At 32.4% G+C, this 536,182-nt stretch overlaps 17 protein-coding genes, 3 long non-coding RNA genes and 1 other non-coding gene across 33 annotated transcripts; 10 read left to right on the top strand and 11 right to left on the bottom strand.

Annotated features, from left to right (window-relative positions):
• Nucleotides 1-50,608: 50,608 nt before the first annotated feature.
• On the bottom strand, nt 50,609-56,293 carry p115 (General vesicular transport factor p115). The gene is made up of 14 exons (XM_076401363.1): nt 56,134-56,293; nt 55,849-56,021; nt 55,637-55,795; nt 55,329-55,578; nt 55,123-55,275; nt 54,734-55,071; nt 54,573-54,685; nt 54,303-54,515; nt 54,108-54,248; nt 53,846-54,058; nt 53,563-53,783; nt 51,156-51,299; nt 50,973-51,100; nt 50,609-50,914 (listed from the first exon to the last, which is right to left on the bottom strand). The coding sequence occupies exons 1-14, from the start codon at nt 56,209-56,211 to the stop codon at nt 50,743-50,745; spliced, it is 2,496 nt and encodes an 831-aa protein (XP_076257478.1). The 5' UTR covers nt 56,212-56,293; the 3' UTR covers nt 50,609-50,742.
• A 230-nt stretch (nt 56,294-56,523) lies between these two features.
• Nucleotides 56,524-58,295, bottom strand: LOC143194699 (rRNA N(6)-adenosine-methyltransferase ZCCHC4). Its single transcript, XM_076401356.1, has 6 exons — nt 57,932-58,295; nt 57,648-57,880; nt 57,391-57,594; nt 57,034-57,327; nt 56,741-56,972; nt 56,524-56,687 (listed from the first exon to the last, which is right to left on the bottom strand). The coding sequence occupies exons 1-6, from the start codon at nt 58,232-58,234 to the stop codon at nt 56,562-56,564; spliced, it is 1,392 nt and encodes a 463-aa protein (XP_076257471.1). The 5' UTR covers nt 58,235-58,295; the 3' UTR covers nt 56,524-56,561.
• A 10,140-nt stretch (nt 58,296-68,435) lies between these two features.
• On the top strand, nt 68,436-297,133 carry LOC143194637 (uncharacterized). Of its 4 annotated transcripts, none has more exons than XM_076401355.1 (5): nt 68,436-68,781; nt 187,582-187,698; nt 245,378-245,413; nt 294,482-295,979; nt 296,052-297,133. In XM_076401355.1, the coding sequence occupies exons 4-5, from the start codon at nt 294,616-294,618 to the stop codon at nt 296,116-296,118; spliced, it is 1,431 nt and encodes a 476-aa protein (XP_076257470.1). In that variant the 5' UTR covers nt 68,436-68,781; nt 187,582-187,698; nt 245,378-245,413; nt 294,482-294,615; the 3' UTR covers nt 296,119-297,133. The 4 variants fall into 4 exon arrangements, with proteins under 4 accessions (XP_076257470.1, XP_076257469.1, XP_076257467.1 ...); XM_076401354.1 differs by having other exon boundaries at nt 294,482-295,991; nt 296,052-296,269; XM_076401352.1 differs by having other exon boundaries at nt 294,482-297,133.
• A 659-nt stretch (nt 297,134-297,792) lies between these two features.
• Nucleotides 297,793-298,318, top strand: LOC143194683 (uncharacterized). The gene is made up of 2 exons (XR_013005373.1): nt 297,793-297,991; nt 298,049-298,318. It is a non-coding gene; the product is annotated as an uncharacterized LOC143194683 (long non-coding RNA).
• Nucleotides 298,319-351,189: 52,871 nt separating this feature from the next.
• LOC143206773 (uncharacterized) lies at nt 351,190-352,104 on the bottom strand. Its single transcript, XM_076419468.1, has 2 exons — nt 351,971-352,104; nt 351,190-351,912 (listed from the first exon to the last, which is right to left on the bottom strand). Exons 1-2 carry the CDS (start codon nt 352,034-352,036, stop codon nt 351,226-351,228), a joined length of 753 nt encoding a protein of 250 aa, XP_076275583.1. The 5' UTR covers nt 352,037-352,104; the 3' UTR covers nt 351,190-351,225.
• Nucleotides 352,105-352,159: 55 nt separating this feature from the next.
• On the top strand, nt 352,160-352,785 carry LOC143206774 (uncharacterized). Of its 2 annotated transcripts, none has more exons than XR_013008519.1 (3): nt 352,160-352,330; nt 352,396-352,546; nt 352,593-352,785. It is a non-coding gene; the product is annotated as an uncharacterized LOC143206774 (long non-coding RNA). The 2 variants fall into 2 exon arrangements; XR_013008520.1 differs by having other exon boundaries at nt 352,160-352,334; nt 352,474-352,546; nt 352,593-352,780.
• Nucleotides 352,786-353,298, top strand: LOC143206775 (uncharacterized). Its single transcript, XR_013008521.1, has 2 exons — nt 352,786-353,068; nt 353,172-353,298. It is a non-coding gene; the product is annotated as an uncharacterized LOC143206775 (long non-coding RNA).
• Nucleotides 353,299-359,989: 6,691 nt separating this feature from the next.
• LOC143194621 (uncharacterized) lies at nt 359,990-362,104 on the top strand. Its single transcript, XM_076401351.1, has 5 exons — nt 359,990-360,116; nt 360,175-360,394; nt 360,684-360,821; nt 361,334-361,444; nt 361,516-362,104. The coding sequence occupies exons 2-5, from the start codon at nt 360,196-360,198 to the stop codon at nt 362,040-362,042; spliced, it is 975 nt and encodes a 324-aa protein (XP_076257466.1). The 5' UTR covers nt 359,990-360,116; nt 360,175-360,195; the 3' UTR covers nt 362,043-362,104.
• Nucleotides 362,105-362,615: 511 nt separating this feature from the next.
• LOC143194453 (WD repeat domain phosphoinositide-interacting protein 3) lies at nt 362,616-365,649 on the top strand. 3 transcript variants are annotated; one of them, XM_076401274.1, is made up of 6 exons: nt 362,616-362,774; nt 362,863-363,038; nt 363,097-363,354; nt 363,429-363,617; nt 363,709-363,946; nt 365,036-365,649. In XM_076401274.1, exons 1-6 carry the CDS (start codon nt 362,708-362,710, stop codon nt 365,041-365,043), a joined length of 936 nt encoding a protein of 311 aa, XP_076257389.1. In that variant the 5' UTR covers nt 362,616-362,707; the 3' UTR covers nt 365,044-365,649. The 3 variants fall into 3 exon arrangements, with proteins under 3 accessions (XP_076257389.1, XP_076257381.1, XP_076257399.1); XM_076401266.1 differs by having other exon boundaries at nt 364,627-365,649; XM_076401284.1 differs by having other exon boundaries at nt 362,651-362,774; nt 362,845-363,038; nt 364,627-365,649.
• Nucleotides 365,637-366,167, bottom strand: LOC143194605 (ubiquitin-like protein 4A). The gene has a single exon (XM_076401349.1). It carries the CDS (start codon nt 366,165-366,167, stop codon nt 365,778-365,780), a length of 390 nt encoding a protein of 129 aa, XP_076257464.1. The 3' UTR covers nt 365,637-365,777.
• Nucleotides 366,168-366,191: 24 nt separating this feature from the next.
• On the top strand, nt 366,192-371,089 carry LOC143194464 (inositol polyphosphate 5-phosphatase E-like). The gene is made up of 9 exons (XM_076401299.1): nt 366,192-366,543; nt 366,593-366,850; nt 366,899-367,025; nt 367,114-367,288; nt 367,344-367,501; nt 367,554-367,826; nt 368,020-368,052; nt 369,312-369,349; nt 370,948-371,089. Exons 2-8 carry the CDS (start codon nt 366,620-366,622, stop codon nt 369,344-369,346), a joined length of 1,032 nt encoding a protein of 343 aa, XP_076257414.1. The 5' UTR covers nt 366,192-366,543; nt 366,593-366,619; the 3' UTR covers nt 369,347-369,349; nt 370,948-371,089.
• LOC143194557 (inositol polyphosphate 5-phosphatase E-like) lies at nt 369,463-374,784 on the top strand. The gene is made up of 3 exons (XM_076401346.1): nt 369,463-371,174; nt 371,230-371,453; nt 374,454-374,784. Exons 1-3 carry the CDS (start codon nt 370,815-370,817, stop codon nt 374,566-374,568), a joined length of 699 nt encoding a protein of 232 aa, XP_076257461.1. The 5' UTR covers nt 369,463-370,814; the 3' UTR covers nt 374,569-374,784.
• Nucleotides 374,785-380,360: 5,576 nt separating this feature from the next.
• Nucleotides 380,361-385,631, bottom strand: LOC143194428 (uncharacterized). Its single transcript, XM_076401212.1, has 6 exons — nt 385,371-385,631; nt 385,045-385,311; nt 383,546-384,990; nt 382,565-382,754; nt 382,008-382,504; nt 380,361-381,946 (listed from the first exon to the last, which is right to left on the bottom strand). Exons 1-6 carry the CDS (start codon nt 385,494-385,496, stop codon nt 381,733-381,735), a joined length of 2,739 nt encoding a protein of 912 aa, XP_076257327.1. The 5' UTR covers nt 385,497-385,631; the 3' UTR covers nt 380,361-381,732.
• A 985-nt stretch (nt 385,632-386,616) lies between these two features.
• Mrm2 (Mitochondrial rRNA methyltransferase 2) lies at nt 386,617-389,266 on the top strand. Of its 6 annotated transcripts, none has more exons than XM_076401342.1 (3): nt 386,617-386,706; nt 388,501-388,739; nt 388,796-389,266. In XM_076401342.1, the coding sequence occupies exons 1-3, from the start codon at nt 386,697-386,699 to the stop codon at nt 389,165-389,167; spliced, it is 621 nt and encodes a 206-aa protein (XP_076257457.1). In that variant the 5' UTR covers nt 386,617-386,696; the 3' UTR covers nt 389,168-389,266. The 6 variants fall into 6 exon arrangements, with proteins under 6 accessions (XP_076257457.1, XP_076257455.1, XP_076257458.1 ...); XM_076401340.1 differs by lacking the exon at nt 386,617-386,706 and adding an exon at nt 387,861-387,894; XM_076401343.1 differs by lacking the exon at nt 386,617-386,706 and adding an exon at nt 388,130-388,257.
• On the bottom strand, nt 386,750-387,647 carry LOC143194573 (large ribosomal subunit protein mL62). The gene is made up of 3 exons (XM_076401347.1): nt 387,375-387,647; nt 387,123-387,311; nt 386,750-387,069 (listed from the first exon to the last, which is right to left on the bottom strand). Exons 1-3 carry the CDS (start codon nt 387,534-387,536, stop codon nt 386,812-386,814), a joined length of 609 nt encoding a protein of 202 aa, XP_076257462.1. The 5' UTR covers nt 387,537-387,647; the 3' UTR covers nt 386,750-386,811.
• LOC143194446 (aldehyde dehydrogenase family 3 member A2) lies at nt 389,172-391,678 on the bottom strand. Its single transcript, XM_076401254.1, has 7 exons — nt 391,346-391,678; nt 390,893-391,297; nt 390,681-390,838; nt 390,480-390,624; nt 390,096-390,425; nt 389,860-390,042; nt 389,172-389,803 (listed from the first exon to the last, which is right to left on the bottom strand). The coding sequence occupies exons 2-7, from the start codon at nt 391,224-391,226 to the stop codon at nt 389,457-389,459; spliced, it is 1,497 nt and encodes a 498-aa protein (XP_076257369.1). The 5' UTR covers nt 391,227-391,297; nt 391,346-391,678; the 3' UTR covers nt 389,172-389,456.
• An 871-nt stretch (nt 391,679-392,549) lies between these two features.
• On the bottom strand, nt 392,550-398,145 carry LOC143194475 (putative RNA-binding protein Alsin2). Of its 2 annotated transcripts, XM_076401334.1 has the most exons (7): nt 397,969-398,128; nt 397,823-397,917; nt 397,507-397,557; nt 395,747-395,845; nt 395,262-395,693; nt 395,005-395,207; nt 392,550-393,125 (listed from the first exon to the last, which is right to left on the bottom strand). In XM_076401334.1, exons 4-7 carry the CDS (start codon nt 395,840-395,842, stop codon nt 393,029-393,031), a joined length of 828 nt encoding a protein of 275 aa, XP_076257449.1. In that variant the 5' UTR covers nt 395,843-395,845; nt 397,507-397,557; nt 397,823-397,917; nt 397,969-398,128; the 3' UTR covers nt 392,550-393,028. The 2 variants fall into 2 exon arrangements, with proteins under 2 accessions (XP_076257449.1, XP_076257441.1); XM_076401326.1 differs by lacking the exon at nt 397,507-397,557 and having other exon boundaries at nt 397,969-398,145.
• A 299-nt stretch (nt 398,146-398,444) lies between these two features.
• LOC143194470 (ribosome biogenesis regulatory protein homolog) lies at nt 398,445-400,783 on the top strand. Its single transcript, XM_076401312.1, has 6 exons — nt 398,445-398,675; nt 398,764-398,966; nt 399,036-399,322; nt 399,380-399,630; nt 399,693-399,833; nt 400,130-400,783. The coding sequence occupies exons 1-5, from the start codon at nt 398,527-398,529 to the stop codon at nt 399,811-399,813; spliced, it is 1,011 nt and encodes a 336-aa protein (XP_076257427.1). The 5' UTR covers nt 398,445-398,526; the 3' UTR covers nt 399,814-399,833; nt 400,130-400,783.
• unc80 (unc80, NALCN channel complex subunit) lies at nt 400,133-509,367 on the bottom strand. Its single transcript, XM_076413785.1, is given in 63 exon segments — nt 400,133-400,294; nt 400,875-402,572; nt 402,743-402,883; nt 405,169-405,305; nt 407,455-407,724; nt 407,782-407,927; nt 411,840-411,995; nt 418,561-418,668; nt 418,758-418,919; nt 422,053-422,209; nt 422,261-422,430; nt 425,002-425,229; nt 425,287-425,407; nt 427,844-427,975; nt 428,030-428,146; nt 431,120-431,323; nt 431,385-431,505; nt 435,064-435,264; nt 444,304-444,464; nt 444,544-444,721; nt 446,849-447,079; nt 447,982-448,322; nt 448,384-448,577; nt 448,650-448,790; nt 451,777-451,909; nt 451,970-452,174; nt 454,506-454,716; nt 454,779-454,965; nt 457,027-457,234; nt 457,288-457,535; nt 459,932-460,091; nt 460,145-460,428; nt 463,557-463,741; nt 468,126-468,207; nt 468,271-468,362; nt 468,415-468,552; nt 469,779-469,974; nt 470,961-471,175; nt 471,239-471,311; nt 471,365-471,555; nt 472,495-472,649; nt 474,293-474,748; nt 474,805-474,953; nt 476,628-476,740; nt 476,831-477,069; nt 477,842-478,122; nt 480,534-480,734; nt 480,794-480,923; nt 485,107-485,136; nt 488,510-488,628; nt 491,164-491,354; nt 492,381-492,553; nt 494,064-494,261; nt 494,775-494,911; nt 497,525-497,674; nt 497,735-497,907; nt 501,656-501,869; nt 506,405-506,573; nt 506,654-506,820; nt 507,698-507,727; nt 507,785-507,833; nt 508,997-509,116; nt 509,175-509,367. Coding segments are annotated over 61 exon segments (10,374 nt in total). The 5' UTR covers nt 509,092-509,116; nt 509,175-509,367; the 3' UTR covers nt 400,133-400,294; nt 400,875-402,442.
• LOC143189394 (U6 spliceosomal RNA) lies at nt 427,101-427,207 on the bottom strand. Its single transcript, XR_013003851.1, has one exon. It is a non-coding gene; the product is annotated as a U6 spliceosomal RNA (small nuclear RNA).
• An 8,265-nt stretch (nt 509,368-517,632) lies between the features above and the next one.
• Nucleotides 517,633-534,825, bottom strand: LOC143194589 (uncharacterized). The gene is made up of 4 exons (XM_076401348.1): nt 534,619-534,825; nt 530,048-530,228; nt 520,753-521,023; nt 517,633-517,803 (listed from the first exon to the last, which is right to left on the bottom strand). The coding sequence occupies exons 1-4, from the start codon at nt 534,626-534,628 to the stop codon at nt 517,663-517,665; spliced, it is 603 nt and encodes a 200-aa protein (XP_076257463.1). The 5' UTR covers nt 534,629-534,825; the 3' UTR covers nt 517,633-517,662.
• Between the last annotated feature and the right edge of the window lie 1,357 nt (nt 534,826-536,182).

Below are 536,182 nucleotides of genomic sequence, written 5' to 3'. Positions count from 1 at the left end.
TGCGAAATAATGGAATTGTGAACTAGTGTTAGATTGGAAATTAACAGCTTAATTATTGACTTTAATACTGGCTCAGAAATTGACAGTAAGTGAATGAAACTTTCTAAATGTGGGATTCAATCATTTCAATTCAATAGCAATACTAAAATAGGGCGATGAAAATAGGAACAACTAAAGGTGGGTATATAATTATTATAGGTTAACTGCAGAAAATAGTATTGTAGAGATTTATGCGCATATATGTGAAATTTTTCATAATATATTTAATATATGTTATATGGATTTTGTTAAAAGGTACGAGGAGATAATGAATACTCACTGTTTTGTAGAAATGGCAAATGTATTAGGGAGAATGCAGTAATTAAATCTAATTTTAACAAAAAACTTTACACAGGTAGTAACAGAAGAAAGTCTCCAGGGGATACCATGGATAGCTTTGAAGAACAGTTTAATATAAATATAACACAAAAAATCTAACCTACAAACTATTGTGGCTGTTTAATTAACTGTAGTTTAAGTCCTTCGATAAATTATGCATAAGATGTAATGTTAAAATAAATTATATTTTATAACATTTTTTGTTTCATTGTTTTATTTACATTAGTATGTTCTATAAATGTATTAGTGTTCGTCGCCCTCTCTCACAATAAAATGTCTGTCTGTGAGGTATGACTTTAGTAGTTGAAAGTACGCATTAGGTAAAAGATTTAATAATTTAACTTGAAGTCGAGTATACCACACCTTATCAAAAGCTTGAGATATGTCGAGAAATGCAGCCAAGCAACATTGACTAATCTGTGAACTTGCTATTTGGTTCCATGTTTGTTACAAAAACCAAATTGTTGCTCTGGAACAATACTTATTTCCCCTGTGATTACTTTGACCTTCTTAATAAATAGTTTCTCGGAAACCTTGGATATCACAAGCAACACTATCACTTTTAGGACACTTATAGGACGACAGCAGTAAACATCTTCGATCTTTTTCCATAATTTGAGAATCAGAATGATTTAGGTCACTTTCCCAGTACTATGGAAGTTGTTTAGATGTAACATGACAAGGTTAAATGTAAATATACACTTGAAGCACTTTTCTGACGGCTCCTGTAAAATTCTTCCAGCTATTAGATCAAAACCGGGAGCTTTATTGCCATTAATTTAATTGATTATTTTTCGATTTACTTTCTTAACAGTAAATTTTTCAAATTTCGAAGTGAAATCAACTCTGTTGTGAAACTGACTGTACTTGAGGTAAGTTGGTTAAGTAAGCAAGGTTCCTCTTTTATTATTGACCACATTATAGATAAAAAAAACCTAATACCTACACACCAATTTGAGTTTGTTAACAAGCATTCTATAATTGACCAGGTGCGTAGAAAAACATATGTAATTAAATAACGAATGTGCCACAAGGAGGACATTTGCTGAGATTATAATTCTTGCTGTAGGAGACAATAGCGAAGAAGTCACAAGAAAATTACAACAGGCAAGTGACAATATAAATAATTTGTAAATATGTGCATGTCAGGTTCACTTATAATCAGACCTCCCAAGCAGCAATAGCATTAAGGAATATTATCATTCCTTGTAGCAATAACATATAGCGAATCTTGGCGCAAAACTTCGTTGGTGTAAAATTCAAATATAAGAAAAAGTATTGGTTAATTGGAAGGAAATAGTTCTCGTTGTTGCTTTCTGCAATCTAGAAGGTGCAATGTCGTTTGCTGGTCTAATGTTTTGACAGATTTTCAAATAACAATATTTTGTGGAAGAGTCATATTGGACGAACCTGGCTATACATCGTTTTCCACAGATATTGGAATACTAACTTCAGTCTGGATATCTTGATTCTCTAAAGAGTTACTGTACAATTCCTGGCTTTTCGCAGGGTAACTCTTTACTCCATAAGATGTCTTACCAACTTTTAATTTTATACCAACTTTCAACTTTTAGTTTTCAACAAACCATGACAATGATTGGAAAGGAAATGGTTATCAATCGAATAAACTCAGTTCATCATCTCATTATAGATCTTGATATGTCTCAGAAGAAGACGGATATTTTGTAAAGGAAGGCATTGGAATCTTCTGCTTACAAGAGAAACGCCAAAAACAGTACCATCAATTGATTCTTTATAAGTCCAACGATTTGGATTTCCAAAAAAAAATGAAGCAATGTATGAAACTTATCATGAAATTATTATTTATGATGATTTTATTAACAACTGTATAGGCTTTAGAATGACAAAATTTCACATTGCTAATGAGTGACGCTGTGACCCAGTCACTGAGCATATTATTTATTCAATAAATTTTATCCAAAATTATGGAACAACTTTATGAGATAACAAATAGCATAAGTGATGCAATAACCCGATTAAGACTCCAGTTGAACGAAATTTACCATGTTCATTACGAAATCTTGTGGTTACTCTTGTGGTACAGAACATTTGGTAAAGCTAATATTATTACCAAGGTTTTGCACATAAAAAATATAATATTTTGCAAGCTAGAGAAAGTTTTATACAAAGTAATATCGTTCAGATAAAAGTTTTAGTAACAAGCTCGAAAATGTAAAATGCCAAAATTAGCTGCCATGCTTAGAAATGGATGCGAAATTCATATATTCAGAAATATAAGACCATGCAGAGTTAAAAAACAAACCTACAAAAGAATCAACTACTTGAAGACGGGATTAAAATTACTAGTAAATTGTTTCTAGACAACGGAAAAACCTGAAAAGACTACGGTTTACTCATGCGCATTCATTCGAAACTAGCTTGACTAATAATTTCAATAGGAAAATAAGTGTATGTTACAGCATTCAGGCAAATTTGAAGTAGAATATCAAAATAAAACATACAATGTAAATGTAACTCAAATTTGTGAGAATAGTTATAAAACAATATATTTTAAAGTAAGTAAAATTTGTGTGTATGTATGTTTGTAGCTATCTGTAGTATACGATAATAAAATATACAGTGATTAAATTTCAACATAAGGAAAAAAGTAAAAGAATATTACAATGAAAACATAAGGGAGTAGCGATAGAAGCAAATGAGAACAATGATCTTGGTAATAGAATATACAATTTATTTTGATTTCAATGGATCAAGATTCTCAAAACGAAATACAGACGTGATGTTTAAGGGGTTTCAACAAAAAAAAAATACAAACGGAAAATGTGAGATGGAAACAGAGCAATACTTGTCAATACCAACAACCAACGTAGAAATATAAATATGTTTTAGCAAAAGCCCAATTTATTATCTCGTTTTAATTATCTTTTTAGAATATTAATGTTTAGGTTTAGTTTTCTTCTTTTATAAGAAATGTGTTAGATATCACTACATAGTATAAAACAAAGTCGCCTTTTCTGTCCCTATATCCCTATGTGCGCTTAAATCTTTAAAACTACGCAACGGATTTTGATGCGGTTTTTTTCAATAGATAGAGTGATTCAAGAGGAAGGTTTATATGTATAATACATGCATAATATACTAAGGCAACATTGCTAATTTTAGAGGTTTCTAACGTGATGTCGTAAATTAACCTATTTTTTTAGGCTTATTTAGCAATTAGCAAAAACGCTGCCTAACCCTACGAGTTAGATCAAATTAATGTACTACAGTATTGTACACCATAAAAAGGTCTACAAAAAAGTCCGTGATGGTATATGTTTATCTTTTAGGGATAACCCACATTAACCATTTTTATTGTTTACTTTTTACGTGAGAAAATGGCTTATTTATGAAGCTATTTTAAGCAATACGGCATTAACCCTTATCGAATTAAGTACCTTAAATACAGTGTGCAATTAATATAGATCAATATGGTTCCTTACAGCATGTAAATTAAACAAATATTTTCGGAGATATTACAAATTTACAATTTGCGTTTAAAAATGTGTAATGTAATAAAAATTGTATGAATTTAGATATTCCAAAGATAGCAGGAAATCTTCATAGTAAGTATAGGGGAAGAGGAATTGTTTTACTCCAAATTTAATGCGTGCAGGCCAAGGGCAGTAATGAATGAACCAAAAATACTGGATCGATTTTAATCATGTTTTCATTGAGTGACATAGGCATATATATTTTATGCCCGTGCAAAGTCGGAGCGGGCCGCTATGTTTTTATATACAACGTTCATATTTTTTCTGTAGTGTATTTAATTTAGTATCAGCATTGCACCCGTGCGAAGCCGGGGCGGGTCGCTAGTATATACTATGTCAAAATAAATTATATTGTTATTATATATATATATATATATATATATATATATATATATATATATATATATATACTGACCCACTGACACGGTGATAAATATGATAAAAACTAATCTGTATATAATGCATTGCAAAAAAACGTGATTAATATGTCACAAAACTAATATCATTGCACGATTCGAAATTCGGGTTTTCCAATAGGTGACAACGCCTAGAGTAGTACCGCATTTAAATGGAATATAAATAGAGTTTTAATATGTCGGTACAAATCTGCGGCATACTGAGAACGTCACGTCCTCATATTCAACTCCTGGTAAGCCTCTGCAAATTTCTGGTAACACAATTTCGGGGAACCGAATGTAAATTTTCAACCCAAAAAAAATCGGTACTTTTTAAAATACATGTTTCCTGATAATTCGGCATGAAAAAAAAAGATAAGTTAAAAAAGAACGGTTTAGTATTTATAGTATTATTTCGAAAATTAGTAAGCACTAAATACAAATATTAATACGGATTTTAAAATAATGGTGATAATGATTAAGCAATAATAATTATTAAATTAACAAAGAAAATTTTTTCATATATGATACAATATTTGAATTAATTCCATCTTACATTACTTAATCTCACCTAATTGTTATATTGTATATTGTTATATTATATTTATTATCTAATTATAATTATATATTATAAAATTTTACATTAAAGTAGCTTAAGTATTAGGTATATTGCTTTATGGGCAAGGTTGAGAATTTTGTTGTTAATTTTACCGGTTCTTGTAATGTTCATAACATGTCAATTGAAAAGTCGCCGGCCTACCATTGTAAAACACATTTTTTTAGCAAAATTAGTTTTTTTATTTCAACATAAATCCCTTCAAGAGTGATACACTGATTATAGCGACGCTCTAACTTTTCGATATCATTTTTGTAGAACGATTTGTCATTTGCTTCAAAATAGGTCTCAGTTTCGCCGATCATCTCTTCATTCGACGCATTCCCAGCTAGCATTCTTTTGAGATCTGAGAACAGGAAATAGTCGATGGGGCCAGATCTGGAGAATACGGCGGATGAGGAAGCAATTCGAAGCCCAATTCATTAATTTTTGACACTGTGCATTGTCTTGCTGACGCAGCACTTTCTTTTTCTTCAAATGCGGCTGTTTTTCGGCGATTTCGTCCTTCATACAGTTCATTAACGCTATGTAATTGTCGCTGTTGATGGTTCTTCCATTCTTCCTTTTACAAAGTAGTCAATGAAAATTATCAATATCATAAAATTATGCGCATCCCTATACAGACGCCATAAACTTGCCAGCCGACCGACTGTTGCGTTTTCCCACGCGTTGGAGCGGGTTCATCGTGTGCAGTCCACTCGGATGACTGTCAATTGGACTTCGGAGTGAAATGATGGAGCCATGTGTCATCCATTGTCACATATCGACGCAAAAACTCGAGTTTACTACGCTTGATCATCTTCAAACACTGCTCCGAATCACCAACTCGTCGTTGTTTTTGGTTAAGAATGAGTTCGCGCGGCACCCACTTTGGACAGAGCTTTCTCATACCCAAATATTCGTGAATGATATGATGTACACGTTCAGTTGATATATTTAGAGTGTCTACTATTTCATTCAGTTTCAATTTGCGGTCATTCAAAATCATTTTGTTGATTTTTTAAAAAGTTTTCTTCGTTAACAACCTCTTTTGGGCGTCCACTGCGTTCACTTTCTTCGGTGAAATGAGCACCTAAACTTATCATACTAATCGCGAAATTCCTTTTTATCCATTTTTTTTCACAATAACAAAAATTGCTTCACTCAACATACTATAATTAACAAACTAATGATCCGACAGCTGTCAAATTTATACACGCATCTTCTGAGGGTTTGGGCTAACTAAAAAATAGGATTAAATTTATATATAGATTTAATTCTAGTGGCGCAATCTACGTGTCAGGCCGGGGATTCTTCAATTGACCAATTATTTTGATTATAAATAGTAGACAATAATAGATAAATTATTGATCTGTAAGTACTATTAAAAAAGCTTTCATAGCAATCCTGATATGAAAAAAGAATATTAGGAATTTCAATCCAGGTGTTCAATCTGATGTTTCAAATCAATATATATTTTTATATGGCAGTTAACCTTCTATGTCTGATCAATTTATATAGCGTATTTTAAAAGCTGTTGGTCACTTCTATCCTAGATTGAATCCTATCCAGTATTAGGAACACCTTGATAGTTTCCACCTGATTTTGCGACGTTGCCACTTATAAGTAATCGAGAAGTAGTATCCAACTAACTACAGTCATTTTGGATTTGAACCTGGTACTGGTAGGAAGTATGTTTTGTAAAGTTAAGAACTTGGTAGTTTACAGTTTATTTGTTCTTGTACTGTTCATATTTTAATTAAAAACAATAGGCTCTAATGAATAAATTATTGATCTGTGAGTATTGTTTAAAAAGCTTTCATGGCAACTCTAATATGAAGAAACATATAAGGAAATTCAATCCAGATGCCTGTGCTATAGCTAGTTGATTATATAGTCATTCCACAAATATTTTTTATAAATTACATCTTACATTAGATATACTTAGTACAGTCTTAATTTACAAATTAATCTATTACTACTGTTCTTTTGTGCTTGTGTTAATAATTCAGTATGTTTTCCCAAATTAAAATAAAACTAATCTACTTAAGCTAAAGGTAAGAATACACTTATACAGTCAATAAATTCGTGTGGTTTGGTTCGCTTCGATCTTCTGATTTCCTGCGTGTTGCCCAGAAGCTGTATTGCTTCCACGTTGCTGTGATTTAGCAAACTTATTTCCTGTTTTATGACGAAATCTTGGATCACTTTGTGTATCTATTTAATTTCGAGGTCACCGTGCAGCTCTTCGTTGGTTACGTAGCGATAAAAAGTTATTGAACATTGGTAATTAATCGTAGAACTTTGTTTTGTTGCACCACAACATTAAAATTAAACTACAAACATTGAAGATAATATTGAAAGAACAACCAAACCGTCTTTTATTAAGATTGAGGATTCCTATTTTGGTAAAACTATTACCACTTCTAAATGTGAAAGTAATCAGTCAGGAATTCATAACAGTATCAAATGGCGATGGACATTAACAACTGACACAAAATGAAAGGGAATGTGAAATATAATATATTAAGTATTTGCATATAGGGCATGAAACTTATTGAGATCAAAAATAGAATAAAAATGAGAATTTTAAGGTATGGGATTGTGAAGAAATCTAATCGAAGATGGTGAGAGATTGGACAGTGCATTTAGTTAATGTTAAAGTTAATTAAGTTAAGTATTATATAATTTGTGTATCTATTTAATTTCGAGGTCACCATGCAGCTCTTCGTTGGTTACGTAGCGATAAAATGTTACTGAACGTTGGTAATTAATCGTAGAACTTTGTTTTGGTACGCCACAACATTAAAATTAAACTACAAACATTGAAGATAATTTTCAAAGAACAGCCAAACCGTCTTTTATTAAGATTGAGGATTCCTATTTTGGTAAAACTATTACCACTTCTAAATGTGAAAGTAATCAGTCAGGAATTCATAACAGTATCAAATGGCGATGGACATTAACAACTGACACAAAATGAAAGGGAATGTGAAATATAATATATCAAGTATTTGCATATAGAGTATGAAACTTATTGAGATCAAAAATAGAATAAAAATAAGAATTTTAAGGTATGGGATTGTGAAGAAATATAATCGAAGATGGTGAGAGATTGGACAATGCATTTAGTTAATGTTAAAGTTAATTAAGTTAAGTATTATATAATTGTGTAATTGTTAGGAAAAGAGCTTGTAAACTAGACCTAAGGGAGACAACACATAAATAATGTGCGCCTGAAACTACCCCATGAAAGATGTGGAAAAAAAACATTGATTTGTAACTGTAATGTTTATACATTAATAAATAAATTATATTTAATTTCATGCATATTGTTTTATTTTCTCCTTTTTTTCCTTTGAAATTTATTTCAAAATTAAATATGATTATGAGAAGTTCTTCATATTACATTTATTATATTATAGAAGATGACCATATGATATGATCTGTGACTATTATAGAATTGGTTTTTTCTTGTTTAACTTTAAACATTCTGACTGTAATGTGCTGTTTCAGTAATATTTTCTGCATCCTATTATTTAAAATAAACGATATTTTGTTGCAGTGAATTTCTATCAGACCAACATCCAACCAATTTAATGGAAAAGTTGTAGAAAATAATGGGAAATATTATCTTTATTTTATTTGTTGTTCTAATTTTTCTTAAAAATCTCCATTTAAAAGTAAATATATAATCATAATATACGATAACACTTAATATGTTTCAGCTACCCAACAATAAACAACTGATTTCAAATGTCTTGTAAACTTTAAACTAAAACAACTTGACATAAAACTGGTTGAACCAAAATACTCTTCTAATTTCCTTCACCTAGCATCAACGGAATATTGACAGCAGCATTAATAACCTGGCCGTTCATATAAATTATCGATAACATGAACGAGATAAGACATCTTCCGCCGCGGCTAAGTAGCCGTGCCGTAATTCCAAGTAAAAAACAGAAAGAACAACGAAATTTCGTAAATAATACCTTTAAAGCACCACCACGCGGACAATACGTCATTTATCGGATTTAAAATGGCTTTTAGCGCCGGGTTCGCTGGAGCCCTCCCTTATCGGCTGAAGCTATCTTCTTAAATTAACCTTCGTACCTACGCTTATCCCGAGTTTTATCTATTTGTTCCAAAGTTGAAGTCTGAATGAAAGAAAATAGACAGAGAAAAGTATTAGACATTCAGTATACTTTTATTAATTCTTTAATAATATTTTGTGTGCTTGCGGAATATTTGTATCAGTAATATCTATATTTTTTATACTCCATAATAGTTCTTGAAATGAATTTAAGCAATAGAAAGGGGCTGGATTAACTAATATTTTCTGATACAGAGTATTGTTGTCGTTGTTGTTTGCTACAGTTATCTTTGTTACAATTAGCGCTCATTTTACTCATTTCAGACACTATGTTAATGCAAAATTATTAGATACCTAGATGCATTATTATCAGCGATATCAACTGATGCAAAATTTTGCTTTTCCCAACATTCAGAGTGGGCCATAATTGACTAATTAAGTAATTTAGTTTTTAATAATTAAATAAGTAAGTTTAAGTTACTTTTTAAGTATTTTTAGACTCCAAGTACAATTGAACCAAGCGATAACGTGGTTCAAATTCTGGCAGTTTCAGATTAACCCGAGCAAAACTCGGGCTATTCTGTTCCCCCGCAAGGAGGAGTTTCGCGCCTATCGCCTCCAAATCGACAAAGTCCCTACCCCTTGGCTCCAGAAAGTCTCAAACCTCGGTCTCCAGTTCGACCGCAGATTTCAATGGTCTGTCCAAATCCAGCACGCCATTTGCAAAGGAAATGGCGTGTACAGCCTATTATTTCCTCTAGTCTGCAGAAAAAGCAAACTCCCAATCCCACAGAAAGCGACTCTGTATAAAATGCTAGTCCGTCCAATCTGCCTCAATGGAGCATGTCAATGAGTATGTCTCGGAGAGACAACTTAAAATGCTCCAAGTGTTTCAATCCAAAAAAGTTCATGGTTTATGAGGAACTTCAATACACACCAGCACAGGAACTTCATCAAGCATCCCGTTTGTGAAAAGTTTCATAAACATGCTCAGTGTGAGGTTCTCCATAGGAAACTTAGCACACGATAACACCTTAACAAAATCCTACCCGTCCACAAGCCCTGATTGTAAAAAAACTACGGCAGTCCCAATCGTAACCCAGGGTCTCTGTCGCCCGAAAAACAAACATATCCCGAACCTGAAGCGACATCAGCCGAAGACCATTTTCATTATTACCAAAATCTTCATTATATACACTTGTAGGTAAAATATTTTACTGTGAAGACATCTGATTGTTTCATTAATAGTGTTTGACACGTGACAACCTTGACGTATTTAATTGACCAATGAAATATAAATAAAAAAAACAATTTCTTTCTGAAATAAATTTATTAAATATAAATAAAAATGTAATATGTAAAAAAACACACACACACACACAAAATACAAAAACTACAATTAATTATACAATTATAATAGATTGTAGGTCAGAGTTGTTTTATTATATTTACAATAAACTCTTTCATACCACCTATGAGTTAGAGTTCTAGGGGCGCTTTTTGACGTAATAGTATCTTCTGGAGGCCTAATCCACTTAATTAACAACTGTTTATCCAGTAATATATTTTAGTTTCATTAGAGAGCATATTTACCTTTTACATTTATTTCTTATTTCCTTCGGTACAGTGTTTTCTTGTAAAATCATTTCGATATCACTGTATTTCTTGTTTATTCTGTTATTGCCTGTATACATATTTCTTGATAAAACTAGATTTAATCACTACATTTGCCATATCTGCAAAATCGAATCCTGTTGGGGCATGGTTGTGAATTTGTGTTTATCATTGTTTAATATTTGTGATTATCCTAGACAAAAGGGTAAAATCCGACAAGGAAAATGATCCCAGTCACACCAGTAATCAGGCAGTGTAAGATCGGATGTCTTCTGGGATGATTTCTAAGTTGGTTACTCGCCAGTCGGTGGGCTTAATGTCAAGGACCGTGCTTTCGAGCCCACAAAAAAGTAAAAGGAGGTCTTAGGTATATTAAAAAACACATCTCATTAACCAACATCCTTCTATGTCCCGTCGAACCCTTCTTTTATATCCGAAGACCTCGCCATAAACGTCAATTTCGATCATCACCGAGAAACGAAGATTTCCGTATGGACGCCAACATGGTAGGCCGTACCTTAAGACCCGCACCTGAGCCGCTCTGGTGGGGCCCGACGCAGCAGTAGCCACGGCCGGGCCTTCCACGGCAGCGGGAGCGTTATTCAACTGTTCTGTGTTCGGCCGCCGTACGCGGCCTCCTTCGTCCTGGGCTTTTTCTTCTTCTGCCTCGCTCTCTGTCTGGCCCGCTTCGATCTCTCGGGCTCGCCGGACGTTGTTGCCACAGTTTGAAGAGCGCCGATAACTGAACTGGCGAGGGAAGACGTGGCAAGGCAACGACGGACGCCCTTCGAGAAGGTTTATGAATAGGGACGAGTAGATATCAACTGAGTATCGATGATTCATTGTTTATCTAGTGAGGAAAATATATTGGTTATTGTAATGTATCTGTTAGTGAATATGGTAGAGACAATTCATTGGCAAAAAAAAAACTAAAGAAGCTCCCAAAAAAGAATTATGCACTCTCACTAAAATTCTAAAATAGGTCCTATCACTTACCAAAAGGCAAATCCCACTGAGCATTCGCGAATTCTTGTAATAAATGATAAAAATTACAATGGAATTGAGAGCCACGGATGTAACGTGGCCCCCTAGAATAACCTACCAAAACAAGTCAATTGAAAAGTCCCCGGCCTACCATAGTAAAACACAATTTTTGACAAAATTTGGTTTTTTTATTCAACATAATTCCCTTCAAGGGCGATACACAGATTATACCTCCAACTTTTCGATACCGTTTTTGTAATACGACTTGTCCCTTGCTTCAAAATATGCCTCAGTTCCAGCGATCACCTCTTCATTCGAAGAAAAATTTTTCCCACCGAACATTCTTTTGAGATATGAGAACAGGAAAAAGTCGCTGGGGCCTAGATCGTGAGAATACGGTGTATGAGGAAGAATTTGGAAGCCCAATTCAAATGCGGCCGTTTTTTTGGCGATTTCGTTTTTCAAACGGTCCAATAACGCTATGTTATGGTCGCTGTTGATGGTCCTTCCTTTTCAAGGTAGTCGATGAAAATTATTTCATTCACATCCCAAAATACAGACGATAAAACCTTGCCAGCCGACTGTTGCGTTTTCCCACGCTTCGGAGCGGGTTCATATCGGATGACTGTCGATTGGACTTCCCAGTGAAATGATGGAGCCATGTTTCATCTATTGTTACATATCGACGCAAAAACTCCTGTTTATTATACTTGATCATCTTCAAACACTGCTCCGAATCATTAACTCGTCGTTGTTTTTGGTTAAAAGTGAGTTCGCGCGGCATCCACTTTACACAGAGCTTTCTCATACCCAAATATTCGTGAACGATATGATGTACACCTTCAGTTGATGTCTTTAGAGTGTCTGCTATTTCATTCAATTTCAATTTACGGTCAAAACCATTTTGTGGATATTTTTAATGTTTTCGTCGGTAACAACCTCTTTTGAACGGCCACTACGTTCACCGTCTTCAAAAAGCAATATTTTATCAACACGCGAAATTCCTTTTTATCCATTTTTTTTCACAATAACAAAAGTTGCTTCACTCAAAATACATCAAAATCATTCACAAATTAAAGATCCGACAGCCGTCAAATTTATACACGCATCTTTTGAGGGTTAGGGCTAACTAAAAAACATATGGATTTAATTCTAGTAGCGCCATCTATCTGTCAGGCCGGTGACTTCTCAATTGACCTCTTAGGTAGGCTACCGATGCACGCATCACTATTATTTATCCGGGCCACACGATCGTGCTCTGTGAGCTCCTTCAAACACCCGCGCGGCATTCCGCTAACATCGTGTCTGTAACAACGGTGTAAAACAAGTTCAATATTCAATTGGAGATTGCGCTGGATTTCGTCCAGAGTTATCTGTATCGGAATGGTACGTGACTTTCGGCCAGTTAATAATAACTATATTAATAACTCTGATTATGGAAGTGGTCTTTAATTTAATTAATGTGAAAAAATGTTTAAAATATTCTTACAAAGAAATGTTGGAATTTAAAAGAAATGTTGGAATTTAAAAGAAATGTTGGAATTTAAAAGAAATGGTAGATCATTCCATTCAAAAAAATGCGTTGTACGGTTTACCCTGTTTAATTTTTGGTGGCGATAAATCTTCGACGGAAATAAAGGTCACTGAGTCATCTAGAGCACTTATGTTTGAAAATAAAAAGACATAAAACCTTTAAAATACATGTTCGTAATGAACGAACTTAAATGAATGAACTAAATGCAACTCTAAGTGGGCATGTAAAGAATGCTTCAAATTTTAAAGGCACCTCCAAAGAAATAAAGAACGATCTATAACAGTATATGCTTGAAGTTTGTCATGAACAAATAATTGAAGAAATTAAATATTCTTTTATATTGGCGATCATGGCGATCTAAACAACTAATGTTGCTACAAAATCACTGGTCACAACTGGTAGTTATTTTTAGATATGTTCGCGATGGTGAGCCAATTGAGCATTTTTGAGACTACTTAATTCCTGGAAAAATAATTTTAAGCGTTAGATATCCTTTAATTCAAAATCACCCAACAACCTGATCGCCCAAAAGCTATGATGCATAGAAGTATGATGCAAGCAAATTTTCATTACGAATTGGCAGTTGCTCGGCTGCTACAGCTTCAGTTCGTAATCGTTCTTTATCAAGTGTGGGATAAAGATAAAATAATTCATCCCAACGAGTAGAATTGCTGAACAAAACTGTGAGCGTAAGGATCCCCCATGGCGTTCCAACCCGTTAGAATTTTAATATGCGACGTGTTAATTAATTAGTGAAGCAACTTTTGTTATTGTGAAAAAGAAATGGATAAAAAGGAATTTCGCGTGTTAATAAAATATTGCTTTTTGAAGACGGTGAACGCAGTGGACGTCCAAATGAGGTTGTTACCGACGAAAACATTAAAAATATCCACAAAATGATTATGAATGACCGCAAATTGAAATTGAATGAAATAGCAGACACTCGAAAGACATCAATTGAAGGTGTACATCATATCATTCACAAATTTTTTTTTCAAGCATTATTTAGAAAAAGCATCCCTTTACTCAGTATGTATATATTTATGCGCGCCAATTAAATGTTATTATGTCTAAAACTACATGAAGAAATAAGCAAGTAGATGTATTTTTTGGCAATCCACATTACAATAATGGCTTTTCATCAGTAATTCATCCCAACGAGTAGAATTGCTGAACAAAACTGTGAGCGTAAGGATCCCCCATGGCGTTCCAACCCGTTAGAATTTTAATATGCGACGTGTTAATTAATTAGTGAAGCAACTTTTGTTATTGTGAAAAAAAAATGGATGAAAAGGAATTTCGCGTGTTAATAAAATATTGCTTTTTGAAGACGGTGAACGCAGTGGACGTCCAAATGAGGTTGTTACCGACGAAAACATTAAAAATATCCACGAAATCATTATGAATGACCGCAAATTGAAATTGAATGAAATAGCAGACACTCGAAAGACATCAATTGAAGGTGTACATCATATCATTCACAAATTTTTTTTTTAAGCATTGATTTAGAAAAAGCATACCTTTACTCAGTATGTATATTTTTATGCGCGCCAATTAAATGTTATTATGTTTAAAACTACATCAAGAAATAAGCAAGTAGATGTATTTTTTGGCAATCCACATTACAATAATGGCTTTTCATCAGTAATTCATCCCAACGAGTAGAATTGCTGAACAAAACTGTGAGCGTAAGGATCCCCCACGGCGTTCCAACCCGTTAGAATTTTAATATGCGACGTGTTAATTAATTAGTGAAGCAACTTTTGTTATTGTGAAAAAGAAATGGATGAAAAGGAATTTCGCGTGTTAATAAAATATTGCTTTTTGAAGACGGTGAACGCAGTGGCCGTCCAAATGAGGTTGTTACCGACGAAAACATTAAAAATATCCACGAAATCATTATGAATGACCGCAAATTGAAATTGAATGAAATAGCAGACACTCGAAAGACATCAATTGAAGGTGTACATCATATCATTCACAAATTTTTTTTTCAAGCATTGATTTAGAAAAAGCATCCCTTTACTCAGTATGTATATTTTTATGCGCGCCAATTAAATGTTATTATGTCTAAAACTACATCAAGAAATAAGCAAGTAGATGTATTTTTTGGCAATCCACATTACAATAATGGCTTTTCATCAGTAATTCATCCCAACGAGTAGAATTGCTGAACAAAACTGTGAGCGTAAGGATCCCCCACGGCGTTCCAACCCGTTAGAATTTTAATATGCGACGTGTTAATTAATTAGTGAAGCAACTTTTGTTATTGTGAAAAAGAAATGGATGAAAAGGAATTTCGCGTGTTAATAAAATATTGCTTTTTGAAGACGGTGAACGCAGTGGACGTCCAAATGAGTTTGTTACCGACGAAAACATTAAAAATACCAACAAAATGATTATGAACGACCGCAAATTGAAATTGAATGAAATAGCAGACACTCGAAAGACATCAATTGAAGGTGTACATCATATCATTCACAATTTTTTTTTCAAGCATTAATTTAGAAAAAGCATCCCTTTACTCAGTATGTATATATTTATGCGAGCCAATTAAATGTTATTATGTCTAAAACTACATCAAGAAATAAGCAAGTAGATGTATTTTTTGGCAATCCACATTACAATAATGGCTTTTCATCAGTAATTCATCCCAACGAGTAGAATTGCTGAACAAAACTGTGAGCGTAAGGATCCCCCATGGCGTTCCAACCCGTTAGAATTTTAATATGCGACGTGTTAATTAATTAGTGAAGCAACTTTTGTTATTGTGAAAAAGAAATGGATGAAAAGGAATTTCGCGTGTTAATAAAATATTGCTTTTTGAAGACGGTGAACGCAGTGGCCGTCCAAATGAGGTTGTTACCGACGAAAACATTAAAAATATCCACGAAATCATTATGAATGACCGCAAATTGAAATTGAATGAAATAGCAGACACTCGAAAGACATCAATTGAAGGTGTACATCATATCATTCACAAATTTTTTTTTCAAGCATTGATTTAGAAAAAGCATACCTTTACTCAGTATGTATATTTTTATGCGCGCCAATTAAATGTTATTATGTCTAAAACTACATCAAGAAATAAGCAAGTAGATGTATTTTTTGGCAATCCACATTACAATAATGGCTTTTCATCAGTAATTCATCCCAACGAGTAGAATTGCTGAACAAAACTGTGAGCGTAAGGATCCCCCACGGCGTTCCAACCCGTTAGAATTTTAATATGCGACGTGTTAATTAATTAGTGAAGCAACTTTTGTTATTGTGAAAAAGAAATGGATGAAAAGGAATTTCGCGTGTTAATAAAATATTGCTTTTTGAAGACGGTGAACGCAGTGGACGTCCAAATGAGTTTGTTACCGACGAAAACATTAAAAATACCAACAAAATGATTATGAACGACCGCAAATTGAAATTGAATGAAATAGCAGACACTCGAAAGACATCAATTGAAGGTGTACATCATATCATTCACAATTTTTTTTTCAAGCATTAATTTAGAAAAAGCATCCCTTTTCTCAGTATGTATATATTTATGCGAGCCAATTAAATGTTATTATGTCTAAAACTACATCAAGAAATAAGCAAGTAGATGTATTTTTTGGCAATCCACATTACAATAATGGCTTTTCATCAGTAATTCATCCCAACGAGTAGAAATGCTGAACAAAACTGTGAGCGTAAGGATCCCCCACGGCGTTCCAACCCGTTAGAATTTTAATATGCGACGTGTTAATTAATTAGTGAAGCAACTTTTGTTATTGTGAAAAAAAAATGGATAAAAAGGAATTTCGCGTGTTAATAAAATATTGCTTTTTGAAGACGGTGAACGCAGTGGACGTCCAAATGAGTTTGTTACCGACGAAAACATTAAAAATACCAACAAAATGATTATGAACGACCGCAAATTGAAATTGAATGAAATAGCAGACACTCGAAAGACATCAATTGAAGGTGTACATCATATCATTCACAATTTTTTTTTTCAAGCATTAATTTAGAAAAAGCATCCCTTTACTCAGTATGTATATATTTATGCGAGCCAATTAAATGTTATTATGTCTAAAACTACATCAAGAAATAAGCAAGTAGATGTATTTTTTGGCAATCCACATTACAATAATGGCTTTTCATCAGTAATTCATCCCAACGAGTAGAATTGCTGAACAAAACTGTGAGCGTAAGGATCCCCCACGGCGTTCCAACCCGTTAGAATTTTAATATGCGACGTGTTAATTAATTAGTGAAGCAACTTTTGTTATTGTGAAAAAGAAATGGATAAAAAGGAATTTCGCGTGTTAATAAAATATTGCTTTTTGAAGACGGTGAACGCAGTGGACGTCCAAATGAGGTTGTTACCGACGAAAACATTAAAAATATCCACAAAATGATTATGAACGACCGCAAATTGAAATTGAATGAAATAGCAGACACTCGAAAGACATCAATTGAAGGTGTACATCATATCATTCACAATTTTTTTTTCAAGCATTAATTTAGAAAAAGCATCCCTTTACTCAGTATGTATATATTTATGCGAGCCAATTAAATGTTATTATGTCTAAAACTACATCAAGAAATAAGCAAGTAGATGTATTTTTTGGCAATCCACATTACAATAATGGCTTTTCATCAGTAATTCATCCCAACGAGTAGAATTGCTGAACAAAACTGTGAGCGTAAGGATCCCCCACGGCGTTCCAACCCGTTAGAATTTTAATATGCGACGTGTTAATTAATTAGTGAAGCAACTTTTGTTATTGTGAAAAAAAAATGGATAAAAAGGAATTTCGCGTGTTAATAAAATATTGCTTTTTGAAGACGGTGAACGCAGTGGACGTCCAAATGAGTTTGTTACCGACGAAAACATTAAAAATACCAACAAAATGATTATGAACGACCGCAAATTGAAATTGAATGAAATAGCAGACACTCGAAAGACATCAATTGAAGGTGTACATCATATCATTCACAATTTTTTTTTTCAAGCATTAATTTAGAAAAAGCATCCCTTTACTCAGTATGTATATATTTATGCGAGCCAATTAAATGTTATTATGTCTAAAACTACATCAAGAAATAAGCAAGTAGATGTATTTTTTGGCAATCCACATTACAATAATGGCTTTTCATCAGTAATTCATCCCAACGAGTAGAATTGCTGAACAAAACTGTGAGCGTAAGGATCCCCCACGGCGTTCCAACCCGTTAGAATTTTAATATGCGACGTGTTAATTAATTAGTGAAGCAACTTTTGTTATTGTGAAAAAAAAATGGATAAAAAGGAATTTCGCGTGTTAATAAAATATTGCTTTTTGAAGACGGTGAACGCAGTGGACGTCCAAATGAGTTTGTTACCGACGAAAACATTAAAAATACCAACAAAATGATTATGAACGACCGCAAATTGAAATTGAATGAAATAGCAGACACTCGAAAGACATCAATTGAAGGTGTACATCATATCATTCACAATTTTTTTTTTCAAGCATTAATTTAGAAAAAGCATCCCTTTACTCAGTATGTATATATTTATGCGAGCCAATTAAATGTTATTATGTCTAAAACTACATCAAGAAATAAGCAAGTAGATGTATTTTTTGGCAATCCACATTACAATAATGGCTTTTCATCAGTAATTCATCCCAACGAGTAGAATTGCTGAACAAAACTGTGAGCGTAAGGATCCCCCACGGCGTTCCAACCCGTTAGAATTTTAATATGCGACGTGTTAATTAATTAGTGAAGCAACTTTTGTTATTGTGAAAAAAAAATGGATAAAAAGGAATTTCGCGTGTTAATAAAATATTGCTTTTTGAAGACGGTGAACGCAGTGGACGTCCAAATGAGTTTGTTACCGACGAAAACATTAAAAATATCCACAAAATGATTATGAACGACCGCAAATTGAAATTGAATGAAATAGCAGACACTCGAAAGACATCAATTGAAGGTGTACATCATATCATTCACAATTTTTTTTTTCAAGCATTAATTTAGAAAAAGCATCCCTTTACTCAGTATGTATATATTTATGCGAGCCAATTAAATGTTATTATGTCTAAAACTACATCAAGAAATAAGCAAGTAGATGTATTTTTTGGCAATCCACATTACAATAATGGCTTTTCATCAGTAATTCATCCCAACGAGTAGAATTGCTGAACAAAACTGTGAGCGTAAGGATCCCCCATGGCGTTCCAACCCGTTAGAATTTTAATATGCGACGTGTTAATTAATTAGTGAAGCAACTTTTGTTATTGTGAAAAAGAAATGGATGAAAAGGAATTTCGCGTGTTAATAAAATATTGCTTTTTGAAGACGGTGAACGCAGTGGCCGTCCAAATGAGGTTGTTACCGACGAAAACATTAAAAATATCCACGAAATCATTATGAATGACCGCAAATTGAAATTGAATGAAATAGCAGACACTCGAAAGACATCAATTGAAGGTGTACATCATATCATTCACAAATTTTTTTTTCAAGCATTGATTTAGAAAAAGCATACCTTTACTCAGTATGTATATTTTTATGCGCGCCAATTAAATGTTATTATGTCTAAAACTACATCAAGAAATAAGCAAGTAGATGTATTTTTTGGCAATCCACATTACAATAATGGCTTTTCATCAGTAATTCATCCCAACGAGTAGAATTGCTGAACAAAACTGTGAGCGTAAGGATCCCCCACGGCGTTCCAACCCGTTAGAATTTTAATATGCGACGTGTTAATTAATTAGTGAAGCAACTTTTGTTATTGTGAAAAAGAAATGGATGAAAAGGAATTTCGCGTGTTAATAAAATATTGCTTTTTGAAGACGGTGAACGCAGTGGACGTCCAAATGAGTTTGTTACCGACGAAAACATTAAAAATACCAACAAAATGATTATGAACGACCGCAAATTGAAATTGAATGAAATAGCAGACACTCGAAAGACATCAATTGAAGGTGTACATCATATCATTCACAATTTTTTTTTCAAGCATTAATTTAGAAAAAGCATCCCTTTTCTCAGTATGTATATATTTATGCGAGCCAATTAAATGTTATTATGTCTAAAACTACATCCAGAAATAAGCAAGTAGATGTATTTTTTGGCAATCCACATTACAATAATGGCTTTTCATCAGTAATTCATCCCAACGAGTAGAATTGCTGAACAAAACTGTGAGCGTAAGGATCCCCCACGGCGTTCCAACCCGTTAGAATTTTAATATGCGACGTGTTAATTAATTAGTGAAGCAACTTTTGTTATTGTGAAAAAAAAATGGATAAAAAGGAATTTCGCGTGTTAATAAAATATTGCTTTTTGAAGACGGTGAACGCAGTGGACGTCCAAATGAGTTTGTTACCGACGAAAACATTAAAAATACCAACAAAATGATTATGAACGACCGCAAATTGAAATTGAATGAAATAGCAGACACTCGAAAGACATCAATTGAAGGTGTACATCATATCATTCACAATTTTTTTTTTCAAGCATTAATTTAGAAAAAGCATCCCTTTACTCAGTATGTATATATTTATGCGAGCCAATTAAATGTTATTATGTCTAAAACTACATCAAGAAATAAGCAAGTAGATGTATTTTTTGGCAATCCACATTACAATAATGGCTTTTCATCAGTAATTCATCCCAACGAGTAGAATTGCTGAACAAAACTGTGAGCGTAAGGATCCCCCACGGCGTTCCAACCCGTTAGAATTTTAATATGCGACGTGTTAATTAATTAGTGAAGCAACTTTTGTTATTGTGAAAAAGAAATGGATAAAAAGGAATTTCGCGTGTTAATAAAATATTGCTTTTTGAAGACGGTGAACGCAGTGGACGTCCAAATGAGGTTGTTACCGACGAAAACATTAAAAATATCCACAAAATGATTATGAACGACCGCAAATTGAAATTGAATGAAATAGCAGACACTCGAAAGACATCAATTGAAGGTGTACATCATATCATTCACAATTTTTTTTTCAAGCATTAATTTAGAAAAAGCATCCCTTTACTCAGTATGTATATATTTATGCGAGCCAATTAAATGTTATTATGTCTAAAACTACATCAAGAAATAAGCAAGTAGATGTATTTTTTGGCAATCCACATTACAATAATGGCTTTTCATCAGTAATTCATCCCAACGAGTAGAATTGCTGAACAAAACTGTGAGCGTAAGGATCCCCCACGGCGTTCCAACCCGTTAGAATTTTAATATGCGACGTGTTAATTAATTAGTGAAGCAACTTTTGTTATTGTGAAAAAAAAATGGATAAAAAGGAATTTCGCGTGTTAATAAAATATTGCTTTTTGAAGACGGTGAACGCAGTGGACGTCCAAATGAGTTTGTTACCGACGAAAACATTAAAAATACCAACAAAATGATTATGAACGACCGCAAATTGAAATTGAATGAAATAGCAGACACTCGAAAGACATCAATTGAAGGTGTACATCATATCATTCACAATTTTTTTTTTCAAGCATTAATTTAGAAAAAGCATCCCTTTACTCAGTATGTATATATTTATGCGAGCCAATTAAATGTTATTATGTCTAAAACTACATCAAGAAATAAGCAAGTAGATGTATTTTTTGGCAATCCACATTACAATAATGGCTTTTCATCAGTAATTCATCCCAACGAGTAGAATTGCTGAACAAAACTGTGAGCGTAAGGATCCCCCACGGCGTTCCAACCCGTTAGAATTTTAATATGCGACGTGTTAATTAATTAGTGAAGCAACTTTTGTTATTGTGAAAAAAAAATGGATAAAAAGGAATTTCGCGTGTTAATAAAATATTGCTTTTTGAAGACGGTGAACGCAGTGGACGTCCAAATGAGTTTGTTACCGACGAAAACATTAAAAATACCAACAAAATGATTATGAACGACCGCAAATTGAAATTGAATGAAATAGCAGACACTCGAAAGACATCAATTGAAGGTGTACATCATATCATTCACAATTTTTTTTTTCAAGCATTAATTTAGAAAAAGCATCCCTTTACTCAGTATGTATATATTTATGCGAGCCAATTAAATGTTATTATGTCTAAAACTACATCAAGAAATAAGCAAGTAGATGTATTTTTTGGCAATCCACATTACAATAATGGCTTTTCATCAGTAATTCATCCCAACGAGTAGAATTGCTGAACAAAACTGTGAGCGTAAGGATCCCCCACGGCGTTCCAACCCGTTAGAATTTTAATATGCGACGTGTTAATTAATTAGTGAAGCAACTTTTGTTATTGTGAAAAAGAAATGGATAAAAAGGAATTTCGCGTGTTAATAAAATATTGCTTTTTGAAGACGGTGAACGCAGTGGACGTCCAAATGAGGTTGTTACCGACGAAAACATTAAAAATATCCACAAAATGATTATGAACGACCGCAAATTGAAATTGAATGAAATAGCAGACACTCGAAAGACATCAATTGAAGGTGTACATCATATCATTCACAATTTTTTTTTTCAAGCATTAATTTAGAAAAAGCATCCCTTTACTCAGTATGTATATATTTATGCGAGCCAATTAAATGTTATTATGTCTAAAACTACATCAAGAAATAAGCAAGTAGATGTATTTTTTGGCAATCCACATTACAATAATGGCTTTTCATCAGTAATTCATCCCAACGAGTAGAATTGCTGAACAAAACTGTGAGCGTAAGGATCCCCCACGGCGTTCCAACCCGTTAGAATTTTAATATGCGACGTGTTAATTAATTAGTGAAGCAACTTTTGTTATTGTGAAAAAAAAATGGATAAAAAGGAATTTCGCGTGTTAATAAAATATTGCTTTTTGAAGACGGTGAACGCAGTGGACGTCCAAATGAGTTTGTTACCGACGAAAACATTAAAAATACCAACAAAATGATTATGAACGACCGCAAATTGAAATTGAATGAAATAGCAGACACTCGAAAGACATCAATTGAAGGTGTACATCATATCATTCACAATTTTTTTTTTCAAGCATTAATTTAGAAAAAGCATCCCTTTACTCAGTATGTATATATTTATGCGAGCCAATTAAATGTTATTATGTCTAAAACTACATCAAGAAATAAGCAAGTAGATGTATTTTTTGGCAATCCACATTACAATAATGGCTTTTCATCAGTAATTCATCCCAACGAGTAGAATTGCTGAACAAAACTGTGAGCGTAAGGATCCCCCACGGCGTTCCAACCCGTTAGAATTTTAATATGCGACGTGTTAATTAATTAGTGAAGCAACTTTTGTTATTGTGAAAAAAAAATGGATAAAAAGGAATTTCGCGTGTTAATAAAATATTGCTTTTTGAAGACGGTGAACGCAGTGGACGTCCAAATGAGGTTGTTACCGACGAAAACATTAAAAATATCCACAAAATGATTATGAACGACCGCAAATTGAAATTGAATGAAATAGCAGACACTCGAAAGACATCAATTGAAGGTGTACATCATATCATTCACAATTTTTTTTTTCAAGCATTAATTTAGAAAAAGCATCCCTTTACTCAGTATGTATATATTTATGCGAGCCAATTAAATGTTATTATGTCTAAAACTACATCAAGAAATAAGCAAGTAGATGTATTTTTTGGCAATCCACATTACAATAATGGCTTTTCATCAGTAATTCATCCCAACGAGTAGAATTGCTGAACAAAACTGTGTGCGTAAGGATCCCCCACGGCGTTCCAACCCGTTAGAATTTTAATATGCGACGTGTTAATTAATTAGTGAAGCAACTTTTGTTATTGTGAAAAAAAAATGGATAAAAAGGAATTTCGCGTGTTAATAAAATATTGCTTTTTGAAGACGGTGAACGCAGTGGACGTCCAAATGAGGTTGTTACCGACGAAAACATTAAAAATATCCACAAAATGATTATGAACGACCGCAAATTGAAATTGAATGAAATAGCAGACACTCGAAAGACATCAATTGAAGGTGTACATCATATCATTCACAATTTTTTTTTTCAAGCATTAATTTAGAAAAAGCATCCCTTTACTCAGTATGTATATATTTATGCGCGCCAATTAAATGTTATTATGTCTAAAACTACATGAAGAAATAAGCAAGTAGATGTATTTTTTGGCAATCCACATTACAATAATGGCTTTTCATCAGTAATTCATCCCAACGAGTAGAATTGCTGAACAAAACTGTGAGCGTAAGGATCCCCCACGGCGTTCCAACCCGTTAGAATTTTAATATGCGACGTGTTAATTAATTAGTGAAGCAACTTTTGTTATTGTGAAAAAGAAATGGATAAAAAGGAATTTCGCGTGTTAATAAAATATTGCTTTTTGAAGACGGTGAACGCAGTGGACGTCCAAATGAGGTTGTTACCGACGAAAACATTAAAAATATCCACAAAATGATTATGAACGACCGCAAATTGAAATTGAATGAAATAGCAGACACTCGAAAGACATCAATTGAAGGTGTACATCATATCATTCACAATTTTTTTTTCAAGCATTAATTTAGAAAAAGCATCCCTTTACTCAGTATGTATATATTTATGCGAGCCAATTAAATGTTATTATGTCTAAAACTACATCAAGAAATAAGCAAGTAGATGTATTTTTTGGCAATCCACATTACAATAATGGCTTTTCATCAGTAATTCATCCCAACGAGTAGAATTGCTGAACAAAACTGTGAGCGTAAGGATCCCCCACGGCGTTCCAACCCGTTAGAATTTTAATATGCGACGTGTTAATTAATTAGTGAAGCAACTTTTGTTATTGTGAAAAAAAAATGGATAAAAAGGAATTTCGCGTGTTAATAAAATATTGCTTTTTGAAGACGGTGAACGCAGTGGACGTCCAAATGAGTTTGTTACCGACGAAAACATTAAAAATACCAACAAAATGATTATGAACGACCGCAAATTGAAATTGAATGAAATAGCAGACACTCGAAAGACATCAATTGAAGGTGTACATCATATCATTCACAATTTTTTTTTTCAAGCATTAATTTAGAAAAAGCATCCCTTTACTCAGTATGTATATATTTATGCGAGCCAATTAAATGTTATTATGTCTAAAACTACATCAAGAAATAAGCAAGTAGATGTATTTTTTGGCAATCCACATTACAATAATGGCTTTTCATCAGTAATTCATCCCAACGAGTAGAATTGCTGAACAAAACTGTGAGCGTAAGGATCCCCCACGGCGTTCCAACCCGTTAGAATTTTAATATGCGACGTGTTAATTAATTAGTGAAGCAACTTTTGTTATTGTGAAAAAAAAATGGATAAAAAGGAATTTCGCGTGTTAATAAAATATTGCTTTTTGAAGACGGTGAACGCAGTGGACGTCCAAATGAGTTTGTTACCGACGAAAACATTAAAAATACCAACAAAATGATTATGAACGACCGCAAATTGAAATTGAATGAAATAGCAGACACTCGAAAGACATCAATTGAAGGTGTACATCATATCATTCACAATTTTTTTTTTCAAGCATTAATTTAGAAAAAGCATCCCTTTACTCAGTATGTATATATTTATGCGAGCCAATTAAATGTTATTATGTCTAAAACTACATCAAGAAATAAGCAAGTAGATGTATTTTTTGGCAATCCACATTACAATAATGGCTTTTCATCAGTAATTCATCCCAACGAGTAGAATTGCTGAACAAAACTGTGAGCGTAAGGATCCCCCACGGCGTTCCAACCCGTTAGAATTTTAATATGCGACGTGTTAATTAATTAGTGAAGCAACTTTTGTTATTGTGAAAAAGAAATGGATAAAAAGGAATTTCGCGTGTTAATAAAATATTGCTTTTTGAAGACGGTGAACGCAGTGGACGTCCAAATGAGGTTGTTACCGACGAAAACATTAAAAATATCCACAAAATGATTATGAACGACCGCAAATTGAAATTGAATGAAATTGCAGACACTCGAAAGACATCAATTGAAGGTGTACATCATATCATTCACAATTTTTTTTTTCAAGCATTAATTTAGAAAAAGCATCCCTTTACTCAGTATGTATATATTTATGCGAGCCAATTAAATGTTATTATGTCTAAAACTACATCAAGAAATAAGCAAGTAGATGTATTTTTTGGCAATCCACATTACAATAATGGCTTTTCATCAGTAATTCATCCCAACGAGTAGAATTGCTGAACAAAACTGTGAGCGTAAGGATCCCCCACGGCGTTCCAACCCGTTAGAATTTTAATATGCGACGTGTTAATTAATTAGTGAAGCAACTTTTGTTATTGTGAAAAAAAAATGGATAAAAAGGAATTTCGCGTGTTAATAAAATATTGCTTTTTGAAGACGGTGAACGCAGTGGACGTCCAAATGAGTTTGTTACCGACGAAAACATTAAAAATACCAACAAAATGATTATGAACGACCGCAAATTGAAATTGAATGAAATAGCAGACACTCGAAAGACATCAATTGAAGGTGTACATCATATCATTCACAATTTTTTTTTTCAAGCATTAATTTAGAAAAAGCATCCCTTTACTCAGTATGTATATATTTATGCGAGCCAATTAAATGTTATTATGTCTAAAACTACATCAAGAAATAAGCAAGTAGATGTATTTTTTGGCAATCCACATTACAATAATGGCTTTTCATCAGTAATTCATCCCAACGAGTAGAATTGCTGAACAAAACTGTGAGCGTAAGGATCCCCCACGGCGTTCCAACCCGTTAGAATGTTAATATGCGACGTGTTAATTAATTAGTGAAGCAACTTTTGTTATTGTGAAAAAAAAATGGATAAAAAGGAATTTCGCGTGTTAATAAAATATTGCTTTTTGAAGACGGTGAACGCAGTGGACGTCCAAATGAGGTTGTTACCGACGAAAACATTAAAAATATCCACAAAATGATTATGAACGACCGCAAATTGAAATTGAATGAAATAGCAGACACTCGAAAGACATCAATTGAAGGTGTACATCATATCATTCACAATTTTTTTTTTCAAGCATTAATTTAGAAAAAGCATCCCTTTACTCAGTATGTATATATTTATGCGAGCCAATTAAATGTTATTATGTCTAAAACTACATCAAGAAATAAGCAAGTAGATGTATTTTTTGGCAATCCACATTACAATAATGGCTTTTCATCAGTAATTCATCCCAACGAGTAGAATTGCTGAACAAAACTGTGTGCGTAAGGATCCCCCACGGCGTTCCAACCCGTTAGAATTTTAATATGCGACGTGTTAATTAATTAGTGAAGCAACTTTTGTTATTGTGAAAAAAAAATGGATAAAAAGGAATTTCGCGTGTTAATAAAATATTGCTTTTTGAAGACGGTGAACGCAGTGGACGTCCAAATGAGGTTGTTACCGACGAAAACATTAAAAATATCCACAAAATGATTATGAACGACCGCAAATTGAAATTGAATGAAATAGCAGACACTCGAAAGACATCAATTGAAGGTGTACATCATATCATTCACAATTTTTTTTTTCAAGCATTAATTTAGAAAAAGCATCCCTTTACTCAGTATGTATATATTTATGCGCGCCAATTAAATGTTATTATGTCTAAAACTACATGAAGAAATAAGCAAGTAGATGTATTTTTTGGCAATCCACATTACAATAATGGCTTTTCATCAGTAATTCATCCCAACGAGTAGAATTGCTGAACAAAACTGTGAGCGTAAGGATCCCCCACGGCGTTCCAACCCGTTAGAATTTTAATATGCGACGTGTTAATTAATTAGTGAAGCAACTTTTGTTATTGTGAAAAAGAAATGGATAAAAAGGAATTTCGCGTGTTAATAAAATATTGCTTTTTGAAGACGGTGAACGCAGTGGACGTCCAAATGAGGTTGTTACCGACGAAAACATTAAAAATATCCACAAAATGATTATGAACGACCGCAAATTGAAATTGAATGAAATAGCAGACACTCGAAAGACATCAATTGAAGGTGTACATCATATCATTCACAATTTTTTTTTTCAAGCATTAATTTAGAAAAAGCATCCCTTTACTCAGTATGTATACATTTATGCGAGCCAATTAAATGTTATTATGTCTAAAACTACATCAAGAAATAAGCAAGTAGATGTATTTTTTGGCAATCCACATTACAATAATGGCTTTTCATCAGTAATTCATCCCAACGAGTAGAATTGCTGAACAAAACTGTGAGCGTAAGGATCCCCCACGGCGTTCCAACCCGTTAGAATTTTAATATGCGACGTGTTAATTAATTAGTGAAGCAACTTTTGTTATTGTGAAAAAAAAATGGATAAAAAGGAATTTCGCGTGTTAATAAAATATTGCTTTTTGAAGACGGTGAACGCAGTGGACGTCCAAATGAGTTTGTTACCGACGAAAACATTAAAAATACCAACAAAATGATTATGAACGACCGCAAATTGAAATTGAATGAAATAGCAGACACTCGAAAGACATCAATTGAAGGTGTACATCATATCATTCACAATTTTTTTTTTCAAGCATTAATTTAGAAAAAGCATCCCTTTACTCAGTATGTATATATTTATGCGAGCCAATTAAATGTTATTATGTCTAAAACTACATCAAGAAATAAGCAAGTAGATGTATTTTTTGGCAATCCACATTACAATAATGGCTTTTCATCAGTAATTCATCCCAACGAGTAGAATTGCTGAACAAAACTGTGAGCGTAAGGATCCCCCACGGCGTTCCAACCCGTTAGAATTTTAATATGCGACGTGTTAATTAATTAGTGAAGCAACTTTTGTTATTGTGAAAAAGAAATGGATGAAAAGGAATTTCGCGTGTTAATAAAATATTGCTTTTTGAAGACGGTGAACGCAGTGGCCGTCCAAATGAGGTTGTTACCGACGAAAACATTAAAAATATCCACGAAATCATTATGAATGACCGCAAATTGAAATTGAATGAAATAGCAGACACTCGAAAGACATCAATTGAAGGTGTACATCATATCATTCACAAATTTTTTTTTCAAGCATTGATTTAGAAAAAGCATACCTTTACTCAGTATGTATATTTTTATGCGCGCCAATTAAATGTTATTATGTCTAAAACTACATCAAGAAATAAGCAAGTAGATGTATTTTTTGGCAATCCACATTACAATAATGGCTTTTCATCAGTAATTCATCCCAACGAGTAGAATTGCTGAACAAAACTGTGAGCGTAAGGATCCCCCACGGCGTTCCAACCCGTTAGAATTTTAATATGCGACGTGTTAATTAATTAGTGAAGCAACTTTTGTTATTGTGAAAAAGAAATGGATGAAAAGGAATTTCGCGTGTTAATAAAATATTGCTTTTTGAAGACGGTGAACGCAGTGGACGTCCAAATGAGTTTGTTACCGACGAAAACATTAAAAATACCAACAAAATGATTATGAACGACCGCAAATTGAAATTGAATGAAATAGCAGACACTCGAAAGACATCAATTGAAGGTGTACATCATATCATTCACAATTTTTTTTTCAAGCATTAATTTAGAAAAAGCATCCCTTTTCTCAGTATGTATATATTTATGCGAGCCAATTAAATGTTATTATGTCTAAAACTACATCAAGAAATAAGCAAGTAGATGTATTTTTTGGCAATCCACATTACAATAATGGCTTTTCATCAGTAATTCATCCCAACGAGTAGAATTGCTGAACAAAACTGTGAGCGTAAGGATCCCCCACGGCGTTCCAACCCGTTAGAATTTTAATATGCGACGTGTTAATTAATTAGTGAAGCAACTTTTGTTATTGTGAAAAAAAAATGGATAAAAAAGAATTTCGCGTGTTAATAAAATATTGCTTTTTGAAGACGGTGAACGCAGTGGACGTCCAAATGAGTTTGTTACCGACGAAAACATTAAAAATACCAACAAAATGATTATGAACGACCGCAAATTGAAATTGAATGAAATAGCAGACACTCGAAAGACATCAATTGAAGGTGTACATCATATCATTCACAATTTTTTTTTTCAAGCATTAATTTAGAAAAAGCATCCCTTTACTCAGTATGTATATATTTATGCGAGCCAATTAAATGTTATTATGTCTAAAACTACATCAAGAAATAAGCAAGTAGATGTATTTTTTGGCAATCCACATTACAATAATGGCTTTTCATCAGTAATTCATCCCAACGAGTAGAATTGCTGAACAAAACTGTGAGCGTAAGGATCCCCCACGGCGTTCCAACCCGTTAGAATTTTAATATGCGACGTGTTAATTAATTAGTGAAGCAACTTTTGTTATTGTGAAAAAGAAATGGATAAAAAGGAATTTCGCGTGTTAATAAAATATTGCTTTTTGAAGACGGTGAACGCAGTGGACGTCCAAATGAGGTTGTTACCGACGAAAACATTAAAAATATCCACAAAATGATTATGAACGACCGCAAATTGAAATTGAATGAAATAGCAGACACTCGAAAGACATCAATTGAAGGTGTACATCATATCATTCACAATTTTTTTTTCAAGCATTAATTTAGAAAAAGCATCCCTTTACTCAGTATGTATATATTTATGCGAGCCAATTAAATGTTATTATGTCTAAAACTACATCAAGAAATAAGCAAGTAGATGTATTTTTTGGCAATCCACATTACAATAATGGCTTTTCATCAGTAATTCATCCCAACGAGTAGAATTGCTGAACAAAACTGTGAGCGTAAGGATCCCCCACGGCGTTCCAACCCGTTAGAATTTTAATATGCGACGTGTTAATTAATTAGTGAAGCAACTTTTGTTATTGTGAAAAAAAAATGGATAAAAAGGAATTTCGCGTGTTAATAAAATATTGCTTTTTGAAGACGGTGAACGCAGTGGACGTCCAAATGAGTTTGTTACCGACGAAAACATTAAAAATACCAACAAAATGATTATGAACGACCGCAAATTGAAATTGAATGAAATAGCAGACACTCGAAAGACATCAATTGAAGGTGTACATCATATCATTCACAATTTTTTTTTTCAAGCATTAATTTAGAAAAAGCATCCCTTTACTCAGTATGTATATATTTATGCGAGCCAATTAAATGTTATTATGTCTAAAACTACATCAAGAAATAAGCAAGTAGATGTATTTTTTGGCAATCCACATTACAATAATGGCTTTTCATCAGTAATTCATCCCAACGAGTAGAATTGCTGAACAAAACTGTGAGCGTAAGGATCCCCCACGGCGTTCCAACCCGTTAGAATTTTAATATGCGACGTGTTAATTAATTAGTGAAGCAACTTTTGTTATTGTGAAAAAAAAATGGATAAAAAGGAATTTCGCGTGTTAATAAAATATTGCTTTTTGAAGACGGTGAACGCAGTGGACGTCCAAATGAGTTTGTTACCGACGAAAACATTAAAAATACCAACAAAATGATTATGAACGACCGCAAATTGAAATTGAATGAAATAGCAGACACTCGAAAGACATCAATTGAAGGTGTACATCATATCATTCACAATTTTTTTTTTCAAGCATTAATTTAGAAAAAGCATCCCTTTACTCAGTATGTATATATTTATGCGAGCCAATTAAATGTTATTATGTCTAAAACTACATCAAGAAATAAGCAAGTAGATGTATTTTTTGGCAATCCACATTACAATAATGGCTTTTCATCAGTAATTCATCCCAACGAGTAGAATTGCTGAACAAAACTGTGAGCGTAAGGATCCCCCACGGCGTTCCAACCCGTTAGAATTTTAATATGCGACGTGTTAATTAATTAGTGAAGCAACTTTTGTTATTGTGAAAAAGAAATGGATAAAAAGGAATTTCGCGTGTTAATAAAATATTGCTTTTTGAAGACGGTGAACGCAGTGGACGTCCAAATGAGGTTGTTACCGACGAAAACATTAAAAATATCCACAAAATGATTATGAACGACCGCAAATTGAAATTGAATGAAATAGCAGACACTCGAAAGACATCAATTGAAGGTGTACATCATATCATTCACAATTTTTTTTTTCAAGCATTAATTTAGAAAAAGCATCCCTTTACTCAGTATGTATATATTTATGCGAGCCAATTAAATGTTATTATGTCTAAAACTACATCAAGAAATAAGCAAGTAGATGTATTTTTTGGCAATCCACATTACAATAATGGCTTTTCATCAGTAATTCATCCCAACGAGTAGAATTGCTGAACAAAACTGTGAGCGTAAGGATCCCCCACGGCGTTCCAACCCGTTAGAATTTTAATATGCGACGTGTTAATTAATTAGTGAAGCAACTTTTGTTATTGTGAAAAAAAAATGGATAAAAAGGAATTTCGCGTGTTAATAAAATATTGCTTTTTGAAGACGGTGAACGCAGTGGACGTCCAAATGAGTTTGTTACCGACGAAAACATTAAAAATACCAACAAAATGATTATGAACGACCGCAAATTGAAATTGAATGAAATAGCAGACACTCGAAAGACATCAATTGAAGGTGTACATCATATCATTCACATTTTTTTTTTTCAAGCATTAATTTAGAAAAAGCATCCCTTTACTCAGTATGTATATATTTATGCGAGCCAATTAAATGTTATTATGTCTAAAACTACATCAAGAAATAAGCAAGTAGATGTATTTTTTGGCAATCCACATTACAATAATGGCTTTTCATCAGTAATTCATCCCAACGAGTAGAATTGCTGAACAAAACTGTGAGCGTAAGGATCCCCCACGGCGTTCCAACCCGTTAGAATTTTAATATGCGACGTGTTAATTAATTAGTGAAGCAACTTTTGTTATTGTGAAAAAAAAATGGATAAAAAGGAATTTCGCGTGTTAATAAAATATTGCTTTTTGAAGACGGTGAACGCAGTGGACGTCCAAATGAGGTTGTTACCGACGAAAACATTAAAAATATCCACAAAATGATTATGAACGACCGCAAATTGAAATTGAATGAAATAGCAGACACTCGAAAGACATCAATTGAAGGTGTACATCATATCATTCACAATTTTTTTTTTCAAGCATTAATTTAGAAAAAGCATCCCTTTACTCAGTATGTATATATTTATGCGAGCCAATTAAATGTTATTATGTCTAAAACTACATCAAGAAATAAGCAAGTAGATGTATTTTTTGGCAATCCACATTACAATAATGGCTTTTCATCAGTAATTCATCCCAACGAGTAGAATTGCTGAACAAAACTGTGAGCGTAAGGATCCCCCACGGCGTTCCAACCCGTTAGAATTTTAATATGCGACGTGTTAATTAATTAGTGAAGCAACTTTTGTTATTGTGAAAAAAAAATGGATAAAAAGGAATTTCGCGTGTTAATAAAATATTGCTTTTTGAAGACGGTGAACGCAGTGGACGTCCAAATGAGTTTGTTACCGACGAAAACATTAAAAATACCAACAAAATGATTATGAACGACCGCAAATTGAAATTGAATGAAATAGCAGACACTCGAAAGACATCAATTGAAGGTGTACATCATATCATTCACAATTTTTTTTTTCAAGCATTAATTTAGAAAAAGCATCCCTTTACTCAGTATGTATATATTTATGCGCGCCAATTAAATGTTATTATGTCTAAAACTACATGAAGAAATAAGCAAGTAGATGTATTTTTTGGCAATCCACATTACAATAATGGCTTTTCATCAGTAATTCATACCAACGAGTAGAATTGCTGAACAAAACTGTGAGCGTAAGGATCCCCCACGGCGTTCCAACCCGTTAGAATTTTAATATGCGACGTGTTAATTAATTAGTGAAGCAACTTTTGTTATTGTGAAAAAGAAATGGATAAAAAGGAATTTCGCGTGTTAATAAAATATTGCTTTTTGAAGACGGTGAACGCAGTGGACGTCCAAATGAGGTTGTTACCGACGAAAACATTAAAAATATCCACAAAATGATTATGAACGACCGCAAATTGAAATTGAATGAAATAGCAGACACTCGAAAGACATCAATTGAAGGTGTACATCATATCATTCACAATTTTTTTTTTCAAGCATTAATTTAGAAAAAGCATCCCTTTACTCAGTATGTATATATTTATGCGAGCCAATTAAATGTTATTATGTCTAAAACTACATCAAGAAATAAGCAAGTAGATGTATTTTTTGGCAATCCACATTACAATAATGGCTTTTCATCAGTAATTCATCCCAACGAGTAGAATTGCTGAACAAAACTGTGAGCGTAAGGATCCCCCACGGCGTTCCAACCCGTTAGAATTTTAATATGCGACGTGTTAATTAATTAGTGAAGCAACTTTTGTTATTGTGAAAAAGAAATGGATAAAAAGGAATTTCGCGTGTTAATAAAATATTGCTTTTTGAAGACGGTGAACGCAGTGGACGTCCAAATGAGGTTGTTACCGACGAAAACATTAAAAATATCCACAAAATGATTATGAACGACCGCAAATTGAAATTGAATGAAATAGCAGACACTCGAAAGACATCAATTGAAGGTGTACATCATATCATTCACAATTTTTTTTTTTCAAGCATTAATTTAGAAAAAGCATCCCTTTACTCAGTATGTATATATTTATGCGAGCCAATTAAATGTTATTATGTCTAAAACTACATCAAGAAATAAGCAAGTAGATGTATTTTTTGGCAATCCACATTACAATAATGGCTTTTCATCAGTAATTCATCCCAACGAGTAGAATTGCTGAACAAAACTGTGAGCGTAAGGATCCCCCACGGCGTTCCAACCCGTTAGAATTTTAATATGCGACGTGTTAATTAATTAGTGAAGCAACTTTTGTTATTGTGAAAAAAAAATGGATAAAAAGGAATTTCGCGTGTTAATAAAATATTGCTTTTTGAAGACGGTGAACGCAGTGGACGTCCAAATGAGTTTGTTACCGACGAAAACATTAAAAATACCAACAAAATGATTATGAACGACCGCAAATTGAAATTGAATGAAATAGCAGACACTCGAAAGACATCAATTGAAGGTGTACATCATATCATTCACAATTTTTTTTTTCAAGCATTAATTTAGAAAAAGCATCCCTTTACTCAGTATGTATATATTTATGCGCGCCAATTAAATGTTATTATGTCTAAAACTACATGAAGAAATAAGCAAGTAGATGTATTTTTTGGCAATCCACATTACAATAATGGCTTTTCATCAGTAATTCATCCCAACGAGTAGAATTGCTGAACAAAACTGTGAGCGTAAGGATCCCCCACGGCGTTCCAACCCGTTAGAATTTTAATATGCGACGTGTTAATTAATTAGTGAAGCAACTTTTGTTATTGTGAAAAAGAAATGGATAAAAAGGAATTTCGCGTGTTAATAAAATATTGCTTTTTGAAGACGGTGAACGCAGTGGACGTCCAAATGAGTTTGTTACCGACGAAAACATTAAAAATACCAACAAAATGATTATGAACGACCGCAAATTGAAATTGAATGAAATAGCAGACACTCGAAAGACATCAATTGAAGGTGTACATCATATCATTCACAATTTTTTTTTTCAAGCATTAATTTAGAAAAAGCATCCCTTTACTCAGTATGTATATATTTATGCGAGCCAATTAAATGTTATTATGTCTAAAACTACATCAAGAAATAAGCAAGTAGATGTATTTTTTGGCAATCCACATTACAATAATGGCTTTTCATCAGTAATTCATCCCAACGAGTAGAATTGCTGAACAAAACTGTGAGCGTAAGGATCCCCCACGGCGTTCCAACCCGTTAGAATTTTAATATGCGACGTGTTAATTAATTAGTGAAGCAACTTTTGTTATTGTGAAAAAAAAATGGATGAAAAGGAATTTCGCGTATTAATAAAATATTGCTTTTTGAAGACGGTGAACGCAGTGGACGTCCAAATGAGGTTGTTACCGACGAAAACATTAAAAATATCCACAAAATGATTATGAACGACCGCAAATTGAAATTGAATGAAATAGCAGACACTCGAAAGACATCAATTGAAGGTGTACATCATATCATTCACAAATTTTTTTTTCAAGCATTATTTAGAAAAAGCATCCCTTTACTCAGTATGTATATTTTTATGCGCGCCAATTAAATGTTATTCTGTCTAAAACTACATGAAGAAATAAGCAAGTAGATGTATTTTTTGGCAATCCACATTACAATAATGGCTTTTCATCAGTAATTCATCCCAACGAGTAGAATTGCTGAACAAAACTGTGAGCGTAAGGATCCCCCACGGCGTTCCAACCCGTTAGAATTTTAATATGCAGCGTGTTAATTAATTAGTGAAGCAACTTTTGTTATTGTGAAAAAAAATGGATAAAAAGGAATTTCGCGTGTTAATAAACTATTACATTTTGAAGGCGGTGAACGCAGTGGACGTCCAAATGAGGTTGTTACCGACGAAAACATTAAAAATATCAACAAAATGATTATGAATGACCGCAAATTGAAATTGAATGAAATAGCAGACACTCGAAAGACATCAATTGAAGGTATACATCATATCATTCACAAATTTTTTTTTCAAGCATTATTTAGAAAAAGCATCCCTTTACTCAGTATGTATATTTTTATGCGCGCCAATTAAATGTTATTCTGTCTAAAACTACATGAAGAAATAAGCAAGTAGATGTATTTTTTGGCAATCCACATTACAATAATGGCTTTTCATCAGTAATTCATCCCAACGAGTAGAATTGCTGAACAAAACTGTGAGCGTAAGGATCCCCCACGGCGTTCCAACCCGTTAGAATTTTAATATGCGACGTGTTAATTAATTAGTGAAGCAACTTTTGTTATTGTGAAAAAAAAATGGATGAAAAGGAATTTCGCGTATTAATAAAATATTGCTTTTTGAAGACGGTGAACGCAGTGGACGTCCAAATGAGGTTGTTACCGACGAAAACATTAAAAATATCCACAAAATGATTATGAATGACCGCAAATTGAAATTGAATGAAATAGCAGACACTCGAAAGACATCAATTGAAGGTGTACATCATATCATTCACAAATTTTTTTTTCAAGCATTAATTTAGAAAAAGCATCCCTTTACTCAGTATGTATATATTTATGCGAGCCAATTAAATGTTATTATGTCTAAAACTACATCAAGAAATAAGCAAGTAGATGTATTTTTTGGCAATCCACATTACAATAATGGCTTTTCATCAGTAATTCATCCCAACGAGTAGAATTGCTGAACAAAACTGTGAGCGTAAGGATCCCCCATGGCGTTCCAACCCGTTAGAATTTTAATATGCGACATGTTAATCTTGTATTCGAAGTAGAAACCATTGATGTATGGATAAAAATAAAGATCAATTCTTCAGAAACACAGTCTGTAATGCAGCAATCTCTATAGTCCATCCATTAAATGACCCGATCTTCAATTTTTGGCTAAAGTTTTTCCATCATGTGATGCCCACGTACATATAATTTTTAACCAAGAACAACAAAGAAAGTTATTCAAGTTCAAAATACTATTGACAACTAGTAGTTGCATCACATTTCATTTTGGAATATTTTGGAAAGTATTGCGGTAAATTTCTTGAGGATAAACTCACTTCCACATCTTCTTCTTATCCCACACTTGATAAAGAACGATTACGAACTGAACTGTCAGTTACTTATTCAAGAAATGACTGCAGAACATTAAATGGTACAATACCTCTTCTAACATGTGAAATAGCAAAAAAGTAATCCACCCAATTTTTGGCTTCTAGTGAATTTTTTATATACTAAAGGAAAATCAAACTTCAACATTGTGCTCAAATACCTCGCTTGTTTCTAGTGACGTTCCCCAATGTTGATTTTCTTAAGCTGTAGCAGCCGAGCAACTGTCAAATTTTACTAACCACTCAAAAATTAAGGATTAAAAACACTGGAACCAGTACTTGAACATTTTTATTGATAAAGCTTTTTCCCATATGATTCACTCCATTGATAACAATCAATCTCAATCTGCTGCAGATTTCAAACACAAGATGTAATAATCTATGCAATTCAATTACAAATCTCTCAAAACTTATTTGTACTCGTCAATTTTTTTATTTTTCCTTATTACAACTTACATTAAATATGCTCAGTGCAATCTCATTTTATAAAATTAATTCATTACCATCGATTTGTCGTACTTGCATCAATATACAAGCAAGACGAGTATGGAACAAATACATAAGCATATTTTTCCCAAATTAAAATTAAACTAAACTTAAGATTAAACATCTTAAGGTTAACAATCTCCTGAATTCGTGCGTGCTGTCCAGCAGCTGTATTGCTTCCACGTCGCTGTGATTTAGCAGCCTTATTTCATGTTTTAAAGCCAAATCTTGGATCAGTTCCTATATCCATTTGATTTCGAGGTCACTATGTAGCCCTTCGTTGGTTACGTAGCGATAAGCACTGGTAATTAATCGTAGAACTTTGTTTTTGGTGCGTCGGATTACTAGATGGTTTGATATTTTAGTGCAACACAATATTTGCAACCCATAGATCCAAATTGGATTTATGATTGACTGATAAACCAATCTCTTTGAATTTAGGTCAAGTTGAGAGTATCTTCCAACTAACCAGTAGAGTTGCTTGGCTTTGAATCTAATTTGCACTGCTTTTTGTCTAACGTGATATTTCCAGTTTAACCTACAGTCGAGATATATTTCGAGGTATTTGGTTGATTCTGCTTGAGTAATCGGGCATCCTTCAAGTGATATAATTAGGTTTTTGTCATTTCGAATTGAACCGTCAGTCATTTATTCAAGAAATGATTGCAGAACATTAAATGGTACACTACATCTTCTAACAGGTGTAATAGAAAACAAGTAATCCACTCAATTTTTGGCTTCTAGTGAATTTTTGATATGTCAAGCTTCAACATTGGGCTCAAATACCTGGCTTGTATCTAGTGACGTTATCCAATGTTGTCTTTCTTAAGCTGTAGTAGTAGAGTAACTTTCAAATTTTACTAACCACACAAAAATGAACGATTAAAAGCACTGGAACGAGTACTCAAATATTTTTATTGATAAAGCATGTTCTCCATATGATTCACATAGCAATCAATCTCAATCTGCTGTAGTTTTCAAACTCTCAAAACTTATTTGTACTCGTTAATTTTTCTTATTATTCCTTATTACAACTGACATTAGATATGCTTAGTGCAATCTCAATTTATAAAATTAATTCATTACCATCGTTTTGTTGTACTTGCATCAATATACAAGCAAAACGAGTGTGGATACATCAGTATATTTTTCCCAAATTAAAATTAAACTAAACTTAAGGTTAAACATATATATACTATTCAAGTTTATGTGGTTTGATTCGCTTCAATCTTCTTATTTTCTGCGTAATGTCTAGTAAATGCATTATTTCCACACTGTGGCGATTTAGTAACCTTAGTTCGAGATCATCGTGTAGCTCCTAATTCGCTTTATGATTGACAGATAAAGCAATTTCTTTGATTTTAGGTCAAGTTGAGAGTATCTTCCGACTAACCAGTACGATTGCTTGGCTTTGAGTCTCATCTGCTCTACTTTTTGTCTAACGTGATGTTTAACCTACCATCGAGATATATTCCTAGGTATTTGGTTGATTCTGCTTGAGGAATCGGGCATCCGTCAAGTGATATAAATAGATTTTTGTCAATTTGCCACAATGCAAAATTAACATGGACATATTTGAAGTCATTAAACTGTATTTTCCAGATTTTGTTGAGCGCTACTTGCACTTTTTCTACAACCTTAGACAGAAATACTTCTTTTGCAATGATAACTGTATCGTCGGCAAATGTTCCAAGTTACTGTCTCCTTTGTTATTGATACATCAGCAATATACAGCAGATATACGAGTGTCCCAAGACACTACTCTGTGGAACTCTATCCGAAATAGGTTTAAATGCTGAAACTGTCCCTTCGTACGAGACTCCAATTTTTTCAAACAAAGATCCCAAATTCTATACCCGGTCAAAATCTTGTGACAGTGCCGAAATATTGGAGAGCGATATGTCTTTTCTTCGAATGCATATTCAACAATCGCTGTTACTCTGTGCACTTCTTCGATTGTCGAGTGGTGATTTCGATATCCAAACTGGAAATCTGGTATTTCTATAAATGTTTTAAAGCATTTTAACAGCAGTTTCTCAAATAATTTTGATATCAGATAGCAGCGAAATTGATCTGTAAGATCCAACTTATTTCAACGTTTTGTCATTGATTACTTGATGGTTTGATGTTTTAGTGCAATATTTGAACCCCCATAAGTCCAAATAGGCTATATAATTGGCTGGTAAAACAATCTATTTGATTTTGTGTCAAGTTGGAAGTATATTCCGACTAACCAGCACAGTTACTTGCTTTTACGTCTGAGCTGTTGTGTTTTTGTCTAACATGATACATTTTTCTGAATCCTTTATTTTCGTTATCGTTGCTCCAACATTAGAGTAAAATAATATGACTAAAATGGTAACCATAACTTGTGAGACATGACAACTTAACACTGCAGAAAAGCACACAAGTTTTCCCACTCTGTATGAAATCTTCTCTCGATTTTTCCTATTCATATCGTAACCTTATTGATGCTATCTCCAAACTTATAATTGCTTCATAAGTCCCTGACCAGACACATGGATGGCTCCACCTCCTAACTTTACTAAACCTAACATAATGGTAACAAAAGGACATTTATTCTAATCTACCCTGGCAGATTTCACAGATTCGCATTCTTTTCAATATACGGCTTGTTGTTGTAAGCAGTGTCGTCCTCAGTGACAATTGACAATCAATGCAGACCTAAGAAAAATATTCCAGGGAAAAATTTGGAGGAGAATATCTTGGCAAATAAAGTTGAATTTTGCCTGATATATTTGTTTAATGTTTTATTATTTATATCCGGGGCTTATAAGTGAAGTATTACATTTTATTTTTCTAGACACTATTAAACTCAAAAGCAATTATTTTTATATAAAACTAGCGACCCGCCCCGGCTTCGCACGGGTGCAATGCTGATACTAAATTAAATACACTACAGAAAAAATATGAACGTTGTATATAAAAACATAGCGGCCCGCTCCGACTTTGCACGGGCATAAAATATATATGCCTATGTCACTCAATGAAAACATGATTAAAATCGATCCAGTATTTTTGGTTCATTCATTACTGCCCTTGGCCTGCACGCATTAAATTTGGAGTAAAACAATTCCTCTTCCCCTATACTTACTATGAAGATTTCCTGCTATCTTTGGAATATCTAAATTCATACAATTTTTATTACATTACACATTTTTAAACGCAAATTTTAAATTTGTAATATCTCCGAAAATATTTGTTTAATTTACATGCTGTAAGGAACCATATTGATCTATATTAATTGCACACTGTATTTAAGGTACTTAATTCGATAAGGATTAATGCCGTATTGCTTAAAATAGCTTCGTAAATAAGCCATTTTCTCACGTAAAAAGTAAACAATAAAAATGGTTAATGTGGGTTATCCCTAAAAGATAAACATATACCATCGCGGACTTTTTTGTAGACCTTTTTATGGTGTACAATACTGTAGTACATTAATTTGATCTAACTCGTAGGGTTAGGCAGCGTTTTTGCTAATTGCTAAATAAGCCTAAAAAAATAGGTTAATTTACGACATCACGTTAGAAACCTCTAAAATTAGCAATGTTGCCTTAGTATATTATGCATGTATTATACATATAAACCTTCCTCTTGAATCACTCTATCTATTGAAAAAAACCGCATCAAAATCCGTTGCGTAGTTTTAAAGATTTAAGCGCACATATGGATATAGGGACAGAAAAGGCGACTTTGTTTTATACTATGTAGTGATCTTCTACATGTTGCAGAATCTGTGCAGATGTAACCTGTGATCCAACTTAAGCTATCTGCATAATAATCACATTTGTAAGCTTCAATATATTTCATAATACTTTCTGAACGTAGAAAAGTTTTTTTTTTTGGAATGGTGACGTCCGAGGAATATATTAGATGACAAATTTAAAAAATTTTGTGCTTACTTGAATATTATGTACAACTGATTCACTTTGCTCAAAAAAATACATATTTTGTACAATATACAGTAAAATTATAAAATATATAGCTAAATTTATACATATTTAATATTCGTTCATATGAATAAGAATTGAAATCTAAAAAATCGACCCTTTATTTATATTTCCTAAAATATATATTGTACCTCTTTTTGTACCCCTATGAATAGAATATTAAAATAAACTTATTTTTGCTATATTTAATAAATTAAAATTCTAATATTTTAAAAGCATAATGTTTAAGAAATATTTTAATTATTTAATTTGTTCTATAACCATGCTAGTTAGTAGTCAGCAGTACAGAATAATCAGAATTACACTCCTAAAAATATTAAAATATGAATTAAATTAGCTATGTACATTACTAAACATTCTTTCTGCTCTTTATCTACACAGCCTTCAAAATGACCGTAACCCACAAAATGTACTTCCTTTTCGGTTCGCTGAATTCGAGCTTCTTCCTTATCCACAATAACACATAATCCAAAACGATAACTTAAAATACGAAATCCTTGTTTTACAAGTTGCAGATATTAAAAACTGACAAATCACTACATAGTATAAAACAAAGTCGCCTTTTCTGTCCCTATATCCCTATGTGCGCTTAAATCTTTAAAACTACGCAACGGATTTTGATGCGGTTTTTTTCAATAGATAGAGTGATTCAAGAGGAAGGTTTATATGTATAATACATGCATAATATACTAAGGCAACATTGCTAATTTTAGAGGTTTCTAACGTGATGTCGTAAATTAACCTATTTTTTTAGGCTTATTTAGCAATTAGCAAAAACGCTGCCTAACCCTACGAGTTAAATCAAATTAATGTACTACAGTATTGTACACCATAAAAAGGTCTACAAAAAAGTCCGCGATGGTATATGTTTATCTTTTAGGGATAACCCACATTAACCATTTTTATTGTTTACTTTTTACGTGAGAAAATGGCTTATTTACGAAGCTATTTTAAGCAATACGGCATTAATCCTTATCGAATTAAGTACCTTAAATACAGTGTGCAATTAATATAGATCAATATGGTTCCTTACAGCATGTAAATTAAACAAATATTTTCGGAGATATTACAAATTTAAAATTTGCGTTCAAAAATGTGTAATGTATGTTGGATATATAAATAATTGGGTGGATGCGCCTACATCTAACGCCCTCTGTCGGTGTATATATGACATACTTGATATTAAAGTAGTTTCCTGTAAATTATAATAAACGCTACGGCGCATGCTCGCACTAATGCCATCCGGGCAGGATGAAGATCCCGCCATCTTCATTCATTCGGTGTTGGGGCTTTGACCGAAATGTTTGTCGAAATAAATAGAGAGAGACAGTTGAATCCAGTGTTTTAATTGCCCAAACACCTTCACCAAATCGATTCTACACAATCGGTTCTAACAAATCAGAAGTGGGATAAAGAACAACGCGTGCACAGTGATTTATAGTGATTGTTTAAAGTAGTGTTTAGTGTGTAAACGACGCAAACTAGAATCCATGAGGCGAACAAGGTAATACAAAGGAATATTATTAAAACACTATTGTTTTAGATCAATCGCCACAAGGGCAGTTTGATTATTAATTAGTAATTAGCCATTAACACGAAAATAACATAATGTAAACAAACATCGGCGCGTACCCAAGCCACAAAATGGCGCCGATATAGATGAAACGTAAACAAAGGATGCAGGTATGAATTTAAGACATTTTAATTACACTGCAGCACGAAAAGGGAACTTTCTTTAAATTCTGAAAAAGAATTGTTCATAGAAAAAAGAATTGTTGAATAAAAATTCGGCGGGGCGAATTAGTTCTAGGTAATAGGCGACGCAAATTGATTGTCCACCCCTGAACACAATGGCACAGGACCGGATCTGGTAAAATATTTTTTTTATTTATTTTTTTTTACAAGCGACAACGTTTTCAAGTACAACAGACGTACTTTCTATTTATTATAGGGAGTAGATAAATTTGAAAATTATATTTTTCTGATTCATCTGTTTTTTTTTTCCACAAGGGTTCTGTTGCAAATCGATAGACATGACAATGAGGTACACCAGCAAGTCGGCATGATGTGGAACAGCGAATTAGCTGTCTACATAGAGAGCAATAACCTGTGATACAACAATTCGTAACTAGCAGGCCACAGACATGGTGAACTACACAAGTTCGCTATAGTGAAAGACAACACCAGGTATACCAACAAGATTGACGCCACCTAGCAGTCCTGCACGATGAGAGACAGGAAGGGGTACATCAACAGGATGGGCGCCAACTAGGCCTGCATCATGAGAGACAGTACGAGGTGCACTAACAAGAGGGGTGCCACTGGGACTTCACCACGAGTTCGCAGACTTTGTATCAGGTATGTAAACAAGGTCGACGTCAATCTGGGGAGCCATGACAAGCTGCCCACCAACCTGGGTGTTCCACGACATGACGCCTACCAGACGAGCGTGCCGCCTACCTGGGGTCCGCAGTCAGCGGGCCCGCAACATGCATGCCGCCTACCTGACGGGCGTGCAACCGTCGTGCCGCCTACCTGGGGTCCGCAGTCAGCGGGCAGCTTCTTCGAAGGGCCCGCAACATGCATGCCTCCTACCTGACGGGCGTGCAACCAGCGTGCCGTCTACCTGGGGTCGGCAATCACCGTACAGGCTCTTCAAGGGCCCTGCAACCTGCTTGCCGCCTACCTGACGGTCGCACAACAGGTGTGACGTCAACTCGAGAAATCCACAACGAGCTGCCCACCAACCTGAGGGGGTCCACAACGAGCCGCCCACCAATCTGGGGGTCACAACGAGCATTCCATCAACATGGAAGGTCCACAATGAGCTGCCCACCAATCTGAGGGGGTCCACAACGAGCCGCCCACCAATCTGGGGGCCACAACGAGCGTTCCTTCAACATGGAAGGTCCACAACAAAGCTGCCTGCAAGAGGGGGGTCAACTAGCCTGTTGCCACCACGAGTGACGTTCCATGAACGTCTACAACCAGACTGCCAGCACAAGGGGGGCCAACCAAACGGTGGCCATCGCCAGCGACGTTTCTATGAACGTCTACAATAAAACTGCCTGCAAAGAGGGGTCAACCAGCCTGTTGCCACCACGAGTGACGTTCCATGAACGTCTACAACCAGACTGCCAGCACAAGGGGGGCCAACCAAACGGTGGCCATCGCCAGCGACGTTTCTATGAACGTCTACAATAAAACTGCCTGCAAAGAGGGGTCAACCAGCCTGTTGCCACCACGAGTGACGTTCCATGAACGTCTACAACCAGACTGCCAGCACAAGGGGGGCCAACCAAACGGTGGCCATCGCCAGCGACGTTTCTATGAACGTCTACAATAAAACTGCCTGCAAGAGAGGGGTCAACCAGCCTGTTGCCACCACGAGTGACGTTCCATGAACGTCTACAACCAGACTGCCAGCGCAAGGGGGGCCAACCAACCGGTGGCCATCGCCAGCGACGTTTCTATGAACGTCTACAACCAGACTGCCAGCGCAAGGGGGGCCAACCAACCGGTGGCCATCGCCAGCGACGTTTCTTTAAACGTCTACAACCAGACTGCCAGCGCAAGGTGGCCAACCAACCGGTGGCCATCGCCAGCGACGTTTATATAAACGTCTACTGCCAGGTCTCCACTACGGACGACAATAGCAGTCACGACATTCACATGAATGTCGGCAGCCAGTCCTCCATCACAGGGAATGCATGCAGTCAGACGAACAAGAAGTTTGTCCGCCATCAGGCCTTCACCATGGCCGACAGCAGCAATTACAGCAATCAGATTGAGGTTTACAGTCAGACCACCATCACAGAGGCATCCGCAACCAATACAGATAGTATATCAGGCCACAATTACAGTGAGTATTAACATTTAGGTTGACAAGACGAACATCTACAGAACCGCCAAGCAGACACTTCAGCGCGAACACGCACAGCCAAGCGAACCAGTTGAATATCTGCAGTCAGGCCACCAACATGGGGCCAGCATCATTCATTACAACCAGATGAATGTCCGCAGTCAGCCTACCAACACGGGGCCAACAACACGCACGGCAATCAGATAAACATTTGAAATCAGGACATTATTAGAGTGAGTATTAACTTCCAGGCCGACAAGATAGTTGTCTGTAATTAGACCACTAACATCGAGAACAGCAGCAACAGCCATGCCAACCTAATGGGCGTCTGCAATCAGACTGCCATCATTAGGGGGAACCCAGTAGCTGTCGCCAACTAGACAACTGGCCACAAACAGGTTGCCATGTTGACAAATAAGCGTCTAAAAGGGGTACACCAAAATGTATGTTAACCACCAGGTGGTAATAAGGTAAAAGTCAACAAACCAACTATCCAGATTATGAAGAATAGTAGACAAACCGCTAGCAAAGTGGGTGTCAACAAACGAGCCATCAAGATGAAGTACTATCAACAACATTTCAGTAAATATACAGCCAATAAGGTTTATATCAAAGTAGTGATGAAAGTAGTAATTAAGCAGTATCAAAATTAGTAAACAAAACCTCAATAAACACACATGCTGCCAATATGGTGGATGTCATCAAACAGCCAAGCACAATAAAAGTCGCAATCATAGAAGATCAAGTAGTAATCAAACAGTAACAAAAATAGTAAACAAAACCTCTAGAATTACACATGTTGCCAATATGGCGAATGTCACACAGGCTATCAATAAGCAAAAATTCAACAAACGCACCACCACAATGTGGACATAAACAAACAGGCTGTTCAGAAACAAATTCAAGTAGTTACAAAGTCAATCATGTAGTCAGTAAAAGACGTCAACAATGGCCAGGTTTTAGAAGCAAGTCAGTAGCAAGCACAAGCATTAAGTATTACCAGTACACAATATTGATACAAGTAAGGTAGACATCCTATTAATGTGCACAAAATTAGTAAGGTGAGAGAATACTAGAAATCATTGGTTTGGTAGTATAAGTAGTAAATCCACATGAGTTTGGATTAAAACTAATTAGTATTTTGTTTCGAGTACATTATTATAGAAAGCAGATAGAGATTAGGAAATAACACATCGGCTGTTATGCAAAAGTTACATGGACACAAGAGAAGAAGGAACCAGTAGCAATTACAGAAGCAGACCATTGGAAGAATATTTTTGAAGATCACTCACGGTAAACAGCAAATTAATCCACAGTAAACTTTGTAAGATGCAGATAGGGGTAAGGTAACCATTGTTATTAAATCAGCCAAAATTAGTATATAATAACAAAAAAAATTAGGAATCGAGATATTTTTAACATCCAAGATTACTATTTTAAATTCCATGTCAAAATTAGAAAGAATAGACTTTATTAATTACAAACAAGATTTAAATAATTTGCAATCAACAAATATACCAATTATGACAATTCAATTTAAATACAAACATAATTCATTAAAATACATATTTAATACGATAATCTGATTAGTCGCTAAATAATTTCAGCAAAATTAGGTAATAAAGTTATAGGATAAATTATGTTAAATAATAATGTTGCTATATTTCAAGTTAAATGTAAATTTCATTTTGTTTAAATTTAATTAATAGAAGCTCAATTGTAGCATAATGATAATATTTCCTATAAACACTAGGAATTTTTGGGTAATTTCAATACATTTTAATTAGTATAATACATTCTGAAAATTTTAAAATGAACGTTTAAAGAACAGATTTTTAACCTTCAGACGAAAGAAATGTTATAAAGTGCAAGATTATAAAATTTTCAGACATTGTACTGACACATTAACACAATAACATTCTTGACAAAATTTTGAAGTTGATTAATTTTAATTCAGAATTAGGGTTGACAACAGATCATATCAATGTGTTTGAATAAATGGATACAAATAAAGGCTTCAAATAGATAGTTTAGTTCAGAAAATTTTAAATATTTTGGGAATAAAATGATAGTCTAATTTAATAATAATCTTGAATGGGACTATTGATATTGAAAATACAGCAATGGTATAGTTTATATTTTGTTACAAATATATAAAATAGCAAATGATTAAAATAAAATATTTTCTTTAAAGCAATATACCTACATTTCATTTGTCAAATTATCTATAAATTAATTAAATAAGTTAAATAATTGAGAATTAAACAAAACAAAAAGTTTTATAACTTGAATTCATCTAATGTAAGCTAATCCAAATTCTTTTAATTTTGGCGATTTCCTGGAATGGAATATTATAATTAACATAAAAAAAATATAACAGAACAACCTTCTTAAATCTAATGAATGTGCCAATTGTAGTTGCATGAATTTTGTATTTAGATATGGCTTGAGATTATTATCAATTTAGAGGTTGTAACTTTGAAAGATCTGATGCATGATTTTAACCTGAATTAACAACTTTGCTATTCAAGAAATCACCTACTTTCGTCAATAATTCTCTAGACATGGATATAATCATAGATAAACGCTTACACTAGGGAAATACGTTAAAATTTTGGAATTGTAAATTTAAAACTTGTAGTGGATACATACATTCAATATGATTCTGTAACATTTATGATTAAAATAAAGGCAACATAACAATAACTTACAAAACTTTTGTTAAAAGGCAGCAACTAATCAGAGAATACATTAACTTTTAAACGCAAATACAAGAATGTATGTGTTTTAATGAATACATGGAATATAAAATAAATCTATTAAGAACATAGTGATGAAGAACAATAGTCATATGAAATCAGACCAGTAAATAGGCGGATATATACAATTTAGTTAAAAGGCAATAAATGATCAAAATAGAAATCAAGTAATGAAATACATGGGTAAGAATAGTGTGAAAGAAAATACAACAAAGGTTTGCAGAACAACAATAAGTATAAACAGTCTATAGTTGGGTAAAGTAAATAATAAGTATACAGCAAACATAAATTTGATTGTTCAGTTGAGGTGAACATTGAAAAAGGATAATATTGTAGTTGTTGGATAGTTTCATTGGTTATAAAGTTTCAAAATGTTATAAAATATTGCAGTAAATGCAATTAAAATAAATTTAGTTGGAAAACAAAAAAACGAAGCAAGAAATTTTGGGGATCAATGTAGAACTTGAGAATATAAAGGTGCAAAGTTATTAAACAGTGTGTAAATTGGCAAAGTAATTATTTCAAATAAATAGTTTAGACTATTATTGGATGAAAAATTCTAAATATCAAACGCAAAAATTATAAGGTTCGTTAGAAAGTAGCAGAAGAAGCACATAATGCACCAGGCCATTCAGAGAAGTTAAAATGGAGTCTAGCAGTTGAACCTCACCGAAGGCATCTGCAGTTCAGCCAAAAAGTATAAAATTGACTTCACAGAAGTTATAAAACAAACTGCATGGAAGCTATAAAATGAAGCAATGAAGAAAAAAAATCATCCAGGTAAGACATTTTAATAGATCATGTAGTAAAGACTATGTTTCCATTATAGAAAGACCAAAGCCACCAACTACAGTGTTCAAGAGCAGCTGGAGTGAAGCCTTGCGAGGACGCTGCGAAGTCAGGATGGCCGAGTGTTGGATATATAAATAATTGGGTGGATGCGCCTACATCTAACGCCCTCTGTCGGTGTATATATGACATACTTGATATTAAAGTAGTTTCCTGTAAATTATAATAAACGCTACGGCGCATGCTCGCACTAATGCCATCCGGGCAGGATGAAGATCCCGCCATCTTGATTCATTCGGTGTTGGGGCTTTGACCGAAATGTTTGTCGAAATAAATAGAGAGAGACAGTTGAATCCAGTGTTTTAATTGCCCAAACACCTTCACCAAATCGATTCTACACAATCGGTTCTAACATGTAATAAAAATTGTATGAATTTAGATATTCCAAAGATAGCAGGAAATCTTCATAGTAAGTATAGGGGAAGAGGAATTGTTTTACTCCAAATTTAATGCGTGCAGGCCAAGGGCAGTAATGAATGAACCAAAAATACTGGATCGATTTTAATCATGTTTTCATTGAGTGACATAGGCATATATATTTTATGCCCGTGCAAAGTCGGAGCGGGCCGCTATGTTTTTATATACAACGTTCATATTTTTTCGGTAGTGTATTTAATTTAGTATCAGCATTGCACCCGTGCGAAGCCGGTTCGGATCGCTAGTTATTCTATATAGTTTACCACAAAAATTAAATGAGATAAGTTATGCAACCAAACATATTACAACGAAGTAAGTTTTTTTTATTAAAAAATTCTATTTTATTTCTAGAAAATCACGGTTGTGGAAACACCGAAAGGCAATATTTGTTAAATAAATTTATTTATGCTAACTTTTTCAAGACTTCCTAGAAATGTGGTAATACGTTGTTTTTCTATTTTAATTAAATTGTTTAAGAAATTTTGTTTTTTAGCTTTTAAAATCCAATGTCGCAGCTTCATCAGTCATTTCAAACAAGGCACACCAGGATTTCTCATAACAAAACAAGACGTCAATAGATAATAAATATTGTTTATTATTAACTATATGGTACATAACATCTAATGACACATCAGCAAAGGAATGATCTTTTTTATAATAAAAAGCTTAGTAGATTACAGTGTGCTTAACTTAATTCGCTTTATTTTTATCATAGCAATGAAGGTCCACTCTCCTTGTCTTTTTCATTATCGGAAACATCCGACGAACTCTCGTCGCTGTGTGGCAAAGCGCCAAGTTGTCGTAGTCTTTCTTTGAACTTATTTAACTTTGTGTCTTGGAAAGTTAACAGTTGTAACAAATCATCTTGATCTCTTTGATAACTAAAATACAATCGATGTAATACTTGTGAGGACTTTGGTTTGATGATAAACTAATTACCTTTCTATTTCCGATGTTTTCTCGGCCAACTCTTCTTCGACTTTTTCGAGACGTTCGTTATCAGCTTCCAGTTTCTTGATTCTCTCCAAGAGGGCGTCATTGTTACCGTGGATGAACACCGGTTGGGACTAAAAATAGTATTACTCAGTGATGATAATCAATTAAAATTAGAGACATTGTTACGTCTACTGTGGGTGGCGGCGCTGGAGCTTGAATCTCGTGAATTATGTTCGTAACTTGTGTTGTTCCAGCGGAAAGTTGTGCTTTCAATAAAGTATTTTGATCGACCAGTTGGGTATTGGTCTGTTGCAGTTCTTCCATTTGGGCCTACAAATAAAACCATTAAATATGAAGATGTCAAAATTAATTTTTAATGTTTTACAAAATAATAAATGATGAACATATATACTTTTTAAATTTTTTTCAGCGGTGTTTTACCTCAATAATTTATTATGAAACAAAACGTTAATCCAGTGTTAGTCCAAAGTTTTAAGATGTTCTACAATTTTTGCAAAAAAAAAACAAAAATTTCGTAGATGAATTACTTTTAATTGATAGCATGGAAAAAACATAAACGAGTTTCGGCCATTGAATTTCTGACAAACGTTTTGATGCGTTTTAGTATTGAGAAACACCTTTCGGCCTCTGATGTCATGGGAATTGTTATCACGATTTATAATACGAGAGTGGTTCAAATATGATGGAAACAAACGCTGTAGATGGCGCGCATGTATGTTTTGAAGGTCGTGGCTTGAGTATGTGATAGTTGGATCCCTTACGAACAGTGTGACATAGTTTTCGTCAATCAAATTCATAGAGAAACAGAAGTCCCCCAAGTTCACGATTTTATATCCGAGATGTACTCGAGATATTTCTCCACTCTTCGTCTCTCGGACAATAGATGTATTACCAAGCTGGTCGATATTTTAGGCCAATAACACATTCGGCTCTTCGTGGCCTTATTCTACCACAGCCGACACTTCCCCGTTGTGCCCTAACTTCAAATTTGCTCGACCTTCTCCGGCGAACGATTAACTCATGTACTGCAAGCTGCGTGGTGTGATAACGACGCCACGTCCGTGCCTGGCCATTTTGCCTCTTAACGGTGTTACCAGTTACAAGCACCCTCCTTACTAACAGTAAGAAGTATCTGTTAGGGTCATTGGATCAGCTGATAGGGTGGGATTGAGTAGGTAGCCCAGAGGCAGTCTCCACATAACCAGTCCAATTCGTGTATTCCGGCGGGTCTTCCCGACCAGGTATCAGTAACAGGATTCCTCTTCCCGGTTCCAGGCCAAAAAAATATATGCTACGATCTTGAACGCCGTAGTGCTATTCAACGTATTATCATTCTTTAAAAAAGAAGGCGAGAAGGTGTTAAAAAGACGGAAATTTTTCTGCGTTTGCAAAATCAGTTCGGTCAGGAATGAGCCGCATGATCGTCGACCGCGAACCAGCATCACACCAGACAACATTCGCCGCGTAGAACAACTAATTTTGGAGGACCGTTGGATGAATGTTCGAGACATTTCGACTGAACTCGGCATCAGTATTGGTAGTGTAGAGTCTATCATCCACGAACACCTTCAGTATCCCAAAATAACGGCGCGATAGGTTCCTAAACTGTTGAATTAGAGCAAAAATTTACGCGGTTGAAAGTTTGTCGCCGCTTGCTGACGCGATATGAGGCAGAAGGAGGGGGGAGTTACTTTTTATCGCGAATCTTCACTACAGTGGAGACATGGGTACACTATTACACTCCAGAAAGCAAGATGTCGTCTAACGAGTGGAGGAAGGAGGAAGGGGCGCCGATCAAAGCGAAGACAAGTCCGCCGGTAAGGTTCTGTGTATGGTGTTCTGGAATCAACGGGGCGTGCTGTACGTCGATTTCCAGCGCACCTTTCCATACTCCATAAAGCGCGTCTCACGCTCGATACAATATCAGAATTAGGCTGGGAGGTACTAGAACCCCCCCCCCCCTTCGGTCCGGATTTATCACCCTGCGACTACTACATGTTTGGACCACTGAAAAAAGACCTCGGAGGTCAAATATTCAACACCGACGACGAGGTAGAGGAGTACGTGCGCACTTGGCTGTCCGAGTTGCCCAAGGAATACTTCAATACCGGCATCAAAAAACTTCCGGAAAGATGGGCAAAACTAGTGAGGGGAAATACCTAGAAAAACCGTAGATTTTTTAAATTTTTTCAATAGTAAATAAACGTGTCAGAGTATTTGTCTCGATCATATTTGAACCACCCCTCGTAATTGTCTAGTCTCCTAGATTGTTACTAAACATGTTAAAAATATATGTCATAAATATTTTGTGTTTCTACAGTTAATTATAATTGAATTGTTTGAAGTACCATTGAGTTTCTACATGTTTGAGTTTTTTCTCACTAGTACAGTTAGTAATAAATATGTAATGGAATGACAATGTTTTAAAACACTTTTATTATCTTGGGGTTAAATTTAAAATGATTGAAGTTAATATGTTAGCAAAACATCTTGCCATAAAGTAAAACAGATACAAAAATAAATAATGATTATATTGAACTTTGTCTAAGAAAAATATTAATCAATATCTTACCTTTAATTCATTAAACTCTTTTTGTAAGTGATTATATTTCTTCTGCAAGTCCTGCAACTTCTTGTCTTGATCTCTAATCAAGTCTTTATACTGTAGCAGCAAAGCATTCTCGTGTTCACTCAGGCTCAATTCCGATATTCCATTGGATAAATCTCTCTGAACTCCCAGAGCTTGAATTATCAAGCACTCCATGACTTTGAACAGTTTGCAAAATTCGAACTCTAAAATAAACGAACACCTTTAAATTAGTTTCAAGTTAATAAAAGATGCACTACACCCTCACCTAGTAAGAGTTCATTTGAATGTTTGGCTTTGATTTGTGGTTGTTTTGCTGCTCTAGCATAAACCTCATGTCTTGATACCTCACTTAATTTTTTGCAGTAAGTTTCTAATCCCACACGTTTTTCAATAAGCTGGGCAAGGTTTTCCTTTGAATAATTCTGTACAGAGTTATCATTAAATAACACACAGAGACCCATGATAAAAGCACATAGACCTACAAGGATATTTTTAAAAATTACTACATTCTAAATAATACAGTATACCTTGCAATAGTTCTTCATTGTTATCAAATTCACTTGCAGATGTTTGTGCAGTCAGGAATGCCATTGCACCAGGGACGTTCAAGAATATTTTTACAGCAGCAGGACAGTGTGCCATCCACATAGAAATAAGCATCAAAATACCTAAACCATGTTAAATTTCATTATAGGAAAGTATTGTTATTAAAAGGCACTAACCTAGTTTTGCTTGTAGTTTACTGGTGTGTTGTAGAAATACCCCACATTGATTTAATAAAGTGACTGGTTGTGCTCCCAAATTGGTTGCTAGAAGTACTCTAAGCAGTTGCTCTTTTTGAGATGGATTCTCAATGAGACAGTGAGATAAAGCAACAGCACAGAACCAGTTGCTTAATGAATCATTGCTAAATAAACCGCTACATAATAATTGACCTAAATCAAAAGGAAACCAATCACTAATCATTTATTATTATAGACATTCATTATTACCAGTAGTAACGGTAGTATTTCCTGTTGAACTTGGAAGAAGAGTCTGCACCACCAATTCCTGACCAATCTCATTTTTATATAAGAAGCATTCAAAACAATACAACACAGCACATCTATAAAAAACATAATAAACAAACACCACAAACAATGTATTTTCTTACCTTAAAGTAAATGGTTGTTTTTCATTAACCATAGACATTATCAACACAACCAATGCTGGTCTAGGAGGGTTAGATGGTGCCAGCACATTGGCAAAATATTCTTGATTTGTTAAATTACCTCTGATCACTTCACCAACAGTATTAATTATTTCAGTAAGAATGTCAGCTGGTACACCACTAGCCATTAAAATGTTACAAAATGATTCCAACAAATTGGCATTCCTCAAAGTTTTCTGACAACTAGTGACTATTTGTGCTGGATTGTTTGGTGAAACTAAAGTCCTAACAACTTGTAAAACACAATGAAAATTGGATATTTTTTGGGGACTCCATCCAACCTAAAAATGTATAAAACTTATTGTCATAATGCACCAGAAGTAGCATCTTACCTCCTCCAAATTATCTGGTAATATAAACATTGGAGCTAACTTTTGAATATATGAACCTTCTTTAAAAAAATTTATGTTACTTGTATTATTTTTGAGGAGATTCAACATTAATAGCAAGCAATCTTCTACCACAATATCACCATTGGTGTACTCCTATGAAATAAATACCTGTAATATTACATATTAATGACAAAAATGTTGCATACCTCTTCGCTAATAATATTCAATAATTTATCAAAAGCATTTTCAAATGCCACAATTTTTTGTATGTTGGCATTGGACTTTGTCAAACTAATCAGAAGCAATACAGCATCATTTCTAATTACTTCTCTGTTTTCACTTAATAAATCCATTAATTTTGAAACACCCATTGGGCTAACTAAAATTAAATCTTGTATATCCTTTGGTCTGCTATTTGTTAAAGAAGTTAAAAGTTTTACGGCTGGCCATCTTACCCTACAAAAAATGTTATCACATTCTAAATCACATTCATTTTAGTGAAGTTTGAACCCACCTAAAATCATATTCTTCTAAAAAACTAAGAACCAATGAAACATTTTCAGGATTTTTCAGAAACATTTCAGAGAATTGCTCGCCAACATTTGCATTATTCTCACATTCATCCTTGAGTATATTTTTGGATGTTACATTGCATAAAGCATCTAAGCAATATCTGTAAACATAAACATTATCTATGAAAATAATAACTCTTTACACATTAAATACCCTATGATTTCAGGATCATTACGATCTAGTTCTAAAACTTGTCTTAAAATGTCCATACCCTGAGCCCCAACCTCCAAACGATACTGTTTTGATAAAGCTTTGATGGCCCTACAAGCATCTCTTCTGTCTTCTAAAAGTGTACTAGTACTAACACGAGCTAATAACGTTTCAACCTTAAAATAATAGCAGGTTTTAGAAAAAAATTAGATCTTTTAGTTGAAAAGTAACTCAGGAGCAGATGTTTAAAACTAGAAAATGAATGGAAAACTTTACAAGAGCAATTACCGTTTCGGCACCAGTCATTTGAGTACCAGGTGGTGGGGCACCCAAAACAGACTTTAAGCTATTCTTAAAATATTCCATTTTATTTAACTAAAATTATGTTTTTATATTTATGGGTTAAGTATTTTAAAACGTCTATTAAACCGACACGTCATATTAGTAAACAGTTGTCAGACGGTGTGGTAAATGCCAAGAGATAAAAGAAGAGGTGGATATTTGAATTTATTTGAAGAAAAAATATGAAATAATTATTTTATAGTCATAGGTGGAAAATGATAAATTTTTCAACATAGGTGTTAAATTACTTTTTAATTTTATCTGGTACTATGAGTAGATAAATAATAATAAGATTATTATTGAGAAATAAGTAAAAAATATATATAAAGTAAAAAATAGTGTCTAAAAATATTTATTGTGAAAAATATAATGTTTTAAGCAATTTTTTTCTTCTTTGTGCCTGATGCTGCATTGTTTCTTTTCCTCTTTTTATGATTTTGTGACATTAATTGTGGACAATCATTTCTTCTGTGGCCAATTTCTTTACATTGAAAACAACTCTGTAAAAAGGTGAGATTAATAATTTTAAAACTGGATTATTTCCCTAACTTACCCCATTGAAAGATATATTCATACAAATATGATCAGGCTGAGTACACCTTTTACATGCATTACAGTGTTTCCAGTTTGGTTTAACACATCTCTGGCATTCCAGACAATGCACATAGGTCTCACCATTTTTTGAAGTACATGCTTTACATATTTTGCAGTGTTTGTTTTCTTTGGAGACCCACTTAGAGCAAAATTTGCAGAGTTTATATAAATTACTTGGTAATTTTATTAGCCTAAGATATAAGTAATTACATTGTATCGCAATGACAATATATAATAAGCACAGGAACTCACTTGGCATCAACTGTGGTGAAAATACGGACAGGAGAACCTTGTTTCCTCCCTTTTGGTCCATTTTGAAATAACGGATGGTTGTCATATTCAACCTTATAATCTAGCATATGTAATTCAGGCATATAATTCAGTAATTGAGGTTCCATAAAATATGGAAATATCCAAAATACTGGCAATACATTGTGATTGCCATTTATATTTGCATAATTCTTACTTATTGTTTTAAATGTTCTTACCAGTGGCTCTATTCTCCCTCCAAATGGGGGATCTGTTATTAAAACTGTGTTTTCACCACTGAAATAGAAATGTTTGAATTTACAAATAATAGTAATGACAATAATAGAACTTAATACTCACTTTGTGGATTTTAAAAAATCGTTAAACACTTGTTGGCCTTCTTTGAAGAAGAAGTAGTTATTGAAGGAATTAAACCAACAGAATTGTAAGGGACCAAAGAATGTATGGAAACGGCTATCTATGTCGAGTAATATACTTGTAATATCTTTACATTCTGAGCTAATGTATTCATGGATCCTTGGTGTCCCAATACAAATAACATTTCTACAATCAGACATTTGAATAAAGAAATACAACCAAAAAGTAATAATAAGCACTTGTATTTTAAGTCTTTAAAAAACTGTACTATAGATTTAGTGGATTGTTTAGAAAATAAATATTGTGCCTCCTTTTTTGGATTATCTAATGGTTTAAGGATCTCTGATGGGTGCTCTAGCTGATAATCACTAACATTTTTTACCAGCAAATGACTTGTATGTCCACTTTCATCACTGATTAACATACAACATGTATCACAAAAAATTCTCTTGCTTGGATATAATCCTTTTATCTATAAAAACAATATTACATCAAAACTGTTACTCCAAATTGTAGTACTCACTTTATTCAATGCTAGAAATAACTTTCTGTGATTTATACCTTTTGTGTATTTTATGCATTCATTTTCCCATAAGGCAGCCTTCTTCTTTAATATATTTTCTTTTTCGTCAGCCCATAAGAAAAAATTACACATTTTCCTATCACGACAAGCTGCGCAAGCAAAGAATTGTCTTGTTTCATTTTTAGTTCGTCGAGAAAATAAAAGTGTGGGACCGTGAGGACACTTTGGGTTATTCTTCAAGTCTCCTATTATAACTTCAATGTTTTGAGTATTTTCAAGAGGGGAATTAAAATGTTCTTTCATAACTAGGGCCCGTATTTATTTTTATAATTTTATTGGTGTACTCTCGATTCTTCTTCTTTTTATACTAGCCGGCTTGTAGATATATTAAACTTTTAAAAATATATTTTTGAAATATAGATTAATTAATTATTAATATTATTAATTTATACATACAATAGACCACATAAAATATTGGTGTTATTTGTAGAATAAAAATATTACTATTTACTTTGTTTATTGTTGTCTTTATGATATTTTATTATATTAGTACTCCTTTGAGGATAAATAAAATATTTAACTTTTTTATTATGAAGATTAATTGAAATTTTATGTTTATAATTAATGTGTATTCTATTAACTAACATTCAGATAGCATATTAAAACATATGGTAGGAACAAACAAAAAAAAACTTAGACATAACACACTAGTTGAGTTTAGAGGGCATCTACGACAGTGAACTTCTCTCACAGGGCGTCAAATGAAAGACTACAAAGGCCAAAGTTGACAAACACGGATGGTGCATAAAATAAACACGGAATCCCCACTTAAAATACACCTGCTACGAAGAATTGCGTTTTTTGCTTTTACAGGGGCGGTTGGAAAAGTAGTTTGGGTTGCATACTAAATTTAACATAATTTATAGTAGACATGCCGGCGAGAAAAATATTCGATATTCCCAAAAAAATAATATGACAACTATTTGGCAGTGTTTGTCATTTTACTACAAATTTTCCATTTGTCAGTTGACATATGGCATATTTCTGTAAATTCTGTTAAAGAATACGATATTATCCACAATATTATTGTTTTTGTTTAGAAAAACTTCGGAGGTAAGGTCTATAATTAATAAAATTGATATTTCAGTAAAAGTTATATCTATCTCTTTTAATTTACGTAAAATGACGTTTCCGTATATTAAATATATTTTGTTTATATAATAATGTTTAAAATGTTATTGTGAAAATTGTGGAATAGATAATAATAAAACGCTTAAATTGTATGATATATGTCAGAATGGAGAAAACCTACCAAAAAGTTATTAAGAATTATTAAGAATTACATGATTTTATTTTGTATTAAGTATTTTTTAACACAATTGTTGAAGAATTAATTTTTCTGACTTCATGTATAGACCCAAAAAATCCCACCTATATTGGTTAAGTAGACTGAAGCCAAATATAAATTTTAAGTATCTTTACCAATATACATTTGTTTAAGTAAATGAAGCCCTTCAAATTAATTAAATATTTAATTGGCACCTTACAGGGTAATGGTAGTGAAAGTTTCATTTATAAATAACATAATTTTAACTAATTACCACTAATTAATTTTTTTGATGTTTGATAGTAATTAATGAAAGATAGATTACTATAAGACTGAATAGTGTCTTCACAAATACATTATTGCAACCTATATTAGTAACTGTTTTTTTACTTTTTCTTACATGACTTCAATTCCCCCACTCTCTCTTAATCTACAATAATAAATAGATTAGATGAACGATATAATAATGAAGATGTTTTTATTTTAATTATTACTTTCCAGAGGGCAATGAGAAACTCTTTTGATTATATTTATACATGACATATAGAAAATCAATTCATTAAGTAATACCTGTGTAAAATATCATCTTCATTAATTGATCATATTCTAAATATCATTCTGAAGTCTATATATGTCCTATGACGAGATCTGATGATAGTTCACCGTTACCTCACGTATTTAACTGATTAGCGAACAGATTGGGGTGCTCTAACACTCTTTTAAAGTAATCAACACTAACATTTTGAATTACACAAAACACTAGAGGGATATCGCGTTGTATCACTTCATTAGATACTTAGTACGGAGCATCTACAGTGGCATGCAACACTTTGATTTGGTACAGTTGTACAATGGCCATATTAGACTTGGCAGCAGTATCCTATAGTTCGAATCCATATGACCAAAGAGGCTTGAGTACTGATTCATATAGTAATACCTTGTATACCTCTAATTATAAACTGAATTTGCGACCGATAAGCCAATACGTTTGATATGGTTCAAGCCCAAGTTGTTTATGTTAAAAAACTACTCAACGTTTTCATGGATTTCATAAAATTAATCTTGATTGGAACTAACATCAAGGTATGTTTCTTTTCAGTAAATTCAAAATAATTTAGTTTTTCTATATCCAGTACAGCGGCAACAAAACTATTTCCAATAAGAACCTCAGCAGGTTAATATTTAATAGTATCAATACTTACCTCTCTTTTTATTATGCAAATATTACATTGTTACTAGTCATTTCCGACTAACCTACAATTTGTCTTTATGATAACTTAAATCTAGGTATATAACTAGGAGGACCCATCGGCCCTATCCCAATCTGTGGTCAAATAATGTTTATACATGTCACTGCTGCATTTTGTATTAAATGCACCTCATTACACTACACTACACAAGGTGAGATGGTTTGATTCTTTTGAGTATGTGTCCTGATCTGCTGGTATCGACAAGCTGCAATACTTCAATATTCTCATGAGAATCCTTTCCTCATGCCCCCTTACAATTCTGTTGATTTCTTAACTGACTGTGGGTATCTGAAGGTCTCGATGTAGGTAGTTAGCCCTGTAGTATTTGGGTGCGCCCACAATACTTCTCAGGATTTTGTTCTGAAAAGTTTGTATTTTGTTTTGTTACTCTTTGCAGAACATCCCCATAAGTGAACTCCGTATGTCCATATGGGTTTCAGTATTTGCTTATATAATAGTAATTAATTATGCAGTATATTGTGTGATTTCCTTCCAATTAGCCAATACATTTTCCTATATTTCAATTCCAGTTCTTTTCTTTTCTTCTTTATGTGTTCCTTCCCTCGAAGTTTTGCATCAAGAATCATTCCGAGATATTTAACATTGTTGGAATGATAGTATTACTTGAATTTTAGTACATTGTAGATGAACTGCACATCTACAGATTTACTTTCGTTAAGTTTTATTTTCCGAAATTGTATCCAATTATTTATATTGTCACTTGCCTGTTGTAATTTTCGTGTGGCTTCTTCATTATTGTCTCCGACAGCTATAACCGCAGTATCATCAGCAGACATAACATTTGTGGTATATCACAAGTGCAGAGTAGATAAAGCATTGGCCCCATTACACTTCCTTGTAGTACACCTGCTTTAGCTTCTTGTATTCTAGAGTAAGTCTCTTCTTATTTAACTTTAAACATTCAAGCTGTAATGTAGGATTTTTGGAGTTCGGTTGTTGTTTTGGTAACATTTTCTATAGTTTATGAACAAGGTCTTCATGTCAAACCTTATCCGAAGGCTTGTGCTTGTGCTTTTTTACTTTCGTAGGCTTTTTCAATAACATCTGTTATTCTGTGGACCTTGTCAATTGTTGAATGCTTGTTAATAAGCTCAAACTCTTGTCTTGGTATAACATTTTTTCTCTCCATGACTTACCTCTCTAACGCAATTTACTGGTAAGGACGGGCATCCTTAATCTTGATTCTGTTCTAAGTTATTTACCATTTGACCATTTATTTGACATCGGAATTTTCAACCAGAGTAATCACAAATATTAAGCAGCCACTTGAAAATTAACAAAACCAGCGAAACGCCAAAACAATGTTTGCCGGTTTATAACGGTTAACAGTGGCTATTTCCGGAGAATCCCAACCGGTTAACTTCGTTAGTTTCCGCCTGATTTTGCGACGTTGCCGTTTAGAAGCAATAGTGACGTAGAATCCAACGTACTGCAATAGCCATTTTGTATTTGGCGCTGGCACTGGTAGGAGTTGTGTTTTGTAAGATTAAGAATTTCATTGTTTATAGATTATTTGTTCTTGTACTGTTTGGTGGTGGATAGTAATGGATAAATCATCTATTTGTGAATATTATCAAAAAAGCTGTTAATAACACTTTTAACCGGAACAGACATTTGATTACATACCATCCAGGTGCGTATCCATTCAATTTTTATTTTAATTTTACACATTTCATTCAATTCAATACCAAATTCATCATTCGTTAGTTATAGAAGTTAGCGGTTTCTATTTTCGTAAAATATTTTTCAACTCTTAAATTTGAGCGTAATCGATCAGGAATTCATAAGAGTGAGGTGAGAGTTATTAAAATCAGATAAAAGTATGATTGCAATCAAACTAGCTGCTAAATTTAAACGGGTTGTATATAGGATGAAACACGACCTAATTTAAGTAGTGCCTAATTGAATTCCACAGGTACAAAATATAAAAATGACGTTACAAATATTGAAGCATGGACAAATGAGGACCAAAACACAGTAAGTATGTTATATAAGCCACAATCTTAGTTTCTTTGTACCTATCCTACTTTAGATAGAGAAGATTTTATGTTAATCATGATAAATGGACAATATGAAATGTTAAAAAAATATAGCCATGAATGTATATACAGTTTATTCAAAGTTTTTTTAGTAATGCGTAATGGATATTTTTTTAGTTCAGTTTTAGTTCAGTTTGACATCCAAAAAATTCTAATCTAAATAAAATAATTGAATAAAAATGTTATCAAATAAAATCAAATAAAAATGCTATTGTCTAAGAATTTTTTATACGTCTGACAGCCTAATGACAGCGTAATATATCGTAATACTTTGTTTGAAAATGCCGAAAACAATAGATATTCAGGGTCACAAATTGATTGCGGCTTTAATGTTTTTAGCGGGTTGCTGCCGGGCTAAATATTAGTGTGGGTACTGAGAATATTAGTGAAGAATAATACATTAGATTCACCCAAGGAAACCCGTCTACAGACAAAGTGGGTAACGATTCTTGATCATCTTTATATTGGCTCTATTGGACACCAAATATATGAAATGTATAAGAACAGTAAGTACACAAACTTTTTTATCGATATAAACATATTTTAATAAAATTATATCTGTCTGAATAGTATACATAAAAGAATTAGGGACATTCAGCTTTTTGAGTGACATAAGACATCCTTTCATATAGTCTTACAGGGCATAGGCTTTAAATAGTGTAAATATAACCCTCGGAGAGGTTTAATAGAACTTCCAGACATTACCTGAAAAATAATTCAATTTTTAATAGCATAAAATAAGATCGAGGAAGATAAACTATTTGAATTTGTGTATCTTGATGAAACTTATTTGAATATTTCAAAATGGTTCATTGTGGCACTCTTGGCAAGACAGTAACAAGAAAAGTGTAAAGACAATAAAAATTGATGGAAAAAGGTTACATTTAAATAACCTAATCGAATAGGTTTTGTTGGAATTGCAGATATATTGAACATATTTTAGACAGATTAGTAATTAACAGTTTAGTGATTGAATTGGACAACCAGTGGGAAAGTGAAAGTGACTGAAGAAAACTTTCAGGATATGTGATAATGCTGGAAATTCTTGAGACAGAGTGATGAGAGTGGAAACAACTAAAGGTATGCACTCAATTAATTGAATATAACTGTAGAAAATGGTATTGTAGGGCGTGAAATATTTCTGTGCACAGATATGATTGGAATTGTTCAAAATTAAACATGAGCATTAGGTTAGAACGTATGATGGGAGAATGAATACTAACTGTTTTGTAGATATGGTATTTTATGAAGAATTATCTACACAGATAGTAGCAGAAGAAATAAAATATACAGTGATACCAAGATGACTTGACAAGTAAACACACCATCGAATGAAACAAGAAATAAACGTAAAAAGGTAAATATGCTCTCGAATGAAAGTAAAATACGTTTATCGGATATACAATTGTTAATTAGGTGGATTAGGCCTCCAGGGAGATACCACTACGTAAAAAAATGCGCCTAGAAATTCTACCTCATTGATGGTGCGGAAAAGAATTAAATGTAACAAATTAATAAAACAAAACAAATCTAACCTACAAACTATTATACCTGTGTTCTTAATTGTAGTTTTAAATCCTTCGATAATATATGTATTTGATATACTATAATGTTAAAATAAATTATATTTGATAATATCTTTGTTCAATTATTTTATTTAGATTAGAATTTCCTTGTATGTCAAAGCCAAACTGAACTAATACTCAGAGTTGATGGGGCAACATTGCAATAATTCGACGTCACAAATGTCCATTACGCATTACTAAAAACATTTGAATAGGTTATATGTTTATTCTACACACAGCATTTTTTTATTGAATAAATTGTTCCATTCTTTTTTTGGCAGATCGAAGAGATTGAATGAGAAAACAATGAAGGTATTTTTAGTGTTGTGCAAGATATATTATTGAGCAATTCAAATTAATTAAATTTATTACCTTACATGTTGTTATATATTTACTTTTACCTTTTAAAATTAAATATGCTTATAAAAGGTTAAATAAGTTATAAGCTTAAGATAATAGACAGTAAACTTACTTAAAAAACAGTAAATTTGAACCTGAGTTTCAAGTGAGATTTAATATTAATTTGTGAATTCCGGTATGTATATTATAATTTTCAAGTATACGAATAATTTACAAGAACTATAACTTTGGTTTGTTGTTGTACTGTTTATATTTTGACATATGATTACATATTTTTTTATTTTCTTTTTTTTACTCTCAAAATTATTTTAAAATGATGTATGTCTTTTTAACTTGGATAATTTATTATGTTGCATATGCATATGAATATGCATATGTTGCCACAGTAGTTATTTTTGTGGTGGGCAGATCAGCCGTATACAGAAGATACAGTACTGGACCCAGTACACTACCTTGCGGAACTCATGAATATATGGGATTTAATTCGGTATGTTCATCGCCTTGATTTACAATAAAATGTCTGTCAGTGAGATACGATTTTAGTAGCTGAGGATGAGGGAGAAGTTTCTTTAGTTTAGCCTGCAAGCCCGTATGCCATACTTTGTCAAAAGCCTGAGATATGTCTAGGAAAGCAGCCGAACAATATCTTTTGGCATTTAGGTCAGCGTTTATTTTGTTTACAAGTCTATGCACTTGTTCTATAGTTTCATGCTTATTGCGAAAGCCAAACTGATGTTCTGGAATAATTGTTCTTTTTTCTATTATATAGTTTAGCTTTTTTATGTATAATTTCTCGAAAACTTTCGAGATTATCGGTAATAAACTTATAGGTCGGTAGGAGGTCACATCTTCTGGTATTTTTCCTGGTTTAAGTATCATTAATATTTTAGCTACTTTCCAGATAGTAGGGAAGTAATTAATTCGTAGCATAGCATTAAATATAAATGTTAATAGTTTTATAACCTTTTCTGATAGTTCTTTTAAAATTTTGCCAGTAATTAAGTCATAACCAGGAGCTTTTTTAATATTAATCTCTCTCATTATTGTATGTTTAACTTTTTTGACCGTTAATTTCTCGTACGGTAAATCCATTTGAAATGGCGAATCTAGAAAGCTAGTGATTTTATTTTCGTCATCTTTATGTAGCTGAGACTGGAAAGGTTTAAAAACTTTTTTTAAGTGTTTTGAGAAAATGTCGGCCTTCTCTTTATTGCTTCTCGCCCAATTATTTTCGCTTGTTTTAATAGGTAGGTTATGCTGCTGGGATCTCCTAAACTTTTTTGTTGCTTTCCACAACGAATAGTCTGTAGCCTCAGTTGATGTCAAGTTTTCTAGGTATTCTTGAATGCCTTGGTTTTGTTCAATTTGGGTTAGATCTCTCAGCTCTTTTATGGTTGGATAAAATGAGAATGACAATATTGTCTGATCCAAAATGACTTTACAAATTGCGATAGGCAATACATTATACATCTTGATTACGTAAGTTCACTGCTACTTTGGATTGGTTATAGTCTATAAGTCTATAAATTCGAACATTTAATCGAATCAGCTTGCAAAAGTCTTTGGGTTCTCAAACAAAATTCTTCAAAACATTACTGAAAAACCGACAAACGTTGCTTTGGCGCTATCCTTGTTTTGATAATCTTCTAATCGCTGCTTAATATTTGTAATTACTCTGGTTGAAAAGGCCGAGGCTAAATAAACAGTCAGTCAGGAACAGATTACCTCTCTAATCAATTACTTCCCTCAGAAACGAGATAATGGGGACCCTTTCTTACCAGTAAATTGTGTTAGAGAGGTAAGTATTGATACTATTAAATATTAAGCTACTGGGGTTTTTATTGGAAATATTTTTATTGTTTTCTAGCTACACTAAATATTACTATCGTTATTATAACTAAAAATCTCCTAAATTAAAATCTATATAATTTTGGATTCATCGATTCACCGAAAAGAAACTATCTACATACCTTGATGTTAGCTCTATTCAAGATTAACATTATGAAATCTCTGAAAACGGCGAGTATTTTCTTTAATACAAAAATATTTAATACAATTTGATCAGAAATAACTGTTAGTATGGAAAATATCTATAGAAAACTCAGATATATTCAGCTCTTTGAGTGGTGTGGAGTATTAGGTTTTGTTAGTCGTAATATTTGTTGATATTTGATATATGTGACGATGAGTGAATGAAACTTTGTAGATGTGAGACTATTTGTCAATGCTAATAATATCAAGGCATGATATGATGAGATTGGAAACAACTAAAGGTGGGTATATGATTAATATAGAATAGCTGTAGAAAATCGTGTTCTAGAGTGGGAAAAATGTATGTGCATATATATGTGAGTAATTGTTGAAAATATATATGAGGACTTAAAAGACAAGGGGAAAATTAACACCAACTATTTTGCAGACAGGACAACTGCGTTAGAGAAAATGCAATGATTAAATTTAATTTTATCAAGAAAAATGTACACATGTGTAGAATGTGTAGAAAATACAGCAACGAAGGAAACAAGAACTAAATATAAAAAGTAAATATGTTCTCCAATGAAAATAAAATACATTACTTGGATGTACAATTATTAGTTAGATGGATTAAGCCTCCAGAGGATACTATAGTTAGTTTATAAAAGAGTTCAATGTAAATAGACTAAAATAATGAAATAATGAATAAATAACCTACAAACTATTGTGACTGTTTTATTAATTGTAGTTTAAAACCATCGATAATATACGCATTATATGTACTGTAATGATAAAATAAATTATTTGTCATAACATTTTTGTTTCATTACTTTATTTATATTAGAATGTTGTTACAACACATGGACTGAGACAGTCTAGGGCGTAACACTGAGAACGCGTTTTTTTTTGTTCAAAATTGGCTATATTCATCAAGGTAATCTGTATCAAGAGCCACACAATCATTCCAGCGCCGCTTTAGCATTTCAATACCAATTTTGTAGAACGATTTATTTTTGTTGCTGTCCTCTCAGATGACGTTCGTTTTGATTCCGGAGTGAGGTGATGGATCCATGCTTCATCCATGTTACTTATCGACGCAAAAATTCCGGTTTGTTACGTTTAAACATGGACAAACACTACTCAGGATCGTTAACACGTTCTTGTCTTTGGCCAACAGTGGGCAAATTGCCACCCACATTGAACAGAGCTCTCTCATAGTCAAATGCTCAAGCAATATAAAATCAACACGTTCTTTTGATATCTTTACGATCTTAGCTAATTCACACAAATTCACTTTTCGATCATAAAAAAAAGATTTTGTGGATTTTTTAGATGTTCTGGTGTTACCACCTCATGTGGACGTCCATTGAGTTCTGTATCATGGATATCTTCACGACCATGTTTGAATTCAGCAAACCAAAATTTTATTGTTGTTTCTGATGCAGCTTTTAACACTTTTCAAGCCATTACTTTGCGTGAACATCATTTTTCCCATCAAGAAGCAGTGTAAAATTAAAACATAAAATTGTTTTTGATCTATTGTCTTGAAAATAGCGATAGTAATGCCACTCTTAGCACAACAACTCACAAACTTGTGAGTAGAATATCATAAAATTTTAACAGCTTTCTTTTGAATGTTAGTACTAGCTGAAAAAATGGTGAATGCAATAAAACTAGCACCATCTATGTGTTAGGGCCAGCACTTTTCAGTCCATGTGTTATATTGATGCTAAAATAAACTAAAATGGATACAATATCAATTATAACTGCTTCAACATTGCACCGTCTTGACGTCATAAACTGAGATGACGTGAGTTCACTGCTACTTTGGATAGAGTATATACATTGTGATGACGTGTGTGTTATTTTGTGTAGATTATATATTAAAATTAACATCAGCCACTACTCATTCACCCGCCCCGGTAAAATTATCGCGGTCCTTCTTTCTTTCTCCTCCGCAGGTTCGTTAATGCGGTTAGTTCTTCGGATCGGCAGTTGGCGACTTCTGTTGGGCGGTTTCGTACCACGACACGCACCGTCCCACCCAGATATTTACGTTCTGTCATAAGCGAAATACCTATCGCACACGACAAACTACCCCCTCGACAACGGCGGGACCGAACGCTTCTCGATCTAGTGACCGGTGAACGGACACGGTTGTTATCGCGACGTTCAATTTTTTAGCCCGTTTGTTGTTATTGTAATTTTCGGAGTCGGGTAGTGACAGGACTTTTATCAGTGGAATAGTGGATTTGTTGTTTTGTGTCTTCGATGGTGCCGGACCGTGGTGGACCAATTTACCTTGAATAGCATGGTAAGCGTAAACACGTTATAGCGACGATTGTATGCAGTTTGTGTTCATTAACTTCTGCGATGTGTAAAGCTTTGACAATAAATCATCAAACCTGAGCGGTTTTACGACGGTTTGGCAGGGGAAAATGACAAAAATACCTTCATTGTATTAAAACTTATTATTATTCAATATTTTATGCCATTGCAATGATATTTATCATTTATTCATAATTGAGTGTCCTTGAAAGTTAACACACTTATAATATTATATATAATATTAATATGCAATTTTGCAAATACAAAAATGCAGGAACATCCAGATTCAACTGGCAACCTTTTTGAATATAAATTAAATTCGTTGCAAACATAGCTTTAGTTATATAACAAAATAGAAATACAATTTTCAATTATTAAAAATAGCTTTTGCAATATTTTTATAAAAAAATATTAAAATATACCATATTATTTTCGAATACATCAGCATGAATAGAAATTAACAATTAACAAATTCATATAAAAATTATTGTTATGACATATATAACATAAATCATATAATACTTCAGTTAATTACTATACCATTATTAAAAAGTAGAAAACCAGGAAAAGTCAAACCAAGTGGCAACCTTGATAAAACGATTTTTAGTTAATATCAGTCATCTTATGTATATTTAGTAAACTAAATTAAATAGAAACATACATTTATATTATATAACAATATCGAAACCTTTAAAATAATAGTCTTTGTAACATTGTTGAAATATATGTTAATAAATATATTAAAAATACCGTATAGAGTAAAATAGGGTATACAACTATGAAATCAAGCATTTAAATCTTCAAATAAATTGATTTATACGAAAATTGATCTTACCACAATTTAATTAATAATGAAAACGTACAAGAAGTAATATGAAAATAAAACTGACATAGAGAAAAAATGTAGAGCTTTATTCAGAAAAATTTTACAACAATTAATCACACATAAACAAAAAATATGTAAAAATATAAATATAATAAATATGAATATATAATTTATGACAAGGAAAATTCGTATAACCTGACAACATTGCCCTGTGCCTTTTTTAAATTAATGTGGATATATGATTAAATAGTAAATAAAACCAATCTGAATTATCAAAACCTGTTATAAGTAAATAATATATAATTTCCAAGAATGATAATTCTCATGAACTGGCAACACTGCTATACATATTTTAAAGTTACTAGTTCTTATCTTGGAAAAATTAAAGTTACAACAAAAATGTTGTTACCGGTCCAATATTCTTATCTCTATATTAAGTAATAAAATTCTATTTTTGAATAAATATAAATAATAAATAGATTTTTATTGAATAAGTAGTTTAATATGTAGTTTAAAATATAGAAAATAGAAAACAGTATAAAAAATAGCAAGTTAATTTAAAATACCAAATTAAATAACATAAAATAATAGATATAAATTTAGGACCGAATTATAAAAATTGGTATTATTTTTCTATAAATTACTATAATTAAATAGGACATAAAAACATGATAGAAAAAAAGGAAAACTCCCATAAACCAACAACAGCGATCTGATTTCTTTCACAGTTTTTTTCTCAGTGTAAAACATTCTGATACTGCACTAAAATCCATACTAATATATTATCTAATAAATTAGAATACACTCTCATTTAACAAATTCCAATATACAGCTTAATTTAAATTCCAATAATATAGTTTAAATGTTATTATAATATTTTTAAAGATAACATAAATCATGATGTAGAAAGAATGTCACCTTTATTTAAAAAACAAAGTAGGAAAAAAATAGAAACGCAGCCCAAATTGGCAACGGTGTATATTAATATCGCAAAAGAGAATCATTTGATATACATCAATGCATAGGATTATTTAGTAACTATTGTTAATTTGGTATAAAATTTATACAAAACCCGATTTAGAAAACGTAATGGAGTGTGTAGTAATCATCTTCACTTTCTATCCACAATAGTTTCTAGAATAACAATATTATTTCACAATTTGGGTAACCAAAACGTAGGAAACGAATGGTAAAACACTGATTCAATTCCGTTGCGTTATCAAAAGAGTGAAAATATTCACATAAGAATTAATTGTTCTTGATCTGGTTGGTAAAACGTAAATATATATAACAATGATTTCGTCTACGTAATAGAACTAACAGACACCGTGTTTTTATAAAAGACCAACCGCGAATACATTATGGACTCAACAGTCATCATGAGTGTATTAAATATATGTTTTATCGTGATAAAAAAAAGTTAGGAGCTTCTTCAGATTGTTTTTATAAACTGAAAAAAGATCAGATCAGGGTTTCCAGTTTGTTCGAATTATTATTGTTGTAAATTATATATTATTTACCTATAACAAATGTTGTTAATTCAGATTCACTCAGATCGTCTTTATTTACTATTTATATACAATATACTCAGTGCTATGTTGTCAGTTTGTGCGAATTTTCCTTGTTATCAATTATGTATTTATATTTTACAGATGTTTTATATATCTTTGCTATAAATGGTGTTGATATGATAGTGATACAAAAATCAGGTCCTTGTTGCCAGTTTGTGCCCGTTTTCCTTGGATTCAGTTAGCTAATATTAATAATTTACGACTTTTTCGTATATGTTTTCTTCAAATTTTGTTGTTGATGATGATATAAACATAACCAGAGCTCATTCAGGTTGTCTTTATTCACTGTTTAATTATATAATTTAACCATAATAACTAAGGAAGTTTAAGTCAATATTTTCAGTTTTTGTGAATTTTCCTTGTTGTTATTTATGTATTATTTATATTTTTCAACTATTTTGTATATGTTTGTTCTAAATTCTGTTGTTGGTGGTGATATAAAAAGCTTCAGACTCCTTCAGATTATACTGCTTTGTTGTCTGATAATATAATTTATTTATATTAAGTAGAAAATAATTTGTCAACGTTTGTGCAAGTTTTCCTTGTTATAGACGAGATATTATTTACTTTTTACACGTTGTATGTTGATGTATTAACTTAGTATCAATAGTATCAAATTTAACCACAATACTGTCTTTTAAGGAATGTTTGCATCAACATTGGTAAGACACTTTCCTAAAAAAGTGAGAGAAAATCACAAGATTGTCTATTTTTTCAGCAAATAACAAAATACATTGAAAAATCTAATGACATAAGATCTCTCACTATAATCACTTTAAAATGTTGTTATTCTCATGCTATAATTTATTGACATAATAATCAGGTAATCTCGCTTTAACAGTATCAACACAGATAAATTAAACAAAATCGAAGACAGATGATATCTAGACGCTAATTTGAGAGATAATCGTGTTCAGTGAATTCGTTAATGAGCGAAAGTTCTTTTACTGTCAAGGAGCGTGAACTGACCGAAGTAGATCGTTATGCATACCTTGACCTAGAATTTGTATGGAAGGCGATCCAAAGATGAGATAATTTTTGGGTGATCTGTGTCAAAAATGAGTTTTCCTGCAATGCATCACTAAAGATTGTGTTAGTGATGTCATAAAAATCTACTGGAACTCAGATTTTACTAACATAAAAGTGTGAGTATGGGTAAATGAGGTCAGAAATACAGGATGTATGTTATATACGCCAAAATGTTATTTTATGTGTACCTGTGTTAGATTTGTGACCTGTGGGAGGTTTCCATTTTTTAACATATGGAATAGATTTGATAATGAAATAATTAAGGTATTTTTTAGTGCTATACAGGATATATCATTGAGTAATTTTACAGATCTATAGATAGTTTTGTTTTCTGGTTTTCTATTTAAAATTAAATATGTTTATAATGGGTTAAATAACTTAAAATAATAGACAGTAGAATTAATTAAATTCGAACTTGAGTTTCCAGTGAGATTTTAGGTTAATTTGTGAATTCCATTATATGTATTATACTCTTCAACTATAGGAATAATTTATAAGAACTAAAATTTTGGTTTGTTATTATGGTGTTTATGTATTGACAAATAATTACATATCGTTTTATTTTCTCTTTTCAAAATTATTTTGAAATTAAAGATGTATAAAGAAGGTTCTTCATATTATACTTATATTACAGAGAACGAAAGATATATAAAAACATTTTAACTTGAGTCACAACAGAACTGTTAGTGACTATGATATTAGGTTAACTTGAATTGTTACTTCAAATATACGTATAATTTTCAACAAGTGGCAACGTTGCAAAGCTTCGTGCGCATGCGGGGTTTTCCCGAACTGGACTCTTGTTAAATTCAGGGCATCAAATAACGATAAGAATCGTTATCATCTGCTCGGGTCCAGAAGATGATCGCAATTTGTAAACTTGTGTTATCGCATTCAAAAACAATTTTTTTCTCTTTTAACATGATGACCAGCTAGAACCAAATGGTCTTCTGCTGATTTCGGCTCGGGTTCGGGGTATGAATGTTTGCGGGCGACAGAAACCCCGGGTTACGACTGGGGTTGTTGTAGTTGGTTTACTACCGAGGTTTGTAGATGGGTAGGGATTTATGTGGATAAGGTGTTTATGTGTATGCAGAGTCACTTTCTGGTGTATTGGAAGTTTACTTTTTCTGCAGAGTAGAGGAAATAATAGGCTGTACACGTCATTTCCTTTGCAAATGACGTGCTGTATTTGGGGTGATCATTGGAATCTCCGGTCGAACTGGACCGAGGTATGAAACTTTCTGGAGCCAGGGGATAAAGACTTTGTCGATTTGGAGGCGATAAGCGCCCAACTCTTTCTTACAGTGGAACAAAATATCCTGAGTTTTCAGAAACAATACAAAAACAACACGTTTTGATTGCATAGAACTCTTAATTTGCAGTGGTAAATTAAAAATTACACAGGCTACTGGTAACCGAGGGCCTTTTTGCCAAATGAACATTAAAATGGAAATTAAATCGGTCGATAAATCGAATTAAAATTTAAAAATGTATTGGCGCAATCCATCTCGTTTACGTCAATCACTTTCTGTTGGATTTCTTAGAGCTAGGACGGTTTTTCTTGCGGTTTCAATTAAATTTCAATCAAGTTAGAGCTTTTGCTTTTTTTTTGTTACTGTTACAACCATCGTTCGAATCCGAACAGGGTAATTACTTGGCGTGTTTATTAATTACATAACTCGGTAAAATGTCGTTCTTTTTTCGATCTTGTGCTCGTATTGTTTTGCGTAAATGTGATTATTACGTACAGTAGGGTCATTAAAATATAGTTTGGAGGGTACTTAACATTGTTAGTTAATAGGATACGTGTTGAAGAATCAGTGTAATAGCAGTGATATTGCAAATATAATCCATTTTTTTAATGTTTATATATAATAGATTATAAATATAAATGTTTTAAAATATCAATTTTTGTCTAACAACTGCAATAATCATAGAGAGAAAAAACCTAATACGAACACACCAGTTTGGGTTTATTAACAAGCATTCAACAATTGACCAGGTCCACAGAATAACATATATATCGAAAATGCCTACGAAAGTAAAAAAGTATACTCAGTTATATTCCTAGATGTAGAACCAGCCTTTGATAAGGTTTGGCATGAAGGGCTTGTTCATAAGCTACGGAAAATTTTACCAAAACAACACACCGAACTATTATAATCGTACATTACAACCAGAATGTTTAGAGTCAAATAAGAAGAAGCTTACTCTACAATAAAAGAAGTTAAAGCAGGTGTACCATGAGGAAGTATACAGGGCTGATGCTTTATCTACTGTACATTTGTGATATACCACAAGTGGCGAATATCACGATGGCTACATTTGCTGATGATACTGCGATTATAGCTGTCAGAGACATCAGTGAAGAAGCCTCACGAAAATTACAACAGACAAGTTACAATATAAATAATTGGACAGAACCTTGGAATATAAGAATTAATGAAAGTATATCTGTACATGTGCAGTTCACCTATAAACTGAACATACAAGCACCAATAACATTAAATAATACTATCATTCCATATAGCAACAACGCTAAATATCTCGGAATGAATCTTGATGTAAAACTTCGCGGGAAGGAACATATAATGATGAAAAGGAAAGAACTGGAATTGAAATATAGGAAAATGTACTTACTAATTGGAAGAAAATCACAAATATCAGTACATAATAGATTGCTATCACATAAGAAAATACTGAAACCTATATGGACATACAGAGTTCAATTATGGGGATGTTCGGCGAAGAGAAACGTAAATAAAATACAATTTTTTCAGAACAAAGTCCTGAGAGGTATTATGGGAACATCCAAATACCATAGGACTGATTACCTATATCGAGACCTTCAGATACCCCCAGTCAGTCAAGAAATCGAGAGAATTGCAAGGGGACATGAGGAAAGACTTCATCGTCATGTGAATATTGAAGTATTGCAGCTTTATTATTACTTTACTACCTTATTATTACATTAACAATCTTGAAAAATATCGTTCGATATCGTATCGATACAATATATTGTTATTTACAAACAAACTACCAAAAAAATCACAAAACTATAAAAATTACATATAAATCTATGTAAGCATAAATTGGGTACATTTTTGTCAAGGTCGCGGCTTGGACGACAGAGTCGAAATGTTAAAAATCAGTCGAATGAAACTAGTAGAACCAAGAGTAGTGACTAAAAGTACGTGACTGAAACAGTCGATAGTAGATAGTAACAAAATCAGTCGGACCGAAAATAGCGACTGAAACCATCACTGGTAGAAAGTAGGAAAATCAGTCGAACCAAAAATAGCGACTGAAACAGTCGATAGTAAAAAGTAGTCATTTACTAAACAGATTTCAGTCGATAGTTCCTAACACTAGTTTTAACGCTTGTCTAAAAACTCACTACTATTTTGGAAGGTATTTGCACGATAATTAAAAACACTGCTTGAAGAAATATTTGTTTATTTCGTTATTGAATGATACATGTGGTCGACGGGAGAATTGTCAGAATATTAGGTTAGGTAAAGGAAGTACGGTAGCGCTGTGGAAGTGGTACTGTTTTGCGCGCGACAGAGTCCCTGGGTTACGACTGGGATGTCATAGTTTGTTTACTACCGGGATTTGTAGACGGGTAGGGATTTTATTAAGGTGTTATCGTGTTCTAAGGTTCCTATGGAGAACCTCACACTGTTGTTTGTTTATGAAAATTTTCACAAACGGGATTGCCAGTTTCGGTATGAAACTTTCTGGAGCCATGGGATAGGGACTTTATCGATTTGGAGGCGATAGGCGCGAAACTCCTTCTTGCGGTGGAACAGAATAGCCTGAGTTTTGCTCGGGTTAATCTGAAGTCACCAGAATTTGTGCCACGCTATCGCTTGGTTCAGTTGCTTGGCCAGTAACTGGTTGTGAAGAAAGCAGTATCATCTGCATAAAATGCTGTATGGGAAAGTTTGTAAAGCTGGAAATCAGCCATATAAAGGTTGAGTAGGGCTGGGGCTAATGGAGTGTCTTGCTGGATACTGCGGAGATTTGCTTACGAGAGGAGACTGCGTCACCGATCTTTACCTGAAAGGACTTACCATCTAAGTATGAATCTATCAGGGATATTACGTCATTCGGTAGATGTAGTTGTTTCGCTTTGAATATCAGACCGTGGTGCCATACTTGGTCGAAAGCTTTGGAGACATCTAATAAGATAGCTCCAATTTTTTGACCTTTAATCATTGCCTGGTGGATAGTTACTGCGACGCGGGCAGCTTAATGGAGGCATGAATGTTTAGCACGGAAACCGAATTGTTCATTTGGGAGAGCGCGACGTCGTCGTGATGGTCTTTTATAGCCTGGAATTGCTTGGTTACCAATCCACCGGCGTTGCCAACCTTTGAACTTATTGTAGCTTGCGTGGTGGCCTAAAGGGTCGTGGCGGTCGCCACATATTTTAACACAATTTTGCACTGATCATAACAATTTTATTTACTGACCCATTAAATAAAGCCTATTAAAGCATTATCTACAATTTTCAAATATTTATAAATCGAGATCATAATAGCTTATATTGATCTGGATATCATTATAAAAACTCACTATACCAAAGAATTTCATTAACCAATTGTGAACTCGAGATGAGCTATCTGATATGAGAAGTTAGGATATACTATATTAAATAATGGAGCTTCAATTAAAATATTGCAATAGTTTTCTTAAATTCAAATAAAAATGTTCAATCAATCGTAATTAATCAGTTTCAACTATTCCTTTATTTATATTGTTTTTATGCCTTCCTATGTAGTGGATTTGTCTTTCAAAATAGGCCTCAGCTTCGATATTCACTTCTTAATTTGAATCAAATTTCTTTCTCTTGAGTACTATTTTAATATCATGTTAGATAAAAAGCAAAACAGATTAGAACCAAAATAAAACTATACTGGTTAGTCGGAAGATACTCTCAACTTGATCTAAAATCAAAGAAGTTGATTTATAAGACAATTATAAAGCCAATTTAGACCTATGGGATGCAAATATGGGGTTGAACTAAAAATTCAAATCAGCTAGTCATCCAACGCTGTCAAAACGATTGATTACCAATGCTTATCGCTACGTAACCAACGAAGAACTGCATGATGACCTGGAAATTAAATGGATTTGCTCCATAGGAAAAGTTATCCAAGATTTCGCCTTGAAACACGAAAGAAGATTACTAAATCATACTAACGTGGAAGCAATATAACTGCTGTACAGTCAGGAGATTGAAGTGAACCAAACCATACGAACTTATATAAATGTATACCTTTAGTGTAAACTATAGCTATAAGTTATTATAATTTTATAATTGAGGAATACATATTGATGTATTTTCTCGCACTTGCTTGTGAATTAATTCAAGTACAAATGAAAAGTAGTAATAAATTAATTTATTATTAAGATTGTACCAATCATATCCAATAAAGATGTTATAATAAAGCACTATTTTGATATCCTCAAACAGTTCGTTTCTGAAGACTGGCCCCTTTGATCTGGACTATTTTATGAATGTTGTTAATTTAATTAATATTCAACAATAAAAACGAACAATTAATGCAGTAATACTTTTTTTTATCTGACATCAAAGATAAATCATTGGTTATGAAATGACTAAATGAAATATACCCAAAGTATATACAACTAAAATGTTTAATCCATGTTTGGTTTCAGTGAGATTAATTGTTATACATTTCTGAAGCAATAAGAAACAACACAAATATTTAAGTGGTACTCTTACAATACTGCGGGTACTAAATGAATTAACGGGCTTGTTATTATAATGGATTATTCTCATTAACGCTTATTTTTTTGCTGCCATAAAAATCATCATAAAATGTTTTACAGTACTGTTTGTTAACTATTACGACTTACAGCAATTTATAGCATAAGTTTGTTAATATATAAATCATAAAATAGATATAATAAAAGAGGAGAAAGTCTTATTTATTTACTTGTTTGTTTTTTATGCGCTAGCTAGTGTTAAAATATTACGACTTGTCTTAAGAGCTTAGTATTTTTATTTTATTTCTATAACATTATCATTGCTTGCTGAGATGCTATAGATTGATGGAGCTTTATTTGATTGGTATTCTATGAAGACGATTTTGCTTAAACAACATCTATATCTAAGATTTAAATTTTATTTAATCAAAACATCCATGATCATTTTTGAGAATATTGGGTTGTACATCCGAATATTAAAGCAGTTTCGTTCTTCTAATTGCATTGTAACAGGGACTAACAGGCTGCAAATTAGATAGAATTAAACATCATCTTCTTATTGAATTTTTCTTAGGTATGATACCAATGTAACTGAATTGTGAGTAATATATTTATAATATATATAGAGATGATGTTAGTACGTTAGGATCATGAATTAATTTTGTCGCGCTAATTTTACTTGGAAATTAGATGTCTCTTAAGGCATTATTGAATGTTTTTCTATTCACGTGGTCTTTCAGTTTGGCCAGCACAATATACCCCATCAATGAAAACTCGTGAGAGTTGGTTTTAACGATTTGAATAAGGTAATTTAAGTATATTGTTAAAACACTATGGACGCAAAGAACAAAATGTTTCTTTTATGTAGAAACCAAACGAAATCATCATGGGATATTTATTAAATACTATTGATTCATTCAGGAATTTATACAATGATTATTGTATCTACTATACATTGCTCTTCTCAGAATTATCAGATCTTGAATTCAATATCTTGCGCAAAACGATCGTATCTTTTTACATAGCCATTTTTGTTATAATTTTTGGAAAATGGACTGAAGAGAACGTCAAAAAGGTTTTGTAGAAGAAAGTAACTATTCCAATTATTCTCTAATGATTTATTTATATTAAAACTGGTTTTGATTTAAAAAATCTCTCAATTTGCACCTTTTTCCATCACGCATTACTACATAAGTTAATTAATACGTATGTTAACATTGAATATTATATTAAAAATTACATGTTTTTGTCTGATGTTGTATTAGAAATGATATCATTCGTTTCAGATGCGACAATTAGTGCACAGCTTAGTAACAAATCCAGTGAAGCAGATCACAAACAAACGCCATAATCAGTTCTCTGAGAAATAAGAGACCAACATTATGCCAAGTCAAGAAATGGGGAAGTGCAATATATATTTGAAGTTCAGCTACATTAATTAAGCATTATAATGATTAGCTCTCAGCTTATGAAACTGATTTTGGCACATTGCCCTTCATATTAATGACACTGGTCGATTAATCATTCATAAAATGACAAGTTTGGAGTACTATTTAGCATATTAGGGTCTTTAAACATTAATATGCATGGGGCAGACTTTTTATGTAATCCCTCATTTATCCACCCCAACCATAACTATTTCAGAAGGGTTACTTGAAATTGATTTTAAATGATGACTGGCTAAGGATAATTCATCATAGATGACATAAACTGTCCATAAGATAATTAATAAATGAATGGTTTAATACCTTGTGAAGGGATATCGCTACTTGTAAAGCAAATTTCTATTTCTTGAAGCGGATCATCTGTGTCCAATTTTTATTTGATTGTGTCGTAATTTGTTCTTTTATATTTCTGTCTGTAATAAATAATGTTTTACTATGTCGATTTATTATATATTAAAATTTGAAGCACCAATATAAACACCAATAACAGGTCAATTGAAAAGTCTCCTGTCTGACACATAGATGGCGCTAGTAGAATTAAATGTATATATTTTTTAGATATCATTTTTAGGATCATTAGCTTGTGAATTATAGCATTTTGAGTGAAGCAACTTTTGTTATTGTGAAAAAATCGAATAAAAAGGAGCTTCGCGTGTTGATAAAATATTACTTTTTGAAGGGAAAAGTACAGTTGAAGCAAAAATTTGGCTTGATGCCGAGTTTCCGGACACTGTCCCAGGAAAATCAACCATCAAGGATTGTTATGCTAAGTTTAGACGTGGTTAAATGAGTACCGAAGACGGTGAACGCAGTGGACATGCAAGTCTGTACGTGGCAGTGGCAGTGAAGATGATCAAGTGTAATAAACCTGAGTTTTCGGCGAAAACCGGCCGCATTTGAACAAAAAGAAAGTGCTGCTTCACCAAGATAATGCACCTTGTCACAAGTCGGTGAAAACGATGACAAGATTCTATGAATTGGGCTTCAAATTGCTTCGAATTATTTCCTGTTCTCGGATATCAAAAGAATGTTCGCTGGGAATAAATGTTCGTCGAATGAAGAGGTGATCGCCGAAACTGAGGACTATTTTGAAGCAAAAGATAAATCGTACTAAAAAAATGGTATTGAAAGTTGCTATGCTAGGCCGGGGACTTTTCAATTGACCTGTTATAATATAAACTTTTTTGTGAATATTGCTGTTCAATATTTAATACAGAACCGATACATTATATTTATGAGTAAATAGTGAATCGGTGATGCTTCGAATGCTAACGCTGCTGCTGATGAACGAATGCTGAAGTCCGACATCTTATTAATAATCTCACTAGTCAGTCTGTAGGTTTTAGGAATTGTTGAAGGTAAATATCTAGCGGTGTTAATTGGCGATAATAGGTATTTGAAGTTCTACATTCGAAGTTCATGTTAAATAGACCAGTTACTCAGAAATTCAAGTAATTGATTTAATTAAAAAGTATTGTATGTGGGTGTAGTATTAATCGACTTTAAAAAAGAGGAGGTCCTATGTTCAATTCAAAAAAGCCCAAGTAATACAAAAATAATAACATAATTTTGTGATATATTCAAAAATTAAACTTCGAACAAAACAAATCTAATTTGTTAGTCGTACCGACTTCAATAGTTTTATAGGTTTAGGTAGGTATTAAGCTAAATTGTGTGTATATAGTAGAATATAAAATACGTGCAGTAAGTTAGATTAAATAACGCTTTTGTTTATTACCATTTTATTATTACTTTATTATTTTACTTATTGGCAGAAGTTGTTAATTCCTTTTAACTACATTTAGGTTTTCTTTATTCTAAATTATCTCTTATGTTGGATTGAAAAAATGCACACCTCACAGTTGCTGTATTATTGTTTCTAATAATACTTTGATTTTTGTAATTCCTTTTTCTTCTAATTACGCAAGAGAACAATTTTATCTCAATTTTGCTATTTCATTTAGTGATATTTACAATATAAATTTATTACCAACAAGAATGTACTGTGTTGTCGCGGAAAATATATTAATTTTTTATTTTTCTGCGGTTTTGCGACTTAAGGAGTGATTCAGAACTAAATATTTGCAATATAAAATTTTCAATAAATCATTCACCCAAGTTTAACAGTTTATATAACTAAAATTTTATTATTCTGTTTGGTAGCGCATTTGTTAATATGTTGGAATGACAGTTAGTTGTATGTGTTGTTGTCTCTAAGTGGTCACTCCTCATTTAGTAGACGTAATGCATATGCCTGACGAGTTATAGGTCTAATTGATGGGATAAACCTAGTTGGAAATCCTAAAATATAATTTAAAAGTTATACTGGAAATACTCTTATACTTTGATTAGTTGTAATAGTAGGCATAGTTCAACAGAATAGTAGGATGGTCGGAATAACACATCATATAAAGCTACAACCTGTTATCATTCAGATTAAATCATTGTCAGTCTTCACTATATTATGGCACCATCTTATTGCTGAAAACTATTTATCCTCCCAAAACTCTTCGTCGTCTCTGGGATGATTATCAATCTCCCACCATCGTCAAACTTACATTTCTCTATATTTCTATGTTTGTCAGGTTTCATTTAATATTTATATTACTTCTTCAAACATTTTCATTTTTCAAAACAGACACAGCTTGCGATCACAATAGCTGGAGTTGTTTAAAGTGAGTGTTATGGAGTCACGAAATAATTTATTTATCTACCTTCATGTCTTTCAAGTAGATACATTTCACAAATCATTCACGTTGTTTCTTTAAAGGACAGTTTCTTTAAAGTGTTTTTTCAACTCATTCTAAAATTTCTGGAGCGGCCTACATCGATCTGAACAAATAGTCTGAAGGTATATTTTGTGAATACAGCGAATACTGCAAATTGAACCTATCATATTTGTTTAACCATTCTGGTCCTTTTTTTCCAAAGCCTAATTCAAATACAATTTCCTTAATTGTCATTTTAGCCCAATTTTCTTGAAAGCAATAACTAATGCTTTTAATATAGTTTCTCCATATTCTTTGTCCTATATATTAGAACCGAGATATGGAAAGCATCGAAACTATTATTTGCAAATTGAATTTGATAAGTGATTCTAAAACATTTTTACTTTTAACGAGCTGTTATTGTCCATATATGTATTTTGATTAGCAATATCTATTGGTGAAAATGCGAAGCGTCAATATTTTTTATTTTATTTAACTTTTTTATTATTTATTATATTTATTATACGTATTATAGATTTATTATAGCAATCTAGCAAATTTAACACTAATAAGGTATTTGTTTTTATCCTAATTTGCTACAGTTTTAAAATTGCAAAGTACTTAGCTTACGATAGATAATTTTGGTTTAATATATATGTCACTGTTTTTAATGTGCACTGAGTTTTACTTATAACTTCACTGAATTATATCAAATGGTTCTCAACATTGATGTGCTAATGGGTCCCCTGTTTATGTACCAGAAGTCCACACTAGCTTCAACACTTGTTGGTAAAGCAAAAGGCTGAATATCTACTCACTAATCAGTACAACTTTTTATACTTCAGCATTCCTTTACTTTTTTCCAGCTGAAGCCTTAACATCAAGGACCATGCCAGAATATTTGGCTGTATTTTCATACGGGACTACTTTCTGATTTATACATATTGGCTTGTTCTGGAATTTTTTGTTAATGAAATCAATATGCACTGATTTATTTTGATTCATTTGGATGCCCCATTTTTCTATCCAGAATTCTATTCCGGCAGTAGTTGTTTGTAACTTTTCGGTTAATTCAATGTTGTTATCTCCGATGACTAGTATTGCAGTATTATCTGCAAATGTAGTAACATTTTAATTGGTTATAGGCAAGTCCCGAGTGTACTGCAGATAAGAGATTAATCCCCATACACCCCCTGTGGCAGAACTGCCTTGTATTTTCCTAAAGTCAAAGTAGGAATCTTCTTATTTAGCGTCAATATGAACATCAATACAATATATATAGTTAAAAAACCTAATATTGTTAAATTCGATGATTTTAACATTTCTAACATATACATAAAATTTATATTTTGTATTGTTGAGTTGTTTTCAATGTATATAGACGATTTTATGTATTTCTTATTTGCAGCTCTTATTGGCAGAAGTTGTTAATTCCTTTTAACTACATTTAGGTTTTCCATATTCTAAATTATCTTTTTTGTTGGATTGAAAAAATGCACACCTCACAGTTGGTATATTATTGTTTCTAATAATATTTTGATATTTGTAATTCCTTTTTCTTCTAATTATTGCATTGACTTTTACTTATAACTTCACTGAATTATATCAAATGGTTCTCAATATTGATGTGCTGATGGGTCCTCTGTTTATGTACCAGAAGTCCACACTAGCTTCAACACTTGTTGGTAAAGCAAAAGGCTGAATATCTACTCACTAATCAGTACAACTTTTTATACTTCAGCATTCCTTTACTTTTTTCCAGCTGAAGCCTTAACATTAAGGACCATGCCAGAATATTTGGCTGTATTTTCATACGGGACTACTTGCTGATTTATACATATTAGCTTGTTCTGGAATTTTTTGTTAATGAAATCAATATGCACTGATTTATTTTGATTCATTTGGATGCCCCATTTTTCTATCCAGAATTCTATTCCGGCAATAGTTGTTTGCAACATTTCGATTAATTCAGTGTTGTTATCTCCGATTACTAGTATTATCTGCAAATGAAGTAACATTTTAATTGGTTATAGGCAAGTTCCGAGTGTACTGCAGATAAGAGATTAATCCCCATACACCCCCTTTGGCAGAGCTGCCTTGTATTTTCCTAAAGTCAAAGTAGGTATCTTCTTATTTAGCGTCAATATGAACATCAATACAATATGTATAGTTAAAAAACCCAATATTATTAAATCCGATGATTTTAACATTTCTAACATATACATAAAATTTATATTTTGTATTGTTAAGTTGTTTTCAATGTATATAGACGATAGTCATAGAATGCTCAAAATTATATTTCGATATCCATTACTTTTAAAGACTTTTAAAAACTGATGCTGCCCTTAAATCTAATGATTTTGATGACAGGACAAAAAATTTGCTATCGAAATGAATGAATTGGAAGACTTATTGAACAAAAATCCAAGTCGAACTCTGAAAAAACTTTCAGACAGCTTATCAAGGTCTTATGTATTAGAAGGTTCTAAAACTGAGTGAAATGTTACTATATATAGATATCTACCGACGTCAATTGAACAAACTGAATAACGAGCAAAAAATATCAAGTCGCAATATCAAGTACCAAATACCAAACGCTTGGTTGCATGTTGCAAAAGTGGTGAAGGATGTTGCATCTCGAAGGGAAAGTTCTGCCGCAACCAGGGAACACACCGAACATAGCTCTTTCTGATTAGTACTTGTTCATATCGGTGTAACATAGCTTGGTTGGTACACGGGTTCGAAATGATGAAGATATGCGATAGATATCGATAAGATAGACAATGAATCAATGAGTGGATCAAATCTCTGTTAAATGAACATCCTTCTGTTGGCATGGAATCACCATACTGGCATTTCGCGTGTTGTTAAAATATCGCTTTTTGAAGGGGAAAATACAGTTGAAGAAAAAAATTGGCTTGATGCCGTGTTTCTGAACACTGCCCCAGAAAAATCAACCATCAAGGATTGGTATCTTAAGTTTAGACGTGGTGAAATGAGCACCGAAGACGGTGAACGCAGAGGACGCCCAAAAGAGGTTGTTTCCGACGAAAACATTAAAAAAACCAAAAAATGATTTTGAATGATCGTAAATTGAAATTGAATGAAATAGTAGATACTCTAAAGATATCAATTGAACGTGTACTGATATGATGTAAATAATTCACGAATATTTGGGTATGAGAAAGCTCTATGCAAAGTGGGTGCTACGCGAGCTCACTTTTGACCAAAAACAACGACGAAATGATTCGGAGCAGTGTTTGAAGATGATCAAGCGTAATTAACTCGAGTTTTTGCGTCGATATGTGACAATGGATGAAACATGGCTCCACCATTTCACTCCGAAGTCCAGCCGACAGTCATCCGAATGAACTCCACACGATGAACCCGCTCCAAAACGTGGGAAAACGCAACAGTCGGCTGGCAAGGTTGTGGCGTCTGTATTTTGTGATGCGCATTGTATAATTTTCATTGACTACCTTGAAAAAGGAAGAACCATCAACAGCGACTATTACATAGCGTTATTGGACCGTTTGAAGGACGAAATTGCCGAAAAACGGCCGCATTTGAAGAAACAGAAAGTGCTGCTTCATCAAGACAATGCGCCGTGTCACAAGTCAGTGAAAACGATGACAAAAATCCATGAACTGGGTTTCGAATTGTTTCCTCATTTGCCGTATTCTCTAGATCTGGTTCTAGGTAGGAATTATTTCTTTAATAGGGATGATTTCTTGTGATAGGTTAAAACTACTCGAAAATTGTTGGAATGCAGCATAAAAGGTGTAACAATAACTATTGCAAAAGAATATTTAGATGTACAAAAACTATAGAAAGATTATCTTTAGTATCTTTAATATTATTAGCCATAAACTAAGACTCATAGACTAAGTCATTAAACGGAATTAGACTCTTTTACAATTTCAGCGTATATGGAAAAACAGAGCCTAAAATGTAAAATTTCGATACCCGATATCTCGGAAACTATAAGAGATAATTCGAGCTACGTAAGTACCTCAATATGTAACAAATTAATGTGACTTGAAAGTTATTGAATTGCATATTGATTTTACTCACCGCCTATGACATTGTTTTCATTATTTTCGCTATTTGTGTTAACAAAAACATCTATGGTGACCTTTACTTTTCTATGATATGTTTTAATATAGTTTATTGTTAACACGACATCAAAATTCATTCGCTGTGTAGAATTGCTCATGCAAAATATGTTTGGCGCACAAACACAATACAAACCTTCGATCACACGTTCTATTGACATATTGTTTAATAACAGTAACACTATTGTTTATCGATGGATCATTCATGCGCGGTTCGCGTAACTGTACTTTTCTATTTCATTGCACAGAGGGAAATCTTGGGTGTATTGTATTAGTAGAATTCGACAAATCCAACAAATTATTTCAAACAAAAATGCTAAATATATAAAGGAAAATATTATAGATGAAATCGAAACATTTGCGTTACTGAAAAAGTAATCCACGCTGAATACATCGTGGAAAGCTGATTTACTATTAATTATACTATATGATATTACGCGAATGCTTGTATTCTGATCAGGTTTTTCTATCTTCGAAAGTAATTCAGTGAGAAAAATTGGTACGATATAACAGATCAAATGAAAAGTTCCCGGCCTGACATATCGATGGCGCTACTAGAATTAAATCCATATGTCTTTTAGTTAGCCCTAAGCCTCAAAAGATGCATGTATAAACTTGACAGCTGTCGTATCATTTGTTTGTGAATTATAACATTTTGAGTGAAGCAACTTTTTTTATTGTGAAAGAATGGGTAAAAAGGAATTTGGCGTGTTGATAAAATATTGATTTTCGATAGGAAAAAATACAGTTGAGGCAAATATTTGGCCTGATGCCGAGTTTCCGGACACTGCCCCAGGAAAATCAGCCATCAAGAATTAATATGCTAAGTATATATTATATTGATATGACGTAGTGAAATGAGCACCGAAGACGGTGAACGCAGTGGACGCCCAAAGGAGGTTGTTACCGCCGAAAACATTTAAAAAATCCACAAAATAATTTTGAATGACCGTAAATTGAAATTGAATGAAATAGCAGACACTCTAAAGATATCAACTGAACGTGTACATCATATCATTCACAAAGGAGCGATTCACGGGTACGAGAAAGCTCTCTTCAAAGTGGGAGCCGCGCGAGCTCGCTTTTGACTAAAAAACAACGACGAGTTGATGATTCGGAACAGTGTTTGAAGATGATTAAGCCTAATAAACCCTAGTTTTTGCGTCGATATATGACAATGTATGAAACATGGCTCCATCATTTCACTCGGAACTCCAATCGACAGTCATCCGAGTGGACTACACACGATGAACCCGCTCCAAAGTGTGGGAAAACGCACCAGTCCACTGGCAAGGTTATGGCGTATGTATTTTGGGACGCGCATGGAATAATTTTCATTTACTACCTTGAAAAAGCAAAGATCATCAACAGCGACTATTACATAGCGTTATCGTATCATTTGAAAGACGAAATCGCCGAAAACCGGCCGCATTTGTAGAAAAAGAAAATGCTGCTTCACCAAAATAATGCACCGTGTTACAAGTCGGTGAAAACGATATCACGATAAGAAACGAACGATATCTGGCTCCCATCGACCATTTCCTGTGCTCAGGTCTCAAAAGAATGTTCGCTGGGAAGAGATTTTCGTCGAATGAAGACATGATCGCCGAAACTGAGGCCTATTTGGAAGCAAAGGACAAATCGTACTACAAAAATGGCATAAAAAATTTGGAGGCTCGCCTTAATCAGTGTATCACCCTTGAAAGAAATTACGTTGAATAAAAAAAAACTAATTTTGGCGAAAAAATGTGTTTTTCTATGGTAAGGAGGACTTTTCAATTGACCTGTTGCTTATGCACTATACACAAGTTTATGTCATTTGATATGCTTCAATCTTCTGATTTCCTGCATGTTATCCAGTAGCTGTATTCCTTCTAAGTTATTTTTGGGTTGATGAATGAAATTTACTTTGAAGCTACGTTAGGTTGAACACATTAATTGCACGGATCAACACAAAATTTGACTTTCACTTTAATGCATTAAATTCCAATTCTTTAGGCCGTAATTAGACGAAAAAAATGCATATATGGCATGAGGAAGTTTACTTTTTTATTTAGGAAACCGCTTTAACGATATTTTTCAAGATCTAAGGTGTTAGTTTTTAATTGAAAATGAAACCATTTTAATGAAAATTTTAATTATTTTTGTTAAGTTTTACTATCAAAATCACTTACAAAAAAGTAGAGAATAATTTAAAAGTGCACGCTTTTATGTTTTCTTTTATGTTCATAGGTGCTATCTGTTAATAAACCCCAAATATAGTCTCCCGTCATGTTTTCATTGCATTGCCCTTGATAACGTTGTTCGAGGCTCCTAATGTCCTCGTGAAAACGTTCTCCTTAGTCTTCTGAATACGCTCCCATGTTGGTTTTGAATTTATCTAAATGAGGATGCAACATATGAACTTTTAATGATATCTTGCATCCCATGGCCTTAATTTTTTTTAGCATATTTTCAACTAGTTTTTTGTAGTTTTCCGCTTTGTTATTTCCTAAAAATCCAAAACTGGTCCTGTCCTGTGCTACTGGAGCAGAAGAGGATTCCAGATCAGGATATTTGATAGGTTTTGCATTTTTATCTCTACGTGTCTTACTCGGATTCACAATGCAAAAGTAGCAGTCGTTAACATGATCTTTTGGTTCTGGTCAGATTCTTGGTGTTGAAAATTTCATTGACCTTTATACCAACCTAAAATATAGAAATAGAATTTAATATTTCTATTATATTTAATTCACCATTTAATTAAAATTTACTGATTACCTTCCAAACATCTTTAACAATTATTACAAGCAACATGTGGAGCCTATGTCTTGTCTTGATTCCGAACAGGACAGTTAAAATACACTTTAATAAATTGCCCAAATATATAACAAAATGCATGAGGATCATGTTTACAATTTCGCGACGATATTTTAAGGTATTCTATCGTTCTTTATCAGTCTAGTGCCATCTATCAGCGCTGTGTGAACGTTTAAACCCCACTCTGATTGCGTAGTATTTTTAAATGTATTAAAAATAATTAAAATTTATAAGAAGGTCATATATGAGTATTAATACTATAACTATTACAAAAGCAAACTTTATACCAAAAAAGGTATTTTTACTTTTAATTTTTGTTCATAACTAAGCGGAAAATCATAAAATAAACTTTAGGACACAGAATGAATTTTTTTTCGTAGAGTCGTGTGACTTAATATTAAAATATTTCGAAAAAATAAATGCCTAAATATCCTTTAAAATTAATAGAATTTCTGTTAGATTGTCGAAGTGATAAACATGTGTTACAATAGTTTGTCTTCGTATCAACAATCAAAACGCACTGTTATCGGTACAGATTATATATACATTACTATTTTTCTGTCTGTTACGTTCAAAACTCCGATTACTTTCTTGGTATTTCGTTATAATTAATTTTTTTCAATAAGCCACACACTTTTTATAGTTCGCGAGACACGGTGGTAAGCGTTTGTCTCTCGATTTGTTCTTTATGTTCTTTGAATAATTTCAAGGATGTTTAATGTGGATGGATTTTCTCCGTTTTTTTTTTCGCATCGATTGCTTTAAATGTCACAATGGTAAAAGAAAAAAATCTAGTAACATCGTATGAATTATTTATAGTAATAATATTGTTATTGTTTTGAATACTGTTATTATTAAATTTATTTGCTCAATAATCACCATAAGGTGCTTTTGTTCTTTTATTAAGGAGATCCTTTCAAGCACAATCGTTTTTGTATTGTTATTCCCATTCCATCCTATTGTTTAAATCACATGATAGTAAACGTTTTAATCTACACATTTCACTGACATCGCCCATTTAATTGCTTAAACACTCTTTTACAGAGATACATTTACTTACTTTTTACTATTACTTAGGATATTTTACACTGACTTTTTGGATCACACTCGTTATAGTTTCCTGGAAATTTGCTCAGTATTCCATAGATCACCACACAGTAACACCTTGTTATCTAAGAATAATTTAGAATTTTCGTGATTTCTATAAGCCAATACATCCCGTTTGGTTTAGGTTTAAGTTGTTTCCAGTCCAGAAACATTCGCAGATATTTAACATTATCTGTTTTCAGGAGTTCTTGATTGTTAGTATTTACGCGAGGATAACTCCTTCTAACAGGTCAATTGAAAGGTTGCCGGCCTGACACATAGATGGAACTACTAGAATTAAATCTACATGTTTTTAGTTAGCCCTTAAAAGACGCGTGTTTAAATTTGACAGCTGTCGGATCATTAGTTTGTGAATTATAGCATTTTGGTTCAAGCAACTTTTGATATTACAAAAAATGCATAAAAAAGAATTTCGCGTGTTGATGGAATATTGCTTTTTGAAGGAAAAAAGTACAGTTGAAGCAAAAGACTTGGCTTGATGCCGAGTTTCCGGACACTGCCCCAAGAAAATCAACCATCAAGGATTGTTATGCTAAGTTTAGACGTGGTGAAATGAGCACCGAAGACGGTGAACGCAGTGGACGCCCAAAAGAGGTTGTTATCGACGAATATATTTTAAAAATTCACAAAATGATTTTGAATAACCGTAAATTGAAATTGAATGAAATAGCAAACATTGGATAAAACATGTCTCCATCATTTCACTCCGAAGTCCAATCGACAGTCATCCGAGTGGACTGCATACTATGAATCCGCTCCAAAGCGTGGGCAATGCAATAGTCGGCTGGCAGGGTGATGGCGTCTGTATTTTAGGATGCGCATGGAATAATTTTCATTGACTACCTTGAAAAATTAAGGACCATTAATAGAGACTATTACCTAGTGTTATTGGACCGTTTGAAGGACGAAATCGCCGAAAAACGGCCGCATTAAAAAAAAAGAAAGTACTGCGTCACCAAAACAATACACCGTATCAAAAATCCATGAATTTGGCTTCGAATTGCTTACTTATCCACCGTATTGCCCAGATCTGGCCTCCAGCGACTATTTCCCGTTCTCAGATCTCAAAAGTGTGCTCGCTGGGAAGAAATTTTCGTCGAATTCGAGTGATCGCCGAAACTGGGGCCTATTTTGAAATAAAGGACAAATCATACTACTAAAATGGTATCGAAAAGTTGGAGAGTCGTTATAATCAGTCTATGACCCTTGAAGGGAATTATGTTGAACAAAAAAAACTAATTTTGTCAAAAAATGTGTTTTACTATGGTAGGCCGGAGACTTTTCAATTGACCTGTTATGTGATATACTATGATGCTATACAAATACGGTGCGTATTGTTAGTAATTTTATTTTGAATATCGACATTTCCATCTATTACATAACCTTTCTGTTGCATAAGCAATTTCCGCTGAATTTTAATGAATTCATGAACATTTCAATGTTTTCTTGGCGATTCTCGCTTTTGATCGACCTTGAGTTTAAATATCGGTAATTTCTTCGTGACCGTCCTTAAATCCTTTACGCCGCTATTTGAATAATTGCATACGATAGAAAATCCTAATCGGAAGTTGCGTGATAACTGGAGATACGACAGTTATATATATTATATAACAGTACGGTAAGGATAAAAATAAATGCATATACTATTAAAAACTTTCAGAAATGTACATAAATCTGTTCTAAATTCTGTTCTAGTCAGTTCTATTTCTGCAAATCTATTCTAAAAAAAATCTATCAATTGTTGCAAATACTTTATGATTAAGAAGCGATCGTTCTTGATTTAGTACATTATCCTTTTCTTTTTTTTATATAATGTAGGCCTTTAGCATCACGTTAGACAAAAAGTAAAACACATTAGAACCAAAATAAAACAACTATACTGGTTAGTCGAAAGATACTCTCAACTTGATCTAAAATCAAAGAGGTTGATCTATATATAGCCAATTTGGACCTATGGAGTGCAAATATGGGGTTGCACTAAAAATTCAAATCAGTTAGTCATACAGCGCTGTCAAAACAAGGTTCTTCCATTGATTACCAATACCTATCGCTATGTAACCAATGAAGAACTGCACGATGACCTGGAAATCAAATGGATTTGCGAAGTTGTGCAGGATTTCAACTTAAAACACGAAAGAAGATTACTAAATCATACTAACGTGGAAGCAATACAACTGCTGGATAGCGCGCAGAATGTCAGGAGATTGAAACGAACAAAACCATACGAACTTGTGTTAACATTTAGTGTGTAATATTAGTGTAAACTATAGCTATAAGTTAATAATTAATAAATCATTATAATTTTATAATTGATTACATACTGATGTATTTTCTCGCACTGGTCTTGCTTGTTAATTAATCCAAGTACTTAGGAAAAGTAGTAATAAATTAATTGTAAATTAAGATTGTACTAAGCGTATCTAATAAAGATGTTATTAAAAAAATGTAGGCCTTTTGTTAGTTAATTTCGACAAATTGGGATATTGTCTATATTTTAATCATCTTTTGGCTTAAAAATGCATTGATTGAGAAAAAATTATACTGTATATTTTATTTATTTATTTATTTTATTAATTGAAAGGCCGTAAACCTATATATAAACTAATAATAGCATTTACAAACTAAGTGTAGCTAGATAAAGGAATCAAAACTATAGTAGTATTTATAATTCGAGGTAATAGATATGACCAGAGTGGTATAATAAAAATAAATATTTTTTTTTTGTATATTTTGAAGTCTCCTTACACCATTGAGGGTTTATCTGGACTAGACACCGACTGCCGAGTGACCTGCTTAGAAATCATACCAGAAGACCTAGATTTTGCACTCTTGTCTAAGGACAACCAAAAATTTTAAACAATCACAAACATGAATTTACGACCATGCCCCATCAGGATTTGAACCCGCAACTATCGCAACAGTAGGAGGACCGTTCTGTTGCCTTTACCACTGCGCCAACTAAGCCGGCTAAATAGCTATTGGATACAAACGTATACTAATGGTACTTTATAATGTAGTAAGCCGAGTCCTAGTATTTAGTGGATATGAGTGAAAACATTTAGCATACTTATTGTATCTTAGTGAAGATTAATTTATTTTAATTGTTATGTCTCCCTATATAAGCCAGAGTTTCTGAGGAAGGCGATCAAGTTATCCGGATTGCCTATACCAAGGATAACCCAATATCATATTTTTGATTTAGTTGTGAGTATTTCCTGCATGATGTCAGTTTATGTTTGACTGTTGATTTGTATACAGTGGATATAGGGGGGGTTAATTTTTTTAAGAGGAAACTATGGGTATCCTATCTTCAGCCGGCAGAGTATAGGTAACTTACCTCTTGATATATCGATTTTTTTGGCGTTGTTTAGATATACTTTTGATTTTCCATAATTTATTTCCATCGAATAGGTCCCATATTAGTTGGTCTAGTTTTCTGTAGAGTTCTGCAATGCGTGCATTAAGATATTTATACTGAACGAGTATGTTCACTGTTATTTGATTTTGTTTTCTACCGGAGATGTAGTCCGCTCGTTGATTTCCTCCAATTCCCGCGTGCAATCACATAAAGGTTATGAACTTATCTTTTAGAGTTCTAATTTTGTTCATGATGACCTTGATCAGTGGGCGTATGGAATAATTTAACATGAAACTCTTAAGCGAGCTTGTGGCTATTATATAATTTTTGTGTTTATCGTTCTGAACAATATCAAGGGATTTATATGTGGCAAACACCTGTTAGAATGCCAATTTCCAAAGATAAGCAGAAGCTCTTCACCTGTTCCAGGTTATAGTAAGTAACTTCCACATGTTCTTCTCTGTTTGCTCCCTCTGTGTATATGAATTGTTCAATTAAAGTGCGAATGCATTGTGAGATCATTTATTTCTTTTAGAAGATTTGCTTTTTGGAATGATATTGGTTTGGCAGCTATCCAATGATATCAATCAACCCTCTACGAGCTAAACTATGCTACATTAATCTGAACAAGTAGTACCCAGAAGGTGAAATATCTGATGAATATACTGGATGCAGCACAACCACTTCAGCTTGTTTTTTCAAGCAAGAGGATGGCTTTGGGTCTGTTACTCATTTTTGTTGGTAATTTTTACAACAATACGTCGTTCAATTTGGTCAATTGACGTTGGTAAACATATTCGGTAACAGTAAAATACAACGGATACGGAATTTACGGAAGTGCATTTGGTTGTTCAATATCTAATTAACATTTAAATGATTTGGGTTGCACTGAAATAATTGGATAGAGTATCCAAAGTAGCAGTGAACTCAAGTCATCTTAATTTAAGACGTTAAGACGTCGCAATGTTGTCGCATTTAATTTTTACTTTTTTAATTAATTTTAGGGTTTATTTATTACAACATTTTAATGAATATAAAATAATGAAACAAAAATGTTAAATAATATCATTTATATAACATTATAGTTCAATAGTCACTTCTACTTTGGACAGAATATATATGGCGTCAAATAACATTCCAAATAGAATCCAACATATAATGTATTATTAATATATAAGTACATGCGAACACTCTGTATGATAGTAAACAATATTTCATTCTTCGAACAGGATAACCTGAACTTATATAAATTTTCAGATTGCCTTTCTAATATATATTTAGTATTAGTATTAGATTTTACCCATTCACCACATTCCTGCTCACTATATCGCAACTATATGAAAATATCTATTTAGGATTAATTTTATTTTGCTTTAGTTAGAATTATTAAAATGCATTGTTATAAATAACAATGTGAATATTTCATTTTTTATAAAAATTTTGCGTATATATGTATTTTATAACAAAATTATAGAACACATAGAATGATTTGTAAGTTTGGTAACGAGAACACATATTGTCAAAATAACAGGTTAATTGAAAAGTCCCCGGCCTGACACATAGATGGCGCTACTAGTATTAAATCCATATGTTTTATAGTTAGCTACTAGTATTAAATCCATATGTTTTATAGTAGCCCTCAAAAGATGCGTGTATAAATTTGGCAGCTGTCGGATCATTAATTTGTGAATTATAGCATTTTGAGTGACGCAACTTTTGTTATTTTGAATAAAATGGATAAAAAGGAAGTTTAGACGTGGTGAAATGAGCACCGAAGATAGTGAACGCAGTGGACGCCCAAAAGAGTTTATTACCGACGAAAACATTACAAAATCTACAAAATAATTTTGAATGGCCGTAAATTGAAATTGAATGAAGTAGCAGATACTCTAAAGATATCAACTGAACGTGTACATCAAATAATTCACGAATATTTCGGTATGAGTAAGCTCTGTGCAAAGAGGGTGCCGCGTGAACTCACTTATGACCAAAAACAACGACGAGTTGATGATTCGGAGCAGATGTTTGAAGATGATCAAGCGTAATAAACCCAAGTTTTTGCGTTGTTATGTAACAACGGATGAAACATGACTCCATCATTCCACTTCGAAGTCCAATCAACGGTCATCCGAGTGGACGGTATACGATAAACCCGCTCCAAAGCGTGGGAAAACGCAGCAGTCGGCTGGCAAGGTTATGGCGTCTGTATTTGGGATGCCTATGGAATATATTTCATTGACTACCTTGAAAAAGGAAATACCATTAACAGCGACTATTACATAGCGTTATTGGACGGTTTGAAGGACGAAATTGCCGAATAACGACCGCACCTAAAGAAAAAGAAAGTACTGCTTCACCAAGACAATGCACCGTGTCACAAGTCAATGAAAATGATGGCAAAAATCTATGTATTGGGCTTCGAATTGCTTCCTTATCCTCTGTATTCTCCAGATCTGTCTCCCAGCGGCTATTTCCTATTCTAAGATCTCAAAAAAATGCTCGGTGGGAAGAAATTTTCGCCGAATGCAGAGGTGATCGATGATATAGAGGCTATTTTGAAGCAAAGGACAAATCGTACTACAAAAATGGTATCGAAAAGTTGTTATAATAGTCGTTATAATCAGTATATCCCCTTGAAGGGAATTATGTTGAATAAAAAAAACTAATTTTGCCAAAAAATATGTTTTACTATGGTAGTCCGGGGACTTTTCAATTCACCTGTTAACTATACACGATTTGTTACAGTGTTGTCATTTTTTTGGAATAATCTATTAATATTACTGCCCTAAAATATGAAAACATTATGAGTTAAACCATCTATAAAATCACAAATAACTTAACTGCACCTTATGTTTTAAATATTAATAGTTATAAAAGGAAACCTATAGGCCTTATTTATTTTTGAATTTAGGATTTAGGATTTTATTTACATAAAAATTAAGCGACTTACTGCTGGATAATGAATAAATATCCACGTAAGCCTTTAACTCAGATCGACAGGTACTAAATAACAGATGTCTCGAGCTTTTAATAAGTAGAACATTGATTTGTTATTCAGCACAGAGAGGAATATATCATACGAAAGTGATTATATTAACCCAAAGCGCAATGCTTTTCACCCATCAACGGTTGTATGTTAAATAAACATTATAATGGTATTTTAAAGATATTAATAGTATCAGTAATAGATCACAATTAAATTGTTTTTATAACGTACCTGTTATGTTTTTTAGGAGAGGGGAATGATTTTGACAAATTCTAAATAAATGGTATTTTAACAACGGTCTTAATATTAGTAATATTATTAATCCATTCTTTTACTGTTTTATTATTTTGATATATCAAGATTTGCAAGTCATTTTTCAATTTACATCATTTCTTGAATATTTTAATTTTTTTTTACCATCCCCTCATGTTAGAACACAATTAAGATAATCAAAGAAACTTTTTTCGAAATTCAGTCATATTTAATGAATTTTAAATATTTTTATATTTTAAATTATTACTATCTATTACATGATTTACTATATTATACTTTACTACTTATTATTACATATTATATTACTGATTTATTCAATAAACTAAACACTGATGGTACAAATCTTGATTTGGAATGTTAGTGGATCTACCAATGCTTCGCAAATGTAAAAATTGTTTCACTTCAATCTTCTGATTTCCTGCGTATTGTCCAGTAGCCTTTATTGCTTCCACATTTCTGTGATTTAGCAAACTTAGTTCATATTTTATGGCAATATCTCAGTTCACTTCGATTTTACATTTGATTTCGAAGTCATTATACAGCTCTTCGTTGGTTGCGATAAGCATTGGTAATTAATCGTAGAACTTTGTATTGGGTGCGTTGGATCATTAGTTGGTTTGATGTTTTGATGCAAGACCATAGGGCCAACTTGGCTTTATGACTAACTGATAAACCAATCTCTTTGATCTTAGGTCAAGTTGAGAGTATCCTTCGACTAACCAGGACAGTTGTTTGACTAATCTGCTCTGTTTTTCTTATAACACGATGTTTCCAGGTTGTAACCTATTATCGAGATGTATGCTCAGGCATTTAACTAATTCTGCTTGAGGAATCGGGCATAATCATCATCTTTATGAGGCCTATGAATTAATTTTAAAGCATTTACAATAGATGGTATTACTGTGTATTAAGTTATATGGGGTACATTTGTAAATATGTGTCATTTCGTCGAAGTCTTAACAAGAAATGTTTCCAGTGCGTTGAAAATATCTGAATTTGATTTATAATAAATAGTATTTGTGGGAAATTTTCCTTTTTTTACTTGAATTCGAAGAAAGTGGCGGCTGGTGGTCATCGAATGCTGTGTGAAGCTTATGGTAACATTGCTCCATCGATTTCAAAATGTGATTGAAAGTAGTGTTTCTGATATGGAAGATAAAAAGTGGTCCAACAGGAAAAAAAAATTGAAAACGAGAATTGGTTGCAGTACTTGACGAAACTATCAATAACGATCGCTATCGACTAGAATTGCTACGTTTAAGCAAAGTACTGTGCGAAAAAGAGCCGGAATATGAGCAAAGGCACAACAATGTTCTTCTTCAGCGTGGCAGTGCTTGACCATATTAACAAACTAGAGAAAGCATCATTGGTAACATTAAAATGAAAAATCATACCACAAACAAACAACTTTTATCTCTATAATTACAATAAGAAATCAACATACATTTGTGAGATCATATTTACTTGAACATATTAATTGAGAACAACCTCAACGATTAGCAATACATCACACGAAGTACACGAAGTACACAAAAAATTGTTAAATCAATCAATTGGATGCAGTACTTGACGAAACTATCAATAGGGATCGCTATCGACTACAATTGCTACGTTTAAGCAAAGTACTGTGCGAAAAAGAGCCGGAATATGAGCAAAGGCACAACAATGTTCTTCTTCAGCGTGGCAGTGCTTGACCATATTAACAAACCGGAGAAAATATCATTGGTAACATTAAAATGAGAAATCCTACCACAAACAAACAACTTTTATCTCTATAATTACAATAAGAAATCAACATACATTTGTGAGATCATATTTACTTGAACATATTAATTGAGAACAACCTCAACTATTAGCAATATATCACATGAAGTACACGAAGTACACAAAAAATTGTTAAATCAATTTAATTAACATTCCCCTGTAGCTTTTCGATTATTCTTCAAGCTTAACCTCTACGCTTTATCTCCAAGTTATATAAGCACCATAAAAACTTAGAACGCAAATTATTAATAAAGGAACAGAAACAATGAAATGCAACAACGCATAAAAAAACAGTTTTTTTCTCTGTTTGTCCGATTAGCAATTTAAATACCATTTCCATATGAATAAGCCCATTGAATTTCAGCGCAGTTACTACAAGCTGTTACAACTTGTGGAACAATACACGAAATAACTGTAGATTTTTAAGGCAGTCTGTTGTTATTGTGTGAACGCAGTCATGTTTGAAGACGATTCGGGAACTTAATGTGTGGTTTGCTTTAAAAATTACGCAGTTTTTAGTTGTTTCTACGGTTTATTTTTAGGAAATGTATAATTATACAAAACATGGGAGAGTAATTAAATTACTTAACAGATTTTAATACTATTACTGTTTTATTTATAATTTGCATATACTAAATGTGGACTGTTTACTATTGTATTTTCGACATTTTTTTTCTTTGATTTAAATAAATCCGCTGATAAAGCTCCATTAAACACTCGTTCTAGTAATATTGATCCATAATATTCCAACTGTTCTATTTCGATTTAACAATAAAAATAGTGATTTTGATGATCTATAGTAAAAAAAATTTTTTTTGATATAAACTGAATTAATCAATAGTTTTAAAACATCTACATGGTTTTTTGATTCAAAAAACTGACTGAAAAATCATAAGAACTTTAATATTACCAAAAATAATAGTAGCTCTTAATTTTCATTTCAACCATAACAAGAATAATTTTGATGATCTATTTTTTTTTAAATCGACGACAATAAACAGTAAACGCTTTTGGAAATAAACTGTACCAATCAAGAGTCAGAAAATATCCATAGTCTATTCAAAGTTATTTTGTACATTCGTCATCAAGATGTTTAATGTATTTCCTGCTGCAATTAGTAAATTCGTTTCAGAATCAGACAATATTTTCCTTCTCATTTTATTCTAGTTAAAAACAGACACAATGCTCTCTGATTAGTTCGAACACGTAAACGAATGAGCCTGTCAAAGTCGCCCTGTTGTCAGACGTATGCAAAATTCCTGAAAGTGATAAGAGGTTATAACTCCAACCTATAAACTATTGTGGCTGTATAATTAGTTGTGGTTGTTAGATGTATTATAATGCTAAAATAAATGATATTTGATAACATTTTTGTTCAATTATTTTATTTAGATTAGAATTTTGTTGTATATCAAAGTCCAATTGAAATTAAACTCAGAGTTGATGCGGCAACATTGAGACATTTTGATGTCAGAAATTCAAATGACGTATGTACAAAATAACTTTGAACAGACTATATGTGGTTTCTGGAGTGGAGTGACTGAAAGTTCGTTAAACTTTATTGTAGTACAGCTGGAAATAAGTTCTTGTATACAATTAGTTTTTCTTTAATGTAACAACTTTGTCAATCTTTTTTGAGGTGTTGAATTTCCGCTTCTTTATTCCATAACTGGAGATTTTTTTCCTCTCTGATAGTTTCTTCTAAATATGTCATACGTTCATACAAGCATCAGTCGTTCATATAAGCATTAGTAGCATATTTCGAGAAGTAACTTACAAATAGGCATATTGTGGTCTATTATTTTATTTAGATTTGAATTTTGTTGTATGTCAAAGCCAAACTGAACTAAAACTCAAGAGTTGATGCGACAACATTGCGACGATTTTGATGTCACAAATTTAAATGACGTATGTACCAAATAAGATTGAACAGACTATAGATTATTTTTATGTCTTAAATACATTGTTAATTGTCGCTAAATTACACAATATTGTTAAAGTGGCTAAAATTATAATCACTACATAGTATAAAACAAAGTCGCCTTTTCTGTCCCTATGTGCGCTTAAATCTTTAAAACTACGCAACAGATTTTGATGCGGTTTTTTTCAATGGATAGAGTGATTCAAGAGGAAGGTTTATATGTATAATACATGCATAATATACTAAGGCAACATTGCTAATTTTAGAGGTTTCTAACGTGATGTCGTAAATTAACCTATTTTTTTAGGCTTATTTAGCAATTAGCAAAAACGCTGCCTAACCCTACGAGTTAGATCAAATTAATGTACTACAGTATTGTACACCATAAAAAGGTCTACAAAAAAGTCCGCGATGGTATATGTTTATCTTTTAGGGATAACCCACATTAACCATTTTTATTGTTTACTTTTTACGTGAGAAAATGGCTTATTTACGAAGCTATTTTAAGCAATACGGCATTAATCCTTATCGAATTAAGTACCTTAAATACAGTGTGCAATTAATATAGATCAATATGGTTCCTTACAGCATGTAAATTAAACAAATATTTTCGGAGATATTACAAATTTAAAATTTGCGTTTAAAAATGTGTAATGTAATAAAAATTGTATGAATTTAGATATTCCAAAGATAGCAGGAAATCTTCATAGTAAGTATAGGGGAAGAGGAATTGTTTTACTCCAAATTTAATGCGTGCAGGCCAAGGGCAGTAATGAATGAACCAAAAATACTGGATCGATTTTAATCATGTTTTCATTGAGTGACATAGGCATATATATTTTATGCCCGTGCAAAGTCGGAGCGGGCCGCTATGTTTTTATATACAACGTTCATATTTTTTCTGTAGTGTATTTAATTTAGTATCAGCATTGCACCCGTGCGAAGCCGGGGCGGGTCGCTAGTAAATAATAAAATTAAAAAAAAATGTTAAAAAACATAAAATTTTGAAGATATTCTATTTTTTGTACCAAATTCAACAAAGTCTTGCCGATGTATACTAATCTGCAAGGTGTTTGGATATATTGTGAGTATTTTTTACTTTAAAAGCACTTCTGTGGAGATAAATTGGTACAATATACATTAACACAAATCTTAACCATAATGTTCTTCAACATTTTTACATATATCTGTCTACATGGCGATTATGTGTCCAAAGAATAATGTTGGTTTGGCAAACATCCTACCATCGATCCATTTTCGTATTTTTTCAGCATTTCGAGACTGTGTGCCAAGCTATGACACATTGATCTGAGTAGAGCTGTAACAATGTATTCTTTATAACTCTTGTGTTGTCATGCATAGTCATGACATCTATTACTCGCCATTTCTGGACTTTTTCGCAACAATAATTTCATTTCAATTTCATTTATGCAATTGATGTCGGTAGATCTGCAAAGGATTGCAGTAGTAGAACAATATACTACAGAAAACTGGCCTGGAAAACTGGAAATATGCTTAAACCGTTAAATGTTAAAAGGTTTTGAAATGCCATTTTGAGTCAATACGTGTGGTAGCACTTTTTGTTTCTATCTGATCACATCCATAATTGTGGAACTGTGGATTCATCAAGTGGTAAACTGTCTGGAATTCTTTGAGAGTTTGAGCTAGTTTTGCTACCAATAAATCTTGAAGTTCACTGTCTTCGAACTTTTTTGATCCTCTGGGCAGTCTTTTGCAATTGTGTACATCAAGAATATCAAATTGAATGCTGTTTTAACATTTAATTAACAATTGAATAAATAGAAAAATACCACTAATTAGATTTCGATATTTTTTTCAGTAAATGCTGAATCCATTGATAGGACATATTATAATCATCCACCCAGTCAAACTCTAAATGGAGGATATGACTTGAGCATTATGAATTTCACTTCAATAATACTATATATTAGAAGACATCAAAGTATAATCGCGACTTCTTCACCGAGAATTCGATTGTATCATTCCACAGCCTTTTTATTCGTCTAAATATCTCCATTTTATTTTTCTTGCTTAGATTCAGTTCCAAAACTGTTGAAATTTTAAAAAATTTCAAAATAAGTGAATTTCATTGCGTCATTATGAAATGGATGAAATAAGTTTGTAAAAACAAAATTTTCAATCACAGGCATGGAACTTTACGTAGCTGGATAACTATCTGATCTCAATATGTGTTAATTAATCAAGGTTTTTATGATTAATTATGGTTTTCATTTGCTTTGTGAAAGGTTTATGGTATACAAGATGGTATTTTTTTGCTGAAAAATTGTCCAGTTTTTATATTTTTCACGTGTTTCTGTCCGTAAATGCCACAGACAACACGATTGTTACATATAATGTTTTTGTTTTAATCGGAAAGTTATGATATGTAAATACATTAACCTTGTTTCTTTCTTGGTCTGGTTCGGTTTTCTAGGCCAATCGAAATCGAAAATTCTACCGGTACATTCCGAAAAATGTTCCAGTTTTATTTATTTTGTCGTCGCCGCTTTCCTTGACCTATCTCAAAGTTTACAAGAAGACCATCACGCTGCCCACGCTAAATCCGATTTGGATTAATGAAAATCGTGTGTATATTTTGGTCACCTGAATATTTAACATATTATTATTGATATGAAACGCGATAACAGTACGGTTTTAGGTACTTCAATGTAGTTTTTTCTCTACGCATTCACCATATTTTATGTTTTTAAGTTTCAATCAAATTATTTGAAGGAGTTTTAATTATTTAATATAATTTATTGTAAGCGTGAGAAAGTAAATTCGGTTTTTTATAATAATCCTTCTCCTCAGAAATTAAGTAAATCCACGTTATAAAGCCTTTAAAAGGTAACAGTTCATGTATAATAGTCGCACTTAGTAATGATAAACTTCTTCGATGTTAAACATGGGGAAACGCCAAAGACTGGAGGCTGGAAAGTGTTGATGTGTCAATAACACTAGTCACATATCTCCGCAGGAGTCCCGGAAGGTGTTCCACTAGCCCCTGCCCTCTTCAATCCTTATATGGTCGATTTTTCACTCCACACACATTCCCACACAGCATTTCATGCAGATGATACTGCTTGCTTCACCATCGGCTACAATCCCGACGACATCTGCAACAGACTTCAAGCCGAACTGAACCAGGCGATTGCGTGATCCAAGTTCTGGCGGCTGTAGATAAACCAGAGCAAAACTCAGGCTATTCTGTTCCACCGCAAGAAGCAGTTCCGCGCTTATCGCCTCTAAATCGATAATCACCTGTTCTCTTGGTTTCAGAAGGTAACCTCGGTTTCCAGTTCGACCTATCAACGCTATATGCAAAAGCAATGGAGTGTTCTCTGCAGAAAAGTAAACTCCCAATCTCCCAGAAAGCGACTCCTTATAAAATGATCATCTCTGAGAGACAACTTGCACTACTGTTCCAATGTTCCAATCCAAAAATGTCCGCGCGTTACCCAATACCCCATGATTTGTGAGGAACGTCAACATTCAGCTGGAATCAGGCATCGCGTTCGTCAAGAGTTTCACGAACATGCTTCCCCTTAAGCGGCTTAGAACAGGATAACAACTTGATAAATTCACTACCCATCCACAGAGCCCGGTAGATAACAAACTACGACAATCCTAGTCGTAACCAAGGATCTCTTCTCTAGCCCGAACCCGAATCAACATGAACAAAGAACCATTTAGTTCTAGCTGGTTATTCTGGAATAAGAAAAAAAGAATAGCCTACATCTTGCCCCGTGTGACTATAACACTAGTTTGCAAATCTGGGTAAAATTTTGGACCCAAGCAGATTAACATTATTTGATGCCCAAACTTCAATCCGAATGTTGGTACCAGTTTTCCAGTTTGCATGATGACACCAATGCACTCTTTTAAGAGTTGTCAGCTGATGACATTTCATTGAACTTCATTTGGATCTTCTTTTTGTACTGTGTTTGTGCGTCAGAACGTGTGAAAATGCAGAGACAACGTTGCAAAGTCGAATCAAAGTATTTTTATTATATACCCAAAGATCTCAAGCAGTACAAAACTTGTACTTTTTAATTTAATAAATGGCCACTAATAGTCAAAAATAGTAAAATAATGAATTTATTACAAAATGGGCTACTGATTTGGATTCAGCCTCCCAATTTACTTTACAACTTATTTTAGCTTTAGTTGCTCAGGCCCAAGACCGTGCACACTTGTAATTTGTAATTTGTTCCGATATCTGTAAAACTATCTAAATCGTATTAAGCTAGCTGATGAAAATCGTTTGATTCAGTATTTTGTCCAGAAATCATTTTCTTTTTCACCAACTATTATTTAAGCATAATTTTAATATATGTACTAAAGGCAATGTTACAAGGGTCACTATTCTTGTGTACAGTGCATCAATCAACTTAATTTGACTTTTGGCGATGAAATACTTTGAAAAACAATAAAAATATATTCGCAGCTTAACTATTTGTTCTTTTTTCCTATTCCCGAAATATAAATAGTGACCCCCGTAATACTGCTTATAGATTGCAGACCAAGAAAATATTTGGTTACATATCGAAGAAAGTCAAATATTTAATAAAAATACATAATATATATTTAGACAAAATGCCAGTTGGAAAATTAATGAGATTTTTACAGGAAGAAGCTAGTTATTAATGTTTGAAACCTATTTGGTTCTTTTGCGCGAAAATGCAAAGTTAATTTGAAGTAACATGGTAAATTAATATTCTTTTGGTACTTTTTGATATATAATTTCTATTCTTCTTCTAATTAATAGTTTTTATTTAATTATATCTGTCAGTAATCTTTATATCAACTAGGGTTTATCTGGAGTATGCATGATCTCTAAACTACGATATTCAACTTAGGTGCCTGTTAGTGCGGAGCTCACGTTGAGCAATGCAAATAAATTGTAGTTGGTAAAAAGGAGACTCTAGAATATAATTAAAGCAAAACTAAAAGCATCCAGGCCTTGAGCTGTATTTGAACTTACGATAGTCGCCGATAGATAAGTCCATCCCACCGACTTGACCGCTGCACTGCTAAGTTGATTTCCGTTTGATGTCTAATATTTCTGATGATCTTATTACTCTAAAACCTGGATATATAAAAACTGCTATTACGTTTATGTTCAGAATTAGTATGAGTTTTTTATTATCACCAAAAAACTAACGTCCTATTTAACCTTTTATTTGTGTTAGACCTGCTTTATGAAATTGCGGATATTGTGACTATAAAAATGATTTAATAACACAACTGCTTCTATAATATTTCTTGATGATTGGTTACGTTTTAACGACCAAATTATTTTAAAATATAAATCATGAATGTAGATGAGTATCATTAAGTTACAAGCAATAATAAATAAGTATATACATTTAAAATAAATGAAACTCTTACGAACATTTATTATTTTCTAACACTAAAAATTCAATTAAGAATATGGAAATTACAATTGAATAAAAAAAAAGATTGTGTACTTGTTTCAGATTATACTTCATACACATTGTTTAAAATTATTAACTGATGAATAACCGTAAATTTATCATTTATATTAATTTTCAAATTAAGTGTTTTAAATACCTAAAATAAATAAATTTAAATAATCAATAGTAACTAATTAGTTTATTATGTTAATCGACTACTTATTAATAAAATGACGAGCTAAAAATAACACTTGAGTATATGATGTATATATTATAATTGATTTCTTATAATGTTAGGCGTGCTATTAACTTATGAGGGATAATATTGGCAACGTGAACTTAAAATACTTATTATTTGCTGTAAATTATTGTGATTTGTATAAAAATAGAAACTAGTCCACCTGCTTCTTTGAACATTTTGAAAGAAATTAGCAATAATACCTAATTAAGAAGTTGTTAATTAAATATTGGGATTCAATGTTTTTAATATTCTGTATGGTTAAGACAATGATGAAGAAGCACGAAGAAAACTGCAATATGTAAATATAAACATAGAACAAAGAGATAGGAGCAATTGAGATGAATATACGAGGGTGTGAGTCCATCTGACGGTTCCATCGTAAAGTTTGACATTTTTGACGATATACGTACTCAGAACATTTTATCGCACGGACGCTATTTGTTTATTATATATTTAGTTGAAAGTTTCGACTCGGCAAAAAATGGAACTGAATCGTAAACATTTTCGTGCGATAATTTTTCACAGAACAGCAGAGCATCAATCAACTTAATTTGATGGCGATGAAGCCCTATCAAAAACCACCGTGTATCGCTGGTTTAATGAATTCAATCGTGGTTCCAGTTCGCTGTCCGACGAGTTTCGTGAAGGTCGTCCAAAATCGGCTGTTGTGCCAGAAAACATCGATGCTGTGTGCGAAATGATTAAGCAAGATCGTCATGTAACCTATTGTGAGATTGAGGCATCCCTAAGCATTAGTTAGACCAGCATATATGCGATTTTACATGAACACTTAGTTGTGCGAAAGTTATGTTTGCGTTGGATCCCACACAACTTGATAATCACTCAAAAAAAGCTCGTGTCGATTTGTGCAAAGAAATGCTTAAGAAATTCAATCGCGGTGCTTCAAAAGACGTTTATAAAATTGTGGCAGGTGACGAATAATGGATATATTCGTACAAGCCCGAAAGTAAGCAGCAGTCAGCTGTATGGGTGTTCCAAGATGAACCAAATCTAACATAAATTGTTCTTGCGTGAAGCACTTCAAAGAAAATGGCCTGTTTCTTCGGGAAAACTGGTCATATTAGAACAGTCCCTCTAGAGGATCGTAGAACAGTAAATTCTGATTGCTACACAACCATTTGTTTGCCAGAAGTCTTCGGTGAAATAAGGAAAATAAACAAGAGACGCTGGATTGTTCTTCATCATGATAATGCGAGCTCTCAGATATCGGCTCAAACAAGAGACTATTTGAGCACTCAAACCATCGAATTGATGGGTCATTCACCGTACAGTCCTGATGTGGCCCCCAATGGCTTCTTTTTGATCCTATTCGTCAAGAATAAACTGCATGGTCGACAATTGTCATCGTCCGAAGAAGCTATTGAAGCGTTCAAAAATCATGTTTTGAAGATACCTCATTCGGAATGGAATAAATGCTTTGAAAATTGGTTTAAGCGTATGCAAAAGTGTATCGATCATCGTGGCGAGTACTTTGAAAAACAATAGAAGTATATTTGCAGCTTAACTATTTATTTTTTTCATATTCCCGAAATATAAATAGTGACCTCGTATATTGAAGCAAATATGCAGAATAAATATCAACACCGTTATTGCAGACAACATTAAAATTCAATAACTCTCAACCTTGTTTTTAATATTAAGGGATGGAATAATAAAGAAATGTAAAATATAAAAAAAAACTACTTACACGGTATGAAAATAAGGAGAGAGAGCAATGACCGTTAAAGATTTTGCAGACGAAGTAAAATACCTACAAAAAACCCAGATGTAACATGACACCAAAGTCATACGAAATGAAGAAAAGCAAACTGAAAGTTATGGCGATGAGAGAGCCAGAAGAAATAAAGATGAAAATTGAGACTATAAAAATAGGACAAGTAATTGTACCAAATAATTGAACAAGTATCTGAGTATAGAAATCGAGAGCAATGGAAGCCAGAGGATGGAAATGAATCCTAGAATTAGAAAAAGCATGAATGTATACTAAAATGGATATATTAAGCAATACAAAAATGGAAGTGTAGAAAGCAGTTTACAGATCAAACCTACCTTCGGTTGAGAAACGTGGGAATTTTCAAAGAAATGAAAGTAAGATATAAAATAAATATATTAAGATGGACTCTCAAGGGAAACTTTTTCTGTTCGTACTTTCATTGAAGTTCGCTGTGAGATCGCTTGCTCTACCATTTCCCTTAAATCTGACCTTGAGTTGGAGTCATCCATCCGTCCTGGACCGTCTTATCCGTAACTACTCCACTTGTACCTCCCATATAATTGCTGATATTCCTTCCAAGGCTGCAGTTGGCTTGTTGCATCCCTTTCTTGTCCACTGCCCCAATTTTCTCCTTGGACCTTCACTACCCACTTCATAAACATATCTTTATGTCAATTTTATAAATGTAAACATTGTCCTTACCTTATTCGGCCCAAGTTCTGTGAATTTTTCCTCTCTTACCCTGGCCGCAAGCATATATATAGCGATGGCTCCAAGCAGAGGACTTGGCAGTGCATTTGTGGTGGAGAACCGTGCATTCCGATTCAAGTTCCCTGAAAAGGGTTCAATATTTACCGCTGAAATCTTCGCGATATTCAAAGCTTTACCCTACATCACAACACAATGTTTCAAAGAATAGCTAATCCTTACCGACTCCCGAAATACTCTCGAATGTTTTCTGGAACAGAAGTTCAACCACCCCCTGGTCACTGACTCATTGTCAATTATCCGTACCTTCTATCTGACTGGGATCAGGACAAGTTTACTGTGGATGGTTTTCCACGTTGCTGCGGATAGTGCGGCTAAATCGGCAGTCTCCTCTTTCCTTCCCATCACAAATATTTCTATCTATACTGACCTTATCCCATTCGTTTCTTGTTTCACAAAGAACCAGGTAAAACGTCGTTGGGCCCTCTCTTCGCGTTCCTTATACTGAACTACCGTTCACGGCTCACTCAGATTAGAACTATGGGCTGCAAAATGTTAGAAATGGCTTAACAGGACAACATACAGACAGACCCCTCGGATTTCTACGAGAAATCGGTTTCCTCCATAGAATCTAGCCTATGCTAAGTTTAGTATTACTGACCGAATAACCATTATCACTTCAGAATGGGGGAGCTAATGTATGCTGTCTGGATAGAACCTCTACTTCGTTATGGTTGTGTTTGTAGTCCTGTATTTAAGTTCAATTTTAAATTGTATATATTATTTATACTTTTAGCCCCCTGTTTGTATAATTAATTTTATTTATTTATTAATTTATTATTTTACTAGCGACCCGCCCCGGCTTCGCATGGGTGCAATGCTGATACTAAATTATATACAATACAGAAAAGATATGAACGTTCTATATAAAAACATAGCGGCCCGCTCCGACTTTGCACGGGCATAAAATATATATGCCTATGTCACTCAATGAAAACATGATTAAAATCGATCCAGTATTTTTGGTTCATTCATTACTGCCCTTGGCCTGCACGCATTAAATTTGGAGTAAAACAATTCCTCTTCCCCTATACTTACTATGAAGATTTCCTGCTATCTTTGGAATATCTAAATTCATACAATTTTTATTACATTACACATTTTTAAACGCAAATTTTAAATTTGTAATATCTCCGAAAATATTTGTTTAATTTACATGCTGTAAGGAACCATATTGATCTATATTAATTGCACACTGTATTTAAGGTACTTAATTCGATAAGGATTAATGCCGTATTGCTTAAAATAGCTTCGTAAATAAGCCATTTTCTCACGTAAAAAGTAAACAATAAAAATGGTTAATGTGGGTTATCCCTAAAAGATAAACATATAACCATCGCGGACTTTTTTGTAGACCTTTTTATGGTGTACAATACTGTAGTACATTAATTTGATCTAACTCGTAGGGTTAGGCAGCGTTTTTGCTAATTGCTAAATAAGCCTAAAAAAATAGGTTAATTTACGACATCACGTTAGAAACCTCTAAAATTAGCAATGTTGCCTTAGTATATTATGCATGTATTATACATATAAACCTTCCTCTTGAATCATTCTATCTATTGAAAAAAACTGCATCAAAATCCGTTGCGCAGTTTTAAAGATTTAAGCGCACATAGGGATATAGGGACAGAAAAAGCGACTTTGTTTTATACTATGTAGTGATATATACACTTTATGTTCCCGTCCCTCTTATAACACAGTACTACAGTATCGACAAAAAAGCGACAAAAAGAAAACAAAGATGGACAGGATGAGAAGTAAAGAAATAAAAGAACCTTAGTGCTAACTACTTATCAGCGGAAAAGTACATTGAGAAAGGAAACAACTGTGTTAGTGGGGATATTTACAACCAGTGCAGGACACAAGACCGGTAAAAGGTATATGGTAAATAAGAACGGAGGGGAAAGAAATTCAGGAATCAATTCATGTAGAAACAAGTATTAAACTTGTATATACTTAAGAAAACCAAAGAGATATTGTGGATGCAATTAGATACTATACATTTTTAGCAATTATTTTAATAGGTTTTATGTACAAATATTTGAATAGAATTAACAATAAAAAGAAATATATTTATTAAATTGTTTAAAAATTATTTACGGTTGTTTTCTAACATTTGAAAGAAAATAATAACTAGCCTCGTTATATCAATAATTTGGTCATAGTATTCATATACAATAGTTGTTCGAAATATTGTAAAACTTAATTAGATTTTTGCAAAAATAGCCTGTGTGACTTCAACAATAACAATGTAATATATCTCGGCCTCAAGGAAATTAACTATTTCAGCAAGAACTCAAATAAACTTGACCCCGATTCACACAGAAACTATTATAGAACCAATGTTATTAACACTATCACAGCTCTAATATAAAACATAATACAAAAATTGAATCATTGATTATTATTGAAAGTTTGTTTTAAGAAACTGAGAAAAGATAATAGACAGATTAAACTCTGATTAAATTTAGAGTACCCATTCGATTTTAAATAATATACGTGTTTGCTAGCATTTATATAACAATAATCTAAAAAGAAATAAAATATTTTTAAATCAAGTTCCAACCAATGGGAACAAAATATCCGATAATTCTTCGTATTACTCTTATAAGATCAATAAGCGGTGAACTATTTTATAAAAGTGAAAGGACTGCAATTGTAGAGTCCTTCGTTTGATTATAAATATTTCTGAATTAATATTTAATCTTTTAACCGTCCGGCCAATGACCGGGCACCCGGGTATCCATTTCAATGCGCAGGTAAAATATATTAATTTCTTAAATTTTTTTTTTGGTCGTCAGGATCACGAAAATTGAAGTAATAAGTATCAATTCCTTCCCCGTTCAGCCCGTTCAATATCCAGATACCCGGGTACCCACTAAGATTAATGTATATGAACGACGGGTTTATACACACTTCAGAGACTGCTTATTATTTTATTTATTATGATACAGTGCCATATAAAGATTGAAGTACTTAAATTATTTCGTATATCCTTCGCATGTCGTGGTTGTAATACAGTGTTCGTCACAAATAGGGTTCTCACATACCGAACATATTTTTCTAGTTTTGCGACGTTTTTTAAATTCACTTTGCAGACATTCATAGCATACACCAGTAATCTTTTTCCCCTCAGTTGAATCGAGCTGAGTTTGAGGTGACAATGATACAGATGATGTTCGCTAATGCGCATTCGGATTGATAGCTCGACCCAGAAGAGATTCAATGGCCACTTTCGTTGAGAAATGCCTCATAATTTGTGCATTATTCAAACGACTTTCAACGATGGAGTACATAGCTCTCTGCCCAATTGCCGATAAAATAATCGTCGTTCATACGATTTTTTAACAATCATTTTATTATTCTCATAACACAGAATATATGATGCAAGGCAGGCAATATCGAGAATATTGTAAAAAATGCTAGAGGCCACCTTTGAGTTGATCTTTTTGTAGTATATCTATCAAGCATTTTATCCATCGTGTCTACTAATTTTAGCTTCATAATGCATTGACGATAACATAGGTACTACCTTGTTGTTTTGGCACATAACTACATAGGGTAACTTTTTCATGAAAGCCAAACACAGTAGATAATTCTTCTCGCGTTTTTGATACAGCCATTGCTAGTGGAATGTATGCTTTATTTTTCTTCAAGGTGCCAACAATTGTCAAGTTCCAAGATAGTAAAAGTTTTGCCAGTGGAAGAGTAGTAAAGAAATTATCCATTGTAATGTTTCTACCGGAAGTCTTTGACAACTCTTTCACCAACGTTTTTCTCACGACCATCTTTCGATTTTCCAGTGTAAAGCTGTCCAGTAAGTGGATACGAATTTTCAGCATCACATATCCACCATACTTTATTTTAATTCCATATTTATCTGGCTTTGACGGAATATACTGTGAATATTCTATATATAGAACGCTCTAAGATATGTTATAGAACATATTTATAAATATATATATATATATATATATATATATATATATATATATATATATATATATAGGTATATATTTATATATATATATATATATATATATATATATATATATATATATATATATATATATATATATATATATATATATATATATATATATATATTGTTTTTAATAGAGATATTGGTCGATAATATGTTTCATTGTTCAAATTTACCTAGTTTACAGAGTTTTTAGGGATAATAATAATAATAATTATAATGGTACTATATATTATATGTGTACATTTATAATGGGGTGAGTAAAATTTAATGATTTCCGCCACTGTAGAATTCCTGAGATTTTTGGTAAGCCGCTTTTGAAGCCAATTTTGTACCACTAAAATATTTTTCCACAGGTCAGAGTAGATGGTAGGCACACCGCGGTGGACATGCGGTGGACACTCCAAGACTTTCCAGCCAATCTTGCTCAATTTTTGCCGGGTGACTAAATATGTGTGTGACCTGTCGTTGTGATGAAAGACCACGCCTTTTCTATGGACCAACTCTTCTTCATCTTTAACATCGACATTTTTTGGAAAGAACCTACTTGAGCAAATTCTGAATGATTCTGAGCTGCATTGTTTTCGTATGTAAAAAGGCAAAATATGACAAAAAACACCTTCTGGATTCTTTCAAAGTTTTCAAAGAGTAGCAATTTCTAACTAGTTAAATATGTTAACGCTACCTGATATCAAGAATAATCTACAGACTGTAGCTGTGGATTGAGTAAATATTACTGGGGATATATGTCTTTAAAGTCAATTATAAGGCAGAGTTGAAATTACATTTTTCCCCAAGCTTACATAATAATAAATTATTTATTGCACAAATAATTTTCAGAAAATTTAAAGAACTTAATAACTTTTCAGGTACCTTGTATATAATACAAAATGATATGCAAAGAAAAACAAATAATAGATAACTAAATTCCGACTTAATGAACTATAATGCTCTGGAGGGAAATGAGTAATAAACTTGAACTTTTATTTTCGTGGAAATGTCCACGGGCAACGCACTCGGTAGCTCACCTGATTTTTTGTGACACATATAACAGTTAATTTAAGATGGAGTACGACACATAACTATGTTAAATCATCATTTAACCATGAAATTTTTTCTTTCGAAAGAATTCAAGGAGACCTGCTGTTAAATAGTTCGTATACAAGTGAAAGAGTTAATTTTGAATTGTTATAGATACGGTATTTAGTTCAGTAGTTACTTGTTAATCGTATTTAGAATTATTTCAATTATCTTCGTATTATCTTCAACATAATTCCTATTAATATATTGTTATTTATATTTCAGGTATGTAAACCAGCTTCTTTAGGATATCGATAATAATTTGTCGTCAACTAGTAAGTAGTAACAAAAATAATTTTATTAATTAATGTTTATTTTTCGTATTTTCTTTATTCGTGTTCTAATTAGATTAACTAGTGACTTTAAATAATCAGATGCTATTTATTAATAGATCAATTGTTTTTCAGTAATAAATGAGAAGTCCTTCCTTAGTTTTATAATATTAAAATACAAACATAATAAAATATTATAAAATTGTGTTTTTTACGTAGGGCTGCAAAAACATTTTAAGAGCTGTTTAGGTTTAATGTCGTAATATTTACGTTTTCGATTGTGCTAAAGCCTAAAATGACTTGATTTTTGCGGTAAGATGGCAGATTTCTTAATGATTTGGACAGCTATTAATTTAATTTCAATTTACTTTAATTTATATTTTGAGTATGACCACCAACATCTATCGAGTAAACCTCTCGATAACTCTTCATTTTCTTCATTTTTACTTCTTTCTCTTCGTCTTTCACTTCTTCATCTTATTCTTCATTTTCACTACAATTATTTGCCTACTGATTTGTATACCCATATCCGTCAAATTATCCATTTGGTCTAGTACTATGGCTTTTCACCTGCTGGTTTTTCGGATACGAAGACATTTTTTGTATAAATGAAGCGCACTTTATGAAACTTAAATTAGTAATACTTCTATACGTAAAGAATGATTCCAATACCACCCCGTACTAAGTCACGCGCTCACTTCGGTCCTCAGTATTAAGTCTACCGACTGGCGAGTGACCAACTTTAGAAGTGGTCCCAGAAGACATCCGGTCTTACCCAGCCTGGTTACTGGCGTGACTGGGATCATTTTCCTTGTCGGATTTCACACTCTCGCCTAGAACATTTACAAATTTTAAACAATCACAAACATAAATTTACTACCATGCCTCAGCAATTTCGAATCCGCGGCTATCGCAACAGTGGGAGGACCGTCCTATCGCCTTTACCACTACGCCACCAAGCCGGCTTCTTATATTTATTCAAAAATTTCGCATTTTTCAAAAATGTTGACGTCCTGGAATGTTTTCCATATTATTTTCGTTTTCAACATACCAATATCAATAAATAGGAACATTATAGTATATAACGCATGGGCTGAAAAGTCCCGGTATAAGAAAACGCGTTTTGTTCAAAATTGACTTTAGTCATCAATATAATCTCCATCAGCAGCCACACAATCATTTCAGCGCCGCTCAACATGTCAATACCATTTTTATAGAAACACTTAACATATATTTTGCCTCAAAATACACCACCAGTTGCTGTTCACTCAGATGACGATGGTTTTGATTCAGGAGTGAAATTTCTCCCACGTTTCATCCATTGTCACATATCGATACAAAAATTCCGGTTTGTTGCATTCAAACCTGACCAAACACTGCTTAGAATCATTAACACATTCTTGTTTTTCAACAGTCGAGCAAACGCGACACGTACTTTGAACAGAATTTTCTCATAGTCAAATGCTCATACAATATAAAATCAACCCTTTCTTTTAATATATTTGCGATGTTAGCCAGCTTACGCAGCTTTATTTTTCGATTATTCAAAACTATTTGTGTATTTTTTGATGTTTTTTGGTGTTTCAACCTGATTTGGACGTTCAATGCTTTCTGCATCATCGGTGTCTCTATGACCAGGTTTGAAGTCAGCAAACCAACGTTTTATGGTTGTTCGAGATGGAGCGGTATTTTTTCCCATCAAGTAGCAGTGTAGAATTAAAACACGAAATTGTTTTTAATCGAGCTTTTTTAAAATAGCAAAAGTACTGTCACTCTTAGCACAATAATTCAGAAACTTATGAGTAGAATATAATGAAATTTTAACAGCTTTATTTTAAAGGTTATTACTAAGTGAAAAGGCAGTGCAATAAAACTAGCGCCATCTAGGTGTTATTTGCCCGGGAATTTTCAGCCCATGTGTTATTATATAATTAAAATACTAGTCATCATTATATTATTATTATGCTATATAACAGGTCAATTGAAAAGTCCCCGACCTGAAATATATATGGCGCTACTAGAATTAAATACATATGTTCTTTAGTTGACCCTAACACTCAAAAGATGCATGTATAAATTTGACAGCTGTCGGATAATTAGTTTGTGAATTATAACAATTTGAGTGAAGCAATTATAATTGTGAAAAAAAAGGATAAATAGGAATTTCGCATGTTGATAAAGTATAGCTTTTTGAAGGGAAGAAATTGAAAGGTTGAAGCAAAAACTTGGCTCGATGCCAAGTGTCCGGACACTGCCCTTCCATCAAGGAATGGCAATCAATCCATCAAGGATTGGTATGCTAAGTTTAGACGTGATGAAATGAGGACTGAAGTCGGTGAACGCAGTAAAAAAATCCACAAAATGATTTTTAATGGCCGTAAATTCAAATTGACACTCAAATTCACATTCAAATAAAATAGCAGATATCTAAAGATATGAACGGAAAGTGTACATCATATCATTCACGAATATTTGGGTATAAGAAAGGTCTGTGCAAAGTGGGTGCCGCGCGAGTTCACTTTTAACCAAAAACAACGATGAGTTCATTATTCGGAGCAGCGTTTGAAGATGATAAACCCGTAATAAACCCATTATTTACTCCGAAATCCAATCGACAGTCATCCGAAGGGAATTCACACAATGAACCCGCTCCAAAACGTGGGGCATGCACACAATGAACGCAACAATCGGCTGGCAAGCTTATGGCGGCTATATTTTGGGATGCGCATGAAATAATTTTCATTGACTACCTTGAAAAAGGAAGGATCATTGACAGCGACTATTTCATAGCGTTATTAGACCGTTTGAAGGACGAAACCGTCGAAAAAGGCCGTATTTGAAGAAAAAGAAAGGGGTTGCACCAAGACAATGCACCGTGTCACAAGTCAGTGAAAACGATGGCAAAAATCCATGAATTGGTCTTCGAATTGCTTCTTCATTCATCATATTCTCCAGATCAGCCTCCCAGCGACTATTTCCTGTTCTCAGATCTCAAAAGAGTGCTCGCTGGGAAGAAATTTTCGTCAAATGAAGAAGTGATCGCCGAAACTGAGGCCAATTTTGAAGCAAAGGACAAATCGTACTACGAAAAATGGTATCGAAAATTTGGAGGGCCGCTATAATCAGTCTATGACCCTTGAAGGGAATTATGTTGCATAAAAAACTAATTTTGCCAAAAAATGTGTTTTACTATGGTAGGCCCGGGGACTTTCCAATCGACCTGTTATTTATAAATAGATTATTTAGACAAACATGTGTTATTGGTCAACCAAATATATAAATGACTTTAATAATAAACAAAATAAAGCGGGACGATCGTACTCCTATAATATTACATAAGGCTATAAAATTAACACTATTATTGTTTAATCGCGTTGGCATTTAGATCACGTGTAAACGGACACGATCTACAACATTATCATGAATTATTTATCAGCCTGTAAAAGTTCGAAAACGGTAAAATCGAGCCGATGGGAGACGACGGCATACGCCCCGAAAGAACGCGAGCCGCTTTTGTTATTCTTGCCCCCATCTCGGGGCACTCGATTCGCCGTAAGTAGTTCGGCAAAATCGCGTACGTTTTTTTCGAAAGTTCCGAATTTTTTTCTCGCACCGTTTAATATTACCAAATAAGGTTCTCTACCTTTCGATCTACGATCGCGTTTATATGTTTGTTTACCTTTGCTTCGGATTGTTTTGGTTGATGTGTTTGATTGAAATAGCGGATTGCGTAATTATATGTTGTGTTTTTATTGGTGCAGCAACGATTGATATTTAGTAATTCGGAAACCGTCGTAGTAAATCATTTAGTTGTTTTATTGCTATTACAACTACTTTTATTATTCAATTATTATTTTTTAATTAATCTCCTATTTATTATTAACTTTATTTGAGTAGTTTATATTTGAGTCTATACACTACAGTGTAATTGCGCCCATTTAACTGTTTGGCGAGTGCGTTGGGATGCACTAATAGTCTTTTAGAGTACTTCGCACTAATGCTCCGAATCACACTCGCTATGGGTTCTAAGGGGATATCGCGCTGAATCAGTTTGTTGGACACGTAATATGGGGCATCGACGATGACTCGCAACACTTTATTCCAGAAACTCTGGAGGATATCTATGTTAGATTTGCTAGTAGTGGTCCACATTTTGATGCCATTAGATGTATGCCCTATCAGCCAGTATATTTGGTTTACTTTAACCCCAAGCTGTTGCGTTTTGTTGTTATATGTTTTAAATTGCATAAAACGTAATGAAACATTTCATTTATGTTTACCTAGCAACAATTTAAAATAGTTCAGCTTTTAGCATACTATTTTCAAAACTTATTTCATGTTTTGAAAGCCATTCCTTCATTAGAGCCTTTCTTGATGCTATTGTTGGGATTTTTTCCATCAGTGTGCTATGATATGGAGTATTATCCATAATAATGGTTCCTCCAGGTTCTTTAGCAATTGATTTTCAAACCATAACAAAAACATGTTATCGTTCATTTCTCCATGATAGTCGCCCTTGGATTTGAAGGAAATCACTAATTCTGCTCCAGGAATAAAACCATTCTTATTCCCTACCTGAGTAACAATATATCTGCAATTAATTATTAATAAATATTATGACCAACAAAACCTATTCAAATGCTATTGCAACTTTTACCATTTTCGATCAATTTTTGTTGTCTTTACACTTTTTTTATTACTGTCTTGCAAAGAGTGCCCCAATGAACCATTTTGAAATTCCAAGCTTCATCAGGATACACAAAGTCAAATAATTTATCTTCCTTGAGTTATTGTACGCCTATCTATAAGTTCCATTAGACCTCTCCGAGGGTTATCTTTACACCATTTAAGCCCTATGCCCTCTAAGAGTGAATGCAGGGATGACTTACATCCATCAAAAAGCCGCTCTTTTATGTATACTTTCCAGGCTAACAATTTTCTCTAAAATAATTTTATTAAATTATGTTTTTATTGTTAAAATAGTTTGTATAGTCACTGTTCTTATACATTTCCTATATTTGATCTCGAATAGAGACAATATCAAGATGGTCGAGATTTGTCATTCACTTCGTATGTAGACGAATGTTCTTGGTTGAATTTAACACATTGTTCTTCATTTTGTAAGCGACGTTAATCACAGTACCCAAATTGCAGGCACTTATAATATTTAATATCATCAATATTTACCACTCTATCGGAATTTACGGGCAAAAGAAGGTCTCCATTATCTTGTTCCTTTTCGAAATAACTTATTAAAGACGCAATCAGTTTGTGACACTGGCTATATATTGTTTTCGGCATTTTCAAAATAATCAAACCGCTAAACTAACGTTTGCCGGTTTATAACCTGTAGTAATTATAACTAATATTTTGAAGAATTTTGCGTACGTTTGACAACCGGACGACTTTGACAGGCCAGTTCGGCTTCATGTTCGAACTCATTAGACACCATTGTGTCTCTTTCTAATTAAAATAAAATGAGAAGGAAAATATTTTCTGATTCTCAAACGAATTTACATTTACATTTGCGGCACGCGATATATTAAACATCTTGATGACATATATACAAAAAAAACTTTGGATAGACTGTATATTTATTCCCCTTCTTTTTTCCAAATCATGAAGAAAAGCTTCTAAAGTTCTAATTTGTACTTAAGTTTACGTGTTTGTGTTGGGATTGTCTTGGACTATCTTGAATTTTCAGGCTATTGAATATTATCATTGATTGTAAACATTAATCGATATCTATTAATCTTTACATATTTAATAATTCACGCATAAATCTCCAACATCTGATTTTATTTGCAACACACTTTTCTGTCGTATAAACAAGTAAACTAGAATCATCCATTAACGTTACACTTCACTAAAATGACACAAAATTACATGATTTATATATTATTAAGTATTATGTATTATGTTATGGTTTAATATAACAATATAATAGCCAGCTTATATAACGATTTATTTTCAAATGACTGAATCGCTAATTTATTTCTATTATATAACTATGAATATGACAACTAATTTTCGTGCCATTATTTACTCAAAATCATTATTGTAGACTTTAACGATATACGGAAACCCGATTTACGACGGCTCAACTGGAAAATGTTGTTTTTGTCGACAAACTGAAACAGGTGACAATTGAGCACATAATACCATACAATGGGAGTTTATGTCAGTTACTAGTTTTAGGAAAATACATTAAAATATAACGGACGTTTATTAAAAATATTTATAATTGGTGGCGGATTAAGTAATTTCATCTGTGATATGTACTGTGATGAGTCATGTGTGTAGAGCCGGAGTTCTAGTTTGTAGTAATGATAAGAATACTTTAAATAATGTTGAATGGTATGATAAAGAACTTTATCTCTTCAACTATAAAATTTCGTATTTCACTTACTAATTAATCATTTTTAGAGAGTCTGCATTGTATTATATCTGAGAAAGATGGCTTTTTGTTAGAATTTCAATAAAGATTAAAGTTCGGTGATTTTTAAAACAAATGGTAACAGTAACATATATGTATATTTGTTGCTTACAGACGATTTTATCATAAAATTAATATAACAGCCTATACAACGCAGACTCTCGAAAAAAAATTAGTAAGTGAAAGACGAAATTTTATAGTTGAAGAGATAAAGTTCTTTATGATATCATTCAACATTATTTAAAGTACTCTTATCATTACTATACACTCGAACTCCGACTCTAAAAACATAACTCACCATAGGGTCTAGGACATATTGAAATAGTATTTTATGACAATTCTACGTATTCACTTTATATCGATTATTATTTATTAATTTCAATTGTATACGTGACGTAGTTGTTTTGCTTATAGCCATCTTATAGCACGAGGCTACATTTGTTTTGTTTATTGTGTATGAATCTGCGAGAGCAATAATTTTGTTATTTTTTTAATTACCAAGTAATATTATACTATATAATATTTACTAGTAAGCATGAAGCCAGTATATATTCCTAGAAAATTCAAATAACCACCAACCAGAGAGAACACAATGGCATTCTAACTGAACTTCCTAAGCATTCAGTAGTATTCACTATTGAACCACTATATGTTCTCAAAATACAAAAAAGAAATAGTAAGAAAATCCATGACACAAGTGTCATTAAAATATCGTCATTGTTAGATAGCAAAAGACTAATATCAGATATTTAGTTTCTTGTACATTAAATAGTTCGATAAGCTATATTTCACCAAATTAAGCGTAAATTATACATATTTAATTGAATAACGTGATTTTTCAGGCTTACTGCTTAATGTGGTCTGTGTGTGTTATGATTTCGAACAATACTTATATAGATAATGTATGAGTCCAAATCTTAACACTAAACTCAAGTAAAGTAAAAGAAATGAATTGAAAGAAACAATGAAATGAATTTAATTTAAGAATTTATAGGAAAATTTAATATGTTAAAGCATGTCTAAAGCCTGATTTTGGAAAGTACTTGATGAAGTATTGCAGTTGTATTGCATGTACTTATAAGTTTGTAGAACTTTAATTAAAATAAACCTTTACTATTATCCAAACATTACAATGACATTTAGTACAATACCGGATAATTGTGTTCATTCCATGGAGCTGCTAAGGGTATTACAAAATCAAATATCATCTTTTAATTAACATTATATCTGTATCTTATAATATCTGTATCATTTAATACAATTTGATTTGTTTTAGCAAATTGGGGCACTTTATTTTATTTTAGGGACACTTAATGCTATTCTGGTACTCTTTATTTGGTACTCTTTCGAATAATTACATGCAATTTTTCATTTTCTTGTCAAGTGTATTATTGACATTTTTTTTACTTCATTTTCTTCAATATTCTGCTACATTTCATTACCAGTGTACGTTTGGGATACCCACTCACTTCAATTATGTAAGGGTTTCAGTATTTTTTAAAACTACTACTTTAGTTACAATCACATCACAGTACAATCACCATCTACTCATCGATACTGGTAATATATAGGTTATTTATCTTGATAAATCCCAGTTCAATTTTTTCGTTAATTTGTTCTTTCCGGTAGTCCAAATCTACATAAAATCGAAGGGTTTCAAAAATTGTAAACGCGGGAATGTGGAATTAATAGTTAGGAAACGTTCAGTGACGTCAATGTTTTGCAACACTTCTGATTGATTATGATAATTGGAGAACTCCTGTCACAGTCGAAATACAATTTAGATTTTAGACAAAAAAAACTGAAAAATTCAGATATGTAAATAAAGAAAAAGTTTTTAACAAGAACAAATGTAGACACCTACGAGTGGTTTGAGCCAATGTTGGTCTCCTAGGTATTAACTATTAAATAAGAATCCTTCATAATATCAACAGTAGTCTCATAATATATTAACAAAGCTGAACGCTTATTGTGTGAACACATTTTCCATTCGATCTAACAGATAATAATTCATATTTTATTCTATTTTGCATCAAGCTGCGAGCAATTGTAATCCACTTTTTCATGTTTCTTCATAACCGGCAAGCGGGCAGCGAACGTTTCGCAATCCATTATCGTTCGCCAAAAAGAAAGTCACAGCAAACTCAATAAAGTTTAATTTATAGTAAACGCAAATCAATTTCACTTATTTACAATTGTCGGGGGCTTTAAATGATTCCGCGATCAAAGGAGAACGCGATCCATTTCCTCAAGAAACTGTCAACCCGATGCTTGGCCTAACAGACAAGGGTCTAATAGGCTACATTACTATTTTTGAAAAACTAATTTATGACAATTCTACGTATTTACTTTGCTCGGAATATAATTATTAGAAAAATTGATGTGTAAAGTAGTGTACTTTTAATTGTGCGCTAAAACACTCCAAATCTACCGGTGACGTAGTTGTTTCGGCCGCACTGTATGGTTTGTATGAGTGCAGATCTTATGTATACGTTCTCTTAATAATTTTGTATTATAATTAGATATTTTAATGTGTAGCGATAGTGTGAGAGTCGCTGATATAATTATACATCGGTAAGAGCTCCAAACAAGCTGTGTATTTTTGCTCAAAGGCAGAAAAATGTTAGAGAGATGTACTTAAGTCTTGCAAAGCGCGAACTAGCTAGTATAATTGAAGATTGGTAATTTATTAATAACAATAAAACTATTTTAATATAAATATTTACTATTTTAACTACCTTTAATTACGCCTAAAGTGTTAATTAAATAATGTGGAAGTAAATAAGGTTGTTGATAACACTTGTGATTTGGCCCCATTCGTTTTATTTATTGTATATGTTGAGTTCCTAATAATATTGTTCTCTTTGTAGTTACTTAATAATATGAAAAATTATATTGAATATGATGTGATGGGTTTACTCGTACAAGTGTGCATGAAATCAGTATATATTTCTGCTGAACATTCATTCACTCTCACTGTTGTTCACTCCTGAATGACTATATAGAGTATATTAAAAGTTTATTTGTATATACGTCATCAAGGTGTTTAATGTATTGCCTGTCGCAATTTGTACATTCGTTTTAGAATTAGACAATATTTTCCATCTCATTTTATTGTAGTTAAAAAGAGACACAATGATTAGTTCGAACACGTAAACGAATGAGCCTGTCAAAGTCGCCCAGTTGTCAGACGTATGCAAAATTCTTGAAAGCAAGACTGATAAGAGGTTATAACTCTAACCTATAAACTATTGTGGCTGTATAATTAACTGTAGATTTTAGATGTACTATAATGTTAAAATAAATTATATTTGATAACATTTTTGTTCAGTTATTTTATTTAGATTAGAATTTTGTTGCATGTCAAAGTCAAACTGAACTAAAACTCAGAGTTGATGCGGCAACATTGCGACATTTTTACATCACAAATTTCGATGACGCATATACAAAGAAACTTTAAATAGACTATATTCTCAAAATACAAAGAAAGAAATATTAATATTAATTAAATTTATGTCTTCAACAGGTGTCAATCAAATCCTATCATCGTTAGATTACAGAAAGCCATTATCAAATAATTGGTTTTCTATGCATCAATTAGTTCGATGAGCTATATTAATGATTAAAGGTTAGTTCACCAGATTAAAAATAAATCATACATATTTGATCGAATAATGTGAATTTATCAAGTTTTCATCAAATTTCACAATACAATACAAATACAATTTTTTATTTTAAGAGAGTTTTTATGGACTGGGTCTACTGTTTAACATGGGCTCCTAACTATGGTCATCGGCATTAAGCCTATCGATTAGCCAGTGACCAATTTAAAGACCATGGAAGAAGACATCCGGTCCTGGTTACTGGCGTGACTGGGATTGTTATTTCATGTCGAATTTTCCACTGTTACTATTATAATCACAGACATAAACTACATCCATATTTCCATGTTCCAGCAGGATTCGAACCCGCTACTATAGCAACAGTAGGAGGCCGTCCTATCGGCTTAACCTCTGCATCACCAAGTTAACGCTTACAAATATTGCTACTGAAGTAAAATAAAGTAAAAGAAACTAAGCAGAGCATCTATTTTAAGAATTAATAGGAGAACTCAATATATGAAAGCATGTCTATGCACAGATTTTTTAAGTAGAAGTAATTAATAAGATTGAAATAAACTTCAAAATGTCAATGTCCGCAATTATTTGCTCAAATATTACAAAGCAATTTGATACAATACGAGATCATTCCAAAGAGCTGCTAAAAGTTTAATAAAATCAAACATCCATCATCAACTGTATTTAATTTAAACCTTCTTGTGTATCTGTATCTTCAAATTATGATAATAAAATGTTTCGGTAGGTTTGCGATCAATACTACTTTGATGTGTTTTATCAAGTATGGGGCACTTGATTTCAATAATATGATTCTCATAGTTCCCAACTGGCGATTGTACTATTGTTGAGCACTCTTTAGGTCATAGTTTTGTGTATCATTAACTGGGAATATTTTAAAATTATTATTCGTTGAAACTTTAATGAAATAACTTTTAACATTCAAAAGCCAACACGAGAGATTTACAAAATCGAAAAGTTTAATTAAGAATAGTATTACTTAATAGTTGCTAAAGTGATATATATACAGTCAAATGTATTAATCAAAATGCTCAAAATCGAAACATTAATAAATATTATGGAAAAATAATGTTTCTAAATACTGCTATATTAATGTACATTATTATTTAACGAAAACATAAAATCATATATTTATATAAAAGTCTATAAAAGCATATATTTGGTATATGATTTTCAAGGTCATGACTAGGGCGTCGCAGATATAAAAGCCAGAAACTACTCAGTATATTACTAGTAACCATAGAGTAATAGAGATGCAACTCAATAGGGGACTCTGGCGCAAAGTTTTGCTTTGCCAAACATCCAGAGGGTGTCATAATGGGCAATTTAAGTAATTTGATTGGCCAATTTAAATCTCCCCTATAGGCAACTGTAAGAAAAATATTTTACTGTGAAGACATTTGATTGGCTCATTAGTAATGTCTGGCTGACAGCCTTGACGTCATGTTTAATTAACCAATGAAATTTAAATAAAAAACATTTTTTTTTCTGAAATAAATTTATTAAATTAAATTCAATTAAATATATATATATATATACATATATATATATATATATATATATATATATATATATATATATATATATAAATATAATATTCGAAAATAAATAAATATAAATATAAGCTATAACAACAAATAAAAATTTATACTGTAAATTTATTTACAAAATATAAATATTATATAGATATATAAAACCATAAGCAAAAAACTTTGAGGCATTGCAAATCAAAATAATCTCTCCCATCTCTCCGCCAGTATTTTTAATATTTTATCCGAAAAATCGTTATGAAATGTACAATTGAAGTATTTTAAATTTCCTTTTTTTAAACATTTGACAAAAATTTTGTTATATTATCGACGTGGCAAAATCGCTGAATAAAATAAGATATAGCTCAAAGACCTACTGGCAGTATAATAAAACAAATTTGTTAGAGTCTGGGGCACAAAATCTAGTCTTGCCTCTCAGTCGAAATCAGTCTCAATTTGTGAGTCCACTGATTTATTCATAATTGTACGTTAACAAAAATAACACTCAATATCTTTTTTAAAGTTGTACTAAATAACCTAAAGTTATTGAGTCAAGTAATTAATAGTAGAAATGAGCAGAAAGGGAGATACTGGCTGAATGAATACAAACTTTACCATTACCTTCTGGAGTTTGTTCAAATGTCGATGATACTTTCTTCGAACACCCTGGTCGTGGGCCTGGAACGATGGAAATACAAATATATTATCTAAATATACTGGCACTACAAATATAGTAAGACAGTTTAGAAATTAATGGTAACAATTATGAACGGAAATGTGACTGAATCCTTCAATTTACCTTCTATATAATTTTGATTTTAATCCTCTTCCATTTGTACATATTCTGAGCTCGTGGTATTATTTTCACCATCACTAAATTATTCTTAAGTATTTAAAGGAAAGTTTAAATGTATCACAAAAATGTCTCACATGGTAACGATCATAAATCTGTTTCATGTTTAACCCAACCAGTTTAGGATTTTTAATGTTTTCTACTCATTTCTTAAAGATCACTTTTTTAGCGGAAAACGTTAATGCATTTCCTCACTATCTGTGCATGTGGCACACAACACTTCCTAGAACGGGAATGCATTTCAACTACTGACCAGTATGTAGTAATAAAATAAAATAATAATTTAATGTATAAACGTTATAAAAAGCTAACCACACTGTTCTCTATATAGGGCACATTGAAAACATAGAACGAAATGAAGCAATCAGATTCCGTCGCGGTTCTTGGCATAGCGAATAAAACAATTAACGTGTTAAATGTAGCGGCATCTACATGTTGGTCGTCGCGAAACATATCGCCAAAATTTCCTATGAAATTAAATCTCTAAAATTAGTTAAATCTATAAAATTTCTCTATGCTAGTAACCAATGTTATATTTGATTAAAGTGGTTGTAACCGAAATTAGTAACAAATGAAATAGTGGAATGAACCAGTCACAACTGAAGCTACTCGAATGAAACAGTCGATTGTAAAAAGTAGTCAACTACTAAACAATCAATAATCTTTTCAAGTCGATAGTTCCCAAGACTAACAATAAGCATATCGCGAAAGTATCCAAACAGCCGATTTACTTTTTTCGATTTTTCGTTCAGTTTACTCGCTGTTCCGAGAATTTTATCGGTAAATTAGATTGCTGTTTTATAACAATAGTTATTAGCGATATTGTCAAATTGCTAATTTACATAAAGGCGAGTTGCAGTACCGTTCAAATAATTACAAAACCTGATGTAGCCTAAAATAGAATGCCGCATTTTATTTAGCTGCTAATTAAACGGTTTTATGGGTAACTTACAAGTTACATGATAAATAAATGTGTTTCCTTTATGATGCAAGAGCGCATTCCGTATTTACTGTAACAGCAATTTATTTTTAACTATAATAGTAATCTAAAATAGAAAAGTAATCCACATTTATAACAATCACCATTGGAATTTTTTTATATTTATTTATTTATTACATTATTAGGCGTCGCCGAGTAACTTACAATTTGTTTTTACATTTAAATCTAGGTATATACCTACGAGGGCCCATCGGCCCTTTCTATAGTGTTCTAACCTATAGTGTTTGGTGTAATAATGTTTATGTATTAACATTGCTGTTTTTCGATTAAACGCACCTCAGTACACTACTCAAGATCAAATAATTTGATTAATTTGAGTTTGTTATTGCTATTAGAATGCGGTCTGTTCTCATGTACCCTTGGAATTCTCTTGATTTCCTAAGTGACCGGCGGTATGTGAAGATCTAGGTGTAAGCAGTCAGTCCTATAGTATTGGGTGTACCTAAAATACTTTTCAGATTTTGTTCTAGAAGACTTGTAGTGTAATTATATTACTTTTCATGGAACATCCCCATAATTGAATTTCGTATGTTCATATAGGTTTGAATACTTGCTTGTTTAATAGCAATTTATTATGTACTGATAATTGTAATTTTCTTCCAATTAACCAATACATTTTCCTATATTTCTTCAGTTCTTCCTTTTTCTCTTTAACATGTTCCTTCAATCAAGATTCATCCCGTGATAATGAGCGTGTTGCTTTATGGAATGATAGTATTATTTATAGTTATTGGTGCTTCCGCAGTTGGATTATACGTGAACTGTACATGGACAGATTTACTTTCACTAATTTTCAGAAAAATAATTAACACGTCTGGTACAGATAGAAGCAGTAATCACTAATCTCTAAGAGTTCATGTTAGACAAAAAGATGACCAAGTCAGTGTCAAAATCACAGAACTGTATTGGTTTGTCTGAAGCTACTTCCAAATAGCTTAAGGTTATAGAGATTGGTTTATCAGTCAATTAAGAGGAGAATAATAGCCAGAACAATCGCCAGGCCATAACATAATTGGACCGTTAAGTGGAGTTTTAGAGCAAAGAGTGAAAAGTAGATTTACATCTCCAATATTGAGGCATGAGTCAGTTCACGGATGTTTTGGTTGGTACAAGAATGGAACATTTTATTGGAAATTATTCAGACAGCCTACGAATCGATTATGCGAACAGTTTCAGCTATTTTAAAAGTATTGATAATTTTTTTAGATAACATCTTTATTAAATATGCCTATAACAAGCTAAATTATAAATTAATTAATTACTACATTTAATTTGTACTTGGATTAGTTCACAAGCAAGATGAGTGCGAGATAAATACATCAATATGTATTCCTCAATTATTAAATTATAATAACTTAAGCTTCAATGTTCTAATATCCTGCCCGTTGCCCAGTGGTTGTATTATTTTCACGTTAGTATAATTTAGTAATCTTCTATCGTGTTTTTAGGCGAAATCTTGGATAACTTCCCAAATCCATTTGATTTTCAGGTCATCGTGCAGTTTTTCGTTGGTTACGTAGCGATAGGTATTGGTAATTAATCGAAGAATTTTGTTTTGACAGCGTTAGGTGACTTGTTGATTTGATTTTTTAGGTCCAAATTGGCTTTATGATTGTCTGATAAATCAATCTCTTGGATTTTAGATCAAGTTGAGAGTAACTTACGACTAACCGGTATAGTTCTTTTATTTTTTTCTGTGTTTTGCTTTTTGTCTAACATGATGTTGTATATATATGTTATTTTGGGGTAAGTTATATGGCTCGGTGAATTGAGGTAAAACGAAATGAAACAGTGCTGTTTGCATTATGTGACCGTTATTTATTGGCAATATAATAAATGTAGAAAATACAAAATAGTTAAAAGGGATGGCAGTAGTGTTATGGTAGCACGTCTAAACCAAACGATGTTCAGTTACTGAATGTTCGAAATACCCTTCAATAACATCCCAGATAAAAGTCTCGGGGTTGCCAGCTATTTGTTATCGTGTTCTAGTTGTCGCTGCTGGCACCCCGCCCGTGTTCAACATCTGGGATTATATTTATGGGTACTTTGTTGACCGTTATTCCACGATGTAAAATTCGACATGCCTCAAGGTCGCTACATTATATTATATGTTACGACTAGTACTGCATTGACTACAGACTGCATTGTCATCTGAGGGACTATCTGTTTTAAATGGTGATACCGGAGTGAGATATTAAAAAATATATGTCGGAATGATTATACCTGTTTTTTCCCTCTTATTTCCATCAAATATAATCAGGCAGTCGTTAGGATTTCATTCAAATAACCGGAAGCAAATTAATTACCAAGGAAAGAAGATATGGTTGTAGTTGTAGTAAAAGTATGGCAGCGGAAATTGTAAGATCACAAAAAGTGAATTGAAGGTGCTCAAATACCACTAGCCATTAACTATTCCAAGTAAGAAACATTCAAACTTTGAAAAACAACCCTAGTCCGTGGATTTCTGGCACATTCATCACAGTTTAAAGTATAAGGCCACCAAAGGCAGACTGAAGTTGCTGCGAATTAATATAGTGCACAAGAATTTAGACAAAAGCTTGCAGTTCAGGGTGAACGGTCACCAAAGGCGGATTGTAATAGCTCAGTTTCTTAGTCATTAGAACTTTGAAAATCATTCCATAGAGGGATCCCATGGAATTTTGGGTGCAAAAAGTGCCATTTCGAAGATCTTGAATGGCAAACTGGCGGACGAAGGTACAGACGATACTCGAACATAATTTTATTAGAACTATAAGCTATCCAGACGGGGCAACGAACACGTCCATTCCTGTGGTCTTTTATTTAGGATGGAGGTGTTATATTATACAATTAGTACTACATTAGCTACGGACTATAGTGTGAATATAGTATGGCGCCTAGAAAGAACCTTTCACTGAGCATGTTACATGGGGCATTGAGTAACGCGCGGTCTTTTTTGGATTGGATCACTTCAAGTAGTGCAAGTTGTTTCTCGGAGACGTACCTGTACCACACCTGTGCTCTGAAGAGGCAGACTGGACGGTCTCGCATTTTGTACAGAGTCACTTTCTGGGAGATTGGGAGTTTAGTTTTTCTGCAGAGGAGTGGGCAGAGAAGATTATACACGCCATTGACTTAGCAGATAGCGTGCTAGACTTGGGCTGACCATTGGAACCTGCGGTCGAAGTGGACACCGAGGTATAATACTTTCTGGAGCCAGGGGATGGGAACTTTATCGATTTGGGGGCAGTAGGCGCGGTAGTGTTATGAGTGAGATGTCTAAAAATAGATGTCGGGATTATTTTTACCTGTTTTTACCTTCAGTGTCGCTTTATATTGACATTCAATCAGCCGCCTCTTTGTTCCGTTAAATACAATCGTTTTCGTGTTTCTATAATGGAATGTTTCTTTATTCTTGTATAGGGTGGGACAGAAGTCCCGCTATCATTTTGATTTGATACTAAAGTGGGGCAAAATTTCCGCTACCATTTTGATTGTGGTTAGTTATGTGACGTTTAGCTCAGCTTCGCTTTAACCATTGTGTTGTGTAAACGACCAAATTTTCTTATGGATAAATAGTGACAATATTTATTGAATATAATCTTTCGATTTTTGCCACTTAGAGGAAATTGCGTCAATGGTAGCGGGACTTTTGCACCAGTATTATCATTAATTTTCAGTATTATTAACTATTTCATGTACCAGAATAGGTTTGAATAGTCTCCACGGTCATATCAACTTGCAAACTGATACAACAATGGATGTTAACTAACACACTTTTATACGATTTTTTGCAATAATTACCAACATTTAACACGCCATTAAATAGTCTATGCACAATAAAAAAAACATTATCGTTTAAATCACTATTACCTGCTGATTTAATTGCTAATAGATTTTTGAAAAAACAGAAATGTATTTGTTGCAGTAAAACTACATCTAATAATAATATTTTTGGTAATCATCATTAATTACTAAATATTTAAACGCTGGTAAAACCCGTTTAAAAGTAATATTGAAATATTATAAAATTTTGGCTATACGCCAGCCAATTTGTTGAAATTATAAACCTAATTTAACCGATTCGTTTACATTGCTTATTAACATCACTTTAATTAAATTGATTTTTTAATATTTATTGCTTATTATGGGAACGGCAAACCGGTACATATATCTTATAGTGTTTATTTTAGGCTATAACAGTAATATGTATGCAATGTTTGGTTATTCATTAATTTTATTTTCCAGATAACATCATTTCATATTTTATCTATTATTATGCCAGCTTTGTCCTTATTTTTTATCTCATTAATGGGATATCTCCGAAAAAGTTCTAGAACAATTTCACAAATATTTTAATTTTTTATTTAACCCAGAACACATATTTTGAGAGTATTGTGTTTATCTAAGACGTTAAAAATGAAACCTTTTTCACAGATATAGTCATAAAATAAAATAGTGCGTCATTTCCTCTGAAATAATCATAGTTTGATGAAAGCTAGGTTGTCATATTTATAGGGAATTTTACATAAAATTCGAAATCTTATTTTGAAAAAACTAAGTGGATTTCTATTTATGTTACATATTTTGAAAACTACAAATTCTAACCAGTTTAACATTTATTTTTGATTATTTTACCTGAAAATATACATATTCTTAGAGCTTTACTTTTATTAAAGAGGTAGAAAATGTTGATGCTTTTTCCATATTATATAGTCGTAAAAAAATGCAATTTTTTATGTTTGTTTTTGTTTTGTTACAATTTCCGTTCACGTAATCGTAATTTAGTAAAAAGCAAATGGTAATATAATAATTCTTATTCAGCTTTATTTTTTCAGTTACACAATGAAAATTGTTTTTTTTTAAATTGTAAATTTCATGTCATATATCATAAAAACTATAAATTTTAAAGCAATTTAATATGAATTTTCTATTATTTCACCCCTAAATATACATATGTTGAAAGTTTTACCTTTATTGAAAAGGTAATGTAGGTCCTGTATTGAAGGTCCTAATATATTCATGAAAAATTGCAAATTTTAAATATTTTTGCTGCCAATTTGGTTCAAATAATCGTAGGTTAGTAAAAATTGGAGGGCTTTTAGATAATTTTATGATGAATCGAACGGTAAAATACTAGTTTATTTATAATCCCTAGTTTTTAATTTATACAATGAAAAGTATTTAATTAGTTAATGTCATATATCTGAAAACTATTAAAGCAATTTAACATGGATATCCACTTCTTTACTCCAAAATATATGTATTTAGTAACTGTAACCTTCTGAGAATTTTTCGTAAGTGTATAAATATTGTGTTAGATACTGTTGTCCCCTCACTGGACAGCTTATAGTTTTATCAAAATTATATGTTCCTCTGTTTCTTAAGAATATTAATAGTGTTAGAAGCCCAATTTGCGAGCGAATTTTGTAGGAATATGTGATTACTTCAGAATAGTTTCCTCAACAATAAACTGCCTATACCAGTTAGTTCGCACCTTGCGAGATTTAACTATATATATCTCTAACTTTTTTTGCCTTCAAACGAAAATGGACAATTTGTTTGGATCTAATCATTTGAGATTATCTAATTATTATGCATATATATATATATATATATATATTAAATATTACCAGTTGTACCTTAAGTATGCAATATTATGATATGATATATGTGCCATTTTATTCTGCTGATATCAAACTTCCTGACAAAAGCCGTACCTGTTATATTTTGCGAACATTGTCATAGATTTATACATTTTAGAATAGTCAAGTTTCGTGTCTGAGAACGTGCAATTGCGGCACGCTTTACTTTTCTTCATTAACCAAAAGAAAATATTACCTGAGAGTCAACGTTTGCTGTCAGAAACTTACAGTGAGCATACTCTAATCTTAAAAACAAGCGAGGCGTGGTTTCGAACATTGAAAAGTGGTATTTTGATGAAGACAACAAAGAACGTAGGCCGAAAATGTTTGAAGGTCCAAATTGCAAGAGTTATTAGATGAATACCCAACCCAAACTCAAAAATAATTGGCAGAAGCGTTAAATGTAACCCAAGAGATGATTAGAGACTGATTACGAGAAATGGGAAAAATTCAAAAGAGGGAAAGATTGATGTCACAATTGAATGACAGGCAAATGCAAAATTGAAAAATGTTGAATGTCTGTTGAATACTGCTTCAAATGTGTGATCGGAAGTAATTTCTGCATCGAATAGTGACGGGTGATGAGAAGTAGATTTATTCTGAAAACCCTAAGCGCAAACAGTCATGGCAATCATCTGCCGAAGCCTTCCAATTGACTTCATGGCCAACTTGTTTTAGTCGTAAGACAATGGTCTGAATTTGGTGGGGCGAGAGTGAAATAGTGTATTACGAACTGTTGAAACATGTTAATAGTAATCGCTACCAATAGCAAACGATCAATATGAACCATGCATTGATCGAAAAAGAAGAGAGAGAGAAGAGACGGCAACGCTGGGACATATTATTGCCACCTGTCGTATTCTCCAGACCTTGCTCCGTGCGACTATCGATTTTTTGCATCAATGGGACGCGCGCTTCGGGATCAGCACTTCGCCAATTTCGCAGAAGTTAGAAAATAACCCGATTAATGGTTTTTCTCAAAGGATAAACTTTTTTTGGGATGGCATCTATAAATTGTCTGAAAGATGGGCAAGATATGTAGAATCTAATGGTCAATACATTCAATAAATACATTTTTACATTTTCCTTAAAATCATGTAATTTTTTCCGAAAGAAAAAACGATTATGAATTTCCGGTTCACCTGGTAGTATGCCTAGTTATAACACAAAATTATTGAAATAATATATATGTTAGAAAATAACCGGAGTAATGGTTTTTCTCAAATGATACACTTTTTTTGGGATGGCATCTATAAATTGTCTGAAAGATGGGCAAGATATGTAGAATCTAATGGTCAATACATTCAATAAATACATTTTTACATTTTCCTTAAAATCATGTAATTTTTTCCGAAAGAAAAAACGATTATGAATTTCCGGTTCACCTGGTAGTATGCCTAGTTATAACACAAAATTATTGAAATAATATATATGTTAGAAAATAACCGGAGTAATGGTTTTTCTCAAATGATACACTTTTTTTGGGATGGCATCTATAAATTGTCTGAAAGATGGGCAAGATATGTAGAATCTAATGGTCAATACATTCAATAAATACATTTTTACATTTTCCTTAAAATCATGTAATTTTTTCCGAAAGAAAAAACGATTATGAATTTCCGGTTCACCTGGTAGTATGCCTAGTTATAACACAAAATTATTGAAATAATATATATGTTAGAAAATAACCGGAGTAATGGTTTTTCTCAAATGATACACTTTTTTTGGGATGGCATCTATAAATTGTCTGAAAGATGGGCAAGATATGTAGAATCTAATGGTCAATACATTCAATAAATACATTTTTACATTTTCCTTAAAATCATGTAATTTTTTCCGAAAGAAAAAACGATTATGAATTTCCGGTTCACCTGGTAGTATGCCTAGTTATAACACAAAATTATTGAAATAATATATATGTTAGAAAATAACCGGAGTAATGGTTTTTCTCAAAAGATACACTTTTTTTGGGATGGCATCTATAAATTGTCTGAAAGATGGGCAAGATATGTAGAATCTAATGGTCAATACATTCAATAAATACATTTTTACATTTTCCTTAAAATCATGTAATTTTTTCCGAAAGAAAAAACGATTATGAATTTCCGGTTCACCTGGTAGTATGCCTAGTTATAACACAAAATTATTGAAATAATATATATGTTAGAAAATAACCGGAGTAATGGTTTTTCTCAAATGATACACTTTTTTTGGGATGGCATCTATAAATTGTCTGAAAGATGGGCAAGATATGTAGAATTTAATGGTCAATACATTGAATAACTACATGTTTACATTTTCCTTAAAATCATGTAATTTTTTCGGAAAGAAAGAATGGTTATGACTCTCCGGTTCACCTGGTAGTATGCCTAGTTATAACACAAAATTATTGAAATAATATATAAGATAGAAAATAACCGGATTAATGGTTTTTCTCAAAAGATAAACTTTTTTTGGGATGGCATCTATAAATTGTCTGAAAGATGGGCAAGATATATAGAGTCAAATGGTCAATACATTCAATAAATACATTTTTACATTTTCCTTAAAATTATGTCATTTTTTCCGAAAGAAAAAACGGTTATGAATTTCCGGTTCACCTGGTAGTATGCCTAGTTATAACACAAAATTATTGAAATAATGTATAAGTTAGACTTGTAACCCTACAACAGCAAGTGATGATATTTGGAGCCTTTTAGCGATTACTTATAATTATTTTATTCCATTAGTTTTTATTTAAAAGGCATTTTTTTTGCTAAAGTAACTTTTATTTGGGGTAAAGTAAACATATAGAATTGTCATAAGCAGGTTATATTGGCTAGTTGGCCAAAAAATACTATACACTGGACAGGAAAGTAAGCAAATCATATTGCTTGATCCCATGTTGCTTGCCACGTACTAACGAAACGCTTAATTAAAACTCAGGAAAATTTGTCACAATTCTTGTTAGAAAAGGCCTTTTACCTAAAAATTGATTCAAGGTTATAGAAAACACTGGATAACATTTCCAGTTGCCTATTTTTCTAAAAATAAATTTATTGAAAAATCTGTAAAAAATAATTCATGCAACAAATAAATCAAAACTAATAATAATAAAAGATAAACCATCATTGTGAGCGATACAACATTTCCTAATGGTCAAAAGAATGTAGGTAACCCGACACGGACAATTAAAAATTTAACAATAGTTATAAAACACAATCTAATTTGGTGTAAAATTTCGCGCTCGACAGCGGCGGCGAATCGAAAAAACCAAATCGCATGTTTGGATACTGTTTAAGCGTCGCGAATTACCAACAAAATGTTATCTCAATCGATCGGTCGTATTCTTGTTGTGATCGCGATCAATTAAATGCGAATTAAAACGACCGACCATCGATTCTAAAACAAGCGATATCGTTGTTTGTCTTTACTAGAAACTCACTTTTGTCGGATATGTTTCGACTTTCTTTTAAGTAAACGAACTGGTTGGGAAATATTCGCGACTAGTTTACTGGTTCTGACAAAAAAACGATCAACAACTAGTGGTACCGCAAGGTACAAAGAACTGGATTATTGAAAATAAGCAGTATTAGAATATTGTTTTGTTAATACGTTTATTACATTTTATATCAAAAAATTATACAATATATATATCACTATCACTACATAGTATAAAACAAAGTCGCCTTTTCTGTCCCTATATCCCTATGTGCGCTTAAATCTTTAAAACTACGCAACGGATTTTGATGCGGTTTTTTTCAATAGATAGAGTGATTCAAGAGGAAGGTTTATATGTATAATACATGCATAATAAACTAAGGCAATATTGCTAATTTTAGAGGTTTCTAACGTGATGTCGTAAATTAACCTATTTTTAGGCTTATTTAGCAATTAGCAAAAACGCTGCCTAACCCTACGAGTTAGATCAAATTAATGTACTACAGTATTGTACACCATAAAAAGGTCTACAAAAAAGTCCGCGATGGTATATGTTTATCTTTTAGGGATAACCCACATTAACCATTTTTATTGTTTACTTTTTACGTGAGAAAATGGCTTATTTACGAAGCTATTTTAAGCAATACGGCATTAATCCTTATCGAATTAAGTACCTTAAATACAGTGTGCAATTAATATAGATCAATATGGTTCCTTACAGTATGTAAATTAAACAAATATTTTCGGAGATATTACAAAGTTAAAATTTGCGTTTAAAAATGTGTAATGTAATAAAAATTGTATGAATTTAGATATTCCAAAGATAGCAGGAAATCTTCATAGTAAGTATAGGGGAAGAGGAATTGTTTTACTCCAAATTTAATGCGTGCAGGCCAAGGGCAGTAATGAATGAACCAAAAATACTGGATCGATTTTAATCATGTTTTCATTGAGTGACATAGGCATATATATTTTATGCCCGTGCAAAGTCGGAGCGGGCCGCTATGTTTATATATACAACGTTCATATTTTTTCTGTAGTGTATTTAATTTAGTATCAGCATTGCACCCGTGCGAAGCCGGGGCGGGTCGCTAGTATTGTTAAATATAACAATAAAAACATATTAAAATATAAATATTTTTTTTAAATATATTTTAAAATCTCCTTTTACCAAAGACGGTTTATTTGGACCTTCAGATTAACGTGGGTTTCCAGCAAAAATATAAACATTGTAGTGTTTTTTATTATACATTATTTTAGTATTATGACTTTTGTTCATTTTTTCAACAGGATGAAGTACCGTCTGTTTTCTTTCTGTCTTATATATAACTCAAAAGTTGTCTCTACAGTGATTTAAAACTGGATATTTATCTAAGAAGACCCATTGGCCCTTATTTCGTATCTAATAAAATAAAATTTGATAGCACTTTTCAATGATTTTATCAGTTATAACACTTCACTATATAACTACACAAGATCACACGGGTTGGTTCGTTTAAGTCCAAGTTACAACACTTCGATGTTAACATAGGAGTGGAGTCTTTCCTCATGTCTTGTTGCGAATGTCTTAATTTCCTCTGTAACAGTTGAAATCCGAAGGTTTCGGTGTAATTATACATACTATTCTGAAATATTTGTATCATGTTGATATTACTTTTCATCCTCATATATCCCCATAATTAAATTCTCTAAATCCGCATATATTTGTTAGCGCTTGCTTATATAGCAGCGAGTTATTATGTCCGGATTACGTATTACGTGTTAGTATTTATGTTCTTTTCTACCTGATGTGCTCCATTATATACATATCTGTGATTTGTGACATACGATTTTAGCAAGTGAAAGTAAGGATGAGTGAAAAGTTTCTTTAATTTAACTTGCATCCATGTATACTATGCCTCATCAAAGATATTATATATGTCCAGGCATGCAGCCGAACAATATATGTTGACATTTAAGCCTAAATTTATTTTTTCGTGTATGGAAAAATCTTGTATAGTGAACTGTACCAAATATCTAAGACCTGAAAAGTGCTATTAAGGTTTATTTTATTTTATTACAGACTAAGCTAGGGCCAATGGATGTTTCTAGACACCATGTCTACCGGAAAGTCATTACGGTTTTTTCTAATAGATGTCGCTAGACTTAAGGACGCAATGTTATGATTTGATACATCTGTAATTTTATTTTACTGACATCAACCTTCAAAGTTATTTATGTTCTATTTTGTGGAAGTAACACCGTCATAGATTTATATCTTTTTGAAAATGTCAATTTTCGTGAATTTGCGATACGCATTACTTTTCTTGTTTCATCAAAGAAAAAGTCGCTGAAGGTCATCGTTTGTTAGCAGAAACAGAAAAAAAGCTAGAGAGAGAGGGGGCAGGGCGTTGAATGTAGCGCAAGAAATGATTAGCTACCGATTACGGGCGATGGGAAATATCCAAAAGATGTGAAGATGGGTGCCAAATCAATTGAACGACAGTCCAATGGAAAATCGAAAAATCGTCTGTGAAATGCTGTTTCAAAGGTATGATCAGAAATAATTTCTGCATCGAATAGTGACGCGTGAAGAAAAGTGGGTTTAATTTGAAAACCTTAAGAGTAAAGAATTATGGTTAACACCTGGCGAAGCCAGATGATCGAATCCAAGGCCAAATCGTTTTGGTCGCACGACATTGCTCTTTGTATTGTATTTATCGAAAATGTCCAGAATGGACCCGTTGAAAATACTTGGATGGGATATATTATCGCCCCCTGTCCTACTCTCTAGACCCTGCCCTGTCCGACTATCAACTTTTCGAATCAATGGGACACGCGCTTGATGAGAAGTACTTATTTTGAAAACCCTAAGCGCAAAGAACATCACCTAACCTGGCTAAGCCGGCCGATCGATTTCAATGCCAAATCGTTTTGGTCACAAGAAAATTTTTGTTTGATGGTAACAGAGTGACGTGTCGCATAACTGTTGAAACCTAATTATCAATTTTAATCATGCATTGATTGTAAATCGTCCGCAATGGACTCGAAGACGCAGTAAAGTGATTTGAAACAGAATAACGCGCCGTCTGGTAAACAAAACTGGTCAAGGAAGCGTTGAAAGCACTTGGACGGCACATATCGCACCCACCATACACTCCGTACCTTGCCCCGTCTTACTATAAACTTATTTTATCAATGGATCACGCGCTTTCCAGAGTAGCACTTCGTCAATTTCAAAGAAATTAGAAAAAGGCTGTTTGAATGATTTTGCTTAAATGAGAAACAGTATTATTGGGATGGCATCCATCAAATGGCCAATATTTTAAATATATTTTTCCATCTTCTTTAAGATTATGTAGTTTCTTAAGAAAAAAAAACGGTAAATATTTTCCGGTATACCTGATAAGTATCTAATTTTAAGTTACTGTAGGGAAAATTGTAGGTTAGTCATCCACGACTAGTAATAATGTACTAATAAATAAAAACATCTATATAGTAATTATCATAAGAAATACTTATTGTCTCACCTTATTCCTCAATTATTAAGGATAATAATTTAAAAAAAAAACAACAAAATTGGCACAGATTCCGGAAAATGTATGTGTTATGGATTATTCGTTGTCATAAGGTTATTATTTCAGAAGAGACCTATTTTGAAGGTAATAAATTTGTATAAACTATAAAATTGTGTTTTATCGATCTGTCTCTGGTACTTCTTGACATAATTTATACTTCCTACAACACAACTCCAGTGTTCCCAATCTAATATTCTCAAAGACATTTACAAATCTATATATATCTACGCGCTGTTTACATGATTTTATTTCAGTTAGGTTTTAAATCGTTCGTTGCCATTGTAAACCGGCGACTCTATAATTTATCTCCATTCAACTTGGCAAACCAGTCCAGTAGTATATTATTTCAAATCAATATGTTGATATCGACCAGTTTATAAATGGTGAACGTACCGTAGGTACTTGTATAAATGATGAATTCGAATTCAGATGTCGTAATCAATCACTATATATCTAAGATGCTACTGTGTACTAATATAACAGGTAATAAATTGAAAGATAATGGGATCTTATAGAAAGTAACGTTCTGCAACCGCAGGGCGTAGCCATGTTCTTAACGATTAACATACATACAGGGGAAAATGTTTCTTTTTTTTTAGTGTAGTTTAACCCCCTTATTTTTTTGTATGTAAATGTAATATAGTATTAGTTTTAGAAAGTTAGCTTTGATCGAAATATTTTCCAAGCCATTTTCTCATAGTTTTCACTTTTTTTGTCATACTTATTCATATTATTTATTTAACTACAGCCAGAGAAGTTAGACCAACAATAATAAGAGGGATATACTGTAAACGAGGCCCCGGGTATTATTTAATGACTGGAAGAATGTTATAAGAACTATCAGAGAAGGGTGTAAAATTATTAACATTTATATTTATCTTAATATTACAAATGTATTATTGGAAAGTAACAAGCAAAATAATGATTCTCAAACCAAGAAAAACACCATAAGATATGACTTCCTACCGACGTGTAAGTTTACTACCGATAATCTATAAAATGTTTGAGGAATTAGCCATAAAGAGGTGTAATAGTATAAAAAAAAAGAAAGATTATTCTAGAGCATCAATTTGGGTTTCGCAGTAGGCACGGAACAATATAACAAGTACATATACTTGTAAAATAATTAAATATGAACCCAAATATCAGAAGATATTGTTCCACTGCAATCCTGAACATATCTCAGGCTTTCGATAAGGTATGGTACATATGGTTGTAGGCCAAATTAAAGAAACTCCTCCCTCATCCACCTTTTAACTTATTAAAATATAATCTCCTAGATAGACATTACATAATGAATTCACTGAATTACATCCAATATATCCTTGAAAATACAATAACAGCATCAAAGCACCGCCAAATACACCAGAATACAATTGTGGCTGATATATCAAATGTAACAGGTCAATTGAAAAGTTCCCGGCCTAACACATACATGGCGATACTAGAATTAATCCATATGTTTTTAGTTAGCCCTAACCCTCAAAAAATGCGTGTATAAATTTGACAGATGTCGGATCATTAGTTTGTGAATTATAGTATTTTGAGTGAAGCAACTTTTGTTACTGTGTAAAAATGGATAAAAAGGAATTTCGCGTGTTGATAAAATATTGGTTTTTGAAGGGAAAAATATAGTTGAAGCAAAAACTTGGCTTGATGCCGAGTTTCTGGACATTGCCCCAGGAAAATCAACCATCAAGGATTGGTACGCTAAATTTAGACGTGGTGAAATAAGCACCGAAATAGCAGACACTCTAAAGATATCAAGTGAACGTGTGCATCATATCATGCACGAATATTTGGGTATGAGAAAGCTCTGTGCAAAGTGAGTGCCGCGAGAGCTCACTTTTGACCAAAAACAACGACGAGTTGATGATTCGAAGCAGTGTTTGAAGGTGATCAAGCGTAATAAACCCGAGTTTTTGCATCGATATGTGAACATGGCTCCATCATTTCACTCCGAAGTCTAATCGAGAGTGATCCGAATGGACTTCACGCAATGAACCCGCTCCAAAGCGTGGGAAAACGCAACAGTCGGCTGGCAAGGTTATGGCGTCTGTATTTTGGGATGCGCATGGAATAAGTTTCATTGACTACCCTGAAAAGTCCTTGAAGGATCATCAACAGCGACTATTACATAGCGTTTCTGGACCGTTTGAAGGACGAAATCGCCGAAAAACCGTGTCACAAATCAGTGAAAACGATGGCAAAAATCCATGAATTGGACTTCGAATTGCTTCCTCATCCACCGTATTCTCCAGATATTGTGACTGTATAAATATGAGGGGACGAGTCAACATTGTCTTCCTGCTGTTTTTTTCGAAAATAACCTCAATTAACTGACTGCTAGCATTAGTTTTATTTTCATTAAATATCTCACTAATATTACTAAAATAATTTCGAATTACTAATTATGCAGCCTTAAATTACTGCAAGAAAAACTAAAGATTTTCGCATTAAAATATCTTAGGTTTCATCCACTAGCACTGTGATTTTACACTAACATCAAACGATCTAAGCTCAAAAGGCTTGGTCTTCTTGGTCTTGATCTCCTATTGGGTTAAAGAGTTGCTTATACAGAAGTATTTTATACAGAATAGAAATAATACAGAATTTTTTTTCAAATAGCCAATATATTAATCTAAATTTAATATGAGGTTCTTCTTTGTCTTCTTTACATGAACATTCCAATGCAGTATATTTTGATATATTAGCACGCTATGGCATATTTGGATATTATTTATTTATCTCTTACATGTAAAATTCACACAAGCACTCCATTGATTGGTTCAATTGCAGTTAACATAAGTTCAGCTATATTTAGATAAGTTCAATTCCATTAAGGAAATTTTCGTTTTTTTTGCCATCACTGGTGTAATAAATGATACTCAGAATATTTAAAATTATCGGTTCTAACAGTCTGAAGATGAAGAATACATATCATGAGACAAAAACCTTTAAAAATAATTTTTATATATTATGAACTAGAAACTTTTAAGTCAATGCCAGAAATCGAAATTCTTATCGTTATTTCGCGCCCAAATCAATAAAAACTTTATAGAAGTCCTTTTACCTTAACTTTAAAATAAGCCAAGATCTTTATTATCTTATTTGCATACTGTTTTCATGCGGTTATGCAACTTATTGCATAAATATTTTTCGAAAAACCGCAGGGAGCTATTGTTACTCTCCGATGGTCAAACTTCATAGAATATAAACTACACAATACGTGACATCAAGCTCAAGGATGTCTTGTCGAACGCTAGCTAAGAATAATTTCCTATTTTAAGGAAACGGATTGCGCAATTATGTTGTTTAATGATTCGAAAGTAACAAAATAATCACATTTACTGGAGGTACTTGGTAAGGTCAACTAAGCATATAGAAATTAAATCATCAATGAACTGTTAATATTAATGTTAAGTTCATGAACTTAATTTCTTAATAATTTATTTGTTATTATATAATATTTAAAGTGACTCATATGGGATTATGTTTTGAAACCTCAAACGTGTGCTGGCCTAACAGACATGTAATAAAAAGTTTATTGGGTTATAAATCAATTTCGACATTCAATGTAAAATATTATCTATATATTTGCTATAGCTGGAAATAAAAAGTAACAACAACATTAGGAGTATTAGTTAATTGGTTTAGAATAATATAATAATGTTATGTGTACAAGAAGGTCTTTTTTGTTCTACAAAAACCACTGTTGTTGTTTTGTCACCACTGACATATAGCAACACTGTACATCTGTCAATAATATAACTTTCAACTCTTGGCGATTTGTATCAGCATATGGTTTTCATCATTTATCACAGGCAACTTTTATTTTATATTTTTAAATTGAAAAAATCAGGTATACTTATTGGTACACATATGTTAACTTATTTAAATGAAACAACAACTCTCAAGACCTTAAGGGCGATAAAATAGCAAAATTACAAATTCAAATCGAACTAAATTAGAATGGAAGTTCGTATAAGTAGAAATTAGTAGGTATGTTATGAGCTAAGCATTAAATACAAACTGTAGTTATTGAAGTTAAAATACAATCTAATAATATTTTCATCATGAAAACACTCGTACCTATCTTACTAAAATCCCAAAACCTGGGAAGTTACCAAACAAAATAAAAGTCTATAGACCTGTATCGTTGCTGCTAGTAATATTTAAGGTTTTTGAAAAACTCCTGTTGAAAAGAATAAAACCGATCATAGAGAGAAAAAATCTAATACCAACACACCAGTTTGGGTTTATTAACAAGCATTCGACAATTGGCCAGGTCCACATAATAACAGATGTTACTGAAAAACCTACGAAAGTAAAAAAAGTATGCTCAGCTAAGGTTCGATAACGTTTGGCATGAAGGCGTTGTTCATAAACTACCGAAAATGTTACCAAAACAACACACCAAACTATTAAAATAGTACATTACCACCAGAATGTTTAGATTCAAACAAGAAGAAGCTTAAGCAAGTGTACCACAAGGAAGTGTACTGGTACCAATACTTTATCTACTCTACACTTGTGATATACCACAAATGGAGAATATTATGATGGCTAGTGACAATATAAATAATTGGACACAAGCTTCGAAAATAAGTATTAATGAAAATGAATCTGTGCATGTGCAGTTCACCTATAAACAGACCGTACAAACACCAATAACATTAAATATTAAGCTACTTTATAACCGTTAATATTCTATGCAATATTCATTTTAGCTCTTGATAACGTATTAACGTATAATTATCTGCAATATTCGGTTAATGCTTTGTTAAGAAATGAATTTACTAAAGAACGTTGAAAATAATCAATAGTCAATACAATACCATCAAAAATTTGTAGAAATATCTTTAGAATTACCTCTAGTATAATGATATACTATGTCTTCAGAACAATATCAATTAATTCTCTGGTCTTTTTCAAATTCAAATCAAATTAAAACAATAGTTTATATGAAAAATCGAAATGTCTTGTAACAAAGAAAACAGACGATTCTTATTATTCTCGTAATTTTGTTAATCTATATTCTATTTATCTTCCGGTAAAGCGAGCATATTAATTTGTTTTCTCTGCTAAAAAATGTAAAAAATAACTACTATTTTTCTACAAAATCTTATATAAGACTGTTTAAAATTAAGTAATTTGGTTTATTGTGTCATTTGCAAAGATTCATTTAATTTTAATGAACATTATCCGTTATTTTATTTTATAAATCTTTAAAAAAAACCTTTTTCCCCACCGATGTTTGATCTTAGTACGTTATTGTCGACGAGCTAAACTCTTAGGTTTATGCATGGTTACCCGTTGAATATGTTCATATATTTTGTATCACCGATCCGACAGTCATTCCTAGTTGCTTTATTTGGGCGTTTTTCGTTTTATTGGAATATATAGCATATTACACAAATATTTTAGGCCTCAAAATTCTTCCTCGATATAAGTTTTAACCGCGCCAAATTTCACGCCTCTCGGTAGACCCGTTCTCTTCAAAAAGGGAGACAAAACTTTCGTTGAGTCGATTAACATATAGATTGAACTACTATTTTATTCAAGAAAATAACTCAATACCTTCATAAAGCCTGAAACCTGATAAAAAGTATAGTGTACCGAATAGATTGGGATAATAAAAATCACCATTTTCTCACCAATTTTTTTTCTCGATGCTTTCCATGAATCGATTTAAGCCTGACGACCTCAAATGTTGAATAAAACGTTTCTCAGTGTCGTGATTGGCATTCGCGACGACTCCGAGAATGTCATTTTTAGTATTCACCGTGTCGAACCGGGAGCCGAAGTCAGTCTATTTTTTTGCACAACGCACACACAACAAGAGAAAGTAGACCACGTCGTGCCATATAGAAGAAAATTCTCGTTATATAACGTGAAGCATTTGCCGCAATTGAATGGTGGGTGTAATTGTATTGATAGTAGTGCATTTCTTGTCGTTTTATGTGTTAACTGGACGAATATAATTGCAGAAAATGCAGGTTGGGCTATAGGGAAAATAGAACATGTAAACTGTCTTTGATTTGAATAGTTCTTAAATTCTATTGAGTTTTTAAGGAGAAGAGACAATGTTGTAAATAAAATATAATTTATGTTTTGTCTTCATTGTATAAATTAATAAACACAGACGAGTTTGTTTATTTAGATGAATAATATAAGAATATATAGTGAAATAATGTGAAATCTAAAAAAAGTACTAAACGATATATAGTCTATTCAAAGTTATTTTGTACATACACATGTAAATTTGTGACGTCAAAACGCCGCAAGGTTGCCGCATCAGCTGAGTTTTAATTCATTTTTTCTTTGACATATAATAAGATTCTACATTAAATAATATACAGCATTGGGTCCCTTTTTAACTGGAATAAAATGAGAAGGAAAATATTGTCTGCTTCTAAAACGAATTTACAAATTGCGGCAGGCAATACATTAAGCATCTTGATGTCGTACGTACAAAAATATTTCGAATTTACTATATAAAAATTCTACTATTCTTAATTTTTGGCTTCCATTCTTTATACTTTTTCTTTCTTCTTAATTTTGATGCTTTTCTGACTTATTCTGTAATTCTGTTCTGGCCGTTCTTATGCCAATTCTGATGTTGCATTTTTAGTTCTTTAATTCTATTATTCTTATGCTGCATTTCTTGTCAACTCTGATTGTTTCTGTTCTAACTGTTATTTTTCTTGGCAAATTCTGTAGCAACTTCTGATTCTCGTTCTCGAGGGATCGTGTTTTATCGCTGAAATTTCTGCCTCGGATGGCGGCTGAGAATATGGTTCAAGAGACCTTTCTGCATGCCGATTCGTTCAGAATTTCAAGAAGGGATAGACTCTTTCAACTAGGAACTTCTTACGCACGTTATGGACTCTTTAGAAATATTCTAAAACTCCACGATCTTGGTGGTCTAGAAGTTTATGGTTAAATCCACCATAGGGGGTCCTCTACCAGGTCTAACTTCTTACACGCTTCGTCTAGCTCCGATACCTTAACCCCCATTACCCGGATAACTCGACAACAAGCCAATGAGACATCCTTTTTGTCAGCTTTGCCAGATATTAGATACAATGTGATATTTTATTTGTCTCAGTCATAATTATTTTTTCATGTCACAAATATTACAAGAAACAGTTAAATGGTTTAATAAATTAGACTATACAAAAGAAAAAAACATTATAATTTTCATAAACCTAAAATTAAACAATTTTCTTAAATAAATAAATGTAATTAAGTCGCGAGAAATACTATAATTGTGACTGTAACTGTTAATTGTGAGTATTTTGAATGAAATGTGGACAGTTTGATAAGTCAATGATATTCAGAATGAAAGATAATGATGACTTATTGATCCAAATATTTTATCTCTCGGCTATTTCTTCAGGTTTAGAAGCAGGAAATAGTCGCAATTAATTCTGGAGAAGTTTCTGGATGGTGTAGAAATTCGTAGTCCTGTGGCGACCGCCACGACCCTTTAGGCCACCACGAATTCATCAACAAGTATAAAGGTTGGCAACGCCGGTGGATTGGCACCATGCAGTTCCAGGCTATAAAAGACCATCACGACGACGTCTCGCTTGCTTTTCTTTTCTCCGTCCTCTTGTAATAGTACCACTTCCACAGCGCTACCGTACTTCCTCTACCTAACCTAATATCCTGTTAATTCTCCTGTCGACCACATGTATAATTTAATATTAAAAAATAAACAGTATTTCTTCAACCAGTGTTTTCAGTTCTCGTGCAAATTCCTTCCAAAAATAGTAGTGAGTGTTCTGACAAATAATCGCAGCGGCAGCCACACATTTCGACCGACTGAACGACCCGACGAACATTCCTACAGTCCCATTTGTAGATTTTAACCATGGTAAACAGTTTCTTCTTCTCATAAGGTTGTGGTTTATGCTTCGAATCAGTATCAAATCTATTTATAAGCTTCACAGTTTTGATGGACAGGCATAATTTGGCCTTTTTTGTTGTAAGTTCATATTGAGGAGAGCGCATTATGGTAAAATGTAAGGAACCTATAGGGCAGATAGCTTTTTGATATTGAAATATTCATGTAAAATGTGATGTAACCGCTCTCTTAAGATGCCTACAGCTCTCGGACGGCTCTATTCAGTCATATTAGTTGTGATACGCTTAAAAGCTTGGACGCTTTTATAATATCAGTGATAATAGCTGTGACAATTTCAACTCATTCTTGATGGAGGTTAGTATTACTCAAATATTTAATAAATTGGCAAATGATATGCGTCAAGAAAGTATAAATATATATATATATATATATATATATATATATATATATATATATATATATTTATACTTTCTTGACGCATATCATTTGCCAATTTATATATATATATATATATATATATATATATATATATATATATATATATATATATATATATATATATATATATATAGTTAAGAAGTTAGACCTGGTAGAGGACCCTTATGGTGGGTTTAACCATAAACTTCTAGATCACCCAGATCGTAGAGTTTTAGAATATTTCTAAAGGGTCCGGTATAATGTGCGTAAGAAGTTCCTATATGGAAGAGTCTTTCCTTTCTTGAAATTCTGAACGAATCGGCATTCAGAAAGGGCCTCTTGAACCAACCTTCTCAGCCGCCATCAGAGGCAAAGGTTTCAGCGATAAAACACGATCCCTCGAGAACGAGAATCAGAAGTTGCTACAAAATTTGCCAAGAAAAATAACAGAACAGAAACAATCAGAGTTGACAAGAAATGCAGCATAAGAATAATAGAATTAAAGAACTAAAAATGCAATATCAGCAATTTTCTCTTAAAAATATCGATATTTTTTATATTTGTTGCCAAACATATATCAATTTTTTTTGAAAATATCGGAAACGATGTATCAATATTTTTTAAAATATCGATATATCGAAATATCGGAATTATTTTCGGTACTCAACACCCCTAAGTAAGAGTACATCCATCAAATGTTAATTAAATTTAAGTCTTATATCTGTCCTTAAAAATAATATGACACAAAAATTATTAGATAGTTGATGGAGATGGGTGGAATGTGCTTTTAAATCAAAAAAAATATGTTGCTTTTTAATTAATTTTATTAGTTTTATTGCAATACTATAATTTTAATTTTGTAGTGAGAAAAAACTATAGATAATCCAACATGTAATTCAGTCACAATATCTTCGTCAAATATGATCACTGTAAATGAAAAAGCAACAATCCTTTTAAAAAAAATAGAGAAAAAATTCGTCAAATCCTGACCGCATACTATCGTCATAAATGACAAAAATAAATACAAAAGTGATATTAACCAGACTAACGCTGTAAATCTGCTTGATCCATCACATGTATAATGCATTCAGTCGAAAGGACAATCAATAAACACAACTTTGACGATCTGATCGGATTTCATTCACAGATTTCGCAATAAACAAACCGTTACATCACCGAAATTGGTGAATACAAATGGCTACATTTTCTGGTTTCCGAAACGTAAAGTCGGATTTATTGGCCAAGCCTGTTGCAATTCAATGAACTAAGAGTATCGCTCCAATCTCTTACCGTGATTGGATGGATCAGGTCTGATTTCTACAAGAAAACTGTCGGTTTTCTTTATGTTAATGTTTTTCTAACATAGTAAAACTGCAAATTTATACTATTAATAATGTAACCAATGTAAATTCTTGTGTATATGTAACACATTAGCTGGAAATCTCTCGGTCTGTTGTATACATACCACCTCCAATAAACATTTTATGATATTTTGGGTATACTAAACATCAGAGGATGGCTATTTACAGTTGCTGGTTTATACTGAATATGTATTAGATGCACTCTTATTATTTTTGTCACTTTAAAGGGGCCTTTTTTTTAATTAATCTCCTAGAACATCAACAATCCGCCCGTGGGCAATAAAAATTATTATGTGATTTCAGTTATATAATATAACTATCCTGGCATGTAGAAGATCACTTCAGTAAGTGATCTACTATACAACTTATAATCTAAATCTTATTCTGAATAATATTCTAACTTAGCTATAGCTTATTCTAGAGATTATTAAATATCACTCTATGTGTCTATTAATCAGTTCGTATGGTAGTTTGCTTTTAAGCCTATGCACTACACTGTCATCGCGCACATTTAACTGTTTGGCAAGTGCATTGAGATGCACTAATAGTCTTTCAGAGTATTTCGCACTAACACTCCGAATCACACTCGTTATGTGTTCTTTGGGGATATCGCGCTGAATCAGTTTGTTGGCCACGTAATATGGAGCATCGACGATGACTCGTAACACTTCAATACCATAGGTCCAAATGGGCCTAAGTATTGACTTATACGTTTATCTAGTGATTAAACGGCCTTTATTGAGGAAATTGGGTGCAACATGTACTAATAAAAAAAATTACACCATTTTCTACAATTTCCTTTAATTTTTCTGGAAGGATGGTGATACCATGCAAAACAGCAATGTTGGTTTGACAGCGATCCAATCATCATTCCATTTTCGCACTTTTTAGTATTTTGAAACTGTGTATAACAATATCACTGAGTATAACTTTTAAACAGATTATTTGCACTTTGTTAGTTAACAAAGATAATATATCTAAAAGTTAATTTTATGGAAAACTGAGAATATGAAATATGGAAAATACGCACTTGTATCACTTGTACCTCTAAATCTAGAGTAAAACGGTACTTTTTCTGGAGATTCTTGAATTCAATAGACAAAAATTCATGAGTACAAGTTATTTTTACGTACAAAACATTTAAATTTTTGATTAATGTTACCAAGGAGCAACAATAATCAATTGAATATGAGAAACAAAAATGAAAGAACAATCAGAACAAGCAAATCTTGTAAATCAACTGGTAACCGTAATTTTATACAATAAAGTTCAAATTATGTATGCCTTGTATATCTTTTGTAAACAGAATGTTGCTTGTTTATTATTTATTCATAAATCGCAGAAAAAAGGAAAAAATGTTGCAATGTTATATAGATATATATAACTATATTTTGTTATACAAAAATACTATAGATATATTCTAAAAACTTTAATGAAGCATTAGATATTTAGCAAGAAAATATTATTTTAGAAGATTGAGATAAAAATGTTAAATACTAGTTATTTTAATCATCAACATATTCAGTATAGTTTGCATTTTAATACAAGTTTCAATTGTCATTTACAGTTACATGTCCAGTAACTTAGCTTATTCCCTATAATGAAAAACTCTACGTCAAAAAATAATATTTATGCTTTCAAATATATTAATATTTATATAACGCAACTGTAATTGGATGTATTGGCTGTAGCTTTGGTGGCTAATTTATGTATAGATATCAGAGTAATTTAATTTTGTTTTAATTTACTCAGATGTAGATGTTGGAAATTATACATGTGGCATCGGTTATATATGGAGGATTATTTAAACATTAATACAATATTGTAATTGAAACAAGAATATTTATTAATTTTTATTGTTTTAAATATATCTCTAGTATATACGCCCGGTATATATAAGCGAAATATATTCAGGTATAATAAAAACTCGGAAAGAACTAAAATTTATAAAATACTAGCGACCCGCCCCAGCTTCGCACGGGTGCAATGCTGATACTAAATTAAATACACTACAGAAAAAATATGAACGTTGTATATAAAAACATAGCGGCCCGCTCCGACTTTGCACGGGCATAAAATATATATGCCTATGTCACTCAATGAAAACATGATTAAAATCGATCCAGTATTTTTGGTTCATTCATTACTGCCCTTGGCCTGCACGCATTAAATTTGGAGTAAAACAATTCCTCTTCCCCTATACTTACTATGAAGATTTCCTGCTATCTTTGGAATATCTAAATTCATACAATTTTTATTACATTACACATTTTTAAACGCAAATTTTAAATTTGTAATATCTCCGAAAATATTTGTTTAATTTACATGCTGTAAGGAACCATATTGATCTATATTAATTGCACACTGTATTTAAGGTACTTAATTCGATAAGGATTAATGCCGTATTGCTTAAAATAGCTTCGTAAATAAGCCATTTTCTCACGTAAAAAGTAAACAATAAAAATGGTTAATGTGGGTTATCCCTAAAAGATAAACATATACCATCGCGGACTTTTTTGTAGACCTTTTTATGGTGTACAATACTGTAGTACATTAATTTGATCTAACTCGTAGGGTTAGGCAGCGTTTTTGCTAATTGCTAAATAAGCCTAAAAAAATAGGTTAATTTACGACATCACGTTAGAAACCTCTAAAATTAGCAATGTTGCCTTAGTATATTATGCATGTATTATACATATAAACCTTCCTCTTGAATCACTCTATCTATTGAAAAAAAACAGCATCAAAATCCGTTGCGTAGTTTTAAAGATTTAAGCGCACATAGGGATATAGGGACAGAAAAGGCGACTTTGTTTTATACTATGCAGTGATTCATAGTATGTAAGTACATTTTTTGGAATATCCCTCACGGAGTTATTTTATTAATGTAGTTATATAGCTGTCTTGTATATATATATTTACTTTCTACAGTCTGTTCAAAGTCATTTTATACATACGTCATCTAAATTTGTGACATCAAAACGTCGCAATGTTGCCGCATCAACTCTGAGTTTTAGTTCAGTTTGGCTTTGACATACAAACAAAAATCTAAATAAAATAATTGAACAGAAATGTTAAAAATGTCGTAAATATAATTTATTTTATTATTAGAGTACATCTAAATACTACAGTTAATTATACAGCTACAATAGTTTATAGGTTAGAGTTATAACCTCTTATCACTATGGCTCTCAAGAATTTTGCATACATCTAACAACCGGACGACTTTGACAGGCTCATTTGTTTACTTGTTCGAACTAATCAGACAGCATTGTGACTCTTTTTAACTAGAATAAAATGAGAAGGAAAATATTGTCTGATTCTAAAACGAATTTACAAATTACAGCAGGCAATACATTAAACATCTTGATGACGTATGTAAAAAAAACTTTTAATAGACTATATGTACTTTCGTTGATTGAGCTTTTTCTTATTCTTTTCTTCTCTCTTTGTCCATCTCTGTTTTACCTCTGACTCTTTAGAGATATTTAATTCCTGCTGCTGGTTATCTTACTTTTATCTCTCTTGGACAATATATATGTCTAGCAACCGAATATCAGAGTTGATTTGCAAATTGCCTCTTTCATTTCTATCTTAAGTTTGTTTGATATTTTCTTTTTATTAATGAATTTGTTCTTTATATCGAAATATAAATTCATGTTTTTTTTTAATTCTTCGTTTTCTTTTCAATTGGACATTAATTTTCTTCTGTTAGATTATTTACTAGATTATTTTCTAGACTTTTTACTAGATTACTTTCGATTTCTATATCCAGATATTTAAATGTAATTATTTGTTCTATTTTCATATCCTCAATTTGAATGTTTTTACTTCTGTCTCTTCCATCACCATGACTTTTATTTTGCTTTTATTTGTTATCATTCCATACTCTTTTTTTGCGTAGTATTCTGGCTACTTAGTTGTTAATACACCAAATGCAAGAGCTGCATCCGATATTTATATTTTTCCATGTTTTTATACCCTATATATAATTCCTTATTGTTGTTCTATCTATTTATTTGTTTCTTTATTATTGCATCCGTTAATATTATAAACAGAGTTGTGATTAAACCTCTGCCTTGTCTGAATCCTTTTTGGTTCTGAAGGTGTTTGATATTATCATATTGTTTGCAATGACATCATTCGTATTTATCCTTTATATTTTTTGATTTGTTGTTACAATTGAATTACTTACACCTCTTTGTTTTAGTACAGTCCATAGTGTTTCTCTTCTTACTTTATCCTTTTACAAATAAATGAATGTTAGGTATATCTTGTAAGTATATCTTGTTATTGTACTAATATTTGTACTAATATTGTTTTAATATTATACTAATATTACTATTATTAGTACTAATATTTGCTCACATGTCCAGCAAAAAATCTGTTGTTTACTGTTGACCTAAGAAATAAAAAACCTACTTAAATTTTGGGTTGAATTTTAGAACTTAGTACTATAAAATAGTATTAAATTTAGATCTCTAGAAGTTATTGGTAAATAATAGAAATAGAGGTTTTACAATCATTTATTAGAGTAAACATTAGTAGATTTTACAAATCGAATATTATTCTTAAAAAGTATTCTAATTATTATACACTGACTGCTTAAGCCTGAAGGTAATTGATACTAGTTATTTCGTCAAAAAAGGAGGCAGGATGAACCTGAAAAATCATCATTGCCACCATTAACACTATACCTAGTTATAGTTAAAATAAATCATCGTAAATAATACTGATGATTTTACCAGATTTCTAATTATTGCAATTGGTATTAGAAAGGTGCAACACATAAATTACCAATTTTAGCAGCCTAAGGAAACGTACCTGTAATTACTTGTTACCGTAATTATTTTGTAAAAATAGTATGGAAATCTCAACTGTTAAATTTTAATAGAAGGTGATATCATCAAAAAATCGAAAGTCACGTAAAATGAGAGACGAACATTGAATGCCTGATTCGTTCAATATGACAGACAAGTATTTGCCATGTAAGTACTGTAAAACGCTGAGTAAAACAATTATTTTTATTACTTTCCAATAATATTTTAATATGATAAAGAGTTTTTATAACTAACTAATGAAATCTTGAGATATATGTATATGGCTGTTGCTATATTTACCAATTCTCATAAATAATTATAAAGCGATTAATATTTATTAGTTTGGTTAGCTTGTAGTACTATTTAATTCAGGATACACCAATATATCAATAAAACAATTTAATATTGCAAAACTATGAATGATTATGTTGTTAATAGAATTATTTATATTTTTAAAACCCGTTCTAATTTTTGAAAAATAAGAACGTCAATGATCAATGCTTTATATAACACGATAGTTAGCCTTATAATATATTAAATCAATAAGAGACCGCTACGCTTCTTCTTCCGATTTCCTGTCTGTTATCTGGTAGCTGTATTGCTTCCATGTTGCTGTGATTTAGCAACCTTATTTCATGTTTTAAGGCGAAACCTTGGATCACTTTGTAAATTTATTTGATTTCGAAGTCATCGTGTAGCTGTTCATTGGTTACCTAGCAATAAGCATTGGTTAATTAATCGTAGAACTTTGTTTTGGCTACGTTGGTTCACTGGTTGGTTTGACGTTTTAGTTCAACACCATATTCGGATTCCATAGGTCCAAATTGGCTTTATGATTGACTGATAAACCAATCTTTTTGATTTTAGGTCAAGTTATTAAGAGTATCTTCCAGAGTATCCTTGTACCAAACCGGTACAACTGCTTGACTTTGAGTCCAAACTGCTCTGCTTTTTGCCTACAGATCTGGAGCTATTAAGCTATATATTCCAGTTTCTAGTCTATTTGCAGATCTTTTGAACTGTTACTATTATTTTTCTACAGTCTCAGGCAGAGATAACTCTTTTGCCATGATATGCGGTTTTTGCGATGCGGTCTTCTTCAAATGCGGTCAGTAGTTCTTTTCCTCGAATGCCTTTTCAACAACCGCCATCACTATGTGTACTTGGTCTATTGTTGAGTGGTTATTTTGTAATTCCAACTGGAAATATGGTATATTTGTAAATGGTTTAATACGTTTTAATAGCAGTTCACATAATTTTGATATCGAAGATGGTAGGCGAAATAGGCCTGTAAGGTTCAACTTGTTCTGTTGGTTTGTCAAGTTGTTTGGCAGATGTTGACGTCGCATTTTCACCAAGAGATATCGCCGATCAAAATACATGCAAGCACCTGTGAGATGTACGGTTATACTTTATAAAATATGTTGGATTTTCAACATGTTCTAAATAAGAAAAATTAATGGTAAATAGGTTGATAAATGCATGTGTCGTGAAGACAGGACAGGACAATATCTAGTGATATGAAAAATCAGCAGTGGATAAACATACAAATGTTTTATAAATTTCAATAAGGGGGAACATTATCTCTCTGACAACATTAGGAGGTCTCCTTTGATTGATTACCTGTTCTATGAAGCATATAAATTGTACGACAGTTTTCCATGATATATCTTATTTCATCATTTGTGATGGATCGATTATAATATTACCAACTCATGGGTCGAGTCGTCCTGCTAACCAACCACATCAATTGAAAATCGAATCTGCTTATTTGGTAAGATCAAAGTGATATGTATTTTTCTTTTCAATTATGAACTTTGAAAATCAATTGAATGATAACTCTGGATCGCTACCAACGACCCTGTCGATGCGAATGTTTGTCCGAACACTCACTACTATTCTGTGAAAGGAATTCATAGGGGAACTGAAAACACTGGTTAAATAAAAGCTTGTTTATTGCGATATTAAATGATACAAGTGGTCGACGGGAGGATGGACGGGATATTAAGTTAGGTAAAGAAGGTACGGTAGCGCTGTGGAAGTGGTACTGTTACAAGAGGGTAGAGAAAAGAAAAGAGAGTGACACGATGTCGTAGTGGTATTTTATAGCCGGGAACCGCATGGTACCAATCCACCAGCCAACCTTTGACTTTGATGTAGGTGAATGCGTGGTGGCCTAAAGTGTTATAGCGGTCGCTACACTACAATTGCTTTTATTTTACAGATATTAACACACTCTATATTTAATTATCCAAAAGTTAAACATCAAAGAACTAGATGCGAACGAACCTAGTTACATATCTGATGCAATAATTACGTGCGCCAGACCTTGTATCATCAATGGTTCGAAGAAACTGACTTTACTCATACGTAATCCCGTCTAATCGCGCGTAACGATCATTACCGAATTCCTCTCACCAGGAGTGACTCATAAAGTCCTACGCAAGGGCGTGAATGATCTGCATTCTTCGTCTCAGGTACGGATCACACACTCCGGAGACAAATTCCTAGTCGATCTCGTCCCAAGTGACTAACGCTGACGAGCCTCAGATGTGTATCGATGAGAAGACCACATTAATCATCGTCCCATTAGTATATGTTATAATCTGCTTTAAAATAAACGTTGTCGATTTGTTTTGCACGGGATAAATCCGACGCGAAAAAATATTCGGCATGTGAGATGACTCAGATGGCCACCTGGTCCATTTTTCGTGTATTTCGATTTATTTTATTATACAGCTATTCGTAAACGAACTTAGAAAAATGAAACGTTTTTGCTGACGGCTTTATGTAACAAATAATGGCTTTTAACGAGATATATAACTTCAACATGCTTGAGTTATCTCTGCACATCTGTATATTGGGTTTTAATAGATGTTTGATGTTAAAACGATATTTTTTATAACTTATTTATGTTTTTGGCGGATTTAGTTTCCTTCAAGACAGATTTAATCGGTCCAAGGATTTTCCAACTTTTTCACATCATTTTCTTATAAAATAATGCATACTTACCAAAATAATAATTTTTTTTTCCAACACACACACACACACATAACAGGTCAATTGAGAAGTCACCGGCCTACCATAGTAAAACACGTTTTTTTGGCAAAATTAGTTTTTTTTATTCAACATAATTCCCTTCAAGGGTGATACACTAATTATAGCGACCCTCCAGCTTTTCGATACCATTTCTGTAATACAATTTGTCCTTTGCTTCAAAATAGGCCTCAGTTTCGGCGATCACCTATTCATTCGAGGAAAATTTCTTCCCAGCGAGCATTCTTTTGAGATCTGAGAACAGGAAATAGTCTCTGGGGGCGAGATCTGGAGAATAAGGTGGATGAGGAATCAATTCGAAGCTCAACACATGATTTTTGACACGGTGACTTGTCTTGGTGAAGAAGCACTTTTTTTTTTCTTCAAATGCGGCCTTTTTTTTGGCGATTTAGTTCTTTAAACGGTCCAATAACGCTATGTAGTAGTAGCTGTTGATGGTCCTTCCTTTTTCAAGGTAGGTGAAAATTATTCCATGCCCATCCCAAAATACAGACGCCTTGCCAGTCGACTGTTGCGTTTTCCCATGCTTTGGAGAAGGTTCATTGTGTGTAGTTCACTCAGATGACTGTCGATTGAACTTCGGAGTGAAATGATGGAGCCATGTTCATTATCAACTCGTCGTTGATTTTGGTCAAAAGTGAGCTCGCACTGCATACACTTAGCACTTAGCACAGAGCATTTCTTTCACAATAATAAAAGTTGCTTCAATTAAAATGCTATCATTCAGAAACTAATGATCCGAGAGCTGTCAAATTAATACCCGCATCTTTTGAGGATTAGGGTTGGTATCGAGTAACTGACACTGACTATATTTCAAAAGCACAAGTTCTGGAAGATATAAACGGACAAAAGAATGAAGATGAGTTCGATGTATATGTTTCGTTAGAAACCTAGCATACCATAACTGCTGAATGTTGCTGAAGCTGAAGCTTATATATTATAAAGTTATACATTTAACAATTAATTTACAGTTGGAAGAGTTGTAATTTACAAAAAAATCTAAAGCTGGAGAATAATAATTACACGAATTTACCGAAGAAAGACCACATTACATCCACAATGTCGGTTTTCCTACTCAACAGGCTCCAACAGATGAGAAATATATCCAAACATTACAGACCAATCTAACAGTGGATACAATTCTAACCATTTGGTTCAAAAATTACGCATGCAATTTCAGAAAACCTAACCCTTTGCATTTGAGGCAATTAATAAGGAACACACAGGTCCATACCACGTCATAGCTTGTGTAATACACGCTTCTCAGTTCCCAATGAAGAGTCGGAAAGGTTAGTTAATTGTATATTTTCAAAAATAAAGTACAGTAAAAGTAAAACATATTCTAAGTAATGTTTTCACTCATTATTGGATATTTTCGAAGATGAAAGAAAATATATTAAACATGATAAAAGTTCATAGGGTCACAAAGGTTTATTATATTACAAATACGAAAATATAAATAAAAGGCGGTAGAAAATTAAAAAATAAAATTGAAAAAGTGTTATAATTTAAAATAAGCATTTAAATAATGAGAAGTAAAGCTGATTAAATAACAGAGTTTAAGTAAAAACCTATTATTATTATTAATTAAATCGTACATTAAAGATGTATAGTAAAATCTTAATTTATATAATTAATTTATTATTATTGTTGGACTGTTCTTGCATCAATGTACAAGTAAGGCGATTGTAGCATAAATACATCAGTATGTTTTTGTATTAATAAATAAAAATTAAATTTCAGCATTTATACTGTTCAAGTTTATGTGATTTGGTTCACTTCAATCATATGATTTACAGCGTATTGTCCAGTAGCTGTATTTCCTCTATGTTACTGTGGTTCAATAACTTTTCATATTTTAACACGAAATTTTGGATAATTTCCTAAATCCATTTGATTTCGAGCTCATCGTATAGTTCTTTAGTTGGTTACATAGCAATAAGCATTTGTAATTGATGGAAGAATTTTGATTTGGCATCATTGGTTTATAGGTTCGTTCTATATTTTGGAGCAACTCCATATTTGATTCCCGTAAATCCAAATAGAATTTATGGCAGACTAATAAACCAATCTCTTTGAGTTTATGTTGAGGGTATCTTCCGATTCACCAGTACATTTCTTTGATTTAGAGCAATTTGCTCTATTTTTTATCTAATGTGATGAAGTTTTATTTATTTTGGAACACATAAAAGTACTTAGATGAGTATATAAATAATCGTCTATACGCAAGCTTTATAACATAGCAAAATTGAAAATTGTTAACTTACAGAGAATCATCTATTCAATAGGTATAATGTTTTTATTAAGTTTAGTAAAATTACTTTATTTGAAATAATAATTATTCGATTGTACGTATATTATACAAACTCTTAATCACTTTATTTTATATTATATTGGTTAATATATTAGTTGTAACAATTAGAATCACAATTCTTTCACAAAACTAATTATACAGTATTATTTAATTGAATTACGTATCATACATAACAGAATAAAAATTCGCATCAACTTATTAATATTACAGATATTGCATACATTGTTTCAAAAAATTATAGAGAAGTTGGAATAAAAGAAATTATATTTGCAAATGTGATTTCTGTAATATAACAAAAAGTTGATCAAATTGTCATTCAACCGTTTTAATTTATAAACAGTAGTTAATTAATTAAGTAACATGCTATGTAGTCGAATAATCCATTAAAATAACAATTTAATTTATATTAATGACTGCAGTAATTAGAAATTTTGAATTTTTATTTATTATTATTGTTGTTTAATAAGATAAAGTTATGTTAACACTATTTTAAAAATAAACTGAAGTGAAAATGAAATGTATTTAAGAGCCTAATTAAATTGAACGTTATTTCTATAACATAACAAAAAGTTGATCAAATTGTTATTCAACCGTTTTAATTTATAAATAGTAGTTAATTAATTAAGTAACATGCTATGTAGTCGAATAATCCATTAAAATAACAATTTAATTTATATTAATGACTGCAGTAATTAGAAGTTTTGAATTTTTATTTATTATTATTGTTGTTTAATAAGATAAAGTTATGTTAACACTATTTTAAAAATAAACTGAAGTGAAAATGAAATGTATTTAAGAGCCTAATTAAATTGAACGTTATTTCTATAACATAACAAAAAGTTGATCAAATTGTTATTCAACCGTTTTAATTTATAAATAGTAGTTAATTAATTAAGTAACATGCTATGTAGTCGAATAATCCATTAAAATAACAATTTAATTTATATTAATGACTGCAGTAATTAGAAATTTTGAATTTTTATTTATTATTATTGTTGTTTAATAAGATAAAGTTATGTTAACACTATTTTAAAAATAAACTGAAGTGAAAATGAAATGTATTTAAGAGCCTAATTAAATTGAACGTTATTTCTATAACATAACAAAAAGTTGATCAAATTGTTATTCAACCGTTTTAATTTATAAATAGTAGTTAATTAATTAAGTAACATGCTATGTAGTCGAATAATCCATTAAAATAACAATTTAATTTATATTAATGACTGCAGTAATTAGAAGTTTTGAATTTTTATTTATTATTATTGTTGTTTAATAAGATAAAGTTATGTTAACACTATTTTAAAAATAAACTGAAGTGAAAATGAAATGTATTTAAGAGCCTAATTAAATTGAACGTTATTTCTATAACATAACAAAAAGTTGATCAAATTGTTATTCAACCGTTTTAATTTATAAATAGTAGTTAATTAATTAAGTAACATGCTATGTAGTCAAATAATCCGTTAAAATAACAATTTAATTTATATTAATGACTGCAGTAATTAGAAGTTTTGAATTTTTATTTATTATTATTGTTGTTTAATAAGATAAAGTTATGTTAACACTATTTTAAAAATAAACTGAAGTGAAAATGAAATGTATTTAAAAGCCTAATTAAATTGAACGTTATGGTTTTCGTCGTCACAATAAATCGTTGACATTTTATCGTCATTTTATGGTACCGTTAATTAGAACACATAAACTATACATCCTGATACGTCATATGGTGTAGTAACGTGAAAATATTGTAGAAATTTATACCATGTTTAAATCATTTATTGCTTGTTATGAAACATATTATATATTTTTACTTCTATTTTTGGTTTAATTGAAGTTATTTAACTAATTATGTTGTTTTACATCCGCTAGAAACTTCACTCCCAGAGTTTAGAATTTGCGTTCTAATCTAGAATGACATTTCAGTCACGTTATCTCATTTTACGTCGTCAAAGTAACTTACAAAAAAGTAGAAAATAGTTTAAAGGTGCACGCTTTTACTTTTTCTTTAATGTTCATAGGTACTATCTCTTAATAAACCCCAAATATAGTCTCCCATCATGTTTTCATTATATTGCCCTTGATAACGTTGTTCGAGGCTCGTAATGTCCTGGTGGAAACGTTCTCCTTACTCTTCTGAATATGCTCCCATATTGTATTTGAATTTATATAAATGAGCATGGAACATATGAACTTTTAATGACATCTTGCAGCCTATGGCCTTAAAATATTTTAGCATATTTTCAACTAGCTTTTTGTAGTTTTCCGCTTTATTATTTCCTAAAAATCCAGAAACTGATCGTGTTGGATCATGTACGACTGGAGCAGAAGAGGATTCCAGATTAGGATATTCGATAGGGTTTGCATTTTTACCTCTACGTGTTTTACTCGGATTCACAATGCAAGTAGCAGTCGCGAACGTGATCTTTTGGTTCTCGCCAGATTCTTGGTGTTGAAAATTTCATTAACCTTTTCTCATCTCGATACCAACCTAAAATATAGAAATAAAATTTAATGTCTATTATATTTAATTCACCATTTAATTAAAATTTGCTGATTACCTTCCAAACATCTTTTACAATTATTACAACATGTGGAGCCCATGTCTTGTCTTGATTCCGAACAGGACAGTTAAAACATGCTTCGTAGGCTTTACAGAGAACGTGAGATTAATTTAATTCGTATTTTACGTCTTGAACATTAATAAATTGTCCACATATATAACAAAATACATCATTTAAGGTATTCTAGATTTGTACAAAACACCCGATCGTTGTTTATCATTCTAGTGCCCCCTATCAACGCTGTGTGAACGTTTAAACCTCACTCTGATCGCCCAGTATTTTTAAATGTATTAAAAACAATTAAAATTTATAAAAAAATTCAAATATGAGTATTATTACTATAACTATTACAAAAGCTTTATACTAAAAAAAAGGTATTTTCTTTTCGTTTTTGTTCATGACTAAGCGGAAAATCATAAAATAAACTTTAGGGCAAAGAACGAATATTTTTTCGTAGAGTCGTGTAATTAATTTAAAGGAATAATTCCGTAATTAGCAAGTATTTCACAAACTAAAATTAAATTAGACTATTTAACAGGTCAATTGAAAAGTCCCCGGCCTGACACATAGATGGCGCTACTAGAATTAAATCCATATGTTTTTTTGGTTAGCACTAATCCTCAAAAGATGTATATATAAATTTGACAGCTGTCGGATCATTAGTGAATTATAGCATTTTGAGTGAAGCAACTTTTGTTATTGTGAAAAAAATCGATAAAAAAGAATTTCGAGTGCTGATAAAATATTGCTTTTTGAAGGGAAAACATACAGTTTAAGCAAAAACTTGGCTTGATGCCGAGTTTCCGGTCACCGCCCCAGGAAAATCAACCATCCATGATTGGTATGCTAAGTTTAGACGCGGTGAAATGAGCCCCAAAGACGGTGAACGCAGTGAATGCCCAAGAGAGGTTGTTACCGACGAAAATATTTAAAAAATCTATAAAATTATTTTGAATGACCGTAAATTGAAACTGAATGAAATAGCAGACAATCTAAAGATATCGACTGAACGTGTACATCATATCATTCACCAATATTTGGGTATGAGAAAGCTCTGTGCAAATTGGATGGGCCAAAAACAACGACGAGTTGATGATTCGGAGCAGTGTTTGAAGAGGATCAAGTGTAATAAACCCGAGTTTTTTACATCGATATGTGACAATGGCTCAACCATTTCACTCTGAAGTCCAATGGACAGTCAAAACAAAGCGTGGGAAAACGTAACTGTCGGCTGGCAAGATTATAGCATCTGTATTTTGTGATGCGCATGGAATAATTTTCATTAATTACCTTAAAAAATGAAGCACCATCAAGAGCGACTATTACATAAAGTTATTGGATCGTTTGAAAGACGAACTCACCGAAAAACAGCCAAATTTGAAGAAAAAGAAAGTGTTCCAAGGCAATGCACCGTGTGGCAAAAAAAAAGAGAAAACGATGGCAAAAATCCATGAATTGGGCTTCGAATTGCTTCCTCATCCACCGTATTTTCCAGATCTGGCCACCAGCGCCTATTTTCTGTTCTCAGATCTCGCTCGCTCTGAAGAAATTTTCTTTGAATGAAAAGGTGAATGCCGAAACTGAGGCCTATTTTGAAGAAAGAAAATACAAATCGTACTATAAAAATGGCTACTTTACTATGGTAAACACATTTTCTTGTGGGGAGTTTTGGCTTGTTAAGCTTCAGTTAAGGTTAAACCTTTATACACTATACACTTTCTCATTGTTTGGTACGTTTCCATCTTCTGATTTCCTGCGCGTTGCTGAATAGAGGCATTGCTTCTACGTTGCTATGATTGCATCTTATTTCATGTTGTAATGCGAAATTATTAATAATGAATGATAATTTCCTATATTCATTTGATTTCGAGGTCATGGTGCAGATCTTCGTTGATTATGTAGCGATAAGCATTGGTAGAAGCGTTATTGATTTTCGTGGCAGCTCTTTTAGTAACCCAGGTGAAATATCATCAATTCCATGAGTCTTACGTTTAGACTGATTTGTTCCTGCATTATAAGTCTAAACGTTTCCCACTTAGTAAATTTGATAGTAACATTTGTTAGTAGTAGATTTCGAAAATAAAGTATTGGATCTATTGTGGATTCCCCCCGGTATTTACAAGCTTGAAAGCTCCATTGCGACCTAGAAATTGAGATGATATTACGAAGCTTATTTGGACATATGGGGTTGCTCTAAAATATCAAACCAACTAGTAAATTAACGCATCCAAAAGAAAGTTTTACCATTAATTACCAATGCTCATCGTCAGGTAATCAACAAATGACCGATGAAGATGACCTCGAAATCAAATGTACATACAGAGTGATCCAGATTTCGCCTTAAAACAAGAAATAAGGTTGCTAAATCACAGTAATATGGAAGCAATACAGCTACCGGACATCATACGCATAATCAGCAGACTGAAGGAAACCAAACCACACGAATTTATTGACTGTATAAGTGTATTCTTACCTTCGCCTTACTTGTGTATTAATGCAAGTACGTCAGAACAATAGTAATAAATTAATTTGTAAATTCAGATTTCACTAAGCATATCTAATGTAAGATGTAATAAATGCAAAAGCCGGCTTGGTGGCTCAGTGGTAAAGGCGATGGGACGGTCCTCCTACTGTTGCGTTTTGCCGCGGGTTCGAATCCTGCTGGGACATGGTCGTAAATTTATATTTGTGATTGTTTAAAATTTGTGAATGTTCTAGGCAAGAGTATAAAATCGGACAAGAAAAGTGATCCCAGTCACGCCAGTAATCAGGCTGGGTAAGACCGGATGTCTTCTGGGATAATTTCTAAAGTTGGTCACTCGCCAGTCGGTAGGCTTAATGCTGAGGACCGTGGTTCGAAGCCCACGTTAAACTTTAGGCCCAGTCCAGATAAACCCACAGTTGGTAAATGGGGACTTTAAAATATATTTAAAAAAATAATATTAAATAAATACAAAAATTATTAATCTAGAAAAAAAAACAGTAGGAAAAGCAAATATGATTATTTGAACGGTTATCCAATGCTATACTTTGCGCACAAGTCATATTGCATTTTCTAGAAAAACGACGCAATTTATTGGAAAAATATTCGTTTTTCCAGGGAACAATTAGGTGACTCAGGGGGCAATCAATTAAAAATCGGTAAAATCCAATCGTTCTCGAACACCTGACCAAATAATATAAATATTTTCGGTAATTTTTTCGATCATTTATATTGTCGAGAAACGGAGGTCGGTCTGGTTTCCATTAAAAATATATTGTGGTCCATTTTCCATGTTTATTTTATTACGTCGGGGATTGATGGTTGTTGATGTTTTGCCGGGACCAGCCGGATTTTCGGATAATTTTCTCAAACGATCGATTTACATCTGTGTATAAACATTATCCTGAGAATTTTCAATAATCAATTATCCAACTGTTCCACTTTTCGTTATGTTTTATATGATAATTTTGATGTTAAACAGGCCGCTATTTTAGAGGTGGATGTTAGTTTGTCTGTTGGGTCTAGAAAAAACTATTGATCTTTTAAAGGATTATAATCATTTAACTGAATCGTCTAGTTTGAATTTAGTTCAATTTCTTTTTAAATTTGGAGCCATATATCAGCTATAAACTTGTTTTTTGATAATATCTATTAGATATGCTTAGCACTATCTTAATTATAAATTAATTTATTACTACATTTCATTTTTGCTTGCATTAATCCACAAGCAAGACGAGTGCGAGATAAATACGTCAATATGTATTCCTCAATTATAAAATTATAACTTAAGCTATAGATTACACTAAAGGTATATGCTTTATATTTGTATGGTTTGGTTCCCTTCAATCTTCTGATATCTTGCGCGTGGTCGAGTACTTGTATTCTTTCCACGTTAGTATGATTTAGTAATATTCTTTCGTGTTTCAAGGCGAAATCTTGGATAACTTCGCAAATCCATTTGATTTCCAGTCATCGTGCAGTTCTTCGTTGGTTACGTAGCGATAGGCATTGGTAATTAATCGAAGAACAGTTTGTTTTGACAGCGTTAGATGACTAGTTGATTTAAATTTTTAGTTCAACCCCATATTTTCACCCCATAGGTCTAAATTGGCTTTATGATTATTTATTTATGTCTGATAAATCAATCTTTTGATTTTAGATCAAGTTGAGGGTATCTTCCGACTAACCGTATAGTTGTTTAATAATGGGTCTAATATGATTTGGTTTTTGTCTAACATATTGTTTCCAATTTAATCTACCGTCAAAATGGATGCTTGAGGAATCGGGCATCCATTGAGTAATATAATAAAGTTTTTATTCCATTTGTCCATTTGTAGATTTTGTTGACTGCTACTTGTAATTTTTTTAATGCCCTAGGCAGAGATATGTCGTTTTCCATAATAATTGTGTCGGCAGCAAAACTTCCACGTAGTGTTTATTTTGTTGTCGTGATGTCAGCAGTGTAGAGCACATACAGGAGAGGTCCTAAGACGCTACCTTGTGGAACTCCAGCCGAGATATTTTTAAATGTCGAGAACGCCATTTCGTGCAAGACTCTAAATTTTCTTCCTAAAAGATATGACTCCAGCAATTGACGACAGTTACGCGGTAACAATTTGCTCATCTTACAGATTAATCCCAAATGTCAAACCCGATCAAAATCTTGTGAGACATCCAGGGATATTGCTGGGCAATATTTCTTTTCCTCGAACGCTCTTTCAATAGCCGCAGTTACTCTGTGCACTTGATCGACTATTGAGTGGTGTTTTCGAAAACCAAACTGGATATCTGATGTTATTACAACATTTTTAACCCATTTAAGTATTAGTTTCTCAAATAGTTTTAATATTGCAGGTAGTAGCGAAATAGGCCTGTAATATTCGAGTTCTTCTGCAGGTTTGTCAGGTTTTTTGAGCATAATTACTTGTACCACCTTAAAGCATTCCGGAACATGCTTCAGTCTTAAACAGGCATTAAATTTATATGTCAACATGATAATTGTCAGTCAACAATGATTATGTCTGTCAACAAGCTTTTCGTGGCAGTTCTTTCAATAATCCAGATGAAATGTCATGCATTCCAGGTGCCTTTTTAGGATTGAGGTTATCAATTTCAGTGGCAACTTCCAATGGAGAAATTAGATTTAGATCAATATCGGGTTGATAAACAGGAGATGTATCCATTGTAGATTCTATATCATTAGGTTGAAATATGTTAGCTAAATATTGTTCGAACAATTCAGCTTTTTCATTATTGCGTCGAACCCATTTATTTCGATAATTTTTAGTTGGCGGTACTCGAACAATTGGTCTTTTAAATCTTCGAGTTGCTTTCCATAGCGACTAATATTTGTCTGCTTGTGGGCTTAATTAATTTACATATTTTTGAAAGCAATTCTATTTATATTCTTTGATCTTTTGATTAGTCTGATTACTAACTCTATTAAAAGTAGTTTTGTTTGCAGCATTTCTGGTTCCGTGGTATACACTTCTAGTTTTTCGCTTTTTTTATCATTTCTCTAATTTCGAGGGGGTAAATTACATAATATTTTGATTTCTCTCTTGTTATTGGGGTAGCATCTTTTGCAGCTGACCGAATTTGTTCAATTATATTTTTGGTTTGTTGCTCAAGATCATCTATACTTTTAAGTCTCATATTTAAACATTTTTTAAAATTTGTTTCTGCAGTATTCAACTGAATTTGTTTTAGTCAGTATATTTGTCGGTAAGATTAGGCTTTTTTGTTTTTCTTAGGATTGTCACGCCGAGCTATACACTATATATTAAAAATTAATACTATAAAATATTTTTAACAAAAAAAATTGAACCGACTTCAAAAAATAAATAAAGAACTCACTAAATGTTAAATAATAATCAAACTTAGATTTTTAACTCATAAAAACACTTTAAAATAAAATAGTCGTTGTAATAACTAAATAAAAATAAACAAAAACCTTATTTAACCTATCTGCTACACTTTTATATTCTACTATATACATACAATTTAGCTTAATAACTACCTAAACCTATTTATTTATTTACAATATTATTTTAACTACTAATGTAGTAAGATGCATTTAAAAGAAAAACAGTACTGTTAATAATTAAACATTATCGCACTGGAGAATAAAACTAAGATAGGGCCGATGAGTCCTCCTAGATATGATCTGTCCAAATGTATAACAATTTTAGTACCAATTGCATGTTGCTATTAGTTTATGATGGTACTGACTGATTCGACCTTAACCTATAGACGGGCTAACGTTAAAGAGTTACCAGAACCGTTTCTAAGCATCCAGCCTCGCTCGTCGTCGCGTTCCGCCAGGTTCGGATGGAAAAAATTACGCTTGGCTGAGGAAAAATGTTCTGCGTGGCGTGCGGATGTCCGGTTGGAAGCGACCAACGTCGAGGCACCGTCTGCACGGCCATACATGACTTCCCTTCGTCGTCGCGTTAGACACCAGTTTGTCGCTGATCGTGCATAAATTAGTCAGTTAATGCTCTTTACTAATCGAAACATTTGTCATAGTTACCTGTTGCCCAAAGCGAAGGGGGATTTTCGACGATTACTAGAAGGAATCTCTTTGGGAATGTTGACAGGTCATAATATTTCTAACGGTTGTGTGAGTAGAATATATGGGTATACAACATATATGAACATTATTGTTTTTTAAGGGTTTATTATTATTTATATAAAATCCAAAAGTTCATTATGAACTGGGAATGGACAATATAAAATGAAGACATGACATATACATAATATTTATTTATTAATAAGCTGTTGTAAGCCACCATTTCTTTTTAAAAAATCTGCAATCCTTGAATGATTGATCGTACAGTATCTGAATAGTTTCCAAAAGAACAGTTTCCAACATTGCTACTAGTCGTTTCCGACTAATCTTTTTTTATTAATCTCCTAGAACGTCAACAATCTACCCGTGTCCAATAAGTATTATTATATGATTTCAGTTATATAGTATAACTATCCTGACATGTAGTAGATCACTTCAGTAAGTGATCTTCTGTACAACTTATAATCTTAATCTTATTCTAGATACTATTCTAACTTATTTTAAAGTGTATCGTAACTTATTGTTAAAAGTGTTCTAGTCTATTCTAGAGATTATTAAATATCACTCAATGTGTCTATTAATCAGCTCGTATGGCAATTTTGCGTTTGAACCTATACAGTTCACTGTCATCGCGCACAATTAACTGTTTGGCGAGTGCATTGGGATGCACTAATAGTCTTTCAGAGTACTTCTCACAAACACTCCGAATTACATTCGTTATGGGTTCTATAGGTTGAATCAGTTCGTTGGATGCGTAATATGGGACGATGACTCGCAACACTTTATTCTGGAACATTTGGAGGATATCTATGTTAAATTTGCTAGTAGTACCCCACAGTTCAATGCCATAGGTCCAAATAGGCCTTGACAATAACTTATACAGCAAAACCTTGTTATCTAATAATAATTTAGATTTTCTCCCAATCAGCCGGTACATTTGGTTTAGTTTAAGCCCAAGCTGTTTGCGTTTTGTAACTATATGTTTGTCCATGACAAACGTCGATCGAAATGCATTCCCAGATATTTAACTGAGCATTTTTACTGAGGGACATATTCTTCTATAAAGAGTTAATGTCGCATGGGCAATTTTGTCTTATTTGCTTTGATACGCCACGTTTTCAACCACAATTCGACTTTGTTAAGATGAAGTTGGAGGTCTCTTGTGGCTGATAATGGATCCTCGTGTGATGATAAAACCGCTCGTCAACGTATGTTGCAACAGCAATGTTTCTTGAGGTCGGTAGGTTAGCTATATACAATAGATATAACAATGGACCCAGAACACTGCCCTGCGGAATACCTGAATATATTGGGTGTAAGTACTGACTATACTGGTATACACTGTTATTCGTCGCCATGTTTAACAGTACAATGTCTGTTTGTAAGGTACGATTTCAGCAGATGAAAGTGTGTATAGGACAAAAATATTTTCAATTTAACATACAGTCCAGAGTGCCACACTTTGTCGAAGGCCTGAGAAATATCGAGAAATGCAGGGGATCAATATTTTTTATCGTTTAAGTTTTTGTTAATTTGGTTGGTAATATTGATAGTGTGGAATAATAATTCCCTCCTCTGGGATTATTTTGAGTCTCTTAATGTATAATTTTTCGAATAGTTTAGAGATCACGTCGATCGTCTTCCGATTTTTTCCCAGCTTTAAATATCATAATGATTTGAACCACTTTCCAAGTGCTAGGAAAGTAATTTAGTCTTTGCATGGCATTAAATATGAATGTTATACATTTGATGAAGTTTCCTGACAGCTCTTTTAAGATTTTCCCACTAAACTTACAATTTGTCTAATAAAATTTAATCTCTCGTATAATAATGTGTACATATTAACACTACTGTTCTTCTATCTATTAAATACACTTCATTATGATACACTAGTCAATATCAAATCGTTTAATTATTTGTAGTCTTTTATAAGTATCTTTTTACACCTAAAATACTTCTTAGGACCTTATACTGGGATTTTTCGTATGCTCCTTGCATTTGAGGATGAGATCCAGGGTCCTACTAAGGCATTTTGCCATATTGGCATATTAAATTTTCATGCTGACATGAAATGACACGTGGTGGCGTGATCCATTTATTTGCATCGAATGAACTAATTTGATATCAGAGTATGTTCCTTCATATTTAGAAACTTATGTATTCAGTTGATTAGAGTGCGTCTAATGTATAATAGCGTCAAGTACTTATATATATAATAATTTTATTAGTTAATTAGGAGACAAAATATCTAACATCAGAAAATTAGTCGATACGTGGATATCCTCAAGAGATAAATCATTCTTTCGAGATGGAATTCGTAAATTACCTCAAATAAGGGAAAAAGTAGCGGCTATCGATGGATAAACCTTAAATAAAAAATATTACAGAAATGCAGAAATAAACAGAAGTGTCCAAAGGCAAATGATACATTAATATTGTCAATCTTTGAATATGTATATTGTTAAATATATTAGCAGCAGATAACAATTGATCTTTGACAAGCCACTGTTAATGTTCACTAGAACTTACATCATGGTTTAGCGGTTATTTTTAATTATCATCTATATTTAGCATCAATTTTTGCCAAAGTATGAACTCCGCTCTAAATATTATCTGATGGTGGATGCTATATCACCAAAAATTTAATTAGTGTTATCAATTTACTGTCGTTCTGTTAATCCAAGTAGAAAATTGCAAAAACATTCTCAAAATGTAAAAGGCTTGCGCCCAAATGTAGAAATGGTGTATTATCAGGTTTCAAGACTTTATACTGATAGACCTATATATTCTAATTTAAAAGAAAAAATATCATTGAATTTACAAGAAAATATTCATTGTCATATTAGATCGTCTTTTTTCAACTTATCATAACAGACCTAACATTTATTAAAAAAGTATTTCAATATATATTAATACAAAACGTTATGTTAGACAAAAAGCAAAACACATTAGAATAAAAATAAAACAACTATACTGATTAGTCGGAAGATACTCTCAACTTGATCTAAAACCAAATAGGTTGATTTATCAGATAATCATAAAACCAATTTTTACCTATAGGGTGCAAATATGGGGTTGCACCAAAAATTTAAATCAACTTCATCTAAAGCTGACAAAATAAAGTTCTTCGATTAATTACCAATACCTATCGCTACGTAACCCAAGTTGTCCAAGATTTCACTTTAAAACTCGAAAGAAGATTACTAAATCATACTAACGTGGAAGCAATACAACTCCTTGACAACGCGGAGGATATCAGAAGATTGAAGCAAATCAAACAATACGAAATTATATAAAGTGTACGCCTTTTGTGTAAACTATTGCTTAAGTTATTATAATTTTACAATTGAGGAATACATATTGATGTATTATAATCTCGAACTCGTTTTGCTTGAAAATTAATCCAAGTACAAATAAAATGTAGTAATAAATTAATTTAAATTAAGATTGTTCTAAGCATATCTAATAAGTTGTCAAAAAAAGTTAATCCAATTAGGAACACGCATTCTTATAAATAATTAGACATTTACAGACTACTTTAGTCTAGACTATTTATATCCAAGATAATCAGATTATTTTTATATTAGACCTTTACCTGGTAAAAATATTTGGAGCCTCCTACATAAATAACAGTTTAAGATGTTGTGACTCATCCTCAGACAAGACATTCTGCTTTTGATGCAAAGAAAATATAAAATATGTGGTGTAGCACTGTATGCTATTAAGTCCAGTATTCACCCTCATGTCTCGAGATATGTTTTTTTAAAAAAAATAAGTCATTCATCATGAAGAATTACCTACCTGGAAGCACGATGACTTTTAACATTTCTTTGTTTACATCAAGTTCTTATTTTAATTAATTCATGTACATGCTGAGGATTTAAGAGACCATTGTAATGCAATATATTTTATTTACATGCATTCTTTGTTTTACTGCATTTTCAGGATATATTCTATAATGTATCTGAATAAAACGAATAATAGTTTATACTTATTTAGATATATTTAAGCGTTTTTAAATACAGATTCCCATTTAATTTTCAAAAAATGTCCCAAAAAATCCTATAGTCTATTCAAAGTTATTTTGTACATAAGCCAATCTAAATTTGTGACGTCAAAACGTCGCAATATTGCCGTATCAACTCCACAACAAGTTTTAGTACAGTACATTTTAATCTAAATAAAATAATTGAATAAAAATGTTATCAAATATAACTTATTTTAACATTATAGTACAATCTAAATACTACAGTTAATTATACAGCCACAATAATTTATAGGTTAGAGTTATAACCTATCACTATTGCTTTCAAGAATTTTGCATACGTCTGACAACCGGATGACTTTGACAGGCTCATTAGTTTACGTGTTCGAACTAATCAGGCAGCATTGTGTCTCTTTTTAACTGAAATAAAATGAGAAGGAAAAAATTGTCTGACTCTAAAACGAATTTACAAATTGCAGCAGGCAATACATTAAACATTCTTGATGAAGTATGTACAAAAAACTTTGAATAGACTACATATTTCTGTTTGGCTCTTTTCGATATGAAACATCTCCATTCTTAGTTTTAAATATCTAGTATTTTAGCAACATAATGGTTGTATTATATTTGTAAAAACTCACAGCTTTTGTAACAATTCTCAATTATCTGCAAACTAAGTTGCTTTAATGTTAATATAACGAAATAATTCTGGTAAAAATTGATAAATTTTTCTGTTCAAACAAATTTAAAATCAAATTATAAATAACAAATCGTGAGCAGCTTATTCGTCATTTTTACACTTTTAAAAGTGTTTTGTGTGGTTCATAGATACATATAAATTATATCATATGATTAACACAAGTTTATGGTATCCTTTCACCCAGTGAATGGATGAAGTACAATGTGTTACATCAGATATTATTCATAATCATAAGGTAAGATCCAACAAACCTGAGTAAAGGAAGTAATAATTATTTCCTTTATTATTTGTGCATTAGCAGTCTTGAAGGTTTGATGATAAATCACAAGATAACCCAAATTATAATTTCAATATAATCATATATTTTATGTTGTTAAAACAAGAATTGCGAATGTAAACTTTTAATATCAGGGAAAGATTCGGCCTTGCGCATGGCTGTTGAATTAATGTAAATAATATAATAATTATAGTTTTTTTCATTAAAAACAGGCGTACATAAAGATAATAATTAATTTTTTTATTATATTTACTAATTCAATTTTTCTTTTTACAAAGTAGTTCAAGATCTACGGTCTGGGTTGGCTTCGAACCACTTAAATCTCGTAATTTAGAAATGGTCCTGAACTTTTTTAAAACCTTGTGTTAAAACAAAAATGTTTTGATATAAATTCAAAGCTTTAATATTTTTTAAAATATTAAAACTTTCAATTGGCTGTGACAAACCATCAAGTCAGTCCTGTTACAATATACATCATTGTTCCACTACAGTTAACGAAAACAAATGAATTCTATTACTGCTTTCGACTTTTCTAATAAATACTTCCTTTCGATTGCTGTCATTTCGCTTTTAAACGGCAATTTTACGAATTTCACTTAATTGAATTCGCTACAATACTTACTGTTTCAGTAATATTTTCACATAATTAAAATTTTAAGATTATTTGACACCTAAAATAAACAATTAGAAGATAAACATTTTTATAATTAGAAAGCATAAAATATATAGAGTGAATCACCTGTTTTATTTATTTTGACATACTTTGAATATACTTTAATAATTTTTTTATCGTGTTATCCTGATATTTTACTTTAAATTTGCCTTAATGCTGTAAAACTCTATGGATATATATATATATATATATATATATATATATATATATATATATATATATATATATATATATATATATATATATATATATCTTTTATGAGTTGTTACGCACTCTGATATAATAATTCTATTTTAATTGTTATTAGCATTTGATTATTCAATATCCATCATCCTGTTCTATATTTTTAAATCAATCAGATCATCTAATGAACCTAGAGGTGTGTGCAGATTTGAGCTTTCGGCTCGAGCTGATTCGGAACATTCACAGGAAATTCGGCTACGTTTTGCCTTATTTTCATCAATGAGCCAAATCCGCTCGAACCGAATATTCAGATCTGTACTCACCGTAACTGTTGTCCTAGCATTCCTTTTTAGATTATTTGTTTTAGGAGATTGTTCAAGGACTATATTGCCATATTTGTTTTGATTCCAGCGTTTTTTCCCAAGCAACGAACTCACATTTTGATACTGTCCTGTACACGTACAAATAATTTAAAAATTCAACTTCTTCAGCTCTTGTAATTTTGCAATATACATTTCCACCAGCTGCATAAATTTGGGTTCGTCTTTTTCATTAATTATTTTTCTCATTTTTTTCTTTTATTTGTGCTCTCGGTTTCTGATTTATTATTTTCCTTTTGCCTTGAATATTCTCTGTAACCTTATTAATTATCCTTATTATTACATATTAATTTATGTGGTGTAGACTACAATGTAATTAAAATATAACATTTTACTAATATCTTATACACTTATTTCGGTATTGTTTTCTGGTCATTTGTTTTATAAATTTATGTTTGTGATTGTTTAAAGTTTGTGATTGTCCTAGGCAAGAGTATAAAATCCGACAAGAAAAATGATCTCAGTCACGCCAGTAACCAGGCTGGGTAAGACCGGATGTCTTCTAGGATGATTTATAAAGTTGCTAGTGAGTTGGTCGGCTTAATGCTGAGGACCGTGGTTCGGAGCCCACGTTAAACTGTAAGTCCAGTCCAGATAAACTCATAGTTGGTAAAAGGAAGAAAAGGTAGAAAAAAAAATACATAAAAACACAATATGTAATAAATTAAAACCACGTTCCTATACTTAATTTTATAAAAATATTGTTATTTCACTAATATCAATAATTTTTTGGGCCAATACATACATTCTTTTGTTTTCCGATATTTTCTTAAAAATCTATACTTTTCTTAGTTGTTTAAATATAGATGTATTTAAAAAGAAACATCGGTATATTTTTTAATATCGAAAAAATTTTACAATGAATATATATCGACCCCACAATGATGAAGGAATGTGAAAATTGTCAGATATATGGATATCCTCAAAGCTATTCCTGCTATGGTGCCAGAAAAATTGTAATTTTCCTTTTAAATCATCCCAAAACCTTTCATGTACGAAAATCGAATATTTTAACGAAAAATGTATAATAACTTACCTCAGAATTACATAAACTAAATGCTCGACAATGAATAATGTATGATCAACGAAAATATATGATAGAGAAAAAGTAATTAAAGAAACAGTAGCGCGTCTAATGATGGGGGCTCATAATTCAAACGAAAACTGTGTGAGAATTCGAAATTATTCGAGGTTTAGCGCGCCGGCTTTTGACCTTTAAGCGGCAGAACTGTTATTGTTATTGTAATTATTCGACTTTTAAAGCCGAATCGTTTCCTACTTTCAGGGTCATTTTTTATTCTGTGTGTAGGGAACTCGTTTTTTTATCTTTTAGTTTCATGTCCATCTATTACCCAACTGATTGTAAATTAATTTTTCCATTAGTTTAGTTATATTAAAAATTGCATTTGTATTAAATTTATTCATTATTTTTTTTCTTCACATGGAGAGAAAATCTAATAAAAGTAATAGATAAAAAAATTTTATCAATTAAAAACTTCTAGCTTTCTGTATATTTCTTTTGTATTATTGCCTTTGTTATTATTACTGACTTTTTACATTTAATTGATGCGTTCTGTAGTATCGGTCTATTTAAAGGTTTTGTTATCTTGCAAAGTGGATGGTTAGCTTTACTGCCATTTGACAGGTCTGAATGTAGTTAGTTCTAATACTTTGGATCTCTCTTTTCAGTTGACGTGCAGCATTGTTTAATTTAGATTTATCTCCTCAGCATTTAATTTTTTGCTATATTCTTATGAATTTCCTTTTTTTTTAAATAATTATTACCTTTATTATATGAAACAATATTAGGGGTATTACTCATGCAGCTTATTTGACATTGTTAACAAACTACTCCGCTTCATAGCCTAACTGATTTAATTTTTGGACATGGTAATGTATTAGTGATCAGTATGAGAGAATGATTAGAATTTATATTTCCATTTCAGTAAGTCCGTTATTGTTACACCCTACATTGCATATGCTTACTACCATTTTACTTTAAAAAATAAGTTACTCTTATTGTTCTGTTGAATTTTCAGCAAAACACAAGCTAGGCGAGTGCGGGATAAATGCATCTGTACTTATTTCCAAATAATTAAATTAGACTACTTAAGAGTAATACTTATATACTATAAGAGTTCGTGTGGTTTTTTCCTGATTACTGTCCAGTAGCCAGTACTTACGCAACGATAAGCGTTGGTAATTAATCAATGGTGTAATGCTTCAAGCGTTTAGTGCCCATACAGAGGTCGCGGGTTCGATTGCCGGCGGGGACAATAACTTGATGGATCAAATAAACTTATTTAGTTAGAACATTTGCCAAATCACCTCGGTTAGGTAGCAAACCCCGGGGCCTGAAGTGTTCCTTATGTTCAATCATTGTCTCTTTATTGCTATTTTTCCTCATACGGATTGCTCCTTTATTGACCTAACCATTGTACTATTAAATAAAATAACTACGTAATTTATTGAGTAAATATTTAACACTAAAAAGAGGAAAATAAAACACTTGAACCTACTTCAAAAATTAAATAAGGGACTCACTAAAATAATAAACTAAAAAATAACTTAAAAAAAAAAAAGGTTTTTAACAGAAAAAAAAACATTTTAATATAAAATAATACATAATAATCATTGACAAAGCTTATTTAAATTATCTACTATATACACAAAATTTAGCTTAATACCTACCTAAACCTATTTATCTCTTTACAATATTATTATAAGTAGTCGGTTCGGCACCGACTTCAAAGTGATCAATCGGTAGGTATTAAGCTAATTTGTGTGTATATAGTAGAATATGAAATACGTGTAGTAGATAGATTAAATAATGAATTCGATAATTTTTATTCAGTTATTACAAAGATTATTATGTACATATTTTATTTTTAAATGTTTTCTATGTGAATTATTGGGCAGTATTTCTTCTTCAAGAAATATTCATCTATTCGAATATAATTTATAACATAAAAACAATATTAACTCTTTTCTCCGAGTGTTATTTCTGCAAATTGCGAACCACTCGGACAAGGCCTAAGATAACACGTACTAATATAAACTAGGACACCAGATGATTGTTTTCTTTTTGGGGAGTCCCTCTGATCCCGGTTCTGTATACTCTGCCCGTTAAATGTTCCGTTCTGTTTACGATACGTGGATTTCTGGCCGAAACCTTTCCCTTCGTGTGGATATTTCGTGCAATTTGCTAGAAACAATATTGGCTGTTATTTTGCACCAATGCTCACAAATTCTTTCGACAGATTACGGTCTGGTGATTTTAAACGGTTGATTGTCAGCGCTAGACTGTAACATTGAAATAATATAATCACGTTTCCTGAAACGTGTATCTGAACATATACCATGTCAACTGCTAGATATGTACACATCTTCTACCTACTTTTCTAACGTTATATTTTGTTTGTATCACATATCTTTAAACTTATAAATTCTAATGTAATTTAACATGAATTTTCCTTATATATTAAATACACATATTTTGAAAGTTTTATATTTATTACAGTGGGTAAGAAAAATGTTGGCACTTTTTCCGTATCTGTAGTCGTAAAAATTGGCATTTTTACTGTCTTTTACTGTCAATTCCCATAAAGTAATCACAGATTAATGAAAATTACAGGTATTATAGAGAATGTTTCGTTGAATCTAACGGTAGTATAATATTTTGTATATAAAATTAATATCCTAGTTATATTCTGAAAATTTTATTTTAAAACATAGTGGATTTCAATTAATGTCATATATCATAAAAATATATATTTTAAGCAATTTTATTTGGATTTTAGATTATTTTACCCCAAAATACACATATTTTGGGAGTTTTATCTTCATTGGAGAGGCACAAATTTTGGGTACTTTTTCCATATATAATATATATGGTCGTGAACAATTGCGATTTTTGAATATTTTCTGAGATTTTGTTGCATTTTTGTTTACCAGTTTTTAGTAAAATTTGCAGGAAATATAAATAATTTTACGCTGAATCGATTGGTAATATAATAATTTCCAGCCGGCTTGGTGGCGCAGTCGTAAAGGCGACAGGACGGTCTTCTTACTGTTGCCATAGCCGCGGGTTCGAAGCCATCTGGGACATTGTCCTAAATTCATGTTTATGATTGTTTAATATTTGTGATTGTCCTAGGAAATAGTGCAAAATCAACAATCAATCGACAAGGAAAATGATCCCAGTGACGCCAATAACTAGGCTGGGTACGGCCGGATTTCTTCTGGGATGATTTCTAAGTTGGTCACTAGACAGTCGGTAGGTTTAATGCCGAGGACCGTGGTTCGTAGCCTACGTTAAACTGTAGGCCCGGTCAAACCCCTAGTTGGTGAAATGAGGCTTTAAAATATATATTTAAAAAAATATTACTTCCAAGTTACAAAATGAACAGTGTATTTTCAAAGAATCTTAAAGACCACATATTCCAAAGCATTTTAACATGTAATTTCAATGATTTTAGTCCAAAATACCGATAATTTGGGAGCTTAAATTTTCTGAAGGTTAAAAGATTAGTACTTTTCCATATATATAATCGACTGAACTTGCAATATTTTAATATTTTCAATATTTTCGTTCAAATAATCGTAGGTTAGTAAAAATTACCTAGATTATAAAGAAATTTGCTTTGAATTGATTGATAATATTTTTACAAAACTTATATTGAACGGAATAATTAACATTCAACGGAAAACATTTTTTGTGAAATTTAATACTGTAATAAATTTCGAGTGTGGAATAGCACCCAGACCATCTAAGTGGGTATTGTTAAAACCGGAAAGGGTAGTAGTTTGATGGCGCCTGGTCTGGAACGATTTAAGCGTTCAACATTACATCTGTAAAATACATTTTCGTTTATCAAGTGTGTGTGTCAAAGTAGTGTAATATGATACATATGCATATAATTTCTTATCATATTATACACAGGGTTAGTCATAATAAAGATCACTTTAAAAGTTTTCTTATTAAATTTCCGCATTATTTATTCACACTGGACAAAGTAAATAGTACAGAATAAGGGACAATCGTAGATAAATAAATCATAAAGTTTAAAATATTATGTTATTTATCAATTTAACTATCACATATTGATACTATCTTAAAAATTCATGATATTTCAGCTATCCTTTTACTTAGTATTAGTTTATCTGCGAATTATTGTTTATTTAATGGTTTACACAGGTTTATTTAATATTATTTGCTTCCAATTTTCTTTGTAAATTAATAAATAATTATTTTCAATTGACTAGATCGTATGTTCTCATACCTAATATATCATATTTCCCAAATGAAATTTCCCACTCTACTACTAGTCTCCATATTCATATGTATATTTAAAATGTATTTATCATTATAATTAAAAAAAAAAATATGTTACTTATGTAGCATATATATCATTAATTACTCATGTTTTTTTAAATTATATTTACTTCATCGCAACATAAATTAATTTGTTATCTCTTCACCAGCAAAAAATTGAAGAAGTTTCAGCGAGTAACAATAGATCAAATGCTTAATATTATCTTACTTTAGTTTTAAGGTATTTGCTTTCCATAGCTTTCCCCTGCTTTTGCCATACTATTCTCTATATCAATTTTCCATTCCCATTTCCATTTAAGATAAAAAATCCTTTTTCTTTTCAAAATAAGACTTAGCTCCGGCTTGGTTGGCGCAGTGGTTAACGCAACAAGACAGTCCTCCTATTGTTGGGAGAGTCGCGGGTTCGAATCCTGCTAGGACATGGTCGCAAATTTATGTTTGTGATTGACCTTAAGGCAAGAGTGTAAATTCTAACAAGAAAAATGATGCCAATCACGCTATCGATCACTAACTTGGGTATTCACTAGTCGGTGGACGAAGACCGTGGTTTGGAGCCCCCGTTAAGTAGTAGCTTCATTCAGATAAAGCCTAGTTGGTAAGGAGACTCTAAAATATTTTTAAAAAAATTTATTCATATTTTATTATTTTAAATTATATTGTACAAAATACATACTGATTAATAAATAGAAATAATTTAGATTGTTGGAAACAACAGATATTTGCCTAAAATATCTATTTAAATTCAATTTAAAATTGTTCAAATCAGAAAAACAAGGATCAGATAGTTCGTGGTTTGGAGCCCACAAAAAATATATAAAAAATATATAAAAATATTTAATATACCATCAGTTTTAATGTAATTGTATTGTATTCCCATGTTCTTTCTCTATATCAAATTATTTGTTTTTTTTATTATTTATTTATTACTTTTTTACTATTCGTTTCCGACTAATCTACAATTTGTCTTTATGATAACTTATATCTAGGTATATAACTAGGAAGACCCATCGGCCCTATCTCAGTCTCTGGTGAAATAATATTATACATGTCACTGCTGTATTTTTTATTATATGCACCTCACTACCCAACACTATACAAGATCACATGGTTTGATTCTTTTGAGCCTGTGTCCTGTACTGGTGTTATCCAAAAGCTGCAAAACTTCAATATTCTCATGAGAATAGAGTCTTTCCTCATGCCCCCTTGCAATTTTCTTGATTTCTTATCTGATTGTGAGTATCTGAAGATCTGGATATAGGTAATCAGTCCTATAGTATTTGAGAGCGCCCACAATACCTTTCAGGATTTTGTCCTGAATAATTTATATTTTGTTTATGTTGTTACTCTCTGCAGAACATCCCTATAATTGAACTCCATATAGGTTTCAGTATTTGCTAATATAATAGCAATTTATTATGTACTGATAATTGTGATTTTCTTCCAATTTACCAGTACTTTTTCTTATATTTCCAAAATTATTTGTGTTAAAAGAAAACCATAGAAAATATATATCCGATACACATCGAAAATCATGTACTATATTGATAAATGTAAAAATAAAAACCAATAAATATAAACAGTGATAGTAATAACATCTACGTTAAAAAAACGGAATCATATTTGTACACCCAATGTTATGTTATTAAATTCGTTTGTTTTTATGTCGATCAAAAACATTTACAGTTGGTTCCTTTCAATCTCTATTAATGCGTTATTAATTTTGTTTGTTATTTTTACTAATACTATTGGCAGTAATCAAGTGAGTTCAATTTATATGACGTCGCAGTGTAAGTTGGAAGGTCAAACATAGTGAAAAATGAAAACAATCAGTTTCCATATGCGTTGTACCGACATCTGGTCAAACTGAATGAACCAGTGCTCCATAATTGACATAACGATAATGATTAGATGCTAAATGTTTAGTCCCTGACCTAATATTATCAGATGTGGAGTGATGAATCGTCACATCACAGGCATTAGTTGTGAAGTTGACCTTGCGTATTCATTAAACTGCAATCAAATTGGTATTTTGTTTGACAACATCTAAATTAGAATATATTTTGAAAGTGAGTGCTATTAGGAAATACGTACAATTATTTGATACTGAAGTGCTTAAAATGGTTTGTTTTCTGCTTCTTCAAATTCAGGATTAGTCAATAAATCTCAAAATGTTTGTTATATATCTAAATTCCAAGTTCCGACTTAATAAATGGAGAAGTGATGAAAATCTGTCTGGAAATGCAATTCTAAAACTCACCAATTTAGTTAATGTAGCATTCCGATTAAAAGATGTCCCGGATATTTGAAAAGTAGCTGAAGTTATTATTACGAAACCTTGAAAACCACTAAATGAAGTAAAGTCTTATCGGCTAATTTCAGTGCTACTAATAATATACAAAGCATCTGGAAAACACCAGTTAAAATATTAAAACTAATCATAGAAAAAAATATCTAATACCCGTACATCAGATTGAATTTATGAACAAACTTCAACAATTGACCAGGTACACAGATCCATAGACATTATTGAAAAATCCTACAAAGGGAAAGGAATTTGCTCTGCGATACTCTTAAACTGCCGGATATATAAACATTCAACTCTTAAAATCCCATCTCAATCAGGACACTTTAAGTTAAACAAGAAGAAGCTTATTCAATAATGAAAGAAAAAAGCAGGTGTAACGCCAGGCAATGTTTTTAGGTCCTGTACTGTCTTTCTTTATCTACTCTTACATAACACTAAATTATAACGCAGACTCAAAAGGACCAAACTGAGTAATTTTTTGTAATTGTGTAGAAAAGTGTACTAAATGGTAAAAACACTGAAAAGTGCTACATGTTATATTTAAAAAGGTAAAAAAGAGAAGAACTTTTTCATATTGCTTAATAGTTATGTACATTTGGAAAGTATTTTTTATATAGTTTAACAATAAAATATATAAATACTTCGGGGTTGACTAAATAAGAAACAAGAAACACACAAATTTCTGAAGTTGTACCTAGACTGAAGTGCAGGATATTGCTCATTTTCTAAAACTAATCAAGAAAATGTAGCGCAAATTTTAGACCAGAACCAACCCTCTAGAAATTACTACTAATATTCTCGTAATAATGGCAGAAATACATGTTTCTATGATAATTGAATATTGTCTTTTTGTGGGAAATTAGTATTAACAAAAAAGAAAATAAAATATTATAAAACATTTTTAAGACTATATGATAAATCAACAAAATTCCTTCAAATAGTTGTAGATTAGTCTGCAAGGATGGCTGATTTTCTGAAAGTAATCTGAAACGTCATAAGTGGGTTAAAAAATATGTAAATATCAGATCAACTTGTTAGTCTGGATGAAAAAAATTACCTTAACTAATTAAACTTAACTATCAATCAACCAAATTCAACAGATTGTTCACTTTCTGCACTGTATTAATAATTTTTTAGTAGGAAGTTCTAGATAGAGGAAATATTAAAATATATTAGTTTTATGTTGAGAGAAATAAACATACGATTTTTTAAAACAGTTATATGAAAACAAATTATTATAACATATTTACTACAGTATGACGTAAATTAACCTGACATGCACAATAACTGAAAAATCCTATAGAAATAAATTGGAAAAAAAGTACGAAATGAAGACAAACTAGCAAATCATATCTCTGATTATTGGTGTCGAAAAAACTGGCGCTTAATACAAGAAACAATGTCCTTGACGACCGTCTCTTTTTTTTTCCTGTATAGTAGTTGTTTCAAAAAATAATTAAAAACAAAGAATGGTGGGATATTTTCGAACCTCCGACGAGAACAGTCAGTTTTATTGTCAAAAAAAAAGCTGGAAAAAAGATTAAAAGTCCTTGGCGACCCTATACCAACTTAATAAGAAAGGAGACTTAAGAATACTAGTTTATTTATGTTTAAGATTTATTTTAATTTATTTATGTGTTAAGATACCAGGACTGTATGTTAAATACATGGCCTAGACCAAAGATACTTCTGCTAATAATCTGTCATAAGCAGTTATGTTATTATTTAGAGTTTTTCGTGATATTTGCAATGGATTATCGTGATTTTATACAAACAAAAATAAACTTATCATAGAGCAGCGAGAACATAGATGGTCCCTAGAAGAAAACAAATTATTGGAATATTAAAATAGAGCTCAATACTCTATGTAAGGCTATATTTGCATTATGACAACTTTTGTATTTATGTGTTAAGATACCGGGACTGTATATTAAATACATGGCCTAGACCAAAGATACTTCTGCTAATGATCTGTCATAAACAGTTATGTTATTATTAGAGTTTTTCGTGATATTTGCAATGGATTATCGTGATTTTATACAAACAAAAGTAAACTTATCATAGAGCAGCGAGAATATAGATGATCCCTAGAAGAAAATAAATTATTGGAATACTAAAATAGAGCTCAATACTCTATGTAAGACTATATTTGCATTATGACAACTTTTGTATTTATGTGTTAAGATACCGGGACTGTATATTAAATACATGGCTTAGACCAAAGATACTTCTGCTAATAATCTGTCATAGACAGTTATATTATTATTAAAGTTTTTCGTGATATTTGCAATGGATTATCGTGATTTTATACAAACAAAAGTAAACTTATCATAGAGCAGCGAGAATATAGATGGTCCCTAGAAGAAAATAAATTATTGGAATACTAAAATAGAGCTCAATACTCTATGTAAGACTATATTTGCATTATGACAACTTTTGTATTTATGTGTTAAGATACCGGGACTGTATATTAAATACATGGCCTAGACCAAAGATACTTCTGCTAATAATCTGTCATAGACAGTTATATTATTATTAAAGTTTTTCGTGATATTTGCAATGGATTATCGTGATTTTATACAAACAAAAGTAAACTTATCATAGAGCAGCGAGAATATAGATGGTTCCTAGAAGAAAACAAATTATTGGAATATTAAAATAGAGCTCAATACTCTATGTAAGACTATATTTGCATTATGACAACTTTTGTATTTATGTGTTAAGACACCGGGACTGTATATTAAATACATGGCTTAGACCAAAGATACTTCTGCTAATAATCTGTCATAGACAGTTATATTATTATTAAAGTTTTTCGTGATATTTGCAATGGATTATCGTGATTTTATACAAACAAAAGTAAACTTATCATAGAGCAGCGAGAATATAGATGGTCCCTAGAAGAAAATAAATTATTGGAATACTAAAATAGAGCTCAATACTCTATGTAAGACTATATTTGCATTATGACAACTTTTGTATTTATGTGTTAAGATACCGGGACTGTATATTAAATACATGGCCTAGACCAAAGATACTTCTGCTAATAATCTGTCATAGACAGTTATATTATTATTAAAGTTTTTCGTGATATTTGCAATGGATTATCGTGATTTTATACAAACAAAAGTAAACTTATCATAGAGCAGCGAGAATATAGATGGTCCCTAGAAGAAAACAAATTATTGGAATATTAAAATAGAGCTCAATACTCTATGTAAGACTATATTTGCATTATGACAACTTTTGTATTTATGTGTTAAGATACCGGGACTGTATATTAAATACATGGCCTAGACCAAAGATACTTCTGCTAATAATCTGTCATAAACAGTTATGTTATTATTAGAGTTTTTCGTGATATTTGCAATGGATTATCGTGATTTTATACAAACAAAAATAAACTTATCATAGAACAGCGAGAATATAGATGGTCCCTAGAAGAAAACAAATTATTGGAATATTAAAATAGAGCTCAATACTCTATGTAAGACTATATTTGCATTATGACAACTTTTGTATTTATGTGTTAAGATACCGGGACTGTATATTAAATACATGGCCTAGACCAAAGATACTTCTGCTAATAATCTGTCATAAACAGTTATGTTATTATTAGAGATTTTCGTGATATTTGCAATGGATTATCGTGATTTTATACAAACAAAAATAAACTTATCATAGAACAGCGAGAATATAGATGGTCCCTAGAAGAAAACAAATTATTGGAATATTAAAATAGAGCTCAATACTCTATGTAAGACTATATTTGCATTATGACAACTTTTGTATTTATGTGTTAAGATACCGGGACTGTATATTAAATACATGGCCTAGACCAAAGATACTTCTGCTAATAATCTGTCATAAACAGTTATGTTATTATTAGAGTTTTTCGTGATATTTGCAATGGATTATCGTGATTTTATACAAACAAAAATAAACTTATCATAGAACAGCGAGAATATAGATGGTCCCTAGAAGAAAACAAATTATTGGAATATTAAAATAGAGCTCAATACTCTATGTAAGACTATATTTGCATTATGACAACTTTTGTATTTATGTGTTAAGATACCGGGACTGTATATTAAATACATGGCCTAGACCAAAGATACTTCTGCTAATAATCTGTCATAAACAGTTATGTTATTATTAGAGTTTTTCGTGATATTTGCAATGGATTATCGTGATTTTATACAAACAAAAATAAACTTATCATAGAACAGCGAGAATATAGATGGTCCCTAGAAGAAAACAAATTATTGGAATATTAAAATAGAGCTCAATACTCTCTGTAAGACTATATTTGCATTATGACAACTTTTGTTCTTCAGTTCAATCAAATGAATGAGTGTGTAGCTGAAAATGTTAAGTATCTTAGTTGAATAGGTACTTCCTTAAAAGTATGCTTAGGGATGTTATAAAGCAGTCTATAAAATGACAAGGAAAATATTGTTTGATTCTAGAACGAATTTACAAATTGCTGCAGACAATACATCAAATATCTTGATGATTTATGTACAAAAAGACTTTGAATAGATTGTAGATTAAGTTATTTTATGTACTTAGAATAATTTTAATTGCAGAGCTAATTAATTTAATAAAAAATAAATAAACCGAATTAGTATTAATTTTGTATTAATCCCAATTAAATAACTGAGTTCAAAGGCGTCGCTTATAAAGCCGTTCATAGATCAACGCCCTGTTCCTTCGGTCCTATGTCACTAACCCCTTCGCAATCGCAATAAACTTAATCTGTTTATTTTTTCAGATTGTCGCTGGATGAGCTTCTCCCCGCACTACGACAATCCATCCGCTGGAATGATAAGCGAAAGTCTAGACGATAGTCCGACCGCTGCACCTTACCGGAGAACTTGTCGTCGTTAAGGTAACATCGCAATGCTAAAAACACAAAATGATTAATGTTTCCCCCGACGATCGAATGAATGGTACGAAAACCCACCCTCTGCATGTATATGTTTAACGAACCAACCCTAACTTAATCTGGTAATTTTAGGCTACGGCCAGTGAGTTCGTAGAATTAGAGTTGCATGTTTATTTAATATAATTTTTATATCATAGCAATCTAGTAAATTATTAACACTAATAAGTTATTTGTTTATATCCTAATTTGCTACGGTTTTAAAATTAAAAAGTACTTATTCTGCAATTGACACTTTGGGCTTGACATCTATGTCACTATTTTTAATATGCTACCAAGTTTTACTTATAACCTCACTGAACTAGATCAAATGGTTTTACTCTCTTTAAACTGCTGACTAAGCTATCATTATCTATACGCTGGAGAACTTCAACCATGGTGTGCTGATAGAACGTGTGTTCATGTCTTAGGACATAGTCCTTGATAATCTTATCGACAGTTCAGGTGCTTATGAAGATTCTCATTATGAATGTACCATGGAGCATTAACACACCTAGAAATGCCTTATTTCGGAATCTTTGTGTGATATTTCTATTTCTTTGGCTATATATGTATAACAGCTCATGAAGCAGCTGCATGGACACCGTTCCAAAGTGTTGTTCACAACTTTCTGGAAATTATATCTTTCTTAAAAAAATTTTCTGCATTAACATCTTGATTTTTTTCAACAAAACCTGGACAAAAAGAAGGATTAGCGACTACACCAAAATATAATGAAAATCAATAAGCTATACCAGGAGTTTTAGGATGAAAGCATACTGACTAATTACTGTTGGACCCTAATACGTGAAGCTAATCCCAGTTCAACTACCGTTAATTTCTGATTTTTGCTATTTAATTCAATAAGTACCGCTAATTATCAAAAATAGTAAAACAATGAATTTATTGAATGTTTCGAAAACTAGAACCAATTTTTAAAAAGGGAAACTGTAGATTTAGATTCATTTTGCCTTATAAACAGCTTTTGGTTGCTCAGGTCCAAAAACCGGATATACACAGATTAATATTCAGCTGTTCCGTAGTCCCGTAGCGGTGTTGCTAAAAGAAATATGTCGGTGTACTTTAATATTTAAGAATTTTAATTACTTTTTTCACGATTGACCAACAAGACAACAAGAAATTCTTCGTTTCCACAATGAAAATAAGCACACTGGCAAAATTCTGACATTGCCATAAATACCACATAATTTTCAATAAACTCTCGTTGCATATTTTCTTCCTTTTCGGACTTAAAAATATTAAGTATATACTAAATACGAGATTTTAAATAAGCCATAAATTAGGTTTTAAAATTAAAAATTACTTATTCTGCAATTGACACTTTGGGCTTGACATCTATGTCACTATTTTTAATATGCTACCAAGTTTTACTTATAACCTCACTGAACTAGATCAAATGGTTTTACTCTCTTTAAATTGCTGACTAAGCTATCATTATCCATACGCTGGAGAACTTCAACCATGGTGTGCTGATAGAACGTGTGTTCATGTCTTAGGACATAGTCCTTGATAATCTTATCGACAGTTCAGGTGCTTATGAAGATTCTCATTATGAATGTACCATGGAGCATTAACACACCTAGAAATGCCTTATTTCGGAATCTTTGTGTGATATTTCTATTTCTTTGGCTGGTATAACCCCAGAGTTGAACACCATAATCCCATGGTTTCAAGACTTGTTGATAAACCAGAAGCTTATTATATACTGACAAGGCTGCATATTTACCCATTAACTAGTACATTTTGTTCGGATACTGTTAATTTGTCAAATAGTTCTGTATGCTCTTGATCTAGGTCTTTTTAGAGGAATTTTGAGGTCTGTGAGGAATTCACTTACCTTTGGAATCTGCGTTTTTAAGTTTGTTCCTTTATTATTACATAGGTAATAAGATTAAGAATTATACTTTTGGAAAACAACATTTGTTCAACAAACCTGTCCAATATTTTAGTACTTTATGCATCAACATGTCTCCAATTATTTCTTCTATGGCTTCAATTATCTTCTTATTTTAATAATAAGAAGCTTGATTTAAGTTCAATGCTTAGTTCAATTTTATTAATTGCTGTTTCCTCTACATTTAAAACAGTTTTTCAAGAGAGGCCCCAAGGTCGATTATTCAATGTCTTCTCAATTAGGTCTCACACCATATATTTTCCTTTGGTTCTCATGGTTGTTAAATATAAAATTTGTATTTGTTTTACATAGCGTTCTTCTAAGCATTAGTAACATCATAACAGGTTTATTTCATTTGAAATGTTATAATTTTCTGGTGTCTTTTTGCAATCAATTATTCATATAATATAGAGGAGCCAACTTTGTAGTTACTTTGAGCTTCAGAGGCAAAATAGTTTTTTGATGAAAGCACATAATTCAGCCCAAAATAAAAACATAATAAAATTAAGATCAGAGAAAATGACCACCACATGTGTGCCTAATCATCAACAATGATTTGAATAGCGGCTTTGTTAATTCCTAGTACTACCGAAATTGGTAAATGGAGTTCTTACAGAGACATATTAGGGTTCAAAAAATTAGTGTCATATGTCACAAGAGTCGCAAAACAATTAATATTTTATGTGTTACTGATGTTAGTCCAAACAATTAAAGCACACAAATATCCATCAATAATAAATTGTCAACAAGCCAGATATGGTAACCTTTTAACTGACATTGTTTTTCGTAATAATTAGAAGTGGTCTTCAATCATTTACAAAATTGTATAGATGTAATAAGAGAAATTAACGAATAAATAGCATACCCTATATAATTTTAAATTTTTGTTTAAATGTTCACGTACTAGATATTATAATTTAATAATTTAATATTTATAAAAAAGTATTTATTTTAAAATCTTACATAACTCCTTTAATAATTGTTCATTTTAAATAGTGCGATGTTGAAATGATTCGATGTAGCATTGTCAGAAAAATCATGTGGTAGCCATTTCCTTGTTTTTTAGACCGATATCATCACATTGTAAACACCTAGAAATAGATGAATAATAATTTTTTTTGCGCTTGGGCTGCGCTTTCTTCTAATAAATCTTGTACTTCATCATCGAACTTTTTTCGCCCTTCAAGACGTTGCCTGTCAGTGAGATCGAAATCATCAACTTTAAATCACTGTAACCAAATCAGACTATTAGTATATAATGGAGTAATATAAATGTAATTTTCTAAAAGTGTTTGATGGGCTTATGTAGTAATTATAATGTCGAAAGTGCAATTTTGAGTGTTCTACGATTAGCGTCTGTTCACATTGAATAATAGTTAAATAGACAGGTTGTTTAACATTTAATCATTTTAATCATAGGATTATAATGATGAAATTAATGATTAAAATATTTCTGTATTAATTGGCGTAGTGGTTAATGGAACAGGACGGTCTTCCTAGTGCTGCGATAGTCGGGGGTTTGAATCCTTCTGGGGCATTGTTGTAAATTTATATTTACGATAATTTTGTTGGTACATCAAGCAAGAGAGTACATTTTAACAAGGAAAAAATAATTCCAGTCACCCCACCATGCTGGATGAGACTGGATATATTCTAGGGTGGTATTTATATGTCTTAAGACGTAAACCTAAACGATAAAAAATATTGCTCCGCTGTATTTCTCCATATTTCTCAGGCCTTCGACAAGATATGACACACTGGACTGCATGTTAAATTGAAAAAACGTTTGCCCCATACGTATTTTCAACTGCTGAAATCATACCTCACAGACAGATATTTTATTGTCAAACAGGGTGACGAATACACTGACTTACATCCAATATATTCGGGTGTTCTGCAGGGCAGTGTTCTTGGCCTATTGTTGTTATCATCGCACGACGATTCAATATCAGCAACAAGAAACCTCCAACTTCATCTTAACAAAGTCGAATTGTGGTAGAAAACGTGGCGTATCAAAGCAAATGGGACAAAATCTACCCATGTGACATTCACCCTTTGCAGAAGAACATGTCCCTCAGTAAAATTGAATAATCATGAACTTCCGCAATCAGACAACGTTAAATATCTGGGAATGCATTTCGATCGACGCTTGACATGGAAGAAACATATAGTTACAAAACGCTTGGGCTTAAACTGAACCAAATATACTAGCTAATTATGAATTATTATTAGATAACAAAGTTTTGCTATATAAGTCAATACTTAGGCCCATTTGGACTTATGGTATTGAACTGTGGGGGTACTACTAGCAAATCTAAGATAGATATCCTCCAAGGGTTCCAGAATAAAGTGTTGCGAGTCATCGTCGATGCCCCATATTACGTCTGCAACAAACTGATTCAACGCGATATCCCCATAGAACCCATAACGAGTGTGATTCAGTGTGTTAGTGCGAAATACTCTGAAAGACTATTAGTCCATTCCAATGCACTCACCAAACAGTTAAATGTGCGCGATGGCATGAAGTGCATAGGCTCTAACGCAAACTGCCATACGAACTGATTACTAGACACATAAAGTGAGATTTAATAATATCTAGAATAAGCTAGAATAGTTTTTAGAATAAGTTAGGATAAACTGTATAATAAGTTAGAATAGTATCTAGAATAAAATTTAGATTATAAGTTGTACAGTGTACTTACTGTGATCTACTACATGTCAGAATAGTTATATTATATTATATAACTGAAATCATATAGTAATACTTATTGGACACGGGCAGATTGTTGACGTTCTAGGATATTAATAAAAAAAATTAAGATATAAATAAGTAAAATAAATTTACATTTATCTACTAAGAAGCATATAATTTGATAATACTTTTTAATAATTAGACTATAAATAATTTGTGGACTAATATACAAATTTGAAATTAATATGACGGAATATATTAGTTGTCTCTAGACGCGTTCATCGTTGATTAATCGGAGAAAGGTACAGGTTCACAGAAAATGGCCTTAACCGCAGTTCACCTTCAGGGCCAACCTGTTCGTGGGGGTGTTTTTAGGGCTGTATTTCAAGACAGCTCTAATGTGACAGTATAGAACGTTTCGCCGCACGATTATACATATATATGAATGTTTACGTTTAAAAAATTACGTGAAATGTGAAATTTGTGCATGTGAATGTGAAATTAAAACAATTAGGTTAGGATTATTTTGATTTCCGCCCCATTATGCGACCCAATGACGTCGGTAAGTCCTCAAACAATTTATTACCCGATTTCAATAACTAAATTGCCCTATATTTCGATATAAAACGATTAGGCTTATATGGCGTGTGTGTTTTTATTCATATGGCATCAGATTACGTTTTCTCTCGTGGTTCCCATAGCATACATTACGCAAATCTGAACGTGTGAGGACTTGTGCATTTCAATAGTCTCCCTGAATTATGTATGTATAACGAGGAGACATCATTGAATCTAAGATGATACCCGAGGAATAAATCTTCGGCGTAATGTATACGTAATATATGTCTTCAGGAGTTTAATACTTACGCATACGTTTTATTGCTTATATGGTATATACAGTGTGATGTATGAATAACTACCTCTAAACATAGTAGAAATTGTTATTGAAAAAAATATTCAGTTCATATGAATATCAAAAACAAAGAAAATTCTATTTTATAATATATTAATATCTTTCTAATGAATTTATGTGTTCAATAAATAAAATTCCGACGTTTTTCTTTTAATAAAAAAATAATATTTTAACTTTAAATGTTATATTTTATTCAAATTCGTAGTCTCATAATCACTCGTAACCAAGTTAAAGTATTTTTTTTATTAATTACATCTTACATTAGGTATGCTTAGTATAATTTTAATTTATAAATCAATATAGTAAAATAAAACTAAACTGCTTAAGCTAAAGTTAAGAATCACTGCATAGTATGAAACAAAGTCGCCTTTTCTGTCCCTATATCCCTATGTGCGCTTAAATCTTTAAAACTACGCAACGGATTTTGATGCGGTTTTTTTCAGTAGATAGAGTGATTCAAGAGGAAGGTTTATATGTATAATACATGCATAATATACTAAGGCAACATTGCTAATTTTAGAGGTTTCTAACGTGATGTCGTAAATTAACCTATTTTTTTAGGCTTATTTAGCAATTAGCAAAAACGCTGCCTAACCCTACGAGTTAGATCAAATTAATGTACTACAGTATTGTACACCATAAAAAGGTCTACAAAAAAGTCCGCGATGGTATATGTTTATCTTTTAGGGATAACCCACATTAACCATTTTTATTGTTTACTTTTTACGTGAGAAAATGGCTTATTTACGAAGCTATTTTAAGCAATACGACATTAATCTTTATCGAATTAAGTACCTTAAATACAGTGTGCAATTAATATAGCTCAATATGGGTCCTTACAGCATGTAAATTAAACAAATATTTTCGGAGATATTACAGTTTAAAAATGTGTAATGTAATAAAAATTGTATGAACTTACTCCAAATTTAATGCGTGCAGGCCAAGGGCAGTAATGAATGAACCAAAAATACTGGATCGATTTTAATCATGTTTTCATTGAGTGACATAGGCATACATATTTTATGCCCGTGCAAAGTCGGAGCGGGCCGCTATGTTTTTATATACAACGTTCATATTTTTTCTGTAGTGTATTTAATTTAGTATCAGCATTGCACCCGTGCGAAGCCGGGGCGGGTCGCTAGTATACTTATATACTAAACAAATTCGTGTAGTTTGGTTCGCTTCAATCTTCTGTTTCCTGCGTGTTCCTGCAATTGCTGTATTGATTGCACTTTGTTATAATTTAGCGAACTTGTCTCATGTTTTAAGCTGAAATCTTTTATCACTTCGTATCCTTTTAATTTCAAGGTCTTCGTGCAGTATTTTGTTGGTTACCTGGTGATAATCATTGGCAATTAAATGTAGAACTTTGGTTTGGCTGCGTTGAATTACTAGTTGAAATAATGTTTTAGGGCAACTTTATGTTTACATTCCATGGGTCCAAATTGGTTTTATGATTAAGAATTTCATTTTAGGTGAAGTTGAGAGTATTTTCCGACTAACCAGTTGACTTTGAGTCTAATCTGCTCTGCTTTTTGTGTGTGCTCCAATGTTGTTTTCAATTTAACCTACCATCAAGATGTATACCAAGAAATTTAGCAATTATGTAACAGCAGTTTCTCAAATAATTTTGATATCACAAGTAGCACCAACATAGGCCTTAGAGATCCAACTTGTTCTGACGGTTTTTCAGCATAATTCTTCGAGCAACCTTAGGACATGCTTTAGTCTCAAACAGGCATAGAATATGTATGTCAACATTATTATTGCTTTTACTGGGAGCTCTTTCATTAACACAGGTGATATATCATCAATTTTAGGAGCCTTTTTAGGATTGAGGTTGTTGTCAATTCCTGTGGCAACTTTCATTGAATAAATTAGATTTAAACTACATCGGGCTGATTTGTATCTAATGTCGATTCTATATGATTCAGTTGACATACGTTACGTAATTCAGCTCTTTCGTCGTAGCTTCGAAAGATTCATTTCGATCATATTTAATAGGCGCTACTCTAATAATTGATCAACTTACAAGTAGGCTTCTTTTTTAAAACTTAATCCTATTTTTAATATTCTCTCATGGTCTGTTGTCAGCATCAAATTTACAATAAGATCTTAAAATATGCTTCTACAGTTGTTAAGGTGTAGATTTTTTCAAAATAAAGATCTAAATCAAGAGGTTTTATAAAGGATTTTTGTTTTAATTTAAATACATATTTTTTAAAGGAATATATGATGCTGATTCAGATTAAACAGATATCTATCCATCGAACCATTTTTGATCATAACTTACTGGTGCGTATATGTTATCGATTTATTTAAGCTCTCTTATTATATTTTCTTTTCATATATTTATAATTTACATAATACTTCGATTGTTTAATAACTTTTTTTTATTTATTATTATTTTTCTTACTGTATTATTTCACGGCTTATAGTTACCATGTACTGTTAACGTTTATGGAATATTTTCCGATGACACAGTCATAATTGGCGAAAATTAGTAGTCTCCAATTTCCAATAATAGAAAAGAAAATTTTGAGGTTAAATTGAAAAATCCTATTTACACTTTGAAAATCAAATGAGTGCGTGAAACATATTTATTGTTATATTTTAAAGTCTCCTTTTTACCAAATAGGGTTTATCTGGACTGGTATTGACATTCCAGTCACGGTCCTCTGAATTAAGTCTACAGATTGACGAATGACCAACTTGGAGATTACTACACAAGCCATACGGTCTTACCCAGCCTGGTTACTGGCGGGACTGGACTGATTACTCTTGCCGCTTGTACAATCAAAATTATAAACAATCACATACATAAACTGACGACCATACCTCAGTAGGATTCGAACTAACGATTATCACAATGGTAGGAGGACCATCCCGTCACCTTGACCACTGTATCAATCAAGCCGGCGTAAATTATTATTGTTATAAATTCATTTTTAATTTATTAAAAGCGGAATTACTTTATAGTTCTTCATTTTTACAGAACACATTAATCCTAATCTAACGACAATAAAATAGAGCAGAACAGATAGAAATATACTTGACATGATAGCTAATTAATTAAGTCTGAATATATTAACATATACTTATATTTATTAATATCTACAATATATAATGCTACAATGTTGCTAATTTCGTAGTTAATCACAGATTGATTAATATTTTATGCATTTTAAGATTCCATATTATCTATTGGGTCTTGTACAACTATTCCAACAAAACAAAACTGAGAAATAGTAGTAAGAAAAGATTCAAGTCTCCATCGTGCTGCGTTGTCCTTGAAAATTCGTGTGCTCCGTTGATCTGGTTCAAAAATAACAATCACGTTTTGTGGCCATTTGATTGATGAAAAAATCGTGAAATAGGGATTTTACATGAATAAGAACGGAAAGCGGCTAAATGATAACAAAGGCTGTAAGTGAATTTTAAGGATTCCCAAATTTGTTACCGCAGTGTTTCATATTATACCATCATTAAACAAACTTCCCACCAACTACTAAAATAGATACGTATTGGCGGTCTGATGGTTATGCTAAATGATGTCATGAATGGTCTAGAATTAATAAATATAAGAAATGCTGTCTTTCCTGGCGGTGAGGTTCATAAAAATTCATGGGCCGGTCCAAATTAGGACCTGTTTCCATTGCAACCGTTATTTTTAATATATTTTTATTTACATCATTTGGCATTTTGACTTGGGCGAAATGTTTAAGATTATAGGTAAACAGATTTTCTGATAAGTAAAGACCTATTCCTGCCTTTGGGATCGTCTCGAAGACAACACAAGGCCTTTTCCAATTCTTGATTCATCAACTCCCAGATTGTGTGCAGTTTTTTTGCATATTTAAATTAAAATTGATGCAGTAACATTATTATGAGCTCTCATAAGTTTGTGGTTGTTTTAGATAAATTTCTTCATATCAAATGTAAAAGAAGCGTAATGTTTAAAATATAATTTATTAACATTTTTAACGTATATAAACTACAGGGTGTATATTTTTTTTAACTTTGAAAGTTTATCATTTAAATAAAGTTATAATGGACTTTTTTCAAGGTATTAACTACTATTAGATATTTTCTAATATTAATTTAACTACTATTTATTTATTATATATTTTCTGCATTAACATCTTGATTTTTTCCACAAAACCTGGACAAAAAGAAGGATTAGCGACTACACCAAAATATAATGAAAATCAATAAGCTATACCAGGAGTTTTAGGATGAAAGCATACTGACTAATTACTGTTGGACCCTAATACGTGAAACTAATCTCTGTTTAAAAGACTCAGTTCAACTACAGTTAATTTCTGATTTTTGGTATTTAATTCAATAAGTACCGCTAATTATCAAAAATAGTAAAACAATGAATTTATTGAATGTTTCGAAAACTAGAACCAATTTTAAAAAAGGGAAGCTGTAGATTTAGATTCATTTTGCCTTATAAACAGCTTTTGGTTGCTCAGGTCCAAAAACCGGATATACACAGATTAATATTCAGCTGTTCCGTAGTCCCGTATCGGTGTTGCTAAAAGAAATATGTCGGTGTACTTTAATATTTAAGAATTTTAATTACTTTTTTCACGATTGACCAACAAGACAACAAGAAATTCTTCGTTAACATCAACATTTCCACAATGAAAATAAGCACAATGGCAAAATTCTGATGTTGCCATAAATACCACATAATTTTCAATAAACTCTCGCTGCATATTTTCTTCCTTTTCGGACTTACTTTTAAGTATATACTAAATACGAGATTTTAAATAAGCCATAAATTAAGAAAAAACATTTTCCCAATATTTATATCATCTCATAATAGTTTACATCACTGTTAAATAATATAGTAATTATTCAGTTATCGTTACTGACATACTGGAGACCTGCAAGTTACTATTAATATAGATTGAAATTAAATTAAATATATAACTGAAACATTATTAAATATTTCTCATATGCAAGTTTCTTCAAGATAAATATGTAAAATAAATTTCTTCACATCTCGGCGACAAAACTTTATCACACTGCACATTTTTCATTACAGCTCTTAATAAAAATACATTTTTAACTTTTAAATTCTATGATTATAGATAACTAGTAATAGTGTTCACGTAAACATTACACATATCTACTGTTTACTTATAGGTTCATCTTAAAATCGTGCTGACAATAATCGAACAACTCGACAAAACTGTAGCACAGTTAGACAAAAAAAGTATAAAAGATTTTATCAATATTTAAATTATTTAATATATTTATATTTTAATTGCTTATTGTTATTATATATATATATATATATATATATATATATATATATATTTTTATATTCTGAAACTGAAGAACTAATTTTGGGTCATAAAAATTCATGAATTATCCAGGAAAATGTTATCTTACAAAATAACAATTCTATAGTGAATATCTTAAATACTGTAGTGGATACCTATTTCTCAACGTTTCCTTTCTCCTTTCTTTAGTTTGCCTTGAGACATAGTGTCGCAAATTAAAATCGGTAGAAAGTGGAATATGGAAAACTGCCGCTACTAAGAATCAATTACTATTCAATGCTTTCAAAATATTCGCATTATTTGCATGAGAATATAAACGGGAACAACAAAAAACCGAATCCGATTATAAGCAGAATCTATATCTTATGATTAAAAGATGTGTTCTTGTCTGAGGCTGATTTAAAGTAACTAGTTTCATCATTGAGCGCCTTAATGATTGCCGGTTGAAATTGTGAGTAACGTCACGTATTCATAGTTCACGATGCATGCTAACGAAAGCGATTAAACCATTATGATACTTTTAAATACTCCATTGCAACTAAGAACTGTTATTCAAAGAAACCATGAACCTTGTTAAAAGTGGTTGTTTTTGTTAATTTATTTGACTAATCGATGTATTTTTTCTGTTGTTCCGTATTTATTACAGAAGACAAGTTGATGGCTTGGAATAATAGTGTGGAAGTTTGGAAATCACGAATAACAGAACCACTTTCCAAGTGCTAGGAAAGTAATTAAGTCTTATGGCATTAAATATAAACGTTATTACACTTTTCTGAGAGCTCTTTTAAGATTCTTCCTTTTGAGCGTTGATTTCTTTCGTTATTATTTCTTTTGCTTCCTTAGCAGCAAATATCTCATGTGGCAGATCTATTTAAAATGGAATATTAAGAATGTCAACTATGTCATTTACTTCTGTTTCGGATATTTCAGACGGGTACGGATTATATAGTTTTTTTAAGTGTTTAGAGAAAACTTCCGCATTATCTTTATTATTCCTAGACCAGCTGTTGTTATCAATATCTTTGTTACTTTCCAGAAAATACATTCCGTTGCATCAGTTATTATTAAATTTTTGATATATTACACTATTGAGAGTTGCGTACCACGCGGCCTTTTGTATATTATTTGTCATATTTATTACTGCTGTTTCTGTATCTCTTTCAGTTTTGAAAGGTAATTTTAGATATATTAAACTGTTAAGTGTCTCTCTAAATAAATGGCAGTTAGTGTGTTATGCAAATAGGGCGATTTTATCTTATCGACAATATTTGAATTGATTCTTATAATAACTGGTGAGTCAGATGATAGCTCAAAGTATGATTCAGCTTTGAATATATTGGTGTCAATATTTTTGTAACAGAAAAGTCTATGGTATCGAGAATTTTATTCCTATCTTACGACCAAAATGTTTGCTCGTCAGTGGAGATATGCTGTAGATTATATGTCTTCATTGCTTTCATCAGTTCTCTGCTTTTTTGGTGGTATTAATTTAGTTTTACATAGTAGCCTCCTATAGCAATGTATCTATTACCCAGCGTGTTAAAGAAACCGTGGTATTGTTCTGCCTTGTTGTCGTGTTTAGGTGGATAAAGCCGCCCGTGTACTTCTTCAATGGTGACACTGGTGTCTTTTAAATAGTCCTGGCTGAATTTCTCTCTTTCAGTGTTTTCACGGTTAATTATGGATGTTCCTCCATGTGATTTATTATCTGGGTGTTTTGTCTGAAATAGCCATAGATTAATAGAGATGTAATTCAATAAGGGACTCTGGCGCAAAGTTTTTCTTGCTCAACATCCAGAGGGCGTCATAAATAAGAAACATTTTTTTATGAAATTAATTTATCAAATACAACACAACTAAATATCAATATAAATATAATCTGTAAAAATAAATAAAAATAATTATAATATATAGCAATAAATTAATATAAATATATAACGTAAATTAATTTATCTATAAAATATAAACATAATATAAAAATAAATATATCTATAAAATATAAATATTATATACATATATATATAAAACTATAAATAAAAAACTTTGATACATTGCAAATCAAAATTATCTTTTCCGTCTTTTTCCTTATTCATATTTATTTAGTGCCATCAATTTAAGAGGATCTATCAGAGTTCTGTCTTTTTGTTTTCTCATTCTGAAAGCAAATTTTGTGTATTTCCCTCTTAAAATTCTGTTCCCTGTTTTACTCAAAATTATATAGCGCACATTGTCAGTACTTTTAATATTTTATCTGAAAGATCATTATAGAAAGTACAATTGAAAGATATTAATACTTTTTTTTAACATTTGACAAAAACTTTGTTATATTATCGACGTGGCAATATCGCTGAGTAAACTAAAAGAGATAGCTCAAAGACCTACTGACAGTATAATAAAATAATTTTGTTGGAGTCTGGGGCACAAGATATTGTCTTGCCTGTATAAAATCAGTTTCAATTTGTGGGTCTACTGATTTATTCATAATTGTATGTAAACAAAAATCACAATTAATTTCTTTTTTCAAAAACTTTTTTAAATATCCTAAAATGTTCACTACGGTACAACGTAAAACTTATAGAAAAAACAAACTTATAGGAACATCTGGAACTGAAGTTATAAAGTCAAGTAATTAACGGCAACAGTGAGCAGAAAGGGGGGTACTGCCTAAATTAATACAAACTTTACCATTACCTTATAAAGTTTGTGCAAATGTCGATGACACTTGCTTAGAACACCATGGTTGTGGGCCTGGAATGATGGAAATAGGCACTGCAAATATAGTAAGACAGTTTAGAAAGTGATGGTAACAAATATGAACAGAAATGTGACTGACTCGTTCAATTTACCTTCGATATAATTTTGATTTTGGTCCAATTCCATTTGTACATATACTAGGCATAAGGAAAGTTTAAATGTATTACAAAAATGTCTATGACACACGCGGTAACGATCATTCTGTTTCATATTTAACTCAACCAGTTTAGGATTTTTAATATTTTCGGCCCATTTCTTAAAGATTGCCGGATAATTTTTTAGCGGAAAACGATGATACATTTCCTCACTATCTGTGCATCCAGAACGAGAATGCATTTCAACTACCGACTTATATATACTAATAAAAAGCTGACCACACTGTTCTCTATATAAGGCATATTGGAAATGGCGTATAAAATAAATAAACAAACCATAGAACGAAGGGAACCAATCAGATCATGTCGCGGTTCTTAGCGTAGCGAATAAAACAAGTAATATGTTAAACGTAGCGACATCTACATGTTGGACGTTGCGAAACATTTCCCCAAAATTTCCTATAGAGTTAAATTTCTATTTCTCTGTGGTAATAGCTTGTATTTCGGAATCAGTAAATAGTTCCTATTCGTGAAATATGTTACGGATACCATCATAATATCAATATTTTGTTTATATAAGAACATTTTAAATTCCCAGGCATGTTGTTGGAGTCTATTAGCCTTCCAGAAGGCTATCTTATAGCTGCCGTAATGGCTAGCTTGCTGACGACGACGGTAAGTTCGCCTGAGAAAATACAGTATTTTGAATAAAACACATTGTACCGGTTTTTCGCAATAAATATTCAAATTAAAAAATAGGTCTAATATATAAATGAAATGTTTCTTTCAAAGTCTATCTTTCTCTTCCAGAAATAAAATATATTTCGAGTAATGTAGATGCGTAAAAACATCATGCAGTAGTTTTTCAAAATCAGTCGTTATGTGAAGTTTTGCGCCGATTGTATAAGCAGATAATCGCGAACCGCACTTTATTTACAAAGAAGCCTATCGAGCCCGTCAAGGTGATTGGAACAATAATTAATTTTAACATTTGAGATAGTTCCCGGGCGTTCAAAGGCCATCGGCGGTTTCACGGCCGGTATTCGGACCGGAGCCAATCGGATGGATCCTCGCCGTATCTCGAACGCAAACTAAGTCAATGCGATCAATGTTCTTTCGATATCTCGCTCTGACCGTTCCAGGAAACAGTTCAGGTTCAAAATTATTTCTTTTTCGGCGTAAAACAGAAATCGATGTAGTATTCATGGAAGAGATAATAATATATTTACAAATTTGTTTAATGATTTTTTTCTCTATATTTCACTATAAACATGATTAAAAGTTAATAAAACTTACTAACTTTCTAAGGAAAAATATTATTTCAAAAATTCAGGTTTATTCATCAACAAATTTTGCACCAAGAGGCTCATTCTAATGGCCCTTTATGTTTTCGATGCATTTTTTTGTTTGTTTTATGTAAGTTTAGACGCGGTGAAATGAGCACCGAAGTCGGTGAACGCAGTGGACGCACTTTTGAGCGTTGTTACCGACGAAAGCATTTTTGCACCGATATGGTAAAAACCCATGAATAGGTCTTGGAATTGCTTCCTCATCCACCTTATTATCCAGATTTGGCCCCCAGCGACTATTTTCTTTTCGGTTCTACTAGTTTCATTCGACTGATTTTTAACATTCTGGCTCTGTCGTCCTAACCGCGACCTTGAGTAAAATGTGCCGAATTTAGGTTTACAGAGATTTATATATGATATGTCAATGATAAATAGTAAAACACTATTGACTATTTTTATGGTAATAACAGGTAATTTGTTTTCATTTACTTTCTTTTCGATCTAACTCTCTCAATTTTTTTTCAAGTCTTTTAAGATTCTTCCTTTTGAGCGTTGATTTCTTTCGTTATTATTTGTTTTGCCTCCTTAGCAGCAAATATCTCATGTGGCAGATCTATTTAAAATGGAATATTAAGAATGTCAACTATGTCATTTACTTCTGTTGCGGATGTTTCAGACGGATACGGATTATATAGTTTTTTTAAGTGTTTAGTGAAAACTTCCGCATTATCTTTATTATTCCTAGGCCAGCTATTGTTATCAATATCTTTGTTAATTTCCAGAAAATACATTCCGTTGCATCAGTTATTATTAAATTTTTGATATATTACACTATTGAGAGTTGCGTACCACGCGGCCTTTTATATATTTCAGAGCAGCATTTTAGAAGACTATTTTTGAAAATTATTATAATAGGGCATAAAGATTAAAATTGTCAATGATAAATAGTAAAACACTTTTCACTATTTTTATGGTAATAATAGGTAATTTGTATTCATTGACTTTCTTTTCGATCTAACTCTCTCAATTTTTGTTCAAGTCTTTTGGTTGTCAAAACTTCTTTCCTAAAATCTTGAAAACTAAATTTAGATTCGAAAGGTTCCAGCGATTGCATAGATTCGAAACGATTTGAAGAAGTTTTTACAGCAGCAATTAAATTTCCTTAAAAAAATATTAACCCTAACTCCTGATAAATTATATTCAATATTTATACTCTTTTTATTTTCTTGGCTATTAAAAAATACAAGAAAATAATTATACTTGCGACACTTTTTGGTTAACATTTATTTTATCAGCAGGTAAGACATTGAAATATTTTTAAAAATCTATTATTATTATTATTAACTATTCAGTAGAATGATGCATTCAGCGAAACGTTCTATGGTTTGAGAGTATTTTTAAAAAGAATACTCAACGTCTGCTATATGCAATTATCGATTTAAAACATAAGATTTTGTTAATAAGATGTTGTTTAATTTTGTTTAATAACGATCTTAAAATATACACGGACGCTCTAAGTACAAAAGCTCGTTTCAATTCAGATGCAGGAACTAAATTGATACTACAATATTCAAATTAATGTAACACGAAAACAGGGAGCAAGAAAACAATATATTTTATCTGCCGGTGATGTTAATTTATTTTAACAACACAATACGTATTTTATAATTTAGATGATCGTTTGTGACTCGATAACATCTAACTGAATACACTCGAGTCAATTTAAACAATCAACAATTATATAATACTTAATTATTTATTCGTTGTTTTCTTTTTAATAAGCTTGGAGCCATTGTATTTCCACAATGCATTAATTGATAAGTCTATATATATAGTATAAGATATTCTCAGTATGATATCTTGGTATAATTAACAGCATTTCAGTTAAATTACTTGATGATTGAAAAACTGCAACTGTGATTACTAAGTATTAAATGAAATTATTTTTTTTAGTTAAGATAATATTAAATCTTCCTGGTTTTGTTTTATTTTTGTGTATATATCAAAATAGAGGAAACCCATAAAAATATTTTCAAATATGACAATAATGTTCAATTTGCTTTTATTTGATGAAATACAATATTTGATAAAAATTAGTTAATTTTGAAGAAATTCTTCAATGTTCTTTAGGGTTTCCATTAATAAACTTAGCTTGATTCAAGGACTTTCATGAAACCTACCTTCCGATCACATGCCAAAGTTGCAATATTATTTTTAATTGTTAAATTCCCACACTAATATTCGTTTACACAAGTGAATTTTAACTAACCTTGACATTTCAATGCGATTTTTAATGCTGTGCTTCTAACAGAAATCATTGCACTCAATGGAGAGCTAATAACATCAAGTTTATTTTATTTGTATCTACGTATAATTCAATTAATTAAATAGAAGCTATACATATATACATATTATAATTGAATTATATAATATGCATATCATAATTAATTTTTATTTGATTTAACCATACCTACTACACATTTTGATACAAATTTTCTAATAATAAAACTATTTTCATAAAGTTTTTTTAGAAATTTGATACATGAAATTTATTATATTTCTAGCGATTCATTGGGATTGGTTCGAATCTAAATTCTGATTTCTATTTAGTTAATTAGTATTAAAATTATCCTCATGTTATTTACAGTATAATTATTATCATATAACTTAGTTATAGTATAACATATATATATATATATATATATATATATATATATATATATATATATATATATATATATAGTACTTTGTTAGGTATCTGTTTTCTTTTCTTTCTTGCTTTTACTTAATATCCTTGCTTCGATCAGAATTTTCCTTCTTTTCTGTCTTCCTGGTCCTCTTCTTGTCTTTTTTCCTGCCCAGAGTTTCTAAACCCGTATAGTCTCCCACACTATAAATTGTCCCACTACTATACGTTCGAAATGTTTTTTACTTTTGCTTTGTCATCCTGTCCACTTCGGTTTTGTCATGTATATATATATATATATATATATATATATATATATATATATATATATATATATATATATATAATTACAATACAGTAGTTAAGTAATTAAGTAGTAATTTTTAATGTGAAATATAAGTCACTGATAGAATCCTTAATCTGTCCTACTGAGTCCAATAGGTCAACTCAGCAGTGTCGATATTATTTTAAACTGTTTTGACCATCTACATTAGAATCTACATCCACAAAGATATAAGGGTACCAACGGTCTAGAAATTAAATGTATTACGAAAAATCATCAATATTGCGTGATCATAAAAACGTTGAAGCACCACAACTACGACAGTGGACTTGAAAGTGTACTTGAGGATCAGGAAATTGAACAGACAAAAACTCTTTGAACTATTACGTTAATGCAAATTTTAATTAAGTTTAGATCTATACTCTTAGATTTGGACTTGAAGAACAATATGAAGGAAATATTATTAGATATTTGTAATTAATAACCAGTTGTAACATGTGATGTGCTTTTAACTAAAATAATTATTAGTTTTTAAATAGTTAGTAATATTTACAAACTATATACGATACTGATATATAATCAGCGGATAATTGATTTAATAAATAATTTAAAACAAGTATCATTTCATATAATTGCGTAGAAGTATTAGTTAATGGTACATCTGGTCTTCATCGTTATTATCGTAATTAGGATCAGCTCCTAGCCTACGTACGGAGCAGAATGGCCGCAGTATCCCGACTAAATAGCTCGTGTAAACATCAGGATTTCCACCGCATTAGAATTTTCAATTTCGAGTCGCATCTTATAAATAGGATCTTCAGAAACGGCCTGTCGTTACAACATTGTTGATTAACCCGTTCGTCATCCGATGCCGTCATTGCCTTTTACCGACGCGACTTTCTGAAAAACAATCGGGCCCTGCACAGATTGCTGTCGGAATCGCCGATAACGGTTATTGTTTCCGATTCACAATAGGAGGTTTTAGGTTACAAATTATAGCGGCTGTAAAACGAATGATGTATAAAGTTATTTGCAGCAACAAACCGACGGCTGATGTTGGGTTCTGTAACAGTTAACAGTAGAAGGTGCAAACTATAATTCGATTTCATTGAGCACTAGAAGTTTAATTAATTAAGGATTGTAAAATAACGTTTGGGCTTTTTTTTATTTCAAGCTTTATTTATTACTAGCGACCCGCCCCGGCTTCGCACGGGTGCAATGCTGATACTAAATTAAATACACTACAGAAAAAATATGAACGTTGTATATAAAAACATAGCGGCCCGCTCCGACTTTGCACGGGCATAAAATATATATGCCTATGTCACTCAATGAAAACATGATTAAAATCGATCCAGTATTTTTGGTTCATTCATTACTGCCCTTGGCCTGCACGCATTAAATTTGGAGTAAAACAATTCCTCTTCCCCTATACTTACTATGAAGATTTCCTGCTATCTTTGGAATATCTAAATTCATACACTTTTTATTACATTACACATTTTTAAACGCAAATTTTAAATTTGTAATATCTCCGAAAATATTTGTTTAATTTACATGCTGTAAGGAACCATATTGATCTATATTAATTGCACACTGTATTTAAGGTACTTAATTCGATAAGGATTAATGCCGTATTGCTTAAAATAGCTTCGTAAATAAGCCATTTTCTCACGTAAAAAGTAAACAATAAAAATGGTTAATGTGGGTTATCCCTAAAAGATAAACATATACCATCGCGGACTTTTTTGTAGACCTTTTTATGGTGTACAATACTGTAGTACATTAATTTGATCTAACTCGTAGGGTTAGGCAGCGTTTTTGCTAATTGCTAAATAAGCCTAAAAAAATAGGTTAATTTACGACATCACGTTAGAAACCTCTAAAATTAGCAATGTTGCCTTAGTATATTATGCATGTATTATACATATAAACGTTCCTCTTGAATCACTCTATCTATTGAAAAAAAACCGCATCAAAATCCGTTGCGTAGTTTTAAAGATTTAAGCGCACATAGGGATATAGGGACAGAAAAGGCGACAATGTTTTATACTATGTAGTGATTTATTAATTGACTTTATATGAATAGGTTCGACACAGCGATAAAAAAGCTGAATTATTTGCAGAACATTTAGCTAAAATATTATTCCAACAATCATACAGAATCTAAATTAGATATAAATCTTGTTTATCAGCCCGATGTAACTGTAAATTTGATTTCTCCTATGGAAGTTACCACATATATTGACAATATATATTCAATCTTCGGCTGAAGTTCCACAGAGTAGTGTCTTGGGATCACTCCTCTATCTGCTCTGTACTGCTGATATTCTAACAACAAAAGACACAGTACTTAGAACATTTGCGGACGACACAGTTGTCATGGCAAAAGATGTATCTCTATCAAAGGCTGCAGAAAACGTACATATAGCGGTCAACAAGATCTACAAAGGGACTAGACTGAAAAATACAGCTTAATAGCTCCAAATCTCTCTATAATAATTTTGTGTTGCGGCGAAATGACAAGAATCTATTTATATCACTTAACGGATGCCCGATTCCTCTAGCAGAATCAACTAAATATCTCGACATGCATCTCGATGTTAGGTTAAATTGGAAACATCATGTTAGACAAAAACAGAGCAGATTAGGCTCAAAGTCAAGCAGCTGTGCTGGTTGGTCGACGAAGATACACTTGACCTAAAATCAAAGAGATTCGTTTATCAGTCAATAAGGCCAATTTGAACTTCTAGAATACAAATATGGAGTTGCACTAAAACATCAAACCAACTAGTAATACAACGCATCGAAAACAAAGTTCTACGGTAAATTACCAATGCTCATCGCTATCTAACCAACAAGGAGTTGCACGATAACCTCAAAATCAAACGGATATACGAAGTGATCCAAGATTTCACGTTATAACATGAATTAAAATTGTTAAATCACACTAACGTGGAAGCAATACAGTTATTAGATAATACGCAGGTAATTAGAAGATTGAAGCCAACCGAACCACACGAATTTGTTTAAGTATGTGTATAAGTTAATGTCAGTGTGTCAATTGAGAAAAGTCCCCGGCCTGACGCATAGACGGCGCTACTAAAATTAAATACATGTTTTTTAGTTAGCCCTAACCCTCTAAATATACGTGTATAAATTTGACAGCTGTCGGACCATTAGTTTGTGAATTATAGCATTTTGAGTGAAACAACTTTTGTTATTGTGAAAAAAATGGATAAAACGAATTTCGTGGGTTGACAAAATATTGCTTTTTGAAAGGAAAAAATACAGTTGAAGCAAAAACTTGACTTGATGCCAGGTTTCCGGACACTGCTCCATGAAAATCAACATTCAAGGATTGGTATGCTTAGTTTAGACGTGGTGAAATGAGCACCGAAGGCGGTGAATGCAGTGGAGAAAGCTCTGTGAAAAGTGGGTGCTGCGCGAGCTCACTTTTGACCAAAAACAACGAGTTGACGATTCGGAGCTGTGTTTAAAGATGACCAAGCGTAATAAACCCATTGCAATTGAATTTTTGCAACGATATGTGACAATGGATGAAACATGGCTCCATCATTTCACTCCGAAGTCCAATCGACAGTCATCCGAGTGGACTACACACGATGAACCCGCTCCAAAGCGTGGGAAAATGCAACAGTCGGCTGGCAAGGTTATGGCGTCTGTATTTTGGGATGCGCATGGAATAATTTTCATTGGCTACCTTGAAAAAGCAAGGACCATCAAGAGCGACTATTACATAGCGCAATTGGACCGTCTGAAGGACGAAATCGCCGAAAAAACGGCCGCATTTGAAGAAAAATAAAGTGATGACCCATCAAGACAATGCACTGTATTACTCATCTACCTTATTATCCAGATCTGGCCCCCAACGACTATTTCCTATACTCAAATCTCAAAAGAATATTCGCTAGGAAGAAATTTTCGTCGAATGAATAGGTGATCAACGAAACTGAGGTATATGTTGAAGCAAAGGACAAATGGTACTACAATAATGGTATCGAAAACTTGGAAGGTCACTATAATCAGTGTATCATCCTTGAAGGGAATTATGTTGAATAAAAAAGCTAATTTTGCCAAAAAAATATGTTTTACTGTGGTAGGCCGGGGACTTTTCAATTGACCTGTTATTCTTAATCTATAATACCGCGCTTACCTTTCTTGTATATTAATTGCATTAATGACAACAAAAGAGTTGTAATAAATTAACTTGTAAATTAATATTGTACTAAGCATATTTACTATAAGGTATATTTAATTAAAAAAATTATTAATAGAATATTGATATGCTGTGCATAATATTATTCTTCTCAGTATATAACATATTATCGGTTTATTATAAAAATTGAGGACAATCAAAGTATCAGGATATTTGAATGACCACATCGTCATTTTTACTAAATATATAATATAGTTATAGTACAGGAGATATTTGGTACAGTTAAAATGTGGAGTCGTATGTTGATATATTATTTTTCTCTTTCTGTTATTTCTATATTTCTTTTTCTCTTTTATTGGTTAATTTAAAAGGATTTACAACAAATGGTGTAATATTAACTTAAATAGTATATGGCATATTTGTAATTAAAAATGGTTTAATGCGCGGAAAACTGAATAATAAGGAGAATAATTTGAATAAAATAAATAGTACCGATTTGTCACAATAAAGCTTCAAATTAAAAAAATCCATTAAAACAAATTGGTATTTTAAGTATAGTTCCATAAAAATATGAACTCACTCCCAGTGTTCTTGGCTCATTGTTATATCTATTGTGTATTGCTGACCTACCGACCTCAAGGAACACTACTGTTCCAACATATGCTGACGATGCAGCGGTTTTATCATCACACGAGGATGCAATATCAGCCACTTCATCCTCCAACGAAGAAAACTCCAACTTCATCTTAACAAAGTCGTGGTTACAAAACGTGGTGTATCAAAGCAAATGAGACAAAATCTACCTATGTGACATTCACCCTTTGTAGAAGAACATGTCCCTCAGTAAAATTGAATAATCATGAACTTCCGCAAGCAGATAACGTTACATATCTAGGATTGCATTTTGATCGACGTTTAACATGGAAAAACATAATCAGCTTGGGCTTAAAGTAAACCAAGTGTATTGGCTGATAGATCGTAAATCCAAATTATCATTAAATAACAAGGTTTTGCTGTATAAATCAATATTTAGGCCCATATGGATCTATGGTATTGAACTGTGGGGTACTACCAGCAAATCAAACATAGGTATCAGCCAGAGATTCCAGAATAAAGTGTTTCCACCCATATTACGTGTCCAACAAACTGATTCAGTGCGATATCCCCTTAGAATCCATAACGAGTGTAATACAATGTGATCATCATGATCAATGCATCCCAATACACTCGCCAAACAGTTAAATGTGCGCGATGACAGTGTAGTGCATAGGTTCAAACGCAAACTACCATACGAACTTATTAATAGACATATAGAGTGACATTTAATAATGTCTAGAATAAATTAGAATAGTCTTTAGAATAAGATAGGATAGACATTAAAATAAGTTAAAATAGTATCTAGAATAATATTTAGATTATTGTTGTAAGTTGTACAGCAGATCACTTACTGAAGTGATCTTCTACATGTCAGGATGGTTATATTATATAACGGAAATCATATAACAATACTTATTGCCCACGGGCAGATTGTTGACGTTCTAAGAGATTAATAAAAATATATGAATTAGGCTTGATTTGCATTATTTCATATTAACAAGCGTCTGCTATATTTACAAGATGAAAAAAATGACAGATGAGGTGCGACCCAAGTCACAGTTACCGTAATAAATTATCCAATTAATCGCACTCAACCGTAATATATCTTCCGAGTTATAAAAGAAACAACGAAAGAAAAGCCATTTCACACGCATCCACACAAACCCGAGCTTGCAGAATAACAATGTGATATTCTTATACGTTGTTTTTTATGGGCTGCATCTTCAAAATCGTATTCGAACTAACGGCACTTGACGAGCGAAAATACCGAAAAACTTACGGTGTTCTCGAAAATTACGAAATCACGTGCTATTTATACTTAATCGCATTATTTTTGAAAGAAAAAAACATTATTGACCGTTATGGTGATCGTAGCGGCGTGACGCCTTTACATTAACTGTTCCAAAAATTAGTCCACACTCGCACTTTAATGATAGAACCGTCAAATGACGTGGAGTGTTTCAATAACATGATTTTCTGAAATCAGTATATTTTACAGGAGTATTTCCTTCACTTTTTCTCAACAGTATACATTTATTTTTAATTAATTACATCTTAGTTTGATATACTTAGCCAAATGAGTGCGAGATAAATATATCATATGCAAAGTTAAAACAGCTTCTCTTAGTTTTACCTGACAACATGTATAATACAATTTTCATTTATCAGTTAATTTATTACTACTGTTCTGTTGTATTTAAATTAAGACACAAACAACGCGAGTATAGGATCAATACATCAGTATGTATTTTCCAAGTTAAAATAAAAATAAACTACTTAAGCTAAAGTTAAGAATACACTTACACACTAAACAATTTCGTGTGGTTTGGTTCGATTCAATCTTCGGAATTTCTGTATGTTGTGCAGTATCTCTATTAATTCCACGTCACTGTGATTTAGCAAACATATTTCATGTTTAAAGGTGAAATCTTGGATAGCTTCGTATATGTTATCCATTTGATTCAACGTGTAGCCCTTCGTTGGTTACGTAGCGATAAGCATTGGTAATTAATCGAAGAACTTTTTTTTGGGGGCGTTGGATTATTAGGTGTTTTGATGTTTTAGTGCAACCTCATATTTGCTCCCCATAGGTTCAAATTGGCTTTATGATTGACTAATAAACCAATTACTTTGATTTTATGTCAAGTTGAAAGTATCTTCCAACTAACCACTACAGTTGCTTGACTATGAGTCTAATCTTCTCTGCTTTTTGTCTAAGATGAAGTTTCCAATTTAACCTACCATCGAATTGTATGTCATCGACGTATTCAGCTGATTCTGCTTGAGGAATCGGGCTACTAAAATTTGGAGCTCTTAAGCTATATTTTCCAGTCTCTATCTTATTTGTAAATCTTGTTTAACGCTACTTGTACTTTTTCTACAGCCTAACTGAGGATGTTTTGCCATGATAACTGTGTCGTCCGCAAATGTTCCAAGTGCTGTTTCTTTTGTTGTTGGTATATCACCAGTATAGAGCAGACACAGGAGTGGCCCCAAGATAGTTTCCTGTGGAACTCTAGCAGAAATAGGTTTAATTGATGAGAATGTCCGTTCATGCAAGACTTTCACTTATATTTCGAAAAATATGATTCCAGCAGTCGACAGTAATTCTGCGCTAACAATTTGCTCATTTTGTAGATTAATCCCAAATGCCATACTCAGTAAAAGCTTGTGAGAGGTTCAAGAATATTACAGGACAGTATTTGTTTTCTTCGAATGCCTTTTCAATAACCGCTGTTACTCTGTGCACTTGGTCGATTGTCGAATGGTGATTTGGTGGAATGGTGAAATCCAACCTGAAAATCTGGTATTTCTATAAATGGTTTAATACATTTTAAGAGCGGTTTTTATGATATTTTTTGATATCGCAGGTAGCAGTGAAATATGGCCTGCAAGATCCAACTTGCGCAGCCGGTTTTTCAGATTTGGTAGGATAGATGGAAGTAGAGACTTTCGGTGATAAAATTTGGTCAGCCTCATTATATTTTGATCCATTCATTGGACTACGGAAGTTAAGTGCGCTATCAGACACATGATAAAAATTGACCCATTCTCGCTCCTCACTTGCTCTTCTGGAAGTTGACTAGATGCATTATCTAACAGTAACAATACTTTTATGTTCTATTCTCTTAGAAAATCTTTTGTGGGACGAAAATCCTTGTGAAACCACCTCAATATATAACAATATATAACAACAATAAACCATACAAGGGTTTTTAAACAATCATAATCAACAACAATAATAAGATCTTCCATTAAAACTTTACATTTCATCGACGTTTTAAATTTGTTCTATTCTTAACTCTACTTCGTTAATTGTATTTGTATTGTTGTAAATTCTTCAAAAAAAGAATCAGCTTGAAATTGAGAAATTCATGTAAATGATGCATATGCTTTAGACCGAATAAGCTTCTGTAAAAGAATAAAATAATTTATCTTCATAAAAAATAGTTAGATCTACATCAGGCAAAAGGTTTTTCTTTTGAGGCTTTGATAATCTTTTAAGTAATCCTGTACAATGAGGCAACATGAATCAAATATGACCAATGAAGTATGACTTAAAACTGACCTGAAAAAGACCTTCTTAAAATTAGGATCAGCAATTTTATTACCTTGAATGACAGTACGCTTAGATAGCTGTTTTCTATAACGTTAAAAACGTATATTAGTTTTTCGTATGCCTGATATTAGATAAAAACGCAAAATAAAATAAAAATTACTAAGAGTTCTGACACAACATATTCATTACTGGAAATCGAAAGAATAGAAACCATTACATTTTCAAGTTTCCAATCATTTTAAACAATACGACGGTTTTTCTTGAAATAGATACCAATAATTAACTGCTACAAATACTGCATTGATAAATTTGACTATGAAATATGAAGAGGTTTTAAAAATAAACATGGCGTTCAATATAAAGGTTCAAATCTCTTGGTGGATCTGATGTTTGTTGATGAAAGCGTTTTATTTGCTAGTACAGATATTAAGGGTTCTTATGGCTCGAAATTAAATCAGATTGTATCAAAACATTTATAGGTGATGGATCGCCCGCTGTTTTCCTCCTGTATAAAAATCTCAACGGGATACAACTAAAGGAAGTGTCGGGGTTCAAGTACTTGAGATCAATACTACAGAAGAAGAAAAGAATCGGCCAAGGTTCTACTTTTTCAAGACGGTACGTGTTGAAAAAATATCAGGCCTATAAATTAATTTTAAGGGATTTACAACATAATGTGTTACTATGTATTAAATCGCATCGGGTATATTTGTAACAAACTTCATGTTGAAGCCTCACTGACAAACTTTACTTTTCAGTTCTCGTCACTTCGTCGAAGTGTGGACAAAATATGTTTTCAGTGCATTGAAAATGCTTGAATTTGTACCAGGTAAATCACATTTACTTTAGGGAAGCTTTACTTTGTTACTTCAATATGAAGAAAAAGTTGAGGGTCATCAAATGCTGTATGAAGTTTGGCAAACAGGCTGTATCGATTTCAACATGTGAATGCGGGTTTCCAGGTTTTGAAAGTGGTCATTGAAGACAAAGAACTTGTTGAAGTAACAAAAAAAACCTAAAAACGAGGATTTGAATGCATTTGCAACAGTCTTCAGCATGACAGCGACCAGCTAGACCACATATTGCAAAAACTATTGCAAAACATATTGTGAACATTCTTCGAAACATTAAATACATACCCTACTCGCCGTTTTTTCCAGATCTTGTTTCTTCTGATTACTATTTGTTCTGACATATGAGTCGTAATATGTCTAAGCAGCGCTTCACTTTTATGAAGATACTAAAAAATTGGTCGATTCGTGGATAGCCTTAAAATATACAACGCCATTTCGAGATGGACTTGGTAAATTGTTCGAAAGATAGGAAATAATAGCGGCTATCGATGGACAATAAAATACATTGTATCGATTTTTCATAAATAAAGATTCAAATCAAAAAATCCTTTTTTAAACTATAGGCCTACATCAATAGAAAACTAACATTGTACGAAACCAGAAGGAGTGCTATCAATCGCCAACTATGGCGAGAACTGATACAACGTAACTCTTAATTTGACAGCGAAAAACGCTTTAAAATATTTCGAAATTAGGACAGTCTCAAAAATCACTTTCTCTCTGCACCACTCTCTATAAATAATAATAATTAGATATTATGATACACACACAAATAAAAATAAACAAAAAGTATATATGCAGAAATTGAAAGTTCTCAAAGAATTGCTTACGAAAAAATAAATCATTATCGATTCTTCGAAAGTAAAAGAAGAAAGTTACACGGGAACGCAACTAACCTATATATAGTCCTGTCGATTAGAGATGTATGCAGCCAAGAAAATTATCGATATTTACAAAAAATAAATATCTAATAAAAAGAATATCGATTTCTTTTGAAACAACCGGGAAACATATCGATATTTTACAAAAATATATCGATATGTTAATATTGATAATATTGATATATTGGTCCATTTATAAAGTAACGATATATTAATAAACCTTTAAAAGCAAGTACCAAATGCATTAAGGGTGGAAATAGGTATAGAGGCTTCAAAAAAATCAATTTTTTTCTTTCATAAATCGATAGTACCATTCAAAAATATAAAATTCCCAACCATTCTGGTTTAAAAATCGTTGAGGTCTCGGCATATTTGGCTGTGCTCTTATTTGATGAAGGATTTTCCAGTATTTTAACCATTATGAAGGAACTTAATTACGCCCAAGAAGGTAACAATCGACGCATAATCTGACAAAATCGACAAAAATTACAAAAAGAAGCTCGAACAGATGAAGGATTGCAATGTGGGGCCTGGGATAGCTGATTAATTAGTAAGTTGTTTAAATTAATTAATTACTGCCTGAACTAAACTTACCTCTACTACTACCCTACCCTAAACTTTAAAACTCATTTTTCTCGAAAATATGTTTTTCGAATTTGTGTACAATCTAGCTCTTAGAGTTCTTAACCAATCGTTATGAAAATTTACAAATATATTCTTTATCACACATATATTATATATCCCCAGGCACTTGGAGTATTGCGGAAATTATAATGATCCCAAAACCTAAGAAGTCACCAAACGAAATAAAAGCCTATAGACCTATATCACTGCTGCCAGTAATATCTAAGGTTTTTGAAAAACTCCTTTTGAAAAGAATAAAACCGACCATAGAGCGAAAAAACCTAATACCAATACACCAGTTTGGGTTGATTAACAAGCATTCAACAAATGACCAGGTTCACAGAATAACAGATGTTATTGAAAAAGCCTACGAACGTAAAAAAGTATACTCAGCTATATTTTTAGATGTAGCACAAGCCTCCGATAAGGTTCAGTATGAAAGTTTTGTTCATAAACTACAGAAAATGCTAACAAATTAACACACCGAACTATTAAAATCGTACATTACAACCAGAATGTTTAGAGTCAAACAAGAAGAAGCTTCCTCTACAATAAAAGAAGCTACAGCAGGTGCACCACAAGGAAGTCTACTGGGACCAATGCTTTATCTACTCTACACTTGTGATACACCACAGATGGACATTATTACGATGGCTACATTTGCTACCGCGATAGCTGTCGGAGACAGTAATGAAGAAGCTTCACGAAAATTACAACAGGCAAGTGACAATATAATATAAATAATTGGACACAATCTGTACATGTGCAGTTCACCTATAAACAGACCGTACAAGCACTAATAACATTAAATAATACTATCATTCCATATAGCTACAACGCTAAATATCTCGGAATGAATGTTGATACAAAACTTCGCTGGAAGGAACATATAAAGAAGAAAAGAAAAGAACTGGAACTGAAATATAGGAAAATGTACTGGCTAATTGGAAGAAAATCACAATTATCAATACATAATAAATTGCTATTATATAAACAAATACTGAAACTTATATGGACATATAGAGTTCAATTATGGGGATGTTTTGCAAAGAGTAATATAAATAAAATACAATTTTTTCAATACAAAGTCCTGAGAGGTATTGTGGGCTTATTATAGGACTAATTACCTACACCAAGACCTTCAGATACCCACAGTCAGTTAAGAAATCAAGAGAATTGCAAGGGAACCACCAGAATAGGACACAAACTGAAAAAAATCAAACCAACTGATCTTGTGTAGTGTTGTGTAGTGAGGTCTATATAATAGAAAATACAGCAGTGACATGTTTAAACATTATTTCACCAGAGACTGAGATAGGACCGATGGGTCCTCCTAGTTATATACCTAGATTTAAGTTATCATAAAGACAAATTGTACATTAGACGTAAACGACTAGTAACAATGTAATAATTAAATAATAAAAAATATATATACCATACATCGATATATCGGTTACAACAATATTGGCCATTAACAATATCGACATATCGATATTTTTTCTACATCCCTATTTTCCAAATACCAAAACAACAATCCAAATAAACAAATCAGAACGTTAAGCGTTATATCATTCGCATTCGCTGAATAAACATGCAGCCGTCGATTTTCCAATAACCACGACGAATTTGGTAAGTTCTTAGCATTCCGATGCAATAACAATGAGCCGCCCTGGCGTCCTGACGAGAGATCGCTGGATTATAGACATGACTTTCGCCGATGAGAAGGCGGATGTGCAAGTGAAAACAATTCGAAGACTCGGACGGCTACCGTTAAAAGAAATTTCGCGTTACACAACCGGACTCGGAACGAATCTTTTTGTTTTCGATACAAATTTTATTCAGGATATCATTAAATAACTCTAAATATTTATTTATTTATAAGTTAAAAGGAATTTTAAAAAGGCGATCTACCTCCATAGATTGCAAAATCCGTATTTCAGAGATTTATTAGGTTTCCTGCCTGTTAAATTTGACCAAGAAATACAATATGAACAGCTTTTACAAGTTATTGAAATGTATAGTCTATTTAATAAAACAGTAAATCCACGTCATCTGAATTGATGACATTTTTAACATATAACAAAATTATAATCTAAATAAAATAATTAAACAAAAATAATGTTATCAAATTTAATTTATTTCAACATTATATTACAGCTGATGCATATATTATCGAAGGACTTAAAACTACAATTAAGTACACAGTTATAATAGTTTGTAGGTTACGGTTGTGTTTTATTATATTTACATTGAAGGAGGAGGCCTGGAGGCTCAATCCACATAATTACCATATTAATTGTATATCCAATTAATATATTTTACTTTCACTACAGAGCAAATTTATCTTGTTTTTCGGTACAGTGTTTTTAATATCTTGTAAAGTCATTTTGATATCACTGTACTTCTCCTTAGTTTGTTCTATGACTACTTATATACATCTTTCTTGATCAAATTAGATTTAACCACTGCATTTTCACTAATATATTTGTCATATCTGTAAAACAGTTAATATTCTTTCTCTCCTCATACATTTTAACCCATTGTTTTAACCAATTGCTCAACCAATAGTGAACACTTGTTCACAATTCCCACCTTTTCCAGCATGAAGAACAACATATTCGCAATACGTTTTAACGTAATAAAACCTACTCATTATTTATTCCAACGTTTACTTTGTTCCATCAAATGTTTAACACTATTTTTATTATCATCTTACCATGAGTGACCATTGGGTATATTGGCCCCATTCTGAAATATCAATGTCTCATCTAAATACACAAATTGAAATAATGAAAGTCTTCCTTGATTTTATTATAAGCTTTTAAAAATTGTATTCTTTCAAAAGCAATGTCTGGATATTCCATGGGCCTATTCGTGGATTATATTTATAACATTTAAGTCATATTTTACCCAACAGTGTATGAAAGGATATTCTACATCCCTCAAAGAACTTATTTCTAAGCTTTCTATGAATACTTCTATGGACTAACATTTTACTCTGAAATAATTGTATTAAATTATGTTTATATTGAAAAAACTGCACACTATTTTTATACATTTCATATATTTGATCTCTGATAGATCTAACATCAAGCTCGCATGATCTTGATTCGTCACCCGCTTCGTGTGAAGACGGTTTCTTTTCGGTGAATCCAAGATTTTTTTTAATATTTTGTTTATACTGTTTAGTAGCTTCTGTTCGAAGCAACCGATTAAAGACGCAAACTGTTCCGTTTCTTGTTCTGCAAAAAATATCATTGTTACTGTCGCAATGTTAAAATACGATGAAATATATTTGGCATCATTATTCTATTCCTTTTTTAGGTGAATTTAAAATAATACTAAAGCAGAAAATAAATTTTTCGCTTCAACTTACCAATTTAATATTATTTAGACGAGAAGATCCAAGCAATTATTTCCGTTCTTTACTGCGTCAAAATTAATACTCGTCCATCGATCGATGGACGAACCTAGAAGGACCTTATACTCCCACTATTGTCTGTCATAATAAAGAAAAAGTAATTTCTATTTTCAGTCGGTTAATTTTTTGACTATCGAATACCTCGAGAGTTCTGACTATTTTCACTCGATAGTTGCCAACACTAATAATTACGAAGAGAGATTGCCAAGCAAAGACTCTGTTTCCTTTTAAAAATACGTACCCAAAATTACCCTTACAAATATTGCTATCATCGTGTCATAGTTTATTTAATGAAGAAATTCAACATCATATTTAAGAGGCAAACCTTTCGTCTCGAACAAAAACCCCATCGGAATTTTTTTGAGAAATATGTATGCCCATTTCTTGGTTTGTTTGGACACAAAGTCTCTTTAGACAGACAAAGACACGGTACCTCGACAAAGACCGTTTGTATACGTAAAGTTGAACGTACTTTATCGTACCTGCCACTACCTGTTATTCTACCCTTGCTACCTGCCACGATACTGATCTTTTGTTCGGCTGTATTCTCGGTTTAGATAAATTCGGATTTCCTAATTTATAGCACAATTTTGGGAATGCGACGTCTCGTGACGCAACACTTGACACATATAGTTAAACCGATTGAATTATCGTCATTTAACTTTATCCGAACTCTTTTATGGTGAATTTATGTCGGCCGTGACGTAAATGCGGATGGAATATAGGGAACTAACTGCTGATGAGTCATATCGTATAATTGATCTACGACAACTTTTGAACCAAAACCTCTGTGGTGTATTAATATATGTTTTATTATTAAGCTCTATGTTTTTTAATACTATATTAACAGGTCAATTGAAAATGCCCCGGCCTGAGACATAGATGGTGCTACTAGAATTAAATCCATATACTTCTTAGTTAGCGCTAACCCTCAAAAGTTGCGTGTATAAATTTGACAGCTGTCGGATCATTAGTTAGTGAATTATAGCATTTTGATTGAAGCAACGTTATTGTGAAAAAAATGGATAAAATGGAATTTCATATTTTAATAAAATATTGCTTTTTGAAGGAAAAAAATTGAAGCAAAAACTTGGCTTGGACGCCCAGAATAGGTTGTTACCGACGAAAACATTTTAAAAATCCACAAAATTATTTTGAATGACCATAAATCGAAATTGAATAAAATATCAGACGATCTAAATATATCAACTGAACGTGTACATCATATCATTCAAGAATATTTGGATACGAGAAAGCTCTGTGCAAAGAGCCTCACAAGCTCACTTTTGTCCAAAAGCAACGACGAGTTGATGATTCGGGGCAGTTTCTGAAGATGATCAAGTGTAATAAACCAGAGTTTTTGCATCGGTATGTGACAATGGATGAAACATGGTTCCATCATTTCACTCCGAAGTCCAATCGACAGTCATCCGAGTGTACTGCACACGATGAACCCGCTCCAAAGCGTGGGAAAATGCAACAGACGGCTGACAAGGTTATGGCGTCTGTATTTTGGGATGTGCTTAGAATAATTTTCATTGACTACCTTGAAAAAGGAAGGACCATCAACAACGACTCTTACATAGCGTTATTGGATTATTTGAAGGACGAAATCGCCGCAAAACGGTCGCATTTCAAGAAAAAGAAACTGCCGCTTCTCCAAGACAATGCACCGTGTTTTTAATCCATGAATTAAGCTTAGAATAGCTTCCTCATCCACAGTATTCTAGCCCCCAACGACTATTTCCTGTTCTCAGATCTTAAAAGAATGCTCGCTGGGAAGAAATTTTCATCGAATGACCAGGTGATCGCTAAAACTGAGGCCTATTTTGAAGTAAAGGACAAACCATACTACAAAAATAGTTGAAGGATCGCTACAATCACTGTATCACCCTTGAAGAGAATTATGTTGACTAAAAAATAATAATTTTGCCAAAAAAATATGTTTTACTATGGTAGGCCAGGGAGTTTTCAATTGACATGTTATTACTTGCCATTACCATCTAACTTACAATTTGTCCCTACATTTTTTTAATTTGTTAGTCCTAGCATTTTAGCTCACAATTTTGTATAATATCTTAAAAACTTTCAAGATTATCGATAATAAACTTATATATCGGTAGATAACATCTTCTGGTGTTTTCCTGGTCTTAAAATTATTATTTTTATTATCGCAATGCCTATATTTGCTGATGACATTGCCATTATTACCTTCGAAGGTAATATCGAAGAAACCACACAAAAATTACAACAGACAAGTAAGAATATAAATAATTCGACACAGACTTAGAAAATAAGCATTAACGAAGATAAATCTATGCATGTGCAGTTCACGTATAATCCAGACGGCTCAACCACCAATAACAATAAATCATAATATCATTCCATATAGCAACAACGCTAAGTATCTCGGAATGAAACTTGATGCCAAGCTTCGCCGAAAGGAACATATAAAAAAGGAAAGGAGAAAACTGGGGTCAAAATATAGGAAAATATATTGGTTAATTGGAAGAAAATGACAATTATCAGTACATAATAAATTGCTATTATACAATCAAGTGTTGAAACCTATATGGACATACGCAATACAATTAGAAGGGTGTTCCGCGAAAACTAATATAAATAAAATAAAGTTTTCCAGAACAACGTCGTGGCAAGTATTGTAGGTGCACCGAGATACTACTGGACTGATTACTTACATCGAGGTCTTCAGACACCGACAGAATGTCACCCAGGAAATCAAGAGTAATCAGTATCGAAGTAACAAAACTCTTGAATGACAGCAGAAGAGGACACAGGCTCAAAATAATCAAACCTTTTGATCTTGTGTAGTGTAATATAGTGAACTGCATTTAATATAAAAACAGTAGTGTTAATACATAAATAGTGTTACACCAAAAACTAAGAAAGAGCAGATGGGGTTTCCTGGGTATATATCTAGATTTAAGTTAATATAAAGATAAATTATAAGTTAGTCAGTAACGACTCCTAACAATTTAATAACTAAACTAAATCCTAAGAAAATAATTCATTTGTTGTATAGTTATATAAATATTAATAATGCTACGCCCTTCTCTAATGATTCCCGTAAACTTTTTCAGCTAAGAAATCATATCTAGGAGCTTTTTTACAATTCATCCCTCTCTTGTTTTTATTGTTTGTTTAACTTCTCTGACTATAATATTTCTATAGCGCAGGTTCACTTGAAATGGAGAATTTAAGAAGTGGGTAATTGTATTATCATCGTTTTCAAATATCTCAATAGGAAAATGATTAAATACACTTTTAAGTGATTTAAGAATATGTCAGCTTTCTCTCTAATGCCTCTAGCAGAATCGTTATTATTTTTTAAAATAGGTAGATTTAAAACTAGGTAGTTATCTAGAAAACTTATTTATTTAGAATCTAATAAAATAAAAGTTAATAGAACTTTTAGTGTCTTTACAACAAGTTTTAAAGCAACGGATTTTGATGAGGTTTTTTTCAATAGATAGAGTGATTCAAGAGGAAGGTTTATATGTATAATACATGCATAATATACTAAGGCAACATTGCTAATTTTAGAGGTTTCTAACGTGATGTCGTAAATTAACCTATTTTTTAGGCTTATTTAGCAATTAGCAAAAACGCTGCCTAACCCTACGAGTTAGATCAAATTAATGTACTACAGTATTGTACACCATAAAAAGGTCTACAAAAAAGTCCGGTATGGTATATGTTTATCTTTTAGGGATAACCCACATTAACCATTTTTATTGTTTACTTTTTACTTGAGAAAATGGCTTATTTACGAAGCTATTTTAAGCAATACGGCATTAATCCTTATCGAATTAAGTACCTTAAATACAGTGTGCAATTAATATAGATCAATATGGTTCCTTACAGCATGTAAATTAAACAAATATTTTCGGAGATATTACAAATTTAAAATTTGCGTTTAAAAATGTGTAATGTAATAAAAATTGTATGAATTTAGATATTCCAAAGATAGCAGGAAATCTTCATAGTAAGTATAGGGGAAGAGGAATTGTTTTACTCCAAATTTAATGCGTGCAGGCCAAGGGCAGTAATGAATGAACCAAAAATACTGGATCGATTTTAATCATGTTTTCATTGAGTGACATAGGCATATATATTTTATGCCCGTGCAAAGTCGGAGCGGGCCGCTATGTTTTTATATACAACGTTAATATTTTTTCTGTAGTGTATTTAATTTAGTATCAGCATTGCACCCGTGCGAAGCCGGGGCGGGTCGCTAGTTCATTAATATATCAATATCATAGTAGAAAAAAGCAGAGCAGATCAGCAAAGAGTTGCACTAAAACATCAAACCCACTAGTAATCCAATGTTGCCAAACCACGATTAATTGCCAGTAGTTATCGCTACGTAACCAACTACAACCGAAGAACTACATGAGGACCTCTAAATCAAATAGATTTACTAATTTATCAAAGATTTCGCGTTAAAACATGAAGTAAGATTACTAAATTGCAGTAATTTAGAAGCAATATATCTGCTGAAGAACACGCAGTAAATCAAGATATTGAAGAGAACCAAACGATACAAACTTGTCTAATGTGTAAGTGTGTAACTTTAACTTAAGAGGTCTAATTTAATTTTAATTAATTAATTTGTAAATTAATTTCGTACTAAGCCAATATAAGACCTAATAAAATTAATATTATAAAATATAAGTGGTAATAAAGAATCACCTTTCCTTAGAGCTTTTAAGGGGAAATTATACCCTGCTTTTAAAATAACCAAAAAAAAAGATTCATATTGAATTAATTATTTTCGGTTTCTTAGGCGTGAAATTGATTTATGGATTAACACATAAAAGCTTTCAAAAGAAAAAACCGTAATATTTTCAGTGAGCCCTCCCCTATTATTTTCAAGCTCACAGCCTCTGGGGATTTCACAGGAAAAAAAACCGCCCTCATTTCAAACCCCAAGACACGCGATATACGGTATGTGGTCCAAAGGATAATTGATAGTAAATCACTAGGGCCAGCAAGGAAGTGTTTATTCTTTTTATGGCTGGATGGAATATAAAAACAAAAAAACACAATTAATAAAATTTTCTTATATTCATTATCATCCTAATATTTGTTTATAAAATGATTTATTTTAATTTATTTGTTACATTCTTAAATGTTTTTGCCAACTAACCTACAATTTGTCTTTACATTAACTTAAATTTGTGTATATATCTAGGAGGACCCATCGGCCCTATTTTAGTCTATTTTAGTATAATTCTTATTTTCTTTCAATTAGCTAATATATTACACATAATATAGGATGTGACTCCATTTCTTTCCTTTTCTTTTCTACATGTTTGTTCCAACGAAGTTTTGCATCAATATTAATTCCTAGATACTTAGCACTGTTGCTATATGGAATGAATTAATTGAGAATAAAATAACCCAAACACTTTCAGGCCATAGAAAGGACGTGTTAACCAGGCTAGGTAAGATAATATGTCTTCTATGATGGTTTCTATAGTCTATCCAATAAAACAGACAATTCACATCATCAAAATGTATTACATCAGCAGATCGCAATTTTGTAGATATTTGACAACAGGTTTGACCGCTACCAACACAAATCGAATTTTATAAATTGATTCGGCTAGATGTTCCGACGCATCAGACACCATTCTGTCTCTTTTTAACTCAGTTAAAATGAAAAGGAAAAATCCATTTCGAGTTTAAGGCGAATTTTACAATTTTACAAACTGCACCTAGCAGTATATTTGACGTCATCTATGATGTGCATTAACTGTTTTATTGGAAATACTATAAATATAGTATAGACTACGATATACCATAGATCTGACCATAAGTGACTGAGAGTTGGTCACTGCTAGTAGGTAGGGTTGATACCGAAAACAGTAGCTCAGTTTAAGTAATAGTCCAGTACAGATAAAGCTTAGTAGGTAAAACGGATACTTTAATATATAACAAAAAAAGTTTAAGCAATAAATCACTATCATTCCAATATTACCATCAATATTATTTGATATATATCAAAATTTTAAGCAACTATGTTACAAGAAAAACCTGTCAAAATGATAATCATTAATAATAGGCATTATTAATTATATTTTAATCTAGTCGTAGAAAACATTGAATTTTATTATTTATTATATAATTTGAAATGCATAATGTAATAGAAACAGAAAAAAAAAGTCTCTGCAGAAGTATCTTAATGATATAAAGCTGACCAGAAAAGCAGTGTGTCGTTTTCATATTTGGTTCAGTTTTACGCCAAGAAAGTTTGCAGTAAACTTTGGTATAACGCACATAACCTCAGAGCCATTGCCCTAAATTTAATAATTAATTTTTTGTTGTGTTCGTTATTGTTAGGACAAGGATCCTTAAAAAAGCTTACAGAAATATATTTTACCTTTAAATCTCATAATATGAAGAGAGTGACACAAAGCTCTTTTTTTTTATTACTTCGAATCAAAATAGTGACAAAAAAGTTTGCCACTATATCAACATATTCAGCCAAGAAAAAAAAATTGTAATTAGCAATAAACAAATAATATAAGTCACTTCAAAATATTATTAAAATCACATTGAGGAATCTAGATAAGCTATAAATAGTACCCTCAAGTACATAGAGAAGCTCCTAGAAAAATATAGGTCATCCGGAACTACATAGATATGCTATTAACTACTTGTTAATAGTACAAAGTTGCAAGTGTAGGAAATCCATATATAATAATCCATAGAATTGAGCTATACCCTGAAACTTTTAATTATCTCCTTATCCACCAGGGTCTGCTCTCAGAGCATTTTCTATGTTCGATTCGTAAATACATTCATGTTTTCAAATGACGTCTCTCGGAACGAAAGGAGTAAACATTTTAAATTCCAAGTTTCAATTCCAGTAGTACTTTATTAGTGTTAGGCCCAGTCAAAGCGGCATCAGCAATCATTGCATCATTGTAGGTTACATGCAATCAGTACATTAAAATTTTAAATTTATCTTTAATGTCGTGTTAAAGTTAAGGATTTAGTTCAAATTATACACCTCGACTCCACAATCAACTTTTGCTATGCTCCTAACAGATACTTTATATTTCCTTAATATAGGAAAGAATCAAATGTGTTCATACAATTATTTCATTAATTAGGTTATTTTTAACCACTTTCAACCACACTAGTCGTAAAATAGTGTTTATAAAGAATTCAAAAATTTTTATTACCAACATAACACTAATAAACTTTGTCTGTCGCTCATTGCGGCAAGGGAAGGTCCCTAACTCATTATCTTCGCTTTTTGGATGTACGGGGAAGCTGTTTTTTTTACCTTTATTGGTCATAAAAGACCGTGTGCCATTTTTAGACGAAAAAAGCCATATTTAAGACAAGCCCGCCCAGCCTTTGAACGATGATTTACGGTGGCAAACTGCTATAAAAAGACGCAGGAAAAATTTCCATATGTAAGGGGAAGTTCCCGTTTAGTATGGAAAATCTAGAAAGTTCCTGAAATTTACGAGAGTTTGAAACCGGGTTTTCTTTTCAGCGTCCAGATTTTATGGTAAAGTTCAGCATATTGGATCATATTTCCCCAATATGGTTATGAATAAAGGTTGTAAAATAGTGTTATATCATAAACCAATTATGTTAGTGCAAACATTGGGTTTTAAAATAGAATTAAGCAATTTGTTGATTAATTTGATTACATTTTTACCTAATTTAATCTATATATTTTTATAGAGAAAAACCCTTAAATTGTGTAACATAAATTTTGGGATATTTGTCACAATTACACAGGTCTGGAATCAAAAAATTCCAATCTAAAATTTTAGGTGTGCTAAATCCAAAAACAACTTTCTTTTTGTCATAAGTATACACGTTTCTTTACAGTTTGGGCAAATATATTAAACGAGCTATTACATTAAAATAAAAGGGAATAGGCTAGAAAAATATTGTTTTATTTACAAACTATTAACAATACATAACTTTTATCCAATATACGTTCACTAGCATACACTAAAATCCTTTCTTTTTCTCAATGAAGTTCCTTTCCACACACTGCCATTTCCATTAATATTTTTTCTTCATCTCTTTATTGCCCCAATGAAATATTTAACCTTGCTTTTCAGTCACATTTCCTAAATTTAATAGAAATGGTAATGAAGAAAATATGTTTTCTAACTCATTAGGAGACCTAAAGCTTAACATTATTTTCACTCTCACAGTTGTTTGGGGTCTATAAAGTTTCGTAATTATTTCTCTATGTCCTCCTTCTTTTTGGCGACCCGACATGATCGGAATGAATTGTAGATAAGTCCTAAGTCGTCTAACGTGTCTAGTCCAACGAGAACACAATCTTTCTGCTTCTACCTTTGGTTCTGAGAGTTACGGAAACTTTAAAACTACTTTTCAAATTGCTTAATCATTCCCAACTTTATGTCCATTGATGATAAAGAACTTTATATGGAAGTACCTATATTTCTTGGATGACGTTATTTTCTAAGGTTTTTCCATGCTAGTCTTCATTAACTTCTGGCATATACCCACAACACTAAGCTATAAAAATACATTTAACAATCTAACTGTGGTAATACATATGTTAATAACTGTTTAATGTCCCATCACACACACTTTAATACCTTTGCGGATGCTGCTTCTAAGTGTAATCGTATGGTTTTCAAGATCAGCTCTGAAAAAGCAGTTTCCGCCAGTGCATTCAATTCACCAAACAATATTTACGCATGTGTGTATGGATTACATTATATTCCAACTCTCAAAGAAAAAAGTATCCGAGAAAGTACGTAATGCATATTTTCTTAATCTAATATATATTTTTTATCAATGAAATATTTTTAACAAAAAAATTTAACCGCCTTCAAAAAATAAATAAAATAAACTAAAAAGTAAAAAAATAATCGAACTAAAATTTTAAACACAAAAAAAACGTTTTAAAACAAGATATGTACATAATAATCGTTGTAAAAACTAAATAAAAAAAGCAAAAAACGTATTTCACCTATATACTACACGTATTTTATATTCTACTATATACACACAATTTAGCTTAATACCTACCTAAGCCTATTCATCCAATTACAATATTATTTTAACTACTACCAACTGATCACGTTGATGTCGGTGCCGAGCAGCAAATTAGATTTGCTTTGATCCCAATTTAATTTTGTGTATATGTCACGAAATTATATTATTGCTTTTGTATTGTTTAGGCTTGTTTAATTTGGATTATTTCTTGACATTTAGCGAGTTCCTTATTTATTTTTTGAAGTCGGTTCAATTTCTTTGTTAAAAATGTTTTATTTTTCTCTTTTTAGTGTTAGGTATTTGCTGAATATATTACGCAGTTATTTTGTTAAGTATTACAATGAGTAGGCCAAGTAAATGGCCAGATTAGAATAAAAAAGAATTGCTGCACTGTTGTTAATCGAACCCGTGACTCCCACATGTAAGCTTAATGTTTTAACCATTACACCATAGAACCAGTTGCCTACAATATTTCAACGACTTCTCATTTGATATGATTAGCACTTAAAAAGCGAACTGGAATGGCTTTTACACTGAATTGCTTCCGATTTTTCGCCACATCAATTCTACAATAACCATAAAGACAAACATCTGATGATTTTAGATAATAAGAGAGAAAAAATATGTGAAGACATTGTACGTGCCTTTGAAATATCAGTTGTTTCCTCGATTTCCCCCCATTCCCGCCACCAGATCCTAACTTAGTTCCAAAGGGACTACCTCAGAAGGGCACTCTTTCGAATAAAAAAAGAATTTTGCAAATCGGTCCATAATTGACGGAGAAATCGGCGAACATATATTAAAAATTATATATACAGTCATATATACAACACAAGCGACCCGCCCCGGCTTCGCACGGCTGCAATGCTGATACTAAATTAAATACACTACAGAAAAAATATGAACGTTGTATATAAAAACATAGCGGCCCGCTCCGACTTTGCACGGGCATAAAATATATATGCCTATGTCACTCAATGAAAACATGATTAAAATCGATCCAGTATTTTTGGTTCATTCATTACTGCCCTTGGCCTGCACGCATTAAATTTGGAGTAAAACAATTCCTCTTCCCCTATACTTACTATGAAGATTTCCTGCTATCTTTGGAATATCTAAATTCATACAATTTTTATTACATTACACATTTTTAAACGCAAATTTTAAATTTGTAATATCTCCGAAAATATTTGTTTAATTTACATGCTGTAAGGAACCATATTGATCTATATTAATTGCACACTGTATTTAAGGTACTTAATTCGATAAGGATTAATGCCGTATTGCTTAAAATAGCTTCGTAAATAAGCCATTTTCTCACGTAAAAAGTAAACAATAAAAATGGTTAATGTGGGTTATCCCTAAAAGATAAACATATACCATCGCGGACTTTTTTGTAGACCTTTTTATGGTGTACAATACTGTAGTACATTAATTTGATCTAACTCGTAGGGTTAGGCAGCGTTTTTGCTAATTGCTAAATAAGCCTAAAAAAATAGGTTAATTTACGACATCACGTTAGAAACCTCTAAAATTAGCAATGTTGCCTTAGTATATTATGCATGTATTATACATATAAACCTTCCTCTTGAATCACTCTATCTATTGAAAAAAACCGCATCAAAATCCGTTGCGTAGTTTTAAAGATTTAAGCGCACATAGGGATATAGGGACAGAAAAGGCGACTTTGTTTTATACTATGTAGTGATATAACCTCCTCCTTTTTTGAAGTCGGTTAAGAATAAGCCGTAGATTCAGAGTTTCTAGGCCACATTTAACACCACACCATTTAATGAAAAACCATAAAACGAAACTAAAGAAATAGCTGCAAACTGTTTTAGTATGTTTTTTAAAACAAACCATTATAAATGGATCACGAGAACTTGATTCCACTTGTGGACTCATTTTTCCTACCCATTGTTCCTTTGTATGCGACATTAATACAACTTTTATTAATAGAACGAATGCTGAAGTAGTATATGACACATCTATATATACCTTTGTGCGTTTGTACCCCGATAGTGGTTCGGCCTTTTAAATGTCTGAATTCCTCTATTCATTGTAGCCCTTTTAGAAACCGGAGAACTAAGCGGTTTGTTTTGAATACATTAATAGAGCTCTATTGTTGTACACTTAATAGTTACAAGTCTCAAAGATTTGTTAAAATAAATTAACATTTCGTAGAAATAATTTCCCGGTTTTTCGGAATAATAATTAATAAATTATTTTAGTAATTTTGTTTAAAAGCCATCAGGTATTATATCTATATAAAACTTTAACTTTTTTTTAATTAAAATACATTAAAAGTAATCCATAAATATATAATAAAATATGCTTAACAAAATAATTGAACCGACTTCAAAAACTCAATAAAGAACACATACCTAAACCTAATTATCTATTTACAATATTGTTTTGACTACTGCCAACTTGTCACTTTGAAGCCAATACAGAGCAACAGATTATATTTGTTTTGTTTGTGATTTAATTTTTTGTATATGTCACTAAATTATATTATTATTATTGTATTTTGACTCGGCGCCCACTTCATTATATTTATTTTATTAAGTATTACAATGGATAGCCCAAGTTAAAGTACAGCCTGTATGATGAAAAATAGGAGTAAAGAAACAATGATTGAAAATAAGGAACGTTTCAGGCCCTGGATTCCGCTACCTAACCTAGGTGATTTGGCAAATGTTCCAATTAAACTAGGACAAGAAAGATGCTGTCATGTTGGTAATCGAATCCGCGACCTCCGCGTGTGAGCTCACCGTTCTAACCATTACACCATAGAAACGGTTGCCTACAATGTTTCAACGACGTCTCATATCATATGGTTAGTGCTTAAAAATCACACTGACTTTTACACTGAACTAATTCCGATTTTTCGGCACATCAGTTCAGAAATAACATTATACACCAATATCTGATTATTTTAGATAAAAAATATGTGAAAGCATTGTACATGCCTTTGAAATTTGAGAAATTTCGAATAAAAAAAGAATTTTGAAAACATAGAACATAGAACTTCCTCAATTTTTGAAGTTGGTTAAAAAAGAATTGCTGTTCGTTAGTCTCGCTAAAAGTCCAGAACGGCCGGACGGAATTGGCAAATTATAATTTTGAATTATTTGTTGAAAACCTAGAAAGGTTTATATGGTGCAGAAATATGGAAAATTTGAGAGAAAAATAGTAAAAATAACAATTTTCTATTCCCATACGGAGTCTCACTCTCACTGTTATCAATACCTTCATTGTCTACAACGTACCAATATTTTTGTTGGTTGTCAAATATTTATGGATGCGTTCGTATTTTTTACCCGTTTAACAATTAACAGATATGCCAATATGGAAAAATTAAATCGCCACAAAGTAAAAATATAAACATAAGTGGAATATAAAATATAACATCTAGAACTATCTAAAATCTAAAATCTACATCTAAAAACTAGATCTACTCGGTACAATTTTTGTTTTTTTAAATTTAGAAACGAATGAATAATAGTATATATGAATAGGCTACTTTTTAATTCGAAACATAGTCATTACTGTACAGTACTTGAAATAAATAGAAAAATAAAATAGCTACTTTGAAAGCGCCATCTATTATCGAATACAACACTTTTTTTAAAAACGTTTTACTATAGTGTTCTATTCCTCCACATAACCTTTTTTGTCACACAACTATTTCTAAGTATACTTTTCGCAATTTATAATTAATCCAGTTAGACATTAAATGAAATTGTTTGCGATTACTTACGTTTTTTAAACCGTTTCTCTGTCATATTTTACAGTATACTTGCATTGCAAAAGACCTTGCAAGGATATTTTTTGGACGGTTAAACATTGTTACAAAAATAATTATTAAGACTGTAACAAAATAGTTAATTATAACTATGGGAAGCCTAATTACGTTTCATAATACCCGAACATTTTTTTTCTTAGATAAACATACTAATCATTTTTATTGCATTTTTGTCTTATTTTGTAATGCTTTACATCATCAGCTAATTTATATTACCTGAGAACCTTCAAATATCTGTTTTTTCTGTCTGGATTTAAATCACACTGAGGAATCACTAAAACAAAAGTTCTACATGACTTAAAACTGGAGTGAAAGAAAGATGAAAAAATATGTGTTGTCGACAAATTTAAATTTTGTGTTGAATCATTCAAAAGGAGTTTCAATCAATTATATATTTAGAAAACGGTTCGATGATATTTTATCGCTTGTTTTTCTGATAAATTCATAATTTCGCCAGTGTAAAACTTCTGGAATTGGGCGAAAAAACCTTCGCCTTTCCAATCCCATCACCAACTCTTATCAATGTGAGCTTTATAACCGTTCATGGCGCATATCCGAACTTTATCCCCAATATTTTTTGTGCATTACTATCGTACGTGATCCACTTTTTATACCCTAAAATAATAAGTTTCAAAAAGGGCTCGATTTCCTTTCCTTTCCGCATCAATTTGTAAACAGAAACTCTCTACATTATTTATTGATGTTAATTTATGTATATCCAAAATATCGAGCTTCTTTAGTCATCCAGTCTGATGTGAACGATCCAAAACTATTTATGTTGATCATTAACATCAATATTTCTGAAGCGAACACTACCAAAACAATTCAGATAGTGCACTCGATGAGCCTATTCTGGATATTATTCTTTTAGGTTGTAAAAAACAAGCTATAGTATGGTTTTATTGAATAAGTATTACCAAATATATGTGATTTTAAAGCCGCCTATTAGAAAAAAAAATTTTCTTCAGCTTTATGTTATTTGAATCACATAAAAATAATTTTACCAAAATGTTGTACGCTGTAACAATGATGGAATTTGCTCTCCAAATACATACACAATAAACTCTAGAAGCAAAATTATCCAAAAATACAGAGAAATTTGTCCATTTAACAACATAATTACTTTATGTATTTGATTATTGTTCTTAATCTATATGGTAGTTTGTTGTACAGTCTCAAAATTTAAAAATGTTGATGATATTTAATGGAATTTATCAATGCTTTTGCGGAATGTTTGTTTTCTGGAACGTTTTTTAGGAATCTTTCTACTCCAAATAATTTTGGCGATTTCTTTTTGATAATATGTATCATCTAGACGATAATATTCAATATTTTAGACCGATTAGTGCAAGGTAAAATATAGAAATAGCTATTTACTTATTCTTAAATTTAATATTTAATGTTGAAAATTGTATTTAATTTTTAGGCATCCAGGATCCAGGCAAAACATCAAATTTCGAAGGCACGTACAATGTTTTCACATATTTTTTATCTAAAATAATCAGATATTGGTGTATAATGTTATTGCTGAACTGATGTGACGAAAAATCGGAAGTAGTTAATGAACTTTTACAATGTAAAATTCAGTCAGTTTGCTTTTTAAGCGACTGACTGAATTACATAGAGTTATTGGACCTTTTGAAGGATGAAATCGCCGAAAAACGGTCGCATTTGAAGAAAATGAAAGTGCTGCTTCACCAAGACAATGTACCGTGTCACAACTCAATAAAAACGATGGAAAAAATACATAAATTGGGCTTCGAATCGCTTCCTCATTCACCGTATTCTCCAGATCTGGCCCCCAGCGACTATTTCTTGTTCTCAGATCTCAAAAGAATGCTCGCTGGTTCGTCGAGGAGGTGATCGCCGAAACTGAGGCCTATTTTAAAACAAAGGACAAATCGTACTAACAAAAATGGTATCAAAAAATTGGAGGATCGCTATAATCTATATATCTAATATATTAGTTCATAACATCAGTTATAATTCATATACTAATTATTATGTGTTTCTTGAAATGAATACTTAAAATTTAATATAGTTTCTTTTAATTCAACTTACGTTTATACAGAAATGTTGCTGTTTTATAATTATATGTAAAATTTAAGAGCATATATCTATCAACCAACTTATATCATCTAATCTTTGATCTGACGTCTCGATTTCCCCGGAGGCTTTTGTGATACAAAGTAGTTTATCGTTAATAATCCCAATGCTCGTACTATTTTATCATTTTATTGGTTATAAAACATGATGCGTCATATTTAGATGGAATGACATCGAGTTTTATAGCAACGGAGCCGTTTGAAAATCGGAATGTTACTAGACAGTAATAAAATACCAGCAGACAGAATTTTGCATGCCAAGAAGAACTAAATATTCTCTCGCAAAATCGCGAAATGCTTTTCGAATTTATGTCCGACATAAAGTTTATTGGGTTTCTTCAAGAAACCGTTCGGATTTCGAGTAATTTTATGTAAAACATGTAGGAATCGATGTGATTTTATTAAAAGGCCGTCACAAATATTTTATAACGTTAGTTGTACAATATTATTTAAAATAGATTGCAATACATTGTAATCGAAGAATAAATTAACTTTGTAGCAACTGATTGTTAGATAAGAAATGGTGGGTTGAAAATGGTGAATGTAAAAAATATTGAAAAATTAGCCTGTCAATGAAAGTCTAGGATTTGAAACGAAAGTCTTGATTTTAAAAGTGTCTTGTCGTTTCCTTATTGCAATATTGAAATGCTTGCAAGAAGATCGAAAAATAGTAAATTTACGGAATAAAAAAACTCTCTTTGCAGCACTTAATTGTCAGATAAAAGATGATGGTACAGTGAGTTGAAAATCCTGATATTGTAAAAATTGGGCGTTTTGTAAGAAATGACTTTACAACACTTGGTACAGCTTTTCTCGACAACTGCATTTCTTTCCATCAGTCTTAATAAATAAATAAAGTTATGTATAGTAAAAACCACTTGTTGAATGAGATTCTGTATAATCAGGTTGTACAAGATAAAATTAAATTTTAAACTAATGACTAATTTCTTTGAGTAAATTCAAATATTTCTCAGTAAATTTTACACCATATCTTCTACTGATAGTTAATAAGTTGCTGAATTTAAATAAAATGTAGGAGAGACTAGAGTGTCTTTTCATATCGTCATTGCAATATTTAAGTGCGTTATGGTGTTTAAATAGAGGTTGGTAAAAGAGAACATTTACAGAATGAAAAACCCCCTTTGTTGCAATTAATTGTTAGACAAGAGATGGTAGTACAGTGAGTTGAAAATTCTGAAATTGTAAAAATTGAGCTTTTGTTAAAAAAATATTTTACCACAAATGGTGTAGCGTTTCTCGACACTTTACGCCAGTGAATAAATAAATAAAGTTGTGTATAGTAACAACCACTTGTTGAATGAGATTCTGTATAATCAGGTTGTACAAGATAAAATTAAATTTTAAACTAATAACTAATTTCTTTGAGTAAATTCAAATATTTCTCAGTAAATTTTACACCATATCTTCTACTGATAGTTAATAAGTTGCTGAATTTAAATAAAATGTAGGAGAGACTAGAATGTCTTTTCATATCGTCATTGCAATATTAAAGTGCGTTATGATGTTTAAATAGAGGTTGGTAAAAGAGAAAATTTACAGAATGAAAAACCCCCTTTGTTGCAATTAATTGTTAGACAAGAGATGGTAGTACAGTGAGTTGAAAATTCTGAAATTGTAAAAATTGAGCTTTTGTTAAAAAAATATTTTACCACAAATGGTGTAGCGTTTCTCGACACTTTACGCCAGTGAATAAATAAATAAAGTTGTGTATAGTAACAACCACTTGTTGAATGAGATTCTATATAATCAGGTTGTACAAGATAAAATTAAATTTTAAACTAATGACTAATTTCTTTGAGTAAATTCAAATATTTCTCAGTAAATTTTACACCATATCTTCTACTGATAGTTAATAAGTTGCTGAATTTAAATAAAATGTAGGAGAGACTATAGTGTCTTTTCATATCTTCATTGCAATATTAAAGTGCGTTATGATGTTTAAATAGAGGTTGGAAAAAGAGAAAATTTACAGAATGAAAAACCCCCTTTGTTGCAATTAATTGTTAGACAAGAGATGGTAGTACAGTGAGTTGAAAATTCTGAAATTGTAAAAGTTGAGCTTTTGTTAAAAAAATATTTTACCACAAATGGTGTAGCGTTTCTCGACACTTTACGCCAGTGAATAAATAAATAAAGTTGTGTATAGTAACAACCACTTGTTGAATGAGATTCTGTATAATCAGGTTGTACAAGATAAAATTAAATTTTAAACTAATAACTAATTTCTTTGAGTAAATTCAAATATTTCTCAGTAAATTTTACACCTTATCTTCTACTGATAGTTAATAAGTTGCTGAATTTAAATAAAATGTAGGAGAGACTAGAATGTCTTTTCATATCTTCATTGCAATATTTAAGTGCGTTATGATGTTTAAATAGAGGTTGGAAAAAGAGAAAATTTACAGAATGAAAAACCCCCTTTGTTGCAATTAATTGTTAGACAAGAGATGGTAGTACAGTGAGTTGAAAATTCTGAAATTGTAAAAATTGAGCTTTTGTTAAAAAAATATTTTACCACAAATGGTGTAGCGTTTCTCGACACTTTACGCCAGTGAATAAATAAATAAAGTTGTGTATAGTAACAACCAATATTGAATAAGACTTTATATAGTCAGATTACACAAGTACAAGATAAAATTAAATTTTAAGATAAAGATAGATTTCGTTGAAGAAGTTTTGGAGAGATTTTGGGTAGATTTTGAGTAATATCATCTCCTAATAGCCGCTGCATTTAAAATGTAGGAGATATTAGAGTATCTTATCGTTTTTTCATTGCAAAATGTAAACGTTTCTAAGAAGATAAAAAAAATAGTAAATTTACTGAATAAAAACCATCAAAATTAATTAAACCGGGATATAATTCACGTACACCTGTCCAGAAAAAAACCAAACCTGTTACAAATCATCAACTACAAAAAAAAAAGAAACCGTATTCAAGAATTTGAGAGATTTTTCACCGAGGTATAATTTTCGACGTTAGATCGTATCACGTCCCAAGTGCGACACCGACACAGAATCAACACCGAAAACTTTGTCATAGTCACGAAACGAGACGTTCTTCGAACGGGGGGAGTCTAAAAATATCGAAGCTTTTACCTTTGTTGCATTTTCGTCAATTTTCGTGTAGTACACCTGACACGTCCTCCGTCCTCCTTTTTCACAGCATCATAAACCGGCGGTCAAAAAGGCAGAGAACGGTATTAATAATGGACGTAGTAAAAGAGTAGTAAAAGAAATGCGGCGTGTGCTGATTTGTTTTCATTCACGGAGGGTCACGTGACGTATAGTTCGTTCTTCACTAGCCAGGGACGGACTTAATAATTCTTTTATAGTTTGAAATGTATAATATAAAGTTCTTAATGTTTTTATTTATTTTAAGTTATTTATTGTCATATTCTTTAAATTTACATCTTACATGAGATATCCTTAGTACAGTTTTAATGTATAAAATTAATTTATTACTATTGCTCTATTGCTCTTGTATATTATCGAAGGACTTTATTTGATTAATTGTAGTTTTACAGTTAATTAAACAGCTACAATAGTTTGTAGGTTAGAGTTGTTTTATTATGTTTACATTCAACTCTTTTCTAAACCACCTATGGTATTCCCCTGAGGTTAAATCCATTTATTAATAATTACACATCCAAGTAGTGTATTTGATTTTCATTAGAGCACATATTTACCTTTTTATGTTTAGTTCTTGTTTCCTCTGTTGCTGTGTTTTCTTGTCTTGTCTCTATATATATACTTAGTATCTTTTGTTACTACCTGTGTACATTCTTCTTGATAAAATTAGATTTAATAGTTTCATTCCCCCTACTACATTTGTCATATCTGAAAAACAATAAGTATTCATTCTCTCCTCGAACATTTTAACTGAATGCTCATACATATTCTGAAAAATGAGGAATATATTTATGCATATAAACCTTTTATACTCTACAATACAATTTTCTATTGTTATCCTATATTGATTACTCATCTTTAGTTTTTCTACTCTCATCACCCTGTCTGGGTATTGTCAGCATTGAATTATAACCTCACATCCAGAAGTCCTCATTCACTCACTGTCATATTCTGAGTCAATATTCAAGTCAATAACTAAGCTGTTAATTTCCAATCTAACACTAGTTAACAATAACACCGTTTGCCAATTTCTTCGTCTGAGTGTCTGATAATATTCACCCAAACCCAAAACATACACAGGTCTATAACAAAAAAGCTGTTTCAGTATTCTCAAGTTATAACTATATATTTTGGTATGCTGAGATGAAAATAATATGAAAAAAATCAGAATGTCAAAAATTTGGTTATTGCACCAAGAAGAAGCTCACAAGAATTTGGAATTGATTTTTCTCATAAAATATGACATGGTTGGCAGGTTTGCTGCGATTTTAAAATATTGTGCATGTTTCTCGGAGAATAAGATGGCTTTCCCCAATTCCTTTGCTTTTTGGCGGCTATGGGATAGAAAAGGCAAACCACTGAATCAAAAAGAGTTCACCGCCGAGACAGCTTACAGTTGGTCGAAAGAACGTCCTCGAAGAAACATTAGTACCTCCACGAGAAATTATTTTACAACCACTACACATAAAGTTATAACACATGAGGCAATTTTTTAAAATTACTTCCCAGAGATGGAGATTACTTCCACATATATAGTTTCAACATTTCTAGGCCCTTCTAAATAAAGGTGCGGAAAGGCGTTTTCCTCAGACCAGACATTAGACGGTTTATGACTGTTATATTTCATCATGATCATGACAGATCTCTAAAAAGAAGGATTGTTTTTGAGGTTAAAGACCCTGACTATAAACAAATCACTAAAAATTATGATAATGAGCCTAATTCATTCATTCTAAGTTAATTTTCTTCATTGTTACCTCGACTTTTTTTCGGATAAGTTGGAAGATGTAAGTGAACAGCAAAGTGAACGAATTCACCATGACATTAAAGAGATGGAAAAATAGTACCAATGAAAATGGCGTATTTCATTTATATCATGTTACTGTTAGATGCCTCAGAGAGATATTGAATGTACAAAGAGGAACCTCGCTGAAATAATAAACGGTTTTAATGTGTGCTACTGAACGTATATTAGATAACAGGTCAATTGAAAAGTCCCCGGCCAACCATAGTAAAACACATTTTTTTGGCAAAATTAGTTTTTCATATTCAACATAATTCCCTTCAAGGGCGATACACTGATTATAGCGACCCTCCACCTTTTTGATACCATTTTTGTAGTACGATGTGTCGTTTACTTCAAAATAGGCCCCAGTTTCGGCGACCACCTCTTTATTCGACGAAAATTTCTTCCGAGCGAGCATTCTTTTGACATCTGTGAACAGGAAATAGTCGCTGAGAACCAGATCTGGAGAATACGGTGGATGAGGAAGCAATTCGAAACTCAATTCATGGATTTTTGACACGGTTTATTGTCTTGGTGACGCAGCACTTTCTATTTCTTGAAATGCGGCAAAATACAGACGCCATAAACTTGCCCGCCGACTGTTGCGTTTTCCCACGCTTTGGAGCGGGTTCATCGTGTGAAGTCCACTCGAACGACCGTCGATTAGACTTTGGAGTGAAATGATGGAGTAACGTTTCATCCATTGTCATATATCGACACAAAACCTCGGGTTTATTAAGCTTTTTGTGGATTTTTTGGATGTTTTCGTCGGTAAAAATCTCTTTTGGGCGTCCACTGCGTTCACCGTCTTCGGTCCTTATTTTACCACGTCTAAACTTAGCATAACAATCCTTTATGGTTGATTTTCCTGGGACAGTGTTCGGAAACTCGCCATTAAGCCAAGTTTTTGCTTCAAATGTATTTTTTCCCTTCAAAAAGCAATATTTTATCAACACGCAATATTCCTTTTTGTCTATTTTTTTTCACAATAACAAAAGTTGCTTCACTCAAAATACTATAATTCACAAAATAATGATCCAATAGCTGTCAAATGTATACACGCATCTTTTGAGGGTTAGGGCTAACTAAAAAACATATGGATTTAATTCTAGTAGTACTTTTCAATTGACCTGTTACAAAAAAAGTCTATTGTTAAGGGTTTATAAATAAAATAAAATTTGGCAAGTTAAAAATTAATAGTAAGGAAATAAAATACATTATTAGAATATTAATTACTTATTTTTCGAGATGATAAAAGGACAATATTGAGTTAATGGACAATGAAAACAATACATATATTTTATATCGATAATAGGAGTATAACTTATAATCGAACTCATCACTTATCAGGAAACCCAATATGTCTTTAATTTGTAAGCTACAAAATACAATATATTTCTGCGGATTCGATTGTGCTTAATGAATATTTTCTTCAGTCCTAATTCCAAACAGTTCTGCTTTATTATATAATTGATTAACATGTCATAAAAAATATCAATCATTAAGGCATTAGAATTCTGATTTTGAAAATATCTTTCTACCATTTATTAAACCTTCTGTGGCGTTGACATTTGCGTGGTAATTTGTCAAGGGTTATTGACATGTCACGTCAAAACAAGATAAACCTCACCCTCTGTTAAATGGCAATTAACCCTATTGAAAGATCTATTACTATAAACATTCTCTAATAGTGGGGTACTTTTGTTTGCAATTTTTGTGCTTTATATTGAGCTATTGTAAATCCACAGGAGTTTAAATATTTGTTGCTATATCATTAATTTGTTTTGGATAAACAGCTGCAACTGAGTTTATCTCTACATTATCTTTTAAGTCCGTTAAAAAATAAAAATATATTAATTGCCATGCTAAAAATATAATATGTTTATTGTATTATAATCGCGAAAAAGTATATTCACAGCATTATCATAAAGTTTTACAAAAGGCACTCAAAAGGTTACCCAGAAAAAATATTTTTATACTTAGAGCTAATAACTTGTAATTCTAACGATTTTGTTTATAAATTTTTATTACAGAAAGGTGCGAATATTATGCAATGAATTTACATAATTAAATAATATTTTATGCCACATTTATTTTAATATATATGGCTATAAATATTTAGGTTTATTTCAGGTATATTTAAATACGTTTATTATAAAATATATCAAAGGTATATTCTACGTAGTATATTGAGTTCTATGGATATTATTATTCTTCTATGTATCGCAGGCTTAAAAATAAATTTTCCAAGATTTAATTAGCATGAATAATGCAATTGTTGCTTAAAATATTTTGTGAATTAATTAAAAATTAAGATTTCTTCTCAATTATAGTATATATTACGTTTGAATCTGATATAAAAAAAATTAATTCTTCATTTTTAAACATAATTTTTCAATGAGTTCATCTAGTTTACATGATACATACATGATTCAGGCTTTAAAATAACATACAAAATAAGAAAATAACACAAGGACATGGATCAAATTAAGTGTTCAAGAGCTTTTCAAACACTGTAGGTTTTCAAAAGTTAGAACCAATTTTAATAAGACCGATATTTTAATACACATGCTAATTCAGATGATTTAACTTATATTTATTTATATTCTAATATCGTATATAAAATTTATAAATTAACCAAAGCTTTGTTATTAAACTTTTTATTATAATGGGAGACTCCGAACTAATAGCTGTATACAAAATTGCGACAATGTTGTTTATAATCTAACCTAGATATAAACGATACGAAATGAATATAAATGATATCATAATAATAATACAAGTATTTCGAAGAGAATTAGCAAAGTTTTTCTAGCTAATCTAACAATAATACATAATTGAAGAAATTTAAATATCCTAAACTATGGACTTTGCTAACACATAATTTTATATAAAGTATATTTTTTAGAAATTCAATTGAAATTAAACTCATGTAAACTCATATCATCGTATTGTTGTTTATGTCATTGTCAACAAGATCCGCAACAGGACTAGAAATGGTCAATTCCTCAAGCAGAATCAGCGAGATACCTTGGAATCCATCTCATGATAAGGGATTTATTTATTAATCAATTATAGGGCTTATTTGGACCTTATGGAGCCCAAATATGGTGTTAGGATAAAGCATCAAACCAACTAATAATTCAACGTTGTTAAAACAAAGTTCTTAGTTCTTAGCAGATGTCTACAATATTGTCTACGACTTCTCATATGATGTGGTTAGTGCTTAAAAAGCAAACTGAATATCTTTTGCACTAAACTACTTCCGATTTTCCCTCACATCAGTTCAGCAATAACATTATACACAAATATCTGACCATTTTATATAAAAAAATTGTGAAAACTTTGTACATGCCTTTGAAATTTAAGGCTTTCCTTCGATTTTCCACCTATCACCCAACAGATACTGACTTGGTTTCGTTGGAGTGCACTCTTTCGAATAAAAAAGAATTTTGAAAATCGGTCCACACTTGACGGAGAAATCGATGAACATACATTAAAAATTTATATACAGCCGAACATGGAACTTCCTCCTTTTTTGAAGTCGGTTAAAAATACACAAAAACCGTTTCACAGATCAAAGATAATAAAAGAAATGTCTGCCACTTTGCAAACACTGTAATATTACTACATAAACATATTGGAACAAAATGACTTCCGATGTCAGTCAAATGATAATTAACCCTATGGAAAGTTCTATGACTTAAAAAAAAACAATGACACACACCTCCCAATGGGTATTCCGAAACAGCTGATGGGTTTTTGACCTCGGGCTTTATTGAATTCAACAAGCCGAGTGACACTGACTGAGAAAGGTTATTTATTCCATCCATCGATCGATAACATCCTCGATATGAAAAGTCCGATACCGGATACACAATGATAATCGTTGTTTCTCCTATAGTCTAGCAACCATCCGAACACCTAAAAAAACTAGCGGTATATACACGTATTGTAATAGCTTTATGACTATTGTAATTAAAAAATATATATGCCTATGGTATCATTTCAAACATGCTCGTTTTAACATTAGTCAATATTGGTACAGTTGCGTCGTAACTATAGTGCATTTTTGATAGTAACTAAGTAACCATTCGTAAGTAGAAACATGTGAAATCATTAGTTTAAAGGTAATTTGGAAATATTTTTACTAGAGTCATATTAGTTAAGTATAATTTGTGGAATATGTTCGTTATTTTTAATAAATGCAGTTATGAGACGTGATTTTAATGCGTTTCATAAATAGATTGTAATTAATAATATTTTTTAGACATTTATTTTCAATCAGTGATTTAAATCAACACACCTTGTTGAATTTATCATAGAATGTATAAAATTACATGTACCAGAATATATATAAACATTTTAAGTCATAATAAGACAATGTTTCGGTAAACAAAGGTATTGAAAGAAAATTATATTAATTAAAATCCATAATATAAGTAAAATAATATACCAAGTTAAGTGGTAAAACCATTTTTATCAACTAAAGTAGCTTAGTGGATATAGTGTTATTCTAATCTAACATTTACCATATATTTTTTGTGATTTTTCATTCAGTTAGTTTTTAAGAATATAACATATTTTCATTAAATGGATCAAAATTTAATAAATTTTATTAATTTATTGCTACTACATATGTTTCACAAATTAAAATTACATTAGACTAACGCAAGTTAAAGTTAATTGTCACCTGTAAACTACACAAATTGTCCAGTAGCTGTATTGTATAAACAGTTGATTTGCTGAATTATTGTAACCCCATATTTTCAACCAGGTCCAAGTAGGTTCTAGTACACTTGTCTCTTTTTTGTCTGATCTGAGACTAGGGCATCCCTCAAGTTATATAGTTAAGATTTGGTGATATAAGACACAATTATAGGCAGAATTGGAGGAATAAGAAAATAATAAATAATAAATAAATAAATAAACAAATGAAGTAGAAAAGCTGATAATTCATGTAAATTATGTAATTAGCAACAAGGAGAATCTTCAGGTCTTCTTATATTTACTTTTCTGTAACAAGATTTTACCTCCACATAACAGAATTTTGTATTCTTTTTATTATTTTAAAGTATCTTTTTTAACAACGAATGGTTTATCTAGACTGGACCTACAGTTTAACGTGGGCTCCAAACAACGGTCCTCGGTATTAAGCCTACCGACTGTCCAGTGACCAACTGAGAGACAAACCCAGAAAACATCCGGTCTTACCCAGCCTGGTTGCTAGCGTGAGTGGGATGGTTATTCCTTGTCGGATTTTCCACTGTTGCCTATAAAGACATTTAAAATTACAGTCACAAGTACATCCGTGCCCCAGCAGGATTATATAAAAATGATTATTTGAGAAAGTTTAATATTAACTTTCTAACTATTTATGAAACAAGAAAACTTAAGGGGGTTGAACAATATAAAGACAACATTCTGTATTACTGAAAATAATTTAAATTTTGAAAAAAAATCCTTGAAAAAAAGGACACATTCTCAAAGAATTAAGTCATGAAAATAAGAAAAAAAATCGATTTTTTCGAATTTCTAGACTAGAATTTCCAAACAGAACAGAAAATAATTCGTATACAAGAATACAATTTTCTCTTTCAGATAAAAAAATATATGTTTAAACAAAAAATAAGATCTAATAATAATCTCTCTGTATTCAATTAATTATTATTAATAATATAATTTGTTATTAATAAAATAATTCAAAAATAATATTTTATATTACAGATTCTCTCATATCTGCTGAGGACCTAATTCAAATAGGTAAGGACATTCTTTAATACTATATATTGGCATTTTTTAGATTATTTAGGTACTGTTGTATTAGAAAATAATAATTTGACATTAAAACCGAATCAGAATTGCGCAACGGCACCAATGTAATAGATCTACGTGATGCAATCAGAATAACTCTTAATTGCTTAACAATAAGAAACATTATTTCGGTATTTCTATTTTTAGGAATGCATTCACGAAGCACGGTATTTAATTTACTTTCTATAACTCTATCTCCAAGGATTTTACAGAAAAAATTAAAATATCTTATATTTATTCCCTATTCGGTAAGCTTTAGTTGTTTCTACTTTTGAAAAATAACCAGTGATGATTTAGGGCATGAGTTATAAATAGTTCTGCTCTACACGTCTTACCTAATCCCCGGCGATTATTATTTATTCACGAACCCATAACTTTGGTTTTAAAGAGTATAAGTATTTGTAAGTATTGTTTCTTATAATAATAATATAATAGTTGAAGGAAAAATTATAACAATTTTGTGGTAAACACCATATTTAAACCTAAGGCCTTAATTTCTTCGGTCTTTACTCAAAACTCCTAATACATTGAACCTTTCGTGTCTTCTCTCAGGATTACGATTGCTTCCTAGCTTCAGAGTAAATAAATTCATCGCTAGAAAATAAATCTGGTTTGGAAAAATGGTTGTTAGGTGTTTTGTATCGTAATTTATGATCTCACAATAGTGAAAAATATGTTCCTTCATTAAATGCAAATTTCTTTCTTTAACAATATTTAATTAAAATGATTCAGTAGGTCAGAGCATCCTAAAACTCTGTAGCTATAACTTTGATTGCTTATTGACTGATTGCAATATTATGGTCTTAGCCGGCTTTGTAGTAATTTTTATCTAGGAAAATCCACTTTCTACGTATTCTTTGCGATTTTGTATTCTGTCATATATCAATGTTTCCTCAATCATTACAGACCAAAGTCAAAATAATAATTTTGCACTATAACATCATCAAAAAGTTTCATAAAGCTGACATGAGGTTGTTCAGGACTAATTAAAATATATATAATTATCCATCTTTTTAATGGGTGTATCTTTTAAATATAGAAGTGTTATTAAAATATTATGTATACAATTAGTTGTATCTCAACCACAATACCTATCCACTTTCTCTGCACTATTATTTAGGTAATAATTAATAATTTTAATGTTTTTACTCAATTCTAAACTGCTGATGATTTCTATCAAAATGTATACTACAACAATGTTAAATTATTTTATGGTTTTAGAAGGTGTCCTCAAAAAATTGTCTATGTTGATCCAATTGGTACGTTTTGTCGTTGTTGTGTTGGCAAGAATATCCAGAAAGATCCCACAGATTTTCATCCATATCAATTGTTTATTTTTTTATCCCTTTGAAAAATGAAAATGAAATTCCAAACATCTTTTGATAACATTTTATAAATGCATAATATCTTATAGGGACTGCTTTGAAAGAGACGATTAAGTAAAATGCTTTCTTAAAAATAAAAATATCTTATAGTTTTTAGCCACTTGAAAGAGCAAGTCAACATAACACATAGGCGTAGCTGAATTTCGTTTTAATTTCATCATTGCTGTACAGGGCCTGCTTCCACCTTCACAACTTTAAGGTTGTGCTCTGAATTTTCTGAAATAAGACAGGTGACCATAATAAGATGCAATTAATATGTTTGATCCAAACATTGAAAGAAAATTGGCAGTAATATAACAAGAGATCACAACAAAAAAAAAGAAAAAATCATCACATGGCTGACCAGAGCTTCCAATTTTATGAAGGATTCAAGAAAATTAAGTGATTCGTGGCTTTAATATATGACCGGTTTGTTTTAAATGAGATTTGTTGCTTTATGTGTAGCGGTGGTAAAAGAACTTTATGTATAGGTAGAAATATTTCTTGTAGGACGTTATTTTAGCCAACTTTAAGCTCCCTTGGCAGCCAATTCCTTTTGGTCTAGTAATTTGCTCGATTTCTGTTATCCCATAAACACTAAAAGTAAAAGAATTTGTTAAACCGAGCTTGTTGTCCTTTATTCTTATTTTAGCTTTACTATTACCGCTCTTCAGCTTCTTCAATTGATTTGTGAAACAAACATTGCATTCAGTGAGAACATGTGGATACACCAGGCGTGATTCCACCTTCACAGCCTTAAGATTGTACTCTGAATTGTTTAAAATAGACCAGGTAATCATGAAAGACAATCAGCAGTAATACAACAAGAGATAGAACAAATTATACTCATTTCTCTCTTTATTCACTTGTTTGAATTAATAAAACACAACTCGGCTAACCAAAACATCCAATCTTATGGAGAAATTATTAAGTTACACTAAAATATGACCAGTTTATTAAAATAGGGTTTATAAGCTGAAGAAAAAAATGAGAAAAAATAGTAGTCAGCGATGAGCAGTATAGTTTTAAGCTGTTTTTTTATTAATATAAAACTTGTACAAATAATAAAAAGCATTGTAGTTGCGCTTGTATCGTTTAATTTTTTATTAGCTAGATCTGGAATTTTTGAGACGATGTTTTATTTCCACGTACTACCAAACCGGCACTTGAACGGTTATTCCGCACAATGAATGATTTTTCTAGATTAATCAACGGCGTGCGTATAAACGTTCGCGCGAGGAAGCCACCGATAAGTAAGAATCACTTACGACCAATTACTGGGATTCACGGCGAGTGTAAGAACCCCTTAAGCCTTCGATGAAATTTAGGTCAAATCGATAACGCGTTGCTGCACTGCTACTGCAAGAAAATAAAACAAGCGTAAAAAACTCAAGTGATCTTGGCATTTACTAACTTAGTATCTGTTTAGGTTCGGTCGAACATGAAAGAATCTCTGTGAGCATTAATGGTGTATCGGGTTTTGGCTTTCGATAAAAGTAAAAGTATTATATAGTTTGTATTTGAACGCATATAGCAGATATATTACAAGTCGTTTCTACAATCTTGCATTTTAATCCAAGTCCAAGTCCAAGCCTAAGATCTCAGACCCAAATTTTAACATAATTTATCTTAACTATTAGTTCAAACAGCTTTTGTCTCTTCAATCTCAGAGTACATCGTTACCCAATAACACAAGTCTGCAAAAAAAAATCTTTTGTGGCGTAATCTCTATGTTTTTAGGTGTGGTGTGGACTTCCTTTTTGTCATAGTACATTTTGTACGTTTTTGAACAATTTGGGTAATTATGTTCAACGAGTTATTACATTAAAATAAAGGAAAATAAACTTGAAAAATATTATTTTATTTACAAACCATTAAGGATGCATATTTGTTATCTAATATACCTTCAAAAACATTTTCTTTTTAACATTAAGGTTGCTCTTTGTACATTTTCACTTGCGGAAATAATATTGAAGTTCTCCATAAAGCCTCCAACAGTAGACTGAGGTCATTGAGACACCCCATTTTTTTCTCTATCTCTTTAATGTCCTGGTGAGATCATTGACCTTTCTCTTCACTCATGACTCCTACATTGTCCGGAAAGTAGTTGAGGTGCGAATGAAGAAAATGTACTTTTAAACCCATTAGGCAACCTAAAGTTCGAAATGTTTATAGCTATTTTTAGGATTTGTTTATAGGTAGTATCTTTCTGATTTATGAGCCTAAAAATTTCTCCATGGTCCCCTAGAAAGCAATCGACCCTTCCTTCTGAGGGCCGTCATGAAATGTTGGTTAGTTATAAGCCCTCTAATATCTGACCCGAGGAAAACACCTTCCTTCACCGTTGCTTTCGAGAGGCTTAGAAACTTTGAAACTATATATTTAAAGCAATCTCCATTTTGAAGTATTTTACAAATTGTTTTATCAATCCTAACTTTATGTGCAGTGATAGTAAGAGAAAATTATGTAGAGGTATCAATGTTTCTTGTGGGAGGTACCTTTCACTAACTTTGAGCTCAGTCGGCAGTCAAACGTTTTTGGCCCGATGATTTGCTCGGTCTCTGCTATCCTATAGACTCAAGAAGCAAAAAAAATTGGCGAATCGAGCTTAATATATCAAAAGACGTCATTATTCTGTGTCATATTGAATATTGAATGCATTTCAAAATATCCTGACGTCCTAGAAATGCTTTCATATTGTTTTCAATTTCAGCATACCAAAATACAATATATCAAAAATACTCAAAAGCTTTTTTGTAACAGACCTGTGTAATTGTAATTTCACTATGCAATTTTACTTCTTTTTTATTGCAAACCATGAAACCTTAACTATACTATATCAAAGCACTCTGTTAGGATATTTTTGTATTATGTTGACATTTGATGTCTCTCTGCATCTCCACACAGCGTAGGTCCACACTGGCTTTAAAATGTGTTCATGCCATTATAATTTGAGATGAAGTAATAATTCAGATTGTGGTCCAATCAACGAGCATATATTGTTGAGTATCATATGAAGTTCTGCTTGTTTTTTCCTAACATACTCCTTCCGGTTGAGCTTGACATCCAATGTCATGCCCAGATATTTCACAGTGTAGGTAGGTATTTTCTGATCTATTTGGCAATGTTCTTGACAGCTATTTTTTAAATTAATTACGTATATGCTTTATTGGCAATTATTTAAATGTATAAGCACTTAAACTTGCAATTAACAACATTGCCACTTTTTGACACCTATATTTTCCAGAATATCGTCAACTATTTCCTTTAAAGCTATTGCTATTATAATTAGTTATTCTTAATCGCCTTCCAAAATAAATACTTGTCTCTTGATCTATATCTTGAGTTTATTAGAAATTCAGAAAACATTGAATTTTTAGCAATACAAATTGCATGATCTGTTAGTGCTTTGTTTTATTGCATTTTATTCGTACTTCACATTTTCTTGTTAGAATCTCTCTAATTTCTCTGTAGTTATTTTGTATTTTTAATTCTTATCTTAAAAATCGAATAAATACTAAAAAATTGGATACGACGATGATATGAAATTGATAACATTTGAAGATTATATTGTTAATAAACGTCTAAACTAATAGTGTTCTTTTTTTGGATGTAAGAAACCTATTGGTGCACCTAATACTAAATATACTATATGTAATATATTCTTTATGGGATTTTTTACTACATCTTCGACATATCTAGTTTAGTACAATTTTAATTTACAAAATAATTTATAACTATTATTGTGTTGTTTTGTCATCAATAAACAAGCACAAACGAGTGCGGGATAAATACAACAGAAAGTATTTCTAACTAAAATTAAATTAGACTATTGCTTCCATGTTGCTATGATTTAGTAGCCATATTTTATTTTAACTGCCCTAATGATTCTACTTGAAATATTTAAACCTCATAGGTCCAAGTTAGCTTTATGATTGACTAATAAACCATTATCTTTGATTTTAGATCAAATTGAGAGTATCTTTCGACTAACCAGTACAGTTGCTTGACTTTAAGTCTAATCTGCTCTGTTTTCTGTCTAACATGATATTTCCAATTTAACCTACCATCGAAATGTATACCGAGGTATTCAGCTAATTCTGCTGGAGAAATCGGGCATCTATCAAGCGATATAATTAGTTTTTTGTCATTTCGCTTTTAGAGCTTTTAAACTATATTTTCCAAGCTCTAGGCCATTTGTAGATCTTGTTGACGGCTACTTGTACTTTTTTACAGTTTTAGACAGAAATGCTTTTTTTGCCATGATAACTCTGTCGTCACCGAATATTCCAAGTCCTGTTTCTTATGGAGTTAACATGAAATGAAAAAACTGATGTCAAAAGCTGTGAAAACTAAAAAAAGCAGTACAACTTTTGCATACATCCGATATTATATGAGTGATTATATTCTAGATACACCATAAATATCAGGTAGAATTATCAAATAAACAAAGAATAAATACCCCACAATACTATACATTTCCTTCGAGATGTTACATTATCTCGCTACAAACGGAGACACGTTCATTTCGTTTACTTAATTTTTATGAGAAATCTCGACAACTGTGCACTTCTTTCTTTGAAAGGCGAGACATATCAAACAGAGTTCGATCTCCAGTTGTCAGCACAGTCAACATCACCGACATATGTCAACATGTCACAGCAGTCTTGATTACTCAACCTTATTTATACACAGGCAATTATAGTTGTTTATATTACTGAGATTTTTCTTATTTTTTCTTTGTAAAATATATGAACTTGATTTGGTATTAACAGCTGCGGTTTAGACATGATCTAAATTGAAATTAAAAGATTGAAACAGAATATGCAATAATAACAGGTCTATTTAGAGTAACAATACTTTGAATTGATATAAGATTTACGATCATAAGGAACAAAATTATTCCAATCATATTTTGAATTATTTATTCCTAAAGCTTAAATTTTTATATGCATTATTCCAATTTGTATATTTATTATCGGGTTGGTTTGTGCAGTAGTAAAGGCGACAAGATGGTCCACCTACTGTTGCGATAGTCGCAGGTTCGAATCCTGCTCGGGCAGGGTTTAATATATGTGGTTGTCCTAGGCAAGAGTGCAAAATCCGACAAGTAAAATGATCCCAGTCACGCCAGTAACCAAGCTGGGTAAGACCGGATGTCTTCTGGGATGCTTTCTAAAGTTGGTCACTCGCCAGTCGATAGGCTTAATGCCGAGGACCGTGGTTCGAAGCCCACGTTAAACTGTAGGTCCAGTCCAGATAAACCACTAGTTGGTAAAAAGAGATTCTAAAATATAGAAAACAAAAATATATTTTTAGCGATTTATTTATTTTGTTTTATTATTTTTGTTTATTTTATATTTGTGTTATATTGACGTTTCAAGAATACAAACAAATTCATAAAAATTTTAAAATTTCAAAGAGCTACATGCTAGTGGGGTGAGAGTTTGTAGTATTCTGAAACAAAAAAGAAACAAAATATCCTTGATTCGTAAAAACATGGTTTTGACCTTTTTTTGAATCTTTGTATGATATTTCTACTGTTTTGGCTGATGGAACCCAAGAATTAAACACTATAAGTGCACACTACTTTCAAGACTTGTTGGTAAAGCAAAATCTTATTATATACTGACAGGGCTGAATATCTAGCAGTTTGACTTCTTTACATTTTTTTTCTTAACATGTAATCACTTGGGTTTAACATCAAGGGTCATGCCGAGATATTTAACTGTATGTCCATACGAAACTACTTGCTGGTTTAGATATACTGGCTTGTGCTTGATTATTTTGTTAATGAAATGATTTGTTTTGATTCATTTTGATGCGCCATTTTTCGGTCCAGCATTGTATTTTGGCAATAGCCGTTTCTTAATTTTCTTATTTTCGGTTGATTCATTGTAATTACCAATAGCAAAAATCACCCAACAAGCTGATCGCACAAATATATGACAGAGTAGCAGTGATGAGTGGTCAATATGCAGGCGTTCAAGCATTAATTTGGAAAAAAAGGATACCTTTGCTCATTATACACATTGCTATGGAAACCAATTAAATTTGATTATGTCTAAAGCTGCTTCCGCAAATAATCAAGTACTTGTATTTTTTGACAATCTACAAAATATTCCTGCCCTTGTTAATAATTTACCCCAATGAGTAGTTGAACAAAATTGTGAACAGAATGATACCCTATGGTGTTCTTACTTTGGAACTTTAATATACGGACTATTAATGTTACGTATTTAAGTATATCTATATAATACAAGTCTGTATACTTCACAGCCTCTATTCGTTGTATTATCACGTGATGCCCAAGTAGATATCTTTTTAACCAACTGCAGTAAAGAAAAATCGAACCTACTAGAATAAGAGAGGTTATCGACAATTTTGAACATAGTAATATTGATAACATCATTAGAAAACCAGAACAAAAACGCAACAGTAAATCACCGAATTCATGCTTCAAAGGTGTGATGTTTAAATAAATTGTGCTAGAAATCGATTTCATTTTAAAGAGCATCTAGTAGTTGCATCACTTTTCTTTTTGGAATACTTTGGAGAGTATTGCGGTGAATTTCTTGAGGATAAACTCACTTCCGTATGTTCCTTTTCTCCCACACTTGATAAAAAACCATCACGAACTGAACTGTCAGTTGTTTATGCAAGAAACGACTGCTGGACATTAAATGGTGCACTACCTGTTCTAAAATATTTAATAACAAACAATCTAGGAGCTTAACAATTCCCATAACAACATCAGAGGCCGAAGATCGTTTAACAGATCTTGTTAAAACAGTTTATCTCCGAAATAGACCATTTTATTGACAAAGTGATTATCAAGTTTGTGAACACAAAAGAATGTAGGGTGCACTTATTTTATAAAAAAATTGGTGAGTTTTTTTTTGCGAAAATGGCAGAACACCTTAAAATGTTTATCAGGAACGCCCACTGCTTATTTGCCATATTTTTATCGGGCTGTGAATTAATTGTAAGGTATATTTTCGATTAAATAATTATTATATTGAAAAAAATCTAATTAAAAACTGGACGAATTTGTAGTTAAGGTGGTGCTTAGTTGTGAAAATTGTCAGGCTAGATAAAACCAAGTGCGCATATGCAGTTATAGCCAATCGAAACTTGTATAGGCATGGATGTGTAGGTTTTTTACTGTCTTCTATCGAGGCCCTCCGGCTGCTGCACCCTCTAACGAACATTAGACAAACTGCAAATAATTTCCAGGTGTTTCCTTTGGCCGATTTAGATATACTTTTTTTTTCTGGATAATTTAGAACTAAAAAACTCTTTGAGATATGGTCACTTCATATCATTACCCGAACACCCTGTATATTAAGTAAAAAATCCTAAATATCTTTTAGTGTATCGTTAGATCGTGCATTAATTTATTAAAAACCGTTTTCAGAATTAAAATTGGTGGTTTCATCTTTAAAATATCGATTAAAATTTTGTCCTTATACCATACACTACATCACAATGTGCAGCGTAAACGTTATCAGCTAGAGTAACGCCCGGTACAAGCGACGGTCGTTTTAACAGTATCGAAACCTAAATAAAAAGAGTACGGCTCTGCTGGTACCCGTGATTGCCTTTCCAGGGTCCGAATATTGATGTCTCCACTTTTCAGTCTTTATCGCCGATACGGTCCAGTACTACTGTGCAGTTCGTCGGCGATCGCAGTACCCGATTATCTAGCTTGGCTAGGCCGATCGAGTCGTGTGTTTTTGTTTTCGGTTTTGCGGCGATTGAAGAATCGTCATCGTTCATTGTTTACGTCGTGTACTTGGATGGATTATTTTGTCTCGATTCAAGGTAAGCGCCGATATTTAGTGTCCGACGTGCATTACTCCGATGCAGATTCGATCGAATTTTTCAGAATTAGACGGTTCTGCTTCCCGATACGTTCGCGCGTTATCACAATCTCGAACAATAACAAAGCTTGACAGAAGCAGACTTTTTTCCTTCTTTTAATTGATACTAAACAAACAACTCGAACAAATGTAAATACGGCTATAATTTATTGTTATATGTCAGTCGAATGTAAACAATAATAAATAATCTCACTGTTAATGACTATAAAATTTTAGATTGTGAACTTGTTTGGTATTGCTCGTATTTATTTATGTGATATGATGGGTTTTTGATTTAATGGTATCACTAAAACCGTATGGATTTTGTTCGCACGTTTTTTTAATGTTTGACTGTTTCTTCTTCTTAGTACACGGATTTTACTGACGTTAAGGTATATAAACTTACTGTTTATTAAGCTTTACCATAAGTTACGGGCTCAAGAACATGTGTGATTCAATGCTCATTATTCATTGATATAAATTTCATTGAATTTTAAATACATGATAAATTGAGAGAAAAATCCTGGTCATATTTATTCATGCTACTGTTCGTAGGCCACTATTCATTTCATTCATTCACAGCATTCATTTTCACCATTCATTAGACCTCAAATCTTCTAAGTCAACCCACAAATTCATGCAATTATCTTTTTTTTATGAAACAAAAATTTTCACCAATCATAATATGTGTCATGCTCTTTCACCTAAATAACTATTCACTCTTTAATAGCGCCGGCTTGATTCGCGCAGTGGTAACTGCGACAGGACAGGCATGGTCGTAAATTTATGTTTGTGACTGTTTAATAATTGTGATTATCCTCGGCAAGAGTGTAAAATTCGACAAGAAAAATGATCAGAGTCACGCCGGTAACCAGGCTGGGTAAGACCGGATGGGTTTTCTAAGTTGGTCACTCACCAGTCCGTATGTTTAATGCCGAGGACTGTGGTTCGGAGACCACATTAAACTGTAGAGAACTTATTGGTAAAAAGGAGAGCTTAAAATATTAAGAAAACTCTCTAATAGTAAGTCCACTATTTAACAATTTTGTCCATCCACATAATAATTAAATTTTACTATAACTTACAAATTCAAAAAGAGTGTGCCTAAATATTCATTGTTCATTCATACAAATTTCATTGAATTTTAAATACACGATATATAGAGAGGCAAATACTGGTTATATAAACGACTATTCACTCTTTAGTAATAATTGTACTACTTAATAATTTCAAAATTATTCAAACCCAGATCTAACTAAGCACTGAGGACATAAAATTACCACTCGCGTGCGACAAAATTTTAGCACAATTAGGTAAAGAAACTGATTTTTACACAGTTTCAAACAGTCTTTTCTGCAGCGCTTCATATAGGTCTTTAACTTTCTATACTCATCCTGAACAACATTTTTTAGTTGTTCAACATTTTAAAATTGTTAACGTTTAGATTAATTGTTGCATTTGTTTACACATTACCCGCTAGCTCAACACAACAATTTTTAATAATATTCAAATCAAGAGACCCAGTGCCACTTTAAAATGTATATATTGTGTTCTAAAAAGTAGCCTTCGCAATACGAACAACGGCATTGTCTTGGTAAAAAAAAACAAAATTTTATATAATCACTACATAGTATAAAACAAAGTCGCCTTTTCTGTCCCTATATCCCTATGTGCGCTTAAATCTTTAAAACTACGCAACGGATTTTGATGCGGTTTTTTTCAATAGATAGAGTGATTCAAGAGGAACGTTTATATGTATAATACATGCATAATATACTAAGGCAACATTGCTAATTTTAGAGGTTTCTAACGTGATGTCGTAAATTAACCTATTTTTTTAGGCTTATTTAGCAATTAGCAAAAACGCTGCCTAACCCTACGAGTTAGATCAAATTAATGTACTACAGTATTGTACACCATCAAAAGGTCTACAAAAAAGTCCGCGATGGTATATGTTTATCTTTTAGGGATAACCCACATTAACCATTTTTATTGTTTACTTTTTACGTGAGAAAATGGCTTATTTACGAAGCTATTTTAAGCAATACGGCATTAATCCTTATCGAATTAAGTACCTTAAATACAGTGTGCAATTAATATTGATCAATATGGTTCCTTACAGTATGTAAATTAAACAAATATTTTCGGAGATATTACAAATTTAAAATTTGCGTTTAAAAATGTGTAATGTAATAAAAATTGTATGAACTTAGATATTCCAAAGATAGCAGGAAATCTTCATAGTAAGTATAGGGGAAGAGGAATTGTTTTACTCCAAATTTAATGCGTGCAGGCCAAGGGCAGTAATGAATGAACCAAAAATACTGGATCGATTTTAATCATGTTTTCATTGAGTGACATAGGCATATATATTTTATGCCCGTGCAAAGTCGGAGCGGGCCGCTATGTTTTTATATACAACGTTCATATTTTTTCTGTAGTGTATTTAATTTAGTATCAGCATTGCACCCGTGCGAAGCCGGGGCAGGTCGCTAGTACATTATAATATAATACAACATGTATTTCTGTTCTGTACCAGCCCAACAGATAGGGCTATCTCAGTCTCTATTGAAATAATGTTTATACATGTCACTGCTGTATTTTTTTATTATATGTACCTCACTACAGAAGATCAGATGGTTTGATTCTTTTTAATCTATGTCCTGTTCTAGTGGTATCCAAAGCTGCAATACTTCAATATTCTCATGATAATGGAATCTTTCCTCATGTGTCCTTGCAACGCTATTGATTTCTTAACTAACTGTGGATATCTGAAGGTCTCGATGTAGGTAATCAGTCCTATAGTATTTGGGTGCGACCACAATACCTCTCAGGACTTTGTTCTGAAAAAAATGTATTTTGTTTATGTTACTCTTTGCAGAACATCCCTATAATTGAACTCCGTATGTCCATATAGGTTTCAGTATTTGCTTATATAATAGCAGTTTATAATGTAGTTATAATTGTGATTTTCTTCCAATTGCCAGTACATTTTCCTATATAAATAACAACGTGACAAATAATAAATAATACTTTGACTCAGGAATTGACACGAATTAAACACAACTCCAATTTATTGTAAGATCCCATTATTTCGACTGTTTATTCCAGAACTCGCTAACTGGCCTACCAAAATGTTTAAAACCATCTAAGCTAACACATCTAACATCAAAATTAATTTTCAACTTTTTTAATTTCATAATATATAAATTCATTCAGTAGACAAGAGTTAAAAATAACACCCATAATATTCATTAATTCATGAACTACGCCAGTTCTTGGTCCCTTCATGAATCTCTTCTAGGCTAATAAATGTTTATCTCATTCAGAGAAACGAATCGACCTAGAACACCTCCCTCAAGATGATAACTTTAGGTTTAGAAACATTAATAAGTCATACGGTATCAGAACATGCAAATACGACGCTCGTTTTATCGGATTTGGTGAGTTTTTTGGAAAAAAATATTTATTTCCACCAACTTCTCACTTCCATAACTCTTTAAAATCTGGTAATGAGTATTTTAAGACAATATAATTCTCACATCATCGTCCTGCAATCAACACCTTTTTATTCTACTATAACTTTAGTGTTCATAAAAGTGGTGATAATATAATATTCTTATTATTGAAATATTAACGTCTTTCAGAATTTTTTTTCTTAATAAAATGTTTATGAGCCATTTTTCACTACATTCATTAAAGCTGTACGAAATTTATTTCGGTTATTATTTAAGATTATAATTATTTAAAATAAATTAATATCATTAATTAATCATTAATTAATAACTAAAACTGATTAATATCTCTGACTGTTCTAGAATATGATATTACAAATATTAATTATTTTGTTTTAAACAATTTGTAAAGCAATACAAACGTATCTTTACATGTGTTTCATTATTATCATAATCTAAAATATTTTAAAAATTCTTAATCTTAATCATCTACTTAATCAGTAGCAAAGCATTCCATGTCAAATCTAAGTGAATTATTTTGATCACTATCGCATTAGTCTAATATACTTCCGGATTTGTGAGCAATACATACCGGAAATTTCATGGCCTACTATCGGTCATATTCGTTATGATAATAGCCAACTTAATCCCATTAAGATTAACTCGCCAAATATTTGATGGATTATTTCGAAAACAATTGCGAAAATCCATCGACCTACAATCACTTCCTTCTTTGAATTAAACAAAAATAAATAAGAGGTCGAATATTATACTTACGTTTACTTATACAATATATATCCAGTTAAATATAAATTTAGTAAGATCTAAAATTATTTTAAAAAAATTGTTAAACGTAACAGATATATTATTAATTGAGTTGCAATGTCTATTAACTTAACTTAGCTCTATATATTTCCATACTAATTACCATTAAGTGTATTTTAACGCCAGTAAAACTGGTCTGGTATATATCTGGTTTCGTTTTTGTCCTAAGGATAATTAAGATCAGATATGATCAAACTTATTCAAGGAAAACGATAGGTTTGATAAGTAACTTGTTAATGTGAACTGAAAATCCACTATTTTATGAATCAACAATTTTTAAACAATATTGTAAATAAATCTTATATAATATATTTCGTTATTTACATATATTTTCTACCTCCTATATGTTCTACTCATATATTTATTTAAACTTAATGAATGACGTTTTACTAAAAGCCAAATAATATATATTTTGTTGGATTTATTGATTGACTGTCCAAAAATATAATGATAAATATCCTGATGAAAGTAAAAGTTATTTTACAAAGTAAGCTCACAGATTTACATTCAAATTCTCCAATTTGTTTGCAATGCAAGGTATATTTGAAAGTATAGTAAATTAAAATAATAAATAACGAATTTATTGATTCACTGCTTCTATAGTGTTATTTTCAAATAGAAATACTAAAAAAAAGTACTGCTATTTGATTTAGTATATGCCACCAACAAAAATACCATTACTATATATTTTGAATCCTTCAAAATGTTTACAAAATAAATTATTCTCATTTATCAAGAGAAAATTGGCGATATTACTCAGAAGCTATGAAAAAATTCTATAGTTATAATATATCAATTTTCAAACTAATCTACTAATTATTATCAAATTTAATTTCTGTTATCATTAAACTTGTAATATATAGATCTCTGTAAAAACTTTGTTGAAGTGTCAGCAATACATGTCTTCAGTGCGCTGTGCGGGCAATTTTACTTTAATAAAAAGTTGGCCGAAGGTCATCGAATGCTGTGCGAAGCTTCTAACAACCATGCATAAGTACCACCCTACCCACCATATTCTCCAGAACTTTCTCCTTCTGATTACTACTTGTTCCGATATATGAGACATTTGCTTTAAAGTGGCCTATAGCTATCTCCTATCAGGTTAATATTTCGTCATCCCTGGTATCGCTTATCCATCTATATCTTTGTCTATAGACATATCTGTATAATAATAGTCCCCATCAAATATATCTAAGTGAATTATTCTGATTATTATCCCACTAATTTACTTCCGGATTTTGAATATAATCTGCTGAAACCGAACTGATTATATTCACTTTCCTCTTCATTTGTTTGGAAATACGGGGACTTTGTAAATTTTATTATTTTGTTCTTGGTGTTGACCAAGGAGCAAATGGAGCATTCCATTTTAGGATGAGTGCAACTGAGAATTTGGGAAAGTGCATTAAAATTACATCTGAGAACTTCATAGTAAAGTATCAACACTTCATAATTGAATATCATACCGAGGTTCATACATTTTCTGGGTATACACTCCTTACGGTTTATCAGTTTTTTAACCAACTATTAGAAGATGCCTTTTCACAAACTGGTTTTATTATTTTTGTCTTATTTATATTATCTACATAAGAGTCTAATACCAACGTTGTCTAAACGTCGAGAAATGCTGATGAAGTCTCATTGATACAAATGTTGACAAGGGAAGTTTTCAATGGCAAAAACTGGAGAGTTTGATTTAAACTATCTGATATTATTTTTATCATTTCACCACATCTCAGTATTGACATAGATAGAGTTGGAAGCTGTATTTTCCAGTCTTTAGCCCATTTGGAAATCTTGTTGACTGTCACTTGTATATTTTCTACAAGTACCACCCAAACCAACTCAGTTTTCCCCTTTTATTCCATAATTCTTCATTTAATTTGCCATCAATCGCCTCAACAACCTCTAAAAATCGTACCAATCATTACTATAATTTTTTATCATTAATTGTTGACTTCCACTATCATTATTGTCGAAATTGGATCTTATATGAGTATTTTTTTAAATACAGATGATATTCTGTAAAATTGTTTCGTACGTATATAGAAATATATTTTAACTAATAACTAAAAACTATTAGGCCCATAAATTAGTTTTAAGGGATTTTTTTTATTTATCCGCTCCATATCGCCATCTTTCGGACAATTTACGGATTTCATCTTGAAATATCTTTACAGGCGGACGTTCGAATCGATTTTGTGAAGCGCTGCTCAGACAGATCACGATTTATATGTCGGAACAAGTAGGAATTAGACGGAGCAAGGTCTGGAGAATACGGCGGCTGAGGTATCACTTTCCATTTTAATGTCTCCAAGTACGTTTTCTAACATTGTTGAACTTTTTGCCGTATTCCAGCCGTCTTTTCGCGCAGTGTTGGGCATCAATTTTAGTCGATGGTGATCGCCGTTGATGGTTTCGTCGAGTAAGGCCTTCAAATCCTGATCTTCAAATTATGTTGACTGTCTAGAACGCTCTTTTTATCTTCGGTGTCGAAATCATCATTTTTAAAAAGTCTCAATCAGTATTCACGTGCTGAAATCAGTGGAACATAGTTGCCATAAGAATCACAGAGCGTTCTATGACCTTCAGCCACCTTTTTCCAGAAATTGATAAGTAAAACTTACAGCAAATGTGAGGCTTCGATATGAAGTTGGTTACAAATGTAATTGATAAAATTTAATATACCGTACAGCTGATATTTGTTGTAAATCTTTGAAAATTAAATTATAAGCCTGTAAAATATGAATATTTATTATAATATCTAAATGCAATTGATTAATCATTAAATTTAAGTCCCATTATCACCCGAGCGCAGACTTTTAAAAAGCATTTCGTTGATATTCCGATGGGCGACCACTTCCTCCTTTGGAACTGCATAAATCATCCGGAGGTCGTTGGATTTAAAAGGCCTGATTGCGCGAATTATTCGTTGCACTGGCGGAAACCGGCGGATTATATTGAAAAATAGGACAATTTGCACTAATTAGTCAGTGAGGTATCCATCGATTTCAATAAGCTTCGACGAGCACCGCGCTCAGGTTCATTCCCATCCGCAATTGAAACGATCCAAGGTCGGTTACGCGGTAGGTTCGGAGACAAATTCGATTTAGCATAAAAGGTTCCAGTTGGCCATGAATAAAAAAAGCGAAATTACTACTACTACTATAACAGTGGCATTCCTTTTCGCGCGTATATCTCAATTTGGTAAGCGCTCGATCGTATATTAAATAAAACCAGAAGTGAACCTCTACTTATTTATTACTCTAGAGAATGCAAAATACTTTTTATTTATTCGTACACAATGAGAATTATTAATAACGTTATAAAAACTTTCACACTATTTAATAAATCGTTTAACAATTTATAATCAATAAAATTATTTTTATTAAGTGCCTGCATGTATTCTGATCAAATGTATGCTTTAAAAAACGGGTACAATCACTACATAGTATAAAACAAAGTCGCCTTTTCTGTCCCTATATCCCTATGTGCGCTTAAATCTTTAAAACTACGCAACGGATTTTGATGCGGTTTTTTTCAATAGATAGAGTGATTCAAGAGGAAGGTTTATGTGTATAATACATGCATAATATACTAAGGCAACATTGCTAATTTTAGAGGTTTCTAACGTGATGTCATAAATTAACCTATTTTTTTAGGCTTATTTAGCAATTAGCAAAAACGCTGCCTAACCCTACGAGTTAGATCAAATTAATATACTACAGTATTGTACACCATAAAAAGGTCTACAAAAAAGTCCGCGATGGTATATGTTTATCTTTTAGGGATAACCCACATTAACCATTTTTATTGTTTACTTTTTACGTGAGAAAATGGCTTATTTACGAAGCTATTTTAAGCAATACGGCATTAATCCTTATCGAATTAAGTACCTTAAATACAGTGTGCAATTAATATAGATCAATATGGTTCCTTACAGTATGTAAATTAAACAAATATTTTCGGAGATATTACAAATTTAAAATTTGCGTTTAAAAATGTGTAATGTAATAAAAATTGTATGAATTTAGATATTCCAAAGATAGCAGGAAATCTTCATAGTAAGTATAGGGGAAGAGGAATTGTTTTACTCCAAATTTAATGCGTGCAGGCCAAGGGTAGTAATGAATGAACCAAAAATACTGGATCGATTTTAATCATGTTTTCATTGAGTGACATAGGCATGAGTGACATATATTTTATGCCCGTGCAAAGTCGGAGCGGGCCGCTATGTTTTTATATAAAACGTTCATATTTTTTCTGTAGTGTATTTAATTTAGTATCAGCATTGCACCCGTGCGAAGCCGGGGCGGGTCGCTAGTATATATTAAACAAAATATTTTCTAACACCCCATTCGAACTGCACAGCGTATCTTTCAATACTCTTGCATTGTGTGGCCAAGCTTTGTCACGCAGGAGGATGGCTTGACATGAACAAGATGAAGGGTAAGAAGCGTCTGTTACTCCCTATAACTGGTCTCTTTTGCAACAGTACAACCTGCACTTCCTAGACTCGCCCATGACAGTTTGCTCTTATTTCTCGACGGAAATTCTCAAACTTCAAAGGCATGTACAATGTTTTCATATATTTTTCAGCTAAAATAATAAGATATAATCTTATTGCTATTGTTATTGTTATTGGTATAATGTTATTGCTAAACTGATGACGAAAAATCGGAAGTAGTTCAGACTAAAAGTCAGTCAGTTTACTTTTTAAGCACTAACCATAGCATATGAACGTCGTAGAAACGTTGTGCCCACACGCGGAAGTCGTGGAATCGATTTCCAACAAGACAGCACCTCTTTCTAGTTTGATTGGAATATTTATCAAATCACTTAGATTAGATAGCGGACCCCAGGGTCTGAAACATTCCTTATTTACAATCATTGTTTCATTATTCTTCTTTTTCCTTATACGAACTGTACTTTTACTTGGGCTATCCATTGTAATACTTGTTAAAATATCTGGACAATTTATTGAGTAAATATGTAACACTAAAAAGAGAAAAGCAAAATATATTTAACAAAAAAATTGAAACGAGCGAGCGACGAAATATATAAGGAACCCACTAAAAAGTAAAAAATAACAACCATAGAATATAAAATCTAAACTTTATATTCTACTATATATACACCATTTAGCTTAATACCTACCTAGATCTATTTATCTATATACAATATTATTTTAACTACTACCAACTGACAGTTTGAAGTCGGTGCCGATCCCAAACAATATAAAAATAATAATTATATAATACACAATATTAAATTACGAACAAAACAAATCTAATTTGTTGCTCGTACCGACTTCAAAGTCATTAATTGGTAGTAGTTAAAATAATATCGTAAATAGATAAATAGGTTTGGGTAGGTATTAAGCTAAATTGTAAGGTAGCAAGAAAAGATTACATCAAAATAATCGTCAATATATAATAAAAATAATCGGTGTATCAAAAGGAAACATTATAAACACAACTCAAGAAAAAAAGCACGACTTAATTTTAATGTCCAAACAACAAAAAGTAAACTGTCATAGATATAAAATTTCTATGAATAGTCCTACTATACTTGCCAAATTCATCATTACTTCTTCAGTTAAACAGAATTTTGTCCCCATGTTTTGATTCATAAAATCTCGGCAAAGCTCACAAAAACTTTTTAATAATTTTAAGCCATACTAGAATGCATTTTTGTTTACTTTTGCGAATGTTCATTATGAATGTGGTTTATCTAGACAGGAGCAGTTGTTTAACGTGGATTCCAAATCACGGTCCTAGGCATTAGCCTATCGACTGGCGAGTGACCAAATTAAAGATTATCCTGGAAGACATCCGGTCTCACCCAACCTGGTTACTGGCGACAATGCCCTAGCAGGATTCGAACCCGCGACTATAGCAACAATAAGACGAGTGTCCTGTCGCCATAAACGAGCATAAAACACTGAAAACTTTTAAGTGCTTACACAATATCAATAGGAACAAATTACTTATATACCAAACTCTATAATTGTTTCCTATTACTATGAGACCATGAATCAAATTTGATAACTGTAAGATATACGCGCTTACTCATAACAGACAAAGATAAATGCTAATTTAGTTTATCATGATGGCCATTAGCGGTCATTTAATCTTAATTATAAGTGAAAATCCTAATCGAGTGATTCATCAAATGCATTACCTGAAACTGTGAAAATCTATTTGTCGGTTAATACAAATTTCATTCTAAAACTCATTGATTTCATTTGTTCTCTGCGAGAGATGTTTGCTATATGCCGCCGTTATATTGAAACAACAACAACTGTTTGACTTTGCATCATTTGTTTTAGATAGACGGAATAGTCCATTGAAGGTTGAAAAACTTTATTTAAATCGTATGAAATGCGTAAAATTATGAAAATATTACTGTACTTGTTTGGATTTCTAAAAATATCAAGTATATATCAAAATAGTTACGAATTTTTTTAAATAATATAAAAAATTTTATAGAAAAGGATTATAACATCAAATGAATAACACAAAACAAATGAATGTTTGGACTGAAAGACAATCTTCTGATATGTTGAGTACTTTCAAGTGACAACTGTTAAAATTTCGTATTTTCAAAAAGAGTACAAGAAAATTATGGCGAAATTGAACGAATTGCAATTTGAATTGAATTGAGATCGGCTCATTGGTTGATTGAGATCAATAATACAGATCTGATCCACAGTGATTAGTTTATATATGAAATAATTTATCTGTAATGAAGAAATGGCTACCTAGGCTGAAACTTATTTTGAAGTCAAAATCAAAGAACTGTGCTTGTGAGTCGGAAGATATACTCAGTTTGGACAATCGACAATCAGACAACCATTAAGTCAATTTGGGCTTATGAGGACCAATATTGCCACTAAATCATCAAACCAACAAGTAATCCAACGGTATCAGAACAATATTAAAACAAATATTAAAACATCAAATAAACAATAAAACTACTGTACAACATGCAGAAAAGCAGAAAATTATAAAATAAGCGGTACTATTAACTATAGTTTTATTTATTCCACACTATTCTTGCTTATGTACTGATACAAGCACAACAGAATAATAGCAATAAACTAATTTTATAAATTAAGATTGTATTAAGCATCTCAAATGTAAGACGCAATAATTTAAAAAATAATTCTACGAAAAAGGTCTAAAAGAAGACCCCTGAAAGACAGTATAATGTTGAATTTTCTATAAAACCTTGTTTTATTAGTTAAATCCAGAATTTATTGAATCATATATTAACTATTCTTTGACATATCTATTATATTAAATAAACAGAATTGCCAAACCTCGAGAAATTCACTGGTACCATCGTATCCTCAAATATATATTAAATGATTTTTTACTTATTATAGGTATCATTAGCTCTTAAGATGTCTCTCTTAAATCCAAGTGTTCTGCTATCAACACAAAAAAAACAGCTATTGCTTAAGGCAAGCAATCATGAAAAAACTGAAAGTATGCTATTTTGACATAGTTATGAAATGTGTGAGTTTCTGACCACAGAATCAGTTATTTCACAAGGAATTTGAATTTAAGAAAACAAATAACTTTTATGGAATTTATATTGGAACACTTAATCTAAATCTCTGCTAATTATCAACCAAACGAATAATCCATATAGATAGTTAACAATTATAGTCGTGGGGGGGCAAATTTGGAGAATACGGTGGATAAGGAAGCAATTCGAAGTCCAATTCATGGATTTTTGCCATCTTTTTCACTGACTTGTGACACGGTGCATTGTCTTGGTGAAGCAGCACTTTCTTTTTCTTCAAATGTGGCCGTTTTTCGGCGATTTTCGCTGTCACTGTTGATGGCCTTTCCTTTTTCAAGGTAGTCAATGAAAATTATTCCATGCGCATCCCAAAATACAGACTCCATAATCTTGCCAGCTGACTGTTGCGTTTCCTTCCCACGCTTTGGAGCGGGTTCATCGTGTGCATTCCACTCGGATGACTCTCGATTGGACTTCGGGGTAAAATGATGGATCCATGTTTTATTAATTGTCACATTTTGACGCAAAAATTCTGATTTATTACGCTTGATCGTCTTCAAACACAGCTCCGAATCACCAACTCGTCGTTACTTTTGGTCAAAAATGAGCTCGCGCGGCACCCACTCATAGCATACCAATCCTGATGGTTGATTTTCCTGGGGCAGTGTCCGGAAACTCGGTATCAAGCCAAGTTTATGCTTCAACTGTATTTTTTCATTTCAAAAAGCAATATTTTATCAAAAACGTTATAATTATTTTTATCCATTTTTTTCACAATAACAAAAGTTGCTTCACTCAAAATGCTATAATTCACAAACTAATGATCCGACAGCTGTCAAATTTATACACGCATCTTTGAGGGTTAGGGCTAACTAAAAAATATATGGATTTAATTCTAGTAGCGCCGTCTATGTGTTAGGCCGGGGATTTTTCAATTGACATATTACTTTGGGCTTGTCTACATTGAGTTTTACTTATAACTTGATTGAATTAATTTTACCAATATAATATTCTGACTAAGTCATTGTTATCTACCGTCTGTTCATGTCCTTGGGCACAGTACTTGATAATGTTAACGAGTTACTGCCATCAAGTCATTTTGCAGCTTGTCATTACAAATGTACCATGGAGCACCAAAAATACGTGGCAGTACCTTGTGTTGGAATCTTTGTATGATATTTCCATTGCTTTGGCTGGTAAAATGTAAGTGTTGAATACGACAAGTCCACTATGGATTGACGACTTCTTGATAAATCAGTAGGTTATTATATACTGACAGTACTGAATATCTACCCAATAACTAATACTTTTTTTACATTTCAGCTTGAATTATTCACTTGAATCATATAACCTCAACGATAATGCCAAGATACTTGACTTTATTTCCATACGGAGCTACTTGTTGATTTATATTGCCAATATATAATTGGCGATTATTTTGTTAGTGAAAACAATATGAACTGATTCATTTTGATTCATTTTGATGCGCCATTTTCTGTCCGGTATTGTATTGTATCATTTTCATCTGTAAATATAGCAACAACATTTTCATTGAATGTAGGCAAGTCCCGAGTGTACCGCGGATAAAGGACTGAGACCAATACACTTTCCTGTGACACACCTACTTGTATTTTCCTCAAATCAGAATAAGCATCTTCTTGTTTGACTCTGAAGTATCAGTCAGTTATATATGACTCTAAAATTTTCGAATATTGGTCAGGGAGAAGCATTTTAATTTTAAGCTTTATGCCTTTTGCTATTGCAGGACAAACTTTATTTTTAGGAAATATTTATTACATAAATTTGAATATAATTTTAAAAATTATGAATCCGGCACTGTTTATATTGAATGTGGGTTAAATGGACCGAAGGTTAGTGTTTAATGATGTTTATTATTGTACGATATTACACTCACATAATATATCGTTCTAAAGCACATGCTGAAATGATAAAGCCATCTTAAAAAGAAAACAAACACTCATTATTCGGGCGAATGTCGTAAAGCCTCCCGAAAGGTTAACAGCTGAGATCAGAAACGGAATATTTGTCGTGCGGACTCGGATTTTAAGAACAAATCGATTATAAGTCCATTTGTACCGATGTGGAGAAAAAAACGGAAATATCTCAAATTGTTTTATAATGATGTGGCCCTGGTTTTCGATATTTCGAACGTTTCTAAACATCGGAGACCTTGAAAATTTTACACGTGAAGAATATTTGATAAATGTAGTGTAATGTAACAACAAAAACAAATAAGACCTTATATTGAACAGATATATATTGTTAATAACATTCATATAGTACTACAAATACTTAAATACATGATAAATCACATAACAGGTCAATTGGAAAGTCCCCAGCCTACCATAGTAGAACAATTTTTTTTAGCAAAATTAGTTTTTCTTATTCAACATAATTCCCTTCAAGGGTGATACACTGATTATAGCGACCCTTCAACTTTTCGATGCCATTTTTGTAGTACGATTTGTCCTTTACGTCAAAATAGGCTTCAGTTTCGACAATCACCTCCTCATTCGACGAAAATGTCTTCCCATCGATCATTATTTTGAGATCTAAGAACAGGAAATAGTCGTTGGGGGTCAGACCTAGAGAATACGGTGAATGAAGAAGAAGCAATTCATGGATTTTTGACACGGCGCATTGTCTTGGTGAAGCAGCACTTTCTTTTTCTTCAAATGCGGCCGTTTTTAGGCGATTTCATCTTTCAAACGGTTCAATAACGCTATGTAATAGTCAATGTTGATGGTCCTTCCTTATTCAAGGTAGTCAATGAAAATTATTCCATGCGCATCCCAAAATATAGACGATATAACCTTGCCAGCCGACTGTTGCGTTTTCCCACACTTCGGAGCGTGCATCGTGTGCAGTCCACTTGGATGACTGTCGATTGGACTTTGGAGTAAAATCATGGAGCCATGTTTCATCCATTGTCACACATCGACACAAAAACTCGGGTTTATTACCCTTGATCATCTTTAATCCGAATCATCAACTCGTTCTTTTTGGTCAAAAGTGAGCTAGCGCGGCTCCCATTTTGCACAAAGCTTTCTCATGCCCAAATATTCGTGAGTGATATGATGTATACGTTCAGTTGATATCTTTAGAGTGTCCGCTATTTCATTTAGTTTCAATTTACTATTATTCAAAATCATTTTGTGGATTTTTTAAATGTTTTCATCGGTAACAACTTCTTTTGGGCGTCCACTGCGTTCACCGTCTTCGGTCCTTATTTCGCCACGTCTAAACTTAGCATACCAATCCTTGATAATTGATTTTCCTGAGGCAGTGTCCAGAAACTCGGCATCAAGCCAAGTTTTTGCTTCAACTATATTTTTCCTTTCCAAAAGCAATATTTTATCAACACGCGAAATTCCTTTTTATCCATTTTATTCACAATAATAAAAGTTGCTTCACCCAAAATTAACAAACTAATGATCCGACAGCTGTCAAATTTATATATGCATCTTCTGATGGTTAGGGTTAGCTAACAAACATACGGATTTAATTCTAGTAGCGCCATCTATGTGCCAGGCCGGGAACTTTTCAATTGGTTTGTTAGGTCTGAAATAAAAAAGCGGTTTGTGCATTTTTAAATTTATCCTGAAAACGAAAATTATATAGAAAAAATTATAGGAGGTCAGCTTGGAATTGGTTCTTCATAGATTAAATTATGAAGACCATGGGTTACAGTTGTGCTACGATTGTAAGGTTTTGTGCATGTTGCTCTAATAATAAGCTGGGTTGGTATAGATTTGGTAAAGGGTTGGAGAGGAAACGCCAAGGGAAATGGCGTCTCAGTAGTTAATACACATGCAAGTCGAGTACGGGAGTAATACTCGTATATCACTCTGTATGCGCTAAATTAAAATAAAATTAAACTACTTAAGCTAAGGTTAAGAGTAACACTTATACACTATACAAGTTCGTGTGGTTCTGTGGACTTCAATATTCTGATTTTGAGCGTGTTCACTTCGTAAATCACTTTAATTTCGAGGTCATCATGCAACTCTTCGTTGGTTGCAAAGCGATAAACATTGGTAATCAATTGTAGAATTTTGTTTTAGCAGCGTTTAAATACTAATTGGTCTGGTGTTTTAGTTCAGCCTCATATTTGTAGCACATAATTCCAACTTGGCTTTATAATTGACTGATAAACCAATCTATCTGATTTTAGTTCAAGTTGAAAGTATCTTCTGACTAACCAGTGAAGCTGCTTGAATTTGAAACCATGAATACTATCGATAATCGTCGAAAAACGGCCACATTTGAAGAAAAAAAGTGCTGCTTCACCAAGACAATGCACCATGTCAAAAATCCATGAATTCGGCTTCGAATTGCTTCCTCGTCCAAATTTTCGTTAATAACTCTTAATTCAAACTCGATTAATACAGTTATTCTAATTATCAAGAAATGTGTCGTCCTATATCAAAAAACATATATACTGATTGTATTCTATAACTCTACGTTAGACATAACAATGTATAGAGAGAAGTTTCATTCCATGTGGCCACATTTTGATATCATCACTCGTTGATGGCTGTCTAAGACAACGTTATAATATTATAAAAGATTTTGTAACATTTTAATAGAGCTGTGTTTATTCCAAAATCCACAAGCGATAAATGCGTTGAAAAAATCGTCCTAAATATATAAATTATAATCGATATGTTAACCAAATGAAATATATTACAACAAAAGGATACCATCATAAATATATCTTTCGTAAGTTTTGTAATTTGTATCTTAGAAACGACCGTTCTCCAAGCTGTCGAATGTATTTAGGTACATGCAACAGGTCCATAAATGGCATCAAATCTTATGTACTCATACCCTGTGAGGAGTCAAATTTGCTTCCTCTGAGCCAATATGCTGCTGTTGGTTTCGCAGATGTGCGTCTATTCTTCATTAAATCTTCCTACAATTGGAAATCAATCACAAATTTTCTAGTTTCGAACATCGTTTTCGATTATCTTAGTCCATGTCATTTTTGAATTATTTGCTGTATCTTTCACCGAAAAGGTCGATTTCATCTTAGTAGTATGTGACGAATTCGTTCAGGTTTCCTAGACAGGCATTGCAATCTACGTCTTTGAAATTTCTACTCTATTGTACATTGATTATCGCAACTTTAAGCAATGCTTTGAACGACATCAAGCTTTCATTACAAGCATTAGCAAGATAAGCGATCGAAAGAGGCAGATTTATATAAAACGTAGGGCAAAAGTCTCGCTACCATTTTGATTGCCTATAACTTTGCTCAAAAAAAAGATAAGTAAGTTTGGTTTTCATTAAAAGTTTATTTAGTCTTTACATTTTTTTTTTATTATGAAAAATTATGTCGACTAAATGGTGACCGCGATTCACTATGAAACTTTCAGTTCTTTTTAAGGCATCTTTCATGATATCCTGCATCATCTGATGCCGAATTTCTTCAATTTCGTGACGAATATTGTCTTTAGGATATTGAATTGTTTGGGACTTATAACCACATGTCCTCTAGTAGAAAATTTCGAATCATGTCTTGGTACCGTTCAGCAGTAACAGTAACTGTAATACCTTGGTCATTTCGAAAAATATAGAGACCAATGATGTTTCCAGCATGAATACCGCACCATACAGTTGTTTTTAATCGATGCAATGATGTTTCATGAATTAATTGAGGATACTGTGTCCCCCAAAACCGACTGTTCTGTTTATTGACGTTACCACCGAGAAGAAAATGGGGTTTCATCGCTAATTATCAATTTAAACGAAAAATCTTCAAATTGGTAGCTAGGCTTTATAATTTTCCATCTTTAGAAGTAAAATCTCTTACAGTTCATCAAATTGAACAACTGAACAATTTGAATTATTGCTTCAGCAGTAGATGCTCTCAGATTTTCTCCCGTATCACTGATCCCAAGTACCTGAAGTCCTTCTCTTTCTCTAACAAGATTCCTTTGAGTTTTACAAGAGTCTTTTCTTTACTAATTCTCAAGCCAAAGGACTCTGATCGGCCAAAAAGTTTGAATTTTGAAAGTTCGATTTAGATATATATTTAATTAATATTGCTAAAATTTAAAGGCTTCAACACTTGGATACTACTAAAATCTAACATTAATAACAATATAATCCACGTAGAATTGAGAGATAGGCAAATATATATTAATATTGTATTCTCATACAAATATTTGTAGATAAATGAAAGCCACAACGATCAGTTTAAAAAGTCTTATCTAGGTAACCATTAATATTGATAAGATTTATAATTATATTTAATATATTTTCTAAAACTAATGTTTTAATTTTTTTATGCTATTCTTATTTAACTTTTTATTAACTTGTTTTATTTAACTTATTTAACTTATTTATACACTAGATTTTCAAGGTAGTTAGTTATAAACTCTCTTTTTGCCAGCCAAAATACCTCTGCGCTGAACCTAATACTTAACATGAACTGTGAACCAAAATGCTACCAACTATTTAGCGACCAACCTAGAAAATATTCCAGAAGAATATTATTAGAATATTCGAATCTGCAACTATAGCATGGGATAGTCTATAATAATAACTATATTCATAAGACTACTAACACTGATTTAAAAGCAAAATCATAAAAAAATGTTATTTTATTAAAATTTAATATTTGCCTTGTGGATTTTTTTAGCAATAATATTAAATTTCAATGAAATTCCCTTTTTGTATAATACAATTTATTAAATAATCAATTACTTGGATATTTACCAATAGCCTACGGATTGGATTTGATTAAACAGGGTAAAGACCGACAATTTCCGAGAAATGTGAGTCATTTCATGTTACAGCATTTTTTCTACTTAACTTAATATATCTTACTTCAAATCTTACTAAGAAAAAAATTGATTCCAAAAACGTAATCGATATTACGGTTTTACTGTTATCAATTTATTTATGTGTGGCTTATTATTAACTATATGATATATAATTTTATAAATTATTAATTTAACAAATTAAGTTCCAACAGCTAAGATTAAATTCTACGAAATAAAGCTACTCATTTTGTTATATCAAAAGAAAACGTTACAACAGTACAATGTAAAATTACTACACAAAATATTGCTTTATAAGTTTCAATTAGGTTAATTACCAATATTAAATTTTACCAACCAACTTAGAAATCATCTCAGAAGACATCCGATGTTACCCATCCTGGTTGTGGTCAAAGACGATTTTTTAACATTGGTTTCTCAAAACATTTTCTACAAAAGTCCCGTTTATTCTTAATGGGTGGTAAAGGGAAATAACAAAGACGGAATAATACGAAGAAAATTGTCTATCGATATGGAACAGTATGGTGAGCTCTTCGTCTTATTGTGGCAGAGAATGATCTGCATTTATCCACCCAAAATGTATGCAATCAAAATTTAATAAAATGACCAATTTTAGACGCTTTTAATGAAATTCGTCTTTAATAGAACAAACTAAAATTAGTAAAGCCGGCTTGGTGGTGTGATAAAGGCGATGGATGGGACGGTCCTCCTACTGTACGACAGCCGCGGGTTCGAATCCTGCTAGGGCATGGTCGTAAATTTATGTGTATGATTGTTTAAAATTTGTGAATGTTCTAGGCAATAGTATAAAATCCGACAAATAAAATGATCCCAGTCACGCCAGTAACCAGGCTGGGTAAGACCGGATGTCTTCTGGGATGATTTCTAAAGTTGGTCACTCGCCAGTCGGTAGGCTTAATGCTGAGGACCGTGGTTCGGAGCCCACGTTAAACTTTAGGCGCAGTCCGGATAAACCCACAGTTGGTAAAAGGAGATTTTAAAATATATATTAAAAAAATTGATAAAGCTTTGTTAAATAGTTATTGATGATGCTTCATCACAAAAAGTCAAACTAAGTTCCCCGATTCATTGCCGTTGAATCAAAAGTCGTAAATTAGAACCGTTTAATGCAGAACATGAATCTAATTCCGTTTTTTCTTTACCGAGATGCAGTCCGAGAACGTCGAAATTTTCAGTTCTAGGTACTGTTAAAACTGTCAAACTGTAATTTTACGATAGATACGTCAATTGCCAGGTGAGCAACGTTAGCACAAACCCGAAATATAAACGGCAACCCTCGTACTAAGAAATATAATACGATGGACAATGTAGTTTTTTATACAGGTATTATAAAATTAATTTTATTTATGTTAATATTCTATCTCGAACTAACATACTTAGTAGATATTTAAAAGTTGACATTATTAATAATTAATCGATGTGTAAAAACTATGTCGTGTTTTAAACTTACGTAAAGTACACTAGGGATGCCGACAAAATATATATCGATATATCGATATTTTGTAGGCCGATTTTATCAAAAAAAATTAATTATGTTTCTTAAACTTTGATTTTGGTACTTAATTGTTTATAAAAATATTAATATATGTTGCAAAATAATATCGATATTTTTCTCGATGAACGTCACCCCTAGAGTACACACACCAGACGATAATTACGTTTGAGAGATTGAATAACTGGTTGTAATGTAACTGTTGTAATGTAACAAAACTCCATTAATAAATAGAAATTAGAACATATGACTAAAAAGATCGAAATTTCATTTAGACTTATCCGAATCAAATTTAATATCAGAAGAATCACCAAAAAATAATAACTCTCTTAATTTAATCTTTCCTGTTTTTAAGTAAATATATTGAGAAATCATATTGATATTATCCGACATGTGTTCATATTAATATTTTAATATACTCAGGCTCTTTTTAATTCTTCTTCTCTTGGAGATGCTGCTTGAAACTGCATTTGTATAGTCTGGAAAAAAGCTGTATGGTTTATATTTAATGTTTCTCTAATCTTCGTCTCGATTAATTTTTACTATTAATATGTAACTATATACTAATGCTATTATTTTAGTTTGATACTTTTTATCTCTTAACATTTCTTGAACATACTTTATTAAAATATTAACATTAACGTGGTCTTAAAGGAATTCTTCACGTTTTAGTACATTATTTTAGATAACTTTTACCAGTCAAAGGATTACAATTATAGAACCCTGATGCTAAAGTAATTACTAACTAAATACTTTAGATAAATAATGCGGTACAAATTTGTCAATTTTCCATAGCGTTTAAACATTTCCTTACAGTTATAACATCACAGCGTAAAAAACGCCAATTTCCTAAAAGAAAATTTTAATTTTGAAAAATATGAATGCTGAGCAGTCATAGAAAAGATCATTTTATATGGTCATCAGAACAAGCTGCCCTCCAGCATAATTCTGATGCCCAACGCGTGACCAACCTTCCATGTTCTCATTACCACTTTCAAATAGATGGAGCCAAAACCTACCTATGTCATCAGTCACAGTACCTTCGACAAATAGCTTTCTAGTATTAGTTGTATAGCTTCCAACTAATTTTTTTTGACCCACGAAAAACTCGTCAAATTGTGATGTTTATTTCGATTATTACCCAGACTTTATATGACCTTGATTGCTTTAATAACTAATTATTAAATAATTAACTTAACTAATTAAATAATATCAACTAATAAAGAAATTTACGAGCTCAGTTTACACGTTCTGTTAAATAATAGATGTTAATTAAAAAGACCAGATCTTATAGAAAATTCGTAATAGAATATTACAAAAAAATATTATTTTGTAGATTACCAAATTAGTATTGCTTGGTTGGCACAGTGGTCAAGGCGACAGGACGGTCCTCATACTGTTGTGATAGTCGCGGGTTTGAATCCTGCCCTGACGCAGTTTTTTTTGAATTTAAGAAATAACCAGAAATCCGATGAGGCTAAATAGAGAAGTTAAAGATTTATACATGAAAGATTGGCTAAATACCCCATAAGGAGATATCGGCGCTTCCACAGAGACTTTCTAAATGTTTTTGATAGAGTACACCAGTCTCTGTATTATTCTTTGAACTATCTTCCTCCACAATATATAGTTTTCTAAAATTTCCTAGTTTTATTGGTAGCTTAAAATCTGTCTCTTCTGGATAGTAGTGTCACCTCTGGATATTATTCCTCTATATTTCCTGCTTTAATGCTTTTGTATCTTTGGTCAAACACCTTGTTCTTCATTGAACATTTTCTCTTTATATTTCTTTAATGAGCCTTGAGTTCCACATTTATTTCATCCTTACCAACTAAATTATATGACGAAAATATATCAATCTCTTGAGGCAAATAACACTCAAATATCACGTTTTTCATTCATAATAGTATTTTTAACAGAAGAACCAGGGGATAGGCCAAATAATATGAACATAATGCAATATAGTACATCTTGTTGCATGTTGCTTCAACACAGTTTAGATGGCAAGTCTTGTAGACTATATTTTAGTGTATTATACACTTTGTTCCGACATTAATCGACAAATAAACCAATATTTTTGATTTTAGGTCAACTTGAGAGTATATTCCGACTAACCAGTACAGTTGCTTAATTTTGCTCTGTCTGATATGCTCTGGTTTATTTTGTCATTATGATATTTCCAATTTAGCCTATCATCAAGGTAGATGCCAAGGAATTTAGCTGCTTTTTGCTTGAAGAATCGGTCATCTATCAAGTGATATAATTAGGTTTTTGTCATTTCACCGCAACGTAAAATTAACATGGATAGATTTGGGGCTATTAAGCTGTATTTTCCGGCCTCTAGTCCATTTGTAGATCTTGTTGACTGCCAGTTGTACATTTTCTACAACTTTAGGCAGATCTTTTGCCATGATAACTGTGTCGTCGGCAAATGTTTAAACTACTACTTATTCTAGTACTGTCTTTTTAGTTCTTGTGATCAGCAATGTAGGACAGACATAGACGTGATCCCAAGACACTACCCCGGGGAACTCCAGCCGAAATACGTTTAAATGTTGAGAATATCATGCGATACTCTAAATTTTCTTTCGAAAAGATATGACTCCAGCAATTGACGACAGTTCTTCAGTAGCAATTTGCTCACCTTGTAGATTAGTCCCAAATGCCATACCCGGTAAAAAGTTAGTGGAACGTCCAGGAATATTCTTTCATACACTGTACATTTGATCGATTATTGAATAGTGGTTTTGAAATCCAAACTGGAAATCTAGTATCTCTGTAAATGGTTTAATACGTTTTAACACGGGCTTCTTAAATAAATTTGATATTGCAAATAGCAGCAATGTAGGATTTTCGTAGCAACTCTTTCAATAATCCAAGAGAGATATCGTCAACTTCAAAATCCTTTTTAGGATTGGGGTTCATCTCCAGTGGAGAAATCAGATGTACAGCTACATTGAGTTGATAAACAGGAGTTGTATCAATTGTAGATTCTATATCATTCGGTTGGAATACGTTGGCTAAATGTTGTGCGAATAGATCAGCATTTTCGTCGTTGCGTCTAACCCATTAATTTCGATTATTTTAATAGGCGGTACTCTAATAATTTTACTTTTAAATCTCCGAGTTACTTTCCATAGCGAGTAATCTTTGCTTTCGGGCTTAATTTACTTGCATACAAGAATGGGACAACATTCGACTGGAAACTATTCGGACGCCCTGCGAAAAACTGCTAATTTATAAGCAAATGGTGGCACAACACATTATTAATAAATAAATATTGTGTATATGTCAGGTGTTCATCTTATTTTGTCCGTTCCCTGTATATTCCCAAATGTTTCTCTAAAACCTCATTTTCTAAAACAGTATAGTGTGAATTTTTTAAAAGTATTTTTATCATTCCGGTCCTGTGTGCATCGAATGTGGGTTAAATGGACCGAAGGCTAAGACATTTAATTACGCTTAATATTATGCGATACAATCAAACCGTTCCGAAGCGAAACCACACCGACGAAATGATAAAAGTTCCCCGACACTACAAAAATAGACGTCGTTCATCATTCGGAAGAATTCCGCGGCGAGAGGGAGATTTGGCAAGATCGCAGGAGATCCAAGAAGTTTTTTTTCTTCGGCTCGCATTCTCGAAACCATCAAACAAATCGATTAAAAGCCCATTTGCGCTGGTCGAAAAATGCGGAAATAATCGAAACTGTTTGATGATGACGATGATAAAAAAAATCTCGAGTTCTGTGGCCGCGTTCGCCCGTAATTAAAAGTAGGTAAAGTCTTTCTTATGCATATCGAAACCTTGGTTTACGTGAAAGGCGATTTTTAAATATAAAAGTTAATACAACTATAGGTAAATACTGTTTTTTCTGTTATAAAACATATATCTCATATATTAAGAAAAATAAAATACAACAGTGATAAATAATAACATGACGTGTTCGAATTTGTTCATAGCGTTTTACCCAAGATGGTTTAGTAGGGTAAATATGGTCCAGATGCCAACCTTTTTGAAATGAGTGATTAGCATACAGAAGACAAATAGCCGGCTTGGTTGACGCAGTGGTAAATGCGACAGGACGGCCCACCTACTATTGCGATAGTCGCGGGTTCGAATCCTGCTGGGGTATGATCGTAAATGTATGTTTGTGATTGCCTTGTAAGAGTTCAAAATCCGACAAGGAAAATGATCCCAGTCACGTCAGTAACCCGGCTGGGTAAGACCGGATATTTTCTGATATCGTTATCTTCTTAATGCTGAGGGCGCATTGTTAATATCTAGTCTATGATTGATTGTTCATTTCTGCGTTTTACTTCCCTGGAATTGGATATTATTGAAGTCAAAAACGTATTTGGGAGTAACATGTCACCAAACCAAAACCAAATAGTAGTATGGACTATAAACAAAAGAAAGAAAAATGAGTAGAACACGCTGATATATATGATCATATTTTAGCAAGACAATGCTTGTCCACACGTCATCAATACAGAAATTCACCTCTTATTGCAACCAATAATCTCAATTCATTAACAGAAGAATTATCTTTTGTCCAAAACATGAAAAAAAGCAGTTGTAGCAATGCGTAATATTTTTAATATATACATTTCATCTGCTTTATTAAATTACATTTTTTTAAAGAAAATCTCAACAACTTTGAAATTAATGCCAACACATATTATGATGATGATATAAAATAATAACAACAATAATAGAAAATTATTGAAGTTGAAGGAATATGTACTAATACTTGAAAGCCTACTATACTGCACATACTGAAAAGCTTAATAAATGTGAAAGAAAGTTTTATAACCTGATTTTTTATATCTTTTAATTTAGATACACATCATTCAATACGTATCCGTTCGAAACTAAGAAAATAAGTTTTTAATTATCCCTCAAGAGTGATACATTTATTTTACTTGTTGAAACATAGCTACCAATTTAATGAACCTATATATTTTACTAAGTTTTAATATATTTCCAATGTGTGAGATTTCCAACCATTCCAACATGCTGAGACAATATGTTAAGTTCCTGCATTTGGTCACGTAAGTTGAAAGTTTTTCAAAAGTTTTCTATATATAAAGATCTCGATTACTTTTTTAACAACTATATAATTAAAATTGTGACAGATTTATTACGTAGAGTTCTAATGAAAGACGTTAGAACCATCGAGGAATATTGAAAAAAAACCTGACCAGGTAGATTTCTGTTATAAACGATTTTTTCTTAAACATCAGAAACTATACTCTCAAAATACCTAATATTAAAAAAACCGATACTTTTCTAGTTACTATTTAATAGACTTTATGTTTCATAGAAGTGTATTTGTTAATAATTTAATATCAATTTACCTAATAATCAGTTTTAAATTTGTCTTTTCATTGTCTTCATACTGTTTATTAAAAAATAATATAACATTTAAAAATCAGCATTAGGTATGGTGCCTAATCATAAAAAAATTCTGATATATTGTTTTTAAAACAGTAAATGTTTAATTCAATCGGGGTTTAGTTCACATTATCGAAATGTTTACATTAACGAGTTGATTTAAAATTTAAATTATTAACACTTTATTAAAGAAAAGACGATCAATATACATACCTATATTTATAACAAACTAAACAAATATTTAAACAGCGATCATTATTTTTTAAACCAATTTTGTTCAATCAAGCGTTTGATGTTCATTGTGCGTAACGTTTTAAAAAATGTTGAAGTTAAAGGTACAGAACTTGAAGAACGAAATGTAATTCAGAAAGAATAAAATTTACATACATCAGTAAACTACAAAAATACATACACTAAATTACAGCAAATTATGCCTTACATTATGTCTAATCAGTCTTTCTATATTCTTAAACATAAAGAAATTATATGGGAAAAGGAACAAAACGTTCTAATCAACCGTAAAATGTATATAACCTGAATTAGTCTAATTACATATATCGTTAAAAATTATGTCAAAAGTTACAAACAATATTTACATAATATATTTATTTTTTATTAAAAAAATCTTCCACAATACGCAGATTCTTGTATTGTTTTCTATATAAAGAAACAAAATACATGTTCATTTCCTAGCATTATTCCTCATTGTGATCCTTGATATAGTGAAAGGCAAATTTGTTGAATTAAAAAGTTTGAATTTGCTTTTTTAGTTCTGGTTGCTCATAGAAATATAATAAGGTAATTAAAATCACATGCGATTAGTATTCTAATGAAAGTTGAAGTTAACCTTTGCTGGTGATTATTTAAGAGAAATATGACTGAAGTCAGGTAGACTTATTTTTAGGTTTTTCAATAGTTATTTGGGTAATGTCATGAATGAAATATGTTATTGTGATATAGTCTAATGTCATATTTTCTAAAACTGCGCATTTCAGTTACTATTAAATAAATCCAACATTCATTATATTATTCCAACTATATTTAGAATCAACTTTACTATTATTTTTATATTGCTTTCAAGCCTTATTACTAATCAATTTCAATTTATATTTGTCAGCCTATTGTTTTTTGATTTTAATTTGGTTTAAATGTTACACTCTGATCTTTTACAAGATGTACTAAAAATATTTTTTTAGAAAGAATTTTATTTGTTCATCTATATTAGTGTTTAAAATGATAATTGATTTATTATGCACTTATATCAGCCCTTTTACTATGTGTTCTTTAGAATAATCTTGAGCTCTTTTCGGCAACAATCTCATTCAATTCACAGGGGAGTATGTCTGGTGGGTATACGGGCTAGAGCATGATAAAAAGATTATCTTCTGCCAAGAAATTCATCATTAAGCAATAAAATCTGAGCAGGCCTATTTTCATTGTAAATGTCAGGGATTAGTTTTCCACAAATCATTAGCAACTAATTCTAACAACTCATTTTCACTGTTGTATTGAAAACCCTTGTGGCATTTTAAAGCAAAAAGCACTATTTTACTTAGTTTATTGCACTTTTTACCCTTTTATAAGAGAAATTAATGTTTCTTTCACAACCAATATGGAGGTAAACAACCAATATGGAGGAGTAGGCATAATAAATTTATGAATACTTAGACATGCTTGCCAATACAACAACACCGAAAATTGTTTTAATCAAACAATCACTGCTCACAAAATCTTGAAATTACCGTTACTTTTTGAACATGCCTTGTAAATCGTATCTAGAATGAAATAGAATTTAATAGACACTCAAAATTAACTCTAACTTCTCATTTATCCATAATTATGTTTCTATAAAAGTTCCGTAGCCTTGCTCACATCTATCTCCACATCCTCTAACATCAAATATGTAGCTAATTGTTGTCCAACTACGTTCTTCAATTAATGCCAAATCCTACCTTTTTATCCAGTATTACAACTACAATTTCTAAAATATTATAATGTGTCGCTAAAAGCAATGTTACAATGTTATATAGTATGTCTGAGTTTTCATATGGAACACTCTGGCATCTAAGTATAATATATTCAGCTTCTAATGTCTTTCTCTTGTTAAGTATCTTAATTATTTTATTGTAAAATGTATTAATTTATAAGTCAATTTTCTGATAATTATTTTATTTTAATAAGACAATTTATACAGAAAAACTAGTAAAATAAACATTAATCAAAATATTTTCCTTCATTTTCTACATTTTTTGACATATCTTTCATAACATAAAGATATCGTGTCGAAAAAAAGATGTTGGTTTGGCAGCGATCTAAACAGAAGGTGCTAAGTCTGGAAAGTATACTAGATGTGGCCGAAATTTCGAACTATAACATTGAATCTTACCACTTGTTGCCAAGAGTTGTCATGCAGCAGAATGACTTTGACTCTCTTACTCGCTGCTTACTTGCAATTCAGTTACAGTAACAATTTCATATTCTATGCCTTGATACTTTGCTGTATGAATGAACTGTATCATATGAACAGTAAGACTTTATGACTTTGAGGTCGATGTGGGTGGCCCTCGTGGACTAATTTCTGAACTACTTTTTGTATTTGAGATTGGAACATGGTACATGGTATTTAGAGTAAAATCATGTAGCAGCAATTTTATCTCTTTTTAGATTTTTCCAGCATGTGTAAAGGTATGAAAACAGTTGATTAAGCAGTTGAATTAAACTACAAAGCTGTCTGAGGGCCCTTTTTGACCGTATGATGATTAATGTTTGTACACTTAATAAGTCAATAGTACTAGATAGAAAACTGGTAATTTTTAATCGACTTCAAAAAAGGAGGAGGTTCTTCGTCAATTATGGACAGCTTTTCAATTTTTTTTTATTCGAATGAGTGCACTTCCGAGATGATGATCCGAGATGATTAACTAAGTTAATCAAATATTTGTGTATAATGTTATTGCCGAGCTGATGTGACGAAAAATCGGAAGTCGTTCAGTGTAAAAGCCATTATTTGCATTTTAAGCACTAACTATATCATATGATGCACCGTAGAAATATTACAGGCAACGGTTTCTACGGTGTAGTGGTTATGACATTTAGCTCACACGAGGAGGTCTCAGCTTCAATCACTGGCGGGAGCAACGACTTTTTGTTATTCCAGTAAGGTAAAAAATAATCAAACTTAGATTTTTAACATAAAAAAACGTTTTAAAATAAAATATGTATATTATAATTCCGGCACATTGTGTGTATAAAATTCACATGATTTAGCTTAATACCTACCTAAACCTATTTATCTATTTACAATATTATTTTAACTACTAAGCCCATTGAATACAATAATAATAATATAATTTTGCGTCATATACACAAAATTAAATTACGAACAACGGTTAATTTTTTTTTTAAATATTTTTGGATGAACATTATCAGTTTACTAACGACTGTGGTGGTACTAAAATGTTCCACAAATCATTGAAATAATCGTATTGTTCATGAAGTGAGATAGATTAAACAGCAAGTCCTGAAGCCATATAGAAAAATAGGCAAAATAAGCGTTCTGGAAAAAATAGCTCGTTGCATTTTCATTTATATAATTTAAACGATGTAGTTATTTTTAATATTATGCTATCACTCTACTATAAGATATAAGCTTATTATAATGTAATATGTTTTCGTTATTTATATATGTGATGTAATACAACTATATTTTATAAAGAAAATACAATTACTTTAGATTAATAATTTAATTAGTGTACATAGAATAGATATTCGCTAAATGAAATGAAGATAACTTTGTTTATTAATATCATAATATTCGAACAGATATATCTTAAAACAAGAATGTTATCATACTTATTTTTGCTGCCAAACAAACAAGTAATTCGAATATAGGCAAAAAAACCAACAGGAGAAAAATATCATTATACAGATTGGAAAACGATTGCTATCCAGTATTTGTTTTCGTAAAGCTGGGAGATTGTGTTAGTCCCAGACAAGCTGTCTCCATACTCCATTCCTGGAACGCTCTGGAAACTTTATCCAAATATTTTGGGAAAAAATCAATCGTAAATCGCCACAGAATTATAAACAATCGAACGGTCCTTTTGATTTCTTATTTTTTTAAATTTGTTGCTGACATAACATCGCGATTTATGAAAATAATCAAACATATAATAAAACCATAAGGAGCATAACACGGTCGATATTGTTCTAAAAGATTCCTAGCCATATTTCAGTCAACGAGTCGATGGGAATAATACGCGAAAAATATTTATGAATTTGATTTTTTAGTTTATAATAAAAATATTTTCTTTATATTAAAAGCGTCGTATGTAAAGAGGATGAATACGCTTTTGCTTAAAAATGTATATACAATATTTTTGCGGTGATGCTCTGGTTCAATGTACTTAATTGTTATTTTATTTATAGTAGTTTTCGAATATCCGTTAAATCCAAGGAATAATTAGCAAGTCTCTATAGTGGGGTCTATTTTCGAAAACTCTATTATCATTTTTATTACACCATTCAACAACCGACACTAAACAAGTCACTTTACCTTGTTGTTCGTAGCTTGTTCAATATGTTCAAGGACCAAACAGCAGTTTTAACTTACATAAAGTTTCCAGAGCGTTCCAGGAATATGGAGGAGTATGGAGACAGCTTGTCTGGGACTAACACAATCTCCCAGCTTTACGAAAACAAATACTGGATAGCAATCGTTTGTTCCTACCTTGTTGTTTGTTCCTAAAAACCAAAAGTCACTTTATCTTGTTGTTCTAAGCTTGTTTAATATGATCAAGAACCAAACAGTCACCCTCTATTGTTCCTAGTTTTAATATGTCCAAGAACGAAATAGTTACTTTACTCAAGGACCAAATAATAACTTTACTTTGCTGTTCCTAGCTTGTTTAGCATGTTCAGGAACATATTATTTAATCGTCAACAATAAAACAACTAAAAACTCTATTTTACCATTTCGTCTTTCATGAAAATATAGTTAATACTTCATGATTTTATTCATGAAACATATTATTATAGTTCTTCAGGCCTCGAAAGCAGTTAGTGTTCTCTCTAGCGTTGTGGAATGCAACTAATGCAAAATTTCACCCAATTTATTAAAGTGTGGCGACCGCCACGACCCTTTAGGCCACCACCAATTCACCATCAACAACTACAAAGGTTGGCAACGCCGGTGGATTGGTACCATGCAAGTTCCAGGGTATAAAAGACCATCACGACGACGTCTCGCTCTCTTTTCTTATCACCGTCCCCCTGTAACAGTACCACTTCCACAGCGCTACCGTACTTCCTTCACCTTAACCTAATATCCTGTCAATTCTCCCATCGACCATATGTATCAATCGTAAGTTAGAATAAACAACTTTGATTCAACCAGTGTTTTTAGTTCCCGTGCAAATTCCTTCCAAAAATAGTAGTGAGTGTTCTGATAAATAATCGCAGCGGCAGCCACACATTTCGACCGACCGACCGACCCGACGAACATTCCTACAAAAGAAAAGAATAATTTTCTATAAAGATAATTCACATAGTCACACAGGTCAAGACAAGAATTGTCATCTTATTCTCCAAATTTAACGCCCTCCAACAAAGAAATAATTTGTGGAGAACGATTCTCCTCAAAGAGGCAATATCTCCCATATTGTTGTTTTTGTCAGATGGCTTTCTCTATATATGAGGCTTTATCATAGATGGAGGAAGACTCCTTCTGAATCTTCGCAATATTAAGTGTTGTTAGGCTCCATCTGATGTTTCCAATTGGAAATTGACCTTTATAATCATAACCTGCTTCCGAACGTGTTGTCATTTAAACACAGCTTGGCGATGAAGACTCGTTCATTCTACAAAAGACACTTTAGGCTTAACATCCATATCACAGTTTGTGGGGAGCTGAGAACCTCAACATTAATGTGCTAATGGAGCCTCTGTTTGATAACGTTACCGACAGTTTCCACCTTCAAGTCTTAATCCAGATTGTCGCTGCCGAATGTACCAAGGAGCATCAACAATACCTCGTAGAACCTTGTTTTGAAATCTTTATATGATATTTCTACTGCATTAGCTGGAATAACTCCAGAGTTGAAGACCATTAGTCCACACTGGTTTCTAAATTCTTATTATATACTGACAGGGACTGAATATCTGCTCAATAACTGTGAACATGAACATGTACATCATATCATTCACGAATATTTGGGTGTGAGAAAGCTCTGTGCAAAGTGGGTGCTGCGTGAGCTCACTTTTGACCAAAAATAATGACGAGTTGATAATTCGGAGCAGTGTTTGAAGATGGTCAAGCGTAATAAACCCGAGTTTTTGCGTCGATATATGACAATGGATGAAACAAGGCTCCATCATTTCACTCCAATCGACAGTCGTCCGAGTGGACTGCAGACGATGAACCCGCTCCAAAACGTGGTAAAACGCAACAGTCGGCTGGCAAGGTTATGGCGTCTGTATTTTGGGATGCACATGGAATAATTTTCATTCTATTGACATTCAAGTGACTATTACATAACGTTATTGAATTGTTTGAAGGACGAAATTGCCAAAACACTGCCGAATTTAAAAAAAAAGTGCTGCTTCATTGAGACAATCCACCGTGTGTCAAGTCAGTGAAAACGATGTCAAAAGTCCATGAATTGGGCTTCGAATTGATTCCTCACCCACCGTATTCTCCAGATCTGGGCCCCAGCGACTATTTCCTATTCTCAGATCTCAAAATAATGCTTGGTGGGAAGAAATTTTCGTCGAATGAAGAGGTGATCGCCGAAACTGAGGCCTATTTTGAAGTAAAGGACAAAGCGTACTACAAAAATGGTATCGAAAAGTTGGAAGGTCGCTATAATCAGTGCATCACCTTTGAAGGGAATTATGTTGAATAAAAAAAACTAATTTTGCCAAAAAATTTGTTTTACTATGGTAGGCCGGGGACTTTTTAATTGACCTGTTATATTGATTATAATGGGGAACCCTTCGAAAAACAATAAAGCCATTTTCGTTAATGAATTACCGTCTTTTTATGATTAGACCCAAATATAAATTTCAACCCTCGTACTCCTAATGTTCGTAAAGAACACGGGTGATTATTAAAACAGTAACCGCATTCGCGTCATCTTAACCAGCTTACGGGGGGTCCGTATAAAACATGCGGCGCCCTCAGATCGAATTAAAAAACAACAAATCAATTAAGGAACGGCCATAAGGAAGAAACTCAATCATATTTCATCCGGGCGGATGGTTAACAACGCCACACTTCACTGTTCTTAGAGCGATTTATATTTTTAATTCGTTCTCATTGAGGCGTAACATTTGGTCCATCGCTGGAGACATGCCGTCTCGGCGGTTTCCACGAAATCAGACTGGCACAGTCAGGATCGCGCTGGATGTTGTTTTGATCGTCTAACGTTAATTGTTCATTTGTTTTGGATGTCGGCCGCAGCATGTTGAAACGCCAACATTTAACATAAATTATGGGAACACTGTACTTTAACACCAAACAACAAGAAGTTTATTTGTACGCTGTAATGTAAATACTTTTTTATTATTAAATTATTTAATATTTTCATAGCTTCAAGTTATTACCTATACATTTTTTTGGCAAAATTATTCAACATAATTCCCTTCAAGGGTGATACACTGATTATAGCGACCCTCCAACTTTTCAATACCCTTTTTGTAGTACGATTTGTCCTTTGCTTCAAAATAGGCCTCAGTTTCGTCGATCACCTTTTCATTCGACAGGAAATAGTCGCTGGGGGCCAGATCTGGAGAATATGGTGGATCAGGAAATAATTCGAAGCCCAATTCATGGATTTTTGATACGGTGCATTGTCTTGGTGAAGCAACACTTTCTTTTACTTAAAATGCCGCCGTTTTTCGACGATTTCATCCTTCGAACAGTCCAATAATGCTATGTAATAGTCGCTGTTGCTGGTCCTTCCTTTTTCAAGGTAGTCAATAAAAATTATTCCATGCACATCCCAAAATACAGACGCCATAATACAGACGGTTCATCGTGTGCAGTTCACTCGTAGTTGTTTTTGGTCAAAAGTGAGCTCGCGCGGCACCCACTTTGCACAGAGCTTTCTCATACCCAAATATTCGTGAATGATATGATGTACACGTTCAGTTGATAACTTTAGGGTGTCTGCTATTTCATACAGTTTGAATTTACGGTCATTCAAAATCATTTTGTGGATTTTTTTTTATGTTCGTCGCTAACAACCTCTTTTGTGCGTCCACTGCGTTCACCGTCTTCGGTGCTCATTTCACCACGTCTGAACTTAGCATACCAATCCTTTATGGTTTATTTTCCTGTGGCAGTGTCCGGAAACTCGACGTCAAGCCAAGTTTTTGCTTAAACTGCATTTTTTCCCTTAAGAAAGCAATATTTTATCAACACGCGAAATTCCTTTTTATCCATTTTTTTTTCACAATAACAAAAGTTGCTTCACTCAAAATGTTATAATTCACAGACTAATGATCCGACAGCTGTCCAATTTATACACGCCTCTTTGGAAGCTTGGAGCTAACTAAAAACATATGGATTTAATTCTAGTAGCGCCATCCATATGTCTGGCCGAGGACTTTCCATTTGACCTGTTAAACATGTTATATTTTGCGATAGTATCACCCTCATAGATTTATACCCGTTTGAAAATGTCAAATTTCGTGCCTGAAAAGGTGTTTCTGCGACACGCATTACTTTTTTTATTTAACCTTTCCAGATACGGTTTCTTTTCAATAGCTTTTCAAATATTTTTTTTGATTATTTTTTTGTTCCAGATAATCCTAGAAAATATATTATTATCCTATTTTTAAACAATTTAATGAATTTAGTTGGAATTTGTTACGCAAAACTGTATTTAATTACGTGGGGTATCTTCGTTTCCCCACACGGTATTCAGTGTATCGAAATCCTAGGCGCACAAAGCATATCCCATCGTGAGACATAGAAAATATTCATGTGTTTGTCCATTTAATGCCATTTAGGATTTTTATGGAAATTATAGATGGGGCTGCACTCAGTGTCTACATACAGTAAAAAAATTCCAATTCTAAATGTAATGATCGAAGTAAACGACGATTTTTTTTTACAAAACTTTGAGGCACAAGAATTTGCAACCCCAAACCTTTTTCCCCCCATTTCTTGTGAACAGCAATGTCAACGATTCAGGAAAATCCTGCTAGAGAGATTCAACATTTTGCAAATCGAAGATGCAAATCATGGGATAGAAAGAGTAAAATATCGTCCAGTATAGGTAAAAACCCATGTCCATCTACGATGAAACTAACGCATTTTTATGTCATGACTAATGATTTAACCGCAAATGATAAATTAATGTGAAAATAAAAATATTTTTAACAATAAACAATTTATTAACTGTTCAAATTATTAGAGTTTTACTTTATAACTTTGCAAAAATCATGCATAATTTATATAAGTTATTGAAATGCTACAGTCTGAAACGTAATTTTTGTAGCACGGTTCCGGAACGGTAAATCAAAAGAAAGAAGCCGCTGAAAATCATCGTTTGTTGGTACAAAGTTACAGTGAGAATTTTAAAATCATGTGAGGCGTGGTGTCGAAAATTCAAAAGTGGTCGATGTGCAAGAAGATTGAAGATACAAAACTGCAAGAGTTATCGAATGAAGAAAAAATTAAATAAAACTCAAAAACAATTGACAGAAGCGTTAAATGTAGTCTAGGAAATTATTAGCGACTAATTACAAGCAATGGTGAAAATCCATGAGATGAGAAGATGAATGCCACATTAATTGAATGATAAATGGAAAACTCAAAAATCGTCTGTGAAATGCTGCCTCAAAGGTACGATCACACACTTCTACATCGAATAGTGATGGGTGATCGGTACCCGCAGCAAATAATCAACTTAAACCATGCATTGATGGAAAAACGTCCAGAATGGGCCCGAAGACACGGTAAAGTCGTTTTACAGCACGTCTTATCAGCAAGGAAAACGGTTTTTCAAAAAACGGTAATGACTTTTCAGTACACTTGATATTCATCATATTGTGTAGAACTTCAGTAAGTTTTATCTTGTGTATTAGATGCTTGCAGGTATATCTCTTGGTATTATCAGCGACATCTGTTGGTTAAAGCATGAAGTATCAATATAAACCAAAGTTAAACAACTTATCCAGCTATTAAATTCCATGGTTTTGACATTTATCTACATAAAATAATAATAGGCCAATAACAGTTTTGCACACAAAAGTATTATTTGCAACTAATTTATAGTTTATTATAGTTGCGAAGTTAGGTTCAAAATTTGGGTGCAGGCAACAGTCCATAAAGGTTTATATATACGGCAAATAATTTAAATACTTAAGGACCTATAATATAATAATAATCAGTTGCATGGTTGGCACTTTGTATATTTTCGGATCTCAATAAAATTCTAATTGTCTAACAAAATTATAGTTTATTGTAAATGGAAAATAACTTCAATATTTCAGCGCTACAAGTTGCCAATAAACGTTTAGATATACTGCAAGTGTAATATTTATGGGCCCACAATAAATCAGTAATTGTAATCAGAAAGAGATCAGCCCTAGGGTTGTTTAGTTAGTTTAGTGCAGTTGGGAAAATATGCTCAAAATTTGGGCGTTAGAAACAGTCAATAAAAGTTTATATACTGCTATTTAATATATAATTTAAATACTTAAGGACCTATAATATAATAATAATCAGTTGCATGGTTGGAACTTTGAATATTTTCGGATCTCAATATAATTCTAATTGTAATAAAATTATAGTTTATTGTAAATGGAAAATAACTTCAACATTTCAGCGCTAAAAGTAGCCAATAAACGTTTAGATGTACTGCAAGTGTAATATTTATAGGCCCACAATAAATCAGTAATTGTAATCAGAAAGAGATCAGCCCCAGGGTTGTTTAGTTAGTTTAGTGCAGTTGGGAAAATATGCTCAAAATTTGGGCGTTAGAAACAGTCAATAAAAGTTTATATACTGCTATTTAATATATAATTTAAATACTTAAGGACCTATAATATAATAATAATCAGTTCCATGGTTAGAACTTTGAATATTTTCGGATCTCAATATAATTCTAATTGTAATAAAATTATAGTTTATTGTAAATGGAAAATAACTTCAACATTTCAGCGCTAAAAGTAGCCAATAAACGTTTAGATGTACTGCAAGTGTAATATTTATAGGCCCACAATAAATCAGTAATTGTAATCAGAAAGAGATCAGCCCCAGGGTTGTTTAGTTAGTTTAGTGCAGTTGGGAAAATATGCTCAAAATTTGGGCGTTAGAAACAGTCAATAAAAGTTTATATACTGCTATTTAATATATAATTTAAATACTTAAGGACCTATAATATAATAATAATTAGTTGCATGGTTGGAACTTTGAATATTTTCGGATCTCAATATAATTCTAATTGTAATAAAATTATAGTTTATTGTAAATGGAAAATAACTTCAATATTTCAGCGCTAAAAGTAGCCAATAAACGTTTAGATATACTGCAAGTGCAATATTTATAGGCCCACAATAAATCAGTAATTGTAATCAGAAAGAGATCAGCCCCAGGGTTGTTTAGTTAGTTTAGTGCAGTTGGGAAAATATGCTCAAAATTTGGGCGTTAGAAACAGTCAATAAAAGTTTATATACTGCTATTTAATATATAATTTAAATACTTAAGGACCTATAATATAATAATAATTAGTTGCATGGTTGGCACTTTGAATATTTTCGGATCTCAATAAAATTCTAATTGTAAATAACTTCAATATTACAGCGCTAAAAGTAGCCAATAAACGTTTAGATATACTGCAAGTGTAATATTTATAGGCCCACAATAAATCAGTAATTGTAATCAGAAAGAGATCAGCCCCAGGGTTGTTTAGTTAGTTTAGTGCAGTTGGGAAAATATGCTCAAAATTTGGGCGTTAGAAACAGTCAATAAAAGTTTATATACTGCTATTTAATATATAATTTAAATACTTAAGGACCTATAATATAATAATAATCAGTTGCATGATTGGCTCTTTGAATATTTTCGTATCTCAATAAAATTCTGATTGTAATAAAATTATACTTTATTGTAAATGGAAAATAACTTCAACTTTTCAGCGCTAAAAGTAGCCAATAAACGTTTAGATATGCTGCAAGTATAATATTTATGGGCCCACAATAAATCAGTAATTGTAATCAGAAAGAGATCAGCCCCAGGATTGTTTAGTTAGTTTAGTGCAGTTGGGAAAATATGTTCAAAATTTAGGCATTAGAAACAGTCAATAAAAGTTTATATACTGCTATTTAATATATAATTCAAATACTTAGGGATGCACAATAAAATAATAATAACTGTTAAACTGTAGTTCATAAAAGTATGAAATTGTAGTCAAAGTTTACCCAATCAATAAGTTGAACGAACAGTATAGTAATGAAGGTCACAATATTAAAGTTTATAGCAGAATGAAGTTATCGAGCTAATAGCTTCAGACCAATAATAAAATAAAATTGAAATATAGCATATTTCTAAACAAATTACGGTACCATTTGAATAAAAACTGGACCCAAAGCTAATAAAATGTTATTGCACTCGTAAAGTACTTATAATCAGCTGGTAACACGGTTCATACTTCCACTAATTGGATAATTTACACAATATTTTTACAGTAAATGAGCAACTGATAATACCATTCAAAGAAACAAATCGTATTTCCTAATTTTTCTGGGTACTATTAGTCCATAAATCATTGCCTCTTTTAAAGAAATATATATGGCACTATAAAATATATTGTACACGGGGTTCCGTCCTAATTTGTTTCAAAATTTGTTTGGCTTTCATTGCGTGTCCAAACAGCACTGTTGGAAATATTTTTTTATCATCAGTCGGTTTTTAAAGTTTTTGAGTGTTTACTATTTAAATAGAAAAATAAATATCAAAAATAGAAATTATGCTAGAAAACATCTTGTCTTACCCAGCCTGGTTACTGAGATCATTTTCCTTATCAGTTGTATCACTCTTGTCTTTCGGACGTTTACAAAAATAAATGTACGACCATACCCCAACAGGATCCTGTCTCCTTGACCACTGAGCCAACCACGCCAGCAAATAATATATTTTAAATGATATATGATAATGCTATAACATATATAACATATAACATATAACATATAACATCAGACTGTTTCTAGACGTTTACATGCGATAAGAAATATCCAATATTAGAGAATATGGACAACACGAAGGTGTAGTGTATCACAAGTTGCTAAAATATATCATTGCAGATTTCTATAGATGTTATTTCAACAAATTATGTAACAGATTGTTACAAAGAAGACCAAGAATAGCGAATAACAAACGCAAAACCATCATCTTGCATTACAACGTTCGGCCACTCGTTGCAGGAGTTCGGAATGCTAAAAAAGCACTAAAATGGATCGATAATTGGATCACTATTAAACCAACATCGTACTTTCGACACGGTATGGCAACGTTGCCAGAAAGATCAGAGAAAATTACAGAAAATATTTTGATTAATATATATTAAACGAATGTTTCTTAACAAATACCTTTGTAAAGTGGGAAGTTAATTCATTATAATGTAATAGTTTGAACAATTACTATAATACCCATTTGTCAATTTTTCACATTTCCCAGCAGCAACAGCTATATAATTTTCATATTATCATTCTACAATGTTGCCAACAATATTTGATAACAACGTATCTATATTTTTATAAATATACTTTACACTTCTATTATGAATCTTGTGCTTCATGTACATATTGAACAGCCTAATATAATTAAAAACTATAAAACATAAAAAATAAGTGTAGTAAATCAAATAAATTGAAGTAATGATAAAAAAAATAACGCGTGTATTACTTATTCACGAACTTAATATTTGGAACGTTTAAGTAAACTATCGGACTGTCAGTTTTCACGGATCCTTGTAAACTAATTATATAGTTAAGCCAAACGACATACGAAATGATCGCTCTTTAAGCACAAATAAATCGTAACGTGTAAACACACATCTATTATGAAAAGGTTAAGCGCGTATCGGATGCCGCGCGAGTCTCTTAGCGCCCTATCACAACTAACATCAAAGATAATAAACACTGGAATATTGCCAACAGTATCTAACGGAAACCTACAGTTCGGCTACAACAAAAACTCCCCTTGTCTGAATAGTGTTCGTATCGCACTAATGTTTGTTATTCTTTTCCAGGTCCGCTGTGCGCAGAGTCGAGAAAAAAGCCGATCCAGATGTTCGGAAGGACTAGTGCGTATCCTGCGACCGAACTGTCCAGCACGCGAACGTATCGATGCTGTTGTGTGATGTCCTAGAGCCGATCAGTCTCAATGATGTTAGCGATACGGCTGGCTTACGCCTTACTGTTTTTGAGCCTGTGCGCCCAAGGGTTACCGCTGCCCACCCTCCCGCTGAATGAGCGCCAGCAGGAGATCTCCTGGCAGGCCTGGTTGCTGGTCGACGACCAGAACCAACACCGACAGAACAACGAAGAAGGAGGAACGGTGCCGCGACGTCGTATCACCACCAAGAGCGTGTTCGTGGCGCCCACCCTGGCCGGACCCTTCCCCGACAACCTGCCGCCCTGCGCCGAGGGCTACGAGTCCAACCCGATGGGCGTCTGCACCAAGATCATCAAGATCGACGAGGACCGCCACCTGGCCTTCCTGGTCAGCAAGCTGAATGAAAAATTCGGCATCGAGGACTACGAAGAGGACTTCGAGGAGGTGGACGGGTCGGACAGCGAGCCGTTGCAGGTCAACATCCCGCTCGCCGACCAATACAACAACGACACCCCGCAGGGCGTCGAGTCCGACTTTGCCATCATCGTGACGCCCACCATCAAGAATTCGGAGGGCGTCAGTAATGTGGACAAGCGCGAGGGGGAGACCATCGGGGAGACCATCGAGCAGGAACTGAAACAGTTGTTGAAGACCACCACGGAGCAGTACGACAGTACGACGTGGAGGCCGGAGATCGAGCGTGGTGACCTGACGACGACCCAGAGTCCCGTGGAGGAGACCACGGCGATTAGAGAGGAGACCACCAGGTTCGATGGCGAAGTGGAAACGACGACCGTTCCCGACGAGGGTTCCACCACGACGGTGCTTCCAGAATCCACGTACGAGACCACGGAAATCCCCACGACCACCCTGGAAACCACCACGGCGACCGAACAGTACAGAGTCACCAGACCCACGCCCCGTATCACCACCTACCATCCCAAAGCCACCACGTACCACCCGTATTTCGACGTGAAGTACTTCGAGTCGAACTCGAAGACCAGGAACATCATCAAGTTCCCCGACGATGACGACGACGTGGTCATGCCCCGTTCCCACTCCCAGGGTAACTACGTACGTTTTCCTGACATGGAGTCGAATTATCAGCAGGAGAGCGAGAACCACCACACCAGGGACGTGACCGATAGCTTGGGCAACTACTTCAACGAGATAGTGACGCCGGAACCCTCGCAGAAGGTCCGACAGATGGTCTTACCGGGAAAACGCGGCTTCGTCCCCAGTAAAAACTACCCCGTAGTGTTCCCCCATCACAACGACGAGGAGAATCACAGACAGTACGAGTACCACTGGGGTGCCACCACCGAGAGCCATCACAGCAAACGGATCAGGGACAAACAAGGCAACCTGTTCCTTCTGCCGCCCAAGTGGTCGGAGAAGAGCAACCAGAAACCGTTAGTGTTCAGGTTCTCACGCAAGAACTTCGCCCTCGATCCGGACAAATTAAAGAACAACGTATTTTACAGGTCGTTACCGATGCAGGACCTGTCTGTGTTGTTCGGATACAAAAATGAACAAACAGTGCATAGGTAATGTGATTTGTTTGTGACGTTCTAAGCATCCTCTATCCTAGTAGGTTTTTTTTTGTGTACATAGTGTTCTATTTATTTAAGTAGATACTGAGTGTCCTCCATGTAAAACGTTTCTTTTTTTAGCTGATCCTCGCTCGTTCACCACATCACAGATACTAAAATGTGACGAGAATAAAAAACAAATCGAGCGAGGATCAACTAGGGGTTATTAAATAATACTTTATACAGGGCGGTCATAGAAACCTGTAGTGTAAGATCACTTAGTGTTAGTTGTAAATATATTGTAGTGCATGATACGGAATGGTGAACGTTTATTTTGTGACCTCCCTGAATAAGTTATTAGCTGCTATAGTTATTTCGTGTATATATACAGAAACGTAGAACCTAGCTATGTATATGTTTGTTAAAGTAGAGCAGTTATAACCACAGCAGTACAAGTTGATATGAATCACAAGTATTTTAGTAATGTTTTATACATGCACGTAATATTTTTTTTTACTTTGTATAATTGCAACAAAAACCATGTAATAGTAACACAGTCAGTTTTTATTTTGATACAATGAAGAAAGGCGTGGCATGAGGTCTTTATCATCCCTACTAATTCGTAACCGAAATTTAACAATCTTGACTCCTTATTTTTATCGCAATTTCGTATCAACCCCCCTCAGTTCCCTCCTCATGCAACATCAGTATAATTAAGTTGAAACCCCACTATCGTTTTAAGAAAATGTTGAACCAATTGATTTTTAACAAGCGAACGTCATTGATTTTGTTATCACACCAAACCGCACGGTCTCAACTCAATTATACCGCAGGAAATTTAAAAAGATCTAATGTCGCTAAACTAGTATTATCGTTTATTTATTTATTTATTATTTTTTTCAATGTAAAATGATGTAGCTATATATTTTCATATGAACTGTGTCTAATTATAAAAAAATCAACAAACTTTTGTGTCTGTTAAACGCCTTTTTCCTGTAACTTTTATAGTATTATACTGTAATTTCATGGATAGAGATCTGTGTTTTCTTTATCAATATCCCTAAACAGTTACCACCGAAACTTTCATACATTAAATAACAGATACACAGTTCATGACACAAAAACAGAATTCTCGCCATCACCTACCAAACCAACTATCGTGCAATATCATCGATTTTTCTTTGAATATGTCCCAAACTAGAAGTCTTTTATTTTAACGGTCCCAAAAATATAGGCGTAACAACAATTACAGTTGTAGTAAAACATAATAAACAAGATCTGAAAAACGAACCTTTATTTATCGTAATAAAAGTAAACGTTTTTGAAATGTAAACTATATAATTATTGTATACGCTATACTAGTAAATGCTGGAAAGCTTTAAACAATCATTAGCAGACTCAATATTTTCATTACTTTCTTTTTTTTGTACATATTATATCTGACTCTATCAGAGTTTCGCACTGATTGTTGTTAAATGTTATCAGCAATTTTACTACAAGAATTATAACCTCCAACGATCCTCTACTTATTTAGTATGTTAACACTAAAACTTTAAAAATATTTTTTTACATAATTTACAAACATATAAAACATTTGCAGATATTTAAAAGGATAAAATTCCTGATGTTTGTCTTTTTATAATTGTCGGCCAACAATGATTTTTGTTACGCTTGTATTAAACTATCCTTACATAATGTACTTACGAAATAAAAGGCTTCAACTTTTGTCGTTTTTATTTGAGTGAAACAGATTTTTGTTTAAATTTCCCTAAATATATAAAAACTCTAACATTAGAAATAGAAAAATGTTTCTTAATATATTAGCATTTGATGAGACACCAATTTAGTTCCACTACATGTAAGAAAGATGCACAGTTAGTACATGGAGAAAGGTATGCTGCAAGTTAATAAGCTCAACCTGAAGTATAACCTCATTTATATTTTTTTAGATTAGACACTCCATTACACCAAGTGTCACCCAGAGGTCACTGGAGATGGATATTTCCTATGAGTATTAACCAGAACTTCCATCATATAATGAATCCCTTCCATCGTATAATGACAAATTTCAAACTATACTAGACCTTCAGGGCACCCAACTTAAAAATCTAACTTCTATTTGATTTGTAACTCTCCAAAAATCTTTTCTCGCAAATCATTTTATATTAGATGTTAAGTAAAAATATCCAATATTGTAACTCAATAAATAATAACTATTGTTCTATAACTGTACTTTCGTAATTTATTATTTAAAATTGTATTTAAAGGTAATTGATGATTAATAGTGATCGAAGTTGGATTTATATAAATTGTAAATTCATACTTAAACATGTTCCTTTTTTAATATAAGATAAATGAGAAACGTAAGATTATAATATTGATGTAGCACATTGTGTAGCTTTTGTAATGTATGTAATAAAGAAATTTATTGTTTTTTGAGATTTGATTTATGATCCACAAATTATTTTATTATTTTAAGACAGGTTTTCAAAGATTTTGGTTAATTTTACATATTTTATTTCAAAATTCGATTGATTAGTTAATGTTATGGTTTAAGAGTCTCTACTACTCATTGGCATTCTTTAGGGATTATACACGTAACCTAAAAAAGGCGTATTATAGTAAAGTATTAGGTGCTTTCATATATTTTGATCAGCCACATCTATTGGTAATAAAGTATATACCGCATTGTATATATGTAAATGTAAAGTACTGTTAAATAGCGTCAATATAAACAAGCCAATTATTTCTCCACTAAGTTATTGAGTGTACACAGACGCTAACTATGGAATATTTAAAATAATTTTTTTGACATTGAGTTGAATACTTATTAAAAGAAATCACAGGAACTTTCAGAGTTTAGCGGCCGGTGAATCAATTGGCTTCAAAAGTTTACATGCTGTGAGGAGGATTCAAAATGAGAATTAAAACGAAAAGATTTTTTACCAGAATGATAAAGAAAAGTTGTAAAAAATTATAGAAAATACTTTAAAATGATCAGAATACACACAAGCACCTACATTTCGAGTTTGGAAGGAACAAAAACAATCAAGAAAAGAATACATCATTTGAAAATGTATAGCATAAAAAAGTAACAGTTAGAACAAAAAAAAATGGTATCTAATTAAATTTCAAAATAAACTACAAGTTATGTACAAAATAGAATTTAACTTTAAAATAAAGGCCGATTTCTTTGAGAAAATTAAATGTTCTAAACAGATTTTGAGGTAAGAAAACACTTTCGAGTAAGTCATATATTCTCCTAATTGATAGTAAATTGCTGCGATTAGACAAAATATTGAAGGATGATACCAGAGCTAGCAGATAAAAAGAAGTACTTTTTACCTTGGCAAGTCAACTTGCAAATTTTTTAAATACAATATATGTATGAATAGTACATTTTTAATAGCATCTTTAGTCAGGCTTTTAACCACCTTGAGATACGTCCTTATGGCAGGAAAGGAACACAAAACAAAGAGTTTTGTCTGGAAATAGGTAGATCATATTGTTAAGAATCATTTATCGCTACGGAACAAAAGAGAAAATTTATTAACATCGCTGATCTATTATACATTTACAGCCTCGATACAAATTACAGCGTCCTCTACTAATTGTTCTTTTTTTCTACATTGGCTTTTGTATCGGCTAATTAACATTATAAACAAAGATTACAAAAATATATTTAAATTGCCAGAACAAAACTGTTACATTCTACATACAAATATGTTTGAACTTGCTTCACTGTTTTCGTTTGAACTGTTTGTTGCTATTTTATTTTTACATGGTGAGAATTTAATTTTAATTAATGATTTAATTGAATAAGTCTGTACAATTATGTGATAAACAAACGTAATAATTAATTTTCTTCTTTAGACAAAATACTCTCTTTGAACAGTCCTAAAAACGTTTTCACTTCCACTTTTAATGCCAATAATTTAGTTTGTTATTCGGCTGCCAAATCTAGATATGCATTTGCCTCGAATGAATTTAATCCTTGCCTTTATAAAATAGTATAAATCCATTAAAACTTTTCCTAGTTAGTTGCCACCCCAGTCTTCATAACTTGTTCCTTCAAGCCCACTATCACCTTATATTAGTCCATGATCGTTTGGTATCACTGAGGTGTCATAATAATTGCTCAGCACTCCAGTCTTCATAATTTGTTCATTCAAGTCCAGTATCACCTTACATTGTCCATGTTCCTTCGTACCACTGAAGTATCGTAGTACTCTTTTTCGATCTTTCCATGTGCCCTTTTTTGATCAATACTTTGAATAAATAATTTATTCTATTTTATTGAAAATTATGTAGTTCTTCTCCGAAATAACCAGTATGACTTTCTAGTACCTATTAATCATTAACAACAGTGCTGTATATACGTTTATATATTCTTCACTTATTCTTAAATATGACATATATATTCCATGTTCCGGAATGTCTTAAGGTTGCTCGAATAATTATTCTCAAAAAAAACCTGACAAACCGGCAGAACAAGTAGGATCTTACAGGCCTATTTCACTGCTACATGCGATATCAAAATTATTTGAAACACTACTGTTAAAACGCATTAAACCCTTTATAGAAACACCAGATTTCCAGTTTGGATTTCGGAATAACCATTTGACAATCGATCAAGTGCATTGAGTAACAGTGGTTATTGAAAAGGCATTCGAAGAAAAGAAATACCGCCCTGCATTATTCCTGGATATCTCACAAGCTTTTGACCGGGTATGGCATTTGGGATTAATCTACAAAATGAGCAAATTGCTAACACTGAATTACTGTCGACTGCTGGAATCATATCTTTTCGAAAGAAAATTTAGAGTCTTGTATGAAGGGGCGTCCTCAACATTTAAACCTATTTCGGTTGGAGTTCCCCAAAGTAGTGTCTTGGGACCATTCTCATATCTGCTCTATACTGCTGATATCCCAACAACAAAAGAAACAGTATTTGGAACATTTACTGACGACACAGTTATAATGGTAAAAGATGTATCTATGTCTAAGTCTACAGAACAAGTATAAGTAGCGGTCAACAAGATCCACAAATGGAGTAGAGACTGGACAATACAGCTTAATAGCTCCAAATCTGTTCATGATAATTTTGCGTTGCGGGGAATTGACAAAAACTTAATTATATCACTTAACGGATGTCCGATTCCTCAAGCAGAGTCACCTAACCACTGCGGAATATATCTCGATAGTAGGTTAAACGGGAAACACCGTGTGAGACAAAAAGCAGAGCTAGTTAGACTCAAAGCCAAACACCTGTACTGGTTAGTCGGAAGATACTCTCAACTTGATCTAAAATCAAAGAGATTGGTTTGTCAGTCAAATATAAAGCCTATTTGGACCTATGGGGTGCAAATATGGTGTTGCATTAAAAATAAAACCAACTGGTAATCCAACGCAATCAAAACAATGTTCTATTAATTCACGAAGAGCTGCACCATGATCTCGGAATCAAATGGATACACGAAGTGATCCAAGATTTCGCCATAAAACATGAAAGAAGTTTGCTAAATCACAGCAACATGGAAGCAATACAGCTACTGTACAACATGAAAGAATCGGAGGATTGAAGCGAACCAAAGCACACGAACTAGTTTAGTTTACAAGTGTATTTTTAACTTTAGATAGAAGAATAGCAGACACTCTAAAGATATCAACTAAACGTGTACATAAGATTATTCATGAATATTTGGGTATGAGAAAGCTCTGTGCAAAGTGGGTGCCGCGCGAGCTCACTTTTGACCAAAAACAACGACGAGTTGATGATTCGGAGCAATGTTTGAAGATGATCAAGCGTGATAAACCCGAGTTTTGCATCGATACGTGACAATAGATGAAACATGGCTCCATCATTTAACTCCGATGTCCAATCGACAGTCATCGGATTGGACTTCACACGATGAACCCGCTCCAAAGTGTGGGAAAACGCAACAGTCGGCTGGCAAGGTTATGGCGTCTGTATTTCGGGATGCGCATGTAATAATTTTCATTGACTACCTTGGAAAAGGAAGGATCATCAACAGCGACTATTACATAGCGTTATTGGATAGTTTGAAGGACGAAATCACCAAAAAACGGCCGCATTTAAAGAAAAAGAAAGCGCTGCTTCACCAAGACAATGCCCCGTGTCACAAGTCAGTGAAAACGATGGCAAAAATCCATGAATTGGGCTTCGAATTGCATCCACATCCACCGTATTCTCCAGATCAGACCGCCAACGACTATTTCCTGTTCTCAGATCTCAAAAGAATGCTCGCTGAGAAGAAATTATCGTCGAATGAAGGGGTGATCGCCGAAACTGAGGCCTATTTTGAATCAAAGGACAAATCGTACTACAAAAGTGGCATCGAAAAGTAGGCCGGGGACTTTTCAATTGACCTGTTAAGATGTAATTTATTTTAAAAAGTCTTATTCCAAATCGATAAAGGCCATTAAGAACTTAATCCGATGAAATGCACTGTTAAATAAATGTCAATTTTTGTATGATACGTTACCGATCTTGTGAATAGAAGCATTTAAGGCAAGGTAGCTTCAACCTCATGTTATATGACAAATAAAACTAAAACACTAGTGCAATATGTAACATAACCGGTACTGTTTTAATAATGCCAAAGAATATGATATTTCTGATTAAAAAAATTTTATAACCCGAAAATTTAAATGATTTAAATGTTAAGTCGTATCGGAACACTTTGGTAAAGTATAATATTTACAACATCTCATTATTACGCAGTAATTCGGAGGGTCTATTTGTTTTTAGATTTCGATGTTTGGAGAAAATGGGAATCATCGAGAGAAATCTGAAAAATATTGACTTTTTAATTTTAAAAATCCTGTAATATTTATTTGAATTTCAACTGTTTGAAAAAGGAAGGACCATCAACAGCGACTATTACATAGCGTTATTGGATAGTTTGAAGGACGAAATCACCAAAAAACGGCCGCATTTAAAGAAAAAGAAAGTGCTGCTTCACCAAGACAATGCCCCGTGTCACAAGTCAGTGAAAACGATGGCAAAAATCCATGAATTGGGCTTCGAATTGCATCCACATCCACCGTATTCTCCAGATCAGTCCCCCAGCGACTATTTCCTGTTCTCAGATTTCAAAAGAATGCTCGCTGAGAAGAAATTATCGTCGAATGAAGAAGTGATCGCCAAAACTGAGGCCTATTTTGAATCAGAGGACAAATCGTACTACAAAAGTGGTATCGAAAAGTGGGCCGGGGACTTTTTAATTGACCTGTTAAGATGTAATTTATTTTAAAAAATCTTATTCCAAATCGATAAAGGCCATTTAGAACTTAATCCGATGAAATTCACTGTTAAATTAATGTCAATTTTTGTATGATACGTTACCAATGTTGTGAATAGAAGCATTTAAGGCAAGGTAGCTTCAACCTCATGTTATATGACAAATAAAACTAAAACACTAGTGCAATATGTAACATAACCCGTACTGTTTTAATAATGCCAAAGAATATGATATTTCTGATAAAAAAAATTGATAACCCGAAAATTTAAATGATTTAAATGTTAAGTCGTATCGGAACACTTTGGTAAAGTATAATATTTACAACATTTCATTATTACGCAGTAATTCGGAGGGTCTATTTGTTTTTAGATTTCGATGTTTGGAGAAAATGGGAATCATCGAGAGAAATCTGAAAAATATTGACTTTTTAATTTTAAAAATCCTGTAATATTTATTTGAATTTCAACTGTTTGAAAAAGGAAGGACCATCAACAGCGACTATTACATAGCGTTATTGGATAGTTTGAAGGACGAAATCGCCAAAAAACGGCCGCATTTAAAGAAAAAGAAAGTGCTGCTTCACCAAGACAATGCCCCGTGTCACAAGTCAGTGAAAACGATGGCAAAAATCCATGAATTGGGCTTCGAATTGCATCCACATCCACCGTATTCTCCAGATCAGACCCCCAGCGACTATTTCCTGTTCTCAGATTTCAAAAGAATGCTCGCTGAGAAGAAATTATCGTCGAATGAGAAAGTGATCGCCGAAACTGAGGCCTATTTTGAATCAGAGGACAAATCGTACTACAAAAGTGGTATCGAAAAGTGGGCCGGGGACTTTTTAATTGACCTGTTAAGATGTAATTTATTTTAAAAAATCTCATTCTAAATCGATAAAGGCCATTCAGAACTTAATCCGATGAAATTCACTGTTAAATAAATATCAATTTTTGTATGATACGTTACCAATGTTGTGAATAGTGTAATATGTAACATAACCGGTACTGTTTTAATAATGCCAAAGAATATGATATTTCTGATTAAAAAAATTTTATAACCCGAAAATTTAAATGATTTAAATGTTAAGTCGTATCGGAACACTTTGGTAAAGTATAATATTTACAACATCTCATTATTACGCAGTAATTCGGAGGGTCTATTTGTTTTTAGATTTCGATGTTTGGAGAAAATGGGAATCATCGAGAGAAATCTGAAAAATATTGACTTTTTAATTTTGAAAATCCTGTAATATTTATTTGAATTTCAACTGTTATCTGGTGTCGCTGATCTACTATTATCGTCTCGTGCGTTTCTTTCTCAAGCATAAGTGTAAAATCGTGTAGACTTTTTGGGATGTTTCCATTTGACGTATACACGTCCGATGTGTGACGTGGTATACATAATAAATATTGTTCTTAATAAATATCCTTTAAATATAATCATTTTAGGTATGGTACTTTATTTAAAAACTCTCCTAAAGTAAAAGTTTGATGTGTTCCGATCATTTTTCTGCAAGATATGGAATCTTTTTGGTAACTTTTTTTAAATTTATTTATTACATTGTTACTAGTCGTTGCTGACTCACCTACAATTTGCCTTTACATTTTTACTTAAAACTAGGTATATATCTAAGAGGACCACCCACCGGCCCTATTTTAGTCTCTGGTATAATAATTTTTATGTATTAACACTGCTGTTTTTTTATTAAACGTACCTCACTTTACTACACTACACAAGGGCAAATGGTTTCATTCTTTCGAGTATGCGTCCTGTTCTGGTGTTATCCAGGAGTTGAATTCTCTTGATTTCCTGGGTGACAGTCGGTATCTAAAGATCACGATGTATGTAATCAGTCCTGTAGTTTCTGGGTGTACTTACACTACTTTTCAGGATACTGTTCTGGAAAACTTACATTTTTGTAATCTGCATTCCGTATGTCCATATAGGTTTCAATATTTACTTACATAATTGAAAAGTCCCCGGCCTGTCACATAGATGGCGCTACTAGAATTAAATCCATATGTATTTTAGTGAGCCCTAACCCTCAAAAGATGCGTGTATAAATTTGACAGCCATCGGATCATTAGTTTGTGAATTATAGCATTTTGAGTAAACCAAATTTAGTTATTGTAAAAAAAATAATAAAAAGGAATTTCGCGTGTTGATAAAATATTACTTTTTGAATGAAAAAATACAGTTGAAGCAAAAACTTGGCTTGATGCCGAGTTTCCGGACACTGCCCCAGGAAAACCAACCATTATGTATTCTCCAGTATGAAGAGGTAATCTCCGAATCTGAGGCCTATTTTGAAACAAAGGACAAATTGTACTACAAAAATGGTATCGAAAACTTGGAGGGTCACTATAATCCAAACCCCTGAAGGGAATTATCTTGGAATAATTATTCTAACCTAATGCTCATGTTTAATTTTGAACAATTACAATCATATCTGTTCACACAAATCTTTCACACCCTACAATACCATTTTCTACAGTTATATTCAATTAGTTATGTGCATACCTTTAGCTTTTTCCACTCTCACCACACCATCTCAGGAATTTCCAGCATTGCACAGCATTAACACATATCGTGAAAGTTTCCTTCCGTCACTTTCACTTTCCGACTCACTGTCCAATTCAATCACTAAACTGTTAATTGATAATCTGCATAAAACATGTTCACGATTCCACCATTTATCAATTTCTTCCTTTATGTCTTATTGAGTTCATCCGAATTGAAGGTGCTATGGTTGACAATGCTTCGTTCCAAATATCTAAACACTTTTTGATGGAATATCCTTCTCAACCAGCAATATATCAACAATTAATTATTAATAAATATAGTGACCAACAAATCCTAATCGAATGCTATTGTAACTTTTACCTTTTTCCATCAATTTTTATTGTCTTTACACTTTTTTTTATTACTGTCTTGCCAAGAGTGCTACAATGAACCATTTTGAAATATTCAAGTTTCATCAAGATACAAAAATTCAAATAGTTTAGTCTTATTGGCTTATTTTATGCCTTTAAAAATTGAGTTGTTTTAAGGTAATGTCTGGAAGTTCCATTAAACCTCTCCGAGTGTTATCTTTACACCATTTAAACCCTATGTCCTGTAAGAGTATATGAAAGGATGTCTTACATCCCTCAAAAAGCTGCATGTCCCTAATTCTTTTATGTATACTTTCCACAGAGACAATTTTCTCTAAAATAATTTTATTAACTTATGTTTATATCGATGAAATAGTTTGTGTACTTACTGTTCTTATATATTTCGTATATTTGGTATCGAATAGAGCCAATATCAAGATGGTCAAGATCCGTCACCCAGTTTGTATGTAGACGAGTTTTTTCTTGGGTAAATCTAACGTATTATTCTTCATTTTATAAGCGATGTTATTCCACAGTACCCACCCTAATATTTAGCCCGGCAGCAACCCGCTAAAAACATTTTCAATAAAACTGTAGGGACTTATATTATTTAATATCATCAATAATTACCTCTTTAACGGAATTTACCAGCAAAAGGGAGCCTCCATTATCTCATTCCTTTTCGAAATAACCTATTAAAGCCGCAATAAATTTGTGACCCTGAATATCTGTAGTTTTCGGCATTTTCAAACAAAGTAATATAATATATTACGCAGCAACTTAAATTATCAAAATAATCAAAGGGCTAAAGTAATGTTTGCCGGTTTATATTTTAGCCGGTTTTTATTTATATATTTAGCATATATCTGACAACCAGACGGCGACAGGCTGTTAGATGTATGAAAAATTCTTGAAAGCAATAGTGACAAAAGGTTTTAACTCTTACCTATAAATTATTGTGGCTGTATAATTAACTGTAGTTTTTAGATATTCTATATTGTTAAAATAAATTATATTTGACAACATTTTTGTTCAATTATTTTATTTATATTAGAATTTTTTTGTATGTCAAAGCCAAACTGAACTAAAACTCACAGTTAATGCGGCAACATTGCAATATTTCTACGTCACATATATCCATTACGCATTACTAAAAAAACTTTGAATAGACTATAGAATGTCGGATTGGTTACTGTGTCGAAATTTAATAAATAATGTTCAAAGTAGTGCTACACCAACAACAGCATATTTGTTGAGAAGCAGAGGCTATGGATTGATGGTGATGATGATTATCGACTCTAATCCAACACAAATCTTATTATATAAGTTTTATATGACCTAATATATAAACCATAAGCGGCAGCATCCATCCAAGTTCCAGTAAATGGAGTATAGTAGAAAATATCCTCTGATTTCTTGTTTTTACAAAATAACTTTACACGTGTACAATAAACATTACACAATAAATATAATAATACAGTAATTAATAATAACAAGTTATTCAGAATCAGAGCCTGAATTACCAGGCAGTATCCGTAGAAAACATTTTAACAGACAAAACAAAAAAGTTCTCATATCAATTTATTCATCACATAATACAATTGGGTCAATAAATGGGTTAATTCGATTCTTACGAATCAAAGAATACACAGTCGTAAGACATACAATTACTTTGTTTTGTTTCCTTTGTTAAATGAGATGGTACCCATTCAAAAACTCACTTTCGATAGTTTCTTTTTTGTTTTCCACCTCGCAGTTTAATAAGAGGCCGACTTAAAAAAATGTTAGACAATAACTACCCATAGCATGTTACTTTATTTCGGTCCAGATTTACGCTAGAACTTCAGCGAAAACTCATAAAGCAAACTTGACCGGAATACAATAAAAACCTTATAACTAGAGAAAGACAACAAAATAAGTTTTTTTATGCTCATAAGAAGTTTGACGTCCGTTAAAACTTAAAACAAAACAGATAAATCATGTCAAATCAGATACTACCCTTATAAACAATGTAATAAAGTTATTGAAACAAAGCAAAACTTTAAGTAACCGTATGGTATAAGGGTCTAGCTTACCAACAAAATGTCCTAGGATCCAATCTTACTGATATCCAATAAATTATTCTTTATAAAAGTCTAATGAAAAATAAAGAATTGTGTATGTTTAAATGTAAAACCAGTAAATGTGTTGTTAAAGTCACTGATAAATACAACTGAAATCGAGGCAGTGAAAAGTCTAGTTCCTGAGAATCCTGGCATATGCCGGCTTGATTGGCACAGTGATAAAGGCGACAGGATTGTCCCCCTACTGTTGCGATAGTCGCGGGTTCGAATCCTGCTAGGGCATCGTCGCGAATTTATGTTTGTGATTGTTCAATACTTGTGATTATCCTTAGGCAAATCTCACTAACAGACATTTTATTGTCAATCAAGGCGATGAACATACCGAATTAAACCCCATATATTCAGGAGTTCCGCAAGGTAGTGTACTGGGTCCAGTACTGTGTCTTCTGTATACGGCTGATCTGCCCACCACAAAAATAACTACTGTGGCAACATATGCAGACGATACAGCAATCTTAGCATCCCATGAAGATCCAGTCACAGCATCAATAAACCTACAAACCCACCTGGAGCAAATACAATTATGGTTGAAGACATGGCGCATTAAAGCCAATGAATCAAAATCCGCGCATATAACGTTTACCCTGCGTAGAAGAACATGTCCACCAGTGTTAAATATCTTAGTATGCATTTAGATCGACGCCTAACCTGGAAGAAGCACATACTCTCTAAACGGAAACAACTGGGACTAAAATTATATCAAATGTATTGGCTCATTGGACGCAAATCCAAGTTATCATTAGATAACAAGGTATTGCTGTATGAGTCTCTACTCAAGCCCATTTGGACATATGGAATTCAACTATGGGGTACCGCTAGCAAATCTAATATATCCATCATTCAACGGTTCCAAAATAAGGTGTTGCGTGCCATTGTTGATGCTCCGTACTATATTTCAAATAAAGTGATACAACGCGATATTCCTCTAGAACCTATAACGATTGTAATTCAACGTGTTTGTGTGAAGTACTTCGAAAGAGTGTCAGTGCAACCCAATGTACTCGCTAATCAGCTAAATATGCGACGTGATAGTGAAGTGCGTAGACTAAAACGTTTAACACCACCTGATCTGATTACTGGACATATGTAGACTTTAGAATAAGCATTAGAATAATACTAATTAATTAAGACAATATTTTATACAGAAGATTGCTTAATGAAGTGATTTTCTACATGCCATGTATATATAATATAGACAGCAGAAATACTTATTGCTAATAGGGCAGATTGTGAACTCACGAAGAGTAATAAAAAAATAAATCCTTAGGCAAGAGTAAAAAATCCGACAAGGAAACTAATTCCAGTCACCTCAGTAACCAAGCTGGGTAAGATGTCTTATGGAATGATTTCCAAGTTGTGTTATAATATTTTTTTTTGGTAATATTCACATTTCGATGATTTATCCATTACTGTCTACCATTTATAATCAAAATATAAACAGTACAAGAAGAAATAAAGTATAAAAAACTAAATTCTTAACCTTACTAAAAAGAGCGCCTACCAGTGCCAGGGTCAAACCCAAAATAGCTGTTACAGTAGGTTGGAGTCTACTTCTCGATTTTTTGAAAATGACAACGTGGCAAAATCAGGCGAATACTACCGAATGCCGATTAGGTTTCTCCAGAAATAAGATTTCTAAAACGTTTATAAAAGGCTCCCTGAGTTAAATTTAAAAATTTTGAGTTAAAATGATGTGAATAGAACTTTAATGAAATACAATCAAAATTTCGATTATTAATTTAATTGAAACGCCATTATTGGTGAGAAAAACAAGAGTTATCGGTCCATATTTGCTGCCTCCCCAGAACAAAATGCTTCAAACAGACGAACACATAATAGATAATTTCATGGCTGACAACACCAAGATTTTAGGTTATTTTTTATCGTCTGAACATTTTCATCGTTTACATAAAGTTCCATAAAAGATACTTTTCATTTCCTGCACGCAAAAAAGTGTGCCGTTTTAAAAGATATTGAACATACAATCATTCAAACAATAACGGAAATATTTGAAAGCCGCAATACACTAGAGTATGAATATACAAACAACTTAAATTACGCCACGGGTGTTGACATTTTGCGATCATTTATCTCTAAACGCTAATATCTGCTATCATTTTACTATTTAATTTAATCACAACATTATTTTAAATAGATATTGCTTTCACGAACTAAGTGATTCTGACACGTTTATTTTTAATGGAAATGTATAGCCACTCAACGTTTTAACGTTAATTCGCAATATTGCATTCAAAATAGGCTACCACCGCACATTATGTCAATATATAAAGTCTAATTTCGTAGGCTAATAATTTGTCCGCGTCTGCATAGCGCGTTTCTTTTTTCCTGTCCTCGTTCGTTTTTGAACTTGAGCATATTTTGACTGTCACACTCGTTATTTTGCATATTTTGGCCGAACTTAAGTCGTGCCGGCCAAGAAATTACTATAAATATGCATATTTTAGAATGATATATTGATACTTATAATACATCAAAGATACCGTAAATTTTTGTCACTTTTTAATGGTCAAGATGTGTTGTTTTAGATAAATTCTGTTTACTTGGGCACGTTCCATGCATTTTTCTGAATTCCTAAGATATCGGTTAGTTAGTCTGTCGGGACTAAACAGAAATGGATTTGCAAAACTAGCAATTGAAAAATTCGACTGAAGAACATCATTAGCGAACAGCAGGTCGGTAAAGGTTCGCGCACCTATTCTCACTCAAAAAAAGTAAAGTCTCATTTGAATGGTTCCATGTGCTTTTTCAATGTTGTCGTTGGTAGATCTATTCCTACCGCTTGCAATTTTTAATACGTCAGTAAGAGGTCACCAGAATGGATGTTGATTAGCCAGAACTGTTAATGAGCATGTATTCTAAACTAGCTTTTTTACAAGACTTATGGTTAGGAAGTAGTTTTTAGGTTAATTTTATTTTTATATAACTTTGTTAAGGTAATATAATTATTTTTTATTTAATACAAAAAATTAACACCGAACAATGGAAAAATAAGTGTATAAGGTTTAGTAAAATGTTACGTTTTAGTTAAATTGTAGTATAACAGAAAGTATAGATAAAAGTTATGGGAACCAGGCCACGAAGGTTTTTATGTTCATGACATGTTACAAAAAACATTAAAGGCAAAAGGAAAATAACAAATCTAGAATTTAGATATCAGAAAAATTATTCATGAAACAGACGAAACCATATTTATGCAGCTGGTGGATTAACAATTCAATTGGAAAGTTCCCAGCCTGACACATAGATGGCAATACTAGAATTAAATCCACATGTTATTTAGGTAGCCCTAATCCTCAAAAGATGCGTGTATAAATTTGATAGCCATCGGATCATTAGTTTGTGAATTACAGCATTTTGAATGAAGAAACTTTTTAATTGTGAAATAAATGGACAAAAAGAAATTTCGCGTGTTGATAAAATATTGCTTTTACATTTTATTCATAAAAATACAGTTGAAGCAAAAAACTTGGCTTGATACCGAGTTTGCGGACCAGGAAAATCAAACATCAAGGATTGGTATGCTAAGTTTAGACGTTGTTAAATGAGCACCGAAGACAGTGAACGCAGTGGACGCCCAAAAGAGGTTGTTACCGACGAAAACTCTTAAAAAATCCACAAAATAATTTTGAAGTTGTTATTGGACCGTTTAAAGGACGAAATCGCCGATAAACGGCCGCATTTGAAGAAAAAGAATGTCCTGCTTCACCAAGACAATGCACCGTGTCATAAGTCAGTGAAAACGATGGCAAGAATCCATGAATTTGATTTCTAATTGCTTCCTCATCCACCGTGTTCTTCAGATCTGGCCCCCAGTGACTATTTCCTGTTCTCAGATCTCAAAAGAATGCTCACTAAGAAGAAATTTTCGTCGAATGAAAGGATGATCGCCGAAACTGAGGCCTATTTTGAAGCAAAGGATAAATCATACTACAAAAATGGTATCGAAAAGTTGGAGGGTCGCTATAATCAGTGTACCTATGAAGGGAATTATGTTGAATAAAAAAAAATAATTTTGCCAAAAAAATGTGTTTTACTATGGTAGGTCGGAGACTTTTTAATTGACCTGTTACATTGTGCTGGTGCTGTACATTAAAAAATGTCAGAGCTGACGAAATTGCAAATTTAAACTATCTGTACAAGTATGTACTACTACTACTGCAAAATAATCACTTTATGGTTATATTACTTTTACAGGTATTACGTATGAGGACAGATAAAAATGTGGGCTCATTGCTTCCAAAAAAACACTGAAATCAACACAAATATAGCAATAGAGTCTTTGAGCAATTTCCTGAAAACAAATACTCTTTGATAACAGGTGGAAAACTATTAAATTAATTAGAATATTTGATTGATTTCAGAGTATGGCAAAGGATTTTGGATATTAAAGGACCAAATATTAATAACTATCGAAATAGAATAATTATAACATTTACCGTGAGTAAGCTAATAATGTTGGCAAAATATAGTATCGAAATGGCAAATTATGATTGGTGCTCTATTATTCTCATTACATCAACCTTTTCCCGTTATTAGTTTGATTGTGAACTAGGGGATTGTTGTATCAGTTCCTAGATTATTTTTACGACCTACAATTTATTAAACATTACACAAGAAATAGTTTATATGTAAATTTATGAACTAAGAAAAGCTCGATCATATACTACGAAATAGGTTATCTTCAATAATTTACTCATATTTTTAACGTCTGAACATCTTTTAAATGAACTTCCATAAGATAAATTTTTCATTTCCTCTATGCTATAAAATGTTTGGCATTTGACAATACATTGAAAATCCACTGAATTAGTGGATGAAAAAATGTACTAGAATAAGTAATACCGGAAAATATCTGAAACCCGCAGTACACTGTAATATTAATATACAAGCAACTTAAAGTAGATCACGGGTGTTGACATTTTGCTATCATTTATTTCGAAACGCTAATATCTGTATATATTTTCAAAAGCTCTTAATTCCATAGCGATCAAAGCCAAACGAACTTTAACGAGCTATTTCCTACACGGGTCGCTATTTTCGGCATTTTTCCTTTTTTCTTAGACGCAACACTGTCAACAATATAATTCACATGTTCACACAGCGCGCCGCCTTGTTGACAGTTTACCATTCAAACACAAATGCACAAATAATTAAACGTCACATAATTTTGCCGTGCCTGTATATTTACCCATGCATTTATACAAACAATTTTTCGACGAGTTATGTAACATTAACAACTCATTGTAACCGGCGTGAATTGCGTACTATGCCATTCATTCGAATCGGACTAGTAAAAGATATATTTACGGCGTGTTATAAAGTAAAAATTATTTATATGGCCTATAAATTAACAGGTTAATTGAAGGTCCCCGGCCTACCACAGTAAAACATATTTTTTTGGCAAAGTTAGTCTTTTATATTCAACGTAATTCCCCTCAAGGATGATGCACTGATTATAGCGACCCTCCAACTTTCCGATACCATTTTCGTAGTACGATTTGTCCTGTGCTTCAAAATAGGCCTCAGTTTCGGCGATCACCTCTTCATTCGAGGAAAATTTCTTGCCAGCGTGCATTCTTTTGAGATCTGAGAAAAGTAAATAGTCGCTGGGAGCCATATCTGGAGACTACGGTGAATGAGGGAGCAATTCGAAGCTCAATTCATGGATTTTTGCCATTGTTTTCACTGACTTGTGACACGGTGCATTGTCTTGGTGAAACAGCACTTCCTTTTTCTTCAAATATGGCCATTTTTCGGCGATTTCGTCATTCAAACGCTATGTAATGGTCGCTGTTGGTGGTCCTTCCTTTTTCAAGGTAGTCAATGAAAATTGTTCCATGCGCATCCCAAAATAGAGACGCCATAACCTTGCGAGCCGACGTTTTCCCACGCTTTGGAGCGGGTTCATCGTGTGCAATCCACTCGGACGACTGTCGATTAGATTTCGGAGTGAAATGATGGAGCCATATTTCATCCATTGTCCATATTAACTCGGGTTTAATAAACTTGATCATCTTTGAACACTGCTCCAAATCATCAACTCGCCGTTGTTTTTAGTCAAAAAGAGCCCGCGCGGCACCCGCGTTGCAGAGAGCTTTCTCTTACCTAAATATTTTTGCATGATATGATGTACACGTTAAGTTGATATCTTTAGAGTGACTGATATTTCATTCAATTTTAATTTACAGTTATTCAAAATTGTTTGGTGGATTTTTTAAATGTTTTCATCGGTAACAATTTCTTTTGGGCGTCCAATGCGTTTCACCACGTCTAAACTTAGCAAACCAATCCTTGATGGTTGATTTTCCAGGGGCAGTGTCCATAAACTCGGCATCAAGCCAACATTTTGCTTTATCTGTATTTTTTCCCTTCAAAAAGCAATATTTTACCAACACGCTCTCTTTATCCATTTTCTCACAATAACAAAAATTGCTTCACTCAAAATGTTATAATTCACAAACTAATAATCCGACAGCTGTCAAATATAAATACGCATCTTTTAAGGCTTAGGGCTAACTAAAAAACATATGGATTTAATTCTAGTAGCGCCATCTATGTATCAGGTCGGGGAGTTTTCTATTGACCTACCTATAGTAAGTATAAAAAGAAGGTGCATTTAGATCGAGTATAATTTCTATAGTTCCTTACATTGTAAGGGTATTAAAATATTGTTTGTTAATGTGTTTGATTAAATAAAAATTTTAGTTTGTTGCGAATTATGTCAAATTCTTCATTTTCTGTGTTTAATTAAAATCTAGGCTAAGCAGTCGTGTCAAAAGTATCAAGTCCCACGAAGAACCAAAACAAGATAGTATATTTAGAGGAAGGTCCTAATTAGGGAAATTGATGTATACAGCTATGGTTAGATCCCGATATAAATCCGCAAAGACCGGGTGATGCCGAAAATACTATGACGACGATATTGAAAAATAATCAGGTTTACTGGGTAACCATTAGGAGTAAAACTTCCAAAAATGCCAAAGGAAATCGTTTCAAAAACATGTGTACACACTTTTTGATGAAATAGAATCACTGATTGAAACCAAAAACCTCAAGAGATACTGTCTACAACTATGGTTAGGCCACCGTAAAAATGTGTTTTGCATCTATTGATGAAAATATTATGACGACAGTATCTGAAACTACTCTATCTCACAGGGTAACTTTTTGGCAAACACAATATGAAATATATGGAATATTTTTCAAGTTTTGTTTTAATAATTTACCTCAAAGAACGGATCTTCTAAGAAAGACCGCTGTAGAATGATCACATCTTCGAGTGTACCAGTATTTATGGCTTTGTAGATAACGTCTCCATGCCAAACTTTAACAAAAGCTTTTGATAGATCAACAAATACCGCATAAAACTTATGAATTTTTTCATATTTCATTAATACTGCATATCTCTTGCGGCTGCTGAATACTTTTTTAATATTTTGGTTATGGCATTGTATATAATATACTGCAAACAATTCACATATACAAACGAAACACATATACATTATTATTACGTCAAATAAATAAATAATTAATAAAGATAAAGGGTTTATTTAATTATCTTCTAATATCTAACATCAAAGTTATTCAGCTTAGAATTGTCCATTCTCCCAACTTATAAAATTTTAACCACCTAACCACAATATTTTCTTGGATTTGTAATTTGTTTCTTTTTTATCTTTTCATGGAGAATAGAAGTGTAAAGAAAGTAAGTTTAAACAAACGTCATTGGTAATGTATGCCTTTTATTTCTTTTCTTCGTATAAGTTTTCTTCATAAGAATGTCCGTCATAAATAAATTAAATAATGGGACGAGGCATGCAGGGAACCTTGAGGAACACCAGCTTTCACTTATATATGACTTGAAAGAATTTACCTCAAACGAGCGATCCTCAAAGAAAGACCACAATAAAATGATCAAGTCTTGTGAGTTGAGGGTACCTGCTTATAATGATTTTTAAATAATGTCTTCATGTCAAATAAATAAATAATTAATAAAGATAAAGGGTTTATTTAATTATCTTCTAATATCTAACATCAAAGTTATTCAGCTTAGAATTGTCCATTCTCTCAACTTATAGAATTTTAACTACCTAACCACAATATTTTCTTGGATTTGTAATTTGTTTCTTTTTTGTCTTTTCATGGAGAATAGAAGTGTAAACAAAGTAAGTTTAAACAAACGTCATTGGTAATGTATGCCTTTTATTTCTTTTATTCGTATACTTTTTCTTCATAGGAATGTCCGCCATAAATAAATTAAATAATGGGACGAGGCATGCAGGGAACCTTGAGGAACACCAGCTTTCACTTATATATGACTTGAAAGAATTTACCTCAAACGAGCGATCCTCAAAGAAAGACCACAATAAAATGATCAAGTCTTGTGAGTTGAGGGTACCTGCTTATAATGATTTTTAAATAATGTCTTCATGTCAAATAAATAAATAATTAATAAAGATAAAGGGTTTATTTAATTATCTTTTAATATCTAACATCAAAGTTATTCAGCTTAGAACTGTCCATTCTCTCAACTTATAGAATTTTAACCACCTAACCACAATATTTTCTTGGATTTGTAATTTGTTTCTTTTTTGTCTTTTCATGGAGAATAGAAGTGTAAACAAACATCATTGGTAATGTATGCCTTTTATTTCTTTTATTCGTATACTTTTTCTTCATAGGAATGTCCGCCATAAATAAATTAAATAATGGGACGAGGCATGCAGGGAACCTTGAGGAACACCAGCATTCACTTATATATGACTTGAAAGAATTTACCTCAAACGAGCCATCCTCAAAGAAAGACCACAATAAAATGATCAAGTCTTGTGAGTTGAGGGTACCTGCTTATAATGATTTTTAAATAATGTCTTCATGTCAAATAAATAAATAATTAATAAAGATAAAGGGTTTATTTAATTATCTTCTAATATCTAACATCAAAGTTATTCAGCTTAGAATTGTCCATTCTCTCAACTTATAGAATTTTAACTACCTAACCACAATATTTTCTTGGATTTGTAATTTGTTTCTTTTTTGTCTTTTCATGGAGAATAGAAGTGTAAACAAAGTAAGTGTAAACAAACGTCATTGGTAATGTATGCCTTTTATTTCTTTTATTCGTATACTTTTTCTTCATAGGAATGTCCGTTATAAATAAATTAAATAATGGGACGAGGCATGCAGGGAACCTTGAGGAACACCAGCTTTCACTTATATATGACTTGAAAGAATTTACCTTAAACGAACGATCCTCAAAGAAAGACCACAATAAAATGATCAAGTCTTGTGAGTTGAGGGTACCTGCTTATAATGATTTTTAAATAATGTCTTCATATCAAATAAATAAATAATTAATAGAGATAAAGGGTTTATTTAATTATCTTCTAATATCTAACATCAAAGTTATTCAGCTTAGAATTGTCCATTCTCTCAACTTATAGAATTTTAACTACCTAACCACAATATTTTCTTGGATTTGTAATTTGTTTCTTTTTTGTCTTTTCATGGAGAATAGAAGTGTAAACAAAGTAAGTGTAAACAAACGTCATTGGTAATGTATGCCTTTTATTTCTTTTATTCGTATACTTTTTCTTCATAGGAATGTCCGCCATAAATAAATTAAATAATGGGACGAGGCATGCAGGGAACCTTGAGGAACACCATCTTTCACTTATATATAACTTGAAAGAATTTACCTCAAACGAGCGATCCTCAAAGAAAGACCACAATAAAATGATCAAGTCTTGTGAGTTGAGGGTACCTGCTTATAATGATTTTTAAATAATGTCTTCATGCCAAACTTTAACAAAGGCTTTTGATATATCAACAAATACCACATAAAACTAATAAATTTTTTCACTGTATATTCTATTGCGGCTGCTGAATACTTTTTAAATATTTTGGTTATGGCATTGTATATAATATACTACAAACAATTGGCTGAAAAGAAATTATATTGTACCACTAATTATGATTATCACTGTAACACATATACATTATTATTACGTCAAATAAATAAATAATTAATAAAGATAAAGGGTTTATTTAATTCTCTTCTATCATCTAACATCAAAGTTATTCAGCTTAGAATTATCCATTCTTTCAACTTACAGAATTTGGCCATCAATCACCTGACCATAATATTTACTTGGATTTGTAATTTGTTTCTTCTTTGTCTTTTCATGGAGAATAGAAGTGTAAACAAAGAAAGTGTAAACAAACGTCATTGGTAATGTATGCCTTTTATTTCTTTTATTCGTATACTTTTTCTTCATAGGAATGTCCGTCATAAATAAATTAAATAATGGGACGAGGCATGCAGGGAACCTTGAGGAACACCAGCTTTCACTTATATATTACTTGAAAGAATTTACCTCAAACGAGCGATCCTCAAAGAAAGACCACAATAAAATGATCAAGTCTTGTGAGTTGAGGGTACCTGCTTATAATGATTTTTAAATAATGTCTTCATGTCAAATAAATAAATAATTAATAAAGATAAAGGGTTTATTTAATTATCTTTTAATATCTAACATCAAAGTTATTCAGCTTAGAACTGTCCATTCTCTCAACTTAAGAATTTTAACTACCTAACCACAATATTTTCTTGGATTTGTAATTTGTTTCTTTTTTGTCTTTTCATGGAGAATAAAAGTGTAAACAAAGTAAGTGTAAACAAACGTCATTGGTAATGTATGCCTTTTATTTCTTTTCTTCGTTTCGAAAGAATTTACCTCAAAAGAGCGATCCTCAAAGAAAGACCACAATAAAATGATCAGGTCTTGTGAGTTGAGGGTACCTGCTTTTATTGATTTGTAAATAATGTCTTCATGCCAAACTTTAACAAAGGCCTTTGATAGATCAACAAAGATCGCATAAAGTTTATGAATTGTTTAATTGCATGCGTTTGATGAATATTTTTTTAATGTTTTGGTTAATGTCATTTTATATAATTAACTACAAACATTTGGCTCAAAAGAAATTGTATCATTAATGATAATTGTTATATTATTAGACCGTAATTTTATTGAAAAATATATAAATTTATTCAGCTATTATTCTATTCATCCAATTTTTTTTCTAAAAAAGTATTACTTTTTTTAATAATGGATCAATAAATAATGTTATACACAAAATAAATTAAATTATATTGTTATAACGTTATAATAAATCTGCCATATATTTTATCTAAAATTAAACATTTTATTATAATAATAAAATGAAATTAATTTAATGTGAACGGTTCGTTCAAAATTATTACAAGACAATATTAAAATAAAATGTATTACATTTGTTACTAACTATGCATAAGTATTATAGTACTAATAGAAAATTAGTCATACTCTGTCAAAAAGATGCACTGAAGACAATATTACAAACTAACAAAATTGGATGGACAAACATCAAAAGTGTGCAAATGTCAAAGAAAAAAATTCCTTTAAAGGATATAACACATAACCTAAAAATTCCGGGCCTAACAAAGAAAACGTTTTTTTTTTGTTCAGAACTGGCTTTATACACCAACGTAATCTCCATTAAGAGCCACACAATCATTCCAGCGCTGCTCCAATACCACTGTCTTAAAACGATTTATCTATTGCCTCAAAATAGGCCTATCACCATCCATTGATTGATGTTTTTGATCCATTGTTTTGAAAATAACAAAAGTAGTGTCACTCTTAGCACAATAACTCACAAACTTATGAGTAGAATATCAAGAAATTTTAACAGCTTTCTTTTGAAGGTTAGTACTGACCGAAAAAGTGGCGAATCCAATAAAACTAGCGCCACTTATTTGTTAGACTTTTCAGGCGTTTCATGTGTTATATCGTGTTATAAAAAATTTTGCTTTCTACATCGGTTATTCAACATTATTTATCAATTTTAACAAGGAATAAATTATAGCATAAGAATGTGTTGTAACATTTGCCAAATAAAGGGATAGTGTAATATCAAGGCATTTCTAAACACACAAACAAACACACACACAAACACAAAATCCAACACAACCCCCCGCCCCCCAAGATGAGTATAAAATGGCGGTGGATTTAGACAGGTGCTTCAGTTCTACAGTTGCTTAAGTCGTTGAAACATTGTTGAGGGTTGTTTGTTATTGTGTTCGTTCGGATTATGTCGAATTCCTCATTATCAGTGGTTAATTCAAATCTACGTAGTGGGATCATGTCAAGAGAATCAAGTCCCGTGAGGAACCGCAAAAGAATATTATTTTTAGAGGAAGATCCTAATTACAGGGATTTCTGTGTTCAGCTCTGGTTAGGTCCCGATAGAAAACCATCCAGACCCGGCGATGAAAACACTATGACCACGATATTGGATAACCACCAGGCCTACTGGATAACCATACGGGGAAAACCTTCAAGAAACGCCAAAAAAAATCGTTTCAAAAAGATGTTTGGATGGCTTTTCGAGAAAATAGGATCAGTGCTTGATATCAAAAATGTCGACCATGCCAAGAATTTGAATCATCATATGCAAAATCCTTTTTTAGTGATATAATCCACATGATTATTATTGTGACATTTTTATTTTTAGCGTACATGTATATAAAATTTATTAAATAAATATTGATAACAATAAAATATTTTCTATTTTCTTTATAAAAAATAAATCCAATATTCGTATCATAGCAACTAACTCAAGGTTGAAGTTTCATTAAGTTCTTAATGTTTACATTTCAATGTTTACTATACAGCGACAATATTTCATTAACCATTATAGTCTTCATACGAATATGAAAACTTGCTGTCTAGGATACATTTCCAATGCTTGTTTTACTTCCGGAAAAGGACAAATATAAAGCAGTCTCATTAAAAAGTATGTGATATTTATGATTATGACTGTTCGTGTAAACGGAAAATCAATGAAATTGTTTAAAAACGCACACGACAAATCAATATCAGCTTGATGTTAACTCTATCCTAGATGGCAAAATGATAATAAACATAGCGTTAAGACAACAGGAGTTGAGGGAAAAGGGTAAACGTTGGAATAACAGTTGATTAGATTTTGTTAGTCATAATATTTATTAATAATTCATTGCAGATATATTGCAAGTCCAAGAGTGGCTGTAAAATGTATCAGAAGAGAAGGAATACTACCTGCTTTGCAGATAGGGCAAATTCATTAGGGAGAATGCAAGTAATAAACCTAATTTTGTCAAGAATAATCTTCATAGGTAGTAACAAACTAAGGAGTAATACAATGATATCATACATATCTTTTCCGAAATAAATAAGCTAATGTTAATGTTAAATTTACTATATTGTTATAAATATTGCCGTTGCTATACAAAAATTCTATCAGTGTTATTCATAAAGCAAGAAAATCGAGAGCGAACTCGCCCGCGGCCAATTCATCGCCCGTGTTTACAAAAAGATATTCTTTTGTTTCCTCGAATGAATGAGGGGAGCTTCTAGCGGATGTTACCAAAAATAGTTTACGAATCTCGATCATACTTTACTGGTTCTGGTGGAAACGTAAATATACCTCGGACGCGTTCTAGAACAAAATATAAACAGAAATGACATAACAGTTCAATTGAGTCAAGTCCCCGGTCTGACACATAGATGGCGCTACTAGAATTAAATCCATATGTTTGTTAGTTAACCCTAACCCTCAAAAGATGCGTGTTTAGTTTGTAAACTAGAGCATTTTTGAGAGTGAAGCAAACAAAAGTTGTTTGTAAAAAATGGATAAAAAGGAATTTCGCGTGTACATAAAATATTGGTTTTTGAAGGGAAAAAATACAGTTGAAGCAAAAAAATGGCTGGATGCCGAGTTTCCGGACACTGCCCCAGGAAAATCAACCATCGAGAATTGGTATGCTGAATTTAGACGTGGTGAAATGAGCATCGAAGGCGGTGAATGCAGTAGACGCCCAAAAGAGTTTGTTACCGACGAAAACATTTAAAAAATCCGCAAAATGAAATTGAATGAAATAGCAGATACTCTAAAGATACCAACTGAATGTGTACATTATATCATTTACGAATATTTGGGTATGATAAAAACTCTGTGCAAAGTAAGTACCGCGCAAGCTCACTTTTGACCAAAAACAACACACCACCAACCATGATGAAACATGGCTCCATCATTTCACTCCGAAGTCCAATCGACAGTCATCCGAGCGGACTGCACACGATGAACCCGCTCCAAAGCGTGGGAAAACTCAACAGTCGTCTGGCAAGGTTATGGTGTCTGTATTTTGGGATGCACATGTAATAATTTTCATTGACTACCTTGAAAAAGGAAGGACCATCAATGGCGACTATTACATAACGTTATTGGACCATTTGAAGGACGAAATCGCCGAAAAACGCCCGCATTTGAAGAAAAAGAAAGTTCTGCTTTACCACGACAATGCACCCTGTCACAGATCAGTGAAAACGATGGTAAAAATCCATGAATTGTGCTTCGAATTGCTTCCTCATCCACCGTATTTTCCAGATCTGGCCACGAGCGACAATTTCCTATCATCAGATCTCAAAATAATGCTCGCTATGAAGAAATTTTCGTCGAATGAATAGGTGATCACCGAAACTGAGGCCTATTTTAAAACAAAGGACAAATCGTACCACAAAATGGTATCAAAAAGTTGGAGGTTCGCTATAATCAGTGTTCAATCCCTTAAAGGGAATTATGTTGAATAAAAAAAAACTAATTTTGCCAACAAAATGTGTTTTACTATGGTAGGCTGAGAACTTTTCAATTGACCTGTTAAAAGCATCGCCGATATTTCCTTAGCCATCTACTTTTTGCGCGTCTATTAAGGAAGTCTCGAAGTTTTAAGGCTGCAAGACGCCACTGTCTTCTTGTATTTTGTGAGTCAAGCAGTGGGTTTATCAGCTCTACACACGCATCTTTAGAAAACTACTTAGGTCGGTATTCTTCCCTTCTGTCTCTTTTGCCGCGATAGTTTTATGTTCTCTGGTCACAATCATTTTTATGGTTCGTCGGTCTTTATCAAATAACTTTTTTTATCGCCCAAAATTCCTCTTCAGTAATGATATTTACCATGTTTTGCAGATTTAGGTTTATGCACTCGGAACTTTTGATACTATATGTTTTTAACTATTCATGTATCAATCAAAAATCGATTAAGCCTGCCCTTGAGACATCTACATTAATCAGACTCATCTAAGAATAAAGCAAACGAATATGTAGAATGTTTCAAAGATTTTAAAAAAACAAAATCTAAGGTAGATAAGATTCGATACGTCATGTATAAAAAATGGTTGCACGAAACCTACACAATGTACTATGATTATTGAAACCAATGTATTAAAAAAAATATGTCTATTAAAAACAAAAATTAATATAGGCGGAAAAAAAAGGAAAAAAGGTAAAGACACAGGAAAGAGGAAGCTGAAAACGGATTGTGATTATTTTTAAAATAATCAGTATTTGAGATTAGTGCCAAAGACGATTGTGCCATCTAACTGATGTTAATTAATAAATAACTTAAGTAATTTCCTAAAAATAAGAAAAAAATGCTGTATTTTAAATTAAATACCCTATAAAGTATTATTATGTAAGGATAAAAATAATGTAATATCGATTAAAATTAAGAACTTAGAATATTCACTATTTTTTCCTCAGTGCAACTATCCCACAAATCAAAATATCGTTGTGACAACTAACCCACGCAGTAGGCATGTATTCCCGCATATAGGACTTTTTTACTTTGTCTGTAAATAAAGAAATAAGAAACATAATAATAAATTATCCTGATTATTTCCTCCCTTAATAAGTGTACAAACCAACACTAAAGTATTGGATTATATTCTGTATGTTTAATCACCCATATTGAAAAGATTGGCATCTATCCCACATTAGAGTAAATAAAATCACTACATAGTATAAAACAAAGTCGCCTTTTCTGTCCCTATATCCCTATGTGCGCTTAAATCTTTAAAACTACGCAACGGATTTTGATGCGGTTTTTTTCAATAGATAGAGTGATTCAAGAGAAAGGTTTATATGTATAATACATGCATAATATACTAAGGCAACATTGCTAATTTTAGAGGTTTCTAACGTGATGTCGTAAATTAACCTATTTTTTTAGGCTTATTTAGCAATTAGCAAAAACGCTGCCTAACCCTACGAGTTAGATCAAATTAATGTACTACAGTATTGTACACCATAAAAAGGTCTACAAAAAAGTCCGCGATGGTATATGTTTATCTTTTAGGGATAACCCACATTAACCATTTTTATTGTTTACTTTTTACGTGAGAAAATGGCTTATTTACGAAGCTATTTTAAGCAATACGGCATTAATCCTTATCGAATTAAGTACCTTAAATACAGTGTGCAATTAATATAGATCAATATGGTTCCTTACAGCATGTAAATTAAACAAATATTTTCGGAGATATTACAAATTTAAAATTTGCGTTTAAAAATGTGTAATGTAATAAAAATTGTATGAATTTAGATATTCCAAAGATAGCAGGAAATCTTCATAGTAAGTATAGAGGAAGAGGAATTGTTTTACTCCAAATTTAATGCGTGCAGGCCAAGGGCAGTAATGAATGAACCAAAAATACTGGATCGATTTTAATCATGTTTTCATTGAGTGACATAGGCATATATATTTTATGCCCGTGCAAAGTCGGAGCGGGCCGCTATGTTTTTATATACAACGTTCATATTTTTTCTGTAGTGTATTTAATTTAGTATCAGCATTACACCGGTGCGAAGCCGGGGCGGGTCGCTAGTTTACAATATTTTAATTCGAACTATTGTCAACTACCAGACATGTGCTTCATTCTAAACCGAATAAATATTGTTTCGTTGTACATTGTTCCATTGATCTATTTTAAACAATCAATACGGAGTAACAACTTAAGGTACTACAACTGAATATTTATTCCTATTCAATTTTCAAAACGTAACAACCTAAGTACAGTGAATCATCAAACAAGGTATTTATTCAGAGATAGTAAACAGATTAATATTCAACAGACGTGCTTTTATTGAACCAGTAGTTTAATACCAACACCCAGACAATTGAAATAAAACAATTCGTGATGATATTACAATATAAAATAGTGACAAAGATATCAAAGGCGATAAAATAATAATCGATCTGTTTTATATAGGCCTATATATTAGTTTTAAGATATTTCTTTAACTTGTAGCTATATTATAAAAAAAACGATATAATTTATTTTATTAGTAAATAGCCGCTATTTTCATCGCGACCCGTCGACCCAGATCAAAGTAATGAGAGATAATAGAGCGATGTTTAGAGAATAAGGGACGTCTCCTCATGGAATCTGACCTCAGGTCTTCTTGCAAATCTCTTGATTTCCTGAGTGATAGTCGGTATGTGGAGGTCTCCTATAGTGTAAGTAATCACTCCTGTAATATCTCGGTGCAGCTACAATACTCCTCAAGACTATTTTTTTATACTTTTCCTATATTTTAACTCCAGTTCTTTCATTTTCTTTTAAACCAACTTCAAAAAACGTGAAGGTTCTATGTTCGGCTGTATACATTTTATATTTTTTCAACGTATGTTCGCCGATTTCTCCGTCAATTATAGACCGATTTTCAAAATTCTTTTTTTATTCGAAAGAGTGCACTTCTAAGGTAGTCCCATTGGAACCAAGTAAGTATCTGATGGGGAAGGGAGGAAATCGAGGGAAGCCCTCAAATTTCAAAGGCACATACAAAATTTTCACATGTTTTTTTATCTAAAGTAATCAGATATTTGTGTATAATATTATTTCTGAACTGATGTGACGAAAAATCCGAAGTAGTTCAATGTAAAAGCCATTCAGTTTGCTCTTTAAGCACTAAGCATATTATGTGAGAAGTCGTAGAAACATTATATTCAACTGTTTCTATGGTATAACGGTTTGAACGTTAACATCACGCGCGGAGGTCGCGGGTTCGATTCCCAACGGGGACATCAACTTTCTTTGCTGTAGTTTAGTTGTAAATTCTGTCAATTTTTTTTTTGGTCTGGAACCGGGTAGGAAAATCTTGTTACGGATATCTGGTCGGGAAGACCAGCAGGAATAAGCGAGTTGGACTGGTTATGTGGAGACTGCCACTGGGCTACCCACTAAACCCCACCCTATCAGTTGATCCAATGACCCTAACTGTTAGTAAGGAGGGTGCCCGTAACCGGTAACACCGTTAAGAGGCACAACGGCCAGGCAAGGACGTGGCGTCGTTATCACACCACGCAGCTTGGGGTACATGAGTTAATCGCTCGCCGGAGAAGATCGAGACAATTTAGAGCACGACGGGGTAGTGTCGGCTGTGATATAATAAGGCTACGAAGAGCCGAATGAGTTATTGGTCTTCTGATCATTCACCAATAATAGTAACAATTTCTTCAAAAATTACCATCAAAGATAAACCCCCTTCTCTGTGCAATAATAGAACTAACTGGCCCTCATTTAGAGAAAACTTAGACCAAAATATAAAATAAAGGACTGAAGAGAATAAAAGAAAATTTAATAGGGCCATAAAAGAGCTGAGAGATCTAATCCAAATTAACAAAACCAAGGCATTCAAGAATACCTAGAAAACTTGACATCAACTGAGGCTACAGACTATTCGTTGTGGAAAGCAACAAAAAAGCTTAGGAGATCCCAGCAGCATAACCCAACTATTAAAACAAGCGAAAATAATTGGGCGAGAAGCAATAAAGAGAAGGCCGACATTTTTTCAAAACACTTAAAAAATGTTTTTAAACCTTTCCAGTCTCAGCTACATAAAGATGACGAAAATAAAATTACTAGCTTTCTAGATTCGCCATTTCAAATGGATTTACCGCACGAGAAATTAACGGTCAAAAAAGTTAAACATACAATAATGAGAGAGATTAATATTAAAAAAGCTCCTGGTTATGACTTAATTACTGGCAAAATTTTAAAAGAACTATCAGAAAAGGCTATAAAACTATTAACATATATATTTAATGCTATGCTACGAATTAATTACTTCCCTAGTATCTGGAAAGTAGCTAAAATATTAATGATACCAGGAAAAATACCAGAAGATGTGACCTCCTACCGACCTATAAGTTTATTACCAATAATCTCGAAAGTTTTCGAGAAATTATACATAAAAAAACTAAACTATATAATAGAAAAAAGAAAAATTATTCCAGAACATCAGTTTGGCTTTCGCAATAAGCATGGGACTATAGAACAAGTGCATAAACTAAAAACTTCTCCTTCATCCGGACTATCAGCTACTAAAATCGTATCTCACTGACAGACATTTTATTGTAAATCAAGGCGATGAACATACCGAATTAAATCCCATATATTCAGGAGTTCCGCAAGGTAGTGTACTGGGTCCAGTACTGTATCTTCTGTATACGGCTGATCTGCCCACCACAAAAATAACTACTGTGGCAACATATGCAGACGATACAGCAATCTTAGCATCCCATGAAGATCCAGTCACAGCATCAATAATCCTACAAACCCACCTGGAGCAAATACAATTATGGTTGAAGACATGGCGCATTAAAGCCAATGAATCAAAATCCACGCATATAACGTTTACCCTGCGTAGAAGAACATGTCCACCAGTAAATATCAATCATCGTCAACTCCCCCAAGCAGAGCATGTTATATCTTGGTATGCATTTAGATCGCCGCCTAACCTGGAAGAAGCACATACTCTCTAAACGGAAACAACTGGGACTAAAATTATATCAAATGTATTGGCTCATTGGGCGCAAATCCAAGTTATTATTAGATAACAAGGTATTGCTGTATGAGTCTATACTCAAGCCCATTCAACTATGGGGTACCGCTAGCAAATCTAATATATCCATCATTGAACGGTTCCAAAATAAGGTGTTGCGTGCCATTGTTGATGCTCCGTACTATATTTCAAATAAAGTGATACAACGCGATATTCCTCTAGAACCTATAACGAGTGTAATCCAACGTGTTAGTGTGAAGTACTTCGAAAGAGTGTCAGTGCATCCCAATGTACTCGCTAATCAGCTAAATATGCGACGTGATAGTGAAGTGCGTAGACTAAAACGTTTAACACCACCTGACCTGATTACTGGACATATGTAGAGTTTAGAATAAGCATTAGAATAAGACTAATTAATTAAGATAATATTTTATACAGAAGATTGCTTAATGAAGTGATTTTCTACATGCCATGTATATATAATATAAACAGAAGAAATACTTATTGCTAATAGGGCAGATTGTGGACTCACGAAGAGTAATAAAAAAAAATTCTTTATTCATATTGCGTAATTTACTGAGTGAGTATATAATACTAAAAAGAAAATATAAAATATTTTTAAGAAAGAAAATTGAACCAACATAAATAATAAATAAAAAATTCACTAAAAATTTAAAGTAATCAAATTTAGGCTTCTAACACAAAAAAAAACGCTTTAAAATAAAAAATTTACCTAATAATCGTTGTAATAACTAAATAAAAATAAACAAAAAAGTTATTTAACCTATCTACTACACGTATTTTATATTCTACTATATACACACAATTTAGCTACTACTAACTGATTAGTTCGAAGTCGGTGCAGAGCCAAAACAATACAAATATTCTGTAAAATAAAAAAAATTCGTTTTGTGACATATACACAAAATTAAATTATGAACAAGGCAAATATAATTTGTTGCTCGTACCGACTTCAAAGTCATCAGTTGATAATAGTTAAAATAATATTGTAAATAGATAAATTGGCTTAGGCAGGTATTAAGCTAAATTGTGTGTATATAGTAAAATATAAAATACGTGTAGTAGATACGTTAAATATGTTTTTTGTTTATATTTATTTAGTTATTACTACTATTATTATGTACATATTTCATTTAAAAACTTTTTTTTGTGTTAAAAATCTATGTTTCATTATTTTTGTATTTTTAGTGAGTTCTTTACTTATTTTTTGAAGTTGGTTCATTTTTTTGTTAAAAATATTTTATTTATATGTTCCTTCCAGCGTTTATTTCAATTTTTGCATCAAGATTTATTCGAGGTAGCTATCGTTGTTGCTATATGGACTGATAGTTTTATTTATTGTTATTGGTGCTTCTGATTATATATCGTGATATATAATCAGTTTTTCTTATTTTTAGCAGTATAGAGTAGGATTCTTCTTATTGAACTCTAAACATTCTGGCATTTTTTTGATTATTTTAATAGTTCAAAGTGTTTTTTAAATAACATTTTCTGCGGCTTATGAACAAGGCCGTCATTTCATACCTTATCAAAGGCTTGTGTTACATCTAAAAATATAATTAAACATGCCTTTTTGCCTTTATAGGCTCTTTCAATTGCATCTGTTATTTTGCCTATTGTAGAATGTTAAACAATAAACCCAAATTGATTTGTAGGTATTAGGTTTTATCTCTATATAATTGGTTGTATTCTTTTCAACGGGGTTTTTTATGAGATAGGTCTATAAGGTTCTATTTCACTTGATGATATTCCAGGTTTTATGATTCATGTTGGGCTGGGACATCTTTTAGTCGTTTTATATTATTAATTGATTTCTAATCTTATCTAATTTTAATTTAATAAATTTTATTTTTGCGACAATTCTAAATAAGAAAACTAATACATTCTATTTATTGTAGCATATACAAAATATTTCAATCACAATATAAAATAACGAGTGATATATGCTGAAAGGAGTTTTTGTTTTCTTGTTTGCTTCAAAGATAACAGCCTACCTGTGCGAACACATTTACGAAGTCAACAACAAGAAACCCACAACGATGTCTCTGCGAAGACATCGAAAAAGTGGCTGCATAGTGACACCATTAAATGTTATTTTTGTTTTGATGCAGATGAACGGATGAAATCAGATCGATAAATGCAACATAATTTATTTTCCACGAGAGATTACGGTGCTAATTAGACAGAATGAGGAGTTTTCGTAATAAATGTATCCGATGGTTGCTATTTATATTTTGAGTTCGACAATGAAAAGTTTAAATTATTAACGGCTTTTTTTTTATTAATCTCCTAGAATTATATAATATAACTATCCTAACATATAGTGGATTGTTTCATAATTCTAAATCTTATTCTAGATACTATTCTAACCTATTTTAAAATCTATCCTAATTTGTTCTAAAAACTATTCTAGTTTATTCTAGAGATTATTAAATCTCACTCTATGTGTCTATTAATAAGTTCGCATGGCAGTTTGTTGGACACGTAATATGGGGTATCGACTATGACTCGCAAAACTTTATTCTGGAACCTCTGGAGGATATCTAGATTAGATTTGCTAATAGTACCCCACAATTCAATACTATAGGTCCAAATTGGCTTAAGTATTGAATTATACAGCAAAACCTTGCTATCTTATGATAATTTAGATTTGCGCCTTATCAGCCAATACATTTGGTTTAGTTTAACCCCAAGCTGTTTTAGTTTTGTGACTATATGTTTTTACTTGTCAAACGTCGATCCAAATCGATTAACAGATATTTAACGTTGTCTGCTTGCGGAAGTTCATGATTGTTTAATTTTACTGAGGGACATGTTCTTTTACAAAGGATGAATGTCACATGGGTAGATTTGTCACGACAATTCGAGATGAAGTTGGAGGTTTCTTGTGGCTGATATTGGATGCTCGTGCAATAAAAAAACCGCTTTATCATCAGCATATGTTACAACAGTAGTGTGTCTTGAGGTCGGTAGGTCAGCTGTATACAGTGGATATAACAATGGGCTAAAAACACTGCCCTGCGGAACACTCGAATATATTGTATTAGTGTATTCGTCACCCTGTTTGACAATAAAATGTCTGTTTGTGCGGTACGATTTCAGCAATTGAAAGTGCGTATGGGGCAAAAGCTTTTTCAATTTAACATGCAGCCCAGTGTGCCACACCTTGTTGAAGGCCTTAAAAATTATCGAAAAATGCAACGGAGCAATATTTTTTATCGTTCAAGTCTTTGTTAATTTGGTTGACTAATCTATATATTTGTTCTATTGTTCCGTGTTTATTACGGAAGCCAAATTGATGGTCTGGAATAATAATTAACTCCTCTGCGACTATTTTGAGTCTCTTAATATATAATTTTTCGAATAGTTTAGAGATCGCATGTACGAGGCTTATAGGATGATGAGGGGAAAATTAACGCAAATGGCTTTTTTGTTTTTCAAATTATTGTCCATGACGATCGATACACTTCTTCATGCGCTTGAACCAACTCTCGTAACACTTTTGAGGCACCTCCAAAATATGTTTTTTTTTGAATGCATCATCACGAATGTATTGAAATGCGAAAAACCTTGAGGATTTATCTGAACGGGACTTACAGTTTAACGTCGGCTCCGAACCACAGTCCTCGGCATTAAGCCTACCGACTAGTGAGTGACCACTTAAAAATCATCCCAGAAGACATCTGGTCTTACAAATCGTGGATACTGACGTGACTGGGATCATTTTCCTTGTCGGATTTTACACTCCTGTATAGGACAATCACAAACATAAATTTATGACAATTTGTTAGCAGGATTGGAACCCACGACTATCGCTACAGTAGGTTAACCGTCCTGTCGCCTTTACCAGTGCACCAACCAAGCAGGAGTAAAAAAAATTTTGCCAGCAAATCAGGGCTGTACGGTGGATGATCCATCAATTCGACCTTCTGACCGGTCAAATAGGTTTCAGACGATGTGTGAGAGCTTGCATCGTAATGATGACGAGTGATTCTTTATTGTCGCTTCTTTTTCTATTTCTCGAAGCGCTTCTGGTAAAAAATGAGTATCTACCACTCAGATTTAACCGTTCTACCTTGATACAATGGCTCGGGAGCGATTTGTCCAATTATTCCGAAAAAACAAGTGATTTTTCCTTCGAAGTGCTTCACAACATATGCCTGGTTCTGGTAGACCGAAAAAAATTAAAATGTGAATGTGCAAGAGTTATTAGTAGTATGTAATAGTCACTATTGATGGTCCTTCCTTTTTCAAGGTAGTCAATGGAAATTATTCCATGCGCATCCCAAAATACAGACGCCATAACTTTGCCAGCCGACTGTTGCGTTTTCCCACGCTTTGGAGCGGGTTCATCGTGTTCAGTCCACTCGGATGACTGTCGATTGGACTTCGGAATGAAATTATGGAGCCATGTTTCATCCATTGTCACATATAGACGCAAAAACTCTGGTTTATTATGCTTGATCATCTTCAAACACTGCTCCGAATCGTCAACTCGTCTTTGTTTTTGGTCAAAAGTGAGCTCGCACGGCACCCATTTTGCACAGAGCTTTCTCACACCCAAATATTCGTGAATGATATGATGTACACGTTCAATTGATATCTTTAGAGTGCCTGCTATTTCATTCAATTTCAATTTACGGTCATTCAAAATCATTTTGTTGATTTTTTAATGTTTTCGTCGGTAACGACCTCTTTTGGGCGTCCAATGGATTCACCGTCTGCGGTGCACATTTCACCACGTCTTAATTTTGTTGATTTTCCTTCCAGTGTTCAGAAACTCGGCATCAATCCAAGTTTTTGCTTCAACTATATTTTTTCCCTTCAAAAAGCAATATTATATTAACACGTGAAATTCCTTTTTATCCATTTTTTTCACAATAACAAAAGTTGCTTCACTCAAAATAGTATAATTCACAAACTATTGATCCGACAGCTGTTAAATTTATTCACGCATCTTTTGAGGGTTAGGGCTAATTAAAAATATATGGATTTAATTCTAGTAGCGCGAACTATGTGTCAGGTCGGGGACTTTTCAACTGACATGTTACTTGTAACCATTGTTACTCCTTCACATTTAGAGATATCGCTGGTATAAACACATTATTTGTACAAGGACGCTTTTGATAAGGAGCTGTATTAACAGATATGGGTGACTGTCTGTCTATTTGTATAACATATTATATTTTAATTGTGACTCTATACACTCCTTCTTCATATAAACTTTAACTAATTCTCCAAATCTCAGCCAAATCTTACCCATTTTTGTGAGGACTATATCCTTAAAAAGGAAGGCAGTTTTTTGACTTAACACATTAATTATATTCAAAACTTTAGCTAATAATAATTAGTACTGGTAAATAAGGGTGAACAACATACCTTTTATCATATCTTAAGATGTCAAATCATAATCCAGCAAACTGTATTTTTGGGGAAATTTACTCTGTTCAATTTATTTAATGTTGTTGAGCTCAGTTCGAAATGAATTAAATTTCCTTGAGGCACAAAATAAACTATTGGCTTTTGAGTTAAATTCTTGGACTCAATTGACTTTTCAACGCCTTCACCACACTTACCTTCCTCGTGACTTATTATATCACACTTCTTCCTGGACCTCTGCAAAAACCCACCACAGATTTTCGAACCAACTGAAGAACAGCCTACTGGGTCACATAAAAAAACTCTCAAATAATCAAATCCAAATTAAGAAGAACTTCTTATAAAAAAGTTCTAAGATGAGTACTAAAAACCCAGTTTAAACGATATGATCATGCACTGATGAGATTAAACCAAGTATTGAAGGAAAGTCGATAATTATATAAATAGAAATGCAAGAAATGATATTTTAACTTAAGTTTAAAGTCAGTGAAAAACAAAATCTTACAAATTGTCTCGTTTACATGACATTAAATTTTTTTCAATAAGAGCAAAGAAATGGAAAATCGTTATAAAAATACATACATGAAATTGAAATTCACAATCTTTTTTTCTGGATTCTCTAGATTAGTTCATTAATCCTTGTTTCCTTCGACACAAACACTTATATAATATAATTAATAATATAATTAATGAATGTTACAACTATACAAAATGTAGTAATAAAATGCACAGAGTAGACCATGTGTCGTTAATAAAAACGACAAAATCTTCGGCGAAACAAAATAGTCACGCACCTGTCGGATATTGCATTATGATTCCATATGGAGATAAAATAAATCCCATCATTCAAAGCCGTCCAAACGTATCAAGAGGAGAGTTAATTAAAACAAAATCAAAGCCAATAGATAATTAATTTTAATTTACCCATTAGTTACTGGTAAAGTTGGAATTGAATAGCATTTTTTATCTTTATAAATGTTAGAATATTATTAATGGGATATATTATGTGACCAATGAGCAATATTTTTAATTATAATTAACAACAAATAATGACACCTTACTATAATATTTTATAATCTTTGGTGTGAGCTTTTCCCTTCTGTTCACAAGAGAAAAACCGACAAAATTAAAAACCATTTTATTTAAAATAAGCTTAAATTACAGAGAAAACACGGGTAGAATAAACTGGTAATTGACGACAATCTTTACACTGTCAACTGACACAAACTGTATGCTCCCTTAACTAGGTATCTAAATATTCTTAATGAATCGTGTGAAGACTAGTGGTTAGTTGTTTATACAGTTTGTCAAAAAGTCTCAACAAAATATCATCGTATTTGTCTGGATCCACAGCCGGAGAGATATACCTGGGAATAAATTGGTTGATAACCTCGCCAAAGATAGCAACTTTACAAATGATCAACACATTTTAAATATATTATATTACAAATATCCTAATTATGCAATCCAATTATATTGAATCAATTATATTGTCCAATTGATGAAGACCTATATCCGCCTCCCATATTTTAAGAAAATGCCATATTTCATAAGTCATATTTCGATTCATGTAAATCTCTTCTCTATACATCTACGGACTGCCACTTTGCTGCTAGATTAGGAGAGATCAGGGAGATAAATGTTGATTTATTCGAATAAATTGATGATACTTCGCAGATATACACAACACACCGTTATTTCACACCAACCTGGGCTAATTTAGTCGATCTTTATAATGCATATAAATACAATTCATACAATCTGGCAACTTTGTCCATTTTTTATACAAAAACCTGAGTTATAAAAAATAAAAAACATCCACAACCCACCTATCATCATCAGCTTCTCAAAGCGCAGCAAGAGTCCTCGATCTCATTATTCTACAGGACGTATCGTCCGGCCCTTCTCAAACTCTGGAACTGCGCCACCACTCAAGTCCCACTCACAAGATTCAAAAAAAGACCGAATGAAAGAACTACAAATCTCTTCTCTTGACCAACGTAAAAAGTTTGGAGCAGTCCTCCTGGACCTAACCAAAGCTTTCGATAAGGCCTGGCACGACGGTTTGATCGCAAAATGCGTACGGAGACTTAACCGGTCTCATCAAGTCCTATCTATCGGATAGATATTTCCAGGTCAAAAATACCAGAAGACTTTCCAGTCGAAAACAAATCAACTTCTTTATTTAACCTTCTTTATTTGAATATGAATGAAATAGCAGACACTCTAATGATATCAACTGAACGCGTACATCATATCTTTCACGAATATTTGGATATGAAAAAGCTCTGTGCAAAGTGGGTGGCCGTGCGACCTTACTTTTAATCAAAATCAATGACGAGTTGGTGATTCGGAGCAGTGTTTGAAGATGATCAAGCGTAATAATAATATTTTTGCGTTGATATAAGACAATGGATGAAACATGGCTCCATCATTTCACTCCGAAGTCCAATCGACAGTCATCCGAGTGGACTGCACACGATGAACCCGCTCCAAAGCGTGGGAAAACGCAACAATCGGCTGCCAAGTTTATGGCGTCTGTATTTTGGAATACGCATGGAATAATTTTCATTGACTACCTTAAAAAAGAAACGACCATCAGCAGCGACTATTATATAGCGTTATTGGACCGATTGAAGGACGAAATCGCCGAAAACGGCCGCATTTGAAGAAAAAAAAAGTGCTGCTTCATCAAGACAATGCACCGTATCGCAAGTTAGTGAAAGCGATGGCAAAAATCCATGAAATGGACTTCGAATTGCTTCCTCATCAACCGTATTCTCCAGATCTGACCCCAGCTACTATTTTATGTTCTCAGATATCAAAACAATGTTCGCCGGGACGAAATTTTCGTCGAATGAATAGGTGATCGCCGAAACTGAGTCCTATTTTGAAGCAAAGGAAAAATCGAACTACAAAAATGGTATCGAAATGTTGGAGGGTTGCTATAATCAGTGTATCACCCTTGAAGGGAATTATGTTGAATAAAAAACTAATTTTGCCAAAATTTTGATCTGTCATAATTTTTAATTCGGTGGATTAGTCCTCCACATGATACCACCATGTAAAAAAACACTCTAGCTCATAGGTGGTATGGAAAAAATTTATGTGAATATAATAAAACACAACCCTAACCTACAAATTGTTATAACTGTATAATTAATTGCAGTTTTAAGTCATTTGATAATTTATACATTAGATGTACTGTAATGTTAAAATAAATTATATTTTATAACAGTATTTTTTAATTTAATATTATAATTTTGTATTTTTAACAGTTTAATTATTTTATTTATATTAGAATTTTGTTGTGTGTGAAAGCCAAAATTAACTAAAACTCACAGTTGATGCGGCAACATTGCGACGCTTTTATGTCGTCAATTCAGATGACGTGAGTTCACTGCTGTTATGAATAGACAATATGTATGTTTAAAGAAATCAAAGCTTTAAAAATGTATTAAAATCCGTTGAGTAGTTTTCGAGAAAAAAAAAACAAAGTGCTTTTAAGTTAGCTTTTCACAGCACCAATCACTACATAGTATAAAACAAAGTCGCCTTTTCTGTCCCTATATCCCTATGTGCGCTTAAATCTTTAAAACTACGTAACGGATTTTGATGCGGTTTTTTTCAATAGATAGAGTGATTCAAGAGGAAGGTTTATATGTATAATACATGCATAATATACTAAGGCAACATTGCTAATTTTAGAGGTTTCTAACGTGATGTCGTAAATTAACCTATTTTTTTAGGCTTATTTAGCAATTAGCAAAAACGCTGCCTAACCCTACGAGTTAGATCAAATTAATGTACTACAGTATTGTACACCATCAAAAGGTCTACAAAAAAGTCCGCGATGGTATATGTTTATCTTTTAGGGATAACCTACATTAACCATTTTTATTGTTTACTTTTTACGTGAGAAAATGGCTTATTTGCGAAGCTATTTTAAGCAATACGGCATTAATCCTTATCGAGTTAAGTACCTTAAATACAGTGTGCAATTAATATAGATCAATATGGTTCCTTACAGCATGTAAATTAAACAAATATTTTCGGAGATATTACAAATTTAAAATTTGCGTTTAAAAATGTGTAATGTAATAAAAATTGTATGAATTTAGATATTCCAAAGATAGCAGGAAATCTTCATAGTAAGTATAGGGGAAGAGGAATTGTTTTACTCCAAATTTAATGCGTGCAGGCCAAGGGCAGTAATGAATGAACCAAAAATACTGGATCGATTTTAATCATGTTTTCATTGAGTGACATAGGCATATATATTTTATTCCCGTGCAAAGTCGGAGCGGGCCGCTATGTTTTTATATACACCGTTCATATTTTTTCTGTAGTGTATTTAATTTAGTATCAGCATTGCACCCGTGCGAAGCCGGGGCGGGTCGCTAGTATGATATAAGCCTAAATGTAACCACCACTAAAAACGTACATTATCACTAGTATTGTGCAAACAGTATTTTAACAAGATACTTAAAATGCAAGAACACGTATTATTGTCGAGATAAAAGATGAATTCAGATCGTAGCGTGGTCAATAAGTAAAGGATGGCGTTGCGAAAACGGCGTCGATTTTGCTGCTAAGTGACTGTGCGGCGCCAGGAAATAAGGCGCTACGACCAAAAAAAAATGAAGCACATATGCTATTTCTAGTAGCTTCTTTGAAAAAGTGGCAACAGGTTTTACGAGTGGCAAGAAGTATATTATCGTTGCGTAATAGAGTAGTTCTCTTCAGCGTTTTAAAATCGCTCGGGCATCGGCTATCGACGGCACCATGAAAAAACACCGTCGTATTTTTCACTTTCAATGGAGAATTTTCCATCATTCAAATATTCGTAATTTTAATACAACGGTTAAATACCATGTGTTTCGGTAATTACTTTCTGGTACTACTGACACATTTTACTATAGTTCATCCAAAGTATCAGTGAACTCATATCATCAAGAGATATATAGTCCGTTCAAAAACACAGTGAACTCACATTATCTGAATTAACGTCGCAATCTAATATAATTTATTTTAACATTATAGTACATCTATTGTATTGTAGCGACCTTGAGGCATGTCGAATTTTGCATCGTGAAATAACGGTCAATAAAGTACCCAGGATGTTGAATAGAACACGATAACGAATAGCTGGCAACCCCGAGAAGTTTATCTGGGATGTTATTGAAGGATATTTCAATCATTCAGTAACCGACCATCGTTTGGTTTATAGATCGTTGGGTCTCCAGATAATACCGCTGCCACCCGTTTCATCTATTTTGTATTTTCTTCATTTTTTATATTGCCAATAAATAACGGTCACATAATGTAAACACCACTGTTTCATTTCGTTTTATCTCCATTAACCGAGCCATATCATTTACCTCAAAGTATATATGATCGAAGGAGTTTAAAAGTACAATTAATTATACATTCCTAGTAGTTTGTATGTTAGGGTTATGTTTTATTATATTTACATTGAACTCTTTTCCTATCTACCTATATCACCAATTAGTTAAAATTCTTGGCGCATTTTTTATATAGTGGTTTCCCCTGGAGGCCTAATCCAACTAATTAACAATTGTATATCCAAGTAATATATTTTACTTTCATTGGAGAGCATATTTACCTTTTACGCTTACTTCTTACTTTCGGTACAGTATTTCGGTGTAAAAGTCACTTTTATATCACTGTATTTCTCCTTAGTTTGTTCTGTTTCTACCTGTATACAACTTTCTTTTCTCCCTAATGCATTTGCCATATCTGCAAAAGAGTTAGTGTGCTTTCTATCCTCACACATTTTAACCAAATATTCATGTATATTCTGAAAAATTACATACATATCTGTGCTCATGAAACTTTCACACTCTACAATAAGATTTCGTACAGTTATTGTATATTAACTATATGCTCACCTTTCCTTTCATAATCCCATATTCAGAAAATTTCATTCAAGTGAATAACTAAGATCTAAACGAATTTACAAATTGCGGCAGGCAATCCATATAATCAATACGGTGAATTTGAGATATTTTAGTGACTATGAAATAATTGTAATAAAAATAATTCCTTTGAATTAATTATAAATATTCAGCGCAGCTGTAACACACTAAGAATATTTTCAATAAAAACCACAGCAACTTAGTATTAGTATATAAATACTTAGCTCCTAAGGCATTTTATTGGCAAGGGGGGCCTCTATTATCTCGTTCTAGTTTGAAATAACTGATTAGTAAAATAATAGGGTAAAGAGATTAAAATTGAGAGTTATAAATAGTAAAATACTTTTGACTGTTTTTATGGCAATAATAGGTAATATTTCGATTACTCTTTCTCTTTCTCTTTACTATTTCGATTTTTGTTAAAATTATTTTTGTTCAATAATAAATAAAGCATTTACCTTATTTAAAAACTTACACTAGACTTACATAAGACTAAATTCATTAAAATAGTATTTTGTATTTTGTATATATAATATAAACATAATATAATATATAATATAACATAAGACAGAAGACTACTAAGAGTAATAAAAAAATATTCGGGATGAAGCTATATGACATTTCCCACACGTTGATACAATTAAATATGTAAAACGCAAGTAACTAGGCCAGTTTGCACAGAAATTGTTCTTTATATATCACTCCGAACCTCATAAACCATGTCGGTCGCATTTAACGTTCATTTCATTCTCTGGCGTTATAGCATGTGTTGAAATTCGTTGGCCTATGCGTCTTTAGTGCTCCACTTTATACAAGGCTGCTTTGATCATTGATAAAACCCTTTTGTTTTTTCTAATACGCAGAGAGTTTATTTTTGAAATTAATTGCTTGTCTATTTGAACAGTTGAAATCGAATTTAAGCCTATAGTGAAATACACGATTGTCGAGATTATGCAAAAAAATTGTTTAGGCGTAGCACAAAACGTTAGCTAATAACCGAAACGAACGGAAGCAAGGATTAGGAATGTTGAAAATATCTTTCTTTGTGGTATCGATGTCTGTAAGTATCAGGAGGATGAGGTTATTAGGGGCTAGTCATATATTTTGGCCATTTTGTTGATATATATATATATATATATATATATATATATATATATATATATATATATATATATATATATATATATATATATATCCTGCTGACATGGACATGGTCATAAATTTATGTTTGTGATTGTTTAACATTTATTATTGTCCTTAGGCAAAATCCGACAAGGAAAATGATCGCAGTCACACCAGCAACCAGGCTGGATGAGACCCCAGGTCTTCTGCGAAGATTTCTAAGTTGATTACTCGCCAGTCGATAGGCTTAATGCCGAGGACCGTGATCCGGAGCCCACGTTAAACTGTAGGTCCAGTCCAGATAAACCCTCGTTGATAAAAGGAGACTTCAATATATTAAAAAAGATAGTATAATAAAAATATAAATAAAAATAAAAATAGTACATAAAAATAAACCGGCAAACGTTGTTTTAACGCTTTGCTTGCTTTATTATATTTCAAATCGCCGCTTTTTATTAGTCTGGTTGAAAATTCTAAAGTCATTAGATGAAGTTAAAAACACATTGCGTCTCTAACCAGTTATTTGGAACTAGAATGAGATAATAGAGACCCCCTTTGCCAATAAATTGCCTTAAAGAAGTAAGTTTTGATATTGTTAAATACTAAGTTGCTACACTGAATATTTGCAAGCAAACTACCAAAAAGATCTTAAAACTAATCACTGATAAAAAGTAATAAAATCATTCTAACCAAAAATAGCGACGGAAACAGTCAATAGTAAAAAGTAATCAATTACTAAACAGTCGATTTCAGTCGTTAGGTCCCAACACTAGTTCACTTCAATCTTCTGATTTTCTGCGTGTTGTCCAGTAGCTGTATTGCTTCCACGTTGCTGTGGTTTAGTAACCTTTTTTCACGTTTTAAGGCGAAATCTTGGATCACTTATTAGATCCATTTGATTCTAGAGGATCGTGCAGCTCTTCGTTGGTTACGTAGCGATAAGCATTGGTAACTAATCATAGAATTTTTTTTGGGTGCATTAGATTACTAGTTGGTTTAATATTTTAGTGCAACCCCATATTTACATCCCATAGATCCAAATTGGCTTTGTGACTGACTGATAAACCACTACCTGTGAATTCAGGTTAAATTGAGAGTATCTTCCGACTAACCAGTACATTTACATGACTTTAAATCTAATCTTCTCTGCTTTCTGTCTAACATTATGTTTCCAGTGTGATCTACCATCAAGATATATTCCAAGATATTTAGCTGATTCTGCTTAAGGAATCGAGCATCCGAGAAGTGATATAATTATGTTTTGTCATTTCGCCGCAACGCAAAATTAACATGCACATATTTGAGATGATAAGCTGTATTTTCGAGTTTCTAGTCCATTTGTAGTTCTTGTTAACCGCTAGTTGTACTTTTTCTACAGCCTTAGACAGAGATGCATCTTTTGCACTGATAACTGTATCGTCGACAAATTAGCACCAAAATGTATACAACAATATTTATTAACTATTAAAAGAAACAATTGAATATCCGCAATATTATATCTGTTAATTGACCTCGTATAAATAAATTTTTATGTCCTAATTTTACATGACCGAAAGATGCGAGATACAAGGATCGTTACCAAAAAAACCACAGGTATCTCTTTACAAGCCCACAAAGTATTAATAACAGCCATTAAAACAAAAACGCGTCGGGTTATTTAACACTTTCTTTTCCGTTGAAAACAGATACCCTGTATTTTTATGGGTGATAATTATGAAATTTTCGAAAACAACAAACGAAATTCGCATTGTTTTTTATAACATTTAAATATCGCTAATTAAGTTTAGGTCCGAAATCTTAGATCTAAACTTTATGAACATTTTTTTTATTTACATCTTTCATTAAATATGCTTAGTACAAACTTAATTTATGAAAATTATATACTTCGTATAATCTTAATTTATAAATTAATTTATTACTGCTGTTCTACTACTGTTGTACTTGTATTAACACACAAGCTCTAGTCCATTTGTAGATCTTGTTGACTGCTAATTATACTTTTTCTACAGTCGGAGGCAGAAATATATTTTGCCATGATAACTGTGTCGCCGGAAAATGTCCCAAGTACTGTTCCTTTAGTTGTTGGTATATCAGCAGTATAGAGCAGATACAGGAGTAATTCCAAGACACTACTCTGTGGAATTTCAGCCGAAATAGGTTTAGGTGTTGATAATGCTCCGTCATTCAAGATTTTCAGTTTTCTTTCGAAAATATATGATTCCAGCAGTCGACAGTGATTCCGTCCAAATGGGGCACTACTAGCAAATCTAACAAAGATATCCTCCAGAGATGAAATATTATTCCAGACCATCAATTTGGCTTCCGTAATAAACACGGAACAACAGAACAAATACTTAGATTAGTTAACCAAAGTAACAAAAACATAAACGATAAAAAATACGCTGCATTTCTCTATATTTCTCAGGCCTTCGACAAGTTGTGGCACACTGGACTGCAGGTTAAATTGAAAACGATTTTGCCCCCAACACACTTTCAACTGCTGAAATCGTAACTCACAGACAGACATTTTATAGTCAAACAGGGTGACAAATACACCGACCTTCATCCAACATATTCTGGTGTTCCGCAGGGCCGTGTTCTTGTCTCATTGTTGTATCTGTTGACCTACTGACCTCAAGAAATACTACTGTTGCAATATATGCTGACGATACAGCGGTTTTATCATCAGACAAGGATCCAATATTAGACACAAGAAACCTCCAACTACATTCTAACAAAGTCGAATTGTGGTTGAAAACGTGGCGTATCAAAGCAAATAAGGCAAAATCTACTCATGTGACATTCACCCATTGTAGAAGAACATGTACCTCAGTAAAATTGAATAACCATGAACTTCTGCAAGCAGACAACGTTAAATATCTGGTAATGGATTTTGATCGACGTTTGACATGGAAAAAACATATAATGACAAAACGCAAACAGTTTGGGCTTAAACTAAACCAAATTGGGCACTACTAGCAAATCTAACCAAGATATCTTCTAGAGAATTCAGAATAAAGTGTTGCGAGTCATCGTCGATGCCCCATATTACGTGTCCAACAAACTGATTCAGCGCGATATCCCCTTAGAACCCATAACAAGTGTGATTCGAACTGTTAGTGCGAAGTACTCTGAAAGACTATTAGTGGATCCCAATGCACTTGCCAAACATGTAAATGTGCGCGATGACAGTGTAATGCATGGGCTCAAACGCAAACTACCATACGAACTGATTAATAGACATATATAGTTTAAAATAAGTTAGAATAGTATCTAGAATAAGATTTAGATTATAAGTTGTACAGTAGATCACTTACTGAAGTGATTGCCCACGGGCAGATTGTTATATTATGTATAGTAGAGTAGATATAGGAGTGGTCCCAAGACACTACCCTGGGGAACTCCAGCCGAAATAGGCTTAAGTGTTGAGAATATCCCTTCATGCAAGACGTTCAATTTTCTTTCGAGAAGATATTATTCCAGCAGTCGATAGTAATTCAATATAGCAATAAGTCAATAGCAATTTTATCATTATGTAGCTTTTCAACAACCGCTGTTACTCTGTGTACTTGGTCGTTACGTAAGTCATGAGCAGCAAAGTAAACCTATAAGATCTAACTTGTTCTGCCGTTTTGTCAGGAATTTTAAACATAGTTATCGAGCAAGCTTAAAACATCCCGGAACATGTTTCAGTCTCAGAGTGGCATTGAATATGTATGTTAACATAATGACTGCTTTTCGTGGCATCTCTTTCAGTAACCCAGGTGAAATATCATCAATTCCGGGAGCATTTTCAGGACTAAGATTTTTGCCAATTTCTGTGGCAACTTCCATTGATGAAATCAGATTTATAGCTACATCGGGCTGATAAACAGGATTTATTTTTACTGTAGACTCTATATCATTCGGTTGAAACATGTTAGCAAAATATTCTTCATATAATTCTTTTCGTCGTTGCATCGAACCCGTTCATATCGATCATTTTTATAGGCGGTATTAAATTCTAAAGTATATTCTATCGGTTTTCTAAAGGTGGTATTAACATGTTCGCTGCTGATTTGGGATTAAATACTTACCCTAGAAGCCCACTACGTTTTTCCTGATTACAAAAATAAAATATTCCTAATAAGATATTTTAACGTGTGTCCTGTCTAGATTTTAATATTTTTTGACAATTTTTTTTGAGTGTCACGCGGCAGGGCGTGATCGACACTGAGGTCAAATTTTATTGCCAAGGACCGAACAACGCGCGAGCGCGTGTCGAATGAAAATGCACAAAATTGGAAAATACATTGTTGATTAAAAGATATAATTTAATATACCATAATAATATTATATATATGATGGGAATGAACCAACTACTAAAACAAAATAAAAAAATATGCAGCAGAAAATCGAGAAAAAATTACTAAGTAAATGTTACTACAAAGAAACAAAATATATATTCAAGTAAATTGAGAAGTCAATAGAAATAAATGAACGACCATAAGCTAATACAAATTTTCACTAAAACTCACAAAATAAATCCTATTCAGATAAATCATAAGAGGTCACTCATGACTAATTTTTGCACAGTCTAAACAGTAACCAAGATATCCAGGACATAAATAGTGCCTTTTCTTTCTTCTTTTGTAAATAATAACTTTTACATTGCTTTCTCATTACCTTTCGTGCTTTCTTCTCCTTTCGTATTTTCAAAACATGTTCGCTGATAAACGCTCTGGAAGTAGGTTTAGACGGATCCTTTAGTAACCTTTTTATGACAAACGAAAGTCTTAAATTGGAGTAAGATTGCCTGAATATTTATTGTAAGATTAGGGCATGTTTCATATCTATTTTTCCACTTCTAGGACGAGAGTAATACATATGAATGAAAAAGGAAAATATTTAAACAAAGCGCAGTATCAGAAAATACCGATACAACTGTAAGGGCACACTGCTAGTGCCGCAGTAAATACAAAGCTTAGAAAGACCATCGCACATTATGCCCTAAAGCGTAATTAGCGTGCAAATTTTGGCGAAATGTTTCGCGACGTTCAATATGTAGATGTCGCTATCTTTAACATATTAAGATCCGCGACGATTCTACGATGTGTTTATTTTGTACGCCATTTTCGATGTGCCCTATATAGAGAACAGTGTGGTTAGATTTTTATAAAGTATAGTAGTTGAAATACATTCTCGTTCTAGGAAGTGTTGTGTACCCGAATGCACAGATAGTGAGGAAATGCATATTCGTTTTCCGTTAAAAAAGTACCCGGCAATCTTTAAGAAATAAGTAGAACCTTAGAAATCCTAAACTGGTTGTGTTAAACATGAAATAGATTGATGATCGTTACCATGTCAGACACTTTTGTGATACATTTAAACTTTCCTTTAAGTACTTTTTACAACAATTTAGTGATGACGAAAATAATACTACGAGCCCAGTATATGTGCAAATGGAAGTGGATCAAAATCAAAATGATATAGAAGATAAATCAAAGGAGTCAGTCACATTTCTGTTCATAATTGTTACCATTAATTTCTAAACTGTCTTACTTTATTTGTAGTGCCTATTTCCATCGTTCCAGGCCCACTACCAAGGTGTTCGAAGAAAGTATCATCGACATTTGAACAAAACTCTAAAAGGTAATAGTAAAGTTTGTATTCATTCAGCCAATATCCCCCTTCCTGCTCATTCTTACCGTTAATTACTTGACTATAATTTCAATCCAGATGTTTCTATAATAGCAAACAAAGTTTTACGTTTTACAATAGTGTACATCTCAGGTTATTTAGTAAAACTTTTGATAAAAGAAATTAAGTGTGACAGATAATTATGAATACATTAGTAGATCCACAAATTGAGACTGATTCTACAGAGGGAGAACAATATCTCGTGCCCCAGACTACAACAAAATTATTTTATTATACTGTCAGTAAGTCTTTGATTTATGTCTTATTTTATTCAGCGATTTTGCCACGTCGATAATAGAACAAACTTTTTGTCAACTGTTTAAAAAAAAGTAAATTCAAAACCCTTCAATTGTACACTCCATAATGATCTTTTGGATAAAATATTAAAAGTTCTAACAAGGTGTGCTATATAATTTTGAGTAAAACAGGTGAACAGAATATTAAGAGGGAAATATTCAAAGTTTGCTTTCAATATAAGAAAACAAAAAGACGTAACTCTGATAGATCCTATTAAATTGATGGCACTAAACAAGTATGAAAAAGGAAAAAGACGGAAGAGGTCATTTTGATTTGCAATGCACCAAAGTTTTTTGCTTACGATTTTATAAATATGTATATAAAATTTATACTTTGTAATTATATTTATTTTGATAGATTATATATATATTTATTTATTTTTAAATATTATATTTATATTTAATTGAATTTTATTTAATAAATTTATTTCAGAAAAAAATGTTTTTTATTTAAATTTCATTGGTCAATTAAACATGACGTTAAGGATGTCACGTTACGTCAACATTACTAATGATCCAATCAAATGGCTTCACAGTAAACTATTTTTCTTACAGGTGCCTATAATGGAGATTTAAATTGACCAATCAAATTACTTGAATGGCCCATTATGGCGCTCTCTGGATGTTGGACAAAGCAAAACTTTGCGCCAGAGTTCCCTATTGAGTTGCATCTCTATTACTCTATGGTGCAATGGAAGTATCACATTACGCTGTAGCGCGTTATTGGCAGCGAACATGTTAAATAATAAATCTCCGTTTCCTCTTATTTTTTGTCCTCTCTGTTTCCACTTACATATCTTACAAAGCAGCTGTATTTATATTATTTTATGTTTTTATAACTATACATTGATTATTAATTCTCTTAAACGTTGTTTTGTCCACAGAATTTCTAGTTCTGTGCCGTACTCTTCTAGTTTTTCGTCTTTCTTTTAACAATTCCCTAATTTCAAGGGAACTTGCCAAACGATTTCGAAATGTTGAAGAAATTTGAGATTGAATCGATGATTGGACCGCTGTCAAATCCACATAGTTCTTTCGGCACGATATTGCCAGGTTTTCAGAAAGATGGGAAAATGTTATAGAAAATATTGTAAAATATTTTGGTAAAATAGGTCTTACACGTTTTCCCCATAAATGCGTTTTTACATTTAAGAAAAAGATCAGAATACATGCAAGCCAACGTTAATAATGTGTTTATGCTAAACCTAATAAATGAAATATTTCATTATAGTAAGTTATTACACCAAAAAATTATAATGCCAATCTATTTAAAATTTGTTGGTATTTGAATACGCACTTTTTTTATGATATGCACATAACCTATAATCTAAATGGAATATTATTGCTAAACGACAACATTATTATGCAAAATATCCCATTTACCATACCATATATCTCACATAGTTTCTTTAAGGCTAAACAAACACTCTTTACTTATTTTATTCGTGTGATTATTGCTTTTAAACGACTTCGGTTTTCTACCTAAATAGTCCCGATTCAGGTAAAATCTTCGTCAGCAAAATTCCGAAAATAAACAAAAAAATATTGACTTATACTATATATACTTAGCCTTGACCCTACTATATCCATAAAAACAAAGAATAGAGTTGTAGTGGTTCCTCCACCGACATATGTACTGACAACGCTGATATCCCTGATTATATATAAGATATTTATAAATAGACAACAAATAAAAATGTAAACAAAACATACATATTTTTATATATCTGTATTCCCATGGTACATTTTGACACGTTGTATTTGCTATAAATAGATAACCATGAATACAATAAAATGTATTGCAAGTATTAACGAGTTTAAAATATTTTCACAAAATAAGCAAGAATTATATTTCCCTTCCTTAGTTTACCATGACTCTCTAACCTTAATTTACTTCTTGTATAAACTTACCCCAGATTGAAAATATTCCCACCGGAAGGGTGGTCTTTGATACTTTCGATCTTGTTGATATTTTAAAAATTCTGAAAACAAATATTTGCTTTTTGGGAAAAAACATGCTTGTCATTATGACCTGATGATACATATATTTTAAATGTGTAACAATATGTCTTTTACAAACAGGATTCTACAAAAAAAAATAGTTGGTACTTCATAAATAGCATATTTATTTAAAATAAAAGTAAGTGTAAATACAACATAATGAAATAATTTCAAAGAACAACACCAAACAAAAGTATTATTTTTTAAGTTTCAGAAATACTTAAAACCAATATAAGTTTTTATGAACATTCTTGTAATAATTTTAGTTCCAATGTCATACTAACTGTCACATTCGACAGATGTCAAAAACCAATTTTTTATATATGTGTTTTCTAAATATTAATACCAAAATATTTCTATATTTCTCGTCAATATGTATACCACGTAGAGCATTTTACTTTTAATGTAGCGTTTTTAAAACAGAATAATTGAGAGAAAACTCAATAGGTGTCTCTTGAGAAAAGTTTGGCTACGTCCAATATCTAGATGGGGTTATAATCACCCATTCAGGTAATTTGATGGGTCAATTTACATATCTAATGATAGGCATCTGTAAAGAAAATATTTTGTGAAGATATTTGATTGGTTCTTTGATTAAATTTGTCATGCAAGTGCAGCACGTGACATTCCTGACGTCACATTTCATTGACCAATGAAATTTAAATAAGAAATTCTGAACAATATTCTTAAATATAATTCAATAAATTATTTTACTACATTTTACGTTCCATTAGTGCCTTTAATTTAATAGGATCTATTAGAGTTCTTGTTTTTCTTTTTGTTCTTTATGTTTTGTTATATTGAAAACAAATTCATCATCCACCCTGTTATAAATTTAACAATTAACTCCTTTAATCCAAAAATATGTCATACACTTCATTCATATTCTTAACATAATGATTGAAAAACTTTATGCTGAAAACCATTACGTGTTATACAATGAAAAGGTTTAAAATATATATTTAAAAAAATATGTGTAAAATTATTGTGACATTATTGACATTGCAGAATCTAGGAATAAAATAAAGCAGATGGCTTAGAGACCTACACATAATAAAATAAAACAATCTTGACGGAGTTTCTAATTGTGATATGAGATATTTACCTTTCCTCTAAAAACTTTATCTCACCTTGGTATACCATAACAGAATTAAACCAAAATTTCAATATACTTGTCTTTTGTATTGTATATGTAATTTATATGTAATGTAATGTTGTAAATGTAAATTCAAATGTTGATCATAGAGTAATATATAGAGTGTTAACTTAATATAACAAGTCAATTGAAAGGTCCCTGGCTTACTATAGTAAAACACATTTTTTGGTAAAATTAGTTTTTTTTATTCGACATAATTGCCTTTAAGGGTGATACACTGATTCTAACGACCCTCCAGCTTTTCGATACCATTTTTGTAGTACGATTTGTCCTTTGCTTCAAAATAGGCCTCAGTTTCGGCGATCACCTCTTTATTCGACGAAAATCTCTTCCCAGCGAGCATTCTTTTGAGATCTGAGAACTAGAAATAGTCGCTGGGGCCCAGATCTGGAGAATACGGTGGACGAGGAAGCAATTAGAAGCCCAATTCATGGATTTTTGCCATCGTTTTCACTGACTTGTGACACGGTGCATTATTTTGGTGAAAGAGTACTTCCTTTTTCTTCAAATTCGGCTGTTTTTCGGCGATTTCATCCTTCAAACGGTCCAATAACGTTTTGTAATAGTCGCTGTTGATGGTCCTTCCTTTTTCAAGGTAGTCAAAATACAGACGCCTTAACCTTGCCAGCCGAGCCGTTTTCTCATGCTTTGGAGCGGGTTTATCATGTGCAGTCCACTCGGATGACTGTCGATTAGACTTCTTAGTGAAATTATGGAGCCATGTTTCATCTATTGTCACATATCGATGCAAAAACTCGGGTTTATTACGCTTGATCATCTTCAAACACTGCTCCGAATCATCAACTCGTCGTTGTTTTTGGTCAAAAGTGAGCTCGCGCGACACAGGGCTTTCTCATACTCAAATATTGGTGAATAATGTAATGTGCACGTTCAGTTGTTATCTTTAGGGTGTCTATTATTTCATTCAATTTCAGTTTACTGTCATTCAAAATTAATTTGTGGATTTTTTTAATGTTTTCGTCGGTAACAACATCTTTTTGGCCTCCACTGCGTTCACCATCTTCGGTGCTCATTTCACCACGTTTAAACTTAGCATACTAATCCTTGAAGGTTGATTTTTCTGTAGCAATCTCCGGAAACTCGGCATCAAGCTTTTGCTTCAACTGTACTTTTTTCCTTCAAAAAGCAATATTTTAGCAACACCCGAAATTCCTTTTTATCCATTTTTTGTCACAATAACAAAAGTTGCTTCGCTCAAAATGCTATAATTCACAAACTAATGATCCGACAGCTGTCAAATTTATACACTTATCTTTTGAGGGTTACGGCTAACTAAAGACATACGGATTTAATTTTAGTAGCGCCATCTATGTGCCAGGCCGAGGACATTTCTCCAAAATTGCTCTTTTTTTTAGACCTTTTAATCACAATAATCTTCAAGAATTATATACATATATATCCACCATCGATATTTTTACGCTCAATATCTGCACATACACACAAGCAAATACATAACTAACTTAATTATGATTAATTAAAACTATTAAAAATACAAATCTTTAAACTGTATTTAAAACGGCTTGACATCACTTGATTCTTTTATTAGGACGATTTTTTCCTTTTTTCCTTCTGAGTTTGTAAAATGTCATGAAATTAGCAGCTCGGTTCTTAGCCTCCACATATTTCGATTCGAAATGTTGACGCCTCCATCTGTTATCGCAGAAGAGCACTGTTTTGTTTGGGTGACTTTCCAGTTGCAGCAATAGATGGCGCAACGTTACCACGTCACCTTTTAATTCTTTCAGGCGATCGACGAGTTGTAACTTGAACGAAAAGAAATCGAAATGGCTGAAGTTTGTTGTCGGTGGTCTTTTTCTGGGTTCATATTGTATACATTTATCTTTGAAAACTGATAAATTAGTGGTGCCAAAATGTCCATTCTGTGGTAAAAGTAAATTTGACATTTCGGAGATGTCGTCACATTTGGTATTATTTAAAATAGCGTAACTGCCATTTAGTGATAAAAAATCCGATAAATCATTACTATATTGTGGGGTACGTATCTGATATGAATCGATATTGATATACTGAATGCTAATATCTCGTTTGGATTTCACTTCACTGGCATAACATGACACATCCTTTACTGGCTCTCTTCTTTCCCAATTAACAGTCGTCCGTTCTAGTTTCTTTTTGAAACTGTTCAGTAACAAAACCTCCAACTCTTGAGTAAATACATCTTTACCATCTAAACCATCCTCGCGATTTTCATTCTAAAAGTCATCAGGATGAGAATAGACATGTTTAAAATAGAAGCACGAAGAAACGAACTTGGATTCGAACACAACTGAAAATGTTGGCGATTTTATTTTTGAACTTCTTCAAAAAGGACAACATACTGTCGATTTTTAATTTGTTACATTTTTCTTATGGCGAAATGTCAAACGTCAAACGTCAGTATTTCAGACCATACAATAAAGAAATTTGGAAGTGAAAATTATATGGAAAAACCGGCCCCAGGTTTAAGCTTTTCGGAATCCCCGTTACGCGGCCAAATGTAAATGAAAAATGCAACAGCTATATGTGGGTTTCTCTCTCGTTCGGCCTCGGTATTAATAATTCTAACCTAAGCAGTTAACGGCCATTTTTAGGTCATATAATTTGTATTGTTTATTTACGTCAAGTTTTTCGGTATGTGTTTATATATATATATTTGACAATTACTTTAGATTATTCTGTGTATTTTAATTTATTAGTGTAATAAAAAGAAAACCTTAAGGGGATCTATTATGATCTCCTATGTAGGTCCAGGAAAGTTTGTAATCATTTTAAAGATGAAGAACTATAGAACAAAATGTGGAAAGCCATGGCTGAAACAAGATGTAATTCCTACTAGTAATTTAAATAGTAAGTATTTTGTTAAATAATGATTTATTGCATTGAAATAATTAAGCAATATTTATTGAGATTCTTTACCTTTACTACAAGAGAAGGAACATATGCCCCCAATGGCAATATTAAATCACATAAGTTTTTTGAGGCTGATAGATATATAGGAGATTCTTCTAGCCCAACAATACCCAGAATTAAGTATATAATAAGAAACTTATGTTTATTATTAGAGAATGGAGGTTCTAACTTGAAATTTATATGTTCATTTACAGATAACTCAGCCTCAGTCTCATCAGTTTCGTTTCAGGTTGGATGAAAAACTAATGGCTTTATCCTTATTGAAATGCAGTGGCAGAGGATATAAACTGTTATCGAAGATATTCTGCTTGCCTTCTAGAAGAACATTAATGCAGATACTGAATAAGGTTCCTTTTTGCTGCTGGAGTAATAACCTCTAATTTTTGTCGTTAGTTCAGAGACTTGACTGTATAGACCGAACTACAGTTGTCATATTTGATAAAATGTACCTCAATTTAGGTAGGTTGTTAATTTAGTTGACTCTAAAAAATAATACAACAGAACCACTGATAGTTATATTATTTTATTTTAATGTTTGTTTTAGATTTGTTTTAAATATTAGAGAGAAGATAATATCAGTGGATTATGTGTTTTGGGTAGTGGAGATATCTCTGTGATTATATCAATGTCTTTATGGTCAAGGAAAATTAATGTAATTGTAATATATCAATAAAATATATTTAAATATATTTATTTTATTTTTTTCCCCGTAAAATTAAAATATTTTTTTAATTTCCCGCTAAAATGTTTTACTATACATTTTTAAATTTCCGCTAAACGTTTTTAAATTTCCCGCTGTAACTAACTGTCATACGGCGCATGCATAATTGCCCTCACACGGGGATTCCGAGCATAACTTAGAACCAATTTTAACATAGGAGATGCGCTTCTAAGTTTCTTTATTCTATGATTTCAGACTGATAGGCGACACAACTTCAGACAGTTAGCAAACAGGATAGAAAGATCCAGAAAAAAGACGAAAAAAATCGCAAAACAAGACAAAGAAAAACATAAATGAGTGATTGGTTCTTAAGAATTATAAGGTGGAACGCAAACGGGCAAAAGTCAGAGAGTCTGGGAACTAAAACTATTTTTGAGAACAAATAAAATAAATAAAGCCCTTAAGTCGGAAACTCATTTTTCTAAAAGAAAAACTACATTAAAATAAGAAGTTATGATGCTTATTGTACACTACACATACACCGCTCTACCGGAACATAGATTCCTTAGATTGATATTTGACCACAAACTAAATTGGATCTCTCACATAAACTATATAAAGAGAAAATGTTTGGCAGATATACGATTATTGAAGACTCTTTCTAATCACTATTGGGGTGTTCATAGAATTTCACTGAGTAACATATATGACACTAATTAGAAGTAAGCGGATTATGGAAGTCAATGTTACATCACTGCAGCTCCCTCCTATGTTAGGAGACTTGACCCAGTCCAGAATGCTGCCTTGAAAATTATACTGGGAACATACCACACTAGTCCGGTTGAGAGCCTTCAATGTGTGATCACCCTCTAGTTTTAGCTATCAGAGAGCTACATACCGCACTAGAGAGGAGGGGAGTAAGGATAAATTATCTATGGGTTCCCTCTTATAAGGGAATATCCGATAACGAAGGAGCTGACTGATAGTCTCACTATATATGACATTTAAGTGTTTGGCGAGTGCATTGGGATGCACTAATAGTCTTTCAGAGTACTTCGCACTAACACTTCCAATCACACTCGTTATGGGTTCTAAGAGGATATCGCGATGAATCAGTTTGGACACGTAATATGGGGCCTCGACTATGACTCGCAACACTTTATTCTGAATTCTCTGGAGGATATATTTGTTAGATTTGCTAGTAATGCCCAATTTGGTTTAGTTTAAGTCCAAACTGTTTGCGTTTTGTCACTATATGTTTTTTCCACGTCAAACGTCGTGCATTCCGTGCAAAAATGCATTCCCAGATATTTAACGTTGTCTGCTTGCAATTCATGGTTATTCAATTTTACTGAGGGACATGTTCTTCTACAAAGGGTGAATGTCACATGGGTAGATATGCCACGTTTTCAACCACTTGAACACAAGAATGAAGTTGGAGGTTTCTTGTGGCTGATATTGGATCCTCGTCTGATGATAAAACCGCTGTATCATCAGCATATGTTGCAACAGTAGTATTTCTTGAGGTCGGTAGGTCAGATGTATACAACAGATACAACAATGAGACAAGAACACGGACCTGCGGAACACCTGAATATATTGGATAAAGGTCAGTGTATTTGTCACCCTGTTTGACTATAAAATGTCTGCGTGTGAGTGACGATTTTAGAAGTTGAAAGTGCGTTGGGGGCAAAAACTTTGTTAATTTAACATGCAGTCCAGTGTGTCGTATCTTGCCACACCTTGTCGAAGGCTTGAGAAATATAGAGAAATGCAGTGGATCAATATTTTTTATCGTTTATGTTTTTGTTACTTTGGTTAACTAATCTAAGTAATTGTTCTGTTGTTCCGTGTTTATTACGGAAGCCAAATTGATGGTTTGGAATAATATTTCTCTCCTCTGTGATTATTTTGTGTCTCTTAATGTATAGTTTTTCGAAAAGTTTATAGGTCACGGATAACAGGCTTATAGGACGATAGGAGGAGATGTCCTGATTTTTTCCCAGGTTTAAGAATCATAATGATTTGGGCCACTTTTCAGGTGCTAGGAAAGTAATTAAGTCTTAGCATGGCATTAAATATGAATGTTATTCATTTGATGCACTTTCCTGGGAGCACCTTTAAGATTCTTTCAGTAATTAGGTCAAAACCAGGAGTTTTTAGTATTGATTTCTTTAATTATTGTTTGTTTTACTTCCTTAACAGTAAATTTATCATGTAGCAGATCCATTTGAAACGGAGTGTTAAGAAAGTCAACTATGTTATTTTCTTCTGATGCGTTTATTTCAGACGGATACGGATTAAATACTGTTTTTAAGTGTTTAGAGAAAACGTCCGCTTTATCTTTCTCATTCCTAGCCCAGGTACTGTATCTCATCAAATCAAATACAAATCGAGAGCTTGTGCGAACAATCATCTGATCACACTACAGTACAGTTATCACTAGGCGCGACAATTCTGAAAAAAAAAAACCAAAGAAGCCTTATCTTAGTAACAAATTTACTAACTGGGACACGTTTAGACTTATAACGCAAAATCAAATTAGTTTAAAAATAAGACTCAAAAATATAGACGATCTTGAGCAGCATACTGGAAATGTAATTGAACAAATTCGGTCTGCTGCAAAAGAAGCTACCGCAAAATCAAAGGAGAAATCAGAAAATTTCGTAAATTATCTCTTGAAATTAGGGATTTGATAATGATGAAAAGCTAGAAGAGTAGTAGAGCTCTGACACAGAACCAGAAATGCTGTAAACATAACAATTTTGAACAGTATTGCCACATCAAACAAATCAAGATATCAAAGAATATAAACAGAGTTGCTTAGAAAAATATGCAAATGGATTAAGCAATTCGGTGATTTAAAAGACCAATTATTAGAGAATCTACAATAGATATAAATCCTGTTTATCAGCCTGCTGTAGCTGTAAATCTGATTTCTCCAAGGCAAGTTGCCAATATTTTTTTCTATTTCGCTGATATCTACGATATCAAAATTATTGGAGAAACTACTGTTAAAACGTATTAAACCATTTCTCAACCATTTTGTGTCTCCAAAGTCTCTACAGACTATGATCGGCAAACTTCAAACCAAAAAATCTCCAGGTTTCGATGGAATATCGATTACCCAGTTAAAAAAGCTCCCGCATAAGCAGCTCGCAGAACTGGCAAACATCATTAACTCCATCATGAGACTGCAACACTTCCCGGCGTCTTGGAAACACGCACATATAGCGGTTATACCCAAAAAAGGAGCAAAATCATCTCCATCTGATTACAGGCCTATCAGCCTTCTCAGCGCCATTTCGAAGCTTGCCGAGAGGGCAATACTCTACGCTCTCAACTCTTTCACAAAGGAAAACAACATCATTCCAGATGAACAATTCGGCTTTCGCGCTCACCACTCATCCGTCCATCAAGCTTCCCGTCTGGCTGCACACATCCATCATGCTCTTGACCAACGTAAAAAGCTTGGAGCAGTTCTTCTGGACCTAACCAAAGCCTTCGACAAGGTCTGGCACGACGGATTGTTCGCAAAGTGCGTGCGGCTAGGCCTCCCAGAAGACCTAACCGCTCTCATCAAGTCCTATCTCTCGGACAGATCTTTCCAGGTCAAGATCAGGGCGTCACTTTCCAGTCGTAAACAAATCGATGCTGGCGTATCTCAAGGTTCCCCGCTGGCCCCAGCCTTATTTAATCTCTTTATTTCAGATATGCCGAGAAAAGAGCATATTGACGTCGCCTTTTACGCTGACGACACTGCTTTCTTCACGGCCGCCAGGTTAGAAGTTACAATTCATGAACGTTTACAGAAGCAGCTCGATCATGCGGTCAAGTGGTTCAAATTTTGGAGGTTGCAAATCAACCCTCTGAAAACCCAGGCCATCATCTTCCACAAGCAGCGTTACGCACTGCGCGTCTCGCAACTTAAGATCGACACCGCAATAATTCCATGGCTGGATAACGTCACGTACCTAGGTCTTCACTTCGACCGGCGGTTCGGTTGGCATTCCCAAATCCAGAAAGCAATCCAAAAAGGTTCGGGGATAGCAAACCTGCTATCTTCTCTGATCTGCCCTTCTAGCAGACTTCCCATCTCCATCAAATGCTTATTTTACAAGATGTTAATTCGGTCCGTACTCCTCTACGGATCTAATGTCTACTTCAAGTTTGTTACACCCAACCAGGTCAAACGGCTTCAAGTTTTCCAAAATAAGCTCCTCAGGAGAATATTAAACGCTCCTAGGTTGTCAGAAATAATCAAATTCATAGGGAAACTGACACTCCAGAAATCAAGCACTTCATATCTCAATCATTCCACAAACAACAACTCAGCTCAAGTTCTTCTGAAAACGCGCTTGTTCGCGAGCTGGTCGACATGCTGGGAGCTTAGCACCGTGTCACCGCTAAGCTCTCCCCCTTTTCCAGGCTGAAACGACCTCATCCGTCGCTACAGTCATAACTTTTGCCACCATACAACAGTACCCAGTTGTGTGTTAACTCAGGTTCGCGAATCAATAGAATCGCCGGGTCCTCGTGCCCAATAACGGCTGCCCGATCAGCGGGTGCCATATCCCAAATTTAATGCAGTAGCAGTAGTGATCCACAGGGGTCAACTGTGAGGCGGTTTCGGTTTAGTGTATTGGTAAGCCCAGAGGCAGTCCCACATAACCCGGTCCAACTTGTCACTCCAGGGCAAGTCTCCGCGACCAGGTATGCGTCATGCATTCCACCGCCTGGTTTTTAGGCCAGAACAAAAAAAAACATTAAACCATTTATAGAAATACCCAATTTGGATTTGGAAGAAAATAAATACTACCTTGCAATATTTCTGGACGTCTCACCAGCTTTTGACCGGGTAGAGCATTTGGAATTAATATACGATCTACTGCTGGAATCGTATCTTTTTCAAAAGAAAATTTGACTCTCACATGAAGGAGCATTCTCAACACTAGACTTAGACCTGTTCCGGCTGGAGTTCCACAGGGTCCAGCAATAATCTTGGACATCTCAAAAGTTTTTACCAGATATGGTATTTGGGATTAATCTACAAAATGAGCAAATTGCTACCACGGAATCACTGTCGACTGCTGGAATCATATATTTTCGAAAGAAAACTTAAAATCTTGAATGAAGGAGCATTATCAACACTTAAAGCTATTTCGGCTGAAGTTCCACAGAGTAGTGTCTTGGGACCACTCCTCTATTTGCTCTATACTGCTGATATACCAACAACTAAAGGAACAGTACTTGGGACATTTGCCAGCGACACAGTTATCACGGCAAAATATAGCTCTGCCTACGACTGTAGAAAAAGTATAATTAGCAGTAAACAAGATCTACAAATGGACTAGAGACTGCAAAATACAGCTTAATAGCTCCAAATCTGTCCATATTAATGTTGCGGCGAAATGACAAACAAAATCAGCTAAATACCTTGGCTATCATCTAAACTTTAACATCTTTAACCTACCATCGTGAGGTATGATGGTAGGTTAAATTGGAAACATCATGTCAGACAAAAAGCAAAGCAGATTAGACTCAAAGTTAAGCAATTTACTAGTTAGTCGAAAGATACTCCCAACTTGAACCTAAAATAAAAGAGATTAGTTTATCAGTCAATTATAAAGCCAATTTGGACTTAATGGGTGCAAATAGTGGTAACGCTAAAACATAAAATCAACTAGTAGTCCAACGCACCCAAAACAAAGTTCCACGATTAATTATCAATGCTTATCCCTATGTAACTAACGAATAGCTGCACGATGACCTCGAATACCAATGGATATACAAAGTGATCAAAAACTTCGCCTTAAAACGTGAAATAAGGTTGCTAAATCACAGCAACATGAATGCAATACAGCTGCTGGGCAACGCGCATGAAATCAGAAGAATGAAGCAAACCAAACTACGCGAAATTGTTTAGTGTATAAGTGTATTCTTAACTTTACCTTAAGCAGATTAGTTTTATTTTAATTTGGAAATACATATTAAACGTCATTGTCACTAGTATCACTTTGTAATGTCAAACTGTAAACGTAGCAAGAGTTTTACGAAAACAGAAGATTTTAATATTTAAAATTTATTATTTGCATATTATATTCCTCAAATACACGTATAATTTTCGACAAATGGCAACGTTGCAAATTCAAATCTTTGTGTGCATGCGCGGATTCTCCAGAAAGAGACTCGTCACATCTGGTAGAAATCCTTTGTATATCCCTCTCTATATCCAGAAGCAGGAATTTTTTGAAAAAACGAAAAGTTTAAAAAAAAAATAGAGAAAATGTGTTTTTATTTTTTTAATAATTTTATTATTATTTTTTTAATAATAATTAATGGTAAGTATTTTTTGTATATGTTTTTTATATTTGCTTCAGAATAGGAAAAAGAAGGTTTTATATTACTCTCAAAATCAGTTACAGTTACTTTGCAACAGTTACTTTCTTAGATGGTAAGATTGTACTTAGCATATCTAATGTAAGATGTAATTTTAAAAAAAATTAAACGTCAGTGTCATTAATATCATTTTATAAAGTCAAACAGTAAACGTAGCAATAATTTTACGAAAACAGGATTTTAATATTTAGAATATATTATTTGTATATCATATTCTTCAAATACAGGTATAATTTTCGACAATTGGCAACGTTGCAAATTCAAATCTTTGTGCGGTTGCGGGGATTCTCCCGAAATAGACTCTCTCGTCACCTCTGATATAAATCCTTTGTATATCTTTGTAAACTTTAGGAATTTACACAACAAAAGACAGCTAGGCGTATAACGGTTGCTGGGACGGTGCTAAGTTAATAGAAACTGAGGATGCAACAGTTACTTTCTTGAATGGTAAGATTGTGCTTAGCATATCTCTTGTAAGATGTAATTTAAAAAAATTAAACGTCAGTGTCATTAGTATCACTTTGTAATGTCAAACAGTAAACGTAGCAAGAGTTTTACGAAAACAGAAGATCAGTCAGAAGACAAAAAGACCGCGTATGATGAATTAATTGCCAGCGATCCGGATTTCTATCAAGGTTCCTCGAAATTCCAGTTTCCGAATGGAGATCAATACGACGGCGAGTATTGTGCACACTCCAGCGGTTTAGTGTGGAGGCAAGGAAAAGGTAATGTTTATCAAGGGGATGTTCTGATTTATAATTTTAAAATAACTTTTTGCATATTTCGCAACATTTCTTCAAAATACGAATTATTTTCGGAAGCGACTTTTGTGACAAAAAATCGACAGTAGATATTACTCGAATACAAGTAAAATATCAACGAGTAAATAACGAGAGCATAGGAAAAAGTAAAAAAGTTTCATATTACTCTCAAAATCGCCTAAAATTTAAAAAGGACCCCCTTAAATAAGTAAAGAAATTTACTTTTAATACATACTTGACTTGTAAACTTTAGGAATTTACGCAACAAAAGATGGCCAGACATATGACGGTTGCTGGGACGGTGACAAGTTAATAGAAACTGAGGATGTAACAGTTACTTTCTTGGATGGTACTAAATACATTGGTTCGTTGCAGAAAAACAAATATTCCGGTAAAATGTACCTACAATATACTTTTAATAGGTTATAAATATTGACAGTAACAATTTTCTATTGTTTTATTCATTCTTACTACGATATGATTAAATAATGCATTAATTATTATTATAACGTTATATTATCTTTATTCGAAAAACTGTAACCTTTATAACATAAAAGTATGTTTTAATAACATAAAACAACTGTTATTTGGAGATTTTATTGAGGTTTTAACTTGAAAATAAAAAAATATATTTCGGTAAAACATACCTATAATAAACTATTAATAGATTATAAATCTTGACAGTAACAGTTTTCTTTTGTTTTATTCTGTCTTACAATGAAATGATTAAATAATTAATTAATTATTATAATAACATTGTATTATCTTTATTTGAAAAACTGTGATCTATATAACAAAAAAGTATGTATTAATAACATAAAACAACTGTTATTTTGAGATGTTATTGTCGTTGTTACTTAAAAATAAAAACAAAAAAAACTTACTTCTTCCGAATAATTGTAGGCCCCGGTCTTTATCAATTTAACAATCAAATCTCTGTCCTAAGCAACTTCGCTGATAACAAGCCAACTGGAGAAATAACATTGATAGATCCAAATCAAAAAGCTTGGTATGGTAAGTTATTTCGAGACGAGGCTATTATTTTTATATATTTTATCATTTAATTAATCATATCATTAATTCAGGTTTTGCGGAACAAAATGAAAGTCTTCTTATACCAGAACACATATTTTATCAGTGCATTAATCAAGAATCGGGCAAAGGAAGGCTTAAGCAAACGCCAACTGCTAAAAAGCAAAGTAGCACCAATACAATAAAGAGTAGTAAAAAGTCAGATGATGCGGAGCCCCAATTAAAATATAGAGATTATCGTCAGGTCGAAAAAGAGATTTTTATGAAATCGAAAAAAACTCCCTCGAATTTATGCTTGGAAGATTCGGATTGGTTTAAGGAATATTTGAACTATAAAAATACATATGGGTCCATATATTGTAAAGCGATGAAAAAAGGCCCGCATACTCTAAACAACGAAGAAGTGGACTGGTTTAATAAATACAAAAATTTTGAAGAAAAATATCTTCAAGTCTTAAAAAAATTCAAAAAGAAAGAAAGACAGCAAGTGCCTAACGTAAAAATATTTGAAGTTATTCACCCTCTACAATATAAGTCCAATATTACACCGACGGTCGTTTTTTATCCCAGTGAACATTGAATTAGGTTTATTAAAAATCCAAAATTAAAGATTTACCATACATCATTCTTGTATTTTTATTGTGGCATTAATCGAATTATTCTTTTTTAATAATGGCTATAATCATTTTATCGATTATAAATAAACAACTTAATACAACAGCTAAAACCCAAAAGAAGAATTGACGTATATAACGTGCAAAATCCAATTATATATTAGGATTGTGGAAAGTATCGAAAATTTCGATTTCAATATTCATATTTATACAAAGTATCATTACATGAAATATAGACTAAGATCAGCAATATATTTTATTTATTAATCAAACCAATATTAACTGCTTGATAGGTGTGCTTTGTTACAATTCAACTTAGACGCCCAACAAATACTCTAAAGTTATTTTTCAGGAGACTAAAGTTCATGCATCTTTTGATAAACTGATTATAAAAAGTAATTTTTGATCGTACTTTTTATTTGATGGTCTGAAAAAGAATATAAAAATACTTTAAATTCGAAAATGTCATATCATATATTCTACTATCGTCGATATAACTCAATTATAATACTAAAACACCAGTAATATTCGCGCCGTAAAATCTGAATGACTCTTTTGGTTATAGCCAGCAAATGTCAAGTATGTCGCTTATTTTATAAAATGTAAATATTTTTGTTGTAACTATTTTACGATGAATTTGAGATCAAATAACCAGTTCGAAAATGGACTAATTTTTGCCGGCTTTAATCAGGATCAAGGTATTTTTTTAATTATATGGGGTTATATTTATATTTATTTTTCAAATCTGTGTTTACATTTACTAACAAGATTTATAAAACATATTAGGATGTTTTGCTTGCGCCACAAATACAGGATTTCGTATATATAACTGCGAACCTTTAAAGGAAAAAGTCCGGCAGGATTTCGCAGATGGGGGCCTCAGTTATGTCGAAATGCTCTTTCGTTGCAACTATTTGGCTTTAGTAGGTGGTGGAGACAAGCCTTTATATCCCCCAAACAGGGTAAGGAATTTAACCAGATAAAAAGAAACATCAATTTTGAAAAATGTGTCTTTCTCAGGTAATGATATGGGATGACCTAAGGAAAGCTACTCCTATTTGTCTAGATTTTAATGATAAAGTTTTGGGAGTGAGACTTCGAAGAGACAGAATTGTTGTGATTTTAGATGGTGTAATAAAAGTTTACACCTTTACCCAAACTCCTACACAAATCCATGTGTTTGAAACATGTGCTAATCCCAAAGGTTTATGTGTTTTATGTCCAAACAGTAACAATTCAATTTTAGCATTTCCAGGGCGTAAAACAGGATATGTACAGGTATTTAAATCAAATAATTATTGGTGTAACAGACTTACATAATTTTTTTGTGTTGTTAAAATGTGTAATTTCAGCTTATTGATCTGGCAAATACAGAAAAGGCACCATTAGATATAGCAGCTCACGAAGCAAACATCAGTTGCATTACCTTAAATTTACAAGGAACTAGATTAGCAACAGCAAGCGAAAAAGGGACATTAATAAGAGTATTTGACACTACATCTGGTGAAAAAATGCATGAACTTAGAAGAGGAGCCAATCAGGTAAATATAAAATAGTGTAAATAACTATTCAGTTAAAAAAATAGTTTAAAATATAATAAAATAGAAAAGTATTGTATTGTTTTTTTTTCAGGCCCAAATATATTGTATAAACTTTAATCATTCATCAACATTACTGTGTGTATCATCTGACCATGGAACAGTTCATATCTTTGCGCTAGATGACCCAAAGTTAAATAAACAGTCTAGTTTGGCAAATTCACTCTTTTTGCCAAAATATTTCTCATCCAGCTGGTCTTTCTGCAAATTCAGCGTCCCAAATGGTCCTCCGTGCATTTGTGCTTTTGGGCAAGATAACAGCTCTGTTATTGGTAAGATTTTTATTTATATATAAAAATTCTACTTGTGTACACAAAACTCTGACGATAAATCTCGCTAGTAGAACGATGGATTTTAAAAAATTCGCACCATACATTTTAACAAAAAATTGATCAAGAAAATCTAGACCTTTTAGGTTAACTTATCATTTGTCATATGATGTCAGTTGCCATGGTAATCGTTTTAACCCTTGTTATAAAAAGAAATATAACTACAATTTCTTAGTAAAAATCTTCGGATTAACATGAAATGTTTACTCAACATTACATATTAACACGGGAATGTTTTGGCAAAGTCCTAAGGCAAGGGAAAATTTCATAAAAAATGGGTGGCTTTCACTTATGTCATTATGACGTTGCTATGGTAATCATTACATATTAATCAGTTTTGCAGTATTTGTTCCTTCAGAATTTCGTTAGTCGATAAGTTTACTTAAAATTTTTATTGAACATTAAAAAGAAATGTTAATTGCAATTATAACATGATTACATTAGCGGTTAAAAAAAGATATAATTATACATTTTGGAAAATCAAACCTAATATTTCCAGAGTAAGCTTTGGAAACAATTAATTACAAGGAAAATTAAAACATACTGGAATATATATAGTAGTCTTTTCTAGTTTTTGTAGTAGTTGTTTGGCGTTTGTTTATTTATTAGGAAATATTTTTCAGTTGTATGCGCGGATGGTTCATATTATAAGTTCGTTTTCAACTTGAAAGGAGAGTGTGTTCGAGAGCAGTGTGCCCAATTCCTAGAACTGGCAGATAATGATGTAGAGTACATAATGAATTAAACATATACATGTCTTTCTATTTGTGATTTTTTGTGAGAAAATACATATTTTGCCTAGAAAATGTGAATTTGAAAAATGCATAGTGACCACTACATTTTAGTAGTAATTGATTAAACTGACTCACCACAATTGCCTATTTTAAATTTACAGAGGCTCACATAGTTCTCACATATTACTATTATAAAGCAGTTATAAAGTATGTTTAGTTTTGAATAAGGATTATTTCTAAGTTATACCAATTATTTTTAAGTTATATGAAGACGATATACACATTTACTTTTTTCTAGTAAATTGAATAAATCAACAAACCTGAGAAATTTTACTACAGCCATTCGAATGATTATGTACACGTAAGGTAAGCGGGCACTTGTACGCATTGAATGGATAATTCTTGTGTTTATTACATTATATTAGGATTGCTACAGCGACTATTATTTCTGTAATTACGGACAAAATTGCGTCCGATATGTGATTTAAAATAAAAGGAATAATTTTCTGCCATTCCGTCCGTCCGATACGTCAAAGTGAGGTATACGGATTTTAAATGGCAAAAAGAATATGTCTAGGATTAAGCAGATAACAATTTGGTGTGTATGGATAGTGTCATTGAAAAATTCGATTAAATTTGTCGAATATAAAGCAAACATTTTTGACAGACTTAATGTGCATGTTTGAAAATTCAGCATACTAATAGTTTTATTAGTAGGTAGTAAAATTTGTAATTTAAAACACCAGTTAATTTCCATAATCTCAAAAATAATATGACCCATAGTATGGGTACAAGACGCACTTACCTGTACACTGTACAAACTACTGTTTAAATTGTACTCGTTATCCAAAAAATATATTACACTTTCATTAATTATATCACTGCAACCAAATAAAATATTCTTATTTTGAATTAGTGCTGTTTATTTACTTTAGAATAACTTCTTAAACATAACTATAAAAATAATATACTTTGTCATTAAATAATTATACTACATAAACAGTTTAAATTAAGAAAAATTGTGTTATATTAAAAATAACTTAGAGCTCATTTAAATTAGAAATGGCAATTCTTTCCAGATCATCTAAGCTTAAATTATCAACTTTTGTTTGGAAGTTTCGCATGAATTCATCTGCTATTATTTTACACTGTTCTTCGGAATAGTATTTCCTTAAGAGCTTCCCAAGTGAAGTTTGTAAATTTTCCGGCTTCTTTATGACGATATATATTTTAGTTCCCTCCTTTATTTTCGGATAATCTCCTATCTTTTTGTCATCTTGAAGTGGAGATCCTGAAACTATCAGCGTTTGTTGTGACACTGGAATTTTTAAGCTCTTCTCTACTTTTTTCTTGATTTCTGTAATAGGTGTATTTTCATCCACATCTGCCGAGGTGCTACCGCCCTTCAGGCATTTAATCACGACTTGCATTTTTATTAATTAACTGGATTTAGTACTAAAAAAAAGTTAGGTTAATTTGTTTCCCGATATGATTTTTTCCTCAAACAGAAAAAAATTATATTGATAATATCTACGCCTTATTATTTCTAAAGAAGAATTATGTGATAATTCCTTTGAAGGTTTATAGTGACAAAACCGCAAATTATAAAATTGGTGTTTTCGTAACTTTATTATATTAATATACCTCAAAAATGGCATAACCCTACTATTAATAAAATGTTTGTATCTATTGTAACCTAGTATTTCAAATGTCAAAGTTGAAATACAAACACTAAAGGAAGGTAAAACCTATTAGAAACAAATCAGATTATAAAATTTCTAAAGCCCTTTTTATGTTGGCTATTGGGTAAGTAGAACAGATGTCATATAAATAAGATCTATAAGTTTAATTATAGAAAAATCAATAAGCGTATTGGTTGAACATGAACCAAGAAAAACCAAAATCTAAACATAAAGGGTTTGCAAGTTTTTTATTGCCTAATAAACCTCCGAATAAAGTGGGTGTAACAGTAAACAGAACGCAAAGTGCGAAGGAACCAAGTTTAAGAAATTTAACACATTCCGAAGCCAATAGTCCAATCAAAATATCAAAAAGACCCTTAAGTTTTGACATTAGGAATGGATCTGTAATGAACACAGAATTATTGGTACCTGTAGGTTTTAAATTTAATGAGGTAGACTTGTTCTAATTATTTTTTCAGCCTACAGGATCTCTAAAAAGGGAAAATAGTTTATCTGATAGTCATTTATTTGATGAAGACTTTGAAAACTCGAATTTAAATAAACCTTTAGAAAAATATGGTTCTCATGAAAGTGTCCTGAAAGAAGGTAGGAATTTTACAATGTTTTTCATATATAATAACTTAATTTTTAAGTATATTTCACCGTAAAAGTATTAATAATAGAATATTTCTAGGTGTTACCACCCTTCATCCAATACCAACTGTTAAAGCTAGAGAGAGGAATTTTTTACATGGGAAAATTGGTGTTAATTCTCTGCTAGGCTCACCCGAGTTGGATAGAATTTGTCCCAATAGAGAAATTACAATTTTTGTTGGTACATGGAACATGAATGGTCATTCAGCACCCAAGTATCTTATAGATTTTCTGACACAAATAGAAATCCTAATATTCTTATACTTGCAGAGAATTGAATGATTTTGTCCTTCCCATTGGTATGAAACATGTTCCAGATATTTTATGTTTTGGGACACAGGAATCCTGTTCTGAAAGAGTTGAATGGGAGGTGTCCTTACAAGAAACGATTGGACCATCTCATATACTTTATCATTCAACAAGTTTAGGTAACACTGTTTGTCATATAGTAAAAAAACCATTCAACTGAATTTATTTTAGGTACCTTACATTTATGTATCTTCATACGTCGCGATTTAATTTGGTATATTTCTATACCTGAAGATGCCAGTTTATCTGTAAGGCCGGGAAGTGCATTCCGAACGAAAGGCGCCATTGCAAGTTCATTTATGATCTTCGGCACCTCATTCCTGTTTGTCACAGCACACTTGACTGCTCATCAAGAAAAAGTCAAGGAACGTGTCAGTGACGTCAAGAAAATAGTCAATTCGCTGGACTTACCAAGGATATTGCCTTGCAAAAATAAAAACAAAGGTAATTTAATTACTTAATAGATATAATTATGCTAGCGTCTCTAAAAATTGAAATAGATGATTTTTAGATGGCGGAAATAGTATTTAGTTTTTTTTGTACTTTTAATGTGTTCTTATTAATTATAAGCATTCTAGATATATAGGAAAGTATCTATACTTATACTTTTTATTTCTTTATATTTCTATTTTTTAAGTGTCGTCAGGGTTGTTCGATTATAACTTAAAAAGTAAGTAACAGAGTGGTTTATTGGTGGTTTTTGCACAACACGTAGTTCTGATCATAATACATCATCACACGCATCCTAGCCTATGCCCACTTTTACACAATAAAAATTTCGTAGATAGAACATTAAAGGAATTAGATATTTTGTGTCTTAGATACGAAGGGGCTTTTCGGTATATAAAAGCAAAATTTATATTTTTAAATTATCTTAACATACCAGTAATATTTCAGTCTCTCAACTTCTTTAATGTTTTATATACAGCCGATTATAAATAAGTCGTTCAGATATGTCACACTGTTTTTTATGTATCATACACGGCCATTTAGATTTTTTTTAACTATATGCCATAGGTATAAAAATTCATTGGCAATTTTATTCAATTCTGCTCTCAAGGATTCTAAATTTTTTATAGGGATTTTATGTAATTATACTATGGTATATAATTGCATGATGTCATATTTCAGCAGGATAACATATTTCAGATGTTCATTATTCCTAGTCAATTTGCATATATAGATTTCAAGTTCTATATTGTTCATCTTAAAATTGTAAATTTTAAATGCCTTGTAATTTAAATAAACAATGTAAACATATTAATATATCCTTATAATGTATAAACAAACCATATTTTTGATAACTGATTTAAAATATATGACATTTTTCTTTTTACCAATGTTTCTTTTGCTTTATTATATCTGAATATTAACTTTTTGATTTTTTTTTGCAATTATTCAACTGTTTTCTTGTATTTCTATATTTTATTCTTATACGTTTTGTAGTAAACCTCTGTGTGTTATAATGGTATAGAAATATATGTGTAATATATCATGTTAAATACCCATGCTCCAATTGAAAATATTGGTGATACATTAAGTGTGCGAAAAAATAACTAAAAATAACAGATGCCTGGAACAATGTCTAGACTATATGGCGGATGCGGGAACATTGAATACACATACATAGCTTCAATTTTTTCAGCAAGTTTAAATGAATTGATAATCAAGTCGGCCTTTCAATGAAACAGCAAATGCTCCTCCTTAAATATTATAATATATAATATAGGGCTATACAATTTAAAAAGTATGGATTAGTTTTTCGCTCGCTTAATATTTACGTGTTATATAGTTACAAATTTTTCTAATTATATTTCATATTGTTTATTGCTTTTTATCTAACCCCTTTCTTTATTTTATAACGTATAAACTGTAAAGAAATCTAGTATGCTAGTAACTTTTATTCATTTAATTTTTTTTTGTTTTCAGATAATCGGGAGTTAATTGGACCCACGACGGATTAGCTTGTACGTATAAAAACGCTTTTTATCTAACAGCCTTTTTTGGTACACTCATAGGAATGTCGCTGTTAAAATTATCGAATAATCAACGCATTGATGTTAGTAATTATTAGCGCTCAATAATATGTAATAGTATTTCCGCCATTTCAAATTATCTAACACAGCAAAGAGTACGAAAATAAGTTTTAAAGCTCTACTTTAATTAATGCACGTAGCAGTAAGTAGAATAAGTAAAAATAATTAAAAATTTAGGAAAATATTACCTTGTTGGTACCTCAGGAGGATAAAGCTTCATTTATTGAGAATTGAAACATTTGTTTAATCCTTGGTTTAATTTGGATGAATGATTTCAACGCATCGTTAAGAAACATGTAAGGTCTTAACTATTTCAACCTAGTCAATCGTATCTAGAAACAATTCACCTTGATTTTTCTTGAAATTCATTTAGAATTTATTTTTGTGAATCACTCTTATAATAATTGTTTATGATCTTGAATTTTACGCTTTTTACAATTTTTGGTTTGTTTTCTTTGAATCCTTACGATAATATTCATCAAAATACTGCCCTAATTTTCTTCACTAATGTTTGTATACCTTTTTATTAGAACGGTTTATCTTTGGTTTCAAAAAAGGCCTCGACTAGTCAATTTAATCATCTTTTTTATCGAGGTATTGAAAATAAAGAATTTGGGTCTCTAAAACTACCATAACTTTTTAACTGAGCAACAGATTGTCATGCAATTTTGACAAGTGTCATTTGAGAGTTATGTTTACTAGATTGGCTTTAGAAAGGTTAAGAGGTAGCGTTATATGAATGTCAGATCCTTATTGACTTATTCATCGATTTATTATCTATTACCTATTGTTTTAACTCCATTAGTTTTTGACCTTTAAGATTTTTCCTTTCTGTTCTACATTTTTCTTCTACCATTTTATATTTATTTGCTTTTTTCCTCGGTCCTAATTTTTAACCTTTCTTACCTTTTCTTTATCAATTTTTCCTGATAAAGCATCTGTCTTCACTAACAGTTGTCAATTTCCTAACTTTATTATAAATCTATTATCTATTTATCTTGTATATTCCTTGTGTTAGAATTTGTCTCTATACAACCGTACTGAATTAGTATTAATATAACGTGCTGAACATCAATTTTAACCTCGTAATATAAACATCCTCCTTATTCGCCAGATTTGACAGTATTGACAACTGCTTATTCGAGCTTTCCGTTGAAATCATTGGATGCGTTTTGAGGGATTCGTTTTGGTCATATATTTATAGACAAAAATTCACACCTACTCATCCTCAGGTAAAAAAACCAATACTACAAATTATTTTTTAACATATTCCTGCCATCTGAGCGAACGCTTTCAAACCACAATACTCAATAACTGTAGCTTGTTCTTCATATAATGTAGTTATTAATATTTATTTGATCAGCTAAGTAGGCGATATAATCTTTAAAACTTATTAATGCATATACTTTGTAAATATTGTATCACGGATGTATATAGGAGATTACAGTCACGTTTAGCTGTTTTTTTTGTTATATATACTGAATATATCTCGCTTTCCAATAGTATAATGATTTTACACGCCTTTTTAGACGTTACTCAAAATTTCGATTATGTATTCTGGTCCGGTGACTTGAACTTCCGTCTGGCCACGCCGAGGAGTAAAGTGCTGGAGTGGCTTTCCAACACCAGCTTCCCACTGCCCTCCCACCTGCCTCACGGTTACATGCACTACGACCAGTTGTGCACGGTCCTGGCGGACGGAGCCGCCTTCAGAGGCTTCTCCGAGGCGAAGATCACGTTCCCGCCGACGTACAAGGTGAGTGGTCGATGAAACGCGACAAGCTCTGAATTGATGGCGATGTCGGTTGCAGTATGACCCGGGCACGCAGAATTTCGATTCGTCTTCGAAACAGAGAACGCCGGCTTATACGGATCGAATCTTGTACAAACAAAAGAACGCCAGGAGGCTCAGCGGAGCGTTGGAGAATCCTCCGTTACAGTGTTTAGTATACGACTCGGTTCCCAGCATAACCAGCTCAGATCACAAACCAGTCTGGGGTGTGTTTAAAGTACACTTGAGGCCCGGATTAGATACGTAAGTTACAAGTATAATAATTCTTTAAATGTGTTCTAAATAGGACAGATAGGCAATATTCAATGTTTCAAGACTCCCAAAAGCCTTTTTCTGTTTTAAGAGAGCATAATTTGTAATAAAACGAACCATGGAGTTTTTTAACATAAGATTAGAAATGTATTTGATATATAATATTAATTAAAATAATAAATGTCTACGTTAAAACATATTAAAATATATGAAAACTATCTCAAGAACTAACACTCACTGACCTTTCTTAAATGGCTTTTAATTAAAGCTCATCTAATCTAACTAATCTACCTAACCGGTCAATTGAAAAGTCCCCGGCCTGCCCTTCAAGGGTGATACACTGATTATAGCGACACTCCAACTTTTCGATACCATTTTTGTAGTACGATTTGTCCTTTGCTTCAAAATAGGCCCCAGTTTCTGCGATCACCTCTTCATTCGACGAAAATTTCTTCTCAGCTAGCATTGTTTTGAGATTTGAGAACAGGGAAGTAGTCGCTGGGCGCCAGATCTGGAGAATACCGTAGATGAGGAAGCAATTCGAAGTCCAATTCGTGGATTTTGCCATCGTTCTCACTGACTTGTGACATGGTGCATTGTCTTGGTGAAGCAGCACTTTCTTTTTCTTCAAATGTAGCCGTTTTTCGGCGATTTTCGCTGTCACTGTTGATGGCCCTTCCTTTTTCAAGGTAGTCAATGAAAATTATTCCATGCGCATCCCAAAATACAGACTCCATAATCTTGCCAGCTGACTGTTGCGTTTCCTTCCCACGCTTTGGAGCGGGTTCATCGTGTGCAGTCCACTTGGATGACTCTCGATTGGACTTCGGAGTGAAATAATGGAGCCACGTTTCATCCATTGACACATATCGACGCAAAAACTCGGGTTTATTACACTTGATCATCTTCAAACACCGCTCCAAATCATCAATTCGTCGTTGCTTTTGGTCAAAAATGAGCTCGTGCTGCACCGACTTTACACTGAGCTTTCTCATACTCAGATATTCGTGAATGATATGATGATGTACACGTTCAGTTCAGAAAACTCGGTATCAAGCCAAGTTTTTGCTTCAACTGTATTTTTTCCTTTCAAAAAGCAATATTTTATCAACAGGCGAAATACCTTTTTATCAATTTTTTTCACAATAACAAAAGTTGCTTCACTCAAAATGCTATAATTCACAAACTAATGATCAGACAGCTGTCAAATTTATACACGCATTTTTTAAGGGTTAAGGTTAACTAAAACATATGGATATAATTCTAGTAGCGCCATCTATGTGTCAGGTAGGGGACTTTTCAATTGACCTGTTAAGCTAAAGTTAAGAATTAATTTATACACTGAACAAATTCGGGTGGTTTGGTTCGCTTCAATCTTCTGATTTCCTTCGTGTTGTCCAGTAGCTGTATTGCTTCCACGTTGCTGCGTTTTAGCAACCTTATTTCATGCTTTTAGGCGAAACCTTGAATCACTTCGTGTATCCATTTGATTTCGAGGTCATTTGGTAGCTCTTAGTTGGTTATATAGCGATAAGCATTAGTAATCAATCGTTACTTTATTTTGGGTGCGTTGGATTACTAGTTGGTTTGATGCCTTAGTACAACCCCATAGGTCCAAATTAGCTTTATGATTGACTGATAAACCAATCTCTTTGATCTCAGTGCAAATTGAGGGTATATTCGACTAACCAGTACGGTTGCTTGACTTGAGTCTAATCTGCTCTGCTTTTTTTCTAACATGATGTTTCCCGTTTAAACTACATCAAGATATATTCCGGGGCATTTGGCTGATTCTGCTCGAAGAATCGGACATACGTCAAGTGATATAATTAGGTTTTTATCATTTCGCTGCAACGCAATATTAACATGGACAGATTTGGAGCTATTAAGCTGTATTTTCCAGACTCTAGTCCATTTGTAGATCTTGTTGACCGCTAATTGTACTTTTCTACAGAAGATACATCTTTTGCCTCTGTCATCGACAAATGTTCCAAGTACTGTTGCTTTTGTTGTTGGGATATCAGCAGCAGCTTTTCATTTGTCTGATTATTAAATCTATTAAATATTGTTTTGTCTATAGCATTTGTGGTTCTATGTCTTACTCTTCTAATTTTTCGTCTTCCTTTTAACAATTCCCTAATTTCAAGCGGGCAATTTACCTCATATTCTGATTTCTCGAGTTTGCTGCTCAAGATCGTCTATACTTTTAGGTCTTGCGTTTAAACTGGTTTGTTTCTACCTCATAAGTCTAACCGTGTCCCAGTTAGTAAATTTGTTAGTAAGATTGAGCTTCTTTGTTTTTTTTTTCAGAATTATTGCGCCTAGTATTAACGGATAACAATACTGGAGTGTGATCAAATGATAATTCGTACAAGCTCTCGATTTGTATTTGATTGCCTATCAAAATGTAGAAATCCAGTAGGTCTGGCTCTCCTTTTCCAGTTGTTATTAATCGTAATCCCCAAGCTGTGTGTTTAACATTAAAGTCCCCTCCAATTTTAAATCTTAGGCCTATTTTAAAAATAGATCTCTGTATTGTGTTATTTTGTGTCTTAGGGACAGTATATAGCTCGTATGTTTATTTCAACGCGGTTCTCTTTAATGTTAACTATCATAGCTTTTACTTCTTCTTTTTTGATTTCGTCTTGTAAATGCTGTATATTTTGTTTTATATTTAGAGCTATTCCGCCTTGAGCATGTTCGCTGGGGCGTAGGGACCAGTAGGCATCATAACTTCGTAATTTAATGTATTTTTTTTAGAAAAGTGAGTCTCCGATATAAGAACTATATCTCTGTTGTTTATTCTCACAAAAAGTTCTAGTTCACGGACTCGATGTTTTAGCCTATTTGCATTCCACGTTATACTTTTTAAGAACGAATTACTCATTTTTATTTTTATTTGTCTTTTTTATGATTTTTCCAATTTTCCTCTCCTGTTTACTAACTGAATGTATATTACTAACATGAATATTTATACTGTTTTTATTTCAGGATACCATTGGCTGCAGGACTGTTTAACAGAGACGTTTATATTGAAGGCTTAAAACGTAGAGCCGAAACGCTGAGCAAACGTAAGGGCACCAGCACAGTTTGTTCCTTACAATAATGGGACAATCATAGTAAATCCCTTAGTGTTCCTTATCTATAATCAAAACCGACCCGATGGATTTTAAACAAAAAGCTGTGAACGAACCAGATGTTTCTTCCTTCTAGTCATATAAATATAATTAACTACAGGAACTGACCAAATATTATATTAGGGTTATATATAATCTGTATTAGAACAATTAATTTTGTAAAAATAAAACATTGTTTACGAAAATTGATTACTTTTATTTACAAAAACTCAAAAATTGTTAAAATTAACTTAGGTAAAATACCTTGAATCAGATTTATCGTGGGACAAATGAATAATGGATTAAAAATGGATGTCAAGTAAATCAAGTTCAGCCCTCAATATGATCCAAAATTAACATTTCATTTTTCCATCACAATATATGAGCGCGTAGATTTGCATTGTCCTAACATTATTTAGGGTAATCTCACAGGATCTGGATTTGGAGATGATAATAGATCAGAAATCATGTTTTATTGCCCACAATATATTGCCATCTTCAAGTAGGTTCCAGGCCAGCTGAATCAAATCATAAACCTTAGTTTCAATAAAAGGAATGAGTCTTTTTATAGTTAATATAATGTGTTGATAGCAGAGACCATTTTAGCTGGTCGTCATTGATCATGAAATCGTTTCAGGGAGAAGAAATGATATGGATCTGCTATGAAAGCCGCTAATGCAATTATTAAAGCACTATTTTAAGTAGGGCTAGCACTGACATAAAAAGCAACCATAATCTAGCTTGGGTCGGATTATGGGTTTATATCCGTGCAGGATAATATTTCGGAAAAGCCCATGAGATCTATGGATCAAAAAGAAACGAAAAACGCTATAATAATACAAGCTTCTCCTTTAAGTGTTGCTTCTAATCATACATGATTGTTGGATATAATCTCTTATAATAGCGGACCCAACAGACAAAAAAATCTTGGAACTCTATCGCAACGGACCGGATCCGGTTGTAAATCCTAACCATTCCCGAATCCAATACACATTTTTTTACAAAATCGTTTAGAATTTCTATTGAATATATTATACTAGCGACCCGCCCCGGCTTCGCACGGGTACAATGCTGATACTAAATTAAATACACTACAGAAAAAATATGAACGTTGTATATAAAAACATAGCGGCCCGCTCCGACTTTGCAAGGGTATAAAATATATATGCCTATGTCACTCGATGAAAACATGATTAAAATCGATCCAGTATTTTTGGTTCATTCATTACTGCCCTTGGCCTGCACGCATTAAATTTGGAGTAAAACAATTCCTCTTCCCCTATACTTACTATGAAGATTTCCTGCTATCTTTGGAATATCTAAATTCATACAATTTTTATTACATTACACATTTTTAAACGCAAATTTTAAATTTGTAATATCTCCGAAAATATTTGTTTAATTTACATGCTGTAAGGAACCATATTGATCTATATTAATTGCACACTGTATTTAAGGTACTTAATTCGATAAGGATTAATGCCGTATTGCTTAAAATAGCTTCGTAAATAAGCCATTTTCTCACGTAAAAAGTAAACAATAAAAATGGTTAATGTGGGTTATCCCTAAAAGATAAACATATACCATCGCGGGCTTTTTTGTAGACCTTTTTATGGTGTACAATACTGTAGTACATTAATTTGATCTAACTCGTAGGGTTAGGCAGCGTTTTTGCTAATTGCTAAATAAGCCTAAAAAAATAGGTTAATTTACGACATCACGTTAGAAACCTCTAAAATTAGCAATGTTGCCTTAGTATATTATGCATGTATTATACATATAAACCTTCCTCTTGAATCACTCTATCTATTGAAAAAAACCGCATCAAAATCCGTTGCGTAGTTTTAAAGATTTAAGCGCGCATAGGGATATAGGGACAGAAAAGGCGACTTTGTTTTATACTATGTAGTGATATAGCCGGATTGGTTGGCGCATTGATAAAGACAACAGGACGGTTCCCTACTGTTGTGATAGTCGTGGGTTCGAATCCTGCTGGGAATGCTCGTAAATTTATGTTTCTGATTGTCGTAGACAAGAGTGCAAAATCCGACAAGGAAAATAATCCCAGTCACGCCAGTAACCAGGCTGGGTGAAACCATATGTCTTCTGGGATGATTTCTAAGTTGGTCACTCGCCAATCGGTAGGCTTAATGCCGAGGACCGTGGTTCGGAGCCCACGTTAAACTGTAGGTCCAGTCGAGATAAACCCTCGTTGGTAAAAAGGAGACATATTTAAAATATATTTTAAAAAATTATGTATATTAAAATATTCATATAGTTATTGTATACTACTTTTTGTAATCTATAATAATTATGTGTAAAACTTATTGGCTATCAATTTAATTTATGGGCATAACCATCCATATTAGTGCAATAAAATACATCCTATAAAAAGATGACCACTAGGAATAGCTATAAAACAAAACCTATTAAAATAAACGCAAATAACAATTAATTAACCTTGAAACAAATAATAACAATGTAGTATCAACAAGTACCTTAAGCTAATTATAGTTTTAGTGAAATTAATTCGAAAAAAATACAAAAATGCAATTATCAAGAAAAAAGAACAAATACTAAACTGTCAATAAAACGAGAAACATAAATGGCTTCAAAATTAGTAGTCAGCCATACAGATATTTGTCTAATTCACCTTTAAAAAACTAATGATAACTCTAATTGAAACAATTTTGATGATGTATTCAACCAGAAACTTTATGATATTGGTTCTGATCAGAGTAATAATAAGTAATATGAGACATATATTTATCTTTAATAGTTATTTAAAAATATCTCTTGACTTATTTTAGAAGAAATTTTTAAGTTTTTTCCTTCTGATAATTTGCTTTATTTTCATCATTAAATATTGATTCAAGAGTGGATTTAGGATTACTCAATCTATATGGGAATAAAATGTTTTGTAAAAATAAAACATCTAGGAAAATTGATTACTTTTATTTACAGCTTATATGAATACAAATATCCAGCAATAAAGGGAAAATTATAATATTTATATATATTGAAATATTCATACAATTCTCGTGTACTATTTGTTAAAATCTTACATAATAATGTGTAAAACACACTGGCTATAAACTTTATAAATTATAAATTTATGCATGTAACCATCCATATTAATATATAATAAAATATATTCTATAAAAAGATTAAAATGAATATAATTGATAGGGACAAGATCCAATCATCGAAAATGGTTCATATCAAAACAAATAACGATTAACTCAATTTAAATCATATTTACCTTGAAACAAATGAATAACAAGATTATTTCATTAGTAAGGAGCCTAAACTAATTGTAGGTTTGGTGTAATTAATACAAAGAAGATTGAAACAATTCAATTTTCAAGAAATACAGTATTAGATGCAAATGCTTAAACTAATGCAAACCAAGGCAATAAAAAGATAAATGTAAAATTGTTGCAAAATTAAATGTCTCAGTGGTACAATTACTTTTTAACTCCACTTAAAAATAAATTAGTAACTAATAACAATTTAACATTATAATGCAAACAATATTGATGATACATACATGCGCATAAAAACGATATACATAAAAATAATTAATTGAATATGCTTTTAAATGCTAATTCTGACCATGCAGCATTGTTTCATCTAACTGTCCATCTATTCGCCAATAAAAAGTAATGTATATCCACCATTTATAAAGTTTCATATAAAATACCCTCAACTAAAATCAAGTAACCTTCGCCCTATAATGTGTGGCATGATAAAAAGATAAATAATACATAGATATTGTGTGTATATAAATAAATAGTTATCAAATTCAATCATTGAATATCGATTAAACATAGTTTAGATTTTAAGACGAATTTTAAAAACACGTCGTATATTGGTTTTGTTCTTTTAGTACTCGCTCTGTTATACTGACTGCTACACAATTTAATTCGAAAAAAAAATACAAAATTGCAATTATCAAGAAAAAAGAACAAATACTAAACTGTCAATAAAAAGAGAAACATAAACGGCTTCAAAATTAGTAGTCAGCCATACAGATATTTGTCTAATTCACCTTTAAAAAACTAATGATAACTCTAATTGAAACAATTTTGATGATGTATTCAACCAGAAACTTTATGATATTGGTTCTGATCAGAGTAATAATAAGTAATATGAGACATATATCTATCTTTAATAGTTTTTTAAAAATATCTCATACAAAAATCAAATGATCTTTGACTTATCTTAGAAGAAATTTTTAAGTTTTTTCTTTCTGATAATTTGCTTTATTTTCATCATTAAATATTGAATCAAGAGTGGATTTAGGATTACTCAATCTATATGGGAACCAAAATTTTTGTAAAAATTAAACATCTAGGAAAATTGATTACTTTTATTTACAGCTTATATGAATACAAATGTCCAGCAATAAAGGGAAAATTATAATATTTATATATATATTGAAATATTCATACAATTCTCGTGTACTATTTGTTAAAATCTTACATAATAATGTGTAAAACACACTGGCTATAAACTTTATAAATTATAAATTTATGCATGTAACCATCCATATTAATATATAATAAAATAATTAAAAATATATAAAAAGATTAAAATGAATATAATTGATAGGGACAAGATCCAATCATCGAAAATGGTTCATATCAAAACAAATAACAATTAAGTCAATTTAAATCATATTTACCTTGAAACAAATGAATAACAAGATTATTTCATTAGTAAGGAGCCTAAACTACTTGTAGGTTTGGTGTAATTAATACAAAGAAGATTGAAACAATTCAATTTTCAGGAAATACAGTATTAGATGCAAATGCTTAAACTAATGCAAACCAAGGCAATAAAAAGATAAATGTAAAATTGTTGCAAAATTAAATGTCTCAGTGGTACAATTACTTTTTAACTCCACTTAAAAATAAATTAGTAACTAATAACAATTTAACATTATAATGCAAACAATATTGATGATACATACATGCGCATAAAAACGATATACATAAAAATAATTAATTGAATATGCTTTTAAATGCTAATTCTGACCATGCAGCATTGTTTCATCTAACTGTCCATCTATTCGCCAATAAAAAGTAATGTATATCCACCATTTATAAAGTTTCATATAAAATACCCTCAACTAAAATCAAGTAACCTTCGCCCTATAATGTGTGGCATGATAAAAAGATAAATAATACATAGATATTGTGTGTATATAAATAAATAGTTATCAAATTCAATCATTGAATATCGATTAAACATAGTTTAGATTTTAAGACGAATTTTAAAAACACGTCGTATATTGGTTTTGTTCTTTTAGTACTCGCTCTGTTACACTGACTGCTACACAATTTAATTCGAAAAAAAAATACAAAATTGCAATTATCAAGAAAAAAGAACAAATACTAAACTGTCAATAAAAAGAGAAACATAAACGGCTTCAAAATTAGTAGTCAGCCATACAGATATTTGTCTAATTCACCTTTAAAAAACTAATGATAACTCTAATTGAAACAATTTTGATGATGTATTCAACCAGAAACTTTATGATATTGGTTCTGATCAGAGTAATAATAAGTAATATGAGACATATATCTATCTTTAATAGTTTTTTAAAAATATCTCATACAAAAATCAAATGATCTTTGACTTATCTTAGAAGAAATTTTTAAGTTTTTTCTTTCTGATAATTTGCTTTATTTTCATCATTAAATATTGAATCAAGAGTGGATTTAGGATTACTCAATCTATATGGGAACCAAAATTTTTGTAAAAATTAAACATCTAGGAAAATTGATTACTTTTATTTACAGCTTATATGAATACAAATGTCCAGCAATAAAGGGAAAATTATAATATTTATATATATATTGAAATATTCATACAATTCTCGTGTACTATTTGTTAAAATCTTACATAATAATGTGTAAAACACACTGGCTATAAACTTTATAAATTATAAATTTATGCATGTAACCATCCATATTAATATATAATAAAATATATTCTATAAAAAGATTAAAATGAATATAATTGATAGGGACAAGATCCAATCATCGAAAATGGTTCATATCAAAACAAATAACAATTAAGTCAATTTAAATCATATTTACCTTGAAACAAATGAATAACAAGATTATTTCATTAGTAAGGAGCCTAAACTACTTGTAGGTTTGGTGTAATTAATACAAAGAAGATTGAAACAATTCAATTTTCAGGAAATACAGTATTAGATGCAAATGCTTAAACTAATGCAAACCAAGGCAATAAAAAGATAAATGTAAAATTGTTGCAAAATTAAATGTCTCAGTGGTACAATTACTTTTTAACTCCACTTAAAAATAAATTAGTAACTAATAACAATTTAACATTATAATGCAAACAATATTGATGATACATACATGCACATAAAAACGATATACATAAAAATAATTAGTTGAATATGCTTTTAAATGCTAATTCTGACCATGCACCATTGTTTCATCTAACTGTCCATATATTCGCCAATAAAAAGTAATGTATATCCACCATTTATAAAGTTTCGTATAAAATACCCTCAACTAAAATCAAGTAACCTTCGCCCTATAATGCGTGGCATGATAAAAAGATAAATAATACATAGATATTGTGTGTATATAAATAAATAGTTATCAAATTCATTCACTGAATATCGATTAAACATAGTTTAGATTTTAAGACGAATTTTAAAAACACGTCGTATATTGGTTTTGTTCTTTTAGTACTCGCTCTGTTACACTGACTGCTACACAATTGTTAGCATTGGACATTTTGTAATTTCGCCACAAAATATTGCTTCGATACATACAATAAATCATCTTGAAAACAAACAACCAATTAATTATTGTCATAACTCGAAAAAACTTAAATATAAAGGATAGTTTCTATAAATCAAGCAATAAAATATAAATATGTACATCAGTACAAATAACTCTCTCTACTCCGATATCAAACGCGAACAAACTAATAAAAAGCAATAGAAACAAAGATTGAATAACACATTATTTGTATAAAACATAAAGAAAGCTCTTAAATCATGTCATAGCAAAATTCTGATTATAAACTTTTCAATATTCAACAATGTTTAAGAGCACTTTGGTGTTGTTTCTAGTTTTTCTCACATACTTTTTCACACTCTCGATTCAAACAATGACCTGATGACGCACCTCCATGTGTCTGGTGTAACTCCGGCGATGTTTGGTTTCGAAATAGCAATGTGTGCATTCGAAGAATTCCATGTTATGCTTCGTTTTATGGACGAGGGCGTGACGAGCCAGATTGACTTTACGAGGAGTGGTGTAAGAGCATTCAGCGCAATAATAAGTCTCTCCAGTCTCCTTTTTCGTGCAAGGTTTTCTAAATAAATAAAAAAAAACACAATTAACCGAATCCAATCGATTCAATAAAATCAACCTACCGAAAATGTTTCCTACTTTTATGATTGGATAAGCTCCTCTTGTGAAGTGTCTTGTACGGACAAAGGTCGCACTTATACAAACCATCTTCAGGAGCTTCTTCCTTTATTTTAATCATTTCCTCCTTGCTGTTAATTTTGTTTTTCTTCGAGTGCCTCAGCTCTTTGTGTCGCTCCAATAGCTCTTCGGTTTTAGTCCTGTACATGCACAGATTGCACTCATACTTAGCCACCAAGGGATTCTTGGTTTTTACGGCACGACTATGATCGATGACATGGTCGGGCATAACGGCTTCTTCCGGGTGTTGGAAATTGCATTGGAAACATTCGAAATACTCGTCCATGGTATCTTGATTCAAAACAGTGCAGTAGAACAGAGTAGCAACGTCCTTATCCTCGTGCCTGTTAAGTATATGATTCATGATGGAAATTTTTTTCTTATGATTGCTATAATCGCAGAATATGCACTTATACATGAGGGAAGCAGCTGAATGAGTTGCCTAGATTATAACAAAAAAAATGTTAAAATTGAATTACAACATAATTATTTTCTATCATACCTCATGTTGTTTTAATAGCTCTTCGTTGGATGTTTTAAAATGACACTGATTACATTTGAATGAGGCTACATTATCAATTACACTATGAATGTATTGATGCTGTACGAAGGAATTTTGCGAAATTGTTTTAAATGGACAGCAAGGACATACAAAGTATTCAGCTTTTGGTGGTACTACTTTGTTTGGATTCCTAAAAAATTATATAAATATATTAGGTGCTTGCATGTATCTTTGTGAGCAATATATTATTGGTAAAAACGCGAATTATCGATGTAAACAAAACTGTTAATTAACCTGTTAAATTCGATAGTTTCGTCATTTTTCTATACAATCATAGAATGCATTAATTTTGTTGTATGATTTGAAGAACTCAGCTGCCGAAGCACATCAAACACTTTTAAAGAGTTATTGTCATGCTTCTCCGATATACTATTATATACAGTACTATTTAAAGATTGGTGGTAACAAAGAATGGCTTATGGGCCAAAACAGTTGGAGGTGGCTATTGACATATTTACCACATAAATTGACTGAAATTGGCATTTCGAACTATTTCAGTATCACCATTTCAACAAGGTTTTATTCATCCACCATATAAAAGTGCCACCCTAACCGCCGTATAAAAACCGCTCTAACTGTCCTAGTGTCCAGTTCTAAAATTATTTTGACAGAAATATCAACATTATTTAATCGAATTTGCAAGTGTCATAGTCTATATACACGGAGTTTGATTATTAAGATAAACCTTTTATAATTTTGGACGAAATTTCATTATTATCGAAAGAAAATAACTATTTGTTTTATTTTAAATCACATAAAGTAGATACGATACACAAAGAATAAAATATGTGTAGTCCAAATATATATAAGAGTAGTTACACGGGATAACCAAAAATAAACAATATGGGAAATTATACGAATATACTCCAAGTAACATATTGATATATAAAAGTGAGTATTAAATAATGTAAAAAAACTTACGGTTTTCTTCCTCGTTTTTTCAAAACTTTCACTGGAGCTTCCTTTGGGTGTTCATCAACCGATTTTCCCGTAAGTTTTTGCCAGGTCTTATCCAACTCAGCTTTATTAGTAGTCCTTTTATTCCTTCTTATAATTGTTACCTCAAAAGGTTTGGCATTCACCTCCTTCTTGATTGATTCATTACCACTACCTTTCAAACAGGAACTTGTGGCATTTTCAGGTTCTGAGTGTTTATGAGAACTTGAAGATTGATCCTCCCTTGGGGCACTATTATCACTAGAAACCTCTTGTGGCTTTTCCTCTGGTTTATTAATACTCTTGTCCTGTTTAGGAGGTCGACCACGTCTTTTTGGTGGTCTTCCAACTTTTTTGGGAGTAACTGAAGTACTCGCTTTAATAGAATCAATCTTTACAATTTCACTATCTGCAGTTACAGTTGAAACATCTGCTTTTACGTTATTTTTAATATTATTTTCTACAGCATTATTCTCCTCAGTTTTCTTATCCAAGTCCAGTTTCAAATTCTTTCTTTTTATTGGAACATCCTGTGTATTATTATTAGAACGTTTTCTTTTATTTCTTAACTTCCTAGGCTCCAGTTCCAATGTAGAAGATGATAAATTAACTTCCTCATTTTGTGGTTTCACATTAACAGTTGTACTATTTTTAGTAGTACTATTAGAATCAGGAACTGTTTTAAGAATTTCAGATAACTCTATTTCAAACTCAATTTCACAAACATTTTTCTCACCATTTATACATTCAGAAGTATTTGAATTTTCTGCTTGCAGTTGAATGTTCACTATGATACAATGATCATTACATTCTTCTATTGAAATACTAGGCTCTTCATTATCTACAGTTTCATTTGGATCCAATATATCACTTAAATCTTGCAATCCATTATTTGATGCATCATAATCATCACTTGAACCCAATGTTACATTGAGAACATCTGGCTCTTCTATGTCAATATCCTCTGTGCTAGCAGATAACTTCTCATTTATCTCTTCTAATACATTCTCTAACTTCAAAGAGTCTATAATATTGTTTTTTAATGTAGAACAATTGGCTCTTCTGTATGTTCTATAAGATTTTTGTGATTTAACTGTGTCACAATAGAGTTTATTATTTTCATCCATATTTCCAATGTTGTTGCTACTCAATTCTTGATTGACAGCCTGGTTTTCACTATTTTCCCTTTTTTTTTCTGGCAAATATTCAATAATACTATTCTTTCCAGGCATTTTACAACTTGGGGCCTTTTGTCTATCATCTATTTTAAAAAGTTCTATTAACTGAGTGGAGTCAAGGGTTCCCCTTTCAGATGCACAATTATGTATTTTCTTTTCATTATATGTACATTCTACAATAAACTCTCCTAATTTTTTCAATGATCTATCACAATTTAAACAAATTTTTGATGGGATGGCTATATCACTGTTCTGTAAAAAAATGTTTTCAATTAAGTAATAGATTTAAATTATAAAATAACTTACTAAATGAATATTACAATTATGAAGTAAAACTTTACTATCTTTCCATGATATCAAAAGATCCTTTAAATTAAGTGGGACCTTTAAACACAATCGACATATCTTATTAATGTCTTCGGAAATTGAACATAGAAATGACTTTGGATCATTTTTCTTATTACACTGGATTTTAAACTCATTGGCAATTATACTTTCTTTGAAAGTTGCTAATTCAGTTAACTTTGTAGTGCAACATTTACATATTACAGGATTTTTTGTCAACTGTAAATTCTGAAAAGGAATAGGATACTCATTATGGATAGTTCAGTATGCAGAACACGAAATCTTACCTTAATAGTAGAAAATGAAATTAAATTCAAACTTTGAAGCACCGAGTTATTTTTTTGTAATGGGGCATAGGCATCCTTCTCTATAAAACTTAAACATAATCTACATATAACAGGAACATTATCCATAGTTCCGTAGAGTATGAGAAAAGTTAATACATTAAATACAATTAATTATAAAGTAAGTTCAAATATGTATAAATGAAAATAAACAAGAACAGAAAATTAACCCGTAAATGGTATAAACTTCACTTGACGATCATTTAAAACATATTTTGACTTTTGGCGTTAGAAATGTCAATTAATAAAATTCTTCTTTTTTCTTTTCTTCGAATCTAATTATAATATTAGATTAATCAATATTAAAATAAATTTGTTTAACATTACAATATATCCAATTGTTGCAAAAAGAAAATTAATTAGATCATATTTCAAATTATAATATAATTTAAGAATATAATATAAACATACAAAAATATTCTGCAGCCCATGTGTTTGCAAGTTAGTCATGTTTGACATTATATAATAAGGATGCAGAAAAAATTTCGAAATATCGATATTCTCTGAAAAAAGTATCAATATTTTTGGACGATATATCAATATTTCTTTAGCCGATATTTTTTCAGAATTGATTAAATATAACTTTTTAAAAAAATCTTCTTAAAAAATCGGAACTTAATTTTAAAGGTTTAGCGAATGCTAGTACTTAAATTTAAAGGTTATAACACCTCTATTAAAGAATAAACATCAAAAATTTTGCCCGTTATATCGATATTTTTTAAACCTACATTTTTCAAAAAATTTAAATATATTTCTTAAACATTATAAAAAACATTTAATTATTTTTAAGAAACCTTTTAAATCGGTACTTAATTGTAAGGGATTATTTATTATATTGGATACCGGACACCCCTATTGAGCAATAGAAAAAAATCCATTATAAGTTATTTATACATATATATTTTTAATAATATATACTTTTTGACACTTCAATAACCACGATGTTCATTTGAATAACTGTTTATTATATTAAAATACGATAAGTATATATTAAAATATAACTGAAAAATGTTTATGTTGACAAAAGCTGTAAAGTAAGAATTATCTAATTGTTTTTAATCCCCTTTTATAAGAAAGTTAAAACACAATAGATAACATGGTTATTAAAATGCTTTGTATATAGTTAATGGAGTAATTATTGCTTTATATACTATAACATAATGGAATTTGCTCCTTATTCATGAACAAATCCAAGTCCATTCGATGCAAGCAAACTTAAAATAAAAAGTATATTTAAAAACTTATGGGTTGCACAGTTTTATTTATTATATGCCTTTAGGTAAGTTCTGTTGTCAGTATTTTGTTTCAAATAAACCTGCATATTAAGATTTTCAAATAAAATGTTTTAATTATAAATGTACACAGCATATTACAGTTATGATACCTAATATAAATCAACTCCTTGTCTAGTTTGTTTGACTGAGCTACGTTCTCTTTTCATTGCTAGTCTCATTCTATTAGCTTTTTCTATTGCTTTCCTTTTTTTCTCTTCTGATTCTGGTGAAGGCTCAGGTTTAACTTGTAATGATGTTATAATACATTGTCTTAATTTTTGCAAGCAGTCTGCCAGATTTAATTGTTGAGATCTAGTCACATCAGACCGAAATATTAAGTGTCCTTCTTTAGTCAACTTAGAACCAAACTAGAATTTATAAAAATAAATAATACATATCCTAAAATGAATTATATTATTACCTTCTCTGTTATTTTTGACTTTACTTCATCACTAAGCCATGTTGCAGATTGTAAATGAAATCTCACATCAACCTTGGTATTGACTTTATTAACATTTTGTCCTCCAGGTCCTGTACTCCTGCTGTATGTAATTTGTAATTGGTCTATAGGAATAAAACCACTAAATTCCTCTGAAATTTTCGTTTGCGGCTAACATAACAAATATATTTTAAATTTTGATAGCAATATGTATTAATTCATCAAAATTCTTACTTTATCAAGTGTTTTAATTTTTAAACTACTTTCTGGATATAAGTTACTTAAAGCTAAAGCACTCTGATACCCCACTGATCTGAATGAAATTTTAGTTCCTGAACATTTTAATTGATTCGAAATGATATTGAACATTTTAACAGCATCAATTAGTTTATTCATATTAAAATTTATTTCCCCTGTAATTCACAAAACACAGAAGAAACTCAATATTTTGTGCTGTAATTCTTTTAAACAGAATTGAGGTTAAATTTAGTAGTCTTGCGTGATTATAAGTTATATCATCGAAATAACTCGATTACAGTAACATTAATAACATATCGATTCTAATAATCCAGTTTAAGGATACCGAAAATATATCGATATATCGTTTTCGGCTGAAATTTTTTTGACCGATATACCGATATTTTTGAAGCTGACATTTTTTGATATCTAAAAAAAATAAATATGTTTCCTAAACATTATAAAAAACCATTTAAACATTTTTACACATTGTTTAAAATGGGACTTAATTTTAAAGGTTTGCTTTTTTTAGATAATTATAAAGTTTAAAAATGGCAATATCTATTATAAAAAAATGGATATTTTTTAATGGAAATATATTTATGTGGAGTATTGTTCTTAATATTTTTTTTTGATATTATATATATATATATATATATTTCTTTTCTATGATATATATATATATATATATATACATACATACATTTTAATTTTAACAAAATTCAAATAAATAATTATTCAAAACGATTTTTTATTGATACAGATTATGTCAACAGCCTTATTGGTATACGGGCAGTATATTTAAGAATATAATATTATATACATAGAGAAAATTACTCTATAATTATATATTAAGAACATATTAAATTATACCGATAGAGTAAGTTTGAGGTTCTGCGAGATTTAACCTAATTTTTGTTATATTTCAAAATCATAGGGTAAATATTCTATGTTTGAAATTAATACTTTAAAAACTGATTCAGAATGAGATTATCCAGGATATTAATTTCACAAGTTCGGTATTTTAATTCAACCAATACATATTTAAAAATATCTACTAATAACTTAAAAACAAAGAACAAAGGTGTAAGTTCAAATCATTGGTTATCCAGACAACTTTCAGATCCTTATGTTGAAAAGGCGAAATTAATGAATTATCGATGCAGAAGTGCTTTTAAATTATTAGAAATTGATGAGAAGCACCACATTTTGAAACCAGGATTTATAGTTATTGATTGTGGTGCATCACCAGGATCATGGACGCAAATAGCAGTGAAAAAAGTAAACGCAGATGGTTCTGATAATAACTCTGTTAAGGGAAAAGTGATATCAATTGATAGACAACTATTATACCCAATAGAGGTATAATTGCTATGTTGTAGGATAATATATTATTTTAATTGTCTTATTTATTATAGGGTGCAATAATATTAGGTAATACCGATTTCACAGAGGCTTCAAGTCAAGATAAAGTTGCTAAGGAGTTAGGTGGTGCAAAAGTAGACTGTGTATTGTCAGATATGGCACCAAATGCAACAGGCATACCTGATTTAGATCATGAAAACATTATAAAACTATGTTACTCTGTGTTAAAGTTTGCTTTAAAACATTCAAATGTTGGTGGTTCCGTGTTAGTTAAACTGTGGCAATGTGGTGACACTAAACAGTTAATAAGTGATATGGAGAAATTTTATAGAAGTGTGAAGGCCATAAAACCAAAATCTAGTCGCTCTGATTCTGCAGAAATATTTTTGCTAGGGAGGGAATTTAAAGGCTTGAAAGTAACATGACATATAAATTGGCAAAATTAATTTTATTGGTCTATAAATAATGAAAGCCCAATTACCTATATGTATATAGATCAAACACCATTAAAATATTAATTAATACATTGTGATAACCTTAATACCTCTAATCAAAAGAATTTTTAAATTTTTCCTGCTTTGTTTCCTAACCTCTATGATTCACTGGGTTGGCAAGAAAATAATTTCAGTCGTAGTAAGAATGTTGTGAAGTTCATCAGAAATGCAAAACTAAAGTAATTTTCTTGCGAATCTAATGAATTTTCCTTTTTTGGCACTAATTCATCTGAATGAATTTAATCCCATAAATACTCCATAAATAATAAGATAATGCTCCTGTTAAAAATGCTATGAAATAATTAGTGCCTGTGCCAAAAAATTTATGTCTCTTGGCTAACATAAATTGCAGATATCTCATTTTACCAATGGTATAGGGGGGATATCTTGGAGCAGACAAATATTCACCCAGGATCCCTAAGTCTTTATACAAAACTGATTTTTTGTGGGAAAATGTGTCAAAACTGAATTTCCCATGATAGCCCCCCATACCACTGGCTCCTACACCACCAAATGGTAAAGTATCCACAGTAAGTTGCATTATAGTGTCATTAACACAGACACTTCCTGAAACAAATTAATATTTTCTTTTGTTAGTATATCGTGAATTATTAAAATCTCACCTGAGCTGGTATTTTTCATAATCAAGTCAACGTCTTTTTTATTTTTGGAAAAAATGTATAATGCTAATGGTTTATCTCTTGCATTGATGTAGTTAATAGCATCATAGGCATCTGTTATATTTACAATTGGTAAAAGTGGCCCAAATATTTCTTCCTTTAATATGGCATCGTTTTCATTCGCATCTAAAAAAACATTTTATTATTCAAAATATATACAAGAATATACAATATGATACCTATAATAATTGTTGGCGAAATATACTTTTCAGAAGCATCATGGTCTCCACCGAAAGCAATCTTTCCACCTTTCATCAATTCGAGGATTCTTTGAAAATGCCTGTCTGAAACAATTCTACCATAATCTGGACTATCTTTTGGATTGGTCCCAAAGAATTCAGTAATCACAGTTTTTGCTACTTGAATAAATCTATCCTGGATTTCTTTGGTACATAAAATAAAATCTGGAGCTACACAAGTCTGGCCAACATTAGCACACTTGCCCCAAATTATTCTCCTAACAGAGTATTTCAAATCTGCAGATTTATCTATGTAACATGGACTTTTACCTAAAATACATTATTTATAAAAGAATATGATTGCATTCACTATATAAGGAATACCTCCTAATTCTAATGTTGTAGGAGTTAAATGTTTGGTTGCTGCTTCATGTATAATTTTCCCAACTGCAGAATTGCCTGTATAAAATATATAATCAAATTTCTCCTTTAAAAGAGCTGTAGTTTCTGGAATGCCACCATTATAAACCTAAATATATGAAACACCATATAGTAAGCTCTAAAATGAAATTAAATAGAACAAACCCTGTAACAATCTTGGTCTAAATATTGGGGAATAATTTCAGTTAATAATTTTGCTGTTGCCTCCGATACTTCTGATGGTTTTATAACAACACAATTACCTGCTGCTATAGCACCTTGTACAGGTAGCATTACCAATTGCAATGGGTAATTCCAGCTGCCTAAAATAAACAGTTGCAATAATTACCGCAACCTTTTATTAAAAACCTATAAACCTATTGCTAACACCACTCCGTATGGGTCCCTCTGAATATAAGGTGCATCTAAAACATTAGCTAAATCTTTAGAAACATATTCCTTTCTTGCCCATCTATATATATTTTGTAAACTATTTTTTATATCATTTATCAACATATCAATTTCCATTAAAATGCTCTCTATTTTACATTTTCTTAAATCACTATGCAATGCTGCTACAATATCATCTTGTTTCTCATTGTACATTTTATGTAGGTTTTGTAATTGCTTTATTCGAAATTCAATTGGCAATGTTTTGCCGCTTTTAAATGAATTACGAAGGTGAGCCACCACTTCGGACGCAGAACCCATATTTTACGTAAAAATTAATACTATGTAAAAACTCCAGGCACTTCAGTTTTGAACTTTGGCCTTTTCAGCACCTACAATTTTTGGGTAAAAATTAATATTTTATGCTTTATATACTATACCTTATGTTTAAAACCAACGTAACTATAGCTTGAATTGAGTAGAATATTCGATTTTTTTTAGTACTGAAAGAAAAAATACGCATAAATTATTTAGATTGATAAACACTCCGGAATAAATTTGTATATTGTCATTTGACAAGAGCATCACAAAAAACTTTTTTGAAAAAAGTAAATAAATTTCAATAATTTAAAAAAAAACGAGAATGGTTATATTTTCAGAATTCTTATGAGGCAGCTATTATAATATATTTTATGTGTTTTTTAAAAGCGATATCTAATAATATTTAAAATTATTCTTATGTATTGTTGCCAGACGAAATAAAAAGAGAAGATAGGCATGTTTATAAAATATCGATAATTTTATTTCATTAAAATATTGTTTGTAATTTTTTTGTTTTATTTTCTGATGTAATTCGTTTTTTAATTGTATCCATAAAATTTCACGTAAATCTAACATATAACAATATGTGATTTTAAGAATTACTATTGTAGAAATTGTAGGAATACTGATAATTAAATCAATTAAAAATAGAGTATCTAAAGGCGTTGTATTAAATTATTATTCATTATAATATTAACAAAACAAAAGGGTATATGCTATATATAACCGTGAATTTCACAGATGATTTTATTCATATGATCACTAGAGCACCGCGAAGCAAGAACGCCAAAATAATTACTAAAATAATCAATTAAACATTGGGATATATACCAATTACAGATTGGTGACTACGGCAAAGGGAAAATATAATTAAGTGACAATGCGTAAAGCTGCAATGGCGCTGAGAAGTATTGACTACACAAAACACAGAGGAATTCTCAGCATTTTGTGATTGGCTGTTTCAATGGATTGACTATATTTCGTTTCCTGTCACGTAGGCACACTTAATGATAAGTGAGTGCTAACTATCATTCTGACATTTAAAAGAAACCAAAACATGGTAATAGTTTTTTACATTAATTTTAAATAAGTCTCTGTATTATATTAGGGACACATAATTCTATAGTTTCTGTTATCTGTTGATAAACATTAAGATAAATGAGTGCTATCTAGTTATGATATTCTGACATTTGAAAGGAACTAGACTCTTGTAGCAGATTTTACAATTTTAACTCAAATCATTGTGATTAACTTCTATTAGCTAATGTTTCCTTACTGTATTTAAATATGGTCTTTGCATTTGTGGAGGAAATTAAAAACAAGTTTTACGTTACACCTTTATTAAAACAGAAAATAATACATTACAATATTTATATTTTCTAATATTCCAACTTAAAAATATTTATATGTATGTATATAGCTGGTATCTAGAACTTATTTATTTCATTTTTATATATATTTTTATCTAATTAAATTAAATGTTTACTCTATTTTACGAAGGCAGGCGAAAAACTTAGGGAAATTTTATGTTTAGTGACGAACAATAGTCAACAATGTTTATGTACAATATCAAAGATATTATTAGTAACTTTTGTACTCGTCAATCATAATTATAGGAAACGTTTCTTTTTTTTTATTACTGAATTTTGTCGAATGAAATAAATAATACAATAAATATCAATCTCGATTCGAAGATTTCAAACTTTTAAAATACAAATAACCCAAAAACTATACATAATTAAATCTGTAACGTTCAACAAAAAAAAAATCCTCCCACCTACGGGCAGGATTATTAGCTAAGCTTAATCTCTGTCGCGCTCCCTTTTCTTGTCGCTCGAACTAGAATGATGCGAATGGGATCGGCGGCTTCTATCTCTACTGCGAGACCTGGAACGTTTCCTGTGGGAAAGATGGGTGATTAATTAATATTATTCGGCCTATATTATAAAACAGAATTCGATTACATTAAATTATCATTTCGAATATAAGTTTTTTTAATATTTGGGCGCTTTAAGGGGGGAAATAGGTGTAGAGGCTTCAAAAAATGCATTTTTTTGTTTCACAAATCGCTAGTACAACTATTCATGAATATACTCTGAAAATTTCAAACCATTTAAGAGTTATAAGCGTTTTAGTGAGCGTCCTCCGGTATAATGGGTCGAGTGCGTGAATTTGGATATAAATGTACAGAAGCGTTAGTGATTCAACAAGAATATTTACATTTCTAAATCAGTTCTAATTTAACTTTCAAAGCTTCATTTATAAGCGACTAGCGACCCGCCCCGGCTTCGCACGGGTGCAATGCTGATACTAAATTAAATGCACTACAGAAAAAATATGAACGTTGTATATAAAAACATAGCGGCCCGCTCCGACTTTGCACGGGCATAAAATATATATGCCTATGTCACTCAATGAAAACATGATTAAAATCGATCCAGTATTTTTGGTTCATTCATTACTGCCCTTGGCCTGCACGCATTAAATTTGGAGTAAAACAATTCCTCTTCCCCTATACTTACTATGAAGATTTCCTGCTATCTTTGGAATATCGAAATTCATACAATTTTTATTACATTACACATTTTTAAACGCAAATTTTAAATTTGTAATATCTCCGAAAATATTTGTTTAATTTACATGCTGTAAGGAACCATATTGATCTATATTAATTGCACACTGTATTTAAGGTACTTAATTCGATAAGGATTAATGCCGTATTGCTTAAAATAGCTTCGTAAATAAGCCATTTTCTCACGTAAAAAGTAAACAATAAAAATGGTTAATGTGGGTTATCCCTAAAAGATAAACATATACCACCGCGGACTTTTTTGTAGACCTTTTTATGGTGTACAATAATGTAGTACATTAATTTGATCTAACTCGTAGGGTTAGGCAGCGTTTTTGCTAATTGCTAAATAAGCCTAAAAAAATAGGTTAATTTACGACATCACGTTAGAAACCTCTAAAATTAGCAATGTTGCCTTAGTATATTATGCATGTATTATACATATAAACCTTCCTCTTGAGTCACTCTATCTATTGAAAAAAACGGCATCAAAATCCGTTGCGTAGTTTTAAAGATTTAAGCGCACATAGGGATATAGGGACAGAAAAGGCGACTTTGTCTTATACTATGTAGTGATAGTTTCTCAGCGAACTATCACTTCTCAGCGAACTAGAAACCAAGAAAAAAAAATCATTTTTTTAAATGTTAGTTCACATAGAAGATGCACTTTTAAAGAAAATTAATTTTTTTAAAAATGTGTTTTAGATGATAATTGTGACCTCCTCAATGTACACAAAACGTCTACCTGTATGAAGACTTACAATAATCACAAATATTAATAAAATAAACATATTCTTTATCGGCTAAGAAAAGTGACCCTAAATACGTCGTCCTACACCTATTTTCCTTCTTAATGAAGTTTGTTGTTTAGGATTTGCCTTATGATAAAGCTCAAGAGATGAAATCGGCTGGCATGGATTCATTTATAAAAAACTGCACACTATACATCGGAAAATCATGTAAAACTGGTGGATTGTGAATACAACAACACGTTTACATACTTTAAATTCGCCTACTAAATTTCGAAGTCAAAAAAATAGTTATGAGAAAATTTTAAGATCATATTCATTATTACCTTGAAATTAAGCATTACTCGCATACATTTTCTTTTTTCTGTCAAGAACCCATTTCGAAAATTTCGAAACTGAATGAAATGCGCACGCACAGATGCCTCACCAAGATTGATTGACTTGTCGTGGTGGTACTTACCTATCCCTATCTTTATCCCTATTTCTATCCTTATCCCTGTCCCTTCTTTCTCTTGATTTAGATCGGTGTCTTCTGGAACGCCTATCTAATTCTCGTCCTCCCACGTAATGTTCCCGATAACGTCTTCCCCCATAATAATCGTCATCGCGCTCGCGATCCTTGAACGCCCTTTTACGCTCTTCCTTGCGCTTCTCCGCGGTTTTCTACGGGTAACGAAACATAATACGAATACAAAATATTATAATCAAGGCACTAACCTCTAATTCCGTGAGCTTCTCCCGAATCTTAATGAATCCTAAATGGAGTTTACCACCAAAATGATCAGCCAGACGTCGATCGTTATCGTGTATGCCCAGATACGCAGAACAGACCTCGCAAACCCTAAGTTTTTGCTGTTGATAGCTACTAGCCGGCATGGAATTCCTATATTCTTGTTCGGCCTCTAATTTCTTTTTCCTAAGTTCGTCTACTTCTTCCATCAGTTTCATGCTTTCCTCGACGAAACCCTCAGCGCCCAACTGCTCGGCCTTCGCTAATTTCTGACCTATTTGCTCTTGGAGTTCGTGAACATTATTAGCTTTTACGGCCACTTCGGCCGATAACTCTTCCTGAGTTTCAGCGAGTCGTTGTTTGGCTGACTCAGTTCGACGGTCGCAATCACTAATAAAGGCTTGTAGATGCTCCATAGCCTGAAAAAACCCTAGTTAAAGCCAAAAAATATACTTTAAAGTAGACTACTTACGTCCAAATCGTAAAAGTAATCCTTGCTTTGTTGGGCCTTCTCAAAATCAGCTCTAAGGGCCAAATCATGGATTTTTGGACATTCTCCCAGGTCCATTCGCTGTTAGAGAAATAAATTAGAGAACGCTAATATAAACATTCAACAACACAACCAATACATAATTGTCATTTGCGAACATATTAAGCTGTATATTTTTAATGTTTCTTTTTAAAATAACAAGGTAATTATAATTAGGGGTACAAATGAAAAACTTTAAAATACTGATATAAGAAATACTATCTGTTACTTTTAGTAAGTTCTTTGTTTGTTTATGGTCAGTCTAAGTCTATCAATGTTATATAAGTTTTTTTCTTAAAAAGATTCTATCCTAGCAAAAGAAAACGTTTAAAACCTATCTCTTTAAGAATTCCCAATGTGGATATTGTAAGAACACTTTGCTTTCGTATATTTAATAATTATCAGGGTAACAAGATTTAAGATATTTTTATAGCGTTCTTTAAATACATTTTCGTTGATAACTATTTTCTAACTAGAGTCGAATTACAACATTTGCATATACTGACAACATAGATTGTAAACTTTGATTTTGATGTTTTTCTATTTAAAAAATATTTTAATTTCCTCGGTAATATTTCAACAAATAACTGTCATAACAAATCAATATTGGGTGTGTTGGGCGTAATCGATGTATTGCAATTGATAAAACGAAACAATAGTTTTAAATAACGAAATCACCATCGGCTTATTTTAATATTACTGAAACATATTGATAATCAAAGGAGAAAAATTGACGTATATATATAATAGTTACACGACACGCATAATCGATATATTTCGATTTTATTACTCAGAATACACTACTTACCGCTTCTTCAATACTCATCGATATCATTTCACCCCTAATAATAATATTACTAATTTAATACAGAGTGTCAGATTATTAAAAATAATACAGCTTATAAAATACAAACACAGTGATAAAAACCGAAATTATAAACTTCAAACTCTATTTACTCGTTCATTACTGTGTTTACATTCACACTGGTGTTTGTAATGTTTCCTTAAAAGTAACAAATATATTTATAGGTATAAAATTTAACTGATGATAACTTACAAGAATTCAAATTCCCACCCTATCATGTTCGACCTCAAGTATTTTTGCTCAAAGCTTCACGATTAAGATATTTTCGAGAATATTGAATAAAAGAATCTGCTAGAGTAAAATTATTCTTAGATTCATACTCACAAATCTATTGGCTGCTTTACAATGATGAATCTTGACTAATACAAAATAGAAACAGTACAAAATATACTCACAGCATGATTTCTCACATTTAAAGGCAACATTTTTGTATGTAGTACGTTGAGCAGGCACTGTTTTTCTTTTTTTTAGTTTACTTACCAAATAGATGTTTAATTGAAATTAGGACATTGTTTCTAAGATTTTGACCCAAAACTTACCAAAATAATGATGTAATCGATCTTTGGTGACAATAAATTATTGAAAATGTAAAAAACATTTACAATAATTTTTAAAAAGATAAAAATACCAATATCAACGGTTTATAATGGATATTAGACATTCTTGCTGTATCAATTATAAACCTATAAAAGGTAATTGATGTCAGCAAAATAATCCGATTATATCAATTAATATGGTATTTTTAATATTGTTTAAGAACAATGATCCTGACATCTCTTTACTATTGACAATAATAACCTAAAGATATTGATTTTTATACGTACGTCAGTGTACTTACATACAAAACTAACACCTATTTTCCTCATCTTTTAATAGATATTTGAAGTTTCTGAAAATACAGTGCATCGTATTAGTGTACCGAATAATATATTTGGTTAATGTCAAGTATGCTCATTAAACAAAGGTAAAGAATCAGCGAATAAAATAATTTGTAATATTGTGCCCTATACCAAGAAAAAAACCTATTCATCATACTGTTTACATATCTTTATGGTGTTTTGAAATTACATCAGACTAGGGTATGTAAGAAAAGACTGTAGACAGGCAATGAATAATTTCCAGATGTTCTTTAGATAATTTGATATAATACTTACTGTCGACGACAGAATCTCATGGGGGCAGCAGCTCAATAAGAAAGACTTGCAGACTCTAGGGTCGTTAAACTTTACGTGGAATTTGTTATTTTCCCCTTAAAAAAAGTATAAATAGTTACATTATAAACAACTACGATATTACTTACCATTTCGTCCAGTGCCCATAAGCTGATCCAGCATAGCCCTCATCTGATCATGGGCCGACATTTTCACTTCGTTATAGTTACTTCCGAGGAAATTAAAATAATGTCTTCCTCCAAAATCCAAGGCAAGAAAATTAGAACAAAATGGCGCCCACAACTGAATGTAATAAGACAGATTCAATAATTTATAACTGGCTAGGTACTGACAATCAAATATAAAATAAAAAAGTCACTAGATGTTCAAAAATGACTAGTCAAGAGAATTTCAAAATATTAAATAATGCATGTTCAAAATTGTTATATGTTATTATGTACAATTACATAGCTCTGATAATACGAAACTAAGATTACAAATGAATATCAATTAAAATAAGGAAATAGATTTAAAATTATAAAAACTTTAATGTTGTCTTATTGTTCTACAACATTACGTTGGTCAACCTTAACAGACTTAAAAGTAACTATAGTTCTAGTAATTTTACTGTTATTAGTTTGCTGACTGCACGTGTTGTGACTTAATAAAAATTACTAGGTTAGTTTTTTATAAATACCAAAACCAAGATGGTTGTGTTTTCCAAAATTTTGGAAAAAGAGGCGGAAGGGGCTGAAAATTTTCAGCCAATTTCCGTTGAAAAGCATTTAGAGTTGGACGTTGATGTGGGAAATTTATTAGCTGTGGATAATAATCAGTTCGATGGAAAATTGTTAAAGTAAGGGTTACCCACATTATCTATTGTTTACGGACAAGTTCATGCCAGTTCAATCATAAATGTTTCTTTACTTTAACAATATTTTCAGATCTAACAAAGAAGATTACTTTTTGAAATTGGCCCGAGATAATACCCAAATTTTAATAAATCATATATGGTCTTGCCCAATCAAAAAAATTGATGAGGTTATAATGGCAGAACTTCCACCACCAAGGATTGTTTTACCTCGGATGAAAAGAGTACCTAAACCAAGAGCACTAACTAAATGGGAGAAGTTTGCGAAAGAAAAGGGTAATTAAACTTCTATATTTTGCCAGATATATTCATTTCTGTGGTGATTGCTATAATTTATGTATGTAGGTATTCAAAAGAAAAAGAAAGCAAAATTATCTTGGGATGCCCAATTACAAAAGTGGATCCCAATGTATGGTTTTAAGAAAGTCAAAGCAGAGAAAACTAAAAATTGGGTTCTTGAGGTGCCACAAAATTCAGATCCATATGAAGACCAATTTAAAAAAAATACTGCGGCCAAATCTGAGAATGTTGCGAAAAATGAACTGCAAAGATTAAGAAATATAGCTAAAGCAAGGAAAATCAAGGTTCCTAGAGTTGGTCTAACAAATCCTGATGTGTCATCGGCAAAAGATGTATGTACTAATAACTGTTTTTATATGTTTATTTCAATTTTTAATTGAATTTTATAGTTAAAAGCAGCAGTTACTGTTGCAAAGGCTTCAACCGCTAGTTTAGGCAAATTTCAAGATAAATTACCTAAAGAAAAGGATGCTAAAGGTATTAGTGCCATTACACCAGGGGCATCTAGGAAAAGGAAATTACCACCAGCCTCAGGAGAAGACGAAAAGAAAGAAGCCTTGACGATTGTTAACGATATACTTAATAAACGCCCAAAACTGGACATTGATAGAGTTTTAACACAAAGAAGTCAGAGTACAAGGTAGTGACTTATTTAAGTGTTATATTTTATATTTTTAGTAATATAATTTTAATATTTTATAGTTCGAATCAAAAAGTAAAGTCCTCAGAAACAACAAATAAAAGTAAGATGGCAAAGAAACCAAAAAGTGGAAAAGGTCAAAAAAAGGGTGGGAAAAAAAGTGGTGGAAGAAAGAGGCGTTAGTTTTAGGTTTTTTTGAAGGGGTATGTATAGTTTGATGTTAATCATACAATTTACTTTGTTGAAACAAAATTTCCTTTATTTACAAATATAATTGAAATAAATATAATACAATATTGTTAGATTGATGGATGGTCCCATCCAAGTGATGGATCTCTAGCTACTGCCATATATACTAAGGCACCTTGGCCTGGTAAAGGTTTAGTAGCTATATATGTTCTTTTATCTTTTGACCACTTGCACATATAATGATCATCTGCTAATTGCTGATTGGCCTATAAAGTATGTTATTAATTATCATGTTTATTTTTCTTTGCAGAAAATTCGACATTTTCAAAACCCATTTTGTATGCAGAATCCTTAACAGCCTTCCTTAAAATTTGTAGCATATATTTGAAAAAAGAATTTCGGTTTTTCTTTACAACAGGGTCAATTGTTTCCATGCTTATTAATTTACCAATCCATTTTCGGCAAATTTGTTTATCTAAAAATCTATCTGTTAAATCATGTTTTTTCCCTTTGTAATATTACGAATTGAATTATTATGCTTATATATTAAGGTGATAAATATGAATTTATTGCAAGAATAAATTAACATAAACTTATTACTTTATGTCTATCAGAATTTATTCTTGTAATACAATTTATTGTATTTAGAAATGCATTATATACATAGTGATATAGTGATATGGTTTGTAAACATATATACTGCACATATGAAGCCTCCTCAGATCCTGAGGATTTGGTAGTTCATAGAAAAGCACAATCAACGATAAAATTGTACAGCACATCAAAACCACACTTAATTGCTTCAGATATATTAGTTGTGTAACGTATTATATGGGCTCCTTAAATAAAGCAGTTTTTATTTGTATCAGAGCCCTGAATATACATAGAGATATTGCAGGAATAATATGATTGTTGTTTTTGTACATTATGTTAGAAACGGTAAAATAGATATTTTTAATCTAAATTGTGTTTTATTTAGGTGATTAATTTGTCATCTACTACGGTTCTTATAGCGAAATTCATCGGGATACGTTAACTATTCAGTGTACTCTTACCACCATTCCTGCCCAATTGATCGATGAGAATTTTAGCCAATTTCAGATTGTTATAAAATTCTTCATCATAAATATCCACTGGTGCTTTTGCTTCAGCCATTACACATAAATTTTGTTAAAATGTGGATGTCACGTCTATGTGACAGTTGTGTTTATATTACCTGGTGCCGTTATGTCGTTTTAGTCGATTAATGCACTTTGAAAGTTACAACACGTGCTACTTATTTACTTTATTTTAGTATTTAGTTAATCATATTGAAGTAACTAAATATCTGTAACAATTGTTTCCGGTAAAGTGTCAGTTTTTGAATAAATAACAAAAGGACCAAAGCTAAAGCGATTTTGTCTCAATGTATTAATCATATGTATTAATTTTCGTTTTTATTAATTTGGTAGTTTTAAAACGATTGACATCAGGTTAAAAAACAATATAACAATGTTTATTTTTCTATAAATGTAATTGAAAAGTAATCTTTTTCGCACTTTCCGTTCCACAACGCGCTCTTTTTTACCGATTGTTGAATCGTACAAATCGTTTAAACAATATTTAAGAAATCTTTTGAAGGGAATTTAAAAGTATTGCAAGTAAATGATAGAATAGTGTGAATATATTTTGTAAAAAATAGGATGACAAAAATAGTTTTATATATAGATAACGTTTATTTATTATTACTTTTACAATAACCAGTGACAGATACTATTGATTCGGTTTAAATGACATTAAGTCAAGCGTCAAGTAGTGTTTTTATAACTTTTAAATGCCGATTTGTAGTTGTTTAATATAAATATATTCCATAGAAATATATAATAAATTAAATCAGTATTATATAATTTTTATATATAATGGTTTATATTATTTCTGTTTTTTAAATTATGTTTTAAAAGTTATGTCGCAAAACAAACGTTATTCAAATTTATAATAACAAATATTACAATCCAATATTTATGATAACACGTGTTGGGTTAGATACATATAATCTAGTTAATTCATACTACATTTCGTAATTGACAATTCGATTATTTATCGAGTGTAAATTTTGTTAATACTATTGTAAATAATTTGATACAACTGTGATAAATGATCATTCATTCGATTATGCCCAACAGTATTAGTTTTAGTGTTTTAGTATTTTATGTTCAAATCGTTATATCGTGTTTTGGGATTATTATGAATGATCTCATTATTTGTTTTATTGATTACAAGTAATACATCTTAGCTACATGGATATTCACCTTAATGGATTTGTTATTTTTGTGTTTTAATATTAATCAATTATTAAAACGTCTAAATATCTAAAAAACTTTTCCTTTCTAGTAATCTTTCAGTCTTATATGAATCACGTTAAAATACGTATAACAATTGTGAGGCTTTGATGAAGCTTGCTGGTATTAAAATACGTTTAATTAAAATTATTAGTTTCATAGTATTGTTTTAAGTATTTTATACGTGAACTCTTTCTGTATAAACTTTCCATTAGTCCTAACATTTTAACGAGTAACATTGATAGCTTCTAGGATCTAATAAACATTTAACATATTGCCGCATGTTCATGTTATTCCTTTTCTAGCTATATCAGCGTCGTTTCATCCTGTGCCTCCTGGTCGAAAACCATGACAAGGGAGTCTTTCGATGACGACTGTTTCTTCCCCAGGAGAGCTGTCTTTTCGCCGTTTTCATTCAAAGAGCAATCTGGTGAACTGTGCGACCAAGATGACTTCATTAATTCGAAATTATTAAGGGGTATTTCATTTATTTCATATAAGAACATGTCACAACAAAATCTCTAATTGGATGTTATTGTGATCATCTTATAGTTTATTGTCGAAATAAACTGTTTTTCTATATTCAATGTTCTATATATAATTACCTGTTATCCAAGTGAAGAAAATTATTTGTAGCTGCACTGCTAGTTGATGGCAGTGAATGCAGATCTGGCGATGCTAGTGGTGGAAAGGTTTTTGGACTAGTCTCCAGGGTGTCTTTCAAGTGGACAACTGGATATGATTCCCTAAAAAGAGTATCGTTTTGTAACGTATTAGGTTTTTGCATGTATCCTGATCGTTATTTCACTTTAAAAAGGTATTTATCGTGCAACATTGGTAGAATATATATTAATCAAAATATTTTCCATCTTTTTGGCAACATTTAGGGTGCCTGCCAAGCTATTCTTAGAAGGCGCGATGTCTGGTGGATCTAGATTTTATTTATTTTTTAAAATTAATTACATTTTACATTAGATATGCTTAGTTCAATCTTAATTTACAAATTAATTTATTACTACTATTCTTTTTTACTTGCATTATTAGTATGTATTTCCCAAATGAAAATGAAACTACTTAAGCTGAAATTAATTCGTGTGGTTTCGTTCGTTTCAGTTTTCTGATTTTTCATGATGATGTTCTCTGATGTTGTCCAGTAACCGTATTGCTTCCACATTGTTCTGATTTAACAACCTTATTTTATCCTTTAAGTCCGAATCTCGGAACACTTCGTAAGTCCTTTTATTGGTTTCGTAGCGATAAGCATTGGTAATTAATCGTTTTGGCTACGTTGGATTATTAGTTGTTTTGATGCTTTAGGGCAACCCTATATTTGCACTCCATATGTCCAAATTATAAAAATGATATATAATGATAAACCAATCTCTTTGATTTTAGATCAAGTTGAGAGTATTTTCGGACAAACCAGTAAAGCTGCTTGACTTTGAGTCTATCTAATGATATGGCGAAAATTGAAGAGCCATATCAAGGATTTTGGCATGAATGAATGCATGAATTCCAAGCAGTACAAAAGACAGCTCAACCTATATTCATTACTGATGTATATCTTTTTTTTAATTTAAAAAACGGACATTTATTTGGAACAGAATGTGGATTCGCCGGCTTGGTTGACGACAGGACGGTCTTACTGTCCGAACTGTTGCTGGCTCGAATACTGATGGAGAATGGATGTAACAGGAGGGGCAAAAGTCCCACTACCATTTTGATTGTGCGCCATTTTGATTATGTGACCTTTAGCTCAGTTTCGCTTTATTCATTGTGTTGTGTTATTATATATAAATATACGCCACAAGCACGAGCAGAAACAATGACAATATTTATTGAAAATAATCGTTTCATTATTGCCATTCAGCGGACATTGAAATGAAAATGTGGCTCTGGTGCGCGATAGTGTTGTAGACTCTCCAGAAACATCAATTCGGAGACGTGGTTCCGAGGTACACATTTCTGCATGCAGTTTAAGGCGAATTTTGAAAATGTTCCCGTACAAAATTCATTTAGTCCAAAAATTGCTACCGAGAGATCTTGATCAACGAGTTGTGTACAGTAATGCAATCCTAAGCCTGTCTAGTGAAATTGAATATTTTTCGTCTAAATAAACAGAACAGTCGTTTTTGGGGAACGCAGAATCCTAAATTAATCGATAACAACTGTATGGTGTGGTATTCATGCTGGAAACATCATTGGTCCCTATTTTTTTGAAAATGACCAAGGTGTTGCAGTTAGTGTTACTGCTGAACGGTACCAAGACATGATTCGAAATTTTCTTTTACCTGAAATGAAGAGCAAAGATTAGAGGACATGTAGTTTCAACAAGATGGGGCCACAGCACATACAGCTCGTTCAACAATTCAATTATTGAATGACGTTTTTCTACGAGGACTAATTTCGTGAATTGGCGATTTAGCATGACCAGCCAGATCTCCGGATTTAACAGTATCAGACTTTTTCTTATGGGTTTTTTTAAATCAAAAGTTTATGTGAGTAAGCTCCAAGCTATTCAACATTTTAAAGACAATTTTAAAGAAATTTAGCTTCAGATGTTAACGTTAAAAAAAAAATGTAAAGACCAAATAAACTTACTTATCTTTTCTATGAGCAAAGTTATATGCAATCAAAATAGTAGCGGAACTTTTACTCCACGTTGTATTTTATGTTGGTGATTGAAGATGTCTTTATAGGCAACAGTGAAAATCCGACAAGGAATAACCATCCCAGTCAAGCCATTAACCAGGTTAGGTAAGAAAGGTTAGGTCTTCTGGGATGGTCTCTGGTCATGATGATGGAAGTTGGTCAGTGGCCAGTCGGTAGACTTAATACCGATGACCGTCGTTCGGAGCTCACGTTAAATAGTAGCTCCAGTCCAGATGAACTCTTGTGGGTAAAATGCAGACTTTAAAACATATAAAAAAAAAGGATTTAGATTTAGCCCCTCGATTTTCCTTATAAACAACACCTTTTGGTTGTTTAGGTCCAAAACCGTGTAATCTTGTATATTTACTATCAAACGTACCTGTAACCTGAAGTACTGGAAGTCTGAGATATCGCACTATCTTCATCCCAAGAACCTTCGGCGCTTTTTCCTCTAGTTGCGATTCGTAGCCTATGCGAGTCTATTGCCGAGAGACCAGTTGGATTTTGAAACCCCATCTTTGAGGATATCGAAACAACATTAATTGTTATTCGCTATTTCAAAAACATTTAGTCTATCGAAATTAGCAGTGAACTCATGTCATCAAGATGCAGTTTGTTTTTGCAGATATATTTTTCTTTATGTTAGAAACAAAAAGGTCTCAACAAGTGGCCAGTAAAGGCTATAATTAAGGAATGGCTTGCAAAGCATAACTTAAGCTTTGAAAAATATCATGTTAAAGAGTACTTCAAATTGTTAGTAAATATAAATAAATATTTCTCTTCCTCCCTTTCACTGCATATTCAATCAAACCGAATTGTTATGGGATGTGGCAAAGAATAACTACAATAAATATGCAGGTTGAGAAAAATAAATAAGTTTTGCTGTTAATAAATAAACTGTTTCAATATGTGGAAAAGATTGTTTACAATAACACCATTTGGTTTGGACGAACTCCAACATACACACAGAAGAAGACATTGACAAATTACGGAATGGCAAAAAATGAACTAGTGTGTAACTGGAAATTAACAGCTTGGTTACTTACTTGGATAGCGGCTCAGTATGTGACGGTGAGTGAATGAAACTTTCTAGATGTGGGATTTTACTTTATATATGTTAACAATTCCAAGACAGGGTGATGAGAGTGGAAATAACTAAGGGTGAGTATATAATTAATATAGGATAAGTGTGAAAATAATATTCTAGAGTGTGAAACATTTGTGTGCATAGATATGTGTGTAATTGTTCAGAATATGTATAATTATTTGGTTAAAATGCATAAGGAGATAATAAATACTAATTATTTTGCAGATATGGCAAATACATTAGGAAGAATGAAGTGATTAAATCTAACTTTGTCAAGAAAAATGTACATAGGTAGTAACAGAACAAATTAGGGAAGAAATACTGTGCTATCAGAATGATTTGACAAGAAAATCGCAACGAAGAAAACAATAACTGAACATAAAAAGGTAAGTATGTTCTCTAATGGAAATAAAATATATTACTCAGATGTATCCATATTAATTAGGTGGATTAAGCCCCCAGGGGACACCATACGTGGTTTAGAAAAGTGTTCAATGCAGATATCACTACATAGTATAAAACAAAGTCGCCTTTTCTGTCTCTATATCCCTATGTGCGCTTAAATCTTTAAAACTACGCAACGGATTTTGATGCGGTTTTTTTCAATAGATAGAGTGATTCAAGAGGAAGGTTTATATGTATAATACATGCATAATATACTAAGGCAACATTGCTAATTTTAGAGGTTTCTAACGTGATGTCGTAAATTAATCTATTTTTTAGGCTTATTTAGCAATTAGCAAAAACGCTGCCTAACCCTACGAGTTAGATCAAATTAATGTACTACAGTATTGTACACCATAAAAAGGTCTACAAAAAAGTCCGCGATGGTATATGTTTATCTTTTAGGGATAACCCACATTAACCATTTTTATTGTTTACTTTTTTACGTGAGAAAATGGCTTATTTACCAAGCTATTTTAAGCAATACGGCATTAATCCTTATCGAATTAAGTACCTTAAATACAGTGTGCAATTAATATAGATCAATAGGGTTCCTTACAGCATGTAAATTAAACAAATATTTTCGGAGATATTACAAATTTAAAATTTGCGTTTAAAAATGTGTAATGTAATAAAAATTGTATGAATTTAGATATTCCAAAGATAGCAGGAAATCTTCATAGTAAGTATAGGGGAAGAGGAATTGTTTTACTCCAAATTTAATGCGTGCAGGCCAAGGGCAGTAATGAATGAACCAAAAATACTGGATCGATTTTAATCATGTTTTCATTGAGTGACATAGGCATATATATTTTATGCCCGTGCAAAGTCGGAGCGGGCCGCTATGTTTTTATATACAACGTTCATATTTTTTCTGTAGTGTATTTAATTTAGTATCAGCATTGCACCCGTGCGAAGCCGGGGCGGGTCGCTAGTAATAAAATAACTCTAACCTACCAACTATTGTGGCTATTTAATTAACTGTAGTTTAAGTTATTCTAAAAAGCTAAAATAAAACTAAAATGCTTAAAATGTTAAGGTGATGTGGGGCAACATTGGGAAGTTTTAACGTCCCAAATTGATGACGATGACGTGAGTTCACTGCTACTTTGGATATACATTTTTTATACACACCTTCTGCGCATCGTGGCTGCTATTGGACTGATTAGAAAACTGAGCGTGAAGATGCTGGTGACCTAGTTGAGTCTGCGGCGCTGTCTGAGTCTGGCTTTGGGGTGAAACGGGTAGAGTAGGGGACTCGTTAGGCAAAGGCGTATAGGGTGTGTTCGAATCTATTTGTAGACTGGTGGGAAACAACTGGGTAGGAGTCTGAGTAGCCGGTGGCGATAATGTATGAGATCCGGAAGGGGAATCGGGTTCCGAATCTAATTTTATGTGGGATAACTGTAATTGAAATATCGTTATAGTTACCATTATGTTTCAACAGGACATCGAACTTACCTCAGTAGATTTTCGGCTACGGCTTTTGCTACGCAGCCTAAATGTCTTGCGGCTCTGTGGCATCATCCTCTGAAGCTTCGATTTTTGATGCACCTCCTCTCCTTCCACGGGACTGCATGGGCTTAGAGGAGTCATTGAGGTTTCACCTAAAATGCATGGTTTGTAGCTGCCCAATGTTAATGTATTGATGATTTTAATCAAATATGTTTTAAATAAAGTTAAGGTGTAATATTTTATTGAGATTTATTATATTATATTTATATTGTACAATTTAGTAGAGTGTAGCAAACATTTTGAGAAAAAACAATGGTTTTTGAGAAAAAAATGTTTCTAGAACTTTGTTAACAAATAAAGTTATGTGAATAAATAATTAAAAGTTTTTTTTTGAGTTTTTGTGACGTAATACGTTGTTCAATAAGTTTTGTGTTCAATAAGAGATGGCGCTTGTTATTAATTTTATCCTTTGCTTCATTAGGCTGCATAAGCAATATTTTGGCTGAAGATTTAGGTTTGTGAAAACGGTGTTTAAACAATAATTATTGTCCATAAGGATACTAGATCCTTTTGAGTAAATCAGGCTGTTCAATATTTGTTTTATTTGAGACGGTTTCCTCCAAGCATTCCTGTTGTTGATATTTTTCTTATTTTACCTTCTCTTATTCCTACCTCTAATGCTTGCACAACGAAATCCAACATCATGCCCTATGACATATCCACAAAGACTTACTCTAAAATAAGTTAGTTTTGCGTTTCCTCATGCCCGATTCCTCAAGCAGAATCATTTAAATACCTCGACATCCATCTTGATGTTTCTCTTTCCGAACGACAAAACTTATTAAACAAACTAATATACTATATATGAACTATTGTCGAAAAAATATGCCCAAGGAATACCTGTTTATTTTTTGTAAATGTTTTTTTATTGGTTTTTATATAATAGTTTAATTTGTCCTGAATAAATACCTGCAAATCAATTCTGCAATATGCTCTTTTTGATTTAATTCAATATAAGAAGTAATTTTCAACTTTATTATTGGTGTTATTTTATGGATTTGGAATATTAAAGTTTATATATATTATAGTTTACTGGTATTATTGAAGAAGCTTGTATTCTATCAACCTATATAGTGATTGAGTTATGTTTAACAACACAATACAACATTTAAGAACATTTACTTAATGACATATATAAAGGCAATATATTATTAACAATATATTATTTCAACAACGTAGACAAAAAGGTGAATGTGATCACATAAATATACTCATATGCACATAACGATTTGGTTACATTTGCTGATGATGGTTTTATGAGACACTTAAGGATCTTTGGATGGTTTTTCAAGAATACTGTTAAAACATTTATACCGATGCAAACCTAACGGTGACGTACTTGTAAAGTAATTACAGTTAGTATAACACCACATTGGAGAATATTTTATAATTAAAAACAGTACGTAATAAAAAGAATCGTAATGGTAGTCATACAGTCAACGTTGTTTCAAATTTTTTTATGGCAATAATTGAAAAGGCGAATGCGCCAGTAGGAAAAGAACATTATTGACATTTACTAATCTTGACGTAGATATTAAATATAAATAAAATGTTACATAGAAGGCTATAGTTATAGACTTAAATTGAGTAATATATCAAGTTAATGACAAAAGAATAAGAATGAACGATTTTTTTTGTTTACATAAGAAAAAAGTAGAGCTGGGAACTATCGAATAAAAACGATTTTCGACTGTTTAGCGAGATTCGATGTTTCATTCGTTACTAATTTCAGTGGTGATTAGTTCATTCAAATGAAATATTCGCTACTTCACTGTTCTAGCTGCGACCTTGAAAATAATTTCCTGAATTTGTGTTTATATAGTTAATATAAATATATGGTTTTATGTTTTATTTGTAATATGATTGTAAATAACAATATACATTATTAGAGCAGGTTTTTTTGACTCTATTTTTCAACTTTAATTATTAACGTAAATAATTGGATAAATAGTAAAATATTTTTATCATTTTTATCTTACCTTGGCAATTATTAGGCTCTCTTTTTGGTTGAAAGAATTAAAACTTTTGATGTTTGTTCAAGCTTTTCGCTAAGAAAGATGAAAAGCACAGAGCGGTAGACAAAACAACAATTTATAGAAATATTTAATATAACCAAATGATATATAATCTACAATGGATATAACTTCTGTTTATCAATGGAAATTGCCATGAAAATTGATAACAACCTCAATTCTAAATAGGCTTCTGGAATTGATGATATTTCATCTGGGTTAGTCAAACAGCTGCCACTGTTGACGTACATATTCAATCCTTGTTTCAGACTGAAGCATGTTCCGGAATGTTTTAAGGTTGTTTAAATAATTATGTATTAAAAACCTGAGAAAGCGATAGAACAAGTCGGACCTTACAGGCCTATTTCGCTGTTACCTGTGATATCAAAATTATTTGAGAAACTACTGTTAAAACGTATTAAACCATTTATAGAAATACTAGATTTCCAGTTTGGATTTTGAAATAGCCACTCGACAATCGACCAAGTGCACAGAGTAATAACGGTTGTTGAAAAGGAATGCGAAGAAAAGAAATACTGCCCTGTAATATTCCTGGACGTCTCACAAGCTTTTGCCCGGGTATGGCATTTGGGATTAATCTGCAAAATGGAGTTGTTGTTACCGGTCGACTGCTGGAATCATATTTTTTCGAAAGAAAATTTAGAGTCTCGAATGAAGACTGGTATGGTTTTGGGACCACTTCTGTGTCTACTCTATTTTGCTAATATGCCAATTTTCCGACGAAACAGTTATCATGACAAGATATATATCTCTGCTTAAGGGAGTAGAAAATGTACAAGTAATGGTTAACAAGATCAAAAGGATGAGGAAAACTGGAAATTATAGCTTAATAGCTCCAAATCTGTCCATGTTAATTTTGAGTTGCGGCGAAATCACAAAAACTTAATTATATCACTCGACGCATGCCCGATTCCTCAAGTAGAATACACTAACAACCTTAGTATCCATTTTGGTGGTAGGTTAAATTGGAAAATGTTAGACAAAAAGCAGTGTAGATCAGACTCAAAATTAAACAATTGTACCGATTAGTCAGAAGATACTCTTAACTCGATCTATAATCAAAGAGATTGAATTATCAGTCAATCACAAAGTATATTTAGACTTATGATGTTCAAATATAGGGTGGAACTAAAACACCAAATATTATAATGCCGATGCTAAAACGTTTCTTCGATTATTTTTCAATGCTTTATGCTAGTTAATCAACGAAGAACTGCTCAATAAACAAGGAATCAAATGGATTTGCGATGTTATCATCTTAAAGCATGAAATAAGGTAACTAAATCACACCAACGTGAAAACAATATAGCTACTGGACAACGCGTAGTAAATTAGAAGATTGAAATAAACCAACCACACCAACTTATATGAGTACTTATACTTATACTATAGTATATGAATACTATTCTTAACTTTAGCTTAAATAGTAGGGGGAAAAATAATTCAAAAATATATCGATATTTTTAAGAAAAAATTAAAATTCTTTAAATAATAAAGAAAGTAGCTATAGTTTTTAACAAACCTTTAAAATTAAGTAAGAAAATGCACTAAACTTTTAATATTAAGTAGCAATTTTAAAGGTTCATTGAAAATAATTAAAAGGTTTTTTTATAATGTTGTATAATAATATATCGATATATCGATATTTTTTCGACATCCCCATTGTTTAATTTTAATTTGAGATATATAGATTGATATTTTTATTTCGCACTTCTTTCTCTTGTTTTGCTTGTGAATTAATCCAAGTACATAGGAAAAGTAGTATTAAATTAATTGTAAATTAAGATTGTCCTAAGAATAATGTAATTCGCTAGTTCCCAACGCTTTCAATATTGTTAAATTCAAGCTATGTGGTAAATATAAACTAGAGTGAATATCAATTAATATGTACATAGAATAATAACAACTAGTTTTCAGCATAGTGATTAATGTATATGTACAGATAGTAACGATTGATACGGAAAAGATTACCTGAAGAATGCCTAAATTCTACGGAAGAAACAAAGCGCAGTTTGTGAGCAGTCTTATGAGTAGAAGAGGGTGGATGGTGGTTGGGTGGTAGGTTGTTTGGGTGGTGGTTGGTTGGGTGATGCTCGTCGCTGCCAGACGATCGCTGAGATGAACGATCTGAAACAACTACATGCAGGATGCACCCCACTGCTTGGCTTTCGTATTATGGGTGTGCCATGGAAACAAGTGAAGCAAAATTTTCGGTGGGTCGCTAACGATGAATCTTCGAGCGGCAAAGATTCTGTCGCGTCGGAGATTTTGCTTCAGTTGTTTAATATTAGGTGCGCGAAAAAGTAATCCACGTTTATTTATTTTAAATTTAACCGTTAGAGAATATTTTTATAATTGAATTATGTTTTCTTTTAAATAATAAAACATGTTGTTCAATAATGATTTCGTATCTTTACAGTTGTTCAAAGTTGAAGAAAAGTTAAATATCTTATGTAGTTCGGTCTCAACCTTAATAGAGTCAAGTCGTGTTTTTCAAGTATGTCAACTATTCTTCTCGAAAACAACTCTTTACAAATATTACAAAAAATACATCTTTATTTTATTATGATTAATTTTTAGTTAACGGCCTCAAAGAGTTTCCAAGTACCAGTTACGGCGGTACGGTCAAGACAAAGAGCGTTCCAAGTCTCGCCCTTATAATAATCTGACAGTGAAAACAAGAACTCTTGTAAAAATACATTACAAATATCAAAAACAATGGATACATTTGCACTGATGAATGAAAACAATATGTTAAAAGCAACTAATCAGCAGTTAAACCAATAATTGTTGGAATTAAGTAATGAGCTTGCATCTGTGCGATTGCATATGAAAAATCCATTAAAAAGCATCGAGGAGACACCAAGAAAGCTCAAAAATTATATAGAAGAGTATTTCACTGACGAGGACGAACTAGAATGGGAGGTAGGCCAACAACTCGAATGGGCAGAAGTGAAGGATAAGAAGGATAAAAAGAAGAAGTCCGAGATGACACCTTTCCCCTAGTAAGAAAATTTCGAGAAAATATTGTACTAGATAAAATTTTACAGCCTTCACCGATTAAATTAAGCAATAATTGTATAACCGAATACAGTTCAAAGCTCTATCAAATAATGACATTAACGTTACTTGTACAAACGAAATAGATTATAGAAGTATGTACCTCAGTACCTCATTCAAATGAAATAAAATAAAGAGACGACTGGTAGTCCATTATTAATTAAACTTGAATTCCACACATATCAATTAAAAAGTATAAGTGATACAGAGTAGTTGTTAGCGGACTACCGTCAACAACACGTCAGGATGATATTAAAATCGAACTAGAGGTTCACGGACATCAAATCTAAAAAAAAAAAAAAACGATAAACTCATATGGTGAAAAACTTATTAAGGCCTTCCCGATGTTCTAGGTTGATTTAATACACAATACAAAATGACTACAAAACCATTTGTGATAAAAAAATATCTAATAAACTGTAAAATAAAAGTAGAATCACTGAAGCAAAAATAATAGCAAACACTTTCAACAGATTGGGCATACTAAAAATTTCTGCAATAGGGAAGTTGGTAAACATCACACAGATAAATGCAGAAAGGAAAAATGACACCCTGTGAATTATAAAGGGTGTGTAGTGTACCAGAAGAAAATGAAAGAATTTCAGCCAAATAAAATGACAGCTGTACAACGATTAAAACAACTCGCAAAGCTCAAACTCTGCAGAGCTATCTGCGATTGAAAATGAAAACAAAAAACTTAGAAAGACAGCAGTTCCAACAGCAAAAAAGATATGTGATAAACAAATTAATGTAAAAAAGCAAAACTATAATCAACGAGCCAAACATCGTCGACATGATGAAATTGTTTATGGAATTTCAGACTGAACTGTGACACAATTTCAATCATTTAGCAAACAGGGCAGAAAAATTTCAAAACAAGATAAAGAAAAACTAAATTGAGTAATTATTTCTTAACATGGAACGCAAATGGACTAAATTAGCGGGACAGGGAACTGGAACTATTTCTGAGAACACATAGAAAAAATCTAAAGAGACGAAGAAAGAAAATTCGCATGAATTCGAATTTCGCTTGAAGGGGTATTCTCAACACAAACCTATTTCGGCTGGAGTTTCACAAGGCAGTCTCTTGGGACCACTCCTGTATTTGCTTTATACTGTTGATATCCCAACAACAAAAGAAACAGTACTTGAAACATTTGCCGACGACACAGTTATCATGGAAACATATATATCTCTGTCTAAGGTAGTAGAAAAAGTACAAGTAGCAGTCAACAAGTTCTACAAATTGACTAGATACTGAAATACCTGGGCATACATCTCGATGGTAGATTAAAATGAAAATAGCATGTAGAGCAGATTACCGGTTAATCGGAAGATACTCTCAACTAGACCCAAAATCAAAGAGATTAAAGTTCAACAAATGAGTAGAAATAAATTAATTTGTAAATTAAGATTGTACTAAACATATCTAATGTAAGATGTAATTAATTGAAAAAAAGTATCTCCAAAGACAGGCTGACTGAGCAACTAGGGTGATATTATGATTAAAAAGATATATTTTATCTTAATATATTAAGATCTTCATTTAAAGATTTTATAAAAAAATGTGGACCTGCCATGAGAAAATTACTGTTAAGGAAGTAAAACAAACAATACTTAAAGAAATCAATGATAATAAGCTTCTGGTTTTGACCTAATTACTGGAAGAATCTTGAAAGAGCTCTCAGGAAAGTGCATTAAATTAATAACATCCATATTAAATGCCATGCTAAGACTAAATTGTTTTCCTAGCTTTTGGAAAGTGGCTCAAATCATTATGATTCTTAAACCTGGGAAAACATCAGAAGACCTCTCCTCTTATCGTCCTATTATCGTTACGTATTAAGAGACTCAAAATAATTGTAGAGGAGAGAAATATTATTCTAGATCATCAATTTGGCTTCCGTAATAAACACGGAACAACAGAACAAATACATAGATTAGTCAACCAAATTAACAAAAACTTGAACGATAAAAATATTGCTCCGTTGCATTTTTCGATATTTCTCAGGCCTCGACAAGGTGTGGCACACTGGACTGCGCGTTAAATTGAAAAAGCTTTTGCCCCATACGCACCTTCAACTGCTGAAATCGTACCACACAGAAAGACATTTTATTGTCAAACAGGGTGACGAATACACTGACCTATACCCAATATATTTGGGTGTTCCGCAGGGCAGAAACACTATTGTTGCAGTATATGCTGACGATACAGCGGTTTTATCATCAGACGAGAATCCAATATCAGCCACAAGAGACCTCCAACTTCATCTTAACAAAGTCGAATTGTGGTTGAAAACGTAGCGCATCAAAGTAACTGAGATAAAATCTACTCATATGATATTCACCCTTTGTAGAAGAACATGTCTCTCAGCAAAAATTAAATAATTCCGCAAGCAGACAACATTAAATATCTGGGAATGCATTTTGATCGACGTTTGACACGGAAAAGCATATAGTGACAAAACACAAACAGCTTGGGCTTGAACTAAACCAAATGTATTGGATGATCGGGCGTAAATATAAATTATCATTAGATAAAAAGTTTTGCTGTATAAGTCAATACTTTAGGCCCATTTGGACCTATGGTATTGAACTGTGGGGTACTACTAGCAAACCTAACATAGATATCCTCCAGATATTCTAAAATAAAGTGTTGCGGGTCATTGTCGATGCCCCATATTACGTGTCCAACAAAGTGATTCTACGCGATATCCCCTTGGAACCCATAACGAGTGTAATTCGAAGTGATAGTGCGAAGTACTCTGAAAGACTCTTAGTTCATGCCAATGCACTCGCCAAACAGTTAAATGTGCTCGATGAGAGTGAAGTGTGTACGCTCAAACCCAAATTCCCATATAAACTGATTAATAGACACATAGAGTGATATTTAAAAATCTCTAGAATAAGTTAGAATAGTATCTAGAATAAGATTTAGATTATAAGTTGTACAGCAGATCACTTACTGAAGTGATCTTCTACATGTTAGGATGGTTATATTATATAACGGAAATCTTACTAATCATAATGATCGTTCTAAGAGATTAATAAAAATAAAACAAAAATAAAAAAATGTCAATGCTTGCGACGTTAAAAAAAGCGTTAAAAACGTGGATTACTTTTTCGCACACGTAACAGATTGATATCTAGCGACATAAAATAGCGTCCTAGGTTTGTTCTATGCCAAGGAAAGATTTAACATTCGACCGTTCCCCTAGTTTTAGCGGGACATCCGCGACTGTCGCTGTTAAATATCAAAATCTTTCCCGAACGTGCAAAAAAGAGAGATGACTGGAGATGGGTCATGATTCGGCTATTTAGAACGGACTTTTATGTTGGACACGCGTCCATGAGTGATGGTTGTTCCTGAAAACCACTATCGAGATACACATATGTATATACAGATATGAGACATAGATACAATAGCCCAAACAACAGTTACGAGTATAATGTTAGCTAACTGACTTCCTACATGCATTTTTCGGTTCTTAATTGGCTCACTGGGTGGGGACGAGTTCGAAGAGTATTTTTGATGATAATTGCTTGTGTTACATTAGAGATACAAAGGGTCAACATTGGTATCATTATTCAACATTAGAATCAAGTTAGATTTAACTTTTTTTAAATATTTAAAATTCACGGCTGTCGTAAGACGTGAATGTTGATGATTTGAAGTCATATGTGAAGAAGGTCTTCATTACCTGAAAGGTTGCAGAATTTATTTTAGAGTGATAGAAATTTCAATAGATTTTACTATCGTTTGACAAATGTTGATAGTTATCTTATTCTGATATCTCCGTTCACTAAACACTGACAAACTACAATGCTACAAGGAACTTTTCTTCGCCGTTTTTATAAACTAATTATTTTAAATTTTACACAAATCTCACTCAACAATTTAAAAAAAAATTATTACATTGTTACATGTTTTATATTGCAGGTTTGGGTCTACTATTGTCATTTTCGTGTAGCTTCTTCTCATTCAAATTGGGTTTGCTGTATTAGACCTTGGGATGTCATATTACAATTAACTTTATCATTTCTTTGAGCGTATTGCGATCGTTATTCGATCAATTCATAGCTTAAATTGATCATTTGTTGTCGGTAGCGATCAATATTGACTGTTTCTCCAAGTTTCAACAGTTACAATACATCACAGCAACCCGGTAATCACACGCAAATCACGTAATCTTAGATCACGTAACCAAAGAGATTTGGCATTGCAGTTGATGGATCGGTTAAACCATCATTTTTAGCTTGGAATTTTCAAAATAAATCCATTTTTCATCGCCTATTACTGTTCAATACAAAAATGATTTCCTTTAATACACCTGAAGTAGCATTTCACTAATGAGTTTTCGAAGTATCAAGAACTTCGTCACGTCGTCATATAGCATCCTCGAAAGTGCATTATAATCTATTCAAAATAACAGTGAACTCACGTAATTAATATGTTTAATGTGTTAATGATAAGTCTTAACATGTAATCGAATAAGACGTGTGCAAAATTCTTCAAAATATTAGTTCTAATAACATTATTATTTTTATTCTAATTCTTAATAACTTAGTTTATTATTCTTCTGATTGAAAATTCCGAAGCCATTAGATAGAGGGAGAAACAGATTGCGTCTCTAATCGGTTATTTCGAACTAAAACGAGATAAAAGAGGCCCCATCTTGACAATAAAATAGAGAGAGAAAATAGAGATAGAAAATAGAGAGAGAAAATAGATAGAGAAAATAGATAGAGAATATAGAGAGAGAAAATAGAGAGAGAAAATAGATAGAGAAAATAGATAGAGAACATAGAGAAAGAAAATAGAGAGAGAAAATAGATAGAGAAAATAGATAGAGAAAATAGATAGAGAAAATAGATAGAGAACATAGCGAGAGGAAATAGAGAGAGAAAATAGATAGAGAAAATAGATAGAGAACATAGAGATAGAAAATAGAGATAGAAAATAGATAGAGAAAATAGATAGATAAAATAGATAGAGAAAATAGAGAGAGAAAATAGAGAGAGAAAATAGAGAGAGAAAATAGATAGAGAGAATAGATAGAGAACATAGAGATAGAAAATAGAGATAGAAAATAGATAGAGAAAATAGATAGAGAAAGTGGATAGATAAAATAGATAGAGAACATAGAGAGAGAAAATAGAGAGAGAAAACAGATAGAGAAAATAGAGAGAGAAAATAGAGATTTTTATTCCATTATTTTATTTATACTAGAATGTTTTTATATATCGAAGCTAAAGTAAACTAAAATTGGTAAAATGTCAATGTTAAATGCGGTAATATTGTACAGTTTTGACCTCATAAATTGAGATGACGTGGTTCACTGCTACTTTGGATAGATTATATGTACTGCTGAGTATATGCAGGAGACGCCTTTGGAATTATTTCTATTGAAATAGCAGAATTGAAGCAATTTAAACTTAATTTACACAAGTTCTATTCACTCTAAAAATACATCCTCTATGGGAAAGAAAATGTTTGCGATCTGTTATGCATACCGTAAAGTTTTTGTCAATTACTTTTATTAAAATAGAACCCGTCCCCATTTCTAAATGAATCTCCGACATCGGCTTTAATATATTCTCAGCTACGAAAGCCACACCGATAATCAGGTACCTTGCGCGTTACAAGGGGTCGATCCGCCGGTACCACAGCTAGGTTCCTCGGTAGTTCCGGTAGTTTTTTGTACCGGTGTGGAAGCGTGGCTGGTGCTCGTAGAAGAACCTTGGAACATTACAAGAACATCGGTATTTGGGCGAGTGTCACCGCACGTACGGACTGTTTAACTACTGACAGAGGGTTGGGAGTGGTACCTTTCAAGTGAGAGTGCAAGTGTTCCTGGGTGTTGCTGCGCTGGTGGTGCAGTTCCCCCGTCAGCAGGCCGATGAGCGACTGGCGCTGAGGTCGTTGGGTTTCGTTGGTCATGTGGACGCTGGGTTGGGGGTTTTCTTTCTTGGAATCATCCGATTCCGTTGCTAAACAAAATTATTTATTATTAGGAAATTATTTTCTATTATTTATTACAGCAATCTAGTAAAATAACACTAATAAGGTCACTTAAGTCTCTTGTATCTTACGGGAGTATCAGTTACAAGGCATCGTGATGATGTTACCATGGAAACTAGCGATGGCGTGATCCCAACAGAAGGAAAGAAATTTGAACCGTCGCTGTAAACGACTGTCTTTACAGATCAATATAAAAATTCTCTAACATATTACTCATCTCAACTTATCAAGTGAGTACAGCTTTTAGTAATGATTTACTAAAAATTTTAACAGTAACCAACGAACTTCAGAGTATATTTCAGTGCCCACTGTTGTCAATTTGTATTAATTATAATACACAACGATTAGTATGTATGTGAATGAATACTCTTATTTTTGGCTTTAACTTTTTAGTTCGTTCAGTTTTCATTCAACACCCATATCCCAATCATTCTCTAGATTTGTTCCTAAACTGTGCACTGATTGGATTCCCAATATTTCCGCCCTTCTACACACATCATCTTAATGAAGGAAAATCTTATGCAACAGGGTGGTAACCCACTAATTCATTAATTATTCATCAAATATTCAAATAATTATCAATCATTGACCAATTCTGTATTTTTTTTCTAAGATTAAAAATGACTGTTCATGATTTATTAAAAATAAGTAGAAACACCATGATTTGACAAAAATATTCAGTTTCTAAGCTTTTTTCTGGTAACCTTGCCCTTTCCATTTATGAAAAGAGTTATTTGTCGTTTATGTCAGATGAAACTATTATAATATATTTATGAAAATATAGGACCCATCGCAATTTACTGATTGTAGTCTTAATTACAATAATGATTACATTCTTTTATTAAAATGTCTCCCCTTAAGTTCTTTATTAAATTTTCTTTATAGATCTGGATAAGATTGATTTGGTTTTCACTCATCTAGACAGAAACAGAAGAAACAATTTCTCTAGCGCTAGTTAGAACACATAGAAACTACATTAACTCGCTTTTTTACTGCAATAACTTTAACATAGAATTAGAAAAACATATTTCACTTGCACAATCTCGATTAATTTAACAGTAACACTAAGAGTGTGTTTGCCATATATAATTATTTTATAGTTACTTAAATTATCGACTCAACAGACCAATTACCCGTTCATTTTCATTCCAAAATGCTTTTCTGTCTACAACGGCATGACGATTTCGAAATTTAGGATGTCTCGGACCCCATTTCAATAAATCTGGTGAAGTTAGGCATTTGTTTTTATCCAAATTTGCTACGGTTTTAAAATTACAAAGTACTTATTCTACGATAGATACTTTGGGTTTAACATCCATGTCACTGTTTTCAATGTACACTGAGTTTTGCTTATAACTTCACTGAACTAGATCAAATGGTTTTACTATTGTTAATCTTCTGACTAAGCCATAATTATCTAGGGGCTGGAGAACCTCAACATTGATGTTGTGTTGGAGCCTTTGTTTATGAATTTGGGTATAGTTATTAGTAATATTATCGATATTTTCTACTTTCAGGTCCTTATGTAGATTGTTAGAGTACCTTGTTTTGGAACCTTTGTATGATATTTCTATTGCTTTGGTTGGTAAAGCCAAATCGTATTATATACTATTATATAGTTTTGAATATATACCCAATAACTAGTACATTTTTTGTACTTCAGCGTAAGTCCTTGGCTTGATTCATATACTGGCTTGTGCTTGATTGCTTTGTCGGTGAAATCAATGCCCTGATTTATTTAGATTCATTATGATGTGCCATTTTTTTTGTCCAGAATTGTATTTCAGCAATAGTTTCTTGCAAATTTTCGGTTGATTGAGTCTTGTTATTTCCAATTACTAGGATAGCAGTGTCATCTGCAAATGTATGAAAGGCAATTTTCACTCAATGTAGATATGCCCAGAACGTACATCAGATAAAAGACTGATCCCAATGCACTTCTCTGTGGCACACCTGCTCGTATTTTTCTCCAATCAGAATGGGCATCTCCTTGTTTAACTCTGAAGAGTCGGTAAACTATGGATAACTTGAGCAACATTTAAAAATAATGCAGTACAAATTTAATTGATTTTAATTTCAAGTGATATTCTTATCACATTAGTGATTCTATGAATCTGACGAATCGTGGAATATTGTTTCCTGAAACCAAATTGGTGACCTTCCTGAATAAGATACTTTTCCTCAATGATTAGTTTTAACATTTGCAATAGAAGTTTTATTAGTGATATTAGTGATATTGGCCGGTATGACGATGTTTCTTGGGTTGGCTTTCCATAGTAGTGGTACATACTGTAATCTAAATGAAGCATTTATTAAGTTGTTGATCTTAATTAGTGCTTTTCTTAGTGGTTCCTTTAATATTTTCCTAGTAAAAAGCTGAAAACCAGTAGTTTTTTGCGCTAATACCATTTCTTTTTCTTTCTTAATCTCGGTTAAAGTGGCATGAATCTGAATTTTCATCCTGTCCGGTTCTGTAATCGTTTAACTTCATCTTCTCGAGATGGTCTACAAATTTTGGGGTCTCTTAATATCAATGGTGTAGAAAATGATTTAAGCTATGTTGGCCTCTTAATGAGAATTATTGTGTTTTTCACAAAATACTTATAAATAAATGAAATGCAAATATATGTACTAAATTTCTAGAGAAGTATGTTCTGTAAAACTGCTCATACAGTGATCATGCAACACTACAGGTAAATTATATTCTTCATGATAACGTTCGATGTGACGTTGATCGCATGACACAGAAGATCCTATTGAATTTGGGATCGAAATTTTCTTAGCACGCGAGATATTCGCCAAACTTGGTACCATGTGACTACAGTTAGATCCGATCAATGAGAAAGTTTTATTGGATGAACAGTTTAAAGTGCATCTGGGACGACGTAAGGTCGTATAAAATAATGAAGAATATTTCAAAAATTAAGTTTATTGTTCTGTGTCTTTTATATGAGATATATTTATTACATGAGATATATTAACTACATTTTAGTAATAATAAATATATATCCCGTAGTTATTGTTTCAATTCATTACTTTTGTCAGATATGATGTGTTATCTAACTATAGATTCAACTTAACAAAAATGCCTAATGTACTTACATTCGGATAGTTCTTCTTTTAATAGCTTCATCTGATTCGCCAGGTCCATCAATATAGCTCCTTTGCTTTTGGGCAACGGCAATCCGATGCTCCTGATCTTATCTCGAATTCTTTGATGCATATTTCGTTCGAAATCGGAGATTGGAGGTTGAGCCAACTGTAATAGTTTGTGGTAAGGTGATTATTAATAAAATAGTCTTATACCAACCTTGAGGAAAATGAAAGGTTGCATCAAAATGTACAGTGGTGTTCTGTGAGTAACCACGAAGTCCAGGAAGTCCCATAAGAATGGTGATGCTTCGTTTCTTTTCCCCAGTTCCCTCATCGTTCTTCCTATTTTTATCCAGTCGTTAATGAGATGTTCTTCGAAGCATATTGCTGAAAATTATGGCTAAATTATGGCTTGCTAAATTAATTCAATGTTATTATCTATAGTCCTTCCAATAAAACAGCCAATGCACGTGATCAACACTGTCGAACGTATTATCAAATTCAGTTTATAAAAAGTATTTAAAACAAAAAAATTGAACCGACTTGCTCGTACGAGGAAAAATACGAATAAAGAAACAATGATTGAAAATAAGGAACGCTTCAGGCCCCTGGGTCCACTAGCTAGCCTAGGTGATTCAACAAATATTCTAACCAAAGTAGAACAACAAAAAGATTCCCTCGCCACTAATCGAACCACTGCGCATCTGTGCAGTGGTTCTGGAGTTGCCTGCAATATCTCTACAGCTTTCCATATGATATGGTTAGTGCTCAAAAAGCAAACTGAACGGTTTCTGTAACACGTTGGCATTATACACAAATATATGATTATATTAGATAAAAAAATATGTGAAAACTTTTTACGTGCCTTTCAAATTTGAGGATTTCCTTCGATTTCCCCGGATTCTAACTACTAGACTATTCTAACTATTAGAGAACTATTAGAACCTAACTTGGTTCCAACGGAACCATCTTGGAAGTGCACTATTTCGAATAAAAAAAGAATTTTGAAAATCGGTCCATTATTGACGGAAAAATCGGTGAACATACATTAAAAAAATATACAGTTGAACATAGAACCTCCTCCTTTTTTGAAGACAATTAAAAACGTTAAATGTCTTTTAAATTCGGACCATTTTTCTTTTCCATTTTACTAATTAGCATTACTCTAGTAAAAAAGAACCAGAATGAAGTCTGATGCGTCTGAACATGAAACCAAATCGGTCTATAAAATTCGATTTATGTTGATACTGGTCGACACCGTTGTCATATTAAATCCGTTAATGTAAATATAATAAAACAACTCTCACCTACAATCAATTGTGACTATTTAATTAACTGTAGATTAAGTCCTTCAATAAAGATGCATTAGATGTACTATAATGTTAAAATAAATTATATTTTATAACGATATTTTGGTTTCATTACTTTATTTACGTTAATATTTTGTTGTCAGAGTCAAAATAAACAAAAATTTAAATTTGGTGCGGCACCGTTGCGTTATAAATTTTGATGACGTTCATTGGGTGTTTTATTGGAAGGATTATAGTTCTCTGTTATGTTTTAGTTATTTTAAGAGAGTATTTTAGTCTAGTAATTTGAATAAATCGAGTTATTTTGTCGTGGATTTCGTACTGCCAAAGCTTGATCCTTTAAGAGTAAGCTCTTAAGGGGGATTTTCAAAATTTAAATTCTTTTCGGAGATACAGCTGTTTTAATGACGCGGCATCTAGAAACTGAACTTTAAACATGTTTTGCGAAACTACTTTCAACATGAAGAAAACCATAAATTTTTTACAAAAAAACATGTCTGATTTGATTTTCATTATGTTCAAATATAGTAAAAATTCAAATTTTGTTATAGTCCCCTTAAAGGTACATTTTTAAAGGGTTAAGTTTTGAAAATATGAAGAATTGTTAGTTGTATACTAGTTTTTAAAAATAAATTAAAAAAAAATAGTTCTGCCTGAACAATTATAACATAACACATTTTGAATTTAATGATTTTTTTAATAATAGGTATAATTGTTGATTTTGAGTATTTTGGAAGTCGAAATTCTATCATATTATAAAAACTTCCAGTATCTATTGGAATTCAGCAGCTAAAAATGTATCAATCATCTTCAGAGCTAGGAACGAAACTTAATATAGGGACGTGTTAATTTTAGACGCTATCTTTGTATCTCTGGTTCTGGTGAAACTACTTTACAACAAAATATGTCTGATTTGATTTTCATTATGTTCAAATATAGTAAAAATCCAAATTTTGTTATAGTTCCCTTAAGGGTACATTTTTAAAGGGTTAAGTTTTGAAAATATGAAGAATTGTTAGTTGTATACTAGTTTTAAAAAATAAATTAAAAAAAAATATAGTTCTGCTTGAACAATTATAACATAATACATTTTGAATTTAATGATTTTTTTATAATAGGTATAATTGTTGATTTTGGGTATTTTGGAAGTCGAAATTCTATCATATCATAAAAACTTCCACTATCTATTGGAATTTTTGTAGCTAAAAATTTACCAATCATCGTCAGAGCTGGGAACGATACTTGATATAGGGACATGTTAATTTTAGAAGTTATCTTTGTATCTCTGGTTCCGGTGAAACTACTTTCAACATGAAGAAAACCATAACTTTTTTACAACAAAATATGTCTGATTTGATTTTCATTATGTTCAAATATAGTAAAAATCCAAATTTTGTTATAGCCCCCTTAATGTTATATTTTTAAAGGGTTAAGTTTTGAAAATATGAAAATTTGTTAGTTGTGTACTTGTTTTAATAAATAAATTAAAACAAGAGTTCTGCTTGAACGATTATAACATAACACATTGTGAATTTAATGATTTCTTATAATAGGTATAATTGTTAAATTTGGGTATTTTGGAAGTCGAAATTCTATCATATTATAAAAACTTACAGTATCTATTGGAATTTACTAGCTAAAAATTTACCAATCATCTTCAGAGCTAGGAACGAAACTTGATATAGGGACGTGTTAATTTTAGACGCTATCTTTGTGTCTCTGGTTCCGGTGAATGTTAAACTTCCGGTCCTGGTTTCGGCGGTCGCTTTGGGATTGGGACCGGATTGCGTCGTCGCCTTGATGTTCGGTGGACTCATGGCGTGTAATACGAGGGTGATGGCGAAGCTGACGTCAGACGGTTTTATCTGGGGAACGTCTGAAACAGTTTTTTGTCAACGTAAATTAAGTTAACCGAGGAGGGTGAATGAAATACCTTTTCTGCCACTACCAACCCGCAGACACAACGGCATGATCAGGTTTATGATGGTGCTTTCGGTTTTTTCTTGGGTTGGGAATGTCGAACCTCCACATACGGTTTCCAAAGTACAAAATTCCTAAAAAATAATAAGACTAAGAAGAAAAAGTAATAAGACTCGCAGTTGTCTCATATAGTTAAAGCTCCTAAAAACTTATTCCATTTCTTCAGATGAGATCAAGGCAAATGAAATTAGAAATGGATATGATGCTATGTTGTAATTAATGAAATCGGCATTTTGTAGTTTTATCTTGCTGAAGACTCATCAATGGCAAATTGCAAAGAGATTGATTGCTTTACAAGTCTCTTTAGATATGAGCTATCATGTTGTAAAGACTATTATTTGTTTCCGTCTCTGTTTTTTTGATTCTTTTTACACACGCACACACACATACACACACATATATATATATATATATATATATATATATATATATATATATATATATATATATTCACATGGCAGCCGTATTCTATAATATAATAAGTCGAGTCTTAGTGTTTCATTAATCTGAGTGATAAATAAGTGATAACATTTAACGCACTTATTTCATCTTAGTGAAGAATAATTTACTTTAATAGTTTATATCTCGCTGCATAAGCCAGAGTCCCCGAGGAAGATGATCAAGTTATCCAGATTGCCTATATCAAGGATGTCCTTTAGATTGTCCGTAATACCATATTTCTGTCTTGGTTGTGGGTATTTCCGACATTAGGTCAGTATATGCTCGACTGTGATTGCATATAGTGTATATTGGGGATGTTCGCATTTTAAAAGGACACTATAAGACAGACTACAGTATCCTATCTTTAACCGGGAGAGAATAGATAATTCACTTCTTGATATAACGGGTTAGCCTTAACCCTCAAAAGATATATATTTATATAAATTTATATATATATATATATATATATATATATATATATATATAAATTTGACAGCTGTCGGATTATTAGTTTGTGAATTATAGCATTTTGAGTGATGCAACTTTTGTTATTCTGGAAAAAATGGGTAAAAAGGAATTTCGCGTGTTGAAGCAAGAACTTGGCTTGATGCCGAGTTTCCGGACACTGCCCCAGGAAAATCAACCATCAAGGATTGGTATGCTAAGTTTAACGTGCTGAAATGAGCATCGAATGACCGTAAATGCAATGAAATAGTAGAAACTTTAAAGATATCAACTGAACGTGTACACAATATTATTCACGAATATTGGGGTATGAGAAAGCTCTGTGCAGAGTGAGTACCGCGCGAGCTCACTTTCGACCAAAAATAACGACGAGTTGATGATTCGGAGCAGTGTTTGAAGATGATCAAGCGTAATAAACCTGGGTTTTTGCGTTGATATGTGACAATGGATGAAACATGACTGCATCATTGAACTCCGAAGTCCAATCGACAGTCATCCGAGTGGACTGCACACGATGAACCCGCTCCAAAAGCTAATATTGCCAAAAAATGTATTTAACTATGGCAGGCCGGGGACTTTTCAATCAATTGTCCTGTTATATTGGGGAAAGTTCGCTTTTTAAAAGGAAATTATGTGTCAGACTACAGTGTCCTATCTTTAACCGGGAGAGAAGAGATACTTCTAGATATAACCATTATTTTCTGATGTTGGCAATATATAATTTTGATTTTCCACAATTTATTTTTATCCAACAGGTCCCATTTAGTTGGTTCAATTTTCTGTAGAGTTCTGCTGTGTGTCTTCATTTAGATTTTTATACCAAAAGAGTATGGCCACTGTTATTGAGTTTTGTTTTCTACCCAAAATATGAAACGTTTCACGATTTTGCTTGTCATCCTTGTGTAGAGGCTATGCTAATCTTTTCTGTGTCGTTCGAATTTTGGTATATGTACCACCGAAGAGAGTACAAGTAGGTGTTTGTTTCAATTATTTTCTTTTCACTAGATCTACATCTCTTACTACCCAATCATTTCTTTAGAGTTGGAAACAGAAAGTAGTCGGGGGAGGGAGCTAAATCTGGAGAATATGTTAGATGGTATAGCAGTTCATGTTCTAATTTGTGGACTTTTGCCTGATGGCGACTATATACACGCACACCGATGCATTGTTTTCAAGATAATCGGTAAAAATGATACCGCTTTTAATTTGATTCTTGGTCTCTGCTGTTCTGTAATGTATCCATGTCTCGAAAAGACCGCTTCTGAAGAGGTCACACGCAAGAGGAATCGTTGCATCCATCTCGCGGATAGCCTTTTTTGAACATTTAGTCTTTTCCGGAGCTATTTGTTGTGCATTTCACTGAAAAGGTCGATATTACCACAGAAGCCATTGAGCCAAAACATGTCCAAATTTTCGTAATTCCTTGTTCATAGAAATGTCCTATCTGCTGCTTCACTAACAGTATGCTAGCGGTTGAAAGGTAAACACTTTCTCAAGCACCAAATATAGACATCAAAAAGTTGATGACGATGACAGTTGGTTGATATGTAAATGTTCAAAATGTGTAGTTTCTCCACACTTAATTTAAAAATGTGCTGACTTACTTGACCATCCTGAATTTGCAGAGCTATCAACCGCACCACCATGGAGCAGAAGTTTGGTGGAGGTGCTTGGCTCAAGAGGGCAGCGGTTGCTCCGGATACACCCTCTACACAGCATTCGGTCACTATTAAACTCTGAAAAATATCATTGGTAGTAAAACAAACTTTTCTTGAACGGATTTGCTTTACCTGACACACACTGATCAGCTGTTTGATCTGATGCCAGTTTATTATGTAAGGATATTTCACCATTGTATTGTAGACACCTTTCAACAGGCCAGCTGCAGCATCCCAATCTGTGTTTCTCTGAATGTAAAATTAAATTAAAAGTTTGGCTTAAAATATAACATTTATAAAATTAAGGTTAAATATCTGAATGATTTGCGTAATGAAAAATCATAATATTTATTTCGTAATAGCAGTAATAAACTATAGTCCTTCCAATCAAACTATAATATATTTTCAAATGCAGTTTGTAGAAATGTAAAGTTCGTTTTAATCTCAGAGTGGATTTCCTTCTCATTTTACCAAATAGCATTCCTCTAATTAAAAAGAGACAGAATGTTGTCTGATGCATCGGAACATGTTAACGAATAATCTATAAACTTTGATTTGTATTAGTACTGTTGAACTCTTGTAAATGTCAAATTTTTATTTATAATTATTGAAAACAAAATTTTTCAAAAATTTATTGATAATAAGTAGAGATTATAAACCGGAAAACGGTTTACGTAAAAAACCAGTCTTATACGGCACTTTAGTACGTACTTACGTCATGAATTTTGCATTGGTTGTTTAATTGGGTAAACTCTAATTTAAATATAGGGTGTTTTTTGGAGTAACACAATTTCTAACTAAAAGAACTGTTTTATTTGACTGTTTTGTCTTCTGTTTGAAATTTCATTCTTAGATATATATACTATACGTTTTGAGAGTGTCTTTCATCATAGTAGTGATTTTATTGAGGATTGCTATTGCTCCAATTTGAGCAATTTTTTTCATCAAAGCTTACTTTATAGAAATATTAAAACAATAACAAGTCCTCGGCCTACCACAGTAAAACACATTTTTTTGGGCTAAATTAGTTTTTTTTATTCAACATAATTCCCTTCAAGGGTGATACATTGACTATAGCGACCCTCCAACTTCTCGATATCATTTTTGTAGTACGATTTGTCCTTTGATTCAAAATAAGCCTCATTTTCGGCGATCACCTCTTCATTCGACGAAAATTTCTTCCCAGCGATCATTCTTTTGAGATCTGAGAACAGGAAATTGTCGCTGGGGGCCAGACCTGGAGAATACGGTGAATGAGGAAGAAATTCAAAGCCCAATTCATGGATTCTTGCCATGGTTTTCACTGACTTGTGACACGGTGTATTGTCTTGATGAAGTAGCAATTTCTTATTCTTCACATTCGGCCGTTTTTCGGCGATTTCATCCTTCAAACAGTCGAATAACTCTATGTAATGGTCGCTGTTGATGGTTCTTCCTTCCTCAAGGTAGTCAATGAAAATTATTCCATGCGCATCCTAAAATACAGACGCCATAACCTTGCCAGCTTACTGTTGCGTTTTACCACGCTTTGGACCGGGTTTATCGTGTGCAGTCCACTCGGATGACTGTCGATTGGACTGTCGGAGTGACATGATGGAGCCATTTATTACGCTTGATCACCTCGCAACACTGCTCCGAATAATTAACTCGTCATTGTTTTTGGTCAAAACTGAGCTCGCGTGGCACCCACTTTGTACAGAGCTTTCTCATACCCAAATATTCGTGAATGATATGATGTACACATTCAGTTAATATATTTAGAGTGTCTGCTATTTCATTCAGTTTCAATTTACGGTCATTCAATATTATTTTGTGGATTTTTAAATTTTTTCATCGGTAACAACCTCTTTTGGGCGTCCACTGCGTTCACCGTCTTCGGTGCTCATTTCACTACGTTGAAACTTAGCATACCAATCCTTGATGATTGATTTTTATAGGGCAGTGTTCGGAAACCCGCCATCAAGTCAAGTTTTTGCTTCGACTGTATTTTTTCCCTTCAAAAAACAATATTTTGTCAACACACGAAATTCCTTTTTATCCGTTTTTTTCACAATAACAAAAGTTGCTTCACAAAAAATGCTATAATTCACATATTAATGATCCGATAGCTGTCAAATTTATACACACATCTTTTGAGGGTTAGGGTAACTAAAAAACATATGGATTAAATATAGTAGCGCCATCTATGTGTTAGGCCGTGGACTTTTCAATTGACCTGTTATATTTATAAAAGTACTCATTTTAATAGTGGAAAGATTCGCAATGTTGCCAGTTTATTTTAGTACGTCAGTCATCGGAGAGTCCGAGTAACGCCTTGGGAGCTGGCTCACCAGGGTCCTGAAGTTTGTAAAAAAAAAACACAGACAACATTTTGATTGAAAAACTTGGTTAACACAAGGCATATGCGCGGTGGGTCACACACATGCTTTCAGAAACCCACAAAGACAATCTAATCAAGTGGCCGAGAGGTTTCTTCAAGAATGCGCCGATAATGCCTAATAATTCTTGGACTCCATTATTAGGGGAGATGAAACGTGGTGTCACTACGTCACTTCGGAAACAAAAGAACAGTCGAAACAATGGCTTTATGCTATGCTATGCTATGCTATGAAATGAAACGATGGCTACGATATTTTGGGACCAAGAAGGCATCTTGCTTGCCGAGTTTATGCCTAAAGGGACACAATAAATTCGGACAGGTACTGCGAGACGTTGATGAAACTCAAAAGAGCCATCCAAAATAGTCGGAGAGGAAGACTGACCAAGGGCGTTAGGCTGCACCATGACAACGCGCGCCTTCTTGTCTACTGGACAAATTCGGCTGGAAATTAGTTGATCATGCCCCCTACAGCACTAATCTTGCTCTCATCGACTCCCACTTGTTTCCGAAATTGAAATAACACTTGGATGGACAACGATTCAGTAAAAATGAAGAGGTGAAGGAAGCGGTCGCCAAGTTCATCGGCGGCTTAGCATCGGAGTTGTTCGAAGTGGGATTTCAGAAGTGGATAACACTTGTTTATTGTAATAAAAATGCCTTACATCTGGAAAAAATGTAGTAACCTTATTTTTTAATTGTCCCTCGTATATTTTAGCAATTTTTCTCAATTACTGCCTTTTTAAAGTGGAAAAAAAGTCAGAATGTATGCAATAAATTGCATTACAGAATTTCAGTGCTATATTGCGCCATATTTCACCATCTGTTAAATTGCTGGTACTCACTCTTATAGATGGTTTTTTTTGGATTTTGCTGAAAACTTTTTCCAGCCTTTTCAGCAACGTTACGAAAGCCGGTCTCATTGCGTCATCTCCCCAATCGGTAGAGGGCAGCACGTATGACATATAATACTGCAATCCCCGACAGGCCATCGATTCAGGATCGTATGGGGAAACTTTCAGCAGAGCGTGGGCAATGTCAGCTAATCTCTACAAAATGATACGTCAAGAATCAGCTACCATCGTTAAAATCGCGACTATTTTCACTTACCACATGCGAACGACAATCGAGGACTTCGATTATTTTGCCATCGCCATCTTTCTTAGTAATGTCGGCGATTCTTTCATTAACTTTCAACACAAATTCTCCAACCAATGATAGCAAGACATCTCTGAAAAATAATTCAATTAAAGTTATTGGTTATTGACCAAATCAGTAATGAAATCATAACTGTTTATCGTCGTTATATTGTATTACTAAACTATTTTAGAGTTAAGTTTACTAATAGTCAGTATCCGTCCGGTGTTTTATTTTATTTTTTAAATTTTTGTTCATATTCTATACTTCATTTCGCAACGATCCTATTTCCAAAAAATCATACTTGGTTTATCCATTTCGGTCTTGTATTTCCTTTTTTCCTGTTACTTTAAATAATATAATTAATTCTCAAGTTAGTGTTGAATTACCTATATGTAGTTGAAATATTGTAGCCACACTTTCATTTTGTAACATTTTAATAAATTTTTGTCCTATTTTAGCTCGTATTTCCACTAACGTATAAAATTATATCGACTTCCTCTACTTTAATAGTACACAAGGTAATATTGCCTTCTAGATTATGTGAGTAAATAAATTATTTTAAAATTGAAATAGAATAATCAATAATACCAATATCTCAATTTGTAGTGTTAGAAGTAAAGATCTACATGAATTTTCGTTTCTTTCATCTCAAAATACATGTTTTTGAGGCACTTGTATTTATCGAAGCGACTAAAATGTTTATATGCATGATTTTTCCTTATACAGTCGTAAACATTTGCGATTTCCGCTAAAATAATATCATAACTAAAGAAAATATAAAGAATTTCAACTTAAATCGAATGCTGGTAAGCTAATTTTCATATAGTTTTTCATTGTCAAGTTATATGGTGGAAAGTATATTTTCAAAAACTGAGTTGATTTCTGTTCATGTCACATAAATTAAAAATTAGAAATCCTAAGGCAATTGAACATGGTATTTCGTTTCTTTCATCTCAAACTATAAGTATTTAGAGAGTAAACTATATTACCCGAAAGATAAACAATTTCATGATCTTTGCTGTTATTTTCATTGAAATTACCCGTGTTAATAGAAAACTTACAGTGATTTTACAACAGTAGTTTTACCCCGAATCGAATGGTGGTATAATAATATTTCTACAATTTTTACTTTTTAAATGATATAGTGAAAGATATATTTTCAAGAAATGAGTTTTCAGTTAATGTTCCATAACTATGAAAGTACGAATTGGAAAGCAACTTAACATTGATTTTTTATACTTCAAAACACATATATTTTGAGACCTTTATTTTTATTCAAAGGAAAAAATGGAAGTTCTTCCATATATATAGATAGTCGTCTATATTTGATTTTTTTACCATTTTCATTCTAATTATCGTTTCCGCAGATATATTGTTCTATATGATAAAAACAGGAATACCACAAAAAGATCCTAAAAAGTGGTCAAAGGCTGTAATTAAGTATTGACTTGCAAAACATAAATTAAGTTTTGAAGGTATCACGTTAAAGAGTGAAGTATTTAAAATTTTCACTTGGTAAATATAAATGAAAAGTTTAAATGTATTTTTTGTAATTTGTTTTTTAGAAATAGGTAAGAAAGAAGATACATAGTAGATCAGATGGTTGAATAATATGGCTACAGGTTGTAACGTCTTCCTCCTTATCACTGCATATTCAATAAAATCGAGTTGTTTTCGTCAATTGTTATGGGATGTCGTAAAGAATTCCTACAGTAGATATATAAGTGGAGGAAAATATACAGCCAGGACTGTTATAAAATAATATCCTGAACTGTCCTATATAGGATTACTGTAGAAATTCGTATTGCAGAGTGTGAAAGATTTATGTGCACATATATGCGTGTAATTGTTCAGAATATATATAAGCACTTGATTGAACTGTACAAGGAGAGAACGAATACTAACTTGTTGCAGATATGGCAAATGTATTACGAATAATGCAGTGATTAAATTTAATTTTACCAAGAAAAATGTACCCAAGTAGTAACAGAAACACCTAAGGAGAAATACAGTGATATCTACATGATTTAACAAGAAAACACAGTAACGAAGATAACAAGAACTAAACAAAAAAGGTAAATAAAGACCTAATAAATAAAGTTCTCTAATGAAAAATGAGTAAAGTACATTGTAATTCAATTCAGTAGTTCAATGTCAGTCAATGTAAATAAAATAAAATAACTTTAACCTACAAACCATTATGGTTGTTTATTTAACTGTAGTTTAAGTCTTTCGCTAATATATGCATTAGATGTATATTTTTGTTTCATTATTTTATTTATATTAGAATATTATTATAAATCGATGCTAAAATAAACTAAAAGGGGTGAAATGTTAACGTTAAGTGCAATATTGCACCGTTTTGACGTCATAAAATGAGATGACGTGGGTCCATTGCTACTTTGGATATACGAGGGTCACTATTTATATTTCGGGAATAGGAAAAAAAAACAAATAGTTAAACTGTGAATATATTTTCAATTTTCAAAATATGTATTCCATTCAGAATGAGGTATCTTCAAAACATGATTTTTGAACGCTTCAATAGCTTCTTCGGGGGATGAAAATCGTTGATTACGCAGTTTATTCCTCACGAATAGAAGCAAAAAGAAGTCATTGGGTGCGAAATCAGGGCTGCACGGCAGATAACTCATCAATTCGATGTTTTGAGTGCTCAAATAGTCTCTTATTTGAGCCGATGTGTGAGAGCTCGCATTGTTATGATGAAGAACAACCCGGCGTCTCTTGTTTGTTTTCCTTATTTCACCGAAGACTTCTGGCAAACAAATGGTTGTGTACCAATCATAATTTAATGTTCTACGATCCGCTAGAGGCACTCTTGCAATATGACCAGTTTTCCCGAAGAAACAGCCCACCATTTTCTTCGAAGTGGTTCATGCGTGAATAACTTTTGTTGGATTTGGTTCAACTTGGAACACCCATACAGTCGATTTCATTTACTTTCGGACTCAAACGAATATATCCATGATTCGTCACCTATCACGTCATTTTATAAACGTCTTTCGAAGCACCGTGATTGAATTTCTTAAGCATTTCTTTGCACCAATCGACACGAGCCTATTTTGAGCGATTGTCAAATTGTGTGGGATCCAACGCAAACATAACTTTCCCGCAGTTAAGTATTCATGTAAAATCGCATATATGCTGGTAGAACTAATGCTTAGGGATGCCCCAATTTCACAATAGGTGACAATAGGTAACAATTTCGCACACAGTATCGATGTTTTCTGCAACAACAGCCGATTTTGGATGACCTTCACGAAATTCGTCGGACAGCGAACTACGATCACGATTGAATTCACTAAACCATCGATACACGGTGGTTTTTGTTGGAGAATCATCGCCAAAAATCAAATTAAGTTGATTGATGCACTCTTGTTGTGATAATCCACGTCGAAAATCGTAAAAATAATTGCACGAAAATCTTCACGATTCAGTTCTATTTTTTGCCGAGACGAAACATTCAACTAAATATAAAGTAAACAAATAGCGTGCGTGCGACAAATTGTTCTGAATACGTATATCTTCAAAAATGTCAAACTTTACGATGGAACCGTCAGACGGACTTACATGACAAAAGTGTTGCCATTTCCCGAAATATAAATAGTGACCCTCGTACTATACAAACCTCGGTCTTCTGTATTCAGCTCGCAGTATCTCGCTGTCTTCCGTGTCGTGTTCGTACATGCTCTTCGTCCGGTTATGTTCGCTCATGAACTTGGAATGAGAATCGTCCTCAAAATCGAACCCGGGGGAGTACGGTCCCCGGTAGTTCCTCTGACTGGATCCCTTGTGCTCCGGACTGGACCGATACGGCCCATTGTAGACTCTAAATCACAACGATACATTGAATCAATAAGGAAGATCGAAGATCTAATTGGTTGTTGGTGATGTTCAGTGTTCGGATAGAATCTCGGTATAGTGTAGTGTTATGCTGTGCTTTATTATCGGAGGGAATAATGTTGCGGTTGTAACGAATAGGTAAACTACTTAGGGCAAACGTGATGCATTTTAATTGGTTGAAACAAAGAACATTTTTTATTTGGGACATATGCAACCTGACATAGACGCTGTGCTAGAATAAGGTTTAGTTTGTTTTCTGTTTGGTTTTCGTCGACGTCAGACGGCATATTCTAATTGTTTATTGTGTTAAAGCAAGGAATATGGAGTAATGCTTAAATTCAAGAATAATTTTATTTATAGTATAACTTACAGTAATTGTTAACAAACCTACATCATTAATAACATTAGATGTATGTACGAGAATAAGAATAGTAAAGGTAAATAATTACAAAAATATACAAAATCAACTGAGTGTGCTAAAATTTACCCAATATTTGGATTTGTGGCCATTATCAAGTGGTGACAACTAAAGAATCCAGTTTCACAGGTAACAGTTAAATTTTAAATTATCAAAATTAAATCGTCGTTTTTTTATTTGATTGATTGATCTAATTGTTTTTTTTAATGAATAAGTCAAGAAAAAATATTTCTTTTATTTTATATTGATAATTTCATCTAATCTAATAAAAAACAGGCCAATTGAAAAGTCCCCGGCCTGACACATAGATGGCGCTACCAGAATTAAATCCATATATTTTTAGTCAGCCCTTACCCTCAAAAGATGCGTGTATAAATTTGACAGCTGTCGGATGTCGGAGTTTGTGAATTATAGTATTTTGAGTGAAGCAACATTTGTTATTGCGAAAAAATGGATAAAAAGGAATTTTATAGAGTTGAAGTAAAAACTTGGCTTGATGCCGAGTTTGCGGACACTGCCCCAGGAAAATCAATCATCAAGGATTAATATGCTAAATTTAGACGTGGTGAAATGAGCACCGAAGACCAATGAATGATGAACGCACTGGACACCCAAAAGTAGTTGTTACCGACGAAAACATTTTAAAAATCCACAAAATGATTTTGAATGACCGTAAATTGAAAGCGAATGAAATAGTAGATACTCTAAAGATATCAACTGAACGGATATATCATTCACGAATATTTGGGTATGAGAAGGCTCTGTGTAAAGTGGGCGCCGCGCGAGCTCACTTTTGACCAAAATCAATGACGAGTTGATGATGCCGAGCAGTGTTTAAAGATGATCAAGCGTAATAAATCCGAGTTTTTTGCGTCACAATGGATGAAAAAAGGCTTCATCAGTTCACTCCGAAATCCAATCGACAGTTATCGACAGAATGGACTGCACACAATGAACCGCTCCTACATAATTATGTCTTAGAATATTAAAAAGACTAAAACCATTTGATTCGGTTCTCAGTGAGGTTATAAGTAAAACTCAGCGTGTATTAAAAAACAGTGACATCGAGTTTAAATTATCTTTGTAATTACATATTAAGTACTTTGTAATTATTAATATCGTAGAAAATTAATTTAAAATGTTTATAAATGCTAATTTATTAGCATTTATAATAAATAAATAAATAGATTTCTATAATAAATAAATAAATATAAAGGACATTTTTTGCTTAAATTCTATTACAGCTATAGAAATTTTCGAGTTAAAATGTTAATAAATGAACTGTAATAATTTTTGTTCAGACATTCAGACATTCAGAGGTTTTATTTCTGACAAAACTGCCTTTAAGAGTTTCAGAGACTATAGAACAGTAGAATTCTGTGCAACTGGAATAAATTTGTTTCTGAACTGGAAAAAGATGTGTTGATAAAATTATGTTACCTTAATAACATTTTATTTTACTTGAGTTGGCTCTAAAGTCGTATTCGTTCATTCGTTTTGTTACGAAAATGTCGATATTTTTGAAAAAGTCGTTAATTTTTTTAGATACAAATATATAGATATTTAGAAAATATGGATGTAGATTGAGTGTTATACATTTACTAGATTATTGAAAATAATTATGACGATGTCAAGCTGCCTTTAATGCTGTTGGAGTTGGTAGAACTATATAATTATTGGGACGAACTTATTTCTCTCTACAAAAAAGGTTTTGTTGATTTTATTGGCTTTTACTTTATTTAAGATATATACTGCGAAGGTTTAAAATAAGGTAATAAAATTTGATAGCTAATTAGACCTAAACAATCGATATTCATTGCTTCAACATACTCCAAAGTGGTACGCACATTTAGTAGTTGTGTGGATATTGCCTGAAGTATCGTTGTAAAGGTAAAAAAATAAATCGGAACGAAAAGAATGTCAAGCTAAAATGCAACACCACCTACCTTTTGGAACTGAATCTGCAAATAAAAAAATACAAAACGTTAAAAACAGAAGCGTGATGCGATGGGTCAGACACTGTCATGAAATGGCGCCCCTTTTTTTGCGATATTCAAGCAACTAAGTCATCTCTAAAACAGTAAACTAAAGGTCAGCATGGAATGGTTCTCATGCACCCGCCGTACGTCCGCGAAACGCAACCCCGAGATGCCCGGGCATGATGACCATTCAGGCCCACCTCCATTCTATTCGGTCTATCGAAACCGTAGAAGAATTAGACCTAGAAGGGGAAGTTCGCGGTCGAAGTAGAAGGCCTCGTGGCCATGTCCAGATGCGCTTCGGAGACACCAGAGGGCCAGCGGTATAGAAACAAAAAATAACCGAAAGATTTATTGCTTTTGGTTTCAAATGTTAGAGGATATCTTTGGTTAAATTTGTTTCTTCCCCATTTTTGGGCTTCTAAGGCGTAATTTTTATTGCCTTTACTGTAAAAAATATTTATTTGCGCGAAGTTTTACTTTTGCTGTGAAGCTTATGTTAACTATATACGCCATTAATTACAATATGTGATTATTGGCTTCGACGTTTTAAAAATGCCGAAGAAAAAGAGCGTTTTGGAGACACATTTAATGATGATGATGTGTAAAACGCAGGAAGGATAGGTAGAATTGTTTTGGCAACACAAGAAACCATTTTCGCTTACTTGAAGAAAATGGGAATGATTGGATATTTTGTGCTGTATGAACTGAAGCCAAGAAACTTTGAAGAAAAAGAAAAACATGAACCTTGATGTGTGAAATGCTACTTTAACGGCAAAATCGGAAAGCATTTTACATCGTATTGTTACTGGTGATAAAAACAAGAGCCATTACGATAATATAAATCGAAAAAATGCGAATCACCTGGTCTTGCATCAACGTCTAACATTCGGTTCGGCAGAACCGAATATTCATGGTCCAAGCTAATCAAACTGCTAAGACCTAATGAAACTATCAATGGGAATCGCTTTGGGTCACAATTGAAACATTTGAACCGAGCGCTGTGCAACAAACGGTTGGAATACGAGCAAAGACATAACAATGTCATTCTTCGGTACAACTCGGAATATACTTGGAAATATTATAATGGAAAGTGCTACCCCACCAGCCGTATTCTCCAGACCTTGCTCTTTTTGATTACTACTTGTTCTGACATATGGCTAGTGACATGGTGCATCGCTTCAGTTCTTAAAAAATTGGTCTATTCATAGATAATCAAAAGATACATCGTTTTTTGGACATGAAATCCGCAAATTACCTGAAAGATAGGAAAAAGTATTGACTATCGATAGAAGACTCTGTATCAAATATATTATAGCAAATTTTCATAATAAAACTTTAAATTTAAAAAATCCCCTAAAACTAATTTACAGGGTATTAAATATAAAAAGAGGCCAATAGCGTTGTGTTTTGTGATGTGAAGATTAAAGTAGCGTGATTTTTTTTCAAAGAAGGCTACTTTAGTCCAAAATTTGGATTTAAAAGTAAGCCGTTATAAACTTGAGGAATATATATATATATATATATATATATATTTATATATATATATATATATATATATTTATATATATATATATATATAGCTCATAGCCCACGTTAAACTGTAGGTCCAGTTCTGATAAACCCTCCTTGGTAAAAAGGAGACTTTAAAATATTTAAAAAAAAGAATCATCAAAAGTAATTAGAATTAGAAATATTTTTTAAAACTGGATACTGAGATAATAAGTAGTAATAGTAACAGGTTAACTGTAAATTCCCCTACCTGATACATAGATGGCGCTACTAGAATCCAATCCATATATTTTAAGTTAGCCGTAACCCTGTGAATTATAGCATTTTGAGTGAAGCAACTTTTGTTATTGTGAAAAAAAAATGGATAAAATTTTTGAAGGGAAAAAATACAGTTGAAGCAAATAAGTACAAGCAAGTACAAACAAGTGGAAGTTCCGGACACTACCCTAGGAAAATCAACCATCAAGAATTGGTATGTTAAGTTTAGACGTGGCGAAATGAGCACCGAAGACGGTGAACGCAGTGGACGCCCAAAAGAGATTGTTACCGACGAAAAAATTCACAAAATGATTTTGAATGATCGTAAATTGAAATTGAATGAAATAGCGCACACTCTGAAGATATCAACTGAACGTGTACGTTATATTATTCACCAATATTTGGGTATGAGAAAGCTCTGTGCAAAGTGAGTGCCGCGCGAGCTCAGTTTTGACCAAAATTAACGACGAGTTAATGATTCGGAGCAGTGTTTGAAGATGATAAAGCATAATAAACCCGAGTTTTTGCGTCAATATTTGACAATGGATGAAGCATGATTCTATCATTTCACTCCGAAGTCCAATGGACAGTCATCCGAGTTGACTGCATACGATGAACCCGCTCCAAAGCGTGGGAAAACGCAACAATTGGCTGGCAAGGTTATTGTGTCTGTATTTTGGGATGCGCATGGAATAATTTTCATTGACTACCTTGAAAAAGGAAGGCCCATCAACAGCCCCTATTACATAGCGTTATTGGACCGTTTGAAGGGACGAAATCGCCGAAAAACGGCCGCATTTGAAGAAAAAGAAAGTGCTGCTTCACTAAGATAACAAGTGTCACTAGTCAGTGAAAACGATGGCAGAAATCCATGAATTGAGCTTGGAATTGCTTCCTCATCCACCGTATTCTCCAGATCTGGTTGCCAGCGACTCTTTCCTGTTCTCAGATCTCAAAAGAATGCTTACTGGGAAGAAATTTTCGTTGAAGAGGTGATCGCCGAAATTGAGGCCTATTTTGAAGCAAAATACAAATCATACTACAAAAATGGTATCGAATAGTTGGATCAGTGTATCACCCTTGAAGGGAATTATCTTGAATAAAAAAACCTAGTATTGCCAAAAGATGTGTTTTACTATGGTAGGCAGGGGACTTTTCAATTGACCTGTTATATTTTAAATATCTCGCCATAAATATTCCGACTTGTCGCACTTTCTGGTGGTTCCGAAGGGCAACACTTAATCACAAACTTATACATGGGAGATCGCCTTCTATGTCTCATTATTCTATGATCGAAATAAAAATAAGAAAATAATTTCTCTATTCCGTATAGGCCAGTTTTTGGCGTCTCTCTTTGATAACCGATGAGAAATGCAGATCGTTTTGTTGCCTTTTTTGGTTTTTAACCCGTTCGAACAAACAAAACAATTTACACATTCAAAAAAACCAAGACATAAAATACAGGTGGAGCTAACTTAATTAACACTGTTTTAATGCCAGTTATATACCACCTATATTGTCTATCTCAGTGTCTAATCAATCTACGTCATTCAAAATAATGTTTGAAAATTATTTACAATAGATTAGAACAGTATTTTTATAAAAAAATTGCTTATAAAAGGATTGTCTTTATTGTGACTCATTTAATGGATTTAGTCTGATACATTTTATGCGATATGTGTGTATTTTCGTGCTATTCTTAATCCAATCCACTGCTGTTATTTGCTTTATTACTATACAAGATAATACATAATTAAATAAATAATGACAGGTAAAATATAATATTTGTAAACCAAACCTAAAATATTGAATAAAATTTAACATATGAACCAGCCCAATTATTTCAAGCAATATATTTTTAAAGACCAATATTTTTTTTAGTATAGCTGTCATACTTTAGATGTCATTTTTAGTATTTAGTTAGTAATACTGATTTGCAGCTACCAAAACCATTAAAAAAATTATTTTTGGATTTTCTATATGAATTTGAAATAAAACATATAATCGCCACTTCACTACATAGTATAAAACAAAGTCGCTTTTTCTGTCCCTATATCCCTATGTGCGCTTAAATCTTTAAAACTACGCAACGGATTTTGATGCGGTTTTTTTCAGTAGATAGAGTGATTCAAGAGGAAGGTTTATATGTATAATACATGCATAATATACTAAGGCAATATTGCTAATTTTAGAGGTTTCTAACGTGATGTCGTAAATTAACCTATTTTTTTAGGCTTATTTAGCAATTAGCAAAAACGCTGCCTAACCCTACGAGTTAGATCAAATTAATGTACTACAGTATTATACACCATAAAAAGGTCTACAAAAAAGTCCGCGATGGTATATGTTTATCTTTTAGGGATAACCCACATTAACCATTTTTATTGTTTACTTTGTACGTGAGAAAATGGCTTATTTACGAAGCTATTTTAAGCAATACGGTATTAATCCTTATCGAATTAAGTACCTTAAATACAGTGTGCAATTAATATAGATCAATATGGTTCCTTACAGCATGTAAATTAAACAAATATTTTCGGAGATATTACAAATTTAAAATTTGCGTTTAAAAATGTGTAATGTAATAAAAATTGTATGAATTTAGATATTCCAAAGATAGCAGGAAATCTTCATAGTAAGTATAGGGGAAGAGGAATTGTTTTACTCCAAATTTAATGCGTGCAGGCCAAGGGCAGTAATGAATGAACCAAAAATACTGGATCAATTTTAATCATGTTTTCATTGAGTGACATAGGCATATATATTTTATGCCCGTGCAAAGTCGGAGCGGGTCGCTATGTTTTTATATACAACGTTCATATTTTTTCTCTAGTGTATTTAATTTAGTATCAGCATTGCACCCATGCGAAGCCGGGGCGGGTCGCTAGTATTTCTCTAAAATAAAATAGTTTTATAGTAAAATAAAGGTTTCTGTTATTCTAAACCCGTATTTTATCAATGGCACAGTCGGTAGGATTCCGGAAAGATTATAAGACAAATTTAGAGATATAAGATATGTTATTCAATAAGCCACCCAAAGACTGAAAAGGGAAATACTGGAAATTAAAAACAAATGCATATATGACTATCTGAGAAATTTAACAGATGATAAAGAAACTGATTATTCACCCTTTAAAGCCACTAAATATTTAAAGCGCTCTGTCCACCTCTAAAACACCTATGTAGGAATTGGACACGTGACAATCACCAAAAAGCAGAAGCATTCATTGAATATCTAGAAAAAACTTTCAAACCAAACGAAACTAATATCGAATATAATTTGCTGGACATAGAAGCTGAAAAGTCGATGAGTGAATTAGTCACGCCGAAAGAGCGAACCAAAGTTATTAAAACTGATATTAATCCCAGGAAATCACCAGGCTATGATTTAATAACAGGAGAATTACTGCAAAAACTACCAAGAAAGAGAATTATAACACTCACCAACTTGAACAATATAGCATTTGGATTAAAACATGTCTCAGATATTTAGAAGATGGCGGAAATTATAATACAAATGTCTCGTTAGTAAGTAGGAATAAATTTATTCATGATGATTGCAGTTACAGATATTCCTGTCTAAGGGGATTCACTTGGGATGAAGGGAAATATATATTAACATTATTGCTCTATCGATAGTTTATATTCTTGTCAAATTTCTAAATATTATAATTAGCATCTGGATATCTCAAGACATGTAAATAGAGATTGGGAAGCAAAGATGGAGAGGAGAAAGTCAAGACTGAGGCCTAAGCGAATCTTGGATGAATGTGTCAGAGAAATACTTCGGATGAGTGGAAACATTCTAGCCAATGTAAGAATACTTAACAAAAGGTATTTTCTTTTTCTTTCACAGAAAAAGATTTCTTGAGCCTTAAACACGATAAAACACGATGCATCGACAACGAGAATCAGAATATACTAAAGAATTTGTCATTAGAACAGAATTTTACAAGATAATGTTAGCGAATACAGAATTCACTAAAGAATTGGAATAATTAAAATGAAACAGTTAGAGAACCAAGACGAGAAAAAGTAAAATAATTACTTAATTTTTTCAAAAACATGAATTAAGAAACAGGTTAAGGGAATGAAGATTTAGTCAGAACTAAGAAGAAAGAAAAATTATCAAGAACGGCCAAAAAAGTCAAAAATCAAGAAGAGTATTAAAAGTATAGGTTTGGTGTTAAATCTGTTATAATTCATTTTAATGTATTGTTAGTACAATATATTGTCATTAAACATAGAAAATTCTAAGAAATTTCCTTTGATCTAACTATAATGTAAATTTAGAGATATTTAAATAAAATGTATTTTTAAGCTTATATTGCATTTTTGTTTATAAAATATTTTAAATTTCCTGCTACTTATATTGTCAGTCGCGCCCCCTAGTGGCAAATGAACGCTAAACTTTTTTACAGGTGATACAGTTCTAATTCCTCTGTATTTGGTGCATATAGTTTCTAAGAGTTTCTCGAAGAGTATGTTGTTGACGTGATTGATAGCCGAATATTATTGTAATCACCGTTGTAATACCTTGTAAATCATGAAGATAGTGACCATTATAATGTTTTGCTGAATATTCGCATTTTATTTACCAAGAAGTAAAAGTATTTCTCACATGTATTCTCTCCTTAGCAACTCAACACTATCTTTATAGATCATAGAATAACACAGTAATACACCTCTGCGATTAACAAGAGTCAGCAAAAGACATCCTTTTTCCGTTTAGAATTAATTCGTAAGCTAGGCGCTTTTTATACAAGTCCTTCTAACTTTAACCTTCTATTTCACTAAAAAAGAACTGGCATTCATAATAAACCCGAGCGCCGGTAATCCGTTTCAGAGACATACTTACTTGGTGAGCTCCGCAGAGTTCTCGATCAGACACCGTATCGCAACCGAGAGCTGGTTGATGATGTCGCGCTCGTTCTTCTTGAAGCGCTTTATCGAATTCGCGATATAAACCGCATTTTGGATTTTGTCTACGTAATAAGGCAGAATGGCTTCGAGTATTACCTAAATAAAGGTTGTTTCCGTTTGATATTAGTAGATCGTTCGACTGGGGATTGTGGAGGTCGGCTTGTCTGGTACTTACCAGCATTTGGTATCCTCGACAGCTTTCGGCGGAGTACGACACGACCATAACGCACATGGATATGCAATCTAGGACGGTGACGTCGTTGTCTTCGTCGTGATAGCAGAAATCTATTGCTTTTACTGGTTCTTTGACTAGTTCTGCTATGTTCAGAGGATCTGGAGACGGTGTTTCTAAGCTGCAATAATAAAACAATTAACGTATAATTGTAGGTTAATATATTAGAACATATATTTTCGATGCGATTTCGATATATTTCGGAAAATATAGAAATATGTTTTATACAGGTCTAGAATATCTTGAATTGAACTAAACCTAATATAAACTAAATTTCAAGCAATATATACTTCTTCAAGTTGAAAAAGAAGTTGATGGAGTTGAATATACCCCAGAAATCAGGCAAAAGCGGGGAAGAAATAATTTTATTCCAGGGCTCAACAAGATAAAACTAAAAAAGCTTCTATTAAAATGGATAAAACTAATCATTGCGGGAAATCATTTTATTCCCGATCATCAATTTGGTTTCGGGAAACAATATTCCAAAATTGATCAGGTTCACAGAATTAAAAGTGTCATAAAACCCACTAGAAGAAAATAAAATTTGTTTTGCATTTTTTGATAAAGTTTGGCATGCTGATTTCAAGCATAAGATTAAAAATGTTTTTCCTTCCACGATATTTTAGATTTAAACAATAAGATGTCTAGTTTAACTTGAGGAAAATACAAGTAAGTGTGCTACAGGGAAGTGTATTGGACCAGTTCTTTATCTGATGTACACTCGGAACTTGCCTACATTCAATGAAAATGTTGTTGCTACATTTGCAGATGAAGCTGTAATTTTACCCACTGGATGTAAGAATACTGGATCTAGAAAAGTTGCAAACAGTTATTGTCAAAGTACAATGATGGAGACAAAAATAGCGCAAATAAATAAATCAAAATAAATTCGTATATATAGATATTGTTGATGCTCCACGATACATTTGTAACAACGATCTGCTTAAGGACCCGAAGGTAGAAATTATCGGCATAAAGTATCGATCAAGGGCTGTGCTCAAAGATATAAACAGAGGTTCCATCGGCACATCAATGTTGAGACTCTCCAGATAATGATGGCTTAGTTAGAAGATTTTAAAGAGAGAAAACCAATTTAACCCAACCCAGTGAAGTTTCAATTCAATTCTAAATACAGATATCATATGTTATGTGACTTAATTATTCAGTAGAGATCCAAGTCAAACATAGGGACTAGTTGCAACACCGTTAAGTCCCAACTAGTTAGTTAGACCTGAACATTTAACATATTAATGTCTTAATGAGAAGGAAGGAATATATATCACGTTTTCTGACAGTATTAGTAGGATTTATTTGAAGGAAAAATAAGTTAATCTTTAAGAAATTGTGACGGTTGATAAAAAATCTAGTGTCATAAATTCTTAAATTTTTCTACTTAATTGTTGGTATCAGAAAGTTAAATTGCTCGATATATTGATAACTGTATTTTTACAACAAATTTTATTAAATACATGATTTAGTATTAAAACAAAAATGAGCTGCATATAACAAAATATTCATCAAGATTTACAGAACTTTGTAAAGCTTTTAAAAACGAATTAGAATTGTTCATCGCCGGGATGTCGTAACTCATTTACCATATTTGATGTAAACGTTATTATTTTCTATTATAGATAATATAGGTAATGAAGGATATAAAATTACCAATAAATGAGTAATAGCTATTCTTATTTTGTCTGGTATCAAAAATAATAGTAAAATAATTTAGAGAAGATTAGTGACATGACCCAAATATACTAAAAGTGAGGTGAAAATGAAAGATAATGAAATATGAATGTAGAAAAAGGAAAACAAAAATTCGCATCACAGTACATTATCCCAAAAGAAAGGAAAATGCCATAAACAGAAGAATGGTTGAAGATAATACTAATAGTCTTCTAAAGAGAAAACTAAGAAAAAAACAATAATAAACTGAAAAACGAATAAAACAAGAGAACATATAATAAATGAGCGATGATCGCAAACGTCAAAAGACAAGAGAGGGAGAAATGGGTTGAAAGGAGGAAAAACATAAAATAGGAATTGAGAAAATCTTTATATTTAAACCATACTGTTTGACATGACTTGGTTAAAATACAGTAATATTTTCAATATAAATAACAGTCTTAATTCAGTGATCTTCACATTAGTATATTACAGAAAATACATACATTCACTTACGAGAAAAGATATATTTTGTTATATATTACTTATTTTATCAAACGAATGGGTAAATAATAAGTGGACTTACCTTAACAGTAAGTTAAACAGACAACTGGACTGAATTTTATGCGCATTTCCATACATCCCGTCCTCGTCTGTATCTAACATGGCCGAAACGGATCCGAACATCTGAAGGATGAACGGTTTCCGGTTCATTGTGTAAAATTCCTTCACGGCATATTCTATCGTCGTTGTCACCAGCTTGTTGGTTTGGTGATTGGAGTATATTTTTAAGAGCGTGGGCATGATCAGGAGGTATCTGAAATTGGTTTAGTTCAGACGTTTAACAGTTTTCTTTTCTATAATGTGAGCCACCTGTTGATTTACGTACGCGACAAAACTTTAGCACACCACATATTGTTCATTACAACTTTTAAAAATAAATATTGAAGTTTTAGGTTTTAAGAAAAAAACTATTAGTCATGGTTTTTTATCTAAGTATTACAAAGAGACTGCTTAGAGACCCTTTACTAATAGGTTTCGTATAAAATCGCTGCATCTGAATGACCAAACTGTAGAACAGATGCAGTGTGAATTTGTCCAACAAATTGTTGCGTGGTCAATGCGTTCCTCTGATTTGAATATAACTGGAAATTGTTGGGGTAAGACAGCACGTGTTCTGTGTTTAAAATCAATTTGATAATGTTAAACATCTAAAAAATATTATCCAAGAAGAGTAGAGATAGTTAGATCGAGGTTATATTAAAAATCTTATGAAATGTTGCCGAGGACACTGTCTGAAGTTGTGAAAAATAGAGGAGGATATAACTATTGCCATAATAAAAATTAAAAATATTAATCAGTTCTATTATTGTTTTACCTAACAGTGCTAAAGTTTTGTCGCTTTTTTCAAGCTGCATGCTCTTACGCGGTATCTATAAGTAAACAATAACTAACGCTTTGTAATGTTTGCATGAATACCTTGACTAACCGTCTTTAATATTAGGTTCTAAAAGCTAAAAATAGTTGTTATTAAGAATTGTAATGAAAAATGTGCTAAAGTTGGAAAAGAATAAAGTGAAATGATTTTTGAAGAATATCTTGAATTTAAATTGGCATTTCATAAACATAGTACCAGTAAAATAATGTAGCTTTAATAATATTCTAGAAAATAAAAACAGATGTCCCACCCTATATTAAACCCTTTGATTAAAAACTCACCCGTTAGTCGAGAAAATGTTTTTGAAGTGAAAAGCTGCATTGATGTAGGTGGCCATGACATATCGTAAAATGCAGGCATCTTCCGAATGCAGGATCAGAGCACCATTGAGGACATTGACGAAGAGATGTATGTCGCCGGAATAGGCGAAATTTCCTGCCATGGCTTCGAACATGCGAGCAATCAACCTTACCCACATGAATTTGTGTAAAACATCGAGGCCTAAAAGCTCCTTTCCCAGTGGTCCGCTATTATATAAGTCCAAGTCGGACTCCAGGGCTTTTCGTGGAAAAGACGGTAGTTTCATGAGCTCCTCGTGCAAGAACACCACTCTTTGAACAACCTAGACGTCGAATAATTTGTTTTAGTTTCTCCTGTTGATGAGGTTTATGTTAACTGTTTACCATGTCAACATTCTTCAGGATAGCCCAAGTCAACAGCACTTTGCCGCTCTCAACAAACTTATGGACCAGCTCCTGTTTTTGCAGCGCGTAAAAGGCCTTGTCCGGTTCCATATGGACCAACTCCAGCTGCGGATACTGAGATCGCTTGAAGAAATAGTAATCTCTCACATAAGCGCAGGGATTCCTAATTTGATCTGAAATCAATCAACTTTTAATATCAACATCATAGAAATCGTTTTTTTAATGTCAGGACAAGATGGCATTACGTGTTTTATAGTCAACCAGAAAATATTCGTCGTGCTTGCTTTCTTCGATGCCGAAGAAATCCAGGGCCTCCCTCAGGATTTGACAGAATTGCGTGTCCTCCTGTACGGGGAATTGGGAAGGTATTCCTCCCGCATCGGGATCTGCAATGTTTTGTTTATAGAGTTTCAATGTTTATCAAAGTTTATTGATTTGTATTCTGATGAAGATATTTTTGTATAGAAGAAAACCATCACTACTGTGATAATAGAAATATTTTCAAACCAGTTATTTATTTTTCCAAATTTATTTCGTCATATTCTTAGTATTTTCTTTTGGCGTTGACGTCATGAGGCGCTTATCCAACTTTATCTAGTCTATGAAGTGTTAAATACAAAAATGTTATAATTATGTTTATGTTTATGTCTTAAAGTTTTTCGAGTTTAGGGAATAGCTAGATTCTCGATGAAACTAAATCAAGTGAATACAGGATATGAGTAGGATTTTTAATCAAAAAGTTGCGAAATATACTGATGGAGAAATATACTAGGTGTACCGGAAAGTCGCTAGGCTATTATACTGTCACCAAGCTTCAAAGCTGTACATATTTTCTGAAAGTAGCATAGTCATAGATTTATATCTCTCTGAAACTGTCAAGTTTCGTGCCTGAAAACGTGTATTCTTGGCTCGCATTACTTTTTTTATTTGATCAAAAGAAAAAGGCTTCAAAAAACCTGTGAGGCCTGGTTTTGAAAATTTGAAAGAGGTAATTTCGATGTGTAAGGCAAAGAACATTCTGGTAGGCCGAAAAAGTTTGAAGATGCGAAACTGCAAAAGTTATTGGATGAAGACCCAATCCAAGCATAAAAATAATTAGCAGAAGTGTTAAATGTGGTCCAAGAAACGATTACCGGCTGGTTATGGAGAATGGAGAAAATCCAAAAGATAGGAAGATGGGTTTCACTTAAAATGAATGACAGGGAAATGGAAAAATCGAAAAATCGTATTTGAAATGCTGCTTCAAAGGTGTGATCGGAAGTTATTCCTTCATCAAATAGTGGCTGCTGATGAAAAGTGGATTTATTTTGAAAATTCACAGCGTTAAAAATCATGGTTATCACCTGGCGAAGCCGGCCGATCGACTTCAAGGTCAAATCGTTTTGGTCGCAAGACAACACTCTCTGTTTGGAGGGACCAGAGTGACGTGGTGTATTACTACCTTTTGAAGCCAGATTAAACAGTTAGTGGTGATGTTGAAAATCATCCAAAATGGGCCTGAAGATACCGAAAAGTGATTCTGCGGCACGATAATGCGCTTATAAAGAAAAACCGGTCAAGGAAGCGTGGAAAGCACTTGGGTAGGACATATTATTGCAAGCACCGTACTCTTAAGACCTTGTCCTGTCCATCTATCAAGTTTTCGCATCAATGGGATACACTATGAATGGTTTTGCTCAAAAGACAAATAGTTTTTTTTGGGATGGCTCGAAAAATGGGCAAGTTATATAGAATCAAATGGCGAATTCTTTGAATAAATAAATTTGCATTTTTTGAAAATTATGTAGTTTTTTTTTCGAAAAGCCAGTAATGACTTTCCGGTACACCTGGAAGTTAGAGGCCTTGGCTTATAATTTTCTAAGATGAAACTGATGATAAAGATGATTCTAATATAAAGATGAAGATGATAATGATTTTTCTAAAAGAAAAATAACGCATAATACTCTAATATACTTAAAATAGTAGTACTTATTGAAAAATGTGTATTTGAATACATTCTAGAATAATTCATTAAAACGAGATTGATGAATATGCGTTAGATTGTTAGAATATTGGTACAAGCTATTCTTTTCGAACAATAATCAGTTTATGATGGATTATCTTTTCTGAAATGTAACACAATATACATTTTTGCTAATGTATGAGAGGTTTTCAGTAAAAAGTTATATTACATTGCAGAAGGAAATTTCAGAAAATATTGTGTTCCCATCAACTTTGACACGATATTCTGTTAAAATAGTTTGGTATATTAGGTGCTTTAATGTTTTTTGATTAGCGATTTTAATGTAAGCGACAATTAAATTCGATAGTTTTTACCTTTATATATGTATATAAAAACAGTTTTTTATTTAGTGTTATTTAGTTATTCAATGTTATATAAAGCTTAATGTTATATTTTCAGCATTCATTAATTTTTTGGTTTTTTTTTAAGAAGAATTTTCGTGTTGGAGTCTATCAAACACTTTTAGAAACTTGCGATGATGCTGCTCCGTCATATCTCAATTGTCTTTTTTAATATTCTTGATGTTAAAGTATGTTAAAATGACAAAGAACAGTCGAGGCCAATGAATCGCAAGACTTATTGGACAATAACACAGCTGAAACTCTTAAAATATACTCTCAGCACATCTTAGCAGTTAATGGACCAACTATTTCTTGATGTTTGTATGCGATAAGTAAGTTCCAAAATGAGGTAAAATGGCCACCACATGTCAATCAATTACTTGTCAGCCAGAAGAAGAAGAGTTTATTGTAGATAATTGGTGCAATTGGCGAATTGGTGATAAAGAGTAGATTTACTACGTAGAAACAAAAAGTCATGGGTTAGTTCAGGAGAGACATCCACATCTACACCGAAGTAGAATATTCTTGGTCACAAAGTATTGATGTGCATATAGTGGGATCAACAAGATGTAGTCTATTAAAACTTGCTAAAACTTAAAAATATCTGCAATAGCGAGTAACAGGCGCAAAACCATCCTTTTGCATGACAACGTTCAACACTTGTGAAGGATACGTTTTTGGTGCTTGAATGGTGTGTTCCATCATAAAGCGTAGTTTAGCTAGCACACGGTTTCGAGATGCTGCAGAGGTTTGACAATGGATCGTGTCATCGACGACATGGGAAAACGTTGTAGGAAATGATGGAAAATATTTCTATTAATGTTTGTTGTATCAATTATTTTAAATAAACGCCTTTTTAATGTGAAAAAATGATAACAATACAAGCAAGCACTTAATATTATACGAGCATTTAGTTTTTTGTGAGAAGGATAAAGCTTTCGACGTTGTTAATAGGTAAATATTTAGTCATAATTGCAATTACTGTGGATTATGATAAAAAATTGCGGGTTAGTAAACATTCAATTGTACCTTGAGGTCCATGAACGATGATTTTCTTTGCGGATGGCACATTTGCCGTTAACAATATGGATGCGTCACATTGCTCTTTGCGAAGGATCTGTTTCAGGTCTTTGAACATTATGCCGTGTACACTATGAACCACCTATGTAAATGGTTATATTTAGTTTTTCTTTAGTTATTTTTAGTCAGTGTTTGCTGTTACCATCCATAGGAGTGATAACGCCGAACCTATAAGTTGTTGACCCTCCTCATGAGGACTGCGTACATAAAACATGACGTATCCGATGATGTAATTGTACAATGCAAAAGCAGCTTGTTGGGGTAATTTCGGGATAAATCTTATCAGATGTCTTAATATCTTGAACATCTGTTCCTGTTGATCTCTGGTTAGTCGTTCAAGAATATACCTGAAAAGAAAACACCATGTAATGCTTAATTCGACTTATGCGTGTTCGATAAATATTTTTTGGGTAGAAAGTTAAACAAAGTTGCAATCAATTTGAAGATACAAAAATTGGCGCAGCTGGTAAGATTATTTCTCTCAGTTAATGTTAGATTAATAAAATCTTTTGGGAAAGTTATATAGACGGATATGAATAATATATAAAAGCTTAGGAGTAATTTTGCTGCCAAATGTGAAGTGACCTGGAAATTAAATTGTGAAGCAGTATGCCATGCATTATATCATATATATTAAAGGTTTGTAAGACATCTTTAAGATTTGTAGACATTTTAATATGCTGAAAATTGGAAATATATTAAAAACAAACATGATCTTGATTTAATTTAGATTTATATTTTTTTAATCTATTTTAGAATAAATTTAATTAGACAATTCCTAGATAATGTGATTTAATACCAGTTGATTTCTTTTGATAAGTTTAATACCAACAATTTATTTAAGAAATTGAACACTGTATTAATAAATAGTTAAATTTTTGCAAAATGGTCATGGAAACAAAATTGTATGTATGTGTTAGCTAAGACTAGGAGAGCATGTGTTCGATGTGCCATCTTATATATTTTAGGATTCAATAAGAAATAATAAAAACAGCTGTGTTTTATATTTAATTGAAAACTGAACCCACTACATCATACAACTAAAATACATTGATGAATATTTAAGAAGACAATTTCAGATCAATGAATTTTTCAATTTTTACATAAATAATAACAGCAGAAATGATGGACTTTCGTCGATACGAAAGCAGTATAATTTTAATGATGACAATTTGTGTTAAATATTATGATTATATTGGCAAGGTTAAGAAATTGACATTGGTAAAAAAACTGGGATCCAATTTATTTCTGCTTAATTTGATACTGAAAATTTTAATATTTAGTTAAAAGAATATATGTGATAATGGTATTATGGTTTGTAATTTTTTAATTTATTATTTAAAAACCAGTAAGAAATAGCAGAAATAGACACGATATTGAGAATATTCACGAGAACAAGTGCCATTTTGAAAACACTCTTATTGTTTTTATATTTTCTTACTATTAATATAATTCTGCGATAAAAAAACTTTGAATGAATGTTTTAAATGATTTCTATGTATATTAGTATACTGAAAACGAAAATAATATGGAAAACATTTCAAGACTTTAGGATTTTTGATGGGTGCACTTAAGATTCATTCAAATTCAACAGCACAATAGTGTTCCCTTTTTTATGTTTTCATATTTCTTGTGGATTATTTTATACACCTTAAAGAAGCCTTTCTTCTTGTAGAATTAGGAATTTGTTGGTAGGTGTGCACGCAAGAAATATTGGTACATAAAGTTGATTTTGATGAAGCCATTTCTAAACTAATTTCCCAAAGATGGGAATTGCTTCAAATACATAGTTTCATAGTATCCGAGTTTCTTAGATATAAAGGTGAAGGAAGGGGTTTCTGTCGGATCGGACTGACCCCCAATTCATAACGACAATGACGGATCCGCAAAAAAATTGTTTTGGAGGAAGGACAAATAATACTAAAACCACTTCAAGCTTTAATTTGTATAATGAGTCTAAAATTATGTCTTTTTCATTCCCATCTTGATTACTTTCCGCAAATCTTGGGAGATGTGATTGAAGAGCAAGGTGAACGATTAAATCAGAACATTAACGAGATGGAGAAATAGAGTGGCTTAATGATTTCAGATCACCGTTTGACTCTTTCCACCAACGAAAACATACAAAGAGTTGCCATACTGGGAAAAAGAAACGGTTTTAGTGTGTGCTATGTGATACGTGCTATCCTTTGACAAAGGGAAGTCATTTTCGAATTCAGCACATCAAAAAAAAAAATAGAGATTTTGTTACAAAATCTCAACAGCTCTTAGACATTTATTTTGCAGACCTACGTAATTCGTTAATATATTATTTACTTATTTCTTAGATGACGAAAAGGATTACAATAGTCTTTATCAGCTTCTTCTCTTTACTTTTTTTTTTCAGTAAATATAGAATATAATAAATTTTTTTAACATTTAAAAAAGCATAAAGCATAAATTAAAAAATACGTTTTAAAAAATGAATGGTAAATATATTTTTTTTGAACTTTACAAAATGATTAAAAGATATGATAATAACTGTAAATTAGAATACTTTCTTAAGGATGTCCTGTATGCGGTCAAAGCCAAGGCACCTACAGTTATAAGCCAATCAAAGCACCTATAGTTATTCATACTTGGAATATTTTCATTATTTTAAATTCAAATTATAATATTCATTGTTAAATATTACGAACCTCAAAAACAAGGCACTGTCTTCGACTAGACATGTCCAAATGACCGAGTAGGCCACTTCATAGACGGCACACCCATCCGCTGACACTGCAGCGTCATCCAACAAATTAATTATTGATACGACAGCGGAACACAGACAAGACGGGAACAGTGAATGGGCCGAATGGAGATGATGTCCAGTGTTCCTGGTCTGGCCCTCGGCTTGATCGTCATCTGAAATAACGTGCTTGCGTTTATGGCGTTTCCGCCGAGAAAACAAACAACAGGCAACAAACCATCTTCATGCTCTTCGCTGGTGTGATACAGGCTAGGCTCGTGAGCCGCTTGTATTGTTATAGGAATGGTGGTAATCAGGAAGTTTTCTCTCTCCTCCCGTTTCTTATCGTCTTGAGCTTGGAGCGCCATTTTTATTAGCTCGGTCTGTTGTTTCTTTCTGGTTTTCGTTGCGGTAACTAAAGATCTCTGCGAAATAATTAATGTATGAAGTATATTTTGAATGAAGATGGTGCAAATGCTTCCTTGCCAATGGTAATTATGGAAAAAATTCTAACTGTCGAAATCCTCTCCGAAATTGTGTTAGAAATATAATTATTTATTTAACATGCGAGAGTATGGTATTGGTTGGGAAATAGACACACTTCATGAGCGCCGGCTATTGATTTATTGAGATTAGACATTTTGAAAAGTTTGTATAAATAAATTTGAAATAATCAAATGATTATAAATACTCAATACTGACGAAGGATAAATAATTTAAAGAATCTGAAGAATTAGAAGTAATTCAAAGTAAAACTCAAATTAAGTCTGTTTAATCACTCACCAGTCACCATAGCTTCCTATTATCGTTCTACTGGTATTAGCTGTAGTTTTTTGCAATTAAAGGCATAGAAGTTGGAAGCTGCGCTCAGGTAGTCATGTTTACTTAATTATATGTATAACTTGTTGTGTCTAATTTGCAAATATAATGATGAATTATGGACATTTGTTTCGCCTTAACACATTACTGCTTTTACAACACTTTACCGTTCGTATTTTTTGTGGGTTTCAATTTGTATTTCTAATACTTTATTTCGCATTCATAGGAATTTGGGCTAGATGAGAGCTTACACCCCAATAAATATTTCTTTCAAATAGTTTAGTATTGTTAATAGATTTCTCTGTTATCTCTACCCAATATTTTTTTACAATAACATTTATCATCCTTAACAGGTCAATTGAAAAGTCCCCGAGCTGACACATAGATGGCGCTACTAGAACTAAATCCGTACGTTTTTTAGTTAGTCCTAATACTCAAAAGACGCGTGTATAAATTTGACAGCTGTCCGATTATTAGTTTGTTAATTATATCATTTTGAGTGAAGCAAATTTTGTTATTGTGAAAAAAATGGATAAAAAGGAATTTCGCGTGTTGGTAAAACTTTGCTTTTTGAAGGAAAAAAAAAAGTTGAAGCAAAAACTTGGCTTGACGTCGAGTTTCCGTACACTGCCCCAGGAAAATCAACCATCGAGTATTGGTATGTTAAGTTTAGACGTGGTGAAATGAGCACCGAAGACGGTAAAAGCAGTGGACGCCCAAAAGAGGTTGTTACCGATAAAAACATTTAAAAAATACACAAAATGATTTTGAATGACCGTAAATTGGAATTGAATGAAATAGCAGATACTCTAAATATATTAAATGAAAGTGTACATTATATCATTCACGAATATTTGGGTATGAGAAAGTTCTGTGTAAAGTGGGTGCCGCGCGAGCTCACTTTTGACCAAAAACAACGACGAGTTGATGATTCGGAGCAGTATTTGAACGATACGATAGTATTTGCATCGATATGTGACAATGGATGAAACATGGCTCCATCATTTTACTCCGAAGTCCAATCGACACACGATGAACCGGCTCCAAAGCGTGGGAAAACCACCAACAGCGACTGTTATATAGAGTTATTGGACCGTTTGAAGGACAAAATCACCGAAAAACGGCCGCATTTGAAGAAAAAGAAAGTGCTGCTTCTCGAAGACAATGCACCGTGTCACAAGTTAGTGAAAACGATGGCAAACATCCATGAATTGGGCTTCGAATTGCTTCCTCATCCACCGTGTTCTCCAGATCTAGCCCCCAGACACTATTTCCTGTTCTCAAAAGAATACTCGCTGGGAAGAAATGCTCGTCGTTTGAAATGGTGATCGCCGAAAGTGAGGACTATTTTGAAGCAAAGGTCAAACCGTAATTCAAAAATGGTATCGAAAAGTTGGAAGGTCGCTATAATCAGTGTGAAGGGAATTATGTTGAATTTTGCCAAAAAAATGTGTTTTACTACGGTAGACCGGGGACTTTTTAATTGATCTGATACATAGCCACCTTCATTTCATCAAGTTCTTGGATTTATTTTAGTCATTACATCTATTATTTATAGAGAAACTTTAGTTAAACTTGGTGATGGAAGAGTGCAAAATTTGTCCAATAAAAACGTCCATGCTCAGAGCTAGTAGTGAAGCGTGCGGATACATTTCTCAGTTACTTACGTGTCTTTCCTGATTTATTGTGACTTCCTCAACTTTGGTCTTCACCAACAGTTCCCATGGAGAATCAACCACATCCAACGATTCTATACCGATTTTCGGTGATGGTAAAGTAAATTCTATTCCCGGAGGTGGTATCTTGAAGACAGCGTGAGCATTTTCTTCCATCCTGGGCCAAACTTGGAACCTCATTTTCCACAATACTTGGAATCTGCGTATACATATTACTAATTGCAAGTTATATTTAATTTATCAATTTATTACCTTAGGATTGCGTTGATGCGAACGGCTGGATCGCTGTTGGTCAGTCCGTGCTGCATGATTTCAGTCACTTGGGATGGCGTTTTGACGGCGCCTAATATAAATAATGATGCAGCCGCTGCGGCGACTTCTTGGTTCATTTCTAGTAATAGTTCCCAAGCTACGGGAACAATATCAGAAAAGTTCTCCTCGGTCAGTATAACAGCTCCTTTGAGAAGAGCTGCGAATGGTGCATGGAATGCGTCTTTTACCTTCAAAAGATTTATAATTAGTTAAATTCTTTGTAATGTGCAAGATGGTACTATAATACAAATAAGAATTAAAGCTGAATATATTTTGATCAGTGATAGCTATTGGTGCAATTATGAAATATTAAGGTGATCTATTAAACAATCTAACCGAAGTTTTGAATTTGATAGTTTTGACATTTATGACAGTCTTTCATTTAGTATTATTAAGTGTTATTCCTAACATTTGTTAATTATGCAGAAGAAAGAAGAGATATGCTGGCATTATGTTGATACTGCTCCATCATACCCCAATTGACGGTTTCAACTATTTAAAAATTGTGATTTTGTTGTCAAAACCAAAAAAGTCCTAAGACAGTTTTACAAGACCTGTTTGAGAAAATCTCTGCTGAAACTTTCAAGGAGGTTTCACGCAGCTTAGCAATTGATGAATCAACTTTCTTCATACATTTACATACAATAAGAAACATCCAAAAGAGGGAAAATATCTAATCCACGAATTGACTGAAGATGCCTTCTAGTTTTATCATCGCGATTTCATTGCTTATCAGCGAAAAAAAAGAGCCTTAACTTTAAGAGCATGACTTTAGATTGTAGAACATGATGGAAACAACTTTGATTAATATATATTGTACCAGTTCTTCTTAATAAATGCCTATATGCAGTAAAAATTTGATCAGAATATATGCAAGGACCTAACATATGAATCTAAAATGTTCTGAACGTTGTCTTGAACGTATAAAAATAATTTATACTTACAACTTACAACTTAATACTCAATAGCCGTTGTTTGCGGGAACTCGTGACTCGTGTTGAGTGTTTTAGAGGTTATGTAAATCATTTAATTAACTGATCGTGAGAATTACACTTAAAATTAATAATTCTTTTAGTTATCATCATTACATAGTATTAAACAAAGTCGCATTTTCTGTCCCTATATCCCTATGTGCGCTTAAATTTTTAAAACTACGCAACGGATTTTGATGCGGTTTTTTTCAATAGATAGAGTGACTCAAGAGGAAGGTTTATATGTATAATACATGCATAATATACTAAGGCAACATTGCTAATTTTAGAGGTTTCTAACGTGATGTCGTAAATTAACCTATTTTTTTAGGCTTATTTAGCAATTAGCAAAAACGCTGCCTAACCCTACGAGTTAGATCAAATTAATGTACTACAGTATTGTACACCATAAAAAGGTCTACAAAAAAGTCCGCGATAGTATATGTTTATCTTTTAGGGATAACCCACATTAGCCATTTTTATTGTTTACTTTTTACGTGAGAAAATGGCTTATTTACGAAGCTATTTTAAGCAATACGGCATTAATCCTTATCGAATTAAGTACCTTAAATACAGTGTGCAATTAATATAGATCAATATGGTTCCTTACAGCATGTAAATTAAACAAATATTTTCGGAGATATTACAAATTTAAAATTTGCGTTTAAAAATGTGTAATGTAATAAAAATTGTATGAATTTAGATATTCCAAAGATAGCAGGAAATCTTCATAGTAAGTATAGGGGAAGAGGAATTGTTTTACTCCAAATTTAATGCGTGCAGGCCAAGGGCAGTAATGAATGAACCAAAAATACTGGATCGATTTTAATCATGTTTTCATTGAGTGACATAGGCATATATATTTTATGCCCGTGCAAAGTCGGAGCGGGCCGCTATGTTTTTATATACAACGTTCATATTTTTTCTGTAGTGTATTTAATTTAGTATCAGCATTGCACCCGTGCGAAGCCGGGGCGGGTCGCTAGTAATGTATAAGTAATTATTAGATTATATATTTGCAAAAAAGTTATTTAACAAGATATTAAGACGGAAACTGTAGATAATTCTGACGAAATCCTCTTATCGGAAACCTTACAGCAACTTTGGTTTTATTTATAATATACATAAAGAAAATAAAATAAAGAGAATGATGAAAGATTAAAGAAAATGTTAAAAAGGGAAATAACATTGTGGTACCTGAAAATATTTATAAAAAGCCCTTGTATATAATTAGGTAGAGAGAAATATATTGAAAATCCCTTTCTATCTCTCTCACAAGAATTTGTAAATATTGGGACCAAAACGTGAATTGAACGTGAAGAAATTAAAACAGGAAAATAATTTAGGTAGGTATGGAAATAAAACTGAAAGGGAATACTATATGGTTCAGTTACGTGATCAACAAATATTTAAAAAAAAATACAAACAATGTATTTTTAAATGGCCAACAAGTTACAAGGAAGGAATCAATCAAATATATAAAGATAAGTAAAGTATTCAGAATAGTTTTTTTGTAGTTTTTGTTGTATATTTTGAAAATGTAGATTAAAATTTTGAGTTTAATATTAAGAATATAAGAAATGGTGACATGTTTATTATATAATATTACTTACTTGCGTTTGAATATATTTCAAAATTGCTGGCATTTCTGTGGGTTTGCCATCATTCGCATTTTTGGAAGAACCGTTTCCACCATCTGAGTCCGCTATATCACGGGAAGAATCCTTCGATGCCAGTTTGCTGGCTTGAGATCCATCCAGATTTCGATCAATCCTAAACAACGTCATTATAAAAATGGCGTTGAGAGATAGTACATCAGTAATTACTTGTCCTTCTTCCCTACACTGTCCTTTCGCCGTATCGGGCTGACTTGCGAGCTAGTTTGGTCGGAGACCTTACGGTTGTTCTTCTCTTTTTTGTGGCCCTTCTTCTTTACTTCCGATTCACTGACGAATTTGTCGTCGATGACTCCAAACTCTTCACCATAGATCTTCCTGGCGGCTTTGACCAGACGTGAACATCCTCTCATCACTCGGCGGTGACAGAAGGGATGACAGTAGTTTTGGTGATTGCAGAAAAAGTACATGTTATTCGATATTTGGACCATAACCTGAAATTTAAAATAAGTGTATGTTACTTTTACATCGATGTTTTAAATGTTCAAATTATAATATATAATAATTTTTCTTATAGGATGTGTAAAAATATGTTTTGAGTATTTTAAAATTAACTTTTCCACAGAATAATAGATGTTATTGAAAAAGCCTACGAAAGTAAAAAAGTATGCTCAGCTATATTCTTAGATATAGCACAAGCATTCGATAAGGTTTGGCATGAAGGCCTTGTTCATAAACTACAGAAAATGCTACCAAAACAACACACCGAACTATTAAAATCATACATTACAATCAGAATCTTTAGAGAACAAGAAGAAGCTTATTAACACTAGCAGGTGTACCACAAGAAAGTGCAGTGGGACCAATTTTTTATCTACTCTACACTTCATCACTTACACTAGCTGTCGGAGATAATGGTGAAGAAGCATCACGCAAATTACAACAGGTAAGTGACAATATAAATTATTGGTCATAAGCTTGGAAAATTAGAATTAATGAAAATAAATCTGTACATATGCCGTTCATCTACATTCAGATCGTAAAAGCACCAATAACATTAAATAATACTATCATTCCATATAGCAGCAACGCTGAATATCTCGGAATGAATCTTGATGCAAAACTTCGAAGGAGCATATAAAGAAGAAAAGAAAAGAACTGGAATTGAAATATGGGAAAATGTACTGGAAGAAATTGGAAGAAAGTCGCATTTAGCAGTACATAATAAATTGCTATTATATAAGCAAATACTGAAACCTATATGGACATACAGAGTTCAATTATGGGGATGTGCTGCAAAAAGTAACATAAATGAAATACAAATTTTTTAGAATAAAGTCCTGAGAGGTATTGTGGGCGCACTAATTACTACAGGACTGATTACCAACATCGAGACCTTCAGATAACCACAGTCAGTCAAGAAATCGAGAGAATTCCAAGGGGGCATGAGAGAAGACTCTATTCTCATGAGAATATTGAAGCATTACAGCTTTTGGATGCCACCAGAACAGGACACATACTCAAAAGAATCAATCCATCTGATCTTGTGTAGTGTTGTGTAGTGAGGTGCATATAATAAAAAATACAGCAGTGACATGTAAAAACATTATTTCACCGGAGACTGAGATAGTGCCGATGGGTCCTCCTAGTTAGATACCTAGATTTAAGTTATCATAAAGACAAATTGTAGGTTGGACTGAAACGACTAGTAACAATTTAATAATGTAATACTAAAAAAATTAAAACATATACTTAAACAATAAAACTATACAATTAAAATATGTCAATTGCCTGTCAAGAATTTACCTTTATTGAAGTTATGTATTTTCCTACATGGGTTTAATTAGTTGATTTCCTTCAGTGAAACATTTTCTGATATACGATATTTTTCGTTTTCTTATCAGATACCAGAACAAATAAACAAAGATAGAAACAAAGATTAGAGGTTATGGATCGGCAAATATAGTTTTGGCGCTTTGCTTGTTTTAATAAATTTCAGACCGCTGTTTAATTTTTGTTATTCGTCTGATTAATGCTCAAGCCAATAAATAGTCAAAATCAGAAACATATTCCATCTCTAATAAGTTCCTTCAAACAGAAACGAGATAATGGGGACATTCTCTTGCCAGTAAAATGCCTTACAGAGGCAAGTATTGATGTTATTAAGTATTAAGTTGTTGCGGTTTTTATTGAAAACATTTTTAGCATATTGCAGTTGCACTGAATATAAGAGTGGACACTCTGATTAAAATCTCGCAAAACGTGACATGAAAAGAATATAAAGATTCAGCAAAACGAAACCATCCACATCCGAAGCTTTATTTTTCTATTCGGAATCATATATATGAAATGTATTAAAATAGTGAGTACTTTTTTTGAATATTTATTTTTTTTAGAAACAAGACTGAAAAATATACACTGAAGGTCAGATGGTAAGAGAGTATGGCTACAAAGTATTACGCCTTCATTTCTATCACAGTATGTTTAATTCCACCGAATTGATATGGAGCGTGCCACAGAATTATTATAATGGATCTGCTGGTCGAGATGGATATGCAATGGAGATGGAAAAACATTCTCTACAATAACATCTTCGGTTTGAATGAACTCACATGATTTTTTTTATTACTCTTCGTCAGTCCACAATCTGCCCTATTGGCAATAAGTATTTCTTCTGTATATATTATATATACATGGCATTTAGAAAATCACTTCATTAAGTAATCTTCTGTATAAAATATTATCTTAATTAATTAGTCTTATTCTAAAGCTTATTCTAAAGTCTACATATGTCCAGTATCCAGATCAGGTGGTGTTAAACGTTTTAGTCTACGCACTTCACTATCACGTCGCATATTTAGCTGATTAGCGAGTACATTGGGATGCACTGACACTCTTTCGAAGTACTTCACACAAACACGTTGAATTACACTCGTTATAGGGTCTAGAGGAATATCGCGTTGTATCACTTTATTTGAAATATAGTACGGAGCATCAACAATGGCACGCAACACCTTATTTTGGAACCATTGAATGATGGATATATTAGATTTGCTAGCGGTACCCCATAGTTCAACTCCATATGTCCAAATGGGCTTGAGTATAGACTCATACAGCAATACCTTGTTATCTAATGATAACTTTGATTTGCGCCCAATGAGCCAATACAGTTGATATAATTTTAGTCCCAGTTGTTTGCGTTTAGAGAGTATGTGCTTCTTCCAGGTTAGGCGTCGATTTAAATGCATACCAACATATTTAACATGGTCTGCTTGGGGGAGTTGACGATGATTGATATTCACTGGTGGATATGTTCTTCTTCGCAGGGTAAACGTTATATGCGTGGATTTTGATTCATTGGCTTTAAAACTCACATGATGAAATCGTGAACAAGTGTTTGATAGATCTGAGATTAACAATTTAGTAATCGAATTGAACAGTGATGCTGATATTGAAAGTGACATTGACTGTAAGATTTGTAAGATATGTATGAAATTATTCAGGGTATATGTGAGAATTTAGTTAGAATATCTGAGGAGAGAATACTAAATCTTTTACAGATGATATGGTAGTAAATGCTAGTAAATAAACATAAGCTATTGCAACTAACAACAATAATTACCTTCAACCAGGGCATATTCTTTGGAGTATCGTCGCTGTCGTTGCTGTCGCTTGGACTCTCCGGAGGCTGATCGTCGCTGAGGACCCCCGGCGACTCTTCACCGCTGACCTCACCGGTGGCCCCGGGTTCGGATGTGTCGCTGCGGTCCGACAAGGAGCTGACCTTGCGCTTCGACTGAATCGAGTCTGTACGTTTAACACATTCTTGAACTTTCCCTGATTGAATATTATCAGAAACAATCTAGTAATATTTAGAGAAGCTTCTAGCTAAGTCATCCACCACATCCAGCCATTTCTCGATGTATGTCAAGTCAAAGAGATGGAAACACTTTTAAGATGCTTCGGACCCATCATCAGATCAATCTCTTTGGGATATTCGATCGGATTTTATCCGATTTTATTTTATTTTAAGGTTTCTTTTTGAGACTTGTTAAGTTTAAAGCGTTTTTGCGTTGCTCTACTACGTTAGCTAAACGAAAAGTAAACTCTGCTAGTATGATTTCGTTATTATCAGCAAATTAGGTATTTTTGATTTAATTTAAGCAATACAGGCTTCTTAATACATACCTTTCAAGCAAAATAATATTGGAATAATTTCTATAAAGTTATCCACCCAACAATACAGAATGGTGATAAAATAGCTCAATACGTGTAATATGTATTTATGAGGAGTAAAAATAAGTTTCCACCGTTCTGCAGAAGATCGTGACCAAAAGTCTTAACATCGAACTTTCAAATATTATATACTGAAATGAATTCATGGAGTCTATTAAAGATAGCGTAGGTAATACAACATCTATTATAAATGCGCTCACTTTGGCGGTACATATACAAAAATTGGATGATACAGAGCGTTCCACATTTTCACTTAAAGCTTTCTTCATCACCTTGTACAAAGCTTTAAAGTTCCCTGGAAAGGCTTAATTCGGTCCTTTCGTTTGGGTGGAACGTGATGGAGAATAGTAACTATGGGAGGTGAAGAGAATCTTAATATAGCCAATATTAGCATACAAAAACTGTCTATATTTTTACGTCTTCGAGTTGGTCACTGTAGGTTTACCAATCAATTTCTCCTGAAGAGAGACCCTCCACCATCATATAATGATGGCGGATCGCCATTAACCTTTACGCATGTACTGATTGATTATTTGACTTGGAAGAAACGATGGTACAGTGCCTTTATCTATTATCCAATATATTGCCTAATAATTATATATAGTTGATTCACAATCCAAGAGTTTTTATTCAAAAAATCTGCAGTTTTTCGACAAATTTCAGTCGTAGACCACATTTCGATCACTTTTGAGTGTACTATGTGACTCATAAAATTGTCATTTTACCGTAAGACTCTTTCACATTTCACTAAGCGATTCAACAAACAAAATATAAAGATTCAAAAACGATTCGTTTCATGTTTTTATCAATTGTTAAAGTCTTAAAACACACTTGAGAAGCTCAGTATTGTGGACAAATAAAATGTCAGATATCAGATCAACCATACCAATTTAGCGACAAAAAGAGTTCGACAATCCCCTTAAGTCGCCTTTTCAAGTGATTAATTTCTGGTACTTATTGGCAGTATAAATGATACTTATTGGCAGTATATTGAATCAAATATGAATCATTTAAAATTTTTGGTCATACATAAATTATATGCCAACGAAATGGCCAGAAATATATTGAGGTTGAATTTAGTCGCTTAAGTCTCTTTAGTTAGTAACTTACTCGTCACAGTAATAACTACAAAGCTAGAAATCAAATTTTTTCACTCAATATATTGGAATATTAATTGAAAAAAATAGTCAAGTATAATAAACCACTATTTCTTATATTTTTCTTACATTATCTCAAATTTTTATTCATACGATTGATGTAAAATAAGTTATAGAAATTGTAACGTAGTGGAAAATCATTGTAGATGCAGCTAAAGGTCTAATATGTGACACTAGCTGCTGGTTAATATTGATAACTGATTAATTTTTGGTGAATTTTACTTCAATATTATAATATGGAAAAAAATATTTTCCAGAGAGAATATATGACAATCATGCTCTAGCCGAGTACATTTGCTGAATGATTTTGAATTTGGATACTTGATAAAGCCCAATAAAAAGCTATGGAGGAACTGATTGTGAAGCCTCATGTCAAACACATTAAATACTATCTAAATCTTTGAGTGTTTATCGATAGTAAAGCTTCATAAGATAATGTTTATTATAATGTTGGATTTTTAACGAAGGATATTGCATCATTAGCATTTCTATCTATACGACAACAAATAAGAGATTTTTTACAAATAAATTATCGGAAATAATAAACAAGGATATATTATAATAGTTTCAAACATAGCAAGTTATAGGATAAGCTTGGCGAATAATGAATATCAGTGATGAATATGCAAAGTGAAATGTTCACTGATCTGAAATGTTCTCATCTATATATATATCGTCTCACTCGCTCACTTTATATATATATATATATATATATATATATATATATATATATATATATATATATATATATATATATATATATATATATATATATATATATATATATATGGTGGGATCAAAACGTAGTGGTTTGAACAACTATGGATGGCTGCTGACCATAAGTGAATGGTGTATTGATGGAAGTAAATAAACGACAGAAGAACGAAGTAAAACATTAGTGCGTAATTAGATATCAAAATAAAATAGATATAAGAAGAAAAATGTATTTCCTATTCGGATTTTTTCACTTTGGACTCTTCAGAATGTACTTGTATATCATTGGCTTGTAAATTTGACTTTATAGAATGCCGATTTTGAAAGTTTCGTTATTTTAACTTCCAAAATACTTTCCTACTAAAAAGGCAATTTAGGCTACTTAAAACAATATAATATTTTGTACAAATTTACCAAACTACAGTACCGAAAGTTTCCACTTTATCTGTCCTATCAAATAATCTTAAAAATAAATAGGAGGTTTTGGAACAGGAATTTTATCCCTTTTGTTACATAGTTTTTAACCAAAATTTATATTGACTTGAAATGAAATAAGTCTCATACCCAGATATTTTAGTTTTTCGTAAATTATAGCTGCAGGCATTGGAAGACAACGCTAAACCCCAATTAGGGTAGATTAGTTTTTTCCTAAATGAAAAATAATTACCACTGTTAAACTATTTGCTTAGTTTTTTTAGACATGTATGTATACGTATTAGTGGTTTTTTTAACCGACTTCGAAAAAAGAGGAGCTGTTATGTTCGGCTGTATATATATATATATATATATATATATATATATATATATATATATATATATATATATATATATATGCAGGTAAGTATTTCTATAGTGTAACGGTTAGAACGTTAAGCTCAAACGCGGATGTTGTTGTTCTTGTTCTAGTTTGGTTGGAACATTTGTCAAATCACCTAGATTAGATAGAGGACCCGGGGCCTTTTCCCATACGGGCTGCACTTTTACTTGGGCTATCCATTGTAATACTTAATGCTTACGTAATAACATAACTTTGTAAAAATTGAACCAACTTCCAAAAATACATAAGAAACGTACTAAAAAGTAAAAAATAATCAAACTTAGGTTTTTAACACAAAAAAAAACGTTTTAAAATAAAATATGTTCATAATGAACGTTGCAATAACTAAATAAAAATAAAAAAAAACTTTATTTAACCTATCTACTACAGGTAATTTTTATTCTATTATATACACACAATTTAGCTTAATACCTACCTAAACCTATTTATCTATGTGCAATATAATTTTACCTACTACCAACCGATTCGAGTGTGATTTTGTGACATATACACAAAATTAAATTACGAACAAATCAAATCTAATTTCTTGCTCGGCACCGACTTCAAAATAATCAGTTGGTAGTAGGTAAAATAAAATTGAAAACAAATAAATAGGTCTAGGTAGGTATTAAGTTAAATTGTGTGTATATAGTACAATATAAAATACATGTAGTAGATAGGTGAGATACGGTAAACACAAACCTTATTATTTTTATTTAGTTATTACAACGATTATTATATACATAATTTATTTTATAACTTTATTTTGTATTTAAAATCTAAGCTTGATTATTAAATAACGTGTATATTATTTACATCACGAACTAAATTTCCACTCTAAATCACAATCTCGGTGTATAGTTTAGAAAGAAAAATGAGTTTCATTTAAGACCACTGATTTTAGATATAAATGTTTAACATTTCCCAACATTATGGAGTCACATCATATTTGTGATCATCAAAGTTAAAAGCAATGATGACTCCAATATGAAAATAATATGCAATCCAGAAAAGCAGCAGCACATGGCCGACCCACTTACGATTTGATTTCAATAAAATAATGTTGATTACCTTAATATTGAACTATTTTATCACATTATTCCTGATTGTTGACTCGATAACTTTGCGCTCAATCCAAAAGCAAGCGTTACAAGCGGCAACCAGCGACAACATCACTCGAAATACAATCATTTCTTACACTCCATTTCCATATCTTTTCCTTCTTTAGTACCCCTTCTTAATTTTAAACTACGTCTTTTAAACGAACCTCCTGAAGGCGCTGCCGTGCCCCTTCGAAGCAGATACGGACGGCCCTGGTTCTTCTTACCATCTTCTTGGTTCGGATTGGCCTGGAAATGTTATTTGGTAAATTACCTCAAGCGTATCTAGGTCTGGACGGTATGTGTGGTTACCTGCATGGTTACAGTCGTATTGCTGCTGGCTTCAGATTCGTTGTCCGGCTCGTGCAGAACAAAACTTATTTTCCTTTCCGGCTGTCCTATAGCTGAATCACCATGAGATAATAGGTACATTTTAGTAGTAATATTAAGAATTACCTGGGTCTCGATCACCAGCAATGCTCTGCAGGCTCTGTGCGGATGTTTGCGAGTGTCCCATCGATGACAGAGCCATACTCCAACGCCTGTTCGCTTCCTTACTGTAAAATTTCTCCCATGGTGGTGGTCTTTCTTTGCCTACATAGTAGAAGGAGAATAGAAAAGTTACAGATAGAACGTTTTTTTTTTAATGTCCATCAGACGTCATTTCATACTTTCCATTAATTTTCAATATATTTTCCATTAATAACTTCCCACAACCTTTTCTCAATTTTTCTGGAAACACAGCATTAGTGTGTCTAAAGAACTATGTTATTTTAACAGGGTTCCAGTAATACCGATACAATTCGTATTTTTTCAGCATTTCCAGCCAATATGAACAAGTAATAAATAGAAGGCATTATGCCTTTGAGTACTCTGAAGGCGATAGACTGTTGCAGGATTTCCCACTTGTATTGCACCAGTGTCTCCTTCACAATTTTTACAATATACGACTAAGTTATGCATAACGAAGATGGCTAATACGGAGTTGTGTCTAATAAATCTTGCAATTCAGTGTCATTTCGAAAATTGTGGTTCTCCAGACCATTCTTTGGGATACGATTCAGCACACTTCTGCTAATGCTTGTATATTTTTGAAGAAGATTGCTTTTGCCATCCAAATAAGGTTTCATATTTGAATACTCATCTTCAAAATAATATTTCACTCGTATGTCGATCTCAAAACTTCGTTTTCATAATTTTTGTTTGAATTAATGGTATCAACAGTTCAATCATTTGCCGGATTTAGGATCGAGCAATTATTTTCAATTTCAAAATTTGAGTAAAATTATAGACTAGGCTGTTCGGGGATTCTCTTTGCTTAAACGGAGTTGGTGAAGATGACTTATTTCTACTCCAAAACTATGTTTTTCGAGAATTTCTTGTGTAGATACAGTTTTGTACTGTAGGGCTTGTACGATTTACGTTAAGACAATTATTTAAAATCATTGTTTTGAAGGAATATATTCATCTAGCATATTTAGCATTCTTACGAATTTCTATTTTCTTTAAATATCATATTTACAAATAATTTAACTACTTTACATATATTTTTAGTATTGTAAGTTTAAGTATTTGTGTTAACAAAGAACAGATTTAAAGATCGTCTGTTCTAGATATTTCTTTTTATAAAATATAAAATATTTCTATATACATGCTAGTGTTCAGCGAATTTATTGAACAGCCTTGGACTAATTATATGGAACTGAAACGTAATTACATTGACATACACCCTAGATTTTATTGATGAATTATCTGTCTAACGTCTTTGTGTCTCTCGACCAATTTTATAATTTCATAAATAAGATCATAAAAGGGGTTACCTGCTGATTTGGATGATTTGGGTAAACTCTGGTAGGTTTCTCTCAGAAAAGCCGTTATTTCCTGAAGAAGCACGCAAGCAATGAGTCGTAACGGCATCGGACAATTGGATCCATAGGTGTATATGCTGGCTTCATCTAAATAATCCTCTTCTTCGTCTTGTATTTGGAGTTCCTTCTGTTTATCTGGATCATTCACCTAAATCATTCACATATTAGATAATTATTATAACAAATATACATAATTTCTGTAATCTTGGACGTAATGTAAATAGTCGAATTAAAAAAAAATTGCAATTTAACAAATTGACCAAGTATATGATTCATAGACATTAGTGAAATAGTATACGAAGAGGAAACAGTTTGATCGTTTATATTCTTGGATGTAGTGCAATAATTTGATAAATTCAGGATTGGTGTGGTACCATGATTGGTGTCAGGAGTGGATTGGTACCATGCGTTTCCCGGCTATAAAAGACCACCATGACGACGTCTCGCTCTCTTTTCTTTTCTCTGCTCCGTTGTAACAGTACCACTTCCAGAGCGCTATCTATAAAGGTAATACGCGCTATAGAGCGCGTATTACCTTTACCTAACCTAATATCCTGTCCATTCTCCCGTCGACCACATGTATCATTCAATATCGAAATAAACAAGTATTTATTCAACCAGTGTTTTCAGATCCCGTTCGAATTACCCACAAAATAGTAGTGAGTGTTCCGATAAACGACGGCATCGAAAGCCACACATTCCGACCGACCAGACGAACATTCCTACACATAATTATAATTTGAGAACACCTGTATTTTTTTTGGGAGCCCTGCAGCACTGCAGCGCCTATGCTCCAGCCGCCATTGAAGAGATGGTAGTTTAGGTCAGCAGTGACGCACTTAAAGTCACTGCGCGGGAAATTCACTGACTGTCATAGTTTTATCAAGCTGCCTTTCTATGGTTAAATTATTCTGTAATACAACAATTTGACAACGTGTTGCAAATATGTATCTGTATACTGGAAATCAGGAAAAACATACATGCTCAGGTTCTTAGACGGAGCAGAAGTATTAGGTAAAGACTCTCCAGAACACAAAGATAAAAATGAAATAAGTCCTTAAATTCGGGGGAAATACAGCGCATGCAATGTTGTACATCTATTAAAAATAATATATGCTGAGAATCTATGCTTACCAGGCTGTTAATTTCGTTCTGCATTTCCCGGTCTTCATTGATCATTTCCTCCAGCCTATGACCGATAACCTCGGCCCACTGATGGAACATTTTCCCTGCAGCTCGTTGCATCATGTGCGATCTTCGATTACCACCGTGCGAGTTTCCACGAGTTGGTAACGGACCTGAAGGACGGAATATAGGGAAGGATAGTTTCATCCACTGAGGCCACTGACCTAACCATATTATATGTGTTGATGGGGAATGATGCTACTAAACTAGCTGAAATTGTCACTAACCTTTATTGCAACAATGGACGAAATACGCGCACTCCAAGAATAGAGTCGCCCTGGCAACCACGGCTGAATGGGGCTGAAAACAACATCGAATATGGTAGAGAGCAATAAAAGTGATGGGTTTTTTACCAGGTCTAATGCAGAGGCCAAGAGGAAGGCGTCAGGAACAGAGCCGGGTGGGCAAGTTTCTAATAGGAAGGCGAACCTCTGCGTTCCGTTGTATACCATGCCGGTTGGGATGAGTTTTCTCTCCTTTAGGAACACAACCTCGGATTCTCTTGACGTCTCGCCGAATTCAAAGGAATTTCTTCGACTGAAACCTATAGCATTTTTATAAAAATCAATTTTGTGTAATAATATATTTTATTCTATATTATTTACAGTTTATTGCTAATTAATGTGAATTAATAAGAATTTGCCACTGATTAAGTTTCATTATCTCTGAAAGCTACTATCATGAGATTACTATTGAATTGTCATAATTTGTACTCCAAACTTCACCGATTAAGAAACCGTTTCAAAATATGTCACCTCTATTTTTCTATAACACCCCTTAGTTTCTGGCGACATTTTTAGAATTCACCTTTTGTTAATTTTCTCGAAATTTTTAAAAGCAAAATCTGGCTTATATCCATATATTCCACAGGGTAGTGTCTTGGAACCTGTATATGCTCTATACTACTGTATCCTAAGAACAAGAAACAGTACTTGAAATATTTGCCAACGACACGGTTATCATGGTAAAATATATATCTCTGTCTACGGTTGTAGAAACAGTGCAAATAGCAGTAAATAAGATCTACAAATAGACTAGAAACTGAAAAATACAGCTTAATAGTTCGAAACCTGTCCATGTTAATTTTGCGTTGTGGTGGAATGACAAAAAACTAATTATATCATTTGACAGATGCCCAATTCCTCAAGAAGAATCAGCTAAATACCTCCTAATACATCTCGATGATAAGTTGAATTGGAAAAATCATGTTAAACAAGATGAAGAGCAGATTTCAATTAAGTCAAGCAGCTGTACTAGTTAGTTGGAAGATATTCTCAAATAGGTCTAAAATCAAAGAGATTTGTTTATCAGTCAATCATAAGGCCAAATTGGAACGTTTGGGGTGCAAATATGGGGTTGCACTAAAACATTTAACCTAATAGTAATGCAACGTACCCAAAACAAAGTTCTAAGATTAATTACTAATGCTTATCGCTACGTAACCAATTAGCTAGCGTAAAGAAATACATGACAAAGTACTTACATTTACTACCACCTCCGGATTCCTCCATACTTCCATCCTTTTTCTTTCCTTTCTTCAGAAACTTTAATTTGTCTTCCATTCTCCTCTTCGCTTTTTGCAAGGTATGGCTCACGTGGCCTTTACTCGATCTCTGTTGATAGTGTTTGGAAGATTGCCTGAACGATAGCAACGAAGTCCATTGAAATGAAATCGGTTACCAGTTATGTATATAGTCTATTCAAAGAAGCAGTGAACTCCCGTCAAATATAATAAATAACAGGTCAATTGAAAAGTCTCCGACCTGACAAATAGATGGCGCTACCAGAATTAAATCCATATGTTTTTTCAGTTAGCCCTAACCCTCAAAACATGCGTGTATAAATATGACAGCTGCCGGATCATTAGTTTGTGGATTATAGCATTTTAAGTGAAGCAACTTGTTATTGTGAAAAAAATGGATAAAAAGGAATTTCGCGTGTTGAAAAAATATTGCTTTTTGAAGGGAAATATTTTTATGTTGAAGCAAGAACTTGGCTTGATTCCAAGTTTCCGGACACTGCCCCAGTAAAATCAACCATCAAGGATTGGTATGCTAAGTTTAGGTGTGGTGAAATAAGCACCGAAGACGGTGAACGCAGTGGACGCCCAAAAGAGGTTGTTATCGACGAAAATATTTTAAAAAATCCACATAATGATTTTGACTGACCGTAGATTGAAGCTGAATGAAACAGCATACACTCTAAAGATATTAACTGAACATGTATTTGCGTATGAGAAAGCTACGTGCAAAATGGGTGCCGCGCGAGCTCACTCTTGGCCAAAACCAACGACGAGTTGATGATTCGGAGCAGTGTTTGAAGTTGATCAAGCGAAATAAGCCCGAGTTTTTCCGTCGATATGGGACAATAGATGGAACATGGCTCCATCATTTCACTCCGAAGTCCAATCGACAGTTTTCCAAGTGGATTGTACACGATGAACCCGCTCCAAAGGGTGAGAAAACGCAACAGTCGGCTAGTAAGGTTGTGGCGTCTGCATTTTGGGATGCACATGGAATAATTTTCATTGATTATCTTGGAAAAGGAAGAACCATCAACAGCGACTATTACGTAACGTTATTTGACTGTTTCAAGGACGAAATGTGCATGTGCAGTTCACCTACAAACAGACCGTACCCGCTCCAATAACATTAAATAATACTATAATTTCTTATAGCAGTAATGCTAAATATCTCGGAATTAATCTTGATGCAAAACTTCGCTCGAAGGAATATGTAAAGAAGAAAAGAAAAGAACTGGTATTGAAATACAGGAAAATGTACTGGCTAATTGGAAGAAAATCACAACTGTCAGTACATAATAAATTGTTATTATATAAGCAAGTACTGAAACCCATATGAACATACAATTATGCTGACACAGTCTCTAAAGAACCATACCATCTTATCTTGTGTAGTGTTATGTAGTGAAGTGCATATAATAAAAAATACAGCAGTGACATATATAAACATTATTTCACCAGAGACTGAGATAGGGTGAATGGGTCCTCCTAGTTATATAACTAGATGTAAGTTATCATAAAGACAAATTGTAGGTTAATTGGAAACAACAAGTAACAATGTAACAATTAAATAATAATTTAAAAAAATATTTATATTAGAATAATGTCATACATCGAATCTAAAATAATCTAAAATGTGTAAAATGTCACATTTTAGATTGTCACATAACATTAAATTCTGCAAGATTGCACCTTTTTGACGTCATAAATTTAGATGACGTGAGTTCACTGTTCTTTGGATGATTATACGTGATTTTACCTGATAAAACTGGCTGTATCAGTGAAACTGTCTCCATTATCCGGTAAATCGCATTCATCGACAGATTGGGAGTCGCCTTTCTTGAACCAGTTGGTCATGATGCCGCCGATCTTCGATTTCTTCGTTGTTTTGATGTTCAGGGGATCGGGTACTATACCCAGAGCTTTCTCACTCTGACGCGGCGTCAAAATATGATGTTTCTTCCTTAAATTTCCTAAGGGGCTTTGGTTAGCTTTACCAAAATCATCGGTTTCGGTCTCTAGTAGGCTCTAAAAGAGAAATGATCAGAAGCTTCCTGGTTTTTTCAGGTTAAACATATTTACGGCGCATGTTGAGGAAGTGCTTCGCTTCTTGAATAAAAGTTTACGAACAATGCCTTTATCATCAATGGTGTATGTGGTTTCTCCCTGATTATCAGCCTCATCATCAACATTCGTTGAAGATTGATGCATGTGTCTGCAATGGAGGTATTTAGAGAGAAGTTACTCGACGGAAATTTAGTGACGACATACCGAATAACTCGGGTAGTCTGCATGTTCCCTTCTTTTTTGTTGTTTTTCTCTGCTGTGTCCAGAAGAGCACTCAGTGCTACACGTCTAAAAGAACCTCCGTGTCCTTCTTTGACGTATGTCATCAACTGACGAATTTCACAGTATAAACTCTAAAATAATTAAATTTATTTTGATCAGAAATGTTATGGGATTTAATAAATATATTGTTTGTTTGCGCACTCTGTTTTTTTTATTTTAAAACACAATTTAGAGTTGTGTACGATTGAGTTTAGGTAAAATGTTGAAATAATCTAAAAATCTATCGCAGACAAAATATAGATTTAACTTTATAGGCAATTGTGGATAAATGTTTCGCGACGTTCAATATCTAGATGGCACTAATTAGAATTTACTATTTGTTTAAATCGCTATGCTATCAGCTGCGAAGTCATTTGATTGGGTTAATTTAATTTTAAGATACATTTGTTTTAATTTTGGACGGCAATTTTTGTTTGCAGAAGTAAAGAACCGTGCTTTTAGCGTTTTTCTACGTTCTCGTGTTTAAATTATAATAAAAATTAGTTCGTTACAATGCATATTTTAAAAAGTATAACTAAAGAGAGTGTCTAGATTATTTGTTTTTTATTCTGGAAGACAAAGCTTAGATGCTGCCAGTTTAATATTCTTGATATATGTCTTTAATGTTGAATATCTCTCTTAATTCTTATTCAAAAAACATTTCGGTTCTTTTTGCTAAAACACGTAATTTATAATGGATACTCAAAATATATTTATTCAAAGTATTGTTTATTTGATTCTACTAATTTTACCCAGAAATCTGCAATGCGCATGGCGTGTGGACTCGATACAAAAAGGTGGTAGTCAGATGGAGGCAGGTCTGAGAAGTACAGCAGGTGCGATAAAACTTATATCCAATATATTCAACATATCCAAGTGTTTTTTACGCTTCTTTCGTTGCGTTTGTTATAGACCGCAAAATCATATTATCATGCCTTTGATCATACTGTTGACATGTCCCGATCAATGCCCAGTTCAAATTGATCATTTTGTTGTCTGTAGCGATCAGAATTGTCTACTTTGTCAAGTCTAAACAGTCTATAACACACGACGCCAACCTGGTACTATCTATAAGACTATCTTCCCATCTTTTGGATCGATTCATCGTTTGTAATCGTTCCCAAATTACGGCTCGGCTCATATTTAATTTTTCTTCTAACTATTTTTGGACTTTCTACTAGCACTTTCTTTGTTTTGGGCGTTGAAATTGCCACACTTGTCGAAACCACGCTCGTATGTTCCTTATGGTGAGTATGCTCATTATAAATCTCTACCAGTTAACGATGACTGTCAGTGGCTTTTCTCTGTTGATGAAACAAGAAAAGTAAAGCATGGTACAGGAAACAAAACTTGACATTTTCAAAAAAATATGACTCTCTAACATTGTTATTTTCGAGGGATGTAACTTGCGTAGTTTTAAGGTTAATTACATATATATCAAATCATAATACTGCATAGCAATTGCTGGCGAAAACTGTTATAAAAACGGGCATGTAATTACTGATACACTTGGTGAAGTCGTATATATTAAGACAGTGCTTAGAATATTTGAGGTATAAAGATACCATCACCTGTTAGCTCAATAAAAAATTAGTGCACTTTAATAAGGGACTCTTGCTTATTAATCTTATCTCCCTTTTATCATATATTGCTTTTTACACTTTTTTACAAAAGAAGAAGGAAAAATAATGAATGTGTCAGAATGTATTTGCTTGATTTCGATGTTCTAGAATAAAGTTGAAAAATGATGGGTGGAAATTACTTACGAGATTTTCAGGTGCTCGAATTTCCTTGGAAGCCTCCACGAACCTCGTCACCAGAGGCTTGAAACAGTGACTTACTATGTGGCTTTCGATTCCGCGAACTCCACCGGTACCACCTACGGCTTACCGTGTATCAATTCCAATATGTATTGTTGAACACCAACGTTTCTATATATAATTCATCTAAGTGATTTGAAATTACTTACTCAGTGGGGATAACAGTGACGTAGGATCCACGCAGTAACCCAAATAGGCGTGAAGTACCTCCAGGATTTCGGTGATGGGTTGATATTTAACGAAATTTCGCAGGAACTTCTTGAATTGTTTTTGATTGGACTTGTGTAATCTGGATAAGATATTTTGACACTGTGTTCGCAGGAATTCTGCCGCTGGGCCTCTCTGACCGTCACCGCATCCGTGTGGGCATCCTAAATGTTTCAATACTCTAAAACAACAAATAATTATATTAAATTAGTTAATATTCCCTTTAAGGTATTAGGTGTTGTTTACAATAAAAAATTTATTAAATATCTGGCCCACTGTAAATTGCTGTTAATTCCGACAGTCTACTGATACAGAAACTTGCTGGCAATTAGATGACAATAAAACTACAGTAATAAATGAGTTCCTAATATTGAAGAATATCATCTAATAAAATCAATATTGAAGACAATTATGATCTATCTTCATTATCTCATTATTCTTCTTCTTGTCAATTCAGTGACAATTATTTAATTGTGTAAGCGATTTGAGCATTAAATGTGTAGAAAGTGGTAAAAAGCGCCCTACACAATGACAATGTAGCTAAATGTTTAAAGTATCGTTTCTAATTTAAACAATTTTCTGCCCATTTTCACCTGTTTTTGTTGTTAACTTTTTTCTTTGAACATGTCCGTCATGAACTAATCACTGTAACCTACTTTTCGACAAATACCAACACGTACAGAGACAGATGGGTCCACAGCTATTTTTCAAAAAATTTTTCATTAATGGGAACTAATTATATTATTGCTTTATTTTGAAAGTTATAGAATTTTGGGCAGAAATTGAGAAACGGTGAACTCGGATCATAAGTTTCAGAAAATACGGAGGGTAAAGTAACAAACATTAATTTGTTATATTATTATATAAGCTCTGTTACTCTAAAAACCCTCTATAGTATAATAATGGTTTATTATATATTTTCAAGGCATTGTTATTGGAAAAATGTAACTCACCTAATAATCGTGCTCATGATTAGTTGATGTGGAGGCATAGTCGTTTCGTTCATTATAGGTTCCCCTCCAAATGATGTGTGAGTGTTGCTGGCTGACATCTTCTCCTTTTCGGATTTTTTCGGAGTTTCTTGATCATCACCAGGAGAGTTCATCGGTGGATCTTCCTTCGGTGTTTGTTTTAGTATTCCCATATCGACAAGCAATTCCAGAAGGTTTAGGATTACCTCTAGAACTCTTAGAGTGCATGAGGTGCTTTCTCTTAACGAAGTACGATAAACTGCCTAAAAACAAGGAAATGGAAATGTTGAATTAATAAATACTGGGAAACCTCCCTTTCATCACATTTAAATTATATGTTATTTTAGTTATCTATTAATTATCATGGGGTAAAGAATACATTTATCTATTGCTTTCTATCAATAATTTTGGTGAATTTCATCAATTATGGGACAATATATTTGTAAATTCATGGTTTGGGCGATTGGAGAAATACAGCTGTGGATTGTTTATATTATTTTATTAATGGTTAATTGATGTGGTATTGATTTGTACACGCATCACAGCTTGGGTTGAAAACATTTCTAATGAAGTTAAACGAGGTGTGTCGAGAATATTTCAACTGGTAAGTGGTTATTTAATTATCACTGTAATTTACCTGTTGTCACGGTAATTTATGTCACATTCATTGATTGTGTAGGTAATTAACGAACTGACACAATGATTCACTAACTTCACTAACATTTCTAGCCCAAAGGCAACATTGGAAGCTGATTATGCTCCCCTAAAAATGATTAAAGATATGCGGGGATGTGTGAAATGATTTGACTAATCGATTTGAATCCGAGCCGTTGTTGACCAAGGAGATCTCGTCTCTACACTGATTTTCAACATATTAGTGGATGCAATTATGCGAAACGTTAAAAACATACATACCATTCAGCATGATGTTACGAACTCCTTGGCCGATCTGATGTTCGTTAGTGATAATACATATTATATTCGTAATACAGAAGTTAAGGCTTCTTCTGCATTCATCCTTCATGATACAGTTCGAATTGCAAAGCCATATGACTTGTGAATTAATGAAAAAATACCAATGTATTGCAAACTGATTGATCGCCTGCTATTAAACGTCTCAACGGGATCCGCACAGGGGTCCGTATTATAGTAGAAGAAAGTACCATTAACTGTTGAAGAATGCGCGTGAGAACAGTCCAGGCAAGCTCAATAAGAACCGATTATAGAACTTGACTTGAAATTTGAAATCAGTACGATTAGAAATAATATACTTCCTTCAATGATTATGTGAATTACGAAAAGTGTGGTTGATAGTCGACAATTTTATTCTTAGGACTTATTTCTAGGGTACAACAGACCAAGTGAAAAGTCCCCGGCCTACCATAGTAAAACAAATTTTTTTGCCAAAATTAGTTTTTTCATTCAACATAATTCCCTTCGAGGGTGATACTCGGATTATAGCGACCATCCGACTTTTCGATACCATTTTTGTAGTACGATTTGTCCTTTGATTCAAAATAGGCCTCAGTCTCGGCGATCATCTTTTCATTCGAGGAACATTTTTTCCCGGCGAGCATTCTTTTGATATCTGAGAACAGGAAATAGTCGCTGGAGGCCAGATCTGGAAAATATGGTGGATGAGGAAGTAATTTGAAGCCTAATTCATGGATTTTTGTCATCGTTTTCACTCACTTGTGACACGGTGCATTGTCTTGGTGAAGCAGCATTTTCTTTTTCTTCAAATGCGGCCGCTTAAAGCGATTTTCGTCCTTCAAATGGCCCAATGACGCTATGTAATAGTAGCTGTTGACGGCCTTTCCTTTTTCAAGGTAGTCAATGAAAATTATTCCATGCGCATCCCAAAATACAGACGCTATAAACTTGCCAGCCGACTGTTGCGTTTTCCCACGCTTTCGAGCGGGTTTATCATGTGCACTCCACTCGGATGACTGTCGATTGGACTTTGGAGTGAAATGATGGAGCCATATTTCATTCATTATCACATATAGATGCAAAAACTCGGATTTATTGCGCTTGATCATCTTCAAACATTGCTCCGAATCATCAACTCGTCGTTGTTTTTGGTTAAAAGTGAGCTCGAGCGGCACCCACTTTGCACAGAGCTTTCTCATAACAAAATATTCGTGAATGATATAATGTACACGTTCAGTTGATATCTTTAGAGTGTCGTTATTTTATTCATTTTCAATTTACGGGCATTCAAAATCATTTTGTGTATATTTTAAATGTTTTCTTCGGTAACAACCTCTTTTGGGCGTCCATTGCGTTTACAGTCTTCGGTGCCCATTTCACCACGTCTGAACTTAGCATATCAATCCTTGATGTTTTGATTTTCCTGGGGCAGTGTTCGGAAACTCGGCATCAAGCCAAGTTTTTGCTTCAACTGTAATTTTTCCCTTCAAAAACAATATTTTTTCAACACTTTTTATTCCTTTTTTTTTCACAATAACAAAAGTTGCTTCACTCAAAATGCTATAATTCACAAACTAATGATCCGACAGCTGTCAAATTTATATACGCATCTTTTGCGGGTTAGGGCTAACCAAAAAATATATGGATTTAATTCTAGTAGCGCCATCTAGGTGTCAGGTTGGGGACTTTTCAATTGACTTGTTATTTGTTAATATGTAGATATATTGTACTGATAGATTACCTTTAGTACGACAGTGAAGTCAATATTGCCTTCTTTAGTTATATAGCAAGTAGCTCCAGGTGCTTCCGGAATATCCTCGTTGCTGTACGTTATATTGGAGTCGGTTTGGGATCTGGTTAGACTCGATTTTCGATCGCGATCCTGCCAATTACCTAGCCGACCTGCAAGGCTCGCTCCGTCTATTTGACTGTCCATGGATCCCTAAACCAACATTTTTAAGATCGTTCTTTCACCAAAAACAATCTATACTTTCAACCCACCTGCCTTCTTAGATAATCGGGAGATGGAGTTGGCGTATGTTCAGTTACGGTGATGATGGGATTAGCCATTGGTTGGGCGTAAACGGATTTACTTGGTCTTCGTCCCTCCCACCGGTTTTCCTCGATAAATCTGATTGAAGAATATTTTGTGATGATGTATTGGTATCAACGTTTCAGTGAAATCGATGTAATTATAGAAGATCGTGCACAAATTAGTTTTGAGGAGTGATATCATGCTTTAAGTACTACTGTTGAGAGGGTACCTACAGTTGCTCTACAGGAATTAATAAAGTTATGTTAGTTAAAAATAGATAGTTTAATTTAAAAATTAAGGTCGGTTTTTATATAGTTTGGGTTGAAAGTGTATAAGTGCGTTTATATTTGCTGAATAAGGATCTTCTGGTCTTCTTAGAATGTACGAGTTGCTATGGAATTTACTTCAATCACTTGCGAGATCTTGTTATCATTGATTTCGCATTTCCAAATATTCAGGTTATTGCAGAAACTACTTCTGGGAAGCAAATTTTGTTAAGAGCAATTTAAGAGAGAAAAACGGTGAAATTTTTGTATTGAATTGAAATATTAAGTTATAATTTAACTATCAATTTTTGTTGTGCAAATATCTCGTGAATAATATTAAGTTATTATGGGGTATATTTATTACAATGATAACATATATAGTCTATTCAAAGTTGATTTGTATATGACGTCATCAAGATATTTAATGTATTGCCTACCGCAATTTGTTTTATATAAAAGTCCAAAAAAAGATATACAGTAGATCAGATGCCTGAACGATATGGTCATATAGTATTACGACTTCGTCCCTATCACTGTATATTCAATCCAATTGAGTTGATATGGGGGTAACAAAGACTTATTATAATAGACATGCTGGTCGAGAAGGATATTCCATCAAGAACTGTTTGGATAGGTGGAAGGGAGCATTGTAGACCATAACACCTTCGGTTTGGATGAACTTGACAAGACATACAGAGGAAGTAACTGATAAATGGTGGAATCGTGAATATGTTTTAGACAGATTGGAAATTAACAGTTTAGTGATTGAATTGGACAGTGACTCGGAAACTGAAAGTAACTAAAGGAAACTTTCAGGATATGTGATGCAATGCTGGAAATTTCTGAGACAGAATAATGAGAGTGAAAAAAACTATGCACATAATTAATAGAATATAACTATAGCAAATGGTATTATAGAGCGTGAAATATTTGTGTGCACACATACGATAGTAATTATTCAAAATTAAATATGAGCATTAGGTTAGAATGTATGAAGGAGATTGAATACGAACTGTGTTTTAGATGTGGTCAATGCATTAGGCAGAATTCAGTGATTAATTGTATCAAGAATGGTGTACACAGGTGGTAGCAGAAGAAATAAAAAATACAGTGAGATCAAGATGACTTAATAAGTAAACACACTATCGAAGGAAACAAGAACTAAATGTAAAAAGGTAAATATGCTCTCGAAAGAAAGTAAAATACATTATTTTGATATATAATTGTTAATTAGGTGGATTAGGCTTTCAGGGGGAAACCACTACATAAAAACGCGCCTAGAACTCCACCTTATGGGTGGCGCGGAAAAAAGTTCAATGTAAATATAATAAAACAGCTCTAACCTACAAACTATTATGCCTGTGTTCTTAATTGTACTTTTAAGTCCTTTGATAATATAAGCATTAGATGTAGTATAATGTTAAAATAAAATAAATATGTTTGATAACATTTTTGTTCAATTATTTTATTTATATTAGAATTTTGTTGTACGTCAAAGCCAAACTGAACTAAAACTCAGAGTTAATGCGGCAACATTGCGACGTCTTGACGTCACAAATTTCGATGACATATACAAAAAAACTTTGAATAGACTACATAAAGAGTAATCATTGAAATTTCCGAAATAACTGAAGCAATTAAACCAAACAAGAAAACTTAATTTGTAGAAAGAAAATAGAAAGAACAATTTAGGAGCTGAGCTGAAGTAACTGAAAAATTAGTTGATAATGAAAATATGGTGCTTTGTGGATAAAATATTTTGATTTAAACTATAGTCAATTCAAAACAGCAGTGACACGTCTGTCTAAAGTTGTAAATTCGTTTTACAGTCAGACAATATTATCCTTCTCATTTTATTCTATTTTAAAAAGAGCTATCCTTTTATGTTGTTAGCGAAGTTCGAACATGTAACCGAAAGATCCTGCTAAATTTCTTCGTTTATCAAACGTCTGAAAAATTCTTCAAAAAATTATGATTACAAGTTATAAACCGGCAAACGTTGTTTTAACGCTTTGTTTCAATAAATTGCAAATCGCCGGGGTTTTTATTGAAAATATTTTTTTGCGTCTTTTGCTGTACTGAATATTAGTACGGACACGGTCACTAAAATATCTCAAAGATAAAAAGCAATATAACCTTTAATTCATCAAAAAGAAGTCGTGTTTATGCGAAATAGGTGACGAATTAAGAACACTTTGTTGTTAGCTATATCAGAGATCTAATATACGAAATGTAAAAAAACAGTAAGTCGTTTTTTCAATCGAAACATAATTTAATACAATTTTTTCAGAGAAAATTGTTAATCTGGAAAGTATCCATAAAAAACCAAAACATATACAGCTATTTGAGGGATTTAGAACATCCCTTCATACACTGTTTACACGAAGCGAATATACACTGCCACGAAGGGGTTTAATGGAACTTCCAGAGATTGCTTTTAAAAGAATACAATTTTTAAAAACATACAACAAAATCAATGAAGAATTGTTATATCAATTTATATATTTAAATGAGACATAAATATTTTAGAATGGTACAATGGGTCGCTCATGGTGAGATAATAATAAATATAGTGTAAAGACAACAAAAGTTGATGGTAAAAAGTAAACGTTGGAATAACTATTGATTAGGTTTTGTTAGTCCTAACATTTATAAATAATTCATTGCAGACATATAGTTCTTTATGCAGGAAACAGGAATTATTTTATTCCTGGTGCAGATTGAGTGTTTTTCTCTAAGTGCAATGGTGACTACCATGTAGTTTTAAAATCAACTATTAAACAATTTAGAGTAACCATCAGTTATTGTTATGCAATTGTTACTCCATAAATATATATGAAATTTTATTTAATTGCATTTTATGTAATTTACTTTCTTAGATATAAGCCTAAGAATACATATATGGTAGATCAGATTACTGAATGTTATGGTCACAAAGTATTATGTCTTCCTTCCTATCACTGCATATTTAATCCAATTGAGTTGATATGGGCTATTGCAAAGAATTATTGCAATATACATTCAAGTCGAGAAGGATATTCAAACCAGGACTGACTGAACACTTTCGGTTTGTGTGAGCTCGATCAGACACATTGAAGAAGAAATTACCAATGGTAGAATCTTGAGCAAGGTTTTGATATATTGGAAATATACAGCTTAGTTATTTTAACTTGATTAGTGTTTCTGAAAGTAACAGTGATTGAAAACTTAATGAACGTTGGTTTATGATTCAATGCTGACAATTACCAAGACAGTGTGAAGAAAGAGGAAACAAGTAAAGGTCAGTATATAATTAATATATTTTAATTGTAAAAAATTGTATTATAGAGTGTGAAAGCTTTATGAGCATCGTTAAATGTAGCTTTATCAAGAAAGATGGATACAGGTAGTAACAGGACGGACTAAAGAGAAATATAATAATATCATGATGACTACAAGGATACATCGCATCGAAAGAAACAAGAACAAAGCGTAAAACATAAATATGTTCTCTAGTGAAAATAAAATACATTACTCAGATATACAATTGTTAATTAGGTGGATTATGCCTTCGGGAGTTACCAAAAACTTACAAAAACGTGCCTAGAACCCTACCTATACTAGTGTGGGAAGAAGTTCAATGTATATATAATAAAATAACCCCAACCTATACATTATTGTGGCTATAAAATTAATTGTAATTTTAAGTAATTTTGTTAAAATAAATTATAATACGTAACTTTTTGTTTCGTTAATTTATTTATATTAAAATCTTGTTATATGTCATAGGCAAAATGTACTAAAACTCGGAGTTGCTGCGGCAAAATTGCGACGTTTTGAAAGGTCTCCCGTGTCACTACCGTTTTGGATAGACTACAGATATGTTATATTTTATTTAACCCATTTTCGAAAAAATGGCAGGTGCTTATAATGCTACCCATGTATTTTATAAATTCGATTTAGTTTTATATTTTATATTTTTTTGATGTACTAACATAACTTTAATCGGAAAATAGACGCTGCCTAGGACTTACCCCTCCGAGTTAATTTCGTCAATTAAACAGCTAGGAAGTGGACAGACACAGACAATTATTAGGAATGTAGTGGACATAGATGCAAAACAGTAAGAAACAAGATAGTAGCGTTATTAAGACATTAAACATTGATAATGAAACATAAAGTAAATTTCTGAAAAAAATGGGGTGTCAAGTATTAAGTAAGATCAACAGTCTGTTGAACAATTATAAAATATCACTATGGTCAAAAATAGTAAGACTTTTGATATATAATGGCAATTTTTCAAATTTTCCAATTTCCAAATTCGGTTTGGTGTCATGGAGCTAAATCAGGTAACTAAGGCGCAAAGGAATGATTTATTAATATCAGAATTTTTGAGTTCCCAACCCCCATTTAAACAGTTTTTGGCAATCAGAAACTTAATGTGGATAGAATCATAGTTAATAAATTGTTTGTTATTTTGTAGAGTTATTTTTGTTTTTTTTTTATCCGAAACACCATGTAAAAAACGAAGGAGGACTTTTAAACGACTTCTAGATCTTTTGTAGCGGCTTAGTCTCTATAGAGTTCTTATTTTACCTTTTTCTTTTTTCAGTTTCCTTTATGTCATTTTTAACTCTTATTCTTTTTTTAGCTTTTACCGTCAACTCGTTATCTTATTCGTTTTTTATTCGATTTATCGTAGTTTTCACTTATTTTTGATCAAAATATTTACTATTATTATTTTTTGACTTTTATTTTATTTGTATTAGCTTCCTTTTTGTACTATATTGCAGTCTTTCACCATCTATTTCTTGCTTTTTATCATTAGATTTTTATTCTCTTTTATTTTCTTCCTTTTTTTTCTACATCTTTCTTCTCTTCCTCTTCCTCTTCTTCTCTCCTATGCTATTTTTTCCTTATCATCTTTATCATGTCTTCAATTTCCATTTTCTCTTTCCCTCTTTCTATATCCTCCATTTTTCCACATACTACTTTGTTTCATCTTCTATAACATTTCAATGCTTTTCATATTTTTTAATATTTCTACTCCTTTTCCCCTTGTACTCCCTTTCAGTCTTGTTGCTTTCACGATATTTATTATGTTTTTATTTTGTAATGTTTACCCACTTTACTTCAATTATTTTCTATGATTTTATTTTTAATTGATTGATTTTTTTCCATTTCTTTTCAGCCCAATTCAGGTATTATAAGGCTTATTATTCTTGTTTCTCTAAATCTTGTAACCTTTGCCTATCTCTGTATTATTTGTTTTATTTTTGGTCTTCTCAATTGGGAAAACATATTATTATTTTTTTTATCCATGTTTGATAGTTATCTTCTTTAGATCTCAACATAGATTCTTCTTTTTGCTATGGCTAATTTTCACTATTTTGTTTTCCTTTTTTCACTATTGAAAATTAGGACAAATGGAATTTATGGCCCTAACAACCTAACGAAACCAAATTAATCTGATTTGGAAATTCCTGTGGAAGGTGTGAATAAGTCTTAACCATATTTTGACCGTAGTTTGAGTAAATCATTAACAGAATATAAATAAAATATTTTCCTAATAGAATTTAAAAATATTTTGAAATTATTACACCATATTTTATTTACATTGCACATTATATGATATAATTTATAATGTAACTGTATTGTTAACATCTATTATTAGTAAATATTTAGCAAAAAAATATGACAACTTTGTTGGTCTTGTTAAAATTGTTGTTTTACAAAAATAAATATAGTTAAAATAATGTCATAAGAAATATTGCTCATCTTTAGCCTATATCTTATCGATCTTTTGCTGGTTTTTCACATACAAGTTTATGATGAAAAGAAACCCTTGCAGTGCAAGAATGACACAATATTTATAGTATATCTTAAGCAGAGTCAGAATGAAGTTTAGACTAAGCCAATAATTATGTTAATTAGATTGTTTGAATCGCTAGGACTTGCGAGGACATTTCATTGATTTATTTGAAGTTCGCTTACAAATACCATTCGAACCAGTCAAATGCTTTAACAAGAAAACATTTTCTTTACATGTATCTACAGTGGGAATTTAAACCAAATAAAATTTGTCGAATGACCATCAAGTTTAAAGCTCAGTGCAGTATTTCAATAGAATTTTTAAATGACAGTCTGAAAAATGGCGTGGTGAGTGTAGGTATCAAGCTTTCGCTATGAAAAAGGAACAATTTTTATTAATGAAATGACAACCTTAGTACGTGAGGTATAGCTTGTAGCAGGATTTGTTCTTTGCTTCAAAATAGGTCTCAGTTTCGGCGATCACCTCTTCATTCGAAGAAAATTTCGTCCTAGCGAGGATTATTTTGAGATCTGAGAACAGGAAATAGTCGCTGGGAGCCAGATCTGGAGAATACGGTGGAATTCGAAACCCAATTCATAGATTTTTGCCATCGTTTTCAGCACTTTCTTTCTCTTCAATTGAGGCCGTTTTCGTCCTTCAAACGGTGCAATAAAGCTATGCAATTGTCGCTGTTGATGGCCCAAGGTTCAAGGTAGTCAGTGAAAATTATTCCATGCGCATACTAAAATACAGACGCGAAAACTCGAGTTTCTTACGCTTGATCATCTTCAAACACTGCTCCGTTTTTGGTCAAAAGTGAGCTCGCGCGGCACCCACTTTGCATACAGCTTTCTCATACCCAAATATTTGTGACTGATATGGTGTACACGTTCAGTTGATTTCTTTAGAGTATCTGATATTTCATTCAATTTTAATTTACGGCCATTCAAAATCATTTTGTGGATTTTTTTAATGTTTTCGTCGGTAACAACCTCTTTTGGGCGTCCACTGCGTTCACCGTCTTCGGTGCTCATTTGACCACGTCTAAACTTAGCTTACCAATCCTTGATGGTTGATATTCCTGGGACAGGGTCTGAAAACTCAGCATCAAACCAAGTTTTTGCTTCAACTGTATTTTTCCCTTCAAAAAGCAATATTTTATCAACACGCGAAATTCCTTTTTATCCATTTTTTCTACAATAACAAAAGTTACTTCACTCGAATTGCTATAACTCACAAACTAATGATCCGACAGCTGTCAAATTTATAGACGCATCATTTAAGAGTTTGGGCTAACTAAAAAGATATGGATTTAATTATAGTAGCGCCATCTATGTGTTAGGCCTGGGACTTTCCAATTGTCGGGTTACCATAATATCCTCCAAATCACAATTGAACCCTAAAGAAATTTTTACATTTTGCTTTCAATAAAGAATAATAATTTGTCTAAAATAATATTGGATATCCGTTGGAAAGCTACCAGATTTTGTTTATTAGTGGTTTCACGCAGTTTATATTGCACATATTGTAACTTAGGCTTAGAAACGCAACATTTCAAATCAATTAGGTAGTTGTCATATCTTTTCGATAATAATGCAATAAGAAAGAAATATTTAAAGGCAAACCTCAGACTTGGCATGCTTTTTCCTTTGACCAAGTTGTTTGGAATTGGCTCAAATGATTTGGATAAACCAGAATTCTTGCGGGACATTTCCTCACTGGTATCCAAACTGCGGTGGTAGTCCTAAAATGTGCCAAAGCAAGCGCGTAATACATTAATTCCTTCTCTACCTGTACATAAAGCTGCAATAAAATGCTGTTCTCGTTTGCAACAAAAATGATTGATTTTCATACATTTTTGTCATAATGCTTTTGTTTAAATAAAATAATTTTAACGAGCTGTTGTATTTATTGGCTGATAAGAAGCTATTGGAAATGCAACGTAGACATGTTGAAGGGAAGTTAGGAAATGTAGAAATAGGAAAATAAAAGAAGAAAGCGCTTACATTGTGTCCTGTAAGTTGGCAAAGCTGTTTTGCAAGTGGATTATTCTACCCATGACAAGAGAACCTGTTTATTACAATTCCAAATCAGTCAATTGTTATCTATATTATCATATAGTTAATCATAGAGAAATATTCAAGCCAGATATCATACAAATTTGCAATAGTAACAGGTGGGGTAAAAGTCCCGCTACCATTTTGTTTGCCTATAACTTTGATCAAAGAAAATATACGTAAGTTTGATTTTCTTAAAAATTTTATTTGGTATTTACATTTTTTTTTGTCGTGATTATGTAGGGTAAATGGTGAGCCCGTCGCTATGAAACTTTCGGCTCTTTTTAAGGTACTTTCATGACATCGTGCAACATCTAAATTTCTTCAATTTCGTGACGAATATTCTCTTAAAGATGTTCAATCGTTTGGGGCTTATTCACAAAAATACTTGATTTTAAAAAACCCTATAAAAATTTTGGTGCTCTTAAATCAGGAGATCTGGCTGGCCATGCTAAATCTCCACTTCGTGAACTTAGTCTTCCTGAAAAACGTCATTCAATAATTGAAATGATGAACGATCTGAGTGTGCTGTGGCCCCATCTTGCTGAAACCACATGTCATCAGTCCTTGCTCTTCCATTTCAGACAAAGGGAAATTTCGAAACATGTCTTGGAACCATTCAGTAGTAACAGTAACTGCAACACCTAGGTTATTTTCAAGAAAGTAGGGACCAATAATGTTTCCAGTATGAATATCACTCCATAGAGTTGTTTTTAGTGGACGAAATGATGTTTCATGAATTAATTGAGGATTCTGTGTTCATTAAAACCGACTGTTCTATTTATTGACGTGGCTACTGAGAAGAAAATGGGGTTCATTGCTCATTATCAATTTAGACGAAAAATCTTCAATTTCACCAGACAGCCTTAGGATTAGTGTACTCAATTCATTGATCAGGATCTCTCGGCAGCAATTTGTGGACTAATTGAATTTTGTACGGGAACATTTTTAAATCAGTTTTCAAAATTCGCCTTAAACTGCATGCAGAAATGTGTAAGTGGAAACCACGTCCCCGAATTGATGTTTCTGGAAACTCTGCAACACTATCGCGCACCAGAGCCACATTTTAGCGTGCCGAGACGTCCATTATGTTTCAGAATGAGGCCTGTCTGCTGTCGTACCGTACTCTCGAAAATTGCCATGTAAACGATAAATTGTGGTTTTGTGAGGCACTGGACGATTAGGATATTTTTGACGCAATATCCGCTCGGTGGCGATAATGGAACGATTATTTTCAATAAATGTTGTCACTATCTCTGCTCATTCTTGTGGCGTATATTTCTCCATAATAAAATTTGGACATCTACACAACACAATATTTAAAGTGGAACTGAGCTAAACATCGCATAATCAAGATGGCGCGCAATCAAAATGATAGCGGGACTTTTGCCCCGACCCTTATTAATCTTGAGAAATGCATGCTGATTGAGCATTAATTCATTTATATAAACATACAATTACATCTAATTAACAATTTTTATAAAATATAAATGATGGATATGGTGTAACATTAATTTAAAAAGATGGAAAATAAGAATTTCGTAAATCTCAAGTTATTGTAAAGCATTGCAAACTGACTTTCTTAAATCCAAGCTATATTACGACAATTGTATTTCAATAAAAATTGTTATCTTTTAAAATGTTATTCATCGTTATACACCACAATATCGATAATATACGTTAAATGGAATAAGTAACAATCAAGAGCTATTCAGTAAAAAAAAAAAAGTTTAACCTCTAAAAACCTGAATACCCTAGCATCAATAGATTTCGAAAAAGTTGTTGACAGACTAAGAAGAAAAATGTTATGGATTATATTGGAACTAAGAGAAGTAAATGACAAATTGGTAAGAATAATCGAGGATATATAAACAATTTGTTCACGGAACATGAAATAATATACACCAAATATAATACATCTAGAGCGCTTTGTAGAACAAAAGGTGTGGTTGATTTTAGGTTCAATCTTATATTACTGATTTTAACATATTTAAAATTAATCTACTAATATACTTGGTAGATATTGTCGGATTCTACACAATGTCTCGACTGATTTGATTTATAAAACCGATTTATTATTGGGTTGGAAATCAGAGCCGATATTTCTAAATTCTCTTTTAAATTCTTGTCATTGGTAGAAGTCCGTGTATCGCAGATCGAAGATAGAAAGAGATAGGAATACATACATCCAGAATTTTTTTGGCAATATTCTGGAAACGCACCGGTTGTGAGTGATCCAGTAGTTTTGGATCATCTTGGCCGATTTTTTCGAGCGCTTTGTCGGATTTAGACAAGAGTTTCGTCTCCACGAACGCTTTGAGGTCGGCTATTTTCATTCTGCGACGTACTTTTTCGCTAGCAGCTCGCTTGTGCAGGGAATCATCTGATTGTTTTCTGTTGATATATGGCGATTCTAGAAGAGAATTTTAATTTTATCCTAATGCTGTAATGTTGGATGTATGATTGAATTTTTACTGATTTTACAGTAAATTTATATCGGATACGTTTAATAAGCAGAAAATATTGCGACTTTGAGATATTTTTTTGGTGACAAATTTTAACAGCAGTGTTTCTTTGTAGTTAATATTAAATTACCTCTATTTACAATATTTTCAGCAATCTTTTTTGATGCCTCGAAGAAAGAATACTCTGATTTACTTGGTATACACTATCACTAGTTTTGTTTTAGTAAGTTTGTTTCTTATTATTTCAACATTGGTAATACTACTACTGTTAAGTTTTGATAGAAATCTGGATAAAAAAGAAAAATTTCTATTACAACTTAACGAAATATTATGTTGACTTCATCCATACAGTGTTGGATTCATTCAATATCATCCAACAAGTCTTTCAATTCATTGTCTTTGATTTTTCTGACCCTCTAGGTTGTTCTTGGTCATTGAAGTTAATATACCCATTTTAATCATTAACAATCCGTATATGATAAAGCTGTATTACCATAAGTTTGTAAATCTATGGCAGCATATTTCTTCAAAGGAAACAATAAAAGTAGTGAATGGTGAAAATGCAATTTAGAGCATCTATTAACGAGCGTTTGTGTATATTAAATAATTCAATAATACTAAATAGAGCATTGTTTATTCATGTAGAGAAATTTTAAAATAGAAAATACAATTTGTCAGATTGTTTAATAGTTTATTTATCTTGAGACTTTTCACGAATATATATTGCTAATCAAAATACACGCAAACAGGTAATATTAGGATCTTAAGTATTCCTTTTTTTGGAGAATATTAATCATACATAGTTTGTCAAATTAAAAGAATGGACAGACCTCTTATTGATAGCTTGATCGCTACAAACCTAATGCAATATCTCTGATGAAAACTATTTAATGTTATATTTATGTGGTATAATTACGAATGTTTGAAGTCTTTGGAATACGAAATTAACAATGAACTATGGATAATTAATTTACCTGCCAATAGAGAAACGTCCTTGGGTTCAGGAACTTCGATGAAATCTTTATTCTCCACTTTTTTGTTTTCGGAGTTTTGATAAAAGGAGACTTCGATTTTTGGTATGGGCAACGAGTTGCTTCTCTTGCGTGGTTGATGTTGGCCAGCAGTTTCTTCACTGATGTCTCTTAATCTGAAAATTTTATTGGTATTTAGTTACATATTAAAGTAATATTTTAGTAAATTATGTTATTTTGAATTAATTATGTTTATAACTATAGGGAAGCTAAATGTTGAAATATGAAATCCCAAATATCTTTGCCAGAATATAATTTAGATAATTATCACTAGAAAGAAGAGCCTTTTACCAGTGTTCTATAAGTAACGATTGACTAGTAACAGCGAGATATTTGTTAAAAATTTAGACAAAGGCACATTCGTTGTCGAAGCCTTTGCTCAAACTTTTCCTACAGTCTAGCATAAGACCAATTTCTGAGAGATTATAAAAATAGAGTCTTGTTAAAATTTTTGTTTTACAAAAATAAATATAGTTAAAATAATGTCATAGGAAATATTGGTCATCTTTAGCCTATAACTTATCGATCTTTTGCTGGTTTTTCACATACAAGTTTATGATGAAAAGAGACCCTTGCAGTGCAAGAATGACACAATATTTATAGTATATCTTAAGCAGAGTCAGAATGAAGTTTCTTCACTGATGTCTCTTAATCTGAAAATTGTATTGGCATTTAGTTACAAATTAAAGTAATATTTTAGTAAATTATGTTATTTTGAGTTAATTATGTTTATAACTGTAGGAAAGCTAAATGTTGAAATATGAAATTACAAATTTCTTTCCTACAGTCTAGCATAAGACCAATTTCTGAGAGATTATAAAAATAGAGTCTTGTTAAAATTGTTGTTTTACAAAAATAAATGTAGTTAAAATAATGTCATAGGAAATATTGCTCATCTTTAGCCTATAACTTATCGGCCTTTTGCTGGTTTTTCACATACAAGTTTATAATGAAAAGAAACCCTTGCAGTGCAAGAATGATACAATATTTATAGTATATCTTAAGCAGAGTAAGAATGAAGTTTCTTCACTGATGTCTTTTAATCTGAAAATTGTATTGGCATTTAGTTACACATTAAAGTCATATTTTAGTCAATTATGTTATTTTGAATTAATTATGTTTATAACTATAGGAAAGCTAAATGTTGAAATATGAAATCCCAAATATCTTTGCCAGAATATAATTTAGATAATTATCACTAGAAAGAAGAGCCTTTTACCAGTGCTCTATAAGTAACGATTGACTAGTAACAGCGAGATATTTGTTAAAAATTTAGACAAAGGCACATTCGTTGTCCAAGCCTTTGCTCAAACCTTTCCTACAGTCTAGCATAAGACCAATTTCGGAGAGATTATAAAAATAGAGAATTGTTTAGTAGTCAGATTAAACTATAAGGTGATAAAAACGTTGATACCTTTTATCGTTGCCTTTAATTTTAAATATAAAGTTTAAATCATTGTAAATAACATTGTAATTGTAAAATTATCTTTAAAATGATAATATGTATAATCAAACCAAAATATTACCAAAAATAATTTTAACAAGATATTTCTCGTAACATTAAATCATCGATATATGTTGTTGAATGACTTAATATAAAAATATTGTGCAATAAAAGAGTTTTACCGGTTATAAAGAAAATGGAGTGCCCAGTAAATGCCTTCCTCCTGCCAGTGCGTAATAAATAGACATCGCATTACACCAACGTCGAGGAATGTTGCAGCTGTCAAGTCCATAATGTGATGAGAACCGAACTTAGCACCTGCTTCGGTTTGCTCTTGTTTCTTTTCACCACTGTCGACCGAATCTTTATCTGTTGACGATCTGAAATGATGAAAGCGTAGTTAGTTACATTATTGTTTGTTTTTATTTAAATTGAGATATATCTGGTTATCATCTTTCTCACTACCATATATTGGCCGTAACATTAAGGTTTCCAAATTGAACTAGATATTATATTCTTTAGTAGTATTTTGTTTAAGCACCACTAACAATAAATAATATTATAATTCCATATAGCAGAATTTTTTTAGCGCTTCTCCGTTTGGGTTTCGACTTCTGAATGTATGTAATGTTAAAGAAAGTCCAGCAATATCATAAATAATCAAGTTCCCCTTAAGGCATATACAACTTTCCATATTTAATCCCTTTTGAATATCACTTGCTTGGATTGATGCCGTATGTTTTTCAAGTTGTTGGGTTTTTGAATCATAGAAAATTATAAAAAATATCTTGATAAACCTAATTTGTATCAATTTTTTCCAATAAACGTCTATCTATGCGAAAAATGGTAGTTAGTAATACATTATTGGTTTTGTTTTAATTGAAATAACTTACCCAATTTTCTGCATTGGTGGTCGAGGGCTTTTGGCTTCAGCACTAGTTGTACTGCCGGCTTGATGTTCCAGATTTTTGTTTATATTATTGGTTCTACCATTTCTTCTCATTGCCAGTTGTATGATGCTAGTCTCAGCCTAAATATTTTAGTAGATTTTAGTTTTGCTTACTGTTTTACGATAATATAGAAGAGAATATGCACAACTGTTAGTTTTTGTCTAAAATATTAGGTGTCTAAAAATAATAATACGCTTTTAAAGTTTAAATATGTTATTGCGGAGTAATAAAACAGGTTTTTTAATAGTTTACCAACGATGTGCATTCTTATTAATTTGTACAATAGATTTCTGATTTAATTGTTTAGCAGTCTTGGTAAAATATTTGTATTGAAATTCTCTCCTTTTTCTGGTCTGGATTTCGGTATTTCCATATTCAATGATCTACTTATTGCCTATTAACCGATTTTTTAATCAATTGTAACAGTCAGGATGGTCCACCTGCTGTTCGCGAAGTTTGCTGGGCCATGGTCGTAAATTTATGTTTGTGATTGCTTAATATTTGTGATTGTCCTCAGGCAAGAGTGTAAAATCTGACAAGGGAAATGATCCTAGTGACGCCAGTAATCAGGCTGGGTAAGACCGGACGTCTTCTGGGATGATTTCTAAGTTGGTCAATCGCCAGTCGGTAGACTTAATGCGGAGGACCGTGGTTCGGAGCCCACGTTAAACTGTAGATCCAGTTCAGATAAACCCTCGTTGGTAACTTTAATATATTTAAAAAACAAGAATCTAAAAATTCGATGCGCAATCGATATATTCAGAAATTGTTATATTAAATAATTGAAATAGTAAGAGAGTTTAGCGTGATTTGTTTAGAACTCAAAACAGATGGATTGGCGTCCAAACTGATGAAACAATATACTCAGCTTATTGTAGTAATATACTGAACCAAATGTAACAAAAAATAGTGCAAAAATAGTTTATTCGATATAAATAGATAATTTACAATCAAGTTAACGTATCCGTTAATAGCTCAAAAGCCCTTTTTAAAGTCAATGCTTGAAAATACGAATTATGTCAATAACCATATTATTGGTCAAGTTTAACGCCCTCTGTGTTTTGGATAAAACAGTTTTGAGAAATATTGCAAACCTATTGAAAATCTTAACCGTAATTGAATCTATAAATTGAAGCATTCATGGAATAAGTGTATTAAAATTTCGGGAAATTGTCTTGAAATAATGTCATTTTTATAACGGTAATTCCATTCTGGTTTTTTTCCGCGCATTTTTACTGAATTTTCTAGTGCAACGGTAATTAGAAAAAGAATCCAGAATAATGCTTTGAGATATATTTTTAATATTCCATGGTATTTTAGAACAGTATCGGAAGATTTTTGAAAAGAAGCTCTTTGAGTTGGTAATATATTAGTCTCAGTATAAAAACTGCAATTAGTCACAAACCTTTAGTCGTTATAATAATAAGTTAGGAAACCCCTTAAGAATATATTAATTAATTATTTTTCAGTTAGAGATCACTAATATTACTACAAACATTTTGCAAAACTGTTGCTGTTTTGTAACAGGTCAATTAAAAAGTCGCCGGCCTACCATAGTAAAACACATTTGTTTGGCAAAATTAGTTTTTTTGTTCAATATAATTCTCTTCAAGGATGATACACTGATTATAGCAACCCTCCAACTTTTCAATATCATTTTTGTAATACGATTTGTCCTTTTCTTCAAAATAGGCCTCAGTTTCGTCGATCTCCTCTTCATTCGACAAAAAATTGTTCCCAGAGAGCATTTTTTTGAGATCTGAGAACAGAAAATAGTCGCTGGGGGCCAGATCTGGAGAATATGGTTGATGAGGAAGCAATTCGAATCCCAATTTATAGATTTTTGATACGGTGCATTGTCTTGGTGAAGCAGCACTTTCTTTTTCTTCAAATGCGGCCGTTTTTCTGCGATATTGTCCTTCAAACAGTCCAATAACGCTATGTAATAGTCGCTGTTAATGGTCCTTCCTTTTTCAAAGTAGTCAATGAAAATTATTCCATGTGAATCCCAAAAATACAGACGCCATAACCTTGTCAGCCGACTGTTGCATTTTCCCACGCTTTGGAGCTGGTTCATCTTGTGTAGTCCACTCGATTGGACATCGGAATAAAATGATGGAGCTATGTTTCATCCATTGGCACATATCGATGCAAAAACTCGCGTTTATTACGTTATCATCTTCAAACTCTGCTCCGAATCATCAACTCGTCGTTGTTTTTGGTCAAAAGTGAGCTGGCGCGGCACCCACTTTGCACAGAGCTGAATGATATGATGTACATGTTTAGTTGACATCTTTAGAGTGTCTGCCACATCTAAACTTAGCATACCAATCCTTGATGTTTGATTTTCCCGGAGCAGTGTCCGGAAACTCGGCATCAAGCCAAGTTTTTGCTTCAACTGTATTTTTTCCCTTCAAAAATCAATATTTTATCAACACGCGAAATTCATTTTTATGCATTTTTTCACAATAACAAAAGTTGCTTCAGTCAAAATGCTATAATCCACGAGCTAATAATCCAACAGCTGTCAAATTTGTACACGCATCTTTTGAGGGTTACGGCTAACTAAAAAACATATGGATTTAATTCTAGTAGCCCCATCTATGTTTCAGGCTGGGTCTTTTCAATTGACCTGTTATATGTGTTTCTGATATGTGATAGTATATGAATATTTAAATGTAAATATAACTTACAGTATAAATGGATGGATCTCGAAGAAACCCATCGGACTCATGGAGTGATGGCAACCGAAATATAACCACGTGCTCCTCCTCCGTGCTAGAACTTTCTTCAGGAATAGTCTCAGGAAAAACCGTGTCTTTTGGCGAGGACACCCAGCCAGTCTGAAATAAATCCTGCATAATACATTTACCTTAGAAATGATGTCAATGATGGCGCTTTACTGTAATAGATACCTCGTCATCTCCTTTTGTGGTAATTGTCGCCGTCACAGTGACAGTCGTTGGAGGTATTGTCGAGAAACCGTGCTGTTGCTCGGAGCTGGAGGCGCTGACTTGCTGACTCAGCGTGGGACTGTCTCTACCAGTCGCGGCAGAGTCACCTTGAGAATGTTTCCCTTGAAAAAGATTGTGTTTGGATTATTTTAGAGGCGATGCTGAATTAAAATAAGAGTCAAATACAGGGTTTGGTCAAGTCTGTGAAGAAATATATGTTAATTAATTAAAAGTGGTGTAAATCAATCTAAGTTGGGTAAGCAGTAAGACTATTCAGCAACCAAAAACAATTTGCAGTTGTGTGGATACTTATATAAGTTACCACAAGAAGTTATGTGCAATATATAATTTAACATATATCTTAATAATAGGACACAACAAACATTAATTTTTAATCTTTTTTTTTTCACTTGTTGAAATAAATAAATTAAACTAGTTTTGGACATTTTTTTATTAAGTACTATTTGAGTAATGTTTTAATCTGAACAAGCTAGTGCTTGGGGAAGAGTTTCGGAGGATGTTCCTGTTAGGCTATGCGGCAGGAATGTAGTAACCTATTTTTCAGGTTGTTTTCTGTGTTCTTGATCCATTCTTTTTCATAGCTCCTTGCTGCATCTTTTATCCAGAAGATTGATTTCTCCACAAAAATCCATGATGACTTTGTTAATCCTTCATTCGACTGATATGTTGAAACTGTTGTAATTTGCATCTGTGGAATTGTTCTTTAACAGCACTGATTATTTTAGATAAGCAAAATCTCTTGCAATTTGTCCGATTTAACAGTAGACCTGAGTGATCCTAAGTATTGAACAATGAATTGTTTAATGAATGTTGTGCAGTCCTAAATTACTACAAGTAAAATAATATTAAAAACATTCCTAACACTATGCTCTGCTTGTGCACTTTGCTCATAATTCTGATCAAGTTTTTTAATAGTCTTAATCTTTCCAAACCTCTCTGGACATCGCTATTTCTGAACTCTTGTGGGGAAAAGCCCTCTTCACTCTTTCGTTCTGAAACCATTAAATTATGTCAGATTACTCTTTTTGGCACAATTACATATCAGGATGCCATATTTCCATATGGACTTAAAGATTTGTTTATACAGCAGTACTTTGATGTATGTTGACAGGGCTATTTATTTCAAATAGCCATTTCATTCTTCTACATTTAAAATCTTGTTTTTCTTTCAATGATATGAACTTTTTCGTGCAGTTTCTCCTTTTTTTTCTTCTTCTAATGTAATAATTTGTTGTGTTATCAAATAACAGTTGGATCCTATTTAATCTGACATCAAACATATTTCTCATTGCCTGGTCCAACTTTTAATTTTATTTACTGGCGTGTAAACATTTTTTCATTGATGTTTCATTGATTTCGTATCTATATCGATTGTGGCACTATCACCAGTAAAAGTAATTGTTCTGTTATGTAGGGTGCACGTCAGGTAAAGCACCGGTCTCAATTCACTACAGTATAGCATCCTGTTAGCTCTAAATTACATGGTACATAACATGCATTAATATATGACATGTATCAACAAAAGTAAAAGCATTTTTCCATTCCTAAATATTTAAATTCCCATTTTCTCAATATAAGGAAAAACGAGTCTGAAAATATTCGTCTGGCTAATTCATGAAAACATTATCTTTTATTCGTTATTAGTTAGTATTACTTTCTTCTTTATCAATCATAGGTCGGGAATAAAATCATTTAATTTCGGTTGAAATTTTTAGTTTCAAACTCAAAACAACCAACATGGAAATTTGCTGGATTCTCTTGACTATGTATGTTTCAATTATATTTCATAAGTTTCATATTTTGAATATTATCTAAAATTTATTTTTTATTTTTAATATTATATTAAATTTATATTTTAGTATGGAATGGATTGGATATCACTTTATTCGGATTAGGTTTCCACTAAATTAGAGAAGCAGCAATAGATGAAAAATTATAATATAACTTAAATTTTCTTCAGCCGCTTTCGCGACATAGCATTATATACATAGTTTTAATTTATTATCAAAAATAAATAAATTTCATGTTTTATTGTACCTAATAATACAGGAACAGTCACGTGCTTGTTTTTGGTTGCCTAATTAATTTAAGAGAACCTATGTGGGTTAGGGAACTAAACTAATAGTCTAAGAATATTCGTCTTAAAGCAAAACTATTTCAATGTTTACTGGTAAGGGCAATCGACAAACGCTCAGAGAAACCAAAGGAAGAATTTCGAAGATTATGTGGTTCATCAGGAAGATCGAAAATGCCAGAAACAGTACGATAGGTTGTTGCATTTTGAATATCAGTTAAAACAGGCGGGAGATATCTTACAAGGCAAACAATATTGGTCTAAAATATCATTCATTGGAGAAGAACCATAAAGTTGTACATTTCATCTATTTGAATATTAATAGTCGTGTGTGATTATTGGATATAGTTTTTACGCCGTCTTATTACAAGAAGAGGAAGAGGATTTTAATTAAACTACTTGAGATTCTTTCGTTTCAAGAACCTTGCCATTAGCATTAATTTTATTGAAGAAGTATCCATTTATCCAATTATCCATTTAGTAATGGATTAATTTCTTAATTATTTATTAAATATTAAAGAAAATTTTGAAACCAAATCGAAACTATTTATCTGAAGATTTTTAATAAAGTTCATAGGTATTTTAAGACCTGATTAATATGGATTCTTCATTATTTATTTACAAAATATTTTACTATAACGTTGGAAAGAAAGTGATTTAATACTTTTTAATAAAACCATATTATAATTACGGCATTTACCAGAAAAGTGACAAAAAGGCATATATTGAAATTAATTGTGTTCTGAATAATAAATTTACCAGGTGTACCAGAAAGTCATTACTGGCTTTTTCTGTTCTTTCTTTCTTTTCTTCTATAGATGTCGCTGGGCTTAAGTATATAATTTGCCACATATGTCATTTTATTCTGCTGACATCAAGTGGCAAAGCTTTACATATTATATTCTGCGAAAATAACACTGCCGTAGATTCATACCTCTTTAAAAAACGTTAATTTTCGTGCCTGAAAATGTCCTTTTGCAGGACGTACTACTTTTCTTATGTAATCAGGACTAAAAAACCGTCGAAAGTCATCGTTTGCTGGTATAAACTCAACTGAATGACGGGCAAATGGAAAATTCGAAAATCGTCTGTGAAATGCTGCTTCAATTATCGCACTCGCCCTACTCTCCAGACCTTGCCTCGTCCGGCTATCAACTTTTCGCATCAATGAAACAAGCGCTTGAGGAGCAGCACTTGCACAGTCGGTTTAAAGAAGTCAGAAAATGACTCGATGAATGGTTTTTCTCATAGAACAAACAATTTTTTTCGGATGGCATCCATAAAATGCCTGAAAGATGAGCAAGATGTATGGAATCACGTAGCCAATACTTTGATAAATAAATATTTTCATTTTACTGAAAATTGGCCGAATCATAAAAGTATGAAAAAACTGAAAGTACTTTTCTGCCAACTTATTACAAGAAGTGTTTTAATTATTTTTTCAATATATTTGTCCCTTGATTTTGAGTTTAGTTATTATTAAAGAAATAGATAAAACGTACATTTTTATAATTCTTCTTAATACAATTTTTGAAAAAATTGTCAATTAATTATGCTGTGCAGAGGAAACATAATGAGAAAAATTTTAAAGGTTCTTTTAGCTCACTTACGTACAAAATATCCGTAATATCGGTGACGAATAAAATCACATAAATATTATTACTGTATTAAATATTTTAAACTTCGTCTGGAACATTTGATTATCATATAAACTTATTATTTTGATAGTCTTCAAATATTCCAGAACGTTTCTTATAGAACTATTTACTTACTACCTATGAAAACATCTCCGAAATGCGTCTTCCATTTGGCCGATTTCCCATGGAAAAACTTCGGTTTCGGCTTGCAGTGCGATGTAAAACAGGGGGCCTCCGGATGCCGGAACTCCCACATCGGTTGCCAGACTTTCAGTCCGTTTTCCAGACGGTAGTTCTGGAAGTCGGATTCTTTGAGGTTCTGGCATAGTGGGGCAAATAAATACACGAACAACTGAAACACAAATGTATTATTTCGTAGTAAAGGCATATAGTTTAGTTGCCAAAGTTGCAGTTAAACAATTTCAGAAGTTTCAGAAAAAATTTTAGAAATATTGTTTACCAAGTATAAACAAAAGGATTATTATAAGCCCAGTGGAATATTGAAGGAAATAAATCATGTTGTGGTGTACTTGTTGAGCAAATACTAGGTGTTTTAATGCGTTTTGAACAGTAATTTTTGTTGGTGAAAATACAAAGAGCCTCGTTATCGAGGCCCATCAAACCTCTTAAAACACGTGAGGCGCGGTTTCCAATGTTCAAAAGTGGTGATTTCGATGTGTAACATAAAGAACGTCATGGTATACCGAAAAAGTTTGAAGATGCATCAAAAAGATTATCAGTTGAATATTGAAGGAAATAAGTCATGTCGTCTATTTGGTGATCAATGACTTTATTGCTGAAAATGCATAGTACCTTGTTATTGAAGCCCATCAAACCTCTTTAGAAATTTTTGATGATGTTGCTATTCCCTCATATCCCAATTGGGAGTTTTAGTTTCAACGATTTAAGTATCGATTTTGAAGTGATTGGCAAAAAACTGCTCGGAGAACCAAAATAATTTGAAGGCAACGTATTTTAAAATGTATTGGATGCAAGTCCAACCCAAATTCCCTAAGAATTTTCAGAAGGCATAGCGTTTGATTGAATTGACATAGCACTGATTATTTTTAGACGTTTACAGCCGATTGGAAAGATTCAAAAAGATGGAAAATGGCTGTCACAACACGGAGCCATTGCTTGTTATGCAATAAAATAAGGTTTTTTTCTTGTAGCGTATAACTCTAGTGACGGGAAATTATTAATAATATTTTCTTCAGTCGCTTTCGCGATATTAATGCATAGTTTTAATTTATTAATAAAAATTAGATATAGTTCATGTTTTATTGTACCTAATAATACAGAAACAGTCACGTTCTTGTTTTTGGTTGCCTAATTAATTTAAGAGAACCTATGTTGGTTAGGGAACTAAACTAATAGTCTAAGAATATTCGTCTTAAAGCAACACTATTTCAATGTTTACTGGAAGGGGCAATCCACAAACGCTCAGCGAAATCAAAGGAAGAATTTAAAAGATTATTTGGTTCATCAGGAAGATCGAAAATGCCGAAGAAACAGTACGATAGGTTGTTGCATTTTGAATATCAGTTAAAACAGGCGGGAGATATCTTACAAGGCAAACAATATTGGTCTAAAATATCATTCATTGGGGAAGAACCATAAAGTTGTACATTTCATCTATTTGAATATTAATAGTCACGTGTGATTATTGGATATAGTTTTTACGCCGTCTTATTACAAGAAGAGGAAGAGGATTTTAATTAAACTACTTTAGATTCTTTCTTTTCAAGAACCTTGCCATTAACATTAATTTTATTGAAGAACTATTCATTTATTCAATTATCCATTTAGTAATGGATTACTATGGTTATTAATGGTTGTGGTGTACTTGTTGAGCAAATACTAAGTGTTTTAATGCGTTTTGAACAGTAATTTTTATTGGTGAAAATGCAAAAAGCCTCGTTATTGAGGCCCATCAAACCTCTTAAAACACGTGAGGCGCGGTTTCGAAAGTTCAAAAGTGGTGATTTCGATGTGCAACACAAATAACGTCATGGTATACCGAAAAAGTTTGAAGATGCATCAAAAAGACTATCAGTTGAATATTGAAGGAAATAAGTCATGTTGTCTATTTGGTGATCAATGACTTTATTGCTGAAAATGCATAGTACCTTGTTGTTGAAGCCCATCAAACCTCTTTAGAAATTTTTGATGATGTTGCTATTCCCTCATATCCCAATTGTCAGTTTTAGTTTCAACGATTTAAGTATCGATTTTGAAGTGATTGGCAAAAAACTGCTCGGAGAACCAAAATAATTTGAAGGCAACGTATTTTAAAATGTATTGGATGCAAGTCCAACCCAAATTCCCTAAGAATTTTCAGAAGGCATAGCACTGGATTGAATTGACATAGCACTGATTATTTCTAGACGTTTACAGCCGATTGGAAAGATTTAAAAAGATGGAAAATGGCTGTCACAACACGGAGCCATTGCTTGTTATGAAATAAAATAAGGTTTTTTTGTAGCTTATGACTCTAGTGACGGGAAACGTTATGGTTTAGTTATAAAGTTATACCCCATCCTAAAGGAGAGCCCTCCACATCGACACCGAAGCAGAATATTATTTGCCATAAATCTTGCTGTTCATATCTTAGTATTGGCGAGAAGATGTATATTTCAACAATTGAACAAATTGTCAATTAAGCAAATTGAACCATATATTGTGAAAAGACCGGCAATAGCGAGTAACAGATGCAAAGTCATGACTCTTCTATGACAATTCTCGGCCAACCGTTGAAAGAGTTTTGTGAGAACACTTTTTGAACACTATACTCACAACAACTCAACACTGCGAGTGCAACATGACCGGGTCGTTGCGCGACGGTTTCGATATAATGAAGAAATTTTTGTACCACTAAGTGGTGTAGGTGCTGGTATACCTAACTTAACATATTAAAATTCTTCGTTAGTTGTTAAATTTATTTTGTCTCAGCTGTTTGACATCTTTACTCGCCATGTCATTGATTTTTTCTCACTACATTCTCTATTACCCGCCATTAACTGTTTTTTGAATATCTATCTCGTTCTCTTGTATCTTCCAACCTATCTACTTTCATGTTCCTTGTTCACATCTGTCCATTTATTATCAATTTTTGATTGCCTGTCTTCACAATTTTGATATTCTCCTTCTCTTTCTTCGCTTTACTTCTTTTTTTATTGTATTGGCCTCTGTTCTTAAATATGTTCCTCTTTGCTATATATACATACTTTCAATATAGCTAGTTTATGTTTATTCTTCATGATCATTTAACTCTCTTTGTTATCTTTCATCTCAATTAGAGAGATATCTAATTTTTTGCCGTTTTTTTTTACTAGCGCTTTTATGCTGCATTGCGTGAAAGTCTGCACGTTAGTCTTCAATTCATCCTTATTTCCTGACATCACAGCCAATCGATGACTACATTTCAAAAACTACATTGCATCTCCTTTTCTCTATCCATATATTGAGTAATGAATCCTCCTCGGTTTCCCCATTTCCTTCTTTTCTGATCCCTAATCTTGTTCATCTCTCCCCATATTTTCACTATTCCTTCTTTGTTTCCTTTGAGTCCTATTTTATTCCCGATTTTAATGATTTGGTAGTATTAATTACCATATTCAACTTTTTCTTTGTCCTCTTTCGCATATTTGAGTTTCTTTTAGACTTCGCACTCTTTCCAAATGCTCTTTCCAATTCTGCACTTGGATTTCCTCTTTTTTCTCGCTCAATTAGACGGCATCAATATCTCATAGCTATAGGTCTAATATCTATTGTTCTAATTTATCTCAATAAATACATTTTCAAAGTGATAAAATGTTCAGAATACATGCAAGAACTCAATATAAATCCATCTGTTTATTAGTTGACTATTAAAAGACTGAGAGAATAAGAAAGAATAAGAAAGAGTGTCAAGAAACCTACAGCCACTAATACAGCCCTTACCATTTAACTCGCCTAAAGCACCAATGCAACACTTTCATATATCATATGCACACGCAGTAACCTACAGTCAGACACAACCTAACATGCAGACAACGTCAATCACTACTGAATCTATAAGTACTATTAGTAAATTAGAGGAATTGATGGGTAAACTTATAGAGCAAATGATTACAATGATAAATTTTCTTACCGTCATCGTTACCAAGCTAGCATAATGACTTATTCTTGAAAACATAAAACACTGTGAAAGAGTGAAATTCAGCTTAAACGACAAAAAATATTGCTCCTTTGCATTTCTCGATATTTCTTGGGCCTTCGACAAGGTGTGGCACGCTGGACCGCACGTTAAATTGAAAAAGCTTTTGCTTCATTTGCACTTTCAACTGCTGAAATCGTACCTCACAGACAGATATTTTATTGTCAAACAGGGTGCCCTATATTGTGTGTTCAACAAACTGATTCGATAGAACCCCTAAGGAGTATGATTCGGAGTACACTGAAAGGCTATTAGTGCATCCCAATGCACTCGCCAAACAGTTATATGTACGCGATGAGAGTGAAGTGCATAAGCTCAAACGCAAACTACCATACGAACTGATTAATAGATACAAAGAGTGAGATTTAATAATCTCTAGAATAAGCTAGAATAGTTTTTAGAATAAGTTAGGATATATTTTAAAATAAGTTAGAATGTTATCTAGAATAATAGTTAGATTATAAGTTTTACAATAGATCACTTACTGAAATGATCTTCTACATGACAGGCTAGTTATATTATATAACTGAAGTCATATAATAATACTTATTGCCCACGGGCAGATTGTTGACGTTCTAGTAGAATAAACTATGTATAAACTAACTATGACGTTCCTTAATAATAAATGTCCAAATTTCATTTAAAAAAAAACGTTCTCCACTAACAATTTTCATAGATAAGTTACTTACTGTTATCGTAGGAATCGAAAATAAGTAGTGGAACTGGGAATAGTGGAAAATTCCTTTCTCCATATCTACGTCCGCGCATTCATCAGCTGCATCCAGCAATATCCAGTGTAGCGTGTAAAGCAATTTAGTTTCGACAGCCCCTAAACTTTGAAGATTACCGTCTTTCATTCTAAAAATAATAATGAGTCGTTTGGTTTTATCATAATCATTTACGTTTATTATTATTAAATAATATGTTGTCATAAATACCTGTTATATAGTACCGACTGAACCGAATGCATGACATGAGGTAGCGCTGCTTGGATTAAACGCCACCTTGGTATGGTTTTCACAGCTTCGGTAAGATCCTTTTTCATTCCAGAGAATATATTCTGTACCAGGACTTTCTCGAACAGCTTGCAAGCTTCTTTGAGTTCCTACAAATCGATATTTTAATTTCACTACCAGTTTAAAAAAGTTTTTGTCTCGAAATTATATATCACATAACATATGGGCTGAGAAGACCCGGGACTAGCCCATAGATGGCGCTAGTTTTATTGCATTTACTTTTTCAGTTAGTACTAACCTTCAAAAAAAAGCTGTTCAAGTTTCATGATATTCTACTCCTAACTTTCTGAGTTATTGTTTTAAGAGTGACAATGCTTTTGTTATTTTCAAAACAATGGATCAAAAATAACTTAGTGATAGTGATTTTACAGTGTTTCTTGATGGTAAAAATCTAGTTTAAGCGAAGCATTGGTTTGAAAAGTGTTATAAGTTCTGCTCTATCAGAAACAACAATAAAATGTTGGTTTGTTGACTTCAAACTTGGTCGTAGAGACAGCGATGATGCAGTGGACGTCCTAATGAGGTGGTAACACCAGAAAACATCAACAAAATCCACAAAATCGTATTGAATGATCGAAAAGGAAAGTTGCGTGAGTTAGCTAACATCGAAAAGATATCAAAAGAACGTGAAAGTTTTATATTGCATGAGCATTGGATTTTGAAGAAGTTCTGTTCAAAGTAGGTGCCGCGTTTGCTCAAGTGTTGATAAAAAACAAGAACGTGTTGATGATTCTGAGTAATGTTCAAATGTAACAAACCGGTATTTTTGTGACAATGGATGAAACATGAAATGAAACATACCATCATACTATTTATACTAAACAATTTTTAGAGATGATAAGGTGATTTTAATAAAAGAAAATGGTAAGTATGCAATGTTATGAAAGTATTGGTAATAATGTATGACTGATATATTGCATGATTTTTCGTAGCTAATAAGTATTACTAATATATCTTATTACTTACATGGTGGCCAGTAATTGCATGTTGACAAAACTAGATAAAAACACGTAAGTTATTCAAGATTCTGCAAAATTACTTGTATAAACTTACCATGCAGGAAGCTTCATGGAGTTTTCCCAACTTTGGTCTAACGAAAGGACTGAAATATGATATATTTAAAACATATTTTATGTAAAAAAATTGTGTAGAAATAAATTCTGTGGTATTAAAATGTGTTTTGACTGTTGTCTTTGAAGTTGACTTCGCAAAACCAGGCGAGTTAGTGCTCTTTGTCCAGCTTTTGGATGAAGCTTGTGTTCATATTCATGAATAGGCATTTCAGCAAATTCGACATGTCAAGTATTAGGAATATCATCTTTCGCCTAATATAATCATTAAATTAATATACCAAAAACAAATTTTCTTTATGGTAAAGGTATTTTGTACCAAAAATATTTTGTTAATTATAAACTGAAGGAGGCAGATATCTTGTGACTTGAAAAATATATTTAAGAAATTCATGTGAAAACTATTTATATTGTAATTTGAACTTCTAGTTTTATTAATATTATAGAGAGTTTATTTTTTATAAAAATCGAATATAATAGAAATACGAAGAAAAATTAAACATTAACATAGTTTAACATTATCGTTCTTCTTTTCGAAATGAAAAATTTAAAGTTATTTTAGAGATTATCGTTATGTTTGACCAAGTAATATATAAGAAAGTAATATAAGAAAAACGGAAAAATAACGATATATCATAATATTTGGATTTTCTTAATTCGAGTATCGTTAGAATTAGTATATATAAGTTAAATAAACAAAGAATAAGTTTTAAAATGTAAATATATAACATCATTTTACAACGTGTTTGTGCGAACTTATTGATTAATCTGTTTAATCGTATCGGTTTAGTATCGTATTTGGAGTAAATATAATATCATTAGAAATATCAATTGGATTGGAACAAAGGGATGGAAAATAAATTTATAAATAAATAAAAAACAACACTCCAATATTTTTCTTTAATCATAGTTGTATTTATTGAATAAAATTAAATTGCACGTCATATATTTATAGTGATTTTTTAGGATGATACGGTTTAAACACATTCTTATAGTCGATTTAAAAAAACTGTTGTTAGATTGCTACCATGTTCGCTAAAAATCGCTGAAATATAAATGTCACCATCTTTTGATACAACACATACGAAACAACGAGTATATTACAAATATATGTTGTCGGTTTATTGGGATTGTTAATGGATTTAGTGATTTAGGTTGAATAAGATTTTAAGGGCGATACTAAACGAATACATACCTTACTTGGCGCCAAAGAAATATCTGAATAGGAATCGGAAGGGCCATATCACCCAGTATAGTTTCCCCAGTCGCATCTCTCTCTTGAGGATGCATTGTTTCTTTTTTCTTAATCGTGGAACTGTGGATAAAATTTCGTTTTTTTTCCTGTGCGATTGAAGTTACGTCATGCATTTTACCTGAAGGATTATAAGTTTTCAGTATAATAGTGCGTCTCGCCAGGTTGTTTCGTTATATTGATATTTTAAGTTCGATTCAAGTTTTTCCCGGCGTTACGTTTATTATGATTTAGTTCAAACACGGCTTGGGGTATTGTTACTGTTGTGTCTGCCCAGATTTGTAATTTGACGATCGGAGAGGTGGAGAGAACTAGGAGATGGATTCGCGTTGGCGGGGCTGCTGCGTTTCCAGGACGAAATGCGGTCGTAGAGTTACGATAGTTAGGGTGCGCAAAATTAACTACACCTTCAGCAGATGTACGTTTTAATTCCTTCATTATTATTGTTGCTTTAAGTTCAATTTGTATTCATGTACCCTAATATATTGATATATGCTTCTTATAATATATTTATATAATATATAATATTTAATGAATGTGTTAGCTTTTCGCTGAATTTAATTTTGGATTTAGTTAACATAATAATATTTTTTTTATAACATCTTTATTAGATACGCTTAGTACAATCTTAATTATTATTATTACAATTAATTTATTACTACTTTTCCTATGTGCTTGGATTAATTAACAAGCAAGACGAGTACGAGAAAATACATCAGTATGTATTCCTCGATTATAAAATTATAATTATTTATTAATTATTAACTTATAGCTATAGTTTACACTAATAATACACACTAAATGTTCACACAAGTTCGTATGGTTTTGTTCGTTTCAGTCTCCTGACATCCTGTGCGCTGTCCAGCAGTTGTATTGCTTCCACGTTAGAATGATTTAGTAATCTTCTTTCGTGTTTCAAGGCGAAATCCTGCACAATTTCGCAAATCCATTTAATTTCCAGGTCATTGTGCAGTTCTTCATTGACATAGCGATAGGCATTGGTAATCAATCGAAGAATCTTGTTTTGACAGCGCTGTATGACTAACTGATTTGAATATTTAGTGCAACCCCATATTTGCACCCCATAGGTCCAAATTGGCTTTATAATTGTATAACATAATAATATGAATATAACGGATGTATAAGTTAAATAATTTATTAGGACCATATATATATATAAAGAATATAAGTATCAATAAAGGTACAAAACTACTTCAATGACGTATGTATGTATATGAGAAAGACGTGTATTTCTTAGATTCAGACCACAAAAACTCAAAGATTGGTCTTGTGATTTGTTAATATTCATGGCGAATGTAAGACAAATGTGAAATTGGGCTTGTTTAAACTCGTAATACGTATCGGTTGGGATCATCGGAATTCCCAGAATGAGAACTGCCTCATTTTTGTGTTCGCCTCTGATTATTCTTCCAAAATACCATCTGACTATAAGCCCAGCCTGATTAGTTTACTCTCCAAACTTGCCGAAAAAAAGATATTAGACGCTTTAAATAGTTTCAGTGCCGCGCACCACATAATCCCGAACGAACAATTCGGATTTCCTGCCAAACATTCAAGCCTTTATCAAGCTGCCTGCGTCGCAGCAACCATTCACCAGGCACTTAAAAAAATCCAAAAAGTTGGAGCCATCTTTCTAGATGTTTCTAAAGCTTTCCATCAAATATGGCTCAACGGTTTGATATTTACGGTCTACCGAATGATTAATTTCCTTGATTCACTTATACTCAGAAAGTGGATACTTTCAAGTAAAGATCGGCGATGCAATCATCTCTCGAAAACAAACATCGGCATGAGTCTCCACTAGCTTCAGCCCTGTTCAATCTTTATATGGCTGATTTCCCACTCCCCAAACATTCACACACAGCATATTATGCAGACCACACAGCTTTCTTCACCACCGGTTGCAGTCCCGACGCCATCCGCGACAGACTCCAAGTCCAACTCAACCAGGTAATTGCGTGGTACAAATTTTAGCGGTTGCAGAATAACCCAAGCAAAATTCAGGCTATTCTGTTTCTCCGTTAGAAGGACTTCCGGAAGAAGGAGTTATTGTCTCCAAATCTAAAAAGTTCCTATCCCCTGACTCGAGAAGGTTATCATACCTCGGTCTCCAGTCCGAACGTAGGTTCCAATGGTCAGCTCAAATGCAGCATGCTATCTGCAAAGGCAATGACGTATGTAAGATGCTAGGCCGTCTGGTCTGCCTCTACGGAGCACATGCGTGGTGCAGGTACGTTTCTGGGAGACAATTTGCACTACTACAAGTGTTCCAGTCTAAAAAGTCAGAGCGTTTCTCATTGCCCCATGGTTTATGAGGAACGTAAACACTCAGGCAAAACACTCGAATCAGGCGTAACGTTCGTGAAAATCTTCACGAACATGTTCAGTGTAAGGTTCTTTTTTGGCGCCTTAGAATACGAAAACAACTTGATCAAACCCCTACCCATCTTCAAACCCCGGTAATTAAACCAATTATGACATTCCCAATCGTAAAACAGGATCTGTCGACTGGAAAATATTTCTATTCCAGACCTGAAGCGACATCATAGAAAGACCATTTGGTGCTAGTAGGACAAAGGAAAAAAAGTTTAGGTTTTGAAACATGATGATTATCGAACTAACCTTCTGTTGTAAATTGTGCGATGGTTGATGGTTGATGCGATGCATAGTTTGTGGCTTCGTCTTCATTTCGTACGCAATCAATAGATTAGTAACGCAGAGTACCAATAATTTAATTTTGAATGATAACGTTTCCATATCTTTATTCTTAGCCGCTGAAATTACTTGCTCAATAAGCTATTTGTTATTTTTGTGGATAGCAATGATGTTCGGGAATACTTTGTTAATGAGCTCGTCTTTCGATGAGGCGATATTGGCTACATGTAGCTCTACTGATGTTAATCTCGCTCTAAATTATTCGTATTAAAATTGTTACTTTTTGTTCTTCAATGAATTACAATTTGCAAGAAATTGATTAAATAGCTAATACAAAAATCTATATCTCGATAATATTCGCGCATTTCTTTCACAACTTTTCAGTAGTTCATCGCACTGAATTACGTTGTAGTAAAACTTGTAGATTGTATGTCAACTCTAAAGATATAATTTCTATAACTGTTTGATAATGTCTTGCTTTGACAATAGTAGAAAGAGTTGATAAAATATGGTTAAATGGTTCAGCCGAAATGTTACATCATTCAGATTTTCATTGTTAGAAATGTTATTTTGCAAATTAACAACGATAATAGCCAATTGTAGATATCCTTTAAATATGTTGAGACAAATTTTAATGTTGTCACTGATTAGACTGTAGCACTCCAATGTAGGTGGTGTGCAACTCCAATGGTAAATAGTGCCCCACTAAGTTTCGCTTAGTTCAATCATTGGCGGTGCTAACAACGCGAATTTGATTGGTTAGTTTAAAATAGTTAAGTAGAAACCTGTAAGGAAAAAAACCTGTACTTTGCTTTGACTGGTCTGCCATTTCGCCTAATTACTTTGTAACGTCACATTTATTGGCCAATAGTATTTAAATGAAAATTAAATTTAATTTTTAAAATTAATTTATTAAAATAAAATCCTATACATAAATGTAAATAATATAAATAAATATAAACAAAAACCAAAAAAAAAACAATTATGAACTCTATCCTAGGCAAAATTAAAATATCTATAATTCTTCTATAACGCCTTCCCATATTTGTTTAGTACCATCAATTTTATGGGATCTACTAGAGTTCTAACTTATCTTGATATATTGAAAGTAAACTTTAAATCCTTCCCTGTTGATATTGCATTAACTTCATTAAAATAAAAATACAATCATACCTCATAATAACTTAAATTTGGTCTTGAAAATCATTATGAATTGGACAGTTGAAACAGTAAAAATGTATGTGTTTTTTAAAGACATTTAGATTTTAGAGTATTTAATCTGTGGAACTACTTAATATAGAATGTAGACAAATATTGCATGTTGTCTCTTTTTCAGAAGTTTTGTTAAATAGGCTGATATAAGACAAACATATAATATTAGACTCTTGTTTTTTTCAGAGCAAAGTTCTCTGGAGCTGAAAATATAGATTCGACTAGTGATCGACTGAGTGACAACCTCAAGTGGTACTAGAACTCCCGTTAAAAAAGAATATAAGTTATCTAACATGTTCATCTTCTTTAAAATTTTCTCCCGGAGAATGATGTGAAAAAATTGAAGTCATGATGTGCCCTTTTAAATATTTCTCGAACATACTAGGTGAAGGATGGTGTTTCTACCTCCATGACCTCTAATAGTGCCAACAAAATTCTTTAAGTAATCTTGGTTAAGATTTGTTAAACAAATGTAGTTATTTGTAAATTTAGACAAAATAGATTTCTTTAAGATAATAAATTCCCTAAAAGTAGCAATTAAATGTTTAATTGATGGCACCTTAACAAATATTTTCTTCAAGGCAATCAAATTTAAATATACAATACCTCTACTATAAAATTATTGAACACTGATTGTTCTAAAAAGTTAAAGTATTACAAATATTTAGGGATATTTTACAATTAAAAGTAGTATTTATTACTACTAATTATCCAGTTATATTAATTTTTACCTTCTTGTAAGACTTCTTTATGTAGAGACATCACACTAACAGCATACGAACAACCTGGTAGATTAATTGAATTTTATTACTACTAACATCTTCATAAGTAGGTTTTGATTTTCTGTAAACAAACAATATATAAACATACATGTAGCAGATAGATAATTTTATATGTACCTGATAAAAACAATGTTGGATATGCATTTACCCTAATACCTGTTCGTGAAGGAAGGGTAATTCTAACTTTTTCACTAAAATGTCCGTGACAGACACCATGACGTTGATATATTTGCATTGTGGTTTATTCAGGTAATTTACTACTATTTATTTGATCAACCCATTTTTGGAAAGGAGCGAGATCATTCTTTGGGAAATGAAGTCTAATTTCCGTAGTAGATTTTTACCCCGGTATACTACATCTTTTACAACACTGACGCATTGTCATCCATTTTTATATTATCGCTCCATAATAATTAATGTAAAACAGAAAATATGCACAACGTAAAACGAAAATTTCTTGATCTAAACAAAAACCAAAACCTACAAACAACAAACTTAAAAATGGACGCCCATAAAAAATGCTGACTTCACACAATTTGATCGACCAATCACGTTTCATATTAGTGGCGGCACCAGGAATTTAAACTAGCCAATCATAATTTGCGATCGCTGCGCTACCGTTGATTGAACTAAACAAAACATTTCCCCAAGGTCGCCTATACCGTGAAATTTCTATTTTTTCTATGATGTTAATTACCAACTCATATATTTTCAAAAAAGTATTTTTTTGTTTAGGTGGACATACAATTTTTGATTTTTTAATAGCATATTTGAACTCATCAAATATCACTGATTTATCTTTCAATAATATAGACCAATTCGCCTATTTAAATAGATTGCGTCACAGGTAAAGAGTGAGAGTTTGAGTTTTACTATCTACTAATGACATTAATATTCTTTAGATGACATCCAGGATTTCTCGCTGATCTATATTACATATTGTAGTTATAATAACATACGTTAATTTTTCGTTATTTTTTAACTAAATATTATAGCGTAGATTTTTTTTATTAGAAAATTCGGTTATGATAGTTACGATTTGAAAACAGTTTTTGGCATACCACACTTTATTCTAGGTACGAGTTCCATCCTTATTTTTAAAGAACTAATGGTGATTATAAAAGAAAATATTCGCAACATACTCTGTAAACTGGAGAAATTTAATAATTAATTTAAACATTGGTCCTTCCAATAATATCTTTATAATATTTAAAAACAATTACATTAATAATCTGTTATAGCGATATGAATTTAGAAAAAAGATTGTGAACTCTAAATCATGCAACTCGTTGACATTTTTCGAAGCCCTATGGAGCCATATCGATTCAGGATCGCGATTCTGCGCGACTTTCTCAGGAAATGATCAAATTTGCTTTGACCAAATTTTATTTTTAAAATAAATTCATTGTATACCTCCACAGCTTTATAATAACAACATAATTTTGAAGAAAAATAATTGCTGAAAATTAGTGAGTCATAAAACAATTACTGTAAAATGAAATACAACGAAATATGTTTTAAATAAATGATTTATTTATAATTAAAAAAATATTACAATATAATAACAATTTCTCAACCTACCACAAAATCATCAAGTCAAAAGAAACTAAATCTGGCAAACAGAAACAATGTATAACATATTTGTTTTGCACGACGTTTCTGTTCTTTTTTTTATACTTTGTATGCTGTTTTTTGTTTTGCTTTGGAAATTAGGCCTTTTTTTAAGAATATTTACATGAACTAGCCAAAAGATCATAATAACATCAGTGTATTGTCCCTAATACGGTTCTAATATAATCTTAGCTAGTTTTATATTCGAATTGATTTTAGTTCTATTGCATACAGCAAAAATAATAGTTGAAAATGTAGAACGCTGCTTCAGAAAAGAATAATACACTTATTTTTATTAAATCACGTTTTTATTTTCACTTTTTTAATTCTATTATTAAAATAATCAGTCTTAATAGAGGATAATAACAAGTTTTTGGGTTTAAGGAAAGACTCATTTCCCCTACCATTTGACAGCGATAATAACTTATGTAAATTTAAAAAAATATTATATAGTTTAATATAAACAGTTTTTTCCATTTTTGTTCCTTTTCTACTTTCTACTAACTCAGATTTATCTGGACTGGACCTACTGATTAACGTGTGTTCCGAACCACGGTCCTCGATATTAAGCCTACCGACTGGTGAGTGACTAACATGGAGTTCACCCCAGAAAACACCCGGTCTTAACCAGTCTGGTTACAGGTGTAACAAGGATTATTTTCCTTGTTAAATTTTGTAATCTTGACTTTGAAATTTACGACCATGCCCCAGCAGGATTCGAACCCGCGATTATAGCTGCAGCAGAAGGGTAGTGCCGTCGCCTTGTCCATTGTGCCAACCAAGCCGGCTTGTGATGTTTTATATTATTGTTATTATGTACGAAAATGTATATTATGGATCGAAAATTGTTATAACATGTCAATTGGTAAGTCCTCGACCTGACACATAGATGGCGTTACTAGAATTAATTCGATATGTTTTTTAGTTAGCCCTAACCCTCAAAAGATGCGTGTATAAATGTGACAGCTGCCGGATCAATAGTTTGTGAATTATAGCATTTTGAGTGAAGCAAACTTTGTTATTGTGAAAAAAATTGATAAAAAGGAATTTCGCGTGTTGATAAAATATTGCTTTTTGAAGGGAAAAAATACAGTTGAAGCAAAAACTTGGCTTGGTGCCGAGTTTCCGGACACTGCCCCAGGAAAATCAACCATCAAGGATTGGTGTGCTAAATTTAGTCGTGCTGAAATGACCTCCGAAGACGGTGAACGAAGTGAATGCCCAAAAGGGGTTGTTACCGACGAAAACATTTAAAAAAATCATATCATTCACGAATATTTGGATATGAGAAAGCTCTGTACAAAGTGGGTGTCGTGTGAGATCACTTTTGATCAAAAAAAACGACGAGTTGATGATTCAGAATAGTGTTTGAAGATGGTCAAGCGTAATAAACCCGAGTTTTTGTATCGAGATGTGACAATGGATGAAACATGGCCCATCATTTCACTCCCAAGTCCAATCAACAGTTATCTGAGTGGACTGCACACGATCAATCCGCTTCATAGCGTGGGAAAACGCAATAGTCGCCCGTCAAGTTTATGGCGTCTGTATTTTGGGATGCGATGGAATAATTTTCATTAACTACCTTGAAAAAGGAAGGACCATCAACAGCGACTGTTACACAGCGTATTGGACCGTTTCAAGGATGAAATCGCCAAAAAACGGCCCCATTTGAAGAAAAATAAAGTGCTGCTTCACCAAGACAATGCACTGTGTCACAGTTCTCCAAATCTTGTCACCAGCGACTATTTCTTATTCTCAGATCTCAAAAAAATGCTCGCTGGGGAGAAATTTTTGTCGGCCAAAGAGAAATCGTGCTACAAAAATGGTACAGAAAAGTTGAAGGGTCGCTATAATCAGTGTATCAGCCTTGAAGGGAATTATGTTGAATAAAAAAAATAATTTTGCAAAAAAAAATGTGTTTTAATCTGGTAGGCTGGGGATTTTTGAATTGACATATTATAATGCGGTGTTCAAGTAAAGGACTGGATTGATATGCTTAAAAAGGATTGTTAAGCGACCAGCATAGACTAATATCTCTGAGAATATCTGTTATATTCGGTATTTAAGGAAAATTTAGTAATTCGATGTAGTTTGAAGTTTTTTCTTTGAGTGTTTTGGCAAATAACATATGGCTGAGATTATCACTAAATATTATTATAAATGTAATGACGTAAGCAATTAAAAGATATAAATATTAATTTTCCTGATTTCCTGAATATCATTTTAATACGAAATTATTTATTTAAAATTATTATTATCATAACTATACATTACAGGTGTTAAATTAAAGTCTAATTACTTTAGGACTAATTTTATTGTCTACAATTAATACTGGTAGAAATTTCCGTCCGAAGGTTGCCTGGAGTAACCTGCATTTGTTTGTGGAGAATGATGGGATGAGTTCATCAACTTTACACTGCTTGGATGTTTCAGTTCTGTCACGCCACCTATTAATAACTTGTGAGCCTGAAACGTACAATCGTTTACATTATTACATTGTATTAAAAAGTAAATAGATCATGGACGCCATGCAATAAGGTTGGTCATCTATCAACATAGCCCCGTATAAATATTAGGCGATTTGTAACCGCATTATGAAAGTTATTCTCGGTTGAATATGTTAGTTCAGAAACAAAATTTTTAAATTGACAAACAAAAAATTATAGTGATTCGAATTATCAATGTTAACAATGTGTTAAATTTGATGGTTTCGATTTTTCTCTGTATAAAATTACAGTTTAGACAGTATGTGTTACACAGTGTATTACAGTAAGAGGCTAATCATGGAATACCCAAAATTACATTTTTCAGAATCAATACTTTTCTTGTAACAACAATTGTTATCGCAACACAACAAATTGCCTCAAAATTCCATTTTGAACCGTTTCAACATCACTGTTTCCTTGTATGGAAAAAAGAAAAGATTTTTGTTTTTTGGATCTGTTTGAAAGTTGATCTTATTTTTCAACTTTTACAGTAAGACGTTAATCATGGAATACCCAAAATTACATTTTTCAAAATCAATACTTTTCTTGTAACATCAATTGTTATCGCAACACAACAAATTGCCTCAAAGTTCCATTTTTAACCGTTTCAACATCACTGTTTCCTTGTATGGAAAAAAGAAGGGATTTTTGTTTTCTGGATCTGTTTGAAAGTTGATCTTATTTTTCAACTTTTACTTGGATTCGTATTCTGCTTGGAAATTGAATACAAAGTGGTCAGAGATGAACAATGCATAGAGTCATAGCCGGTGATTTACAATAAGACATAACTTCGAAAAGTAATCTTCCAAAGATGAGCGTAATTTGTTTCAAATAGTTTTATGATTTTTGTTTGTTTCAAAATTTCTGTTATAAAAGGAATATAATATGCCTGCTTTAGAAAATTATAAGAGAATGCACAGTGTAAATCAGTTTCGTTGAAACTTAGTCATAAAGCGTTTAAGGATGATCTAGCGATCAATATTATTCTCAGTGGCTTTCTGTGTATTGATCCTTTTTTAAATTATTAATATAAAATTATATTATTAAAATATAAATTGAACGAAAGTCTACAGAAGTTCTATAGATGCATCTGTAGTATACTAAAGCTTGCTTAGTTTCAAGATAATTGAATAAGGGGTATTTTCATGTAAAAGAACTTTATTCACTAGTGTTAAATTCTCTCATTTTAAGAAACCATCCTGAGTAAGAGCTTTTCGTTTTGTTCTCGCCTAAAACCAGGAGGTGGAATGCATGATGCATGCCTGGTCACGGAGTCTTGCCCTGGAGTGACAAGTTGGACCGGGTTATGTGGAACTGCCTCTGGGCTTACCAATACACTAAACCGAAACCGCCTCACAGTTGACCCTTGTGGATCGCTACTGCTACTGCATTAAATTTGGGGATATGGCACCTGCTGATCGGGCAGACGTTATTGGCTAACGGGGACCCGGCGATTCTATTGATTCGGGAACTTGAGTTAACACACGACTGGATACTGTCGTATGGGGGTAAAAGCAAAAGCAAAAGCTACCAGCATGTCGACCAGCTCGCGTACAAGCGCGTTTTCAGAAAAATTTGAGCTGAGTTGTTGTTTGTGGAATGATTGAGATATGAAGTGCTTGATTTCTGGAGTGTTAGTTTCCCTATGAATTTGATTATTACTGCCAAACCATGGATAGTTTAAGATTCTCATGAGGAATTCATTTTGGGAAACTTGAAGCCGTTTCACCTGGTTGAGTGTAACAAACTTGAAGTAGACATTAGATCCATACAGGAGTACGGACCGAATAAACGTCTCGTAAAATAAGCATTTGATGGAGAGAGTCTGCTAGAAGGAAAGATCAGAGAAGATAGCAGGTTTAATATCACCTAACCTTTCTGTATTGTTTTCTGGATTTGGGAATCCCAACCGAACCAGACGGTTCGGTTAGACACTGAAGTGGAGACATTGGTGGAGACAATCATAAGTTGCGAGGCGCGCAATGCGTAATGCTTCTTATGGAAAATGATGTTCTGGGTTTTCAGGGAGTTGATTTGCAACCTCCAGAATTTGAACCACTTGACCGCATGAACAAGCTGCTTCTGTAAATGTTCTTGAATTGTATCCTCTAACATGAAGTCCAGAAGGACTGCTTCAAGTTTTTTACGTTGGTCAAGAGTCTGATGGACGGATGAGTGGTGAATGATCAGGAATGATGTTGTTTTTCCTTGTGAAAGAGTTGAGAGCGTAGAGTATTGCCCTCTCGGCAATCTTCGAATTGGCCCTGAGAAATCTGATGGACCTGTAGTCCGATGGAGATGATTTTGTTTTTTTTTTGGGAATAACCGCTATATTTGCGTGTTTCCTCTGGGCCTCGTAGGTATCTGCGAGGAGCTCGACTTTCTCTTGGCCAGTGACTGCGAAATTTCCTGTAACCACTGGCTTTGGGGGGGGGGGATATTGTGCGTCTTCCTCACGAGGCATTTGAAGATACGCTAGAAATAAGTGGACCGTCCAGTCTTTGGTCCGCGAGAAATGAGTTACATATCATCGCTCGCCTGGTCGAGGCGGCCTCCCTTACCCCTTTGCAAACTCTGTTCGCCTCCCTTTTGTCTGTAGCATCAAGGGTGTTCATCATTGTTGATGCGAATTTAATGTTTAAGAGAAGCGGGAAGGAAATTTCGACCTGAGTAGGAGCTATGGCACTTTAATAATAAAATTAAAAATTCAGTGATTCTTGTTCTGATGATTGAAAAGATTCAATAGGAGATCAATAGGAAGAGTACTTATGAAAAAAATTGCATGGCTATATTTAAAATGGATAGTGTCTAATTATATAAGGCTTATATGACACTGCTAAACTAAAAATAACTTGTCACAATATGAAATTATTTTTCCTCTGATATTATATAATATATAGTTCTTAAATTAAATTCAAATATAACTTACAAAATTGTATCGATACGGTATTACAGGTCCCTTTTTCTTCGCTCTGCCCATTCGTGTCGTGGAACTGTCATCTTTCTGTTGCGACTGACCCAGCGAGGCCATCTGTTCTCGATCTGGAGTGAGATCTCGCGTATTCCTCAGCCGTCTCCATGTGTTAACGCCTTGAGTCTCCGGTTGGAGGTAAATATCGACTTTGTCAGGAAACAGCTCGGCCGATTGGTCAAATGTCGAGGTTAGGATCAAATCAAGGTCATCTTTAGGTACCAAATCGCTAAAATATTGACGTTACTAATAATTTTAATGATGAGTTTATAAATGTGGCGAGTTTGTTTTAATTATAGCATATGAGGTGCACAAACGAGCCCCCAACTTTCGTAATAACATTGAAGAAAGCTGTAGATGATTATCCATAACGATGACCTCAATGAAACAAGTTGTTGTGAGTGGTTTCATAGGTTTAAGATTGTTGCATTACGCATTAAAGATACAAATTCTAGAAAATGGCAAGCTAAAAGTGCATGAAGATAAATAATTAAAAGTTTAAACCGATACGTCGTTCGATACGAGTTTCAAGAAGAAACTGTCATTTTAAGAGTTGCCTAAATTAATTGTCTTAAGACTTTTTTGATATTTAGTGTTTAATTTTGTCCATAATTTTCTTACATTTTGAAAAATTTGTGAAGAATCTTCGTGGAAACTCCTAAGCAATCCTACCTCGCTCGTTATATTTACCAGATATTAGTTTATTTGCTTAAAACTTTTATCGATGACTGGTCTCATTAAGATTCCAATAATTAAGTGAATTTGTGGATCGCTCAAGAGACATTTTCTTGTGTTAATTCAAAATCAATTCTATACTAATTTATAGTCCAAAAAAATTAATTATGAGGTGTTTTCTTCACTGATATGTAGGATGTAGGAGAATGATCTCGAATAAAAAAGGAAAATAATTGAATTTGTACATACTGATACTAGTATTTATTGCTAACGTATACTTTATAGCTATTAGCTAATAAATAACGCTTTATCTTGAAATATAAAGAATACAAATTCTAGAAAATGGAAAGCTAAAAATGCATGAAGATAAATAATTAAAAGTTCAAACCGATACGTCGTTCGATACGAGTTTCAAGAAGAAACTGTCATTTTAAAAGTTGCCTAAATTAATTGTCTTAAGACTTATTTGATATTTAATGTTTAATTTTGTCCATAATTTGCTTACATTTTGAAAAATCTGTGAAGAATCTCCGTGGAAACTCCTAAGTAATCCTACCTCGCTCGTTATATTTACCAGATATTAGTTTATTTGCTTAAAACTTTTATCGATGACTGGTCTCATTAAGATTCCAATAATTAAGTGAATTTGTGGATCGCTCAAGAGACATTTTCTTGTGTTAATTCAAAATCAATTCTATACTAATTTATAGTAAAAAAAAATTAATTATGAGGTGTTTTCTTCACTGATATGTAGGATGTAGGAGAATGATCTCGAATAAAAAAGGAAAATAATTGAATTTGTACATGCTGATACTAGTATTTATTGCTAACGTATACTTTATAGCTATTAGCTAATAAATAACGCTTTATCTTGAAATATAAAGAATACAAATTCTAGAAAATGGAAAGCTAAAAATGCATGAAGATAAATAATTAAAAGTTCAAACCGATACGTCGTTCGATACGAGTTTCAAGAAGAAACTGTCATTTTAAAAGTTGCCTAAATTAATTGTCTTAAGACTTATTTGATATTTAATGTTTAATTTTGTCCATAATTTGCTTACATTTTGAAAAATCTGTGAAGAATCTCCGTGGAAACTCCTAAGTAATCCTACCTCGCTCGTTATATTTACCAGATATTAGTTTATTTGCTTAAAACTTTTATCGATGACTGGTCTCATTAAGATTCCAATAATTAAGTGAATTTGTGGATCGCTCAAGAGCCATTTTCTTGTATTTATTCAAAATCAATTCTATACTAATTTATAGTCCAAAGAAATTAATTATGAGGTGTTTTCTTCACTGATATTTAGGATGTAGGAGAATGATCTCGAATAAAAAAGGAAAATAATTGAATTTGTACATACTGATACTAGTATTTATTGCTAACGTATACTTTATAGCTATTAGCTAATAAATAACGCTTTATCTTGAAATATAAAGAATAAAAATTCTAGAAAATGGAAAGCTAAAAATGCATGAAGATAAATAATTAAAAGTTCAAACAGATACGTCGTTCGATATGAGTTTCAAGAAGAAACTGTCATTTTAAAAGTTGCCTAAATTAATTGTTTTAAGACTTTTTTAATATTTAATGTTTAATTTTGTTGATAATTCGCTTACATTTTGAAAAATCTGTGAAGAATCTCCGTGGAAACTCCTAAGTAATCCTACCTCGCTCGTTATATTTACCAGATATTAGTTTATTTGCTTAAAACTTTTATCGATGACTGGTCTCATTAAGATTCCAATAATTAAGTGAATTTGTGGATCGCTCAAGAGCCATTTTCTTGTATTTATTCAAAATCAATTCTATACTAATTTATAGTCCAAAGAAATTAATTATGAGGTGTTTTCTTCACTGATATGTAGGATGTAGGAGAATGATCTCGAATAAAAAAGGAAAATAATTGAATTTGTACATACTGATACTAGTATTTATTGCTAACGTATACTTTATAGCTATTAGCTAATAAATAACGCTTTATCTTGAAATATAAAGAATAAAAATTCTAGAAAATGGAAAGCTAAAAATGCATGAAGATAAATAATTAAAAGTTCAAACAGATACGTCGTTCGATATGAGTTTCAAGAAGAAACTGTCATTTTAAAAGTTGCCTAAATTAATTGTTTTAAGACTTTTTTAATATTTAATGTTTAATTTTGTTGATAATTCGCTTACATTTTGAAAAATCTGTGAAGAATCTCCGTGGAAACTCCTAAGTAATCCTACCTCGCTCGTTATATTTACCAGATATTAGTTTATTTGCTTAAAACTTTTATCGATGACTGGTCTCATTAAGATTCCAATAATTAAGTGAATTTGTGGATCGCTCAAGAGACATTTTCTTGTGTTAATTCAAAATCAATTCTATACTAATTTATAGTCCAAAAAAATTAATTATGAGGTGTTTTCTTCACTGATATGTAGGATGTAGGAGAATGATCTCGAATAAAAAAGGAAAATAATTGAATTTGTACATACTGATACTAGTATTTATTGCTAACGTATACTTTATAGCTATTAGCTAATAAATAACGCTTTATCTTGAAATATAAAGAATACAAATTCTAGAAAATGGAAAGCTAAAAATGCATGAAGATAAATAATTAAAAGTTCAAACCGATACGTCGTTCGATACGAGTTTCAAGAAGAAACTGTCATTTTAAAAGTTGCCTAAATTAATTGTCTTAAGACTTATTTGATATTTAATGTTTAATTTTGTCCATAATTTGCTTACATTTTGAAAAATCTGTGAAGAATCTCCGTGGAAACTCCTAAGTAATCCTACCTCGCTCGTTATATTTACCAGATATTAGTTTATTTGCTTAAAACTTTTATCGATGACTGGTCTCATTAAGATTCCAATAATTAAGTGAATTTGTGGATCGCTCAAGAGACATTTTCTTGTGTTAATTCAAAATCAATTCTATACTAATTTATAGTCCAAAAAAATTAATTATGAGGTGTTTTCTTCACTGATATGTAGGATGTAGGAGAATGATCTCGAATAAAAAAGGAAAATAATTGAATTTGTACATACTGATACTAGTATTTATTGCTAACGTATACTTTATAGCTATTAGCTAATAAATAACGCTTTATCTTGAAATATAAAGAATACAAATTCTAGAAAATGGAAAGCTAAAAATGCATGAAGATAAATAATTAAAAGTTCAAACCGATACGTCGTTCGATACGAGTTTCAAGAAGAAACTGTCATTTTAAAAGTTGCCTAAATTAATTGTCTTAAGACTTATTTGATATTTAATGTTTAATTTTGTCCATAATTTGCTTACATTTTGAAAAATCTGTGAAGAATCTCCGTGGAAACTCCTAAGCAATCCTACCTCGCTCGTTATATTTACCAGATATTAGTTTATTTGCTTAAAACTTTTATCGATGACTGGTCTCATTAAGATTCCAATAATTAAGTGAATTTGTGGATCGCTCAAGAGACATTTTCTTGTGTTAATTCAAAATCAATTCTATACTAATTTATAGTCCAAAAAAATTAATTATGAGGTGTTTTCTTCACTGATATGTAGGATGTAGGAGAATGATCTCGAATAAAAAAGGAAAATAATTGAATTTGTACATACTGATACTAGTATTTATTGCTAACGTATACTTTATAGCTATTAGCTAATAAATAACGCTTTATCTTGAAATATAAAGAATACAAATTCTAGAAAATGGAAAGCTAAAAATGCATGAAGATAAATAATTAAAAGTTCAAACCGATACGTCGTTCGATACGAGTTTCAAGAAGAAACTGTCATTTTAAAAGTTGCCTAAATTAATTGTCTTAAGACTTATTTGATATTTAATGTTTAATTTTGTCCATAATTTGCTTACATTTTGAAAAATTTGTGAAGAATCTCCGTGGAAACTCCTAAGCAATCCTACCTCGCTCGTTATATTTACCAGATATTAGTTTATTTGCTTAAAACTTTTATCGATGACTGGTCTCATTAAGATTCCAATAATTAAGTGAATTTGTGGATCGCTCAAGAGACATTTTCTTGTGTTAATTCAAAATCAATTCTATACTAATTTATAGTCCAAAAAAATTAATTATGAGGTGTTTTCTTCACTGATATGTAGGATGTAGGAGAATGATCTCGAATAAAAAAGGAAAATAATTGAATTTGTACATACTGATACTAGTATTTATTGCTAACGTATACTTTATAGCTATTAGCTAATAAATAACGCTTTATCTTGAAATATAAAGAATACAAATTCTAGAAAATGGAAAGCTAAAAATGCATGAAGATAAATAATTAAAAGTTCAAACAGATACGTCGTTCGATATGAGTTTCAAGAAGAAACTGTCATTTTAAAAGTTGCCTAAATTAATTGTTTTAAGACTTTTTTAATATTTAATGTTTAATTTTGTTGATAATTCGCTTACATTTTGAAAAATCTGTGAAGAATCTCCGTGGAAACTCCTAAGCAATCCTACCTCGCTCGTTATATTTACCAGATATTAGTTTATTTGCTTAAAACTTTTATCGATGACTGGTCTCATTAAGATTCCAATAATTAAGTGAATTTGTGGATCGCTCAAGAGACATTTTCTTGTGTTAATTCAAAATCAATTCTATACTAATTTATAGTCCAAAAAAATTAATTATGAGGTGTTTTCTTCACTGATATGTAGGATGTAGGAGAATGATCTCGAATAAAAAAGGAAAATAATTGAATTTGTACATACTGATACTAGTATTTATTGCTAACGTATACTTTATAGCTATTAGCTAATAAATAACGCTTTATCTTGAAATATAAAGAATACAAATTCTAGAAAATGGAAAGCTAAAAATGCATGAAGATAAATAATTAAAAGTTCAAACAGATACGTCGTTCGATATGAGTTTCAAGAAGAAACTGTCATTTTAAAAGTTGCCTAAATTAATTGTTTTAAGACTTTTTTAATATTTAATGTTTAATTTTGTTGATAATTCGCTTACATTTTGAAAAATCTGTGAAGAATCTCCGTGGAAACTCCTAAGCAATCCTACCTTGATCGTTGTTATATTTACCAGATATTAGTTTAATTGCTTAAAACTTTTATCGATGACCGGTCTCATTAAGATTCCAATAATTAAGTGAATTTGTGGATCGCTCAAGAGACATTTTCTTGTATTTATTCAAAATCAATTCTATACTAATTTATAGTCCAAAAAAATTAATTATGAGGTGTTTTCTTCACTGATATTTAGGATGTAGGAGAATAATCTTAAATAAAAAAAGAAAATAATTGAATTTGTACACACTGATACTAGTATTTATTGCTAACGTATACTTTATAGCTGTTAACTAATAAATAACGCTTTATCTTGAAATTCTTTTGTTATATTCGATATAGTAATTATTCTGTCTGCAGTTTATCTGTAAATACAGATAATCTGTACATCTTAATATGCAGTACATAGATCGAAACCCGGATATCCGCTTTAGATAGCAGAAGCAGAAAATGTATTGCTTAAAAGTTGATAATTCCACTTCGGATTTCTGGTTTGTGATAACACTTTACCGAATTTCGATTTATTACTTCTGTGTATATATAGAGTGTTAAAGTGTTAAATATAATATACGGTATAAACTAGTATCTAATATTATGTTAGTGTTATTATATTATAAATTAGTGGCAATGAATGTTTTTAGTCTAGTATGTCGTATTATTGATTCTGCAGGAATTAAAATTTAACTCATTTTGTAAACACTTTTTCTAAAGCACACGGATTTTAGTTAATAGCGAATATTTACGTATAGTATATTAGAAACAACGACATCTACAAAGATCTAAGAATACTAAGGCTAGCGAAGAAATTAAATGACGCGAAAATGCCAAAGAACATCATAAGATGTTGCGTGAACATAAAAATGTCGAAATACTACAACCATTCCACGACAATGCAGTATAACTCGTTGAACTAATATATTTAAATTATGTATGAAATCTTTGATGGGTTGGTCACTTTAGATCCGAACTTGGAAAGGAGAACTGGTAAAGACTACTAGATAGATGTAATTAATAATAATAAATAACAGTAAATAACAGTCATTAATAGTTATAATATGTATACCATGTACTATTTAAATTAACAAAAAATATAGCTTATATTTTGAATAAGGTCAATTAGAGAAAAATATTATGTCTCATGAATATTAATTAGTCATGATCGTGTGAGATTATTAGTCATCAAAATAGTTGTTGTATTTGATTTTTGGAATATTTTTTAAAACCTTCTTAAATTCGGCATTTAGGAGGAAAGAAAGTCCTACGGAGGTAAATCAAATAAATAAGGTTGCCATTTTAATGAGAAAGCCGTGAATAATCAATAATAACTCAAAATGTTAGCTTGTTGAAATGAATAGCTTCACACAAACGATGCAGAACGGAAGGAATTGATTTATTGTATGGAAATACATTAATAGAATTCATAAAAAGAGACCATGTTATCCAGTAGGATGCTATACACTTCTTAGTGAATATTCGCTTATACAGAATTTGGGATCATATACCGTCTGATAACTAATAAAATAAATGCCAAAATACTGATATTTGACGGAACTCCTGCTATCGTAAATTTCAACGGAATCTAGTTAGTTCGAGTACTTGGGATCAGTAACACAGAAGAAGGAATTGGCATCCACGGACGCATCAATAAAGTGAATCCTCAAATTTACAGGAACGTCCTCCAAGCTGGTGGATGTGGATGAGGGGAAATATTACAATTAAGACCGAAATCCGTCTCTTTAGAATGTGGCTATTATACACTCTATTATCTGATATATATAAGCTGAAAGCCTTTCAAATGCGAAGCTTAAGATAAATTCTGTATGGTTATCTCCAAGATCTTAATGTGATAAAGCGAATAAGTTTTTTGATTAAGATGAGATAATTAATGTAGATATTTAATTTCTAACTTATTTAATGAATGTTCTTGTTTGGTACGAAAAATGTGATTTTGGTGCTTCAAAATAATTTGAAAATATATATTCCATTATTTAATAATAGATCAATCGAAAAGTTCCAGGCCTGACACATAGATGGCGCTACTAGAATTAATTCTATATGTTTTTTAGTTAGCCCTCAAAAGATGCGCGTATAAATTTGGCAGCTGTCGGATCATTAGTTTGTGAATTATAAAAAAAAATTATAAAAATATTGTTTTTTGAAGGGAAAAAATACAGTTGAAGCAAAAACATCGCATGATGCCGAGTTTCCGGACACTGCCCCAGGAAAATCAACCATCAACGATTGGTATGTTAAGTTTAGACGTAGTGAAATGAGCATCGAAGACGGTGAACGCCGTGGGCTTCCAAAAGAGGTTGTTACCGTCGAAAACACTTAAAAAATCCACAAAATGATTTTGAATTACCGTAATTTGAAAGTGAATAAAATAGCAGACACTCTAAAGATATCAACTTAACGTGACATCGTACCATTCAGGAATATTTGAGTATGAGAAAACTCTGTGAAAAGTGGGTGCCGCACGAGCTCACTTTTCCCCAAAAACAAGGACGAGTTGATGATTCGGAGTAGTGTTTGAAGATGATCAAAGAGTATGATGAAATATGACTTCATCAATCACTCCGAAATCCAATCAACAGTTATCCGAGTGAACTGCACACGATAAACCCGCTCTAAAGCGTGGGAATACGCAACAGTCGGCTGGCAAGGTTACGGCGTCTGTATTTTGGGATGCGCATGGAATAATTTTCATTGACTAACCTTGATAAAGGAAGGACCATCAACAGCGATTATTACATAGCGTTATTGGAACGTTTGAAGGACGAAATTTCCGAAAAAAGGCCGCATTTGAAGAACAAGAAAGTGCTGCTTCATTAAGGCAATGCGCCGTGTCACCAGTCAGTAGGCTTCAAATTGCTTCATCATCCACCGTCTTCTCCAGATCTGGCCCCCAGCAACTATTTCCTGTTCTGAGATCTCAAAAGAATGTTCGCTGGGAGAAATATTCGTCGAATAAAGAGGTGATCGCCGAAAGTGGAGCCTATTTTGAAGCAGAGGACAATTCGTATTACAAAAATGGTATCGAAATCGCTTAATCGGTCACTATAATCAGTGTATCACCATTGAAGGGAATTATGTTGAAAAAAAATTGCCAAAAAATGTCTTTTACTTTGGTAGGTCGGGGACTTTTCAATTGACCTCCTATGATCTTTTAATTGAGTTTTTAATTGTAAAATGTAAAATGATCTTCCTTCAATGAAAATCATTTTACACGCATCTATTTTGCCTGAGATGTCAGAAAAATCGGAAGTCTTCTTAATTATCATAAATCGAGTGGATTATTTTGAAGTACTGTTGTCGAAAGATATTTGAAAAGGTACTTTTGAAAGTATTTTATAAACACTATTGTTCAGTGTGAAATATTCAGAGAGAGAAAAGTGAGAATTTGCATTTTAATGTCTTAATCAAGATAATATGATACTGATGAAGTAATTAGAATGATTTTAACTACTATAATTATTGAAGGGTGTAATTAATAGAATATTTTAATTGTGCAATAGAACAGTGGTAATAATGACTGGTTTACTTACTCGTAGTTCTTAAAATAGGCATATCTACGGGCACTGGCCAAGGTATGATGCATGTACATTCTCTCGAATGGCGACGATGCAGCGTCGAAACACGAATCCTTGAAATCCTTGGTCGTTAGCGGTTTCAGAAACATCCCCTCCCCCTCCACGTAGGGGACACAACCCCTGTTCCTAATGCGACCTGAAAATGTGGCCTCTGAATTATTTATAGGTCCTGGCAGATTTTTGATTTATAATTCTGCAATAAAGCCGTCGTATAATTTTATTTCTGCCAATTGTCAAAATATATTAAAACACGATAGATCCGTTATATCAGAGCGGCTTTTTCGTTCTTCGGATTTATTGATTTTACGTCGTTTTTATTGCATATTTAATTTAATTATTCCAAATATAGAGTCCCTATATTCGGAATACAGAACGTAGAAATGTTAATTTATAAATTAGATTATAAACAATTGATAGAAAATTAATTTATCATACTGGTACTTATATATTCACAAATTTACTTTTATAATCATTTTTATTATAAAATATCAATTAAAATCAATATAAAATATATTATTCTCACATTAATCAACTAAAGTTGAACTCTAGTTCTGTTTCACGCCCAAAATCTACAAAATGATTTTGAATGACCGTAAATTGAAATTGTATGAAATAGCAGGCACTCTAAAGATATCAACTGAACGTGTACATCATATCATTCACGAATATTTGGGTATGAGAAAGCTCTGTGCAAAGTGGTTGCTGCGCGAGCTCACTTTTGACCAAAAACGTTGATAATTCGGAGCAGCGTTTGAAGAGGATGAAGCGTAATAAACCCGAGTTTTTGCATCGATATGTGACAATGGATGAAACATGGCTCGACCATTTCATTACGAAGTCCAATCGGCAGTCAGCTGAGTGAACTGCACACGATGAACCCTCTCCAAAGCTTGGCCAAACGCAACAGTCCGCTGGCAAGATTATGGCGTCTGTCCAAAATACATGATGTTCATGGAATAATTTTCATTGTCTACCTTGAAAAAGGAAGGACCATCGACAGTATTACTAGATCTGGCCCCCAGCGACTATTTCCTGTTCTCAGATCTCAAAATAATTCTCGCTGGGAAGAAATTTTCGTCGAATGAAGAGGTGATCGCCGAAACTGAGGCCTATTTTGAAGCAAAGAACAAATCGTACTACAAAAATGGTATCGAAAAGTTGGAGGGACGCTATAATCGGTATATCATCCTTGAAGGGAATTATGTTGAATAAAAAAAAACTAATTTTGCCAAAAAAATGTGTTTTACTATGGTAGGCCGGGGACTTTTCAATTGACCTGTTACTACTACAGTTCTGTTGTACTAGCATTAATGCATAAGCAAAGTGAGTACGGGATTAATACATGCACGTATGCAAGTATGTATTTCTCAATAATACACTCCATTTTTAAATCTTGTTGACCGCTACTTGTACTTTTTCTACAGCCTTAGACAGAGATACATCTTTTGCCATGATAACTGTGTCGTCGGCAAATGTTCCAAGTACTATTTCGTTTGTTATACAGGAGTGGTCTAAATACACTGCCCTGTGGAACTATAGTTAAAATAGGCTTAAGTGTCGAGAATACTTAGTCGTTGAGAAAGTCGACAGAAATTCCGCGGCAGCAGATTGCTCATTTTGTAGATTAATCCTAAATGTCATACCCGGTCAAAAGCTTCTGAGATGTTCAGGATTCAGAATGCCTTTTCAACAACCGCTGTTACTCTGTGTACTTGGTTGATTATCGAGAGTTGATTTCGAAATCCGAACTAAAAATCTCGTATTTCTAAAATTGTTTTAATACGTTTTAATAGCAGTTTCTCAAATAATTTTGATATCTCAGCTAGAAGCGAAATAAGCCTGTAAGATCCTCTTTGTTTTGCCGGTTTGTCAGTTTTTTTGAGCATAAATATTGGAGCAACCTTAAGACTTCCGGAACATGCTTCAGCCTCAAAGAGGCATTGAATATATATGTCAATATCATTCTTGCTTTTTGTGGCAGCTTTTTCAATAACCGAAGTGCAACATCAATTCCAGGAGCCTTTTTAGGATTAATGTTGTTGTTAAATCTTATAATAAATGAACAAAAGGAACGAATTCATTTTTAATTGACCACCGAAATTACAATATATTTCACGTCAAGTTATTTTGGAAGTTTCCTATGTGCTTAATAATAATGTTTTTTATTCTGGAAAATTTTATTTTACTTACTATTTTATATAAATTATTATGTCTTGTAGGACATCCTCATATCTGCACTCCATAAGCCTGCATAAAATCACGTACGTATAAAAGAGATTTTCTTCTTACTAATAAACTTATGATTTAATGTTTTATACAGTAATTTGGTTTCTTTTTTTTCTTTATTGTTCATTCGAACGACATTTGCAAGTATATGTATTGCAACAATAACAGGTATCGCAGTAACACCATGGCAAATGGTGAAATTTTTCATTTATGATACATCACGTGTGTAAAGTAGATAAAGACCTTACAAAAGTATACAAAAGTAGATACACTGTCTTTTTCTTTCTTCTTTTATATCTTTTATACACTTTCTTTTATATTTTTTTGTTTAGTAACCTTCTCCTTGTGTGTTTTCTATCATTCTCACTGAAAAGTAAGGATTTAAAAATTCTGTTCATTATCTTGGTAACTTATTCTCAAGGTTATAGATAAGTTAGTCATGTTAAACATTGGCGAAATATTGGGTCCCATCTGAGAATGTATCTGAATAGACTTTTTGACCCTTGTATAATTCTCTGATTTTGGTCAATTGTTGAATATTAGTTAATAAAACCAGCCGGATATGCAGCTCAGTTTGCTCTATTATAATTTTCAACAGCACATTCGGAAATACTTTAGCTAATACAGACACCAGTGACATTTGCGTATAGAGTTCATTAGGTGGCTTTCCATGTTCAGGTATTATTATCATTTCAGTCATATTCTGGCATCGATAGGATTAGGTTAATAAATCTTTCTTGGCTGTTTTTATAATTTTAGTGATTGCTTTTCATTACTTTAATTGTTGTATTTTTAAAAATTATTGATCTATGGAATATTTAAATCAAAATTTATTTCATGTTGAGATTTTTATAATTTTATAGTGACTGTTTCAGCTTTTTTGTTGATTGTTGCGTGCCAAAGTTCCATCTAAGTCTTTGTATTAGACGGACTACGTACGCACCTACGTAAACTTAATCCAATTATGTTTTTGGTAGCCTTTTATCTGTTTCCATGTCATCTATTATTTATGGATTCCAATATTTTTAAATTGGATGTCAATTTGTTTAATTTATTTTTATTTTCGGTCTTCTGTATTATTGTATTTTCTTGTTAGTTTTCGTAGATAAGATCTCTGAGTTATCTGGCTGAAAATCTGAGCCAAATGATTTTCGTAATCCTCTTTCGAAACCAGCTTTACATTATTAAGAGAAATTACAGTTGAGGTAAGGACTATGGAATAGTTTCAACCTAACTTTCAAACGGCTAATATATTTCTTTTTTTTCATATTTCATTGATAATTTATGATTTTTTTTTATTACATGCTTTAATCGCATTAATTTTTGACAGTACGGAGTTGAATTTTGGATTTGTCTAGGTTCCAGAATCTCATGAGGAAAAATTTCTTTCTAATCCCACAAAATACCTCAACTTTCTTGGACGACAACACTATGACGTTATTTGTCGAGTGTAATTATCTTTTAATTGTTCAAAATCAATCGTTTCAAAAAATTTTGTGGTTTTGACAGATTTCTACAGTTCAAGTTTCAATTTTTCAGTGTAAATTGACGTGGAACTCAAGTATCTTTTTTAGACCCATCTTGTGTAGGTCACTGAAAATGTTTTATAGTGGATGTTTGGTTCCGTACTGAAGATAACGAGATGACTTTAGTGAGATGAACATGATGTATATTCTCATTTTATCAATTAATTTCTAGAATTTTTAATTAAGGCGCAATTTTCTAATGTGTTGAAGACCGAGTCTATGGACTATTACCTTTTTTTACTTTAAAACTCTCTATTGGAAACAAAGCTTGTTATTTTGCATCTTTATATTAATATTACTTAATGAGCTTTGTTTATTTGGGGTAACTAAAGCATTTTTAAGCAACGTTGTTAAAATATACAGAAAAAAACACCCTGTATTTATGTTGAAGATAAAATTGGCGCGAGAAGCCCCGTTACAAACTCCATTAAATAAATTAAACACATACATAAAAAAGCAATTCATTTTATACCCCATGTTTCAACTAACTAATTTAATTAATCATTACAAAATCTGCGTTTTTATTGTACCGGCATGAAATACTGTATGAGAAAATAACGAACAAAAGATATTCTAGTCGTTATATAACCAGAATGAGCTAGCGAGACAGTTGTTAGTGCAACGAAAAAGGACTGAAACTATGGCGTGCACATTTTTATTGAAATCTAACGGAACGCTATTAAAATCTACAAAAAACATATACATCAAACCGGATGATATCACTAAATCACGACATATTTATTTATCTGTAAGCAACTCAATGTGCTATCTTACCTGCAGCCATGACGTATGCCTCCCCGGTCTACTGCAAAAGCCTTCGCGTGTCCTGCTAATTTCCGGAATAAATCAGGATGATTGTCTAACATGCTATTTCGCCAAGACTGGAACTACCCACCTTACTAGGTCAGGCATATTTACAATCAGGCCCTTTGTTATGTTTGACGGCCATATTGATGTGTCATTTTAAAAAACAGTCATTGTTTGATGATCGAATCGACTGTCGAGGTCGCCAGGTAAAGGGGAAGGCGACAATGGAGAGGTCTATTTTCGAATATGTCATTTCGTTTAGTTGATATACGCTATATAATGGTATATAATCATATAGATTAATATACTTTATTATATTTGTAGATATAAAATTAGTATAAAAGTCATTTCATTTTAGAGTATTAAAATATAAATAGGAATTAGTGTTCATTTTTCATTAAAAAGTCGTAATCGAGAAAAAAAAATTGAGAAAAATTGGCACACCCTCACATATTTCCAACACTTTCTACAAGTTTTCCTGTCTATCTGGTAACATTGCGATACCGAGTTAAAAGAACGATGTCAAAAGACAATAAACGTATCCAATTAAATCACCGACAATCTTCTGTACAATTTTCAGTGCCAATTTTTACGGCTTGTATCTTCTTTTTACGAAATATCTTACCATAAACTTAACCTAACTTATTCATAGACAACGTGGCGACACTACCATTTTGATTGCCTATAACTTTGATTTGGTCTGTTATATCCGGTAGGTTAGAGCTAGCTGGCCATGCTAAATCACTACTTTGCGATATTAGTCTTCGTGGAAAAACGTCATTCAATAATTGAATTGTTGAACGACCTGTGTGTGGTGAGGCCTCTTGCTGAAACCTCATGTACTCTAGTCCTTCTTCTTCCATGTCAGGCACAAGAAAATTCCGTTTTGGTACCGTTCAGCAGTAATAGTAACTGCAACACCTTGATCGTTTTCATAAAAATAGGGACCAATGATATTTCCAGCATGAATATCACATCTCACAATTTTTTTAGTGGATTCAATGATGTTTTATGCATTAGTTGAGGATTCTGTGTTCTCCAAAACCGACTGTTCTGTTTATTGATGTGGCCACTGAGAAGAAAATGTGTTTCATCGTTCATTATCAATTTAGACGAAAACTTTTCAATTTTACCAGGCAGCTTTAGGATTGCTTTACTGTATTCAACTCATTGATCAGGATCTCTCGGTAGCAAATGTTGGACTAATTGATTTTTGTACGGGAACATTTTCAAATCAGTTTTGAAAATTCGCCTTAAACTGCGTGCAGAAATGCGTAACTGGAAACCACGTCTCCGAATTAATGTTTCTGGAAACTCTGCAACACTATCGCGCACCAGAGCCACATTTTCAGCATACGAGACGTCCGTTGTCTTCCAGAACATCACACTTTCATCACTTTCTATATCTTTTCCCGTCTTTTCGGTAACGTTGCGATACCGAGTTGAAAGAACGATGTCAAAAGATACTAAAGGCATCCAATTAATTCAACGACAATCTTCTGTACACTTTCAAATGCCTATTTCTTACGGC

The sequence above is a fragment of the Rhynchophorus ferrugineus genome, unplaced genomic scaffold (assembly GCF_030347505.1).
Source record: "Rhynchophorus ferrugineus isolate W39M unplaced genomic scaffold, kcgeb_rfMv2 rfM1, whole genome shotgun sequence".
Taxonomy (NCBI): domain Eukaryota; kingdom Metazoa; phylum Arthropoda; class Insecta; order Coleoptera; family Curculionidae; genus Rhynchophorus; species Rhynchophorus ferrugineus.
This window is presented reverse-complemented; position numbering and strand designations above follow the sequence as displayed.

What these genes read in the sequence shown, in the direction of transcription:
- p115 (XM_076401363.1), bottom strand. Translation starts at nt 56,211, where the DNA reads ATGGAATATTTTAAGAATAGCTTAAAGTCTGTTTTGGGTGCCCCACCA. An exon ending in TACCAGATAATTTGGAGGAG is followed by an intron (nt 55,072 to 55,122) that starts GTAAGATGCTAC and finishes ATACATTTTTAG; the next exon opens with GTTGGATGGAGTCCCCAAAA. An exon ending in AAACAACCATTTACTTTAAG is followed by an intron (nt 54,686 to 54,733) that starts GTAAGAAAATAC and finishes TGTTTTTTATAG; the next exon opens with ATGTGCTGTGTTGTATTGTT.
- LOC143194699 (XM_076401356.1), bottom strand. Translation starts at nt 58,234, where the DNA reads ATGAAAGAACATTTTAATTCCCCTCTTGAAAATACTCAAAACATTGAA. An exon ending in TATTTCTAGCATTGAATAAA is followed by an intron (nt 57,881 to 57,931) that starts GTGAGTACTACA and finishes TTGTTTTTATAG; the next exon opens with ATAAAAGGATTATATCCAAG. An exon ending in TTTAAAGACTTAAAATACAA is followed by an intron (nt 57,595 to 57,647) that starts GTGCTTATTATT and finishes GTCTGATTGTAG; the next exon opens with AAATGTTATTTGTATTGGGA.
- LOC143194637 (XM_076401352.1), top strand. Translation starts at nt 294,616, where the DNA reads ATGATGTTAGCGATACGGCTGGCTTACGCCTTACTGTTTTTGAGCCTG.
- LOC143206773 (XM_076419468.1), bottom strand. Translation starts at nt 352,036, where the DNA reads ATGTTGTCCTTTTTGAAGAAGTTCAAAAATAAAATCGCCAACATTTTC. An exon ending in TCAGTTGTGTTCGAATCCAA is followed by an intron (nt 351,913 to 351,970) that starts GTTCGTTTCTTC and finishes GATGACTTTTAG; the next exon opens with AATGAAAATCGCGAGGATGG.
- LOC143194621 (XM_076401351.1), top strand. Translation starts at nt 360,196, where the DNA reads ATGTCAAACAGTAAACGTAGCAAGAGTTTTACGAAAACAGAAGATCAG. An exon ending in GCAGAAAAACAAATATTCCG is followed by an intron (nt 360,822 to 361,333) that starts GTAAAATGTACC and finishes GAATAATTGTAG; the next exon opens with GCCCCGGTCTTTATCAATTT. An exon ending in AAATCAAAAAGCTTGGTATG is followed by an intron (nt 361,445 to 361,515) that starts GTAAGTTATTTC and finishes TCATTAATTCAG; the next exon opens with GTTTTGCGGAACAAAATGAA.
- LOC143194453 (XM_076401266.1), top strand. Translation starts at nt 362,708, where the DNA reads ATGAATTTGAGATCAAATAACCAGTTCGAAAATGGACTAATTTTTGCC. An exon ending in CGGCTTTAATCAGGATCAAG is followed by an intron (nt 362,775 to 362,862) that starts GTATTTTTTTAA and finishes AAAACATATTAG; the next exon opens with GATGTTTTGCTTGCGCCACA. An exon ending in CTTTATATCCCCCAAACAGG is followed by an intron (nt 363,039 to 363,096) that starts GTAAGGAATTTA and finishes TGTCTTTCTCAG; the next exon opens with GTAATGATATGGGATGACCT.
- LOC143194605 (XM_076401349.1), bottom strand. Translation starts at nt 366,167, where the DNA reads ATGCAAGTCGTGATTAAATGCCTGAAGGGCGGTAGCACCTCGGCAGAT.
- LOC143194464 (XM_076401299.1), top strand. Translation starts at nt 366,620, where the DNA reads ATGAACCAAGAAAAACCAAAATCTAAACATAAAGGGTTTGCAAGTTTT. An exon ending in AATGGTCATTCAGCACCCAA is followed by an intron (nt 367,289 to 367,343) that starts GTATCTTATAGA and finishes TTATACTTGCAG; the next exon opens with AGAATTGAATGATTTTGTCC. An exon ending in TTATCATTCAACAAGTTTAG is followed by an intron (nt 367,502 to 367,553) that starts GTAACACTGTTT and finishes AATTTATTTTAG; the next exon opens with GTACCTTACATTTATGTATC.
- LOC143194557 (XM_076401346.1), top strand. Translation starts at nt 370,815, where the DNA reads ATGCATATACTTTGTAAATATTGTATCACGGATGTATATAGGAGATTA. An exon ending in CGTTCCCGCCGACGTACAAG is followed by an intron (nt 371,175 to 371,229) that starts GTGAGTGGTCGA and finishes TGTCGGTTGCAG; the next exon opens with TATGACCCGGGCACGCAGAA. An exon ending in TTGAGGCCCGGATTAGATAC is followed by an intron (nt 371,454 to 374,453) that starts GTAAGTTACAAG and finishes TTTTTATTTCAG; the next exon opens with GATACCATTGGCTGCAGGAC.
- LOC143194428 (XM_076401212.1), bottom strand. Translation starts at nt 385,496, where the DNA reads ATGGATAATGTTCCTGTTATATGTAGATTATGTTTAAGTTTTATAGAG. An exon ending in AAAAAACGAGGAAGAAAACC is followed by an intron (nt 382,755 to 383,545) that starts GTAAGTTTTTTT and finishes ATAATTTTTTAG; the next exon opens with GAATCCAAACAAAGTAGTAC. An exon ending in AAAAGTAGGAAACATTTTCG is followed by an intron (nt 381,947 to 382,007) that starts GTAGGTTGATTT and finishes TTATTTATTTAG; the next exon opens with AAAACCTTGCACGAAAAAGG.
- LOC143194573 (XM_076401347.1), bottom strand. Translation starts at nt 387,536, where the DNA reads ATGAATAAACTAATTGATGCTGTTAAAATGTTCAATATCATTTCGAAT. An exon ending in AAATTAAAACACTTGATAAA is followed by an intron (nt 387,312 to 387,374) that starts GTAAGAATTTTG and finishes TTGTTATGTTAG; the next exon opens with CCGCAAACGAAAATTTCAGA. An exon ending in AGTCAAAAATAACAGAGAAG is followed by an intron (nt 387,070 to 387,122) that starts GTAATAATATAA and finishes TATAAATTCTAG; the next exon opens with TTTGGTTCTAAGTTGACTAA.
- Mrm2 (XM_076401339.1), top strand. Translation starts at nt 388,362, where the DNA reads ATGAGATTATCCAGGATATTAATTTCACAAGTTCGGTATTTTAATTCA. An exon ending in AACTATTATACCCAATAGAG is followed by an intron (nt 388,740 to 388,795) that starts GTATAATTGCTA and finishes TATTTATTATAG; the next exon opens with GGTGCAATAATATTAGGTAA.
- LOC143194446 (XM_076401254.1), bottom strand. Translation starts at nt 391,226, where the DNA reads ATGGGTTCTGCGTCCGAAGTGGTGGCTCACCTTCGTAATTCATTTAAA. An exon ending in CGGAGTGGTGTTAGCAATAG is followed by an intron (nt 390,839 to 390,892) that starts GTTTATAGGTTT and finishes TGTTTATTTTAG; the next exon opens with GCAGCTGGAATTACCCATTG. An exon ending in TACAACATTAGAATTAGGAG is followed by an intron (nt 390,426 to 390,479) that starts GTATTCCTTATA and finishes AATGTATTTTAG; the next exon opens with GTAAAAGTCCATGTTACATA.
- LOC143194475 (XM_076401326.1), bottom strand. Translation starts at nt 398,029, where the DNA reads ATGTCGGCCCATGATCAGATGAGGGCTATGCTGGATCAGCTTATGGGC. An exon ending in TATGGGCACTGGACGAAATG is followed by an intron (nt 397,918 to 397,968) that starts GTAAGTAATATC and finishes ACTTTTTTTAAG; the next exon opens with GGGAAAATAACAAATTCCAC. An exon ending in ATGAGATTCTGTCGTCGACA is followed by an intron (nt 395,846 to 397,822) that starts GTAAGTATTATA and finishes TTTCTCTAACAG; the next exon opens with CGAATGGACCTGGGAGAATG.
- LOC143194470 (XM_076401312.1), top strand. Translation starts at nt 398,527, where the DNA reads ATGGTTGTGTTTTCCAAAATTTTGGAAAAAGAGGCGGAAGGGGCTGAA. An exon ending in ATGTGTCATCGGCAAAAGAT is followed by an intron (nt 399,323 to 399,379) that starts GTATGTACTAAT and finishes TGAATTTTATAG; the next exon opens with TTAAAAGCAGCAGTTACTGT. An exon ending in CAAAGAAGTCAGAGTACAAG is followed by an intron (nt 399,631 to 399,692) that starts GTAGTGACTTAT and finishes AATATTTTATAG; the next exon opens with TTCGAATCAAAAAGTAAAGT.
- LOC143194589 (XM_076401348.1), bottom strand. An exon ending in GCCTATTTTAAGAACTACGA is followed by an intron (nt 521,024 to 530,047) that starts GTAAGTAAACCA and finishes TCAATATTTTAG; the next exon opens with CGATTTGGTACCTAAAGATG. An exon ending in TACCGTATCGATACAATTTT is followed by an intron (nt 517,804 to 520,752) that starts GTAAGTTATATT and finishes TGTACGTTTCAG; the next exon opens with GCTCACAAGTTATTAATAGG.